Source organism: Aquarana catesbeiana, linkage group LG02 (assembly GCF_042186555.1).
Source record: "Aquarana catesbeiana isolate 2022-GZ linkage group LG02, ASM4218655v1, whole genome shotgun sequence".
Lineage (NCBI taxonomy): Eukaryota > Metazoa > Chordata > Amphibia > Anura > Ranidae > Aquarana > Aquarana catesbeiana.
This window is the reverse complement of record NC_133325.1, coordinates 699,388,489-699,838,090: the sequence shown is the minus strand read 5'-3', so window position 1 is coordinate 699,838,090 and position 449,602 is coordinate 699,388,489. Positions and strand designations below refer to the sequence as shown.

The 449,602-nt window shown below is 43.7% G+C and overlaps 4 protein-coding genes, 1 long non-coding RNA gene and 1 pseudogene across 7 annotated transcripts in view; 4 read left to right on the top strand and 2 right to left on the bottom strand.

Annotated features, from left to right (window-relative positions):
* Positions 1–15,833: 15,833 nt before the first annotated feature.
* UBB (ubiquitin B) lies at positions 15,834–19,990 on the bottom strand. Of its 2 annotated transcripts, none has more exons than XM_073616901.1 (2): positions 19,882–19,990; positions 15,834–17,547 (listed from the first exon to the last, which is right to left on the bottom strand). In XM_073616901.1, exon 2 carries the CDS (start codon positions 17,539–17,541, stop codon positions 15,940–15,942), a length of 1,602 nt encoding a protein of 533 aa, XP_073473002.1. In that variant the 5' UTR covers positions 17,542–17,547; positions 19,882–19,990; the 3' UTR covers positions 15,834–15,939. The 2 variants fall into 2 exon arrangements, with proteins under 2 accessions (XP_073473002.1, XP_073473001.1); XM_073616900.1 differs by lacking the exon at positions 19,882–19,990 and adding an exon at positions 19,556–19,712.
* A 15,641-nt stretch (positions 19,991–35,631) lies between these two features.
* On the top strand, positions 35,632–61,117 carry LOC141130074 (uncharacterized). Its single transcript, XR_012241977.1, has 3 exons — positions 35,632–35,732; positions 48,691–48,827; positions 59,714–61,117. It is a non-coding gene; the product is annotated as an uncharacterized lncRNA (long non-coding RNA).
* A 512-nt stretch (positions 61,118–61,629) lies between these two features.
* LOC141130197 (U4 spliceosomal RNA) lies at positions 61,630–61,694 on the top strand (annotated as a pseudogene).
* A 20,676-nt stretch (positions 61,695–82,370) lies between these two features.
* CENPV (centromere protein V) lies at positions 82,371–120,734 on the top strand. The gene is made up of 5 exons (XM_073616884.1): positions 82,371–82,915; positions 94,904–95,002; positions 101,081–101,150; positions 116,780–116,894; positions 120,483–120,734. The coding sequence occupies exons 1-5, from the start codon at positions 82,386–82,388 to the stop codon at positions 120,605–120,607; spliced, it is 939 nt and encodes a 312-aa protein (XP_073472985.1). The 5' UTR covers positions 82,371–82,385; the 3' UTR covers positions 120,608–120,734.
* A 1,751-nt stretch (positions 120,735–122,485) lies between these two features.
* On the bottom strand, positions 122,486–369,676 carry PIGL (phosphatidylinositol glycan anchor biosynthesis class L). Of its 2 annotated transcripts, XM_073616885.1 has the most exons (7): positions 369,355–369,666; positions 356,730–356,829; positions 198,256–198,346; positions 189,997–190,064; positions 153,150–153,181; positions 136,647–136,780; positions 122,486–123,542 (listed from the first exon to the last, which is right to left on the bottom strand). In XM_073616885.1, exons 1-7 carry the CDS (start codon positions 369,572–369,574, stop codon positions 123,417–123,419), a joined length of 771 nt encoding a protein of 256 aa, XP_073472986.1. In that variant the 5' UTR covers positions 369,575–369,666; the 3' UTR covers positions 122,486–123,416. The 2 variants fall into 2 exon arrangements, with proteins under 2 accessions (XP_073472986.1, XP_073472987.1); XM_073616886.1 differs by lacking the exon at positions 136,647–136,780 and having other exon boundaries at positions 369,355–369,676.
* A 31,051-nt stretch (positions 369,677–400,727) lies between these two features.
* Positions 400,728–449,602, top strand: part of NCOR1 (nuclear receptor corepressor 1) — a gene marked incomplete in the record, with an annotated part of 219,411 nt that continues 170,536 nt past the window's right edge. Inside the window, 3 exon segments of the mRNA XM_073616883.1 lie at positions 400,728–401,219; positions 435,044–435,218; positions 446,745–446,860. Coding sequence (XP_073472984.1) covers positions 435,111–435,218; positions 446,745–446,860 — 224 coding nt within the window.

The following is a 449,602-nucleotide window of genomic DNA, read 5'->3' as shown; positions in this document are numbered from 1 at the left end:
TGGTAGGCCATCCTGACCAGGGGCTTTAGCGGGCGCAAGAGATGCAATTGCCAATGCAATCTCATCCGTGGTGAGGGGGGCCTCTAGGTCTGTTACCTGGGTTTCAGATAGCTGAGGGAAGGGTATAGTTTACAGAAAGGCCTGGGTCTACTGTGTAGTGACATCTACTTGGGAGGAGTACAAGTTAGCATAGTATGAGCAAAATGCCGCAGCCACCGACGATGGGTCCATTATAGGTGTATTCTGTGGATCCAGCTAGGATACCACCACCTGTGGCCTAGTATCTTGATGGGCCAGGTATGCCAAAAGCTTTCCCACCCGCTCTCCCTGTTCGAACACTCGTTGCCTCGAGAAAAAGTGTTTCTGTTTGGCTTTTTCATAGTGTAATTGATCGACTATACGCGTTTGGAGCTTGGGTGTCGAGGCATTGATCGGTGTGGGGTCTGACAAAAATTCGTTTGTTACAAACACTAGTCTGTCTGAGGCCCGCTGGAGCAGTAGTTTGGAGGAAGCCTTCAGTCTATTTATGTGTCTGGACAGAGTAGAGCGGAAATGTAGTTTAAATGCTTCCCATATTAGGCCTATAGACGCAGTACCTCGATTTGTATTAAAATAGAACTGCCATTCCCTCTGTATGTCATCTTGATTGTTTAGGGCTGACAACCAGAAAGGGTGAAGGCGCCAAGTACGTGGCCATGCTTGGGGTGCGAGGCGTAGAGAAGCCCAGCATGGAGCGTGGTCAGACAGGGATCTGGTGTGGTACCCTGAGTCCTCAAGCATGGGGAGTAAAACGTCCGAGATCATGATAAAATCTATATGGGACATGGAGGAGTGTGTCGCTGATAAACATGAAAAGGCCTGAGTGTCTGGGTATATATAGCGCCATGCGTCTGTCAGTGAGAATTCTGTCAATGTGCGGCTCAAGCGGGTGGTGTTGGGGAGTTGGATAGTCTGGCTCAAGTGTAGTCTGTCTTTAGTTGGATTTAGTATCATATTAAAGTCCCCAAGCCAAATGGCTGGGATTGCAGGGTACTGTGCCATATATAAGAATCCCTCATTTACCACATTAGAGTTGTAAGGCGGGGGAACATAGTAGGCCAGAATAAGGTATTGCGTACCATTTCAATTCCAAATTGGGTTGTTTTAGCAATGAAAATGGAGACGCCACAGGAATAGGGTGTGTGGGTGGCATGGTATGCCCATCCTATCCATGGGCGTTTAATTGCCCGCTGGAGTTGGCCGGTAACATGTGTCTCAACCAGAACTATGATATCCGCTCGGTAGGATTTGAGACAGCCAAACACCGCTGTGCGCTTAAGTTGATCCCAGATCCCACGGACGTTCCAGGTTAGGAATTTTATGGTGGCCATGTATTATTGGGGTGAATGTTTTCCAGGGGAGTGGCGGATCAGTCCCCAGAACAGGGTCATCTACATAATACGGAGGTGTGTATAAACCAAAGCCTTGCATTAGCAAAATGTACCATATGTGCCTACATCTTATAATATATCAGCTTCCCCAACTTAGCTGGAGCATAAATCCCATAACCTGTGCGGAATTGTCGTAGCAACATTCTAACTATGGGAGTAGGCAATACCGCATCAACCTTTCTATCACCCACACGGGTCGTATGGGTAGTATGGGTGATAGTCTATCCGTCTATCTATCTATCTATCTATCTATCTATCTATCTATCTATCTATCTATCTATCTATCCGGGGGGCGAACATTCGCTGGTTGCGGACCCAGCTGTAGGACTTGCGGCTTATGTATATTACCAGTGTTCGTTTGGTTGGTAGTGTCTGTGAGCTCGCTCTCGGTAGACAGTAACAAGAAAATGAGTAATACTATCAAATAAAAGAACAGGAAAGCCCCCCACCCCCCCAATATTTTGGAGAAAAGAAAAAAAAAAGGGAAAAAACAAAAATTTAACAAGAAGAGCAAACGAGAATCAGTTTATGTTTCAGCACATCGTCCCCAGTTCAAAACTAGTATTGAGTATGACAATATGGGTCAGGGTCATCTGTTGGTGCTGACTTGTGAGCATAGTGTCCATCTTGCTGGGGGTAGCATGGAGCTAATGGCACAGGCATGCAACACAAAGGATAAGAGGGGGGGAGTACGGGCCTCTTAAAGAAAAAAAAAAAAAGGAAGGATGTGAGTATAACGCACAGTACTGTTATAGTCTGGGGAAGGCCGTACCACATAATTAATAGAGTGCAGGAGATGGGCTGTGGGCATATTTCCAATGCTATCACAATATGTGGGTCAGGCTTCCTTAATGAAACTGGGTATACAGTGGCTTACCCACAGTACAAGGCAGGTGAAGGTCTCCATCAGGCAGGGCGGTTTCTGTCCGCATCATGCTGATCCAGCCAGGCCGAGGCTAATTCTGGGTCTTCAACAAAATGTGCTTGGTCTTCTCCCACAATGTGGAGACGGGCCGGAAATAACATGGCGTATTTCAAGTGATGACCCCTTAGACGCTGCTTGACATTAACAAAGCGAGCCCTCTGTTTCTGGACCTCCGCTGAGAAGTCGGGAAATACCGATATGTAACAATCAAAAAAGTGAAAAAAGTGCAGCGCTAAAAGATGATATCAATGATGATGAGAGAAATCAACATAGCAAAAATATAAAATGTGATCACTACCAATATGTATCCAGTTTGAAAAGGAATGTTCCCTTGTGGCGAGTCAGGCGGGGGGCGGTATCTCGATCCCGGTAATTTAGGAGCTTCGCAATGAAGGTGCGTGGCGGTGCGCCTTCTGGGGGGCGGCGTGCAGGCATGTGGTGAGCATGCTCGACCACGAATGTGGTGGACAGGGCCTCCCTGCCATATGTTTTTATCAGGAGCTTCTTCAGGAAAGTGGCTGGGTCTGGGCCCTCAGGGAGTCCTATAAAGTGGAGGTTCGACCTGCGAGCCCTGTTTTCGAGGTCATCATGTTTTTGGGCCAGTTGCTGCAGTTGGCATTTCATGTCCTCATGAGAATGTTGGAGAGGGTGCAGTGTATCTTCCGCCTGACTGATTCTGGTCTCAGTCTCTTTGACCCGGTCTCGGAGTTTAGTCATGTCTTGTCTAATCAGGGAGATGTCCACCTTTATCTCCTCTATTTTGGTACTCAGGGTGGACTGACATGTAGAAATAGCCTCCAATACCTTCATAGTGTCAGGTGCTGTATGCTCCATTGGTGAGGCCGGGGGGTCGCCATCTTGCTCCTCGTGGTCCCGCTCCTGACACTAATATCTATCCAGCGATGAGGAGGCTGTAGTGTTCCTCTTCGGTGGGGACATGATGAGTGCTGTATGCTGGTCTCAAGCCGTCAGGATAATATGCAATTAGGCAGCCGTAAACATGCAGGATACTGAGTTCAGGATGTACGAGAGCGGAGCTCAGCTTACTCGCGTCCTACACCATAGCTGCCCAGGCCACGCCCCCATGGGTGTTGGACTTTTACATTATTTGCACAAACTATTTTTTTATCACCAGTGGGCAATCTATGTATTCTCTTGCATTCATCAATTTTGTTTAGTTCGGCATGTGGCTTATTGAACCAAGGTCTGCCCTGACCACAGCCTCTCCATGAATCATGTTTGTCGTCCACCGCCTGCCTTGACCACGACCTTGCCTCTGAATTTCGTTACTGGCTTCACACCTGCTAAGGCTAATCCATGCCTGATACTCCTAAAGACCACACTTTTTTTCTATTATCTTCGCTCAGTCCCTCATGTCACTTGGCCAGAGACCATAGCATTGTGTATTATGCTACAAGCAAGTATCGGCCTGATTGTCTTAAGGGAACAAGGACTGCTAAAGGTGAAGCTACACTCAACAGCTATAGTCTCTGCCCATCCAGCAAGGATTTTTTTAGACTTTTCATCAGATAAAGCCTCAGCAGTTAAAAGCCACTATGGCTGCAGGCAAGTGAGATAATGGTTCTGCAGTGTAAGGCATTGAACTATGCTTATGGTTTTTGTGGTCAAATTTAGTAATCAAAATTGCATTTGGGCCATGGAATCCTTCATGACTGCTGTGAAATCCTCCTGGGTTAAAACTGTGGAGGGGGCTCACCTGCCAGAGCTAATGAAGAGATTCAAGTTTAAAAGGTCTAAGAGAGAGCTATATGAAAAATCCTTAAGAATCCAAAGTCTTTATTGTTCAAATGCTTCAGGGGCCACACAATCCCCTTCATCAGGGGTGGAGGATAGGTTAAAAAAAAAAAAAAAACACATATAAGATCCCAAATGCCTTCACTGTCCTTGAAAGCATTCAAAACACCAAGATCTGTATTTTTGAATACTTTCGATTTTTAAAAAGTGGTGCCCTTGACATCTGGACAAACTGGAAGTGATGTCATGTAATCGCTTTTGGGTTACCAATAAAAACAGGTCCCGCCTTTATTTGGGTGTCCGACTGGCCGGCAGACGTGCCGGCTGGTAGTTGGGGTCTCCCGGGGGGGTCCCTCCCGCTGCTTATAATAGCAATTGAACAGCTAGTTAGCTGCTCCAATTGCTATTATATGAGAGCCGATCGTCGGCTCTAAAAAATGGTACCGGGGTAATTCCTGCAGCCAGTGCTCATGGCTCCTTCCCCTGCTGAGTGCCCACCATAAGCTGCTTGCTATGTGGGCACTTGTGCAGCTGATTCCTAAGCTGGCCACACAGAGGGCAGCTTGCCCCCCTAAGGTAACACTAGTATGCACTAAGGTAAAAAAAAAAAACCTATGCCTTTACAACCACTTTAAATCTATAAGCTTGAATGATAAGCTGCCAAATCCACCACAGATTGGCTTCGGGTGAGGACATCGCGGGCGCCCTGAGCAGGTAAGTGGCCCAATATTAAAAGTCAGCAGCTGCAGTATTTGTAGCTGCTGACTTTTATTTATTTTTTATGTAAACATATGAGATCATCTCTCACCGCCGGTGTTCTGCGGCTCTCCCTCCTCACACAGAAACAGCGTGTGAGGAGGGAGAGCGAACCGCTGTAAAAAAAAGTAAGTAAAAAAAAAAAACGAAAAAAGTGTCCCCACTGCCATCTGTCCCCACTGCCATCTGTCCCCACTGCCATCTGTCATCAGTGCCACATAGTGCCATCTGTCATCAGTGCCACAAGTGCCATCTGTCATCAGTGCCACCTGTCAGTGTCACGTGCCATCTGTCATCAGTGCCACGTATCAGTGCCACGTTTTAGTGCCATCTGTCATCAGTGCCACGTATCAGTGCCATCTGTCATCAGTGTCATCAGTGCCACGTATTAGTGCCATCTGTCATCAGTGCCACGTATTAGTGCCATCTGTCATCAGTATCACATGTCATCAGTGCCATCTGTCATCGGTGCCACCTGTCATCAGTGCCACATGTCATCAGTGCCACGTATTAGTGCCATCTGTCATCAGTGCCACGTATTAGTGCCATCTGTCATCAGTGCCACGTATTAGTGCCATCTGTCGTCAGTGTCACGTGTCATTGTCCTGGTGCTCCAGGGCCTTCAAAAGTGTAATAGGTAGTCAACAAGTTAGATGTGTAATTTATGCTCGTAGAACACGTGATGGTGCTCCCTGCATGTTGGGCCTCTCTATGTGGCCAGGCTGTGAAAAAGTCCCACACACGTGGTATCGTAATACTCAGGAGGAGTAGCAGAATGTATTTTGGGGTGTCATTTGTGGTATATACATGCCATGTGAGAGAAATAACCTATTACAATGACAATTTTGTGGGGAAAAAAAATCTTCATTTTGCAAAGAATTGTAGGAAAAAATGACATCAAAAACCTCACCATGCCCCTTACTAAATACCTTGGAATGTCTACTTTCAAAAAAGGGGTCATTTGGGGGGTATTTGTACTTTCCTGGCTTGTTCGGGTCGCAAGAAATGAGATATGCCGTCAGTATATCAGGTGTGATCAATTTTTTATGATTTGCACCACAACTTGTACACTCTCTAACTTTCACAAAGACCAAATAATATCCACTAATTTGGATTATTTTTTACCAAAGATATGTAGCATTATAAATTGTGGCCAAAATTTATGAAGAAAAATTACTCATTTGCAAAATTTTATCACAGAAACAAAGAAAAATGTGTTTTTTTGAAAATTTTCGGTCTTTTTTCATTTATAGCGCAAAAAATAAAAAAACCCACCAAAAGAAAGCTCTATTTGTATGGAAAAAAAGGACAAAAAATTCATTTGAGTATACAGTATTACATGACTGAGTAACTGTCATTCAAAGTGTGACAGCGCTGAAAGCTGAAAATTGGTCTGGGCAGGAGGGGGGTTTAAGTGCCCAGTAGGCAAGTGGTTAAGGTCCGAGAGTGGCCTAGCCAGTCTTCAGACCTTAATCCCATAGAAAATATGTGGAGGGAGCTGAAAGTTCGAGCTACCAAATGTAAGCCTGGAAACCTTAACCACTTCAATACCAGGCACTTAGACACCTTCCCGCCCAGGCCAATTTTCAGCTTTCAGCGCTGTCGCAATTTGAATGACAATTGCGCGGTCATACAACACTGTACCCAAACAATTTTTGTATCATTTTGTTCCCACAAATAGAGCTTTAATTTGGTGGTATTTGATCACCTCTGCGGTTGTTATTTTTTGCGCAACAAATAAAAAAAGACCGAAAATTTTGAAAGTTTTTCTTTGTTTCTGTTAAAATTTTTGGGAAATAAGTATGTTTTCTTCTTCAATGACGGGCACTGATGGGCACCGATTAGGTGGCACCAATGAGGTGGCACTGATGATGAGCACTGATGGGCACTGATAGGTGGCACCGATGGGCACTTGTAGGTGGCATTGATGGGTACTTATTGGTGGCACTAATAGGTGGCACAGATGGGCACTGATGGGTGGCACTGATGACACTGATTGATGGCACTGATGCCCCTAAGGGTGGCATTGCTGGGCATCAGTGCTATATAATGGTGCCAATCAGTGCCCATTTGTGGGCACTGATTGGCACAGATTGGGCACTGACTGGGCACATGTGGATGGCCATGGGGTACATACCTGGCCATCCACATGTCAGGTATGTCAGGGATCGCCACTAGGACCCTGGTGGTCCTAGTGGCAATCCCTGGTGGTCCAGTGTGGTGATCTGAGGGGGGACTGCGCACCCCCCCCTACCAAGGGAGCCGCCGATCGGCTCTCCTCTACTCGCGTCTGTCAGACGCGAGTGAGGAAAAGCCAATCAACGGCTCTTCCTATTGACATCGTGATCAGCCCTGATTGGACACAGCTGATCACGTGGTAAAGAGCCTCCGCCGGAGGCTAAGCCTGGGTTCACACTTGTGCGAACACAGACATTGCATGTGAGTCGCACCCACAAATCTGGGGGCGCCATTAACATTGTATTGACACCCACAGAGGGCAGTGTAAACTTCCTGTGTGAGAGATGCGATGCGGGAACCAGCGCTGTAATCGTGCCGGTCCCGCATGGCATATGTGTGAACCTAGCCTAAGTCATGTTTTGTGAAGGGTTTCACTCATTAAAGTGCAAATCAATTTATAATTTTTTAATGCGTTTTTCTGGATTTTTTGTTGTTAGTCTGTCTCACTGTTAAAATAAACCTACCAATAGGCTACCAAATTATAGACTGATCATTTCTTTGACAGTTGGCAAACGTACAAAATCAGCAGGGGATCAAATACTTTTTTCCCTCGGGGCCAGTTCACATCAGATGCAGTTCCGTGTGCTTTTTTTTCTGCACTAAAAATGCATGCACAGTGTTTTCAATGTATTCCAATGGCTCTAGTTCACACCATGCAGTCAGTTTCCAGTGCAGAAATTCATTTGTGTGAGAGAAAAAAAATGACCAGTTACACTTACCGGTAACGGTGTTTCTGGGAAGTCTTCCAGGATGGCACCCTGACAGATGACTGGTCCCACCTGACAGGAAACACAATCAAGATAGAGGTTAAAAACCCCGCCCCTCCCTGTGCTCCTCAGTTGTGAAAAAGTACTGACCCACACCAGTGCACGAGAGTGAAAACACCTCCAATGTTCAACTATTCAAATAATCACAAAACAGGTGGGAAGTAGGCCTGCCGTCCTGGAAGACTTCCCAGAAACACCGTTACCGGTAAGTGTAACTGGTCATTTTCTCAAGTCGTCTAATCCATCTAGCAATCGTTATTTTTGATGCCTGCTCACCCCTCTTCCACAAAAACTGACCAACAGATGATGAGATCTTCTGAACTCCTTTACTCTAAGTAAAGCAGCAGACACCTTCTAACGTCTAGTGAAAGGCTCTTTCCTTCTCGTTCTGTGGGTTGACACAGAAGGACAGGAGAATAATTTCCTGTGACCTATGGAACCGTGAGGTCACTTTGGGAAGGTACAGGGGGATCCTGCCTGAGGATGACTTTGTCCCCCAACAAACAAAAAAACGGCTCCTTCATAGATAGAACCTGTAAATCGCCCACCCTCCTGGCCGTTGTGATGGCCAGAAGGAAGGCGGTCTTAAAAGAAAGCAATTTAACTGAACTCTGAGCCAACGGCTCAAAAGGTGCCCTGGTTAGGGCCTCTAAGACTAGAGATAAGTCCCACAGCGGAAATTTACTCATTTGAACCGGGGACAACTTCTCCCTAGCTGTCAAAAATATTTTGACCAATGGATCCAGAGCCAGTCTTCTGTCCAAAAAGCTAGACAGTGCTGCCACTTGGACCCTAAGGGTCTTGGTTGCCAGGCCTCGATCCACCCACTCCTGTAGGAAGTCTAGGATTGTAGGAATGTCCTGTTGAAAAGTCCCCCTCGTTTCACACCAACAAGAGAAGACCCACAGACCCTGGCATGAATGCATCTAGTAATCGGCTTTCTGCTCAGTAAAAGGGTCTCTATTACTTTCTCAGAGCACCCCTTCCTGCGCAGGCTCTCCCTCTCAAGAGCCAAGCCGTCAATTTGAAAAATCCCGGGTTCGGGTGGATAAGAGGACTCTGAAGCAGAAGATCCTAATGCTCTGGGAAGTGCTGCAGAAAGGTCCCTGACCAATTTCCCAGAGTGGAAAACCAGGTCCTCTTGGGCCACCAGGGAGCAATCAGGATCAAACTGCCCCTGGACCGACTGAGTTTCTCTATAATTCTTGGGATCAGTGCTATGGGGGGAAAAGCATAAGCCAGACTGAAATCCTACTCTTGTGCTAACGCGTCCACCCCCTCGGACCCCTCCTCTCTGGACAGGGAGAAGAACCTTTTGACTCTCCTGTTTGCCCTGTAGGGGTGCCCAGTTGTTGACACACAACTCATCAGAGAGCGCGACCAGGTACCCCCCTGATGATTCAGGAAGGCCACCATCGTAGAGTTGTCAGAGAGGACATGGACCTCTCTCCCCCTGATCCTGTCCTTGAATGCTCTTAGAGCTTCCTTGACTCCGAGGAGCTCCCTGAAATTGGAGGAGTCGGTTCTCTGGAGCCTGTCCCATACACCCTGAGCCTGTAGCCCCTCTAGATGGGCCCCCCAACCCCAGGAACTCGCATCAGTTGTCACCCTGACAGCCTGAAGCTGGGTGCAAAGGTGACCTGCCCCCAACAGCTGAGAGTTGAGCCACCAAAGAAGGGACCTCTTTACCTTTCCGGGAAAGGAAACCCGTTCATCCAATGACTCCCTTTCCCGTTCCATGAGGAGAGTAGGAAATTTTGAAGGGACCTGGAGTGGGGAGCTGGGCCCAAGGCACGGCAGGAAAACAGGATGTCATGAGTCCCAGAGTCCTCATGATCAACCTTCGGGAGGCCTCCCTCAGATCTATGACTAAAGATACAGTGCGAATCAGTGCTTCTACCTTCTCCTGAGGAAGTACCAGCTTCTGCGCTACTGAGTCTGAAGGCCTAGATATAGTTTGGTCTGAGATGGAGTCAGTGAGGATTTTTCCTAATTGATCAACCACCCCAGGGATTCCAAGGTGCTTACCACCCTGTCTAGATATAAGAGCAGAGAATCCCTAGAAAGGTTGTAGACCAACAGGTCGTCTAGATAGGGGATCTGTGTGATTCCCTGTAGGTGCAGGTGAGAGACGACCTCTGCGAGAATCTTTGTAAAGACTCTCGGGCTGGCTGTCAGTCCAAAGGGCAAGGCCCGGAACTGCCAGTGCTGGATACCATAATCCGTGTGTATTGCAAAACAAAATACCTGATGCTCCGGAAAAATGGGGACTTGCAGATATGCATCTTTTAGGTCTATGGTAACCATAAAGACCTCCTTCAACAGATGCTTCCTGACCGTGTACACGGACTCCATACAAAACTTTTTGTATCGTAGGAATGTGTTTAGCTTTCTTAGATTTATAATCAAGTGGTATTTCTCGGAGGGCTTCGGGAAAAAAAAATCCCTTGTCCGCATTGACTTGCTGGTACTGGGAAGATGACCCCCTGGTCTGGCAACTGTCTGACACTCTGCAAGAGTCCTAAAGCTTTTTGTCTGTCCTTGGGTAGATAGGTAAGAAGGAAGGATTGGGGAGGTCTGGAAACAAATTCCAGTCTGTAGCCCTTTCCCTCACTGAGTTCCCACTGTGTGACAAACTGTGAGAGCCTCCCCTCTACCCTGGTGCTGGTGTCACTTGGAATCCTTGTCTGCATGCTTTGGGCCTGAGAAAGGGAGACCTCCTTTCTCTTTGCCCCTGCCAATGCCCCATTTATTGCCATCTTTACGACTTTTAAAACGATTGTTGACCTGGGGGCCACGGAAAAATTTTCCTTTATCCTTTTTAGGTTTTACAGGAAACTTCTTTCCCTTTTCAGTGGACCTGGAAAGGGTCTGGTCCAAACCTGTACCAAATAGAAGGGACCCTTCAAATGGTAAACCACACAACCTTGTTCTTGATGTGTTGTCCCCATCCCAATTCTTAACCCATACGGCCCTTCTAGCCAAATTAAGGAGGGCTGCCGATTTTGCAGACGTACGTAGTTTCAACTGCCGCATCCGCAAGGTAGGCAACCGCTTTTCCAATTACTTCCAAGGAATCCAAGAGTTGCTTGGACTTGGAAGTATGCGCTACATGGTCCATTAACTTGTTAACCCATAAATCCGCATTTCTAGCTACACAGGCCGGTGCCAGTGCTGGGCTCACGGCCGAAGCATTGGCCTCCCAGGCTCTACGCAAATGGGCCTCGTGCCGGTGCGCCATCTGGTCCTGTATATTGCCTGCGTCCTCAAAAGAGAGGTCCGATTGCTTGGATACCTGTGCTAAAGACGCATCAAGCCTGGGTACCTTAAAAAATGTCTCCTCCTCTTCTTTGAAGGGACACTTGCGTTTCCAGGTCTTACATTTTAGAAGTTTTCTCTCTGGCTCTTTCCACTCTCTCAAAATATCCTTGAGGGATTGGTGGATAGGCAAGACTTTGGACTGAGGTCTGATCAGACCTCGATACATCCTATCCTGGGCAAAAATCTGTGCTTTGCGCTCCTGAAATTCTTCCGCATATATTGTCCCCAGGAGACCCTCCATATCATCTGCTGAAAAGATATGTCTGCCTGGTCTGGAGTGTTCTTCTTCCTCATCCTCCCCCTCCTCAGGAAGGCTCCGATTGGAGTCCTCAACCTCCTCCTCTTCAGAGTCCTGAGAGACCGGGGTCTTTTGGGGTTCAGTGCATGTGTATCTACCACCCCACGTGTGTAGAAGCACTCTCCTGAGAGAATGAACCCTCTCTACTAGGGTGGGACTCTTCCTGCCTAGTATTAAGAGATGCCTGAAAGGTCTTGAGGGTAGACATTTTTCTGTACTGAGGGAAAATCTCTCATGACCTGCGAGGTCTCCTTCCCGGACAATTTGTGTATACACTTGTAGCAAAATGATTTGGTGTGCTCTGGTGCCAATTTTTCATTGCAGTACCCACACCTCTTAGAGGTCTGCTGGCAACTCCCTGGGCAATAGCTTCCGCTCCTGCAAGAAAAAGAGCCCAATTAGCCAAAAAAATGGACCTTCACCGTGGTCTCCTGCAAGGGTAAGGGCTAGGGGACCCACCCCCCTCCATTACCCCCGCTAGCCGGATAGACTCACCCCCTGTGGTCTCCTAAACGGCTGCTGATACTGCCTCCTCTCGTTCCATTGTTGGGGTTTCCCCCTCTGGTGAGAGGGCTGTGGACGCCTGCTCCATGCCAGCAGTCTCCTTTCTCTGGGCTCAAAAATGTGAGTGCCACCTGCAGCGCCGCCTGAACGTTGCGCCACCATTTTTCAAGAGCCCTGGAAACCAAAGTGCCGCGCTCTAGCAAGGTGAGTCACTTCCAGCACCCGGAAGGAAATCCTCCGCAAAATGGCACTGGAATACACACAGGCACGCTGCTCTAGCCGGCACCAGAGGGCAAGTGGTTAATAATGACACTGAACATGTGGGGGAGGATCCATAGAGGACTATATTTTAGGGTGTAGGGGTGCATTTGCCATCAGGCTCTTGGAACTGCACAGCTCTATAACACTGCCAGAAGGTGGGCAAGTCACATATATTGCATTTATTACATAGACACCCTGTCAGCAATATAAAAACTCCTGATGAGGTGAACAATTCCCAAAACATATTGAGTTCTGTGATGTATCTATTTGGAATTATGCTGTATGAAGAGTCCATCTTGTGTAGTATTAGTGTGTGACAAATTGTAAGAACGATTCCCAGTGCAACAGTTTTTAATTCTGTAGAATGCTTTTTATATGTTCTAATAAAGATTTTTTTTTTTTTTTAAATAGAGAGGCTGGCCAGATTACACAATTTTCCTTCAGATTTACCAAAACCATATAAAATGTCAAACCTAAACACTTTCCATTTGTATGTAATCAGGTAGGCCCTTGCACATCATTAGAGCTAAATCTAAGGGAATTTAAATTGAAAGAAAAAAAAAAAAAAATTGTATGTATAGGCAGCTTTACTCCTAAGAAGTCCCAGGGTAATTTTTGTAAACATTGAACATTTCTAGGGATGGAGATACCTCTATATTAGACCCAGCTTTTCAAAATTTTTAGAAAAGTCACTGTTGGCATTTTGAATGCAGCAGAGTACATTTTATTTATTTATTTAAAGATAAACTTGTCAAGCCAGGTAGTAGTGCTTGTTAAAGCGGGGTTCCACCCAAATTTTGAACAATATCTGTATGTATTCTCTTCCTTGCCTAGATGCTGACATGCCATTTAAAAAAAAAAAATTTAAATCGCCGTAATTCCCTTTTATTTTTCTATTCTTTGCACTTCCTGGTTCTCCTCCCGTGGGAGTAGGCGTGTTTCTAGCCTCTCCCAGACTCCTGGGAGCTAGTCTCAGGCTTCCCAGGATGCCACTGAGCATGTGCGGGAACAAGCGGTGAATGCTGGGAGCACAGCATGCACCACATCCAGGAAATAAATGCTTGTGGGCTTCAAATGCCCACAATGAAGATGGAAACCGCCTGCAGTGAATAATATAATTTATTCTTTCCGACATAATCTGACACAGGCGGACATATTACACACAATATGTGAGTATGTAATGCTGAGAAGAAAAGTTTGTGAATGAACTCAAAAAAAAAAAAAAAAAAAAAAACACGATAGATGGGGTCCACCTATCGTTTTTTTTTTTGGAGTTCATTCACAAACTTTCCTTCTCATGATTATCTACTCACATGTTCTGTGTAATAAGTCCGCCTGTGTCTGATTTCGTTGTAAAGAATAACTTATAAAATTCACTGAAGGCGGTTTCCATCTTCATTGTGGGCATTTGAAGCCCACAAGCATGCATTTCCTGGATGCGGTGAATGCTGTGCTCCCAGCATTCACCGAGATGTTGTGATGACGCTGTTGCACAATGCATGCTGGGAAGCCTGAGACTAGCTCCCAGGGGACTGTGGGAGGTCTGGGAGAGGCTAGGAACACGCCTACTCCCATGGGAGGAAAACCAGGAAGTGCCAAGAAGATTAGGGAAAAAAAAAAAGTAATTACGGTGATTTAAATTTTTTTTTTTTTTTTTTTTTTTTTTTTACACAGCATGTCAGCATCTAGGCAAGGAAGAGAATGCATAGAGATAATGTTCAAAATTTGGGTGGAACCCCGCTTTAAGAACACCTACAGCTCAAACTTATGATGTCAGCCAAAAGTTTAAGCCATCCATGGCCAGCCTAAGCCACACAGGCAGTTTTTAGCCTTGCCTCGATAAACACAAAGCAAAACCATTCTATTGCAGCTTACCAATTCTTAGATTTAGTCTGCTTTCAAGCATCTGGTGGTGATCCAGCCAGCAAGTATTTAACAGAACAAGCCGTTTTACTAAGAGTTTATGCTCCACCCAGAGTGGAGGCACTCTGATACAGGTGGGTGGTGTCACTGGCCTGAGCCACCAGGTGAAAGGAGAAGGGGGAAAAAAAAAAAAAAAAAAAAAAAAAAAAAACCAACACACCACACAGGGAAAAATGCAGCCTTCATATCTAATGATTGGCAAGCTGGTCTGAACTCATGATTTCAGGTCAGCAATTCAGTCCGACTTCAGGGGCAATTTGACCGACATCTGGGTTCATGCACAGATATCTATTCATAATTGCCCCCAAAGTGACCAAAAGTAGTACAGAAACTACTTTAGAAAAATCGGTGCCGCGCCGCAAAGTCAGCATTACACTGATTTTTACAGTGCCATTACCAGCAATAGGCTGCGATTTGACATGTCAAAATGGCCTGATGTGAACAGGGGCAAAGGAGCAGTTCTCATTTTAGTCATCTGGTGCTCCTGATTAGTTTGCTAGTTAAGTTTAGTGACCTGGTTGAGCCATCTACTGCCTGCGTAGCTCTAGCCAAGCCCACATGACATTTGTCATGTCAAATTGCATGCCCAATCAGCAGCTATTGCCGACAATGGCACTATCTGAATCAGTACAGCAACGCACCGATTCCCAAAAGTAGTTTCTGTACTAATTTTGGTGACTTCGGGGGGAATTTTGAAGATATCTGTGGACCCATGTGTATGTCAAAATGCCCCCGAAGTCGGACTGCATTGCTGATCTGAAATTGTGAGTCCAGCTGAATTTCAAACCCCCCCAATGTGAACCTGGGCTTAAAGTTGTATTAAACCAACAATGTAATATTGCAGCTTGGAAATCATTAGATATGAAGGCTGTATTAGGCTTTGTCCCCTTTTTTTCTTTAATAAAAAAAACACATGTATAGGTCCACACTGTTTAGCCAATCCCACTTATTCAGCATCCATTGGCAAGTGCTTCAGCTTTCCAATGCCTGGACACAAATATATGGAGCTCCATTAAACCATTATGCTTCAAAAACCAATGCTTTACTGCATGGATATTCAATTATCGGACCTCCAGCTGTTGCAAAACTACAAGTTCCATCAAGCCTCTGGGTGTCATGCTTGTGACTGTCAGTCTTGCAATGCCTCATGGGACTTGTAGTTCTGCAACAGCTGGAGGTCCACTAATTGCATATCCCTGCTTTACTGCAATGCACCAACTGGTACCACAATGCACATTCCCATTGCACCCATGTTGCAGAGCAGGGCATGTGTTGCAGTATTTAAAAAAAAAAAAAAAAAAAGATTGTGTGGAGTATTAGGTAGCCCATTCAAATAAATTGGCGTTCCTAATGCAATAAATGTTAATGCATGGCAGCATTTCTGCCTGGTATTGTATGAGCCTTTAGATTAGAATCCTCCCCCCATTGCTCCTTAAGGCTGTTACCCAAAGTTACCAAACATTTTAATTGCTGAACTTTTGCAGTATTAATGGTAACCAGATTTTACAATTTATTAAAAGGAAAGATTTATTGGTCACCTTGGGCAACAATTAAATTTTCCTACACAAAAAAGGAGACTACACTGGGCTCCCAACACAAGGAGCAAAGTGTAGCATCTCGCATACCCCACACACACACACGTGAGAAAACACAAGTTGTTCAGTGTGCAACAAACTTTATTTTACTATACGGGTCAGTACTGCAGCATACAACAATACAGTGCAACAAAGAAATAGCAATGTGTGATAAAAGTTTTGAGGTTTAAAAGCCACCTCTCAAACGAAGCACAAGGTGCAATGTGGATTCTTTCTGGATATTGTAGTCTGAGAGCGTGCGGCCATCTTCCAGCTGTTTGCCTGCAAAGATCAATCTTTGCTGATCTGGTGGAATGCCCTCTTTGTCTTGGATCTTGGCCTTCACATTCTCAATAGTGTCACTGGGCTCAACCTCAAGGGTGATGGTCTTGCCTGTGAGGGTTTTCACAAAGATCTGCATACCACCTCTCAGACGGAGCACAAGATGCAATGTGGATTCTTTCTGGATATTATAATCTGAAAGGGTGCGCCCATCTTCCAGCTGTTTGCCTGCAAAGATCAATCTCTGTTGGTCTGGAGGGATACCTTCTTTGTCTTGGATCTTGGCCTTCACATTCTCAATAGTGTCACTGGGCTCAACCTCAAGGGTGATTGTCTTGCCTGTGAGGGTTTTTACAAATATCTGCATACCACCTCTCAGACGAAGCACAAGGTGAAGGGTGGATTCTTTCTGGATGTTGTAGTCAGAAAGGGTGCGCCCATCTTCCAGCTGCTTGCCTGCAAAGATCAATCTCTGCTGGTCTGGTGGAATGCCCTCTTTGTCTTGGATCTTGGCCTTCACATTCTCAATAGTGTCACTGGGCTCGACCTCAAGGGTGATGGTCTTGCCTGTGAGGGTTTTTACAAAGATCTGCATACCACCTCTCAGACGAAGCACAAGGTGAAGGGTGGATTCTTTCTGGATGTTGTAGTCAGAAAGGGTGCGCCCATCTTCCAACTGCTTGCCTGCAAAGATCAATCTCTGTTGGTCTGGAGGGATACCTTCTTTGTCTTGGATCTTGGCCTTCACGTTCTCAATAGTGTCACTGGGCTCGACCTCAAGGGTGATGGTCTTGCCTGTGAGGGTTTTTACAAAGATCTGCATACCACCTCTCAGACGAAGTACAAGATGCAATGTGGATTCTTTCTGGATATTATAATCTGAAAGGGTGCGCCCATCTTCCAGCTGCTTGCCTGCAAAGATCAATCTTTGCTGATCTGGGGGGATACCCTCTTTGTCTTGGATCTTGGCCTTCACATTCTCAATAGTGTCACTGGGCTCCACCTCAAGGGTGATGGTCTTGCCTGTGAGGGTTTTCACAAAGATCTGCATACCACCTCTCAGACGGAGCACAAGATGCAATGTGGATTCTTTCTGGATATTATAATCTGAAAGGGTGCGCCCATCTTCCAGCTGCTTGCCTGCAAAGATCAATCTTTGCTGATCTGGGGGGATACCCTCTTTGTCTTGGATCTTGGCCTTTACATTTTCAATAGTGTCACTGGGCTCAACCTCAAGGGTGATTGTCTTGCCTGTGAGGGTTTTTACAAATATCTGCATACCACCTCTCAGACGAAGCACAAGGTGAAGGGTGGATTCTTTCTGGATGTTGTAGTCAGAAAGGGTGCGCCCATCTTCCAGCTGCTTGCCTGCAAAGATCAATCTCTGCTGGTCTGGTGGAATGCCCTCTTTGTCTTGGATCTTGGCCTTCACATTCTCAATAGTGTCACTGGGCTCAACCTCAAGGGTGATGGTCTTGCCTGTGAGGGTTTTCACAAAGATCTGCATTTTGGCCTAAAATTAACAAAAGCATAATTTAGAGCAGGGTCCGCATAATCAATAAAGGCATCATACCACAACAACTAGACTTTTCACCAACCAAAAAACATTTTAATTAATGTACAATGGGGAGAGAATTTAGTAAAACCAGAGCTGCTGTGCATACTAACTTATCAACTTCTAGACTCGAGTGTTTAAGTTGAACAGCTTTGAAAATGAAAGCCAAAATCCTATTGGTTGCCATGCAACACTGCTCCAGTCTTTAGCCCTGGTTCACATTGATGCTGCTTTAAAATCGTGCTACTTCAAGTGAAGTAGCACAATTTCAAAGTAGCAGCTCAGCACAACTTCAGGTGCTACTTGACTGACATCTGCACCACTTCATGTACAGATGTCTATGCAAATAGCACCTGAAATCGCCAAAAAAAAAAAAAAAAAAAAAAAAAACTAGAGTGTGTGGCATTGCAAAGTCAGTCACACAGATTTTAATGGTTCCATTACCGACAATAGGGTGTGACTTGCCATGCGATTTGGACCTGTCAAAATTGCATGACAAGTTGCACCGATGTGAACAGGGGCTCAGTGTTCATTTTGAAAATGAAAGCTAAAAGCCTATTGGTAGCCATTGAACACTGCTCCAGTCTTTAGCCCTGGTTCACATTCATGCTACTTCACTTGAAGCAGCACGATGTCAAAGTATAAAGCTCAGCACAATTTCAGGTGCTACTTGGCTGACATGTGTGCCACTTCATGCACAGAGGCCAATGCAAATAGCACTTGAAATTGTAAAAAATTTAGGAACCCCTTTAATATTGGTGTGGCACCCCAAGATTGGAGTCAAGCCAATTTGAACGGTTCCATTGCTGACAATAGGGTGCCATCTGGAAATGTTAAATTGAATGACAAGTCACACCGGTGTGACTAGGGGGTTCAGTGAATTTCCCTCATTGTATAAATCTGTAACAAAGTTAAGGCTTCATTCACACAGCTGCAAAAAAAAAAAAAAAAAAAAAAAAAAAAAAAAAAAAAAAAAAAAAGTAAATGCATGCGTTTTTTTTTTTTTAATTTACAGCTGCATGCTTTTTCAATTGATACATGTACGGGGGTGTGAAAACATGGACCGTGTTCGGATCTGCAACAAATCTGAGGACATGTATAACAGATGTGGATATGGAGAAGGGAAAAAGGAGGGAAAAAAAAAAAAAAAAATAGTAATCAGAATGAAGTAACATTTTTATGCAGTGTGAATGTAGAGATGGATAAGATAGATAGATATCTCTATATACACACCCCTAGCAAATGGAGGAAGTAAACATAGGGAGGTGGGACAGGGAAGGGCACAGGAGGAACAAAGATGCGCTATGTCCAGCCTTAAAGGGGAAGTCCTAAGCTGGCCCCGAGTTCCTGGTCCCACAATAGAACAGCTTAGCAGGGCATGCTGGGACATGTAGTTCCATAGCAAAAAAGCTGCATCATAGGCTGTAACAAGAGGAGATTGCACCTACAAGTGACTAAGAGGCTCTATTCACTAATCTATAATATTAGAGAGCGCTGATATGATTTCCTGCCATAATTCTTAGCTTTCATAGCTGCAATAAGGACCCTCATAATAAACCTTCAGCTCAGTGAATAGAGCCTCATCCAGAAAGTGAAAGGAGGAACATTTGAGGGGGGGGGGGGGTAGGGTGCGCTGCCACCTCATCCCTTTAAAACCGAACACGGACTCTGAGGCGGATTCAATGCAGATGAGGCCCAAATGAGCTCAATCACCACCTTATTCAGCCTCGGAACCTGTGTGATTCATATCGGGTGTTCCATTTTAAAAGGGATGAGGTTGCAACTTTAAACAAAAGCAGAAAACAGCACATTTTATCAACCAGGACACAAATAAACCCCCTTAAAAGAAGCAAAACCAACCCAGTGAGCACAATACAAATAAAACATAAAGCATTATCTAACAACAACCCCCTTTCCCACCACCGATAGTACAATGTTATACAAAGCCCCCTAAACGGCCCCTCACCTTATTTCAGCGTTCAGAACGACCAACGAACTCCCTCTCGTAATAACAGCGCTCGTCTTCTACGCAGTTAGTATATCTTGGCGGCTTCCTATCCCCTCCTATTTATAGAGCAGGCGGGTGACTCATCACAGCCCCGCCAGTCATGTGCTCTTACGCCACTAAAGAATCCCTAGCCCTCAGAACAGGGCGGGGTGACTCCCGTACTTCTAGAAGAGACTCGCTCTTTCCCGTTAAGTCAGCTACCTTTATCCGCCTACACTCACAAATAGCGATTAAAATAAGCATCGCCGCTTGATAAAGACGTTTCTGCAACAGAAATACGTTACCTCACGAAATACCGGCGCGGAGGGATACCAGGCGGAGGGGGTGAAGACGGCGGATTAGTTCTCTAGAAGATTCCAGCAGTTGCTGTGAGGGGGGTGGGATGTGGTGTTCGCTGATTGGCGGGCTGTGACGCAATGTTGTTGCTGGGGCTGGCGGGCAGATTCTAGACGTCCTGTTAGAGGACTTGCTGTGTACTTCCTGGTTGCCTCTTCTTCCTCAATGTGCTGCAATTGGGGTTATGAAACTGGATTATTCCTGAGTGTAAAGGGACACGACCTTGGCTGATATACACTTATTTTATGTGGAAAGGTTACAAAACAGCAATTACATAATTCCCCAAATTGTATTGTAAAGGAGCTATAGCAGCCATGGGAGTATTAGGGCCGCTTCTCCTCAGTGTCCTCAATGCAATGGAAAATACGTGCCACACTTGCGGTGCCATTATTGTTCATGGAACCCAAAATACGCTGTAAAACCACACAAACCAGAACCCATACCAACAAACAGCCTTCAGTAATAAAACTAAGCATGTGCTGCGCAGAATGCTCAGTGCGGTCAGATTGTGCTAACAGTGGGAGAGGGTCTTAGGCCCCTTCCACACAGAGCGAAATCCATCCAAGCGGTTCCGTCTGCTCAGCAGGGGGTCTCTCCAGGATCTCTCAGCAGAGGATCTCTCGGCGGGGGATCTCACAGTGGAGGATCTCTCGGCGGGGCATCTCTCCAGAATCTCTCAGTGGAGGATCTCTCAGTGGAGGATCTCCCCAGGATCTCTCAGCGGAGGATCTCTCAGCGGAGGATCTCCCTGGGATCTCTCAGTGGGGGATCTCTCAGCAGAGGACCTCTCAGCAGGGGATCTCTCACCGCTGTAGCGCCTGCAAAGCACCCCAGGGTGAAAGGGGTCTTACATCAGAGTACCCACTATAATCAAAATCTCCTTTTATATCAGAGTGCCCCCTTACATCAGAGTCTTCCCCTAGATAAGAGTCCTTTTTTACATTAGTCCCCTCTTACATCAGAGCCCCCCTCCCTTAGATAAGTCTCCTCTTTTATCAGAGTCCCCCTTTACATCAGAATCCCCCTTAGATGAGTGTCCTCCTACAGATCAGACTCCTCTTTAGGTCAGAAACCCCCTTAGATCAGAATATATCCTTAGATTAGAGTCTTCCTTTAGATCAGAACCCCCCTAGGATCAGAATATATCCTTAGATTAGGGTCTCCCTTTAGATCAGAACCCCCCTAGGATCAGAATATATCCTTAGATTAGAGTCTCCCTTTAGATCAGAACCCCCCTAGGATCAGAATACATCCTTGGATTAGAGTCTCCCTTTAGATCAAAACCCCTACTAGATCAGGAGTGCTTCCTTAGCTCAGAGTCCCCATTTAGATCAGAGTCCCCCTATCTTACAGGATGGGAGCCGTAGGTTTGAGGCAGAGCTGGGGGTGGAGCAGCTCTGCACAGAGGCAGTTTCAACCTGCCATTCATACTGGAAAAGCAAGTCATTGATTGCTAGGATGCCAGCGGTCCTAGCAACCAATGACAGCAGAGATTATGACATCGGAAGAGAAGCTGAGAACGTAGGCATCCCTTGCTGGCAGGAATCCTCAAAGGGTGCAGAGTGCGTGTGAAAGCACAGTAGGCCCCATCCCCCTAGGACACACACATTGCACCCATTGATACACCACTGGCTAACGCATATGTAGCACCCTCCTAGGTCGGTGCTAGGATGAGTGTATTATAGTTTTTGGTTTCTCTGCTTAACAAGGAAGCTAGGTAAATTTACGTGCTGTCTGCTTAACAGAGAGCTGTGATTGGTTAGTGTAGGCTGAAGCTCTGGTGCTGCTTATGCTGTCTAAGACCAGGTACACATATGTGCGGCCATGGTTCCCTGAATTCTCACCTGAACCAGTCCCAAACATGCACAAGACCCTTTTGCAATGCAGACCGCAGCTACCTCGGACATGTGTGAACTGGCTGCATTGAGAGCCGGTCAGACTCTCATATCATGCAAATTGGATGTGGGGAATTGGGTCCAATTTACACATATGTGAACCCGGCCAGAGTGTCCCTGTGCCTTGCAACCTAGGAAGATTCTGGGCTATAGGTGGAGAATAGGCAGATGAGCAGCATGTAAGGCCCTGGCCAATTGTAAGGGGAGGTTCCCCTAGGCATGCTGGGTGCTGGTATTTATATTTGAGGAGCACATGGGCTTTGGGTCACTCCCAGAAGAGGATTGCTCCAGGCTGGGGGGGAGAGGCTTTGCCTCCCCAGCACTTGTTGCCTCAGGTGGGTGACCTGAGGGCCTGAATTGCTGACATGCAGCTTCAGATGGGAGATCTGAGAGCCTGAAGTCTGTGTGGCAACCCTGGACCTACCATAGCTGACAGAGGGAGAGTCTACAGTGCATCTGGTCTGGTATCATTGAGAGAGAAGGCTGCCGGTGGAGCTGCAGGAGCCTTGTGAGTACGGACACCCTAAGGAACCTTAGACAGTTATATCCTCTTGTGCTCTAAGTCAGCTGAGGGCCCACACAAGGAAGAACCCTGGCTAGTGTTCTTAGAGCTTTCTCCAGACCCATCCACCACAAAGTCTGCATGTGCCTTTGCAAGGACTTCGGTCAAGATTCAGTAGGAAAGGAAGTTAGTCCTCGGTGTGAATAGTTCATATTGGAGTATCCTGCTACTGTATATCCCTTCCCTATCCAAGTTCTTCAATAAACAAATCCCCTAGTCTGGTTACTGGAGTAATGATGCCCCCCCCCGAAAAAAGTCCTGCAGATGCCCATGACGACCATGACCACAGGCATTGGCTAGCCAGCCTATGTTATGGTCCTAAATAGACTGGAACAGAACATGTACAAGATTGTATACCCTATTAAAACCCATCATACCAAAACGACATCCCTAAATAATAAAGTGGACACACGGTAAAGTTTGTGGGAAAACTTTAGGCCACAGCCCCTTAATTGGGTTTAAAAAACATTTTAATTCTGAAATAAACTTTAACCTTTATTACCAAACAGAACCACTGTTAACCATTAACAGACCAACATGCTTAGTCACTTAGGTGGGGGGGTTCCTCAAAAGGAAGGCTAAATGTAATCCAGAGGTGAGTACAGATAACACACCTGAGGTAAATGTTAACTCCACCCAAGGATAGGAGTGAATATACAGGTGAAAGGTTACACTCATTGGCCAGTTGTTTTCCTGCCATAAAATTCGTCACCAATCCACTGGCTCAAGATCTGTCTAGCAACCAGAGAGACATGTACTTGACCACTTGGCATCTGCCTGCTCACAATGTACTGTGGACGGGCAGCCGTTGTAGGCAAATGTGACGTACCCGTATGTCGCTGCCTACTTTCGGGTTTGGGGCACGCGCAATGCCGGGACCTGCTGATCGGCTGTGTGCAGTCACAGCCCAGAGCTCTGTGTTGGTAAAAAACTCTGTACACAGGGAGCAATCTGTCAGTTTTTCTTACCTGCAAAGCAGGGATAAGAAACTGAGGGATCTAAAAGTAAAAGCAGCACACTTTACACACAATACACATAGTTAGGCACACATTTAACCCCTTGATCGCCCTAGATGTTAACCCATTCCCAGATACTGTCATTGGTACAGTGACAGTGCATAGCACATATGTCAACCACAAGGCCCACGGGCCGAATCCGGCCCTCCGGACCTTGTTATGTGGCCCTAGCACCCAGTTTTGCAGCAGGAATGTGACCGAACTCCATTCTGCCACCTCCAACTTTCACCCTCCGCTTCCACTCCCTGCAAGGTGAGGCAAAGCCGCCTACAAAATGAGGTACTAGAGCCAGGCAAGGTAAGAGAGAGATGCACGTAAGCTTCGGGGAGGGGGACGGTGTTGCACACTGTGCACAGAGCATCCCTAAACCAAAGGCAGCCCATTAAGGGCGCACGGGCGCCCCCCCATCCATGCATCCGGCCCCTATGCATGACGCCGGACACATGAATTCCAATAAGGGGGGGTGTTTTTTTGAAGCACCTAATTAGACCCAGAGGCTCTAATAGGTTTTATACCGAGCCCACCCAAGTGTGATACAATAGCGAATGAATATTGGCTATTTATAACACTGAACCTCCTCCCGGCCAATCAGGAAGCTGGAGACGCACGGTGGAACCAACCGGCAGACAGCGGGCAGGCGGTGGAGGTGCCGCTGGCCGCCCAAGGGGGGGGGTGTGGTTGTTTTCCGCCCACCAGTCGCCACTGCCCTAAACCCTGTACTCTGTGCACAGCCCTGAACTTTGTATGTAACGCACTCCTAAACCCTGCACTCTTTGCACAGCGCACTCCTGAACCCTGCACTCTGTATACAGCGCACTCCTGAACCCTGCACTCTGTATACAGCGCACTCCTGAGCTCTGCACTCTGTACATAGTATAATCCTGAGTTCTGGACTCTGTATGTAACGTACTCTTGAACTCAGCACTTTTTACGTATCGCACCCCAGATACAACTGGCTCTTTTAGGGCAACCATACTGCTAATGCGGCCCGTGATGCAATGGAGTTTGACACCCCTGGTGTATAGTATTATCACCAGTGGCGGCCCGCCCCCCTCTCCACTCCACCCCCCTTTTATGCAATAGATAGATTCATGCATAGTATGAATCTATCCACGGCCACCCCTGCACCCCCTATTCATGCGTCCGGCCCCTTTCAGGGCATCGGGTGCATGAATTACAGCTGCATTTTTTTTAATTTAAGCACCCGATTAGAGCCAGAGGCTCTGATAGGCTTCAAAATCGGGTGGGCTCGGGTCGCAGAGGATGCACTCCGATCCCACCCAGGTGTGTTACAACAGCGATAGAATATTCTCTGTTGAAACACTGATCTGGCCAATCAGAAGTGGGTGTGAGACCCATTTTCCGATTGGCCGCAAAGAGAAGACTCCCGATTGGCCGCCGAGGAGGAGGGAGGAAACGAAGCCACTGGGATGACCCAGAGAACGAGAGGCCGTAGGAGAACAGCAGCGAAGCGGGAGGTCGAGCAGGGAAAGCCACTGCTGAGCAGGGGAAGCCGCTGGTGATGGGGTAAGTGCTACCGACCGACCGACCCGGGGGGGGGGGTCTCATGTTTGCCGCCCCCTGTTTGCCGCCCCCCCCCCCAAATTTTTTCCACCGACCGCCACTGATTATCACTGTAGTTATGTTACTGGTGACGTCAGTGGCAGTTAGTTAGTACACACCCCCCCCCCAGCATCAGTTAGTATCAGATTTCCCGCCGCACTATCGCAGTCCCATTATAAGTCACTGATCGTTGCCATTGGTAGTAAAAAAAAAAATTTCAGTAAATTTACCATAGTATAGACACTATAACTTTCACACAAACCAATCAATATATACTTAATGGGATTTTCTTTTTATCAAAAACGTAGCAAAATACATTTTGGCCAAAATTTATGAAGAATTTTTTTTTTTCTATTGGATATGTTTTTTAGTAGAAAGTAAAAAATATTGGGATTTTTTTGAAAATTTTTGGTCATTTTTTCATTTATATCGCAAAAAATAAAAAACCCAGTGATGATCAAATACCACCAAAAGAAAAAACAATATAAATTTAATTTGGGTACAGCATTGCATGACCGCGCAATTACCAGTGAAAGAAGTGCAGTGCTAAATAGTAAAAATGGTCTGGTCATGAAGGGGGTAAAATCTTCCAGAGCTCAAGTGGTTAAAGTTATTCTAAATGTTATTTTTTTTCCTTTAAAATAACAAACATGTTATACTTACCTGTTGTGTGTGAGCCCTCGTTCACATTGCAGCGACTTGTCATGCGATTTGACTGGTCAAATCGCATGACAGGTAGCACCCTATTGTCGGCAATGGCCATGTTCAAATCAATTCGACCCCAACTTTGCGGGGCCACATCGAGTTGAAAAAGTAGTTCCTGCACTACTTCTTCGCTATTTCAGGTGCGACTTAAATAGACATCCGTGTATGAAGCTGCACAGATGTAATCAAAGTCGCACCTGAAGTTGCACTGACATACAGCTTTGAAATTGTGCGATCTCAGATGAAGTCACACGATTCCAAAGCCACATTCAATGTGAACGAGGGCTAATGGTTTTGCACAGAGCAGCCCCGAACCTCCTCTTCTCGGGCCACCCACGGAGTGCTTTGATGTGGAAGCCCTCGTGTGGGCTCACTCCTGAACCCTGCACTCTGTATACAGCGCATTCCTGAGCTCTGCACTCTGTACATAGTATAATCCTGAGTTCTGGACTCTGTATGTAACGTACTCTTGAACCCAGCACTTTTTACGTATCGCACCCCAGATACAACTGGCTCTTTTAGGGCAACCATACTGCTAATGTGGCCCGCGATGCAATGGAGTTTGACACCCCTGGTATATAGTATTATCACCAGTGGCGGCCCGCCCCCTCTCTCCAATCCACCCCCCTTTTATGCAATGGATAGATTCATGCATAGTATGAATCTATCCACGGCCACCCCTGCACCCCCTATTCATGCGTCCGGCCCCTTTCAGGGCATCGGTGCATGAATTACAGCGGCGTTTTTTTTTTATTTAAGCACCCGATTAGAGCCAGAGGCTCTGATAGGCTTCAAAATCGGGTGGGCTCGGGTCGCAGAGGATGCACTCCGATCCCACCCAGGTGTGTTACAACAGCGATAGAATATTCTCTGTTGAAACACTGATCTGGCCAATCAGAAGTGGGTGTGAGACCCATTTTCCGATTGGCCGGAAAGAGAAGACTCCCGATTGGCCGCCGAGGAGGAGGGAGGAAACAAAGCCACTGGGATGACCCAGAGAACGAGAGGCCGTAGGAGAACAGCAGCAGAGCGGGAAGGCGAGCAGGGAAAGCCACTGCTGAGCAGGGGAAGCCGCTGGTGATGGGGTAAGTGCTACCGACCGACCGACCGACCCGGGGGGGGGGGGGTGTCATGTTTGCCGCCCCCCCCCAAATTTTTTCCACCGACCACCACTGATTATCACTGTAGTTATGTTACTGGTGACGTCAGTGGCAGTTAGTCAGTACACACCCCCCCCAGCATCAGTTAGTGTCAGATTTTCCCGCCGCACTATCGCAGTCCCATTATAAGTCACTGATCGTTGCCATTGGTAGTAAAAAAAAAAATTTCAGTAAATATACCATAGTATAGACACTATAACTTTCACACAAACAAATCAATATATACTTAATGGGATTTTCTTTTTCTCAAAAACGTAGCAAAATACATTTTGGCCAAAATTTATGAAGAATTTTTTTTTTCTATTGGATATGTTTTTTAGTAGAAAGTAAAAAATATTGGGATTTTTTTGAAAATTTTTGGTCATTTTTTCGTTTATATCGCAAAAAATAAAAAACCCAGTGATGATCAAATACCACCAAAAGAAAAAACAATATAAATTTAATTTGGGTACAGCATTGCATGACCGCGCAATTACCAGTGAAAGAAGTGCAGTGCTAAATAGTAAAAATGGTCTGGTCATGAAGGGGGTAAAATCTTCCAGAGCTCAAGTGGTTAAAGTTATTCTAAATGTTATTTTTTTTCCTTTAAAATAACAAACATGTTATACTTACCTTTACTTAGCCCTCGTTCACATTGCAGCGACTTGTCATGCGATTTGACTGGTCAAATCGCATGACAGGTAGCACCCTATTGTCGGCAATGGCCATGTTCAAATCAATTCGACCCCAACTTTGCGGGGCCACATCGAGTTGAAAAAGTAGTTCCTGCACTACTTTTTCGCTATTTCAGGTGCGACTTAAATAGACATCCGTGTATGAAGCTGCACAGATGTAATCAAAGTCGCACCTGAAGTTGCACTGACATACAGCTTTGAAATTGTGCGATCTCAGATGAAGTCACACGATTCCAAAGCCACATTCAATGTGAATGAGGGCTAATGGTTTTGCACAGAGCAGCCCCGAACCTCCTCTTCTCGGGTCACCCACGGAGTGCTTTGATGTGGAAGCCCTCGTGTGGGCTCACTCCTGAGCCGCACTGTCTGTGTCTATTGACACAGACAGCAGGACTCGGCCACGCCCCCCAGCTCCCTCGTGGCTGGCTGTGATTGACAGCAGCAGAAGCCAATGACTCCTGCTGCTTTTTCTGAGCCACTGAGAAGGAAGAGAGTAGACAGGCACATTGCTGGATCGAGACCATAATCAGCTAAGTATAGGGAGGGGCTGGGGGAGGAGTTACTGCACGCAGAAGGTTTTTTTAATGCATTCTATGCATGTAAAAAAAAAAAACTTCTGCCTATATAACCACTTTAACAATCACCATAGCCCTCCATTAAAAATATAACTAATTTAAAAACAAATGGGTAATAGGGGTGACAATCCCATAGGCCATGTTTCTAGTTTTTTTTTTTATTTATTTCATGGCCCTATCAGTGTAATTAAAAAACAATATTGGATCTGCTCCATGAATCTGGTGTAAGAAATGAGTGCAGTGTGTTTCATCAGCTTCATTGCCAAGTCATATGAGACACATTTTTTAAGTGTGTGTAATATCCCGAGTTGAGTTCTCTGCTGCACTGCAACAAACAGCGAACAAATGAGAGTAAAAATACTTATTAGGTTAGGATACTGTACATAGATCATGTCTGCTTCTGCTGGTAATACTAATAAAAACATTGCCTTGTAAATGAACCTCAGACGACTGTCAGTACCTTTAACAATGGCTATTATCTGTAATGCACTTTAACAATTAACTAATAATAAATAGAGTGTTAAAAATGATATTTTACAGCGGAACTAAACTCTCTCAACATTAACTATTGTAATCTTTTGCTGGTAGCATTAGTAAATAGATAGGATATAGGTTTATATTTACTTGTTTTAAAGCTTATTGAGTTGTACTTCTGTGGATCACAGGTGTGCAGTTCATTCTGTACTCCTGTGACCTGTTTTCAGCAGACAGCGGGCTGAAGCCCGCTGTGGGCTGATGTCAGAGCCGGTCCAGGCTTGGAAAGATCACGACCATGTGGTTGGAATCTACTCACATGCCTGGACTGGCACCCAGCTCAGCCCCTCAGCGAGCCACTGAGAGCCTGAGCCGGCCGCTCCCACCCCCCTCCACAGCCCAGTGTTCCAGTGAGTGCTGGAGGGGCAGAACAGACAGCGGTGACTGACAGTTGCTAGCTCTCTGCTCACGGAGCTCTGAGAACCGAGCGATTGGCAGTGTCTGATCGCTCGGTTCTCAACCTTAGAGCCAACAGGGAACAGATGCAGCATCAGACCGATGCTGCATCCACCTAGGTAAGTATGATTCTAAAATTAAAAACTTTCCCATACTCTTCTTTTAGACTTTTTTTTTTTACTTCCTGGTTTCATACCTAGGCCAGAATGATGTCATACATCCCAGTAGTCTTTAGGAGGGGTTTTCTCAGCTTAGCACACCCTCCTGCCTGCATGCCCGAGTTAAGGGCAAATGGATTCCAAGAAGTAAATGCTGCATGAATCATCTGCCCTTACTCAAGATGGCCGAGGCTAAAAATGCTAGAGGGGTGTTTTTCAAAAGGATTTCTCAACAAAATAAAGCATGGAAACATCGATAGATGGGTGAGTTTGCTTTGAATATTAAAAATTAATCAAATAGCTTTTTCAGTTTGTGGTGATCAGATACAGTTTTGTTGTGCTGTAAGTGCCCTTTTATATGTCATCATCATCTACAATGTATATTTTGGGTATAGATGGAGTCTGGGAGGTTGCCCTCACTGATATCATATACTAAAAGAATGGAAAGGGGTAAGGAGTCCACTTCCATGAGATTACAGCAGAATTTTTTCTCTCCTTTGTTACATTTTCTCATCATAGGATTGGACTCTATGAATTCCTGTCAGCTTGTCTGCTTTCTAACTTCAGCAGGAAAATCTTCTCCTCGTGGCAGTCTGGAATGTTCTCTGGCTCCCTATAAAAGGATCATCTTGGCAGCTCAGCGTCACCCGGCTTAGTCCAGCCCCCAACCCGGGCTTTGCTCATGGGAAAATAAGAAAAGCAGTCAGATGACCAAGAAAAGAAGGATTGAAATAGGCAAAACTTGTTTTTATTTTGGATAGAGTAAGGGTGGGTTATAACTCCTGTCCGGTTGTTTTGCCATCTGTGTCCCATTGGGGGGATACCTGTCCTTCACTTCCTGACCCATAGCCAAAACAGGAAGTGAGAGGAAATCCCTCCAAAGTGAGGGAATTTCTGTTTGTCACCGGGGTCACTGGAACTCGTGTCCCCATTGGCAGATTTCCCCACTTTTCTTGTTCTGGTGAGAATGTTTGCAAAGCAGTTGGATGTCCAGGACTGCAGGTATACGAGTTGCAAATAATCAAAACTCCTGTTGAAGATTATGTGCTGAAAGAGAGGCAGCTGGGTTTGCACTAGAAAGGGCCCCATTCTATCAGCATCTTGCTCGGTTAAATTCCCCATTATAAAGGGATTATTAAGGAAATGCCATCCTACTGGGAACAGAGAGCGGGGCTTTACATAAATGTACACACAGCATTCATTCGGAGAACTTTAATTTACTTTGAATTCTTTACACTTTAGAGTACATTTTTATGGGTTGTTACTTCCAGCTAGGTTTGTCACCTTTTCTTCAACTCAAACCCAAACAGTTTAAAGGCGCACAGCATTTTTTTTTTTTATAGTATAAACTATACATATATTTTGCTATTAAATAACACTTCTAATCATATGAAGTCAGGAACAAGATTCCCCCTTTACATCAGAGTCCACAGAGTTCCCCTTTTACATCTGAACTCTCAGAGTTCCCTTTCACTGTAAGAGGGGACTCTGCAGACTCTGATGTAAGGGAGAACTCTGGGGATTCTAACATAAGGGATCCTCTGGGAACCATGATTTAAGGGGGAACTCTGGGAACTCTGATGTACGGAGAAGACTCTGATGTAAGGAGAAACACTGTGGCCTCTGGTGTAAAGGGGAAATCTGATGTAAGGGGTGCTCTGAGAACCCTGATTTGCCTTAGTGTACTTACTCAGAGGCAGGAGAGAGAAGAGGGAAGACTTCAGTTACAGACAGGGATGGATGGTGAGCTCACTCACCTCTTGGCAATCGGCACCTCTCATCCAGGCTGCTGGACTTCAAATTTCCGTCCCCGACTTACTTTCCTATTCGGAGGCACAGCATCGGGGATTGGAGTGTGGGCAGACAAAGAGGGGTAGGGGTGGGGGGAAGAGGCACAGATCATACTTTCTCTCCTCTCCTGTCTGTGTGTGTGTTGAGGGGGGATTGTTAGTGCTGGCTTTGGACAGTGTGAAAGAGTGTAATGCCGCGTACACACAAGCGGACTTTACGGCAGACTTTGCTCGGCGGACTTTTCGACTGACTTTACGACGGACTTTCTGAATGAACGGACTTGCTACACACAATCCACCAAAGTCCGTCTAATTCATACGGGATGACGTGCGACCGGACTAAAACAAGGAAGTTCATAGCCAGTAGCCAATAGCTGCCCTAGCGTGGCTTTTTGTCCGTCGAACTAGCATACAGACGAGCGGACTTTTCGACCGGACTCGATTTCGACGGATTGATTTAAAACATGTTTCAAATCTAAGTCCGTCCAACTTTTGAGAAAACAAAGTCCGCTGGAGCCCACACACGATCGAATTGTCTGACGAAATCCAGTCCGCCGGGCAAAGTCTGCCGTAAAGTCCGCTCGTGTGTACGCGGCATAACAGACACTCTCAGCTGAGACAACTGCAGCCAGCAACCCTGCTGGGAATCCATAGTCCAGTCTGAAGAATGTGTCCGGGTTTCAGGCAGTCTAAACCCGGACACATGATCCCAAACCCGAACTGTCCGGGTGAATTCTGGACAGGTGGCAAACCTACTTCCAGCTACATAGCTACCAGCAGATCCAGCATTGTTCTAGCAGTACGAGGAACTAGTGACATACAAGAAAACATTTGGTAAACATTCGCTGTCTGAAGGTACTTTCTGGAAGCTTCTACAGAGAAAACATTTCACCTAGTTGACTCATAGTCATGAGTTATAAGGAGGAGATTATTGTGTCATTTTGCTGCAGGTCATGCTTTTGGCAATGAACAGGCTGATCCCTAGTACACAAAGTCAGTTTCATTTCACAGATATGAAGTCTACGCAAACGCCTGATTCTATTTATCTAAAGACCTGATTGCCATCGTGGAACATATTCTGTGAACTTTGAACTCATTTTATAGGCAAACTTTTCCCCTCACATCCTAGATCCTTTCTTCCATGTTATCATAAAATTCATACAGCCATTAAAAAAATTATAGCTGGCCATAAAATATACAATTACCTTTAGATTTAACTCTAACTATGTCGTGCAAGGGCGTGCCTGATCGCATGCAAATTGAAAGTGTTTAGGTTTGACCTCATATTATATGGTTTTGGTAAATCTAAAGGAAAATTGTACAAGAAAACAATATAATGTATGACCAGCCTATGCCTATGATCGGCGACAATCTGGCACAGCAGGACCGGATGGGATGAAGAGGGGGGCCAGTGTAAGGTCACCTTATGCCCCGTACCCACGGGCGGACTTTTCGGCAACAAAGGTCCGACAGTCTTTCCGACGGACTTTCGACGGACTTCCAACGGACTTTCGATGGACTTCCGACGGACTTTTGAATGAACGGACTTGGCTACACACGATCACACCAAAGTCCGACGGATTCGTACGTGATGACGTACGACCGGACTAAAATAAGGAAGTTGATAGCCAGTAGCCAATAGCTGCCCTAGCGTCTGTTTTGGTCCGTCAGACTAGCATACAGATGAGCGGATTTTTCGACCAGACTGGAGTCCATCGGAAAAATTTGAAACATGTTCCAAATCTAAAGTCCGTCAGATTTCCACACGAAAAAGTCCGCTGCAGGTCCGATGGAGCCCACACACGGACAGATTGTCCGTCGGATTCGGTCCGTCGGGCCAGTCCGGTCGAAAAAAGTCCGCTCGTGTGTACACGGCATTACAGATTTTTGGTAAAGGTGAACTTAAACTTTAAGTGTGATAAAAGACTGTTTGCCTAAAATCTGACTGTTAGTACGCTCCTTCAGACAACTTTCGGCCAACAAATGTTGGATGGCAGGCTAATAAATTTTCGGTGGACAACGGTCTGTTGTCAGATTTTCGTATAGTCTGTACACAAGTCCGTCACACAAAAGTCCAAAGTACAAACACGCATGCTCGGAATCAATGCTCACCAAACACGACATTAGCAGAAGGTTCCCAAAGGGTGGCACTCAAGAAATTCCACGTAGTACGTCGTGTTTGTTGGCCGACAATTGTGTGCTGTTAGTATGCAAGACAAGTTCCTGGCACACTCCCTTCGGACAAAAGTCTGACGCTCTGTTGGCCAACAATCCGATCGTGTGTACGGGGCTTAAGAAATGCTAAATAACCCAGTGTTAGTATAGGTCAAGTTTCTGTACATACATTTTGGTTTTGATAAATGGAGCTCCAATACACCCAGAAATGACCAAAAGTACATGTACATATGAATACTGCTTTTTCTAAAAGTCATTATTTAAGCATGCTCTCTTTCCCTCTATTATCTTAAAATGCAAATAGGAGTGCTGCTATTAAGCGCAGCATGTAAGCAAGGCTACTCAAGAGCTGGGATAATGTATCCTGTTCCTAGTTCCAGTGCCCACACTGTCTGCTCCTGTGTGTACAGATGGTGGGTGTGAAACCCCAATTCACCATCCGCTTGGTCCACCTTAGCACTAATCTCTCAGTTCAGCCAGGGCCTACTTCCATCGCAAGGCCTTAGATTCTCCTTGTGCTTGTAGGCTAAAGTTGGCCATAGATAAGTCTTTTTTTTTTTTTTCAGCCAAGCATAAGCTCTCGCATAAGCGAGGTGGATGGAGAAATCCCCCCAGTGCCTGGTCCTGCTGTCAATATAAACTAATCAGCAGCAGGCAGCCTATTGGCTGCAGTCACTGATCGTCAATAGTTTTCCAATTTGTCAGGATGGCCACACACTAATTGAAATTCTCCAGGTCCCTGCTGAATCAGAGGAATTTCGATCTGTCTATGGCCAGCTTAGGGCTCAGAGGGACGAGCTTAACACCCGAGGCTCATGAGATATGGGGGCTCAGGTCACCTGACTGAGCCCTGTTTGAGAGGTCCTCTTCTCACTTCAACTGCAGCCACCAAGAGTGTGTATAAATCTGACAAGCTGACTGTTAGCTGTCACATGGAAGCAATTTGGCCGCTGTGTAGCCACCAGATTGTCCCCCCCGTATGTGTGCCCCCTGCTCCTCCACAGTGCTTCCCAGATTCTACACGCTCCTTTCGGTTAATGACCAAGAAGAAACACAGGAAGTGTCACTTCCAGATCTTGGTTTCACTTTCCCCAACCAGTACGAATAGGCACGCAGCTAATGGAGTGTAATGTGCACCCCATTAGCTTCAGTGGAGGACAGGTGAGACATTAGGGGTCTCATTAAAGGGAACCTGTCACCAAAAATTGCATTACATAGGGGACTTTTTGTCCTGTAGGGGCTTTTAAAGCACCGCCTATGAAAAATATAAGGTAAGTTTGTCACCATGTTGGGTATCTTTTTACTCATCTTTTATATTTTACCAAAAAGTGGATCATTTATTGAGCTTGTGTGCCCTAAAATTGACTTTAGTTTTTTTTCTGAAATTTGATATATACTGTATAATATTTTGAGGGTTTTAGAGGCCTTCAGGCCATCAGGCTCAAAACGATTTTTTAAACGTGTGCAAAAAACACAAAAATAGCTCTTGCAGCAGAAGAGTTAAATAACTTAAAAAATATATTTTTTAGTCCCAAAGTTGATAAATAATAAATTGATATAAAAACAGTGTACACTCACTTTAAAGAGAAGGCAAAGATCAAGGTCTCTCATATTATTTCTTTTGGTTGAATGTTCTTAGCCTATAGTGTTAGGCTCTGTTGGTTGAATGTTCTTTAATTCTTCTGGTCGAATGTTCTTTTTCTCTTAGGATCGACAGCTAGGGAATGTTAAAGTGATACTAAAGTCTCCTTTTTTTTTTGTTTCAAAATAACAAACTACAGTGGTTTTGCACAGAGCAGCCAGATCCTCCTTTTCTCGGGTCCCTCTTTGGTGCTCCTGGCCCCTCCCTCCTGTTGAGTGCCCCCACAGTAAGCAGCTTGGTATGGGAGCACCCAAGCTGAGCCGCAGCTCTGTGTATCCATTAAAAAAATGGAGCCACAGCTCAGGCCCCACCACTTCTCTCTCCTCATTGGCTCACTGACTTTGATTGACAACAGCGGGAGCCAATGGAGCTTCGTTGCTGTTTCAGCCAGGGAAGAGGGACAGCCGAGTCTCTCCGGCAACAGCGCTAGATCGGAGGGAGCTCAGGTAAGTATTAGGGGGGCTGCTGGACACAGAAGGATTATTATCCTAATGCATAGAATGCATTAAGATAAAAAAAACTGACTTTACAGCCACTTTAAAGTCACCCTGCAAAAGGCAACATATACAAACTGACATTTCACACATAACAAACATTACGAGTATTATTTGCGAATTTCGACTTTGTTAATACTGAGACATTCACAAAGCATTTTTTTAAAAATAAATAGACCCTTTAGTGTCTGATGATGCAATCAAAGCTGTATGTTCTAAAAAAAAAAACAGATCACCACCTGATTTGAGTTCCTTTGTCCAGTACTACATGTATCGCATATCCTATATCTTATAAACACAAGCCCACAGTCTTTCCTGTCCTGTAAACAGATCCATTCCCACATTTCAAATAACTAAATAGTTTACAAGATTAGGGAGACTGTCATGTGAGGAGAGAATAGGCAAACAGCCAAACCCCTGTGACTAGTCCAATGAAGATTCCAGGCACTGAGACATTTTGGTAAGCAGATTACTGGGTTTTGTTTGCAACTTATTATTGAAATATTTTTCTTTTTACATTCCTCAAAGCTGAAACTTGGGTAACAAAAAATCGATTGATTGTTCCTTTTTTCACAGTTTTCTAATAATTAAAAAAAAAACATTTGGAAGTGCTTTTATTCAAAGTGATACTTAAGGTAATTTTTTTGTACATTAAAATAAAAAATAGATTATACTTATCTGCTCTGTGCAACAGTATTGCACAGAGCGGTCGCTCCCCTCCTGTTTTGCAGTCCCCTATCTGCTCCTTCCTCCTCTGGGTGCCCCCTTAAGCCGAGTATGCACTGTACGCTTTTTTTTTTGTTCAACCCAGTGGGCTGAAAGAAAAATAAAACTGACAGATCACCTTACTAACACAAGCGATGTTGGTGCGGCGATCTCCCCCACTTTACCTTTATATTCTGACAGGGCGACTGACTGCCAGAACACACTGATCAGCGCTGGCAGCCATTGACAAATTGATCAGGTCCCTGGGCATTTTGGCTAAGATCAAGTGTAGTAACTGTTCTTATCAGTTTCCGGGAGGGAGAATGACGGTGCCTCTTGTTGAGTGGGGAGCTGGCGAGTATCCCTTCTGATGTAATTAGGTAAGGAATAGTGAGAGTGGTGGGAGGGCCTTTTTCCTCCCGGGTTGAATCTGGCCTGGTGCACCAGGCTTGTCCCCGGTAGTAGGCAAGGCTCTCCCTAAGCTTTCAAAGTTCGGACACCTTCCTGGTAGGGATGAGGCTGCACTGGTCTGGCCGAGGGCTGAGCTGTGAAAGAAGCCCATGGTGTATTTGCCCCTGGAGTGGCAGTCCAGGGGTGCCAGAATTCTCACGGTGGGGGAGCTCACCCTGGGTTTTTGGCACTATGGCCACTGCACCATGTACACACTTTTTCACACCTGCCTCTAGACGTTTGGCCGGCTTTTGTTGAAGGAGCATAATCAAAAAATGTCTGCCAATCAGCATCCGATCAGTGCTCTCAGCAGGGGAGATCGCTGTATTAACATTGCATAGTTAGTACAGCGGCTCCTCCTAAGCTATCCGTTTTTTTTTTTCATTCAGCCTGCTGGGTTGAACAAAAAAAAAAAAAGTAGTGTGTACCTGGCTTGGCTATAGGAGGAAAGGAGTCTTTAGACCTCAATACTATCTTATGCTTGAATAAGACTAGAAAAAGTTCTTGACGGGATAATGCTGCCAGCTCAGACAAATGTCTTGAAGAGATAATGGTGGCAAGGGCCGCAACCTTGTGAGTGAGAGTGATAAGGGGAATATCGCTGATAGGTTTAAAGGGCAGTCTTTGAAAATCCAACAGCACCAAATTTAGATCCTATGGACTCACAGGAGATTGAACAGGAAGAGCCACGTGAGAGACACCCTATTTAAGGGTATTGATCAAACGATGGGAGGCCAGCCGAGATTTGACTCTTCATGGTACTCAAGGCCAAATGCTGATTTAGAGCTGATTGTAATAGGTCAGGATTTGTCGAATTGAGTTGTTCCTGGGGTGGAACTTTCTTTTCTGACAGCTCCATGTCAGCTTACCACTGGATATGCTCTGCCCATACCCCCACCTGCAGGACCTAATGCATATATTTGACTCCCTCTCCCAGGCCCGCATGTTAATTTTGGCAAAATGGTTCTCTTCAGCGAGAGGCCATAAATAATCTTTTTTTGTTTCTGCATCATCCCACCCTGGTTAGCTAGTTAATGCCCAGTAGTAAGACTGACACCTCCACCACCATGCTTGACACTCCCACCACCATGCTTGACTGTAGGCAAGGCACACTTGTCTTTGTACTCCTCACCTGGTTGCCGCCACACACGCTTGACACCATTTGAACCAAATAAGTTTATCTTGGTCTCATCAGACCACAGGACACGGTTCCAGTAATCCATGTCCTTAGTCTGCTTGTCTTCAGCAAACTGTTTGTGGGCCTCCTTGTGCATCATCTTTAGAGGAGGTTTCCTTCTGTGATGCCAGCCATGCAGACCAAGCACTGACAGGCTGACTCCCCACCCCTTCAACCTCTGCAGCAATGCTGGCAGCACTATACATCTATTTCCCAAAGACAACCTCTGGATATGACGCTGAGCACGTTCACTCAACTTCTTTGGTCGACCATGGCGAGGCCTGTTCTGAGTGGTACCTGTCCTGTTAAACCGCTGTATGGTCTTGGCCACCATGCTGCAGCTCAGTTTCAGGGTCTTGGCAATCTTCTTATAGCCTAGGCCAGTGAAGGCGAACCTTGGCACCCCAGATGTTTTGGAACTACATTTCCCATGATGCTCATCTACACTGCAGAGTGCATGAGGATCATGGGAAATGTAGTTCCAAAACATCTGGGGTGCCAAGGTTCGTCATCACTGGCCTAGGCTATCTTTATGTAGAGCAGCAGTTCTTTTTTCAGATCCTCAAAGAGTTCTTTGCCATGAGGTGCCATGCTGAACTTCCAGTGACCAGTATGAGAGAGTGAGAGCGATAACACCAAATTTAACACACCTGCTCCCCATTCACACCTGAGACCTTGTAGCACTAACGGGTTCCTATGACACCGGGGAGGGAAAATGGCTAATTGGGCCCAATTTGGACATTTTCACTTAGGGGTGCACTCACCTCAAATGGAAGGTGGAGGAGCGCAAGGTCTCTAACATCCACCAGCTCTGTGATGTCATCATGGAGGAGTGGAAGAGGACTCCAGTGACAACCTGTGAAGCTCTGGTGAACTCCATGCCCAAGAGGGTTAAAGCAGTGCTGGAAAATAATGGTGACCGCACAAAATATTGACACTTTGGACTCAATTTTGACATTTTCATTTAGGGGTGTACTCACTTTTGTTGCCAGCGGTTTAGACATTAATGGCTGTGTGTTGAGTTATTTTGAGGGGACAGCAAATTTACACTGTTATACAAGCTGTACACTCACTACTTTACATTGTAGAAAAGTGTCATTTCTTCAGTGTTGTCACATGAAAAGATATAATAAAATATTTACAAAAATGTGAGGGGTGTACTCACTTTTGTGAGATACTGTATGTGTGTTCGTGAAATTATATAAATATATAAAACAGTGAACTGGTTTTTCTTGCTCTACCTTTACTGCTATTATTGGAAATACTGGGAGGGGAACGTTTTGCTGAGTCACTTACAGTCTGCATGTTTCCAGAGGGCATAGAGGAAACATTAGGGCATTTATACGTAACATATTAAAGTGTCACCTTACCTTATTTCTAGCACATACACAACCAAAATGATGTTTCTAGAATTTAAGATTTTATTCTTCCTGCCTGGTACAATGGTATGGTGATTAAAAGAGAGCATATGCTCATCCAAGTCAACAATAAAACCTTTGTTTCTAGTATAATATAATAAACTGTACTTTTACTTTATACTTTACTTCTCAACCAATGACAGTTACAAGTTCAGGGTGTACTATGACTTTTTACCAGGAAGTACATAAAAAGAAAAAAAAAAAAAAAAAAACAGTTTACTTTTTAAAGCAGACCTGCCACTTTCATGTATGTGCTAGACCCCCCCCTTTAAAAAAGCAAGGTAAAAAAAAACACAAGCTGACAGCATCCGGGTTTGGCCATCAATCCATAATTGCAGCTGACTGCTATGTGTGCGGCTATGTGAACAACAGCAGCCAATGTCAGCCTGCCATTAGTTTAAATATGCCTCAGTCACTCCAGCCACAAGAATCGTCTGATTCTTGCCGCTGGAACCCGGTGACCTCATGTAGCCAGCCATTTGCATGTGGCCTAAAACTGACCTAGCAGTTAAAGCAAGTAAATTCAATACATATCACATATTTGCTCACTTCTGAAAGCATTTATTATATCTGTTCAACAAGTGCAAAAAATGTAGCTGTGTTCATCTACCCAGAAAACCTGTGAGCTGATAACTTACCGTACTCTCTGCCTCCGGGCTGTTATCGGTTAGCAATGTTCCCTGCTATCCCAGTGGACTACAAAACACCTCCCCCTGCTATATAGAAGAAAAGGAGGTGTTGTGTAGTCCTAATAGTGTTATGTAATCCTAAGACCAGCTTCACACTGGGGTGGTTTTCAGGCGCTTTAGCACTAGAAATAGCCTCTACTAAGCGCCTGAAAACCGCCTCCCATTCATTGCAGTGTGTCTTTTTACACTGGGGCGGTGCGCTAGCGGGAGGTTCAGAAAAGTCCTGCAAGCAGCATCTTTGGGGCGGGTTTGGAGCGCTGTATTTAGCTCTCCCAAAACGCCCTGCCCATTGGAATGAATAGGCAGCTCTTTCAAACTTTCAAAGCGCCTGAAAAGCAATGCAAAACGGGACTTTTTACCCTCTTTTTGCTTAAACAGCACTAAAGCGCAGCTAAAACGAGCGGCGCTTTAACGCTAACGGCTGCCGCTTTCAGTGTGAAAGCAGCCTTATACACTCCCTATTCCTTTAGACTGTTAGTATGGTTGTCACCTTAGGATAGGAAGTTAGGTAATGGCAGGGTTACCAGGTTAAATTAAAGGAACAGTGCTGTCACCACATCCAAGGCCTTGTAAGCTGCAATACTATCATATTTTGTACATTAGATATGCTTTAACGTTCTTAAAACGAACCTAACTTTATCCTTTACTCTTAAAGGATAACTAACGGTTAGTTTTTTATTATTTTTTAACCACTTCAATACCAGGCACTTATACACCTTCCTGCCCAAGCCAATTTTCAGCTTTCAGCGCTGTCGCAGTTTGAATGACAATTGCGCGATCATGCTACACTGTACCCAAACAAATTTTTTATCATTTTGTTCCCACAAATTGAGCTTTATTTTGGTGGTATTGATCACCTCTGTGATTTTAATTTTTTGCGCAACAAATAAAAAAAGACCAAAAATTTTGAAAAAAAAAAAGTTTTTCTTGGTTTCTGTTAAAACATTTTTGTAAATAAGTACATTTTCTTCTTCAATGATGGGCACTGATATGGCTGTACTGACAGGCACTGATAAGGCGGCACTGATGGGCACTGATGAGGTGGCACTGATGATAGGCACTGATGGGCACTGAGAGGTGGCACTGGTATGTGACACTAATGGGCACTCGTAGGCGGCACTGATGGGTACTTATGGGTGGCACTGATAGGTGGCACGGATGGGCACTGATGGACACTGATGGGTGGCACTGATGACACTGATGGGTGGCATTGCTGGGCATCACTGATTTTATTTGTGCCATAGAGGTGCCAGTCAGTGCCCATCTGTGGGCACTGATTGGCATATGCCGGGCATTAATTTGCACATGTGGATGGCCATGGGGGATGTACCTGGCCATCCACATGTTAGGTGCTTCCCTGGTGGTCCTGGCAGCCTCCCTGGTGGTCCAGTGTAACAATCAGCACAGACCTCCCTGGTCAGGAGAGCCGCAGATTGGCTCTCCTCTATTCGCGTCTGTCAGACGCGAGTGAGGAAAAGCCGATCAAGGGCTCTTCTTGTTTACATCGTGATCAGTCGTGATTCGACACGGCTGAGCACGTGGTAAAGAGCCTCCGTCGGAGGCTCTTTACCGAGATCAGTGTAGCGGTGTGTCAGACTGACACACCGCACCACCGAGCGCCGCAATGCGCGCCCCCACGGGCGCACGGCGGCTGTTATCCTGCAGGACGTCATATGACGCCCAGTTAGGATAACTGAACCACCGCCTGGCCATCATTCTGCTATAGGCTGGGCGGGAAGTGGTTAAAAACAAACATGTCATACTTACCTTCTCTATGCAGTTGGTTTTGCACAGAGTGGCCCCGATCCTTCTCACCAGCGACACTCCTGGCTCCTCCTCTTCTCGAGTGCCCTGTCGGAGAAGCGCTCTCCCTCGGGACACACGTGCGGGCGCGCTCCAGTGTCCTGCTGCTGGCATGTCATTTTTTTTTTTTCCCAGAGGGTCCCAGCTCCCACTTCCTCCCGGTGCACCACAGCACTGGAAGGGAGATCACCTCTCCCCCCTCCCTCTCAGCAATCATCTGGGACACGTCACAGGTCCCAGATGATTGCCCGGCCAGTCACGGCGCGGCTCACACATGCGCAGTAGGTGCACAGCCAGGCGCCCACACTTACAATGCCAGCGCCGCAGAGAGGAGGGGGAGACGAGCGGGGCTTCGCTCCCCCACATCGTTGGACCCTGGGACAGGTAAGTGTCCAATTATTAAAAGTCAGCAGCTGCAGTATTTGTAGCTGCTGACTTTTAATTTTTTTTTTTTTAGCAGAACTCCGCTTTAAAGTGGCTGTAAACCCACTAAAAAATAAACAAAAACAAAACAAAAAAAAGCAAAAAAAACTGCAAGACAAAGGCATAATGACCTAGTATACTATAGCATAGCATACTAGTGTAAACACCCATGCGATCAGATTTTGGTGCGGACAAAAAAAAAGGGCCCTGCGCGATTTTGGTCCAAATGCGATGCAAATTCAGCTATACAGTCTGTATGGCTGAATTTGCATTGCACAGACATTGCATGTGATTTGCACAGCAGTGCGGTGCGAATCACATGCGATCTCTAATGCCGCGTACACACGTGCGGACCTTTCGACCGGACTGGTCCGATGGACTTTCCAACAGGCTTTCGACGGACTTTTGACGGACTTCCGACGGACTTTTGAACGAACGGATTTGCCTACACATGATCACACCAAAGTCCGACGGATTCGTATGTGATGACGAACGACCGGACTAAAATAAGGAAGTTGATAGCCAGTAGCCAATAGCTGACCTAGCGTCGATTTTTCATCCGTCGGACTAGCATACAGACGAGTGGATTTTTCGACCGGACTCGAGTCTGTCGGAAAGATTTGAAGTATGTTTCAAATCTAAAGTCCGTCAGATTTTCGACTGGAAAAGTCCGCTGAAGGTCCGATGAAGCCCAGATACGATCGGATTGTCCGCCGGACTCGGTATGTCGGACCAGTCCGATAGAAAAGTCTGCTCATGTGTACGCTGCATAACACTGCATATGTGTGAACTGGCACTTATAGCCAGCTTTAGTTATAGTTAAGTATAAGTTTCATCCCTCAAATGTGCATTATGTGTGTTTCCTATATAATCAGGTTATTTCAGGAGGCTCCATGCAAGATGATGTGACTTACAGTTAGCAAGATCAAAAATAAACTAGTACAAAATGTTGGCTGGTTGTATGCCCTGACATGTCCCAGCATTAGTCAGCAGTGACACATCTTTACCAAGTAAATTTGTTTAGACATCCCAGTGTGTTCACTGACCAGAATAGCTTCTACTGCTTAGCACTCTTGTGGTCACAACAAATTGTCATGGTGATATCTACTATGGGATGTTACTAACGCTAAGTGAATAAACACAGGACTGATTATGCAATGTAACAGAAGCTTTTTATGGTGAGAGCCGACCTTTCAAATCTGAACGCTTACACCTACAGACAATACATCCCTTTGACCTTTTTCACATTTGACATGAACGTCCATGGTTTAGTGTATGCTGGAGGAATCTCCATTTTTTGAGTATTTCTGCTCTATTAACAGAGACGGAAACAGGACTGAGTAAAGTTCTCAATCTACCCGTAGCACTCTCTGAGTGTTCAGTATAGGAAAATTTAGTTGGGCTCCTCTGTAGAGTTAGTTGGCAGAGCTCCAAATGCTGAGTCTCTGTCACCTCCCCCTGGCTTCTAGAACTGTTGGAGAGTCCTTGAACTTAGATGGCAGAGGAGCAGAGATGAGGCCTGAATATTTATGAAGTCTCCTCCAATCCCTGGTTGAGGAAAGCCCAGAAGGTAGAGGGATAGCCCATAAATATTCTGGAGCCTGGCCATGTGGGTCCAGGGCCCGGTTGCCTGGAGGGGACCCCTGTGCTGGGGGATGGAAGGAGCCAAAGGAAGAGAGAGAGAATACAGCAGGAGAAGACTCATACCCTTCCAGCTTCAGCTAGACTTAACTGAGCCATCCTGGGAGCCATTGGGTCCTGTCCAGCAGAAAGCCTGTTCAGCAGTCACATGTGCCACAGGATTCGCCTAGAGCAATGTTTCTCAACTTCAGTCCTCAAGTACCCCCAACAGGTCATGTTTTAAGGCTTTCCATTATTTTGCACAGGTGATCTGATTAGTTTCACTACCTTAGTAATTACAACAGCCGTTTCATCTGAGGGAAATCCTGAAAACATGACCTGTTGGGGGTACTTGAGGACTGGAGTTGAGAAACATTGGTCTAGAGGACTGAGTGAGTAGCTTCAACCACTAACAGAGCCTATAGAGGAGAAGCAGCCAGGTGCAATACCAAACTAGCTTTCTAACAAGGGATAGCTTAGAGCCATTAAAGCCGGTACAGCTATCCAACACCTCTTGCTTGGGGAACCTAAAAAGCAGCTAGGTGCCTTGAGCCCCTGTATCCAGTAATTGGAGATCTTTCTTTACCAGTTGAGCTGATCCATTTTTTTCCTACGGTAGGACAGCCTTGCAATTTTTTTGGTAGCCAGAGACAGTTTACAGTCCCCAAGTTGCAAACTACACTTCTGGGCATCCATTACCTTCCCATCCTTATCCAAGTGCATCCCCTAATAAACCAAAAACAAAACTAAAGCACCCTGGCCTGGTTTTTGACTACCAAGTGAATGGTGGAAAATTCCTGTTGACTGGCTGTGCACGTGAAGGAGAACCCAAAAATCCAACGGCCCTTATGGGGGGTAGCACTACATGCCTGATCCTTCATAATTCATCTAAGAGTTGTTGCCTAGTACAAATGTTCACTCTTTATACACAGCCAGACAAGTGTGCAAAAGAATTCAATCCTGTCCCATGAATGGACATTTTCTGTGACTAATTTGGCCAGCATTTAAATGGCATGCCTGTCACTCATAGTAAAGTTCCTGCTACACTACAAAAAGGCGCTTTTCGGCCGCTAGCGAGGCACTCTTAACCCCCCACTAGTGGCCAAATAAAGGGTTAATAGTGCCGAAGCGCTTCGGCAGCGGTGCCCATTGATTCCAATGGCAGGGGCAGTGTATACACCGCTCCTCCACCGCCTGAAAGATGCTGCTTGCAGGACTTTTTCTAATGACCTGCAAGCGCATCGCACCAGTGTGAAAGCACTCGGGTTCCTCACATTGGGGCTGCAGGGGAGGCGTTTTTCAGGCGCTTTACAGGCGATATTTTTAGCCCAAAAGTGCCTGAAAAACACCCCAGTGTGAAAGGAGTCTACGTGTGAACTACCTGTGCTTCTGTGTTATGGCAGACACAAACCGTAAAGGTCTTTGTGCACAGATGCAGACTGCCATCCCTTGGCACTCATTGTTATGTATGTGTATGCCTTTTTGCCATGATGCCCCTTGTCCTCAGCCTGTCTCCCTCAAGGACTACAAGCCACCAACAGGTGCCCATTCAGTCTTTGTTTCCTACCACAGCTCACGTTTCGCTCTCCAGTTCTATCCACCACAGCACAAAATAGATTACCGCGCACACATACAAAAATTACATTTTAAATCCTGTGAGGCTATTTAACACCTGAACATAATAAAAAAATATGGGGATTTGATCATACTATATGGTCATATAGTGCTAAGCCCACTCACTGCATCAAAGTACCCCATTATCAGTGGGTAGTACCCCATTATCCACCACTGCATCGCTTTCCGTAGACGACAAGCACCCATGGACTGAATTTAATGTTACATCTTTTTTTTTTACTAGCAAACGGTCATTTATAGAGCTGCCCAGATGGTCAAAAGTAGAAGCACTTGCTACATGCTTAGCTGCTTGCCTTTCATTTCTTCCCTACAGCTGCTCAAAAGACATTTTTTTTTAATTTTTAGGCCCCATCCATCAGTACAGTCCACCCCTATACCCATGATTATGTTCGTCGGAGAAATCCCCCCATGCCACATGTGCTACTGCTATATGGTTCTGTTTCCCTGAATGTCATTTTGTAAAATATCCCTCACTTTGGTCTGTATAAGAATTAGTATATAATATGCTTCCTGTCTTTTATTGCTGTAGCTTGAAGCAATGACAATTCTTTGTCTCTGTGTCAGTATAAGAAAACACTTTCTGATCGGATCTGGAACAAGTGAGTCACCTCCACTCAGCGTCCTACTGTATTTATTCTATGAAATGAAAGGCAATGTGTCTCTGACTCTCTCTGCTGGTGGATTCACATAGTTCATGCAATAATACAGATTACATTCAGCACACTGAAGCCTTAGGCTGGAAATAATAAAGACGTATCCAAGAATAAGTCAAATAAATCTGTTCTCAGATAGGGAAGGATTAGAAGATCTGTAAAGTTTTTGCTGTCTGTGCCCCTCATAGGTAGGATTACCCTTTGTATTCACTAGGTGACCATTGTTACCAAGACAAAAAGAATTGGAAATCCAACATTTTAGGACCCACTTACATTACCACTTTGTGGGATTATCGCAATTCGCAGTAACGTATGTAACACGCACTGGGATGCCATTCATTTTAAACAGTACTCCAATGTACTAAAGCAACGCACCTGTGGTATTGTTGCCATGCATTGCATTTAAAAAAAGGGTCATATCCAATTTCAGACACACTGGGGTGCGTTAAAAACCTATTCATTTCAATAGGCTGCCTTAACACAATACATGGTAACACGTGATGTAACAGGCCCTTAAAGTTGTCACCAGAACAAAAGGGCACACTTGTTTTAGTGACAACAGTCTGGCCACACGTGGCTCATGCTTCGGCCTCCTCCTGCTGAATAGGCTAAATTTCGAGACGTGGGTGGACCTGTCAGTACCACTTGGCTCAACAAAGTTTGACCTTTCAGTGGACTTGTCCACGGAACTGGGTGGAAATGGTTGGCCCAGCAGTGACTGCAACCAACCAGATCCAGTCACTGTACAGGTATTCAGCAGCCACAGATCCCACTGCCAGGGGAGGTTCCTTCATTCACACTGCTTAAAGGAGCTGTAAAGGCAGAAGGTTTTTTTATCTTAATGCATTCTGTGCATTAAGAAAAAACCTTTTGTGTGTAGCAGCCACCCCAGCACCCCTCTAATTACTTACCTGAGCTCCATCTCTCTCCAGCGATGTCCACAAATGTCTAAGCCGTCCAGGACACTCCTCATGATTGGCTGAGACACAGCAGCGGCACCATTGGCTCCAGCAGCTGTCAATCAAAGTCAGTCGGCCAATCAGGGGAGAGATGGGGCGGGGTTGGGTCGGGGCTCCGTGTCTGAATGAACACATGGAGCAGTGACTCAGTTCCAGTACTCCCATAGGGAGCTGCTGACTGTGGGGGCACTCGATAGGAGGGAGGGGCCAGGAGCAGCAAAGAGGGACCCGAGAAGAGGAGGATCCGGGCTGCCCTGTGCAAAACCACTACACAGAGGAGGTAAGTATAAGGTTTTTTTTTTTTGGTTTTTTTAAGCGAGACTTTACAATCACTTTAATGCAGATGGAAGCATCCATTAGATTTCTTTTGTGTAGCCTGTGGGCTGAGCAAGAGAAATCTGTATCTGTGTGGCTAGCTTAAAGTGGTTCTAAAGGCAGAAGGTTTTTTTTACCTTAAGCGTTTGTTACCCTAACATTTCATATTCCTGATATGTGCCTGCTGTACCATGTACTTGTATGAAAAAGTATCCTGTTTTCTTTGTAGCACTTCCTTTGTGTGAAATCCCTGGTGTTCCTGCTAATCCCCTTGCTTATCTTTTAAAAACTGACCACACTAAGCAGGAGAGCACATCATGGTCAGTTCTCTAGCTGTGTTGGGAACTCAGCCTGCTCTCCTCCAATGATCAGACTTGTCCTGACATGCCCCCCCCTCCCCCTGCACAGCCATTTACTGGCAAGCTCAGTGTACTGCTGCTTCCCCTCCCCCCAGCTCATATGCAGCTGAGAACAGAGGGAATGTGATCACAGGGAAAAAATGTATTTATAATGTTTTTTTTTTATATCTATACAAAAATGTTTTGCCTTTCATTTCTATTTTAAACTTAATGGGTTGTTTTACAAGATAATGCTGCATCTGTCCCCCGGCGCCTCTTCACTGAGAACCGAGCCACTGAACACCGCAGATGGCTCGGTTCTCACTGCTCCCCGAGCTGACTGTCAATCAGCAGCTCTCCTGCTCTGCTCCTCCACGCTCATTGGAGCACTGAGCTGTGGAGGGGTGGGGAGTGGCCGTCTCAGCGGCTTGCTGAGAGGCTGAGACTGCCATCAGTCCAGGCACCTGGCGGATCCAAACTTCCAGAGTCGGGATGACGCGGTGCCCGGACTGATCTTGGTGACGTCAGCAGAGAGCGGACTTCAGAATATGAATTGCACTCCTGTGACCCATAGGAGAAGCCCAGCCGAATGAGCTCAGAATGGACTTCTCCTATATGGATCGATCGATCAACTTGGGTACATTCAGCCTGCCCATACATGGTTCGAAACCAGACTGTGGTTCAACTCACTAGACACCATCTAAAACTGAAAAAAATCAGCTTTGAATAAAGTGTATATAAACTCAGGTACATGAATTTCCTATACTGCAGTTTACCAGTCTTTAGATGTGGTGGTTGCCGTTGTTTTCTTCCCATCAGGCTTCTTTTCCTGGTGATTCTGCAAATAACACAATTTCAGGCCAAGGTTGGCAAAGCTCACTTACCTTGCTGTATTTATAAAGAAGAAACATTGTCACCCTTCTGTGGAGGGGAGCATGGTGGCATTTCCCACATCACAGGTTTAAATCATAGAAGCTATGTCCAGAGGTCTTCCCGAGGCAAATGGCTTTTCCCATCTCTGCCAATGAGAAACCTACTGGATATACACATTAGACACTCTTTCTCTTGATGGGTTAAATGAGAAACTGGATTATAATACCATTTTGTGACACATTTTTATGCATATATTTTATTTATGCCTGTTCATCCATGTTAACTTTGATTTTTCAGGGGTTTCCGCCACAGTAGATGTCTCCCTGAGTTCCATCTTAACTTCCTCATTTCCTCTTGCAGGGTGGAGCTCCAACCCCTCAGCTTCCGGTAGAGAAACCCTGGTCTTCCTTTCAGAATATGCTTTCTTACTGTTTCCCCCTGAGGTCTGAGGAGGAGTGGGATTGTCTTCAAAGGGGGAAATCCATAGCCAATCCAAGGTTAGTTCCTCTTCATCACTCTCCTCATCTGGAGGCATGGATTCCTGGTCCCAATAAACCCTAGGCCTCAGTATAGGAGTCTGATAAGCCTCGGGGCGAGAGATTTAAAGCACTCGAACAGCCTCAGATATAGGCAGCAAGTGATTCCGATGCACAGTTTTGAGGGGGCCAGTCTGGCCGGATTTGATACATGAGAAGCCCAGCTAATCGTTTGCAGACAATATAGAGCTGGGAGCGCCACTGATCAGCCAAATTGTGTTTCCCGGGCACTCCCAGGTTGTGAAACAACACCTGATCTCCAGGCTGCAGGTCTTGAACCCTTATGCCGTGTACACCCGACCGGACTTTTCTACTGAATGTGTGGGCTTCATCGGACCTTTTCTGTCGAAAAAACTGTCGGACTTTAGAAATAGAACATGTTTCAAATCTTTCCGACAGACTCGAGTCCGATCGAAAAATCTGTTCGTCTGTATGCTAGTCCGACGGACAAGAAAGGACGCAAGGGCAGCTATTGGCCACTGGCTATGAACTTCCTTATTCTAGTCCGGTCGTACGTGATCATGTTCGAAACGATCGGACTTTGGTGTGATCGTGTGTAGGCAAGTCCGCTTTGTTGGAACACCGTTGTAACTCTGTCGAAAAGTCCTTCGGAGTTCAGTACGACGAAAAGTCCGGTCATGTGTACACGGCATTACTTTGAGGTCAAAGTTTTTCTTGTTTCTTTGTTCTCTGGCAGTAGATGCTTCCCTAGCTTTTTCATATACAGTCTTTAAATTCTTTCAGGGTCTGTCGACATACCCTCAGTAAGAGGCCTGGGATGTGTGATCTAACGATGTTCCAAAAGCCAAATCCACTGGCAAGCGAGCTTCCCTGCCAAACATCAACCGAAAATGGGAGTATCCAGTAGAGTCATTCGCTGTGCTATTGTAAGCATGAACCACTGCAGCAATGTGGTCTCCCCAATGTTGTTTCTTCTCCAAAGGAAGGGTTCCTAACATATTCAACAAAGTGCTGTTGAAACGCTCAGGTTGTGGTTCTCCCTGAGGGTGGCAAGGAGTGGTCCTGGACTTTTTGATACTCAAGAGTTCACACAATCTTCGGATTAGCTTACTCTCAAAATCCCAACCTTGATTTGAGTGTAGACGCTGAGGCATTCCATAAGCATGAAAAACTTCTCCATTAGGGTCTTCGCTACAGTACTGGCTTGTTGATCCCTAGTAGGGAAAGCCTGAGCATAACGAGTAAAGTGATCAGTCACAACCAGGACATTACTCTGCCCACTCAGGTCAGGTTCCAAGCACAAGAAATCAATGTGCACCAACTCCATTGGTTCCTGACTCTGTAGATGACTCATTGGGGCTGCCCTGCCTGGTAAAGTCTTTCTCTGAATACATCTGATGCAAGAGCAACAGTAGCTTTTTTTCAGCCCTTATGGACGGCCAATAAAATCGGTCCCTGACTAACTTAAAGGTCCTATCTGGATCTAAATGGTCATGGTCTTAATGGAGAGTGGTCAACACTGTCTATCCGTGTTTCTCAGGAAGGAACAATTGATGAACACCTCCTAATTCCTTAGCTGGGCCTTTCCAGTATACATGTGTGAGAAAGTGCAGTGCTAATTTTGTGAAATAAACTACTAAGAAAACTGGATTTACACAACTAAATAAACAGTAGTTCAAAATGATGCAATTCCTTCCACCTTAAGAAAGTGAAGATCACTGTGTAGATATTTGAGTCCACATCACTCACAAGTGTGAATATCAATCGTGAGAGAAAACAAATTAATAAAAAAGTCCAAAAAGTAACATAATAAAAAGTGTAGGCCACAAAACTCGAAACAGGAAAATGCAACCACCGATGTGACCCTTTGAGTTAGAGGGATAGCCAGAAAAACCACCACCATTGATAGGGGGAGGCTTACTGGAATTTGTTGACTTGAGAAGGCTTATACCGCCCAAGTCAAACAGGCTTGTTAATCAGTAAACCCGATGGGTACAGCTGGTCCTGGATCCAGAACGATCAATCCATATCAACGGGCCAAAACATCAATGGAATGTATGACTAGATGACGATGTGTTAAACATCAATGGAATGTATAACCAGATGAAGGCTTGTTAGTTGAAACGCGTTGGGTGGACCTACCTACATGCATCACTCTTTTCATCTGTATCTATGTACGATACGCCCATTTTCAACCATCTAAATGTGAGTGTTCATTTGTAATGCTTTTTATTAAACGCTTTTAAACGGTATCACGCTATGCAAGTTCTTTTCATTATCTTACACATGCTACGTGGTACCGAGCCTCTGTCCTCTACATGAAAGTTTGGTTTATATCTTCTACATTCCATTGATGTTTTGGCCCGTTGATATGGTTGCATTTTCCTGTTTCGGGTTTTGTGGCCTACACTTTTTATCATGTTACTTTTTGGACTTTTTTATTAATTTGTTTTCTCTCACGATTGATATTCACACTTGTGAGTGATGTGGACTCAAATATCTACACAGTGATCTTTACTTTTTTCTCCTTAAAATCAGGGGAAAATCGTGGGTGCGTGTTATACGCCGATCCCCCGCAAATTGTGAGCCTCTCGGCGGCTCTCAGCCGCTTTTGGCCGTTCTCGGCAGCTTTCGGACGCTCTCTGCGGCTCTCGCAGTCCCACATGCGCGGCTGAAAGCCGCCAAGAATGGGCGAGAGCGTCCGAAAGCCGCCGAGAACGTCCGAAAGCTGCTGAGAGCGGCTGAGAGCCGCCGAGAAAGGCTGAGAGCGGCCAAAAGCTGCCGAGAACGGCCGAGAGCCGCCGAGAACGGCAGCGCCATTTTTAAACGGGAGTTCAGTGTACTGACAAGTAAATGACACAGGGGCAAGGCTGCAATGATGTACACTGACAAGGATGCAATGATGTACACTGACAAGGCTGCAATGATGTACACTGACAAGGCTGCAATGATGGACACTGATAAGGCTGCAATGATGGACAAGGCTACAGCTGGACACTGACAATGCTACACTGACACTGACAAGGCTGCAGATGGACACTTATAAGGCTGCATTGATGGGCATTTAAATGTAAGTTTTTTTCCTTAAACTTCCCTCCTAAAAGTTTTTTCCTTAAAATTTCCTCCTAAACTTGGGGTGCGTGTTGTACGCCGGAACGTGTTATACGCTGATAAATACGGTACTTAACAGCATCTACGGATACCGAGCTGACAAAGATTTCTTTATAAGGCTACCCAAGGGGTCTTCACGTTGGTGACTCTGCATGCCCTCTCTGGTTAATTGAGGCAATTCTTGACTGCGCACTTGTGTCAAGTCACAGTAATATCTTGGCACTCCAGCAGGGGTGACTCCCACAGCTTCGGCCCCTGTCACCCCTTTATGCCTGTTCTCTACTCCTTGACATACAGCCAGTACTCCCTCCAAGGACAAATGGACCCAGCTTTTCTGGGCAGTATCTGTGGCGTAGGGTCTTCGGGGAAAGAGCATCAGCATCTCGATTTCCCACTCCTGGCCGATATTTCAAACTGAACTGGAACTCAGACAGAGCGGCCAACCACCGATGTCCAGTGGCATCCAGTTTGGCAATGGACAGCAAGTAAGTCAACGGGTTATTATCCGTCTTCACCACAAACGTGGCCCCATACAGATAATCTTGTACCTTGTCCACCACAACCCACTTGAGGGCCAGGAACTCCAATATGTGTACTGGATAATTCTCAGAGGGAGTGAGACTGCGACTCACATAGGCCACCGGGTGGAGTTCTCCTTCCGATTTTTGATACAACACAAGGTTTAGAGGAATCAGCATAGGCCAACACAGGCGCTTCAATAAGGCTCCCTTTCAAACGTTCAAAGGGTCTTTCACACTTCACTGTCCATTGCTCTTGAATAGATTCACGTGGCTTCCTTGGGCCTCCAATGTGGACCTTCTGCAGGTCATCACCCATCTGCTTCTGCAATAACTCATTCAGACGTTTGGCAATCTGTGAAAAGTTCTTCACAAATCTTCTATAGTAAAAGCAGAAACCCAAAATCGACCTCAACTCAGTGACGGTGCTGGGGTGGGGCCAGGAGGTAACAGCCTCCAACTTCTGAGGGTCGGTAGCTACTCCCTCGGCTGAGACCACATGTCCAAGATAGGTGACTAAAGTCTGTTAGAATTGACACTTCTCTAACGACGACTTCAGCCCTTCGGTGTGTAATCGTTGGAAAACTTTCTCCAATCAAGCTTCGTGCTCCTCCAATGTTTTGCCAAAGACGATGATATCATCCAGATACACCAGCACTTCTATCAAGTTCATGTCTCCCACGGTGTTCTCCATCAGTCTCTGAAAGGTGTCAGGCGCCCCTGTTAGCCCCTGTGGCATTCGGTCTAATTAAAAGAATCCTAGAAGACAGATAAATGCCGTCTTCTTGCGGTCCTCCAGATGCATGGGTATCTGATAATATACACTCTTCAGATCCAGGACACTGAATCATTTGGCTCCTGATAAGCATTGCAGGGCCTCCTCTATGCGAGAGGTCATGTATTGATCTGGAATAGTCCTCCGATTCAAAGTTTGGTAGTCAATACACATCCGAAGGGACCCATTTTTCTTTCTCACGACCCCAATAGGAGTGGCATAAGGGCTCCTGGATTCCATAATGACCCTTGACCTCTTCAGTTCAGCCAACTGCTCTCAAAGTTCCTCTAGGTCACACAGAGGGGTTCATCTGGCTTCTCCAGAAAAGGCTTATCTTCGCTTAGCCGAGTTCGGTGTTGGGCACTCCTGGCACAACCCACATCAAAGTCATTCTTGGGGAACATTTTCTCCCATCGAGCTAATTGAGCTTCGATTCTTTTTTCCCGTCTGGGAGACATATTTGGGCACTGGATGGTGGTCTCACTTCCACTCTCCTTCTGGGTTAAGTCGTCCCCTGTCACTGGGGTGGCAGCACTTACTTTCCCAATCACCATACGAGGCTTCAGGCTGATTGGATGGCTGGTGACATTCCTCACACTGACGGGAATTCAGCCCCCACTTCTCAGTAGGGCCCTAGTGGGTACTATCTTCGGAAACAGTTCTATCCTGTTCTCTTCCTCCAGTGGATCGGCTTCTACCACCACGTATGGATCCATGACAACTTAACAGTGGCTTTCATGCAGGTTCTTTCTCCAGACTGAGAAGCAAAGTAGGCTTCATGATTTCTTTGCTTACTGAGAGAGCTTTGGCCTGGACCCACCCTTTATGGGAGACGCAAAAACCCTGTCGTCCTGAGTTACCCAGAGTTTGTGGCTTTCTTGAAAAGGGTATTTGACGTTCCCGCACTCTCTACTTCTGCTGCCAAGAGCCTCGTGTCCATCAAACAGAGTACGAGAACTGTTGCCGATTATGCCATTGAATTTCGCACTCTGGCGGCAGAGATTGCTTGGAACAATTAGGTCCTCGTGGCTGCTTTTTCTCATGGTCTCTCGGATACCATCAAAGATGAGATAGCAGCCGGAGACATACCCACTGAGCTGGAAAAGTTGATCACGTTTACCATTCTCATTGACTCCAGTCTCTGAGAGAGACTGTCAGGGCTGGCTCAGCCCTTCCTTCTCTGAGCTTTCCGCTCAGCTGTCGGCTAATTGCCAGCTCTCTTCTCTCTCCACAGTTAACCAGCTGTTGTGGATCTGCTCGTCAGTCCTGCCTACTTAAAGACGTCCAGCTCACTTCATTCCTGCCTTCGCCTTGGTCATATCACTAGAAACCATCTCCTGTGTTCCTGTTTAAAGACTGGCTTGCTGACATCCCTTCTGGCTCCTTATCCTGCTTGCTGTTCCTCTACTTGGATCCCTGACTTCTGTGTCTAAGCACTCGATTCTGATTACCCGATCTGGTTACTGAACTCTGGCTTGGCTGATTACCCGATCTGGTTACTGAACTCTGGCTTGGCTGAATACCCAATCCGGTTACTGGACTCTGGCTATGCTTTGACTATGCTTACTCTATTTACCTTATTTTTATTAATAAACAAGTGTGATCTTACTGTACTTCTGTCTCGGTCTGGTTCATGGTTTCTGACAGAGACCTTCCTTTAAGGACCGTTTGCAGAAGCCTCCTGTACGATTGGCTCCGAGCTCTGCAGTCCCACCCTTGCCTCCCTCACCTCCCATGCCTCCTGGTACTGAGTCTGCCAGTGAAGTAGAACCCATGCAGTTGGGCTTCACATGTCTCTCTGTCTGCGGAGGAGAGGTCCTTTAGGAGGAGGGGGAGATTGTGTCTTTATTGTGGCCAGGCAGGTCACTTCCTGAAGTTAGTCCTACCCATCCGGGAAAACGTTGCACCTGAGGTCCTGTAGGGGACAGACCTTAGGTGGTGCTGTTACATCCCAGTTATCCAGAAGGATAAGCCCCGGGTTACGGTTACCCTTTGTTGGTCTGAGTCTTCCATCGAGATACAGGCTCTAATTGACTCTTGGGCTGCAGATCTGTTCATAGATGGTGCCTTTGTGTCTAAGCACTCGATTCTGCTGCAGCTTCATGCCACTCCACTTGCCACTGAGGCTACTGATGGGAGACCTCTACAACCTGACCGTGTGACTCATGAGACTGCTCCGTTGACCATGGCTGTAGGGGCTCTTCACTATGAGATAATCCAATTCCAAGTTATTCCCTCACCTCATTTCTCAGTGGTTATTGGTTATCCTTGGTCACAGTGGCACAACCCCTCTTTTGATTGGCTTTGTGCCGAGGTTCTTTCCTGGTCGCCACAATGCAGGAAAACATGTTTTCAGAAAGTGGCTAAGGTCTTGTGCACCTCTTCCCTCTCCTCCCTGCCGGAGGAGTACCGCAAATTTAGCGATGTCATTTCAAAGGTCAAGCAGGTAGTTTGCCTCCACACCGGTCGTATGATTGCGCAATTGACCTTCAACCTGGTGCCATACCCCCTCGTGGCCAGGTTTACCCTTTGTCTGTCTTGGAGGTCAAAGCCACGGAGGAGTATGTTGCCAACGCACCCTCTTGAGGACTCATCCGTAAAGCCTCGTCCCCTGCTGGTGCTGGTTTCTTCTTTGTGAAAAAGAAGAGTGGTGAACTGAGACCTTGTATTGATTATAGGGGTCTCAATTGCTTCATGATTAAAAATGCTTATCCGATTCCGTTGATTATGGAGTTATCTGACCGCCTCAAGGGAGCAACGGTTTTCACGAAGCTTGATCTGAGAGGGGCATACAATCTTGTGAGGATCAAGGAGGGCGACAAATGGAAAACTGTGTTTAATACCAGAACAGGCCATTACGAACACCTTGTAATGCCGTTTGGTCTTTGCAACGCCCCCGCAGTTTTCCAGGAATTTATCAACGATGTCCTCTGAGATTTGTTGCAGCTATGTGTGGTGGTTTATCCCGATAATATCCTCATATTTTCCAAGTCCCTAGAGAGCCACCACACAGATGTCTGCTGTGTGCTTCAGAGGCTGAGAGATAATAACCTGTATTGTAAATTGGAGAAGTGCGAGTTTCATCGTGAACAGGTTAAATTCCTGGGTTATGTAATTTCCACTGCTGGTTTTTCGATGGACCCAGAGAAACTTTTGACAGTTCTACAGTGGCCCCAACCCATGGGTTTACATCCATTGCAACGTTTTCTCGGCTTTGCCAATTATTATCAGAGATTTATTCGTAATTTCTCGTCTTTGGTCTAACCCCTGACTGACATGACCAGAAAGTGGTCCAGAATTGGTCTCTGGATTCCATTATTGCCTTTGAGAGTCTCAAGGCTGCCTTTGTTTCTGTTCCTGTGTTGGTACATCCTGATCATACGGTGCCATCATCCTTGAGGTTGATGCATCCGAATCTGGAGTTGGTGCCCTACTGTCTCAACGTCCTACCTCTGAGAGCGGTATGCATCCTTGTGGCTACTTTTCCAAGAAATTGTCTCCTGTGGAATTCAATTATGAGATTGGGGACAGAGAGTTGTTACAGATCATTTTAGCCCATACGGAGTGGAGGTATCTCCTCGAAGGTACCACTGTGCTGGTTCTTATTTTGACTGACCATAAGAATCTAACATTCTTGCCTGAGGCTAAATGCCTCTCTCCCAGAAGGGCACAATGGGCTTTTTTCTTGTCAAGCTTCAACTACGTAGTCTCATTCTTACCTGGTACTAAGAATGTAAGGGCTGATGCTTTGTCGCAACAGTTTTCTCCGCTTCCAAGTTGGAGTCGTTCCTGTTCCTGTCATACCTCCCGATCGTATTCTGGCTATGGTTCGTACCAGTCTCACTTCACCTTTGGGTGACAAAATTCTTGCCGCTCAAATCCATTCTCCTCCTGAGAAACCTTGTGACCGCTGCTTTGTCCCTGCTTTGAGAGTCTCCGCACTCCCGTGCTCCAGTGCAAGACGAGCAACATTTTTTAATAAATTTTGACTAATATTCAACATCGCTTGATATTCAAGCGATGTCTTGATATACAAGTCACAACTAGTGAGTATAAAAGAGAAGAGAGACGCCTCTAAGTGTAGCAATATGGATACATTTAATGAAGGTACAACATTTAGCAACATATTGCTGCACTTGGAGGTGCCTCTCAACTTTTATACTCTGTAGTTCTTGCTGGATTTTGCCTCTAATCGCCTTGTGGAGGCTTCCATTTGTGGATGGACATTTTATGGTTACACAACTTGGTCACATTTCTATAATCTTTATGTATGGATTATAAACCAAAGGACTTATGAATAAATGGTTGTGGAACTAATCATTTGAGTTTCCATTATTTCTTATGAGGAAATTTGCTTTGATATACGACTGCTTTGGATTAGAAGCATGTTTCTGGAATGAATTATGTTTGCAATCCAAGGTTTTACTGTATTAATAGTTTACAGTAAATGCGGTGATCGACTGAGCTGTATATGGCTAGCTTAAATGCTAATTCCACCTTTTACAAAAAAATCATAAATGTACATATGTATACTATATTTGCAGAAAAATAGCATTTCATGTTTTTTTGCAAATAAGCCAGCAAAAGATCACTAGTGCAGTGATCTATACAATTGTGCTCCATTGAGAACTTCAAGTCCGTATGCCCTGATGGCAGATGGGACTTGTAGTTTATTCATTAACAGATCTCTGTGAATGGATGATGAAGCTGTGTGGGTGGAACACCAATTTCACATCTGACAGCCGTGGGGGAGTAGAACCCCTGCATACTGCTCTGGGGGGGGACGGGGACATTAGGGGGTGTGGGTCAGCTTGGCACCTTGTTACACCCTAAATAAGTAACATGGTCTTAATGGCGGAGTTAGCCTTTAATCCCACTGCTAATCAGTCAGGAGACATCGGAGACAACTAACACAAAAGATCACATTTACCAAACATTGTTTTGTTATACAAATCTTTGGCTAGCTGCATGCTCCGAAAACAACAGACAACAAGCCACATGATTGTTTTAAAGAACATTCTTTTGCATTTTCTCACATAGTGAAGGTGAATTGTAAACACGATTCTTGTATGTACAGGAGGAACAATTCATTGCAATACAGATCACAATGCTTTCATGAATATTCGGAACATTTCCAGCTCACTGGGAGGCAACAGCTAGTGTGAATGCACACAGAGAGTCTATAGATGTGTGTTTACCCTTCAGCACCTCCGTCAGCCAAGCAGTGTGACTGTGAGCAGATGGTAATACTTGTATTTATCTGCTTCTTTTCTTGACGTTCAACGGAGCAACAATGGCGTGAACATTGGGACAGCTGGGCAGCTCCCTGATGAACATAACACTCCGTAAAATAACAGGTGTCACAACTGCACCAACACCAACAATGAGGGTTTGTCATTTTCCCAGGAAGGTCGGAACTGATTTAATATGTGTACAAGATTATATATATATATATATATATATATATATATATATATATATATATAATCACCAAAAGTATTGGGACACCTGTCTTTACAAGCACCTGAACTTTAATGGCATCCCAGTCTTAGTCCATAGGGTTCAATATTGAGTTGGCCCATCCTTTGCAGCTATAACAGCTTCAACTCTTCTGGGAAGGCTGTCCACAAGGTTTAGGAGTGTGTCTATGGGAATTCTTCCAAAAGCGCATTTGTGAGGTCAGGCACTGATGTTGGACGAGAAGGCCTGGCTCACAGTTTCCACACTAATTCATCCCAAAGGTGTTTTATTGGGTTGAGGTCAGGACTCTGTGCAGGCCAGTCAAGTTCCTCTACCCCAAACTCGCTCATCCGTGTCTTCATATACCTTGCTTTGTGCTCTGGTCCAAATCATTTGATGGAGGGGAGATTATGGTGCGGGGATTATGGTGTGGGGTTATTTTTCATGGGTTGGGCTTGGCCCCTTAGTTCCAGTGAAGGGAACTCTTAAGGCGTCAGCATACCAAGACATTTTGGACAATTTCATACTCCCAACTTTGTGGGAACAGTTTGGGGATGGCCCCTTCCTGTTCCAGCATGACTGCTCACCAGTGCACAAAGCAAGGTCCATAAAGACATGGATGAGCGAGTTTGGGGTGGGGGAATGTGACTGGCCTGCACAGAGTCCTGACCTTAACCCGATAGAACACCTTTGGGATGAATCCACATCAGTGCCTGACCTCACAAATGTGCTTCTGGAAGAATGGTCAAACATTCCCATAGACACACTCCTAAACCTTGTGGACAGCCTTCCCAGAAGAGTTGAAGCTGTTATAGCTGCAAAGGGAGGGCCAACTCAATACTGAACCCTACGGACTAAGACTGGGATGCCATTAAAGTTCATATGCATGTAAAGGCAGGTGTCCTAATACTTTTGACAATATAGTGTATAAATGTATATACACATACAGTATATATAGCTACTGTATATAGTGTAGTAGTATGTGTCCTGTTTAACCTGTTCCTGTAACTTTGTCTTGACAGTGTACCATGGGCACAGGGCCCCATAGGGGAACGATCCTACATCCCGGCTTAACCTGTTGACAGTCCTCTGCACAACTGCTTCAGACCTTACATCAATGGAGTCCACTCTTCTCTTTGGGCACAAGTTTAATTCCCAGGCATATGGAGGTTAGGAGAAGTCCACACCATGAATGCCTTTAGTAGTATACTGAATCTATAGAAGCATAAATATTCATATACTTCACCTATCCTTCAAAAGGTGGTGGCACTGAGCTTAAGTTACAGACGTAGTTCAGAGAGATCGATCAGGACTGGAGAGACGAGAGGCCGGCTACTCACAGGAAGGCAGTGCCAGAGTCCAACATCCCATAACAAAACTCCTACCATTGCTCCAGACTTCCCCGCTATGAAACGAATAAGAGGACCAAATGAGTACATGTTGAACTGGTCTGGTCAACCCAGAAAGATAACAAATAATCCCTTTCCATGTGACAACTAACCCAGGAGAGTTCTCTGTCTTCCTTATATACCCTTACTTAGGGTGCCCCTCTCCAAGCATGGCACTTAAATTGGTAATAAAACCAAAAAATGTAATATTTAGCAGTTTACTAATCCTTAGATGTGGTGGCTGCATTTCTTTTCTTTTTAGGCTTTATTTCCTGTTTTCACCTGTTGATCTGCCCAGTAACACACTTTCTGTATTGCCCCCATGCTGGATGAAGGAGCACAGAGGGCACATCAGACTGCAGCATTGTTAATCTGGGGATAGGGAAATGTTAGATGGACTAGCAAATTTAGATATAACAAACTCAAGACAAACTTCAGCCCTCACTGCAGTTACACTAGCAGTTACAGCAACAGTTTTTCTTTTTTTTAGTTTTGGTATAAAAGTTTTACATGAATAAATTAAAGCTAATCATTTTAAGCACCCCTGTCAGTAATAAATGGTTTGCCTCAACACTCTTAACTGATACATTTTTGTATGAGAGCTTGTTCTTTGGGGGAAAAAAACAACAGACTTACTGGCTAGATCACCAGATGAAAATAAAGGAAAGAAAATCTAAAAAGGAAAACTAATACAGTAAATTTTATCTAAGAATGGGTAAGCTGCAATATAATAAATATTTACTTTTAACTCTGTTGACTCCTGAGTCATCCCTGACTCCTTGTTTTGGGGACATCTAGTGGCTTAAGAGGGAATTACAACAGGGTCACCCCGTGTCCCATCCTACATACAGTGCCTTGAAAAAGTATGCATTCCCCTTGAAATTTTGCACATTTTGTCATGCTACAACCAAAAATGTAAATGTATTTTTTGGGGATTTTATGTGATAGACCAACACAAAGTGGCACATAATAGTGAAGTGGAAGGAAAATGATAAATGGTTTTCAAAAATTTTTACAAAGAAATATATGAAAAGTTTGGTGTGCATTTGTATTCATCCTCCTTTACGCTGATACCCCTAACTAAAGTGGAACCAATTGCCTTCATAAGCAACCTAATTAGTAAATAGAGTTCATCTGTGTGTAATTTAATCTCAGTATAAATACAGCTGTTCTGAGAAGCCCCCAGAGGTTTGTTAGAGAACCAAAGTGATCAAACAGCTTAATGAAGGGCAAGAAACACGCCGATATACGTCCTAAATTTGAAGTGGAATATCATTGTTATGGCAGCAGCCAGCTGCCATAACCCCGGTATCCTCTTCTTTGGCCAGCGTTCTGCTTCCCAAAAAGAGTGGTCTCTGCAGCAGGTTCGCCGCAAGATCACTTTTATCGGGGGCGGGAGAGGGCCCCCCTCCCGCCGTGCTCAGGTGCTCTCCGCCGCTTACCGGAGCCGTCAGGTGCGGCGGAGGCGATTGGATCTTCACCCTTGCTGGGTATGGAGATGAGTGAGGGGAAGATGGCCACCACCCGTCTCCATAACATTGCAGGGCGAGAGCTTTGCGCAGTGGCAGTATCATAGCCAATGAGGTTCAACTGAGGCGTGATTATTGCTAATTGCTTCTCGGCCTTTTGGCGAAGATCAAGTGTAGTATCTATTCTTATCAGTTTCCAGGAGGTGGCGCTTGCTTCCGTCCCTGATCTATGGCGAAATAGAGATGGGATTGCGGTTGCTATGCAAAACCTGCTGGAGTGAAGGTGACCTGGAGCGGTTTGTAGCCGAAAGGGAAGCCTTCTGATGGGGATGGAGAACCACGGGGTCTGAACCAGAGGGTCGGGACCCTGGCCTTCTGGCCTGGATTGGGGCGGATCTAGCTCCAGACAGTTATTTGGGAGAGAACGCTTACTCCTGCCTTGCAAGGGGGGGAGGGAGTGGCAAGTACTTCCCGAATGTAATTAGGAGGAGTGATGGGAGCGACGGCAGAGCCTGATGGTAAAGGGCTCTTTCCGGCTTCCTGATCTCCATATCCTTCCTGTCTGTGGTGGGGTCTGCTGTGGTCTGGGCTGGGTGGTCAGGGCTTTTTCGAAAAGCCAGTGGTAAATGTGCCCCTGAAGTGGCAGTTCAGGGGTGCCGTATAGTCACGGTGTGAAAGCACTTGATTTTATGGCACCATGGTCACTTCACCACAACACACGTTTTTCGCACCTGCCTCTTGGGCCGGGCCTTTTGGCCAGGACCAGGGGAAATTTTTATGCCTGGCCGGAGGGCCGGCCATTGTATAGCACAATGGCCACTTTCACTCTCCCATCTCACTATCTTCCCCACTCTTTCTTTTACCCCTGTTTGTCACCTTTTTGTCTTTTTTTTTGGTTGTCTTTGTATACACGTTTTGTCACTGTGTGGCGAGTAGGGTGTGGGTCCTCGGGCCTACTCTGAAAGTCTTGGGAGGAGGTGGACATAGGCCTTTTGGCTTGGTTCGCCCTCTCCTTTGAGGGGTCTCTCTTCGGGAGAGCCCCACTGTACTTGGGTTGGTCTGCTTTGGCAGTCCTTCCAGTTGTGGGGGTCCGCCTGGTTTCGGCCGGATGGACCCTTTGTCTGAGTACCTCAGTCCCTGTCTGGAGCCTAACGCCCCGGGGGATCAGGGTAAGGTCCTTCCCTAGTGGAGGACTCTGTACACCCGTTGCACGTTTTTGTGTTTCACTCTTTATGTGTGGGCACTTTTTTTTGGCACCGGGTGGAAGTTTTTGAGGTGTGTTTTGCACGCCACTGGCTTTTCGATAGAGTGATTGCAGGGCGAAAGCGACATTAAAACGTCATTTCCGCCCATATCTTTTAAAGGGCTATTTGTTTTTTTTATTGCATTTTAGTGTAAATATGAGATCTGAGGTCTTTTTTTTTCTGTCATGCTTTTTTTCTATTACAAGGGATGTTTACATTCATTGTAATAGGAATAAAAGTGACACATTTTTTTTTTTTTAAAAAACAGTGTAAAAATAAAAAATAAAAGGTAAAATAAATAACAAAAAAAAAAATTAAACACGCCCCATCCCGCCGAGCAGAAGTGAACGGATACGTGAGTATCTCCCGCATATGAAAACGGTGTTCAAACAACACACGTGAGGTATCGACGCGATCTGTAGAGCGAGAGCAATAAATCTAGCCCTAACTTAACCGCCTCTGTAACTTAAAACATGCAACCTGTAGAATTTTTTAAACGTCACTTATGGAGATTTTTAAGGGTAAAAGTTTGTCTCCATTCCACAAGCGTGCGCAATTTTTAAGCATGACATGTTGGGTATCAATTTACTCGGCGTACCATTATCTTTCACAATTTTAAAAAAAATTGGGCTAACCTTACTGTTGTCTTATTTTTTAATTCTAAAAAGTGTATTTTTTCCGAAAAAAGTGCGCTTGTAAGACCGCTGCGCAAATACGGTGTGGCAGAAAGGCAACGACCGCCATTTTATTCTCTAGGGTGTTAGAAAAAAAATTTATAATGTTTGGAGGTTCTAAGTAATTTTCTAGCAAAGAAATCTGTTTTTAACTTGTAAACAACACATCTCAAAAAGAGGTTCGGTCCTTAAGTGGTTAAACCCCCCCCCCCCCGCTTTTGTGATCACTTTCTAATTTCTACTTGGAAACTTTTTTCCAGCAATGTAAAAACCTTATATTTATCCCGAATCTTCTGCTTCTGCTGTACTTCGGAAGCAGAAGATTCATCAATCCCAGGATTCAATGGCCATCTGCCGCTTTCTGATCGGGAGGTGCATGCTGGGCAGCCAGCAGCACTGTATTCCGGAAGGAGCAACGAGTGGGCTTCAGATGCCCACACTGAAGATGGGAGCGCGACAGCAAAGTGAGTTTAACGAGAAAAAAAAAAATGTAGAAAACCTACATTTCTTACTCATACCATTATGTATAGCATTAGGTGTAAACATCATGGGGGTGTTTACAAAAAAAAAAAACAAGCTGGAACTCCTCTTTAAGTTTGTATAATAAACATGGGCGGGAAGCCATAAAATAGTTTGGACTGGCATGGACTCATCCCCAGTGTACATTTTTGTCTTTTGGCAGAACTGCCTGAAATTCTGACATACAGTAGTAGCAGGAGCTGCACTTCTTGATGCTACCATTATCTTTGCACATTAATGCGCATTAGTGCTAGGCGCGGTCCTGCGTTCCCGTGTTAATGCATTATAATGGCCAGAATTCTGGCAAAAAGAATGTATTAACATCAGATGCGGGAATGCGTGCTAATTCGAATTAGCATGCATTAACACCCATGCAAAATGCACCTTTTTACAGCTTTTGGTTGCTGCTAAACTCCTATAGGGGAAAAAAACGTCAAGAGCATACAGTGTGCATGAGGCCTAAAATCCTTTAAATCCTCAGGGGTCTCCAAACTATGGCCCTCCAGTTGTTCAGGAACTACAATTACCATCATGCCTAGTCATGGCTGTTAAAGTGGTTGTAAACCCTTTACAACTACTTTTTGCTACAGGTAAGCCTATAATTAGGCATACCTGTAGCTACACTGGATATCTCCTAAACCTGCACGGTTTAGGGGATATCCCTTGTATTTGCATGTGCCGACATCATCGGCACATGCGCACTGAAGCAATGGCAATACGTGCTGTTGCTTCAGTTATGCACCGTACACACGGTCGGACTTTGTTCGGACATTCCGACAACAAAATCCTAGGATTTTTTCCGACGGATGTTGGCTCAAACTTGTCTTGCATACACACGGTCACACAAAGTTGTCGGAAAATCCGATCGTTCTAAACGTGGTGACGTAAAACAAGTACGTCGGGACTATAAACGGGGCAGTAGCCAATAGCTTTCATCTCTTTATTTATTCTGAGCATGCGTGGCACTTTGTCCGTCGGATTTGTGTACACACGATCGGAATTTCTGACAACGGATTTTGTTGTCGGAAAATTTTATATCCTGCTCTCAAACTTTGTGTGTCGGAAAATCCGATGGAAAATGTCCGATGGAGCCCACACATGGTCAGAATTTCCGACAACACGCTCCGATCGGACATTTTCCATCGGAAAATCCGGCCGTGTGTACGAGGCATTAGACTGCGTGGGAGTGACGTCATCGTGGCTCCGGCTAATCACAGCGCTGGAGCCCGTGATACCCGGAAGTAACTCTGGGAGCGATGTCAGCCACCACAGCGGGGTACGAGGACAGCTGCAGGGGCTTCGATCTCAGGTAAGTAATTCATAATAAACTAGAATGCTATGCATACTAGCTCATTATGCCTTTGTCTTGCAGGTTTTTTTTGTTTTTGTTTTCTGGGGTTTACAACCACTTTAATGTCAGAGTTTAAAGCGGAGGTTCACACAAAAATTGAACCTCCGCTTTTTGGAACCCAACCCCCTCCGGTGTCATATTTGGCACCTTTCAGGGAGGAGGGGGGTGCAGATACCTATCTAATACAGGTATTTGCACCCACTTCCGGGCGTAGACTCCCACGGGAGTCTACGCCACTTCCCGTCCCCCCGCACTGTCTGCTGGGACACACTTGGGTCCCAGAGACAGCAGGGACCGTTCTGATTGCGCATCGCGACTCGCGCATGCGCAGTAGGGAACCGGGAAGTGGAGCCGCAAGGCTTCATTTCCTGATTCCCTTACAGAAGATGGCGGCAGCAGCACCCGAGAGCCGAGCGACGGTTCAGCCTCGGGTGCCAACATCGCTGGACCCTGAGACAGGTAAGAGTCCTTATTTTAAAAGTCAGCAGCTGCAGTATTTGTAGCTGCTGACATTTAATTTTTTTTTTTTCGTGGGACTCCCTCTTTAACAATGCCTCCTGGGATGTGCAGTTCCGCAACAGCTGGAGGGCCGTAGTTTGGAGATCCCTGCGTCTAATTGTTTAACCACTTCAGCTCCGGAAGGTTTACCCCCCTTCATGACCAGGCCATTTTTTGCGATATGGCACTGCGTTATTTTAACTGACAATTGCGTGATCGTGCGACGCTATACCCAAATAAAATTTGTGTCATTTTTTTCCCACAAATAGAGCTTTCTTTTATACAAAAAAAAGGCCGACAATTTTGAAGAAAGAAAACAATATTTCCTGACAGACTCCATGGCAGCCTACGTATGGGTTAATCCCGCCTCTCATACCTCATAGGACCCCACCCCCATAAATCTTTGCATCTAGACAGAGACTGTGTTCTTTTTTGTCCTCCTCCTAGGACCAAGGTAGTCTTATCTTAGTTATGTTGTCGGTCCAGTCCTGGTGATTTGCACGTGAAGATGGCGTCCTGGCGGTGTTTTTTTCTGGAGTCCATTTACCTTGGCTATTAGCAGGGTGGACATGGGAAGTTATTGCGATGCCTTGAAGATCTTACTAGCCAGCCATTGGCAGGCAAGCGGCAACATGGCCAATCGTCCCAGCTATTAGCGGGAGGCCCTTTATTGAAATGCCCTGGTCGTGCAGCATGAGCAACATGGCTCCCAGTCCCAGGCCGGATCGAAGTAATGCCGTGGTGGTAATGTATAATGCTCCTTTATCATGTACATGGCAGCTGTTTTTGTATTTGTAGTGTTGCGTCTCCTAGTTTCATGTTTGTTTGTACGGCCATGGCGGCTGGAACGCATCTGCGTCCCAGTCCGCCGCCTTTCAACCCGTCTGCGCATGCGCAAGCTGCGATTCAGGTCGAGGCTTGGTTGTGTGTGTGCGGTCCGGGCAAGATGGCGGTGGTCGCGCATGGTCTATGGGGTGGCGTTGGGCACGGCGTAGGCACGCTGATGCGCGATGACATCATCCGGGGGGGGGGCGGCAGATTCAAATAGCTGTCAGATTCAGCTATTCTCTGGGTTGCCTTACAAGCTGCAGCAGCTGCTTCCCCGAGCGCATATCTCTGCTGTTTAAGGTAAGGGGTTATGCTGCACTACTTGCCTATGCTTATCCTGCTCATCCATCTGTTTCTTTTCTAAATATGCTGTATTGATTGCTTTCAGTGGTTTTGAACCCTTTTTTGCCATGGATGTGTCACCGCCCCCCAGTGGCCAACCCTTACTCTGCAGGTAGGATGGAATTGATTTTCCTCTGCCTGTTTGTTTTGGGTTAGTGGTTAGGTGCATGTTAACTCTTTATTTCCCTCAGCCCTTCTAGGTCTGAACACCGTTCCTCAGCACGTAAAGCTAATGACAAAAATCGTCATTCAACGTCAAGTTTCAGACGCCCTAAATCATCTTCCAGACGGTCCACGTCTAGTCGTCATTCTCACCGCCATTCCAGCCGCTCTAATAAGAGAACATGCTGGGGATGTAAAGCTCAGGTCCCAGAGGATAAATCTCTCTGTGAGTCATGCTATTCTCGAGCTGTAAAAGAATGTGGAGCTGGAGACCAACAGGTGGAAGCTCTGGTTAGAAGAGTGGTTCAAGAATCTCTGAACAGGACAGATCGCGTCCGTACTTCCAGCCCTCCTGCTGCTCCACCACCAGTTCCTGACAGGGTCGACCCTGAGGTTCCAGGTCCCTCTCGTCGAAGTCTCTCTTTAAGTGGTTCCTCCGACGGCGAAGCCGAGGTGGAAGACTCCAGTACAGGATTTGATTTTTCCTTTTCCTCAGTTAGTTAAAGCGGTTAAAAACGCATTGAGATGGGAGGAGCTGGTAGAAGCACCCTCTAAACAAAGGGAGTACTTCAAGCAGCTCAAGAAAGAACGCCCAAACTTCCCCTTCCTGGGTGAACTTGGGGAAATTATTTCAGATGAATGGAGTAAAGTTGAGAGGAAAAACTCGCTGATTTCCAAGATAGCGAAAATGTACCCATTCAAGGTGAGGAGGTAAAGCATCTGGAAGCGGCACCCCTCATTAATGCGGCTTTAATGAGGTTAGTGAAACATGTCACGCTTCCTCTGGAAGACACCGTTTCTTTTAAAGATGGTTTGGAGAGGAAGATCGACACTGACCTCAAACGCATTTATATTACAGCAGGCATGGCTTGTAAACCAGCCCTGGCTCTTGCAGCTTTGTCTAAAGCTATGGAAGCATGGATGGATGACATGGATGCAGTGTTGGGAAAGATCTCTGAGGAATTGCTCAAGAACTCACCAGTACATGAGCTGAAGCTGGCATCAGCCTTTCTGGGGGAAGCATCCCTTGATATTATTCGCCTTGTGGCACGTGTCATGCTTTCTTCATTCACGGCGAAGCGCGCCTTGTGGTTGCGCCCGTGGGTTGCGGATCCTGCCTCTAAACAGGCATGGTGTAAAATTCCCTTTGAGGGCTCCTCCCTCTTTGGGAATAAACTTGACTCTGCCATTACCCGTGCTACAGGGGGTAAATCAGGGTTCTTACCCCAGGATTGCCGTCTTTTTGGTCAGAGAAAAACTCATCTCAGACAAGATCAGGAGCGTGCGAGGGATGCACGTCGCTACAGACCTGGCCGTGATTTGAGAAAAAACTGGAGGAGAAATCAACCTTCAGGGCAGAAGTCCTCAAATTCAGCCTCTTCTGGGGGACATGAGGCTGCGAAGTCCTTTTTGATATAGAGCCTGTCCAGATGGAGCAAATCGGGGCTCGTTTACTCCGTTTCCATTACGTCGATTCGGGATTTCTGGACCGTCAAAACGGTCTCACTCGGGTCATACTTGGGTGTTCAGCAGTCCACCCACACACCGGTTTGTTCCTACAGCTCTTCCACACTTAGAAGAGAAGAAACAGGTTCTTCTGTCATATACAGATTCACTAGTAGCCCAGGGGGCCGCCATTCAAGTACCAACAGAAGAAAGATTTCTAGGGGTCTACTCCCCCCTTTTCATGGTCCTCAAAAAGAATGGGTCCTGGAGGCCTGTAATCGACTTGACATATCTGAACTCCTTCATCAAGAAGGAAAAATTCAAGATGGGGACTCTGCTAACAATACGCCAGATGATACAACCGGGAGATTGGCTTGTCTCCATAGACCTGAAAGATGCCTACTTTCATGTGCCGATTGCAAGGGAATTCCAGGTGTATCTCCGATTCGCAGTAGATCAGAGGCATCTCCAATTCACTTGTCTCCCATTCGGGCTTACAACATCGCCTTGAGTGTTTTCGAAGCTCTTATTGGCTGTAGTAGCGTTAATCAGGGTCAAAGGTATCCGGTTACACCATTATTTGGATGACCTACTTCTGCTTTCACAAGACAGGGATCAGCTGTTGGCACATCGAGATCAGGTCATCTCTACCCTAACAGAGTTCGGTTGGCTGTTGAACAAGGAGAAAAGTCATCTAGATCCAACGCAGTCTCTAATATTCCTTGGAGCCCAATTCAACACGGTGGAGAGCACCATCTCTCTGCCTCTGGAGAAAGTTTAGTTGATTCGGGAAAGAATTCGTCTAGCATCATCTCTTCTCAGAGCCTCGCAGTGTCTAAAGATAATCGGCACCATGGTAGCCACAGCCCCCATGGTGAAGTGGGCGCAATGGAAGATGCGGCCCTTTCAGAAGGGGTTTCTCCAACAGTGGGATCCAGGGTCTCGAGACCATCTTGTACGGGAAACCACCTCCATGCGGGAGAGCCTCACCTGGTGGCTGCAATGGAAGAATCTTCTCAATTGCCATTCCATAGCACCTGTCTCCTGGATCACGGTGACAACGGATGCAAGCAACAGAGGTTGAGGCGCTCTCTGTTTGATGGAGGTAGCCCAAGGCAAATGGGACTTCCCATTCCAAGGGATAGTCTCAAATATTCTGGAGCTTCGAGCTGCCTTCCGTGCGCTTCAAGCCTTTTCCCACCTGACATCAGGGGCCTCAGTCCTCCTGAGACTGGACAATACGACTGCAGTGTCTTACATCAGGAGGCAGGGGGGCACCCGCAGTCTCTCTTTACTGAAAGAAGTAAGTCCGATCATGTCCTGGGCCCAGGCGAACTTGACAAATTTATCAGCTGTTTATCTCCCCGGAATTCAGAATGTCCAGGCGGACTTCCTTTCAAGGGTCACCCTGGACAACAACGAATGGTCTCTCCACACCGAAGTGTTTAACTGGGTCTTGTCTCTGGGAGCGATGCCGGAAGTAGATCTGTTTGCATCCCCTTGCAACTTCAAACTGCAGAAATATTACATGAGGTGTCGTTGTCCCTAAGCCTTCGGAGTGGATGCCCTGACGGACCAGTGGAGATTCCACAAGGCCTATGCCTTTTCCCCGGTACCAGTCATTCTCCGATTTCTATCGAGGCTCAGGTGGGAAGAAGTCAAAGTAGTGGCAATTGTTCCTTTCTGGCCCAACAGGCCATGGTTTCCTCTCCTGGTTCAGCTCAGTTACCGGGATCCGATCCCTCTCCCGTCCAGACCAGATCTCCTGTCGCAAGGAACGTCTCTTCACCCATGTCCATCTCATCTCCATCTGATGGCTTGGCGGTTGAGAGGGGAAGGCTGGAAGCGCTAGGATGTCCAAGTTCAGCGATTGCTACATTGTTGAATGCCAGAAGAGCGGGCACCAACAGAGTCTATCAAAGAATTTGGTCAAAGTTTGCGGACTATGTGGCCTCCACTAATGGTTCCTGTATTGACCCAAGGATACAGGATATTCTGGGTTTTCTGCAAACAGGCCTGGATCTGTCTTTATGGGTTAGCTCCTTACGAGTCCAAGTTTCTGCAATCTCCGCCTTCACAGGTGTATCATGGGCCAGACACCCCCTTACTAGGCAGTTCTTCAGGGGAGCAATAAGACTTAGACCTCAAAGAAAAGCAAGATTTTCTAAATGGGATCTTCCTCTTGTCTGGGACTTCTTCGCAGGAAGAGAAATACGACATGTGGACCAGTCATCTATTAAGGAACTTTCCCTCAAAGTGGTCTTTTTAGTAGCCATAACATCGGCTAATAGGGTTTCCGAAATTGGTTCCTTAGGATTCAAAGCACCATTCCTTACTTTCTTCCCTGATCGAGTGGTCCTGATTCCTATGTTAGGTTAAAATCCCAAAGTAACAACTGTCTTCCATGAAAATCAGGAAATTGTTCTTCCTACGTTCAGGTCTTCTGAGGACTCTAATATTCATCCTCTAGATGTCGGAGAGGTTCTAAAGCAATACTTAGAAGCCACAGCTTCTTTTCGCCAATCTGATCACCTGTTTGTTCTCTTCCATGGTAAAAGCAAGGGAAAGCGTGCTTCCTCTAGAACCAACGCAGCATGCATTGTTCAGGCCATTCAGTGGGCTTATAAGTCTAAGGGTTTGGCTCCTCCGGAGGAAGTGACCGCTCATTCTTCCAGGAGCGTTTCTACATCGTGGGCAGCATCCCGGCATGTATCTCCGGAAGTAATCTGTAAAGCGGCCTCATGGTCATCAATTAACACTTTTATGACGCACTATTGTGTAGAACCGGCTTCCTTGTCATCTGTTAATTTTGGTTTGCACGTATTATCTGTTGATGGTGCCAATTAAACCTTTTTTTCTTTAACCAGCAATTACCCACCCGGGTGTGTATGGCTAGTTATTTCCCATACGTAGGCTGCCATGGAGTCTGTCAGGAAAACGGAAAATTTATATCAAATACTTACCGTAATTTTCCTTTCCTGATGGACTCCATGGCAGCAGGAGTTACTCCCATGGAGTAGGCTAAGTTACAGAACATGGTCTCTGTCTAGATGCAAAGATTTATGGGAGTGGGGTCCTATGAGGTATGAGAGGTGGGATTAACCCATACGTAGGCTGCCATGGAGTCCATCAGGAAAGGAAAATTACGGTAAGTATTTGATATAAATTTTCCGTTTTTTTACTTTCTGCTAAAAAACATATCCAATAAAAAATGTAAAAAATCTATTTTTTTCATCAATTTAGGCAAATATTTATTCTGCTACGTCTTTGGTAAAAAAAAAATCCCAATACATGTATGTTTGGTTTGCGCAAAAGTTATCGTGGCTACAAACTATAAAGTTTATATAAGTATATTTTTATTTGTTTATTTTTTTTACTAGTAATGGCGGCGATGAGCGACTTATAGCGGGACTGCAATATTACAAAACAGACACCTAACTGACACTTTTTAGGGAATAGTGACACTAATACAGTGATCAGTGCTAAAAAAATTTGCACTTTTACTGTACTAATGACACTGGCAGGGAAGGAGTTAACATCAGGGGCGATCAAACGGTTAACCTGGGAGTGATTACTAACTGGGGGGGGGAGTGCATTGACTGGGGGAATGTAAAGATCAGCACATTCCCCTCTCACAGAACCGTGGTCTGCCATGTTTACATAGGCAGACCGCCGTTCTGCCTTTCTCCTGAATGATCGGTGGGTCCCGGCGGACATCACCTCTGCCAGATCTGCTGATTGGCTCCCCCTGTGTCCAATCACAGCGGCAGCTGGTGGCCCTGCCGCAGTAAATTTACGGTGGGCGGTCCGCATCTGGTTAAATAATTTGTTACAGAAAAAGCTTTTATAAAATACATTTGATCGTTTCCCCTATGGCCTAATTTGGATCCAATACCAGTTCATCACAGGCCAATATAGCAACCGCCCTGTACACACGACCGGTTTTGCCGTCGGAATAAACTCTGAAGGTATTTCCGACGGAGTTCCGACGGAATTCCGCTCAAGCTGTCTTGCATACACACGGTCAAACCAAATTCCGACCGTAAAGACGCGGTGACGTACAACACGTACGACGGGACTAGAAAATTGAAGTTCAATAGCCAGTAGCCAATAGCTTCCTTCTCATACTTGCTTCAGAGCATGTGTCGTTTTTGGTGTGTCGGAACAGCATACAGATGAGTGTTTTTTCTGATTGTAATTTGTTCAGTCGGAAAAATATAGAACATGTTCTCTATCTAAGTCTGTCTGAATTTTCAATGGAAAAAGTCTGATGGGGCATACACACGGTCGGAATATACAATGAAAAGCTCCCATCGGACTCTTTCTGTCGGAAATTCCACTCGTGTGTACACGGCATAATGCCCCGTACACACGGTCGGATTTTCCGACGGAAAATGTGTGTTAGGACCTTGTTGTCGGAAATTCCGACCGTGTGTAGGCTCCATCACACATTTTCCATCGGATTTTCCGACACACAAAGTTTGAGAGCAGGCTATAAAATTTTCCGACAACAAGATCCGTTGTCGGAATTTCCGATCGTGTGTACACAAATCCAATGCACAAAGTGCCACGCATGCTCAGAATAAATAAAGAGATGAAAGCTATTGGCTACTGCTCCGTTTATAGTCCCGACATACGTGTTTTACGTCACCGCGTTCAGAATGATCGGATTTTCCGACAACTTTGTGTGACCGTGTGTATGCAAGACAAGTTTGAGTCAACATCCGTCGGAAAAAATCCTAGGATTTTGTTGTTGGAATGTCCGATCAATGTCCGACCGTGTGTACGGGACAATAGAAGAAAAAGGAAAGCAAACCTATAAATGTCATTTATTTACTTTATTAATAATTTACAGCAACATGTAGATATAAAGAAAGTGGTAGAAAATGTCAGCCCTTGTCTTTATGTTGTCTGTGTCATGTGTTCTAATGGGAAAAGGTGGTATGATTTGAAAAGTCATGACTTTTGACTAATGATATCTATCTTTTGGGGATTCATGTTGAACCCTATTGCCAGTTCACTTTAGTAAAGATATGTGGTGTGGGAGAGCTGCCAAATACAATAAAGTTACAAAAAGCCGATTCTTTTCTTTTTCTCTACTCTTTGACCTTTGCTGTGATATTCATCTAAATGTTGTATGTGGAATATTTAGATAACAGCAAGGCTATAGAGGAACCAGCCTCAGAACACTGTTGTAAGACCAAATCAAACTAATTTAAAAGTGATTGTAATATTGTACACATTTTTATACAGGTTGGTTTTAAACCACTGTTGCGCAAACTCTAACAGTATATACCGTATGTGCATCAACAAACTATAAACCTTCCATAACCTGTGATATATAACAGTACAAATAAATCAAAGCATAACAATAGTGCAGTCCGTTTCCAAGTGTATTAATATATTATAGCGTGTGATAGTTCATTTTCCAGCGGTGATGTGACTATTACAATCACTTGCTTCCAGAAAAAACACTTCTCGTATCTATATGTGTAAACAAATGGTGTGCTTCCAGCTCCTCGTGACACCTCTGTGCTCCCAGAACTCTCACGTTACTGAGTAATCAAATAGGCCTTTTGATTACAATACTCAGGACGATGTTCCACCGATCTTAGCTAGATGTCAGATATGTCTAGTTGATCCCTTTAACCGCTTCAGCCCCAGACCATTTGGCTGGCCAAAGACCAGAGCACTTTTTGCGATTCGGCACTGCGTCGCTTTAACTGACAAATGCGCGGTCATGCGACGTGGCTCCCAAACAAAATTGACGTCCTTTTTTTCTCACAAATAGAGCTTTATTTTGGTGGTATTTGATCACCCCTGCAGTTTTTATTTTTTGCGTGATAAACAAAAAAAGAGCGACAATTTTGAAAAAAACGCATTATTTTTTAATTTTTGCTATAATAAATATATCCAAAAAATATATAAGAAAACATTTTTTTCCTCAGTTTAGGCTGATGCATATTCTTCTACATATTTTTGGTAAAAAAAAAAACGCAAAAAGCGTATATTGATTGGTTTGCGCAAAAGTTATAGCGTCTACAAAATAAGGGTTAGTTTTATGGCATTTTTATTAATAACTTTTTTTTTCACTAGTAATGGCGGCTATCAGCGATTTTTATCGTGACTGTGACATTATGGCGAACACGTCGGACAATTTTGACACATTTTTGGGACCATTGGCATTAATACAGCGATTAGTGTGATTAAAAATGCATTGATTACTGTAAAAATGTCATTGGCAGTGAAGGGGTTAACACTAGAGGGCAGTGAAGGGGTTAATGTGTGCCCTAGTTTGTGTTCTAACTGAAGGGGGATGGGGACTGTGCAGGGAAACTAACAGATCGCTGTTCATACTCTATATGAACAGATGAACTGTCAGTTCCCTGCTCAGAGAACCGGAAACTGTGTGTTTACACACACAGTTCCCGGTTCTCCGTGTGCCCCGAGTGATCGCGGGAGCCCGGCGGTGATCGAGACCACCGGGCACTCGCATCAACTCAGGGAGCGAGCGGGGGCGCGCGCCCCCTAGTGGCCACAGGGCGACGTTACATAACGTTGTTTCAACCAGTCGTGCCATTCTGCTGCAGTACAACTGTGGCGGCTGGTCGGCATGTGGTTAAGGTACCGTCCACCGCAGTTATCCGTATGTTTAGGATAAAACAAAGTGACCTCCAATAATGTAGTGGGTAAAAATTAAATAATTTATTAAAAAACAAGCAACATGCAGGTCTCCGACATCACCTCCGGTCCGGTATGCCCTACACGTTACGTCACGTGACTTCACCACCCTGATGAAGTCACGTGATGTAACGCATAGGGCATCATAATTATTACTATATTTTTCATTGTGCACACATGAATTGTACTTAAATACTGCATTTGGATCACTATTTTGCACTATGGTAGCGCAGAGGTCCACGTTTGTTAATTTCAAACACAACATAACCTACAAAATTCCTGCTAAATCTAAAAGATAAAACTGTATTGAGTTTATAAATAAAGCTCTATTTGTGAATGAGGTATTTGGGGAGTTGTGGCTTGTACAGTGTAAATCAGGTTTTTTTTTGTGGTTGGAGCTGTATACAGGCAGCCAATGTTATGCTAGGGGGACTCAGAGGCTGTACAAACAGCTACAGGTCCTAATTTGACAAGTGTGTGGGTGCAGGTCTATAACCTTGAATGTAGACAGTGTGCATTCAGGTCCACTCACCTACACCTGTGAAGTTAGGACCTGCGGCTCTGTTCGTACAGCCACTCCATTCCCATTGAGTAACAGGCAGCTCCACCCGCACAAATAAACCGCTTATTCACACTGTGTGGGACAGAGAACCTGTATAAATGAGCCATTAATTATGAGTATTTTATCTTTAATTTTATTTTAGAATTACATTTTTTGTTATTTTTTTATTGTATTTTTTATTTTTTTTTACATTTTTTAACAGCCCTTTTGAGGGGGCTTTGGTTAAATCTTAGGGGTCTAAACAGTCCTCAATCTTTATCTCTGCAGCCTCAGCTGCACAGAATGGATGAACAGACATAGCTCTGTACAGAGATTCCTGTTCATTCACAAATGGAAGCCCAGTATACTGTTTACTAGGTTTCAGCTATGAATGAACACAGTGAGTGATTGGTACTGACATATTTATCGGCCCAACTTTGCTTTTTATCCTGAAATGATCTCCTGTGCTCTGCCGGGGAAGCTGGTAGTGCTGCAGGGGTGCCTGGGCAGCAGAAGGAAGGGGAACTTAGAGAGGAGGGGGTGAGCGGTGCAGCGGAGTGACAATCGGAGGAAGCAATTCCCCTGTAGCACCCCTTGGTAGCAGCTGAAAGCTGGCTGGAGGAAGAGGAAAAGAAGCAGGCTTTCAGCTGCTGCAGTGGGGGAATAAAGGGGGATCGGCTCTGTATGCCCCCCCACATTGATCACCCTTTCCTGTAGAGGATCCCCTTTCTTATTGGCAGCTGCCTGAGCTCCCCCATTGAACTGATGGGGCCTAAGCCCCATACAGGAGGACCAGTGGTACCCCCTTATTGGCAGCCCTGCTTCATATCCTAGGGTTGCTGCTTCCACCCTCTATTGCAATTAATTAATCCACCATAGGCAATTAGTGCCCCTTCAACCCTCCATTCTTGGTACATAACACACCATAGTCACGTAGTGCCCCTTCCACGCTTCATTCCAGGTACATAACACCCTCATAGACACCTAGTACCCCTTCCAACCACATAACCCATCATAGGCACCTAATGCCCCTTCCACCCTCCATTCCTGGTACATAACCCCCATAAGCAGCTAGTGCCCTTTCCACTATAGGCACCTGGTGCCACTTCCACCCTCTATTCATAAGCCCCATAGGCACCTAGTGTCACCTCCACCCTCTATTCTGGGTACATAACCCCCCCATAGGTATCTAGTGCCCCCTTCACCCTTTATTCCAGGTATATAACCTCCCATAGGCACCTGGTACCCCTGCCACCCTCTATTGCAGGTACATAACCCCCATAGACACCTGGTGCCCCCTCCATTCCAGGTACATAATCCCCCATAGACAATTGGTGCCCCCTCCACCCTCCATTCCAGGTACATAACCCCCCACAGGCACCTGATGCCCCTGCCACCATCTATTCCAGGCACATAACCCCCCATAGACACCTGGTGCCCCCTACACCTGCCATTCCAGGCACATAACCCCCATTGGCACCAGGTGCCCCCCCCCATCCTGTATTCCCGGTATCTAACCCCCATAGGAACCTAGTACCCCCTTCACCCTCTATTCCAGGTACATAACCCCCCCCCCCCCCATAGGCACCTGGTACCTCTGCCACCTATCATTCCAGGTACATAACCCACCATAGACACCTGTTGGCCCTCGACCCTCTATTCCAGGTATATAACCCCCATAGACACCTAGTACCCCTGCCACCTTCCATTTCAGGTATATAAACTCTTAAACTCTTACAGACACCTGGTGCCCCCTCCACCCTCTATTCCAGGTGCATAACCCCCCCTTGACACCTAGTACCCCTGCCACCTTCCAACCCAGGTACAAACCCCCCCCATAGGCACCTGGTGCCCCTTCACCCCCCATTCCAGGTATATTACCCCCCTAGGCACCTAGTGCCCCTGCCACCCTCCATCCCAGGTACATAACCCCCCACAGACCCTTAGTACCTCTGCCACCCTCCATACAAGGTACATAACCCCCCATAGGAACCTGGTGCCCCTTCACCCTCCGTTCCAGGTACATAACCTCCATCCCAGGTATATAACCCACCATAGACACCTAGTGCCCCCGCCACCCTCTATTCCAGGTACATAACCCCCCATAGACACCTGGTGCCCCTCCATTCCAGGTACATAACCCCCCCATAGACACCTGGTGCCCCTCCATTCCAGGTACATAACCCCCATAGACACCTGGTGCTCCCTCCACCCCAGGTACATAACCCCCCACAAACACCTGGTGCCCCTGTCACCGTCTATTCCAGGTACATTACCCCCCTAGACACCTGGTGCCCCTCCACCCTCTATTCCAGGTACATAACCCCCTTAGACAACTAGTACCCCTTCCACCCTCCATTCCAGGTATATAAGCCCCCATAGACACCTGGTGCCCCCTCCACCCTCTATTCCAGGTACATAACCCCTCATAGACACCTAGTACCCCTGCCACCTTCCATCCTAGGTACAACCCCCCCCCATAGGCACCTGGCGCCCCTTCACCCCCCCCCCCCCATTCCAGGTATATAACCGCCATAGGCACCTGGTGCCCCTGACACCCTCCATCCCAGGTACATAACCCCCCCACAGACCACTAGTACCCCTGCCACCCTCCATACCTCCATACAAGGTACATAACCCCCCATAGGAACCTGGTGCCCCTTCACCCTCCATTCCAGGTACATAACCCCTCATAGACACCTGGTGCCCCCTCCATTCCAGATACATAACCCCCTATAAACACCTGCTGCCCCCACCACTCAAGGTACATACCCCCCACAGACACCTGGTGCCTCTGTCACCCTCTGTTCCAGGTACATAACCCGCCATAGGCACCTGGTGCCCCCTCCACCCTGTATTCCAGGTACATATCCCCCATAGGAACCTAGTACCCCATTTACCCACTATTCCAGGTGCATAACCCCCCATAGGCATCTAGTGCCCCCTCCACCCTCTATTCCAGGTATATAACGTCCCATAGACACCTGGTGCCCCTTTTACCCTCCATTCCAGGTACATAACCCCCATAGACACCTGGTACCCCCTCTATTCCAGTTACATAACCCCCCCATAGACACCTGGTGCCCCTCCACCTTCCATTCCAGGTACATAACCCCCCACAGGCACCTGGTGCCCCTCCACTCCAGGTACACAACCCCCCATAGACACCTGGTGCCCCTCCACCCTCCATTCCAGGTACATAAGCCCCCATAGACACCTGGTACCCCCTCCACCCTCCATGACCCCCATAGGCACCGGGTGCCCCCTCCACCCTGTATTCTAGGTACATAACCCCCATAGGAACCTAGTACCCCTTTTACCCTCTATTTCAGGTACATAACCCCCCATAGGCATCTAGTGCCCCCTCAACCATCTATTCCAGGTACATAACCCCCCCCATAGACACCTGGTGCCCCCTCCATCCTCCATTGCAGGTACATAACCTCCCATAGACACCTGGTGCCCCTCCACCCTTCATTCCAAATCCATAACCCCCCATAGACACCTGGTGCCCCTCCATTCCAGGTACATAACCCCCCATAGACACCTGGTGCCCCTCCATCCCAGGTACATAACCCCCCATAGACACCTGGTGCCCCTCCATTCCAGGTACATAACCCGCCATAGACAACTGGTGCCCCCTCCACCCTCCATTGCAGGTACATAACCCCCCATAGACACCTGGTGCCCCTCCATTCTAGGTTCATAACCCCCCATAGACACCTGTTGCCCCTCCACCCTCCATTCCAGGTACATAACCCCCCATAGACACCTGGTGCCCCTCCACCCTCCATTCCAGGTACATAACCCCCCATAGACACCTGGTACCCCTCCATCCCAGGTACATAACCCCCCATAGACACCAGGTGCCACTCCACCCTCCATTCCAGGTACATAACATCCCATAGAAACCCTGTCCCCCTCCACCCTCCATTCCAGGTACAAAACCCCCCATAGACACCTGATGCCCCTCCACCCTCCATCCCAGGTACATAACCCCCCATAGACACCTGGTGCCCCTCAACCATCTATTCCAGGTACATATCTCCCACAGACACCCGGTGCCCCTCCACCCTCGGTACATAACCCACCATAGACACCTGGTGCCCCTCCACCTTCCATCCCAGGTACATAACCCCCCATAGACACCTGGTGCCCCTCCACCCTCCATCCCAGGTACATAACTCCCCACAGAAACCTGGTGCCCCTCCACCCTCCATTTCAGGTACATAACTCCCCATAGAAACCTGGTGCCCCTCCACCCTCCATTCCAGGTACATAATCCCCCATAGACACCTGGTGCCCCTCCAACTTCCATGCCAGGTACATAACCCCCCCATAGACACCTGGTGCCCCTCCATCCCAGGTACATAACCCCCCATAGACACCTGGTGCCCCTCCACCCTCCATCCCAGGTACATAATCCCCCATAGACACCTGGTGCCCCTCCACCTTCCATGCCAGGTACATAACTCCCCATAGAAACCTGGTGCCCCTTCACCCTCCATTCCAGGTACATAACTCCCCATAGAAACCTGGTGCCCCTCCACCCTCTATTCCAGGTACATAACTCCCCATAGAAACCTGGTGCCCCTTCACCCTCCATTCCAGGTACATAACTCCCCATAGAAACCTGGTGCCCCTCCACCCTCCATTCCAGGTACATAACTCTCCATAGAAACCTGGTGCCCCTCCACCCTCCATCCCAGGTACATAACTCCCCATAGCCACCTGGTGCCCCTCCACCCTCCATTCCAGGTACATAACCCCCCATAGACACCTGGTGCCCCTTCACTCTCCATTCCAGGTACATAACCCTCCATAGCCACCTGATGCCCCTCCACCCTCCATTCCAGGTACATAACCCCCCATAGACACCTGGTGCCCCTCCACCCTCCATTCCAGGTACATAACCCCCCATAGACACCTGGTGCCCCTCCACCTTCCATGCCAGGTACATAACCAACCATAGACACCTGGTGCCCCTCCACCCCAGGTACAAAACCCCCATAGACACCTGGTGCCCCTCCACCCTCCATCCCAGGTACATAACTCCCCATAGAAACCTGGTGCCCCTCCACCCTCCATTCCAGGTACATAACTCCCCATAGAAACCTGGTGCCCCTCCACCCTCCATTCCAGGTACATAACTCCCCATAGAAACCTGGTGCCCCTCCACCCTCCATTCCAGGTACATAACTCCCCATAGAAACTTGGTGCCCCTCCACCTTCCATCCCAGGTACATAACTCCCCATAGCCACCTGGTGCCCCTCCACCCTCCATTCCAGGTACATAATTCATCATAGATACCTGGTGCCCCTCCACCCTCCATTCAAGGTATATAATCCTCCATAGCCACCTGGTGCCCCTCCACCCTCCATTCCAGGTACATAACCCCCCATAGACACCTGGTGCCCCTCCACCTTCCATGCCAGGTACATAACCAACCATAGACACCTGGTGCCCCTCCACCTTCCATGCCAGGTACATAACCAACCATAGACACCTGGTGCCCCTCCACCCTCCATCCCAGGTACATAACTCCCCACAGAAACCTGGTGCCCCTCCACCCTCCATCCCAGGTACATAACTCCCCATAGAAACCTGGTGCCCCTCCACCCTCCATTCCAGGTACATAACTCCCCATAGAAACCTGGTGCCCCTCCACCCTCCATTCCAGGTACATAACTCCCCATAGAAACTTGGTGCCCCTCCACCCTCCATCCCAGGTACATAACTCCCCATAGCCACCTGGTGCCCCTCCACCCTCCATTCCAGGTACATAATTCCTCATAGACACCTGGTGCCCCTCCACCCTCCATTCCAGGTATATAATCCTCCATAGCCACCTGGTGCCCCTCCACCCTCCATTCCAGGTACATAACCCCCCATAGACACCTGGTGTCCCTCCACCCTCCATTCCAGGTACATAACCCCCCATAGACACCTGGTGCCCCTCCACCTTTCATGCCAGGTACATAACCCACCATAGACACCTGGTGCCCCTCCACCCTCCATCCCAGGTACATAACTCCCCACAGAAACCTGGTGCCCCTCCACCCTCCATCCCAGGTACATAACTCCCCATAGACACCTGGTGCCCCTCCACCCTCCAGTCCACGTACATAACCCCCCATAGACACCTGGTGCCCCATCCACCCTCCATCCCAGGTACATAACCCCCAATAGACACCTGGTGCCCCTGCACCTTCCATGCCAGGTACATAACCAACCATAGACACCTGGTGCCCCTCCATCCCAGGTACATAACCCCCCTTGCCACCTGGTGCCACTCCACCCACCATTCCAGGTACATAACCCCCCCTAGACACCTGGCGCCCCCTTCACCTTCCATGCCAGGTATATAACTCCCCATAGACACCTGGTGCCCCCTTCACCTTCCATGCCAGGTACATAACTCTCCATAGACACCTGGTGCCCCTCCACCTTCCATGCCAGGTATATAACTCCCCATAGACACCTGGTGCCCCTCCACCTTCCATCCCAGGTACATGACTCCCCATAGACACCTGGTGCTCCTCCACCCTCCATGCACAGCCTTCATGCCAGCCTCGCTCCGTGCTCCTCGCTCTCTCGCGCCCCCTGCTGGATGCTCAGTGAAGCGAGAGAAGGCGATAGAAGAAGCCAAACAAAGCGAAAAGCGTCTTCCCGTCCGTCCTGTGCCCGATCCGTCCCTGGCAGCCTCCGATCTCCGGGAACACACACCGGGAGGGAAGAGTCACCACTCCGCCAAGACTTCCTATTGTCCCGGGGGAGAAGAAAAGGACAACCACCCGGAGCCAAGATGGTGAAAGCGAAGAAATCCCCGGCGAAGCGGGCACCCGCGGAGCGGCACACCAGGGCATCGGGGAAGCTGGAGGCGCCCAAACCGGCGGCGAGGGCCCCGGAGCCCAAGAAGAGCAAAGCTAAGAAGGCGGCGATGAAGAAGCAGGTGGAGGAGGAGGAGGTGAAGGAGGACGATGTGCTGGAGATGGGCGCACAGACCGAGCGATGGATCAACTTTATCCGACAGCACAGTGTCAGCCCCGAGGAGGCGGCCAAACTTCTGCTCGACTCCTAGTGAGTATATAGAGGGCTCTTCAATGGGGTCCTCCCACTAGGGGCCACATGGACACCCAACACTCCACTGGGGCCATGCTATAATACAGGGCTACAGGGGGTACTGAGGTCTGATGGATCATCTATAATACAATCCAACTCATCTCCATCAATAGTACTATAGGGCATGGGGGCAAAAAGGGCAGATACATGGAGATGGAGTTACCCCTTGGCCAATGGCACTTGCTCCATTACCCAGACACAGGGCTGTAGGGGGTTCTGTGGTCCCCCTGAGCTCAGGTCTGGTGGCTCATCTATAATAGAAGAACCCAACTAACCTCCATGAATAGTACTATAGGTTATGGGGGTCATTAGGGCAGAAAAACGTAGATGGGATTAATCTTTGGCCAATGGCACTTGCTCCATTACTTGGACACAGGGCTGTAGGGGGTTCTTGGGTTCCGCTATGCTTGGGTTTGGGGGCTCATCTATAATAGATAGAATCCAACTGATCTCTATTCATAGTACTATAGATCATGGGAGCAATAATGGCAGATAAATGTAGATGGAGTTACCCCTTGGCCACTGGCACTTGCTTCAATACCTGGACATATGGCTGTAGGGGGGGTTCTGGGGTCCCCCTGTGCTCAGGTCTGATGGCTCATCTATAATAGAATCATCTAATCCCATAAATAGCACTACAGGTTATGGGGGTCATTAGGGCAGAGAGATGTATGTGGGATTATCCCTTGGCCAATGACACTTGCTCCATTACCTATACACAGGGCTGTAGGGGAGTCCTTGGGTTTCGCTATGCTTGGGAGGCTCATCTATAATAGACAGAATCCAACTGATCTCTATCCGTAGTACTATAGATCATGGGAGCAGTAATGGCTGATAAATGTAGATGGAGTTACCTTGGCCATTGGCACTTGCTTGATTACCTGGACACAGGGATGCAGGGGGTTCTTGGTTCCCTATATGTTGGTGACATATATATAATAGATAAATGGCAACTGATCTTCATCAATAGCATTGTAGGTTTTAAAAGGTTATGGGGCAATAAGGGTAGATATATGTAGAAAGAGTTACCCTCATGGCCATTGGTGTTTGCTCCATTGGGTGATGTTTGGTCCCCTCTATGCTAGGGTTTGGTGGCTCACATATACTATATGGCAACCAATCTCCATAAATAAGACTATAGGTTATGGAGGCAACAGTTCTTGGGTCCCCTCTGTGCAGGGGTTAGGTGTCTCTTCTATAATATAGATGGCCACTGATTTCTGTAATAATACTATAGGTTATGGTAGAGAAATGTAGATGGAGTTAAACCATGGGTAATGGTCCTTGCTTCATTATAGGGACACAGGGGTGTTCTTGGGAGTACCCAATGATGGGTGGCTTATATATAATAGATGTTAACTGATCTCCATAGCAAGTGGATAGTACTATAGGTTATTGGGACAATAAAGCACATAAATGTAAGGGTTACACCATGATCAATGGCGCTTGCTCCATTACCTGGAAACAGTGTTAAATGGTTGTTTTTAGGTTCCTCCATGCTGGAGGTTTGGTGGCTCTGATATAATGGATGACAGCTGATCTCCTTGAATAGTGCTATAGATTATAGGAGCAATAAAGTCAGACAAATGTAGAAGGAACACCATGAGCAAAGACGCATGTTCCATTGCCAATACACAGGGTTGCAGGGGTGTTTTTTTTCGTTCCCTCTGTGCTGGAGGTTTGGTGGCTCATATATAATAGATGGTAACTGATCTCATTAGTAGTATTATAGGTTATCCCAGGTTATGGGAGCAATAAGGAAAATACATGTAAAATGAGTTACACCATGACCAATTGTACTTGCTCCTCTAGCACAATTGGCACCATTCATGTTTGCACAGTGAGAGTAAAAAAAAAAAAAATCATTCCAGGCACTATAGAGTCTTTTTTGTTTAGGGTCTTCCATGGTGTCTTTGTTTGGCCAGCAATCGTTATTGCATGGCAGTGGGCTGGCAGCTGAAGAGGCAGATTGATCTGTGAATATCACATCTAATTTATGCTACCAGAGCTCTGCCCAACATCAAAACCATCCAAAAAATGATCTATAGGATCAGAAGATGCAGAAGTCATACAACACGTATTAGCAATTCTATGGGTTTTATCACTTTCTTTGTCTCCAATGTGTTAGATTATATCAGATTATATTCCTGTTTTGCTTCTAAAAAATATATATATATATATTTTCAGCCAGTCTTTTAGGAGTTCCTATATAATGGAGCACAGTGCAATTTGTTTCATATCACAAAATGGCAGCATGGTGTCTCTATAGACAAAGCTGGGGAATCCTGGAGGTGTAAATACATATAGATTATAAGACATAGCAGAATAATATTTGCACATATTTCACTCTGCTGTGTAATAAACATTATTTCTACAACGAGGAGAAATCAGCAGCTACACTGGCCCTCTTCTGTAAATGATTTGTCCCTGCAGGTCGCCATGTCCTAATTACAGGTATATTCAGGGTCATCTCGGTGCGGAAGAGGTGAGGATCCTGTAATTAGTTAGATTGCAGGACTGGGTATCTGGTTGGATTCATTGTCAGAACCTTATGCTATACTGTATTCTGCTTAATGTCAGAGTCTTTTATTATGTGTGTGTGTGTTTGGATCAAGTGATGTATAGTGAAGTGTGAGCTCACTGTTTTATTATCATCTGCTATCAACTTATATTTGAGAAGGGGATGCTGTATTTAATGATTCTATTTTTTTTAATGGGAAAAAAAATACTAAAAGGTGAGAAATACAATGCATAGAGGTTGAAGTGGAGGAAGAAATATTAAAACATAGAATTTAATTTATTTAAAACTATTTTATATATTTTTTTTAACATTTATTTTGATTTTTTTCCCTCGTACAGCTCTGCCTATAGTATCTGTATCCCTCTATCTACTCATATAACTCAGGTTACATTATATATACTTGCAGCTATGATGTGATGATGGGGACTCCTGGACCTGGAACTGGGGGAGGGATATAGGAAATGGGAGACAAAATGTTCATTTGATTAATTTGAATGATAATAAAAAAAAAATTAATAATAAATTACCCGTTGGATAATAAAGGAAGAGCTGGGATTTTTTAAACTGAAATAAATGAGGATTAAATTTAAACACCCTTGAATGAGCTTTGTGTCTCAAACATTAGGAATTGTCCTTTAAATTTTATAGCTGGAATCGGGTGGCCAAAATCTTTATTTGTAAATAATAGAGAACAATTGTAAACAATAACATTTCTTGTATTTGGTCAACAAAGTTTCCCAGCACCTCATATAAAAGCCGCTGTTATACTGCATGTAGATTGTAGTCCTCCAGGTGAGATGAAAGTGTGGGTGACATCAAAAGATACGTGAAATCCCTTCATCTCAATGTATATGATGAGAAGCTGTTTAGGTGAGTACAGCAACAGGGAAAACGTAGGCACATCGATGTGTATTAGTATGTAGTGTGTAATAAAAATCCTTCTTGATGCGGTTTCCAGTAAAGCTGGCCATTGATGGGTACAAAAAAAATCTTAGAAAATAATCTGAGTTTTTTTTTTTTTTTTTTTAATCATTAGTGCCTCAAATCAACATTCGTTTTCGACTGCAGTGACGAAAAAAATCGAAGGAGCAAGATGGAAATTTTTTTTTTGATCAAACTAATTTCTAAAGCCTAGTACATGTAATGAGAAAATCCCACACAAATCAGATCAGTTCAATAATCTAATTGTTAGTACACAGCTTCCGGCATCTGAACATGACATGATATTGATCTTTGTCAGTGTTGTTTATTTGTTATAAAAATTTTCCTCCCAAAAAATTAAAATAAATAAAATCTAAAAAAAAAAGAAAAGATCAAGGGGTTAAGTGTGTCCTAGGGAGGTGTTTCTAACTGTGGGGGGAGGACTGACTGGGAGTACAGAAAGATCATTGTTTCTGATCACTAAGAACAGACGATCTCTCTGTATTCCCCTGTCAGAACGGGGATCTGCTTTGTTTACACTGGCAGATCCCAGTTCTGCCTCTCTGAGGAGCGATCGCGAGTGGCTGTCGGACATTGCGGCTGCCGGACCTGCGCATCGGCTCCCCCGGCGCCCGCAGTGTCTCTTTCATTAAACAACGTACGGGTACATAGTTTCGGACAATAGGGCCGCCCTGCTGCAGTATATATGCGGTGGGAGGGCCTTAAGTGGTTAAAAAACAAACATGGTATATTTACCTGCTCTGTGTAATGGTTTGGCACAGAACAGCCTGAGTCCTCCTCTTCTCAGGTCCCCCACCGACGATCTTGGCTCCACTCTCCTGCCTAGTGCCCCCATAGCAAGCTGGGATCTGGAAATTACTTTATTAGTCATGGCTACAACAGTAAACTCTAATGCCCCGTACACACGGTCGGACTTTGTTCGGACATTCCGACAACGAAATCCTAGGATTTTTTCCGACGGATGTTGGCTCAAACTTGTCTTGCATGCACACGGTCACACAAAGTTGTTGGAAAATCCGATCGTTCTAAACGCGGTGACATAAAACACGTACGTCGGGACTATAAACGGGGCAGAGGCCAATAGCTTTCATCTCTTTATTTATTCTGAGCATGCGTGGCACTTTGTCGGATTTGTGTACACACGATCGGAATTTCCGACAACGGATTTTGTTGTCGGAAAATTTTATATCCTGCTCTCAAACTTTGTGTGTCGGAAAATCCAATGGAAAATGTGTGATGGAGCCCACACACGGTCAGAATTTCGGACAACAAGGTCCTATCACACATTTTCCATCGGAAAATCCGACCGTGTGTACGGGGCATAATAGCTTCTGTGTCTCATGTCAAGCAGCTGCCCTGCTGCATTGTGAATACAGCAGGTTGCTTGCTCAGCATTGGTGCCATTCAGGGAACACTTTGCATTTTTTCAATGAATGCAAAAAGTTCTCTGATTGGATGAGGTGGAGATTACTATCCTGTCTACCTCATCCAATCAGAAAATGCCTTGCTTTCAACAAGGAAATGCGATGCGTTCTCTAAATAGCCCCTGTGCCAAGTGTGCGGCTTCCTGTGTTCACAATGCTGCAGGGAAGCCACTTGAAACAAGGACCCAGAAGCTAGTGGAGATAACTGTTCTGTAGCCGTGCCTAATATGCAATTACTGGCTCTGCCAGCCCTGGACAAAGACAGGTTGCATTCAGCGATGATGTTTCCACTGTATACAAAGTGGCTGTAAATAATTGTCCAGTTTGTACTGTAAACAGGGCCAGTGCTAACACTAGGGAAACTAGGCAGCTGCCTAGGGCGCACTGCCATCTAGGGCATAGCCATGGCCAGTGTCTTATTCCTCTCCTGTCACCTCTTCATCCTCAGTGGATGTCACCTCTAGAGCCGCCGTCCCTCCCCCGAACACACCAGTGCACTTGCACACAGCTGAAGTGAGCTGAGATTCCGGCACCGAACAAGGTCAGTCACTGGATGATGGTGATTGCCGGCTCACTGCAGCTGAAGTCAGCCCAAAGCCCCGATCGCTGCCTGTCATCGCCAGCTGCCATGGAGCTTGGGGTGGAGATGTCTGTGTGAGTGTACCAGAGGACAAGAGGAAATGTCCTCTACAGGGGACTGTGCAGGGGCTGCAAGCTGAGATGAAGGAGTTCAGGCACAGGATGGAGAGGCAGCTGGAGGACATGCTGCGCTTGGCGGGGCCCCTCTCCTGGACTGTCACCGACCTGTAGTGTGAGAACCGAAGGCTGTGGGAGCAGGTGGACAAACTCTGCTCTCAGGTGGAACTGTGAAAGCACTGAGCCGGGTGACGGGACTGACAGACCAGGTACTCCAATCATGCGCTGCTTGCTGTGTCTGGCAAGGCAGCTCAGGTCAGTTCAATGAGGGGGCAACACACATTACAGGGGGATATAGTCTATACAGGGCAGTGTGTGCAGGAAGGGGGGCAATTTGTGCAGGAAGGGGGTGTGGGGTTAAAGGGGGGCAGTGTGTGCAGGAAGGGGGTGTAGGGTTAAAGAGGGGCAGTTTGTATAGGAAGGGGGTGTAGGGTTAAAGGGGGGGAGTGTATGAGGAAGGGGGTGTAGCATTAAAGGGGGGCAGTGTGCGCAAGAAGGGGGCAGTGTGTACAGGAAGGGGGTGTAGGGTTAAAGGTGGTGTAGCATTTAACGGGGGCAGTGTGTACAGGAAGGGGGTGTAGGGTTAAAGGTGGTGTAGCATTTAACGGGGGCAGTGAGTACAGGAAGGGGGTGTAGGGTTAAAGGTGGTGTAGCATTTAACGGGGGCAGTGTATGCAGGAAGGGGGTGTAGCACTAAAGGGGGCAGTGTGTGCAGGAAGGGGGTCTAGCACTAAAGGGGGCAGTGTGTGCAGGAAGGAGGTCTAGCACTAAAGGGGGGCAGTGTGTGCAGGAAGGGGGTGTAGCACTAAAGGGGGCAGTGTGTGCAGGAAGAGGGTGTAGCACTAAAGGGGGGCAGTGTGTGCAGGAAGGGAGTGTAGCGTCAAAGGGGGGCTGTGTTTGCAAGAAGGAGGGAGCAGTGTGTACAGGAAGGGGGATGTAGGATTAAAGGGGGGCAGTGTATACAGGAAGGGGAGTGTAAGGTTAAAGGGGGAACATTATGTGCAGGAAGGGGGGGGCAGTGTATACAGTCTTTTTTTTTGGGGGGGGGTGCAAGTAGCTGGTCTTGCCTATGGCACAAAATAGTCTAGCATCGGCCCTGACAGTATGTGACACTAGCACAGAGTACTACTGTGTCGATGCAGCAGCCTATTTGCTCATCTGAATCAGGTCTAAGGCAGCCCATACACAGTTTGGATCTCAGCCATTTCCTGCTGAACCGGCCGAGATTTGAACCATGTATGGGCAGGCTGACGGTACCAAGTTCCAAGTTGATCGATCGGTCGACTTGGGTACAACCAGCCTGCTGGGTTCTTACCTGCGATTATTGTTAGTGGCTGCTATAGCCGCTAGGAATATTCACTGTCTTCTGGCGGGGGAAGCGACAAGACAATGGCTTGGCAGGAGGGATTCCCGCATCAACACTGTCTGTGCTGATGGGGAAATCAAGCAGATTTTTTTCCTGCAACCAAGTCTGCTCTGTGTATGGCTGGCCTAAGCCTAAGTCCACACTAGTAAAGTAAAGTATTTTTTTCAGTGCATTTATGTAGTACACTTTTGCCAATTTTAATGCACATTTTTTATACATTTTTGTAGGAGGAGGAGACTGCTTGTTAAACACAAAACCCTGCCAAAAACTGACCAAAATGCATGTACATGCACTATGCTGCACCAAAAAGAAGCACGCAAACCTTTTCAATAATTGCACTGATGTGAATGGGCACCATAGAGAATAATGTGATTTGCATTGTCATGCATTGAAGCAAGATGGCAGACACAGAAGAAATCACACTAGTGTGAACAGGGCCTTAAGCTGGTCATAGATGGTTTGAATCTCAGATGGTTCAGCAGAGACCTGCCAAGATTTGAACCTTGTATGAGTAGGCTGATTGTTCCCACGTTAATCGATCAACTTGGGCACGACCAGCCTGTCATATTTTTCATGCAATTATTGCCACTGGCTATAATAACTGTGTTCTCCTGGCCGGGACGGACATTGACTGTGTTGATGGGGAATCAAGCGATTTTGTTTCTGGCAACCCATGGTTGTCGGAATGAAACTCGCTCCATCTATGGCTGGCATTAGAGCTAAATAATGCAAAGTGTTTTCATGTCAGAGGACAGCAGGAGCACACTATATTTTTGGAGCATCGAGTTATGTTTCTGTACTTGCAGCGTGATTTACTAAACATTTTTTTCCTTTGACATATGTTTTAAAGTAAGTCTGTGAAGAGAAATAATCTCAGAATCTGCCACCTACAGTGTAAGGTCATTGTCGGCCCGTCCATAGAGGGCGCACGGGCGCCGCCTCCCCTATCCATGCGTCCGGCCCTCTGATCTACATATCAGTGACCCCGGACCATGAATTCCAATGCGATGGGGTGTTTTTTTTTTTTTTTAAGCACCTGATTAGAGCCAGAGGCTCTAATAGGCTTCAAAAAAGGGTGGGTTCGGAGCGCAGAGCATTGCGCTCCAAGCCCACCCAGTTGTGTGACATTAGCAAATACATTTTCATTATTTTCACACTAAAGTTCCTCCCTGCCAATCAGGAGGCAGGGTTGTGAGACCTGTTTCTCAATTGGCCAAAGCGTCAGGCGTAGGAGCGGACACCGGAGCCGCTGTGGCCACTGCCCACACTCTAGGACACCACAGCCCTGCCACACGAGCGGGCAAGTGCGGGGCTGAGTCGCCCGGGGGGGGGATGCTGTGCCATGTCGCCGGGGGGGTGTTGTAAGTTTGCCGCCCCCCCCCCCCCAAAAGAAGAACCCACCAGCCACCACTGTGTATGGTGTTTGCAGGTCATCTCGGTTTATTCTGCCTGAATATCGGCGTGCTCTGATATGTAAATGGTGATGTCTGTGGGACCGGCTCAGGTCTATCACACTGATGGATGACCTCACTAGCCTGTAGTTAGGGACAAGCTGAGCTGGAACAGGTATTGTGAGCTCCTTCTCAGAAATGGGAAGTGACCCGGTGGTGCCCACTATTGACTGTAAGTGGCAGTTCCTGATGTTTACTCTCTTCATTGTTACAGAGAAACTTGGATCCAGCGTCTGATTTCACAGGGTATCGGTTTAATTGGAGTCTGGTTGCAGGAATTTGTGTCCAGCAGAGAGGAAATAATTCAATCAAACTTCATTCATCTGATAAATATATCCCATTAGCTCCCCATCTGTCCCATCTCACACTGGTCACACTGCGGCTCGCCTTGTCATCTCTGTGCTCCAATCATTCCGTGTAACATGTTCTTATAGCAGGTACAGATCTCCGATATGTTACTGTCACATAGAGAGCTGAGAGGTTGAGCTTATGTTGCCGAAATATGACATCAAAGCAAAATTCCAGGAAATTAAAAAATAAAAAAAAAAAACAGGCTTTTTACCCAAGTTATGGATTTTTTCAATCATTCAAGACAGTCTGTTGCAGGGGTAAATAGTGTGAGAAGCCTCAGATGGAAGCTGCTACAATCTGCCTGCCAAGTCTGCACAGTGGTTCTGGAGCTGTGGTTGGTAACAAGTCATAATAAAGTGGGTCTCCGATCTCATGTACAGTATAGGAACCTGTATAGGATTCTGTTAGGACAGTCCAGAGCGTGCATTCGTCTTTACAAAAAACAGTCACTTCCAGCGCTAATAGGTCTTCCAAGGTGTGGAGTAACAGATGTCAGATAAAATGGTGGTGTGAAAAGTATATAATGGTATCCAAAACTTGGTGGATGTTGCCTTCTTCAGATGGGTAATGCGAAAGGAACTACAAGAAAAACAGAAATAGAAGGCGCGCACACCTAGTGCATTACCAAAGATAATTTAATAATAAAAATGTTTTATATAAAAGTGGGTACTCACAAAATGCAACTGACAAAAGGCAATAAAAACAATGCATGGACATGCACAGAATGCGAGGTACAGCTAGCGTGCTTCGGGGGTGCACCCCCTTCCTCAGAGCTAGGCCTAGTGCGTTACCCCGTGTTCTGTGTATGTCCATGCATTGTTTTTATGGCCTTTTGTCAGTTGCATTTTGTGAGTACCCACTTATATAAAACATTTTTATTAAATTATCTTTGGTAATGCACTAGGTGTGCTCACCTTCCATTTCTGTTTTTCTTGTAGTGGATTTGTGTTTGTCCTTAGAACTCTAGTATCTTGAGTAACACTTCCCTGGGTGCAATGCCGATCCACTGACTCTTTCAGTCATTGACCCAGAACAAGAATGCAATTTGGGAGTTCTGACTTTCCCAATCTGCATGTTTGTTTGCGATTAAGACAATATGGAAGCCAGAGACATATAAAGAGAACAGAAGAGGGCGCCAACATCTAAGTGTAGAGAATTTATTAATAGGGTTGTCCTGATACCACTTTTTTAAGACCGAGTACAAGTATCAATACTTTTTTTAAAGTACTCGCCGGTACAATACTTTTTTTTAATGTCATGTGACAGTTTTCAAAGCACAATACAGACTAATGATATCTTCTGGCACTGATTAAGCAGCACTGATAGGATTAGGTGGCACTGATATGCAGCACTTATAGGTGGCACTGATTGGCACTAATATGCAGCACTGATGAGCACTGATAGGTGGCACTGAAATGCAGGACTGATTGGCAATTGCTGGCCTGGCATAGTAAATGACATGAATGGTGAGAGGAAAGGAAGGATTTGCAATGCTATAAGGCACACAGCATTGCAAAACCATTCCTTTCCTCTCACCATTCATGTCATTTATCATATAGTATATGCTGCTACGCCCATCTTGGTTCACCTTGCACTAGGCCACAGTAAGCAGCAGCGGACATCTTGTTACACCCAGCCCAAGTGCAGGGTGTACCAAGGTGGGCATCGGGATGTTCAACCTCTGATGAACTCCGGTCACCGATTCTGATGGAACATGCGGCTGCACCCCTGCCCTGGCCAGCTTACCTTGTTCCACTGCTGCCAGCCTATTGAGGACTGGCTCTCAGCTCTACTGATTTCCGGTTGCAGGCAACGCTGCCTCATTCCCAGGTATCAAATTAGGCATCAGGAGCATTTGTGCGAGTACAAGTACTTGCGCAAATGCTCGGTATCTGTACCGATACTAGTATTGGTACAGATTTTTGCTTTTAATACATCCTCTACACTTAGATGTTGGCGCCCTCTTCTGTTCTGTTTACTTGTGTGCAATAGGTTACTCAAGACCATTCTAAGAGGAGCTGCAAACATCCGCTATTTTTTTCAGCTGACTTATGGATTAGCTTGTCTAGTTTAACAAATAAGGCTTATCATATAGCGCCATAGCTGTCCCCTGCTGTCTCTAAGACTAAGAACTGAGCGATCACATGACTGTTGGTCACTCAGTTTTCAATCCACTCTGAGCAGAGAGCAGGAACTGCCAATTACCATTCTCTGCTTTGCCCCTCCAGCACTCACTGGAGCGCTGGGCTGTGGAGGGAGCGGCTGATTCAGGCTCTTTGTGGCGTGCTGAGAGACTAAGCCATCTGGGTGGATCCCGACCTTAAAGTCAGGATCCTTCCAGAGTCTGGACCGGCTCTGTGATGTCAGCTTAAAGTGGCTTTAGATTACTCTCGGCTGAATCTGGGTCACAGGAGTGCAGAAATAAGTGTACTCCTGTAAGCCTAGTATGGCCAAAAAAGCTCCGGCCATACTTCTCTTTTATTTGAACTATTTAGTTTATCACCGACCCAAAACAGCATGCACATTTCTCACACCTAGGGGTGTATTTATAACAAATTCAGGGCTATTCATCCTGTGAAACTGCATGTACATTTGTTCTATGACAGCAAAAATTTAAAGGCATTTGGCTATTTTCAGAATGGCCACTAGATGGAGCTGATAATACTTATTTATGGTGAGCGTCAGCTCCATCTAATGGCCATAATGCAGTATTTTCCTGATTCATTTTTTCTATGAAGAATAACATTTACAAGTTGAAAATTCTGCTTTTTTTTTTTTTTTTCTTTTTTTTAATATAAATATACCCTCTAGTGTGCACACATTATTGTCTCGGGTCAGTGACTAACCAAGTAATGAGGTAAGGATGAGGATGATAGGCCCTGGAACGTGCACTTTCATAAACAAGTTAGTAGTGACAGCTCCCATAATCGTGTCCTGACAGGTTGCTTTTTACAGCTGCTTGTATTCATATCCATGACCCGCCTGGAAAGTTTCAAGTGCGTGAAAGCAAGCTTTGACACTGACAGGTTGCTGTGGTGCAATACAGGCATTTCTTGTTTCAGGTAACTTGTTGAATGAGACCCAAAGTAGAATAGAAAAGCGTTTTATGAACCTTTGGTTTCTGATTCATAATAGTTGGGACCTAATTCATAAAAAAGAATGACTATCAATGTTTCTTGTGCTGTGTGTATACAGTGAGTACAAAGGCCTGGTGAAGCACAGCGGAGGATGTCACTGCGGAGCCGTGCGATTCGAAGTTTGGGCATCAGCTGACATTCACGTCTTTGACTGCAAGTAAGTTATTAATGAGAGAGAACCAAATATTGTATCACCAAATACATTCTTCTGTGACATGAAATCCCTGGGCTCGGCCTTCATCTCCCTTCACACTTTCCTGCCATTTAAATGCCGATTGATGCAATTCCTTATTATGGCTCTTACAAAAACATGTTTCCAAATTGCAATTTCACATCCTGCATGGAAGCTGAATTGCTTTAATAAATCTTGATAAGTAGTATAGAAATGGAATGAAAAGATTAGCCACAGTAGTTGGAATATTATTTTCAAGAATCAACATTTCATTATTGCACATCACGGATATTAATCATTTTTAAATGCTGATTTATTGGTTTTTAAACCAAGTTTGATATTGCTTTGAGAAGTTTAGTGAAATGAAAAGAATCGTGGAGACAAAATATAAGAAGTATAGTAGAATATTGCAATTGAACTGAATATCTTTTCTGAACAGTATACTTGCTCCCCTTGAGTAAGTGGAGTGGGTTGCATGAAACTGGTTAGTATACAGTCGTGGACAGAGGCTTGGAGGAGGGTCTGCAGAGAAATGGGTCTCCTGTAGGCAGACCACCCCCGCATTCAGCGACTTGAGATGTCTAAGGACCGCCCCCCTTTTAACTGGATTTCCCAGTCCTCTGACATTCCAAGTCACAATGGACAATTTAGTCATCCCCATTTTGTTTCAGGATCATTGACCAGGCCGGCATAATTCTCGACAAGACTCCCGGGTTATACCGTAACATGTTATCTGGAAGGGGGGATAGGCCCCTTTTCTCCAAATTATGCTTGTTTTCTCCTTTCAGAGAACATGTAGGCATTTGTAGACATGAAATCATGTTGCAAGGCAGGGAGAAATACATTATTAGGTTAGTACATAAGTACAGAAGCCAGTAAATTATTAGGTTAATGCATGTTACTCTGCATGGCAAGAATCTAAAGGTCAACAGTTTACACAGCCACTTGGCTGCAGCGTTAACTTTTCCCACACAACAGGTGTGGGGGGGGTAAAAGCCTTGAAAACTCCTAGTTAACCAGTAGGTTAGTTTCCGTAGGGGTTTCACAGCTACGGTAGGCACGTATTGCTTCATTATTTGTAGGCAAAAATGTGGACAAAAAAGAGGAGCAAAAGGATAAAAAATAGAACAAAAAAAAAAAGGGGAAAAGAAAATCCTGTGGGGAGGAGGGTGATACAAACAAACAGTTCTCCTCGGCCGCCTGAACATCGGATGTGAGAGTAAGAACTGTCCTCCATAGACAACAATTATTTTGAATCTTAAGGCCTCTTCACGGCCCAGGGATTTATCCCAACAAAAATAGACCTGGTCTTGCCAGGTCATTGCATATCCAGGACTTATCTCTTAAGCAGGGACATCTCTTTGTGGTCTGGCAGCTTTAAGGGCCCTATCCTCACGATCTAGCCATTGAGCCGCCATGTCCGGGCGTTCAAAGAAGCGGGTTTCTCCGAGTGCGACTACCCTAAGGCGGGCAGGATATAGCATCGCATATGGCAAGTTAAGGTCCCTTAATCTTCGTTTGACATCCATAAACTTTGCTCGCTGCTTCTGGAGTTCAGCTGAAAAATCCGGAAACAGGGAGATTTTGGAGTTTTCAATGGATAACTTACTGCCCATGGTTCTGGCTTTAGCAAGGATGGCATCTCTGTCCTTGTAGTTTAAAAGCTTAAACAGAAAAGCACGCGGGTGATTGCCAGGGGGTAGTGGGCGAGATGGCACTCTATGCGCTCTCTCCACCGCAAATAGCGGAGAGAATGCTTCTTTCCCAAATGTAGTGAGGAGCCATTGTTCGATGAAAGCGACAGGGTCTTTACCCTCCATCCTTTCTGGGAATCCTAAGGCGCGGACATTGTTGCGGCGCATGCGATTTTCCAAATCATCTAAACGCGCAGCATGCTGATCCGCAAGATGGCAGTTATACTTTAAATCTCTCTGCATGGGTACTAAGTCATCTTCAATAACACTGACCCTACTCTCCACTGCAGCTGTGCGCTCTCTCAGCTTTTGCATGTCCTGTCTCACAAAGGATATTTCAGCTTTAACACCCTTCACTTCATCAGTCAGGGTTGAGATGGATCTGTTGCATATAGTCACTGCAGAGAGGATATCTCTGAGAGTGGGTTCAGGGCCATCCAGGGGGATACTTGGTGTCTGAGTGCCCTGATAGGGATGTGATACTGTACTCACTGTGGCCCAGTCAGATGGGGATCCAGCGCCATCCTCCAGTGGGATAGTATTATCCATCTCCAGTTGGTTTGCTTCTTCCTCACTGAGGTCAGATGTGGGTGATGGTATTTCTTTTGATGATTTATTACCAAACAGGAGTTTCTGGGCTGCTTCCTTATATTTTTCCTTTTGAGATCGCTGTGGCAGAGCGCCATCTTGGGCCTGTGCTGCGGGCGGGCCGCCACCAGTCTTGTCCCGTTTTGGCATGCTTTTCTGCTGCAGATCGGTCGGGTGGATGGGTCTGCTGTGGCCCGGATAGCGTGCGGTTCCGATCGGAGATGTCAGCGGGCTGGATGAGTGATCTGGAGGATGATTACCAGGATTTTCGGCGGAGCTGAGGAGAAGTGTGTCCTGCTACATGCGCTGCCTGGCCACGCCCCATAGTAGAATATTAATATGGATTGATGATCTGGCCAGAGATACACTATATTGCCAAAAGTATTGGGACATCTGTCTTTACACGCACATGAACTTTAATGGCATCCAGGTCTTAGTTTGTAGGGTTCAATATTGACTTGGCCCACCCTTTGCATCTATAACAGCTTCAACTCTTCTGGGAAGGCTGTCCACAAGGTTTAGAATGTGTCTAAGGCGGGGGTCAGCAACCTGTAGATCGCGGACAGGTGATAGGTAGATTGCGGTCTGGGCTTGCTAACCAGCCATTCCAGAGCATCAAACCGAGTGCAATGCAGAGGGACTACTTATAAAGTTGGAGTTGTAGTAGCGAGCAAGAGATGCAAAAGCCAATGCCTCCTCTGTAGCACTCGCTCCTGTCTCATGCAGAGTGATACCAACTGCACTCCACATCTTATCCCAGCTAGCAGTCTCCAGAGTGGTGCCGGCAGCAGGAAAGAAGAGATCTTCAGGTCAGCGTGAAGCAATACACTGAGCATAATAGTATAGGGCTGCTTTCACACTGAACCGCGACTCCACCGCAGGGATTTACCACCCCCAACTTTACATGTGAACAAGCCCTAAGGGTGCCACTGCCGGAATGCAACTAAGGGCTCATTCACAAGTGCAGCAGGCACTGCTGCTCCTCTGAAAAGCGATCCGAATGTATTTGACAGGTGGTCAGGAGGCGATATGTTGCCTCCTCACCACCTGATTTAAACCAATGATCGCTGTGCAATACATGCAATTTCGGCATGGTAGTACATCAATTAGACGTTTAAATCAGGTGTGAGGAGGTGACACTGTGCTCGGTGATCTTTGACGTCTCCCATGTTGTTCAGGTAGATCTCCACCTCTTTAAGGTTGCCTACCCCTGGTCTATGGGAATGTGTGACCATTTTTCTAGAAGTGTATTTGTGAGGTCAGGCACTTATGTTGGACGAGAAGGCCTGGCTCACAGTCCCTACTCCAATTCATCCCAAAGGTGTTCTATTGGGTTGAGGGTTGACTGGTCAGGTGCGGACCAGTCAAGTTTCTCCACCCCAAACTTGCTCATCCATGTATTTATGGGCCTTGCTTTGTGCACTGGTTCCAATCATTTGGTGGAGGTGGGATTATGGTGTGGGGTTGTTTTTCAGGGGTTGGGCTTGGCTCCATAGTTCCAGTGAAGGGAACTCTTAAGGCGTCAGCATACCAAGACATTTTGGACAATTTCATGCTCCCAACTTTGTGGGAACAGTTTGGAGATGACCTCTTTCTGTTCCAACATGACTGCACATCAGCATGACTGCTCCAACTTGGACTATATTTATTTGCTGTACACATGTAAATGTTTGTATGAATGTTTACATGCATACAGTGTAATTGGGCATGGCCATGTGGGCTGCTGCTGCTTAGTGAACTCAGGGCCAGGATAAGATGTAAACAATGGGGCTGATTTACTAAAGGCAAATAGACTGTGTACTTTGCAAGGGCATTTTCTCCAGAGCTTAGTAAATGAGGGGACGCTTTACTTTGCAAAGAATACCCAATCACATGCAAAGGAAATAACAATTTTTTTTGCTAGCACATGATTGGATGATGGAAGTCAGCAGAGTTTCCCCTAATTTAAGAAGTTCTAGAGCAAATGTCCTTGCAGAGTGCAGCCGCACTTGCAAAACCTACAGTCTATTCTAAATCAACCCCAATGCATAGGTAGCAGGTGCAGAATTCCCTTGACCTTTATTCATTCTGCATGACTGAAGGTCATTCTACGATTTCACTGCTACCTATACATTGTTGATGTTTAGATCTCCCCCTGAAGGAGTCATTCACACGGTGCAGGGCAAGAAGGGACTTGGCCATCAATCATTCATAATGGTTAAAGGTGAAGATTATTCTATGCCTGTGCAGCCACCCCTACCTAGTGAATAAATCATTCAGGGGACAATGTCCTCATCAAACATGTGTAGGTATGGGCGGAAGCCCAGGTGCAGAATTATTGTACATAATAAGCATCTCAACTCATATGAACAAAAGCAAGTCACTACCCAAGGCTGGCCATAGAGGAGTCCTTTTTTGATTCAACCAGTTGGTTGAACAACAAAAACTGACACGATTCCCCCAGCCAAGCGCTCAAGGTGGATGGAGGAATCCTCCCCACTGAGTCATTGTATTCTAACAGCAGTGAGACTTAACTAAAATAGCAAGTTATACGCTGCGCTTAAATGTGCTGCACAATAGAGGTATATACCAAAGTGCGTATTAAAAATAAATAGACACATATAATATAGTATTATTGTGACATAAGTGCCATAAAAATATATGTAATGTTATAATGACAATATATACATGTAAATCAAAACAATATTAACAATAAAGTGCTCCTGTGCATCCAAGTGGTCTGTAATACCGATAATGTCCAGTGGGCTATGAAGGACATTGATAATCCCACTTTAAATAAATTCCAGAAAGCGTTTCTGTGCCAAACAGATCTTGTTCAAAAAATGTTTGTTTAAAAACCAATAATGTGACAGTCCTGTTGAAAAATGTGCTAAAGTGCATATGCGTGATATCCAGTTATAACACTGCTGACATGCTTTTACATCCATGCTTGCTGTGGATCGTACATTGGTGCTCATATTCCGGTGACCCCCTAGGTATTGAATGCTCACCTTGGAGCGTGTGACTTAGCAATTACGCTCAGTCAGTACACGCTTTTGAACCACCCCTGGATTCTATACTGGTAACAGGATACTGGGCTTCCAATGCAGTAACACGGAAATATATGGGGAATAAAAAACCTTGATGGTGTGATATCAATTAAAAGGTTTTATTAAACAAATAAATACACTCCCCCAATGGGGTACTCACATATGCCAGGTGCGCCAGTGCACCACTCTATGTAAAGTGTAAAAAATACCGGCGGTATTTTTTATTGGAATGGTATGTGCTTCCTCCCTGACAGATAGATTGCCTGTCGTACCGTCCTGGCCCCTCCCCAACACGTGTCAATACCGGGACGAAGTATCTTCCTCAGGGGGAAGCAAGGTCCATAGGTGTGCACTGGATGTGAGGACACCGAGGGACAGTATACCCGTGTATTGTGGGGGATCGGAGAATTGGGTAAAACAGTTTCTCCTTTTTCCTAAATAAAACAAGTCATTAACCCTTGCAGTTCAGAAACAGGCCCACTGCAAGGGATCTTTTTTTTTTTATTTGCCCCGGGTTGCGCTTTAAGTATGCATCCTCAACTTAAATCTTTGTACAATTGAACTGACCAGCAGTGGATTATTCAGTCAAGCTTGGCAAGGTTTGATCACACAGGTATGATGGTGGATATTTGTCCCTTAGTAGGTTTTGTAGTTACAGATAAAGTACATAGAAATATCTTACACAGCTTTGAATTTTGTAAAAAGTTGGAAAGTTTTTTATTTTTTGGTCATTTATTATTTTTCTGTTTCAGTTGCAGCATATGTGCAAAGAAGCAAAACAGGCATTTCATCGTACCTGCATCACGTTTTAAGTTACTGAAGGTGAGTGTTCATACGTTGCCTGAAACTGACTTCCATACATGTGATCCCTAGAAATGAAGAACAGTCAGAGAGAGAGAGAGATAACTCCCAGTCACCTGTCAGAGTGAATGAGTAAACATTATTGGCTCCTATGAGTTGATGCTGTAATAAGGGTACATTTCACTACAGTAATACCTTAGATTACGAGCATAATTTGTTCCAGAAGCATGCTTGTAATCCAAAGCACTCTTATATCAAAGCAAGTTTCCACATAAGAAATAATGGAACCTCAGATGGTTTGTTACACAACCACTGCTGGTGTATGCAGTACTGTATGTGGCCAGAGCTGCGGGGGGCGCTGGTGACGCACTGCAAGAGTAAGTTAAAGTGGCATTGCAGTGTTTTTTAAATCTTGAAAAGAGCAAGAAAAGTTAGAACTCCTGTCAGGTGTTATGGGTGCCTGGGTCCCCACTGGGGAAGCTCCTCCTTACTTCCTGTCCTGGTGACCACACAAGAAATTAGCAGAATCTCTTCAAGTACACTGAAAGATAAAACAGACATACAGAGATTCTAAGGCTGGCCATACATGATTATTTTTTTTCCCCTTCAACCAGCAAGTTGAACGAAAAAAAAAAAGAACTGATTCCTCCATCCACTCATTTTTTTTGGGGGGATGGGGGAATCACTCCCGCTGAGCTATTGTATTCTGCCAGTAGGGAGGCTTCTCCGCTGTCTGACTACAATGATCCAGTGGCGGCTGGTGCTATATTTCATGGTGGGGGGGGGGCAAACGATGCACCCCCCCTCTAGCCCCAGTTGGTCAGATGGATTGGCCGCACCCCCCTCTGTCGGTCATTCACCAGCCCCACGCTCCCGTACTTACCCCATCTAGGTCGCATACAGCACTTCCTCCAGGCGGCAGGCAGCGCCTCCTCCTACTCCTCCTAGGCTTCATGGCGGCTTCCCCTGCGTCCCCTCCTCCACTACCTCTTCTGCTCCAATATGAGTGCTTCTCCTCTCGGCCAATCGGGTCTCAGGACCCACTTCCTGGTTTTCCTGATTGGCCAGGAGGAGAATCAGGAAGACAATAGCCAATATTAACTTGCTATTGTCACACAGCTCCCCGAGCGCATCCTTTTTTGAAGCCAATTAGAGCCTCAGGCTCTAATCATGGGCTTCTTAAAAAAAAACAAAAAAAAAAAATCCATTGGAATCCATAGGTCCGGTGCCCTACATGTAGATTAGGGGCCGGGCGCATGGATTAGGGGGGCGGTACAACACTGCAATGATAAGTGTTGCTGGCACTGATCGTTCAGGAAAAAAAAACTGACAGGCTGGTTCTACACAAATCAATTGAGAGATGGACTTAAGTACAACCTGCTAGCTCATACATGGATTGAAAATCCGCCAGTCCCTGCTGAACCGAATCAAATTTCAATCCATGTATGACCGGCTTAATGCTGCTCTGTGCTATTATTGGAGAGATTTGTGTTCCAGTAATCATGATGGAAATGTCCTCAATAAAGACTCATGCCCTGTACACACGGTCGGATTTTCCGACAACAAATGTTCGATGGGAGCTTGTTGTCGGATATTCTGACCATGTGTAGACTCCATCGGACATTTTCCGTCGTAATTTCCGACAAACAAAATTTGAGATCTGGATCTCAAGTTTTCTGACAACAAAATCCGTTGTCGGAAATTTCCGATCGCGTGTACACAATTCCAACGCACAATGTTCCACGCATGCTTGGAATCAAGCAGAAGAGCCGCACTGGCTATTGAACTTCAATTTTCTTGGCTCGTTGTACGCATTGTACGTCACCGCGTTCTTGCAAGACAAGTTTGAGCCAACATCTGTCAGAAAAAAATCCATGGTTTTGTTGTCGGAAAATCCTATCGTGTGTACAGGGCATCAGACAGATTTAAAACCTGTTACACACACCCAGTAGAAATGCCCGGAGTTCTACTTTATGGTCCAGTTAAGTTTTATTCATGTTTAGGTAAAACCCAAGTAATTCACTTTTAGTCTGTTAAATAGAGCACAGGAAGCATTTGATTATATCTGTTTGATAGGTGAACAAAAAAATCGATTGATCTTGTCAGAAAGTCACTGCTGCCTTGTGCCCTCTATGTATTCCCTGTGTTATCTAAAGAAGTCGAATTAGCCCTTCCAATTCCTATCTTGGATTATAGAACAATTAACCTTTGGGCTCATGCACACTGCAGCTCAAAAAAAAATGCTGCTTTTACAGGCATTTGAGTTTTTATTTCAGCTTTAAGAAGCTTGTACTTTTTTGTGCACTTGTGCATGTTTTTATTGAGCTTATTCAAGCTCCTCTGAGCTTTTTTGAGCATAATCGTTTTTTTTTTTCACAAATAGTTGATAGTATTTTCTTAACCACTGTATAAACAAAACAAAAAAAGCTGGAACTAATGTTTTTGCATGTTTTCAAGCTTCTTTGAGCTTTTTTTAAGCTCTTTGAGGCACTAGCTCCTCTCAAAAACGTGAATTTGGTGGGGGGTTTGCCTATAGAAGCATATGCCTGAAAATGCCTGAAAAAGCCAGAGTGTGCATGGCCACATTGGCTAACATGGAGGGGAGTTTCCAGGCAGAAAAAAAATAAGAGCTCAAAAGCCTGTGGCAGCTGGGCAGGGCTGACACCCAGACCACAAAAATAATGTGTCCTGTCAGCCCATAAAAAGAATTAGGAGTGCATGTCTGGAAAATCAACTGGTGTTTTCCTGTACTTGCAGGGTCTTTAAAGTGACACTATACTCTGCTTTAAAAAAACCAAACAACATTCAGGCCTTTTGTACACTGCAGCTTGAAAAAGCTCAGTACAGCTTTTCTTTTTACTGAGCCAAAATACAGCCCATCAATTGTAATGTGCCTATGCACACAGGCACGTAAACAAGAGCCGTGTATTCTCCAGTAAAAAAAAATAAATAGAAAAATATGCATTTTTGGTCAGCAATTTACGCCTCATGTGCGCAAATACGCGTGATTGCGCACAGATGTGTGCGACTGCGTGCAAGTTGTGTGCAAAAGCCCATTTACATATTGTGCAGAACAAAAACACGAGAATGAGTTTTCGCACGCATTCGCAAATTTGCGCAAACGCATATGGCCGAAAATGCCCGCAAATACATACAAAAAAAAGTCTGAAGAAGTAGATGCTCAAACAGGAGTATCATGTGCAAGAGGCCTAAAGTATGTTTTCTTAACTCAGAAAAGTACCGTCTGTTGCTCACTTCCTCCAAATTCCTTTTTTTTTTTTTTGCTGCTGTGGTCTGACTTCCTGTTAGAGGGTGTCCAAGTTCATTCTCCATGGTGCTACTGTATGCAAGAATGTAGCCACCTTCTCCTGCTTGCTCCCTTGATGGACTAGGGACTATGGGATATGTAGTGTACATAGAGCTATGTTCATGACCACTACTAATGTGCACTGCTCATTCCAAAAGTGAGTGGGGGGAAAGGAGAGGTTTGGGATTTCACAGATGATGTTACAAGGTAGCCGAAAACCAGTGTAAAGGCTCCATTCACACCAAGGCGTTTTTTTCATGCTTTTTGCCTTTTGCAGGCAGGACATTTTTTTAACACGGGTTCCTATGGAACATGTTCACCTCAATGCATTTGTGTGCCTCTGTGTTTTTGGAAAGGGTCAGGGACTTTTTTTAAATGCAAAACGGTGCTTTTTTGCTTTTTTTTGGTTCAATAGACTTTGATGGAGAAGCTGCAGAAAAGCATGAAGTGTGTTTTTACCACGATTTGCGGTTTTAACAAAAGAAAAAACATAAGAACGCAAATCGCCATAAAGTCGCATTAAAAAACTGCGGAAAGCACAGCAAAAAGCACTTTAGAAATGTTTAAAAGCAACATGCAAAGATGTGAATCGAGCCTAAGGCTGGATTTACATCTATGCATTTTTAGTGCTTTTTGCATTTTTCAGATTTGCACTACAGTCCATTTAACATGGTTTCCTATGGAACATGTTCTGTAGTGCAAATCTGCAAAATACAAAAAGCACTAAAAATGCATAGGTGTGAATCCAGCCTAATGCCCTGTACACACGGTCGGATTTTCCGACGGAAAATGTGTGATAGGACCTTGTTGTCGGAAAATCCGACCGTGTGTAGGCTCCATCACACATTTTCCATCGGAATTTCCGACACACAAAATTTGAGAGCAGGCTATAAAATTTTCCAACAACAAAATCCGTTGTCGGAAATTCCGATCGTGTGTACACAAATCCGACGCACAAAGTGCCACGCATGCTCAGAATAAATTAAGAGACAAAAGCTATTGGCTACTGCCCCGTTTATAGTCCCGACGTACGTGTTTTACGTCACCGCGCTCAGAACGATCGGATTTTCCGACAACTTTGTGCGGCTGTGTGTATGCAAGACAAGTTTGAGCCAACATCCGTCGGAAAAAAGCCATGGATTTTGTTGTCGGAATGTCCGATCAATGTCCGACCATGTGTACGGGGCATAAGAGGTGATTTCATGAAAAACAGGTTACAGGTCCATTAAAGCGGAGCTCCACCAAAAAAGGGGAAGCTCAGCTTGTTCTCATCCTCCCCCGCCCCTCCACTGCCATATTTGGCACTTTTGGGGGGGGGGGGGGGTGCGTAGTTTTGACAGGTACCTGCTCCCACTTCCGGGTAAAATAGCCAATTGGCGATCTACATTTCCTCCTTTACCTCGCTGCCTTCTGGGACACACAGAGGTCCCCGAAGACAGCGGGATCATTCAAAAAGCGCAGCGCAACTCACACATGCCCAGTAGGAAACAGGCTGTGAATCCGCAAGGCTTCACTTCCTGTTTCCTTTACTACAGATGCCAACACCTGCACCCGAAGCCGATTGACGAATCAGCTAGGGGTGCTGACATCACTGGATCCCTGGACAGGTAAGTGCCCTTATATTAAAAGTCAGCAGCTACAGTATTTGTAGCTACTGACTTTTAATTTTTTTTTTACAGACTGGAGCTCCTCTTTAAATAGTGGATGTGTACGGATCATTTTTGGAGAATAAGAATATTGTTTAGTGTCACTTTAATCTTTACACCAACTACACGATTATCATAACAAAACTGAAAATCACACTAATGGAATCAGCTACAGTCTGCTTTACATAAACGAATCCCAACAGATTCCGCGGTTCACTGATCAAAAGTATGCAGAAAAGTACCAGGAATTGTGTTAAAGGGTAAGTCCACAAAAAAGGGATATTCAGTTATAGTTGGAGCCTGGTGGGCTGAGCCAGCCACTGGATTCTTATGTCTTGGATACTCCAGCAATCTTCCTGCTGTAATTTCCAACTTTTGACTTGTCCAGCTGGAAGTTTTGGGTGCGTTTAACTCTCAAGAATCTTAAATAAATAAATAAATAAATTGTAGAGTGACCCTTTATGGCAGATCTTTATTGTAGCCCAATAAAACACAGGGAAATGTGCATGTATTGCACAGATGTAATGCACATGTTTTTATTTTTTGCCTGAAGCTAGTAACAATATAGACAGGCACTGTAGAGGTATTAGGGGAGATTTACTAAAACTGGTGCACAGCTGTGCCTAGTAACCAATCAGCTTCTAAGTTCAGCTTGTTCAGCTTGTACGGCTGCACCATATTTTGTGTGCACCAGTTTTAGTATATCTCCCCCAGTGTAACAGTATATACTGATTACCTGCTGTATTCATATGTTTTTACACTCCATCGTGGTTATGGACAAAAAAATGATTAAATCTGCATATATTGTCAGTTTCACTTTACTGGAATTGTAATAAAAAAATTAAACCCTTACACCCCTTACAACCACTCTTGAAACACTACGGGGTCTATTTATAATACATTTACTTTTCTAAAGTCTCGAATAATACCCATAATATTTGTAATATGTGTAAAACTTCTATTTGCTGCCTTTAGAATCATTCCATTGGACATTCCGATTGTGTGTGGGCTTCATCTGACTTTTTCTTTCAAAAATTCTGACGGACCTAGAAATAGAACATGTTTTAAATCTTTCCGATGGAATCAATTCCTATCGGGAAAACCGTTCGTCTGTATGCTATTCCGACGGACCAAAAATGACGCAAGGGCAGCTATTGGGCTATTGAACTTCCTTTTTCTAGTCCTGTCGTACGTCATCGCGGTTTAAACGATCGGACTTTGGTGTGATCGTGTGTAGGCAAGTCCGTTTCAGCAGAACTCCGTCGAAAAAACCGTCAGAGTTCATTCCGACGGAAAAAACTGTCGTGTGTACACGGCATAACACTCACTCCTAACAGGAAAAAAGCTGTAAGAATGTTCAACCAGAAGAATTAAAGAACATTTGACTAACACTATAAGCACATAAGAACATTCGACCAGAAGAGGAAATAATATGAGGAAGGCCTCTATTCAAAACCTATGGAGATTCTTGTGCAAACAGATACTCCATTGTTTGACAAGTTTACTGGGCTGACACCATTTATGGATAAGCAGCAGATCACCCAAGGTAAATAACGGTGTTCCAGGACACCCTCGAGCCTCTCCTATCCTCTAGAACAGGGATATGCAATTAGTGGACCTCCAGCTGTTGCAAAACTACAAGTCCCATCATGCCTCTGCCTCTGGGTGTCATGCTTGTGGCTGTCAGAGTCTTGCTATGCCTCATGGGACTTGTAGTTCTGCAACAGCTGGAGGTCCGCTAATTGGATATCCCTGCTCTAGAACTTCCTCCCCCAATCTGTCCCACTATCACCTAGTCTGTCCACTTTTAGATGATTCCTAAAAACTCTTCTCTTCAGAGAGGCCCACCCTGCCCTCAACTAACACCTGTACTTTTATTTTTCTCCATCAGCTCATCCCCCACAGTTATTGCCTTTTGTGTCTCTTGACCCTCCCTCCTAGATTGTAAGCTCTAATGAACAGGGCCCTCTGATTCCTATTGTATTAAATTGTATTGTAATTGTACTGTCTGCCCTTATGTTGTAAAGCGCTGCGTAAACTGTTGGCTCTATATAAATCCTGGATAATAATAATAATTTCTACAACATTGTATCAATTCTGTATAGCAGTTCATCATCTGATTGATTACACTGTCGGTGGTAAGCTCTGGAATCTCCATACACTTTGTACACAGTGTAGAGGTCTTCCTCTTATTTCCTCCTCTGGTCGAATATTTTTAGCCTATAGTGTTAAGCTGGCCATGGGCTGATCAAAATTTGGATGGTTCAGAAGGGACCGGCCACATTTCAATCAGTGTGTGGCCATCCCTGCTCGACAGCAATTAATCGCTTGATCGACTTCTGGAGAAGGGACATGCTGGAAAACTTTTGTTGATCAGCGACTGCAGCCACTGATCAGTATATTCTGACAGCGCCAGGTGCCACCCATCACAATACAATGTCCTGGCAGGGGGGATTCCTTCATCCACCTTGTTTGTATGGATGGAGAAGTCTCTTAAAAAAAAAAAAAACTACCAGTTTATAGCCAGCTTTAGGCAATTTTTTTTCTATTGGTCGTATGTACAATAACTCTTATCAAATATTCTTAAGGATTTTTTCTCTTAGAATTGATTGTTAGTGTATGTCACATTTGCCCTTCAAAATGTAACAGATAGAAACTGACATATCACACATATTATAAACATAAATGGTATTCTTCATGACTTTGGCATGAACGCGGAGGCATCCACAAAGAACATTTGTTATAAATAAACCCCCCCCCCCTTTTTTTTTAACACTCAAAAATGTAAAACAAAGCTGAGACATTCACATGGCAATGATTTATAATGAGACTCCAAAATGTTTCTGTGTATTTTTTAAATAATGTTCCAAAAAAGTAAATCAATAAAAAAAAAATTGTATGCTAAATCTAAAAAAAAAAGGCATAAGCAAAAAAAAAGGGGGGAAGGAGACAGAGGGAGGAGGATGGGGTTGATAAGAAGTTGAAAAGGAAGAAACTTTAAAGAGGAACTGCAGTCTGCTCACATAATTTGTAATAAAACATCTTTGCCATTCTAAAGCTTCCCTCCAACCACCTTGCATATTATTTTATATATACTGTGATTCTGTACTTGCCAAATATGCTGCAGAAATCTCCCTCCACTAAGTCTGGCTGCAGCCATTTAACTGTGGGCAGCTGAAGCTGCTGCCTATTCACTTCTTAGATTTACACAGACACACCTCCAGCTCTGCAGCTCTCATTGGCCCTCTTATGTCTCATTCCCCCCCTCCCCTCCTGGCAAATGCTCAGAGAGTGAGGGAGAGAGCTGTGCATGTCGTCATAAGCCTAGGCTAGTGTCCAGACAAGAAACAGGAAGTGGGCTGTATAAGGTATTTACTGGCAGAAAAAAATGTTTTACTATCCAAAGTTAAAACAACAAGGGTAGAAGGTTTAATAGATGGAAAGATGAAAAAATGACTGAAGTTCCGCTTTAATGAAAACAATTTCTTTTTCACTTTACAAGTTTGTGTTCTGCACGAATAAGGCAGCGGGATAACTTCATAAATGGTTTATAAAATTATGCTGAAGAATCCCTATAACTGGCTGTTTGTCTGTTACACATCATTCAACCAAAAACCACATTGATCTGCTTATAAATAACTTTTAGCATTTTTCTATCTTTTTTTTTTTTATTTATAGTATTTTTCTATCACATTTTATTTATTTTGTTCAGCACTGAAAAATAATAAATAAGACACGTGGCATATGACTATTTTACATGTATTTCTTGAGCCACTTGATGGAGCTCTATGCAAGGCCTATTGCTGTGTGAAGTCTCTTTATTTGAGGCCCCTGTGGTGATAAAGCTTTTTTAAACAGCAAAACATCAATGTAATATATTGCAGTTTACCAGATTAGATGCAATGGGTGTATTTATTTTTTTTGGCTTGTTTTCACCTGTAATCTTGCGAATAACTGGCTTACTTACCTTGGGTGATTATGCTTATTTCCCTACTGTATCTATTGGTAAAGTGATAACTGTATCGTTGGCACACGGACTAGTCTTCCAGCATGTCTGTCTTTGTTAATTTTCATAAAAGTGATAGGCCTAATTTATTTATTTTTAAATAGCAAATATGTTATACTTACCTGCTCTGTGTAATGGTTTTGCACAGAGCAGCCCTGATCCTCCTCTACTCAGGTTCCTTGCCGGCACTTCTGGGCTCCAACCCCCTGCTGAATGCCTCTTGCTATGGGGGCACTCATGCATGCTCGCTTTGGAGCCCCGCACTGTGTGTCTAAAGAACTACACAGAACTGGGCTCGCCCCCCCCCCTCCCTGGCAGTGGCGTCTCAAGCTTTCATATTTAGGGGGGCACATGGGGGGACAGGGACAAAAGTAGGGGGGCAACTATAAAATGCAATTATATATCTCTTGGGGCCCTTTACTACGATCCCACAACGGCCCTTTCACATGTTCTGCAGTGAGCTGCCTTCCTACTGTATTGGGACCCCCCCCCCAGGGTGGCATAAAAGGAGATATACGTCACCGGCATACCAAGAAAATATAATGGTCCAAAGCAGTGGGAGAACTATCAGGGTTGCAAAAGTTGTCTTGCCACCGGGCCCTGGTGTTCTGCCACTGTGGGGTTCCCCAGCCCCCTCTTGCTGTCCTGTCCCTGCTATTGACAGCGCTGGTCTGGCATCTCTTGGAATTTACAGGCTTGTTCTCCTGTCCTAAGGATGGGAAAAATCAGTGTGTTTTTTCAGTAACTGAGAGCCCTGGTGGAGTCCTTCCTGCAACTTGCTCTTCTCCCTGCAATGAGGATGCAGGGGAAGGAGCAGATTGGGCGGCCGTGGTTGGGTGAGCATTATGCATTGTCAGCGAGCAGAGGAAGGGGGAGGAATCACCTGCAGGAGCTGACTGGGGACATTGCCTTTTTGTAAAAAAAAAAAAAAAAATTTAATTGGGGGGGCACAGCATAGTGTTGGGGGAGGTCAGGGCCCCCTCTACCCCACCTAGTGACGCCATTGCTTCCTGGGTGTGATTGACAGCAGTGGGAGCCAACAGCTCCCACTGATGTCTCTGAGCCAGTGAGTGCACATCGCTGGATCGAGATCAGGCTCAGGTAAGTATTAGGGGCTGCATACTAAAGGTTTTCTACCTGAGAACCCTTCAGCCTTTACAACTATTTTAAGGGCCTGTTCACACTGCCCCGCAGCAAAAAATGCTGCTGCCTGCACACTAAACTGGTGTATGGGCACCAGTGTTTTGGCCTGCAGAGCCATGCAGCAGGTGCAGTAAAGGGATGAAAACAAACCCAAAGCAATCATGTTGATCTTCCTTTTTAGCATTCTAAGGGACCCTGATGTCTTCATAAGGTGAACCTGACACTAATATCACACACGTTATAAGTAAGGTAGTTGTATACTAAAAAAACTTACATAGCGTTGCTACTGCTGTCACCTTTGTGCTCCCACAAAAAACAAGATATAGACGACCGGGACATCCCCCTACCATGCATTGCCAAAGTCAGCCAGTAGCTGCGGCTGGCTACACAGGCTGATTGTTAGTGACTTCATTTACCACCCGTCTCCAGTCCTGCCCACCATGACCTTACTCTGCTTGCCTGTACTCAGCCGACACTGAAGTGGTATTGATCAGGGCTGGATCCCCACCCCATCCACAATGGATGCTGTGCCCGGGTCGGTAAGCTCCTCCTCCTGTTCTCTGACTGCAGTCAGCCTCTTTAGAGGACATGTAGAGAAGCTGCTCCTTCCCACACTGCTCACAGGCAAGAACAGAAACTTTAACCAACACAACCTCGATCTGCACAGTGTTTATCTCCACACTGTTGTAGTTCTCATATCGGAAAAGAGGCAACAGCCAGTATCACACTGTGCACTGTGAGACGTTTCTGTCATTTATTCTGGGCTCATTTCACTCCTACTTCATTCCCTCTCTCTGTGCACACATCTCTGCCAGACACAATCTTGCAATATCCTCCTGCCGTTTTCCCCTTCACTTTAACCCCTCTTCTGTTTATAATTCTGCTCTCCTCACATACAGTATCTCACAAAAGTGAGTACACCCCTCACATTTTTGTAAATATTTTATTATATCTTTTCATGTGACAACACTGAAGAAATGACACTTTGCTACAATGTAAAGTAGTGAGTGTACAGCTTGTATAACAGTGTAAATTTGCTGTCCCCTCAAAATAACTCAACACACAGCCATTAATGTCTAAACCACTGGCAACAAAAGTGAGTACACCCCTAAGTGAAAATGTCCAAATAGGGCCCAAAGTGTCAATATTTTATGTGGCCACCATTATTTTCTAGCACTGCCTTAACCCTCTTGGGCATGAAGTTCACCAGAGCTTCACAGGTTGCCACTGGAGTCCTCTTCCACTCCTCCATGACGACATCACAGAGTTGGTGGATGTTAGAGACCTTGCGCTCCTCCACCTTCTGTTTGAGGATGCCCCACGGATGCTCAATAGGGTTTAGGTCTGGAGACATGCTTGGCCAGTCCATCATCTTTAACCTTAGCTTCTTTAGCAAGGCAGTGGTCATCTATGTTGGAATACTGCCCTGCGGTCCAGTCTCCAAAGGGAGGGGATGATGCTCTGCTTCAGTATGTCACAGTACATGTTGGCATTCATGGTTCCCTCAATGAACTGTAGCTCCCCAGTGCTGGCAGCACTCATGGAGCCCCAGACCATGACACTTCCACCATCATGCTTGACTGTAGGCAAGACACAGTTCTCTTTGTACTCCTCACCTGGTTGCTGCCACACACGCTTGACACCATCTGAACCAAATAAGTTTATCTTGGTCTCATCAGACTATAGGACATGGTTCCAGTAATCCATGTCCTTAGTCTGCTTGTCTTCAGCAAACTGTTTGCGGGCTTTCTTATGCATCATATTTAGATGAGGCTTCCTTCTGGGATGACAGCCATGCAGACCAATTTGATGCAGTGTGCGGCGTATGGTCTGAGCACTGACAGGCTGACCCCCCCACCCCTTCAACCTCTGCAGCAATGCTGGCAGCACTCATACGTCTATTTCCCAAAGGCAACCTCTGGATATGACGCTGAGCACGTTCACTCAACTTCTTTTGGCGACCATAGTGAGGCCTGTTCTGAGTGGAACCTGTCCTGTTCAACCGCTGTACGGCCTTGGCCACCATGCTGCAGCTCAGTTTCAGGGTCTTGGCAATCTTCTTATAGCCTAGGCCATCTTTTTGTAGAGCAACAATTCTTTTTTTCAGATCCTCAGAGAGTTCTTTGCCATGAGGTACCATGTTAAACTTCCAGTAACCAGTATGAGAGTGTGAGAGGGATAACACCAAAATTTAACACACCTGCTCCCCATTCACACCTGAGACCTTGTAACACTAATGAGTCACATGACACCGGGAAGGGAAAATGGCTAATTGGGCCCAATTTGGACATTTTCACTTAGGGGTGTACTCACTTTTGCTGCCAGCGGTTTAGATATTAATGGCTGTGTGTTGAGTTATTTTGAGGGGACAGCAAATTTACACTGTTATACAAGCTGTACTCTCACTACTTTACTTTGTAGGAAAGTGTAATTTCTTCAGTGTTGTCACATGAAAAGTTATAATTAAATATTTACAAAAATGTGAGGGGTGTACTCACTTTTGTGAGATACTGTAAATCATTGCCTCTGATGTCAGCTCTGGGCATTCCACACACCCATCTGTGCTGACACCCTTTCCATCCCAGCAACTGTCCTATCAAAATCATGCAACTAGCACATTCTCTGCAGCCCTTCACTCTGCTCTTCCTTAACTCATACTATGAGGGCTCATTCACGCCAGTGTGGTGATTGGCGTTTTTCCACACTGGAAGACTGCCAGTCACTGCTAGGGTAGGTAGAATACAATTGTTTTCTATGTGCCCTGTTCACAATGCAAAGCAGAGGTGCGGTGCAGTAAGCTGCTATAAAATGCAGCCATGCTAGATCTTATCGCAGTGCACTGGATGGCAATGCATATCACTGCACAGCAGCCACAAATAGTGTCATTTTGTTCATGTCAAAAAAAGTTGAGAAAAGAGAACTGTGTGATGTGCTGAAAATGTGCATCACACCACTCCCTCATTTCCAGCTTACTGCAGCTACAAATGGACACCTGCCCGCACACTAACCTGCTCTGGTTAAGTGTGTGGGTAGTGTGAACAAGCCCTCAATACTCCCCCCTCCAAGCTTTTCACTCTCTTATCCCTACCTGATTCCACATTTTTTTCTCTAATTCACATTTTATTACACAGGTCAGCTGGACTTAAATAGGTCACATTTATCAGGTGGTACTGACTACTGATCACAAGTGGGATCATTTTTTCCAGAATGCAAAGCATAGTGGCAGCAGCATGTGTATACTCCCATATGGCTGCCTTTGCAGCTTAAGGGGGAGTAAAACCTGGGTCCAATCACCCTTTTTTTTTTACCCCCCACTGCAAGTTGAAATGGGGTCTTAGGGCTCATTCACACAATGAGGTGAGGGCAGTAAAAACAGGCAGTTGAGTTGCAGTTTACTGTCCCCAGTCACCCACCTGAACAAGGAGATGGGGCTTCTCAGGGATGGCTTGTCACCACAAATGGGGCTGCGCCCAAACTGCCTTGCAACCACGTGCAATTCACATGATTGCAGTGCAGTATGCCATCATTTTCAGGGTTAAAACAGCAAACACCAGCAATGACAGCCATACATCTGAACTAGTCTTCCAGCCCCTTCCTCTCTCAGAGCCTCCCTAGAGCCTTTTAGTTTCATGCACCTTAAGAGCCCAGCTCCCCCTCTGTCATCCCACAGACATAGTTGCCAATCAGTCCTCCTCAAACTGACAGGGCTGCAGCAGCATTTTTTTCCTTCCAGTGACACCACAAACATTACTCATATTACAAACATTATGTTACTATTGTTTGCCATTGCCCTGGGCACCAAATGACCTTTGGGTGATGTGAGGTGTAACAATGCAGGCATTGGGGTGATCTGAGGTGTGATGGTGCAGGATTTTGACTTTATTTGAGATCTGAGGTTTAATGGGGCAAGAATTGGGGCTGATGTGAGGTGTGAAGGTGCAAGAATTGAGGTTATCTGAGGTGTGATGGTGCAGGATTGGAGTGATCCAAGTTCTGATGATGTAGGAATTTGGACTGATCTGAGGTGTGAAGGTGCAGGAGTTGGGGTGATCTGAGGTCTGATGATGCAAGAACTGGGGTGATCTGAGGTATGAAGATGCAGGAACTGGGCTGATCTGAGGTGTGAAGGTGCAGGAACTGGGGTGATCTGAGGTACGAAGGTGCAGGAACTGGAGCAATCTGAGGTATGAAGGTGCAGGAATTGGGGCGACCTGCGGTACGAAGGTGCAGGAATTGGAGTGATCTGAGGTGTGAAGGTGCAGGAATTGGGCTAATCCGAAGTGTGATGGTGCAGGAATAAGGGCTGATCTGTAGGGTGAAGGTGCAGAAATTGTGTATGTAGGTTTAATGGTGCAAGAATTGGGGTTGATGTGAGGTGTGAAGGTACAGGAATTGAACTCATCTGAGGTGTGAAGGTGCAGTAATTGGGGTGTTCTGAGATATAAAGGTGCAGGAATTGGGCTGATTTGAAGTGTGATGGTGCAAGAATCAGGAATGATCTGAGTTATGAAGATGCAGCAATTAGGGTGATCTGAGTTGTGATGGTACAGTAATTTGGACTGATTTGAGGTATGAAGGTGCAGGAATTAGTGTGATCTGAAGTATTTAGACGCAGGAATTGGGGTGTTTTGTGGTATGAAAGTGCAGGAATTGGGGTGATCTGAGATGTGAAGGTGCAGGAATTGGGGGTGATGTGAAGGTGCAGGAATTGGGGTGTTCTGAGGTATGAAGGTGCAGGAATTGGGGTGTTCTGAGGTATGAAGGTGCAGGAATTGGGGTGTTCTGAGGTATGAAGGCGCAGGAATTGGGGTGTTCTGAGGTATGAAGGTGCAGGAATTGGGGTGATCTGAGGTGTGAAGGTGCACAAATTAGGCTGATCTAAAGGTGCAAAGCTCAATATTAATTTCTTACTATTATTCGTTGTTTATAGCATTTCCTTTATTCAATTTTCTTTTCATGATCGAGAGTGTAAAGTTGACTTTTCTGTAGCTGGCACTCTAAATTTTTTGGAAAACATTTTTCAGCACACTATGCTCAAAAGGTTGCCTACCCCTGTTACAGAGCATACAGTATGTATCAAACTCATTTTGGGTCCCTGTGTCCAGGATAAAGAGGAGGAAATTACTTTTGTGAATTTATCAATTACAAAATGCATTACACATTAAACAAATTATTTTTTTTTCACATTTTGTCCAATTTCCCTGCTGGTTACAATATATATTTAAGGTTTTTTCAAAACACCTTACTTTATGAAGGCCTGATATGTACTAAATAAATGGTGTGAAAATTATTTTGTTATACAAAGCATTTAAAAAGTTATTGTTGAATAAACCATTGTATACAAAAGGTGAAAAATTAGGCCTGGTCACAAAAGTTTTACCAAAAGTTTTTTTTCCTAATCTTGAATAGAATAGGAAATTGCCAGAACTGCCCCCAGCATCTGCCAGGATGACTGTTTTTATTCATTGACACAGTTATTGATCAAGATATGTGTCTGCCTGTGTTGTTGCTGCAAATAGTGTGATACTTGTAACCTTTCTGTATGCAGGGTGCTAATAATCTCACCACTTACACCTTCAACACCAAAAAAGCACAACATACATTCTGCAAAACGTGCGGAGTCCAGAGCTTCTACACACCTCGCTCCAACCCTGATGGCTATGGTAAGTACCATGTCGGAACCACAGTTTACTCATATTGCACTGCTATATAAAGGGACAGATTGTAGTTAAAGTATAACTAAAGGCAAAACTTTTTTAGGTTTGGATGGAGTGTAGAGGAATTAGAATGCCTGTCAGTTTTTATTGCTGTCTGTACCCCAGTTAGGGAGACTCACCCTCCCAGTTTGTCCTATTTAACGTTATCAAAAGTAAATGAAAGTCCCACATTTTGGGTTGACACCAGCATAATAAAGAGAAAATCCTCCAATGGGGACAACTAGGGATTCCCCTTACTTTGGAGGCATTCCTGTTTTGGCCTGTTCCTGTGCCTACTGTGACTTATGCTGGCCATACAGGAACAAATTTTTCCTTCAAAATTTTTCTTTTTAGGAAAGTTCGTTCAATTTTTTCCAATTATTAGTGGGGTCAAATCAACGTTCGTTCTTGATCACAGTGATGGGAAAATTTGCAGGAGCAAAATAGAATGCTTTTCTCAATCTAATGAACTTTCGGGCAGTGTATGTGGCTTTTGTTCAGAAATGACATTCATTTTAAAACTGAATGTTAAAAGCAAGTGAAATTATTAAACAAGATTCGTTCATTCATTGAATGTACAAAGAATTTTCGTACCAATATTTTCATTTAAGGTCGAATTCAAGTTCTTAGGTACTTACTGACATGTATGTACAGTGTACTGAGCTGTATGTGTGCTGCACTCTATTTCCTTGTATGTAAACTAATAAGGCATTCTGTATGCAGGCCAACTAATCGGCTGACCAAATATTTTAATATGAAAACACTTCACAACTATTTTCATAATTGATTTTAATCAATTATGTTGATTAGTTATTTCGGCCCTTTCGGTCTATGGAATGCAAAAGCATCTGAAACTGGTCAAATGCATCTGCAGTGAATTTCTGAACAATGCTAATTACTGTGTACAACATTTACAAACTGGAGTTGGATGGTACTTTAAAAGCTTTAACAAAGCTTGCTGAAAGCTCTGCAAATGCTTTGTCAAAGCTTGCTGTTCGCACTGCGCTTATACAGGCTGAAGCCTGTGTGAAACTGGCCTTAGAGGAGCACTATAGCTGTCAAGCCCTGAGTCAGTAGTCAGAGAGCATCCTTAATGATTCTGCACACCCACTGTTCCCAGTCTGACATCTGTGTGGGTACACGGCCCCAAACATAGACAGGGTGCTTTTGGGGCCGTGCACCCACACAGATGTCAAATTGAGAACAGTGGCTGTGTACGTGCAACCACTGCATCCCAATTGACATCAACGATACTGCCTGCACGGAGAAGCATGGAACATGTATGCATTCCTATGTGGGTAAACACGGGCCTCACATGGGCATACCCTGTAGTATACCCGTGTGCACGAGGCCCAATCAGTACTTGGTAAACGCTTCCCTCTGATCTGTTATCTACCTCAGGGCCGTCTTTAAGGCAGGGCAAAAGGGGAAGCTGCCCTGGGCCCTGTCATTGTCGTGGAGCCCAAAGCAGCTGCCTCATACTTGCCAACTTTCCCTGTTTAAATTCCATTGTCCCTTGAGGTTTTAGTACGTGCTGTGTCCTGATATCTCAGTGTGAAGTTCTGTTACTAATGCTGCCCAGGTCTGCCCTATTGTTGTGTACAGATGACTCACCTGAGGACCCTGTGTTAACATGTAAATACCGGCAATGATATGTAAATAGTGACAACATTCATATGTAAATATTGACGGACTGGCAGGATTCATATTATTCATATGTATATCATGCCCCCCTGAGGTCATATCCACCATCACCTATACTGAATGCTGCCCACTGGGGAGATAAAGGGGCATGCTTAAAAGTCCTGCCTACAACTGTGGTCATTAAGCCTACCATCAGCCTGTTCTGCAAAGGTAAGCAAATTAGTGGGGGGAGGGGAGGGTAGTGTGGAGTGTGCAGAGGTAAGCAGAGAAGTAATTACAGTTTGGGGTGCACAGGTGAGCAAACAAGGGATGTATGAAGGTAAGGAAGGTGGGTGCAAAGATGAACAGAGGAGGCAGGTAGAGTTAAAGGGGAGGGGGAGTGGAGCGGATGGGGGAGATTTGGGGTGCAGAGGTTAGCATGGGTTTAGGATGCAAAGGTGTACTGACAGGGTGGATAAAGATGTAGGTCACGTGTAGGGCAGCCCATTCATTTCATTGGGCTGCTCTATGTGCTACAAATGCGGAATAACGTCCCAAACCCTTTTTCAAAATCACACGGTGCCAAGGCACATGTCAGCAGATGCGTGAGAGCGTCATTCACACCTAATGGCACTGCTGTGTATCTGCTAAAGGGCAGCACGTTTTTGTGGTGTCAGGAAAGCAATTCCGAACACACACATATGTGAACGCAGGCTAAATCTCTCAGTTACATTGGTGGTCAGTGTAAATGTTCTCATTACATTGGTGCTTGGTGTAGAATCCTTTCATCAGTATTGATTTACAGTAATCTCTAGCAACCAATCAACAAGCTGACATCATGTGCTGTAACCTCTAGCAACTAATCAGTGAGCCATAATGTGTGCTGTAACCTCTAGCAACCAGTCAGTGAGCAGTAATGATACACTATAACCTCTGGCAACCAATCGCATTGAATCAGATGCTGCCTGATCTGATTCAATAAATGGATTTTGAGTCTAGCTGCTATTTATTGTATGTCTCAGAGCAGGTGGAGAGTGAAACTGCATGGGGGGGCAAGAACATTTTTGCCCAGGGTCCAATCAATATTAAAGACGGCCCTGATCTGCGTAATCCAACAAAGAGCCACCAATCTGACAACATTGTTTTACCATCATTGATTGAGCTTATTCAATTGACCTTTATAGTATGTAAAAATTTCATACCAATTTAGGATGCCTTCTAGACACTGGACATTCCACCATTGCCAAATGAATGGACATTATCAGTGTTTTAAAAAATGAAAAATTTAAAGCCAGCGCTGGGAGAAGTAGAGGGCAGCCAGCAAAAACAGACTGATATACAAATCCTAATGAATCTATAAACTGTGTAATGCAGCATCTATATCATCATTATTAAAAGTGTGTAACTATGCGTATAAATTATGAAATTATTCATAGACTAAACAAACTCATAAGTGGCATACAAATACAGTATATAACAGTGAATACCACATTTTGAAATATCACCGTATACATAAAGCATGCAACGAAATAGTGACCGCTGTGTCTTGGTAAGGCATTAGATCACTACGAAGGAGCTAGGCGTTGTATTACTTTCTATGCACTGCTCCTCTGGGTCCTATTGACTTTTAGTTTCCTCTACCTAGGTTTCAGATTCATATAGTCTAGGGGAAATTTCAGCGGCTATTTTGTGGTTCTTTGAAGTGCCTACAACAGTAAAGTATTCACCACAGGCAGTTCAGCTTCCAGCAGAGTTAGCTGGAGGGTGACAAAATACAAAATGCATAATGCAAGAGACCAGAGCAAAAGATTTTTTTAAACCTGGGCATGAAAGTGTTTTTTACACTTCATTCTCACTTCAATCAACTGAAACCAATTTAAGGAACTTCTGTTTAACATGCATTGTGGATAATCAGACTACTCTTCCTTTTAGGTATAGCAGCACATTGCCTGGATGAAGGGACAGTCCGTAGCATCCATGTGGAACAGATCAATGGGAAGGAATGGGAGAAGGCTATGAAAGAACACAAGACCATTCGCAACATGTCAAAGTCTTGAGAATGTTCTGTACATCTGTTTTTTTCTGTATGTTTCTGCGTTTCCGTCCATTACTAGTTTTATACACCTTCTGCCTTTGTGGCACGTCTCCTTCAGTTAATTGAAATAAATCTTTTCTATACACTCATTCATACCTCTTCTAGTCTCTTTATGTAACTGTGCCTGGCTCCTTACCATATGACACATTCAACACAAATTAACAAATCAGATACAGGAACACACTATTTTCTAAGATATTTTTTTTTTTTTTTAATAAGAGAGAATGAAGAAAATCATTGAAAACACCAGCTTTCAGGCACCCATTACTGCACTTCTAATAGACTGTATAGCAGTGGAACACAATTCACATGCTTTGTAGAAAAAAAGTGTACATTTTATATTAAAATTACAGCCCTGCGGTAGACATTCAATGTATAAGTGCCCTTATACAAAAGTAAGTGACATGACCGGATGTGGCAGTCTTGCCTCTACATGTTTCATCAGTGTGACATCATCAGGAAGCATGGCAACTAGACTGCTTCCCAGTGACTTCAAGTGAAATGCGTAGAGGCTGGACTTCCGGTTGCCACATTCGGTCCCTTCACTTCTGGTATGACACTTCCGGCATTTGGAGCGCACGCCAGCTCCAGGTCTGAGTGGAGTGGCGGCGCTCACAATAGATATACAGATGGGTTGTTCTTGTGCCGAGTTTTGGCACCTATTAATGTGAGCATTATTTATACATGGTTTTATTCATTTATATACAATAAAATACTACACTATATTAGTGTTTATTTCCATGGGTTTTCTGTGTTACACTGATGGAGTGGAAAGAGTGACAGGAGGACACAGACATCCAATTCCCCTGGGCTGCAGTGGATCGAGAATTTAAAAAAAAACAAGTGCACATTGATCTTCTTTTAAACTAAAGGGGTCTAGGTGGTACAGTGAGTGATTTCATTATTGAGTCCTACTGGGTGCATTTGCATGTCTGTTCAGGTGGAGGAATTGAAAATTTAAAAAAATTAATACATTTTATGTTGAAAGACTGCTACACGTAGTGCATGAAACAAAATATATTGCAGCGTTAATAAAGTCAGTGAAATAGTGAACAAACAATACCACAATGTGCAAGTGAAATCCCAAAAGTAATGGAATGACCAATAAAGTTCATACAGTGGTGCAAAAATAGTAGTTAAACAGATAATGTGCGTGATCCAACAATCACCAACGCGCTCCACCACCCAGTGTAAGATTGACTCTTACCAGAGTTAGAGGACTCTGTCACAGAGTCAAATACGCTCAAATAAATGAATTATCAGCAATCAGCCATCACAGATCCTTCCAGGAACAGATCTATTCAGTGATCCCAATAAAAGGCAAATGGACATGGGGCAAACTATGTGTCTCATATATGTAAATGAAGGAGAACATCCACATAGTGTAGTAACGTAAACACTAGTTTTTTTTACACAAACGGGATAAAAGGTACTCCCATCTCATTGGATAAAAGCAGGCATGTATGCAATGTAAACCTTGCATAGAGATGGATCAGTTGGTGTACACAACAAAGAAAGCGTGGCGACGGCAAGTACACAAGCTCCACCCTACATGTTTCGTCACAACTGACATCGGGGGCATGGACTGATTTCTCATGAGAGCATGTGATCTATTTTTTATGTTTATTTAATATATTTTAAGGAATTTGTAGATCTCTACAGGATCGTCATATTTCTATGAAAATATTTGCACATCTATAGTGGTTTACTTGAGGTATTACATTTTAGGCACTGGCACTCTCTGATATTGTAGCACATAGCTTCCCCATTTTTCTTTCCCACTGAACATAATACACTGGGTAGACAGCTTACATATACAATCACATACACAGCGGCACAGTTTTTCTTTTTTTTTTTTTTATGTTTTCTGAGTACTGAAGGATATTAACATTTGGATGAAAAAAGCTACATATTCATAGTTTAGCAGACTATTAAACGCCTATTGTGAGGATGCATTTTTAAATCACTGAACAGTATTTTTGCAATAAACCAAGATTTATAATGAGGTAGTTGATGGTTTATGGCATTTTCCACTCAAGAATCAGACATATTCAGGCATAAAGTATATCAAAGACTTTTGGGTTAAGGGTTCTTTACTTTAAGAGCAGTGAAGCACCAGAGACCATAATAAACTGATCTAAAAAGAGACAATCTCTACTTACAAACCTGGTGGACGTATGACCTTTGCACATTCACGCTGCTGTCTTTTTTTGATAATAAACAGAGAAATTATGTTTACGATGATGAACAAAGTACAGATGTCACAACCAAGATGCAGTGACTGCTGCTGGAGTGTGCAGCAATAATAATTAACTAAACACCGGCTATCCATAAAGCCAAGATATACAGTACATAAACTTTATATTTTATTTCAAATGTAAAAATACAACAAAAATAGGCAAAAAATCTTCAGCAGCAGAAAATCAGTGTGTGCGTCCATAGTAATAAGCCAGATATATGCTGCCACAGTCTTGGGAGATGTTGCTGTAATCTGATTACTGCAGGCATCTCCCCCCCCCCCATTTCTTTGAGCTCCAATGTCCATTTATTATGTTACAAAAATGCCCACATATAGATATATACCACTTCACCGAAAAAACTGTTTTTTTTGTTTTGTTTTGTTTTTTTTACCATGAAAAGAGATTTATTCCATTTACCCGACCAACCACACTTGTCTTTTATCTCCAGTTTGTCTCTAAAGATGAGCCATGCTCATTGACTTGCATGCAGCAATAACAGTTTTATGACAAGTTCAGCTTTAGATCGGAGTGTCAGCTATCCTTTTCTGTTTCCTGGCCATGAAGAAAGTGCAATGAGTTGATAGCCATGTAATGGGAGAACAGCAGGTAAATATGACGAAACCAGAGCAGCTGGCTTTGATGACACATCATGGCGTCCTGGAACACAAGCAGACATAAGATGAAAACACACGCTCCCATAAAACGGACATACGGATATTTATAGTTCAGAAAAAAATTGAAGCTCTCTTATAAACCATTGATATCTTTATCCTGTTAATATAATTGTATTTATTGATCTGAAGTTAATGTATAGGTGGTTTGAAAAATGTATCCAGCTGTGAGGACTAACGGCCTATATTCACACAGCTTGCTAAATTCAGGATTTAAAACCCAAAAAACAAACCTGTAATGTATTGTAATTTAGCAGCCCTTAGATCTTATCGAAGGCCGTGCCTCTGATTTGGTCTACTCTAGAGAATACCTCCCCCTCCTTATATCTCCATTACACCGAGGGGAGGGGGGGGGGGGATTAAATTGTTTATAAAGGAGAAGTGGACAAGTCTAAAAACACTGTTCTCAGCTCAAAGAGTGAGAACAGGAAGTTAGAAGCTCATTGGATTAACTACTTGCAGGCCGCCCCCCTGCAATGTACTAGATGGGCAGCCTGCACAGGCAAAGCAGGGATGAGAAACTATAAGGTCTATTAGTAAAAGCAGCACACTTTACACATAGTTAGGCACACATTTAACCCCTTGATCGCCCTACATGTTAACCTCTTCCCAGCCAGTGTCATTAGTACAGTGACAATGTATAGTAGTATCACTGATCACTGTATTAGTGTCACTGGTGATGTTAGTGACAGTTAGTGTCAGATTGCCCACTGCACTCGCAGTCCCATTATAAGTCACTGTCCACCTGTATATAGTTCAGTATATATATGCTATAACTTTCACGCAAACCAATTAATATATACTTATTGGGATTTTTTTTTTTTATCAAAGACATGTAACAGAATACATTTTGGTCAAAATTTATGAAGAAATTAGATTTTTTTTCAAAATATATCGGATATGTTTTGTAGCAGAAAGTAAAAAATAGATTTTTTTTTTCAAAATTTTCTGTCACAAAAAATAAAAAACCCAGTGGAGATCAAATACTACCAAAAAGAAAGCTCTATTTGTGTGAAAAAACAATGATCCAAATTTTGTTTGGGTACGCATACAATTCACACATATTCCCATCTACATATATGTGAGCCTAGCCCTAATAAGGATTCTGTACTAGGGGGAGAAGAAGGGATGGGGGGTGTCTGTACTGAGGAGTGGGGGGCTGGAATGGGGGATTAAGGAATTTTAAGGGAGTCAGTCTGTACTGAAGTGTCTGTGCTGGGGTAGGGGGTCTGTACTGAGGGTTTTTTCGTTTTTGCTGGGTGGGGGCATCAATAATTAGGGGTCTTTGCTTGGGGGGGGGGGGGGTAGTCTGTGCTGGGGAGGTCCATCTGTACTGAGGGGTCTGTGCTGGGGGTGGGGTCCATCTGTGCTGGGAAGGGTAGTCTGTACTGTGGTGTCTGTGTTTGGGGGGGAGGGGGGGGGCTGTACTGAGGGAGAATTTAGGGAAGTTCTTCTCTAAGGTCAGCAGTGTGTAGAAAAGGATGTGTAATGAAAGAGTATGTATTCATAAAAATGAGTGTGCTGACTGTGCCACAGTCATTAAAGCATTTCTAAAGGATATATATTTTTAAAATAATAGCCATGATAGAGCTGCCCTGAACCTCCTCTTCTGGGGTCCCCTGGCTGGCTCTGTTCACACCTCCTCTTTTGTGTCTGACCCCATAGCAAACGCAGGCTCGGTCAAGCTCTCCGACACACGCAGCGTGGCTTGGCCTTGACCCCCCACAGCCTTCTCATAGCATTTGATTGACAGCAGCAGGAGCCAATGCTGTATATCTCCCTATGAGTAGAGGGAAAAGGGAGAGAAGAGATTCAGCAGTGTACATCGCGGGATCGATTGAGGACTAAATATTTAGGGGGGTGGGGGAGCACAACAAGTATAAAATGTTTTTTTTTACTTTAATACAGGAAATGCACTAAGGTAAAAAAAAATTTTAGCTTTAGAATCACTTTAAAGCATAATTTGTGGGTAAAAGGACTATAGTATTTATGTGCTGAGTATATGGGGCTCAAGTTTTATTTAACTATGCCCTGTTAAGCCCCTCCCACTGTTAGTGCAATTTGGCCACACCCACAATGTGGCATAGTGTGCTGCGTGCAACGCTTTATTTCTTACTAACATTTTTGGAGGAGGGAGGGGGTGTCAAAACAATTATCATCCCCCCCCGTTGCCAGATGTGGTAGGTACCTCCCTGTTCCAGGACCATTTGTCAGTGGTGGGATTACCTTAATTTCGGTCTGGATCACAACTGTGGGTGAAGAGGTTTCAGAAAAGGAAGTGATGGGAAATATCCCCAAAGAAAATAATAAGTGGTGACCCTTTCCCACTTCATCCAAATTTATTGGAATGGTTTATGCTGGAATTCTAGTCTTGTTACATAGTCTGCATGTAGATCTTCAGCAGAAGAAGTCATTTTTGCATATTACATGTGCAGCCTATACCTCCTGCTTAGCAGTGCAGCACAGTCATGGAGCTCCCCTATCAGGCTGACAAGACAAACTGAAAACAATGCACTCTCTATGTCAGTAATAAGTTATCTTGGCAGTTGTTCAGCAGTGGTGCTGAATAGCTTATACAATAATAACTCCCTAGAGGGAGTCTACAAAACTTCCCTAGAGGGAAGTCTACAAATCTCTGTATGGAATAGGATCACAAAGGCACAGAACAGGAAGTACAGGCAGTTTTCAGGTTAGGTGTCCATTCACACTTGTACAACTTGTCATACAACTTTGGATATCAAAGTCAAATGACAAGTCGAACCCCATGTTTTCCAATGATATTCGTTCATATATGTGCGACTTAAAGCTGCAGCGACTTCAAAGTAGTTCATGCACTACTTTGGTCTGACTTTCATGCAATGTGAGGGCAATAGACTTCAATGTTGCATGAAAGTCGTACCTGAATGTTTCACATGTTTTACATGCAACAATTGTCCATTATCTTTGGTCAAAACCAAAGTTGCATCCATCCGAGTCATACAAATCCAAAGTTGTTTCAAAGTTGCACCAAATTACAAGTCGAGCTACTTTGGAATCATACAAGTGTGAATTTAGCCTAAAAAAGAAGTCGTAAGATAACTCACTAAGATGTTTTTTTAACCACTTGCCGACCGCCTAACGACGATATACGTCGGCAGAATGGCACGGGCAGGCAGAATCACGGTCGGCTTGTGACTGGGAGCGATGAGAGGTGAGGGGGAGACCATCCGTTCGTGGCACCCCCCTCGCGATCGCTCCCAGCCAATGAGAATCTTCCTTTGCTGCTGTATGCTAAACAGCAGCAAAGGAAATTATGTCATCTCTCCTCGGCTCGGTATTTTCCGTTACGGCGCCGAGGAGAGAAGACATCACTGTGAGTGTAAAACACAAACACACACAGTAGAACATGCCAGGCACACATTACACCCCCGACCCCCCCCATCGCCCCCCGGTCATCCCCCCCCCCCGTCACACTGACACCAAGCAGTTTTTTTTTGTTTTTTTTTTAATTACTGCATGGTGTCAGTTTGTGACAGTTACTGTGGTAGGACAGTTACTGTTAGCCCCCTTTAGGTCTAGGGTACCCCACTAACCCCCCCTAATAAAGATTTAACCCCTTGATCACCCCCCGTCACCAGTGTCGCTAAGCGATCATTTTTCTGATCGCTGTATTAGTGTCACTGGTGACGCTAGTTAGGGACGTAAATATTTAGGTTCGCTGTCAGCGTTTTATAGCGTCAGGGACCCCCGTATACCATCGAATAAATGTTTTAACCCCTTGATTGCCCCCTAGTTAACCCTTTCACCACTGAGCACCGTATAAGTGTTACGGGTGACGCTGGTTAGTTTGTTTATTTTTTATAGTGTCAGGGCACCCGCCGTTTATTACCGAATAAAGGTTTAGCCCCCTGATCGCCCGGCGGTGATATGCGTCGCCCCAGGCAGCGTCAGATTAGCGCCAGTACCGCTAACACCCACGCACGCAGCATACGCCTCCCTTAGTGGTATAGTATCTGAACGGATCGATATCTGATCCGATCAGATCTATACTAGCGTCCCCAGCAGTTTAGGGTTCCCAAAAACGCAGTGTTAGTGGGATCAGCCCAGATACCTGCTAGCACCTGCGTTTTGCCCCTCCGCCCGGCCCAGCCCACCCAAGTGCAGTATCGATCGATCACTGTCACTTACAAAACACTAAACGCATAACTGCAGCGTTCGCAGAGTCAGGCCTGATCCCTGCGATCGCTAACAGCTTATTTGGTGGTGTTTTGGTGAACTGGCAAACACTAGCCCCAAGCAGCGTCAGGTTAGCGCCAGTACCGCTAACACCCACGCACGCAGCATACGCCTCCCTTAGTGGTATAGTATCTGAACGGATCAATATCTGATCCAACCAGATCTATACTAGCATCCCCAGCAGTTTAGGGTTCCCAAAAACGCAGCGTTAGCGGGATCAGCCCAGGTACCTGCTAGCACCTGCGTTTTGCCCCTCCGCCCGGCCCAGCCCAGCCCACCCAAGTGCAGTATCGATCGATCACTGTCACTTACAAAACACTAAACACATAACTGTAGCGTTCGCAGAGTCAGGCCTGATCCCTGCGATCGCTAACAGTTTTTTGGTAGCGTTTTGGTGAACTGGCAAGCACCAGCGGCCTAGTACACCCCGGTCGTAGTCAAACCAGCACTGCAGTAACACTTGGTGACGTGGCGAGTCCCATAAGTGCAGTTCAAGCTGGTGAGATGGCAAGCACAAGTAGTGTCCTGCTGCCACCAAGATGAAGACAAACACAGGCCCGTCGTGCCCATAGTGCCCTTCCTGCTGCATTCGCCAATCCTAATTGGGAACCCACCACTTCTGCAGCGCCCGTACTTCCCCCATTCACATCCCCAACCAAATGCAGTCGGCTGCATGAGAGGCATTTTCTTTATGTCCTCCCGAGTACCCCTACCCAACGAACCCCCCCAAAAAAGATGTTGTGTCTGCAGCAAGCGCAGATATAGGCGTGACACCCGCTATTATTGTCCCTCCTGTCCTGACAATACTGGTCTTTGCATTGGTGAATGTTTTGAACGCTACCATACACTAGTTGAGTATTAGCGTAGGGTACAGCATTGCACAGACTAGGACACACTTTCACAGGGTCTCCCAAGATGGCATCGCATTTTGCGAGACCCAAACCTGGAACCGGTTACAGTTATAAAAGTTAGTTACAAAAAAAGTGTAAAAAAAAAAAAAAAACACAAACAAAAATATAAAATAAAAAAAAATAGTTGTCGTTTTATTGTTCTCTCTCTATCTATTCTCTCTCTATTGTTCTGCTCTTTTTTACTGTATTCTATTCTGCAATGTTTTATTGTTATTATGTTTTATCATGTTTGCTTTTCAGGTATGCAATTTTTTATACTTTACCGTTTACTGTGCTTTATTGTTAACCATTTTTTTGTCTTCAGGTACGCCATTCACGACTTTGAGTGGTTATATCAGAATGATGCTTGCAGGTTTAGGTATCATCTTGGTATCATTCTTTTCAGCCAGCGGTCGGCTTTCATGTAAAAGCAATCCTAACGGCTAATTAGCCTCTAGACTGCTTTTACAAGCAGTGGGAGGGAATGCCCCCCCTCCCCCACCATCTTCCCGTGTTTTTCTCTGGCTCTCCTGTCTCAACAGGGAACCTGAGAATGCAGCCGGTGATTCAGCCAGCTGACCATAGAGCTGATCAGAGACCAGAGTGGCTCCAAACATCTCTATGGCCTAAGAAACCGGAAGCTACGAGCATTTTATGACTTAGATTTCGCCGGATGTAAACAGCGCCATTGGGAAATTGGGGAAGCATTTTATCACACCGATCTTGGTGTGGTCAGATGCTTTGAGGGCAGAGGAGAAATCTAAGGTCTAATAGACCCCAATTTTTTCAAAAAAGAGTACCTGTCACTACCTATTGCTATCATAGGGGATATTTACATTCCCTGAGATAACAATAAAAATGATTAAAAAAAAAAAAAAATTAAAGGAACAGTTTAAAAATAAGATAAAAAAGCAAAAAAATAATAAAGAAAAAAAATAAAGAAAAAAAGCACCCCTGTCCCCGCCTGCTCTCGCGCTAAGGCGAACGCAAGCGTTGGTCTGGCGTCAAATGTAAACAGCAATTGCACCATGCATGTGAGGTATCACTGCGAAGGTCAGATCGAGGGCAGTAATTTTAGCAGTAGACCTCCACTGTAAATCTAAAGTGGTAACCTGTAAAGGCTTTTAAAAATGTATTTATTTTGTTGCCACTGCACGTTTGTGCGCAATTTTAAAGCATGTCATGTTTGGTATCCATGTACTCGGCCTAAGATCATCTTTTTTATTTCATCAAACATTTGGGCAATATAGTGTGTTTTAGTGCATTAAAATTTAAAAAAGTGTGTTTTTTCCCAAAAAAATGCGTTTGAAAAATCGTTGCGCAAATACTGTGTGAAAAAAAAAAAATGAAACACCCACCATTTTAATCTGTAGGGCATTTGCTTTAAAAAATATATAATGTTTGGGGGTTCAAAGTAATTTTCTTGCAAAAAAAAATAATTTTTTCATGTAAACAAAAAGTGTCAGAAAGGGCTTTGTCTTCAAGTGGTTAGAAGAGTGGTTGATGTGTGACATAAGCTTCTAAATGTTGTGCATAAAATGCCAGGACAGTTCAAAACCCCCCCAAATGACCCCATTTTGGAAAGTAGACACCCCAAGCTATTTGCTGAGAGGCATGTCGAGTCCATGGAATATTTAATATTGTGACACAAGTTGCGGGAAAGAGACAATTTTTTTTTTTTTTTTTTGCACAAAGTTGTCACTAAATGATATATTGCTCAAACGTGCCATGGGAATATGTGAAATTACACCCCAAAATACATTTTGTTGCTTCTCCTGAGTATGGGGATACCACATGTGTGAGACTTTTTTGGAGCCTACCCTCGTACGGCACCCCGAAAACCAAGCACCGCCTTCAGGCTTTCTAAGGGCGTTAATTTTTGATTTCACTCTTCACTGCCTATCACAGTTTCGGAGGCCACGGAATGCCCAGGTGGCACAAACCCCCCCAAATGACCCCATTTTGGAAAGCAGACACCCCAAGCTATTTGCTGAGAGGTATAGTGAGTATTTTGCAGACCTCACTTTTTGTCACAAAGTTTTGAAAATTGAAAAAAGAAAAAAAAAATTTTTTTTCTTGTCCTTCTTCATTTTCAAAAACAAATGAGAGCTGCAAAATACTCACCATGCCTCTCAGCAAATAGCTTGGGGTGTCTACTTTCCAAAATGGGGTCATTTGGGGGGGGTTTGTGCCACCTGGGCATTCCATGGCCTCCGAAACTGTGATAGGCAGTGAAGAGTGAAATCAAAAATTTACACCCTTAGAAATCCTGAAGGCGGTGATTGGTTTTCGGGGCCCCGTACGCGGCTAGGCTCCTAAAAAGTCCCACACATGTGGTATCCCCATACTCAGGAGAAGCAGCTAAATTTATTTTGGGGTGCAATTCCACATATGCCCATGGCCTGTGTGAGCAATATATCATTTAGTGACAACTTTGTGGGAAAAAAAAAAAAATTGTCACTTTCCCGCATTTTGTGTCAAAATCTAAAATATTCTATGGACTCAACATGCCTCAAAGCAAATAGCTTGGGGTGTCTACTTTCCAAAATGGGGTAATTTGGGGGGGGGTTTATGCCATCTGGGCATTTTATGGCCTTCAAAACTGTGATAGGTAGTGAGGAGTAAAATCAAAAATTTACGCCCTTAGAAATCCTGAAGGCAGTGATTGGTTTTCGGGGCCCCGTACGCGGCTAGGCTCCCAAAAAGTCCCACACATGAGGTATCCCCGTACTCAGGAGAAGCAGCTGAATATATTTTGGGGTGCAATTCCACATATGCCCATGGCCTGTGTGAGCAATATATCATTTAGTGACAACTTTTTGTAATTTTTTTTTTTTTGTTTTGTCATTATTCAATCACTTGGGACAAAAAAAATTAATATTCAATGGGCTCAACATGCCTCTCAGCAATTTCCTTGGGGTATCTACTTTCCAAAATGGGGTCATTTGTGGGGGTTTTGTACTGCTCTGCCATTTTAGCACCTCAAGAAATGACATAGGCAGTCATAAATTAAAGGCTGTGTAAATTCCAGAAAATGTACCCTAGTTTGTAGGCGCTATAACTTTTGCGCAAACCAATAAATATACACTTATTGACATTTTTTTTACCAAAGACATGTGGCCGAATACATTTTGGCCTAAATGTATGACTAAAATTGAGTTTATTGGATTTTTTTTATAACAAAAAGTAGAAAATATCATTTTTTTTCAAAATTTCCGGTCTTTTTCCGTTTATAGCGCAAAAAATAAAAACGGCAGAGGTGATCAAATACCATCAAAAGAAAGCTCTATTTGTGGGAAGAAAAGGACGCAAATTTCGTTTGGGTACAGCATTGCATGACCGCGCAATTAGCAGTTAAAGCGACGCAGTGCCAAATTGTAAAAAGTGCTCTGGTCATTAAGGGGGTAAATCCTTCCGGGGCTGAAGTGGTTAAAGCGAATTGTGGATTCATTAAGCAACAGCTGACAAACATTGGCACTGTTACAATGCAAATGCAGCAGGGGCTTTTAGCGATGAATGATGTACAAACGGATGCTTCTTTATGTACACACTCAGGTCAAACAATGGAGAATTCTAATATTAAAGTCAACACAAACATTTCTGTGTAAGTTCTAACCAAGAAGAAATAAGCCATGTGTCTGATCCAGCTCTATCAGTGTAAAGTCTGCTCAGGCATTTCATTAAGAATATCCTATGATGACATCATATCACACGATAGCTTTTAGTAATCACAAGATCTTGGTGGGTAATCACATGTTCTAGATAGAAATTTAGCATTAAGGATAGTAACCCAAGATTTGAAAGAGAAGTGTGGGAATTGAAAATGAAAAACAAACAATCATACTTAGCTAGATGGCTGCAGCTCAGATGTCTACATTACAGGTAGACAATACCACCTGGTCCAGCACTTTGGGCAACTGGACAATGAAGGAACAGCAGCACACTGACACTGTGTTCTCTTCTCCTATAAGTATGTTCACAGTGTTATAGGGCGTACACACGGTCGGACTTTGTTCGGACATTCCGACAACAAAATCCTAGGATTTTTTCCATTGGATGTTGGCTCAAACTTGTCTTGCATACACACGGTCACACAAAGTTGTCGGAAAATCCGATCGTTCTAAACGCGGTGACGTAAAACACGTACGTCGGGACTATAAACGGGGCAGTGACCAATAGCTTTCATCTCTTTATTTATTCTGAGCATGCGTGGCACTTTGTCCGTCGGATTTGTGTACACACGATCGGAATTTCCGACAACGGATTTTGTTGTCGGAAAATTTTATCTCCTGCTCTCCAACTTTGTGTGTCAGAAAATCCGATGGAAAATGTCCGATGGAGCCCACACACGGTCGGAATTTCCGACAACACGCTCCGATCGGATATTTTCCATCGGAAAATCCGACCGTGTGTACGGGGCATATGAATGACGGGACTTTGTAAAGCAGTAGACCACTGAATGGCTGACCGTGCTTCTCAGAGGAATATCTACTGATGTCCAGCTATATTAAGATACAAAAATCTTGTTTCTGTTTAGAACTGAACTACAGGGATTATTTGTATTGGATACTTACATTGGTGCAGCTTGGCACAAAGTACAGTTGTGCTCATAAGTTTACATACCCTGGCAGAATGTATGATTTTCTTGGTCATTATTCAGAGAATATGAATGATAAACACAAAAACTTTTCTTTCACTCATGGTTAGTGTTTGGCTGAAGCCATTTATTATCAATCAACTGTGTTTACTCTTTTTAAATTATAATGACAACAGAAACTGCCCAAATCACCCTGATCAAAAAAGTTTACATACCCCAGTACTTAATACCGTATTTTGCCCCCTTTAACATCAATGACAGTTTGAAGTCTTTTGTGGTAATTGTGGATGAGGCTCTTTATCTTTTCAGATGGTAAAGCTACCCATTCCTCTTATCAAAAAGCCTCCAGTTCCTGTAAATTCTTGGGCTGTCTTGCATGCAGGGCCGGTGCAACCACTAGGCCAACTAGGCAGCCGCCTAGGACGCACTGCTGCCTGGGGCGCTTGGCCACCGGTGTTCTTACTCTCTTCTTTTTGCAGCAAGCACCTAAGTCTCAGCATTAACAGGCAGCTGCCGCTCTGTTCGCATATAGTGTCAGAGGTGCAATGGCCTGTGTCTGCGTCCCAACTCTCAAATGAATGGAAGCAAGCAAACATTAATTTATGGGCACTGGTAGGCTGCACTGATGGGTGCTGGTGAGGCTGCAATTGATGGGTGCTGGTGAGAGCTGCATTTGATGGGTGCTGGTGAGGCTGCATTTGATAGGCGCTGGTGAGGTTGCATTTGATGGGCGCTGGTATGAATTTTATAGGTGCTGGTGAGGCTGAATTTGATGGGTGCTTCATTAAAAAGGTGGGTATACATGGGCAGGGCACAGGGGGTGGGGTCAGGGGTGGAGCCGGGGGGGGGGCGGAAAAATGAGGTTTCGCCTAGGGTGTCAAAAATCCTTGTACCAGCCATGCTTGCATGAACTGCACATTTGAGATCTCCCCAGAGTGGCTGAATGATATTGAGGTCAGGAGACTGAGATGGCCACTCCAGAACCTCCACTTTATTCTGCTGTAGCCAATGACAAGTTGACTTGGCCCTCTCTTTTGGATCATTGTCATGTTGGAATGTCCAAGTACGTCTTCTGCGCAGCTTCCTGGCTGATGAATGCAAATGTTTCTCCAGTATTTTTTGATAACATACTCCATTCATCTTGCCATCAATTTTGACCAAAGTTCCTGTGTCTTTGTAGCTCACACATCCTCAAAACATCAGCGATCCACCTCCGTGTTTCACAGTAGGAATGGTGTACCTTTCATCATAGGCCTTGTTGACTGCTCTCCAAATGTAGTGTTTATGGTTGTGACCAAAAAGCTCAATTTTGGTCTCATCACTCCAAATAACTTTGTGCCAGAAGGTTTGAAACTTGTCTCTGTGCTGTTTGGCATATTGTAAGTGGGATACTTTGTGGCATTTGCATAGTAATGGCTTTCCTCTGGCAACTCGACCATGCAGCCCATCTTTCTTCAAGTGCCTCCTTATTGTGCATCTTGAAACAGCCACACCACATGTTTTCAGAGAGTCCTGTATTTCGCCTGTTATTTGTGGGTTTTTCATTGCATCCCGAACAATTTTCCTGGCAGTTGTGGCTGAAATTTTAGTTGGTCTTCCTGACCGTGGTTTGGTTTCAACAGAACCCCTCATTTTCCACTTCTTGATTAGAGTTTGAACACTGCTGATTGGCATTCTCAATTCCTTGGATATCTTTTTATATCCCTTCCCTGTTTTATACAGTTCAACTACCTTTTCCTGCAGATCCTTTGACAATTCTTTTGCTTTCCCCATGACTCAGAATCCAGAAATGTCAGTGCAGCACTGGATGAAAGATGCAAGGGTCTGTCAGGAGTCCAGAAACTCATTGACTTTTTATACACACACTAATTACAAGCAAACAGATCACAGGTGAGGATGGTTACCTTTAATAGCCATTCAAACCCCTCTGTGTCAACTTGTGTGCATGTTATCAGGCCAAAATCACCGGGGTATGTAAACTTTTGATCAGGGTCATTTGGGTAGTTTCTGTTGTGATTATGATACAAAAAGAGTAAACACAGTTGATTAATAATAAATGGCTTCAGCCAAACACTAACCATGAGTGAAAGAAAAGTTTTTGTGTTATCATTCATATTCTCTGAAAAATGACCAAGAAATCATAAATTCTGCCAGGGTATGTAAACTTATGAGTACAACTGTAAGTATGAATATCTTCTACCTGATGGGCCGCTGGGGAAGCTGAAAATCACTGTAGTATTCGGTGCTACTACGGTGGTGATCTTCTGGGTCCTGTGCAAGCGGCTTTCCCTCTGCATACTGACCATAGGAGGTTGTTTGCATGGCACTGCCACAATTCATAGAATACCTTTAATTTTTCAATGAATACAGGGCGTTCTTTTATTGGACAAGGTGGAAATTGTGATGTCACTGCCCTTCCTCTCTACCTCGCCCAATCAGAGAGTGCCTTGTATTCTTTGAAAAAAATACAAAGCATTCTATGAATGGTGGCTATGCTGAGTGACCCCTGTGGTAATTGTGCAGAGGGGAAACCGCTCGCACAGAACCCCAGATAAGATTGCAGCTGTCACTGTAGTAGTGTCAACTACAACAATGACTGTCAGCTTCCCCAATAGCTCATCAGGTATGAAATGTGCATACATACATTGTAGCGAGCTGGACCAATGTAATTATACAATAAAGAAAATTCCTGAAATTCACCCTTAAAGTTCAGTACAGTCAGTCTCATAGTTTGTCACACTGGACAGCATGCATACAAATAATACTATCATTTGAAATATTAATCCCACAGAGTTATACACACACAATTTGTGATGCCTTATAATACTAACATATTTGACAGATTGATGGAAAGCAAATAAATATATGAAAGTCATGTAAAAACCACTGTCTAACCATGACTGAGATAAGTGCAACAAAAATCAGTCCCACCAACTATTTTTAAGGTTTATTAACCCCACAAGCAGCCCTTCTCAGGTGTAGACCTGAACTTTAGCGGTGTGCTGGGTTTAGTGGAAACCATCACAGTAGGACATGTTCCTTTTCAGATGTTTTCCACTGTGCTTGGTCAAACATTCAGTCTCAGGTGTACACCTTAGGATCAATGTTTGTACAAAGCTTGTGTATACCGTGACAATAAAACTCTACATCCCAGTTGGATCTGACAGTGGGGTGGCCACAAAAATAACTAACATCTCCCATGCCTCATCCCACCTAGAATGTGAGACAGTAGTGTGTTATCTATACAGTGCCTGGCCGAGTAAAAAAGTGGAGAAGGCATGCCTACGGTATAAACATCACCATTAAACATGGTCTGTGTTTGAGCCCAGAATGCTCATATCCCCCTAATCAACTAAATAATTAGAACAAATACAGCACATACAGTTACCTTGGCCTGTCTGTATTGTGCCCTGGATGATATATAGAGGATATCACTACGGAATAAGTAGCTGATTGGTAGATCTAGCACAGAAAGATATTTCCTGAAGATGTTAACCGATTCCAAAACCACAGCAGAGCACCCTGCAGAGAGGAACACACAGATATTCATTTATAACGAAATGATATGGAATAAAGTTATCACAAATTATCATGATTTATGTTAGAATCAAACATATACAGAGGATATAAAAAGTCTACATACCTCCGTTAAAATGTCAGGTTTCTGTGATGTAAAAAACTAGACAAAGATAAATAATTTCAGAACTTTTTCAACCTTTAACCACTTGCCGACTGGGCTATAGCCAAAACACAGCTACAGCATGGTTGGATAACTCTGGGAGAGCGTTCTATAACATCCTCACAGAATCGTGCATACGGTAATGTCCATGACCGTCAGGTCTCCCAGACCCGGCGTGTCATGGATCGGGGTAAAGGGCCAATGACAGAGGCTCTTTACCACGTGATCACGCCGTCCAATGATGGCGTGATCACTTGTCAACAAACCGTAGCATGTCCGGTTCGGCTCCCCCCCTTTCCTCACACCGATCGGTACAGCGTGTGAGGAGAGGAGGAAGCTGATGCAGCGGCACTGTGGGCTGGATCTGAAGTGCCCACAGCGCTGATCTGTGCCCATCCCTGGCTCATCCATCCACATTCATGCTCAGCCATGCTCCATCCCTGGCTCATCCATCCTCATTCATGCTCCATCCCTGGAGAGGACAGAAGGAAGCCGGTGCAGCAGCGCTGTGGGCTGGATCTGAAGTGCCCACAGCGCTGATCTGTGCCCATGCTTGGATCATCCATCCCTGGCTCATCCATCCACATTCATGCTCAACCATGCTCCATCCCTGGCTCATCCATCCTCATTCAAGCTCCATCCCTGGCTCATCCATCCACATTCATGCTCAACCATGCTCCATCCCTGGCTCATCCATCCTCATTCAAGCTCCATCCCTGGCTCATCCATCCACATTCATGCTCAGCCATGCTCCATCCCTGGCTCATCCATCCATCTATCCCTGGCTCATCCATCCACATTCATGCTCATCCATTCTCCATCCCTGGCTCATCCATCCTCATTCATGCTCCATCCCTGGCTCATTTATGCTCCATCCCTGGATCATCAATCCTCATCCATACTCCAACCCTGGCTCATCCATCCTCATTCATGCTCCATCCTTGGATCATCCATCCATCCCTGGCTCATCCATCCACATTCATGCTCATCTATGCTCCATCCCTGGCTCATCCATCCCCATCCAAGGCATTATCTGTGCCACATCAGTGCTCATCCGTGCCACATCAGTACTCATCCGTGCCACATCAGTACTCATCCGTGCCACATCCATGCCACATCAGTGATCATCCGTGCCACATCAGTGATCAGTGCCACATCAGTGATCATCCATGCCAAATCAGTGATCATCCGTACCCATCCGTGCCACATCAGTGATCATCCGTGCCACATCCATGCCACATCAGTGATCATCCGTGCCACATCAGTGATCTTCCGTGCCACATCGGTGATCATCCATGCCACATCAGTGATAATCCGTGCCACATCAGTGCCACATCCATGCCACATCAGTGCTCATCCATGCCACATCAGTGCTTATCCATGCCACATCAGTGCTTATCCATGCCACAACAGTCCTCATCCATGCCACATCAATGCTCATCCATGCCACATCAGTGCTCCTCCACTCCACATCAGTGCTCATCTGTGCCACATCCATGCCACTACAGTGCTTACAAAAGTGTAATAGGTAGTCAAATTAGATTTGAAATGTATGTCCCTAGAACACCTGATGGTGCTCCCTGCATGTTGGGCCTCTGTATGTAGCCAAGCTGTGAAAAAGTCTCACATATGTAGTATTGCCATACTCTGGAGGAGTAGCAGAATATATTTTGGGGAATAATTCTTGCTATGTACATGCTATGTGTTAGAAATATCTTATAAATCGACAACTTTGTGTAAAAAAAATGCGTTTTCATTTTGTTTACACATTTTCCAAAAACTTGTGGAAAAAAATGACATGTTCAAAATACTCATTATGCCTCATAGATTATACGTTGGGGTGTTTACTTTCCAAAATGGGGTCATTTTTTGGGCGTTTCCATTGTCCAGGGCCTTCAAAAGTGTAAGAGGTAGTCAAGAAATGTTATGTGTAATTTATGTACCTAGAAGGCCTGATGGTTCTCCCTGCATGTTGGGCCTTTCTACGTGGCCAGGCTGTGTAAAAGTCTCACACATGTGGTATCGCCATACTTAGGAGTAGTAGAATGTATTTTGGGGTGTAACTTGTGGTATACATATGCTGTGTGTGAGAAATAACTTGTTATTATGACAATTTATTGAAAAAAAAAATATGTGGGGAAAAAATTGTGGGGAAAAATTACTTTAAAAAACTCACCATGCCTCTTACTAAATACCTTGGACTGTCTACGTTACAAAAAGGGGTAATTTGGGGGGGTATTTGTACTGTCCTGGCTTGTTAGGGTCTCAAGAAATGAGATAGGCCTTCAGTACATCAGGTGTGATCAATTTTCAATGATTGGCACCATAGCTTGTAGACTCTATAACTTTCACAATAACCAAATAATATGTACTTATTTGGATTATTTTTTTACCAAAGATATGTAGCAGTATAAATTTTGGCCACAATTTATGAAGACAAATTACTAATTTGCTAAATTTTATAACAGAAATTAAGAAAACTGCATTTTTTTTTACAAAATTTTTTCTTCTCGACTTTTCATCAATTTTGGAGGGATGTCCAGTTCTGGTAATGTCACTGTTGTGCCATATTTTCTCCACTTCATGATGACTGTCTTCACTGTGTTCCATGGTATATCTAATGCCTTGGAAATTCTTTGTACCCTTCTCTTAATTCATACCTTCTAACAATGAAATCCCTCTGATGCTTTGGAAGCTCTCTGCGGACCATGGCTTTTGCTGTAGGATGCGACTAAGAAAATGTCAGGAAAGACCTACTAGAACAGCTGAACTTTATTTGGGGTTAATCACAGACACTTTAAATGATAGCAGGTGTGTACTGACTCCTATTTAACATGAGTTTGAATATGATTGCCTAATTCTGAACACAACTACATCCCCAGTTATAAGAGGGTGTGCACACTTAGGCCCCTTTCACACTGGAGCGGTTTGCAGGCGTTATTGCGCTAAAAATACCACCTGCAAACCGCCCCTAAACAGCCTCCGCTGTTTGTTCAGTGTGAAAGCCCGAGGGCTTTCACACTGAAGCGGTGCGCTGGCAGGACGGTAAAAAAAGTCCTGCGAGCCGCATCTTTGGAGCGGTGAAGGAGCGGTGTGTTCACCGCTCCTAAACCGCTCCTTCCCATTGAAATCAATGGGACAGCGCGGCTATACCGCGGCTATAGCCGCGCTGTACGAGCGGGTTTAACCCTTTTTCGGCCGCCAGCGAGGGTTAAAACCGCACCGCTAGCGGGCGAATACAGCCGCAGAAACGACGGTAAAACAGCGCTAAAAATAGCGCTGTTTTACCGCCGACGCCCCCACCGCCCCCACCGCCCCAGTGTGAAAGGGGCCTTATACAACCACATTATTTTAGTTTTTTAGTTGTACTTCCCTCCCCCAAAAGATTTCAGTTTGTTTTCCAATTGAGTTGTGCAGTTTATAGGTCACAGTAAAGGTGGAAAAAGTTCTGAAACTATAAAGACAATAAGAACCTCAAGAAGTGGGATTTTAATGGCAATTATAGAAATAGATAGAAAGTTGTATAAAAGAATTATATAGAATTTATTGATACAAAAAGTTTAAAAAACAGACGTTGAACAAAAGACAATCGCATGGGTAACAAAAATATTGTATATAGTAATTGACAGTGGTGGCAAAGAAATCTCACTACATAAATGATCGTCATCCATGAGTGAGAGTCCGACGCGTTTCAAAATATAATCTTCATCAGGGACAATTTGCCATTTATGTCAAAAAGCAGTGATTTGAGTTCTGAAACTATTTATGGCTTATTTTTTTACATCACAGAAACCTGACATTTTAACAGGGGTGTGTAGACCCCTCCACTGTACAGTGCCTTGAAAAAGTATTCATACCCCTTGATATTTTCCACATTTTGTCATGTTACCACCAAAAACGTAAATCTATTTTGGGATTTTATGTGATAGACCAACACAATGTGGCACATAATTGTGAAGTGGAAGGAAAATTATAAATGGTTTTCAAAATGATTTACAAATAAATATCTGAAAAGTGTGGCGTGCATTTGTATTCAGCCCCCTTTACTCTGGTAACCCTAACTAAAATCTAGTGGAGCCGATTGCCTTCAGAAGTCACCTAATTAGTAAATAGAGTCCAAATGTGTGTAATTTAATCTCAGTATAAATACAGCTGTTCCGTGAAGCCCTCAGAGGTTTGTTAGAGAACCTTAGTGAACAAACAGCATCATGAAGTTCAAGGAACACACCAGACAGGTGAGGGATAAAGTTGTGGAGAAGTTTAAAGCAGAGTTAGGTTAAAAAAATATCCCAAGCTTTAAACATCTCACGAAGCACTGTTCAATTCATCATTGGAAAATGGAAAGAGTATGGCACAACTGCAAACCTACCAAGACATTGCTGTCCACCTAAACTGACAGGCTGGGCAAGGAGAGCATTAATCAGAGAAGCAGCCAAGAAGCCCATGGTAACTCTGGAGGAGCTACAGAGATCCACAGCTCAGGTGGGAGAATCTGTCCATGGGACAACTATTAGTCATGCACTCCACAAATCTGGCCTTTATGGAAAAGTGGCAAGAAGAAAGCCATTGTTGAAAATAAAGCCATAAGAAGTCCCATTTGCAGTTTGTGAGAAGCCATGTGGGGGACAAAGCAAACATGTGAAAGAAGGTGCTCTGGTCAGATGAGACCAAAATTTTACTTTCTGGCCTAAAAGCAAAACGCTATGTTTGGCAGAAATTTAACACTGCACATCACCCTGAATACACCATCCCCACCGTGAAACACAGTGGTGGCAGCATCATGTTGTGGGGATGCTTTTCTTCAGCAGGGATAGGGAAGCTGGTCAGGGTTAATGGGAAGATGGATGGCCAAATACAGGGCAATCTTAGAAGAAAACCCGTTATGCCGCGTACACACGATCGGATTTTCCGACGGGAAATGTTGGATGTGAGCTTGTTGGCGGAAAGTTCGACCGTGTGTATGCTCCATCGGACATTTGTTGTCGGACTTTCCGCCAACATATATTGGCTAGCATGTTCTCAAATTTTCCGCCAACAAATGTGTGTTTCCGATCGTGTGTACTCAAGTCCGTCGGACAAAAGTCCAAAATACAAACACGCATGCTCGGAATCAATGCTCACCAAACACAACATTAGTAGAAGGAGCCCAAAGGGTAGCGCATGACTATTGAACTTCCTTTTTATCGGCTCGCCGTACGTCTTGTACGTCACTACGTTCGTAATTGTTGGCCAACATTTGTGTGACCGTGTGTATGCAAGACAAGTTGGAGCCAACAACCTTCGAACAAAATTCCACGGTTTTGTTGTCGGAAAGTCCGATTGTGTGTACAGGGTATTAGAGTCTGCAAAAGACTTGAGACTGGGGCGGAGGTTCACCTTCCAGCAGGACTATGACCCTAAACATACAGCCAGAGCTACAATGGAATGGTTTAGATCAAAGCATATTCATGTGTTAGAATGGACCAATCAAAGTCCAGACCTAAATCCAATTGAGAATCTGTATTAAGACTTGAAAATTGCTGTTCACAGACTCTCTCCATCCAATCTGACAGAGCTTGAGCTATTTTGCAAAGAAGAATGGGCAAAAATTTCACTCTCTAGATGTGCAAAGCTGGTAGAGATATACCCAAAAAGCCTTGCAGCTGTAATTGCAGCGAAAGGTGGTTCTACAAAGTATATACAAATGCACACCACACTTTTCACATATTTATTTGTAAACATTTTGAAAACCATTTATCGTTTTCCTTCCACTTTACAATTATGTACCACTTTGTGTTGGTCTATCACATAAAATCCCAATAAAATCCATTTACGTTTTTGGTTGTAACATGACAAAATGTGGAAAATTTCAAGGGGTATGATTACTTTTTCAAGGCACTGTACCAGGCCCGGGCATTTTAAACTGGGCAGCCCAATCCCTGGGGGAAGTAGGGCGGAGATGTGGGGCGGGCGTTCGCGGGGTGGTTGGTGACCAGATATTCATTCTGAGAGGTGTGTAGTTTGGTAAATTCTGTGCTTACCCGGATAGCTAATTAAACCGTACCATGTAAACTAAAATATGAAAAATTTTATTAGACCAGTAAAGAGACAGCCCTAGACCAGTACATAGACAGCCCTATACCAGTACACAGACAGCCCCAGACCAGTACACGGACAGCCCCAGACCAGTACACGGACAGCCCCAGACCAGTACACGGACAGCCCCAGACCAGTACACGGACAGCCCCAGACCAGTACACGGACAGCCCCAGACCAGTACACGGACAGCCCCAGACCAGTATACGGACAGCCCCAGACCAGTAATAGACAGTCCCAGACCAGTACACAGACAGCCCCAGACCAGTAATAGACAGTCCCAGACCAGTAACAGACAGCCCCAGACCAATACGCAGACAGCCCCAGACCAGTAATAGACAGTCCCAGACCAGTACACAGACAGCCTAAGACCAGTAATAGACAGTCCCAGACCAGTAACAGACAGCCCCAGACCAGTACACAGACAGCCCCAGACCAGTACACAGACAGCCCCAGACCAGTAATAGACAGTCCCAGACCAGTAACAGACAGCCCCAGACCAGTACACAGTCCCAGACCAGTAAAAGACAGCCCCAGACCAGTAACAGACAGCCCCAGACCAGTAACAGACAGCCCTAGACCAGTACACAGTCCTAGACCAGTAATAGACAGCCCCAGTCCAGTACACAGTCCCAGACCAGTAATAGACAGCCCCAGACCAGTAATAGACAGCCCCATACCAGTACACCATCCAAGACCAGTAATAGACAGCCCCAGACCAGTACACAGTCCCAGCCCAGTAATAGACAGCCCCAGACCATTACACAGTCCCAGACCAGTAATAGACAGCCCCAAACCAGTACACCGTCCCAGACCAGTAATAGACAGCCCCAGACCAGTAATAGACAGCCCCAGACCAGTAAAGTAGAAAGCCCCAATCCACTCCCTTTTCCTGCCACTACAGAGCGGGATGTAACGCACTGGAGCATGTTTTTTTTTTCAGTGTGCTCACCTTCCTGCCCGTGCAGCCATCAGTGTCCCGGCCGGTGTTAGGAGAGAGGCTGCCGCCGTCTCTTCGAGTGCAGCCATAGCTCCAGCCTGCCCAGCCCTCGAGGTGTCTCTCCAGTGCGGGCGCTTCCTGCATGTCACAGGAGCCTTCTCTCCTGCCTCCTTCTGCACCTCGTAAGCATGCTGGTGCCGGCCCTGCTGTAGGAAAGCCCTATAGCGGGAGGTGAGCGGCGGCTGCGGTCTGTGTTAATCCTGTCCGGACCACGGTCATGTGGCCCAGTCATCAAGAAGCCGCTCTTCCTAAAAAATGTGGCCCAGGGACAGCGGCCCACCGGGCAAACGCCCAGTGTGCCCTATGGCCAGTCCGGGCCTGCACTGTACATACAAACACACCCATTAAATCTCGTATGCCTTTCTTTGAAAGTCATGCAATTGTTTCTCACTTCATTTGGTATAATTATCTATTCACAAAATATGTTAAATTCACAAATAAACTTATAGGAAGATTTTGATTAAATGAAGGGTCTGGCAACAAGGTCTCTTTAAAGCAAATATGTGTAAAGCATGTAGCTACACTAATAATGCTACAGGGTAGTATGTAAATAAACTGCCAGATTGTATCTTTACTTTGAAGGCTACCATAAACATTAGAGGGAGCTCAGGTATGGGAACACGCTCTGCCTGCCCTTCGACAGCTGAACAGATTAATGCTTCTCTTGAATGTTAAATGTTGAATGAATGTTAAAACCGGTCAATCATTCATACTTGGCCTTTGGAGAATGGTCTGCAGATGCCCCATTGATTTTAGATCATTTGCAAAAGACAGTCATCCAAAGTCTTCAGGCACCTTTACATTCAGAGTACGGCTGGAGCCCTCCAAAGCGCATACAAAAAACACCCAATTTCCAAAAGTCAAAGTTTTCATGTGCTACATTAGGAAATGTGGGAATGGTTGTGCAAATTCTCCCGACACCAGGAAAGCAGTATTATTAAGAGGGTTCCTGAAGATGCAGTAGAGGTATCATATGCCATGTTATGCCTTCTATCAGGCAACAATGTTTACTATACAGCAACAATAAATTAAAGTGGTTGTAAACCTCAGACAATACATATGAACAAAGCATATCCCGCTATAGGGTGTACTTGTCTAGATCCAGAGCACTTCTATTTGCTGCTTTGTTCCTTTGCTATCAGCATGAATCACTTCTGACAAATTTTCCTGACACCAAGAGAAAAATGATGACAGGGGAGAGACTTCTAGATAATTGACATTCTCAACTCTGTTGCGGTGAGCTGTATTAAAGGAGGGGGGGGGGGTTGTCCCATCCCTCCAATTAGCTCTCGGAGATCTCCTCACTGGGCTCTGCAGAGTGTAATTTCAGCTCTCCGCCCCCTTTCTGAAAGCTCAGACAAGCTTTCAAAAATTCTGCACTTTGAATGGATGTTGAGAAGAGAAGACTGCAGGTAAACAGGTACAAATTACCTAGGAGGATTTGTTTCATCACCTGAGTCCAGTCACTTCACTGGGTATATGTAAGGGTTTACAACCACCTTAAAGTGATTGTAAAGTCTTGTTTCTTTTCTAGTAAAATAACACACATGTTATACTTACCTGCTCTGTGCAGTGGTTTTGCACAGAACAGCCCGCATCCTCCTCTTCTTTGGTCCCTGGCTGGAACTCCTGGCCCCTCCCCCTGTTGAGTGCCCCCACAGCAAGCAGCTTGCTATGGGGGCTCCCGAGCCAAGCTGCAGCTCTGTGTATCCATTCATACACAGAGCCGCAGTTCAGTCCCCGCCCCCTCTTTCTCCTTAATGGCTGAGTTTGATTGACAGCAACAGGAGCCAATGGTGCTGCTGCTGTGTCTTAGCCAATCAGGAGGGAAAGTCACGCATGGCCAAAGCACTCGTGGACATTGCTGGATAAAGATGGGGCTCAGGTAAGTATTAGGAAGGCTGAGGAGGGCTGCTGCACACAGAAGGGTTTTTAACTTAATGCATAGTTTACAACCACTTTAAGCCTTATTTCAATGCAGGTTAAGACATTGGATAGTTGTGTTGATGTGCTTCAACTTATAGAAAGGCCTTGGTCATACATGTTTAGCAAAGCATGGGTTTACTTAAAAAGAAGGCACAGTGAGGCACCCTTATTTTTTTTAAAAGTCTTCTCCAAAGCATCCTGGGAGTCTCTGTCTCTGGGGTGCTTTGCATCCTTATGACAGCCTGCAGGTTCCGTCTGGATTCACACTGTTGTGAGTTGGATGTGGGTCTCTCCGCATCCAATTCACATAGCAGGAGATTGTGACCGGCTCTCTATGGAAGTCAGAAAGTCAGAAGTCTGGGTACAAAAAAAAATACCCTTGTACTGGCCCCCCCTCCACAGTAAATGTCAGGGTTTTTTTTTCTTTGCCTGCATTTCACACTGTAAGCTGAGAATTAAAACGCTTGTATACAGTGTATATAACAATCTACACATCCCTGTTAAAATATCAGGTTTCTGTGATGTAAAAAAATGAGACAAAGATAAATAATTTCAGCACTTTTTCCACCTTTAATGTGACCTATAAACTGTACAACACAATTGAAAAACAAACTGAAATCTTTTAGGTGGAGGGAAGTAAAAACAAAAAACTAAAATAATATGGTTGCAATATGTGTCAGTATTAAATTGTATATCCCTGTATGTTGCGTTCATTTAGGTGCTTATCTAATAGATTCTTGAAACTATCGATGCTCCCCGCTGAGACCACCGCCTGTGGAAGGGAATTCCACATCCTTGCCGCTCTTACAGTAAAGAACCCTTTACATAGTTTAAGGTTAATAGTTACATAGTAGGTGAGGTTGAAAGTTACATAGTAGGCACACCCTTGAACTAATACTTTGTTGAAGTACCTTTTGATTTTATTTTTTATCTTTTTGGGTCAGAGTCTTTCAGCATGGCACATCTTGACTTGGCAATTTTTACCAACTCTTCTTTGCAAAAACACTCCAAATCTGTCATATTGCAAGGACATCTCCTGTGCACAGCCCTCTTCAGATCACCCCACAGATTTTCTATGGGATTCAGGTCTGGGCTCTGGCTGGGCCATTCCAAAACTTTAATCTTCTTCTGGGGAAGCCATTCCTTTGTTGATATGGATGTATGCTTTGAATCGTTGTCATGCAGAAAGATGAAGTTCCTCTTCATGTTCAGATTTCTAGCAGAAGCCTGAAGGTTTTGTGCCAATATTGACTGGTATTTGGAACTGTTCAATTCCCTCTACGTTGACTAAGGCCCCTGTTTCAGCTGAAGAAAAACAGCCCCAAAGCATGATGTTGCCACCACCATGCTTCACGGTGGGTATGGTGTTCTTTTGGTGATGTGCAGTGTTGTTTTTGTGCCAAACATATCTTTTGGAATTATGGCCAAAAAGTTCAACCTTGGTTTCATCAGACCATAACACATTTTCCCACATGCTTTTGGGAGACTTCAGGTATGTTTTTGCAAAATGTAGCCAGGCTTGGATGTTTTTCTTGGTAAGAAAAGGCTTCCGTCTTGCCACTCTACCCCATAGCCCAGACATTTGAAGAATACAGGAGATTGTTGTCACATGTACCACACAGATAGTACTTGCCAGATATTCCTGCAGTTCTTTTAATGTTGCTGACGGCCTCTTGTCATCCTCCCTGACCCATTTTCTTCTCGTCTTTTCATCAATTTTGGAGGGACGTCCAGTTCTTGGTAATGTCACTATTGTGCCATATTTCCACCACTTGAGGATGACTGTCTTCACTGTGTTCCATGGTATATCTAATGCCTTGGAAATTCATTTGTACCCTTCTCCTGACTGATACCTTTTAACAATGAGATCCCTTGGATACTCTGGAAGCTCTCTGTGGACCATGGCTTTTGCTGTAGGATGTGACTAAGAAAATGTCAGGATAGACCTACTAGAACAGCTGAACTTTATTTGGGGTTAATCAGAGGCACTTTAAATGATGGCAGGTGTGTACTGACTCCTATTTAACATGCGTTTACATGTGAGTGCTTAATTCTGAACACAGCTACATCCCCAGTTATAAGAGGGTGTGCACACTTACAGTGCCTCTTGGCTTTTTACCTATCTTGTTGCAGTACAGACTTTAGTTCAATGTTTTTTTAATCTGAATTATATGTGATGGATCAGAACACAATAGTCTAAGTTGGTGAAGTAAAATTAGAAAAATATACATAAAACTATTTTTCAGAAATAAAAAACTGATAATTGGCGTGTGCGTAGGTATTCACCCCCTTTGTTATGAAGCCCAGAAAAAGCTCTGGTGCAACCAATTACCTTTAGAAGGCACATAATTAGTGAAATGATGTCCACCTGTGTGCAATCTAAGTGTCACATGATCTGTCATTACATATACATATCGTTTTGAAAGGCCCCAGAGGATGCAACACCTAAGCAAGAGGCACCACTAACCAAACACTGCCATGAAGACCAAGGAACTCTCCAAACAGGTAAGGGACAATGTTGTTGAAAAGTACAAGTCAGGGTTAGGTTATAAAAAAATATCCAAATCTTTGATGATCCCTAGGAGCACCATCAAATCTACCATAACCAAATGGAAAGAACATGGCACAAGAGCAAACCTGCCAAGAGAAGTCCGCACACCAAAACTCATGGACCGGGCAAGGAGGGCATTAATCAGAGAGGCAGCACAGAGACCTAAGGTAACCCTGGAGGAGCTGCAAAGTTCCACAGCAGAGACTGGAGTATCTGTACATAGGACGACAATAAGCGGTACGCTCCATAGAGTTGGGCTTTATGGCAGAGTGGCCAGAAGAAAGCCATTACTTTCAGCAAAAAACAAAATGGCGCATTTTGAGTTTGCAAAAAGGCATGTAGGAGACTCCCAAAATGTATGGAGGAAGGTGCTCTGGTCTGATGAGACTAAAATTTAACTTTTTGGCCATCAAAGAAAACACTATGTCTGGCGCAAACCCAACACATCACATCACCCAAAGAACACCATCCCCACAGTGAAACATGGCGGTGGCAGCATCATGCTGTGGGGATGTTTTTCAGCAGTTGGGACTGGAAAAATGGTCAGAGTTGAGGGAAAGATGGATGGTGCTAAATACAGGGATATTCTTGAGCAAAACCTGTACCACTCTGTGTGTGATTTGAGGCTAGGACTAAGGTTCACCTTCACCTTTGAGTGGTTTAAGGGTAAACATGTAAATGTGTTGAAATGGCCTAGTCAAAGCCCAGACCTCAATCCAATAGAAGATCTGTGGTCAGACTGAAAGATTGCTGTTTACAAGCGCAAGCCAACCAACTTAAAGGAGCTGGAGCAGTTTTGCATGGAGGAATGGGCAAAAATCCCAGTGGTAAGATGTGGCAAGCTCATAGAGACTTATCCAAAGTGACTTGGAGCAGTGATAGCTGCAAAAGGTGGCTCTACAAAGTATTGACTTTAGGGGGGTGAATAGTTATTTTGTCCTATTTGTTGTTTGCTTCACAATAAAAAAAAAATCTTCAAAGTTGTGGGCATGTTCTGTAAATTAAATGATGCAAACCCTCAAACAATCCATGTTAATTCCAGGTTGTGAGGCAACAAAACATGAAAAATGCCAAGGGGGTGAATACTTTTGCAAGGCACTGTATGCAACCACATTATTTTTTTTTTTTACTTCCCCCCACCTAAAAGATTTCAGTTTGTTTTTCAATTGAGTTGTACAGTTTATAGGTCACATTAAAGGTGGAAACATTTCTGAAATGATTTATCGTTGTCTCACTTTTTTACATCACAAAAACCTGACATTTTAACAGGGGTGTGTAGACTTTTTATATCCACTCTATATAACTTGAATAATAGCAAAAAAATGTAAGGTAAGCAATGTTTATAGTCCCATTTTTTTAGCACAAAGGCCTAGAACAAGGTTTGATACATCTACATCAGGGGTGTCCAACCTTTTGACCTTCCTGGACCACATTGGAAGAAGAGGAATTGTCTTGGGCCACACTTAAAATATACAAACAAAAAGGATAGAGGATGTGCAGAAAAAGTTGGGCAGATCACTGATATGGATAATGTACCTATCTGAGGAATAAAACTTCATTTTTTTGTAAGTATTTTTATCATAATAGCAAAAAAAGGCAACATAAAACTAGTGCGATATTTGTTTTTGATACTATCGCATCAGTATCTGGTTTCATGGTTGTAGTAGCAATTCTCAATGAATTCTCAAGGTGCGCATCAGATACTGTGGTTCTAATCATCCTTGAAAATAGTTTCTCAAGAATATAGATGCTGCCGAAAACTGATGACATGTAAAAGGCGTGATTGTGAAGAGTAGGATATTTGTCTTTGGGAAGATAAAAAAGAGGCCCTGTCAAATTTTTCTTTGACCGCATGTGTTGGCTAAGTGTAAATGCATTTTTCCAAAAACTGCCCACCCCCCCAAAAAAAAATGTATACTTAAAAAAAAAGTTTATGACGTTGTGTTGGGCTGCATTCATAGCCATCATAGGCTGCACGCGGCCCATAGGCCACAGGTTGGACACCCCCGATCCACATGATTAATCAGCAAGAACATCAAGTATTACGCAGCAACCAAAAATCACGTTTTTTTAACCTTACCTACACGCAGATTTTAAAAGCTGAATTCCAATTCCAATGTTTTGAGTTACTATACATCAGTATAGTGCACAATTAATTAATCGTTAAAAAATTGTGATCTCGATTCAACCCCCTGACGATGTCTATTGCAGAGTTTGCCAATACTTTCATATAACAAGTGGAGAGACTTATCTGCTCACTCAGCTGTCAAAAGAAAACATCAGGGCAGTCTGCCAAGTTTTTAAAATGAAACATTGTAACTAACTCTTCCTTCTTAGATCAAAGGGCTAAACTTCTGTGTAAAAAAAAAAAATCTGGGCAGTCTGCCAAATTTTTAAACAACAAATGCAGGAAGTTTAACCATTTAGGTGTCCTTTTATGAAACTGAGATCAGCGGCAAACACGAGTCTCACCGCTGATCTCAGGTCATTACTAGTTTATGAAACTGAGGTAATCAGCGGAGAACATGTTCTCCACTGATTATCTCAGCACAGTGAGAATCTGTAACTGACTCACAGAAACGGCCAGTTTATGAAGGTGCCAAGATCGCACCTCACTGGTGATCTGTGACAGAATTCTCACTTTCTGATTCACCATTTCAGAGGTGGAGAATCAGAGAGAGAAGCGCAAAGCTGGCTGAGTATTCTGGAGAAAGCGGGAAGTCTTTTGACTTCTTTCATTCACCAAACAGTCAGAGCACATCTTCCCCACCATTACACACCCCAAAACCAGCAGGATAGGAATCTATAGTGTATATATATATACTGCAGTGCAAAATCACATCCGATCTCTGTGCGATGCGATTTCAGCCATACAGATAGTATGGCTGAATTCTCATTGCATTCGGACCAAACTCGTACAGGACCCTTTTTTTGGTCCACAGCAGAATCGGATCGCATGGGTGTTCACACCCATGCGATCCAATTCCTGTCCGAGTTTGCAGATCGCACTGCGATATGCGAACTGATTTTGGGGTGTTGTTAACTTTTAGGCCCGGTTCACACTTGTGTGATGAGAGACATCGCACAGGCATCGCATGTAATTTGCAGCGCACTGCTGTTCACATTACATGCGATGTCTGTGCGGTGCGATATCAGCTGTACAGATAGTATGGCTGATATTGCACCGCATTCGGTGCAAACACGCACAGGACCCTTTTTTCTGTTCGGACCAGAATCGGATCGCATGTGTGTTCACACAGATGCAATCCGATTCATGTCCGAACTGTCAGTTCACAGTGCGATATGCAAGCTGAACTGGGGATGTTGTTAATAATGTATTGACACTCCCCAGCGATTCGCATATGGCAGTGTGAACTGACATGCGAGTCGGTGCGATGAGGGAACCCACAGTGGATTCGCAGTGTTCTCGCATTGCACCAGTTTATCAATTTTTATGTTTATCAATTATGAAATATATTTTATTTTAATTTATTAATAAATATTTATACTTGTATACGGTATTAAAATTATTTTTAAATGATTATAAATGTATTTTGCATTTATATGAATGGTGTATAGCTGCATTACATATGTGGATTACATTCATTTACTATACACCATTCACATTTAAATAGGCAGATGTATGATCTTTAAATATTGATAAAAACAATGTTTTTTTTAATAATTAGGTTAATGTATATTGTGTAGGGGGAATTTAACTTTATTATTTTATTAATATGTTGGGGAATAATGTGTGCTGATTCGTGTTAAACTTTTGTATTTTACGCTTCCTCATACTGTAATCCCGCTACATCACGCGAGATTACAGTGAGAGGAGCCATTCTCAGGAGTTCCCGGCATTTGTAGATCGCTTCTCAACTCAACATGAGAAGCGAGCTACAGACTTTCATAAACAGGCACTTGGAGGAGAGCGATCTCCTCTGAGAATGCCTGAGAACAGAATAGCGGTATTTTACTGCAGTTTCATAAAAGGACACCTTAAAGTCTAAATCTTTTTCTGACACTTGTTTCTTAAGTTAAAATCAATATTTTTTGTTAGAAAATTACTCGGAGCCCCCAAACATTATATATATTTTAGCAGAGACCCTAGGGAATAAAATGGCAATTGCTGCAATATTTTATGTCACGCTGTATTTGCTCAGCGGTCTTTCAAACGCAATTTTTTGGGAAAAAATACACTTCAATGAATAAAAAAAAAAAACAAAAAAAAAAAAACAATAAAGTTAGCCCAGTTTTTTTTTGTTTTAATGTGAAAGATGATGTTATGTCACAAGAATCGTGATCTATCTTCTAAGCAAAAAAATTGTGATTCTCATTTCAGCCAGAATCGTGCAGCTCTACTATACATTACACTCCCCGTTTCAAGTCAATAAATAAAGCCACTGTTCTCAAGACCCGTCACTGATCATTTTAATTGTCACTGTTGCTATACTGTAGAATTGTAGCCGTGTTGGCTGATTCTGATACAAGTATAGTAATGGAAAGGTGTATCTTGAGTTATTTTAAATGGAAACATAATATCTGAAAGTACATGCACCTAGACACAGTGATGGCCCAGGCTGTGCCTAGTTACTCTTTGTAAGTAGAAGCTACAACGGATATTTATACCATAGGATACAATTAAAGAAAAGCTGTGTACCTTCAGGTAACTTTCTTGAACGATGCAGAGATCTGTAAAATAAAAGAAGAAATAAATTTATAAGTACCTATTTTTTCAGATATACAGTACATCAATGTGATTGCCTAGCCAACAAAAGAAAGTTCTGCAAATGGATAACTTGCCTATAATGACCAACAAGACTTTATTTTTATTCTCTGGGAAGACTAACTAAGGAATCTGATATGTCATTTTGATAAGTCCTTTGCTTCAGATCCTATTTATCTTTTATCTGTGGACGGTACATAAATTGCTCTAGTAATTCCTGTTGTAAAACCTTCAAAATAAGCATCTGCAGCCCTCTAGTGGTTGGTGTTATGCATAACCTCACATGCAGTTAAATCATAACATTTGAAGTATGTCTAAAGCTCAAACTTTTTTTTTATTTTAGAGTAAGGGAGGGATAAAAGCACTGTCTGTTTTAGTTTTCTGCCATCTGTGTCTTATGAGGGAGATTTCCCTTCACTTCTTGTCTTGCAGACTGGCTCTTTACAGCAGTCACATGCGTGGAAGCCCGCCCACCCTGCCTTGACTTGACTGAGCTGTTGCCTTGTTGGGAGCACTTTCACAGCAAATAACCTCCTGCCACCATGAATGCATATGTGCAGCGTCTGGGAGTTTAAGTGGTTGTAAACCCATATGAAAAAAAGAAATAAAAAACCTGCAAGACAAAGGCATAATGAGCTAGTATGCATCGCATACTAGCTCATTATGAAATACTTACCTTAGATCGAAGCTGTTGCAGCGGTCCCCGCACACCGCTGTGACCGGTGACATGTCTCCTAGAGTTATTTCCAGGTTCGCGAGTTCCGGCGCTGTGATTGGCTGGAGCCACGATGACGTCTCTCCTGTGCATGCACGCAGGAGCCACCAGTCATGGCACAGGCCCTTTAGAAATGGCACGATCGAGACTTTTCTTCAGTGCTCACGCGCCAATGAAGTCAGCGCAAGCGTATATGGTAAATATCTGCTAAACCATGCAGCTTCAGGAGATATTTACAGTACCTAAAGGTAAGCCTTATTATAGGCCTACCTGTAGGCACAAGTGGTGTAACCCGAAAGACAAGCAGGGGGAACATGTCAGCCCTCTCAGTGGTGACTTTACAGCGCTGGAGGGTTTTGTTCCGAGGTATTTCATAATCTGCTAGTGTGCAATGCATACTAGCACATTATCCTATTGCCTTGCAGGATTCTTTTTTTTTTTTTTTTTTTTTTGAACATCCGCGGTTAACAACCGCTTTAAAGCCCACTTTTTTCTGCTGCAAATATGCATTATGCAGTCGGCAAGGCGTTAACATTTTCTGAATGCAGAGGCCCTTGAGAATAAAAAGATGGTAGTTGCAAATTGTTTATGCTGCACAATATCTACGCAACTGTTTGTCATATCTATATTTTCAGGAAAATATTACACGAAAATGAATTATAGTACAGACAAATGCAATTCACAACTTTTTTGAACAATTTAAAAGGAAAGGTAGTGTGGGGTAATTGGATACCAAATGCGTCAAACCTTAAAACTGCATGTGTCCATGAAATTAAGAAAAATTACGGCGATTAAAATTTACAGTAGGTGATGCTTTAAATGTCTTTGCAGCTGAAACAGCTAATCACAGTGGTCATATGATACAGAAGCTACACCGCCTCCCCAGAATTAAAGCCCACTTAAAGGGCCAGGGGGAGGTGCTGGGATTATCATGTTTGTAAAAAATGAAAACATTTCTCTAGAGGGGAAGTGATTAAAAACAGTTCTAAGATATATACCATTGTAAAAATGGTGTTAATACTGTATTGAATATAACCTAATTTGTGTTCTATAGGAGTAAGTGCGTTCAAAACTGGCCCACCACCACCAATGCAAGAGATTAAAAAATTGGAGTGCACCACTTTCAGTAATTTGTTGCAGGAAGCACTTTTTAGGCATCATGCACAGGGCAGAACCGCTAGCTTTCAGGTACATTTAGACGCGTTTAAATGTATTCCTTTGAAAGCATAAGTGCTGGGGTTTTTTTTCTGCCTCTAAATGCCTCTCCATGTTAGCCTATGTGTACATACACACATATGCATTTACAGACGTTTAAAGCCAGGACCGTTCAGAGGCATTAAAGAAAACCATCGCTTGTGTGTTCAGAAAAAGTGCATTTTGGCAAAAAAAAAAAAATGCCTGACGCACCGAAAGGCATCTAAACCTACCTAAACGCTAGGCACGTTTAGCGCTTGAGTTTTTCCTTGATTTCAATGGCCAGAATCAATTAATATTCTGGCCAATGGAATGAATGAATGCCCAAAGGCCCGACATGCCTAAGTGCGGCTTTAGGTGCTTTTGTTCTGCTGCTTTTCTCCTACCAGGAGGAAAGGTGCCCAGAAGAGCTAGGCAAATGCTCAGTGAGAATGAGGCCTTAAGCAGGCATGAAGAAACTGGCACCTTTTTAGCGTGCACCAGTCTTGGTAAAGCTGGCAATACACAGAGTAAATTTAGGTAAGTTCCTAAAGGCTAGTTTACACTTGCTTCAAAACATGGCTTCAGACACGCTTGTTAAAGCTCTCTGAATGCCAGTCAAAGCACCTGTCACTAAATAAAATGGCTAGCTTACAGTCCTCTTTACACCTTGCTTTTGCTTGGTGCTTTGATGAGGCTTCATGGGGCTTTGATGAGGCTTTGGTGGGGCTTCAAGCAAGCTTTACCACATAGTTCTATGGGGGCTTTGAAGCATAACTAAAGCGACATGGGGTATAATTTTTGAAGCGAAGCCGAAGCAAAGTAAAAGCAAGGTGTAAAAAGGACTGTAAGCTAATCATTTTATTTAGTGACAGGAACTTTGACCGGGGTTCAGAGAGCTTTAACAAAGCATGCCCGAAGCCTTGTTTTGAAGCAAGTGTAAACTAGCCGTTAGTGTGTGTTGAAGCCAAAGCAAGTGTAAATGAGCCCTAATGAATCAGCTAAAATTTGAGCCATTGGAGGCACTGTCGGCATCCTCCCACCTGACGTTGGAAAATTGTTGGCTGAACAATGGCTGCATCCAATCAGATGCATGCCGGCTTTGAAAATACAAACGTCAACTGAAGAGATTTATCCAACCATGCTGTTTGGTGTGGATAGGGGAATTGAGTGATTTCTCATGTTCTACCCACTGGGGCTGAATGAGTAAAATTTTTTACTATATGGTGAGCTTTTATCTCCCAATGTTGTCCAGAATTAGCTTTGTATACAAGTTTGGGTAAAAATTGTCAGTATAGAGATAGATTTAGAGTACAAAGGTATTTAAATAAAAATCCAAAGTTCTCTGAACATTCCTCCACATATTGAGGAAAACTATTGTTCTGAATGAAAACATTTTATCAATGAAAAGCAAGCTGAGAAATGGAGAAAAATCCCAGAACCTCCAACACCAATGAAGCTACATGATCTCTCCAGAGATCCATATGACTGAAGATTAAAGTGGCAGTCAGCCCATCAGATAGCACAATCCCATTATGCAATCTTCCAACCTTGTGACTGTATAGTGAGATCATGGAAAGAGGTCATGTAATAGGCCAGTTGGATGAAATACTGCTGAACAGAAGAGTAGCTTTCCAATAAACATAAATGGCTTTTAAAGCTAACCTGCAAATGTGTTTAAAAGGCAAACTAGGAGTTCATTTTCACAAATATGAAGGGAATATCTCTGCTGAGACTAAGGACGGCCATAGACAAAGTAAATTTCTTGGAGGGTTGCAGGATCAACTTGGGTACATTCAGCCTGTCCATACATGATTTGAATCTCGGCTGCATGATAAAGACAGTTTAATTTAAACTGGAACTCCACAGCCACGTTTTGGTTATAACTGGGCAGTGTAGGTCCTCTGGCAGGTTTTATTGTTGGCTGTGTCCCTATTAATGAGATTTCCCCTCTATTGATGTCCCATCCGAACCAGGGCACTACTGCACAATGACTTTTCTTCATGTATTGTTATGGAGAATCCACTAAGCAGCCCAAGAAATTGCCACCTGCCCCTAGTGAATTTTCATTCATGTATGAAAAATATATTCCAGAGATAAGGAAATAGTATGTTAAAGTAACGCTAAACTCATATTGTTTATAGAATTAAAAAATGTTATATATTTAAATATAAGTAGAATGTGCATTCTATTTCTCTTCATCATATTATCTCTCAAATGCAAGCTTAGGCCAGTGACTCAAAAAATATTCAAGCAACTAAACTGGCATGATGGCCAAGCAGCAAGTCAGCAATGGCAGCCCAGGTATTTCTCCCTCCATATTATCTTGTAAATTAAAAGTCACTACTCTCATCTTTTTAAAAAAATATTTGAAGCTGGGGTATGAGCATCTTTAAAGTTTAACAAGCTCCATTATTTGACATTCTCTTGGTGGACCTTAAGCATCTCTCCTTTTCTCCTTTATTAAAGTAGCTCCAGTTTGGCATAATGCAAAGCCAGATTTTGGTGGTATAGTTGATCTCAGGTGGCACGTCCCCCTGCTGGCATTCCAGAGAAATGTATAGTTAGAAAGTGTGATCACGCCCTGCACCAAGCAACTCAACACTAAATGGCTTACGAGTGAATTTATTTTTACTGTACCTAATGTAAAAAAAAAAAAAATAATAATTTACAAATATTAAGTTGCTCCTGCTTCATATGGTGCATTAGTTAAAAATAACATTATAAATGACCTAAATGAAAACAGGTGAAAAGATCAGTGAGTAAAACACGTCCTGCTGTTGTGCATAGTCTGAGGAACTGTACATTGGATTGGCAATCAGGTTAGCTACTTCTGTTTCCTTGAAGTTAAACATTGACGTGGCTTGTGATTCCAATTTGGCAGAGAAGTTTGAAAGTCAACGCCTTCTGTCTGGCTATGGGACCCTATCCAACTAGAGTAAATGTTTCCACTTTACATAAGTTGGTTTAGTTAGTACTGCAGTAGTCTAACAGGATTTGTGCACCCAGTATTCAATTCCCAAATTTCCACAAGTCAACTGATCAGACAAAAGTATTTTATTTTCATTTGCCTTCATATCAAAAACAGGATGGTTATTAAGAAGTGAATTTTGATAAAGTGGATCTATTCTGACCCCTAAAATGATCTTTCTTGTAACCTGTAAGCACATACACTATATTACCAAAAGTATTGGGATGCCTGCCTATACACGCACATGAACTTTAATGGCATCCCAGTCTTAGTCAGTAGGGTTCAATATTGAGTTGGCCCTCCCTATAACAGCTTCAACTCTTCTGGGAAGGCTGTCAACAAGGTTTAGGAGTGTGTCTATGGGAAAGTTTGACCATTCTTCCAAAAGCGCATTTGTGAGGTCAGGCACTGATATTGGACAAGAATGCCTGGCTCGCAATCTCCGTTCTACTTCATCCCAAAAGTGTTCTTTTGGTTGAGGTCAGAACTCTGTGCAGCCAGTCAAGTTTCTCCACCCCAAACTTGCTCATCCATGACTTTATGGACCTTGCTTTGTGCAATAGTTCAAATCATTTGGTGGAGCAGGGATTATGGTGTGGGTTGTTTTTCAGGTGTTGGACTTGGCCCCTTGATTCCAGTAAAGGGAACTCTTAAGGCATCAGCATACCAAGACATTTTTGAAAATTCCATGCTCCCAACTTTGTTGGAACAGTTTGGGGGTTGCCCCTTCCTGTTCCAACATGACTGTGCACCAGTGCACAAAGCAAGGTCCATAAAGACATGGATGAGCGAGTTTGGGGTGGAGGAACTTGACTGGCCTGGACCAAGTCCTGACCTCAACACGATAGAACACCTTTGGGATGAATTAGAGCGGAGACTGCAAGGTTTTCTCGTCCACATCAGTGTCTGACCTCACAAATGCGCTTCTGGAAGAATGGTCAACCATTCTTATAGACACACTCCTAAACCTTGTGGACGGACAGCCTTCTCAGAAGAGTTGAAGCTATTATAGCTGCAAAGGTTGGGTCAACTCAATAATGAACCCTACGGACTAAGACCAGGATTCCATTAAAGTTCATGTGCTTGTAAAAGGCAGGTGTCCCAATAGTTTTGGTAATGAAGTGTATGTGCTCATATTTTTAGGCTGAAAGCATCCATAACATCTTACCTCTTCACTGCTATAACTTGAATACCTGTGAGAACATATTTTCCCAAGGGTGATCACCTAAAGCAGTCATTGGTATTCCATAAGCTGTCCTTTTGGCCCTACAAACCTTTTAAAATCCATATACTTCTGATCTCTATAGGCATAGGATTCCTGTATTTTTTAATTTTTTTTATTTGGATGGAGTAGTAAAAAGTCGGAGCAGCCTATCTCAAATTTGTACCATGGAGAAGCTCTAAAATAATTTTCATATCCCAGAGAACTTCTGTTAAAAATTATATCTACAACTCAAAGGCACATTGGTATGATCAGTAAGGTGCAGATATGAAAACCCTCTTTTTCTTAGCCTATTTTACACATCAGATTATTTTTAACATACCTATTCTCTATACATCAAAATTATTTTTACTAATAATTATGACATTCTATTACTAATTATAATAATAATGGCCACAAAAAAAGCATGTACAGTAAAAATGATAGTGTTGCTTTACATTTGTGGCCTTTTAAAATCCATATACTTCTGATCTCTATAGGCATAGGATTCCTGTATTTTTTAATTTTTTTTATTTGGATGGAGTAGTAAAAAGTCGGAGCAGCCTATCTCAAATTTGTACCATGGAGAAGCTCTAAAATAATTTTCATATCCCAGAGAACTTCTGTTAAAAATTATATCTACAACTCAAAGGCACATTGGTATGATCAGTAAGGTGCAGATATGAAAACCCTCTTTTTCTTAGCCTATTTTACACATCAGATTATTTTTAACATACCTATTCTCTATACATCAAAATTATTTTTACTAATAATTATGACATTCTATTACTAATTATAATAATAATGGCCACAAAAAAAGCATGTACAGTAAAAATGATAGTGTTGCTTTACATTTGTGGCCTTTTAAAATCCATATACTTCTGATCTCTATAGGCATAGGATTCCTGTATTTTTTAATTTTTTTTATTTGGATGGAGTAGTAAAAAGTCGGAGCAGCCTATCTCAAATTTGTACCATGGAGAAGCTCTAAAATAATTTTCATATCCCAGAGAACTTCTGTTAAAAATTATATCTACAACTCAAAGGCACATTGGTATGATCAGTAAGGTGCAGATATGAAAACCCTCTTTTTCTTAGCCTATTTTACACATCAGATTATTTTTAACATACCTATTCTCTATACATCAAAATTATTTTTACTAATAATTATGACATTCTATTACTAATTATAATAATAATGGCCACAAAAAAAGCATGTACAGTAAAAATGATAGTGTTGCTTTACATTTGTGGCCTTTTAAAATCCATATACTTCTGATCTCTATAGGCATAGGATTCCTGTATTTTTTAATTTTTTTTATTTGGATGGAGTAGTAAAAAGTCGGAGCAGCCTATCTCAAATTTGTACCATGGAGAAGCTCTAAAATAATTTTCATATCCCAGAGAACTTCTGTTAAAAATTATATCTACAACTCAAAGGCACATTGGTATGATCAGTAAGGTGCAGATATGAAAACCCTCTTTTTCTTAGCCTATTTTACACATCAGATTATTTTTAACATACCTATTCTCTATACATCAAAATTATTTTTACTAATAATTATGACATTCTATTACTAATTATAATAATAATGGCCACAAAAAAAGCATGTACAGTAAAAATGATAGTGTTGCTTTACATTTGTGGCCTTTTAAAATCCATATACTTCTGATCTCTATAGGCATAGGATTCCTGTATTTTTTAATTTTTTTTATTTGGATGGAGTAGTAAAAAGTCGGAGCAGCCTATCTCAAATTTGTACCATGGAGAAGCTCTAAAATAATTTTCATATCCCAGAGAACTTCTGTTAAAAATTATATCTACAACTCAAAGGCACATTGGTATGATCAGTAAGGTGCAGATATGAAAACCCTCTTTTTCTTAGCCTATTTTACACATCAGATTATTTTTAACATACCTATTCTCTATACATCAAAATTATTTTTACTAATAATTATGACATTCTATTACTAATTATAATAATAATGGCCACAAAAAAAGCATGTACAGTAAAAATGATAGTGTTGCTTTACATTTGTGGCCTTTTAAAATCCATATACTTCTGATCTCTATAGGCATAGGATTCCTGTATTTTTTAATTTTTTTTATTTGGATGGAGTAGTAAAAAGTCGGAGCAGCCTATCTCAAATTTGTACCATGGAGAAGCTCTAAAATAATTTTCATATCCCAGAGAACTTCTGTTAAAAATTATATCTACAACTCAAAGGCACATTGGTATGATCAGTAAGGTGCAGAATGGCACTCTTACATTGGTAGTCAGTGAAAATGTCCCCCTTTACATTGTTGGTTAGTAAAGAAATACCCTTATATATTGTTTGTCATCAAAAAAATGCCTTCTTACATTGGCCAGTGGAGAAGGGCCTCCTGTTACATTTGTGACTAGTGGAAAAGATGCCTCTTTACACTGGTGATCAGTGGGAGAAGGGCTCTCTTACAGTGGTTAGAGTAGTGCTACTTGACAATGGCAGTTATTGTAGAAGGGCTTCCATTAAATTGGTGATCTGTCTGCTTTCATTGGTGGTCAATGGAAGAAGGGCCTCCTTAAATTGATGGTCAGTGAAAAGAATGCTCTGAATGCTAAGAATCAATACCAACCAATGTAGGAACCTTGGGGTTCCACAGTACTCTGGTTAAGAAAGGCTGGGTTAGAGCCTTCTGTTTTCACTGTTGAAAAAAATGTATAGGATTTGTAACTCTTCCCAGTCTATCCAGCTCTCCAGAGTTCGCAATGTGACATTAGACTCTCAATGTTTAAAAATATGTTATTGTAAAACTGCGCACCTGTGGTCAAATAAAGTGATTTAAATCTGTAAGCCCATCAGCACACCTTAGAACCTCACTACATGTAAAGATGAAGGTGAAGGTAGGAAAGACACCAAACTTGCAGACATTTTGTGGATAGACTCAGTACATAATTTGACATTTGCTGTGAAGAAGTTTTGATGTTAGTGACCCAATTTCAAGAACAGACACAAGTTTACTTCTTGTAGAAGATATGTTTGACCCGTGTGATTATAACAACCCTTGGCTGTTTTAACGCTGAGCTCCAGTCAGATATAAAAAGAAAAAATGAATGCAGTTATGAATTACTGTATTAAAAAATCATGATATTTATTTTCATATATAAGTGTAAGTATCTGAATTGGTATGACATCAGTTTCTAGTAATTCTCTGCACAGCAGGATTGAAAGCAAGGAATGGTAATTGTTTTCTAGCAAAGTAATTCTCATCATGAACTACAGTGCCTTGAAAACGTTTTCAAACCACTTGACATTTTCCACATTTTGTCATGTTACAACCAAAAACGTAAATGTATTTTATTGGGATTTTATGTGATAGACCAACACAAAGTGGCACATAATTATGAAGTGGAAGGAAAATGATAAATGGTTTTCTAAATGTTTTACAAATAAATATGTGAAAAGTGTGGCGTGCATTTGTATTCAGCCCCCTTTACTCTGATCCCCCTAACTAAAATCTAATGGAACCAATTGCCTTCAAAACTCACCTAATTAGTAAATAGAGTCCACATGTGTGTAATTTTATCTCAGTATACATACAGCTGTTCTGTGAAGCCCTCAGAGGTTTGTTAGAGAACCTTTGTGAACAAGCAGCATCATGAAGGCCAAGGAACACACCAGACAGGTCAGGGATAAACTTGTGGAGAAGTTTAAAGCAGGGTTAGGTTATAAAAAAATATCCCAAGCTTTGAAAATCTGACGAAAAATGGAAATGTATGGCACAACTCCAAACCTACCAAGACATGGCCATCCAGTCCACCTAAACTGAAAGGGCCGGGCAAGGAGAGCATTAATCAGAGAGGCCCATGGTGACTCTGGAGGAGCTGCAGAGATCCACAGCTCAGGTGGGAGAATCTGTCCACAGGACAACTATTAGTTGTGCACTCCACAAATCTGGAAGAGTGGCAAGAAGAAAGTCATTGTTGAAAGAAAGCCATAAGAAGTCCCGTTTGCAGTTTGTGAGAAGCCATGTGAGGGACACAGCAAACATGTGGAAGAAAGTGCTCTGGTCTGATGAGACCAAAATTAAAATTTTTGACCTAAAAGCAAAACGCTATGTGTGGTAGAAAACTCACCCTGAACACCCCATCCCCATCGTGAAACATGGTGGTGGCAGCATCGTTTTGTGGGGATGCTTTTCTTCAGCAGGGACAGGAAAGCTGGTCAGAGTTGATGGGAAGATGGATGGGGCCAAAATACAGGTGAATCTTATAAGAAAACCAGTTAGAGGCTGCGAAAGACTTGAGAATGGGGGGGAGGTTCACCTTCCAGCAGGACAACGACCCTAAATACAGCCAGAGCTACAATGGAATGGTTTAGATCAAAGCATATTCATGTGTTAGAAAGGCTCAGTCAAAGTCCAGACCTAAATCTAATTGGGAATCTGTTTGCAAGACTCGAAAATTGCTGTTCACACAGATTGCAAGGAAGAATGGGCAAAAATGTCACTCTCTATATATGCAAAGCTGGTAGAGGCATACCCAAAAAGACTTGCAGCTGTAATTGTAGCGAAAGGTGGTTCTACAAAGTACTGACTGGGGGGTGGGGGCTGAATACAAATGCATGCTACACTTTTCACATATTTATTTGTAAAATGTTTTGGAAACCATTTATCATTTTCCCTCCACTTCACAATTATGTGCCACTTTGTGTTGGTCTATCACATAAAATCCCAATAAAATACATTTATGCTTTTGGTTGTAACATGCCAAAATGTGGAAAATTTCAAGGGGTATGAATAATTTTTCAAGGCACTGTACATGTATGTAAACTGTCTATCTAGATCAGTGGTTCTCAACCTGGAGGTCGGGACCCCCCCAGGGGTCGAATGATGATTTGCCAAGGATCACCGAATCCTGGGCTGTTCCTGAAGCCCGCACTGCTCTCCCAGCCTTTTCGCCGCCACCCAGCAGGGCTGTCTCTGGAGCCTGTGGCCGCCCGCTGGGCTTTTCCTGGAGCCCGCCGCCACCTACTAAGCCTCTTTGCAGCCGCCAATTCAGTTGATGGCATGGCTGGGGGGCAGAGACTAGAGGTCTAGAGGTCAGCTGACTGGTGAGGAATGTGAAATGGGGGGGGGGGGCTGGAGGAGACCCTATCTCCTGATTTCGGCATAGGTGTCACTGCTACGAGACACCACAAAGTCGGAGACACAGTGAGTAAGACTACCTGTGATTATAGTTGCCATTAAAAGTCCCCACAACACTTCTCATATCAGCAGATGACCTTGATCAAGAGCACCTAAGTTGGCTGATCAGAACTCCCCGCCAGCACTGCCACTTATCCAAACTCCCCCAGCACTGCCATTCATCCCAACTCCCCCCAGCACTGCCACTCATCCCAACTCCCCGCCAGCACTGCCACTCATCCCAACTCCCCGCCAGCACTGCCACTCATCTCAACTCCCCACCAGCACTGCCACTCATCCCAACTCCCCCCAGCACTGCCACTCATCCCAACTCCCCCCAGCACTGCCACTCATCCCATCCCCCCCCCCACCAAGGAGTAAGAGAAGAAATAAAAAATAGAGAATATATGTAAGGGAGAGGAAAAGAGGGGGAGGGGACAAAGAAAAAGGGAGAGAAAGAATAAGAGAAAGAACAAGAAAGATGGCTAGAGAGAGAGGGATGGAAACATTAAAAAAAAAAGAAATTAGGATAGAGAGAGATAAAAGGGAAAGAAAGGAGAACAAAGAGAAAAAGTGGTACATCCTAAAATGTACCATAAGGGGTTTTAATACTGTATGAGTGGAAGGGACTCAGGGAGCGCTAAATGTCCATGGGTTAGAAGCGCAAATTGCTTGTCTTGCCTTGGGTGCAAACAACCCATGCTACAAAAATTTTACTGTTAGGGGTCCCCACAACTTGGAAAAATTTATCAAGGGGTCACGGCACTAGAGGGGTTGAGAACCACTGATCTAGATGCTTGCAGATGTTGCCTTCTCACTTCCTGTTTTTACCCTGAAAAGGCTGAACCACTGGATATGCATTGCACGTGGTTGCAGTGCAGCTTCCTACACTAAATGGGCCACTTTCTGCAGCAGTACCACCCACAAAATGTTATTAGGGGTTTTAGTTTTCCAGCAAATGCCTTTGGCAAAAGCCCAAGCAATTTTTGCATGCATGTTTAAAAAAATAATTTTTGCCCAGAAGGTTACATAAAACCCCCAAACATTATATATTTTCTGAAAGCAGACACCCTAAAGAATGTCCTACCCTAAATAGTGGTAGTTCCATTTTTTTATGTTACACGATATACATGCACAAGTCCAGAAAATACAAAAGTTCAGTTATAAAAAAAAAACTATAGTTAATTTTAGGGCACACAAACACAAAATATAAAAGATGAGGTCGGGCTGAGTAAATAGATACCCAACATGTCAAACCTTAAACTTGTGTGCACCTGTGAAATGGAGAGAAACTAGTGTACTCTATATTTTCCAGCGCTTCCAAGGCAACGCTTTTAAAGCCCCTACAGGTCATAAGTTTAGTGTTACACAGAAGATCTGGGGCTAAAAATCATTGCTCTCACTCCAACATATGTAATGTGTATTGCAATCAATGTTTTCATGCATAGGCGTCCCCAAAAAGTGCAAGTGAAGGTGGGAGGGACCTCAAATTTTTTTTGGGCAGGGGGGGTGATCTGCATTTGATTTTGCCCAGGTGATACAGGCTGGGGAAACTGACATGGGGACCCAGAAGTGACATTTTACACGTCTCTTCCAGGTCAGCAAGAAAAATGTTATGTGTACTGTGGGAGACTAGATATATTGAATGCTGGGTCCTGGGTTTAGTAACTACCAAGCATGTTAAGCCTCAATAAATACCAAACATGTGAATCATGTTTGGTATTATGGTACCCAAAATTCTTGTTAGATGACGCTTAAAGCCTTTAAAGGTTATCAGTTTAGAGCTATCAGTGAATTATGGTTCTAGAATTATTGCTCCTACTTTGATGTTCGTGGTGATACCTAACGTGTTGGTGTACCCTATACTGCAAAATCACATTGGGATATGTATGGGGGTAAAACGTCATTTCTGTTTTTTTAATTACAATTTTTTTCATTGAATTTTATTATGTCACATGGGGGGAGGTTAACAAGCCCTCCATTATGTGATAGCAAGGGCAGGTGACAGGCTTTCTATATGGAGAACAGATCGTGTTTGATTAGCTGCATCCTCAGCTATACAGTAGCCATTTCTGGGTTTAATAGTGGCAGGGGTTATCGGGAAACATATGTTCCCTGATCACCTCCTGCTTTATTAGTTACTACTGTTTACCACGACCCTGGGCTCCCCAGTGGAGCAGAAGAACGTAGTAACCCTTGTGGGTGCCGGTGGAGGGCTTTTATCTTAAAGCCCCTCGCCGGCTATCAAGATCAATACCAAGCTTGTTTTGTATCCCGTTTACCTGCTGTTTAACCACTTGGCAACCATCCACCTGCCGTGTACTGCAAGCGAGCGGCCGCTGTAGGAAAAGCGATGTACTAGTAAATTGCTGCCTACTTCCAGGAATAGGGCCCCCCCCCCCCCAGCACCCACTGTGATTGTACAAAGCTGAAGCCTGTCAGCAAGTAACGGGCAATGATTCATGTGTGATTTATTCGGCTGTGTGCAATAACAGCCTAGAGTTCTGTGGTGTTAAATACCAAAGAGCTCTGTACAGAGGGAGCGATCTGTCAGTTTCTCATCCCTGCAAAGCATGGCTGAGAAACTAAGAGATATGTTAGTAAAAGCAGCGCACTTTACACACATTACACATAGTTAGGAATACATTCGACCCCTTGATCGCCCCAGATGTTAACTCCTTTCCGGCCAGTGCCATTAGTACAGTGACAGTGTATAGTATTATTACTGATCAGTGTATCAATGTCACCAGTAATGTCAGTGTCAGTCAGCTCCCCCCAGCGTCAGTTAGTGTCAGATTGTCTGCCGCACTATCGCAGTTCCATTATAAGTCGCTGATTGCCGCCATTAGTAGGACAAAAAAAATGAAAATTTCAGTATATACAGCATTTCACAAAAGTGAGTACACCCCTCACATTTTTGTAAATATTTTATTATATCTTTTCATGTGACAACACTGAGGAAATGACACTTTGCTACAATATAACGTAGTGAGTGTACATCTTGTATAACAGTGTAAATTTTCCGTCCCCTCAAAATAAATGAACACACAGCCATTAATGTCTAAACCGCAAACAAAGAAAGTAACTGCCCAAGCTACATGCCAGATAAAAACAAGACCACTAGCAGGGTGACAAAAAATAATGAGCAATTGATGATTGATAAGTGTCTGAATATTGTCCCAAATATTTGGTAGAACTAAAGCAAAGCCTTCTGCAGGTGTCCCCATTTACACCATGCACAAGGTTATGGCCTCGTGTATTCAATGAATGACTAGTAGACAACAGGAGCCAGAATATAATAAAAGCACACATTGATATACTGCAAGTCAGGAAAAAAATGTTAAACCTTCAGCACAGTTTTGATTAAAGCCTATCTAAATCCCCCCCCCCCCCAAGAAAAGTAATACATTGAAGCTTACAAGTCCTGATTTTTTTTTTTAGGCTTTTCCCTTTATTTTTACCAGGTGATCCTGCGAACCATTTTAAAAATGGTTTGTAAGGCATATATAAATTTCTATGCGAGTGAAATTCTTTTAAAGAAGATTTTAATTCTAATATTCCTGGGCTGTTCTTCCTATGTGTCTCCTGCAGTATTTCCATTGTGCATGGTACAGGAACATCATTAAACTCTTTCCCAGCTAAAAGAACATCAAGAACTGTAACAAAAAAAATCTGAATTCCTGCCAGGTAGAAAAAAAGCAGTAATCTGAAACACAATAGAAGCATTGTAATATTAGGTTTGTACAACAAGTATTGTTCCAGTAATGATACCAAATTTAGACACCAGAACTTTCCCTTCCTCTAGGTTTATAGACGGGTCCATTATTTTAGGCACTTATCTGGGTCATATGAAATGGTGGAACTCTATAAAGCAAATCTTATTTGTTCTACAGCACCAAATTACATTTACTAACCAAATCGTAATTTCACTATAAACTGTGCATGAGAGCTGAGCTTCTCGCGAGTCTCTCATTCCTTGTTGGCTCCTGCTACTGTCGACCAGTCAGGGAGCCAATGACGAGAGAGCAGGGGGCGGGGCCGAGCTGCAGCTCTGTGTGTCTTATGGATGTATAGAGCATGGCTTAGGAGCGAGCACACACCAGTGCCCCCATAGAAAGCGGCTTGCTACTGGGGGCACTGGCTGAAGAGGAGGAGCCAGGGCTGCTCTGTGAAAAACCACTGCACAGGACTGGCAAGTATGAGATGTTTGTTATTTTTTTTAATTTTTTTTAATTGAACCTTTAATGACACTTTAAAGTGAAACTTTACCCATAAAAACATGATAAAAATAATGTTGTTTAGCAGAAACATATTCAATCAGAAAGGCCTCAGAGGCCTGTAATTGTAATGTACACACTCACAGTGGGTGCTCTCTGCTCTGGACGGTCCTCCTTCTGACTCGAGAGTCGGGACTGGGACTCTTATCAGGACTCGGGAGGTCTGTAATACACAGTGCTGCTCTGGACGGTCGTCCGAGGACTTGGAGGTCTGTAATGCTGGCTGCACAGTCCCTTGCTTGCTGAGAGCGCAAACAGGCGGAGCTCCGTGGAAAGCGGAAGTTAGTTCACAAGGGTAAACCTCCCTGCCTCACATTTTCACTTCGTTTTTGTTCGTTAAAGAAAAAGGAATTGATTTTCGTCATAGTTTTCATCAGCGGACGAAAATGTGGTGTACTTTTTGTTGCTGTATAAATGCCACTGATGAAAATTTTGCTGAAAACGTTTTAGTTGACAAAGTTAACACTGGTGGTGACCTCCCGGCATGGATAAAATTTGACTCCCACTCCTGCTTAGACAGCCCCATTATATTTATGTGTATGCTAGCAAGAAACATACATTCCACATTAAAAATTATGCTACCAAGATTGGTGTGTGCTGTAAATTGCCTCCAGCATTACGCCTGTTTCTTCTCGCTGGAGTAGATAAATACAGTTTATCTATTTTCAAATTTTTGGTTGCCTTTAAAGTCCCATCAGTACCTGGGGGTTAATTACCTTCCCTTCCCTAAACAGCAGTAACTCTTTAGGCTGTCAGCAAATTGGCTTCTACAAATGCAGCACAGTGCCTAAAAATGGAGAGCAACTGAGCATGTGCAGAGGAGGGTGAGAGAGTATATTACTGGATTTTAAACAGTATAGGCACTTATTTTTATTATTTTCTTTACATTACAGCTCTACCTACAAAAGGGGACAGCATGAAGTGATTTGGCAGGATTAAATTTTATGAATAAAGTTCCACTTTAAATCTGAAGTTTAGTTCAATTTTTTTTATTTTGCTGTGCAACACCAAGGCCATAATTTACCTTTATGAAGTGTGTTCCATGACCAGCTGGCTGCTGCACAGCGCAGAAATCTATGCATTGCTGCCGGGTCCATCCCATAGCACAACTGTGGTTAACATCAACTGCTGCGAATGTGAAAAAGTTGCGCTGATTGCCTGACCTTTCTGCTATCCTCCTCCATTTATAGAACTCATAGTATCCTGTTCCAGAATAAAAAAGTGTTGCCTGATTGGAGGAGGCAGATGCTGTCATTCATCTCCCCATCCTCCATTAACAGAACACTTTACTCGCATGAATTCTATGAATGGAGGAGATGGGGTGGAAGGTGTGGGTAAGCAGTGGAACTCTTTCGCACTCGCAGTGGCCGATGTTAATCCCAGCAGCCCCAGAGGTCCAACGTTGTGGGGAGGACTCAATAGCAGTGCAAAGAAGATTTCTACACCATGTAGCAGCCAGCCGGACATGGGACACACTTTGATTAGACATAAGTTATGTTCTTGGTTCTGTAAATAAACTTCAGGTTTAAACATGTTTTATTTCTTTTCTGTCTGTATTCAATTTCATGTATTTCAGTTTTCATGCATCAGCCCCTTTGCATTAGGCAAGTAATATCCTGTTCAAATGTAGCAATCATGCAAGAAATACAAGCAACACTAACATTACTGTGCTATGTAGGGGGTAATGTTTGCAGCAAAAATGCTTATTAGGCTGGGTTCACACTTGTGCGATGTGGGAACCAGCGTGATTCCTGAATCTCCGGCGGTTTACACTGACATCTGCGAACCACTGCGGGTGTCAATGTAACGTTAATGACACCCTCAGTTCGGTTCACAGATCGTAGTGCAAACTGTGAAATGGTACAGGAATCGGATCGCATGGGTGTCAACTGGTGGTGCAAATGTGATGCGATTTCAGCCATCATAGGTGTGCGCAGCCTATTGCATCATTAGGGTGTACACCCCAAAACGCAAACACACGTGTGCCTATATATATATATATATATATATATATATATATATATATACAGACACACACACTCTAAATATATGTAAACATTTTAAAATGTAGTAGGGTAGTGGATGGTGTCAGTAGGGCAGAGGTTGGTGTCAGTAGTTTTTTTTTATTTTTATTATTTTATTTTTGTATTATTTTTTACCATTTTATTTACGTTTTTTACAATTTTTTAGAAGCTTTGGTGAAATAGCAGGGGGAATCTGCGCTGCACAGGGTGATTAGGGTGTGCCCAGGCACACCCCCTCCGCACGCCTATGTCAGCCATACAGTCTGAATTCACATTGCACATGTGATCTGCACAGCAATGCGGTGCGAATCACATGTGATGTCTGTGATCGCACAAGTGTGAACCCAGCCTTATAACTATATAACTGACAATGGATCATTCCTCAACAGCCAACAGAATGAGATTTGAGCCAAAAATGCTGAAATGTAATCATCATAATTTAAACTTGTTCATCTATGGCCAAAGACAGGTAGATGAGAATGGGTAATGGTGTACAGGCGCCTGTCACAAGGGAAGTAATAGATAATAGAAGGTTCATGGTATGGCCATTGAAGGACAGGCACAGCCAGTAAACTGACTACATTGGGATGGATGCCCTCTCATGGCTAGAGTGGTCAGTTTTAAATAGGAAAGAAGGGGGACTGGCAGGAACACCAGTGATTTCACACAAAGGAAGCAATACAAAGAGAACAGGATATTTTTTCATACAAGTACATGGTACAACAGACAAACATCAGAAATATAAAATGTTGGGGTAACATATTTTTTAAAGCGGAGTTCCACACAAGAATGGAACTTCCGCTTTTCGGAACCCTCCCCCCCTCCGGTGTCACATTTGGCACCTTTCAGGGGGGAGGGGGGTGCAGATACCTGTCTAAGACAGGTATTTGCACCCACTTCTGGCATAGACTCCCATGGGAGTCTATGCCTCTTCCCGTCCTGACCGCGCTGTCTGCTGGGAACACACAGCTCCCAGGAGAGAGCGGGGACCACTAGGGACGCGCAGCGCGACTCGCGCATGCGCAGTAGGGAACCGGGAAGTGAAGCCGCAACGCTTCACTTCCTGATTCCCTCACCTAGGATGGCGGCGGCAGCTGCCGAGAACCGAGCGGGTTCTCGGCGTCCCCTGCCGACATCGCTGGACCCTGGGACAGGTGAGTGGGCATGTATTAAAAGTCAGCAGCTGCAGTATTTGTAGCTGCTGGCTTTTAATATTTTTTTTTTTTTTGCGGTGTGGGTGAACCCCCGCTTTAAGGGCCCATTTACACTTGGCAATTTGGAATCACAGGCAGAATTGCAATTCTGCTTGCGATTCCAATTTGAGTGCCAATTGCTGCAAAACTCGCAGTGTGCACTTGAGCACACATTCATTCTAAATGGCACCTGAAACGATGTGCGATTTTGCCGTGATAGTCATGCAATAGAAATGCACTGCTATCGCGCCAAAATCTGTCTTTAAAAATCGTGCGAAGTTTGACGCCCAAAAAAGGAGCAGGAGCTTTTTTTTGGGCAACAAACACGATAGAGCAGCCCACTAAAATGGTGACCAGTGCCAAAGACCAAGCAACTAACTGGACCTTGCTACAGATAATACTTGTGCGCATTTTGTTCTGTTTTTATATTATTCTGATATGAAAGAAAATGGTTGTGTGTGTTGGTTATGGTTAAAAAGCATCATAATGACTTTGTGAAGTGTACAGATTGAAAAGACCAAGCAGTTCTGGTACAAGTAATCATTAGAAGAAGTAAATCACAGCCCTGGACATTCACTGAAAGCCTGGTATCCAAGGCCATAGAAAGCAGTTGCCACAGTATTTGTAATACCCATCTGCTGATGGGTTAATGAATGGCCTCTTACGTAACTGTTACCATAGAAACCGTCAGACCGGCATTCACAAATGTGGGGGAGTTCAGATACAGAAGCATTTTAGATACTCAACTGAAAGCCCCACAGAATAGCGTGAAAGAAACATTAGCTGGGCTCTAAACAAGGCCATCACCTGAGATCTGGAAAAAACACTTCCATTTTAAAGCATAATTCTAAACACTTGACTGTAAAGCAGGGTAAGCATTGAATGTGAGAATAAAAGGAGCCCATTCTGTGCCCTGATGTCTGGAATTCAAGGAGACTGAACAAATGAGGGTGTCTGAATAACAAACCTCTAAACTGATCACCTTTATTAGGCATTTTTGCTACTCATTTGTCATACTATACATTTAATACAAGTGGAAAAAAATAAAAGGAAAAAAGTATATATATACACTATATTGTCAAAAGAATTGGAATGCCTGCCTTTACACACACTTTAATGGCATCCCACCCAGTCTTAGTCCGTAGGGTTCAATATTGAGTTGTCCCACCCTTTGCAGATATAACAGCTTCAACTCTTCTAGGAAGGCTGTCCACAAGGTTTAGGAGTGTGTCTGTGGGGATGTTGACCATTCTTCCAGAAGCGCATTTGTGAGGTCAGGCACTGATGTGACGAGGCCTGGCTCATAGTCTCCACTCTAATTCATCCCAAAGGTGTTCTATCGGGTTGTGCAGGACAGTCAAGTTCCTCCACCCCAAACTAGCTCATCCATATCTTTATGGACCTTGCTTTGTGCACTGGTCCAAATCATTTGGTGGAGGGGGCAAATATGGTGTTGGTGTTATTTTTCAGGGGTTGGACTCTTATGCCTTATACCTCGTACACACGATCGGACATTCCGACAACAAAAGCCATGTTTTTTTTCTGACGGATGTTGGCTCAAACTTGTCTTGCATACACACGGTCACACAAAGTTGGTGGGAAATTCCGAAAGTCAAGAACGCGGAGACGTACAACACGTACGACGAGCCAAGATAAATGAAGTTCAATAGCCAGTGCTGCTCTTCTGCTTGATTCCAAGCATGTGTGGCACTTTGCGCGTCGGAATTGTGTACACATGATCGGAATTTATGCAAATGGATTTTGTTGTTGGAAAATTTGAGAACCAGATCTCAAATTTTGTGCGACGGAAATTCCGATGGAAACTGTCCGATGGAGCCAACACACGGTCGGAATTTCTGAAAAAGGCTCCCATCGAACATTTTCTCTCGGAAAATCCGACCGTGTGTACGGGGCATTAGGCTCCGTGCACACTAGGAGCAGAAAAAAAAGGCAGCGTTTTTAGCTTAAAAACGTAGCATAAAAGATGCAAATTGAAAGCATATTGTACAAAGTTTAGGCGAGTCTACGAGAGTTTAAGAGCATTTCATTTATAGGCATTTTTTGCACTACACGCCCCTCTGTAAAAGCCAGGAAATGATGTACAGTGACAACACACCTTTTTTTTACTAAAAAAGTTGAAACTTGACATTCAGAAGAGATAAGAGGAGTTTAGGAGAGACTGACGTTTTTACAGCTCCTAAACTTCTCCAGAAAACGCGTTAGAGAAGGTTTTTTTTTCCTGCCTCTGAACGTCCCTGACAGAAAATGTCTGTAGTAGTTATAATGTGCAAAGACACATAGAACACAATAGAAGTGCTTCTACAGGCAGGTGAAAAAAACGTCAAACGCCTATAGAATCTACGTTTTTTTTAAGTCCAGTGTGCATGGAACCGTAAGACGTCAGCATACCAAGACATTTTGGACAATTTAATGCTCCTAACTTTGTGGGAACAGTTTGGGGGTGGCCTCTTCCTGTTCCAACATGACTGCACACCAGTGCATAAACAAGGTCCATAAAGACATGGATGAGCGAATTTGGGGTGGAGGAACTTGACTGGCCTTCACAGAGTCCTGACCTCAACCCGATAGAACACCTTTGGGATGAATTAGAGCGGAGACTGCGAGCCAGGCCTTCTTGTCCAACATCAGTGCCTGACTTCACAAATGTGCTTCCGGTCAAACATTCCCATGGACACACTCCTAAACCTTGGGGACAGCCTTCCCAGAAGAGATGAAGCTGTTAAAGCTGCAAAGGGTGGCCCAACTTCAATATGGAACCCTACGGACGAAGACTGGGATGCCATTAAAGTTCAAGTGCGTGTAAAGGCAGATGTCCCAATACTTTTGGCAATCTGGAGCAGATACACACTTTTCTTATTTTTTTTTAATTAGTCCTAGTTATTTTCATAAGGCATGTGCAGTGTGTGTGTGTGTGTGTGTATATATATATATATATATATATATACACAGAATGCTGCCTTATGTGACTGGGGGAGGACATAAAGCATAAGCGCACTTTGTGTAAAAGTGTACTTTACTTTTAACATAAAGCCATCTAAACCAGGGCAATTTAATGTGAGTACCTAATGAGCTCATAATGCACATTAATACATTAGCAAATGTGAAACTTCAGGCAAACAACTAAATATTCAGTTGAAACACATACATATGTACTGTTTTACCTGTTAGGTGATTTGAAATTCTGTACAGCCAACCTTATGATTTACAAATATTTTCCACACTGTCCAGCCTGACATACAAGGTTCCAGATTAGGCCAGTGATCTTCCTTTTTCAGCAATGCAGCTCTGTATGTCACCTTTCCTCCACCTTCCTCCTTACTGGACAGAGGATCTGCACCTTTGCCTGTGCCCAATGAGCCTGCAGAAGACTCAGTGCGCCAGGAAGTAGCTCACTTTACCCTAAATGTTTGACCTTGCCTCCTTACACCTCCAAAACTTCCTAAAGGTCAGTTAACGATCCAATTTAAGGATAAACGGGTAGAGTTGGGAGATAGATGTAGGAGCTATCTCCAGCTTTTTGGCGCTATGGGAGAACAGATGACTTGGCCTGCATCACTTGGCTTCAATGTTTACTGATTAAGAGACAACTTGTGTTGTGTGATGGCCATGAGATAACATTGTGAGCCATGTACCATGTTGGAATGATTTACATTGAGGACTCTTAAGATATGCTCTTGTGCAGTATGCTTATGGTCACAATTAGTGATTGGTATAATCTCTCCCTGTATAATGCTTTTATGAATTTTTGAGCCATATCATTCATTTGTATGCAAACGTGGATCCTGAGGAAGCAAATTATGTGAAACGCGTCGAACCTATACGCTGGTATGACTTCTAGATTATTGATGATCATGGAAAATATGTTCAGATATAGCATATATTTGTTAGTGAATTCATACTTAGTTTTTAACATGTTTTTTTTTTTTTTTACATTTTGTAATAAAACATTGTGATTTTATACAGTTGTACTTGTGCATCTCTCATTCTGGCAAACTTTAAAGGCCCACCTTTTATGAGGATCTCACTGTACCCTGGGTTTGGTCCCATGGGGTGGATGGACCCTTGTCCTTTTTGACAATATATATTTGGGAAAGGGAGTAAACTCCCTTTGTTGATTTTTACCTATAGGTAAGTGTATAATAAGCTTTACCTATTGGGTACAGTAAATATCTCCAAAATGTGCATCGTTTATGAGATATTTACTTTAAAAATGGCTGGTAACGCCACAGGCACATGCGCACTGGGCTCTGAATGGACCGTGCAAGAAAGACCGGGTGAATATGGAATCGCCTACGGCGGTGACAGCGCTGGAGGGCTTCGTTTTCAGAAAAGTCTGTCAAAATGTGATAGTACATACTAGCATATTATGACTTAAACTGCTTGGGGTGGTTTACTACCACTTTAAGGATTGGTAGGCTATAATATGTTTAATTTTGTTTTTGGGTTTAGTACCACTTTAAGGGTATCTAGTCACAAGCAATGAATGCATGCTAAATAAAATCTCTGCCCTAATTCCCACAAAGTCTGTCTAGATTTTCCAAAATCACTTAATTGTAAGGTTCTAAAAACACAAGCCAGAAGCATTCAACTTGCTCCTAAGTCTGATGCTTCTGCACACTAATCATAAAAAAAATCTTAATTTCACATTAAGTTAAACAAGAAACTGCTTTAGTAACGTTATATATGTAACATGATATGTGGTAGGTATTATGCTGTGCTATACTTGAAAATAGAAAGAGAAGGATGGAGAGCATGGCGACATCTACAACCCACTGTATCATTTGTCTTCAGTATGTATTGTATTATGTTTTTCCACACCTATTCATACCTTTCCAGATATCATTTTAGAATGCATGTCTGAATCTGATTGGGCCTTCAATATCATCTGTCTTTCACATATACAGTATCTCACAAAAGCGAGTACACCCCTCACATTCTTGTAAATATTTTATTATATCTTTTCATGTGACAACACTGAAGAAATGACACTTTTCCACAATGTTAAGTAGTGAGTGTACAGCTTGAATAACAGTGTAAATTTGCTGTCCCCTCAAAATAACTCAACACACAGCCATTAATGTCTAAACCGCTGGCAACCAAAGTGAGTACACCCCTAAGTGAAAATGTCCAAATTGGACCCAATTAGTCATTTTCCCTCCCCGGAATCATGTGACTCGTTAGTGTTACAAGGTCTCAAGTGTGAATGGGTAGCAGGTGTGTTAAATTTGGTGTTATCACTCTCACTCTCTCATACTGGTCACTGGAAGTTCAACATGGCACCTCATGGCAAAGAACTCTCTGAGGATCTGAAAAAAAAATTATTATAGCCTAGGCTATAAGAAGATTGCCAAGACCCTGAAACTGAGCTGCAGCATGGTGGCCAAGACCATACAGAGGTTTAACAGGGCAGGTTCCACTCAGAACAGGCCTCGCCATGGTCGACCAAAGAAGTTGAGTGCACATGCTCAGCGTCATATCCAGAGGTTGTCTTTGGGAAATAGACGTATAAGACGTATGAGTGCTGCCAGCATTGCTGCAGAGGTTGAAGGGGTGGGAGGTCAGCCTGTCAGTGCTCAGACCAGACCAAAGCCTCTTCTAAAGATGATGCACAAGAAAGCCTGCAGTTTGCTGAAAACAAGCAGACTAAGGACATGGATTACTGGAACCATGTCCTGTGGTCTGATGAGACCAAGATAAATGTATTTGGTTCAGATAGTGTCAAGCGTGTGTGGCGGCAACCAGGTGAGGAGTACAAAGACAAATGTGTCTTGCCTACAGCCAATCATGGTGGTGGTCTGGGGCTGCATGAGTGCTGCCGGTAACTGGGGAGCTACAGTTCATTGAGGGAACCATGAATGCCAATATGTACTGTGACATACTGAAGCAGAGCATGATTCCTACCCTTCGGAGACTGGGCCACAGGGCAGTATTCCAACATGATAACAACCCCAAACACACCTCCAAGATGACCACTGCCTTGCTAAAGAAGCTGAGTGTAAAGGTGCTGGACTGGCCAAGCATGTCTCCAGACCTAAACCCTATTGAGCATCTGTGGGGCATCCTCAAACGGGAGGTGGAGGAGCTCAAGGTCACTAACATCCACCAGCTCTGTGATTTCATCATGGAGGTGTGGAAGAGGACTCCAGTGGCAACCTGTGATGCTCTGGTGAACTCCATGCCCAAGAGGGTTAAGGCAGTGCTGGAAAATAATGGTGGCCACACAAAAAATTGACACTTTGGGCCCAATTTGGACATTTTCACTTAGGGGTGTACTTACTTTTGTTGCCAGCGGTTTAGACATTAATACACACGATAGGACTTTGTATAAACTTTCCCTTGGATTTTTGTACAAAGGGCGTTGGCCAGAAGTTTGTCGTGCATACAGACGACGGGACTTTTCCAGCCAACTTTCACCAAATCACGTGGTTTTTCAGCTCTTTACCACCACCCTTTGGTCAACTTCTGTATTGTTGTCTGATATTGTGTCAATCTTGCCACTTTTATTGACAGCATGCCCCGGGACTGTGATGTCATAGGGGACGGGGTCACCGCCTATATAAGTCATAGCAGAGCGCACAGACAGCATTACAGCCGGAGAGAGCGTTGTGTCAACATCTCTGGAAGAGAAGAGGGAAGAAGCCCGGCAGAAGGCACCGGAGAAGAACCAGAGAGCGCGGAGACGACACCGGAGAGAGGGAGAAGAGGCCTGAGAGACCCCCGAAGTCGGCAGAAGACCCCCGAAGTCGGAAGAAGACCCCTGGAGCTGCCTAATAAATTACTTTTAAAACCTGTGTAGTGTGTTTTTTTTTTTTTATTGACACTTTTTTTTTCCCTAGGTGAATGGGTAAGGGTACCATGTACCCCATACTCATTCACATTGGGTGGGGGGCCGGGATCTGGGGGCCCCCTTATTAAAGGGGGCTCCCGGATTCCGATAAGCCCCCTGCCCGCAGACCCCGACAACCAACGGCCAGTGTTGTCGGGAAGAGGCCCTTGTCCTCATCAACATGGGGACAAGGTTCTTTGGGGTGGGGGGGCCGCAGGGCGTCCCCCTCCCCCAAAGCACCCACCCCCCCATGTTGAGGGCATGTGGCCTGGTACGGCTCAGGAGGGGGGGGCGCTCGCTCGTACCCACCCCCTTTCCTGACCGGCCGGGCTGCGTGCTCGGATAAGGGTCTGGTATGGATTTTGGGGGGGACCCCCGCGCCGTTTTTTTCGGCGTAGGGGGTTCCCCTTAAAATCCACACCAGACCTAAGGGCCTGGCATGCTCCCAGAGGGGAATTCCCTCTCGCGCTCACCGCAATAGGAAAATGTGTTTTTCCTATAGCAGCCAGCACGAGATGTACAGTACCCTGTCGCCGAGAACCAGCGCGATGGGTTCGCGCTGGAAACCTTCATGCCTGAGGAAGGAGCACGCATGCTCCAAACGCGATTGCGCTACGGCCACGCCCCCCGCTCTTCTCCACCTGACGTCATCTTCCTAGGAACCTGCTGACGTGCTGTCTGAGGGAACCCCAAGCCATCGGAAGCTATGGACTCCACCGCAAGCGGCTGAGGCCGGCCCCGCCACAGCCCAGCTGTTTTGTGATGTGACTCTGCGTTGCCCAGGAGAACCTACCTATGCCTATTTCTTATTACACAAATGTGAGTGTACAATTTGTAATAAAATAGTGTTTTTAACTACTTACTACCCTTAGAGCAGCGCTGCTTTTCTTTTTGCCTTTTAATACCACAGAGTCCCTTCTACTCTGACAAGCCGGCTGCCGCTCATCATAGAAGCCTTAACCATCTTTAATTGTTTTTAACTGTTTATTACCCCCTGGACATATCCTATCCCCCAAGCTACTGCCCCTTATCTACCCACTAGCTGCACCTGTCAGCGCTCCATTCCCCCTCTGTTGCTGGAAACATTCTCGCGGCCGCGTACTGTAGTTTGTACAAAAGTCTGATGCTTTTGTGTACACACGATCGGACTTTGCTCCATCGGGATTTTGTTCCCGGAAAGTTTGTCCGTTCGCACAGCCAACAAAAGTCCGATGGAAACAGAAAAAGTTTGTCCGATGGAGCGTACACACGGTCGGATGTTGCTCCAAAACAGCTAATTTGCATGTTTGTTGTCAAAAAGTCCGATCGTGTGTACGGGCCTTAATGCAAGCTGTACACTCACTACTTTGCATTGTAGCAAAGTGTAATTTCTTCAGTGTTGTCACATGAAAAGATATAATAAAATATTTACAAAAACGTGAGGGGTCTACTCACTTTTATGAGATACTGTAAATCCATTTGAAAGTGGAACCACACTGCATCTGAACACCACAAAACAAAAACACTATTTAAAGGATAAGTTCACCTTTAGGAATGCTTTTAAACTGGAACATGTAACATGCTCCCACTGCTGCAGCCTCTGCACAACCCGATACCTCTAGTGAGAGTGAGCCAAGGATCTTACCCCCCGAACTCGCTGTCACAATTTTTTTTAAAGTACTTCCATGTGGGGGCTCTGTCAACCTGGCTGCATCATTTATTCACAGACGGTAGAACTAAAAATACCGACAGCCATTTTGACTAACGACTCATACTTCTTAATGAAATACCAGGGCGCTGTTGAGCACTCTGGATAGTTTATTGTCTCTTCCTGTCATCATGTAACTGACTGCCCGTACGAAGTACGGGCAGACAGCTTAAAGTGGTTGTAAACTCTCTAAAAAACAAAACAAAACAAAAAAACAACCTGCAAGACAAAGGCATAATGAGCTAGTATGGATCACATACTAGCTCATTATGAAATACTTACCTTAGAACAAAGCTGTTGCAGCGGTCCCCGTACACCGATGTGACCGGCAACATGTCTCTCAGAGTTATTTCCAGCATGCGCGCAGGTGCCGCCAATCACGGCAGAGCTACTGAACAAACGTCACGAGTGAGCCGTTTCTTCAGTGCACATGTGCCGATGACGTCAGCACATGTGCAACGGTGCAAGTTTAGGAGATATTCACACTACCTACAGGTAAGCCTTATTATAGGCTTACCTGTAGGCAAAAGTGGTAGTAAAGGTTTTACAGCCATTTAAAACTTACAGTCTGCAGGAGTACTACATTGCACCCGCGAACTACTGATTGTAGCTGCAATGCTTTGCAGGCAGGCTTCTAGTAAAAAAAATAATAAATGCACATTTTTTACCTGCAAAAATATGTGCATTTATTTTTTTTATACAAAGGTGAACTTATCCTTTAACCACTTCCTTTCCCCGCCCATGGACATATCATGTCCGCAGATGGGATCTTCCATCCTGGGCGGGTGACATATGACGTCCTCGGCTTCCTGGCTGTATAGAGGTCGCGTGCGATTGCTCGTTACAGAGCAGGACCGTGGATCTGTGTGTGTAAACACACAGATCCACTGTCAGGGCTGGGCCCAGCCCTTCCTTCTCTGAGCTGGCTGCTCAGCTGTTGGCTAATTGCCAGCTCCCATCTCTCGCCAGTTACCCAGCTGTTGTTGATCCTGCTCCTCAGTCCTGCCTACTTAAGCCGTCCAGTCCAGAGGAGCTCTGCCTTCGCCTTGGTCACAAGAAACTATTTCCTGCGTGCCTGTTTAAAGACTGGCTTTGCTGACATCCCTTCAGGCTACAGATCCTGCTTGCTGTTCCACTACTTTGACTCCTGGCTTGGCTGACGATCCGTTCCGGTTACCGAACTTTAACTATGTTTGTTCTTTTTACTTTTATTATTAAACAAGTGTAATTTAACTGTACTTCTGTCTCGGTCCGATTTTATGCTTTCTGACAGTAGGCGAAGGCCATGAATTCAGAAGATAGTCAATCCAATTGTTGGTAATATTTTTTCCAGATTGGATGAGCAAGATCACCGCATGAATCAGTTTGCCATAGCGTTACAAACGCACGGCTCACCTGGAATCTCAAACTTTGGCTGCTCCGGTACAACCTGAGTTGCATGTCTGGTTCCGCTCCGCTTCCCCAGCGATTTGGGGGCGATCCAGTTCAATGCAGAGGGTTTCTCAACCAGGTTGAGATATACTTTGAGATGCTGCCCCAGGCGTTTCCCACGGACAGAAGCAAAGTAGGTTTCGTGATATCTTTGCTTTCAGAGAGAGCCTTGGCCTGAGCAAACAGTCTAAGGGAGACGCAAAAACCTGTTTTCTTGAGTTACCCTGAGTTTGTTCCTTTAAAAGGGTATTTGACGTTCCTGCATGCTTCGCTTCTGCTGCCAAGTGCCTCATGTCTATCAAACAGAGTACGAGAACTGTTGCCGACTACGCCATTGAATTCCATACTCTGGCAGCAGAGGTTGCTTGGAACAATGAGGCCCTTGTGGCTGCTTTTTCTCATGGTCTCTCGGATTCCATCAAGGATGAGATAGCAGCCCGAGATATACCCACTGAGCTGGAGAGCTTGATCTCGTTTGCCATCCTCATTGACTCCAGACTCAGAGAAAGACTCTCTTTTAAGGAGCGCTTGCGGAAGCCTCCTGTACGTTTGCCTCCGAGCTTTGCAGTGCCACCCGTGCCTCCCTCACCTCCCATTCCTCCTGGTACCGAGTCGGTCAGTGAAGTTGAACCCATGCACTTGGGCTTCACGCGTCTCTCTGCGGAGAGAGCCTTTAGGAGGAGAAAGAGATTGTGCCTTTATTGTGGGCAGGCAGTTCACTTTTTGAAGTCTTGTCCTACCCGTCCAGGGAACGCCTGAACCTTGAGGTCCTGTCATGGACAGACCTTAGGTGGCGTTGTTTCGTTCCCAGTTATCCAGAAGGATAAGCCCCTGGTTTCGGTCACCCTTTCTTGGGCTGAGTCATCCATCGAGACACAGAATCTAATTGACTCTGCAGGCCTATTAATTGATGCTGCCTTTGTATCAAAGCACTCGATTCCGCTGCAGCTGCGTGACACTCCACTTGCCATTGAGGCTCTTGACAGGAGACCTCTACAGCCTGCCCATGTGACTCATGAGACTGTTCCGTTGTCCATGGCCATAGGGGCTCTTCAACATGAGATAATCCAATTCCAAGTTATCTCCTCACCTAAGTTTCCGCTGGTTATTGGTTATCTTTGGTTACAGAGGCACAACCCCTCTTTTGATTGGCTCCATGCTGAGGTTCTCTCCTGGTCACCACAATGCAGTGAGACATGCTTCCAGAAGGTAGCCAAGGTCCTGTGCACCTCTTCACTCTCCTCCCTGTCGGAGTACCGTGATTTTAGCGATGTCTTTGACAAAATTCAAGCTGGTTGTTTGCCTCCACACTGGTCGTATGATTATGCAATTGACCTTCAACCTGGTGCAATACCCCCTCATGGCCGGGTTTACCCTTTGTCGGTCTTGGAGGATAAGGCCATGGAGGAGTATGTTTCTTGAGGTTTCATCCGCAAATCCACGTCTCCTGCTGGTTTCCTCTTTGTGAAGAAGAGGAGTGGTGAACTGAGACCTTGTATTGATTATAGGGGTCTCAATTGCTTCCCGATTAAGAATGCTTATTCAATTCCATTGATTATGGAGTTATTTGACCGCCTCAAGGGAGCAACGGTTTTCACGAAGCTTGATTTGAGAGGGGCATACAATCTAATCATGATTAAGGAGGGCGACGAGTGGAAAACTGCATTTAATAGAACAGAACAGGCCATTATGAGTACCTCGTAATGCCATTTGGCCTTTGTAACGCTCTGGCAGTTTTCCAGGAATTTATTAACATGTCCTCCGAGATTTGTTGCAGTTATGTGTGGTGGTTTATCTCGACCATATCCTCATATTTTCCAAGTCCCCGGAGAGCCACCACACAGATGTCTGTCGTGTGCTTCAGAAACTAAAAGAGAACAATCTCTATTGTAAACTGGAGTAGTCCGAGTTCCATTGTGAACAGGTTAAATTCCTGGGCTGTCATTTACACTGCTGGTGTTTCGATGGACCCAGAGAAACTTTCGGTAGTCCTACAGTGGCCCCGACCCGTAGGTTTACGTCCTCTGCAGCGTTTCCTGGGCTTTGCCAACTATTATCGGAAGTTTATTCGTAACTTCTCGTCTCTGGTCAAGCCCCTGACTGATATGACCAGAAAGGACAGTAACCCACAGAGTTGGACTCCGGAGTTCATTAAGGCCTTTGAGAGTCTCAATGCTGCCTTTGTTTCTGCTCCTGTGTTGGCACATCTTGATCCTACGTTACATTTTATCCTTGAGGTTGATGCTTCTGAGACTGATGTTGGCGCCCTTCTGTCTCAACGTCCTACCTCTGAGAGCACTATGCATCCTTGTGGCTACTTTTTCAAGCAATTGTCACCTGCAGAGTGCAATTATGAGATTGGGGACAGAGAGCTGTTAGCAATCATTTTAGCCCTGAAAGAATGGAGACATCTCCTTGAAGGTACCACTGTGCCGGTTCTCATTCTTACTGACCATAAGAATATCACATTATGGTCTGAGGCTAAATGCCTCTCTCCCAGAAGGGTGCGATGGGCTCTTTTCTTGTCAAGTTTCAATTACATTGTCTCATTCTTACTCAGTACTAAAAATGTAAGGGCTGACGCTTTGTCACGATAATTTTCCTCCACTTCCAAGATTGAGTCGGTTCCTATGATTCCCTCTGATCATATTCTGGCTACGGTTCGCACCAGTCTCACTTCTCCTTTGGGTGACAAAATTCTTACCGCTCAGGTTCATGCTCCTCCTGAGAAACCTTCTGACCGCTGCTTTGTTCCAGAGAGTCTCCGTACTGCCGTGCTCCTGACTTACCATTCTCCCAAGGCTGCTGGCCACCCTGGGAAGAATCAACTCTTTTGGGCTATTTTTCAACAATTCTGGTGGCCTAGTCTATGTGCTGATGTAACCACCTTCGTAGCTGCCTGTTCAGTGTGTGCTCAGAGTAAGACTCCACAACACCTTCCAGTGGGCCTCCTACAATCTATACCTAATGGAGAGAAGCCCTGGACCCACCTGTCTATGGATTTCATTGTGAAGTTACCCAACTCCCAGGGCAACACATTTTTCCTTATGGTGGTTGACCGGCTCTCAAAAATGTATCATTGTATTCCACTTAAGTAGTTGTCCACTTCTAGGGAACTGGCTTCCATTTTTTCTCGGGAGATCTTTCGCTTACATGGGCTACCCAAGGTGATTGTCTCGGACAGGGGTAGCCAGTTTGTGTCCCGGTTCTGGTAAGACTTTTGTGCACAGTTGGGAATTCTGCTTGCTTTCTCCTCTGTGTATCACCCGCAGTCTAATGGGGCCACAGAATGAGCCAATCAGTCCTTGGAGCAGTTCCTACGTTGCTATATTTCTGACCATAACAACTTGTCAGACTTCTTATCGTGGGCGGAGTTTGCTCACAATAGTGCCTTGAATTCTGCTTCCCGATTGTCCCCATCTATGGCAAACTATGGTTTGCAACCCTCCATGTTGCCTAACTCATTTGTTCCGCAGAGTATTCCTGCATTAGAGGAGCATCTCCGTGGTCTTCGTTCCACTTGGGCACAAGTCCAGGAGGCTTTGCGACATGCTTATGATAGGTACAGACTCCATGCTGACCGCAGATGCCTGCCTGCGCCTTCTTACCAGGCTGGAGACAGGGTCTGGCTGTTATCTCTCAACCTCCGACTTCGTGTTCCCTCTCTGAAATTTGCACCTCGGTTTATTGGGCCTTTCCGTATTCTCCGCAGGATTAATCCAGTGGCTTACGCGTTAGACCTTCCTTCTAGTATGTCAAATGTATTTCATGTCTCTTTATTAAAACCTTTGGTCTGCAACCACTTTACTACCTCGGTGCCACGTCCTCACCCCGTACTGGTTGAGAACCATGAGGAGTATGAAGTACAGTCCATTGTTGACTCCCGTAGGTTCTGTGGGCGCATACAGTACCTGGTGCATTGGAAAGGGTACGGTCCGGAGGAACGCTCTTGGGTCTCATCCTTGGACGTACATGCCCCAGTCCTCCTCCATGATTTCCATAGACGTTTTCCCCTCAAGCCTGGTGGTCCTACGAGGGGGAAGGGTTATTGAGGAGGGGGTACTGTCTGGGGTGGGCTTAGCCCTACCTTCTCTGAGCTTACCGCTCAGCTGTCGGCCAATTGCCAGCTCCTATCTCACCACAGTGACTCAAGTGTTGTTGATATCCTGCTCGTCAGTCCTGCCTACTTAAGCCGTCCAGCTCAGATGATCTCTGCCTTTGCCTTGGTCAACATCAGAGAGACTTTCTCCTGTGCTCCTGTTAAAGACTTGCTTGGCTGACATTGCTTCTAGCTCCAGATCTTGCTTGCTGTTGCACTATGCTGATTCCTGGCTTCCTGACTTTCTGGCTTATCTGACTGACTGACTGATCTGTTCCAGTTACCAAACTTTGGCTATGTTTTGACTACATTTGTTCTATTTACTTTTATTATTAAACAAGTGTGATTTAACTGTACTTCTGTATCGGTCTGATTCATGGTTTCTGACAAAAATTTTGTGTTTTTCAAATTTGTCGCTCTTCTTTTGTTTATAGCACAAAAAATAAAAACTGCAGAGGTGATTAAATACCACCAAAGAAAAACTCTATTTGTGGGGAAAAAAATGATAATGATAAGGACAATTTCATTTGGGTACAGTGTAGCATGACCGCACAATTGTCATTCAAAATGTTACAGAGCTGAAAAGTGAAAATTAGACTGGGCAGGAAGGGGGTGAAAATGCCCTGTATTGAAGTGGTTAACTCATTTTTAATATTCAAAGCAAACTCACCCCTCCATCTATATCTCTATGCTTTATTTTGCTGAGAAATCACTTTGAAAAACAACCCCCACAGCATTTCTGGCATTGTGAGTAAGGACAGATAATTCTTGTTGCATTATTTCCCGGAATCCACATGCCCTTAGCTCTGGCGTGCAGGCAGGAGGGTGTGCTTAGCTGAGAAAGCCCCTCCTGAAGATTCCTGGGATGTATAAAATCATTTAGCTAGGCCTGGAAACCAGGAAGTAACTGAAGAATTGTAAAAAAAAAAAAAAAGTTTAAAACATGCAAATATGATATACTTTCCTATTTATTAACTACCACTAGCAGCAGAAGGATTAAAAACAGTCAATGTTAATTTAGAGAGCGAAGTTCCACTTTAATATCTCGACTCCTCATCTTCAGCCATATATGTCAATTTAACAGCTATGCAAATTTCCTGACACCGAGGATGGGATTATGTAACTAGAACAGGGTGGTTACACAATATTTACAACACAACATGTCACAGACATTTGGAATCCCATGCCCTGTTTGGATGTGCGCTGAACTGATACATGCAGGCAAATACCCCACTCCTCACGGCGGGCACTTCACAACGTACAGACTGTTACTGGTCTTGCGGCTGACCTTGAGCGACTGATGAGGAGGGAGTCCCTGACAACCTCGATACATACAGCACACCGGATAGCAACTGCAACCACTTGGAGTCCTTTTGGACACTGGGAGCTAAAGCCAGCACGGACTTGATCTTGTTTCACCCTACATGGAGACGGCATGGTGAATGCCACGGATTGTTTTGGCTGACCTGTCTTGGTCGGATAAGACTGCTCGCTCCCCACATTTATACATCTATTGTGTCCTCAGGAGACTACCACATATTAAGGCATCTTGCTCCACTATCACTTGAGGGTGCGGACAATTGGTCCGGCAATTGGCACGGTTCAGTGCCATTTCTCTGTTTTATTTACTTCCAGCTTGGAGAACTACTACACTGCGATTCAGGGATCCCTTACTCATATCTGCATATTGACCAAGTTCCAATTGTGCTTATTTTTGGCCAATTTTTGATTTTTCTCTGTGATTTTTTAGGTCATACAGTGCACTGTCATTTTTTTATGTAATTAACAGGTATATTGTATGGGTAGCCCTGGGACTTATGTGCGTGCAAAGATCAGTTTAAAGGCCCGTACACACGATCGGACTTTTTGACAACAAACATGCAAATTAGCTGTTTTGGAGCAACATCCGACCGTGTGTACGCTCCATCGGACAAACTTTTTCTGTTTCCATCGGACTTTTGTTGGCTGTGCGAACGGACAAACTTTCCGGCAACAAAAGTCCGATGGAGCAAAGTCCGATCGTGTGTACACAAAAGCATCGGACTTTTGTACAAACTACAGTACGCGGCCGCGAGAATGTTTCCAGCTTGAACCCATCGCGCTGGTTCTCGGCGACAGGGTACTGTACATCTCATGCTGGCTGCAATAGGAAAAACAAATTTTCCTACTGCGGCGAGCGTGAGAGGGAATGCCCCTCTGGGGGCATACCAGGCCCTTAGGTTTGGTATGGATTTTAAGGGGAACCTCCTACGCCAAAAAAAGACGTAGGGGTCCCCCCAAATCCATACCAGACCCTTATCCGAGCACGCAGCCCGGCCGGTCAGGAAAGGGGGTGGGGACGAACGAGTGCCCCCCCCCCAGAGCCGTACCAGGCCGCATGCCCTCAACAGGGGGGTGGGTGCTTTGGGGGAGGGGGGCGCCCTGCGGCCCCCCCACCCCAAAGCACCTTGTCCCCATGTTGATGAGGACGAGGGCCTCTTCCCGACAACCCTGGCCGTTGGTTGTCGGGGTCTGCGGGCGGGGGGCTTATCGGAATCCGGGAGCCCCCCTTAATAAGGGGGCCCCCAGATCACGGCCCCCCACCCTATGTGAATGAGTATGGGGTACATGGTACCCCTACCCATTCACCTAGGGAATAAATGTCAATAAATAAAACACACTACACAGGTTTTAAAATTAATTTATTAGGCAGCTCCGGGGGTCTCTCCGGCGTCTTCTCCCTCTCTCCGGTGTCATCTCCGCGCTCTCTGGTTCTTCTCCGGTGCCTTCTTCCGGGCTCCTCCGCTATCTTCTGCTCTTTTGACGCTCTTTTGCTAGCGGAGGAGCCCGGACATCTGGATCGTCTTCGTCCCTCTTCTCTTCCAGAGATGTTGACACAACGCTCTCTCCGGCTGTAATGGTGTGCGCTCTGCTATGACTTATTTAGGCGGTGACCCCGCCCCCTATGACATCACAGTCCCGGGGCATGCCGGGACTGTGAGGTCATAAGGGGGCGTGGTCATGTCATCGTATGACCACGCCCCCTTATGACCTCACAGTCCCAGCATGCCCCGGGACTGTGATGTCATAGGGGGGCGGGGTCACCACTTATATAAGTCATAGCAGAGCGCACAGACACCATTACAGCCGGAGAGAGCGTTGTGTCAACATCTCTGGAAGAGAAGAGGGAAGAAGACGGTCCAGATGTCCAGGCTCCTCCTCTAGCAAAAGAGCGGCAAAAGAGCAGAAGATAGCGGAGGAGCCCGGCAGAAGGAAGAAGGCACCGGAGAAGAACCAGAGAGCACGGAGACGACACCGGAGAGAGGGAGAAGACGCCGGAGAGACCCCCGAAGTCGGAAGAAGACCCCGGAGCTGCCTAATAAATTAATTTTAAAACCTGTGTAGTGTGTTTTATTTATTGACACTATTTTCCCTAGGTGAATGGGTAGGGGTACCATGTACCCCATACTAATTCACATAGGGTGGGGGGCCGGGATCTGGGTCCCCCTTATTAAGGGGGGCTCCTGGATTCCGATAAGCCCCCCGCCCGCAGACCCCGACAACCAACGGCCAGGGTTGTCGGAAAGAGGCCCTTGTCCTCATCAACATGGGGACAAGGTGCTTTGGGGTGGGAGGGCCGCAGGGCACCCCCCTCCCCCAAGGCACCCACCCCCCATGTTGAGGGCATGCGGCCTGGTACGGCTCAGGAGGGGGTGCTCGCTCATCCCCACCCTCTTTCCTGACCGGCCAGGCTGCGTGCTCGGATAAGGGTCTGGTATGGATTTGGGGGGGACCCCCACGCTGTTTTTTCGGCGTAGGGGGTTCCCCTTAAAATCCATACCAGACCTAAGGACCTAAGGATATAAATGCTGGAGTATATTTGCTAACACTTATTAGAACTGATCAAGTGGCTTGGATAAGCTAAGAAACATCTTCAACGCAGAACAAGTCCAGTTGAATGTGATTCATTACTAGCTAGCTAGGAGCTATAGCTGGAAAAAACATAAAATACCTTACCTTATGGCGTGGTACAAGGAAATATGGTTGGAATGCCCACTAATGCCTTTTTCATCAAATGTAATTACCTGAAATAGAGATCGCATAGGTCAAGTTTCCTGAAACAATGAGGAAAATTTGTAGTCCTGAATGTGGATTATGAGTTCAACATGAGCACACTTGCACAGATAAATCATTCCAGTGTAATTCCTCAAATGATTTTATAAGCCGCGTTGTCATTTATATAGCAGGGGCTGCTATGCTCTGTGTTCTTGAACTTATACCATATACAAATGCAGAAATTAGGAACTCTATTTAGTAAACTACTAAATTTAGTTTATTCAAAATAGTAAGTAGTAATTTAGTTTAGTGGTCTCCAAACTGAGTTTAAACCATGTAAAATGCTGAATAAAAATTGTCCTAATTTAATAAAAAAATCACAGGCGTTTTGTTAACTTAAAGTTTTTTTTTTTTTTTTTTAATAAACATGTTATACTTACCTGTTCTGTGCAATGGTTTTGCACAGTGCAGCCTTGATCCTCCTCTTCTCAGGTCCCCCGCCAGAAATTCTGGCCCCTCCCCTGCCATTGAGGGCCCCCATAAAAATTTGCTTGCTATAGGGGCACTCATTTGTGCTTGCTCCCAAGCCACCTCTGGGTGTCTATAAACATTTTTTTTCATAAAGTAAAAATTTAAGCGGTCTTTATAAGACACACAGAGCGTGGCTCAGCCCCGCCCCAAATTCTCTGGCTGTGAGGCTCCCGCTGCTGTAGCAAAACCAATGAGGAGGGAGAAAGCCAAGGGAACCTTGGCTCTCATGCGCATCGCTAGATCAAAATCAGGCTCAAGTGAGTATGAGGGGGGGCAAACTGCACTCAGAAGGTAAAAAAAACCTTCTGCCTTTACAACTACTTTAATTACAAGTGTATCTGCACTTATAGTTTTCTATTAGTATCCCTAAAGTCCCACAAGTACCTGTTCAGCCTGTTACTGATGTCCACTTAATGCTGCTTCCTGTGATGAGACGGCAACAATGCTGCACTGTTTCTGAATTTAGAGAAGTGTTGCCACACTTGTGTAGAATTGCACTACAGTGGGATGTGGTTATTAGCATTGCCACTGCTCATTCGCAAGTCTATAGCTTGTCAATCAGCACCTGGCCACACCAAGTCCTGTACAATGTTTTCTGAATTGAGAGAACTGAATGTGCTGCTGAAAAGTCCCACAGTTAGCTGTAGTGTCTGGGGTGAAGTGTGTGAGACACAAATGAAGTAAGATTTGGCTGTCGGGGAAGGTGAAGAAAGTTTCTTTGCTTATTTTTTGAGGCTTTGCATAACATAGTAAATTGATATAGTACTTGTTAGACTGATACAGGAACATTTGATTCTTAGTAAGTATTTTAACCTTCTAAAGTTGATCAATCCCACTTCTCTAAATATGGCACTTATGATAAAAAAAAAAAAAAACAGGTTTATAATTTAATTAAGGTCTATTTAAAGCCAAACATTTTTTTCACAAAGTAAAAATTTAAGCGGTCTTTTACTGAAACAGTAAAAGAGAGGAAATCTTCCAATAAAGACACTTGTTAGCATGACAATTGTCTAAAAAGAGATTTACCTTTTTTTTTGAGGAATCATTACTTTTTTCCGTCTGTAAATCTTTCCGGTCAGACAGAGATGTCAAAATACCTAACAGTAGTTACAGGCTCGGTTCACACTTGTGCGATGCAACGCACTGCTGTGCAGATCACATGCGATGTCTGTGCGATGCGTTTTCAGCCATACAGTTTGTATGGCTGAATTTGCATCGCATTCGCACAAAAATTATGCAGGACCTTTTTTTTGGTCGGCACTGGAATTGGATCGCATGGGTGTTCACACTTATGTGATCCAACTCCTACACCATTTCACAGTCTACACTGAGATCTGCGAACCGATCTGGGGGTGTCATTAACTTTGTATTGACCCCCGCAGCGGATTCACAGAGGGCAGTGTGAACTGCCGGCGATTCAGGTGCGGTGTGGGAACCTGCTTTGGAATGGCGCTAGTTCCTGCATCGCACAAGTGTGACCCAAGCCTTAACCATTTTCCACTCTATTTTTGACTCACCATGAGATACTGGTAAAAGATGGGGCTCAACAGAGACTACAGAGCTGCCTCAAGAACCTTACAACCAAAGCCAGAATTCAATGAAGCCTAAACATCCACCTGGTAAAACTTAATAAACGTATGAACTCTGGCAGCCTTATTATTCAGAGGCCTAATGTTGAAAAGCCCAGGAAGCACTAGCTGATCTAGTGGACTGCACTTTGATGGAGTAAGTTGAAATTTAACTCTATAGACTTGAATGATATGGTGCCAAATACACCTGAAAAGCAGGCTGTTTCCTACATGGACCTTCAGGATTGACAGAGAGCTAGACTGTCTAAAAGGTGCTGTAGCTGAAAGATAGACTTGAACAGTGGGTACCACATTCAGACAATGGAAGGAAAACTCCTTTGGATGTCATTAAGCAGGACAGAGAGGGAAGAACAATGTCCTGGTTAAAACGGAGCTCCAGACTCCCCCCCCAAAAATACAGCGATGTCCTCATTCGAGCCCCTTATTAAATCAGCTTCGAGTGCAGGCGCCGGCATCTGAAGAAAGGGAAACAGGAAGTGAAGCCTTGCGGCTTTACAGCCGGTTTCCTATTGTGCATGCGCGAGCCGTGCTGCGCCTTGTGAATGGTCCCGTAGTCTTCTGGGACCTGTGATGTGTCCCAGAAGGCTGCGGGGGAAGGAGGGAGGCCGAACTGGAAGTGGTGGGGGGGGGGGGGGGGTGCAAACAAGCAGAGCTTCCCCTTTTAGGGGGAGCTACACTTTAAGGTGAAAAGTAGAAACTTCCATGGGAAGAAAAGAGATCTCGGGCATCAAGACAACCTTGTCACTGTGTAGCACAAGCAAGGGTTCCATGCAAGTTAAGGCCTCAAACCAAGAAACCCACTTCGCAGATGTGATAGCAATGATGAAAAATGAACCTTGTGAGTAGGAATAGACATAAGAACATCCCTGATAGGTTGAAAGAGCAGTTTCTAAAAAACCAACAGAACCAGGTTAAGATGCCATGGTGTCAAAGGGGGACGTACAGGGGGAATAATGTGGGATATCCTGTACAAAGGCCAGGTCTTCTGATCCCTCAGAAGAAAGTTATCTAGATATGTCCTAAAAATGAAGTAGAACAAGAGCAGGGGCTGGCACCTTGGTAAAGACCTAATGAGCAAAGAACAGTCAAAGTAAGGGCAATAAACTGCAAAATGCAGGTAGCGATGATGCACTTAAAAGATAGGAACATGCCTGTAGGCATTCTTGATGTCCACAAAATCCAGGTCTCCTGGATGGAGATAGGCAATGCCTGACCTGGCATATTTTATGCAGAATGTTTGTACCTGGAGAAAGAGGACACCCATAAAAACAGCAACCTTGTATTGTATACTCCAACCCACAATTGGTTACGAAATTCTCGAGCAGCCTATAGATTGGAGCTCGGGGGCTGCCCCTGGGGAGATCCAGAGGGGAACTAATTCACCCCTAACTGCCCTCACTTTACCCTTCACTTTTTTTCTCTTCATTGTTCCACGTTCTTACTTTTCTTGTGCTGTCCTCTCCTGCCTTCCCCATTTCTCACCACCCCAGTCTAACAACCTGCTTTTTTTCTACACCATTCCTGAGTAATTCACAATATGATAGCCTAGTTCTGAACCTTCCACCCCCCCCCCCCCCCCCCCACAAATGTTAACCCAATAAGAAATGCACTTTCAATATCCACTTGACCTCCAGAAGATTTATCCCCCTTTGTGACCAGACCACTTTTGCGATACGGCACTGCGTTACTTTAACTGACAATTGTGCGGTCATGCAACGCTACACCAAAAAAAATGTATTTTTTTTCCCCACAAATAGAGTTTTCTTTTAGTGGTATTTGATCACCACTGCATTTTAAGAAAGACCAACAATATTTTTTACTTTCTGCTATAAAACATATCCAATAAAAAAATGTAAAAAATCGAATTCCTTCATAAATTTAAGCCAATATGTATTCTGCTACATATTTTTGGTAAAAAAAACCCCAATAAGTGTATTATGATTGGTGTGCGCAAAAGTTATAGAGTCTACAAACTATGGGGATATACAGTTAGGTGCATATACAGTATCTCACAAAAGTAAGTACACCCCTCACATTTTTGTAAATATTTTATTATATCTTTTCATGTGACACTGAAGAAATTACACTTTGCTACAATGTAAAGTAGTAAGTGTACAGCTTGTATAACAGTGTAAATTTGCCGTCCCCTCAAAATAACTCAACAGCAGCCATTAAAGCGGTTGTATGCCCTAAGAAAAAAAAAAAACCTGTAAAGGCATAATGAGCTAGTATGCACCGCATACTAGCCCATTATAAAGTACTTACCTTAGAACGAAGTGTCTGCACCACCTCCCGGTCACCACTGAAGTAGCTGACATGTTCCCTCAGCGTTTCTTCCGGGTTCGCAGCTCTGGCGCTGTGAGGGGCCGGAGCCACGGTGACGTCACTCCCACGCATGCACAGGAGCCCTCCGTGCTGGCAAGGAGCTCTGACTTTCTGGCACGATCCGCTGGACCTTCAGAGTGCATGCGCCGCTGACGTCAGCGGCTGCATGCAGGTTGAATATCTCCTAAACTGTGCAGGTTTAGGAGATATTCATTTTACCTACAGGTAAGTCTTATTATAGGTCTACCTGTAGGTAAAAATCCACCATGCGGAGAATACAACCGCTTTAATGTCTAAATCACTGGCGACAAAACTAAGTAAAAATGTCCAAATTGGGTCCAATTAGCCATTTTCCCTCCCCGGTGCCATGTGACTTGTTAGGGTTACAAGGTCTCAGGTGTAATTGGGGAGCAGGTGTGTTAAATTTGGTGTGATCGCTCTCACTCTCTCATACTGGTCACTGACTGGAAGTTATAGGCTATAAGAAGATTGCCAAAACCCTGAAACTGAGCTGCAGCATGGCGGCCAAGACCATACAGCGGTTTAACAGGACAGGTTCCACTCAGAAAAGGCCTCGCCATGGTCGACCAAAGGAGTTGAGTGCATGTGCTCAGCGTCATATCCAGAGGTTGTCTTTGGGAAATAGACGTATGAGTGTTGCCATCATTGCTGCTGAGGTTGAAGGGGTGTGGGGTCAGCCTGTCAGTGATCAGACCATACGCTGCACACTGCATCAAATTGGTATGCATGGCTGTCATCCCAGAATTAAGTCTCTTCTAAAGATGATGCACAAGAAAGTCCGCAAACAGTTTGCTGAAGACAAACAGACTAAGGGTATGTCAAGTAAATAGACACCAAGTATGCCAGGCTTCATATTACTTGTGTCCATGCAATGGAAGGAAAAAAACTACAGTACCTAAAATTATCAATTGTTGAGGTTTTAAATGCCTTTACAGGTAAACAGTTAAGATTTACCCGTAAATGAGGGACCTATAATTAATTCTCTCCTTACAATGTGTCTGTCGACACCCATATGTATTGTGCAATTGTCATTTACATACACGTGCGCATCTTATGTGCCTGTGTGTATGTGTAAGCAGGGCATCATGGGTGCTTTTACATTTTTTATTTACATCTATTCCAATTAAGCAGCAGCTCTTTAAAAGACATCGGGGGTCTATTACCTGCTCTTTCCCTGGCTTTGCAGCCCACATTTTGGTATCTCTGAACCTGGAAGTGCTCTTCAAAGTCCTAGTGCTCGCCATCCTCACAGTGTTTATTGTAGTTCAAGGCTCCATAGAGGCGAGGGCCTTTGCGAAGGAGGGCATAACACTGAGTTCTGTAAAAGTGATCAGTCAGCTCTAAAGCCACCCAAATCACTTGTTCTGTATAGCTGGAAGCCTGTTGAAAAATAAAGAAACAAGCTCACGGCTGCTGCTCAACTGTGAGCTTGTTTTAACCCCTGCAAAGCTATGATGTGTGGGACTGGTCATTGGCAGAGCAAGGGTTAAAGAGAAACTGGTAGGCAGAGGTCAAAAGACCACTCACTCTTCTTGCCTGTGGTCTCCATGCAGCTGAACTTTATTCAATACTGACTTACCATGCCTTGATCTGCACTGTGTCCCTGTGTGAAGGTGGCCATCTTGCTAGAGGAAGATCTTTGTTTCCACATATCAGAGCTAATCCCTGGTTACTGGAATTCTGATTACATGTCAGAGCCTCCAGAAAGGAGAACAGTGGGCAATACAGTAGTGCAATCACAAAAATCTCACTCCAAATATGGAGATAAAAGCTGTCAATAAAGCAGCTGTAGACACAGGAGTGCCTAGGCACACTCATATACTAGGAAGTGCACTTTTTTTTTTCAGGAGGAATTGTAGGCACCTGTTAAATTTTTTAGGATATTGCATGGGCATGATTAACATTTCTAGGTGTCCCCTATAACAAATCAAGTTGCTTGTGTTTACAGTCTGAGTTGCTGTCAGTAGCGCTATGTGCATGCTCCAAGTAGATCAAACTGTAAGCACAAGCAGTCTTGAGATCTGCCAGTATACAAAGATAAAAATATCAGCAACAGCTAACTAGTCATTTGGGTGAACTTATTGCATGGTCCATAAAAAAATAAAAGGAGACAAAAAATGTTATGAAAATAACAAAGGTAAATAACAAAGGTACTTTTAACCAAAATCGTTTTGTTTTGTTTAGCATTGAGTAGCAAAAGTTTAAAACCCCTGTCATATTATTTATTTGCTGTCTGTGTCCCGTTGGGGAGATCTCCTTTTACTTTCTATCCCAGAGATGCAACAGGAATTGAATAAAAATCTCTACAACGAGAGGGCAATTCCCCTCTTAGACAATTGTCACTAGACCAGATGTCCCCATTTATGTTCTGGTGAGAACTGTAAAATCTTGACTGTCCCATCACTTTCTGTCACAATAAAAATGGTCACGAAGACAAATAGAGAAAGTGAATCTGCCTACCGGGAACAGAGACAGTAACTGAATTTTGACAGGTGTTCTAATCCTTACCTACTCTATCCAAATCTAAAAAAATAAAGTTTTGTCTATACATTACATAATTTTAAATATGCACAGGAGTTGAGATACAAATCTGAGGACAAAGTATTTTTCATATACAACTTGTGAGCTACCCAACCTCTGCCACTAGAGGGCGCACGTATTGCACAAACAGCTATTTGGACGTCTTCTGTGTTCTTTACATTATACTAAACAGTACAGTATATAATAACTGTATTCACTTTGCATTCTGCATTTATTTTTGAATTTGCCTACAAAGGTGTACATAAAAAATATGACTTGTGATATCAGCAATTTTACATTTTTTATCAACTAGGTGTCAGCAAAATAATACATCAATTTTTAATCCAAATCTTAACAAAAGCCCACACAAATTCTGATCATAATGCTCTTTAGATATCAGTCAATATAACATACAATAAAGTTTCTGTTCTGAAACTGGAGGGAGCTAACTGGCAAATTAACTGATCTCGTCAACCAGAACAATTTGATGTCTGTGCCTAAAATGAATAAAGATTAAGAGGAGCCACAATCGGCGTGCTAAGCCTAAAGAAACTGTCATTGGGTTTACAACTACTCTATAGCCCAACTCCTTATTGGTGGCATTTTAATTTTAGGCCTTTTGCACTTTAGAATCAATACCCTAGTATCCCCCAGATGGGGGCCTCTTTATATACAGTGACGGGACATGCACATTGATTTATGGTGAATTATACTAGGATCTATGTGCCTACTTAACCGCCACTTCTAGCACTTTATATTGCTATTTATTTGGGTATATGATGTGTGCTTGTTGTATATGTGACGCAGCTGCTTTTATACAGACAACATTGTCTTATTTTAATGTAGTCTAGGTGTTGGTGGTGGGTACCTAGTTTTTGTGTAGCTTTGTATTTTTTCATTGTGCAATGAATAGTTAGCCTGATATAAGCAGCTTGGCCCGCCCGTGACTTCTTTTTTCAGGGGGTCCTCCTTCCCCCTGTATTATTATTTTTAAAATAGACGGATCAGAGGTAGACTGACATAAACTGACATATGTCTGTTTTGTTTTGTTTTTTCCCATCAATTGAACATAAAATTCCACTGTCATAAAGCAGAAAAAAATTAAATGTACATGAATGTCACAAAAGTGACATCTGTCCCATTGTGCTCCGATTCTGTGAACAGATCCCATGCTGAACAAACCAATCACAGGCCAATGTGATAGGACCCCATACAAAGAATAACTAATACTTACCAAATCAATATTCTTCTGTTTTATATGGGTGAGAATTAGATCTGAGAGGAGATGTGTATCCCATTGTACATTGGGACTGTCAGGAAGGTTTCTAGAAAAGACAAAATGCTTACATTGAGAACACAGAAATATAGCGACACTCCAAAAAAATGGTTTTACACATACAGAATATCGCAGTTTTTTTTTTTAAAGAGAAGTATGGCCAGAGCTTTTTTGGTCATACATGACTTCTGGGTCACAGGAGTACACTTACTTTTGCACTTCTGTGACCCAAAGTCAGCTGACAGCGAACTAAAGCCTGCTGTCAGTTGACATCACAGAGCCGCTCCAGGCTCTGGAAGGATCCCAATACCATATTGTCGGGATCCACACAGATACTTGATCGACAGCTGGCTCAGCTTTTCAGTGCACCGCTGAGAGCCTGAGCCAGAAGCTCTCACCCAATCCCCAGTCCGTCACTCCACTGAGCGCTGGAGCAGCAGAGCACAGAGCGATGACCAACAGTCACCGCTCTCTGCTCAGAGCCGACTGTTCCCATACTTCTTTAAGCAATCTGAAAGCAGAAGTAAAGTCTGCTTTTTTACTTGTACTTACAGGTAAGCCTCTGATAAGGCTTAACTGTAGTAACAGTGAATATCTCCTTAACCTGCAGTGGGACTACCACTTTAAAGTGTAAGGACCTCCTACTCTCCTTAGTCCTGCTTCAATGGTCCTGGAATTGGAAATTGCCATGGCTTAATCTCCTTTCTGTACCTCTCAACGTGTACAGACAAGAGGCATGGACGGCACTGACCAATCAAAATCTGTCTAGCCCGTCCTGCTAGCTCAGAGAGGAGAGAAACCCAGGAGGATTTCAATTCCCCGGATAGGTGAAGCAGCGTTCCAGGTCCCTCACAGAGCAGGATCGCGGGACTTCAGTACAGCAGGACCGGGGGGGTCCAGTATAAGGTCACCTTACAGATTTTCTGTAAAGGTGAATGCAGCGTACACATGATCGGACTTTTCGTGGAAAAAAGATATGACGGCTTTTCCGACGGGATTCCACTCAAGTTTGCCTTGCATACACACGGTCACGTAAAAGTTCGCTGAAATTACAACCATCAAGAACGCGGTGACGTACAACACTACGACGAGCCGAAAAAATTACGTTCAATGCTTCCGAGCATGCGTCGAATTGTTTCCAAGCATGCATAGGAATTTTGCACGTCGGAATTGCCATAGATGATCGCATTTTCGGATAGGAACTTTTCCCAACCGAAAAATTGAGAGCATGCTCTCAATCTTTTGCTGGCTGGAATTCCGCCAGCAAAAGACAGATGGAGCATACATACGGTCGCATTTTCCAACAAAAAACTCTCATCGGCCTTTTGCAAGCTGAAATTCTGATCGTGTGTACGCGGCATTAGACTTTAAGTTGAAATTCCTACCTGGTTATTTTCTGTAGATTTTACATTTTTCTTATGGAATGCAAAAACGTAACAAGAGAGGGAGTGCAGAAAGCTTTTTAGTAAATGTAGCAAATCACTGAACTGTTTCCCACAATGATGCATCATTTGTCTTGGACAAGCAGGGGAAGAAGATGCCTTCTTTGAGAATCCAGGAAGTTCTGTCAACAGATCACAAAGCAGTGATAAGACTTTCCTTACCATGGTAAGAAATGCGATTGTGAACTGTGCAATTTATTCAAAGTATCTATGACTCTTAAGCCCGCCATACATGGATCGAAATTGGGCTGATTCCGCAGGGACTGGTATGTTCGGGCAACCATACAGAAGTCGATCTTCTTCTGTACAACCAGCCTGTAGGATAAATGCTGTTCGATCAGTGCTGCTGACTATACAGTGCCTTATAAAAGTATTCATTCCCCTTGAAATTTTCCACATTTTGTCATGTTACAACCAAAAACGTAAATGCATTTTATTGGGATTTTATGTGATAGACCAACACAAAGTGGCACATAATTGTGAAGTGGAAGGAAAATGATAAATGTTTTTCAAATTTTATAACAAATAAATATCTGAAAAGTGTGGCGTGCATTTGTATTCAGCCTCCTTTACTCTGATTCTCCCAACTAAAATCTAGTGGAACCAATTGCCTTCAGAAGTCACCTAATATGTAAACAGAGTCCACCTGTGTGTAATTTAATCTCAGTATTAATACAGCTGTTCTGTGAAGCCCTCGGAGGTTTGTTAGACAACCTTAGTGAACAAACAGAATCATGAAGGCCAAGGAAAACACCAGACAGGTCAGGGATAAAGTTGTGGAGATGTTTTAAGCAGGGTTTAGGTTATAAAAAAAATATCCCAAGCTTTGAACATCTCACAGAGCACTGTTAATCCCATAACCTGAAAATGGAAAGAGTATGGCACAACTGCAAACCTACCTAGACATGTCCGTCCACCTAAACTGACAGGCTGGGCAATGAGAGCATCAATCAGAGAAGAAGTCAAGAGGCCCATGATAACTCTGGAGGAGCTGCAGAGATCCACAGCTCAGGTGGGGGAATCTGTCCACAGGACAACTATTATTCTTGCACTCCACAAATCTGGCCTTTATAGAAGAGTGGCAAGAAGAAAGCCATTGTTGAAAGAAAGCCATAAGAAGTCCCGTTTGCTGCTTGTGAGAAGTCATGTGGGGGACACAGCAAACATGTAGAAGAAGGTGCTCTGGTCAGATGAGACCAAAATCTAACTTTTTGGCCTAAAAGCAAAATGCTATGTGTGGTGGAAAACGAACACTGCACATCACCCTGAACACACCATTCCCACTGTGAAACCTGGTGGTGGCAGCATCATGTTGTGGGGATACTTTTCTTCAGCAGGGACAGGGAATCTTGTCAGAGTTGATGGGAAGATGGATGGAGCCAAATACAGGGCGATCTTAGAAAAAAGGAGTCTGCAAAAGACTTGAGATTGAGGCGAAGGTTCACCTTCCAGCAGTACAACGACCCTAAACATACAGCCAGAGCTACAATGGAATGGTGTGGATTAAAGAGTATGCATGTGTTAAAATGGCCCAGTCAAAATCCAGACCTAAATCCAATTTAGAATCTGTGGCAAGACTTGAAAATTGCTGTTCACAGATGCTCTCCATCCAATCTGATAGAGCTAATGGGAGTGTTAATTGCCACTTTAAGAAAGCTGCTAGCAGGCTTCAGCATCCTTTCAACAAAATTCAAGAAGTTCTAAAGCCAGCTAGTAGTTTGTTTAAAGCGCCAGTGTTCATACTGCTCTTATACAAGCTGAAGCCCGTGTGAAAGGGACCTTAAAGCAGAACATTTTTTGCAGTTAACCTTGAACTTTGGCATTAGAATTATTACTGTTATTCCATTGTTGGCGACAATACCTCACATGTGTGGCACAATTAATGTTTACATACACATGCTACACTGCACTCTTTATATAGGTTTTGTACAGAGGTGACATGGGTGCTTATAAGCCCCAGCCCTGGGTATCAATTTAAGCATGTTCATGCCAGTGTTCTCTGAGTTGTAGATATAGTAAAAATTATTAGGGGTTACCTGAGACCCAAATATTACTACTAGGCAGGGCTTTTTTTCTCAGAGAATAGGTGCAGGAACTCCCTCCTTCCAAGTCACCTCTTGTGTCCACCTCCGAGCACTATTCCTTGGTTCTACCCCCTACCTACCTCCGAGCACCATTCCTTGGTTCCACCCCCTACCCACCTCCGAGCACCATTCTTTGGTTCCACCCCCTACCCACCTCTGAGCACCGTTCCTTGGTTCCAACCCCTACCCACCTCTCAGTAATGGATACAGAACCAAGTATCAATTTGTGGTGTTAAGTAATTTGTATGTAATTTGTTAATGATAGGAAGTAAAATAGATCCCCTGTAGCCAGCAACAATGGAGCACCCCCCCCAGCAACAATAGATCTGAACAGCTAGCAACAATAAACCTCTCCCTCAACAGTAGATGTCTGCCAGAAACGACTGTTTCCCAGTAGCATAAGAGCCCCCCAGCAACAATAGATCCCCCACCAGTGACAACTGACATCCCCAGCAACAACAGACTCTCCCCCTGTAAAAATAGATCCCCTCCAGCAACAATAGATTCCCCAGCAGCCAGCATCAATAAATAGGGATGCACCGAAATTTTGGCCACCGAAACATATCGGGCGAAAATGGCCCTTTCGGCAAAAAGCTGAAAGAGAATTCTTGCCGATACTGGCGACGAAAATCGCACATGAGCAGTAGAGGCGGCAGAACCAGCGGGTGACGTCACTCGTTGTGTGGGCGGCGTGCACGTTCCTCGCGGTTAAGACGCCACCACGCCGCACTCGTAAGCACGTTCCCTGCTGAGACACTGGCACCTTCCCCGCGGATGCTCCTCGTGCTTGTGAGATGCTGCTGGGACCTGAGAGATGCTGCTGGGAAGCGAGAGACAGTACTGGGAAGTGAGAGACAGTACTGGGAAGCGAGAGACAGTACTGGGAAGCGAGAGACAGTACTGGGAAGCGAGAGACAGTACTGGGAAGTGAGAGACAGTACTGGGAAGCGAGAGACAGTACTGGGAAACGAGAGACAGTACTGGGAAGCGAGAGACGGCTTCACAGAGGGCTGCACATAGCATACTCAAGTACAAGAGTGGGCACTGTCACTCCTGGATGGCTACCATTACTATGCGCCGGTGAGCATTGCTGCTTTTGCCTTCTTAAATTGACAGAAACAAACTAGTCATTTTATTTCTTGATTATTTTAGTATAGTACTAGTACTGAGTCTGACTATTTAAAATGACTGTGTCAGCACTGCAGTACATCTGATCTGACTTGTGGCAAAAAAAATTATATAATTGAACTGACTGATTAAATATGATTTGAAATGGAATGTAATGGATTGCAAATTGCAAGCTTTTTTTTTTTTTTTTTTTGAGCTATTCTGTAGTATACAGTATAAAATTCATGCGCTTGCTGGCGCTGTTATTAAATGTGTCACTTTGACAGCGTAGTAAAAGTTATACAACATAACAGTATGCAATAAATATATATTATATTGCATACATAATATATTATTATTAATAATTATTTATTGCGTACTGTCATGTTAAAGAAATTAATGCGCTTGCTGTCATGTCAGTGTCGTATAACTTATAATACTACGGTGAGACAAAGTGACAAATTTTATTCAATGACAACAAGGCGCATGAAGTATACTATAGAATAGCTCAAAAAAAATAAAATCACATGCAATTGCAATTTGCATTCCATTCCATTTCAAATCAAATTTATTCAGTTTAATTATATTTTTCTGGTACAAGTCAGATGTACTGCAGTGCAGACATAACTACTACCTTGCATGCCAAAAAAAATATATTTTTTAAAGCTGCCTCCTGGGGTTTAGCTTTTAAATTGATTTCATCCTTTTTTATACCCCCCCTCAGATTTCACTCCCACTATAAATCATTCTATGATATTATTCTACGTTACCAGCAAAGGTGGACCATGTCTGCAGTGTGGAAATATTTTACAGTTTCTGATAAAGACCCCACATTTGCAATCTGTATACTCTTTGCTCAACAGAAATTTCAAGAGGGGGTACAGTGCCAAAGAATTTTTCAACAACAGGTTTGATACACCACCTGAAAACACGTCATCCAGTTCAGCATTCTGATTACAAGAAAACAGTGCCACTTTCAAAAAGTGCCTCAGGCTTAACACCATCTGTGGCCACAGTATTTGAAAAGGTTAAAAAATATGCACGTGACAGTCCCAAAGCTCATGCCATTACAGCTAAAATGGTGGTGGAAGCATCTAGTGAAGGAGTTTCGAGGTGTCACACAGAGGAAAGTGAGAAACGGTCCCATGCAAGTGAAGAGGAACAAACTCCCTCCATATCTGATATGTTTGAAGAAATTTTACACGAATGCACCCCAATCCATATTGGTGCCACAACAAGTGCAGCTACCCAACAGCTGGACATTTATTTAGCTGAACAGCCCTTTGCCAGAAGCGACAATCCCCTTGAGTACTGGCGCATCAAAACAACGTTTTCCTTTGCTTGCACAGATTGCACGCAGATATTTATCTGCCCCAAGCACCAGTACAGAGAGTGAGACTATTCAGTCTAGCATAGAAGAGAAACCTGAACAGCTTTTGTTCTTAAAGCGAAATTTGCCACTTTTACTGAAATAGATTTAAAAATCCTTAGCATAGACCAATTCATTTACCATGTTGAACATAGTAAATGAATTGGTATTGTGGACTGTGCTATTGGACAATTGGAACATACAACATAGTATGACTGACTACCTAGTATGTTCCAATTGTCTAGTTGTGCCATTTGTTGGTTGTTCATCATTGTAGTTCTTCTACAGTTTTTTGCACTTCAATTTAAGAGAGAACTCCAGCTTTTGAACTACTGTACCTTAGTTTGTTGCTGTTGGGCTAAAGTTAAACTATGTCTCTCCCTAAGCTGTCAGCCCGCTGCATGTGCAAAACTGTATGTTCTGTATTTGTGGCTGTCTACATACTACAGTACTATACCGCACTGTGTTCCGGGTATGGGCGGTGACTTCCATAAACACAGACTAGTCTACATTGCTTGCTGTGATTGGCTGAGCACCGCTGCTGTAGACTAGTCTGTGTTCCACTTCCAGGATGTCTCCGCCCATACCCGGGGCCGGAACACAGTGCGGTCTACTGTATGACTAGTATGTATCTAACCCACAGCTACATACATACACTTTTATATCGCACATCCAGCCACTGACACCTTTGGGAGAGAACTTGGGGAAAAAAACTACTAGTTCTCATTTAAGTTGAAAGAAAATAATAAAATAAAAATTTTATTATAGCATAGCAGATAGCACTGTACTATGTTATATATTTACAGAAACTGTGAAACAGAATAACGGCCTTCTGCCATATTTTTGTTATGGTCAGTTGAGAGAGTTGTTCTTTAAAGTACTTACTTATACATAGTTTGTTGAAGTTCTGTTGTTGGGCCAAACTATGTCATTGTCTCTCGGCTATCTCCCTAAGCTGTCAGCACGCTGCATGTGCAAAACTGTATGTTCTGTATCTGTGGCTGTCTACTCTTCATACAGTACTATATACACTATACCGCACTGTGTTCTGGGTATGGACGGAGACTTCCATAAACACAGACTAGTCTACATTGCTTGCTGTGATTGGCTGAGCACCGCTGCTGTAGACTAGTCTGTGTTCCAGGATGTCTCCGCCCGGAACACATTGCGGTCTACTGTATGACTATGTATGTAACCCGCAGCTACATACATACACTTATCGCGCATCCAGTGCTGAAACCTTAGGAAGAGAGAACTGAATTACTAGCTCTGATGTAAGTTGGAAATTAATCAAATATAAAAAAAAATTAGTCTTTGGCATTTTTATATTAAATAATTATTATTATATTAATATTATATATTATTTATTTATTTTTTTTTATGCCTGTTTTATTTGGTATGGTGGTGCAACGTGCACTGACTGCAGTCTTTATTTTTATCTTCTGTGTCCACTGTCCAATTTTATGTGGGTTACTTTTCATTAACCACTTAACAACCGGCCCATAGCCAAATGATGGCTACAGGGCGGTTGTTTAACTCTGGGAGGGTGTCCAGGGACGTCCTCCCAGAATTCGGCTCTCGTGTGCCTCCTAGGGCGCGCACTCGAGAGCATCCGTGACCGCCGGGTCCAGAGGACCCGGCGCATCATGGATCCTGTTAAATGGCCGCTGATCGCGGCCGTTTACCATGTGATCGCATATTATGCAAAAACATTGGGCTAACCTTACTGTTTTGTTTTTTGTTTTTTTTTTAAGCAAAAAACATTTTTTTTTTCCAAAAAAAACGCGTTCGAAAAATTGCTGCGCAAATATCGTGCGAGATAAAAAGTTGTAATGACCGCTATTGTATTCTCTAGGGTCTTTGCTAAAAAAACATATGTAATGTTTTAGGGTTCTATGTAATTTTCTAGCAAATAAATGATGATTTTTACATGAAGGAGAGAAATGTCAGAATTGGCCTGGGTGCTCCAGAACGCCTGAAGGTGCTCCCCTGCATGTTGGGCCTCTGTATGTGGCCACGCTGTGTAAAAATCTCACACATGTGGTATCGCTGTACTCTGGAGTAATAGCAGAATGTGTTTTGGGGTGTAATTTGTGGTATGCATATGCTGTGTGTGAGAAATAACCTGCTAATATGACAATTTTGTGAAAAAAAAAAAAAGAAAAAAAAACAAACTTGATTTTGCAAAGAATTGTGGGAAAAAATGACAACTTCAAAAAACTCACCATGCATCTTTCTAAATACCTTGGAATGTCTTCTTTCCAAAAACGGGTCATTTGGGGGGTATTTGTACTTTTCTGGCATGCTAGGGTCTCAAGAAATGAGATAGGCCATCAGTACTTCAGGTGTGATCAATTTTCAGATATTGGCACCATAGCTTGTGGACGCTATAACTTTCACAAAGACCAAATAATATACACTAATTTGGCTTATTTTTACCAAAGATATGTAGCGGTATAAATTTTGGCCAAAATATATGAAGAAAAATTACTAATTTTCAAAATTTTATAACAGAAACGAAGAAAAATGTATTTTTTTTACAGATTTTTCGGTCTTTTTTCTTTTATAGCGCAAAAAATAAAGAACCCAGCGGTGATTAAATACCACCAAAAGAAAACTTTATTTGTGTGAAAAAAAGGACAAAAATTTCATATAGATACAGTGTTGCATGACTGAGTAATTGTCATTCAAAATGTGAGAGCACCAAAAGCTGAAAATTGGTCTGGTTATTAAGGGGGTTTAAGTGCCCAGTGGTCAAGTGGTTAAAGTACTTTTTGACATTACTGGACTGTAGTATTCTTTTCTTCATAAAATTAATGATTAAATTGAATATAAATAATATAACGAATACGAATGTAACACAGTTTTGTATATCCAATAATTTTTTTGGGTAATAGACAAAAAAAAAAGCCTATTTCGGTTTTCGGGATCAAGGAAGATTTATTTTCGGTATCGGTTTCGGCCCCCAAAAACCCATTCGGTGCATCCCTATCAATAAACCCTCCAGTATACCCCAGCACCCCTTGCCATTACATACATTCAGAGCTGGAGGTGCCAGAACTGCATTCCCCCGCATTCCTGCTAAAAAAAAAAAGCCCTGCTACTAGGGTTCCCTCTGTGTTAAAAAGGTTAAAAAAAAAGGATGGCCTAGAATAGGGTAGAAGCCCAAAAGCTTGTCCTGAAAAATGAACATTTGGTTGAGTTGGTGACTCCAGATTTCATGGACTGCTACATCTGTTCGTGGAATCTTGTACGGTTCCTCCACCCAAGCATAATGATGCTGTGTGTATTACATACAGTATGAGAACCATTTCTTATCTAAAGTGTAGCCTTGACACACATGGAAAATACAGTTCTGAATGATGACATTGTAAACAGAACAGATAACAATAGCAGACAGTGTGCTCTTCTGGAAACTATAGACGTCAGCAGAAGGATTTTCAAAAGTGCAATCTTGCTTAGAGTACACACCTTGTTTACCTTTACTTTATCTCTGTACAACTTTGTGCCAATTATTAAAGTTTTTTTTTTTTAGTTTTGGATAGAGAAGGGAAGGATTAGACTCTCCCGATGCCCTATTTGGTGTCTATGTTCCCATGGGGAGATCCACCCTTCTATTTGTCATGTTGACCAACCATTAACCACTTCAGCCCCGGAAGGATTTACCCCCTTCCTGACCAGAGCACTTTATGCGATTCAACACTGCGTCGCTTTAACTGAAAATTGCGCGGTCGTGCGACGTGGCTCCGAAACAAAATTGACGTCCTTTTTTTCCCACAAACAGATTTTTCTTTTGGTGGTATTTGATCACCTCTGCGATTTTTTTTGCGCTATAAACAAAATAAGAGCGACAATTTTGAAAAAAAAAAACGCATTATTTTTTACTTTTTGCTATAATAAATATCCCCAAAAAATATATTAAAAAACATTTTTTTTTCCTCAGTTTAGGCCGATACGTATTCTTCTACATATTTTTGGCAAAAAAAAAAAAATCGCAATAAGCATTTATTGATTGGTTTGCGCAAAAGTTATAGCGTTTACAAAATAGGGGATAGTTTTATGGCATTTTTATTAATATTTTTTTTTTACTAGTTTTGGCGGCGATCAGCGATTTTTATTGTGACTGCGACATTATGGCGGATACATCGGACATTTTTGACACATTTTGCTATAAAAATGCACTGATTCCTGTGTAAATGACACTGGCAGTGAAGGGGTTAACCACTAGGGGGCGGGGAGGGGTTAAGTGTGTCCTAGGGGAGTGATTTCTAACTGTCAGGGGGATGGGCTGTGTGTGTGACGTCACTGATCTCTGCTCCCGATGACAGGGAGCAGAGATCGAGTGACACTGTAACTAGGCAGAACGGGGAGATATATATAGTAATAGGATAGATATAGTAATAAGTTAATCTAACAATGTTCCAACTTTAGTATCCAGATGCATATACAGATTTAATTTCTGTAAATGTATACTAACAGACTACTTATGAATTCTTTTTCCTGGGAGATAAATTTTCCTTGTGTCATGCATATGCACATGTATATTGGCAATTTTGTAGATACGGGTATATATACATGCTCTAAGGACTATAGTATATCCAATAGTTCTAATTTTATCCCTTTAGTTTTAATTTTACTCCTTAGCCCTTCTATACACAAAATATTAAAACGTTATATATGCGATAATAATAATGACATAGTTGTAATTAAAAAAAAGTCTTTCCTCTCATTGTGTATGCAATATAAATATATAGGCATGTATACATACATAGGTATATATGCATATATATTGGCCTTAATAAGCATAATAAAGTAGTGCAACATAGAAAATAAAATTACAAAAAAGGCAAGTTGCATCCTAGAGATTTAATTTTAATTCTTTGGTTTTAACATTTTCATTTTTATAAAGCTTTCCCTTAATTGATGTCAAATAAATTTACTTTTAGATTACCCATCATGTCCATTAGGTGGCAGTGCTAGGTTAGCACACAAATAGGCCGTAAACACAGTAATCACCCACAGCTTGATAAAGGAGCGCGCCGTAATGCGCATGCTCTGAAACGCGTTGCTTTACAGCAGTACAGCGCCACTATTCCATCTGCGCTACAGCTTTCCACCTGACTGCCCGACCAAGCCTCGCTCTGGACAGCGATTCACGATCGAAACCCGGAAGTCGGAACCACAACAGCAGCCAGCATTGAGGAACTAGGCATTTGTGAGCACGGACATGGTCTCTACTGACTTTACCCCTGCCGGACTACACAGTCTTTAACATGTGAGTGTGCTAATGGAATTGTAACATTAAATCTTTACGATCTTACTAAGAGGCGCCTTTTTTGTTTATTCCTTGTTTTGTGTATTTTTTTATTTAACTACTTGAGCTACGGAAGGTTTTACCCCCTTCATGACCAGAGTATTTTTTTCTATTCGGCACTGCGTTACATTAACTGGTCATGCAGCGCTGTACCCAAATTAAATTTATATAATTTTTTCACACACACAAAGCTTCCTTTTGGTGGTATTTGATCACCACTGGGGTTTTTTTTTATTACATAAACAAAGATTTTGAAAAAAAAAAAAACACAATATTTTCTAGTTATGTTAAAAAACATATCCAATAAAATCAAGTTTTTTCATAAATGTAGGCCAGAATGTATTCTGCTACATGTCTTTGGTAAAAAAAAAAAAATCCCAATAGGAGTATATTGATTGGTTTGTGTGAAAGTTATAGCGTCTACAAACTATGGGAAAAATATTTGAAAATTGATCAATCCTGATGTACTGATGGCCCATCTCATTTCTTGACAGTACAAATACCCAAGAAATTACCACTTTTTGGAACATTCAGTCAGTCTGGAGCATTTAGTAAACGGCAAGATGGCAAGTTTTTTTTACATTTTTTTTGTCCAAATTTTCTGGAAAATTAAGAAATTAAATCAAATATGTTTTTTTAAACCATTTGCCGACCAGCCGCCGCAGTTTTACTGTGGCAGAATGGCACGGCTGGGCGAAACGAAGTTATGTAATGTCGCTTCGCTCCCTGTTCCCCCACGGAGCCGATGCGAGTGCCCGGCGGTCGCGAACACCGCCGGACTCCCGTGATCGCTCGTGGCACACCGAGAACCGGGATCTTCTCTGAGGAGAGAAGAGACAGATTGTCTGTTCATACAGAGTATGAACAGCGATCTGTCATCTCCCCTACACAGTCCCCTCCCCCCTTCAGTTAGAACACACACTAGGGAACACAATTAACCCCTTGAACGACCCCTAGTGTTAACCCCTTCCCTGCCAGTGACATTTTTACAGTAATCAATGCATTTTTATAGCACTGATCGCTGTACAATAGCCAATGGTCCCAAAACTGTGTCAAAATTGTCCGATGTGTCCGCCATAATGTCACAGTCCCGATAAAAATCACAGATCGCCGCCATTACTAGTAAAAAAAAAATAATAATTAAAAAAATGCCATAAAACTACCCCCTATTTTGTAGACGCTATAACTTTTGCGCAAATCAATCAATATACACTTGTTGCAAATTTTTTTACCAACAATATGTAGAAGAATACATATCGGCCTGAACTGAGGAAAAAAATAGTTTTTTATATATTTTTGGGGGATATTTATTATAGCAAAAAGTAAAAAATAGTGCGTTCTTTTCAAAATTGAGGCTCTTTTTTTGTTTATAGCGCAAAAAAATAAAAACTGCAGAGGTGATCAAATACCACTAAAAGAAAGCTCTATTTGTGGGAAAAAAAGGACGTCAATTTTGTTTGGGTCCAACTTTGCACGACCGCACAATTGTCAAGTAAAGCGACGCAGTGCCGAATCGCAAAAAGTGCTCTGGTCAGGAAGGGGGTAAAATCTTCCGGGCTGAAGCAGTTAATATATATATATATATTTTACATACTGTCACCACTGAAGTACAGCGTCAATATATGACTGGTGTAGTGGTGATCAGGGATACTCACCAGTGACAGTATGTAAAACAAATATTTTTATTAACCCCTTCCCTACCTGCGCATTGTAAAATGACACCGGCAAGAACCTTTCCTCCCTCCGGGCAGACGTCATATGACGTCCGACCGCTCTCAGCGGGCGATCAGGGTGAGACGTGCCCCTTAGGACACAGCCCATTCCCGATCAAGGTAAAGAGGCAATGAAAATGGCTCTTTACCATGTGACCAGCTGTCACCAATCACAGCTGGTCACGTGCACGCCATTCCTGCACGCCCCCAGGGGTGTGCAGCGTGGCGATCGGAGATGAGGCATGTCACTCTAATACAGCCCATCCCCGATCAGGGTAAAGTGCCAATGAAATTGCCCAGAGTACCGGAGTATCTATTTGCAGCCCATCAGAATACCCGAGAACTAGAGCTGTACGATTCTGGCCAAAATGAGAATCAAGATTTTTTTGCTTAGAAAAAAAAGATCACGATTCTCTTACGATTCTCGCGACGTAAAATCTTTCACATTATACAAAAAAGAAAAATGGGCTAACCTTACTGGTTAGATTTTTTTATTTTAATTTTTTTTTTAATTCATTAAAGTAATTTTTTCCCAAAAAATTGCATTTGAAAGACCGCTGCGCAAATACAGTGTGACATAAAATATTGCAACAACCACCATTTTATTCTCTAGGGTGTCTACTAAAAAAATATATATGTTTAGGGGTTCTAAGTCATTTTCTAGCAAAAAAAATGATTTTAACTTGAAACCAACAAATGCCAAAAAAAGGTTTAGTGTTTAAGTGGTTAGACTTTTTTTTCACTTACACAGGAAGTCTATTCCACTGACAGACTGTTACAATGTTTATACTTAACTTTTTACTTAAGTTCAAATGATAAAGAATGTTTTGTTTCTTGGCAGACTGCCCGGTTTTTCTCTCCCTTTCTTTTGAGGGCTGTGGCTTCAGAAGAGCAGAGAGAATTCTTTGCATAGAAAGAATTGTGAAACACTTTAGTCAAGATCGTGATAACGATTCTTGACGATTAATCATGATAACGATTCTTTACGATTAATTATGCAGCTCTACCGAGTAGCTGTCTCGAGCCCAGAATACACGAGTACCTGCCCCCAGCCCACAGTACCCAAGTACCTATCTCCAGCTCATCAGAGTACCAAAAGACGTGTCTCCAGCCCATCAGAGTACCCGAGTACCTAACTGGAGCCCATCAGAGTACCCGAGTACCTGTCTCCAGCACATCGGAGTACCCGAGTACCTGTCTCCAGCCCATCAGAGTACCTGAGTACTAGGGTTGCACTGATACCAATATCAGTGTTTATACTAAGCATTTGCATAGGTATCGGTACTCCTGCAAATGCACCAATACTTAACCGATACCTGCTGGTTCAGTTCTTACAGCTGTCAACAGGATTCTCCCGCTGACAATTGAAATATACACAAAAAATGCAGCAATTATCAGTTGTTAAGGAGCGGGGCCACTGCATCCTTAACAACTGATGATTCATTCATCTGTCAGCGGGGTTCCCTGCTGACAGATGAATGTAAACAAAACCAGGGACAGCTGTCGCTAGCCATCAGTAGTACAGGAGCGTTCAAAAACTCACATAGATGGTAAGGTGCACTTCACTGCCAGGTCGAATGGATGGATGACTCAGCCCCTGGATCTCTTGAGGGGTCTTGACAAAGGACGGAGGGACTCAGAGGGGACGTCAGATGTCGGCAGATGCTGGTGGAAGTGCTCCACAAAAGATACACACAGTGAGTGCCGGTTCACACTAGACGCGGCACGACTTGCAGGTTGCCTCACCGAGGCGACCTGCACACGACTGCCGGGGCGACTTGCAAGACGACTTCTGTATAGAAGTCTATGCAAGTCGCCCCCAAAGTAGTACAGGAACCTTTCTTCTAAGTCGGAGCGACTTGCGTCGCTCCGATTAGAACGGTTCCATTGTACAGAACGGGAGGCGACTTGTCAGGCGGCTAGGTCGCCTGACAAGTCGCCCCCGTGTGAACCGAGCTTGAGGGCACCAGAAAGCTGGAGACGATGCAGCCAGAAAAAAAGACGTTAGACACAGGATAACTAAAATCCAAACTGGGAGGATGCCAAATCGGTCCAGGGCTACATGACCATGTGACCTGAAGAAGGGGTTAAACCCTGAAACATGTAGTCCTGGACCTGGACCATATGCTGTGTGTGAGAAATTACTTGTTAATATGACAATTTTGTGTAAAAAAAAAATTCCTAATTTTCCCAAGAATTGTGGGAAAAAATTACAACTTAAAAAAACTCACCATGCCTCTTACTAAATATCTTGGACTGTCTACTTTCCAAAAAGGAATAATTTGAGGGGTATTTGTACTGTCCTGACATTTCAGGGCCTCAAGAAATTAGATAGGCCATCGGTACATCAGGTGTGATCAGTTTTTAATGATTGTCACCATAGCTTGTAGACTCTATAACTTTCACACAGACTAAATAATATCCACTAATTTGGGTTATTTTTACCAAACATATATAGCAGTATAAATTTCGCATAAAAAAAAAAAAAACCCAGTGGTGATACCTACCTACATTCGGATCATTTCGCAACCAGGTTCCAGTTCTATCCTGTCCCATGGGAGTTCCAGAGTACAGCACTGGAGTTCCAGGTTCCGGCTGCCATAAGCTTGATTGACCCACTGCCCCGCCACGTGAGTCAACCACGTCTGGTAAGAGTATTAATCTATATATATATATACACTGTCCCTGGTGTTACATCGGCCATTTTTATTTCATCTCATCATCATCAAAAGTATTTTTCTATATAAGTACCTGAAATAAAATAAAAAAATAAATAAATAAGAGTGCATCCAAAATCCTTCTTATTTGGGATATTTGCCTTTATGAACTCACTACATTGGTGATTCTACATATCACTGGCTACAGCCACTGGACTTTGCACTTTTCTTATATACAAGCATTTTATGTTTATATGTTTTTATTCACTGTATAATATGTTGCTTTTATGATGGTTTACAGCGCTACACTTTGTTTTTACATATTCACTAAGCCACTAAGCTGCATTGACAATCGTCACCAACAATATGACTTACCTAGGGGTTATAAAGATAGCTATTACAAGTAAAATGTTTGTAATGATAACCATTTGGTACTTCTAAAGAACATTTTAAATGGAAATTTCTAATGATGACAAATATCCTTTAAAGTGAAAGGATAGGATAATGTGATGCTGGAAAAAAAAATGGCTGTGCTTTTGCCTCAATTTACTATCACTGTCTAATATTAATGTGAGGATGTGTTAAAAAACAAGTAATTTGTTTCAGTCCACAACCATTATGAGACAATGGATAGTGTGATGGTGCCAGACCGGCCCTGCTTCGTCCCCTAAAAAATAATGAAGTAAGATTTATTTTGGGAAAAATGCCAAGTGAAAAACATTTAGGCATCATGGGAGCGAAATGGGGTCAGGAAGGATACATTAATATTAGGTGTGACAGGGTGTAGAAAGGCCTGAGGGTCTTTGCCCGAGTCTACAAGGTCTGTTCTGTCTCTGGGATGGGGACAAAGACAGATAAAGGTCACTTCAGTTCATTGGAACCCTACAGCTGAAAGGAACAATATGAATGCTTCTAACATTCACCCTTCACTGACAGCGCTCACATGCTTTCCACAAACCTTCACAGTCTAGTCCTGGACTTTCAACTCACAAACGCATTGCTTGAAAGGCATTCCTTCTATTTCATAAATATCCAAGAACTGCTTCCTAGATAAACCATGCTTGGAACCACATTGCACTTTACAGACACAAGAATGAAGAAGCAGATACAAACAGTTGTCTGAAGACAACTAGTAATTATGTAACAATGCTTTCTAGTTATTAAAATATCCTAATTCCAAAATGTAAGGCAAAAGAGAAAAAAAAACAAAAAAAAAGCTGTTGGAACCTATAACCAGACAAGTATTTGAAGGAAAATTATGTTGGTTTTGGGTCACATATACTTTAAAAAAAAAAAAAGATATATACCGTATATACAGCGAGTAAAAGAGGTATAGAACACATCACCATTTTTCTAGGTGATTATATTTCTAAAGGTGTTATTGACATGAAATGTTCACCAAATGTCAGTAACAACCCATGCAATCCATACTTACAAAGAAACCAAAACAAATAAGTTCATAAACGAAGTTCTGTATAATAAAATGGATGGACACAGCGAAAAAGTATTGCACACGCTAACTGAAATGTATTTAATACTTTGTAAAAAATCCTTTGTTAGTAATGACAGCTCCTGTATGGAGAAACTAGTCGCATGCATTGCTCAGGTGTGATTTTGGCCCATTCTTCCACACAAACACTTCAAATCTTGAAGGTTCCGTGGGCCTCTTCTATGAACTCTGATCTTTAGTTCTTTCCATAGATTTTCTAATGGATTTAAGTCAGGTGATTGGCTGGGCCATTCTAGGAGCTATATTTTCTCTTTCTTTAAAATGAATTGAGAGTTTCCTCGGCTTTGTGTTTGAGATCATTGCCTTGCTGAAATGCCAAACCTTGTTTGATCTTCATCACCCTGGTAGATGGCAGCAAATTTTTGTCAAGAATTTCTTGGTACATTTTTCCATTCATCCTTCCTTTAATGATATGAAGTTTGCCAGTACTGTATGCTGAAAAACAGCCCCACACCATGATGTTCCCACCTCCAAACTTCACTGTTGTTATGGGAGTGTTTTTGGGGTGCTGTGCAGTGCCATTTGACCTCCAAACATGGTGTGTATTGTGGCATCCGAAGAGTTTGATTTTGGTCTCATCCGACCCGACTATCTTCTCCCGGTATTTCACAGGCTTGTCTAAATGTTGTGCAAACTTTAAACGAGCTTTAACATGCTTTTTCTTCAGCAATGGAGTCCTGTGTGGTGAGCGTGCGTACAGGCCATGGCGGTTGAGTGCATTATTTATTGTTTTCTTTGAAAGAATCGTACCTGCTAATTTCAGGCATTTCTGAAGCTCTCCACAAGTTGTCCTTGACTTTTGGACAACTCTTCTGATAATTCTTTTCACTCCTGTCAGAAATCTAGCGAGGAGCTCCTGGTGCTGGCCGGTTTATGGTGAAATTATGCTCTTTGCGCTTCTGGATTTTGGCCCCGACAGTGCTCACTGAAACATTCAGAAATTTAGAAATCCTTCTGTAACAAATGCCATCAGTATGTTTTGCAACAATAAATTGTGAAGGCCTTGAGAGAGCTCTTTGGCTTTACCCATAATGAGCTGTTTCTTGTGTGACACCTGTAATGAGACACCATTTTATAGACCATCAGTTGAGACTGAACCAGCTGATATTAATTTGAACTGACAAGATGCAGAATTGCTTTCTAATTACTGCTAGACTTCAGATGGTGTCTTGGCTTTCCATGCTGTTTTGCACCTCCCTTTCTTCATGTCTTCAATGCTTTTTTCCTGTGTCATTCCATTTTATGACACATAATTTCATTTCTGAACTTATTTGCTTTGGTTTCTTTGTATGTACGGATTGCATGGGTTGTTACGGACATGTGGTCAAAATGTCAATAGCACCTTTAGAAATAATTACCTAGAAAAATGGTGACGTGTTCGAATACCTATTTTACTCACTGCATATATATATATATATATATATATATATATATATATATATATATATACACACACACACACACACAGTATCTCACAAAAGTGAGTACCACCCCTCACATTTTTGTAAATATTTTATTATATCTTTTCATGTGACACTGAAGAAATGACACTTTGCTACAATGTAAAGTAGTGAGTGTACAGCTTGTATAACAGTGTAAATTTGCTGTCCCCTCAAAATAACTCAACACACAGCCATTAATGTCTAAACTGCTGGCAACACAAGTGAGTACGCCCCTAAGTGAAAATGTCCAAATAGGGCCCAATCAGCCATTTTCCCTCGCTGGTGTCATGTGACTCGTTAGTGTTACAAGGTCTCAGGTGTGAATGGGGAGCAGGTGTGTTAAATTTGGTGTTATCGCTCCCACTCTCTCATACTGGTCACGGGATGTTCAACATGGCACCTCATGGCAAAGAACTCTCTGAGGATCTGAAAAAAAGAATTGTTGCTCTACATAATGATGGCCTAGGCTATAAGATTGCCAAGACCCTGAAACTGAGCTGCAGCGCAGTGACCAAGACCATACAGCGGTTTAACAGGACAGGTTCCACTCAGAACAGGCCTTGCCATGGTTGACCAAAGAGGTTGAGTGCACGTGCTCAGCATCATATCCAGAGGTTGTCTTTGGGAAATAAACGTATGAGTGCTACCAGCATTGCTGCAGAGGTTGAAGGGGTGGAGGGTCAGCCTGTCAGTGCTCAGACCATACGCGGCACACTACATCAAACTGGTCTGCATGGCTGTCATCCCAGAAGGAAGCCTCTTCTAAAGATGATGCGCAAGAAAGCACGCAAACAGCTCGCTGAAGACAAGCAGACTAAAGACATGGATTACTGGTACGATGCCCTGCGGTCTGATGAGACCAAGATAAACTTATTTGGTTGAGATGGTGTCAAGTGTGTGTGGCGGCAACCAGGTGAGGAGTACAAAGACAAGTGTGTCTTGCCTACAGTCAAGCATGGTGGTGGGAGTGTCATGGTCTGGGGCTGCATGAGTGCTGCCGGCACTGGGGAGTTACAGTTCATTGAGGGAACCATAAATGCCAAAATGTACTGTGACATACTGACAAGAGCATGATCCCCTCTCTTTGGAGACTGGGCCGCAGGGCAGTACTCCACCTTGATAAGGACCCCAAACACACCTCCAAGACGACTACTGCCTTGCTAAACAAGCTGAGGGTAAAGGTGATGGATTGGCCAAGCATGTCTCCAGACCCAAACCCTATTGTGCATCTGTGGGGCATCCTCCAATGAAAAGTGGAGGAGTGCAAGGTCTCTAACATCCACCAGCTCTATGATGTCGTCATGGAGGAGTGGAAGAGGACTCCAGTGGCAACCTGTGAAGCTCTGGTGAACTCCATGCCCAAGAGGGTTAAAGCAGTGCTGGAAATAATGGTGGCCACACAAAATATTGACACTTTGGGCCCAATTAGGACATATTCACTTAGGGGTGTACTCATTTTTGTTGCCAGCAATTTAGACATCAACGACTGTGTGTTGAGTTATTTTGAGGGGACAGCAAATTTACACTGTTATACAAGCTGTACACTCACTACTTTACATTGTAGCAAAGTGTCATTTCTTCAGTGTTGTCACATGAAAAGATATAATAACTCACTTCTGTGAGATACTGTATGTGTATATATTTTTTTTTTATTGGAATAACGTGTGCATGTGTGTATCTATCACTGGAATGAGGAGATGAGTATTTCTGTGAGTTTAGTCCTGCTTTTATTTATTTATATCTTTATATTATGGACACTCAAATCTTACAGTTTTCATATGTCTTTTATATGAGGTATGACCATTTAATTCCTGGAATGCCCGCAGCACAGCACTATTGTGGTGCTTGGACATGTTCTAATTTGCACGCGCCTGGGTCCCAGACCAGATGACTCTGTCTTCACGGAGTAGTAGAAGAAGTGTGTATTGCGCTGTTGGCGGAAAATGAGTGACGGGAATCTGGAGCAGCGGATTAACACAAAATATTGCGTTAATATTGGCAAAAGTGCAAGTAAAACTTTAGATCTATTCAGCAGGCTCATAATGAACATTTCATGATGAAATCAATTGTTTTTGAATGGCATAGATGGTTTAAAGATGGGCAGAAAGATGTCCACAATGACACAGAAGATCAGAAAGAACATTGGCTTCAAATTTCATTAAACCTTCTAACCAGTAGTGCTGCTAATTTTATTTAGCTGAGACTATAACAGAAAACTGCATGTCAAACCACAAGCACTGGAAGCATTAACTGATCATCTGTTATACATACCAGTATTGATAACTATAATGCAGTCATTCCCTTCCCTAAAAGGAATACTATTAAGAACATTTTCTTAGTCTTATGAATTTATTACACAGCAATGGGTTGAATCAAACTATAACAGCACCAGGGGTGAACAGTTAGACCCCTATCACACTGGGGCGCTTTTCAGGCATTTTTGCGCTAAGAATAGCGCCTGTAAAGAGCCTGAAAAGCGCCTCTCAAGCCATCCCAGTGTGAAAGCCCGAGTGCTTTCACACTGCGCTTGCAGGACAAGAAAAAAAAGTCCCGCAAGCAGCATCTTTGGGGCTGTGCGGGAGTGGTGTATACACCACTCCTCCACCGGCCCTGCCCATTGAAATGAATAGGCAGCACTGCTGAAGCGCCTGTAAAGGGCTTCAGCAGGACCGCAACACGAGCGCTATTAACCCTTTCCTCGGCTGCTAACAGGGGTTAAAAGCGTCCTGCTAACGGCTGAAAAGCACCGCAATAACAGTGGTAAAGCGCCTCTAAGACTAGGGGCGCTTTACCGCTAACGTCCGCACCGCCCCAGTGTGAAAGGGGCCTTACAGGAAAGTTCTTTTTTTAAGAAGTTTTAGACCCCTTTCACACTGTGCCGCCCTGGGTGTCGGCGGTAAAGTGGCGCTATTTTTAGCGCGGCTTTACCGTCGTTTTAGCGCCGCTATTCGGCCGCTAGCGGGGCAGTTTTAACCCCCGCTAGCGGCCAAAAAGGGGTTAAATCCGCCCGCAAACACCACTGCATCGGCGCTTTGCCGGTGGTATGGCGGAGCTGCCCCATTGTTTTAAATGGGCAGGAGCGTTGGAGGAGCATGTATTCACCGCTCCTACACCGCTGCAAAGAAGCTGCTGGCAGGACTTTTTGTGACGTCCTGCCTGCGCAGCGCCCAGTGTGAAAGTACTCAGGCTTTCACACTGGGTTTGCAGCTGAGGCTTTTTTCAGGCGCTATTTTTAGCGCTGTAGCGCCTAAAAAACGCCTCCAGTGTGAAAGGGTCTTAAAGTGTATGCATATTCTCTTAAGAGTTCCACCCATTTAAAAGTCAGCAGCTACAAAAAGTGTAGCTGCTGACTTTTAATAAACAGACACTCACCTGTCCCAGGATCCAGCGATGCGGGCGCACGAAACCTCGCTTCTCTCCCCCTCCTCTCCAAATTTGGCATGTCAGGGGGTCACCAGTACTTAAAGCGGAAGTTCCATCTTTGGGTGGAACTCCACTTTAATTCCTATGTAAGCTTCATGTTACTGCAATTTCAAAAGTAATTTTCAATATTTTTAATAAATCGATGCAAGAGACCTGCTGATCGGCTTGTGGCGTATCGAATCACAACACAGACACGGCGATGGGCTCGCGAATGCGCACCCCCTACCCAGAGATGCCGGATCACACACATGTAGGTGATCTGGCTCAGAGCGGCCTGGTCGGTCGTGGTATATGCGGAGGGGGCTGTCTGCAAGTGGTTAAAAGAAAACCTGGTGATCCACATCCCAGTTATAGGGTGACAATGCTTCTATGTTTTCATCCCTGTCACACAGGCTTTTGTAGTAGACCAGTGGCCATTTCAAAACACATTATGCAGGCATGATGTACTGTTGTCACTCTATCAGAAAACTTGCTCTAAGAACTGCCATACAGCCATCACTCGTGTGTATGCATATAGATATGAAGTGGCTGCAAAGATGCTGCACGAGATGCAGTAAAGGATGAAAAAAAAGGTAAAAAGGTGCTTTAGCAAAATAAATGTCATTTAGTAAGGGTTTACATCAACTTTAAAGGTCAATAATAGAAAACTATTGGACGGACCCATGGCCATGGTGTAGTTTGCTCCAACCCCTGTAACTGTCAGTCCACACTGGGGAAAAATATAAATGAAGGCATTTAACAAAATAGAATTTATATGCTAAATATCTTTATATGTATTAAACCCCAACAGGGTTATCAAACACAATATTTTTTCCAATAGTTGTGTTTTAATATGATTTTGGTGAAGAATATTTGTTGAATCTTCTGAAAATTTAGATTGTGTTTAGCTGGTCTAAAGGACAACATATTCCACTGAAGTTTTAGCAGATGGATTTCTGGGCCTCTGAATTAGTCTTTATATCGGATATGGAAAATCTGCATAATTTTCCTAACTGCCGAATAAAAAAAATATAATCTTTTCCAAGTGTTATGATGGGCCAAAACGGAGTTCCAAGAGCCTTTCCTAAGTCTGCCTATGTCTTTAGGTTGGAAATGCCAATAAGACTTGCAATAACTTGTCTAGGAAAACCTAGAGAGAGTCAATGTGAAATGCCGTGACATGGAAACTATGTAACCCATGTGCTGGAGCCAACTTTCTAACACGTGATTAGATCTGTAAGCTCAAGGTCATTGAGTGGAGATAAAGCAGTGTGATGGACTGCAGCTGAGCCCATTTTGTCTATGTCAGTGGGCCCGGCCTCCCCTCCACCCCCCTGGTCTTTTGTCCTTGGGGTCTTGATGTCCTGGCTGCCAAGCAGCATGATGGATCAAGGTATAAATCACGTGCCATACAAGAGGGAAGTCACCAACCCACCCCACCCCTTGTCATTGGAGAAGCCCAATACACAATGCTTTAACTCCATCTCAACCACAGCCTATTGAGTTGTTAATGAATCACTGACTACAAAGGCAGTTGGGGAGTAGAAGTGCAGCCTGTATCTAGACTTACAACAAAAAATTTAATTTTACACAGGTCAAATATTCATGTACTTTGTTAAAATACTAACATATCAACATACTGTAGATTTGAGAAGAAAATTAGAGGTCTAAAGAGAGCTTTTTTTGTCTGACTATAGTGACAGTGCTGTTTAAATAAATAAAAATAAAGTATTACAAATCTTATCAGAGCCTCCTAAAACCCATATCATCACCATACGCATCAACATAATGCTGCAGATAATTTGCAAATGTCACACTTTACTACAACATAGCCTGCCCACCTACCTAATACTTCCACACTGCATTGCTGAAAACCCAAAGTTTCAGGTATGGGGCAAACATGCTCACCGTCCTTGCCTAATGATGGGCTCAGGCGTGTTTGGATCGTACCCATCAGGAAGCCGTCACTGCACACCGCCAATCATAGGCAGCGTGTGTATGTGCAGCTGTTGGGGGCCGGGAAATGCCTTACTGCCTATGATTGGCGGTGTGCAGTGACGGCTTTCTGACGGGTACGAGCCAAACAAACCTGAGCCCATCCCTACTTATCACAAGACAGAGTTCTGTGCCTACCTAACGTATCAAGATCAGCGGTGCAGTACTGTAGACTAACCACCATTGCTGAAGGGAGAACAGGAAGAGGACCCCAGGACACCACATGACCTGCTAGATTTAAAGTGTAAGTTCACCTTTACAGAAAATCTGTAAGGTGACCTTACACTGGACCCCCCCCTAGTCTTGCTGTTCCCCGCAGTCAGACACCGGCAAGCTGCTTCACCGGTCCGGGGGTTTGAAACCCCCCGGCTTGCCCTCTTCGTAGCGCTGACAGGACAGGCTACAGGGATTCTGACTGGTCAGCACTGTCCATGTGATTGTGCTGACCAATTAGAATGCCTCTTTTCCGTACATGCTTAAAGGTACGGATAAGAGATAAAGGTACGGATAAGAGATTAAGCCACGGGGATTTCAAATCCACAGACTGGTGTAGGGGCGTACCAGTGTCTGACTGCAGGGGATTGCGGGATTAAGGTACAGCGGGACCGGGCGTTCCAGTATAAGGTCACCTTACAGATTTTCTCAGACATGAAATATGAACAAAGCATATCCCTCTATAGTATGTACTCAGTCCAGGCTACTGACTTTCTGTCTGCTGCCCTGTTCCCCTGCTATCTGCATGAGTAACGTCTGACAAGTGGAGGGATCTCCAACACACAGCCTGTGATTGACAGCTGCAACTCTGTTGCTGTGTGCTGTGTACAGGGGGGGGGGGGATGATTTCAGCTCCCCGCCCCCTGTTTTCTGACAGCTCAGACACGTTGTATAAATTCTGAACAGATGTAGAGAAGAGAAGATAGCAGACAAACAGGTACCACTTACATGGAGGATTTGTTTCATCTCTGTGTACCACCTAAATATATACCTTACATGTATAATATATGTACCCAACAACACCGATGATGTCATGTTCTGTGATCAGTATAGATATAAGCAGTGCACAGCAGAATTCCTCCTTAAAGTGGCTCTCAAGACTAAACATTATTTACCTTAATACATTCCTTGCATTAGGATAAAAAATGTTTAGGCATCAGCCCCCCCCGTTTTACTTACGTGAGCCCTTATCCAGCGCTGTGCACGTCTGCAGCTCCTCTGTTCTCTCACTTCCGGGTCTCGCTGGCTTTGCTGGGGCACCAGAACCCACTGGCTCCTAGTGCTGTCAATCAAAGCCAGTGACGAAGGAGCGGGACCAAGTACCGATGTCTGTGTCAATGGACGCAGCAGCAGGAATCAGAGGCTTCCCATGGGGGGCACTGGCCAGAGAGGAGGGGCCAGGAGAGCCGGCGAGGGACCCTATAAGAGAAGGTTTGCAGCCACTCTGTGCAATTCCATTGCACAGAGCAGGTAAGTATACACAAAACCATTTTTATCTTTACAATCAATTTAAGATAATCGATAAATTATACTATTTCAATAGGCCCGCTGCAGCACCGCTACATTAGAGGTCCTCCTGGCGTTAAAAATGCATAAATTGTAATAGAAGTTTGCTTTTAACTAGGTATGAATGCAGATAATGTCACCGATATTGATAGAACAGATTTATTCTCCAGTTGTGGCAGCTGTGGGTAAATTAGAGTTGTCTCACCCAATGGTCCAATATTTGTAAGCAATGGAAGCCCCACTTGTGATAAATGGACTGGGTCTGGTCTACCTGTCAAGAGTTACTGTAGAAAACTGCAAAAGAAGTGTATGCTACAGCAGAACATCAAATGGGTCAAAAATAGGAATTATAGCAGGTCCAACTCAAATTTCAAGCTTTGCTTTTTTAAGTAAAATAATAATTATATATAACTTATTTTAAGTAAAATAAATAAAGACAGAGGGTCCCCCAAGAAACTTGTAGTTAATGACCTTGGAAAGTCCGGACTAAACTACACTAACACCACCTGCTACTGAAAAATGTAACCATTTTCTGATGATAGGGAAACAATATTGCAGCATTGTGATAAAGAATGTACAAAAAAATGATGAAGGCAAAAGTATATTTATGAGAATGTGATTGCAACACTACAGAAGTAAAGAAATTGGGGACAGAAGTAAAACCCAGGAGAACAAGTATGGAAGGTCGTCACTCAGGAATACATGGACAAAAGAGTACTGACAAGATGGATGTTTAATGGTCAGGCAGACTGGACATTTCTAATACAACAGATGATTGCATTCCGAAAGACATCTGGCAAGGACAAAGGCTACTGCCTGTTGGGACCTAAAGCTCCCCGATACCTGAGCAAAAACTCACTAGATGGAACACATGGGTGGACAATCTTACAGTGTCTGAAACATTTCTACAATACAGAAACAATTCTGCAATGCCTAGAAAATAGGCATTGCTGTATCACAGAGTTGGAAGCATGCAGCTCACCCCCTCCAAAGTACAAAAATAGGATTTTTAAAACAGCTTACCTGTAAAATCCATTTCTTTGAAGTACATCACGGAACACAGAGCCATAGTAGTTACTATATGGGTTATATGCCACCTTCAGGTGATGGACACTGGCACGCCCTAAATTAAAAAGTGCACTCCCTATATAACCCCTCCTACTGGTGGGAGTACCTCAGTTTTGTAGCAAAGCAATACACGTGTATACTAAAGAAGGGAGGGACCTCTGTGTCCCGTGATGTACTTCAAAGAAAATGATTTTACAGGTAAGCTGTTATAAAAATCCTATTTTCTTATCGTACATCACGGGACACAGAGCCCTAGTAGTTAATATGTGGGATGTCGCATAGCAATGCCAACTGAAGGGAGGGAGACACAATAAAAGTAGGGCACCAAGAGACTAGAGGACTCATGCTGCAGCCTGCAGTACACTGCGCCCAAAGGCGATATCCTCATGATCTTTTACATCTACTTGATGGAATCTGGTAAATGTATGGACTGAAGACCAAGTAGCGGCCTTGCAGATCTGAGCCATGAAGGCTTGGTGATGCACTGCCCAAGAAGCACTAACAGCCCTGGAGAAGTGCGCTTTAATATGAACAATCATTTGACGAATCCATTTAGAAATAGTAGATTTCAACGCTGCCTATGCTCTTTTAGGACCGTCTGGCAACACAAACAAAACATCTGTTTCATGAATCTGAGCGGACACTTTTAATAGACTTTGACTGCTCTCACCACATCAAGAGAATGTAGTGATATTTCTTCCACAGAACGAGGTTCTGGAAAAAATTAAGGCAGAACAATATCCTGGTTTAAATGAAAAACTGATACTACACCTTCGGTAGGAATTCAGGATTAGCCGCAATACAACCTCATCCTTATGAATAAACCAATATGACTCTTTACAAGAAAGAGCAAGCAACTCTGATACTCTTCCTGCAGAAGATATGGCAACCAAGAAAATTATTTTTCCTCATCAAGAGGACCAAGGGAATATCTTGTATTGGCTCAAAAGGCTGCTTCTGTAAAGCCGACAGGACTAATTTAAGTCCCAAGGGTTCAGGGGTGACCTGACTGGAGGATTAATCCGCGTTACCACCTAAATAAAGTTATGAACCAGAGCGTGTGAAGCAAGTGGTTGTTGAAAAAACACAGATAAAGCTGACATCTGGCCTTGATAGTACTCAATGCCAGCTTAATTTCTAATCCTATCTGTAGGAATTCAAGGATCCTACCTATGACATTTTTCTGGGGTGCCAACCCCTGGATTCACACCAGGAGATATACGCATTCCAGATTCTATAGTATATGACTCTGGAGGCCGGCTTCCTAGTATTAACCAAGTAGAAACTACTGAAGCTAACAGCCCACGTTCTTTTAGAATGTGGGTCTCAATAGCCAAACCTCTAAATTTAGAGTTTGTAAGGTAGGATGGAATACTGGTCCTTGCGAGAGAAGATCTAGCCATAGCGGTAGGGTCCAAGGGTCCCCTACCGCCATTTTTATGATCTTGGCAAACCAAGATCTCCTGGGCCATGCTGGGGCCACGAGAATCACCTCCTTCTCTTCTTGCTTGATCCTGCGAGAAGGTGCGCAGAACAGGAGGGAACACATAGATCAGTGAAAAACTGATCCTACGGAAAAACCAAGGCATCTGTTCCGTATGCCATCGGATCCCTTGTCCTTGACACAAAGTTGTCGATTTTGTTGTTGAACCTGGACGCAAATAGATCCATGTCCGGAACTTTCCATTTTTGGCATAATGACAGAAAGATGTCAAGGTGAAGGGACCATTCTCCCGGGAACAATTGTTGGCGACTCAAGTAGTTTGCCTGCCAATTCCCCGTCCCTGGAATGAAAGTTGCTGATAAAATATGATTCACCGCTGTCTGGGTTGCACGACTTCCTGTGCCCCCTTGGTGATTGATATAGGCCACAGCTGTGGCATTGTCAGATTGGATCCTGATAGGACAATTCTGTAGTCTGAACATCTAGACCTCCAGGGCCAGGCATACTGCCCAAATCTCTAGAATATTGATGGGCAAGGTCATCTCTGATTTGGACAATTTCCCTTGGACAGACGCTTCTTCCAGGACTGCTCCCCAGCTCAGAAGGCTGGCATCTGTTGTTACCACCTTCCAGGTAACTAGTAGAAAAGATTTTCCTTTTTGAAGATTCTTGGATATCAACCACCAATTGAGGCTCTGTCGCACTTTGGGGGATAAACGCATTGGGAAGTCCAGAGCTTGGACCTTTTTGTTCCAAGTTGACAGGATAATGTTTTGCAGCAGTCTTGAATGAAACTGCACATAAGAAATGGCCTCGAAAGAAGCCACCATCTTTCCCAACAATATCATGCAAAGTCGAATAGAAGGATTTTTCTTTGTTTTGATCAACTAAATCAGATCCCTTATGGAACTGATCCTTTCCTGGGGCAAAAACACCCTCTTCTGAGCTGTATCTATGATCAGCCCCAAGTACTGCAATGTCCTTGATGGTTTTAAGGAGGATTTTTCTAGGTTGAGAATCCAACCTAGGTATTCCAGGTAGCTGACTGTGGTGACCAAACTTTGGTTTTAAGCGGGCTACCGATTGATCTATCAAGAGTAGATTGTCTAAGTAGGCTAGTATCGTTATACCTTGAGCCCCTAGTATATACAAAATAATTCTGCGCTGCCAAGGGAGAAACAAGCAGCTAACACAACCAACAAGATGTTACAAAAAGAAAACCACAAGTGTAGCTCTATAGAAATATGAAAACGTCCAATGTAAAAAACGTTAAACCAGCAGTTCCAAATGTAAATGATAGGGAAGAGTCATCCGTATAAATGATAGTGGGGAGTTTTCAGGAACTAGACACTTCAAGCAGGAATATAAAACATCTGGAGTGGAGACAGACACACCACCACCGAAAATGAAGAGGGTTACCAGATTAGATGGACCCATTGGGACATACGCCGAGTTGGGTCGGATAGGCTTAGGTGGTGAGTGGCTGTAGGTGGCCCGGAGGGGCGATGTTTATGGACTGGCCCACACGTTGCTGTTTCCCTCAAAGCGATGCCGGAACCAAGGGGGTCGAAATATATGGAACGAACCACACATTGTTGTATCCCTCGGAGCGGTGTTAAAAACCAAATGATGATGGTAACAAGTGGAGAAAAGGAAGGAATGGCCACATAGTGTGAATCCGTATACAAAAGTCGAATTTTATTAAAAAATATGATATACACTCACATGTAGATCCGTATAAAAACAGCGCTGTAGAAAAGTGGCGACAGTGGGGTCCTAACCGACGCGTTTCGTCTTCATAGACGTCGTTCCCCCCACTGCAGCCACCAAGGTATATATAGGGGGTACATCTAAGTTCATGGGAATCAGCTCCACAGATGCAAAAACGTGCAATCTGCACTTTTGAAGGCCAAGTTTATTGATAAAGATTATGACCCCCATCTTGTGGACCGTGAGCTCCGACATGCTCTTGAGACTAATAGGGAATCACTACTTGAAGAAAGGCCCAAAAAAGAACAAAGCGACACCTTCAGGTGGTCCCTATTGACGTCCTTTTCCAATCAACATAGGCACATTAAGGCCATTCTTTCTAAACATTGGGACATTCTCAAGAATGACCGAGTTTTGGGCACAGTTTTGCCCGATAGGGCGAAAGTTATCTTCAAGGGAGCCCCCCACTTTACAAAGAAAAATTGCTCCGAACATCATTAATCCCCCATACGCCAACCACTTTTCCATGAGATGGAAGGATTCTACTCATGTAAAAAATGCATTGTGTGCCAACACCATTCTGGCATTGGAAGAAAAACTGTGTAGTTTGCATCATTGGTCACCCATAAAAGATATTCGATTAAACAGTTTTGCACTTGCACCACCAGTCACATTGTATACTTAATTACATGCCATTGTGGGAAACAATATGTGGGCCGCACCATCCGCTCTTTTGCTATAAGAGTAGCGGAACACATCGCTCTTATTAAGAGCGGGGACACTAAACACACCGTCCCCCGACACTACAAGCTACACCACAATCGTGTTATTGAGGGGACACGATTTGTGGTGATAGACAGATATGTTCCCCCCTGGATTCATGAGCTCCGTACACTTTTCCCATTAGGTATCAATGTCGAAGTAGACGTCAACGCTTTTATTAATAAAGCTTGATGCTTCTTCTATTTAAGTTTCGTTTCTCTCTCCTTTTCACTTTTCTAATGGCCATATTTTTATATGTATTTACTTCTTTAAGGCCATAATTTATTTTTTAACGCCACAATTTACATGTATGGACTTATTGCATATATAAATGCACTGTATTCATTGTATATGTGCATTTGGCAAATATGTTATATATATCACCATGGGAGTCCACTCCACGATTGCGTATTCATATACGATTTTAGATGAGTATTATTGTACTCTCCCTTTTTTACTTTTATCCCCTTTTCACATTTTTGTTTCAACATTTTATTCCACTCTATTTAGCACTAACTATTGCATGTCACATTCTTGTGGCAATATACATGTTTATATATTTTTTCTGTTTTTGGGCGCGTTTTCGTGTTTTTTATTTATTGTCATATGTTTGATGCTCCTATTGCGCTCAATCTAAACACTTTTCACGATTATGCACCAATCCACCTCTGCATACACATTCGAATTTTGTCACTTTTTATTTTTTCTTTTTTGGGGCCACTCCATGCACTTCCAAGCTACTGTTTGCATTTCCGGGTCGTGTGTATGACGTTGCTGGGCGGTGATGTCTTTGACTTCCCAGCATTTGCCCGTCCCTACGTACGGATCACATCCTCCCCACCACGCATGTGCATGACACGTCACGTTGTGCCACTGGGCGTTGATGTTATTAAGGTCCCGCCCCCTCACCGGCGTCATTAAGACGTTTCACTCTTCCTTTTCACTACGCATGCGCACAACGCGCATGCGCTGTATCTGTCATCACACTTGGATGCGCGCGCATACTGCCGCGCTGTGCTTAGGTTTATCACGAACGGCTTTGAATCCTTTCACTTGCCACTTCATCCATTTACACACTGCACGCTTCAGTTAGCCATGAGTTTAATTATGATAATTATCAGGTTTGACTCTTTGGGCTTGTCATGTTATACTTCTATCTCCTTACTTCCGGTGCCCACATTGTAACCAATGTGAGGCGTGGAATGCACGCCGGGCGGCCATCTTGCCTGGATACCGGAAGTGACGTTTTTGCATCCGTGGAGCTGATTCCCATGAACTTAGATGTACCCCCTATATATACCTTGGTGGCTGCAGTGGGGGGAACCCCCCAGACGACGTATATGAAGACGAAACGCGTCGGGTAGGACCCCACTGTCGCTACTTTTCTACAGCGCTGTTTTTATACGGATCTACATGTGAGTGTATATCATATTTTTTAATAAAATTCGACTTTTGTATACGGATTCACACTATGTGGCCATTCCTTGCTTTTCTCCACCTGTTACCATCATCATTAGGTTTTTAACACCACTCCGAGGGATACAACGTGTGGTTCGTTCCATATATTTCGACCCCCTTGGTTTCGGCATCGCTTTGAGGGACACAGCAACGTGTGGGCCATTCCATAAACATCGCCCCTCCGGGCCTACTACCTTGAGCCCCTAACCTGGTTAAAGGAGGAGCAAGGACCTTTGGAAACACACGAGGTGCAGCAGCTAGACCGAAGGCAGAGCTACAAACTGGAAAAAAAGATTTTCTACCTTGAAGCGTAGAAATTTCTGGTGAGCGGGGAAAATCCGCACATGGAGAAAATCATCCTTGATGTCGATTGATGCCAGAAGGTCAGGTACAGAGGATATAGCAGCGTCAACTGCTGGAAATCCCCATTTCTTATAGAACTTTTCCTCCATAGGATGAAGTATTGAAAAACTTTTTTGGAGGAAAAAACTGTTTATCTGGGTCCTCCCACTCAGAATACATAAGCTTTTTCAGCCATGAATGGATAGGAAAAGCATGAACAGATTGAGGAGGCTTTAATGAACCCAAACCAGAAGTGGGCTTATCGATTGCGCTTATTGGCAGTAAAAAGGGGGAGCGGACTAATTCAGTGAGAGACTGTACCAACCACCTTTCCTGCGAACCTGATCCTTTCGCATTAGGTTCTTCAGACATCAGCCTCTTCCTGGTCCTTTGAGAAAAATTTGACATCTCTCGCCCCTTGTTCCTCATCATGGGGGTCCTGAGCAATGGAGGGGACCTGTTATGCTTAGTCCCACTCTGGGATGCGATTAAAGCATTCATTTTTTTGTTCCAAAGTTAGAATGGTTGAAGAAAAAACCTCCTTAGTCATATATACAGGGGCTATAATGCTAAAAGCAGCTGCAACCCTTGCCCATCCTGATGGCTTATTCTGACCAGCCATATTACTCTCAGGGTAGGATGCCATCTTTTTTGAGATGGGTCTGTGAAGGAATGTGATGTAGATAATAATAATCTGAAAATGTCTATTTTCTTATGTGTATACATATTTTTCTCCTTACTCATTATATAAGTATACAGGTTTGCTCTGTTCCTATATTTTCTCAAAATGGCGGGTACCCCCTACATCCCACACATCAGAAGAACGCGGAACTGAAGATAAAACCAAGGACAGTCAAACCTCGTTATGAAGATTCTCCATCTTCTTTCCTATCTTAACCAATGAGATGTACCTATTAGACTAACATAGCAATGACGTATTTTTGTGCATAAAACATTAGCACCGCCTTGAATAAATTAGAAGTGTAAAAAGTAACGGTGCTGAGCGTGTCTCAGAGTGTTTACTTTTATATGCATGCATAGCCACACTTTCCAATTAGAGACAGCAGCAGATAACCTTGGGCTCGATTGCAGCTCTTAATCATTTCCATAACAGGTCTAGGCTCCCTAGTGACCATAGTCCTTCTAGAGCCCTTTTTTGAGGTGATTTTGATTTTAACCTTCCTTCCGACCATAGCCCGATGCACAAAGCAGAGGTACTACCAGAAGGAATGCATGCATTGCTTGGGCAACAGTCCAGCTCTGCTGCTGCTATTAATGCTCAGCCTGATGCAGTAGTAAATGTGTCAAAGGAATGCCTGTGTCACCAAACCTCATATATACCTTCGCTTGTGTCCCGCCGCAGCTTGAAACAGCAAAAATGGTGCCTTTAAAACACACATTCCCCGCGCTGGGCGTTGGGAAACGCCAACGCTGCGCTAAGCCCCTCCCCTGTCGCTCTGGCCCTTCCTCTCTGCTTTCAAAAGAAAGCTTTTCCCGCGTGAGTGCAGGCTCCGATCCTATGGGATCAACAGAGAGAAATGGCGGAGGGGGGGCCTGGAAGCCGCCGAGTGGTGTGCCATTTGTGCTTTTTTTCTTTTTTTGAGCGCTCTTTCCCTGAAGGAAAAACAGCACAGTGGGGCATCTGGTGGGGAGGCAAAACCCACCAGACTTACCGGAGGTAAAACCCCCCCCAGACTTACCAGAGGTCTGCTGCCGGCCAGAAGAAGAGAAAACTGCTGTTTCCTGGACACATCGTGGGCTCTCTGAGAAGCATGGGATGTAAGTGCTCTATACAGCCCCCAGTGGTGACACATAGGCATGACAACATTTACTAATTAAAGGAGACATTCATAAGAAAATTTTGAAAATTTCTTAGAAAAACTCCACTTACCTTTCCCGCCTAAACCAACAGACCTAATCTTCACCCTTCACGGTGGGTTCCGTTAAGGAAACCCACAATCCTTGACCTGTAATAGCACCACCGCCAGTAAAACTTTATGGCCTTAATACCAAAAAGTACTGGATCCCGGGTCCAGCTCTCTAAAAAGAGAAGCGTTACAGGCAAGACCTCGTTTGTTCGGATATGGGGCCCAGGTACCATTAAATTTGGCCAAAGACACTTTAAATGGATCCAGCTGCATGGCTAGCCCCAGCAAGGATTGCTCCAGTGGAGCTCAGCACAACACATCTTTACTTGTGACCAACACCTTAGACACTGGCGAAAAAACTGAGGTACTCCCACCAGTGGGAGGGGTTATATAGGGAGTGCACTTTTTAATTTAGGGCGTGCCAGTGTCCATCACCTGAAAGTGGCCTATAACCCACATAGTAACTACTATGGCTCTGTGTCCCGTGATGTACGATAAGAAACATGTGCTGTTATATCTAAAATTACTATGGTATTCAAGGTATTATGATGGTATGTTATAGACACTTTCTAATATAGCTATTTAGGCACCATAACTGCTTCTGCTTAGCATTAGAAATTATATTTCTTACCTTTTATACAAGGTTAAAAAGTTCTGTGATGTGACCATGCATCTCTTGGGGGCAGGGTTACAGGACACTGTGTAGACACACAATGTGCTTGTATTCCATATTCTGTTCAGCCTGAGGTAGGGTGCAGGCTGCGCTTGAGCAGGGGCGTGTTCAAGAGACAGGCTGTAAATGGGAGGGTGTGTGTGTCAGAGGCAGGCTATGGTTGGTCAGGGGGCTTAATGGTTGAACAAACTACCATACTCATTACAGTCATGGTGTCCTGTACCTCTGCATGGCCAGCCAAAGGATGAAAACAGACTACTCAAGAACAGATGAGCTTCTGTTCTTTATGTGGTCAGTTTAGAACAAGAAAGAAAGGTGGACTCTCATCACGCACATTTCTGACTCACGTCATACACACTTTCCCATCCCCTTGCCCTTTCTTTTTCCCCCTTCTCTATTTATTTTCCCAGTCCTGACCTGACTCTTCTTTTTGTTCCTTTTCCTCTGCATCTCTTCCTGTGTTTTATGACTACGCGGGAGGCATCTCAACCAGTTGGTTTTGGGGCCTCTAGATGTTATGTTCTCAGATGTGATTGTTCCTGTATAAATATCTAAGTCCACTGATCCTGCATTTGACTGATACTGATTTTTATTATTAAGCTCTTTTGTGTTCTGGTTGGTCATTATCTGAACAACTGAACAAAATGTTCCATGGCTATGCTGTGTATTATTTAAGTCTGCTACCTAAATTGGTTGCTCCTGGATCCCTCCAGGATTTACTAAAAATGGAGGGTACAATATCTGGTGCAGCTCTGCATAGAAACCAATCAGCTTTCAGTTTTTTCTTTTTTTTAATCAAAGCTTAATTGAACAAGCTGAAGTTAGAAGCTGATTGGCTGCACCAGATTTTGCACTCTCCAGTTTTTGTAAATTAACCCCAAAGATTTATAAAAATACACATTATGAACATAAACAGAAAAAATAAATAAATATTTAGGCTAACATACACTTTTTTTTCTAGAATTTGGAGAGGGGGTGAGGGTAAATTAGCTTGCAATGATCCAAACTTTCACAAGGGCACACTAAGCTAAACAGCTAAAGAAGTATTAATATTTTGCGGAATAAATGCTGAGGACAATTGAGCATAGGGGTGTTTCACCCAAAAAAAAAATGTATATGTAATAAGGCTTTCTTCCAACTGATTCAAAAACATCATTACTGATCCGACATTGCTCCTAACCATTTGTTTCCTATATAATATTAGGCTATATCTGTACCAAACTCCAGCAGTTCTGGATGTACAGCTGTCACCAGGGCCAGATAATGAATTATTATATGCATGGTTCCTATTCAAGATAAGGTGTAAAGCCCTTATTGTTTGGATCTGGAAGACATCCAGATATCTTATGTTTAAGAAGGATCTGCTGTATTTCTTACTGATTTTATGGAGGGCTTTTGGGTTCCTTTTGGCCCACCTCACCATGGCGGATCTTGTTATTCCTTCATATTAGTACATAGGCGCTATTTTACAAAAGCCATGCTGTCTATACACTGTCCTGATTATAGGCTTCTATCCTGAAACAGCATGCTTTATCACTTTGCATCTTTGAGCACACAGTGTGGGCCTATTTTCTTTACAGGCATTTGTATAGCGCCAACAATTTACATATTATACAGTCACATCTGTCCCTGTCCCAAGGGAGCTTACAACTTAAGATCTCTACCTCAAATGCGAATAGGAATTATTTTGATGGTTCTCCGCACCATCCTAAGGCCCCTTTCACACAACAAGCCTGCTTGGATCCGCTTGTCCGTTTTCCAGGCGGATCCGAGCGGGCCATCCATTGACTCCTATGGGGAGATGGATGTCAGCAGGGATGTGTCCGCTGACACCTGTCTGCCATCCGATCTGCTAAAAACATACATATGGCTATACGTTCGCCATCCATCTTGGCGGATTGGATGAGATCCTATAAAAAATGGACATGCTGTCCATTTTCGTCTGATCTCTCCATAGGAATCAGCGGCGCTCTAACAGGCCCCTCCCTGTTCAGTGAGCAGAGACGGACATGTCATCCGCTGACTCAGTGGAGATCAACTGAGCAATCTCCCGCTGAACTGGGGGACTCCGCTAAACAGATCCGTCCCATGTGAATGAGGCCTAAGCAAATGTATTTTTTTTTATTTATATATGTGAAGGAATTGAGATATGCAGATACATTCAGTTTTAGGATTGCACTAACTGGGATTTTTTGGTTCTTTTGACTCATCCCATCATGATTTGTCTTGTAGCTCCCTGATCTAAGTGATAGATGTGACAAATCATATTACAGTATTTGAGAGGACTATGTAAAATTGCTCCCTATATAACCAGATGATTATATTCATTTTGAGGCAGTACATAGTAACAAATCTTTTGATGAAACCAACAGCTTGAGGTCAACAACACTGGACTGGGAACGTCAGTAAGTAGGTAAACATATAGAAAACAAACACCTGGCACCAGGAATAATAGGTACAACTGCTCATGAAATAGGTCTCTTTCAGATGGGCTGTCGAGGGGTGGTAAAAATGGCCAGCCGCCCACCCAGACTATAAAATAACAGCCAGACAGGGCTAGACATATGCTGCGGCTGCAATTCTTTATTTTGAGGCTCTAGCATTTTTTGTGGCACCGCTTGTAAAACTCGCCCACTGTGGTTCAATGGTGCTACAACGCATGCGATTGCAGCAAGGTAGTGTGGCATTATAGGGTTAAAATAACCTCTGAAAAGCACTCTGACTGGAAGGAGAAGGCATAAGATGGGTACAACGGGTATTTCTGCAGATCTCAACCTGGAGTGAAGAACAAGTGCATGGCTCCTGGAATTTGCGGGCGCTGACACAGGAAGAACTTAGCCAAGTGACTGTCAGGAGAGCATCGGGATGTCTTTTAGGCAACATTCTTCTCATTGAATTGAGCCTCCCTGCTGTACCAATCAGCTCCTCAGACCCTCTCCTTCCAGTTCTTGCAGCACTCCACAAGGACATCTGTCAGTGTGCCTATCTGAGACTGTCCACTTCTTCAGTCAGGCATGGTGACTGTGGAGGCATCAAGAGCAAGGTTAGGACAGCCAAAGGGCCAGATGTGACCTTGGGGCCACAATTTGCCCAATTCAATGCAAACTCCTGTATGTAAAGTATGGGGGTGCTCTTACAAGACTGCAGACAATAAGGGTAACTACTATTCCGCTGCAAATGTAACAGAGCAAGAAGAGCCGTTAATGGAAAAGCTGTTTTAGGGACCTGAGAATGTAGCTCAATGTGTGAATCTACCATTTATCTGATTGTAAAATACCTCATTAGCAAAAGTACACAGGGAATTGCTCAGTGTCCTGATCGGTACACTTCACCTGGAAAAAATCCAATTGCAAAGTAAATGAGCTGCAAGACTCAAAAAAGCATTATAAAACAATACTAAAATTACAAATGAACTTCATGTACTTCACTGAAAACAAAAAAGTATAAAGGAACTTAGAGACAATAATAACTAACAGAGAAACTATCATACATTTCTAGCATGTATACATTATAAGTTTATATTGTAATGTTTATTGTCATGTTAGAGTTTGCAGTGGCTTATCAATCGCTTTGGTCTTTACTCTGGAGTACGTATAAACTGGGAAAAGTCTCTAGTCTTTCCTCTTACATAGGGATTCCTCCCTGTTGTCCCTTTGGCCCCTGTAAGAACAGTCTCTAAATTAAAATATTTAGGTGTGGTGGTTCTAAATTTTTTTTGCCAAACTCCTATCAAAGTTCCGCAATAATTTTTTTACCACGTGGATGGAATTGTCTTTGTGTTCCTCTGGGCTAGGGGACCGCCCAGACTATCACAATCAACCAAGGCCGGGCTACCACTAGGCAAACTAGGCAGCCACCTAGGGAGTACTGCTGCCTAGGGCACAGCCACTGGCTTACCTACTCTCTGCTGGGAGGAGAGGGCGCCTGGAGCTTGTCAATGCTCCTCGTCCTCTACCCGGCTGTCTAGCACCAGAAATGTCTGTGGCGGCGCAGAAGCGGGCAGCAATCAGCAGCACCGTTGGGGAGGTGCGGGTGGCCGGGCATCCATTGTACATGGCAGTGATCAGCGAGGGGCCAGCCGAGGGCAGATAAGCCTGAGAGCCCGGGAGAAGAGCTCTACCGTGGCACTGCCTCCTCCTTGACCTCGCCCCCCTGACCCCCCCAGGAGGCAAGAAGCAGCGTGTGCAGCGTACCCCGCGCTTCCACAGCAAGGACTGCTCCAACTTCCTCTCCGTGTTCTAATGTTCAGCCCAGAGCCAGAGGACAGGCTCACTGGGGAGAGTGGCATTATGGTATAGAAGGTACCATCTGTCATCATACACAAACCTGGCCTGCAGCTCTGCAGACAGAGACTGGGACAGAAGAGGGACTGCAGGAACAGGGCTAAGGGTCTCTCTCATCTTCCCCCCTCTCTAAGACCATCCCTTCGCTCTCAGCCCCCCTCTCTAAGCCCCCCTCCCTTCTCTCTCAGACCCCCTCTCTCTAAGCCCCCTCACTTCTCTCTAAGCCCCCCTCCCTTCTCTCAGCCCCCCTCTCTATAAGCCCCCTCCCTCCTCTCTCAGCCCCACTCTCTCTAAGCCCCCTCCCTCCTCTCTCAGCCCCCCTCTCTCTAAGTCCCCTCCCTTCTCTCTCAGCCCCCCTCTCTTCTCTCTAAGCCCCCTCCCTTCTCTCTCAGCCCTCTTTTGTCTCTCAGCACCCTCCCTTCTCTCTTACCCCCCCTCAGCCCTCCCTATTGTCTCAGCCCCCCTCTCTAAGCCCACTCTCTCAACCCCCTTTCTCTCTCAGCCTCCCTCTATCAACCCCCCTCCCTCCCCCTCTCTCACCCCTCCCCCTCTCTCAAACCTCCTCTCTCTCAGCCCCCCTCCCTCTCTCAGCCCTCTCTTTCTCAGCCTTCCCTCTTCCCTCCCCCAAATTAGCTGGTCTTGCCTAGGGTGAAAAATAGGCTATCACCGGCCCTGGTCAGGTAGGTTATTGTATGTGTCAGGTAGGTCAGTGTAATGGTCAGGTAGGTCACATGTGTTACAAGGACGTGGCAAAGGGGGTGGAGTCAAGGGTGGAGCCAATGTGGGGGTGGCAAAATTAGGTTTCACCTAGGGCATCAAAAAACCTTGCACCAGTCCTGCAATCAACCTTATATTTACCATTAACTGCAGTGGTCTGACATTGCGTAACCTCTTGATGTACTGCTGGGGAGCAGTCTTAGTTACAATGTGCTGGTGGTTCTCCCAGCCTAGGGATAATGTGGCAGTGATCCTCGAGGCGCTATACTGGGCTCCTATGCGGAGCTCAGCAACCTTGTGTATAGGGGTCCGCTATCTAACCCGGCTATCACTACCCCTTACTCCCCCTATACTCCGCTCTGGGGTAATCCTACACTTTCTCACCTGTTCACTGTGCTAGATCCTGCCATCTGGGCTCAATATGGCATAAATATACAGTGACATATAATGCCCTGGTTTGTTCTTCTATCCTTTGACGAGCTTATATGTATGTACAACCTGCCTAAACGGATGTTCTTTTGTTTTTTGCAATTGCCTCACGTGATTGCAGCTCAAATTCTATCCTCCCCTGTTATAACAATTGATCCCCTAGAAAGTTTGTTAATAAAGGAAGACTTGCCTAAAACATTGTCTTCCATCTACTCCTTACTATCCCCTCTGACCACTCCTAGAATGGAGTCCCTCTATACTAAATGGCACGTGGACATTTCGTCACTGTCAGAAGATGACTGGGAGAACTGCCTTCTGCAATATGTCCCTACCATAATTTCTGCCAAAGACCGCTTTATACGATTAAAAAGTATCCATAGAGTGTACTATACTCGTCAGTGACTGGCTGCAATTTATTATGACAGAACAGCGGCCTGCCCTCGTTGCGATATGGCCGAGGGCACGTTTGTCCACATGTTCTGGTCTTGTTCAAAGTTATAGCCCTTTTGGGTTGGGATATTGGACACTATGAACGCAGTTATTAACCTGTCTGTTACTTTGGACCCGTTGATACTGTTGCTAGGACTCCCTGATTCACAGGCGTCTAAATACCAAGTTGTTTGTTTTCTTCTTAACTTGTTATGCTAGAAGGGAAATATTGTTACAATGGAAACTGCCGACCCCATCTCTGGTTTCTGCCTGGAAAGCAGCACTCTTCCCCTATATTAGCTTACGTATATAAACTTAAATTGTCCAGCAAAATTTGAAAAAATTTGGGTGGAGGCACAGGGTCTCGCTGTTTAAGGCCGTGATACCTCCAGTTGTACATTTGGGGATTTATGTGGTACCTGAGTACTATATTTTTCTTGTGCTGTCACATCTTCTCTCACGCCCTTACCCCTTTCCCCCTCTCTGCCCCCCCCTTTCTTTTCTTTTTTTTCTCTTACGCTACCTTTTTGGCCCCCTTTTTGGGTCTTTCCTCTTTAGGCTAGGCACCGACCACATGGCTGTATCAAGCTCTTGTTTGCCACGCTTACTCAGGTGTATCTTAAGTAAAGCACAACACTTTCTTAAATTGACAACTGTATGACTCTTAAGGTTATTCATATATGCTGTATGCTTTGATGTATACTGACGATTGACTAAGCTTATTTGTACCTCTGTTTGTATGTACCACTGCACATATTCAATAAATGCGATTGTTAAAAAAAAAGTTTGGAGTGGCATTCTCAGCTCCAAAAAGGTATTCTGCATAAAAAAAAAGACGACATTGTATTTACTGACTATCATAAATTTTAAAGTGATTCTCAAGGTTCCACATTTTTTCTTCATAAAATAATAAACATGTTATACTTACCTGCTCTGTGCAATGGTTTTTCCACAGAGCAGCCCTGATCCTCTTTTTCTGGGGTCTTCCGCCGGCGCTCCTGATGCCTCCTGTTTGGCAGGTGCTCTCATAGAAAAATGCTTTCTATGAGGGCACTTGTGCGGGCTTGATCCTGAGCCACCCTGTCTGTGTCTATAGACAGTGTGACTTGGTCCCACCCCTAATCACAGAATTTGATTAACAGCAGCGGGAGCCAATGGCGGCTGCTGCTGCTATCAATCTGCCCAGTGAGAAAGGAGAGAGCTGAGAGAACCGCTGTTTTCGGGCACAGCGCTAGATCAAGAATGGTCTCAGGTAAGTACAGGGTGGGGCTGGGGGGATCCTCTGGAACAGAAGGTTTTTTACCCTAATGCATAGAAAGCCTTAAGATTTTTTTTACCTTAACCCTTTACAACCACTTTTGTGGTTTCTCTAGGCTGGCCCCATAACCACAGTGGCAGTCAAGAGCCAGTTGGTCAGGCTTCATGAGAGTCTTCCACTGGCTGTCTAATGAATGTCAGGTAAGCAAAAGTCCTGACTTTAAAACACTCAGATGCGGATCCTGGTGATTAGTCCATATTTCAGCATTGCCACAATCATATTTACTATGTTGTACCATTTTTTTTTTATTATTTTATATAAATAGAACCAATGCTGCCGTCCAGGCTACAGTCAGTAAAAATAAAATAAAAAGGTCCATGGCAAATGAAAATCAAAACAGTGAATACTTTTGGCTATGAGATAATTATGAAGAACTAAACCTCATAATATTAGTGTGTCTAAGGTTTAAATTCAGTTTGGATGGACTGGCCAGACAGTACATGGGGGAATGGGGCACTTCTGCTTGCCCAATTAAGTTAAGAAACCACTCAAGGTTTTCCATATGGAGCAATAATGGCCATTTCTGAATGTGTGCAAGCACTAATGCTTGTCCAGTTGCCAAAGCCCAAAAGTTATTCTATCTCTGTTTTTACTGTGCTGTTTATAAGACCTTTTAGTGCTTTTTGCATTTTGCAGATTTGCACTACACAACGTATTCCATAGGAAACCATGTTGCATGGACTGTAGTGCAAATCTGCAAAATGCAAAAAGCACTAAAAATGCATAGGTGTGAATCAGGCCTAAGGCAGGGTATGGGAGGTTTTTGTAATACAGCAAAGCCGGCATTATACCATCTTGCTGCATACTCATGAAGGGTACGATAGCAAAAACTACAAGTCAGTGCATAACAGGACATATCCCAGAAAGGAAGTCATAGGTCTGGAGAACCACAGCCTGTAGTGTCACTACCACATCTCAAGATATAGACAGCATGCTGTTTCTACCGTCAAGAATAAAGAATCCAGAGGGGAAGGAGCCAATCTGTGGGGAGGAGAAGCCACTGTCTGCATTGCCTGTTCACTCTGAGTCAAATAAGAACAGTCTATGTATGGCACACAGCACAAGATGGCCTGTTTACTGGCATACAAATAAAGCACAGAAAAACACAAAAATGTAAAATACAAAACACCCCAGTGTACTATATAACCTCACCATACCCCTACTCTTTCTCTGCTGTGGAGAGACTAATCAAAGCCACATTTTTAAGAGACTAAGCTGAAGGGCCACGCTATAGGACACATTCTGGGGACATTTTCAGCTTGGGGTGTGGGGTGGACAGGGGGGCACTATCTGTTGTCTACCTTTTACGTTGTCAATGGAATTCTGCTCATCGTCACACTTTCTCCTGTCCCTAGAAAGGACACTGTCCCCAGAAAGGGCACTGGCATGTCTGCAACCCTCCTACGCCAAATTATGGGGGACGGATGGGTAAATGGTACTGGACAAAGCTGGCAACCTAGTACGAAATGCAACATATTTCTTTTCATTTACTATATTTACTCATCCTGTTCAACGAATGGGCACAGGTTTGCTAGATGTCGTAAATTCCCGGTAATTTAGAGACACTGTATGTATTTAATCTTTATTTTGATAATATTAATATGTTGAACATTAAATGAGCAGGTTCGCTCACATGTAAGACGTCACAGGCGTTTTCCGTAGCACAATAAGGTAATATAACCACATGTAATTCATTAATTATATGAAAACTGCGTATGCTTCGTCCTGAGCAGCCTACTTAGGATGTTCAGAGACAGAAGTACAGGATGTACACTATGGGTAAATTATTAATGATTCTCAGAAACAAATCCAACTTCATTTTATATGAAACAAAATGTCCTGATTGAAAAATGTTCCAAAACAAGGATTTCCCTTGAAGTCACAATTAATAATGAAGACAAACACTGTCTGAAAGGGCAAGTTCGTTAATTTTTCATGGATGGAGGTCCAAAATAATGATCATAGCAGATCCCAAAATTTACAGGGGGTACAAATCAAGTTCAAGGTCTATATAGAGTAAATATTTATTTACTGCAATTCTGATGAAAAAAATCATTAACAAGGTAACTCTGCTGCAATAACCGTATAAAAGCAAACTTTATTTATAAGTACCAATTGCTGAACAGCTGCATTAAACGCAAATCTTAAAATGCGCTGGAAACACATTTAATATTCATGCCAGATGCAATCTATTTTTCCCCAAACACACCTGCTCCTTTAAATTGATTTTGCCTGCCTCCTGTTTTTTCACAAATCCTAAAAAAGCTATCTTACAAATTTCCTTTAAAAATGTTCCACATGATAATGCTGAGTGTGGTCCTGTCATTTATCCCCCACATTCATGCTGATGAGTAAACCTGTATTTTTGTATTCAAAGCTGAACCATTCCATCACTGTCCCTCTTCTTCTATCATCTCTCCATTCCTTTACTGCAGGGATATGCAATTTGCGGACCTCCAGCTGTTGCAGAACTACAAGTCCCATGAGGCAGAGGCATGATGGGACTTGCAGTTTTGAAACAGCTGGAGGTCCACTAATTGCATATCCATGCTTAACTGCATAACAATTTATTCAAGTTCAAAAGTCTCCTGCCCACTCTTGAAGTATCCGGTTTTCCCAATACCCATCCAGTTAAAAACACAATGATGGGAATAACATCTACACATAGAGGCTGATTTACTAAAGCTGGAAAATGCTAAATATGGTGCACCTGTGCATGGTAGCAAGTCAGCTTCAAATTTCAGCTTGTTTAATTAAGCTTTGACCAATTAACGTGAAAGTTGATTGGTTTCTATGCAGAGCTGCACCAGATTTTGCACTCTCAATCAACTCAACTCAATCAACCCCACAGACTTATCAAAATTATTAAGTTCGGGTATGTAAAAATATGCATGGGTATATTTCAGTGCCTTGAAAAAGTATTCATACCCCTAAAAATTTTCCACATTTTGTTACGTTACAACCAAAAACGTAAATGTATTTTGTTGCGATTTTATGCGCTAGACCAATACAAAGTGGCACATGACTGTGAAGTGGAAGGAAAATGATAAATGGTTTTCAATTTTTTTTTTTACAAATAAACATGTGAAAAGTGTGGCGTGCATTTGTATTCAGTCTCCCTGAGTCAATACTTTGTAGAAACATCTTTCACTGCAATTACAGCTGCAAGTCTTTTAGGGTATGTCTCTATCAGCTTTGCACATCTAGAGAGTGACATTTTTGCCCATTATTCTTTGCAAAATAGTTCAAGTTCTGTCAGATTGGATGGAGAGCGTCTGTGAACAGCAATTTGCAAGTCTTGCCACAGACTCTCAATTGGATTTAGGTCTGCACTTTGACTGGGCCATTCTAGCACATAAATATATGATTTGATCTAAACCATTCAATTGTAGCTCTGGATGTATGTTTAGGGTCGTTGTCTTGCTGGAAGGTGAACCACCACCCCAGTCTCAAGTCTTTTGCAGATTCTAACAGGTTTTCTTCTAAGATTGCCCTGTATTTGGCTTCATCCATCTTCCCAGCAACTCTGACCAGCTTCCCTGTCCCTGCTTTAGAAAAGCATCCCCACAGCATGATGCTGCCACCACCATGTTTCACGGTGGGGATGGTGTGTTCAGGGTGATGTGCGTGGTTAGTTTTCCACCACACATAGCATTTTGCTTTTAGGCCAAAAAGTTCAATTTTGGTATCATCTGATCAGAGAAAACTTCTTCCACATGTTTGCTGTGTCCCACACATGGCTTCTCGCAAACTGCAAATGGGACATCTTATAGCTTTCTTTCAACAATGGCTTTCTTCTTGCCACTCTTCCATAAAGGCCAGATTTGTGGAGTGCACGACTAATAGTTGTCCTGTGGACAGATTCTCCCACCTGAGCTGTGGATCTCTGCAGCTCCTCCAGAGTTACCATGGGCCTCTTGGCTGCTTCTCTGATTAATGCTCTCCTTGCCCGGCCTGTCAGTTTAGGTGGATGGCCATGTCTTAATAGGTTTGCAGTTGTGCCATACTCTTTCCGGATGATGGATTGAACAGTGCTCTCTGTGAGAAGCTTGGGATATTTTTTATAACATAACCCTGCTTTGAACTTCTCCACAATTGTATCCCTGACCTGTCTGGTGTGTTCCTTGGCTTTCATGATACTGTCTGTTCACTAAGTTTCTCTAACAAGCTTCTGAGGGCTTCACAGAACAGCTGGATTTATACTGGGTTCAAATTACACACAGGTGGACTCTATTTACTAATTAGATGACTTCTGAAGGCGATTGGTTCCACTAGATTTTAGTTGGGAGAATCAGAGTAAAGGGGGCTAAATACAAATCCACGCCACACTTCTCACATATTTATTTGTAAAACATTTTGAAAACCATTTATCATTTTCCTTCCACTTCACAATTATGTGTTGGTCTATCACATAAAATCTGAATAAAATACATTTGCGTTTTTGATTGTAACATGACACTGTATATGTTTTAAAGCAGAGGCCATAGAGAATAAATTGCGGCCGCCTGTGCAATAGCGACAAAAAATTGCAGCATGCCATTGAAGTGTTCGGGTTTGGGTTGAAGAAAAGGCAGCAACCCTAACCAAGATGGTAGGAAAGGGGCCTGCTGCAGAACATGTGAAAGGGTCCTACTGCGGGATCATAATAAAGGGCCCTGCAATGGGAGTAAAGGGAATGGGAAGGGCCCCGGGCTAGGAGGGAAGGGGGGGTCAGGGGGGCCCTTTATAGTTTCTAGCACCGGGGCCCTGAAGGTTCTAGTTATTTAGGGCGGCACAGTGGTGTAGTGGATAGCACTCCCGCCTAGCAGTAAAAAGGGTCGCTGGTTTGAATCCCAACCACGACACTACCTGCAGGAGTTTGCATGTTCTACCTGTGCTTGCGTGGGTTTCCTCCAGGTACTCCAGTTTCCTTCCACACTCCAAAGACATGCTGGTAGGTTAATTGGCTTCTGTCCAAAATTTGCCCTAGTATATGAATGTGAGTTGGGGACCTTGGATTGTAGGGACCGTTGTGAGTGTGCGATGTATGTGTGGAGCACTGCGTAAATTGATGGCGCTATATGGGTACCTTAAATAAATAATAAAATAATAAATGAGCATCTTAATGAGACACAATGTACAGGGATAGAGACAATTGTAAACACACACCCACACTCACTCAGGTTGAACTGGATGGACTGGTGTCTTTATTCAACCTTGTTAACTATGTAACTATGTCTCTGGTCTAAATATAGCTCAGCACATATAGTCATGACAAAAAAAATTGCACCCCTACATTTCTGTCAAATATTGCACCACTTCGTCCAGAAAATTGTTGCAATTACAAATGTTTAGGCATTATCATGTTTATTTCTTTTGTTTGTATTGGTATGACACAAAAAAGTGGAGAAACAAAAAGCCAAATCTGACACATTCCACGCAAAACTCCAAAAATAGACTGGATAAAATGATTCACACCTTCTTAAAATTGTAAGAAATAATTGCATTCCAAGTTTGTGATGCTCCGGTAATTTGTAATTCAAATCACCTGTATCAATTACCAGGTGCTGACAATATAGAAATCACACCGGCAACTAGGGCTTTCTTAAAAAAAAAAACTTGATTCACGATTTGAATCTATTTTTTTTTTCTGGACATCGCGCCGGTCCTGAGGAGCTGCGGGCAGGAGTTTTCAGGCGAGGCCGCGGCGACCGACCTCGTGGACTAGGCCGAAGCCGGGGCCTCACCTAAAAACTCCTGCCCGCAGCTCCTCAGGACCAACGCGGTGTCAGCGCCGGTCCTGGGGAGCTGCAGGCAGGAGTTTTTAGGTGAGGCCGCGGCTTCGGCCTAGACAGTCAGCGGCCGGCCTCGTGGACTAGGCCGGAGCCACGGACTAGGCCGAAGCCGCGGCCTTGCCTAAAAACTCATGCCCGCAGCTCCTCAGGACCGGCGCGGTGAAAAAGAAATCTAAAAAAATTGATTTACTTAAATTTTGAATCGATGTGACCTCTCAACTCGATTCAAGATTTAAATTGATTTTTTCCCCAGCCCTACCTGCAACCAGTTAAAATGGTGAAAAATTTACTCAACCTTTCTGTTGTATGTCTCTGTGTGCCACACAGAGCATGGAGAAGAGAAAGAGCATCAAAAATTGTCTGAGGATTTGAGAACAAAAATTATGCAAAAAGCATGGACAATCTCAAGGTTACAAGTCCATCTACAGATCTTAATATTCATGTGTCCACTGTGCGCAACATTGCAAAAAGTTTACAGTCCATGGCATTGTAGCTAGTCTCCCTGGACATGGACGAAATAGAAAAATTGATCATAGATTGCAACGAAGGATTGTTCAAATGGTGGATAAAGAACCTTGATCAACTTCCAGACAAATTCAAGCTGACCTTCAGGCACAGGATACAACTGTGTCAGCTTGCACTATACGTCGCCATCTGAATGAAAAGGGACGCTATAGTAGGAGACCCAAGAGGACCTCACTTCTGACACAGAAACATAAAAAAGCCAAATTGGAGTTTGCCAAAATTTACCTGAGGAAGCCAAAATCCTTTTGGGAGAATGCGCTGTAGACAGACCAAACAAAATTACAAGTTTTTGGTAAATGCCATCATTTCTGCTGTTTGCCGCCCGCCCACTGTCAAATGACATTAAATGACGGGTATACGGCGTTCCTCGCCTCACACTGACAGAGTGTGAGGAGAGCAGATCAGCAGCATCTCCTCACAGGGGGACATCTAGGGATGTAATCAGGGCACTGATCATCAGTGCCCTGATTACAATTAAGTGCCACCAGTGCCAGCAATCAGTACCAATCTGTGCCCACAATTGCCAGCAATCAGTGCCCACAATTGTCAGCAATCAGTGACCATTAGTGATGCCAGTCAGTGCTGGCTATCACTGCTGCCCATCAATGCAGTGTATCCGTGCCGCCCATCTGTGCACACCAGTGCCGTCTATCAGTGCCACCCATCAGTGCCGTCTATCAGTGCTCATCAGTGCCACCTAATCACTGCCCATAAGTGCCACCTCATCAGTGCCCATCAGTGCAGCCTATCTGTGCCGCCTTATCAGCGCCCATCAGTGAAGGAAAAAAAGTACTTATTTACAAAATTTACTGACAGAAAGAAAAACGTTTTTTTTCAAATTTTTCGGTCTTTTTTTTTTTTTAGGAAAGTGATTAAATACCACCAAAAGAAAGCTCTATTTGTGTGAAGAAAATGATAAAAATTTCACATGGTTACAGTGCAGCATGACCGCGCAATTGTCATTTAAAGTGTGACAGCACTGAAAGCTGAAAAATGACCTGGGCAGGAAGGGGGTGTAAGTGCCCTGTATTGAGGTGGTTAAAGAAAAAAATACAGTCCCTACAGTCAAACGTGGTGGAGGTTCTCTGATGTTTTGAGGTTGCTTTGCTGCTTCAGTCACTGGATGTCTTGACTGTGTGCATGGCATTATTAAATCTGAAGACTACCAAAGAATTCTGGTGTGCAATGTAGGGCCCAGTGTCAGAAAGTTGGGTCTCCATCAGAGGTCATGAGTACAGCAGGATAATGACCTAAAGCACACGTCAAAAAACCCCCAGAAATGGTTTAAAGCAAAGCGCTGGAGAGTACTGAACTGGCCAGCATTGAGTGCAGATCTAAATCACATAGAGCACCCGTGGAGAGATCTCAGATCAGTAGCTGGGAAAGGGAACCCTTCCAATCTGAGAGACCTGGAGCAGTTGACGAAAGAGTGGTCCAAAATTCCAGTAGAGAGGTGTAAGAAACTCATTGATGGTTATAGGAGGCGGTTGAATTCAGTTATTTTTTCCAAGGGGCGTGCTACCAAATATTAAATTGAGGGTGCCAATAATTTTGTCCAGTCCATTTTTGGAGTTTTGAGTGGAACGTGGCAGATTTGGCATTTTCTTTTTCCACTTTTTTGAGTCATACCAATACAAACAAAAGAAATAAACGTGAGAATGCCTAAACATTTGTAATTGCAAATAGGTTTGTTTTCTGGACATGTATGTCAAATAGTTTCTGTATTTTCTGTGAGTTTTTAAAAAAAAATAAAGTATTGAAAAAAAAAAAACCCATGGACCATATAGTGTTGGTCAGACTTCATGCTGCACCACTTGACTATCTAAATGGTCCTTTTACACAGCAGAGAACAAGAGCTGTATAAAAAGAAGAAGCAAAAAATACTCTTGCGCACAGGTGTATTGGCTAAAAAGTCCCGAGGGTTCAAGAAGGACTATGGATTTCGGCCTTGCTGCTCTCAAAGGATGGGATTGTCCTAGTGTTAAATGAAAAGAAGAAAAAGAGCGCACTAGCCTAGTGCATTATCCTTGACAGATTTATTAATTAAAAACAAGATAAAAACTACTCACAAAGGTCGAAGAAAAAAATCGCATGGTATATGGCACAGAGGCAATTATTCCAGTGGTAGCAGTTTTCCAGGTCCCAGGAAGGAGGCATACGGACTACTGCTGGCTAACGCGTTTCGAAGGTTACCCTTCTTCATCAGAGCCTTAGTAATGTTGGTCTCATGCTGGCTTTTTATACACATGTCAAACTAAACCAGACTGGTCGGGTTGGTTCTAGGGCTCCTCCCTTAATTGATGGGCGGTCCTCTCATTAATCGAGAACAAGAGCTGTTTCCAAGTTTTCTTGGAGTTAGCAGCTATATTTTGGGCATATTTATCTTTGTTTAAAACCAATTTAGGACTCTTTCACACGGGGCGGATCAGTGATGATCTGCCCCGTGAACACCCGCTTGCTCAGCGGGGAGATGACAGGTCTGTCGCTGCACACTGTGCAGCGACGGACCTGTCAGAGCGCCACTCTCCCCTATGGGGGATCGGATGATGACGGACCGTAGAGTCCGTCATCACCCGATCCGAAAACGGATGGAAAAGTAGGGTTTTCCTCCGTTACACTTTTTCGGATCGGAGCGGGTCGGATGTCAGTGGACGTTCATCCGCTGACATCCGCTATTCCATAGGGATACATGTATGTCCGTTTTTCATCCGGAAACGGAAGGATGAAAAACGGACATACGGATCGTCCGTGTGAAAGAGCCCTTAAACTTTGTACAGCTACGTTTATTTTCATCTCTAAAAAATAGATAATGTTTATGTGCTAAAGACCGTGAGAAAAAAGGCCAAGGAGCTAAAACGCCAACCTGCCCTTAGATGTTAACAAGCTGTAAGGCAGAGAGGCCAGTGTGAATCCTAAAAACGTCCCCCTGTCACTCCCACATATGCTATTTACACAGACTTTAAAACACAGCCAAGAAATTTGTGTTTAATCATTTACATTTTATCAGACGTCACTGAAGCATTAAATCTAGCAGCTTCCTGCTGTTTTCCTCTGGTGCTCGGTGAGACTTGACCTGAAAGGTGGCGATCCTGTTCTTTCAGGTTGTTCATTTACATTTCTATCTGCACCTCCCACTCCTGCCCACTGCCTACCTAATAACACGCCAGCAGAACAACATTTCCAAAACTTCCCCAACCGAGGATTTTAAGTGCAGGCTGTGATTAGCGATTTTAAGTACAACTGTAGACTCTGTTGGTCAATTACTGAGCCAGAAACTAGGGAACTTTTAGGGTCAGTGATCAACGCAGTGAGGTTGATTTACTAAAACTGGAGAGTGCAAAATCTGATGCAGCTGTGCATGGTAGCCAATCAGCTTCTATCAGCTTGTTCAATTAAGCTTTGACAAAAAAAAACCTGGAAGCTGATTGGTTTCTATGCAGAGCTGCACCAGATTTTTTGCATTCTCCAATATTTGCAATCTGAATCAGATGTCTATTGGATAGGCTTGGATTTTTCAGTAAATAATATGTTGTTCTATCAAGACAGAAGCAGCATAGTATTCTTACAGTTTACATAATCATTCTTATTGGTAGGGAGCAAGCACGTATTAAGATGTAATGTAATAAAAATTACATTGGGTCAATGCAAATACTTTATACTTCTCTGTTATTTCATGTTTTATCATTATTGCTATGGCGCAGCTTAAAGCGGAGCTCCACCCAAAAGGGGAAGCTCCGCTTGTTCACATCCCCCCCCGCCTCCGCTGCCACATCTGGCACTTTCTGGGGGTGAGGAGGGTACCTGGCAGCCAGGTACCCGCTCCCACTTCGGGGTAAGATCATCGCAACAACGCATCGCATATGTCCGACCCCTCCTCCTTCCCCCCGCTGCCTCCTTGGACACACACAGGTCCCAGAAGATGGCCAGACCATTCAAAAAGTGCAGCGCGACTCATGCATGATTGAGAGTTGCTGGGGAGACTACTGGAGCATGTTACACGTTACACCCTAAATATGCGTGTAACAGCATGCTCCAGTAGGACCTTAATACAAAAATTCTGAGACACTCTGTTTTCCTCCATTTATTTTTTAACCGTACAATAAAAAAAAACAGCCTGATTTACATAACATGGACAGAAAAGCTGCAAAATCATACAGATATAGATAACCAAATTGTATTTACAACTTTTACCAAGATATAGAAGATAACATCTTTCTGCTTTTATTAAAAGTTATAATAAACCCTTACATAAGCCCACTAAAGTGACTATCCTTAGATGATACACAGTGATAAATAGTCACGCAAATAGCCCTACAAAAGCTGTATCTGTTTATCTGTAGCTTTCTCTCCTCCACAGCCATCCCGAGAACACAGTTTAGATCTGATGTCAGATACTGCACAGCACAGAGCCGAGTGCAGCCAGGATCCACACTAGGTGCAATGGATTGAGACAAGTACATTTTATATGAGGATATGCTTTAATAACTAACTTTAGACCCAGTGATGTCATCTCTGGATCACGGTTTGATCTCTGCAGATCATATCTGGGGGGAAAGGGCTGGCAGAGTGCTGTACATAGCCTTCTGAAACCATCACAGCACCCTGCCTCAGTACTCCTCTCAAGAACCCTCAGCTCAGATGCAAACCGTGGAGTGGCTCTTGGGAGGAGTTATTCAAATACAAAAACATCTTGATGGGTGGATATCAGTCTGGGGTGGCAGGTATTCCTAGGCAGGCTGCATTTGCATGCCCACTGCCCTAAGGAAGTACATGCCATGCTGAATACCCACATGTCATGCTGAGCCACTATTATTAAAATAACTGTAATGCCAGCAATAAAAAGGGCAGGCCGGGGACAATAATACATTTCAATACAGGAAAGAGCAAGTACATCTGTGCAAACCTAATGCCGCATACACGCGGTCGGACTTTTCGGCTACAAAAGTCCGACGGACGCCAACGGACCAAGTCCGGCGGTCAATCCGATCGTGTGTGGGCTTCACCGGACTTTCAGCAGACTTTTTCAGCCACAAATCTGACAGACTTTAGATTTGGAACATGCTTCAAATCTTTACGTCGTAACCCCGCCGGACCCAGAAATCCACACGTCTGTATGCTAGTCCGACAGACAAAAACCAACACTAGGGCAGCTATTGGCTACCAACTTCCTTATTTTAGTCCGGTGTGCGTCATCACGTACGAATCCGTCGGACTTTTGTGTGATCGTGTGTAGGCAAGTCCGGTCGTTAGAAAGTCTGTTGAAAGTCCGCCAAAAGTCCGTTGAAAGTCTGTCGGAAGTCTGTCGGACTTTTGTAGCTGAAAAGTCCGACCGTGTGTATGCGGCATAAGGCTTCAGTTCAGCAATAAATGTTCTTTCTTTTTACATTTATGCCACGTACACACGAGCGGACTTCTCGTCCGCCTGAACTCCGAAGGACTTTTCGACGGAACGGACTTGCCTACACACCATCACACCAAAGTCCGATCATTTCGTGATGACGTACGACCGGACTAGAATAAGGAAGTTCATAGCCAGTAGTCAATAGCTGCCCTTGCGTCCTTTTTTGTCCGTCAGACTAGCATACAGACGAACTGATTTTTCGATCGGACTCAAGTCCGTCGGAAAAATTTGAAACATGTTCTATCCATAGGTCCATCGGAATTTTCAACAGAAAAGGTCCGATGTAGGTCCGATGAAGCCCACACAAGATCGGAATGTCCGACGGACAGTCCGCTCGTGTGTACGCGGCATTAGATTTAAAAAAAAAATGTTGGTTCCTCGCCGACCCAGAATTCTAACAGTATCTTTTTTCCATTGGGATATACACTATATTACCAAAAGTATTGGGACCAGTGGTATCACTAGGGTTGTTGTCACCTAGTGCGGTAAAACGTGGTGCCCCCCCCCCCCCAAATAATTTTTTCCCCATAAAACACTGCTTATAATGGCAAAAGTAGTGCCGTTAACAACCATCAATCAACTAGCAAATTTGAATAACAATATCATATGAAAATACTAAACTATAAAGCGGAACCGAAGTTCCACTATAAGAAACTGCGAGCAGGCAGGCTTTTATTAAAGAAGAGACATGCACTGTCTCTTCTGCAATAAAATACCCTTACCTGCCTGTGTGCTGTCTTCTCAAGCTCTGTAAACTGACCAGACGATCAGTTTAAATCTGGATTGGTCAATAATGAAAAACATCCTCTTTTGAGAATTGCCCCATGCAATATTTTTGTCCAATTCTTTGAAAATTCCTATGATCTTATAGTTTTGTGTTTGGCCACCTTTAGGTCAACACATGGCAGCTTTTCTTGAAAAACATGTCCTACGTGCTGTATAAAAAGTCAAACTCTAGAGACATTAATACATGGAGAACAGCGAATGTCCCCCTTTCTGGCTGCATCTATCAGGGCAGGCGTCTTTCTGAGATTACGCAATCCTTTAACCATAGCAACAGCCTGGATGATCTGCAGTAACCTCTGCTGCCTCCACCCTCCTCTGCAGATGAACACGTCTGATTGCTTGAGGGCTTTGGCACGCATGTGTTCAACTTTGGCCTACTAGCATCCCTCCTATTTTGATTGGCAAGGCTCCTGCATGTTTGGTGGAGTCACATGGCTTTTGGTGTTGGAAGGCTAGGGGTGGATTTGGAGCACCTACTTTTAGTATCTAAGTTGCTTTTTGGAAACATGCTGACCCCTGAAAAGACCTTAGCATTAACCGTCTCACTACTCACACACAGCTATTTCAAATATACTTTATAGTTTCCTTAGGCAATTAAAGCTAGAGCCGTGCAAAAAGTCACTTTTAACTACTATGTAAAGGTATCAATACCTGCATAGAAAATTAGGTGTTTGACAATTTTACAAATCTTTTTAACCACGTCAATACCGGGCACTTATGCTTCAGCGCTATCGCACTTTGAATGAAAATTGCGCGGTCATGCAACGCTGTACCCAAACTAAATTTTTATCATTTTGTTCACACTACTAGAGCTTTCTTTTGGTATTTAATAGCCGCAGTTTTTCAATTTTTTTGCAAAATAAACTGAAAAAAAATGTTTTTTTCTTTGTTTCTGTTAAAAATGGTTGCAAAAAACAATCTTTCTTCATAAATTTAGGCCAGAATGCATTCTGTTGCATTTCTTTTGTAAAAATTACCCAAATCAGTGAATATTATTTAGTCTGTAGGAACGTTATACAGTCCACAAACTATGGTATATATCTGAAAATTGATCAATCCTGATATACTGACTGCCTATCTCATTTCTTGAGGCCCTAAAATGCCAGGACATTACAAATACCCCCCCAAATGACCCCGTTTTGGAGAGTAGAAAGTGCAAGATATTTAGTAAGAGTCATGGCGGGTATTTTGAAGTTGTAATGTTTTGTCATCATTTTTTTGAAAATGAAGAAATTAAAAAAAACAAACGCTCACAATTTTTTTTTTCTACATACTGTCACCAGTGCAGTCCAGCATCATCATAAAACAAGTGTGGCTGTGATCAGGGACACTGACTGGTGACAGTAAAAAAAAAAAAAAAAATGTAATCTTCTTTTCCATTTTTTCTTTATTACATTTTGTTTTCTTTTTTTTTTACAATTTTCTTTAACACATTGTGACCAGAGCAATATAATGTTACCAGAGTAACATTATACTACTCTGGGGAAGTGATCAGGGTTTTTTTTTTACAAATTATGATTGGCTTGTAGCAAGCATTTTTCTGAATGAAACTGATTCATTCAGTTTGTTTTGTTGATTAGCTGTAATAGGTCAAATCCAATCACATGACACAAGTAAAGACGGGCTGTGATTGGCCCTGCCTGTACAATATGATCACATTGACCAATCACAGCTAGCAACACAGTTGTACGCAATGGATGGCATAAAAGGTAGCCATCCATTATTTACAAGTGTCATATGACCTGCTGTGATTGGTCACAGCGATGACATGGTACCGGCAACAAGCAAGTACACCGATCAGACATGGGCCCTACACCATAAGAACGATCATAGCAGCTGTCCCGCCGCTTGATCGTTCTTACGGGCGGCGAGAGGGGATGCCCGCCGCCCTCCGGTGCTTCTATCGACTCACTGCATCCATCAGTGAGTCAGGGACAGGATCCGCCAGCCCCGGATGGTAACTATAGAGATTTCCGGCGGACCAGATGGTCGGGCGCGATGTTATGACGTCACGCCCAGGCCCGGCCTCTGCATTCAAACAAATGGCGCCGCCTTGGCTGGGAAGCCAAGATCGTTTTATTTAAAAATTTAAAGGGGTCTGAATACTTTCCGTCCCCACTGTATAATGTTTGGGGGTTCTATGTAATTTTCTAGCAAAAAAATTATGAATTTTGCACGTAGGAGAAAAATGTCAGAATTGGCCTGAATGGGAAGTGGTTAAAGTCTCTTTCTTTCCCATACAGAAAACAGTGGTATATTTATCTAAACTATTACCCAAAGGTATAAGAGAAAGATCTGCTGTGCACTGAGTGATTGTTTAGGCCAGGGTGAAGAAATGTCATCAGCACACCAAGGATTTCTCACAAGGGTCTAAAGCTTTATTCCATGGTCACATGATAAATACACAGCAACGTTTCAGAGCCACGCAGGGCCCCCCCTTCATCAGGCAAGTGTCCAACTCTTCACTTGCCTGACAAAGGGACCCCGCGTGGCTCTGAAACGTTGCTGTATATTTATTATGTGACCACGGAATAAAGCTTTGGACCTTTTTGAGGAATCCATGGTGTGCTGATGAAATTTCTTCACTTTGAGTATCCACAATTTCCAGCCTATGGTCATTACAGCACCCAGCATCACCAAACAGCTGATTATCATGAATGTGTGTGTGGGGAACATTGCATTTTGTTTAGACCAGAGGTCTCAAAACTTTTTAGTTTGAGAGTCACATAGCATATCGTACAAATATTTGTGGGCCGAAAAAAATTACTTTTACAGGGGGTCCCCGGGTTACGAACAGGATAGGGACTGTAGGTTTGTTCTTAAGTCGAATTTGTTTGTAAGTCGGAACAGTACCTTTTTTAAGTGCAAATCTAGTCTCAGAGACAGGATGTAAACCCAAATCAACAGAGAAAGGCAACCGGATGGCAGGGGCGGCATGGTTAGTTCAAATATGTTTTGTTTCTTTTATTTTTTTACTTTTTAAACACTTTCTTTTATTTGTATTTATTTGTAGCTTGTCGTTTACTTTTTTTTAATTTTTGTATAATTTTCTTATTTTTAATATTATTTTTCTTATTCTTTACATTTTTTAATTATTTATTTTATTTTATTAATTTAATTATTACTGTATTTCTTATTTTTATTTTTTTTATCAATTTTTTTTTCACTTAACTTTATTGCTATCACACAGGAGGAAACAATTCCCTGTGTGATAGCAATTGGAGGTGACAGGTTCTCTTTATTGACCCTGTCACTTCCAAAACAGGAGTCCAGAATTGCAGCTGAGCACAGCTCTCCCCTCTCACTATTGTGTACAGCAGAGAGGTACACTTTATGGCACAGCAGGGAGATGGATGGTGAAAGCAGCCATCAGAGGCCAGGCAGGCTGGCCGGCCGGGCGGCCGGCCGCGGTGCACCATCGCGGGGCAGCGGCGTAGGAAAGACCGGGGATCGTGGAGGCTTCATAGGCCGCACAAGGCCTCGGCCACGACGGGCAGTTTCAGCGGCCTGGCAAGCCACCGGACCATACCAGGCCTGTGGATGGGCAGGCAGGAGGACGAAGGGGACCCGCAGCCAAGCCAGGAACGGAGGAAAGGCTCAGGAGAGGAAGATTCGGCCAGCAGTGACGTCATTCGGGCCCCGTTCGTAAGTAGGGGTCGTTCGTAAGTCGGATGTTCGTAAGTCGGGGACCCCCTGTATAAGTAAAAAAAAGTCACTCTTTACATCTCAGCCCCCTTCAGAGTCCCCCCTTAGATCAGAGTCCCCATTAGAGTCCACCTTCACATCTCGGTCCCTATCAGAATACCCTCTACATCAGGATCTCCATCAGAGTCCTCATCAGAGTGGATGCAGAGACCATAGGCAGCCTCTGCTGATCTGAATCCACAATCTGTACACATTAAAGATATTCCCTTCACCCTAGCCATGGGCCCAGTCAAAACTTGCAGTAGGCTGTATCTGGCCCATGTGCCGAAGTTTGGAGACCACTAATTTAGATGATATGTACCAATGCCCACACAAACATACTAGGCAATACCTGACATCTGCAAGTTTATACAGAAATTCAAAAAAGTTCACCAGAACATTCTTTCTTGCCATATTGAGTAAGCAAATTTCCTTTGATAGCTCTTAAAATTTTGTCCAGATCTGCTATTTGAATGGAATCCCAGACACATCAGACAAGCTTCAATACAATACAATCTACAATTTTTCCTGAATGAAAACCACATTCACAGTTAGGCCTCTTGCACGCGAAGAGTAAAAATATGCCATGTTTTTTACTGATCTGAACACGGATGCATTGTTGTCTACAGAACAATGCACACAGCTGCATAAAGATCAGTAACAAAGTGTTGAGTACAGAGCCAAAAAAAAATATTTTAAAGTGGTTCTAAAGGAAAGAATTGCGCTCTGTGTATGCATTCACACACAGAGCATGGCTCGGTCCTGCTCTCTCCGCATTGTCTTACTGGCTCCTGCTGATTTGTGAGCCAAAGAGAGAGAGAGAGAGACCCAGGGGAGCCGCTGCTCTCATACACATGACTAAATTAATATGAGGCTCGGGTAAGTATAAGAGGGGTTGCACCCAGAAGGTTTATTACCTTAATGCAAAGAATGCAGTGCGGATATCTCTGCTTCATTCATTCTGTGGACCGTTGTTACTGTCTGTTGCTTGATTACTCATCCACTAGTAATCAGATCCCAGTCATCACAGGGGCGGATCCAGAGTCTAGTCTCGGGAGGGGCACTGCCAGAAAATATATTTTTTTGGGGTACATCTATCGGGGAAATGGCTGGTGTTGGCGCTTCAATCATCACGGCACCATGGTTGTTATGGTGTCAGGATGATTGAAGCGCATTATTACTATTATTACATTGTTATAAAAAATTAAATAGTTTAACTCACCATAATGCAGAATCAGTGGGAGCCCCAAGTGTGTCACTTGCCACGTCACCTGTCACCAGATGCAGATTGTCACTTGCCACGTCGCCTGCCACATGTTGCGGATTGTCACTTGCCACGTCACCTGTCACCAGATGCAGATTGTCACTTGCCACGTCGCCTGCCACATGTTGCAGATTGTCACTTGCCACGTCGCCTGCCACATGTTGCGGATTGTCACTTGCCACGTCGCTTGTCACCAGATGAAGATTGTCACTTGCCACCTGCTAAGGTGGTCTCTTGTGTCCCAGAGACAGGCAGCAGAGAGATGATGTAATCTCTCTGCTGCCGCAGCTGCCTGCATGGTGGGGGGGAACTGCAGGGATGCAGGGCGGGTGCCGGGCAGTGAGAGATGATGTCATCTCTCTGCTCCCCCCGCCCCCCGGTTCCCTGATTGGCCAGCAGCCTGCCCACAAACACATCGAGCGGCACATGTCACCAACTGAGCCGCCAGGCCAGCCTGCTGTCTCTCTCTTGCGGAGCGCCCGGCGGCTCTCTCTCTCTCACCTATGGAGCCGCCCGGCGGCTCTCTCACTCACGGAGCCGCCCGGCGGCTCTCTCACTCACGGAGCCGCCCGGCGGCTCTCTCACTCACGGAGCCGCCCGGCGGCTCTCTCACCTATGGAGCCACCTGGCGGCTCTCTCCATACGGAGCCGCTCGCCGGCGGGCTCTCTCACAGTCACTCACCCGCATTTCTCGGAGGGGGCATTTGCCCCCCCCCTGGATCCGCCCCTGAGTCATCAGTGGGGCAGCTGATATATGGAAACAAAGAACTGCCTCGACCAAGATGGCTGCCTCCCCACAGAGACACAGTATGAAACAAGCATGGTAAGTCAGCAATGGAGAAAAGATCAGCTACAGTGCTTTTACAGGCATTACTGGTGACTTTTCCAGGTTCTCTTTAAAAAAAAAAAAAAAAGAAAAAAAACTGCATAAAGCTAACCAACAGTTTGAAAATGCTCTAGTAGACAATATTGAAGAGAAGTACAGTATTATGTTTCTTAAGTCACAACTGGGTAACATCCAGGCTCTCCAACTTTCTTGGCTTTAGAGCTCTTCTGAAACCCTTTCTATTATTTAGACAATATACTTAAAGTGGATGTAAACCCACTCTCATCCTTTCTAAACTACTGCCATAGGGGTTATCTATAAGGATATACATGCCTCCTGCATGTATCTTTACCTGTCAAATGTCTCCCCTCTGTCTGTTATTAGACCCGAAAAACTGCATATTCTGTGGGTGGGTCTGTTGTCCGCAGCTCGGTGGGTGGAGTCGTGTGTCAGCAAACTCCCCGCCCACCTCTACACTCCCCTTGTCAACATGCATTTTCTCCTATGTAATTCTTACACTGAACTTCTGCTATGATCTCTAACATCCAGTCAAAACCCAGAAAAGTCACCACAGGACTTCAGCATGCCCAATCATGCTGAGGTGTGGAGCAGCCAATCCTGGGAGAGCTGGAGAAGAAAGGAGGAGGGGATCTAAAGTACACAGAATGCCTCTCTCAGGCTTGTGCATGAGATATGTAAATCACCTGTCACTCACAGCAAGGGGAAAGAAATGACTCCTATTTCTAGGATGACAGATGACATGAAATCCTATACTGTACAAGGTGCAAGCCTTAAGTAAAAAAACATTTTTCGGGTTTACATCCACTTTAACCACTTGCCGCCCGCCATATAGCAAAATGACGGTGGCAAAGTGGTTGCAATATCCTGACCAGACCTCATATGAGGTGATCTGGATATTAAGCCGCTGCGCGCCCCCGGGGAGTGCACATCGCGGCGATCGTTGTTGCAGTGTGTCAGTCTGACACACCGCAACTCCGATCTAGGTAAAGAGTCTCTGACGGAGACTCTTTACCACGTGATCAGCCATGTCCAATCAGGGCTGATCACGATGTAAATAGAAAGAGCCGGTGATCGGCTTTTCCTCACTTGCGTCTGACAGACGCGAGTAGAGGAGAGCCGATCGGCTGCTCTCCTAACAGGGGGGGAATGTGCTGATTGTTTATCAGCACAGCCCCCCCTCAGATCCCACCCAGGACCACCAGGGAAGCCGCCCCCGAAACCACCAGGATGGCCATCCACACTGGACCGCCAGGTATGCCCCCTAGACCCCCAGGGAAATACCAATCTGTGCCCAGGCAGCTGCCAATCAATGCCCAGGCAGCTAACAATTAGTGCCCACTCCAATGCCTACCACTGCCAGTGCCACCAGGGATGCCTATCAGTGCCTCATATCAGTGCCCATCAGTGCCCGGTATCAGTGCCCAGCAGTGCTGCCTATCAGTGCTCAGCAGTGCCGCCTATCAGTGCCGCCTATCAGTGCCACCCATAAGAACCCATCTTTGCAGCCTTTCAGTGCCCATCAGTGTCGCCTATCAGTGCCCATCAGTGCCACCCATGAGTGCCCATCAGTGCCACCTATCAATGCCCATCAGTGCTGAATATCAGTGCCACCCATCAGTGCTGCCTACCAGTGCCCATCAGTGCTACATATCAGTGCCCATTCATTGGTGCCACCTCATCGCTGCCGCCTTATCAGTGCCTGTCAGTGCCGCCTTATCAATGCCCATCAGTGAAAGAGAAAACTTATTTATTTACAAAAAATTTTAACAGAAACAAAAGCAAAACTTATTTTTTTCAAAATTTTCAGGCTTTTTTTATTTGTTTAGCAAAAATAAAAACCGCACAGGTGATCAAATACCACCAAAAGAAAGCTCTATTTGTGGGAACAAAATGATAAAAATTTAGTTTGGGTACAGTGTAGCATGACCGCGCAATTGTCATTTAAACTGCGACAGCGCTGAAAGCTGGAAATTGGTCTGGGCAGGAAGGTGTATAAGTGCCCGGTATTGAAGTGGTTAATATTCCTTCTGGCATTTTTACCAGAACAAAGACACAGCAAGTTGTTACTCTTCATGCCCACTTAATTATTATGTCACCTTTGTGCAACACCACATCAGCTTCAGCTGGCCCTGAATGGCATCTGACATTACCACCTAGATGTATAACTGGCATAAACCGGGTTCCATATCACATTGGCACTTCTTGTGTATGTGTTTGTTGGCTGTGCTAAACCACTAATCAACACACAAAGGTCACTGCTGTTTGAGAACAATAAAATTAAGTCCAAAATCTGTGTGCAATGCTGTTTGCTGGCAACTCTGTAAAAAGCCAATGCCCAACTGACTGCCAGGTGACCTGAAATGAGATAGTGTGTGAGGGATTTGTTTGACTTCTCTTAGTATTTCATGTCTTATAATGAATAGTATAATGAAATAATATTTGAAAACATAATGTTTTGTCATGGAAACAGAATGATACAGTATAAAATGGGGACATTTATTTAAATTATCTGCCTTATTATTAGACCCATAACAATTATAATTTGTATAGAGTTATTATGAACTTGATAATACAAGCTGTAAAGATAGGAAGAGATTGCCTGGCTGCCACACACCCCACCTAGCCCGAGTGGTTAGCAGGAAAAAGCAGCCTCAGCTCCATTCATCCAGGCGACATCCTCGAACATGTTTCACCCCACCCCTGGAAATTAATCATGGAGTCCTCCCATTATATAATCATGGAGTCTTCCATGATTAAGCACTGGGGGTGGGGGGAAACATGCTGGGGGTGTGGCCTGGATGAATCGAGTCAAGGCTACTTTTACCTGCTAACGGGCTGGGTGAGGTTTGTGTCAGCTGGGCTATCTCTTCCTATCTTTACACCCATTTTATATCTTTTTTTTCCTTTTTTGTAATAGAAGTGATAAAAGTAATAATCGGCTTACAGTATTTTACTAAGCAATTAATTTGTTTTTTCATTCAGACATGTCCTCATGCTACATTCAATGCAAAGGAAGATGTGAGCCAGGTATAAAATGAATCTTCTTTGTGGCACCATCCCATTCAAGTACAAAACAAACTATAAAATAACCCCTGTAAGAGGGAGGGCCACGTCCTAAAAAGGAGGAGGGGACCTCAACAACCACAGGGGAAGGGACTTTAATTGTGCCAACAAATAAGGAAGAATATAAAAACATAATTGTATGTATCACATTAAAAAGATAAAGTGCCATCAAAAGTAAAATCATATTGTGTAAACCCAATACAGTGTTAGACGGTCAGTCTTAGATTTTATAAGTGCATGGAATCAACGCGTTTCAAGTTGTTTAGTGAGACAAACAGTGGTGTTTGGTGGATGCATTAAGAACAGTGTAGAAGGTGTGGAGTCACCTTATATTGTGGAGATATACACCTCTCTTATTCCTCTGCATCCAATGCTAGGAAAATCTTGGATGCTGGGAGATCAGTGCTTGATCCAGGCAAGCTAAGATTCATATTTTTGTGACATTTATACTACCTTTACTTGATATCTGGGAAGTCCAAGTTTAATTTCTAGGATCACATGTCTCTCTATGAATAAAAGAGGATGGGCTCTAAAGTAGAAATGCCCAGGTCTCCTTGAAAGTCACTAATAGTCAGATCTATGTGGTGTCCATCGTTAAGCGTGAATCCTGAAGAAGCTATTAACGGTGAAACGCCTTGATTCCATATGCTTATAAAAGCTGTAGTCTGAGTTAAGACCACATATCAAAGAAATCTATATATATCCATTATTAAAGGCTACTATGACAAACTGTGACTTCAGATGAAGCCACCAGAGCATCCAGCAAACGTTGTGCCAAGACCTGGTCTTCCTAATACTGATAAAATGTTTAAGTTCCACAAAAAGCTGCACTTAGTGCCATTATCTAGCACACAACTGTGATAAAAACATATTTAATGTCATTGGGTAGTACAGCTTAAAAGGGGATGCTGTATATTTTTTTCCAAAATATCGCTGAGATATAACATAACCTGTATTTTATGGGTTTTAAATTAAAGGGTTGTTTTATCCTTCACAATGGAGCTGACCATAAAATTCTAACAAAAGAAATTTGTTGGATTTGGTACAAATACTTCGGATATCTTCCACAGTCAGTGAGTGAGTCTTGCCTTCTGCTGTGTCACTGAACCTGTAGGGCCTCATGCACACACTGCGCTTTCCGGCGTTGGAGCTTTTTTTTTCTCTGCCTCTCCCCTTCATGTTAATCTATGTGTCCATGTACACCATAGGCTTTTACAGAAGCTTAGAGGAAGGGGAGTTTAGAGGCAGGAAAAAAAAATCACTTGTGCGTTCAAGAGAAGAGAAAAAAAGCTTGACGTGCCTAAAGACGGGTAAACACGCGTTAACGCTAAGCGTTTTTAGTGCTTGAAAGTTTTTGTTTCCATTTCAATGGCCAGAATAACATAATATTCTGGCCAATCAAATAAATGAATGCCCAAGTGCTTGATGAGCCTAAAACGTGTTTGAAAAAAGTGGCTAAGGCCCCTTTCACACGGGCTGTCTGATCAGGTCATACCCTCCAGTCTCCCCTATAGAGCGGCAGATGTCAGTGGTGACATGTTCGCTGACATCTGCTGCTATCCAATCCGATCCTGTCCACAAAATCCAGGCGGAAGGTGCTCCTATTTGCCATCCGTCTGGTGGATTGGATGATCACTCGATTTCCCCATAGAGGAGAGTGGGACTGGGTCCCTCTCAGCTCTGCACAGTGAGTGGAGACGGACCTGTCATCTGCCTGTTTAGCGGGGATCAGCAGAGCGACCCTCCGCTAAACAAGCGGAGTCCGTCCAACGGAGGGGCCCGTGTGAAAGGGGCCTTAGGGGCGTTTTTGCAGCTGCTTTTCTGCTGGAGGGAGAAAAGCGTTTAGAAGAGCCCCAGTGTGCATGAAGCCGAATACCTTTGCATGCCTTTACCTACAAACTTTTGTTTGCACTTTGTGTTGACTAGTTCGGTCAGCGTGCTGGAAAAATTCTGTATTGTATTATTTGCATGTTATGAATTCAATTTTTGCACATCACTTCATTTTTTTGGCACATGGACTAAGGCAGGCCATACATGGGTTGAATTCCGAACGAATTTTCTTTTCAAAATCAGAAATTTTGTGTGTTTTGTGATCCGATGGTGCCACCATTGATTTTCTAAATTCGACTAAATAAAGCCTTCAATTTCACCTCATGTTGCTACAGAAAAAAAATTTTGTGTATGGGAATCTTCTTTTCGGGAATTTTCTTTTCTTGCACTCATGTGCATTCCTTTTTTAATTATATTTCTCACACGATTCTCCCATCATTGATTAGAAAATCATTTGTTTTTTAGAAAATTTCCAACATGTCCGATCACTAAAATTCGTTAGCCGCACAAAAATCGCCCGTTGCTGTGTCCCACTAATGGTGCGAAATTCTTACGAAAATTCTTTGAAAAGATTTTTGAAAGAAAATTTGTTCGGAATTTGCCTTATGCTGGCCACACACTATACAAAAAATCAGCCGAACCCATTTTCGAAAAACGAACATTCAGCCGCGAGCGAGAAAAACGATAGTGCCATCATGTAATGACCGATAAATCGTTCAGTGGACATAAATGAATACATTTTTTGTTCATTTTTTTTTTTTTACATATACCTAGTGCACACAGTTCAGACGGGAAACACATTAACCTTTCAATTTATCGTTCGCTTGGCAGAAAATTTCCAAACTTGTGGTTCACTTTTTCGGCTCAAAAACGTCCCGATTATCGATTTTGTGCCCATTAACTGTCCGAAAAACGAACGAACTGTCTAAATGACTGAATTTCAGCCGATTTTTCATATAGTGTATGGCCAGCATAACTCTGAGATTACCCGAAACACTCTGCAAAAGATGTGTGGTGACAGCTTTCATAGGCTCTGACATGTTCCAAATGACAGTTCATGTATTAGGGAAACTACACTGAAAAAGAGCTAATACTATTCTGTATCTAAGAGCTCATGCACACTACAGCTAAAAAGAAAAAGCTGCTTTTACATTTGAGCTTATATCTCTCTGCCTAAAAGCTTGAAGAAGCTTGTGCTCTTTTGCGTGTTTTTATTGACCTTCTTTTAGCTTTTTTTTTAGCATAAGCATTTTTTTTTTCCACAAACCCTCCCCTCAGCTAATTTTTCTGTTTTTTGTGTGTGTTTTCAAGCTCTCCTGAGCGTTTTTAAAACGGGATTCCGGCCAGCTAAATTTTTTTTTTTTAAGTCAGCAGCTACAAACACTGTAGCTGCTGACTTTAAATAAGTAGACTTACCTGTCCTAGGTGCCCGCGATGTCGCCCGCCCGAGGCCGAACCGTCCCTCGGCTCTCGGGTCCCGGCACCGCCATCCTAAGTAAGGGAAACAGGCAGTGGAGCCTTGCGGCTTCACTGCCAGTTTCCTGCGGGGCTTTGTGAATGGGACGCGATGTGTTGTGGGACACACACAGTTCCCATAACACACCGCGCACCATTCCCCAGAAGACAACGCGGGGAGCAGAAGACTGAAGATCACCGCAGTGTAGGAAGAGGCAGATTAGGAAGACTGCCTAGCAACAGCCATTTCACGTAATTAAAAAAAAAAAATTTTTTCCTCCATTTTTTAGGTATTTTTTTGCGCAATTTTTTTTACAGGGTGGACCTCCACTTTAAGCTTTTTTTCATGCTTTTTCATGCATTTTTGGGCCCTTAGGCATCTTTTCTGCTGAAAAGCTCTTCACAAAAACGCGAGTTTGGTGTGGGGGGTTTCTGCCTGTAAACTCCTGAAAAAGCCATAGTGTACATGGACACATTGGCTAACATGGAGGGGAGTTTACAGGCATAAAAAAAAATTAGAGCTCAAAAGTCTGTAGAAGCAGCTTCATTGAGATGCAGTGTGCACGAGCCCCTAAGAAGTTGTAAAATATTCAGGTCTCACTGCACTGTCTTCTGAGCTTCCTGGCACACAATGCACAAGAAAGGGGTCTGCTAAGGAAGTCATAAGAAAGAATTTCTGACAAACTGTAACTGAAGTTCATGAGTCCCACATAGGACTACAGGCTTGAAAGGAATTTCCTGGTAAAGGGACTCTCTTATGTTCCTTCTGGTCCCCTGACTTCTAAAATGTAAATAAGACAAGGCTTTTACCTTCCGCTGAAAGTAGGCAATGTACAAATCCGAGCTGTAGACGTGTTAATCACAATAAAGCCATACTGTAATTTACTACCCAGGAACTAGTATATCGGCCCCGGGTCTGTTCAAATACACTACTATAACAGTGAGGCTGAGCCTCGTCCTAACCAGATACGATGGTACAAGGCTGCCCCTTTAAAGTGGTTGTAAACCCCAGACATGAAATATGAGCAAAAGATAACCCTTAATAGTGTATACTTGTCTCAATTATTTCTGTCTGCTGCCTCGTTCCTCTGCGATCAGCATTAATCACTGACTAGTTTTCCTGACACCAAGAGAAAATTGGTGACAGAGGAGGGAGCTCCAGCAGATTGACAGCCTCAGCTCTGTTCCTGTGTGAAGAGGGTGTGTGTGTCTTCCATTCAATCATCTTTCAGAGCTCTCCTCACTGAGCTCTACAGAGTGTGACTTCAGATCTCCATCCCCTTTTTTCTGAACTTTCAGAAAAGCGTTATAATTTCTGGACTTTGAACGTATAGAAGAGAAGACTGTAGCTTCTGATGACGCCCAGTGGGAGGGGTGAAACATGTCAAGCTAAGGATAATCTGTGAAGGCTGTTCGGATGCCAAGGCAGCAATTTTGCAAGTTTTTAAATATTCTGATGTAAGTGTAATGATTTTAAACCTTTTAATAAATCTTGCAGTATTACACTATATGTCCCCTTTCCTTCATTTGTCCAAACTTTACTATCCTGACCATCCTTTGACTGAGTAAAGTGTGTAGGACTTACATCATGTGGTGGAGGAGAGGAGATCCCATTCTCTGAGGCACGATCAACAAACCTATTCATTGGACGGGAGGCACCATCTTGATATATAACACAGGCACATTTGCCATCTTTATCTGGTGAGTGGGGACCCAGGAGGGGAGCACAGGAAGTCACCAAGATTATATCAACGTGTCACCAACCCTGTACCCCACACTTAATGAACTTTATTGATTGCACTTTACTTTGCACATCTGTTGAACTTTATTGATTGCACTTTATTTGCACTATATTGTCACTAAGCACTTTATTATACATGTTGTTATATGACACATAATTGATGCATGTATATGTATATTAGTGGTTCATAGAGGCAGCGCTGAGTATAAATTATTTTTGTTAAACATACACAACTTATGTAGGGAGATTTGTTTCATTTCTATGTATTACCTGAGGCCAGTCACTTCACTGGGTATATGTGAGGGTTCTCAATCTCTTTAAAGCAGGCATTGCACAGTACTGAGGGCCAAACATTGGCTATATCAGTAATCTGCTATATCACTTTTACTAAGGACCACAGTTCCTGAGCAGTAACAATGCTGAAGCATTATAGGGATTTACACATTAGTTATAAGAAATAATATATATGGATAATTGATTATTTGACTGCAACTTGAAACCTATGTTTTTCACAAAGGTACAAGAAACATTTTCTGAAATTTTCAGCTGCAAAAATTACAGCCTCAATGAGCTACAAAATCTGGGGCCACATTCAAGTGGCTTGACATTCACACTGAGGCAGTTTTCAGGCGTTTTAGCGCTAAAAATAGTGCCTGTAAAGCTCTTGAAAACTGCCTCCCATGCCTCCCCAGTGTGAAAGCCGAGGGCTTTCACACTGGAGCGGTGTGCTTGTGGGACGGGAAAAAAAGTCCTGCAAGCAGCAACTTTGGGGCCATTTGGGAGCGCTGTATACACTGCTCCTAAACCGCCCCTGCTCATTGGAATGAATGTGCAGCGTTTCCGAAATGCCAGAAAAGCGCTTCTGAATCGCTGCAACACAGGCACTTTTAACCCCTTTCTTCGGGGTTAAAAATGCCCCGCTAGCGGCGAAAAGCACCGCTTAAACAGTGGAAAAGCGCAGCTAAAAATAACGGCACTTTACCGTTAACAGTCCCGCCGCCCCAGTGTGAAAGCAGCCTTAAATGAACTGGTGTGATTAGGCTCTCGTGGCTCTTCTGACTAAAGCTGGCCATATACTGTGAGATTTGTTTTGTTCTCCCCTATCGATTCCGCCATTCATGCTAAACAGCGTAAATGGATGAATGTCTTCTGCTGGATATTGTATTCTGACAGCCGGCAGCTTTCAGTTTACCCGAGCACTGACTGCATATGATTAGATGCATCCACTACTGGCCTAAAATTTTGCACGTGGCTCCTTTGATTTTCACATGGAAGGATGTTGGGGTAGGAGGGTGCCAACAGGGCAAACTTAACATTCTGTAAATTAGTATTAGTTTTCAGCTTTAATTGAAGCAGAATCTTTCTGTATAGAATTAGAGGACATGTCACCGCTTTTTTTTTTTTTTTTAGGTCTGTATTCCCACTGTTTGGCTTTAAAGTGTTACTAAACCCAGGACCCTGCATTCACTATATCTGGTCTCCCAGCGTACACAGAACATGGAAATGCAATCATTTTAGTAAATATAAACTGCTAAATACCTTTTCTCATCAGCAGTATATAAGCAGACTTATGACTTCTATCAGTGTCTGGTTAAAGCTTGTAGTCTACTCTTGACTGTCCTGTGAGGCTGCAGGACCCCTGACCCTCTGTCTGGACAGTGCTGATTGGCCCTGTGCTGATTACATGCACCCCCCCCCAGCAATACACACCAAACTGAGCATGTGCAGAGTGCCCCCAAGGCTCTGTTCTATCAGGAGCTGGATTGGGGACAGTAAAAGAAGGGGAGAATCAGAGAAGAGATCAAACAGCCTTTTTACACAATGCAGAAGTACAACGAGCATGCTTTACTGCATATACAGACTGGTTTTACTGTTGTGGGTTCAGAGTCTAAGTCTAGAGTGTTTAAATATACTGTATTTAATTTTGCTAGGGAGTGCTGGAAGGTTGACAGGAATGTGACCAATAAGTCACAGCAGTGCTGGCCACACATCTGACTTCAGTGTGATGTGTGTGAGGCCTAATGAACAATTCTAGGAGTGGAAAGTTTCCGTGAACTAGAATCCATAGCATCTTCCAGCAGACAACAGGTGTGGCTGTCACCACCTGCAGGATAGACTCTCCAGTGTAAACACAATACACGGTCCCCTCCTGGAGGGGCTCCTCGGCCTATCCACCCCTGTTTACTTGGATAATTATAGAAGACAGATGTGGATAGAAAGCCACAATGACCTTTATATAATATAGCTACCAGTAATACCCTCTCAGTCCTTGCACACCCATACAAAACTATACAGAATAAAACCAGGCACAGTAACACAAAAAAAAAAAAAAAACAGAATTCTTGTGGTTAATCTTGTCCAAATATTATTGTCTGAATGCTAAATATTCACTCAGCATGAGAGGTGAGCATAACCAGCTGGAGCTATGAGCATTTCCCTGTGCGCATCAACAGCAAAACTAGACTGTGAGAAGACTAAAGCCTGTCATATATGGCTCAAATGCTGGCCAGTTTCTGCCAAATTACCTGAATACAGTGTATAGTAAAAAATTCCGCGCTAGGACCATATATAAATTAAGCAGCAGTAAACAGTGCGACAACACCAATCAAATGTAGAAAAATTATAAACCGCGCTAAACAAAAATTACAGTTGGTAAGGTGGAGGTCTTACCTACCACCTACAAAAATTATAAAAATGCAAAATCAATATTGAACACAAAGAAAAAGTCCAGATATTTATGAAATGGAATCAATCATCAAAGGTAGCAGGATGTTCAGCTTATTACAAGTAACGATCCAAAATGAGCTAAGATTGCCCTTACCAGAACATCAGTAACAATGAGCGGATGGCATCAAACCCAGCCAGGGCCTTTGGGACGAAAAATCAAACTGCACCTTCCGTTTTCAAATTGTGGTCCCCTCAATGGATGTAGGAGACAAAACAACACAAAAAACAACTCACGGTGGTAGCCAGGCTCTATGTCAAACTAGGAACTAATCGATGATTGACAGGGGATACTTTATCTTTAATGTTCGTTCTGTTCAGAGGTTGGCACGCTTTCCTGCTCAAGTACTAAACACAGAGCGCTATATCTCCTTTCCAGGTACTCCATGTTCCATTTTACTAAGCAACAAGTTAGACTACTTCCAACACTGCACACCTGGACACAGAAAGCAAACAGTTAAGAGGATGCAGAGACTTTCACACAGTTCTGGACTGTGTGAAATAATATATATATTATTATTTTTTTTCTTTTGCAGAAACCCTAGAGAATAAAATGGCAGTTGTTGCAATATTTTATGTCACACTGTATTTGTGCAGCAGTCTTTCAAAAGCAATTTTGGGGGAAGAAATGCACTTCAATGAATTAAAAAAAACAAAAAAACTGTAAAGTAAGCCCAATTTTTTTGTACAATGTGAAAGATGATGTTAGGCCTGAGAATCATGATCTTTATTCTAATCTAAGCAAAAAAATTGTGATTCTCGTTTTATTCAGAATCATGCAGCTCTAATGTACAGCTAAAGATTAAAAAAAAAATGTTTTTTTATAATTCAGTGCCACTTTTCCTTTGATAATAATAAATTAAAAAAAAAAAATCAGGAGATATCCATTACCATTTACCACCAAATTAGTCCTGAAAAAAATAAGTAATTATGTAGAAAACTTTTGTCATTTGTTGTTTTTCACAAATCGCATATGTGAGCTCGTTTGTGTGCCTCTCGATCGGCGCCTCCCCGCTTGCAGCTTGCGCCATCGGGGCCCCTGTGATGCCTGCACTGTCGCATGCTCCCTGGGTCGGGGATCATGTTCCCTGATGTGTCTTCCCGGCAGGGTGGGGAGCTCAGTCACCTGTGCTCCCCTTGTCTCTCCCCTTGGATGGCCGGATTCCCGGGTCGGCCGCCCACGGGTGTGATTACCCTGCCGGCGGCATCCCTCATCACCTTCGGACATTGTGTGCGGTGTGCGCGCATGTGCGGGTCGCATGTGCGTGCGGCCTCATGGTGTCACGTATTTTACGGCGAAGGTGACGACAGATGTCGGGGCTTCGCCTTGATGGATGCCGAGGGAGCCACACGAGGCCTGCCAATGGCGGCCATAGTCTCCCTCTACACTCCGGGGTTAAGGGGCGGAAGAAACGATACCTGTTGTTAATTTCAGTACTAATTAAGGACACTATTTAATGAGGGTGGATTTGGGTGTGATCCCTCCACTTCCTCCTTGGACGGCCAGACTCTTTTCCTCAACAGTAGGAGTGAGTAAGTACTTATGATACCTCTGATTATCAATGCTTTGTCAGACCCCATAGAATAATATTTTACTTATATTTAATTTTGATTTATGTGCACACTAGCTCTGGATGCTGTAGACTTAGATACTTGGCAATATCATGCACTTTTTCCTCAAATTCACACATCACATTCACTGTGCACATCCTTCACTTCTCTTCCTATCACTGCCATTGTCAGCATTTAAGGACAAGGTCATCCCTGACATATTCTATATTAGTTATACCAATATAGTTACTTTACTCATTCTATTATCCTTCACATGATCAATTCAAGTTGCAATAGATTATTACAACACTTTCTGACCGCCCAATAGTTAAATCTAACTACTAACCTATATGGGTATATTCAGGAGCTAACGCTCTGACAATTTTCGTAGGTTCCGGCCCCACCCCCCAGTGGTGTGTTGGTGGGGGGGCAATTATACGTGTGACTCCTTGCAAGCCATATCAAGTGGATTCCTGTTCCCCCTTCTTCCTGGGGTGCTGCTACGTGCGGGCACACTGGATGGTCTGGCTGCTGTGTGGGGAGGCTCTGATCGAGGGGTACATCCAAACTCAGTGGTAATTATGTGCAAAGTGTTGCTAAACAAACTTGCCTATGCTGTAATTCTTTTAAATAAGCTGGACATACTGTTATAAATTTTTCTTTTTTTTTGTAGCAAACTCATCCTCTGAAGAGACCCCAAAATTCATGGGTCGAAACGCGTCAGATTTGTTATGCAATAGCCTTATCATATGCTGTGTATAACCTATGTTTGCTATTATATGTATTTGGTATGGGTATTTCCCCACTGGAGCTCCCAATTTATATTTATATGTTGTTACATTCATTCATTACCCTTCAATAAAGCACTTTAATATTTTATTTAATGCCTTGTTCATATCTATGGTTAGCTGCCTAAAAACCCCGCTCGGGGGACCTTTTTCCATTTTTTTGAAAAAAACAAGGTATAATCCACCTGTATGCACAAAGTAGTTGTGGTGATATATATGGTTTTACTAACATATGTCAAAGTTGCAAAATTGGGCTTAGGCATTAAGATTTGTTTTACCCTTAAGTGTGAAGGGGTTAACATGAGAGGAAAAATCTATACAATTATGACTAGGCTAACATATTGAATTGTATAGGCTCTATGGGAACGTGCTAAACACGCCAAAAAGTGTGCACTATTACACCTGCGAGGTGTGAATGGAGCCCAGCTCTTTTGCCAACCCCTATATGTTCTTAACAATAATTAAAAAAAACAATAATTTTTACCTATAATATCTGTATTTATTATACTACACATTTCAGATAAGTTAGGGGAAGAGGACTCAGTAGGGAGCTTATGGGGTCCCTGTTAAAAATGGATTTTCTGTTACTTGTACATACTGCATTATGCTAATGAGGTCTTGGAATTGGGTGTCATGATCAAAATTCATATTTAGCCATCAAATTCTCCGGCTGAAAACGCAATTCAGAGGCACAGAGCTGGCCATCATAAACTCCAATAACACAGGTCAAGCAAAACAAGGGATCACTAAAAGCCATGGCCTCCCACAAAAGTTCTTAGGTTGGGCTCACACTTATGCGAATTGGATGTAGGTTTCTCCGCATCCAATTCGCATAGCAAGAGATTGTCACCGACTCTCTATAGAGCTGGTTCATACATCTGAGCAGCAGCTCCAGTGCGAATTGCACAGGGGCCCCGTGTGTCTTTTGGCCTGTTTTAGGGCCAATTCAGCCCAAAATTCGGGCTGAAATCGGACCTGAAACGGTGAATGGAGACGCACCGGACTCCTGCTGTGAGCCGCTGCGTGTTCTGGTGTGAACTCAGCCTTAGCGGTTGATCAGCAGTAGTAAATATCTTTAACAAGATACCTTTTGATAACAAGATGTGTCACAATATCCCAATTTTCAGCATTTTTGATATGGTCCAGGCCTAAGTAATTACATCCATTAGTCCAACATCTCCTAAGCCAACAGTCCATTAGCCAAGGCTTTATGGCAGGTCGCAAAAAATATTTTAGCAAGCAGTGGAAAGCAGGTCACAGGTTTTCACTACAGTGCCAACTTGTACATCGTTCATAACTACTGGGATGATTAAATTATGTTAAAAATAATACACCTCTACTAAAAGGTGCAGGAGCCAAATTAGTCATGTTTCATCTACAAAGTGATATAGGCATCTGAAACAAAGCATTTAAATACTTATTCAAAAGGTAAATCTGTTCTATACAATAATATATTGATTGCGAAACTGTAACCTGTGGGCATATGAAAATATGCATGCATTTAGAAAACTATATCTGAGGCAGTGGTGGCTGAACGATCAAACATCAACCGATCCTCAGACACTTTGATTAGTTATGTCATAACTGCAACGGCCCTCCCCGGGGGCCACAAAAAGCTGGTGGAGCAGTTTGACATTTGCACCAGGGCAAAAAGGTGGTTCAAAAGTGGCCTTATCCAAGGAGTCCATAGCTCTGTGTTGGCCAAGACTGATAGTTAACATTTACCTTCTACTCCCAGCAGCTGACCAAAGTGGCAAAGAACAGGTTTACTTTAGGTTGCCCTGCTGAACTCTTTCTGAATATGTTAGTTGCCTGGTGACATGTTGACACAGCAGTGGCCATCGGGTAATCTTGATTACACAGACACAGCAGTAGCCGTGCAGTGATCTGTACTGCACAGGCACAGCAGTGGCTGTACAGTAATCGTAACTACAGAGACACAGCAGTAACCAGTGATCTGGACTGCACAAATACAGCAGTGGCCACACAGTAATTTTCCCTGCACAGAAGCAGCGGTGGTTGTATGGTGATCTGCACTGCAGACACAACAGTGGCCATACAGTGACCTTTTTTTCACAATTTTCCAACAACATGACCAATGCGAACAATAACTGTGCCTTTCAAGGAACAAAAATGGCTGACTAAAAACAGAAAAATAAAGTCAAACCTAATTTATGAAATGTTGTTAAAGCTGACGTGTGTTTGTAAGTATATAATACCTTCCCTTATGCCCGCCTCCCCATTGATAAACATTCGATTAAAATCTTTTAACTAAATTTTTTTTTTTTACAAAAAATACCTCTTTTGAGACTCAGTGACATGATCGCTGGGTGTACATATCTGCAAGAAGGATCTCATTGTAAAGTGTCTTCTTGGAGAAACAATGCTGGGAAAAAGTATTTGCCCCCTTTCTGATTTTGTATTTTCTTTTTGCATATTTTTCACACTTAAATGACTCAAATCATCAAAAAATTGTATTATTACACAACAAGTAAATACAAAATGTAGTTTTTGAATAATGGTTTCATTTATTAAAAAGCTGTCCAAACCTGCCTGGCTTTTTGTGAAAAAGTAATTACCCCCTAAACCTAATAACTGGTTGTGCCACCCTTGGTGGCAACAACTGTAATCAAGCGTTTGCGATAACTGGCAATGAGTCTTTCACATTGTTGTGGAGCAATTTTGGCCCACTCTTCTTTTGCAGAATTGTTTTATTCCAGCCACATTGGAGGGTTTTCCAGCATAAATGGCCCGTGTAAGGTCATGATACAGCATCTCAATTAGATTTAAGTCCGGGCTTTGACTAGGCCACTCCAAAACCTACATTTTACTTTGTTTGAACCATTTGGAGGTGGACTTGCTGTTGTGTTTCGGAGCATTGTCCTGTTGCATAACCCAAGTGCCTTTGAGCTTGAGGTCACGAACTGATGGCCGGACATTCTCCTTTGGGATTTTCTGGTAGAGCTCAGAATTCATGATTCCGTCAGTTATGGTAAGTCGTCTAGGTCCTGAAGCTGCAAAGCCGCCCCAGACCATCACGTTACCATCACCATGTCTGAATGTTGGTATGATGTTCTTGTTATGAAATGCTGTATTAGTTTTATGCCAGATGTAACGGGATGCACACCTTCCAAAAAGTTTAATTTTTCTCTCATCAATCCACAGAATATTTGCCTAAAAGTCTTGGGGATAATCAAGACGTTTTTTGGTAAATGTGAGATGAACCTTTGTGTTCTTTTTGGTCAGCAGTGGCGTTGGCCTCAGGACTCTCTCATGGATGCCATTTTTGCCCAGACTCTTACTTATTGTTGAATCATGAATACTGATCTTACCTGAGGCAAGTGAGGCCTGCAGTTCTTTAAATGTTGTTCTGGGTTCTTTTATGATCTCCTGGATGAGTCATCGTCATGCTCTTGGAGTAATTTTTGTTGGCCGGCCACTCCTGGGAAGGTTCACCACTGTTCCAAGTTATCTCCATTTGTGGATAATGGCTCTCCCCGTGGTTCACTGGAGTTTATGAAGCCTTAGAAATGGCTTTGAAACCCTTCCTAGACCAATACATGTACATTACTTTGTTTCTAATCTGTTCTTGAATTTTTTTAGATGGTGGCATGATGTGTGGCTTTTTGTGATCTGTTAGCATGCTTCACTTTGTCAGACAGCTTCTATTTATGTGATTTCTTGATTCAACAGGTCTGGCAGTAATCAGGCCTGGGTGTGGCAAGTGAAATTTAACCCAGGTTTCCAAAAAAAATTGTCTTTAATCACAGTTCATTCATGATTCAGCATGGGAGGGGGCAATTACTTTTTCACATAGAGCCAGGCAGGTTTGAACAGCTCCTTTCCCTTAATAAATTAAATAATAATTTAAAAACTGCATCTTGGATTTACTCGGGTTATCTTTGTGTAATATTAAAATTTGTTTGATGATCTGAATCATTTAAGTGTGAGAAATATGCAAAAAAATAAAAACTCAGGAAGGGGGCAAATACTTTTTCACAGCACTGTAGATGCTGGGCAATCTCTGAATGGAGGAGACGGAACTTTCCTCATTCAGAGATTGCTTTCAGTGCACAGAAGCAGTGTTAATTTCGTCGACTAAAATATTTTCGACTAACTTCATTCTATTTTAGTAGACTAAAATACGACTAAAACTAAAACAAGTCAGATGACTAAAATACGACTAAAACTAAAATACCACTAAAATGGCATTTTAGTTAAAAGATTATAACTAAAACTAAATTGAATTTATATCACAATGACCAAATCTGTGTCTGTAGTGCATGTTCAAACCGTAATACCATAAATAATAAACACGTTATTAGATTTTTCCTCCAGCAGTATATAATGTTTGGCAGTTCTAAAGAAATAATGCATTAAAATTTAACTGAACCCATTAGATTTTAGTCGACTAAAATGTACTGGAGATTTAAGTTGACTAAAATACGACAAACTAAAATGGCATTTTAGTGAAAAGACTATAACAAACTAAATTGAAATTTGATGGTAAAATGAACACTGCACAGAAGCTGTAGAACAGCTTCCATGCCTGGAGAAATTACGCAGCAAGGGCGGACATAGTCGGGATCTCTTGACCAGAGCCTGTGACAGCCCCATAATTGCATTAACCCCTGCCACACTGGAAAATTATGGAGGCCAGGAAGGGGGGGGGGGGGGGGGGCAAAGTCAGAGGAAGATTTCATCTAAAAGGTAGAGGAATCAGCACAAAGGACACATCCTACTGTAAGTTATGCCCCTGATTTTTCTGTTTTTGATTTTAGCTACACTTAGGCTAGGTTCACATTATCGTGGTTTTGCAGGCCACGTTTTGCGTGGGCACAGCAGCTCATTCATTTGAATAGGCTGCTGTGCTTCCTGAAACGCAGGGAGAAAGTCCTTGCAGTATTTTGAGAAATTGTAGCCCGCATGGCAACCACAAGTGCACTGCAATTCCCAGTGCGGGAGCGATTACCAGTACGTGCAGCATGCTATTAGGATTAATGGCATCCGCACACATCTCTTGCATTTCACTGTGAGGGTGGTTGCGGCTGCAAGAACAGGCGTGGACCCGCAGCGGCAACCACCTACACAAGTGTGAACCTAGCCTTAAAGTGGTTGTAAAAGCAGATTTTTTATCTTAATGCATAGAATAAGATAAAAAGCCTTCAGTGTGAAGCAGCCCCCTTCAGCGATGTTGCACGAGAGACTAATGCTGTCTGGGGACTTCCCTCCTCATTGGCTGAGACAGCAACACGGCGCCATTGGCTCCTGTGTCTGAATAGACACAGGGAGCTGCGGCTCGGCTTTGGTGCCCCCATAGCAAGCTGCTTGCTGTGGGGGCACTCAGCAGGAGGGAGGGGCCAGGAACACTGAAGAGGGACTCGAGAAGAGGAGGATCTGGACTGCTCTGTGCAAAACCACTGCACAAAGTAGGTAAGTATAACATGTTTGTTATTTTTAACGAAAAAAAAAGAGACTTTAGTATCACTTTAAGCTGGTCAGATATGGTTCCTTTTTTTTCTTTCAGCCAGTGGGCCTGAACCAATTCTCCCATCCACACAATCGCAGTGAATGGGGAAATCCTCCCCACTGAACTATTGCATTCTGAGAATGGGGGGACTACACAGATCAGCACTGCAGCTATTGGCAGCAACTGCTGCTCGAGTGTCTTTTTTTAAAAAGGTCCATTCTGCAGAAGACGATCGATAGATCGACTTCTGTTGAGCAGCAGTGGCCACACATGGATCGAATTTCGATCTGGCTATAGTTACCTTTAGGCTTTAAAGCCTAAATTTTGGGAAAAAGTAAAAATCATTTACGTCTAGACCTGATCCTTCGCTCTCCTGTGCTCCATCAGTGTAATGGTCCTTGGCATCCTCAAGTCCAGTGCCCCACATCGGTCTTAAAGGGGTTGTAAAGTCAAAAGGTTTGTTATCTTAATGCATTCTATGCCCCCCTAATACTTACCTGAGCCCCATTTCTATCCAGCGATGTCCACGAGTGTCTCGGCCATCCGGGACTTTTCCTCCTGATTGACTGAGACACAGCAGCAGAGCCATTGGCTCCCGCTGCTGTCAAAGCCAGTTAGCCAATCAGGAGAGAGAGGGGACGGGACAAACCGCAGCTCTGTGTCTGAATGGTCACAGGAAACTGCATCTCGGCTTGGGAGCCCCTATAGCAAGCTGCTTGTTGTGGGGGCACTCAACAGGAGGGAGGGGCCAGGAGTACCAAAGAGGGATCCGAGAAGAGGAGGATCCAGGCTGCTCTATGCAAATCCACTTTTCAATCCATTTAGATAAAAGCACTGTAAGTTCTCTTCTCCTGTTTTTCATCTTTCTTGCCTCCCCCCTTTTCAGTTTTCTTACGGGATCAAAGAGATGAACATCAAGCGCACTATGTCTATTCAAACCCCCATGCTGGCTTGTCATTCAGAGTTTCTCAGCACTGGGCCTACTGGTAGAGTCTTTTACAACAACAGTTGGTAGGGCAGTGACGCTGTAGGCCCTTCTTTTAATGCTGTGAAGACCAAAGATAAAGAACACTTCTTAACACTCATGTGTAGTATGCAGGTTGGCTCATTACAGCCTTTCATCTTGACTGCCAAGAGAGTAGTCCAGCTTTTAGTGCCATACATATCGGACCTCTTCCTAATAGAGGTGACAGACCTTAAGGCCCCTTTCACACTGGGGCGGTTTGCAGGCGTTACTGCGCTAAAAATACCGCCTGCAAACCGCCCCAAAACAGCCTCCGCTGTTTGTTCAGTGTGAAAGCCCGAGGGCTTTCACACTGAAGCGGTGCGCTGGCAGGAGAAGAAAAAATCTCCTGTCAGCTGCATCTTTGGAGCGGTGAAGGAGCGGTGTATTCATCGCTCCTAAACCGCTCCTGCCCATTGAAATCATTGGGACAGCGTGGCAATACCGCGGCTATAGCCGCGCTATACGAGTGGTTTTAACCCTTTTTCGTCCGGCAGCGGGGGTTTAAAACCGCACCGCTAGCGGCCGAATACCGCAGTAAAAAAGCGCTAAAAATAGCGCTGTTTTACCGCCGACGCCCCCTACCGCCCCAGTGTGAAAGGGGCCTTAGAGCCCTTTCACACTGGGGCGGTGGGGGCAGTAGCAGTAAAGTGCCGCTAGTTTTAGCGCCGCTTTACCGCTGTTATAGCGGTGCTTTGGCGCCGCTATTTGGGCAGGAGCGGGGCACTTTTAACCCCTTAGAAGGGGTTAAAAAGGGTTAAAAGCGCCCGTGTAGCGCCGCTGCCGAATCGCTTTGCAGGCGCTTTGGCAGCACTGCCCATGCATTCCAATGGGCAGGGGCGGTGGAGGAGCGGTGTATACACGGCTGGCAAACCGCCCCAAAGATGGTGCTTGCAGGACTTTTTCTAACGGGCATTTTTCAGGCACTATTTTTAGCGCTAAAGCACCTGAAAAACGCCCCAGTGTGAAAGGTGTCATATTGTGTCAGGATAGCTACTAACAAATAACTACTTAACCAAGGTGTCTCCTGTGCTCCAGGTGCATATAATCGCCAATCTTTTCTATAATGTTTAAGGCTGGGTTCACACTGGTCCGACAAACGCTCCGACATTGGGAGCTCATGTCGCATGACGTGTGAAATTTAATGTTTCCCTATGGGAGCCGTCCTAACTGGTCCGACACAAGTCGTTCCGACTTTAGAAATGCTCCCTGTACTACTTTGGTCCGACTTTGATCCTACTTCAGTCTATTGACTATCATTGAAGTCGGATCAAAGTCGGATTGCCGTCTTGCATGATCCGACTTTGGCACGCGACTTGTGCTCAGATGTTCTTGAGGGGGAACTCCGCGCCAAATTTTAAATAAAAAACCGGCATGGGTTCCCCCTCCAAGAGCATACCAGGCCCTTGGGTCTGGTATGGACCTTGAGGGGAACCCCCTACGCCGATAAAAACGGCGTGGGGGTCCCCCCCAATCCATACCAGACCCTTATCCGAGCACGCAGCCCGGCCGGACAGGAATGGGGGTGGGGACGAGCGAGCGCCCCCCCCCCTCCTGAGCCGTACCAGGCCGCATGCCCTCAACATGGGGGGTTGGTGCTTTGGGGGAGGGGGCGCGCTGCGGCCCCCCACCCCAAAGCACCTTGTCCCCATGTTGATGAGGACAAGGGCCTCTTCCCGACAACCCTGGCCGTTGGTTGTCGGGGTCTGCGGGCGGGGGGCTTATCGGAATCCGGGAGCCCCCTTTAATAAGGGAGCCCCCAGATCCCGGCCCCCCACCCTATGTGAATGAGTATGGGGTACAGCGTACCCCTACCCATTCACCTAGGAAAAAAGTGTCAATTTAAAAAAAAAACACTACACAGATTTTTAAAGCATTTTATTAGACAGCTCCGGGGGTCTTCTTCCGACTTCGGGGGTCTCTCCGGTTCTTCTCCACGCTCTCCGGATCTTCTGCCGGGCTCCTCCGCTCTCTTCTGCTCTTTTGCCGCTCTTTTGCTAAAGCGGAGGAGCCCGGTCTTCAATCTTCTGCCTTCTGCCTTCTGCCTTCTGCTCCTGATGTTGACACGACGCTCTCTGGGGCTAGAATGCTCTCTGTGCGCTCTGCTCTGACCTATATAGGCGGTGACCCCGCCCCCTTATGCCGTCACAGTCCCTGGGCATGCTGGGACTGTGACGTTTTAGGGGGCGTGGTCATCGGGTGATGACCACGCCCCCTAAAACGTCACAGTCCCAGCATGCCCAGGGACTGTGACGGCATAAGGGGGCGGGGTCACCGCCTATATAAGTCAGAGCAGAGCGCACAGAGAGCATTCTAGCCCCAGAGAGCGTCGTGTCAACATCAGGAGAAGAGGGCAGAAGGCAGAAGGCAGAAGGCAGAAGATTGAAGACCGGGCTCCTCCGCTTTAGCAAAAGAGCGGCAAAAGAGCAGAAGAGAGCGGAGGAGCCCGGCAGAAGATCCGGAGAGCGTGGAGAAGAACCGGAGAGACCCCCGAAGTCGGAAGAAGACCCCCGGAGCTGTCTAATAAAATGCTTTAAAAATCTGTGTAGTGTTTTTTTTTTAAATTGACACTTTTTTCCTAGGTGAATGGGTAGGGGTACGCTGTACCCCATACTCATTCACATAGGGTGGGGGGCCGGGATCTGGGGGCTCCCTTATTAAAGGGGGCTCCCGGATTCCGATAAGCCCCCCGCCCGCAGACCCCGACAACCAACGGCCAGGGTTGTCGGGAAGAGGCCCTTGTCCTCATCGACATGGGGACAAGGTGCTTTGGGGTGGGGGGGCCGCAGCGCGCCCCCCTCCCCCAAGGCACCACCCCTCATGTTGAGGGCATGCGGCCTGGTACGGTTCAGGAGGGGGGGGGGCGCTCGCTCGTCCCCACCCCCATTCCTGTCCGGCCGGGCTGCGTGCTCGGATAAGGGTCTGGTATGGATTGGGGGCGACCCCCCACGCCGTTTTTTCGGCGTAGGGGGTTCCCCTCAAGGTCCATACCAGACCCAAGGGCCTGGTATGCCTCTGGAGGGGGAACCCATGCCGGTTTTTTATTTAAAATTTGGCGCGGAGTTCCCCCCTAAAGATTCATACCAAACACAGTGCCGGCATTGGCGGGGATCCAAGTCGGATCCCCGTTCATTGAAAGTCGGACACATGCCGGCTTCATGTCGCAGGGCAAAGTCGGATCCAAAGTAGGACGGCTGTCGTGTCGCACCAGTGTGAACCCAGCCTAAAGCTGACCATAGATGGATCAAAATGTGACCACTTCAGCAGTGAACCTAATGATTGACTTCTGTTGAGCTGGAATTTTGGAAAATTTCATTTGATCAGTGGTTGCAGCTTTGATCAATGTATTCTGTTCGTGTGGATGGGGGAATACGTTTTTTTTTTTCAATCAGCTCACTGGCTATTAAAAAAAAAAAAAAGACACCCATCTCTGGGCACCATTACTCCCATTTTGCAAGGTCTACTCTAAATATCAGGAAGAGGATGTTCACCTAATTACACAATGGTTTTAGAAACAGGTGTTTTAAGAGATGTGCACCTCCCTGAAACCTTCATACTTTACTATATAACCAATGCCAGCTCAATATTTACACAAGCTAGAGCCATGGCAACACTAACATGTACAGTGATAACCTATACTTCTGAGTAATTTTCCCTTTCCCTCTCAAGGGAAACAATAATGTATTTTCATTGGGTTATGTGTGCTAGATGTTGAGTTCAAATATTCAACTGGTTGCTGAGATGCATTTGCATTAAAGTATTTCATGTACAAGCTACATCACTCGGTGCATTCAGCATTTTTTGCTTCATTGAAACCAATTACACAATAAACTTTGTTATAAGAGGGAGATCCAATAAAGTATGAGGGGCAATTAAATCAAACAGAATCAAATTTCAAGGAGTGAAAACTGCCAGAATTTTTCAACATACTCCCCTGCTACATTTATACACTTATCCCAGCATTTAACGAATGCCTGGAAAGCTTCGGCATAGAAAGATTTGTCTCTTGTGCAAATTCATGACAGGTTATGTGTCGATTATCCAGGATCAGGTGTTCTACACACTGAACGTCTGCAGGAATGACTGCTGTGGGCTGGGAACCACCATGGACGGGATCGTCATTGACGGACGTACGGCCATCTTTGAAACGTTTACACCATTCAAATATCTTACTGTGGCTGAGTGTCTCATCACCATATTGTGCTTCTGTAGATATCTGTGGGTTTTACACCTTTGTTCAGAAGAAGTTTCATCACCATACGCTGTTCCATGTACGCACTAACACCGTTGACTGCCATCTTGATTAACGGTCTCTGGACTGGCCCACTGACATGTGCGCCGCCTATTAATAATAGGACACACTTGTCACTTACTACTGCATGTAGTACCGCCATGCTAGCATACCTTTTTAGGCTCGATTCACACCTATGCATGTTGCTTTTGAGCGTTTTTGGAGGTTTTTTTTTCATGCTTGCCGCGTTTTTGAGCCGCGTTTTTGCCGCGTTTTAGCGGCGTTTTTGCCGCGATTTGCGTTTTTTTTTTTTTCATTTTTTTTACAGTCTTACAAAAAAATTACAAAAAAAAAAAAAACGGCAAAAACGCATCAAAAACGCTGCAAAAACGCTGCAAAAACGCAGCACTTGCGTTTTTGATGCTTGTCCATTGAAAACCATTACATGCAAAACGCTGCTTTTTGCATGCAAAAAAGTCCCCGACCCTTTCCAAAAACGCTGAGATACAAAAAAGCATTGATGTGAACATGTTCCATAGGAACCCATGTTAAAAAATTCCCGTGCATTTCTGCAAAATGCAAAATGCATCAAAAAACGCACTAGTGTGAATGGGGCCTTATACCTGTAAAATTAAAAGTTTGGTTTGACTTGAAAGTTCCTTGTGCAATTGCCGTGATACATACCTAAGGACTGTTTTCATAACTTCTGCTAATTAAGGAACTCCTTCTTTAAAGCGGAGTGCATGGGAAAAAAAAAACTAAAGGTCAGCAGCTACAAATACTGTAGCTGTTGACTTTTAATACATGGACACTTACCTGTCCAGGGAGCCCACGATGTCGGCACCCGAAGCTGATCTTCAGATCGACTCATGGGTGCTGCCGCCGCCACCATGGCTGGTAAGGGAGCCAGGAAGTGAAGACTTTCGGCTTCACTCCTGGTTCCCTACTGCGCATGTGCGAGTCGCTCTACGCGTTCTCAATGGTCCCTGCTGTTTTCTGGGACCTGTGTGTCTCCCAGAAGACAGCAGGGGGGAAGGAGGAGGGGCCGGGCATGGCGTAATTCACTGCAGAAAGTGCGGCTATCTATGCCCGGAAGTGGGAGCAAATACCTGGATTTGACAGGTATCTGCTCCCCCCTGAAAGGTGCCAAATGTGACACCGGAAGGGGGGAGGAATCTGATAAGCAGAAGTTCCATTTCCTTTACAGTCATGTTCACACCAACTTGCATGCTATAATGGGGTTGATTTACTATAACTGGAGAGTGCAAAATCTGGTGCAGTTGTGCATGGTAGCCAATCATCTTCTAACTTCAGCTTGTTCAATTAATTTTGACAAAAAAAATAAAATATCTGGAAGCTGATTGGTTTCTATGCAGAGCTGCACCAGATTTTGCACTCTCCAATTTTAGTAAATCAACCCCTCTGTGTTTATTGTGAAGGAACAGTGCAATGTGTTATTATAAAGTATAACACTGTTTACATTTTTCTCTTTTTTACTTTATTTAATATGGTTGTTAAGCCACTATCTCATATATCATCCCCTCTGTCAGATAAAAAGCTGCATCCTAATGCCTGTGCTTTATTAAAAAAAAAAAAAATCTACCTGCTTTAACAGCGTCTTCCAGCGATCACATGACTCCAGGCTCTCAGCTCTCCCCATCTGATATCTCCATTGGGCGGGGCTGAGATTCCCCTGCTGATATCAGCCAGGGAGGAGGGAAGAAGAGGAGCAGAGAGTTGGGAGTGGTGATCGCTGGAAGACACTGTTAAAACAGGTAGAAATCGTTTTTTTTTTTTTATAAAGCACAGGCACTAGGACACAGCTTTTTATGGGGGATGATATACAGATCAGTTAGTTCTGAAGCAGTGGGGAGAGGAGCAGAGCAGTGATAGTGAGAGATGACAGGCAGGGAGGGGAGGGGGAGGACAGAGGGAGACACAGGAGAGCTGCAGATAGCAGCGTATGATGGAGGCACGTACGCGTGACATGGTGTCAGGCCTCAGCAGCCCTGATATATCGTGGTCAGCGTACAGAGGGGGGGGACAGAAACTGGCAGGATCAGCCAGGTATTTTATATGTTCAAATGACACAGCACAAGCACTGTGTTGTATAACATGCTTTAAAGGAACAGGATCTTTATTTTTATTTTTTTGGCTTAACAAATGCTTTAAGTGTCACAAAATTACACTTTATTCAACTTTACCTACCACAGACAGTTGCAATGCACTGTGGTGTAGTGACATGCCATTTCATGCACTGTGTGAAAATCCGTATACATGCTACATTTTTGGGGCCTATGCACACTGGCTTAAAAATTCTGCTTCTAGAGGAGTTTAGCATTTTGCCTTTAGAAGCAGCTAATGTTATCCTATGTGTCCATGAACATTAGGACATTTTAAAGTGGTAGTAAAAGTGTTTTTTTAATTTTGTTTATACCTACAGGTAACATACCTACGTGTACCGTTTAGGAGATATTTACTTACTAATGTCACCAGCACATGCGCACTGTATGTATGTAATATAGTAGAAGGCATGCTGTCCATTGAGGGAGCTGTGCCACGGCTGTGACTCCCAGGAGGATGGAAGCCCTCTCAGCGGTGACAGTGCACCTCTGGAGAGTTTCATTTTCAGGTGTCTTCCATAATGGGCTAGTATACTATGCATACTAGCCCATTATGTAATATAGTAGAAGGCATGATGTCCATTGAGGGAGCTGTGCCACGGCTGTGACTCCCATGAAGATGGAAGCCCTCTCAGCGGTGACAGTGCACCTCTGGAGAGTTTCGTTTTCAGGTGTCTTCCATAATGGGCTAGTATACTATGCATACTAGACCATTATGACATTAACTTGCAGGAAGATTTATTTATTTTTGCGGTTTACTACCACTTTAAGCTCAGTGTTTTGAGGCAGAAAAAAACTTCTGATCTGCGTTTCTAAAAGTAGTTTTCTGGCAGGAAAAAAAAAAAAAAAAAAAACACGAAATGCTCCTATACGCCTGTACAAAAATGCTCTATATGAGTGTTTTTTCTGCCAAAAAGAACTAGTGTTTTTTTTAAGCCCAGTGTACATGGATCCTTAAAGTGGATGTAAACCCTCACATATACCCAGTAAAGTGAACAGCCTCAGATGATACACAGAGATTTAACAAATCTCCCTACATAAGTTTTACATGTATATCTGCTGTCTTCAGCTTGCTATATTCTTTAGAATTCTTACATTGGGTAAAGAAATTTTCACTTCCTCATTCAGCAGTAGGAGTGTAGTCTTGGCTTACACTGAGAGACAGCTGATTGGGGGAAAGGCACACCCCCCCCCCCTCCACATAGGCAGAACCATCATACTTTCAGAGCTGTGCTGTGACAAGACAAGCTCTCTGCTAATCTATTTATAGTAACCTCCCACAAATTACAAATTTCTCAAGAACTTTCATGCTGATAACAGAGGAACGAAACAGCAGAAAGACACAAGACTAAGGCTCCTTTCATACTGAGGCAGTTTTCAGGTATTTTAGTGCTAGAAATAGCACCTGTAAAGCATCTAAAAACTGCCTCCCATGCCACCCGAATGTGAAAGCCCGAGTGCTTTCACACTGGGGCAGTGCGCTTGCAGGACGTTAGAAAAAGTCCTGCAAGCAGCATCTTTGTGGCGGTTTGGGTCTGTATACAGCGCTCCCAACACACCCTGCTCATTGAAATGAATGGGCAGCGCTTAGGAAGCGCTGCAACACGGGTGGTTTTCACCCCTTCTTCGACCACTAGTGGGGGTTAAAGCGCCCCACTAGCGGCCGAAAAGAGCCGTTAAAATTAGCAGCGCTTAAGCGCTGACGCATGGGCGACCCCAGTGTGAAAGGGGTCTTAAATGCTTTAGAGAGAGAGATAAGGAAACACTACAGATATATGTGCCTAGGTCAAATTTCATGAATCGGGTTTACATCCACTTTAAGTCTAGTACACACTAGCAGTTTTTCTTCCGTTCAACCCAGCAGGGCTGAACGGAAAAAAAAACCTGGCAGTTTAGGTGGAGCCACTGTACTAACAATCCGATGTTAGTACAGTGATCTCCCCTGCTGTTCTATTGTGTTCTGACATGGGGACCCCCTCCCCTAGAATGCTCCAGTCAGCGCCCTCAGCCATTGGCACAGTGTCGGACCGACTGTCTGCAGTACACATGGGCCGATGCCGTCCAACATTCGACCTGTGTGTACTAGACTTTACAGAGCACACGTCCCCATATCTGTATGCTGTAAACAGGACACAGAGAAAAAAAATTGTGCCCTTGTGTTAATCTGTGCAGATCAGCGCGGCTCAAAGCCAGTGATTTCTCTCCCTGCAATTAGCAATTATTCCAGGGTTACCCAATTTACAGGCAACTCTTATTACACACTAGATCAGAAAGGGACACCCTGGCAACTAGTTTTCCTGCTGCGACCTTTCAAAGAAGACATCTGAGATGTACACAAGCCTGTCCCCAAGTTCGCTGCAGGCCCCTCTGCACAGTGTGTGCTTGGCGTTATAACAGGAGAGTCACGAACTAACACACACACCCTTATTTGGTGTCTGAGGTCTGCGTTTGTCCTTCTCAGTCTCCTATTCCTGTGCCAAGTTTTTTCAACTCAGTCACTTCCTCTGTGGTCCAAAACACACAGAGGTCATGTCAGTTCATTGTTAAAGCAATGGAGCGTTTGCAGATCTGGACTGATTACACCCATCCCACAATGCCCTGGGGCAAACAGACTGTCAACACAGCCGTCCTCTTCAGTCATCTTTTGGGACACAATCCAAGAGGCCTGCCAGCCCCGGGCAATCTGACATAGAGAATGAGGAAACTGAATGCCAGGGTTTACTTATTAACCTGTTAGTGGCAGAGTACAAGCTGCAGTCTTTATTACACAATAACGTGCACAAAATAAGATTCACATAATAATTGTTGGCCATTTTAGGAGTAATTCTCAACCTTTAACAAGAGTTCAGAAGGGCTCAGTATTGTGATTCGCACTCTGTATTATTCTTTATCATAGTTTACGTTAGGATAAAAAATTAACTACACATATATTGTTATTAATATAGAACGTAAGCAAAACAGTTAAGGGGTCATGAAAGAGTACATTGTTAAAAAAGTAATTTCCATATCTTTTATAGCTATTTTACCAGCATATTTCCCCTTCAACACATGGTGTTTTGACTGGCTACTAGAACTGTCTCGCCCTTTATTTCTTCCAGTTGTGTGAAATCTACAATACTTAAAGTGGAGTTCCACCCAAAAGTGGAACTTCTGCGTTAAGCACTCCTTGCCCCCTTACATGCCACATTTGGCATGTCATTTTTTTGGGGGGTGGAGGTGGGTGCTAAGTTTTGAGTGGGACTTCTTGTCCCACTTCCGACTACGGGCCGCCTAGGCGACTCCTCTCCCCCTAGGTGGCACTGTCCCAGAAGACTGCCTGTCCACCGGAAGAGCACAGGGTGACTCGTGCATGCGCAGTGCGCGCCCGGCCTTGAAGCCGCAAGCTGTCACGACCAGGGGCCCACAGTTTCAATGGAGGAGCCGCGGAGAGGAGGGGGAGAGGAGCGAGGCTCCATGTGGCCGCATCGCTGGACCGTGGGACAGGTGAGTGTCCGTTTATTAAAAGTCAGCAGCTAAACTTTTTGTAGCTGCTGACTTTTAATAAACAAAAAAAAAAAGCATTGAACTCCGTTTAAAGTGATTGTAAAGTCTCATTTTTATTTTTTTTGTTAAAAATAACAAACATGTTATACGTACCTACCCTGTGTAGTGGTTTTGCACATGGCAGCCCAGATCCTTCTCTTCTCGGGTCCCTCTTCTGCTCTCCTGGCCCCTCCCATTGAGTGCTTCCACAGCAAGCAGCTTGCTATGGGGGCACTCAAGCCGAGTCACAGGCCCTTGTATCCATTCAGATATGGAGCCGCCGGCCCAGTCCCGCTCCTTTCTCTTCTCACTGGCTGGCTGACTTCGATTGACAGCAGAGGGAGCCAATGGCGCCGCGCTGCTGTCTCACCCAATGAGGGGTGGGGGGGTGCAATCAAGACATTCCTACAACATTGCTGGATCTAGAGGGGGCTCGAGTAATTATTACAGGGGCTGATGCATTAGAATAATAAAAAAAAAAAACACTTCTGCCTTTACAATTACTCTAACACTGCTCCAACGTTCCAATGTTCGTGAGGTACCTCGCCAGCGCCAGCATCTTCTCTCCAGCTTCTTCCAGGTGCTAGACGTCAGCCGTCTTTGCATGCGCAGGAGTTCAGTCATCCCAGGATACAGACACTGTGCCAGAATGTAAAGCTAGCTGTGCATGCACAGTTCAGTGTACATTTTACAGAGGACTAGGAGCAGGCTTGTAAGTTTATTTTATTGCAGAAGAGACATTGCTCAAAAGAAAGAGCCTAATTGCTTGCATTTTTTATTGAGAGAGAGCCTGGAACTACATGATGATGTGGCATTACTCTCTGCAGCATTCTCTTGTGAGACGAGGACAGCTTAAAAGAGAAGTTTGGGATTTGAAAAAAAAAAAAATTACTTACCTAATTGGATGCAGCATCTATCTGGTGCTGCATCTGTCCCCCCGCTGGCTCTGCAATGAGAACTGAGAGATCAAACACAGCTGAATGCCCAGTTCTACCCCTCCGCTGAGAGGCTAAGCCAGGTGCCAGTCCAGGCTTCTGGGTGGATCCTGACCATATGGTTGGGATCTTTCCTGAATCTGGACTGGCTGAGTGATGTCAGCCGACAGCGTGCTTTAGCCCATTGTCGGCTGAAAACGGGTCACAGGAGTGCGGAACAAACTTCACTCCTGTCATCCATAGAAGTATGACCAAAAAAGCTTTGATCATACTTCCCCTTTAATGATGTACCACTAAGGGAAGACAACTGGGCTCACAGGTAGCAGACTTAATTTTGTGTATCATTCAGTCCAGTAGAGGACAGATGCTAGATCAAAGTGTGATAAGTATGTGGGGGACAGTAAAGTAAAAGCTGCTTTTTCACGTTAATGCTGCAGGGATAAAAGGTGGCGTTGAACCTTTAGGCTACATTTACACTAATGCGATTTGAGATCACGATCACGTGACAATGGAAACTACATTGTTTTTTAATGGTGCCTGTTCACAACAATGCAACTCAGCATGAAGCGAATAAAAGAGAAGTATGGGGTTTTTGTTTTGTTTTCATTCATACTTACCTCGGTGGATGGAGCATCGGACCGATGCTGCAGCTGTCCCCCGCCGTCTCTGCACTGAGAACTGAGCCACGATGGCTCTGTTCTCACAGATCCCGGAGAGGAAAGCTGGTGACTGTAAGTCAGCGTCTCTCCTCTCTGATCCTCCACGCTCACTGGAGCGCTGAGCTGTGGAGAGGTGGGAAGAGGCCGTCTCTACGGCTCGCTGAGAGGCTGAGACTGCCATCAATCAAGGCAGCTGGCGGATCCAGACTTGGAAGTTGGGATGACGTGCTGCCTCGACTGATGGCAGTGAGGTCAGCGGAGAGCGGACTTCAGACCGCTCTCCGCTGAAAACGGGTCACAGGAGTGCAAAACGAATTGCTCTCCTGTGACCCTTAGAAGAAGCCCAGCCTAAAAAGCTCAGGCTGGACTTCTCCTTTAAGGAAAAGGTTCCTGTACTACCTTGTAGAAAAAAATAGTTTGAGGTTTTTTTGGACGTTTGTGGTACCGTACAGAGGCTAGACATAACCAAGGTAGATATAGAAAATGTAATTTATTAAACAAATCTTTAAAACATACAAAACATCGAAAAGTTATAGATTGGAAGACGTATCTTGCACATTCAGCTCTACAAAGATATTTCATTAAAATTATGATGTTTGCTCTATAATAATACAGTACTACAAGCTCCTGAAGAAGCAGCAGTGTTCCCCGCGAAACATGTTGAGCATCCAATAAATAGATGGTATACGTTTTAGTTGATAACTGTCATCTTCTACTGATCATCCCATCTGTAACTTTGTAGAGCTGAATGTGCAAGATACGTCTTCCAATCCATAACTTTAAGATGTTTTAAAGATTTGTTTAATAAATTAAATGTTATATATCTACCTTGGTTATGTCTAGCCTCTGTAGGGTTCCATGGAAGTCCAAAAAAGCCTCAAACCATTTCTTTCTACATTCGATAGGATGTAAGTACCACTTTTCTACGTGTTTCTATATCTGGCACCCCCTTTTTTCTGTACTACCTTGATGCGATTTTGGCCCCATAGAATATGCAAACCACGTCAAAGTCGCACTATAAAATCACACTGAAAATCAGATAAAAATCTGACCGTAGCAGTGAGTTACACCTATTGAACTCAGATTTCTCCCTCATCTTCCCTAAGAAGTCTTATACGTGCTCATCCATGCTCCACCAAGTCTTTGGTGTGAGGTTTGCTCAGTTGCCAAAACAAGCGGAGTACAAAACCTCAACAAAATTGACGTTTTGGTGGTGGTGTTTTTCTTGACATAGCATTGCATATTTCTGCCAGTTATTAAGCTACCTTGGGAACATTGTCCCAGAAGCATTATGGAACGTCCAGGTGGTATTTTGCAAACTTGAAACAAGCATCTTCTTTGTTTTTTTGTTGTTTTTTTTTCTGGAGGTGCAGTTTCCTCTCATGTGCTTCAGTGTGTGAGTAATAGTGAACATAAAAGGAGAGACTTAAAGCATATCTAGCCCAAGATCAACTTCTAGAGATTAAAGCGGAACTTTCCATCTATTAAATCTTCTGCCCTTGTTGTTTTAACTTTGGATAGTAAAACATTTTTTTCTGCCAGAAAATACCTTATACTTCCTCTTTCTTGTCTGATAAAAAGCCTAGGCTTATGACATCATGCACAGCTCTCTCTCTCTCTCCTGAGTTTGCCAGGAAGGGAGGGGGCATGAATCATAAGAGGGCCAATGAGGACTGCAGAGCAGGAGGTGTGCCCCTGTGTGTCTGTGTAAACCCAGTGGTGAACAGGCAGCAGCTTCAGCTGCCTACAGTTAAAATGGATCCAGCTAGACTCCATGATACTCCATGGAGGGAGATTTCTGCAGCATATTTGGCAAGTACAGAATAACAGTATATATAAAATAATATGCAAAGTGGTTGGAAGGAAGCTTTAGAATGGCAAAGATGTTTTTATTACAAATGATGTGAGTAGACTGCAGTTCCTCTTTAACTCACAATGAGTCACTCAAGAAGGAAGTACAGGGGGCGCCAGAGAGACAGCCTGTATTACTTATGTGTTTTTTTCAGAGAACACACTCACAGCAGACCATTCTTTGTGCAAGTTAGAGGAAGCATGCTGAATTTTGCAGGAAAAAAAATGTAAAACAGGAGTTCAGATTTAATGTTCAATGTAGAAGTCCACTGTTGTGGGAGACTGGTGGAGGGAATGTGTAAGCCCACACCCAAAACTTCATTTTTTTTTTCTTTGCAGGGGGGTGGAATCCAGTGGCGGACTGCAGAGATAAACACAGTGAAGAAGAAGCGGGTAGCCTATGACATCTGCAGTGCAGCATGTTATTTTGCCCTGCGTATGTACAGTACAAGGTTTTCTTTAAAGAGCAGTTAAACTCTGTAAGCCAGCATTTCTCAAACTTTTTACCCCAAATGAACCCTTAAAATCATTTTCAGGTCTCCAGAAACTCCCACCTAAAACCAATGGTCAGAATGCCACCCCTCCAGACAGCTAAAAATATAATTGATGTTATACTGTGCTGTAATAATTCTTAGGCCAACTATAAACAGTTTGAATCTCAGCCGGTTCAGCAGGAGCCGGCCGAGATTCAAACCTGTTAATGGGCAGGCTGAATGTACCGAGTTTATCGATCGATCCACAACTAGCCTGCTGTATTCTGTTATGATTAGCAGCCGTTAGCGATAATCACTGCCTTCTCCCGGTGGGGACGGATTCCTCTGCCCGCTCCCGCCTGGAACAGACAATTGCTCGGCATGAGGGATTCAGCACTGTCTGTGTTGATGGTGGAATTGTGCTAATTGAAAGTGTTTGTTACCCTAAAAAAAAAAAAAAAAAAGATCCTGTTCCTTTAAAGCATGTTATACAGCACAGTGCTTGTGCTGTGTAATTTGGCCCCTTCCATCACCTAAAAAACCTGGCTGGTTCTGCCCTCCCCCCTGTAAACTGACTATGGTTTATCATGGCGGCTGAGCCCTGTGACCATGGTCAGTTTATGTGCCTCCATCATCCGCAGCCCTGCTCTGTCCTCTCCCCCCCCCCTTCCTCCCTGCCTGTCTGCTCTGTATTAAGTGTCTGCCTCCTCCCCCCCTGCTGCTGAAATAACTTACAGTATCTCACAAAAGTGAGTACACCCCTCACATTTTTGTAAATATTTTATATCTTTTCGTGTGACAACACTGAAGAAATGACACTTTACTACAATGTAAAGTAGTGAGTGCACAGCTTGTATAACAGTGTAAATTTTCTGTCCCCTTAAAATAACTCAACACACAGCCATTAATGTCTAAACCGCTGGCAACAAAAGTGAGAACACCCCTAAGTGAAAATGTCCAAATTGGGCCCAAAGTGTCAATATTTTCTGTGGCCACCATTTTTCAGCACTGCCTTAACCCTCTTGGGCATGGAGTTCACCAGAGCTTCACGGGTTGCCACTGGAGTCCTCTTCCACTCCTCCATGATGACATCACAGAGCTGGTGAATGTTAGAGACCTTGCACTCCTCCACCTTCTGTTTGAGAATGCCCCAGAGATGCTCAATAGGGTTTAGGTCTGGAGACATGCTTGGCCAGTCCATCACCTTTACCCTCAGCTTCTTAAGCAAGGCAGTGGTCGTCTTGGAGGTGTGTTTGGGGTCGTTATCATATTGGAATACTGCCCTGCGGCCCAGTCTCCGAAGGGAGGGGATCATGCTATGTCACAGTACATGTTGGCATTCATGGTTCCCTCAATGAACTGTGGCTCCCCAATGCCGGCAGCACTCATGCAGCCCCAAACCATGACACTCCCACCACCATGCTTGACTGTAGGCAAGACACACTTGTCTTTGTACTCCTCACCTGGTTGCCGCCACACACGCTTGACACCATCTGAACCAAATAAGTTTATCTTGGTCTCATCAGACCACAGGACATGGTTCAAGTAATCCATGTCCTTAGTCTGCTTGTCTTCAGCAAACTGTTTGTGGGCTTTCTTGTGCATCATCTTTAGAAAAGGCTTCCTTCTGGGACAACAGCCACGCAGACCAATTTGATGCAGTGTGTGGCGTATGGTCTGAGCACTGGAAAGCTGACCCCCCACCCCTTCAACCTCTGCAGCAATGCTGACAGCACTCATACGTCTATTTCCCAAAGACAACCTCTGGATATGACGCTGAGCACGTGCACGTAACTTCTTTGGTTGACCATGGCGAGGCCTGGTTTGAGTGGAACCTGTACTGTTAAACCACTGTATGGTCTTGGCCACCGTGCTGCAGCTCAGTTTCAGGGTCTTGGCAATCTTCTTATAGCCTAGGCCATCTTTATGTAGAGCAATAATTATTTTTTTCAGATCTGCAGAGTTTTTTGCCATGAGGTGCCATGTTGAACTTCCAGTGACCAGTATGAGAGTGCGAGATAATATCAAATTTAATACACCTGCTCCCCATTCACACCTGAGACCTTGTAACACTAACAAGTCACATGACACCAGGGAGAGAAAATGGCTAATTGGGTCCAATTTGGACATTTTCACTTAGGGGTGTACTCAGTTTTGTTGCCAGCGGTTTAGACATTAATGGCTGTGTGTTGAGTTTTTCTGAGGGGAAAGGAAATTTACACTGTTATACAAGCTGTACTCTCACTACTTTACATTGTAGCAAAGTGTAATTTCTTCAGTGTTGTCACATGAAAAGATATAATAAAATATTTACAAAAATGTGAGGGATGTACTCAGTTTTGTGAGATACTGTATATAATCCTGTTTGTTTCCGAATGATAGGTGCCCCAGTCTCTGTGTTTTATAAAAAAAAAAGCTGTCTATACCTGATTTCAGAGCGCTGCTTGGCGCTCACGTGACCGGCCAGCTCTCTCCACCTCTCGTCTCGACTGACGTCAGCAGGGGAATATCGGCCCCGCCGGCTGCAGCTGTCAGATGGGGAGAGGAGAAAGCTGGCCGGTCACATGAGTGGCAAGCGGCGTTCTGAAATCAGGTATAGCCGTAATTAATTTTATTAAAAACACAGAGATAGGAGCACCTTTCATTAGGAAACAGGATTATTTGAAGTTAGCAGAGTGGGTTAAAGTGGAGTTCCAGCCATTTCTGTGTCTATTAAGAGTCAGCAGCTACAAAAGGTGTAACTGCTGACTTTTAATAAACACACACTCACCTGTCCCTTGCTTCTCTCCTTCTCCTCTCCACAGTGCCGGCATTGCAAGTGTGGGTACCCGGCTGTGACAGCTTTCGGCTTCACAGGAAGGTGTGCACTGCGCATGCGCGAGTTGTGCTGCGCATCCTGAATGGCCGGGCAATCTTCTGGGACTTGTGAGATGTCCCAAAGGATTGCAGGGAGGGGGAGAGGAGAACTTCTGCTCGTGGTGCTTCGAGCGGAAGTGGGAGGGGGTACCTGTCAAAAACGAGGTACCCACTCCCCCGCAAAAAAAAATGACATGCTAAATGTGGCATGTCAGGGGGTCAAGAGTCCTTAAAGCAGAACTTCCACTTTTGGGTGAAACTCCGCTTTAACAACCACTTTAATAACTGAGGCTGAATATACCAAGTGATCGATCGATCAACTTGGATGCAACCAGCCTACTGGATTCTCTTACAATTATCGCTAGGAGCTGCTATAGCCGCTAGCGATAATCACTGGGGACGGATTCCTCTGCCCACCCCCGCTGGCAGCAGAAAATTGCTCGGCAGGAGGGATTCCCCTTCTGCCGAGCTGTGTTGATGGGGGAATCATGCTAATTTCTTTCCTGCAACCTGTGAAGAAATTTGCACCGTGTATGGCATGCAGAGGCAGGCAAACAAAAGGAACAGAGTCAGAAAGGCCAAACAGGGCTTAATTAATCAATTGGTTTCCTCATCCATGCAAACAGCATAGATTAAAATGGGTCTACAGGCTGAAGGTTTTTTTTCAGGCGGTGGTCTCAGCGGGGGGGCATTGATAGTTTCAAGAAACTATTAGATAAGCATCTGAACGACTGCAATATACAGAGATATACAATATAATACTGACATATAATCACACACAGAGGTTTGACTTGATGGACTTGTGTCTTTTTTCAACCTCACCTACTATGTAACTATGTAAATTTTTAAGGTTAAAAAAAAGTTCAGTCCAATTCTATGCATGAGTGCAGACTCTCTCCCTCCTCATTGGCTGAGACACAGAGGTCAATCACAGCCAGTGAAGAAAGAGCAGGGGGCAGAGCCAAGTCTTGCTTTGTGTGCATCATATACACACACAGAGGCAGCTCGGGAACAAGCACACACGAGTGCCCCCAGAGCAAGCAGCTTGCTATGGCGACACATAGCAGGGGGGGGATTGGCCGGGAGCGCTGGCGAGGGACCCGAGAAGAGAGGGATCAGGGCTGCTCTGCGCAAAACCATTACACAACAGCAACAACCTAAATACCTACATTAACTTAAAGTGGATGTAAACCCAATGTCATCCTTTGTAAACTACTGCCATAGGGATTATCTATAAGGATATACATGCCTCCTGCATGTATCTTTACCTGTCAAATGTCTCCCCTCTGTCTGGTATTAGACCCGAAAAACTGCAGATTCTGTGGGTGGGTCTGTTGTCTGGAGCTCGGTGGGTGGAGTCGTGATGTCAGTAGACTCCCCGCCCACCTCTACACTCCCCTTGTCAATATGCATTTCTCCTGTGTATTTCTTACACTGAACTTCTGCTATGATCTCTAACATCCAGTAAAAAGACAAGAAAGTAACCACATGACTTCAGCATACCCAATCATGCTGAGGTGTGGAACAGCCAATCCTTGTAGAGCTGCTGAAGAAAGGAGTGGGGGAGGGAATTAAAAAATACTGCATGTGTCTTATGGTAGTGCACGAGATATGTAAATCACCTGTCACTTACAGCAAGGGGGAGGATTTGACAAAGTTTTTGTCAGTTTGTCAAGATTTATCTCACTGAACAATAAAAGAGGATTGCTCAGAGATGGATTAACTCTGTGTGGCAAGACTGGGCTCAAATGATAGCAAATCTTATACTCTACAGTATGATAATAAAAAAAAAAAAAAAATTTGGGTTTACATCCACTTTAATCTGGTAGGATTCAGTCACTGTCTGTCCAACAATTTTCCATCTGGCTAAAATTATTTTTAAAGTCGACTTTTGTTGAGCCGTGCTTGCAAATTTCGGCCAGTTCTGCAGGGATCAGCTGAAATTCAAGCCGTCTACGGACAGCTTAAATATCAAATGGCCGTACTGAAAAGAAAATAATGGTGACCTTATCAAGTTCACACTCAGTTCAGCTGTGTGGTTGAAAGGGGAAATGTCCTAACACTGACAGTACTACTTTCCCTAAAGCTGCTCTTACGTTTTTCCGTTTGGTTGCAAAACGTACAGTTCAGTGGAAGGCCGACACACAGAATTGCACAAAAGATGCTTTCAGCCCCAGTTCACACCAAATCTTACTTTGAAATCACACAATTTCAAAGTCACGTCAGTGGGACTTCAGGCACGACTTGGCTGACATTGCTGACAGATGCCTATGCAAGTCGCACCTGAAATCGCCAAAAATAGTGCAGGAATTTATTTTTCAAATTGGTGTAGCTCCGCAAAGTCAGCGTTGAACAGTTCAATTGCCAACAATAGGGTGCAACTTGTCACGTGATTTGGACCTGTCAAATCGCATTACTAGTTGCACCAGTGTGAACGGGGGCTTAAAGTTGACTGCCCTTGAGTGAGTTGCTGTACCTGCCATTAATGTTCTTCAGTAGGACCAGTGAAGAATGTGTACTACTTTCTCCTATTTTACAAAATGAGTTAAGGATCAGATCTACTGCCAGTGAACTTTCACAAGTTGGAAAATCTCTTCTAACTGGCAAAAAAACTTGTTAAAACTAGGGTCATAGCTTAGCACAACTGGGCCCCAGCATGAAACATGAGCCAGGGCCTCTGAGGTCCAATCTTGTACCTACTGTTTCAGAGTTACAGAAACTCTATCGTTGGGTGGAAAAATGTAAACCGATGTAGATATGAAGTACAGGCACCTAGGGGTTCCAGCACATAGAGTACCTGCAGCTGCCTCGCATACTTTCGTATCATGGCCAAACCTCAGGAGATTCAGACAGGCACTTGTGGCAATTCCTAAAAGTGCTGAGGCTTACCTCCCTTTCTTGCCTCCTTCATCTTCCATCCCATAAGAATGTGTGGAGGCTGAGCTTAGTGGCAAGCTCTACTCAATACCTGCACTTCATACCTCATCCTGCAATATAATGGTGGTTTTCTCTATTTGCCACCTGTAGTAAAATCTGTAAGATAACCAGAATACGGGCAAAGGATATCATCAAAAGTTCTATAATGTTTTAATGGGCCATTACTCTATGTACTAAATGTAGTATGGGAAGCACTAAAAAAAAAAAAAAAACATTTGAACACTGTTTAGCCAAATTTCTTAGTAACCAGAAAAAAAAACATGGCCTAATGTGAATGTTTTTTAGGTGTTCCCATTCACACAGCATACCTAAAAATAACGGAAAAACTTTTAGCCTCTCTAGGAGCAGGTTTATACGTAGGACTAAGGTAAGCAGCAATTTTTAAAGATTTTTTTCTTGTTCAATAATTTTTTTATTAATATTTTTTGTTGTACAAATCTTGGCTAAAAGCGAATTTACAATATAAATAAACAATATGCCTGTTTGTCATATGTGAACATAGATATGTCTGACAACCTTTATATCCAGTTTTGTTGAGAATGGAATGACGGACAAAAAAAGCACCAATGAGGTTTAGGATAAGTTCAGAAGAACATGAACCAATATATGCTATGTGATTGGGAACATGTAACAAATATACAATAAGTATTATCTAAATTTGGCTGCAAAAGTGGAAATTAATTTTAACCTTCCTCTTATCTCAATCTAATGTGGTGTGAATTACCAAAAAAACAACAGAAACATTCTCAAAAGAAACTCATCCAAATTGCTACAGCATCTCAATCACTAGCGAGGAGGAAGAAACAGTGCAACACCTTGTTGGGTCAAGCACTTAAAGTGGATGTAAACCTGAAAAAAAAACATTTAATTAAGGCTTGCACCTTGTACAGTATAGGATTTCATGTACAGGTAAGGATACATGTAGGAGGCATGTATATCTTTATAGATAACCACTATGGCAATAGTTTAGAAAGGATGAGAGTGGGTTTACATCTACTTTAAGCCTAGTACACAGGTGCCGAATATCGCACAGTACACAGGTGCCGAATATCGGGCGGCATCGGCCTGTTCAATAGAAACCGGCCGACATTCAGCCCCTTGTGTCCTGGAGTTGGACTGACAGAAGCTGGCTGTTGTTAAAGGGGCATGACCGAAAATGTGTGAACAGCAGGGGAGATCGCCGTACTAACGTCAGTTAGTACCGTGGCTCCTCCTAAGCTGTCAGTATTTTTTTTGTTCAGCCTTGGTGGGTTGAGCGGAAAAAAAACTACTCCTGTGCACAGGGCTTAAGAGATTGAATAGGAGTGCTACATATTTTGTCCCTGTTACTAGTAACTGTTACTACTAACAAAAAATAAGACTTTTGATTTATGGTAAAATCCATTTCTTGGAGTACAAGGGACACAGGATGAATTTTCAAGTACATTGAGGTTATGCTGCTGCTTCATTGGACACAGGCAAAACTAAGTTATAAGGGCAGCCCAGTATTATCCCTCCCACTCCCAGACTGTCTCCGTTTTGTTAGCAAGCAATAGTAAGAGTGGAACATTAGAACAAAAGGTAGGGACCTGTGTCCAGTAATGTACTCCCTAGAAAATAAAACATCCTATTTTCGTATTATAGGGGACATGGCATGAATATTTAGGGACAATGGGACATCCAAAAGCAGTCCACTTAAGGGTGGGCAACACACCAACCGAAAGGCTAACAGGCCCACAAAAACCAATAAGTTTACAGAGGCATCATTCAGATATCACCGCTCAATGTCATATGACGTTGGGTGGGTGGCAAGTGGTTAAAGTAGAACTGTAGGCAAAACTTTTTTTTTCATTTTGGAAAGAGCAAGAGATGGTTATAACCCTTGTCAGACTTTTTCTTCGCCATCTCTGTCCCAATGCAGAGATTTCCCTTCACTTCCTGTCCCATAGCCAAACAGGAAGTGAGAGGAAATCCCTGCAAATTAAGGGAATATTTTGGGGACCCCCAGGTCACCAGAACTAGATTTAACCCTATTAAATTTCTGGGGACAACCCAAAATTTGGGATTTCCTTTTACTTTCAATGATAATGGTAAACAGGACAAATATAGAGGGTGAATCTCCCTAATGGGGGCACAGACAGCAATAAAAACCTAATAGGTGTTCTAATTCCTCTCCACTCTATCCAAAAATGTAATTGCCTTTAGTTATACAATAATCTTGAGGCGGTCCCGCGGAATCCGGGACGGTTGGAAGGTATGAACAGTTTTGTGCATTGTCCCATAGTAGAACAATGCATTCCTTTTCAGTGCCAGTGTGGCATTTTTTTCCCCTGTGCAGCCGCTGCATCCCAATTGACATGAATAGGACTGCATACACACAGATGCATGAAACACCTGTGCAGAAAAAAATGCGGGCCTTACACTGGTATATGTTTACAGAGTAACTAAAGGCAAAACTTTTTTTTTCCCAATTTAGAGCAAGGATTATAACCTCAGTCCCTTTTTTGCCATCTGCGTCCCCATTGGGGAGATTTCCCTTCACTTCCTGTCCCATAGCCAAAACAGGAAGTGTGAGGAAATCACTCCAGAGTGTGGGAATTCTGTGGGGTCATCAGAACTAGTGTCTGCATTGAAAGACTAACCCTATATTCCTTTTCTGGTGACAACCCAAAATTTGGGACTTTCTTTTACTTTCACTTTTGATGATAATGGTAAACAGGACAAATAGAGAGGGAGAATCTCCCTAACAGGGGCACAGACACCAATAATGACTGACATGAGTTCTAATCCCTCTCCACTCTATTTAAAGATAAAAAAAAAGTTTTGCTTTAGTTACATATTATAAAAAAAAAAAAAAAATAGATTTTGGTTGAATTGGTAAGGAACGTAGCACCAATGATCACCCATCAATCCACTGAATACAATATATTGGATTTTTTTTAACATAATAAATATATTGCAAAATACAGCCAATTAAAAAAAATAAAAATTCAACGAGGCTGATTTACAGACATTGCTACTGGAACTCCCCTTAGCAACCAGCTAGGTGTACTCTATCGTTGCTATGGTAACCATTCTACATTTACTCTCCATGTGGTAAACAAGCCTGTGAATACAATTACAACCCTCTATGAAGAGCCCATCTAGCCCTGTGTTTTACTAAGGGTGGCCATTAAGGGTGAGCTCCGGCGTGTTCGCACACTCCACGTGCCGAGCCCACCAGGAAGTCGGCACAGCGCTGCGCTAATCACAGGCAGTGAGACATTTTCCCGATGTGCGGCTGCAGAGATCGGGAAATGTCTCACTGCCTGTGATTAGCGCAGCGCCTTGCCGACTTCCTGGTGGGCTCTGCACGTGGAGTGTGCGAACACGCCGGAGCTCATCCTTAGTGGTCATACACAATACAATCTGATTGTATAAATGCATTTACCAAAACTATGTAATATGATGACAAACCTATACAATCCAATCAACTTCTATACAATCACACAGGGCTTTATATTTTATAGTTAGTAGATCTAATGGAGATTGCACAATCAGATTGTATAATGTATGGTCAGGTACAATACTAAAAAATATGAAAATATATTTAATCAGAACTGCATTGGGACATGTTTACATCAGTCTGCACGCTATAAAGCATGTGCGCTGGTGTGTGTTTTGTTAAGGTGGTGCGAAGAGTTGTACTTTTAAATTTGAACTTTATTAAAGTGTCACAAAATGACATGTCATTCCACTCAATGCATGGCAGCAGACTGCGACACACCGAGGTCTGTTGCTGCAAAAAAATGCAGAAACGCTGAATATTTAGTGAAGGAATCTCAATGTACATAGATAATGGTTGTTTTCTGTGTGCTCTTGCATCAAGCCTGTATTTCCATAGCAACAGAAGCTGGGGTAGACAATCAAGGTAGAAGCAGTTGTTTTTCTGGCCAGGTGCCAAGACCACTGTGATGTCATCATATCATCTGACCAGCAGAATGAAAATAGAAACGTCAAATGAAAATCAATTAAAAAGCTTGAAAAAAATCTGGAAGAAGAATCAGCAATGAAAAAAAGGATCAAAGAAGAGAGAGAAAACGACATCATTGAGTTTATCAAGGGCCGTTTCCCATCTGTCCGTAAATCCCCCTACAAGCCGGAGAATGTTTGAGCCCACAATATACATCAATATGTTGTAGTTCCGCCTACGCAGTGCTCAGAAGAGTACTGCCGCAGTGAGTGTGAGAAACACCCACATCCTCCAAACTCAGGAGTTCTAACCCCACCTGGTGAACCATGCAGATTATTTGGATCGCCAATCCCTAAAGAATTAGACCTTTATGCTTCCATGCTAAATGATGAAGATCTAAAGGCATTAAAGGAATTCATCGAAGAGAAATATGAGAAAAAAACAGAACCAGAGGGCATAGTGACAAAAGAGACAACTCGTCGGCCTCAAGTTGGGACTCAGCCAGGACAAAGTGATAGACAGCCAAGGTTGTTAAGCAAAATAGAGCAATACAGTAATAAGCCACTCCATAGAGACGTAAAAGCCATGGAGGGCACAAAGCCCAAGCCAGTGGATGTTGTGCAGAAAGCCTTCACAGGGTATAACCAAAGCATGAACTTTTGCAGGAGTCATGCAGAGTAAAAAGAGAACAGTTCCAAAGATACCCTATGAAACTATCAACTGGACCCACAATTCCAAGCTTGGCAACAAAAGACGCAACTTCTGAAAATAAAAAGCCACTTCATAGAGATTTAAAATCCACGGAGGACACAAAGCCCAAACCAGGGCTGAACATTTGCAGGAGTTATGCAGAGTAAAGAGAGAACAGTCCGAAAAATCCTCCAGGACACTGTTAACTTTAACCAAAATTCCAAGCCTGGCAAAAAAAGGAGCAGCTTCTGAAGATAACTCGATTCCAAGGTGGCAAAAGTGTGCCAATAAAGTGATGCTGCCTAAACCACCTCCACCAAGAGACGGCAGAAAAACTCCTCTTGTAGCTGAACACCGAAGACCTACTAAACGTCAAGATATTCTCAGAGACAAGGTTCCGATGAAGATTACTGAAAGGAAGACAGTGGCTGCAGCCCGGCTAGACAGATTAAGGATGCCAACCGTAAATAATACTGCTCTCTTAATAAGACTTAAAGGACAACATTGAAAATACATCATTTCTTATAACACAATGCTTGGGGGTTTTAAGGGAGAACCCACCACAAACCAACCAAGCCTGTCAGCAATTCAGTCTATTACCCCAAGCTTGCTGTATATCCAGTTGGTCTTCCTTAAGTGATGGCGGTGTTTTATTTCAACTGGCCAGCCTCTATGCAGGAGCCGATTAGATACCTAATCCTGTCTGCTCTTCTACTTCAGCAATCAGCAGAACATCCAGCTCCTTTACTCCTCCTGGTAAAATAATTGTTTGCCAAAACATATGCAAGCCCACTGGGCAGGTTAGGGGTGTATAGGACATGTTAGGGGTGTATATGGCTGGTTAGGAGTGTATAGGGCAGGTTAGGGGTGGTATAGGGCAGGTTAGGGGTGGTATAGGGCAGGTTAGGGGTGGTATATGGCAGGTTAGGGTGGCAAAGGGGCAATTAGGGGTGTATAGGGCAGGTTAGAGGTGTATAGGGCAGGTTGGGGTGGTATAGTGGCAGGTAAGGGGTGTATAGGGCAGGTAAGGGGTGTATAGGGCAGGTTAGGGGTGTATAGGGCAGGTTGAGGTGGTATAGGGCAGGTTAGGGTGGCATAGGGCCGATTAGGGGTGTATAGGGAATGTTGGAGTCTATAGGGCAGGTTAGAGGTGGTATAGTGGCAGGTTAGGGGTGTATAGGGCAGGTTAGGGGTGTATAGAGCAGGTTAGGGGTGTATAGAGCAGGTTAGGGGTGTATAGGGCAGGTTAGGGATGTATAAGGCAGGTTAGGGATGTATAGGGCAGGTTAGGGGTGGTATAGGGCAGGTTAGGGGTGTATAGGGCAGGTTAGGGTGGCATAGGGCATGTTGGGGTGTATAGGGCAGAGTAGAGGTGTATATGGCAAGTTGGGGTCGTATAGTGGCAGGTTAGGGTGGAATAGGGTAGGTTAGGGGTGTATAGTGCAGGTTAGGGTGGTATAGGGCAGGTTGGGGTGGTCCCCCTGGTAAAATAATTGTTTGCCAAAACATATGCAAGCCCACTGACCCAGTGACAGGCATCCATTCCACCTTGTTTGTATCCAGTGGCGTCACTAGGGTTTTTTGCCAACTGGTGCGGTAAATCATTGTGTGGTATAGGGCAGGTTAGGGTGGTATAAAGGCAGGTTAGGGTGGTATAGGGCAGGTTAGGGTGGTAAAGGGCAAGTTCGGGTGGTATAGGGCAGGTTCAGATGGTACAGGGTAGGTTCGGGTGGTATAAGGCAGGTTAGGGTGGTATAGGGCAGGAGTGCCCTTCTGTTCTGCGCATGCGCGGACACTTTTTGACAGAGGGCACAAATCGATAGAATACCGGCTTGGACCGCTCCGCTGCATGTACAAACACATACTAATAAAAACATGTGTTATACATATTGGGTATCAGTGCAGTTTATGCAATGCCAAGCTGCGGTTTCCAACGCAAGCAAAGTCCTTTCTTGCATTAAGAGAGGTATGGACTCCAAAGAGAGAGATATCATTTTCCCCCTGTACAAATCATTAGTAAGACCTCATCTGGAATATGCAGTTCAGTTTTGAGCATCAGTTCTCAAAAAGGATATCGGGGAACTGGAGAAAGTACAGAGACGGGCAACCAAACTGATAAGAGGCATGGAGGAGCTCAGCTATGAGGAACTGAATTTTTTTTCTCTCTTGAGAAGAGGAGATTAAGGGGGATATGATCACCATATATAAATATATAAGGGGTCCATATCGTGAACTTGGTGTTGAGTTATTCACTTATGGTCAACACAGGACAAGGGGGCACTCTTTACGTCTAGAGGAAAAGAGATCTCATATCCAAATATGGAAAACTTTCTTCACAGTAAGAGCTGTGAAAATGTGGAATAGACTCCCTCCAGAGGTGGTTCTGGCCAGCTCAGTAGATTGCTTTAAGAAAGGCCTGGATTCTTTATTATGTGTACATAATATAACTGGGTACTGACATTTATAGGTAAAGTTGATCCAGGGAAAATCAGACAGCCTCTCTGGGATCAGGAAGGAATTTTTTCCCCAGCTGTAGCAAATTGGATCATGCTTTGCTGGGTTTTTTTTCGCCTTCCTCTGGATCAACTGTGGGTATATGGGATTGTACGATTTTTTTTTATGGTTGAACTAGATGGACTTGTGTCGTTTTTCAACCTAACTATGTAACTATGCAGTTTTCTAGCTTGACATGTTTGGTATCCATTTACCGGAGGAAACCTCAACTTTTATATTTTGAAAAATAAAAAATATGTATATATATAAATAAATGGCTGATATATTGTGTTTGTGTGCACTATAATTAACTTTAGTGTCATTTTTTACTAAAATTAGGGGTTTCATAAACAACTATCATTATATCCTCCAGGGTCTCTGCTTTCAGTAAATATATGTAATACTTGGGGTGGGGGGGCAGTCATCTTCAGGCTTAACATGGCCATTTAACATGTGTACATGTCTCTAGTGAACTAGTTGGGGTCTGATCCATGTCTGATCCATGGCAACCATGATAACTACGGATCTAAACAGTAATGGCGGCCCCCCATCACACTCACACCCACAGCATGGCTTCATTCAGTCTCCAATCCGGTTCCCGGCTCAGCTGGTGATTGGTGGGATCGGCTGGGGAGGGGCTCATGACATCGATGGACCTCCCCCTTCCGCACCTCTTATCTCCAGGAGGGATAAGGGATGCGTGGTAAATCACATCCAGAGTCATCCCGGAGCACGTGGAGGAATGTTAGCACATCCGGTGTATGTGCAGCAACACCATGTCCGCACCTCTGTCTGCCATAGTGCCCGTGTCTTGCCGAAAAAGTTCCCCCGGTGGATAAGGACCCCCCTGTACTGCGCACGACTAGGAGCCGCCGAAAATAGCCGAAGCTGAAAAACTTCAATCAGCTGTACACGGTGCATGCACCCTGGGTCCAGGTTGAAGCCCCACCATCCAAGTGGACCTAGAAGAAGAATAAAAAAGTGCAGAGCGAAGCGAGGCCGTGCCCGAAGCGTGGCGAGGTAAGCGAGCCCACGAGGGGCCCTCTTACAGCTGATTTCTATTCTATTCGGCTATTTCCGCCGGCTCCTACTGCGCAAGCGCTGCGCCTGCGGAGTAGAGGGGGGGTCCTTATCCGCCGAGGGGAACTTTCTCGGCAGAACACCCGCCACCAGAAATCCTGTCTGCTGACTGCCCTGTGCCGAGCCTGACTCCTCCATGTCACTGCACACTGCATGTATTTTTTTGTGTGTACCTGCCCCCTACCGGCCGGACCCCAACACCTGTCCCTGTGTCTTCCCTCCCAGCAGCCTCTGCTCCAACCCCCAATACACATGTTCTGACAGCATGGAACAGCTCTAATCATAACCCATTACCTAAACCTCCACCCCCCCCCCCCAACTCTGCTCACCCCCTTTCCTCCATCCCCCAACTCTGATCATCCCCCTCTTCTCCACCCCCCCAACTCTGTTCAACCCCCTCCCCTCTTCTCTATCCCCCCAACTCTGCTCCACCCCCCGCAACTCTGCTCACCCCCCCTCTTCTCCATCCCCCCCCAACTCTGCTCACCCCCCTCTTCTCCACTCCCCAACTCTGCTAACCCCCCTCAACTCTGCTTACCCCCATCCCCCCCAACTCTGCTCACCCTCCCTCTTCTCCATTTCCCTCAACTCTGCTCACCCCCCTTTCCTCCATCCCCCAACTCTGATCACCCCCCTCTTCTCCACCCCCCCAACTCTGTTCAACCCCCTCCCCTCTTCTCTATCCCCCCAACTCTGCTCACTCCCCTCTTCTCCACCCCCCTCAACTCTGCTCACCCCCCCTCTTCTCCATCCCCCCCCAACTCTGCTCACCCCCCTCTTCTCCACTCCCCAACTCTGCTAACCCCCCTCAACTCTGCTTACCCCCATCCCCCCCAACTCTGCTCACCCTCCCTCTTCTCCATTTCCCTCAACTCTGCTCACCCCCCTCTTCTCTATCCACCCAACTCTGCTCATCCCCCTCAACTCTGCTCACCCCCCCTCTTCTCCATCCCCCCAACTCTGATCACCCCCCTCTTATCCATCCCCCAACTCTGCTCACCCCCCTCTTCACCCCCTCAACTCTGCTCACCCACCCTCTCCTCCACCCCCCTCAACTCTGCTCACCCTCCCTCAACCCTGCTCACCCCCTCTTCTCCATCCCCCAACTTTTCTCACCCCCCTTCTTTTCTACCCCCCCCCCACAACTCTGCATATCCCCCTCAACCCTGCTAACCCCCCCATTCTCCATCCCCCCAACTCTGCTCACCCCCCTTCCCCCCAACTCTGCTCTTTTTTTAGACCCTGCATATCTCATTAAAGAGAACCTGTCAGCAAAAAAATCATCACCTTGCTTACCCCCCTCTTCTCCATCTCCCCAACTCTGCTCACCCCCCTCTTCTCCATCCCCCCAACTCTGCTCACCCCCTCAACTCACCCCCTCTACTTTATCCCCTCAACTCTGCTCACCCCCCTCAACTATGCTCACCCCCTCAACTCCCCCCCCCCCTGCATGTCTCATTAGAGAGAACCCGTCACCAACAAAATCTTCACATAGGGGTCTTTTTGTCAATTGTAAAAAATGTATGTTTTACACCCAAGCACATAAAATACCCCACACACACACACACACACACAAAAATAATGAGCTCCCCCACATATTTACAAATAAAAACATTGATTGCGATACAGGTTACATATCGCCACGCACAAACTGGCTCCTAACGTTTTTAGATGGCTCCTAGAACCAAAAGTAAATTTGTCGAGCCCTGCTCCTAGGCTTCTTTTTCTGTCACTAAGGCTCAATAAATAGTTTAACAAAAAAAATATAAAAAATTCACCCGCGCTTAAGGTAACAAAATTAAACTAGAAAAAGCTGCTAGCACAAACTGTTGGCAACAAATGACAAGAATAGAAAAATGCAGCGCTTTTCAAATCTGAAAAAATCCTAAAAGAGTGTCTGAATAGATCCAATGAAGTTAAAGGTATGAAGAGCACCTCAGGTGTTTTTCTACTATTCTCCCATAAGTGATGAAAAGAATCCTCCACCTACACCACAGCACACTGGGCCTTTTACCCTCAGATATAGCCCACAAAGTTATAAAGGGGTCAAACAGCCACTAGGCCAATGATTCTCAACCAGGGTTCTGTGGAACCTTAGGGTTCCTCCAAAGGTTGCTAGGGGTTTCTTCAGCATTGGGCAATTTCTGCCTCTCAGATAAGTTCCCACTGACACCACTGATCTTTTCAGCTATCTGTAAGGAGGTAATTCTTCCCAATGACCACAAGTGTAAGGACCATTCTTCCCACTGACCATCACACTATTGTATCATGAGTTGTAGATTTCTAATTTTTTAGCAGGGGTTCCCCCGAGACCGGAGAACTATTTCAAGGGTTTCTCTGTGTTGAAAAGGTTGAGAAAGGCTGCTCTAGGGGCAAGGCGACCCCAGCAAGTTTTTTTTTTTTACAATGACTAATCACCTGAAGGGTTTATGAATACAAGCCTGTGTTCTGTACTGTACGATTAAGGTATATTTATTGCACAAATGATGTGAGCTTGTACAGGTCATAGAGGTAAGGGGATTTCCTGGAATATGGGGTTGGGTTGTCCAGACACATTCTAATTAAAATAGAAACTTGTTTATGTAAACATTCAAAAAAACACATCCCAGGTGACTGCCCCTGAATCCATTGCCAAGTGAGGCACGTGTATGTGTGTGTATCAGAGCTAGCACAAACCAGTGTTGCTCAACAAGTGTGTCTTTGGTATTATGATAAAAATGAGGCATGCGGAAAATGCCGTCTTTTCTGTACATGATTTTGAATGGATCTATTTGTGGTTTGAAACTTTCAACTGTTAAATCACTAACTGGGGAAACCTGAAGAACAGGTCTTGCAAAGAAGCTTCACTATCATATTATATATATATATATATATATATATATATATATATATATATATTATACCCTATTTTATTTATATATATACACACACACACACACACACACACACACACACACACACACTATATTGTCAAAAGTATCATGACGCCTGCCTTTACACGCACATGAACTTTAATGGCATCCCAGTCTTAGTCTGTATGGTTCAATAATGGGTTGGCCCACCCTTTGCAGCAGGGTGGATTTGATTTAAATCAAATCAATTTAAATCACTAGTAAAAAGGCTTGATTTGAATCATAATTTTTGAAGAGTAACTGTCATCTCTGTCTCACAGCAGCTCCTCCTCTGACCCGCTGTTGACATTTAGTTTAATGGGACGGCTGGTGATGTGGCAGTGACACAACAAGGTGGGTGGATGCCCGCTAACAGGCGCTGCCATGGTGGATCTGAAATGACAGGTGCTCTTTAAATGTAAGGACTTATTCTTGCTGGTAATTAGAATCTTTAATATTTGCAAACAAAATGAAGGTTTCCTATTTAGAATAATAAGCTGTCAGGTTAGTAAAACAGCGATATCAGAAGCAATTCAATCATACAGTTTGTAGTGTACATAGATTTGCAAAACACTGGGATAAAGGAATATTCCTGAACTTTGTTTTATCTCATTGTTACTGTGAAATTGTGTGAATGCATCAATGCAGTGCATGTTATCTCAGCTTGCAGAGCTTGGATTCATTGAACGAGTTTACCAAAAATGTAACTATTGCAGCATATACAGTCTCATGCTACATAACTAAGCTCCATTTCATGCGGAATAAACTCAATTATTAATGTATCTTAAATAGAAAACTATCTGCAGATAGATTTTTACTCCAAAAGCATTTTATTAAAATAAATTTGATAAAAATACAAACAAAAAAATCAGATTTAAATGAAAAAATCCAATCTTTTTGATTTTTTTTTTTTTTTAATCATTTTTATCCACCCTGTTTGCAGCTATAACAACTCTTCTGGGAAGGCTGTCCACAAGGTTTAGGAGTGTGTCTATGGGAATGTTTGACTATTCTTCCAGAAGCACATTTGTGAGGTCAGGCACTGATGTTGGATGAGAAGGCCTGGCCAGCAGTCTCCACTCTAATTCATCCCAAAGGTGTTCTATCAGGTTGTACAGACCAGTCAAGTTCCTCCACCCCAAACTCGCTCATCCATGTCTTTATGGACCTTGCTTTCTGCACAGTCATGTTGGAACAGGAAGGGGCCCTCCCCAAACTGTTCCCACAAAGTTAGGGGTGTGAAATTGTCCAAAAGGTCTGGCATGCTGACACCTTTAGATTTCCCTTCACTGGAACTAAGGGGCCAAGCCCAACCCCTGAAAAACAACCCCACACCATAATCCCCCCTCCATCAAATGACTTGGACTAGTGCACAAAGCAGTCCTGACCCCAACTTAATACTTGGGATGAATTAGAGCAGAGACAGTGAGCCAGGCCTTCTCGTCCAACATCAGTGCCTGACCTCACAAATGCTCTTCTGGAAGAATGGTCAAACATTTCCATAGAGAAGTGGTTCTCAACTCCTGTCTTCAGGACCCACCAACAGGCCAGATTTTAAGTATTACCTTGGGGAGATGCAGACTAGAATACTGCATTCACTGAGCAGCAAACAATATCACCTGTGATGTATTTCAGTTATCTTGCAAACCTGGCCTGTTAGTGGGTCCTGAGGACAGGAGTTGAGAACCACTGCCATAGAGACACTCCAAAACCTTGTAGACAGCCTTCCCTGAAGAGTTGAAGCTGTTATAGCTGCAAAGGGTGGGCTCAGCTGCTGCAGTGACACGGAGAGCACTGCGCATGCGCAGGTCTTCAAAAAGGCAAAGCGCTTATTTCAGTGATGTTGTGAGCATGCCCAACGTATCACAGGCAGAATGGTGCAGATCTCTCGCATAAGTAGTTTTTAAGCCAGGCTATGGGTAAACTGTGATGGGCATACATACAGGTATGGATGGCATTTAAATTAAACTCCAAACTTTAAAACTATGTTTTTACTGCACCATTTTTTACAAAGGTGAACTAATCCTTTAACGAACTTTGCCATTTAACGCCTTAATTTGCAGGCCAGCTTTATAAATACTGGCAAGTGAGGGTGAATTCAGGTAGGTGAATGTGTCTGGACTTAGCCAACATATATGAACTGTTTTTTTACGTATTTATGTAACAGGATTATAACTAATATTCAGCGAACAACTATAGAAATTCCAAGATTAGCTACTTGTTGCTTTAGGCTGGGTTCACATCTAAGACGCATGCGGCTCGCGGCAGGGGTCCAGCGTGTCCCCGTTCGCACTTTCAGGTTCAATTTCAGCCCAAATTTTTGGCTGAATTCGCACCTTAAACAGACCAAAAGACGCACAGGACCTGGTGCAAATTTGCACCGGAGATATGTGAACCGGCTTCATAGAGAGCCGGTCGCAATCTCCTGCTATTGGGAATTGGATGCGGCGAACCCACACCCAATTCGCAATAGTGTGAACCCGGCCTTGAACAGAACTGGCCCCTTAACACTGACAAGAACAACCAGGGCGCGTTGTATTGTGAAGTGAAGACAAGGGGAAAGCAGGGCCCCTGGAGTGTTGCATTTCCCTCCGGAGCTCTTCGTTGCTGGGGTTAGGCTGTTTATGTCACTGGGTTATGAAATGACACGGCTTCCAGGAACTGCAGACAACACAGATCTACTCAGAATAACCAGTATCATCCAGCCATCTATTTTGCTTCCATGCAAAGCACATGAAATTACAAAGGCCATTAGCAAAAAATAAACACAGCACAAAATAAACCGGTAAGACAGCTACAAATTAAACCGATATGGATACTGTAATTAGAGGTCTGCCCAAACTGATTCATACTGAACCAAGCTGCAAGCCTAAACACTATCCCATATAAGAATACATTTTATACTTTAGCTAATCTCAACAAATCCCATGTAAAAACGACTCTTATGCCCCGTACACGCGGTCGGATTTTCCGACGGAAAATGTGTGATAGGACCTTGTTGTTGGAAATACCGACCGTGTGTAGGCTCCATCACACATTTTCCATCGGATTTTCCGACACACAAAGTTTGAGAGCTTGCTATAAAATTTTCCGACAACAAAATCCGTTGTCGGAATTTCCGATCGTGTGTACACAAATCTGACGCACAAAGTGCCACGCATGCTCAGAATAAATAAAGAGATGAAAGCTATTGGCTACTGCCCCGTTTATAGTCCCGATGTACGTGTTTTACGTCACCGCGTTTGTGTGACCGTGTGTATGCAAGACAAGTTTGAGCCAACATCCGTCGGAAAAAATCCATGGATTTTGTTGTCGGAATGTCCGATCAATGTCCGACTGTGTGTACAGGGCATAAGGCTACTTTCACACTGAGGTGCTTTACAGGCGTTTTAGCGCTAAAAATAGCACCTGCAAAGCGCCTCTCCTGTCACTCCCGAGTGCTTTCACACTGGAGCGGTGCGCTGGCAGGACGTTAAAAAAAGTCCTGCAAGCAGCATCTTTGAGGTGCTTTAGGAGCGGTGTATACACCACTCCTAAAGCGCCCCTGCCCATTGAAATCAATGGGCAGCGCCGCCAAAACTCTGATTTTAACCCTCTACAACAGTAAAGCGCCGCTAAAACCCCCGCCTCAGTGTGAAAGTGCAAAGGATATTTTCTTTCATATTATTAACCACTTCAGCCCTGGAAGGATTTACCCCCTTAATGACCAGGCCATTTTTTGCAATACGGCATTGCATCGCTTTAACTTTAAAAAAAAATCGCAATAAGCGTATATTGATTGGTTTACGCAAAAGTTATAGCGTCTACAAAATAGCGTATAGATTTATGGATTTTTTTTTTATTGCTTTTACTAGTAATGACGGTGATCTGTGATTTTTAGTGAAACTGCGGCATTGCGGTGGACAAATCTGACCCCAAGTGACACTTTTTGGGGTCCAGTGACATTATTACAGTGATCAGTGCTAAAAAAAAATGCAGTGATCAATGTATAAATGACACTAGCAGGGAAGGGGTTAACACTCGGGGGCGACCAAGAGGTTAACTGTGTTCCCTGAGTGTGTTCTAACTGTGTGGGAGATGGGCTCACTGGGACAACACAGAGATCGCTGTTCAAGATCACTAGGAACAGTAGATCTCAGTGTTGTCCCGTCAGGACAGGGATCCGCCTTGTTTACATAGGCAGATCCCCGTTCGGGCATGCGCATCGGCTCGTCCTTTGCGCCCAAACTATCTATTGCATGAAACAACGTACAGGTATGTCGTTTTGCGCAATAGAGCTGACCTGCTGCAGTATATGTACTGTGGCTGGTCGGCAAGTGGTTAAAAAGATGCATTACCTGTTCTGTGCAACTATATGCAACTACCTCCTTTTTAGCAGTCACCCACCAGTGTTCTTTGCTCCTTCATTCTACAAGTGCCCCCTCAGCAAGCTGGGAGCTAAGGGGGCACCTGTGTGGGTACAATTCAGGTCTGGGCTTTGTGCATCCATAGACACACACAAGGTAAGCCTTTTGCACTGCATACTAACACATTATAACAGATTTTCCTGTCAAAAAAATCCCTCCAGCACTCTCATTTTCTCCCAGTCTTCCCTATAGGTTGGCACTGTTTGATTGCTTAAATATCTGGGCCATAATGACGTCACTTCATCAGATTTGTCCGCCACAATGCCGCAGTTTCACTTGTGGCAGGTGACGTGGCAAGTGACAATCCGCAACGTGTGGCAGGTGACGTTGCGAATTACAATCCACAACTTGTGGCAGGTGACGTGGCAAGTGGACAACCCACAACTTGTGGCAGGTGACGTGGCAAATGACAATCCACAACTTGTGGCAGGTGACGTGGCAAATGACAATCCACAACTTGTGGCAGGTGACGTGGCAAGTGGACAACCCACAACTTTTGGCACGTGACGTGGCAAACGACAATCCACAACTTGTGGCAGGTGACGTGGCAAGTGACAATCTGCAACATATGGCAGGTGACGTGGCAAGTGGACAATCCGCAATGTGTGGCAGGTGACATGGCAAGTGGACAATCCACAACTTGTGGCAGGTGACGTGGCAAATGACAATCCGCAACTTGTGGCAGGTGACGTGGCAAGTGACAATCTGCAACATATGGCAGGTGACGTGGCAAGTGGACAATCCGCAACGTGTGGCAGGTGACATGGCAAGTGGACAATCCACAACTTGTGGCAGGTGACGTGGCAAGTGGACAATCCAACTTGTGGCAGGTGACATGGCAATTGACAATCCGTAACTTGTGGCAGGCGATGTGGCAAGCGACACGCTAAATACAAGTACACTGCTGCTCTTTCAGCTGCTGCTACTCACTCTGGTCTCACAAAATGGCTGAAATAGTTAAATAATACTGTTTTTTGAGCTTGGGGAGGGTCTTATGATGTTATCTTAACTAAATGCTTCTAGATGCAAATGCGGTAAAACGCCGGTAAACGGGCGTTTTAAACGCCGGTTTCAAGGTGTCAAAAAATACGTTCAGAGGACTTTGCCTCAGCGTCCCGTGTACATGGAGCCTTATGCCGCGTACACACGAGCGGACTTTCTATCCTACTTGGTCCGGCACACTTTCCGACGGACTTTGTCCGCCAGGTGCGCCGGACTTTAAAACGGACGGACTTGCCCACACACGCCGGGACTTTCCGGCGGGCTAAGTCCGCCCGTCTTTCCGACGGACTTTCGCCGGAGTTCCGGCGGACTTTCAGAATGAACGGACTTGCCCACACACGGACAAGTCCGTTCATTTTGAACGTGACTCAGGTGCGACGGGACTAGAAAAGGATGTCAATCTTGCCGCTTTTATCGGCGAGATTGACACCTTACTAGCCCCGTCGCGGGGCATACCAGGCCCTTAGGTCTGGTATGGATTATAAAGGGGAACCCCGCTACGCCGAAAAAACGGCGTGGGGTCCCCCTAAAATCCATACCAGACCCCGATCCGAGCACGCAGCCTGGCCGGTCAGGAAAGGGGGTGGGGACGAGCGAGCGCCCCCCCCCCTCCTGAACCGTACCAGGCCGCATGCCCTCAACATGGGGGTGGGTGCTTTGGGGGAGGGGGGCGCCCTGCGCCCCCCCCCCCAAAGCACCTTGTCCCCATGTTGATGAGGACAAGGGCCTCTTCCCGACAACCCTGGCCGTTGGTTGTCGGGGTCTGCGGGCGGGGGGCTTATCGGAATCTGGGAGCCCCCTTTAATAAGGGGGCCCCCAGATCCCGGCCCCCCACCCTATGTAAATGAGTATGGGGTACATGGTACCCCTACCCATTTACCTAGGAAAAAAGTGTAAGTAATAAAACACACTACACAGGTTTTTAAAATATTTTATTAAACAGCTCCGGGGGGGGGGGATCTTCCTCCGGCTTCGGGGGTCTTCTTCCGGCTTCGGGGGTCCCTCCGCTTCATCTTCTCCCGGCGTCCGGTTGGTTCTTCTCCGCTCTCTTCTCCCGGTGTTCCTGTTCTTCGGCCGGCTCCTCTGCTGTCTTCAAGTAGCTCTCTTGCCAGCAGAGGTCCGGACTTCTGGGCTTCTGGGCTTCTCTTCCCCAGATGTTGACACGACGCTCTCTCCTGCTGGACTGCTCTCCGAGGGCTGCGTTGTGACTTATATAGGTGGAGACCCCGCCCCCTTTTGATGTCACAGTCCCTGGGCATGCTGGGACTGTGACGTTTTAGGGGGCGTGGTCACTGGGTGATGTTGACCACGCCCCCTAAAACGTCACAGTCCCAGCATGCCCAGGGACTGTGACATCAAAAGGGGGCGGGGTCTCCGCCTATATAAGTCACAACGCAGCCCTCGGAGAGCAGTCCAGCCGGAGAGAGCGTCGTGTCAACATCTGGAGAAGAGAAGAGAAGAAGCCCAGAAGCCCAGAAGCCCAGAAGTCCGGACCTCTGCTGGCAAGAGAGCTACCTGAAGACAGCAGAGGAGCCGGCCGAAGAACTGGAACACCGGGAGAAGAACCAACCGGACGCCGGGAGAAGATGAAGCGGAGGGACCCCCGAAGCCGGAAGAAGACCCCCGAAGCCGGAGGAAGATCCCCCCCCCCGGAGCTGTTTAATAAAATATTTTAAAAACCTGTGTAGTGTGTTTTATTACTTACACTTTTTTCCTAGGTAAATGGGTAGGGGTACCATGTACCCCATACTCATTTACATAGGGTGGGGGGCCGGGATCTGGGGGCCCCCTTATTAAAGGGGGCTCCCAGATTCCGATAAGCCCCCGCCCGCAGACCCCGACAACCAACGGCCAGGGTTGTCGGGAAGAGGCCCTTGTCCTCATCAACATGGGGACAAGGTGCTTTGGGGGGGGGGGCGCAGGGCGCCCCCCTCCCCCAAAGCACCCACCCCAATGTTGAGGGCATGCGGCCTGGTACGGTTCAGGGGGGGGGGGCGCTCGCTCGTCCCCACCCCCTTTCCTGACCGGCCAGGCTGCGTGCTCGGATCGGGGTCTGGTATGGATTTTAGGGGGGACCCCACGCCGTTTTTTTCGGCGTAGGGGCTTCCCTTTATAATCCATACCAGACCTAAGGGCCTGGTATGCCCCGCGCTCGCCGCAATAGGAAAATGTGTTTTTCCTATTGCAGCGAGCGTGAGATGCAATACCCTGCCCTCGTGTTGTATCTGGTCCGTCGGACCAGCATACACACGAGCGGGCTTTCCGTCGGACCAGCACACACACGAGCGGACTTTCCGCCCGAAACTGAGTCCGGCGGAAAGATTTAGAACTTTCCTCAAATCTAGGTCCGGCGGGCTTTTGGGAAAAAGTCCGCCGGAAAAGTCCGCCGGTGCCTACACACGGGCGGATTGTCCGGCACACTCTGGTCCGCCGGACCAAGTATGCCGGAAAGTCCGACCGTGTGTACGCGGCATTAGTGTCAGATTTGTCCGCAGCAATGTCGCAGTCCCGCTAAAAATTGCTGATTACCGCCATTACCAGTAAAAACAATTAAAAAAATTAAAATTCCATAAATCTATACCATAGTTTGTAGATGCTATAACTTTTGTGCAAACCAATCAATATAAGTTTATTGGGATTGTCAGGTAAAATAGTGCAGTGCCATATTGCGAAAAATGGCCTGGTCATGAAGGGAGGTAAACCTTCCAGGGCTTAAGAGGTTAAACCAGTCCATGGATCATGAACTTAGAGAACCAGTTTATTAAAAAAAAGCCAATGTTGCTTGTTTTCTTCTGTTCCCTTTTAACCTAAATTATTTTTAAATGTATGCAGGAAGAACTACTGAGAAGAGAAGCCAAATATCGTTGCTTCATTATGATTGTAGACTCATGCAACTCGGGTCCGGGTCTAGCAAAATATAAAAATAAAAAAAAGTAACTGGCTCTACAAAATGGAGTTAGCTCTCTAAGCTCCCATGCCTGAGTCTTTCTAACTCGGGAGATCACAGAGGCTGGTTTCAAGAAAATTTAGTTACTACTGCCACTTTTAAAAGGAAAATGCAAAGAAAAAATAAGGCATTGAATTAAAGGAGAAGTCCAGCCTGAGCTCGTTTGGCTGGGCTTCTCCTATGGGTCACAGGAGTGTAGTTCATTTTGCACTCCTGTGACCCGCTGAAGTCCGCTCTCTGCTGACATCACCAATATCAGTCCAGGCACCGTGTCATCCCAACTCTGGGAGTCCGGATCCGCCAGGTGCCTGGACTGATAGCTGTCTCAGCTGCTCAGCGAGCTGTTCCCCGCTCCTCCACAGCTCAGCGCTCCAGCGAGCGTGGAGGAGCAGAGCAGGAGAGCTGCCAATTGACAGTCTACAGCTCTCCTCTCGGGGAGGTGAGAGAACCGAGCCATCGGCGGTGTTCGATCGCTCGGTTCTCAGTGGAGAAGCGGTGGGGGACGTATGCATCATTGGACCGATGCTGCATCCACCTAGGTGAGTATAAATCTGCGGTAACCCCCAAACCCATACTTCTCTTTTAAGCTTTATGTCCATTTGAGTTAACTGATCGGTACAATTACTCATAATCACTGTGCTTGTGCTGTATTATTAGAGTGTAAATAAAGGCAAATCTTTTATTTTCTAGTTTTAAATAGTTTGGAATGGCCGTCTAACAAGTTGTTGCTGATCGTAGTTTTGCTGAGAAGATTCATCCCTCTAGTTGTCCTGGTGATGATTTTCTGAGACAGAAAGTGAGAGGAAATGCAAAAGTTTTGAGTTGTCATCAGAGCAAGAGGCGAGGGAAAACTCTAAAATAGGGACACCTATTCCTGTGGAAATCTCTTGGATTGAAATTCTATTGAGGAGATTACCTTTTACATGTCCAGCACAGAAAGTGAGGGGAATTTTTTTTGGTGGGACACTGGCAAGAAAAAATAACTGAGGTTTTTAACTCTTCCCTAATCTAAAACAAAAAAAAAAGTTTCCATACACTGTACAACCACTTGAGTACAAGTCACTGTTTTAAAACAACTTGCTGACCAGGCCTTTTCTGGAACTTTTTGTTTACAAGTCTGAATATTTTTTGCTAGAAAAATACTTAGAACCCACAAACATTATATATATATATATATATATATATATATATATATATATATATATATATTTTTAGCAGAATAAAATGACGATTGTTGCAATATTTTATGTCATACTCTATTTGCGCAGCAAACTTTCAAATGCAATTGTTTGGAAAAAATACTTTTTTTAAATTAAAAAAAGACAAAACACTATTTTTTTGTATAATGTGAAAGATGTTGTTACGCCAAGTAAATAGATATCTAACATGTCATGCTTTAAAATTGCGCACGCTTGTGGAAAGTCGACAAACTACAGTACTTCAAAATCTCCATATGCGACGCTTACATTTTTTACAGGTTGCCTGTTTAGAGTTACAGAGGAGGTCTTGCACTAGAATTATTACTATCACTCTAATGATTACGGTGATACCTCACGTGTGGTTTGAACACCGTTTACATATGCGGGCGCGACTTACGTATGCGTTTGCTTCTGAACGCAAGTACAGAGGGATGGGGCGCTTTAATTCTTTTTTTCTTATTCATTTTACTTTTCATTTTTAAACTGTACCTTTATTTTTCTTTTTTTTAATCACTTTTATTCCTGTTACAAGGAATGTCAACATCCCTTGTAAAAGAAATAAGCACGACAGGTCCTCTTTATTGAGAGATCTGGGGTCAAAAAGACCCCAGATCTCTCATTTACCTTTAAAAGCAAAAAAAAACAAAAAACATTTTGGCTTTAAGAAAAAAAAAATCCCGTCTACCTGCCCAAGGACCGGAAGTGAGGTTGGAGGTCACTCTTGTCCTCCAAGGGCTTAGAGCCGAGTGGGGGCCATCTTGCCCTCGCTCGACTTCCTGCCTATTCATCTGACAGATTCTGGGTTTACCGGCGGCTCCAGTAAACACAGAAATGACTTGAAAGTGGCAGGAGGGGGTGCACCTCTCCCGCTGCTCCTAAAAGTGATCTCGCACGAATCTGCCGCCAGGATCACTTTTAGGAGATGCCGAATCGCCCACAGAAAAAAATTATACCAGGGTTATGGCAGCTAGATGCTGCCATAACCCCGGTATTAAACCTCAAAGTAATGACGTATGTATACTGTGGGTGGTCGGCAAGTGGTTAAAACAGAGCTGGGATGGCGGCTATTTGTCTCTGTGCTGTTTTAAACTGGCTGCCAGCCTCAGCGGCTCCTGTGGGCCCCTGCCAGCACTAGCGCTGGACCCGCCAGTTGTCAGTCGGGGTCAAGCGCTAAGCCCAGCCAGATGCTGAAACAGTTTCTTAGCTTTTGATGCTTCTATAGACTGCTCAATACAAGTGCACTGTGGAAGCCAATATAAACACAATACTTCCGTGTTGCATTTACATCAGGAGCGTAGTGATGTCATGGCACTTCTTCTGCGTACAGAACTGTTTCAGCTCTGCCAGGCCTCTGCCTACAGGAGTAGACCACTTTTAATAGTTATCTATTGTTGGCTGATTGCAGCCAGCAATAGATCCCTATTAGAAGTGATCTGCTGCTGCATAGCTGTAGTCTGCATGCAAAAAGATTTAAATAAAAAAATAATGTAAGAAAAAATTCCCTCTCCTGATTAATCCCCAGATCGCAACAATGGAGTCACATGATCTGTATGACAATTGCATTCACTGCGCAAGCATGAAATTTTCATGTGAAGAAATATAATGTTATATGAATTTTTAGTAATCGCAAACCTGTTGAAAAATTACTGTTGTGCTAATTTGTGGTCGTGTCAACCCAACATAAAGAGTAACTCCACTTTTGTTGAGAAAAAAAAACATTCCCCTCTGGGTGATCTATGTACATTACAAAGATTTTAACAAACTCTGTTGCAGATTCCTACCTTTTGTTATTCTGAAGAAATCCCTTTGTGTTTGTGTCCATGTGGGAAAGTGAGTCTAATGGGAGTGGTTTCATAATTATCAATCAGCTGTGGCACCTGCAGGACTCTAATGAGGAAAGCTGCTGGGCCTGCATCCCTTTAGCCATGATTTCCTATTGGGAGTACCTCACCAAAAAATGACATTTTTGTTGCATAATGTTGCAAGGTATGCCTGAAATCTGACTTCTATCTTAGTGGAGACTTCTGGGAATATTGGTGAGCCAATCACACAAGCAGGAAATTAGGTTTCTGGGGGGCGTTCTGTACACATTCTGTGTACAATATACCTCCAGGTAGCCATATTGCATTGCATTTTCAGAAATTTACAGAGCTGCAGGTTGAAAAGGAAAGGTCATTTTTAATAACATTTAATTACAATATGACTTGTGTCACAATTGCGTTATGCTATATTATTCTTTCTTTATTTTTTTTCCCTACAAAAGTGGAGTTACCCACTTTAACCTTATCTTCATGTTACGCTAACAATTCATGCAAATATAAATATATATGTATCCAAATTTGAAACCAAATGAAAGCCCTATCTGTCCTAAAAAAAATAAAATAACGTATGATATGTTAGGGTAGAATACAGAACCTAAAACATAAAGTGCAGAACTGAGACATTGCCTAAATGAAAAAATGAATGCTCTGGTACGTAAGGGTATTAAAGGAGAAATATGCCTGAAGTCTCAAATGGTTAAAGGGATTGCAAACCTCCCTCTGTAATTTGTACCTATAAGTAAGCCTAGAATAAGGCGCGAATAACGTGTGCCATTTAGGAGATATTTACTGTATACTGCACCTGTGATGTCACTGGCGCATGCGCTCTGAAGGAACGGCCGCCCGGGCCGTTTATTCAGGAGAGAGTACCGTGATGAGCGGCTCCCGTGCGCATGTGCAGGAGTGACGTCACGCGGCTCCAGCCAGTCACACAGCCGCAGCCGCAGCAGGAAGACGTGTGAAAATGGATGCGGTCTACAGCAGGGACGACGCGAGCTTCATTTGCAGGTAAGTTTCACATAATGTGCTAGTATGAGATGCATACTAGCACATTATGCCTTTACTTTTCGGGGGGGGGGGGATGTTTCAGCAGAGTTTACTTCCTATTTAAAAAGGAAACATATTCTGCATGGCTTTCATTGGGAACATAAATACAGATAACACTGCCCATACTCAGGTTAGTGATTCCCCAAAGGACACGGTTGATTTAGTAAGGACCGGTTCACACTAGATGCGATGCAAATTCACAGCGAATTCGCTGCAAATCCGCACTGCATCAAAATCGCAACTTGTTAATGCGAACTGATTGTGGAGTGTATTTTCTTCAGAATGGGTTCTTCCCTTGTGCCTACCATGCCTCCAATCAGATAGCAAAGTCTAAAGGTGTCTCCATTCTGATTTCTAGTCGAATCCCATGGTCTCTCTCGAACAGGCGCTCTGACACAGGTGGTCGCTATCTCTTTCTCAAAGGACACATTGGCGGCATTAAGGTTACGTTAGTTACTATATACGCTCCGAATGTTTATCAAGACTCTTTCCTCTGTAATGTCCCCTCAAAGCTAGTGAAGTTTGCGGAAGGTATACTGATCCTCGGGTGGGGACCTTAATGTACCTCTTAAGCCGGAAGTGGACACTTCTTAGGGCACTTCCTCTGTTCCTCCTGGCTTCTGGAGGCGTATCCTGCATAAACTGCAGTTGGTCGATGAGTGGCGCATTCTACATCCTGGGGAGCGGGACTATACCTTCTTTCCTACACCTCACCAACTTTATTCCCGTATAGACCTTTTCCTTGTGCCACATCAATTTCTCTCTTCGGTCATGGACATTTCCATAGGTCATATAACTTGGTCAGACCATACCCCAATCATGTTGCTTCTTGCCTTAAACAACTCGGCCTCCTCACCAGAATGGCACTGGCGCCTAAAACAAAAGCCTCCTGCAGACTCCAGAGGTCCTCCCCGATGTATCCAAAGAACTGGTAGCGTACTTTCAGACAAATGATACCCCAGAGATTGACCCTGGTATAGTCTGGGAAGCTCACAAAGCTGTCATCAGAGGTATATAAAAAGGACAGGATAAGCAAATGATAAAGTTGCTTTCGGAAATTCAAACCCTCAAACTGCAACATAAGAGAACGCCCACTCCCTCTTTGGGGGCTGACCTTACGCATCACTGTAGACAGGTTTCAGATCTTCTTCGTTATAAAGTCAAAGCAGCTATGCAATCCGGCAGGAAACTGTCCTCTGAAGTGGGGGATAAATGTGGTAAGTACCTCGCCAGGGCCCTCAGGGATCTATGTGCAGCTTCATACCCCATATACGGAAAACTGATGGGCAAAAAATCTTTTTGCCTAAGGAAATTGCGCGTGAGTTTACTCCTTCCTGTAAAACATCTCCTCCCCTTCCTCGCCTCCACCTGGTATTGACGAATATCTCTCCCCAGCCATCTTTCCCCACTTTCCTCCTCGGTCCATCAAGACTTGGAAGCCCCTATTACCATCGGTGAGCAAAAACCCGGGAAAGCACCTGGCCCAGACGGTTTCTCTATACTGTATTACAAGACTCTTCTGCCTTCATTAGGCTTGCACATGCTCAAGGTTTTCAATGCTCTGGGCCAGTCCACCTCCTTTCCTCCCACTACCCTCTTAGCTCATATTTCAGTCATTCCGAAAGAGGGAAAGGACCCCTCAGTTTGTGGCAGTTACCAACCAATTTCACTACTCAACGTAGACCTGAAACTATTCACCAAACTCTTAGCCTCCCTTCTGCAATCCCAGTTGCCCCACTTGGTCCATCTGGATCAGGTGGGCTTTATACTGTCCAGGGAGGCACGAGATAATACTATTAAGGCACTCAACTTGGTCCACTTAGCTAACCACAATAAGTCCCCCTGCATCTTCCTAAGTACTGATGCTGAAAAGGCCTTTGATAGGGTGAATTGGTCCTTTATGTTTAAAACTTTGCAACATATGGGGTTTGGAGATCGGCTACTTCAGTGGATCTCCAGTGTGTACTCTAATCCACAAGCCTGCGTCAAGGCAAATGGGATGTTTTCGGCCCCATTCACCATATCAAACGGCAGCCAGCAGGGATGTCCCCTTTCACCCTTTGTTATTTGCCCTATCACTGGAACTCTTTCTGAATAAAGTGCGGTTAAATGATGACATCTCCGGAATTCAGCTGAGAAATCATAGTTTTAAGGTTTCTGCTTACGCGGATGACATGCTCTTCTCCCTGTCTTATCCACATATCTCTTTACCTAATCTTATGGTGGAATTTGATGAGTATGGCGCCTTATCAAACTTAAAGATAAACTTTACCAAATCTGAAGCCATGGGGGTGGCTTTACTCCCCCCCTTTGCTCCGGACTCTACAACATAATTTTAATTTCAAATGGGCATCCACTGCACTAAAGTATTTAGGCACCTATATCCCCCCAAAATTAGCAGATGTCTTTGCTCTGAATTTCGCACCCTTATTCAGCAAAGTCTGCATCTTACTGGAGAAGTGGCACCATGGACTCCATTCATGCTTGGGTCACTGCAAAATCATTAAGATGTCTATTTAAACTAAGTTTCTGTATCGCTTTCAGACTTTGCCCATCTATATCCCCTCAGTCTTCTTCCGTCAAACTCATGCTCTTTTCACCAAATTTATTTGGGCACATAAACGACCCAGACTAAGTAGACGGCTCATGACATTACCCAAATACCGCGGTGGAGTAGAGGTGCCAGATGAGTTCAAATATTACCAAGCCGCCCACCTAGGAAGTTTGATTGATTGGTGTAGACATGAAAAATTAAAGCTTTGGACGACCATTGAACAGCTGTACAGCCCTGTCCCCTTGCGTAGAGCACTATGGTGTTATGCTGCTCTATCGGCTTACCTTAAATCTCATGCTTCTATTGGCCTCCACACTCTGCATCTTCATTTCAGTATGCTCGAATCCGGAGCTTTCCTTGAGCCACTCGCCGCTGTATCCCATCCTAGGGAACCCTGGCTTCCACCCGGGAATAGAACAGGGTCCGTTCCGAGGTCTTATCGAGAAAGGCTGTTTTCAAGCCTCTTATTTCTTGGGCTCCGATGATTGGCGCTCTGCCTCCGCTCTAATGCAGTCGGACGGGCGATTTGCGTTAAACCTCTGGCAAGCACTGCAGTTGTTGCATTATATTCGAACCTTGGGTCCCCCAGCGAATTTCCAACGTAGTCTGACAGTATTTGACTCATATTGCGAGAATAGTGATCCTCTTCCTAGATCCCTATCTAAAATGTATGCGCTATTGATCTCCCCCCTGAAGATTTTGTTATGCCTAGTCTTAACACCTGGGAAAGAGATCTCAATAGAACCTTTATGTCAGCTCAACGCCAGGCCATTGTGTACCTGGCTTTGAAATCTTTCATCTGCACCCGTGTTCAATAAAATAACTACAAGCTTTTAACGCGTTGGTATCCTACTCCATCAGTTCTTAGTAAATATTCTCTGGAAATCTCTGACCACTGCTGGAGATGCCAGGGGGAGCGAGGGACCTTGCTCCATATTTTTTGGAACTATTCGAAAATTAGATCATATTGGCTAGAGGTGCAAAAGATCACCCAACAGTTTACCGATTTCCCGATCCCAGCGGATCGTGCCTTCTTCTTACTCCACTGCTCACACATTCCTCTAAGAACCTACAAGAAACCAGTTCTTCGTCACATGATTGATGCTGCCAAGGCTTGTGTCTCTCTGTGCTGGAGAGACCCTAGTCCCCCCTCTATAGCCATGTGGCTATAGAGAATCAGGGACTTAATGCTCTAGAGCAGGGATATGCAATTAGCGGACCTCCAGCTGTTGCAAAACTACAAGTCCCATCATGCCTCTGCCTCTGGGTGTCATGCTTGTGGCTGTCAGAGTCTTGCTATGCCTCAGGGGACTTGTAGTTCTGCAACAGCTGGAGGTCCGCTAATTGCATATCCCTGCTCTAGAGGATCTGGTTCTCACAGCCCAAAACAAAAGAGAACAATACACCACAACATGGGCGTATTGGAACATGTTTGTGTACTCAGATGAGGGTAAGGCACTTTTTGCTGCCTCTGTTGGAGACTGAGGTCCGTCTGCCCCTCTTGTATAGATGAACACCGTCACCCTGACTCCTTCCAACCCTCCCCCCCTCCACCTTTTTCATCTCTTTCCCCACTTCTCTGTGCTTTACTCCTAGGATGCCTAAAGGCATTCTTAACCTTTAATTTCCTTGTCTTTATATTTTCTCTTATGAATATCATATTATCCATATGGGCAAACCCTCTTACAAAGTCCTGCTTTTAGTATGGGATTTTTATTTGGGAGACCAATTTAACTTGTTCCTGTATGTACCTCAATTTATATCTTTACGTTGTTGTGGATTGTATTTACTTGATGAGGGACACGGATCCCATTCTCTACTGTTCTGCACTGACAGATGTTTCCCTTTTCTTCTATAAATAAATAATTTGAAAAAAAAAACGATTCCTTTGAAAAGTCCTGGCCTTACGTTAAAACCAAGATGGCACAATCTTATTACCTATTTTATACGATCAACGTATACAAAAACTATCTGACTCTAAGAAGATATCTAAACACGATGGGCATCACCCAAAAAGGCAAAGTTATGCTGATTAGAGAGATCACACAGTGCAGAGGAATTACTTTTGGGACAAATTTCCTTTTACTTCTGGAATACACAATTTTTCAGAAGCTCGACCTTTAGGACAGGAAGCTTTAAGTATTGCACCTCCACACTTCATTTATTTCCTGATGTTTTTATTGTAAAGCTTCAATATTGTTCCTTTTCAAGAGCAGAAACCGTAAGGCACAGTAATCTTCTTCTAGATGCAGATTTTATTAAACCCTTCTGTGAAGCAACAGCCAAAGCCCAGAGCTTGTGTGTATACAGCTGGGAGAAGCAAAGAATCAAACATGCTAGGCCTGTGGATAGATCTGATCTTACTTGGAGAGCAAAAGATCTGTCCCATTTCTTTCCGCCTCCCTCCTCTGGGTCCCCTTTCACCTACCTCGCCCTCTCCCGCCTTCCAACCTTTTTTTTTTTCTTAAACTAAAGGAAATGAATTATGTTTGAAGCAGTGAAAAAAAAGACTCAAAATGTCCCTTTCTTTACCTTAGTCAAGTCAAAAGTGCAAATATTCCAAAAGGGGAAAAAAATCCTTACTGAAACCGTTAGGAGAACAAGGACACATAAATTGCATCTTTGAAAACAGGAAGTTGACCTAGGGACTGAGTTCTAAAAAAAGCAACAGAAACTTCCAAGTACATCACATAAAAGACACGTATCTTACATGAACAGTACTATTTAAATGTAAAAGTGTTCAGAACTACATTTTCAGGAACAAACTAAGGCTCCATGCACACTAGCGTTTAATTTTTTAAGATAAAAAAATGCTGGCTAAAAATAGTTTTTTTTACTAGTGTTTTAGCAGCGTTTAGGAGCATTTAGAAGTGTTGAAAAATGTAAAAAGAAAAGAATTGCGCTAGGTGCAAAAAAATGTGAAATGAAAATATATTAGTGAAAATGACAAAAACATTTTTTTTTGTGAAAAATATCCTGCAGCTGAAACACTATAACCCCGATATAAGAGCACAAACAATAAAGATAAAAGTATAAGTGCAGCGCTAGATAGGTACCACAAATAATGAAATAGTGTATAATAGCAATAAGTGCGATTGTGCTAATCAAATACAATGATAACAATAAGTGCAATTATGCTAATCAAGTGCAAGTGATAATTAAACGTCCATTAGGGCAAATAAAACCATGAAAAATTGTGTAAAAATTATAAAAAAAAAAAATAGTTTGTGAGTAAAGATATCCAGATGGTAAATATCTAATAAGAGATTCTGGATTTAAACTTTTTTCCACCAGTGCTGCCCGTCACCAGAGAGTAAAAAAGTGGAAGCTTACCAGAAAGCCTGCGACTGCCCTTATTCAGGGGGGTCAAAACAAGCTTAGTAGATCAATCAGGAAACACAGGAACACTGTTAGGATCTCTTTGGCTTCCCTCCAAGATAGCCGGTCAGCATGAGTGAAAAGCACCTAAACGGCGCGTTCCCAGGAGACCATCCCTTAATTGATGTGCTGGAAAAGTCATTAACCGAACATGCGAACTGGCGCACTTTGAAGCACAAAATGATAATAAATATGTAAACTGCACGTGTTGAGGAGTGTTATGCCCCGTACACACGGTCGGACTTTGTTCGGATATTCCGACAACAAAATCCTGGGATTTTTTCCGACGGATGTTGGCTCAAACTTGTCTTGCATACACACGGTCACACAAAGTTGTCGGAAAATCTGATCGTTCTAAACGCGGTGACGTAAAACGCGTACGTCTGGACTATAAATGGGGCAGTGGCCAATAGCTTTCATCTCTTTATTTATTCTGAGCATGCCTGGCACTTTGTCCGTCGGATTTGTGTACACACAATCGGAATTTCCAACAATGGATTTTGTTGTCGGAAAATTTTATCTCCTGCTCTCCAACTTTGTGTGTCGGAAAATCCGATGGAAAATGTCCGATGGAGCCCACACACGGTCGGAATTTCCGACAACACGTTCCGATTGGACATTTTCCATCGGAAAATCCGACTGTGTGTACGGGGCATTAGTGTTTTATTAACAGTTTTGCAGTAAAAGTAAAGAAAAACTCAAAAACCGCTATTAGTAAGTAGCATTTAGGAGTGTTTCTGCTGGAAACGCTTTTTTTCTGCTCCTAGACGCTGAAGCTCAAAAAGTGCTAATAGCCTAAAAGTAGTGTGCATGGGACACATAGGATAACACTATTTAGCTTCTAGGAGCAGAAAAAAAATGCTAATAACAGCTTCTAGAGTTAAAAAACACTAGTGTGCATGGAGCCTAAGGCCTCTTGTACAGTGCGGCTTGAAAAAGCTCAGTACAGCTTTTTTTTTTTACTAAGCTAAAATACAGCCCATGCATTCTTCAGTAAAAAAAAAAAAAATGAGAAAAATCAGCTTTTTTGTTCAGTAATTTACGCCTCATGCGTGCAAATGTCCATTTACATATTGTGCAGAATGAGAACGCGAGAATAAGTTTTCGCGCGAGTGCGCGTGAAATTGCACGAACGCATATACGCGAAAATGCGCGTAAATATGTGCAAATACATGCAAAAAAAAATCTGAAAGAATAGATGCTCAAACAGGAGTATCATGTGCAAGAGGCCTTATACTCATAATAAAACTCAAAATAATAATACAATTATGATAATCATGGTTTGTTGAACGCAGGGGTCTCCAAACTTTCTAAACAGGGGGCCAGTTTACTGTCCTTTAGACTTCAGGGAGGGCCAGAGTGTGGCCAATGGGAGTAGAAAAGGTATCAATGGAAGGAATTGTGCCCCATCATTGATGTCATTGGGAGAAATTGTGCCCCATCGTTGGTGTTATTGGGTGGAACTGTGCCCATTGCTGTTGTCGCTGGGAGGAATTGTCCTCCATTGTTGGTGTCAGTGGAAGGAGTTATGCCCCATTGTTGGTTACAGTGAAAGGAATTGTGCCCCATCACTGGTGTCATTTGGGGGGAACTTTGCCCCATCACTGGTGTCATTGGGCCCAATTGTTGGTGTCATTGGGAGGAAATTTTCCCTCATTGTTGGTATCCGTGAGAGGAATTATGCCCCATCATTGGTGTCATTGGGAGGAATTGTGTCCCATCACTGGTGTCATTGTGCCCCATCATTGATGCTAGTGGGAGCAGTTGTGCCCCATCCTTGGTGTCAGAGGGAGAAATAGTGCCTCATCATTGGTGTCAGTGGGAGGAATTGTGCCCCATCACTGGTGTCATTGGGCCCAATTGTTGATGTTATTGTGAGCAATTGTGTCCCATCATTGGTAACATTGGGAAGTAATTAAGCCCCATCGTTGGTGTCAGTGGGAGGAGTTGTGCACCATAGTTCGTGTCATTGGGAGGATCTGTGCCCCATTATTGGTGTCGTTGGGAGGAATTTTGCCTCTTCACTGGGCTCAGTGGGGGATAATTATGACCCATTGTTGGTATCAGTGGATAAAAGAGTGCCCCAAGGGCTGAATAAAAGCAAGCAACGAGCCACATCCAGCCCCTGGGCTGCAGTTTGGAGACCACTGGTCTAATGGATAAAGAAAATGAAAACAATTTTGCATAAACATCAAGTTGGATTAGGAAACTAACTGAGCAGTCATAGAACTATACAGGTTGCAACTGCTTCATTTCCACAAGACTAAGGGCATGCTGGGACTTCTTGCTCATTACTAGGGTGGAATGCTATGAGACAAGATGATGGTGTGCCAATTTTTTTATAGTACCAGGTTGTAGGGAACAGATGAGTATATCATGTATAAAATTCTTACGGCTGATGGGAGCTCTCGTAGATCATTGACATTTCCTTCAGCCTTCTAACAGAAAGCCCATACAGAGATACGGGCAAAAAAGCTGGAGGAAGTGTCTGCAGGAGCCTGTCATTGCACCCACAATCCACCGATCGAGGGTGAAATGGTTTGCAGGCTCCAAGAGGGAAAAAATAACAAATGCACTTTTTTTCTACAAAAAATATATGCATTTATTATTTTTTCCCCAAAGGTCACCTTATCCTTTAATGCTCTCTAATATATCCTTTTTAAAATTACATTATTTATCTATCAATATTTCCCCAGGGACTGAAACTCAGCAAACTCCCACTCAATTATTAGTCTGCATTTGCACTGGAGCATAAGCATTTGCAGACGATTTTGCAGCATTGTTTCTTCTGTCCATTTTTTTTATTAATACTCAGGGTTGTGAATTTTTGTTTTAGCCAATGGAAACAAAGTTACTAGGAGGAGGAAATGTGGCTGTTAAGGCTGGAAAATGCTATTTTTTAGGTGTTTTATAAGGCACTCCTTTTGAAGTCCATGGACTAAAATGCCCTATTCTTCTTTAAAAAATAGCTAATGTACCTTTTTATCAGGCATTGAGCTATAGGCTCCTGAGTGCATATACTGTATGTGAACGGGCACAATTTTAAAAGCAGGGGATTTTGTTTGTTAAAGTGGGACTTTAGTCAGAAAATTAGGTCCTGCTAGATCACTTCAGGCTGGCCCCTATTGCAGGTATAGCTATGTAAAACCTTAAAAATAAGTGCTTATATGGTTTCAAATCCAGCATTACACATTCTCACCCTGCTCTGCACATGCTCAGTTGCTCTCTATTTTTCAGTACAGTAACGAAAATGTAGGGGCCGATCGGCTGACAACCTAAAGATTTGCTGCTGCTCAGGGTTCTTGGCTTCAGCAAAATGGCCGCCTCCAGCAAGAAGAAAGAGGAGCAATGCTGGAGGCAATTTACAGAACACGTTCATTTTGGTAGCATAATTATTAATGTGGAATGTAAGTTCCTTGCTAAAGAACATTGTTTTTTATGATCTTCAAGCTACAAAAAGCTTAGATGTGATTAAAGCCTCAAAAGCAAATACCTTAGTTAGACTTTACAAACACATTCTATCACCATAACATAAAGTCATATGAAAGGCAATGGAAAAATTATTTTGTCATAATTTTTTCATTATCTCTATCCAGTTTCAGTGTACACATTATGACAGAATAAACAACAAATAAAATAAATGAGCAGTCCTGGTATGCTTTTCTTGCAGTAAAAGAACATACTGTATGTATAAACCTCAGAGCATAAGAGTGCATATATACATAGTTGTATGCATATACACATATTGAGTGCATATATACATAGTTGTTTCTGTGCTAAACTAGCAGCTATATCTATTTTTCACTTACTTTTATCCTTCCATTTTTTTCTCCTGTCATCTATTCTTTTTCACTTTCCTTCCATTCTTCTCTCTCTTTTTCACTTTCTACCTCCCCCACCACCTTCCCCTCTTCGTGATATTGTACCTTCATTCCTAATTGCTATAGTGGGCCGGCTTTTCTGAGTCCCTCATCTTCTATGCCCTCTCTGCGCATGCGCGGACGTCAGGAGCCAGCTCGGTGGGCCGGGCTGAGTTGGGCGGGCTGCATAGGTCCTAGTGCTGCCGGCCGCGCTTGCGCGGTCTGGCCTGAGGTTGTGGCGGCCATCTTGAATGGGGCAAATTTTACATTTATTGCCCTTGTTTGTCAAAATCATTTTTTAGAGGGTTGTATCTTCCACAGATGTCCCTCCCCTCTCCATTGTTTATTACTGTGGGCTTTCAGCATGGCATTCTGTTGTCATCTGAGGAGGTTGCCTATGTGGGGAGCTCCTGGAGGGGACCCTGCTTTTTGCCAACGGTAAATGAAATTTCTTTCTTTTTTTTACCCAGGAATACCGTTTCCTTGCTCCATCTGAAATGAAATACCAATAGCTAACTCCTTTATCTTTCTCTAGCTGCTTTTTCTGTCTACTGCATAAAATAAGCAGTACGCCACCCGAACAAGACCCTCTCCAACATTTAGGGCCCTTTCACACTCGGGCGGTTTGCAGGCGCTATTGCGCTAATAATAGCGCCTGCAAAACCGACCCGAAAGTGCCGCTGCTTTGATTCCAGTGTGAAAGTCCCGAGACCTTTCACACTGGAGTGGTGCGCTAGCAGGACGGGAAAAAAAGTCCTGCTAGCAGCATCTTCGAAGCGGTGAAGGAGCGGAGTGTATACCGCTCCTGCCCATTGAAATCAATGGGATAGCGCGGCTATACCGCCGGCAAAGCGCCTCTGCAGAGGCGCTTTGCGGTAGTATTTAACCCTTTCTCGGCCGCTAGCGGGGGGTAAAACCGCCCCGCTAGCGGCCGAATACCGAAGGTAAAGTGCCGCTTATAATAGCGGCGCTTTACTGCCGACACCGCACCCGCCCCAGTGTGAAAGGGCCCTTAAGGTAGGGATCGTTGTCCAGGTGAGAAAAAAAAAAAAAGAGAGCACTTATGCTGGTACATTTATGTATTTCAGCCTTGTACGCCAGAAGAAGTCCAAGCGGACATCAAGGCGACATAAACAAACCGATAAAGGCCTCAACCAGAGCACATCATCCAGATCAGGATACCATGCAAGCGGCGAGGGTTCATCCGTGAAAAGACATAGTTCTTCACATTCAACAACTCCCAAATCCCTAAATGCCGAGCATGCGGGGTCATCCCATTACCAGCCAATTGGTCTGCAAAAGCTGTTTTAGAGTCTATGCAGCAGAAAGAGAGTCAGGCGGTTAACAGGTAAGCTGTCCTACACAATGGTTGGGCAGGGGTTACATAGCGGAACAAGCAACAGCAGTTCCATTGCAGCAATTAGCTCAACCTCCTCCAGAGAAGTTAACTTTTCCTGGCCCATCCTCGAGAGAATCCTCTCACCACGCAAGTATCCCTCCTAGACATCTAGAGGATAGTGGGCCATCTGAGGATACCTCAGAAGAGCTCGGCCCTCGGACTTCAACCTTTTCCCAGTTCAGCCCTATGTCCAGGCTGTAAAGCCAGCTATTGGCTGGGAGGAAGCCGACACTACATCTGAGAAGTCAAAGATGTACTTCCCATTTCTAAAGAAGCAGGTTTCCTTCTTTCGGCTAGGTTTCCACTAGTGCAACTTGTCATGCGACAGGTCGTACCCCATGATTTCCAATGAGTACCGTTCATATCTATGCGACTTCAAGTTGCAGCGACATCAGAGTAGTCCCTGCACTACTTTGGTCCCTCCTTGTTGCGACTTGAGGTCCATAGACCTCAAGAATACACAGGCATTGTTTCAAGTCTCATCAAAAATCGCGCAACTTTCAGGTCGCTATAGTGGAGACATAGGCTTACTCTGATGGATGATGTCAGGAACATTGTTGAAGAAAAAAAAAAAGTTTCCTCTCAATTGCCTATGAAAACTTTATCCACTGTCGGAACAAGATTCTGCAATGCCAGATGGTCCACCAGAGGTAGACACGGCAGTGGTTCATATAACAAAGAATTTAATCTCACCAACCGATGGTTCAGCCTCAATTGAGCATACTTTAGACCAGGGGTCTCAAAGTACCGGTCCGCAGACCGGTTACAAAAGGCTTGCAGGCAGGGCCGATCCTAGGCGGGTGGCAGCGTCAGGGAGCTTTCTCTCTCCGTCTCCTCTCCCCCAGCCCAGCGCGCACAATACAGGAGAGCACAGCGGAGGGAGGATCCGCCCATCGGCCCGCCCACCTAATTCTATCGAGAAGTGCCCGCTATCGAATAGTGCCTGGGACGAACTGCGCATGTGCCGTACGTAATACCACAAAAGCTGATTTTATGATCAGCTGTTGAGTCGGCGAGATGGTGCCTGCTCACAATAGCCGACTGACAAGTCAGATCACCTTGCACTGGTTTGCATTTAAAATAAAATGCTTTGTATTTATAAGACTGTAACCTATCATACCATGTGTTATGTATGGCTTGCTGGCTGCAGAATGAGGGGTGTGATTTATGTGAAGTGGGCGAGTTCACATTTACATGTGCAAGCCTAGTGTACTTCCCACATTCATTCCAATCCCAAGGATTCATGGGAAATGTAGGCTGATTACAGTTAGAGAAAGAGAAGAGGATATGATGCAATCACTGTTCCAAGAGATCCTCCCTGCCAGAAAAGATGCATTTTTTGATTCACAGAGCTGACTTCCCAAAAATTAAATCACACATCTCTCCTAAACGGTAAGAAATTTCACAAATGTAATAACTGTTTAGTGTTTTGTGTGTGTGTGGGGGGGTGTACTAATAGGGGATTTGCCCCTATTCAAGATGGCCACCATGACCTCAAGCCAGACTGCGCATGCGTGGCCTGAGGCACTAGGACCTATGCGGCCCGCCCGACTCAGCCGGCTCCTGACGTCCGCGCATGCGCAGAGTGGGCAGGAAGACACTGAGCGACTCAGAAAAGCCGACGCGAGTTGCGTGCCGCCCACTATAGTAACCAGGAATGAAGGTACAATATCAAAAGGAGGGGAAGGAAGAAAGCGAAAAAGAGAGAGGAACGCAAGGAAAGGAAATCGAGAGAGAATAGATGACAGGACGGAGAAATGGAAGGATAAGGCTAAGTGAAAATAGATATAGCTGCTTTCTCTGCTGCAGGCTTGAGCAAATGCCAGTATATAAATGCAGATAGGAGCTCTTAGTTAAGAGACAACTGCTGTCCCAAATAGCCCACAGAAGTGACTCCCCATCTTTTTAGCGCATTTAGCTGCCCAAGAATAGGGCTGTTTTTAGGCAAAATTGTGAGCCCACATCTTGGCTGAGAAGCAGCCCCACACATGAAAGGTCTCAGCATCGGTGTAGCGTCAGGGGTCGCAATTGTGACCCTGTCCCTGCTCAAGAGGGGCCTGTGTGGCCTCCTTCTTACTTTACATTTTATTTCACTGTGCCTGTGTGGGCGTCGAGGTCACCTAACAGGCCGGTGAGTGATGGGCAGACGCAGACTCCCCTCTGCCCATCCATTACCCACAGGTGCCAGGTGAGACAAGGCGCTGAGTGGAGGAGGTTGGACAGAGCCTCTGAGTGGAGGAGGCAGGATGGAGTCGCTGAGTGGAGGAGGTGTGACGGGGCCCGCTGAGTCAGCCAATGGGGATACTAGTTCTGGTGAACTGGGGGCCCCAAGATTTTTTTTTTTTTTTTTTTACGATCCTAACATTAGTACAACTTATAAACAATAACCTATAGCAATAGTTCCCGATCTATTTAGTAGTGAAAAAAAAAAAAAAGGTACTTACTATCTTCTCCCTGATGTTGTGGCCGTTTCCATCTTAATTAAGGGCATGCGAACCCCATTATAGATATCTGTTCCTGCTTTTCCTGAGAGAGGTGCATGCTGGTTACCCTCTCGATCTCGCGCATGCGCTGCTAAACGGCGGTCGTATCGTTGATTGTTTGTTTAGTTGCAATAACAACGGGCGGCGACGGAGGAAGATCCCGCTCCGTTGCTATGACAACTTAGATAACAAAACTCTGCAGATCCTGTCAGGAAATAATGTGATTTTAGAGCACTGTAATGTGCCCACAGACTCCTGGGAAATTATATGTCATTTCCCAGGAGCACAGGCGAACAAGGACGTGAACTAGCAGCTCCGCAGAATAGGAAGAGGCAGATTAGGAAGACAGCCTAGCAACAGGGTTTTCTGGTAAGCAAAAAAAAAAATTTAAAGGAGACTGCTAATGTGAATTTTTTTTTTTTTTGGGTGGACCTTCGCTTTAATTTGCAGGGACTTCCTCTAACTTCCTGTTCTGGCTATGGGACAGGAAGTAAAGGTAAATCTCCTCAATGGGACACAGATGACAAAAAAAACTGACAGGGGTTATAATCCTCCCTTACTCTATCCAAAAAAGTTTTGCCTATAGTTCTACTTTAAAGAAAACGTTTGCCACTTTGCTTGCATGGGCAAAACACAAACTGAAGTAGAAAAATGCAGGAAAAAACTTTTTTTTGCTTTTTCATTTCACCTGTTTTTACATGCCACAATAAATTACTCATCTGTGAAGGAAGTCTAGGGTCCTTACAAACCCCAACTTTGTCTTCACAGAAATGTCAGCTGCTGCAATGAGATGATTCTTTAGAAGAAAATAAACAAAGCTTATCAATCCAGGCGACCTTTGAAGACAGATGAAATGATGAGACTGAGTAATGCAGGAAGAGGGGATAGGCTGCAGACATCCTATCTGTATAAAAGGTAAACTTGTGAACTCTGTTATGAAGCTGAAAAATCGCATGGATTTGTTATGCAACACAATAAATGTTTAAAAAGCATTTTTTTAACATTAGTAGTTCTAGTGCTCTTAAATTCTTTTTCATTTAAAAAAAAACTGCTATTCATATTTGTTTCTGGATCTCTTCAGCCATGTACACTATATACAATTCTCAATAACCTTCAGAAAAGCTGTATAAAAAATAAATGTCATAAGAAAGAGGTACGTGCTCTTTTATACGATGGGTAGACTGCCCATAGTTTTTCTCCAAAAGAAGCTCCTGTTAATGTACAGCCTTTGCTTTCTCTAGCCCAGTGGTTGCCAACCTTTCGGGCCTCATGGACCACTAAACTCACAATTTTGAATCCCGCAAAAAACTTACATTAATTTTACATGTCTTATACACAAAATGTTCCAGCTCCTTGCCCCCCTCCCCCTGGATAACACTGCTGCCTTATACACACATTTCTCTGCCTCTCTGCCCCCCTCCCCCTGGATAACACTGCTGCCTTATACACACATTTCTCTGCCTCTCTGCCCCCCTCCCCCCGGATCGCACTGCTGCCTTATACACACTTTTCTCCGCCTCTCTGCCCCCCTCCCCCCGGATCGCACTGCTGCCTTATACACACATTTCTCCGCCTCTCTGCCCCCTCACCCCGGATCACACTGCTGCCTTAAACACACATTGCTCCGGCTCTCTGCCCCCCTCCCCCCGGATCACACTGCTGCCTTATACACACATTTCTCCGCCTCTCTGCCCCCTCCCCCCGGATCACACTGCTGCCTTACACACACATTGTTCCGTCTCTCTGCCCCCCTCCCCCCAGATCACACTGCTGCCTTATACACATATTGCTCCGGCTCTCTGCCCCCCTCCCCCCGATCACACTGCTGCCTTATACACACACATTTCTCCACCTCTCTGCCCCCTCCCCCTGGATAACACTGCTGCCTTATACACACATTGCTCTGCCCCCCTCCCCCCGGATCACACTGCTGCCTTATACACACATTGCTCTGGCTCTCTGCCCCCCCTCTCGAAAATCTGCATCACACTGCTGCCTTGAAGTGTAAGTAAACCCCCCCTATTGTTTTCAGCCAGGGAAGCTGCCATCTTTGCCTCTGTTTTAATCTACAACTGCCATGATGCTGCAAATGCGATCAGTTTAGACACCAGCCATTGGATGGTTTGACAGTTTGGTTGAGAGCACAACCAATGGGAGTGTTACATTTCCGGCACGTGCCGGAAATTAAACTGTTTTATGAAAGGGTTTACTTCCGCTTTAAGCCGGGTATACACTATTAGTTTTTTTTGTGCAACCCAGTTAGTTGCAAGCAAAAAATTGTCAGCTCCGGTCGGAGCCACTGTACTAACCATGCAAGGTTAGTCCAGCGATCCAGCTGAAAATTTATGTCAGGGAGGGTGCTTAGAGATAGATTAGCAGAGAGATTGTCTATTCACAGCACAGCTCTGCAAGTTTCTTCATTCCTCTGCTTATGTGGAGGGGTGTGCCTTTCCTCCAATCAGCTCACACACCGTGTATGCCCAGACTCCACACCCACTGCTGAATGGGGAAACTTTGTAACACGTGCACTTTCTAAAGAGTGTAGAAAGCTGAAGACAGCAGATATGCAATTAAAACTTATGTAGGGAGATTTGTTTAATCTTTGTGTATCATCTGAGGCTGTGCACTTCACTGGGTATATGTGAGGGTTTACATCAACTTTAACGCTGCACTTGCAGACACCAAAGCTTTCTGTATTTTGGGTGGACTGTTATGCATACATGGTTCAGATTTGTTTATTTTTGTTCAGCCAGCCAGTTGAACGAAAGAAACTGAAGCGATTCCCTTATTCACACATGGTGTGGGGAATTCTCCCCGGTTTATCATTGTATTCTGACAGCTGGGAGACTCCCCCCCTCCCTGCCATCAGAATACACAGATCAGTGCTGCAGCCCATTGGCTGCTGTGCTGACCGAACTGACATTTTCCTGCAGTCCCATTTGTGAGAAGTTGATCGATAGATTGAATTCTTATGAAAGGTAATGGCCATACATGGACCAAAATTTGGCCATTTCCTGCTGAACTAGGTACATTTTGATCCATGTATACGAGCAGGGCTCTCTGATTCCTACTGTAAAACTGTATTGTAATTGTACTGTCTACCCTTGTTTTGTAAAGCGCTGTGTAAACTGTGGACAGTATATAAATCCTGTATTATAATAATAATGTATGGCCGGCTTTATTCTGAACATGTTTATGACCCAGTGGGTTCTCTTTTTTAAAAAAAAACTCATAACAGCTTGGCAACACTGACAAATAACATCATGATTTGTATTTTTTAGTCCCTTCTTTCCTCCCCACTGGCTTTCTGTTCTGTTTCCCTGTTCTCTGGTTGCATTTTAAGCTCAGCAAAGCCAGAAAATGACCTTTACAGACCATATAAATTCAGCCAACGAACATGTGAAAATGAAGTTCTGTCTTTTGCTAAAGCTGATACACAGAGGAGGTAATCTGACAATTTCACCCTGCAGTGAGATTAATTGCCCCATGTCCCTGGTCTCGCTAGCATGGCCTAAAATCTGATCCTCAGATCTATGAATCAGTGCTGTGTGGGTCTCCTGCAGAGTGGAGGATGGGTTGTAGCGTGGCTGCAGGGGGAACTGACCCTGTCTAGCACCAGTTCAGGCAAACTCATCTGGCTTTAATGAAATCTGTCAAGATTAATGGGACTTTTCAGTTTAATGCAGAGCACCGGGCAGACTCCACATACTAATGTGAGGCTCAAGCACACTTTTTACAAGTTTTTCATCTGACAGTCATGACATTTACAATTAGCACATCAGAGAAACTGCAAAGGAGTTACTTAATATTATAAACCTGTATAATATAAAAAAAAAATGACAAGAGGTTATCAACGTCTGAAGTCTAGACATTGAATAGTAGAATGTGCACCAACACAATTTACGACCCAAGATGCCCACAGAAGTAAGAAGCAGTCAAGGTGTGCATGCACAAGCCACCTGTCCTCATGGAAAACGGTCTTCAGGCTACTCAGTAAACAAGCACACTCAGGTCTGCGTGGCATGCTAATTTAACCACTTCAGTACCGGGCACTTTCACCCCCTGCCCATGCCAATTTTTAGCTTTCAGCTCTGTCGAACTCTGAATGGCAATTGCGTGGTAATGCAACACTGCACCCATATACAATTTTTTATAATTTTTTTTGAGACAGATAGAGCTTTCTTTTGGTGGTATTTAATCACCACTGGGTTTTTTTTTTGCTAAACAAATTTAAAAAGACAGAAAATTTAAAAAAAGTTTTTCTTAATTTCTGTTATAAAATTTTGTAAATAAGTCATTTTTCTCCTACACCGACGGGCACTGATTGGGATGATTATCACTTCACATGACCCCTGTCAAAATTTCCGGTTACCGGCTCTCCTTTTCTCATGCTGTAACAGCACATGAGGAAAGGAATGCCAATAAACGGCAAGTTTGTTTACAAGTCATCAGCTGTGATTGGACACAGCTGATTACATGGCAAAGGGCTGCTGTGATTGGCCTTTTACCGCGATCTGTGATCAGCTGTGTCCGAAGGACACAGCGATCACAGAGCATGCTGGATGCACGCTCCAGGGAATAGCCGCTAGCAATAATCGCATGTAAAATCCGACAAGTTGGTTGTACCCAAATTGATCGATCGATCAACTTGGGAACATTCAGCCTGCCCATACATGTTTTAAACCTTGGCTGGTCCCTGCTGAACCAGCCAAGATTCGAACCATCTATGGCCTGCCTAGTAGGACTTTTTTTCTTTACATCTGGCCCCAGGCAATGATAAATATGTAGGTTTGTGAAAAACACATTACCCCTCTATTAGAGAAATCCTACATTAGGTAATTATTAGAGATCCTACTAAAGAATTACTGCTAATACCACTAGAGATCCTATGTTAGGTAATATTTACTCCTGGATTTAGACCTGTTGATTTTTATAGACAATGACTTTTGGACTATATTCAATATATGGGAAAAGGGATTTATATTCTAGGTATTGGAAATTTAGAATTGCACAGATAATTTAATTGACCAATTATGGTACTCCCTAGGTCCTCGTTGGTCTCATTGTTCCTCCTGAGATCAGCGGCTGCCTTCCCTGATGTCGAGACAATGTCTGTTTTGTTTATATCACAGGTTGATAGACAGTTGGTTCACAAGTGATCAGCTGTGATTGAACACAGCTGATCACATGGTAAAGGGCTGCTGTGATGGGTCCTTTACCGTTATCTGTGATCAGCGGTGTCCAAAGGACACAGCGATCACAGCGCATGCCAGATGTGAGCTCCAGGGAATAACCAATTGCAATAATCACATGTAAAATCCAACAAGTTGGCTATACCTAAGTTGATCGATCAACTTGGGAACATTCAGCCTGCCCATACATGGTTTGAATCTCGGCTGGTCCCTGTTGAACCGGCCGAGTTTCGAACCCTCTATGGCCTGCCTAAGGTAGGACATTTTCCTTTACATCTGGCCCCAGCGAACGATAAATATGTAAGTTTGTGAAAAACACATTACCCCTCTATTAGAGACATCCTACGGTAATACTAGAGATCCTATGTTAGGTAATATTTACTCCTGGAGTTAGACCTGTTGATTTGTCATGATTTTTATAGCTCATGACTTTTAGGTTAAATTCAATATATGGGAAAAGGGATTCATATTCCAGTTATTGGAAATTTTAAATTGCATAGATCATTTAACTGACGAATTATGGTACCCCCTATGTCCTCGTTGGTCTCATTGTTCCTCCTGAGGCCATTGGCTGCCTTCCCAGATTTTGAGACAATGTCTGCTTTGTTTATATCACAGGCTGATAGACAGTTGGTTCACCCTATGTGTGGTGGTATATGATGCACATGCACATTATATTTGATAATACTTTACTAGTGATACATTATAAGTATGCTACTGCTCTATATTGTAGATAATACATTCTCTTCAGCAACCGAGGAGAGGTGCAAAATGTGTGATGACATTTGTGTGGTACTCCAGTACTGTTTTTGTTGTTATTGGTGATATACTGTAGTACTTATATCAGCCTCATACTGTTTTTTGACACAGAAACATTTTTCAAAGGGCATGGTCCGAGGACACACAACATTGTATGAACACTTTGGAATATAATACAGCACTACATATAGTCATGTCAAAAGAACCTACAAGGACATTATGTCCATTAATCGCTCATGATATCATTAATACTCTTGGCTAAATGTAGAGATAACCACAAAACTGAACAGGGTTAGAATATATCATAGCCAAGAAGTAAATTGTGTAGGTAAGGTGGGACCATGGAACCAGCCCAAATCATTTTCCAATTTTGTATAAAAGAAAAAATGATAACATAGAGCCGTAGAAACACCACTCTAGGAAGAACGAAAAAGATGTTGGAGTATAAGAGAAAGGAAGGAAACAAGCAGGAGAAGAAAAGCCTAGTGAAAGGAGGGGGAAAGAAGAAGGGGGAAAGAAGGAGGAGAAGACAAGGGGAGGGGGGGCATGGAGAGAGATGAAATGTGAAGTCGCATACATTGTTCGGATTGCAAATTTGGTATCTCAGTAGTACCAAAAGATATTCAGAATCATAATAGGGTAAGTTTAGTCAACAGAGTCGCTGTTAAAAGGGTTCGACCTCATCAGAGAAGACAAACATGTTCCATAGCATCCAAGTTTTGGAGTAGCGTTCTTGTTGGTGGCGTGCCGAGAGTACCAGGTCTTCCAGTTTATTTCCTCCACTTTCTTAAGCCACATCCCGATGGTTGGGGCTTTTGGAGATCTCCATTTAAGAGGATTGGGCGTTCCGTGAATTTTTGTGCGTCTAACCTTCTTTCAAAAATGTTCTAGTTTGGGACAGGTCCAAAAAATACGGAGGAGGGTGCCCTGTTCCTCCTGGCATCTCCAGCAGCAATCGGAAGTTGCGGGAAATATTTTTTGTAACCTCACCGGTGTCCTATACCATCGGGTCATAAGTTTAAAGTTAGTTTCTTGCACCTTCGTGCAGATGGAGGACTTGTACGTAAATTGAAGGACATGTTGCCTTTGTTGTGAATTGAGAGTGCGAGTAAGATCTCGCTCCCACTCATGGAAGCATTGTAGAGAGTGGGATTCTGGGGGTGTGATCAGTAGGTTGTAGTTGGCCGAAAGTGTGTGGCAGCACTCCCAATTCTGAGCAGTACTCCTCTAGAGTTGTAAGAGGTCGACTAAAGTTGCTTGGGGGCGGGAGAGATCTGAAGAAGTGAGTAAGTTGGAGAGCCTCTGTTTGAAATAATTAAATGGGATGTAGATTGGTAAGGCTTGTAGGAGATATAGAAATTTAAGGATACTCATTTTGAGAATATTGCAGCGGCCAAACCACGAATGGAGTCCGGTATTCCATTTGTCCAAAAGAGCACAGACTTTTTTCAATAACGGAGGGAAATTCAGTTCAAATGTCTTGGACATGTTGGAAGGAATGAGTGTGCCTAGGTATGTCAGTGCCGCACCATTCCATTATAATTAAAAGTTCATCTGAAGTTGTGAGAGAATTGGCTGCGGGAGACTAATTCCCATCGCTTCAGATTTGGTGAAATTGATTTTGAGGTTAGAAAGGGCACCATACTTCTCAAATTCTTTAAGGAGGTTTGGGAGCGAGATCAAGGGGTTTGTAAGGGAGAACAACAGGTCATCCGCGTAGGCCAAAACCCTTTGCTGGGTGTCCCCGACGTTTATTCCAGTGATGTGTGGATTCAGACGTATAGCATTTAAGAAAGGTTCTAGTGACAGGGCGAAAAGGAGGGGTGACAGTGGACAGCCCTGCCTTGTCCCGTTTTGAAAGGCTCCGATAGGACCCCAAGTATTTTTTTTTTTTTAAAATCAAATACTGGTTTTGAATACCAATCCCTACCTTAAAAATCCCATTTATTATTAATTATAGTAATCTGTCTTTGTAGATATTAATGGACATGTATCTTTTTTTTCAACATAGCTAACTATGAAATTGTGTACCTGAGCCTACAGACTAGTAAAACAATGAGGAATACACTACCCACAAAATTGTAGTGTAAATAGCACATGTAGATATAGATGAAAAAAAAAATGAAAAAGAAATTAAGGCTTATATTTTCTCCCAGAAGCAGATAAACCCAAAAAGCTTGGCAGATAAAGGGATTGATTTACTAAAGGCAAATAGACTGTGCACTTTGCAAAGTGTAGTTGCAACACAGCTTAATAAATGAGCAGAATCTTAGCTGACTTCCATCATCCAATCATGTGCAAGCAAAAATGCAGTTTTTTTTTCCTCGTATGTGATTGGGTTTTCTTTGCAAAGTGAAGATTTACCTCATTTACTAAGCTCTGGAGCAACTGCACTTTGCAAAGTGCACAGTCTATTTGCCTTTAGTAAATCAACGCCAAAGTGTTCAAAAATATTTTTTTTTTTGTTTAATTGCCAACAAAATAACAGTTTTGTGACATCTGAACCAAACTGGTTGGGTTGTCTTCTAATTTATCTCCTAGATAACCCAAAATGGTAGTGTTCAATCAGTAGGGCCATTGGTCTCTCATCATGGGATTCTAAGTATCTATAAAACTTTTTTTTTATGTGTACTTTCTATGGTTCTTAGTAGATCACAACCATACTAACCATTGTACTTTCTTTCTAATTAAACGAGATTTGTTGCACTTTGAGTTTGCTGCTGCTTTAAAACTAAATTTGTCCACACTGGGCAGCTCATTGATATGGGTACCACTTTCTGAAATAAGAAGATCATCATGCAACAAACATGAAAAAACAAAATATCAATGAACACAAAAACGTAGCTGGTTCCGGAGGTCTCTTTCTATTCCGCACTTCAGTGTTAGATAAACAGCTCTGTGCCTATTGCTCAACAGACTGGTAACAATGCTGAAACAGCAGCCGGCACCCTCTGTTGATAATCTGTTGGAAATCAATGCTTTTCTAAAAGGTCAAGTACAAAAGAAGCCCTGACAGCAACAATGATGATTTTCTATCACAGTAATAACTCGGTCATTTTAAATGATAGCTTTTGTGTTTCCTAGTTTAGCACCTGGATAGAAAATTGGTCCAACTAAATTATAGACCAATATATTTCCAAGGATAGCTATTATACTTGCCCTGCTAACAACTGGTGAATTTGTTACTACAAGGGCTCATGTACATGGCTGTAATTCATTTACTGATATTTAAGCAAACCTTGTTGGCATCTGATGGTCAGTGAGTGCTTTCTTTTAAGCAAGAGTTTAGACACGTAAACCTACAGATCTGTAAAAATTATTTTTCCAATCCCTAGCTCAAACTTATGTGTGTACGCATGTAGATGTGTACACATGTGTAAATTACTGACCACAGATGCAGATTATTCCGTATTTTCCGACGGAAATAATGTGATAGGACCTTGTTGTCGGAAATTCCGACCGTGTGTAGGCTCCGTCACACATTTTCCATTGGAATTTCCGACACACAAAGTTTGAGAGCAGGCTATAAAATTTTCCGACAACAAAATCCATTGTCGGAAATTCCGATCGTGTGTACACAAATCCGACGCACAAAGTGCTACGCATGCTCAGAATAAATTAAGAGATGAAAGCTATTGTCTACTGCCCCGTTTATAGTCCCGGCCTACGTGTTTTACGTCACCGCGTTCAGAACGATCGGATTTTCCGACAACTTTGTGTGACCGTGTGTATGCAACACAAGTTTGAGCCAACATCCATTGGAAAAAATCCATGGATTTTGTTGTCGGAATGTCCGATCAATGTCCGACCGTGTGTACAGGGCATTATAGTGTAAACTGAGCTGTGTGCATGGGCCCATACAATAAAAAAATAAAATATAGCTGCGTTCATAAAAAAAATATAAGATTTACGGATATAAATGCAGTGTTTTTTTTTTAATTTCCGTGTGCATGAGCCCTATTAATTAAAGTTCACACTAAATAAAAAATGATGATCTGCATTAGTCACTTCTGACAGTCTCTGCGGACACCAGGCAGTCCCAGGAGATGACTCCGCCCCCACCACCACCACATACATGTGCATATTTCCAAATGACTGTGCGGGGGGGGGGGTCCTTTCCCTATGACCAGGTCTCAGTCTACACTCCCTGCATACCTCAAAACTTTTTGAGATGGGAATGAGGGACACCTATTAGCAATAGGCGAGACAGCGCTCATTTCCTCAGGAGAAGTAAGAACTTGCATATCTACAGCCATAGTACAATGACGTCATTGACTTAGAGGGGGGATATCTGAATGATGCCTGCAGCTAGATGCATCATTCAGATATCATTCTTTGCAGCCAGTGATTCGGTGCAGGATAAGAAAGATCATAGCGGCAGTTCCGCCGCTTGATCGTTCTTATAGGCAACGGAAGGGGGTCGCCCCTCCTCCCGCCGCCATCCTGTGCTTCTTTGGGCTCTCCCGTGCCATCGGGGGCCCGGAAAAAGAATCGTCGGATGAGGACGATAGAGTTTTCCGGTGACCAGATCTCTATGACCATCGGAGGCCCAGGCGCGACGTTATGACGTTACGCCCGGGTACCCGGAAATAAACGAAGCCGCGATCGCGGCTGTCAGCATGAGATCGGTGATTTTTTTTTCCCGATCTCATGTTCCAGCCTGGAGGAGAGATGTGGGGTCTTATTGACCCCACATCTCTCCATAAAGAGGACCTGTCACATAGATTCCTATTACAAGGGATGTTTACATTCCTTGTAATAGGAATAAAAGTGATTTAAAAAAAAATGTAAAAAAAAAGTGTAGAAAAAAAAAAAAAATTAAAACGCCCCTGTCCCTGGTAGCTTGCGCTCAGAAGCGAATGCACATGTGCGTGCGTTAGAGCATGTGCAACAATTCTAGCATTAGACCTCCTCTGTAACTCTAAACTGGTAAGCTGTAAAAAATTTTAAAGCGTCGCCTATGGAGATTTTTAAGTAATGAAGTTTGGCGCCATTCCATGATTGTGCGCAATTTTAAAGCGTGACATGTTAGGTATCTATTTACTCGGCGTAACATCATCTTTCACATTATACAAAAAAATTGGGCTAACTTTACTGTTTTGTTATTTTTTAATTCATGAAACCGTTTTTTTTTTTTAAAAAGGCGTTTGAAAAATTATTGCGCAAATACCGTGTGAGATAAAAAGTTGCAATGACCGCCATTTTATTACCTAGGGTGTCTGCTAAAAAAAAACATATATAATGTTTGGGGGTTCTGAGTAATTTTCTATCAAAAAAATTATGATTTTTACATGAAGGAGAGAAGTGCCAGAATAGGCCCGGTATTGAAGTGGTTTCCCATTAAGAATAATAAGCTGTCAGGTTAGTAAAACAGCGATATCAGAACCGATATCATACAGTTTGTAGTATACATAGATTTGCAAAACAATGGGATAAAGGTATAATCCTGAACTTTTTTTCCTTGTCAAAAGAAGTTTATTGAGTATACAATATTATAAAGATACATAAAGTAAGTTTACAAGGATCTATAAAGTAAGCTCATTGTTTTACAGTGGGGTTTATATAGGTAAATATCATGAAATTTCAAATATTAAACATTGGGTTCACGTAAACCTAAATTAAAGATATATATCATTTCCTTAGTTACTTTTGTAGGTATTTAAATGATTTATACCTACTATACATATTGTTTACAGGTAGAGTGTATATAGGTCAAATAAATTCTGATAATGAGCTTTAATCGTAAGGTGGAGAAAAGGAAAGAGAAAGAAGAAAAAGGGTTGAAAGGTAGACGTATGGTCCACAAGGTTGTCCCGCTCGTCAGTTTATTATTCTTTTTAGTTCTCTTTGAAGCCTTAGAATGGGTGTCTCTGTAAGTCATTTAATCTGTTACCATGGCAACAGGACAGAGTCATTGAAATTTGACAGGAACTGTTGTTTTATCCAAGGATGCCAAAGTTTTTCATATTTTGGAATTTGATTTTGATCGATGGCTACCATCTTAGCATGGGACATTGTATTATTCATTCTGTGAATTGTTTCTGCTAGTACCAATGTAGGAGATTTCCATGCCTTGGCCACTGTTTGTTTTGCAGCCGTTATTAGTTGGATCATAAGTTTGAATTGAGAGAGTGTTAACCATTCCGGTTTTAGATTAAGCAAAGTTATATATGGATCTGGTTGTATTATTTTTTTAAATATTTCAGATGCAATCACGAAGACTTCCTTCCAGAAGGTTTGGATTACTGGGCACGTCCACCATATGTGTAAATGTGTGCCTATTTCTGGGCATCCTCGAAAACAAAGAGCTGAGGTATTAGGTGAATATTTTGCCACTCTAGCGGGTACAAGGTACCAGCGAGTTAGGACTTTATAATTTGTCTCCAGTGCTAAGATGTTGGGTGAAGATGACTTAGATGTGAGCCATATATTAGACCAGTCCGTGTCTTCTAAAGTTCGTCCCAGGTCCTCCTCCCACCTCTGAACGTAAGAGGGTCTATTAAGATTTACTACTCCATATAATTGATTATAAAGTGATGAAATTGTACCTTTAGCAAATGGATCTTTTGTACAGATTGATTCAAAAATGGATAATTGGGATAATGGTGTATCCCCCTTTAGGAATGGTGTATAGAAATTTTTGATTTGGAGATATCTAAATATCTCAGAGCTTGGTAGATCATATTTTTCTCTAAGCGATGGGAATGAAAGGAATGATTTAGATGCTATGAAGTCATTTAGTGTCTGAATGCCTGATGTTGTCCAAGCTTTAAAAGAATTTGGGTAGATCCATGCCGGATAAAAGGCCGGATTTCTGATAAAAGAAAGGAGAGGATTGTGTGGAGATTGTAACTGATATTTGGTTTTTAGTTTATCCCAGAGAGATAAGAAGTGTTTAGTTATGGGATTATGAATTTTAAAGCGGTCTTTAGGATCAAGCCATAACAAGTTTGATATTAATAGAGGGTCATTTTCTGAAGCCTCTATAAATACCCATAATGGGATTTCCTGTTTTGCATGGTATTTGGACAGACTGGCTCTGTAGTAGTTAGTAAAATTAGGGTATCCCAGGCCTCCTTTATTTTTGGGAAGATGTAGTGTGTGTATAGGTATACGTGGTTTAGAAGAACCCCATATAAACGAAGTTGCTCTTTTTTGTACTATTCTCAAAAAATAGGAAGGAATTGGAATAGGGAGGACTCTGAATAGATAAAGCAATTTGGGTAGAATAGTCATTTTGATTGCATTAATCTTCCCTATCCAGGATAAAGGAAGTTGCGACCATTGTTTTATTAGATTTGTGATCTGTCTTAATACAGGAGGATAATTGGTTGAGAATAAGTCAGAATGAGATGCTGTTAAATGAATTCCAAGATATGGGATTGATTTTTCTGCCCATGTGAATGGGAGTGCAGCCCTAGCCGGGATCAATTCCATGTTTGTGAGCGAAATATTAAGCACTAGGCATTTCTTAGGATTAATCATAAGGCCGGATAGGGCTGCAAATCCATCAAGAGCTGGTATTAAGTTAGGACCAGAGACCTGTGGTGATGATAGAAAAAGTAATATATCGTCTGCAAATATACATAATTTGTGTGTAATACCTCCTACTTCAATGCCAGTTATAGTTTGGTTTGTTCTGATGTATTGGGCCATGGGTTCGAGTATAAGGGCAAATAATAAGGGACATAATGGGCAACCCTGTCGGGTACCTCTTTCGATATTAAAGGCATCAGATTTGTATCCAGCATATTTTATATAGGCTTTGGGTTTATTATATAATGCTTTGATCCATGTTAAAAAGTGGGGTCCAAAACCCCATTTTTGTAATGAATATTGCATATATTGCCAGAATACTGTGTCAAATGCCCTCTTAATATCGAGAGATAGAAAACATAAAGGGATTTTCCGTTTCTTAGCAATATGTGCCAATAACACTGCCCTGCGTATATTATCGCCTGCCTATTTGGCATGAAGCCTACTTGATCTCTATGTATTAATTTTCCTATAATGCTATTGAGGCGTTTTGCTATTATTTTTGCTAATAATTTAATATCAAGGTTTAACAGAGAGATAGGCCGATAATTCACACAGGAAGTATCATCAGAAAGGGGTTTTGGGATCATACAAACAATTGCCATTAGTGTTTCTTGCCGAAAAGAATGTCCTTCTAGAAGTTTGTTAAAAGTTTCAGTGAGAATGGGAGAGAGTATTTCTGAGAATGTTTTATAGTATAAAGCCGAGTAGCCGTCTGGGCCTGGTCTTTTGTTAAGTTTTAGGTCTTTTATGGCATTAGCAACTTCATCTATAGTTATAGGCTCATCCAAACTGCTTTTTTGATTCTGAGACAACTCAGGTAAGGTTATTTTTGAGAAGAAGGATTCAGCCTCTGTAGGATTAAATTCATTGTTTGTCTTGTATAAAGTTGCGAGATGTGAGTGAAATTTATGGACTATTTTAACTGGATTACAAGTATAAACATTTTTTGATAATTTCAAACGTATTGGTTTGAAAGATTTGTTAGTTGAATTTAATGCCCGAGCCAAATATGTACCTGGTTTGTTTGTATTCATGTAGAAATTGTGTTTGGAGCGTTTGAGGGATTTATCAACTGACTCAGTGAGAAATAGATCGTATTCCAATCTAGATTTTTCCAGATGAGATTTTTTACTCTGAGATGGATTATCTTGGAATGATATGTAGGCTGCATTAAAATTGAGTTCTAATCCTGAACTTTTTTTATCTCATGGTTACTGACTGTTGCATTGTGTGAATGCATCAATGCAGTGCATGTTATCTCAGCTTGCATAGCTTGGATTCATTGAATGAGTTTACCAAGAATGTAAATATTGCAAAATATACAGCCTCATGCTACATAACTGAGCTCAACTTCATGCTGAATAAACTAAATTATTAATTTATCTTAAATAGAAAACTATCTTTAGATATATTTTTACTCCAAAAGCATTTTATTAAAATAAATTTAATAAAAATCCAAAAAATTGATCAAAATCAAAAAAATCTGATTAATCTTTCAAGTCCTGAGCCACTAGCCAGGCCTTAAGAGTTACTCGCCACCAGCTGCCGCACCCAACCCCTACCCTGCCCCGCCCCTAAGTCTGCGCCTTAAAAAGCCCTCGTAAATTATCTAATGAAATTACACTGTTAAATGTTTTATGCAGAATTAAGTTCCAAAAATAAATTTTTAAAGTGGAGTTCCACCCACTTTTACAACTCTTCAGCATCCCTCACTAAACTGTGCACTGTAAACAAATTGGATATTTTTAATTTTTTTTTCTCAGCACCTACTGTATATCTGCTGTATTCATTTTTGTCTTGGCTTCAGTCTGGCTTCAGATGCCCACACTTAAGATGGCCGCGGCCTGCTGTAAGTTTATAAAATAACAAACTACTGCTATAAACGAACAAAACAGACCTTAGTTTACAGACTAACTTTACTAGAATACATTAAGCTTGTGTATTATAGGGTTATTTTTATTTAAAAAGTATAATTTCGGCCGGAACACCACTTTAACAACTGCAGTGTATTATTGCCCATCAGTGCAGCGTATCCGTGCCCATCAATACAGCGTATCAGTGCAGCATACCATTGCAGCTTATCATGCAGCCTCTCACTGCCCAAAAGTGCAGCCTGATCAGTCATCGGCAATGCACCAGGGAGGGTCAGGCGGCCGGATGACACAGAGCGGCGAACTCCCGCTGAGATGGCTTGTATACAAATAGCTGCGCTGTCAAACGAAGCTCCGCCTCCTGAAATCTAATAGACAGCATACTGGTCCAATGCTGGTCCAGGAGGGGGGACTTTGTTTGCTGGCTATTCATACAGAAGCCTCGTCTCAGTGGGAGATCCCCGCACTGTGTCGTCCTGATGCCTGATCCTTCTGACAGTTTCCTGGCTGATCGCTTCTGCCAGGAGAGGTGCGGGCTTTTTTACAGGACATCAAAGCAGCAAAGAAAGATTGATCACTGATTGGCAGCCTTGACAAGGTACACAGCCTGATCGGTTCCCAAGTGTGTAACCTCCCACTCTCAGGCTGATTTCTGCTCTGTTGGGGACAAAGCCAGGATAATAAAGAGAGACAGGTAACCTCGGAATATTTCCAAATACTATTTTGTTTTCCTGAATAATGATACTTAAAGTGGATGTAAACCCAATGTCATCCTTTCTAAACTACTGCCATGGGGGTTATCTATAAGGATATACATGCCTCCTGCATGTATCTTTACCTGTCAAATGTCTCCCCTCTGTCTGTTATGAGACCCGAAAAACTGCATATTCTGTGGGTGGGTCTCTTGTCTGGAGCTCGGTGGGTGGAGCCGTGATGTCATTAGACTCCCCGTCCACCTCTACACTCCCCTTGTCAATATGCTTTTTCTCCTGTGTATTTCTTACACTGAACTTCTGCTATGATCTCTAACATCCAGTAAAAAGACAGGAAAGTAACCACATGACTTCAGCATGCCAAATCATGCTGAGGTGTGGAACAGCCAATCCTTGCAGAGCTGCTGAAGAAAGGAGTGGGGGAGGGAATTAAAAAATAATGCCTGTGTCTTAGGCTAGTGCACGAGATGTAAATCACCTGTCACTCACAGCAAGGGGGAGGATTTGACAAAGTTTTTCTCAGTTTGTCAAGATTTTTCTCACTGAACAATAAGAGGATTGCTCAGAGATGGATTAACTCTGTGTGGCAAGACTGGGCTCAAATGATAGGAAATCTTATACTCTACAGTATGATAAAAAAAAAAAAATTGAGGTTACATCCACTTTAATATTTACTGGGATTTCTTCTTTAGCCCCTTGCTTTCTGTTCCAAGCTGCTTGCTGTAGGGGAACTAGGCAGGGGGAGGGGCCAAAAGCACAGTCAAGGGATCTGAGAAGGAGGAGGATCTGGGCTACCCAGTGCAAAACCAACTGCACAGAGCAGGTAAGTAGAACATTTGTTATTTTTAAACTAAAAACCTGAGACTTTAGTATCATTTTAAAGCCCGTCTTTACTGCTGGCTGTCATTCAGCCTAGAATCAGCGCACTACCTGGTGGCAGAGAGGATTTTCTTCAGGGACAGCTGCTGATTAAAGGAATGCCATGCTGCAAAGGCTGTTTTGTTTTTTTGATACATGCTAGGCAATCAAATGTTTTATTCTCTTTTAAAACTTGAAGTTCTGTATTAACAGTCTCCTTTTGATGCCTTGTGCAGAGGACACATTAATCTATGTCAATCTTTATAGCTAGGAGTGCACATGACATTGTGATCACATGGCTCTGAGCGTAAACAAAGCCAGGTCAGTAAAAGATGCCACTAAATTTCTATCTGCACTTGTTTTTAAACGTTTATAAAAAAAAAAAAAATACCAAAACATGGGTTTTTCACTATTTTGTCAGCATATAAGAAATCTGTGTAGGAAACATGTGTCCTTGAAAACAATATCAAATAATTTAGATATAGACAAAAAAGTTAAAAAAAATTACTCCAGTTAACCAATGCAAGCTCACACTTAAAAGTATTACTAAACCCAGGACCCTGCATTTACTATATCTGGTCTCCCACAGTACACAGAACATGGAAATGCAATTGTTTTAGTTACTATAAACTGCTAAATTCCTTTTTTCATCGGCAGTTAGAGCAGTCTTGTGACTTCTATCAGTGTCCAGCCAAGCACTGGTTAAAGCTTGTAGGAGTTTTCTGACTGCCCTATGAGGCTGCAGGACCCCTGACTCTCTGTCGAGACAGTGCTGAGTGGCCCTGTGCTGATCACATCCACTCTCCCAAGGGAAAAAAAAACTCTCTAGCAATACACACCAAACTGAGCATGTGCAGCCTGACTCCATAGGGCTCTGTGTTATCAGGAAATTATCAGGGGGCAGTGGAAGGAGGGGAGAATCTTTGCATACAGGATCAAACAGCTTTTTTACACAATGCAGAGGATTACCCCTTAGGTTCCACAGTGAGTATAACAATCATGCTTTACTGCATATACAGACTGATTTTACTGTTGCGGGTTTAGTAACACTGTAAATTTAGTTTGGACGTTTAGTCAATGACCTCTAATTACAAAAGGGCTGAAACAAAATACCAGGCAAATGTTTAAAAAAAGAAAGTTATCCCAGTTACATATTTATTTACAGGCATTACATGTATTTTAAATACTGCAGGTTCAATTGTCTGAATCTGGCTTTATGCTGGTTTTATGTTATTGTAACTTCACATCCAGAAGAATTCAGACCTGGTTAGTACCTGATTCTGTCCTTATATTAGCTTATTGAGATTTCATGTACAGCTTTAAGCCCAGGTTCACACTGGAGCAGTTTGGCATGCGATTTGACATGTCAAATCGCATGCCAAACCGGCGGCTATTGCCGGCAATGGCACCGTCCAAATCAGTGTGGCCCTGCACCGCTTCCCAAAAGTAGTTCCTGTACTACTTTTGGGGGTGATTTGTATAGACATCTGTGCAGGGCCCCGCAGTGTCGATACCGTCTGTCAAATCGCCCCTGAAGTCGGACTGCATTGCTGGGTTGAAATCGTGCAAATTCAGATTATTGACCCGCAGCAATGTGAACCTAAGCTAAGAATGGGTTAGGGAGGGCCAGCTGAAAAATTTCAGGATGTAAAAAAGCAAAGCAGGATATCAACCTGGCAGTATGAGTGCCTATAGGGCATTAGACCGATGCCAGGAATGTGAGCAGAAACGTGCATGTGCAGCAGAAAAGAGATAGGAGACAGAGGCATAAAAAATATAAAACAAGGCAGTTTTGCACTGCAGTGATGTGGCGTATTCAGATTGGAAATGTAGCCTTACAGGCATTGTGCATACCTGTCATCTTTGTCCCAGCCCCTAGGGCACTCTCACCCCCCGCTCACAGACCACACATATTATGCTCTCCTCTACTTCTGGACAGTCCCATCCACATCATACCCACTTCGTGGGTGGTCCCACCTTGATGACTCCCACTTTCTGAGCAATCCTGCCCATAGTCTTCCTGGAACCACCCACTCGTGGTCACAATGTCCTTAATTTTACCATTTTTGAGTAACTCAAATAGGGTGCATGCTGTCATCTTCAGGACAGAACACAGATTAGGGAATATCCCGGCAAATCCAGGACAGTTGGAATCTTAGTATTCTGAGTAAGTTTCAACTTCTAAGTGAACCTGTGAGCAGGCTATAGACAATCAAGTATTTACATATGAGCTTTTACCACGAGACCTCACTAAACCCTGTAGCTGCATAATAGACATGGTTTGGAAGCTGAAAAGTTTACTTTAAAGTGACCATAAACCCTCAGTTTATTAAGAGCTGTCAGCAGCTGATGTAATCACTTACTGAGTATACAACTTCTTTATCTTTTAATCCTTGCCTATTTTCCAGTTAATCTAAAATTTAAGTACCCGCACTATAGTAATATCCAAAAGGTGCCTTTACCTAGTGAATGGGCTGCTGCTGGAATGAAGGTATAATTCCCCTTTAAATTATATATATATGAAAATCCCTGTGCTGTTCCCTTAAATCATGCAATTCACAAATCAACAATCGTATAAATCATATATGAAATCCCATTAAGTCCAAAAGGTGAAACAATATTAAAGTTCTCTTGATAAAGTGCAAAAAGTGCTTTCTTCAAAGTGCAAACAGTGATTCAATTCTTCTGTGTGCAATAAAGTGCCATAAAGTGCCATGCTCCCCTCTTGTGCTCTCACTCATCAACTTATGAATTTAAATGCACCTGTCAATAAAGATGAATCCTCAGATAATGTTGTTTCTCCAACTCCTCCACTTCTCGTGAAAAGAAGATGAAGAAATCTCCATAGTATCCCTCTGAAGAAGCCCAGTGGGAGGGCAAATTGCATTAGGCGTGAACTTCCGGTGATGTCACGTCCGGCTTTTGGAACGCAAGCCGCGGTGCTGGTTCCAAACCGGAATTACATGCTGTTTTAACCAGAGAGTGAGTGTAAAATTGATACAGCAAGTTTAAACCTTTCTACTAATAAAATTGAATTACACTATGGAGATTTCTTCATCCTCTTTTCGTGACTAACATCTTATCAACCCGCCACCTTACTGAGTTGGAGAAACAACAAGCACTTTATCAAGGGAAGTATATTATTGCTTCACCTTTGGACTTAATGGAATTTCATTTATGTATGTGATTTATACAATTGTTGATTTGTGAATTGCATGATTTATGGAGACAGTGCTGGGATTTGCACATAGATATATTCCAATTAAAGCTGGTGCCCCAAGTATTGCATCCCCAAGTTTTCTGTTTCAGAGTGGTTCTTTTCACTTGCAGTGTCCTATAGAGCCATGCTTGCATGCAGGGACTAGAGTTGTGTCTCCCTATACTGTGTGTATCAATAAAAACACACAGCCCCATAGCCTAGCTAGAAGGGCAAGATTCCTCTGCTCTGTTAACTCTGAAGACCAGAATTTCAGGGAAGCAGCAGAAAGCAGATAGAATTTTTTTTTTCCATTGGTGTCCTATTGCGGAGATTTCCCTTCACTTCCTGTCATATAGCCAAACAGGAAGTGAGAGGAAATTCCTGCAAATTAAAGGAATTCCTTGGGGACCCCCAGGTCATCAGAATACGTTTCCTCATTGGAAGATTTCCCCTCTGTTACTTTTCTGGGGACAACCCAAAATTTGGAGTTTTCTTTTACTTTCAATAATAATAGTAAACATGACAAATAGAGAGGATGAATCTCTTTAACGGGGGTACAGACAGCAATAAATATCGACAGGCGTTCTAATCCCTCTCCACTCTATCCAAAAAAAGAAAAAAAGGCTTTGCCTTTAGTTATATGTTCAATTAAATGATAAAAATAAAAAGGTGACCTGGCTGTGTTATGGCTCATTCCAATCTATGCCACTGTCACTTTTACTGGACAGCTTAGTCTGCATGTAAATGTTAGTAAAGGCATGTGGGGTTAAAAAAGCAATCTGAATACAATATTTTGCGTGAGACACTGGGAAATCATTGTAAATCATTGAAGATCTGGGGCTAGAGCCCATAGCAGCATAGTAAAGAAAGTCAGGCATACACATATATATACAGTAATATGTGTGTGAGTGTGTATATATCCCCAGAGAACCCCCCCAATTCAGGGTTTCCAGAGAGCCCTCCTTACATTAGGGTCCCCAGAGAGCCTCCCCCTTAAATCAGGGTCCCAGAGAGCCTCCTCCTTGCATCAGGGTCCCCAGAGAGCCCCCCACTTCCATCAGGGTCCCCAGAGAGCCTCCCCTCCCCTTGGGGACCCCTGCAGAGACTCGGGGCTATGGGCCCTAGATTCGGGTCTATAGCCCCAAAAGCCACCCCCTAGCGACGCCACTGATAGTGGGAATTCAAATGCGTAATAGCTCATATATAAAATCTGCACAAAGGCATGCTGTAAAAGGAAATGCTGTATACTTTTCTCTCCTCATGCATTAAAACACCTGTAGTGTCATAAGAGTCACTGAGAGGAAGCATAGCCAGAGGAACAGGTATTTGACGCACCCTAAAATGTCAGATAACTGCAGCTACCAACGAGAGATCAGCAATGCAACAAAGTTTTAAAACATGGACAGTAAATTAATTATAAAGTATATCCTTTTCCAGGCTGCCTACACTCTTGTCATAACCCCCTAGTGACAGGATCATTTCAAAAATAAAAGACTCCTGATGACAACGTTGTTTCTTCAAATGCAATCTGTGCAGGCTGTCCAGAGTGTATTTTACATGAATCACAGATATAGTGGCATGAATGGTAGTTACCTGTGGTCAATTACTGTAACATTGGAAGCTGGTATTCCTAAAGCAGCACAGCTCTGAAATAATTCTTTCTTACGAACCTCCCCTTGATTGTAGTAATTTCCTGAGAATAATAAATATCTTAGCTTACATCCCATGTTTCTTATTATAGCAGTACTAGCTTCAAATAAATCTTCTGCATCACTTATGAAACGGTTTTCAATATAATATCAATGGGCCTATTTTTAAAAACTAAAGAGAAGAAAGTTCTCCAGCAAAGAGATGACCACTCGGGTTTATTCAGGAAAGTAATTTCTGATGAGTATATGACTCTTTATATTACCAAATAAGCTTATTTAACCACTTGCTGCCTGCTAACGGTACATTTACTTCTAGCAGTCAGCAAAGCCAGGCTAAGCGATGTATCAGTACGTCACTCATCACATGCTCAATGGTGCAATCCTGTGACCGCCGTGGTCAGTGGACACAGTGCTCGGTACCTAGCTGCTGTGAGCGGAGAGGTATCCTGTGATTGCTATGACTAATCATAGCAATCATATGATGACATGTAAGCAAAACTGTCATGAATGGCTTCCATTCATGACAGCTTGCTTACTATTGTGATGCCGTGATTGGCCCACAGCTATCAAAAGGTATCTGGCAACCTGTACCATGTGCTTAGCTGTAGCCAATCACAGCATCACAATGGTAAGCAAGCTGTCATGAATGAAAGCACACTACAGCTTTTTTTTTTACTTAGATAAAATACAGCCCAATAATTGTAATGTGCCTATGCATAAATAAGCGCCGTGCAAAGTTAAAAAAAATATTAAAAAAAGACAAATTTTATTTAATTTCTTAATTTTCAAAAAAAAATGTGAAAAAAATTACAACAAAAACTTGCCATGCCTCTTACTGAAATCCTTGAACTGTCTATTTTCCAAAAAGGGGTCATTTAGGGGGTATTTTCACTGTCTTGGCATTTTAGGGGCTCAAGAATTGAGGCCATGAGTACATCAGGATTAATACATTTAGAAAGAAATATATACCATAGTTTTTAGACTCTAACTTTCACACAGACTAAATAATATACACTGATTTGGGTTTTTTTTTACCAAAGAAATGTAGTGGACTACATTTTGGTGTAAATTTATGAAGAAAGATTATTTGTTTGCAAAGTTTTATAACAGAAATTAAGAAAAATTAGCTTTTTTCAAAATTTTCAGTATTTTTTTTTTATTTAGCAAAAAATTAAAAATCCAGTGGTGATTAAATACTGCCAAAAGAAAGATCTACTTGTATGAAAAAAATATATATAAATTTAATTTGGGTACAGAGTGGCATGACCAAACAATTGCCAGTTAAAAATGTCCTGGTCAAAGGTTCAAGTGGTTTCTTTTGTATTCCTGGCTCATCCATGGTAGGAAAGCCATTGCTATTTTGAAGAGCTAGAACTAAACAATATACTGTAGTCAAGGCAAAAGTCTCCATTCAGATCTATGAGGAATTGGGCTTCATGCACAAGGCTGTACAGGGGCTGTGTGCTACAAACACAAGCTTTCTAAATTTGGAGCATACTTCTGTGCATATGCAAGTGCTTTATGCTACACCGGCACATAACCCTGTACAGTCGCATCTTCTAATTTATCTCAGTGGGTGGCTTTACACGGTGACAGCGGGTCCTGGGACAGCGATTATAATGGCTCTGCATGCTGTACGGCCATGTGTATGAAGCCTAAATGACTTTTTGCCTGATCAGCTAGAGCATCTGAAAAAAAAAAAAAAAAAAATTATATATATAAAAAAAAAAAAACAAAGAAACAACCTAAAATGAACTGTTTAACTGATCTACGAATACCAAAAAAATAAAAAATGACAGACAAGATTTGTAACTTAAATATTGTTTTATGTCCTAAACCTTGAAAAAATTATCATCTGTTATACAGACCAGCAGAAAAGATGATGTCAAACGTGTGCCACATCAGGAAATTAAAAAGTACAATGACATGATCTCATTAATGACTGCGGGCTCTGAAGTCTTGTCATGCTTAGAACACAGATGCTTTTTCAGCTCTATGAAAAACCATGTAATCTATGATATGATCAAGGCTGATTTTCTGCAAAGCCAAATAGTCGGTGTCTTAAAGTGGATGTAAAACAGAATTTTTTTTTTTATACTGTAGAGCAGGGATATGCAATTAGCGGACCTCCAGCTGTTGCAGAACTACAAGTCCCATGAGGCATAGCAAGACTCGGACAGCCACAAGCATGACACCCAAAGGCAAAGGCATGATGGGACTTGTAGTTTTGCAAGGTCCGCTAATTGCATATCCCTGCTGTAGAGTATAAGATTTCCTGTCATTTGAGCCCAGTTTTGCCACAAAGAGTTAGAGCCCTTTCACACTGGGGCGGTTTGCAGGCGCTATTGCGCTAATAATAGCGCCTGCAAACCGACCCGAAACACACTGGAGCGATGCGCTGGCAGGACGGTAAAAAAAGTCCTGCCAGCAGCATCTTCGGAGCGGTGTGTATACCGCTCCTTTACTGCTCCTGCCCATTGAAATCAATTGGAGGGCACGGCTATACCGCCGGCAAAGTGCCTCTGCAGAGGCGCTTTGCGGTGGTATTTAACCCTTTCTCGGCCGCTAGCGGGGGGGTAAAACTGCCCCGCTAGCGGCCGCATACCGACGGTAAAACGCCGCTAATAATAGCGGCGTTTTACCGCCGACGCCGCCCCCTGCCCCAGTGTGAAAGGGCTCTTAATCCAGCTCTGAGCAATCCTCTTTTATTGTTCAGTGAGATAAATCTTGACATATTGAGAAAAACTTTGTCAAATCCTCCCCCTTGCTGTGAGTGACAGGTGATTTACATATCTCGTGCACTAGCATAAGACATGCATTATTTTTTAATTCCCTCCCCCACTCCTTTCTTCAGCAGCTATGCAAGGATTGGCTGTTCCACCCCTCAGCATGATTTGGCATGCTGAAGTCATGTGGTTACTTTCCTGTCTTTTCACTGGATGTTAGAGATCATAGCAGAAGTTCAGTGTTAGAAATACACAGGAGAAAATGCATATTGACAAGGGGAGTGTAGAGGTGGGTGGGGAGTTTACTGACATCACGACTCCACCCACCGAGCTCCAGACAAGAGACGAGACCCACCCACAGAATCTACAGGTTTTTGGCTCTCATAACAGACAGAGGGGAGACATTTGACAGGTAAAGATACATGCAGGAGGCATGTATATCCTTATAGATAACCCTTATGGCAGTAGTTTACAAAGGATGACATTGGGTTTACATCCACTTTAAGCCTAGTACACACCAATGTACTATTGTGTTCTGACAATGGGATGCCCATGCACCCCCTCCCCCCATCACACTCCGGCCAATGACTGAGAGCACCAGCATCTTTTGGACCAGAATGTTGACTGGTTTTGACTGAACCTGCGGACATTCGGCTCGTGTGTACTGGGTTTTAGGGAAGGAGGGCTACAAGTGAAAGCACATGGGCACTGTACATCATGTTGCTGACACTCAGTAACAGATTCCCATGCATAATAGAAAGTTCTAGGCTGAGGCCACGAATTCCATTGCTGCTGTCTCTGCACAGTTTGGGTGTTTTTATCGGAGGAATGGTATACTAACAATTGAGCCATTCAGATCTTTACATAGAACCAAACTACTAAGAGACTATTGTGCCAGCTCACCTACTTTGATAGTGTTTCTAGGTATGTCACAAAGAATGAAAATATCTCTTATCTTTTCTGGCCCCAGACTTGACATGCCTTGTGTGACAATGTTTGGTGTGGATCAGAAATGCACATCAAACACAGGTCAGCAGATTCCCACTTCAGTGGTGTTGTGTGGATGACATCCCTAAGGCTACATTTGACCTGGTTTTCTTTCCTATTTTTCGGACACAGCAGGCCCTATTGAGATATGTTTGCTTTGTAGGCAAAAGAGGTTAAAGGTTCATGTAGATGGGAGGCTAGACTGCAGTGTCGAGATTCAGCTGCACTCTGTGCTATGACCACATTAAAAAATGTAGCTGTGTCCACTTTGTGTGCAGCCAGAACCGCCAGCCCTGAATACAAAGGGGAGATTTACTAAAACTGGCGCCATTGTGCATAGCAACAATCAGCTTCTAACTTCAGTTTGTTCAATTAAGATTTGACAATAAAATCTAGAAGCTGATTGGTTACTATGCACAGCTGCACCAGTTTTAGTAAATCCCCCCCAAACTGTCTGTGTCCAGAGACAGAAGCCCCGATTGAGTGTAAAAACTCGGATATGCGGTATATGCAAACAACAGCGGCAATAGATTTGTACTGGGTACAGATATGGCCACGGCTGTTCGCACGCGCAGCTAGATTCTCTGCCTGCCAGCAAGTATTACAGATTCTCACAGGCGGCCACCCATGTGAACAAAGCCAAAATGCAAAATTTAGTGTTCACTGAAGCATGTATTTGAGCAGCACTTCAAAGCCCTGCCCTTAAAGTGGTTGTAAACCTCAGGCAAGAAATATGAATAAAGCATATCCCTCAATAGTAGGTGCTTGTCTCAATTAAGAGCACTAAGTGTAATTTCTGTCTGCTGCTTCATTCCTCTGCCATCTGCATGAATCACTTCTGACAAATTTTCCTGTGTGCTGTGTGAAGAGGGTGTGTCCCTTCCCTCCAATCAACTCTCAGAGCTCTCCCCACTGAGCTCTGCAGTGTGTAACTTCAGCTCTCCATCCCCTTTTTTCTGAACTCTCAGACAAGCTTTATAATTCAGCACTTTGAGTGTATGTAGAGAATAGAGGGCCACAGATGAACAGATACAGCTTACAGTTGTGCTCATAAGTTTACAAACCCTGGGAGAATTTATGATTTCTTGGCCATTTTTCAGAGAATATGAATAACATAAAAACTTATTTCACTCATGGTTAGTGTTTGGCTGAAGCCATTTATTATCAATCAACCGTGTTTACTCTTTTTTAGATCAAATGAAAACAAACTACCCAAATAACCCTGATCAAAAGTTTACATACCCTGGTGATTTTGGCCTTATAACATGCACACATGCAAGTTTACACAAAGGGATTTGAATGGCTATTAAAAGGTAACCATTCTCACCTGTGATCTGTTTGCTTGTAATTAGTGTGTGTGTGTTTAAAAGGTCAATGAGTTTCTGGACTCCTGACAGACCCTTGCATCTTTCATCCAGTGCTGCACTGACGTTTCTAGATTCTGAGTCATGGGGAAAGCAAAAGAATTGTCAAAGGATCTGCAGGAAAAGGTAGTTAAACTGTATAAAACAGGAAAGGGATATAAAAAGATATCCAAGGAATTGAGAATGCCAATCAGCATTGTTAAAACTCTAATCAAGAAGTGGAAAATGAGGGGTTCTGTTGAAACCAAACCACGGTCAGGTAGACCAACTAAAATTTCAGCCACAACTGCCAGGAAAATTGTTTGGGATGCAAAGAAAAACCCACAGATAACTTCAGGTGAAATACAGGACTCTCTGAAAACATGTGGTGTGGCTGTTTCAAGACGCACAATGAGGCACTTGAAGAAAGATGGGCTGCATGGTCGAGTCGCCAGAAGAAAGCCATTACTACGCAATTGCCACAAAGTAACCTGCTTACAACACGCCAAACAGCACAGAGACAAGCCTTAAACCTTCTGGCACAAAGTCATTTGGAGTGATGAGACCAAAATTGAGCTTTTTGGCCACAACCATAAACGCTACATTTGGAGAGGAGTCAACAAGGCCTATGATGAAAGGTACACCATTCCTACTGTGAAACATGGAGGTGGATCACTGATGTTTTGGGAATGTGTGAGCTACAAAGGCACAGGAAATTAGATCAAAAATTATGGCAAGATGAATGCAGTATGTTATCTAAAAATACTGGAGGAACATTTCCATTCATCAGCCAGGAAGCTTTGCATGGGATGTACTTGGACAGTCCACCATGACAATGATCCAAAACACAAGGCCAAGTCGACCTGTCATTGGCTACAGCAGAATAAAGTGAAGGTTCTGGAGTGGTCATCTCATTCTCCTGACCTCAATATCATTGGACCAATCTGGGGAGATCTCAAACGAGCAGTTCATGCAAGACAGCCCAAGAATTTACAGGAACTGGAGGCTTTTTGCCAAGAGGAATGGGCAGCTTTACCATCTGAGAAAAGCCTCATCCACAAATACCACAAAAGACTTCAAGCTGTCATTGATGTTAAAGGGGCAATACACGGTATTAAGAACTGGGGTATGTAAACTTTTGATCAGGGTCATTTGGGTAGTTTCTGTTGCCATTATGATTTAAAAAGAGTAAACACAGTTGATTGATAATAAATGGCTTCTGCCAAACACTAACCATGAGTGAAAGAAAAGTTTTTGTGTTATCATTCATATTCTCTGAAAAATAGCCAAGAAATCATAAATTCTGCCAGGGTATGTAAACTTATGAGCACAACTGTATGTAGGAGAATTTGTTTCATCTCCGTGTATCACCTGAGAGCAGTCACTTCACTGGGTATATGTCATGGTTTACAACCACTTTAAACTAGGAAATCGACCAATATCGTTTTTTTCAGGGACGATAAAGACACCGATTTTTCGGTTGCCTTTCAGGCCAATATTTTGTAGATTTAAAATTTTTATTTTTACACTATCCTTTTAAAAAAAAAAAAAATGTATCACTTTTATTGCTGTCATAAGGAATGTAAACATCCCTTGAGACGGTAATAGCCAGTGACAGGTACTCTTTATGGGGGGACCCCAAACCCCTCCTCTGCACTTGAAAGTATTCAAAAGATCAGTTTTTTTTAATACTTTCCATCTTTTAAAACTGGCGCCATTAAGATGCCAGTAATCCGGAAGTGATGTCATGACATCGCTTCTGGGTTACTAGATCAGAGACCCGAACAAAGCATCAGCTTTGTTTGGGTCTTCGGCCAGCCGGAGGACATGCCGGCTGGTGGCTCGGGTCTCCTGGTGGGATGGGAGAGCCCGGGCAAGCGGTGGAAGGCGGCTGGAGGTTCTCACCCGCTGCTTGTAATAAGAGCCGAGCAGCTGCTGAGTCGTATTGGTTGCGATTACAAAAAAGCTGACCGTCCGCTCTAAAGAACGGTACGGGGGGATGCCTGCAGCTGCCCCCGGTACAACCACTTGAAGTAATATCAGTACGTTTTCTGATCGATACTTCAAAAAAAGTGAATTTCGGCCGACTCCTACTTTAAACCCTGTTCACACTGGTGCTCTTTTGTTGCGCTAAAAGGCACCTCTTCAGCACGACAAGCGCACATGAAAACTTGTTCCCTTTAAATTCTATTGGTTCACTTCACTGTGCTGCATTTTAAAAAGTCCTGCATGCTAGATATTAACCCCTTCCCAGCCAGTGTCATTAGTACAGTGACAGTGCATATTTTTTTAGCACTGATCACTGTATTAGTGTCACTGGTCTCCAAAAAATGCCCTTTAGGGTCAGTTAGTGTCCGATTTGTTCACCGCAATATCTCAGTCTTGCTATAAGTCGCTGATCGGCGCCATAACTAGGACAAAAAAAAAAAACACAAAATAAAAATTTACTATAGTTTGTAGATGCTATAACTTTCACGTGAAACAATCAATATACTGTACACGTATTTTTTTTTTTTTTTTTCCAAAAAGTGCCCTTTAGGGTCAGTTAGTGTCCGATTTGTTCACCGCAATATCTCAGTCTTGCTATAAGTCGCTGATTGGCGCCATAACTAGGACAAAAAAAAAAAAAACACAAAATAAAAATTTACTATAGTTTGTAGATGCTATAACTTTCACGTGAAACAATCAATATACTGTACACGTATTGTGTTTTTTTTTTTTTTACCAAAATTATGTAGCAGAATACATATTGGCCTAAATTGATGAAGAAATTAGATTTTTTACATTTTTATTGGGAATGTTTTACAGCAGAAAGTAAAAAATATTATTTTGTTTTTTTTCAAAATTGTCACTTTTTTTTGTATATAGCGCAAAAACATCAAAACTGTAGAGGTGATCAAATACCACCAAAAGAAAACTCTATTTGTGGGAAAAAGGGACATACATTTTATTTGGGTACAGCGTGGCATGACCGCACAATTGTCAGTTAAAGTAACGCAGTGCCATATCGCAAAAAAAATGGCCTGGTCATGAAGGTGGGTAAATCTTTCAGGGCTGAAGCGGTTAAACTGTAGGGTTGCAGCGAAAACATAAGGGAATAAGAGCACACAGGCTCATGGTGCAAATAACGTCTGTTTATTGTAGCATAAAAGAGATAAAATCAATACGCTCACAAGCATGGGTGAATCATAAGCGTCAAACAATTCCTCCAATGAAGAACCCTGAACAGGGTCACATCCAGGACCTGAGGAAGGAGGCCATCCCCTCTGAAACGCATTGTCCTGGCAACCACACAGCATCCCCTCTCAGCTTGTTCCATCTGAGCTCCCCCTAGGCCAAGTGTTGGAGGCGTCCACAGCTCTCTCCTCACCGGCAGCTGCTGACAGGCTGTGAGTGAGCCGCTCAATGACTCCAGGAACGGCTGGTCAGGAGAGAGCTGTGGACGCCTCCAACACTTGGCCCAGGGGGAGCTCAGATGGAACAAGCTGACAGGGGACGCTGTGTGGTTGCCAGGACAATGCGTTTCAGAGGGGATGGCCTCCTTCCTCAGGTCCTGGATGTGACCCTGTTCAGGGTTCTTCATTGGAGGAATTATTTGTTGCTTATGATTTATCCATGCTTGTGTGTGTGTATTCATTTTATCTCCTTTATCCCTTTCATGACTAAGCCTATTTTTGAAATTTGGTGTTTACAAGTTAAAATCCATATTTTTCGCTAGAAAATTACTTAGAACCCCCAAACATTATATATATATTTTTTAGCAGAGAATATAGAGAATAAAATGGAGATTGTTGCAGTATTTTTTATCACACGGTATTTGTGCAGCGGTGTTTTAAACGCATATTTTTTGAAAAGGGACACTTCCACGAATTTTAAAAAATCCAAACAGTAAAGTTACCCCAATTTTTTAGTATAATGTGAAAGATGATGTTACGCCGAGTAAATAGATACCAAACATGTCATGCTTTATAATTGCACGCACTCATGGAATGGCGACAAACTATGGTAGCTATGAATTTCCATAGGTGACGCTTTAATTTTTTTTTACGGTTACCAGGTTAGAGTTACAGAGGAAGTCCAGGGCTAGAATTATTGCTCTCGCTCTGACGATCGCAGCGATACCTCACATATGTGATTTGAACACCGTTTACATATGCGGGCGCGACTTCCGTATGCGTTTTCTTCGCTGCGCGAGCTCGCGGGGACGGGGGTGCTTTAAAAAAAAAATTTTTTTTTTACTTTATTTTTATACTTATAAATTGTGTTTAAAAAAAAAAATGGTTTTTTTTTTTACTTTTATTGCTGTCACAAGGAATGTAAACATCCCTTGTGACAGTAATAGGTGGTGACAGGTACTCTTTATGGAGGGATCGGGGGTCTAAAAGACCCCCCATCCCTCCTTTACACTTCAAAGTATTCAGATCGCTGAAAACGGCGATTCTGAATACTGTGTATTTTTTAAAATTCGGCGCCATTGGCAGCCGAGTAAATGGGAAGTGACGTCATAACACCGCTTCCGCGTTTACATTGAGAAGGCTGGAACGAACCCGCCCACAGCTTCGTTCCAGCCCGCCCACAGCTGCCGGAGGCAGCCGATTGGACAACGGGCCTCCCGATCGCACGGGAGGGGCGTCCCCTCCTGCTCCTCCGGTATAACAGCCGAGTGGCTTTTAGCTGCATCGGTTGTTATATACGGATAGCCGATCGCCCGCTCGAAACAACGGTACCGGGATGATGCCTGCAGCAGCGGGCATCATTCCGGTAAAACCCCTGAAAGCCGAGTACGCAGATGTGCGTACGGTCGGCGGGGTTATACTACAATAAACAGACATTATTTGCACCGTGAGCCTGTGCGCTCGTATTCCCTTATGTTTTCACACCTATCAGCTTCCCGTTGATCACTGAGCTGCAAGGAATGTGGTGTCCGATAGACTTTCATATTAACTCTTTCCATTGATGAATTCCTTGGTCAGTGTGTTCTTGGTTTGGACTTCATACGTTTTAGCGCAGACTATTGTTTTGTTTTATTTTTATAGGGAGGCAGCAAATGTACAAACACAGCCACAGGTCCTAATTTGACAGGTGTGTGGATGAAGGTGTACGGCCCCAAACACAGAGGGAGTGTATTTGGGACCACACATCTATACACCCATCAAATTAGGACCTGCGGCTGTGTTCATACAACCCCAAAAAGTAACAGGCGACTCCAGCTGCACAAACCGCTCATTCACACTGTATGGGCCAGAGAACCTGTGTAAGCCCTACATTTTTTTTTTAATTATTTTTACTTTTTTTATTATATGTTGCAATTTGTTAAAAAAAAAAAAAATCACAATTTAGGAGGGAGCAGTGGCTGGTATTACTAGTTTTTTATTTTTAATATTTTTTTACAATGTTTTTTAACTGCCCTATTGAGGGGCTTTGGTGATTTATCGGGGGTCTAAACAGAGCCCTGAAGCCTCACTGAGACAAAGAAAGGGACTAAAGAAACGCATTCCCCCTCCCTTTCTCTGCAGCCTCAGCTGCACTGGAGATGAAGGAACAGGAGACAGAGGCTCCCATTCATTCAGAAACTGAAGCATAGTATATAGAGTTTACTATGCTTCACTTATGAATGAGCACAGTGAGTGATCGCTGCCAATTGCTCACACTGTGTTCATTCAGAACAGGAAGAGGTCGGTAAATGACATTTGCCGGCAGCGCTGTGAGGGGGGGGCATCAGACAGTGGACAGGAGGGGCTGATCGGTGTGGTGGGGGGGTAATTAGAGGAACCGTCCTGTTCTCTGTACAGAAGCTGAAAGCACTGGGAATAAGAGAAGACTAAACTTGTTTTCAGCTACTGTACAGAGGTTATTTACTAAAGGAAAATCCACTTTGCACTACAAGTGCACTTGGAAGTGCAGTTGCTGTAGAACCGAGGGGGACATACAAGGAAAATAAAAAACAGCATTTTAGCTTGCACATGATTGGATAATAAAATCAGCAGAGCTTCCCCTCATTTCAGATCTACCCCTTAGATTTAGAGCAACTGCACTTCCAAGTGCACTTTCAGTGCAAAGTGGGTTTGCCTTTCGTAAATAACCCCCAGAGAGCCATACAGGGGATCACTTAAGCTGGCCATACACCATACAATTTTCTTGTTCAATTTTCTTTAGATTTACCTTCAACTATGTAGTGCAAGGGTGTGCCTTATCGCATTCAAATTGAAAATTTTTAGGTGTGACCTCAGATTATATGGTTTTGGTAAATCTAAAGGATAGTTGTACCAGAAAATTGTATAATGTATGGCCAGCCTTATGCTGGCCATACACTATACGAAAAATCGGCCGAAATTCGGTCTTTTAGACAGTTTGTCCATTTTTCGGGAAATTAATGGGCACAAAATCGATAATCGTTGGAACGTTTTCTGAGCCAAAAAAACGAAGGACAAGTTTGGAAATTTTCTGTCAAACAAATGATAAATTGAAAGGTTAATGTGTTTCCTGTCTGAACTGTCTGCACTAGGTATATGTTTAAAAAAAAAAAAAAAACAAACAAACAAAAAATGGATTCATTTATGTCCACTGAACAATTTATCGGTCATTACATGATGACACGATCGTTTGCGCTCACGGCTGAACGTACGTTTTTCAAAAATGGGTTTGGTCGATTTTTCATATAGCGTATGGCCAGCGTTACTCTAATTGCCCCCCACTGATCCCCCCTCCTGTCCACAACTGTGGGAGTTTCCTGAGCGTTTTGGCTGAGTTCACCTGGAGAGCGGTGCGGAGAACTGCAGCAGTGTTGTTGTTTTCTGCACCGCAGGTGACAGCTGCAGGGAAGTGTGAATGGAGCACATAGAAAACCTTTTTTTTTTTTGTGTGTGCCCTTTAGCCTCCATTCACATTGGAGCGACTGGTCATGCAATTTGACAGGTCAATTCACATGCCAAGTCGCACCCTACTGTCAGCAATGGTCATGTTCAAACCGATGCGACACCAACTTTGCGACGCCCCTTTGATTTGAAAAAAGTAGTTCCTGCACTACTTTTGGCGATTTCGGATGCGACTCGAATAGACGCTTGTCCATGCACTGATATGCAGCTTTGAAATTGTGCAATTTCAGGTGAAGTCACACGATTTCAACACTGCATTCAATGTGAACGAGGGCTAACAGAGCGCTGCATTTTTCTTCTACAGAAAACAAGCTCTGCTATAATGTGGGCGGCCCAACGCACATTTATCCCTTCCATAGGCCGGAAAAATGCAGGTAAAAAGCATAAAATTTCAGACATGTCTTTTTTTTTTTTTTTACAACGCAGCACTCAGGTGTGAACGGCCTCATTGCAAACTTTGGATTTTTTCTGCGCTGTAAACACACATGGATGCACACAGGTGTAACCCAGTGTACCCTCCCCCACTACCCTCCTGATCTACAACCAACATCTACGGGCTTCTCTATAGAAAAGGAGAATTCTATGACTAGAGGACCCCCCCGGGCCAAGCTGCAGGTGCCCGGCTCCTGTGTCCATACCTGTGGAGCAGCACAGCACAGACAGGGGGCGCTGTTCCTGCAGCAGACCGAGGATGGTCGGGGAAAAGAACATACACTCATCGTCCGGGTGAGCGATGAGCAGGAGAGGAGCCCGCACACCCCGCAGAGCCCCCACCGGCCGCCCGGACAACACATCTCTCCAGCGGCTGCACACACACCACAATGCGGAAAGCAACGCAACCAAAACCAAGGCCAGCATCCCCGAGACCGAGTGCTACACCTACACCACTCCGGCTACAAACAAGGCGAGAGCAAATAGGTTCCGCGGCTCACTAAGCTCATAGTGCGCATGCGTTTCCTCATCTTCAGCGACTGATTGGCTAAAAGGGAAGTAACAGGATTATGTAGTCACGTGTCAGTCCAGGCTTCCCAGGGACATTGAAGGACAGTCTAATCAGAGATGGGCTCACACACTGACGCTAGATACCAGTTTCCTGCAGTTATGAGCAAAAGTAAAGCAGGGATAAACCCAATAACTAAAACTTCTCATGTTGTTACAAAATGTGTTATTAATATTTATAAATCTTCAGCTTTCTTTAAAATGATCCTGCAATGAAGATCCTTGTTCAGCCACTTCCTGTTAAAGGGTGACAACACTCTTTCCTTGTCTTCCAATTGTGCTCCTGCATTGTCACTCTGCAATGAAGGCTCCCCTACTGACACGACACACGATGCAGACATGATCAGCTTGTCACCATGAGAAAACCTGCGCTGAGAAATGTCACACAGCCATTACTGGAGGGCATAGAAATAGGAAGTGGCTGCAAAGAAGCTATGGAAGATCAACAGCACTGAGATACAGCATAGGATTTAAAAACAAAACAAAAAAAAAATACTAAGTGTTACTAAACCCACAACAGTAAGACCCTTCCACACCGGGGCCGCGTTAGCACTTAAGCGCCACTGGTTTTAGCACTGCTTAAGAGGTGCTTTTCGGCCTCTAGCAGGGCACTTTTAAACCCCCAAAGAAGGGGTTAAAACCTCCCGTTTTGCGGTGCTTTTTTAAAATTGCTTTTAAGGCGGTTTGAAAGCTCTGCCCATTCATTCCAATGGGCAAGGGCATTTTGAGAGCGCTGTACACAGCACTCCCAACCCGCCCCAAAGATGCTGCTTGCAGGACTTTTTTCTGTCCTGCAAGCGCACAGCCCCAGTGTGAAAAGTCACACTGGAATAAATGAGAGACGGTTTTCAGGCGCTTAGCAGAGGCTATTTCCAGCACTAAAGTGCCTGAAAACGGTCCCAGTGTGAAAGGGGTCTAAAACAGTAAAATCAGTCTGTAGAGTAAAGTATGTACAATCAGTAAAGCATGCTTGTTACTGTGGAACCTAAGGGGTTAATCCTCTACATTGTGTAAAAAGGCTGTTGGATCCTATCATCTCTGATCCTCCTTTTCTTCAACAGTCCCCAATCCATCTTCTAATAGAACAGAGCCTTGGGGGCACTCTGCACATGCTCAGTTTGGTGTGTCACTGGGGAGTTCTTTTTTGGGGGGGGAGGGTGCATGTGATCAGCACAGGGCCAATCAGCACTGTCCAGAGAGAGGTTCAGGGGTCCTGTAGCCTCATAGGACAGTCAGAAAAGAATGAAAACTTCTCCTACAAGCTTTAACCAGTGCTCGGCCGGACACTGATAGGAGTCACAAGACTGCTTTATACTGCTGATAAGAAAAGGTATTTAGCAGTTTATATTTTTTAAAAATAATTGCAATTCCTTGTTCTGTGTACTGTAGGAGACCAGATATAGTGAATGCAGGGTCCTGGGTTTAGTAACTTAGTCACTTTAGTCACTTTAAACGGTTCCTGACTGGCTCACGCAGATATACTGCGGCAGAATGGTTCCCTGGGCGAAACCCTGTACGGGTACGTCCTTCCGCTTTTCGGCCACCAGAGGGCGCGCACCCGCTGCACAGCAGTGGACCCGATGCACGTGGCCGGCAGGCACAATCGCCGCCTGCCACGTGCGATCGCGTGCACGAGCGCCAGCACGGGATTTGGGTGTGTAAACACAAATCTCTGTGCTGTCAGAGGAGAGGAGTCATATTGTTTGTTCCTACTAAGTAGGAAAAACGATATGTCTCCTCTCCTAGTCACTCCCATCCCCACACAGTTAGAACACACTGAGGGAACACACAGTTAACCCCTTGATCGCCCCCTAGTGTTAACCCCTTCCCTGCCAGTGACATTTACACAGTAATCAGTGCATATTTATAGCACTGAATGTTGTATAATTTTCAAAAGTGTCCGTCACAATACTGCTAAAAAATCGCAGATCACTGCCATTACTAGTAAACAAAAAAGTAATAATAAAAATGCCATAAATCTTTCCCATAGTTTGTAGATGCTATAACTTTTGTGCAAACCAATTAATATACGCTTATTGCGATTTTTCTTTACAAAAAATATGTAGAAAAATACATATCGGCCTAAACTGATGAAGAAATTAGTTTTTTTTTTTTAATTTGGGGATATTTATTATAGCAAAAAGTAAAAAATACTATTTTTTTTTCAAAATTGTCGCTCTTTTTTTGTTTATAGCGCAAAAAATAAAAACCGCAGAGGTGATCAAATACCACCAAAAGAAAGCTGTAAAAAGTGCTCTGGTCAGGAAGGGGGTAAAATCTTCCAGGGCTGAAGTGGTTAAAGCAGATGTAAACCAAGGCTGGTAGACATAGGCGTGCGCACAGGGTGTGCCAGGTGTGCCTGGGCACACCCTAATCACCCTGTGTGTGCAGATTCCCCCTATTAAAAAATAATAAAGAATAAAATGAAAAATAAAACAATAAAAATTAAAAAAATGACCACGTCCATTGCTCTACTGACACAGATCTCTACCCTACTGATCACCGCTCTACAGACAGTGTCAGTATATAAACACATCCACACACACACATGTTTAAGCTTTGGGGTGCACACCCTAATGCAATAGGCTGTGCACACCTAGGCTGGTAGATCAGCTGCTGCATCCATTGACACAGACAGCGGGACTCTGCCCCGCCCCCTATTCCCTCGTCACTGGTTTTGATTGATTCCCTCGTCACTGGTTTTGATTGACAGCACTGGGAGCCAATGGCTCCCGGTGCCCCAGCAAAGTCAGGGAGACCCAGAAGTGAGAGAAGAGAAGAGGTGCAGATGTGCACGGCACTGGATCGCATGAGGGCTTGGGAGGGTGAGGGGGATGCTGACACCTAAATATTTTTTCCCTAAAAAATGTTTAGGCTTTACAACCACTTTAAAGCATAAGGCAGGCCATAGATTATTACGTGCGGTGGAAGGAAAGACAAATGCTCGATTCTCTGATTGTGTTGATGGGGGAATCTCTCCCACAGAGTCTTCCTTGCTGGCAAAACACAATGATTACTGTTGCCAGCTATAGCCAGTGGCATTGATTGTTCAGGGAAAATTCCAATAGGTTGGTCGTACATAAGTCAATCGATAGTCCAACTTGTGTACAACCAGGGTGCCCATACATGGATCCAGCATTCGGTCCATGTATGGCTGGATTGAGTTTAGTGTTTTTTTACTTTTTTTAAATCAATACAAAGGACAGTAATTTTAATTAATGAGAAGTGTACCTGCTCTCTTTGTTTAAGCCCTTGTTCACATTTAAAAATCGCATGTCAAATCGCCAGCTATTGGCGGCAACAGCACTGTCCGAATCGGTGCAGTGCCGCAAAGTAGTTCCTGCACTACTTTTGGTGACTTCTTGGGCAATTTCAATAGACATGTGTGCATGAACCCGCACAAATGTCTCTGAAATCGCTCCCGAAGTCGGACTGAAATGCCGGTTGGAAATTCAGCTGCACTCGCACGATTTCAAACCCACCTTCAGTGTGACCCTAGGCTAAATCCTCAGTCCTCTGCCACCCTGCATACCCCAGGTCAGTAATCTGCGGGTGTTAATACAAGCTGCTGACCCTGTTATAGCCACTGCTAAAGAGTGATGCCTATTCCCAGCCTTTCCACCTCCTCCTCCATTCATAGAAGGTGTATGATAGCTCCCAACTGTCCCTGATTTCGAGGGACTGTCCCTGATTTGGAGCAATGTCCCTCTGTCCCTCTTTCCTCCTCATTTGTCCCTCATTTTGGTCTGATCTATATAGATGTATATAAAATGCACTTTTTATCTTTCAAATAGTGTTTCCCAGAGCTAAACCTTTCATCCAGTTTCTAAATTGCTGCATTTGTAAATGTCAAAAGCCAGTAAAAATAAATAATAGTTGTAAAAAAAAAAAAAAAAAAACTTGTGGGTTTAACTTATCTTTTGGTATAATTCTGTATAATTTTGTTAATATTTTTTTTAAATTCTCCTTTAGGGGGCGTGGCAGGGTGTGTGTCCTATGCCTACATACTTTTGCTAATAGGTGTCCCTCGTTCCCATCTCAAAATGTTGGGAGGTATGTCGTTCCCATCAATGAAAAGCACTTTATGAATGGAGGATGGGTGGATAATTGAAAGGTCCACCTCCTCCATTCATAGAGCGCTTTTCATTGCAGAAAGCTATAGTACAGCTCCTATGAATGGAGGGGGAGGGGCGTAAGGGCAGGCGTAGTTGGCACTTTAGACTAGTGCCTCTGACAGGGTCAGTGACTGTATTACCCCCCCCCCCCCTTCCCAACACCAGAAGATTACCGCTGTGGGTGTATGTGGAGTGGCAGAGGACTGAATATATGTAGGAAAAATATTGACTCGCGCATCTAAACAAATTACAATATATGTGACTGAATATTTTGAAAGCAAAAAGTGCAAGAAACCATATGTGCATACAGTAAACTCAAAAATAGGTACGAGGTTTAAATGGTCCAACCTCCCCCTAGGCAGGTATGATAGACCATATAAATATGAAACATTGGTGCAGAAAGTAAACGTGAAAAAAATGCAATGTATATTAAATAAGAAGTATAATGAAAGTCCACACACATAAACACCAAAGGGTGATGTTACAATCCAAAGTTTATCCAATAATATGTGAAATCCTAGGTATATGGGTCCGCCACCATGAATAGAGAGCCTGGCCGCTTACCAGAACCCCATGACCCCCCGTTACAGAGGGTCTAAATGGCCTTTGAAATCCTGTTGTTAAAACCGCCAAGGAATCAGGTGGGAGCTGTGCTAGGACATCAAGAACTTAAATGCAGATAGATGGATCCACAAGGAAAGGAGGCTCATCTCTCAGCGAAGTATTATCATCATAAAGGGAAAAACAAAGGGCTCCGATAGTGTAAAACCAAATGATATTTATTAAAATATAGTAAAAACTCACATGTAGTTAAGAAAAAACCTCTGAAGAAAGACAGTCTGCGGCACCGGCCGGATGTTCGCAGATAGCCCGTCCAGCTGGAGTAGCAACGACAGAGGGAGGTGACGCGATGACCTCCCTCTGTCGTTGCTACTCCAGCTGGACGGGCTATCTGCGAACATCCGGCCGGTGCCGCAGACTGTCTTTCTTCAGAGGGTTTTTCTTAACTACATGTGAGTTTTTACTATATTTTAATAAATATCATTTGGTTTTACACTATCGGAGCCCTTTGTTTTTCCCTTTATGATGATAATACTTCGCTGAGAGATGAGCCTCCTTTCCTTGTGGATCCATCTATCTGCATTTAAGTTCTTGATGTCCTAGCACAGCTCCCACCTGATTCCTTGGCGGTTTTAACAACAGGATTTCAAAGCCCATTTAGACCCTCTGTAACGGGGGGTCATGGGGTTCTGGTAAGCGGCCAGGCTCTCTATTCATGGTGGCGGACCCATATACCTAGGATTTCATATATTATTGGATAAACTTTGGATTGTAACATTACCCTTTGGTGTTTATGTGTGTGGACTTTCATTATACTTCTTATTTAATATACATTGCAGTTTTTTCACGTTTACTTTCTGCACCAATGTTTCATATTTATATGGTCTATCATACCTGCCTAGGGGGAGGTTGGACCATTTAAACCTCGTATCTATTTTTGAGTTTACTGTATGCACATATGGTTTATTGCACTTTTTGCTTTAAAAAAAATTCAGTCACATATATTGTAATTTGTTTAGATGCGCGAGTCAATATTTTTCCTATTTACGTTTGTGTGTTTGTGTCACATATAGGACTTTGCAGCACATATTATTGTTATTATTCTTATTGATGCGCAGTTTTTTTCCCAATTTTTCTCGACTGAATATATGTATAGAGTAGCCACCAGAACAAGGACCACTTCTCATTAAAATGTAATTACTGTTCCTTGTGTTGATTTAAATCATTTTGGTATTAAAATATAATTACAATAAGGTGTAAAAAATAATCAAAATGTACTACAAATGAACACAAAGTCTACAATAAATAGGCATATAAACAAAGAGAAAAGAATAATCTCGTCCAAGGTAAGCAAAAGGGAACTGGCACTAATCACCTGAACCTGAGCACATAAAGCAAGGTTACACAGGCACATGCAGATCCTAGCCAGATTCATAAGGGACAATGACATGCCAGAGGCTTGCTGTGAATAAACAGTACTTCTCTTCTGTCACCTGAAAGGAGTCTTTATATGGAACTGTCACCATGAAACAATAATTCTTATGAAAAGACTGATCATAAAACAAACATCTAACATTTAGAACTCTATACAAATATTAAAGTGAAGTTCCACCCACTTTTACAACTCATTAGCATCCCTCACTAAACTGTGCACTGTAAACGAATTGGATATTTAAAAAAAAAATTTCTCAGCACCTACAGTATATCTGCTGTATTCATTTTTCACTTCCTCCTCCCTTGCCATGGCCCATCGCATCATTTCCTGTTTGCAATGCCTTTTGGGAGGGGGCGGCAACTTCCTCTGACACTGCCGTTGCTATGGAAACCTGACCTGAAACCTATTACACTGCTTGTGATGTACTGAGCATGTGCGAGATCTGCAAGGATGAGATCCAGGAAAAAATACAGTCTGGCTTCAGATGCCCACACTTAAGATGGCCACGGCCTGCTGTAAGTTTAAAAAATAACAAACTACTGCTATAAACTAACAAAACAGACCTTAGTTTACAGACTAACTTTACTAGAATACATTAAGCTTGTGTATTATAGGGGTATTTTTATTTAAAAAGTATCATTTCAGCCGGAAAACCACTTTAAAGACACAAAAATAATGCAGCAGGGGTGGAGTGTGAGAGGATGAAGCAGACAATCAGTTCAGGTGCTGACTAGAAGCATTAAAACGGTGTGCAAATTGATGGCACTATATAAATCCTGTATAATAATAATAGGAGAAAAAAGCAGAGTGACAAAGAGATAGCTATGCTCATCACTGCGCTGCTTATCCTGTCACTGTCCAGTCACAAACTCGGGTTGGTCTAAGATGACCTGGGCTCAGAGGAAGTGGGTTAAAGTGTTACTAAACCCACAATAGTAAAATCAGTCTGTATATACAGTAAAGCATGCTTTGAATACTCACTGTGGAACCTAAGGGGTTAATTCTGCGCATTGTGTAAAAAAAGGCTGTTTGATCTTGTCTTCTCTGATCCACTCCTTTTACTGTCCCCAATCCATCTCCTGGTAGCACGGGGCCTTGGGGGCACTCTGCACATACTCAGTTTGATTTGTGTTGCTAGAGAGAGGGTTTGTTTTTGTTTTTTGGGGGTTTTTTTTGGGAGGGTGCATGAGATCGGTACAGGGCCAACCAGCACTGTCCAGACCGACGGTCAGGAGTCATGCAGCCTCATAGAACAGTCAGAGGAGAATGAAAACTCCTCCTACACAGACACTGATAGAAGTCACAAGACTGCTATATACTGCTGTTGAGAAAAGGTATTTAGCCATTTATATTTACAAATATAATTGCATTTCCATGTTCGGTGTACTGTGGGAGACCAGATATAGTGAATGCAGGGTCCTGGGTTTAGTAACACTTTAAATAATGATGGCCATTAGTCTGAGGACATCTAGTGGCAGAAATAAAAAGTACCACCGAGAAAATCTCTGGATTGCAGGTGAAGATTACTGCAAAAGCTGGTTTTGCTATTTTATCTTTTAAAGTGGAGTTCCAGCCCTTTCTGTGTTTATTAAAAGTTAGCAGCTGCAAAAAGTGTAGCTGCTGACTTTTAATAAACAAACACTCACCCGTCCCACGATCCAGCGATGCGGCCGCCCGAAGCCTCGGTTCTCTCCTCCGCCTCTCCCCTGCGCCGGCATCACTAGTGTGGGCACTCGGCTGTGACAGCTTGCAGCTTCACAGCTGGGTGCGCACTGCGCATGTCACGCTGCGTGTCCTGAATGGCCAGGCAATCTTCTGAGACCTGTGACGTGGCCCAGAAGATTGCAGGGAGGGAGGGGGAGAGAAGAAATTCCGCTCGAGGTGGCGGAATAAAAAAAAAAAAAATAAAATAAAATAAAATGACATGCCAAAAGTTGCATGTCAGGGGGTCAGGAGTCCTTAAAGCGTAAGTTCCACTTTTGGGTAGAACTCCGCTTTAATAAGCTTTTCCCTTGTGTACTCATAGATATGTCCATATACACACCAGTGCACATCTCCTATACTGAGTGCAATGTATTTGCTCTCCTAAGACTGACCATACACTATTCTGGCCAGTTGACACTATAGAAACGCAGGGCGGATTCATTCCAGATGCTTTTTTGCATGCGCATTTTTGGTGCTTTCCGGTGCATTTTTTTCCCCTCTTTTTCTTTTGCCTTAACCACTTCAGCCCTGGAAGACTTTACCCCCTTCCTGACCCGAGCACTTTTTGCACTACGGAACTGCGTCGTTTTAACTGACAATTACGTGGTCGTGTGACGTTGCACCCAAACAAAATTGACGCCCCTTTTTTCCCACAAATAGAGCTTTCTTTTGGTGGCACTTGATCACCTCTGCGTTTTTTATTTTTTGCACTATAAACCATAAAAGAGCGTCAATTTTGAAAAAAAAAGCAATATTTTTTTACTTTTTGCTATAATAAATATCCCCAAAAAATATATAAAAAAAACAAATTTCTTTATCAGTTTCAGCCGATATGTAATCTTCTACATTTTTGGTAAAAAAAAATTGCAATAAGCATATATTGATTGGTTTGCGCAAAAGTTATAGCGTCTACAAAATAGGGGATAGATTTATCATTTATGGCATTTTTGTTATTCATTTTTTTTATTAGTAATGGCGGCGATCTGTGATTTTTATTGTGACTGCGACAGTATGGAGGACACATCTGACACTTTTAACACTATTTTGGGACCATTGTCATTTATACAGCGAGCAGTGCTAAAAAAATGCACTAATTGCTGTGTAAATGACACTGGCAGGGAAGGGGTTAAACACTAGGGGGCGATGAAGGGGTTAAGTGTGTCCTAGGGAGTGATTCTAACTGTGGAGGGGATGGGCTACCATTGACATGACAGCGATCACAGCTCCCGATGACAGGGAGTAGTAGATCTCTGTCATGACACTAGGCAGAACAGGGAAATGCCTTGTTTACATAGGCATCTCCCCGTTCTGCTGCTCTGTGACACGATCGCAGGACAATGACGGACATGGAGTCCACAGGACCCGCGGGCACGGTCACGGAGTACGCAGCGGGCACATGCCGCGTCTTAAAGGGGACGTACCTGTACGCCCATTTGCGCAGTATGTCACGTATATAGTCGTGAACTGGTCGGCAAGCGGTTAAATAAGGACATGTTTGTTCCAGTGCATTTTCGATGCATTTAGGTGTGTTTTTGATGCGTTTTACAAAATGCAGCATGTTGTAATTTTTTTCTGAAACTAGAATGTCCTGGAACTGACCACATTGGTGTGAACTTGATGCAGATGTGCGTATTTGATGCTGACATAAAACGCACTGGACTGCATGTGGTGTGAACTGGCCCTCAGATTTCTCACTTAACAAGTGAAATCGATTAATTCCCTCATCCACGCTAAACAGCGTATAATAGATGGAGAAATCATACTGTCAGCTATTGTATTCTCAAACCATAGAAATACAGAAAGCAGCACCAGACCGTAACCAGATAAAAAAAAGCCCAAGATAATTTTGATTGTTGGCAATAGGAATAAAAGTGATAAACAAAAAAAATAATAAAGTGACGGTGTAAAAATAAAAATTAAAATAAATAAGAAAAAAAAAAAGCATGCGTAAGTCGTTCACTCATATGTAAATGGTTTTCGCACCACACATGTGAAGTATTGCAGCGAATGTTAGAGTGAGAGCAATAATTCTAGTGCTAGACCTCCTCTGTAACTCTAAACAGGTAAACTGTAAAGGTGTTTAAAGCGTTGCCTATGGAGATTTTTTTTTTTTAACAGAAAATGTTATTAAACAAATCAGAATTACAATACAAGAAATTAGTACAGTCATCACAGTGAGAATAATGACAACAAGATTTTCCCTTAAGCGATATCCACTACTTATCAGATATTCCAGTTGTGCAAATGTCAAAAATTTCACTCAACAATATTCCTCATGGCTTCATAACAATATAAACTCTTAGATAATATAAGGTAAATAACCCAATATTCAATCAATCCTGATAGGGGCGGTGAGGGGGGGGGGGGGTGAAGGGAGACGGGCATAAGAAGAATAGACGTGAGACATAGGATGTCCTAAACTAAATTTCACGTCCTACTTATGGGGTAGGGGGTTCAGGATCTCCGGAGGCATCTACCCAGGATGACCAGATTTTGTCAAACTTCCCCGGGCATTGCCTACTTTCATACGTCAATCTATACAGGGGGAGTACCTTATTCACCAACCTTATCCACGAGGCTAGGGTAGGAGGCTCCACCAGTTTCCATCGCAGTAGAATTTCCCACCTAGCGTAGTACAATGTGAAGGTTAGACACAATTTACTGTACCTATCTCCCTCAACATCCTCCAGATGACTGAGCAATAGAATTTGGGCATCTACCGGCAAGTCTGAGCCTATGACATTACTCAGTGTGGAGGCCACTGCTGACCAGAAGGGACGGAGTTTGGGACAAGACCAGACCATGTGCCAAAAAGTGCCCACCTCCTGCCTGCATCTCTGACAGTTGGGATCTCTTTGATGGTAAATGCGTGCCAATCTCTGTGGGGTGAAATACACTCTTTGTAGGAACTTAAATTGTATGAACCTATCTTTTGCAGCGATCATGGAGGGAATGTAGGAGATTACACACTCCTTCCATTCCTCCTCATCCAAAGAGGGAATGTCAATCCTCCACTTCTCCCAGGTTTTAGTTAGTTTGGCACCGTACTCCACTGTAAGGTATAGGTATAGTGTTGAGAGAGGCTTGCCCATCACACTGGAAGTCAAGAGCCGTTCAATGGAGTCCGGTTCCAGAATGAGGGGGGCAGGGAACTGAGCCTCAAAGGCATGCTTCAGCTGCCAGTATCTGAATTGGAAGGAGGACGGGATAGCAAAGGATTGCCTCAGGGCTTGGAAAGCCTGCCATCCTTAACTATATGTTTTAATGTAAGGATTACCTTTTTTGCCCAGAGAGAGGGGTCTGGAATAGTGTAAAAGTGGGGGAGCATAGGGTTACCCCATAGGGGCATGTGAGGCGAGATGTAATTGGGCTTCCTATATATTTTCCTAGCCTGCTGCCAGACCCTCACAGCAGTTCGCATCGGAGTTGTCATGGACAAACTGGCCCTGAGACCATGAAACGGGAGATTGCTCAGGGCAGCAAAGGAACCCAGAATGGCTGCCTCCAGAGTGACCGCCGGATTCTGCGTGGGCTGGGAGAACCACCACCGAATCGTGACCAGGACGGCTGCCCAGTAGTAGATGTGAAAATTCGGTAGCGCCAATCCCCCCCCAAAAGTGGGAGATATAAGATCTGCTTGGCCACTCTGGGTGGCCTCCCAGCCCAGACAAAGTGTATCAGCAGACTCTCCAGTCTTCGGAAAAAGGTCCTAGGGATGTGTATGGGTGTGTTACGGAAAAAGTAGAGATATTTGGGGAGGTAAATAATTTTTAGCAAATTGACTCTGCCTACAGGGGTCAATGGAAGGGAACGCCAGGCAGCACACCTATCTGTAAGCTGTGTCATGAGTGGACGCAAATTGTTGTCCATATAGTCTTGGACTTTACCGCTAATTTTTATTCCCAGGTACTTGAAGTCATCTACCCACTTAAGCTGAGGGTGTGGTGTCCTAGGGGACGAGGGATGGAGCGGGAAAAGAACCGACTTGTCCCAATTAACGCGAATCCCCGAGTACCCACCAAATCTGTTAATGAGATCGAGTGCATTCTGCAAAGAGGACGACGCATCCGCTAGATAAAGCAGAGCGTCGTCCGCGTACAGCGATAACTTCTCTTCAATGGGACCCACCTGGAGTCCCCTTACCCCAGGGTCAGCCCTCAACAATATAGCCAGGGGCTCCATCGCCAGAGCAAATAGACCCGGGGAGAGGGGACACCCCTGTCGCGTGCCTCGAAACAGTTGGAACTTCCCCGAAAGGCATCCGTTGGTACATATTCTAGCTGAGGGGCCATGATATAGCATGCGGAGCCATTTCGTGAAACCCGGGCCAAACCCAAATCGCGAGAGCACTTCCCATAAGTAGCCCCACTCGACGGAGTCAAAAGCTTTCTCCGCATCGAGTGAGACCACCATTCCTTTAGTCACCTCGTCTGCCTGTCTATGTGAGTATGTAGGCGTCTGATGTTAATGTCAGTTCCTCTCCCAGGCATAAAGCCGGTTTGATCCCTGTGGATGAGGGCAGTAATGACCAAGTTAAGCCTATTGGCCAATACTTTTGCCAGTACTTTTGCATCCACGTTCAGAAGGGATATAGGGCGACACGAGGAGCATAACGTGGGGTCTTTCCCTGGTTTGGGGATCACCACTATGATTGCTTCGCTCATTGTGTCCGGGAGTTTCTCAAGGCGCGTCGATGCAGAGAAGAGGCCCTGAAGTTTATCAACTAGTTCTGTAGCATATTGTTTATAAAACTCCACAGGGATGCCATCGGGTCCCAGTGTTTTCCCTGTCTGCATTGATTTAAGTGCCTGTAATATCTCCAGGGCCGTAATTGGAGCGTCAAGCTTGTCACTATACGTTGCTGTAAGGGTTGGGATATCAATGTCAGCCAGGTATGCAACCAGATCCTCCCCCCTATAGTCTACCCTGGACCTATAGAGGGATTTGTAGAACTCCGCAAAACAGCAATTGATCCCTTCCGGTATATGGATCAGCTGTCCCGAGGAGTCCCTAATATGTGAGATATTCATCCCTCCCGCCTGTTCCCTGGAGAGCCAGGCCAACAGACGGCCCGACCTCTCTCCCTGCTCAAAAATCCGTTGGGATTGAGCCAACATTTTCTTCTGGGTAACAGAGGTACGGAGACGGACCACCTCCTTCGTCATTAGTTGTAGATGCGAACAGTGCACAGGGTCTCGGGTGCGAAGAAAAAGAGCCTCCGCACTACTCACCTCCCTCTCAGCCTTAATCAAGTCTGCCCTACGCTCTCGTCGAACTCTGGCAATGGTGGTCTGGTAATGTCCCCTCGTCGTGGCCTTGAAGGCATCCCACACAACTACGGGGTCAGCCGAGCCCACATTTACAGCCCAAAAATCAAGCAATTCCGTTCTAAATTGGGAGTCTACTGCGGTGTCTGTAATCCAGAATCTGGAGAGCCTCCATATCCTTTCTACCTAGCCAAGGGAAAGATCAAATGACAACAACAGGGGTGCGTGGTCGGAAATTCCCCTTGGCAGTATTTGTATGTCTGTGACCCGTGGGAGGACCCGACTCCCAGCGAAGACCAAGTCTATGCAGGAAAACGTCCTGTGAGAGGCCGAGTGGCATGTGTAAGCCCTGGTCTGGGGGTGACGCCACCTCCAGACATCAGTCAGGCCGTAGGTATCCCATTCAGCCAGCCCAGGGCAATGATGTCCCGCAGGAGCCAGCCTATCAAAATCCGGGTCAGGGACCAGATTAAAGTCACCCAAGATAACATTATTGTCAGATGCAAAGTCGGCCATCTTGCCGGTGATCTGGTTGAGCACCCGCAAGGAAGCCGGGGGAGGCAAATATAAGCCCACAATGGTCCACGTTAGAGAGTATATTTTAGCGTGAATAATAACATACCGACCATCAGGGTCCAGGGCCAAGTCCAAGAGCCGAAAAAGAAGTGACTTCAATATGAGTATAGTGACACCCCAAGAGAATGTGGAGTGCGTGGAGTGATAGTGGTGGCCTACCCATGGTTTTTTAAGGGCCAGAACCCTACGTCCTGTCAGGTGTGTCTCCTGGAGCACACATATATGTGGGTTATAAGTTTTAATGAATTGCAACACCAGGGAACGCTTGACCGGGGTGTTCAGTCCCCTGGTGTTCCATGAGATGATGTTAAGGGAGGACAGGGCTACCAGGAATAATGGGAATGTTAGGATCTACGCAGTTAACGGCTCCTGGACTGGACCCCAGAACCCGAAATAGCCATATCTGTAGACAGTGCAATGCTGATGAGTCAATTATTTTAGTACAAATATCAAACAAAGACAAAAACAAACTAAAAACAAATAGAGGATAGCAATTTTTAGAGTAGATGAAACATGCCCCATTAGGGGAACTTACAGCTCCCCCACCCCACCCGACCCCCCCAAAACTGAGGCGGGTTTTAATCCCAAACTTATTCAGCTCGCCGGCTGGAACAGGGGGTCCGTGGAAGAGGCGAGCCCACCCCCCCAAAACTTTACACGAGGGGAGGAAACAGCAGTTTGTGCGGTTTACACCCGTGAGGTCTCCGCTGGTGATTCAATAGGCTGTGAGGACTTAGAAAGTCAGACAAAGGGAAGTAACCTATAATGCGACCTCACTGTGAAGTCGATCCATCTTTGGATTAAGTTACAGAACAAGAGCTCCATCACTCCTCGAGGAAACAATCAAGTGTAAAGGAACTTGATATTTAAACGGTCTCTTGACCAAATTTTTTGGCAGGGGCATTAGCTTAGAATTTTCCTGATGGGGATAGTAAGCATCCCCCCACAAGTCCGGACACACCATGGATTGAACCGAGCATAACCTTTGCAACAAAGTAAGTCATCCATGTGGTAGTTCGTGTGAAAGCCCAGACCCGGGCCAAGGCTACGGTGAGTAAACAGTGAAAAGGGTCATACAGCACATACCAGGTATACCATCAGCGAATCTGTGGTAGCGAGTCCAGCCAGGCGGAAGCCTCTCTCGGAGTGGTGAAGAAACGAGTTGTCTCGCCGTCCTGGACTCTCAGGCGAGCAGGGAATAGTACACTGTAGCGGATGCTGCGTGATCGGAGAGCCGCTTTAACTTGGTCAAAAGATTTCCTAAGTTTCTGGGTCCCCACCGAATAGTCGGGGAAGATCATTAACTTTGTGTTCTGGAATCTGAGGTCCCCAACGTTTCTAGAGGCGCGGAGAACTTCGTCTCTGTCTCTGAAGCTGAGGAGATGGAGAATGAAGGTGCGGGGGGGATCCAGGAGGCCCCGGCTTAGGTGGGATGCGGTGCGCCCTCTCCACCGTATAATAAGGTGACCAACGGGCCTCGGGTAAAAGGTCGCGCAGCAGACCCTCTATGAAGGAGGTAGGGTTGTTCCCCTCTGCCCCCTCCGGTAAACCAATGCGAAGATTATTACGCCGGTTCCTGTTCTCCGCGTCTTCGGCTCTGTATTCGAGGGTCTTTACTTTGGTTTGAAGTGTACGGAGTGATGCTCCATGTTCCGCAATGGTGTCTTTGGTGTCTTTGCTCCGTTTCAGTGACTCGCGATCTGATTTTATCTATATCTTGGTGAATTAGACCCATATCCAGTTGAACAGCTTCAATCTTTGTTGTTAACGCGGATTGGCATGTAGCAATGGCTGCCATGAAATCCGCCAGCCAGGGGGGCCGAGAGTCATCCCACTCCATATTGTGCGTCTGCGGGGGTCTGTGTGCACTGTGTGTATTAAGGGCCTCCAGAGGGGGACAGGTGGGCGTCTGAGGGGAGTCCGGCTGTGGTGGGAAGGTCAACCTCTTACCCCCTTTACTATATTTTGCGCTGGAGTTCCTGTGCCTCATTCAGGTGTTAGTGGCCCAGGTCTGGGTAATAATCAACAACCGACCGTGGGAGCCTGTCATCAGAGTCAGGGGTACTCAGGCAGCAGGTAGGGTAAAGCGTGTGTCCCCCTAGCAGTCTTCCCCCTCACCTGCAGTTGTACAGTGCAGAATCTGCCCACTTCAGGCCTCCACGGTTCTACAGAGATGTGCATCCCAGCTTCCTCTCTTCACAACCAGGGTGAGTGGGATGTAGGTGATCCAGGATCTGCTCCAGTTGTTAGGCAGCTGTCCCCAGCCGTCACAGGGCGTCCCCCACTAGACCAGCAGGATCCAGCACTCCCCCAGTCAGTCCACCGGCCCGGGCCTCCAGGAAAGGCTGCGGTCGCGGCCTAGTAATACGTGGGGGGAGAAAGAGAGTCCAGGCCCAGAGTATGGCCAGTATTTAGTCCAGGGGGATCTCTCCTGCCCTCATCCGCCGTCCGCGGCAGCCGGTGAGACCTGTTAGCAGAGGCGATCGCAGCAGGGGGCTCCCGTCTCGCCGTGCGGGCCGTCAGGAAAGGCCGCGGCTTCGGCCTAGTCGCCCGTGACAGGCTGGGAGCGTGCGGCGGACGCCGATTCCAGCCCAAATTCTCCTCGCTTCTCAATGGACAGAGAGCCCCCGGGTCCCCCCTGGTCAGCAGAGATGAAATTAGTTAGGGTTTGGAGATGATGGATCCGGATTTATGTACGGATTAGCGGAGCTCTCTAAAAAAGCGACCGCTCACCGCCTATGGAGATTTTTAAGTACGATAGTTTGTCGCCATTCCACGAGTGTGCACAATTTTAAAGAGTGACATATAAGGTATCCTTTTACTCGGCATAACATCATCTTTCAAATTATACAAAAAAAATGCGGTATATATTGTGTGTTTTTTTTTTTTTTTATTCATTAAAATGTAGCTTTCTAGCAAGAAATACTGATTTAAACGTATAAACTAAAGGTGCTAGAAAAGGGTTGGAGTTCAAGTGGTTAAAAAGCCAGTCCATTTAGTAGGCTGGCTGTATATTATTAGAATTTTCTTCGAAAGTTCATAAGGAATATCTGAATTTCGTTTGCCAGAGCATTCAAACCTGCCATCATTGAGTCAGCTAATTCCGTTTGAAAGCTTTTAAAATTTTGTCCAGACATGCCACATAAATGAAATCACAGACGTGGACTTTTCGACCAGACTGGTCCGACGGTCTATCCGAAGGACTTTCGGCGGACTTCCGAAGGACTTTCCCAACGAACAGACTCGCCTACACACGATCACACCAAAGTCTGACGGATTTGTAAATGATGATGTATGACCGGACTAAAATGAGGAAGTTGATAGCCAGTAGCCAATATCTGCCCTAGCGTCGGTTTTTGTCTGTTGGACTAGCATACAGACGAGCGGACTTTTCGACCGGACTCGAGTCCGTCGGAAAGATTTGAAACATGTTCCAAATCTAAAGTGCGTCAGATTTTCGACCGAAAAAGACCGCTGCAGGTCCCATGAAGCCCACACACCGGACCAGTCCGGATGAAAAGTCCTCCCATGTGTACGCGGCATTAGGGTGCTTTCACACTGCTCCTTTAAAAAGAAACTTTAAATTTTCATTGGGGACTTGCGTTTTTGGTGCGATTATGAAAACCACACCAAAAGTGCAGTATGCAGGACTCTTCAAAATGCACGATCAGCGCACTGGTGTGAAGAGTCCCATAGGATTTAAAGAGACTGCTTTTTTGTTGTGTTTTTAGCATGGTAAAAGCGCTGCATAAATGCATCAGTGTGAAAGCAGCCTTAGAATTTAGCTTGTTGTACAAAAAATTTCCATCCTGCTTCTTTCATTTTGTCATCACTATAGTTAAAAATAATCACCGATTAGACCCCACCAACCAATAGAAAAATCTGAGGAATGTTCCATAAATAAAAACTTATGAACAAAAGTTTACTGGCATATGGCCAGCTTTGCCATGTCTTGTTCTGCACTGTCCATATTGGCAGAGAAGCGGGGCTTTGCTTCCATATAGTATGTTCCTTATAACATAGCAAATCTTCTCACATTGAGTTCAGGTCCACTTTGATCTACAAGGTCACACAATGTTGCATCTGATCACCAGGGGAGAGGATATGAGGAAATGCTTCCTCCTGCCCAGGCAAAGTCAAAGTTGTTTAAAGATACTGCTGCTGCATATCAGAACATGTCAGAAGTTGGAGTAATATGACTCTGATCACTACATGTGTCTGAGAACAATATGACTCTGATCACTACATGTGTCTGAGAACAATATGACTCTGATCACTACATGTGTCTGAGAACAATATGACTCGGATCACTACATGTGTCTGAGAACAATATGACTCTGATCACTACATGTGTCTGAGAACAATATGACTCTGATCACTACATGTGTCTGAGAACAATATGACTCTGATTACTACATGTGTCTGAAAAAAATATGACTCCGATCACTACATGTGTCTGAGAACAATATGACTCCGCTCACTACGTCTGTCTGAGAACAATATGACTCCGCTCACTACGTCTGTCTGAGAACAATATGACTCTGATCACTACATGTGTCTGAGAACAATATGACTCTGATCACTACATGTGTCTGAGAACAATATGACTCTGATCACTACATGTGTCTGAGAACAATATGACTCTGATCACTACATGTGTCTGAGAACAATATGACTCCACTCACTACGTCTGTCTGAGAGCAATGTCAATGCACATATTCGCCAGCACAACATGGATCTTCAAATGCAGTCTGAAGCTTTAATTGCCGAGAGATCACATCACAAAGGAACAAGAACAACTGCAGACACATGTAATGCCGCGTACATACGAGCGGACTTTTCGACCGGACTGGCCCGACGGTCTATCCGACGGACTTTCAGCGGATTTCCGTCAGACTTTTCAAAACCAACAGACTTGCCTACACACAATCACACCAAAATTCAACGGATTTGTACGTGATGACGTACGACCGGACTAAAATAAGGAAGTTAATAGCCAGTAGCCAATAGCTGCCCTAGCGTCGGTTTTCATCCGTCGGACTAGCATACAGACGAGCAGACTTTTCAATAGGAACTGGGTCTGGCGGAGTTCCGACATAAAGATTTAAAACATGTTCCAAATCTAAAGTCCGTCTGATTTTCGACCAAAAAAGTCCGCTGAAGCCCACACACGGTCGAATTGTCCACCGGACTTGGTCCGTTGGACCAGCCCGGTCGAAAAGTCCGCTTGTGTGTACGCGGCATAAGAAGTCAGCGCATTCTGGCATGGTGATTGGAGTCATATTATTCTCAGACGCATGTAGTGATCAGAGTCATATTGCTCTCAGACACATGTAGTGATTGGAGTCATATTGCTCTCAGACACATGTAGTGATCGGAGTCATATTGCTCTCAGACACATGTAGTGATCGGAGTCATATTGCTCTCAGACACATGTAGTGATTGGAGTCATATTGCTCTCTGACAAATGTAGTGATTGGAGTCATATTGCTCTCAGACACATGTAGTGATGGAAGTCATATTGCTCTCTGACAAATGTAGTGATCAGAGTCATATTGCTCTCAGACACATGTAGTGATCAGAGTCATATTGCTCTAAGACACATGTAGTGATCGGAGTCATATTGCTCTCAGATACATGTAGTGATCGGAGTCATATTGCTCTCAGACACATGTAGTGATAGGAGTCATATTGCTCTCAGACACATGTAGTGATCGGAGTTATATTGCTCTGAGACACATGTAGTGATCGGAGTCATATTGCTCTCAGACACATGTAGTGATTGGAGTCATATTGCTCTCAGACACATGTAGTGATCGGAGTCATATTGCTCTCAGACACATGTAGTGATTGGAGTCATATTGCTCTCAGACACATGTAGTGATCAGAGTCATATTGCTCTCAGACACGCATAGTGATCGGAGTCATATTGCTCTCAGACACATGTAGTGATCGGAGTCATATTGCTCTCAGACACATGTAGTGATTGGAGTCATATTGCTCTCAGACACATGTAGTGATCAGAGTCATATTGCTCTCAGACACGCATAGTGATCGGAGTCATATTGCTCTCAGACAAATGTAGTGATCGGAGTCATATTGCTCTCAGACACATGTAGTGATTGGAGTCATATTGGTCTCAGACACATGTAGTGATCGGAGTCATATTGCTCTCAGACACATGTAGTGATCGGAGTCATATTGCTCTCAGACACATGTAGTGATCGGAGTCATATTGCTCTCAGACACATGTAGTGATTGGAGTCATATTGCTCTCTGACAAATGTAGTGATCAGAGTCATATTGCTCTCAGACACATGTAGTGATGGGAGTCATATTGCTCTCAGACACATGTAGTGATCGGAGTCATATTGCTCTCAGACACATGTAGTGATGGAAGTCATATTGCTCTCTGACAAATGTAGTGATCGGAGTCATATTGCTCTCAGACACATGTAGTGATTGGAGTCATATTGCTCTGACGAAGGGGCCCTGCGCGACCCTGAAATGTTGCACTTGTTCTTTTGTGTACTGTATATAGCGCCGTCACTTTACACATATATATTGGACATTGACATCAGTCGCTGCCCTCGAGCTTACAATCTAAGGTCCATAACTCACATTCATATATACACATACTAGGGCCAATTTAGAGAGGATCCAATTACCTACCAGCATGTCTTTGCAGTGTGGGAGGAAACCAAAGTACCCATTAGTGCTTTACATATACTGTACTTTCACATTACACCCTGCATTCAAGGATCTTAAGTCCCGTACACACGATGAGAATATCGGACAAATGATCGTCTGTTTTTTTTTGCATGCTAGTCCCATATTGAAAATGAAGAGGTTACTAAACTTATGAAAATTCATGTATGACAGAATACAACTTGGGAAGTGATATAGGTGTCCATTTATGAAACTGTGGACAGTGGTAATCCCGGGGATCGCCACTGATCACAATCCATAAACTGTTTATGAAACAGAGATGATGTTGGAGAACATGTTTGAACATGTTCTCCCGCCGATGATCTCCGCACACTGAGAATCCTCATTGACTGACACAGAAACGGACAGTTTATGAAGCTGCGATTTCAGCGCTTCACCGGCGATCTGAGTCAGAATTCACCCTCCCCAATTCACCAGCTCAGAGGTGGAGAATCAGGGAGTGAAGAGAGAATCTGAGGGGGAAAGAGGAAGGTTATTAACTTCCTTCTTCCTCGATCAGTCCCCCCAAGACAGTAACAATGCCCCCCTGTCATATTTATGTGTATATATATATATATATATATATATATATATATATATATACATCTATATATATACATCTATATATATAGTGGGGACGGAAAGTATTCAGACCCCCTACATTTTTCACTCTTTGTTATATTGCAGCCATTTGCTAAAATCATTTAAGTTCATTTTTTTCCTCATTAATGTACACTCAGCAATTGTTGACATTTTTGCAGATTTATTAAAAAAGAAAAACTGAAATATCACATGGTCCTAAGTATTCAGACCCTTTGCTCAGTATTTTGTAGAAGCACCCTTTTGATCTAATACAGCCATGAGTCTTTTTGAGAAAGATGCAACAAGTTTTTCACATCTGGATTTGGGGATCCTCTGCCATTCCTCCTTGCAGATCCTCTCCAGTTCTGACAGGTTGGATGGTAAACGTTGGTCGACAGCCATTTTTAGGTCTCTCCAGAGATGCTCAGTTGGGTTTAATTCAGGGCTCTGGCTGGGCCATTCAAGAACAGTCACGGAGTTGTTGTGAAGCCACTCCTTCATTATTTTAGCTGTGTGCTTAGGGTCATTGTCTTGTTGGAAGTTAAACCTTCGGCCCAGTCTGAGGTCCTGAGCACTCTGGAGAAGGTTTTCGTCCAGGATATCCCTGTACTTGGCCGCATTCATCTTTCCCTCGATTGCAACCAGTCGTCCTGTCCCTGCAGCTGAAGAACACCCCCACAGCATGATGCTGCCACCACCATGCTTCACTGTTGGGACTGTATTGGACAGGTGATGAGCAGTGCCTGGTTTTCTCCACACATACCGCTTAGAATTAAGGCCAAAAAGTTCTATCTTGGTCTCATCAGACCAGAGAATCTTATTTCTTATCTTGGAGTCCTTCGGGTGTTTTTTTAGCAAACTCCATGCAGGCTTTCATGTGTCTTGCACTGAGAGGCTTCCGTCGGGCCACTCTGCCATAAAGCCCCGACTGGTGGAGGGCTGCAGTGATGGTTGACTTTCTACAACTTTCTCCCATCTCCCGACTGCATCTCTGGAGCTCAGCCACAGTGATCTTTGGGTTCTTCTTTACCTCTCTCACCAAGGCTCTTCTCCCCCTATAGCTCAGTTTGGCCAGACGGCCAGCTCTAGGAAGGGTTCTGGTCGTCCAAAACGTCTTCTATTTAAGGATTATGGAGGCCACTGTGCTCTTAGGAACCTTAAGTGCAGCAGAAATTTTTTTGTAACCTTGGCCAGATCTGTGCCTTGCCACAATTCTGTCTCTGAGCTCTTCAGGCAGTTCCTTTGATCTCATGATTCTCATTTGCTCTGACATGCACTGTGAGCTGTAAGGTCTTATATAGACAGGTGTGTGGCTTTCCTAATCAAGTCCAATCAGTATAATCAAACACAGCTGGACTCAAATGAAGGTGTAGAACTATCTCAAGGATGATCATAAGAAATGGACAGCACCTTTAAAGTTAAATATATGAGTGTCATAGCAAAGGGTCTGAATACTTAGGACCATGTGATATTTCAGTTTTTCTTTTTTAATAAATCTGCAAAAATGTCGACAATTGTGTGTTTTTCTGTCAATATGGGGTGCTGTGTGTACATTAATGAGGAAAAAAAAATGAACTTAAATGATTTTAGCAAATGGCTGCAATATAACAAAAAGTGAAAAATTTAAGGGGGTCTGAATACTTTCCGTTCCCACTGTAGAGAGATATCTATATCTATATATCTATATATATATATATATATATATATATATATATATATATATATATATATATATATATATATATATATATATATATATATATATATATATATATAATGTGTGTATGTATATATATATATATATATATATATATATGTATGTATAACGTGTGTGTGTATGTGTGTGTATATATATATATATATATATATATATATATATATATATATATATATATATATACATATTATGTAGGGGGGCTCTTTATTTTAATAGCAAAATTTAAGGGGGTCTGAATACTTTCCGTTCCCACTGTAGAGAGATATCTATATATATATATATATATATATATATATATATATATATATATATATATATATATATATATAAAATGTGTGTATGTATATAAATATATATATATATATATATATATATATATGTATGTATAACGTGTGTGTGTATGTGTGTGTATATATATATATATATATATACATATTATGTAGGGGGGCTCTTTATTTTGATAGCATTAACCACGCCGTCTGTCCGTGTACTGAGCAGTGATAATTTATCACTGCCTAAACACTTCAGCCTCGGAAGATTTGGCTGCTCAGTGACCAGAGCACTTTTTACAATTTGGCACTGCGCTGCTTGAACTGGTAATTGCACAAACAAAATTTGCATCCTTTTTTTCCCACAAATAGAGCTTTCTTTTGATGGTATTTGATTACCTCTACGATTTTTATTTTTTGCGATATAAACAGAAAAAGACCGAATTGTTTTTTTAAAAATTATATTTTCTATATTTTGTTATAAAAAAAATCCAATAATCTCAATTTTAGTCATACATTTAGGCCAAAATGTATTCAGCCACATGTCTTTGGTAAAAAAATGTCAATAAGCGTATATTTATTGGTTTGCGCAAAAGTTATTGCGTCTCCAACTAGGGTACATTTTCTGGAATTTACACAGCTTTTAGTTTATGACTGCCTATGTCATTTCATGAGGTGCTAAAATGTCAGGGCAGTACAACCCCCCTCCCCCCAAATGACCCCATTTTACAAAGTAGACACCCCAAGGAAATTGCTGAGAGCCATGTTGAGCCCATTGAATATTTTATTTTATTGTCACAAGTGATTGAAAAATGACAAGTTGTCACTAAATGATATATTGCTCGCACATGGCATGGTTAAATGTGGAATTACAACCCAAAATACATTCTGCTGCTTCTCCTGAGTACGGGGATACCACATGTGTGAGACTTTTTGGGAGCCTAGCTGCGTACGGGACCCTAAAAACCAATCACTGCCTTCATGATTTCTAAGGGCGTAAATTTTTGATTTCACTCCTCACTACCTATCACAGTTTTGAAGGAAATAAAATGCCAAGATAGCACCCCCCCCCCCCCCCCAAAGTGACCCCATTTTGGAAAGTAGACACCCCAAGCTATTTGCTGAGAGGCATGGTGAGTATTTTGTAGCTCTCATTTGTTTTTGAAAATGAAGATTTCAATTTTCAAAACTTTGTGACAAAAAGCGAGATCTGCAAAATACTCAACATGCCTCTCAGCAAATAGCTTCGGGTGTCTACTTTCCAAAATGGGGTCATTTGGGGGGGGGGTTGTGCCATCTGGGCATTTCATGGCCTCCGAAACTGTGATAGGCAGTGAGGAGTGAAATCAAAAATGTACGCCCTTAGAAAGTCTGAAGGCGGTGATTGGTTTTCGGGGTCCTGTGCGCGGTTAGACTGCCAAAACGTCCCACCCTGTTGCCAGGGTGATGGGGTGCTTTAAATATTTTTTCATAATTTTTTTTTAGTTTATGTAATTCTTTTTAACACTTTATTTATTTTTTATCTATATTGCTATCACTAAGAAGTCTTCTATGTAATAGCACGGGCAGGTGACAGGTTCTTTTTATGGAGACGTTGGAGGTCTATTAGGCCCCTTTCACACTTGTACGACTTGTCCTGCGACTTGGGACTGCAAAGTCGCATGACAAGTCATACCCCATGATTTCCAATGAGTTACTACTCTGGTCCGAATTTGATGTGACGTGAGGTCGATAGACCTCAAGATTACACAGGCATTGCTTTAAGTCACGTCAAAGTTGCAGCAAAATCGCGTCCAAGTGGCCTAAGCAGAGAACTGACAGTTTTGACCCCGGAAGTGATGTAATACACCAGGTGTACCACCACTGGGTGGGTGGGGTGAATCACCGTAAAGGTGATTGGCTGTCTCTAGAGCCACCCGATCACTTTTATAGAAAGCCCTTCACCAGCTCTTAGGCTCGATTCACACTTCACGATTTGGAATTGCGGGAGGAATCGTCACAATTCTGCTTGCGATTCCAAATCACGTGGTAGTCGCTGCAAAACACGTGACACGCGTTTGGGTGCCATTCATTCTAAATGGCACCCCAAAGGTGGTGAGATTTTGCAGCAAAGCACGCCTTTATAAAAAGTGTAAAGCTTGTCACCCAAAAAAGGAGCAGGAGCTTCTTGTGGGTGACAAAAGCATCAAGTGAATGGGCTGCCCTATGCACGAAACACGGAATCACGTGAGTCCCGCTTTGAAAATCGTGAGCAGGAATGCTCGTTCCCACTACAAGTAGCATAAATGGGCCCTTAAGGCTAAGTTCACACTGGCATTAAAAGCAGGCATTTGAGAGGCATTAACCAATTCAGCTCTGGAATGTTTTATCCACTTCCTGACCAGGCCATTTTTTGCGATACGGCACTTCGTCGCTTTAACTGACAATCACGAGATGCTCTACCCAGGATAAATTGATATCCTTTTTTTCCCAGAAATAGAGCTTTCTTTTGGTGGTATTTGATCGCCACTGCGTTTTTTATTTTTTGCGCTAAAAACGAAAATATACCGACAATTTTGAAAAAAAAAACTATATTTTTTACTTTTTACTATAATACATATCAAAAAAAAAAAAAAAAATAAATAAAATAAATTCTTTATGAGTTTAGGCCAATTCTACATATTTTTGGTAAAAAATATCCCAATAAGCTTATATTGATTGCTTTTCGCAAAAGTTATAGCATCTACAAATTACGGGATAGATTTAGGGACTTTTATTTATTTATTTACTGGTAATGGCAGAGATCTGCGATTTTTAGCAGGACTGTGACATTGTGGCGGACAAATCTGACACCGAGTGACACTTTTTGGGGACCAGTGACACCAATACAGTGATCATTGCAAAAAAAAATGCACTGATTACTGTGTAAATGACACTGGCAGGGAAAGGCAGGGACCAAGGGTGATCAAATTATTAAATGTTCCCTAGGGAGGTTTTACTAACTGTGTGGGGCAGTGTCACACTGAAGGAAAAGAGAGCTCTGCGATTCAGCTTAGCTGAATCACAACATCTCTCTGTCCCTTCCCGACAGATCCGCCTTTTGCCTTGTTTACACAGGCAGACAGCTGATCCGTCTCTCCTGTGAAAGATCAGCGGGTCACGGTGGACGCGTGCCCCCTAAACCATGTGCACAAAATCACGTACAGGTACGTGATTTCGCGAACCCGGGCTGCCCTGCCGCAGTAAATGTACGTGTGGCAGTCCGGAAGCGGTTTAAAACGCTCCTCAAACGCCTATGCACAAAATACAATGGATGGCACAAAGCACTGTTCACACTATCAAAACATGAAGCATTAGCGTCACTTCAAAATTGAAGCCTCGTCACTATTGCGGCACGGCGCTCTCTGCATTTACAGCACTTTCGATGTTTCCTGAATGCAGTATCACCAAGCATGCGTAGTGACATCATCGGCTAGAGATGATGTAAATATTATAGATGCAACGAAATTTCAGTGGTTGAAATGTACCCGCCGAAAAATTTTGTTTTTGGCATTTTGCCGATATGGAAAAAAGTGGCGATAATGGCGCTGAAAACGCACGTTTTTTAATCATGTGGCTCAAAAACGACATCAAAAACGTAATACTGGTGCATTATTGATGCATTCTTGCGTTTTTTTCAATGTATTTTAACGGGGAGGTGGGTTTTTTTAAGTGACCAAAAATGCAGCAAGCAAGATTTTTAACACCCAAATGGAAGTGCAACAGACCAGTGTGAAGACATACATAGAATTTAAAGAAATGCATTTTTCTTGAGCTTTTGTTGCGCTAAAGGTACCAATAATGGCCAAAATTAAATTTATATTAATTTAAAATCATGATATTAATTAAAAAGTCGAATATAATACTATTATATATAAAAATATATATATTTTAAAAACCTGTCATTTTTGTTTACTATCATGTTACTTGCCAGCATGTCTTTGAAGGAGGAAACCCACATAAGCACAGGGAGACCATGCAAACTCCATGCAGAGAGTGTCCTGAAGTGGGGATATCTGAATGATGGGTGCAGCTGCACCCATTATTCAGAGTTTGTGTTTTTCAGCCGGCGATTTCCTCTCTTGTAAAAGCAATCATAACGGCTGTTCAGCCACTTGATTTCTTTTACAGGCGGCGGGAGGGGACAAACCCCCCCCCCTCCCTCCAATGCTTCGCCTGTGCGAACGGGGAGCCAGAGAATGAATTGGCCGGCGGCAGTCGTTTACCATAGAGCTGACCGTGGACCAGATGGTCTCCAGCCATCTTTATGACCTGCGGAGGCCGCAAGAGACGTCATGACATCACTTCCGGTGCCAGCAGAGGTAAACATTGCTGTTTTTTTAGCTGGAAAGCCTGAGATTGTTTTTTTTTTTATCTCAGGCTTTCCAGCTGGAAGAAGAGATGTGGGGACTTATAGACCCCACATCTCTCCATAAAGAGGACCTGTCGTGCTCTATTCCTATTACAAGGGATGTTTACATTCCATGTAGTAGGAATTAATTGTATCAACAAAAATTTAAAAGGAAAGTGTAAAAAAAAATTTTAAAGCGTCGCCATGTGCTCGGACGCAGAAGCGAACGCATACGTAGGTCACGGCCGCATATGTAAACAGCGTTCAAACCACACATGTGAGGTATCACTGCAAACATTAGAGAGCAATAATTCTAGCACTAGACCTCCTCTGTAACCCTAAACTGGTTTAGAGCGTCACCTATAGAGATTTTTAAGTACTGAAATTTGGCGCCATGCCATGAGTTTGCGCAATTTTAAATTGTGACATGTTAGGTATTTATTTACTCTGCGTAACATCATCTTTCATACTATACAGAATTTTTTTTTTTTTTTTCAAATTCATGAAAGTGTTTTTTTCTGAGTGCAGTCACCATGCATGCGTAGTAACATCATCGGCTACAGATGATGTAAATATTAGACCCCTTTCATACTGGAGGCGTATTAGCGCTATAAATAGCGCCTGTAAAAAGCCTCATCTGTAATCCCAGTGTGAAAACCCTAGTGCTTTCACACTGGGGTGCTGCGCTGGCAGGACGTCAAAAAAAGCCCTGCAAGCAGCTTCTTTGATGCGCTTTAGGAGTGGTGTACACCGCTCCTAAAGCGCCCCTGCCCATTGAAATCAATAGGCAGCAGCGCCGAAGGGCCTGCAAAGCGCTGCTGCAGCGGCGCTTTTAACCCTTTATTCGGCCGCTAGCGGTGGTTGAAAGCGCCCTGCTAGCACCCGAAAAGCGCCGCAAAAACGACGGTAAAGCGCCGCTAAAACTAGCGGCGCTTTACCACCGACGCCCGGGCGCTGGCACTGTGAAAGGGCTCTTAGAGATGCACCGAAATTTCAGTGCCTGAAAATTGTGTTTTTTCTGCATCTCGCAAATAGAGAAAAGGGTGCCGATAATGGAGTTGAAAACACACGTAATTTTACCATGCTTATGGCGTGTTTTTCATAGGTCATGTGACTCAAAAACTGCATCAAAAACGTAACAATGGTGCGTTATTGATGCGTTCTTGCTGGGTTTTCAAAGCATTTCAATAGGGAGGTGTGTTTTTTTTAAGATTTAGAGGTTTTTTTTTTTTTTAGAACCTGTAAAAAATTCCACGAGTATGCGCAATTTTAAAACGTGACATGTTAGGTATCTATTTACTTGGCATAACATCATCTTTCACATTACACAAAAAAATTGGGCTAACTTTACTGTTTTTTTTTTAATTTTTAATTCATGAAAGTGCTTTTTCTTCCAAAAGAATTGCGTTTAAAAATTTGCTGCACAAATACCGTGTGATATAAAATATTGCAACGACCCCCATTTTATTCCCTAGGGTCTCTGCTAAAAAAATGATATATATTTATATATATATATATATATATATATATATATATATATATATATATACACACACACACATCTATCTATCGATATATATATATCTATATATATAATTTTTGGGGGTTCTGAGCAATTTTCTAGCAAACAAATTATGATTTTACATGTAGGAGATGAATGACTGAATGACAGAATAGGCCCAGTATGGAAGTGGTTAAAGAAACTAACTTTACTACCATTTTAACCACTTCCCACCCGGCATATAGCAGATTGACGGCCATTAAGTGGTTCAGTTATCCTGAATGGGCGTCATATGACGTCCAGCTTGATAACAAGCCATCGCGTGCCCGCAGGGGGAGCACAACACGGCGATCCGTTGTGTGGTGTGTCACTCTGACACACCGCATCTCCGATCGTGGTAAAGAGCCACTGACTGAGGCTCTTTACCACGTGATCAGCTGTGACCAATCACAGCTGATCACAGAGTGAACCAGGAGGTGCGGGTAATCGGTTTTCCTCGGTTTGCGCTGATAGGGAGATCTGATTTGTGGCTCTCCTGTCAGAGGGGGGTGTGCACTGATAATCAGTACATTGATTATCAGCGCAGCCCCCAACACAGGTGCCCACCACAATGCCAATCAGTGCCCATCCAAATCCCAATGAGTGTCCACTCAAATCACCAATCAGTGCCCATCAAAGTGCCAATCAGTAACACCTGTCAGTGTCCTTCACAGATGCCAATCAGTGCCCATCAGTAATGCCTGTCAGTACCTCCTCATTAGTGCTGCCTATCAGTGCCACCTATTAGTGCCCATCAATTCTACATATTAGTGCATCCTCATCAGTGCCACCTTATTAGTGCAGCCTCATCAGTGCTCATCAGTGAAGGAGAAAATGAAATTTTATAACAGAAACAAAGAAAAACTTTTTTTTTCAAAAATGTTGTTTTTTTTTAGTTTGTTTAGCAAAAAATAAAAACTCCAGAGTTGATTAACCACTTGCCGACCAGCCGCCACAGTTTCACTGCGGCAGAATGGCACGACTGGGCAAAACTATGTTACGTAACATCACTTTGCCCTGTGGCCACTAGGGGCGTGCGCTTGCCGCTCGCCCCCGGAGCTGATGACCGCCGGGCTCCCGCGATCACTCGTGGCACACCGAGAACCAGGATCTGTGTGTGTAAACACACAGATCCCGGATCTCTGAGGGGAGAAGAGACTGATTGTGTGTTCATACAAAGTATGAACAGCGATCTGTCATCTGCTCTAGACAGTCCCATCCCCCCTTCAGTTAGAACACAGTGAGGGAACACAATTAACCCCTTGATTGCCCCCTAGTGTTAACCCCTTTCCTGCCAGTGACATTTTTACAGTAATCAGTGTATTAACGCCAGTGGTCCCAAAAATGAGTCAAAAGTGTCCAATGTGTCCTCCATAATGTCGCAGTCCTGATAAAAATCTCAGATCGCCACCATTACTAGTAAAAAAATAATAATAATAAAAATGCTATAAATCTATCCCCTATTTTGTAGACGCTATAACTTTTGCGCAAACCAATCAATATACACATATTGCAATTTTTATTACCAAAAATATGTAGAAGAATACATATCGGCCTAAACTTAGAAAAAATTAGCTTTTTTAAAAAAAAAAAAAATGGGGATATTTATTATAGCAAAAAGTACAAAATATTGTGTTTTTTTTCAAAATTGTCGCTCTTTTTTTGTTTATAGCGCAAAAAATAAAAACCGCAGAGGTGATCAAATACCACCAATAGAAAACTCTATTTGTGGGGAAAAAAAAGGACATCAATTTTGTTTGGGTACAATGTCGCACGACCGCGCAATTGTCAGTTAAAGCGACGCAGTACCGTATCACAAAAAAATGACCTGGTCATTCAGCGCCAATTCTTCTGGGGCTGAAGTGGTTAAATACCACCAAAAAAGAAAGTGGTTAATCTGTCAGCATGTATTTGAAGGAGGAAAGCCACACAAGCACAGGGAGAACATGCAAACTCCATGCAGATAGTGTGCTGGTTGGGTCCTGAACTGCAGCAAGAAGTGAGCACAGTCATACCGCTGTGACAACACACAATATTGTGTCTCTCAGAGATCGGCCGATCCGGTCTCTCGGTGCTCGCAGTATATTGTCCCCTCCAGTTCGCTCAGAAGCGTGTAAGCTGACTTGGCCCCGCCCCCTGAGGATCTGGAGTTTCACTCGACCCCGGTAGCGCTGCACCACAGGTCCTGGCAGCGCCGTAGAGCGGCTCGGGGTGAATTCCGGCGGCATGATCGCGGCGCTCTGTCTCTCATTGCCAGTGTAATATCGCTCACACACGGGCGCTGTGCTGCGATCCGCCCGAGCTCTCGTTCTATTTCTCCGCTCCGGCTAAAAGCGAGCCCGTGTCGCCCTGACAGGACCGTGCGCGGCCGCTGTTTCCGAGAAGGAGGAGTGATCCGTCCAGATCCGTAAAGCCGCTGCACATCACCGGGGACACAGACACCTCCCGGGACATGGTGCTCGGCCCACAGTGAGGCGGCTCCCCGGGCCTTAGCGCCGGGACTGAACGGAGGAAGGAAGCGGAGGAGGCGGAGCACAAAATGGCGGACACTGCGCGGATCCTGCCCGGCTGACACTCCGGAGGGGGCGCTGAGCTTCGCAGTACGGAGATCGGGAGTGACGGTGTGAGCGGAGCGGGCCCGCCGGGATCAGCGAGTATACGGTGAGTGGTGGGGGAGGTTCGGAGAGCCCCGGGGGCCTGTATGACCGGAGGGGGGGAGGGGATCTCCGGGGACAGTCCCGGGGGGGCTCCTCGTGTCCTGTACACCGATCACATTCCTCCTCTACATCCGGCCCGGGGAAGATTATTCGGGGTGCTCAGAGGGGTCCCCTGATAGGATTTCCTCCTATTGGGGACACGGGGCCCCAAATTCTGCCCGATCTGACGTCATTTATACTGGGGGAGGGGTTTATACGTGGTTTCACCCAACATTCACCAACTATTCTCCTAGAACTCATTAAAGGGAGGTAAATGTTGGGTGAAATTAAGGGCCCATTCACACCTCTGCTGTGCATTGTGGGAAGGTACAGACTGCCCCATGGTGTGTGTTGACGCACGTTTCGGGTCTTAGTCCGTTTTCACACCGCCGCGTTTCTGCACGGTGTCCCCGCACTTTTCGGTAGACTTCTGTTAGATCGCACGATTGAGGTGTGAATTCCGAAAGTGCACTAAAGATGCAGCATGCAACAATTGTGGTTCGCTTTGGGAAAGCGCACTAAAAAATGCACAATCTGATTTTTAAGTCTATGGGAAAGAGTGGGTAATCTGAACCAAAACCGCGGGTAACCTGCGTAGAACCGCATCAGATCTTTGTCAAATCGACCTTGAATTTAGTCTCTGTTCACACTGATGCAATTTGAGTTGCACTGAAATGCATGACAATGGAACTCGCGTTGCTTCTAATGGTGCCTGTTCATATCAATGCAGCGATGCAACTTTAAGGAAGGGCCCACTACTACTTTGGTGCAATTTACGGTGTCATTTGGCCCCATAAATATGCAAACCACATCCAAAATGCAATCAAAACCAAATAAGTGCAGCGCTCTATGATATATCGGCGCAACCAAAAGTCACGCTACATAATTGCACTGCAAATCGCATCACGGTAGTGTGAACTAGAGGTCGACCGTTATGGGTTTTTCTCTGGCCGATGACGACTCCCCCCCCCCCCCCCCCTTCATCTCATAAAATCTAACAGTTAGACCCCTTTCACAATGGGGCGTTTTTCAGGCGTTTTTGGGCTAAAAATAGCGCCTGCAAAACGGCTCCCCTGCAGTCTGTGTGATATCCCGAGTGCTTTCACACTGAGGCGATGCGCTGGCAGGATGTTAAAGTCCTGCAAGCAGCATCTTTGGAGCTGTTTATACCGCTCCTCCACCACTCCTGGCCATTGAAATGAATGGGCACCACTGCCGAAGCGCCTGCAAAGCGATTCGGCAGCGGCACTTCAGGGGCGCTAGGTGGGTTATAAGCGCCCCACTAGCAGCCAAATAGCACCGCTAAAATTACGGTAAAGCGCCGCTAAAACTAGCAGTGTTTTACCATCAACGCCTGCCCGCTCCAGTGTGAAAGCAGACTTAAGTAATAAGTGATACAGAAAATTTCTTATATTTAAACATTTTTTAATGTTTTATTAAACAAAACAAACCTCCAATCAGTTCACTTGTATGTATAATTTAGATTTAAAAAAAAAAAAACCTATATCTTAAATATTAAATACCAAAAACAGGTAATCAAAACTTTTGGACGAAAAAAAAAAAATATGGGCTAACTTTACTGCTTAGTTTATTCATTTAGTGTATTTTTTTCCAAAAAAAATTGCGTTTGAAAGACCGCTGCACAAATACCGTGTGACATAAAATATTGCAGCAACCGCTATTTTATTCCCTAGGGTCTCTGCTAAAAAAAAAAAAATATATAATTTTTGGGGGTTCTATGATTTTCTAGCAGAAAATACAGGATTTTTACTTGTAAGCAACAAATGTCAGAAAAGATTTAGGCTTTAAATGGTTAAACTGAGAACTCCTCCACACCAAGTTCAGTTCATTGATAAGTAGAAACATTGTATCTTTTTAGCTTCTTTTATCAAACTTTGCAGGCTGCCCAGAGAGGAGAGAAGTCAAGACTTCAGGCAACTTGCATTGACTTCTATTACAGAAGTCATTTGCAAGTGGCGCTGAAGTTATAATCGGCCTTTTTTTTTTTCAGCACAATCAGCCCATGCCGATTAATTAAAAAACGCCGATATATTGGTCGACCTCTAGTGTGAACCAATTTTTAGTGCTATTTTGTAGTGTGACAGCGCATGTACTGACGCGTTTTTCAAACTTCATTGTTTTGTTTTTTTCAGAAGGAGATTGTATACACAAAACGACCAAAAAATGCGTGCAAGTGTATTTTACATTCATTTTTGGTGCATTTTTTTGAAGTCCGTGGAGCCAAAATGACACTGTAACTGCGCCAAAGTAGCGCGTACATTTTCCAAAAGCGCATTGTGTGGCATTGATGTAATCGGGCACCATACAGAATAATGTGATTTCTGTTGTTGTGACGGAAGTCTCATCGGATTGTGTGAAGCCGGCCTTGGCATTTTTTTTTGCGGTGCCGTTCATATTGAATGCACTAAGGTCTCAGACACACTTGTGTGACATGCAGGCAGCAGCATAGGGCAGCTCATTTACTTGCATGTCAAAAGAGCCCCTTCACTTATTCTGGCAGTGAGCTTCACGTGTTTTTGCAATGCACGTTTGGGCCGCAATAAAATGTGTGTCGGCCAGTCATGTTTGGAGTGTCATTTAAAAAATAACACCAGAAGCACGATGGTGTGAATGAAGCTCGCTGTGCCATTAGTTGTTAATGGCATCCCAAACAAGAAAACACGCATTTTGTCAGACAGACAGACAAGCAACCAACGCGCCAAAACGTGCTGAACTCACAAATTGGAAATAAGCTCCATGAGTTACTTTTCCACATGTAGGGCAGACCATTGAAATCGGTGGGTTGCTGTATGCGTGTCGTGTGAGAACGCATGTTTTGATTCACTAGCTGTGATTAAGGGACTAAGGAGCCATTGTTTTCTGCCGCATTTCAGGCTTTTTTCGTGTTTAGGAGCAATGTGTAAACTCTGTAATGCATATATGTGGCAGCAAGAAAGGTGGTCTTTGCTGCCCAGCCCCCACACGTTTAGGGCTTGTTTATACTAGATGTTGGGGGGGTGGTAATACCCTGCAGTTGAGCCACGTTTTTCCTGTTCCTCAACGACCCCTTCTTTTAGCAGCAGCCGGGGTTGTACACATGCAGGAATTTTACCCCTTGTGTTTTTACTGCAGCAGGGGGTATAATTCCTGCTAGTCGGCCTCCCCCCTGCTGCTGCAAGAATAATGCACATGCAGGAATTGCACCCCTGAGGACCACACTGCAACCCTGCAACAGTGCAAACTGTTGCAGCACTGTGGTCCAGCATTTACGGGACTAAAACAGGCATTGGGGATGCTTCTGAAAAGTGATCTGAACGTGGATTGCTCTTCAAAAAGCAAAGCAAATGTAAATGATGCCCAATGTTCCTGGTGGCGTGAGGTTGTGTGATGGGAGCGCGCGCCCAGCAATCTGACAGCTCTCGATCACGGCTTCTGTTCAGGAGGCACCAGGACGGGCCCCTGATCATGTGTCCGCTGATAGCCAATAATAGCGACCACGTGATGCAGATTCTGCGCTGGTAAATCTCCTGGCTGGTAAAGCTCACTTATAGGTCTGCTGGGAGGCGGCATTTAGGGGTTAATATTGAGCGTTTTGTAGCTCCCAGCTCCATAACCCTGAAGTGTGATAAGGAACTGAAGGATTCCATTCCCTCCCACTCATATGCTAAAATGCCTACACGCTGCTTTACTCGGTGTAGGGTGGTTTGTATTTACAATGCATAGTACATTTTGTTTTTTCATTTACTTTATTGAATTGTCACAAAATGGCATTTCAAGTGTATGCAAATCATTGCACCTCAAGGCAGTGTTGTGAACAGGCCACACAGGGAACAGTTGTTTTCTATGTGCTCTTGTGTTAAGTCTGCACACCCTAAGGCAAGCCTTAGATGATTCCATTTTCTTTTTGTGGAAGGAAAGAAAATCTTTTCTATTTCTCCCGCTGAGCTTTTGTGTTCTGCTGACGGGGGGCAGGGGGGGCCTTCCTACCCGACAACACAATGATTACTGCTAGTGGCTATAGCCGCCGGCAGTAATCATATGTGAAAATTTTGATTGTACCCATATTGATTGAGAGAATCCACCTGACCATAGATGGATCGAATCTCGGCTGGTAAAGCATTCGACCCATCTATGAGCGGCTGAGGACTCTGTGGGGGACCCCTTACTGGGAGGGGAATGTATTTAGATTTAATTAAGCCTTACCCGTGGTTTGGATTACTGCCCTGGTGATCCCCTATATTGGCGTTTGCGTGTGTATATGGTAGGGATTGACCTATTATCGGTAAAGCCGGTTTATTGCATGCCGCTATCAGCATTTTCTGAAAAATCTGTATCTGTAACAAATTAGACAGACATTACTGATTATTGCTTGAAGGGGTTGTACTGAGGTGATGCCTGCAGGTATCAACCCTTATCGTTCTTTAGAGCGGACGGTCGGCTTTCTTGTAATAACAACCAATGCGGCTCAGCATTCGCTCATCTGTTATTACAAACAGCGGAAGGGGGACACCGCCGCCGCTCGCCCGGGCTCTCCCCTGTACCACCAGGAAGCCCGGGCAACCAGCCGGCATGTCTGCCAGCTGGCTAAAGACCCGAACATAGCCGATGCGTCATTTGGGTCTCGGATCTAGTAACCCCGAAGCGATGTCATGACATCACTTCCTGGATTACTGGCATCTTAAAGGCGCCAGTTTAAAAAAAAAAAAAGTATTCAAAAAACGCCGATCTTGATGTTTTAAAACTTTCAAGTGCAGAGGAGTGGTTTGGGGTCTTATAGACCCCCGATCCTTCCATAAAGAGTACCTGTCGCTGCCTATTACTGTCACAAGGGATGTCTACATTCCTTGTCACAGCAATAACAGTGATAAAAAAAATAAAAAATTTCGGCAGACAGTATTGGCCTGAGAGGTTGCCGAAATATCTGTACCGAAAAAACGATATTGGTCGATCCCTAGTGTATATGGACTTTGTAAGGGTGGCTTAGTCCTATATTCTTTCTCTTCCTGTCCGATACCTACCTGTGACCCCTGGAGGGTGGGCTGTGACGTATATTGCTCACAAATGAATGTATCTGTCTTATGTGCTGCCACTCATGGGTTTAGGTTTAAGTACATACCCAGCTGGTGTTTATTTTATGGACTTTGGTTCCCTGTGTGGTATATCTTACCTGGGACAAGCAGAGGAAGCGGAATACAGGAAACATGTTGCACCTCTTGTGAAGGAGTGTTGGAAGGTTTTTACCTTGATGTGTACTATGCATGAAGGTAAAGGCAAAAAACTTTTTGACTTTAGAAGCACTTTGTTGCAGCATCGATCGAGGACATGTTCTACATCTACATGAACACATTAGAGGAGTGTGAATCAGGCTGTGTGTGATAGAAAAGTTGTCTCATTGCTGTTTTGTACGGCTTCACTGCTCAACAGAATTGATATGTTTTTTTTTCCTGTGGCCTTGTGTTACATTTCATGTTTGCCCATCTTTTATCATAGTGGAAATTGACATTTGTTGTAAATAATTAATAGTTTTGACCTTTGTGTGTCTAGGGTCAATCGGTAATTTTTTTTTTTTTTTTTTAAATTGGAAAATTACATCACTGGTACAATTCCATTGTTGGAAGATATGTGTTGTCATGCAGGAGAAGCCAGGAAAAAAAAGCAGCAGAAACGCAAGCACTGCATTTTAGATGCATTTCTGCTGCATTACCATTGAAGTCTATGGAACCAAAAATGCCCTAACCCTTTCCATAGACGCATCGGTTGAAAATGCACAGATGTGAACGTGGCCCATTGGAACTTGTGGTAAATGGACTGCAGTGCGTTTCTGCAGAACTGAAGATGCACTGAAAAATGCATGAGTGTGAACCAGGCCTAAAATATGGAGTATTGTGTCTCCGATGTAGAAATGTAGCTGCTACAACTTCCAAAGGATGATGTCCTCAATTATCAAACTAAATTGCAACAAAAGAATCGTTGGAGGAGATTCCTGCTCATCACAGTGAACAGAAATAATGTATAAAGTTGGTTCCCAGGGCTTCTGTTCAGCAAAAAATGTAACCAACATGGATATGTGAGGAAAGTGCAGTAGGGATTACCACTTAGTATTGATTTGAAGAATAAGTGCCTGTTTGCACCACAAAAACGTCCTCCATGTCTGTTCCGGATGGTTTCTGCATGTGCAATTTTGCACCTTTTTTTAATGCATTCCAGTGTGTTTTACATGCATTTCCAGATGTTTTTTTTACTTCCTCCTCCCTGGTTGTGGCCCATCGCATCATTTCCAGTTTGCAGTGCCTTCTGGGAAGGGGCGGCAACTTCCTCTGACACTGCCATTGCTATGGAAACCTGACCTGAAACCTATTACACTGCTTGTGCTGCACTGAGCATGTGCGAGATCTGCAAGGATGAGATCCAGGTAGAAATACAGTCTGGCTTCAGATGCCCACACTTAAGATGGCCACGGCCTGCTGTAAGTTTATAAAATAACAAACTACTTCTATAAACTAACACAACAGACCTTAGTTTACAGACTAACTTTACTAGAATACATTAAGCTTGTTTATTATAGGGGTATTTTTATTTAAAAAGTATCATTTTGGCTTGAACACCACTTTAAATGCAGGTTCCATTCAGTACAGCGTTTAGTCCCATCTAGTCTCAGCCAGCCATAGACTTTGACCTGCTGGGAGCTGCGCTGGTCCTGCCTGAGCACGCTGCACCTAGAGGGCCCCGTAGTGAACTGCTTTTTATCTTGTACCTACAGGTAAGCCTATAATAAGTGTCAGCTGTTGGTACAGAAAAATATCTCCTGAGTGTGCACAGTTTAGGAGATATTTACATGTGTAGCAGGCAGTTACATCACCGGCGCATGTGCACTGCGTTCTTAATGGACGGCATGCCATCCATTGAGAGAGCTGTGCGTGGCCATGACGTCATCGCTGCTTGATAATTCAGACAGCTGGAGTCCGCAAACCCGGAAGGAAGACCAGGTGAAAATGGATTCCCAGTCAGTGGCGAAGGCGCACTGCTGGAGGGATCTGTTTTTTAAGTGAGTCTGTCATAATGTGCTAGTATGTGATGCATACTAGCACATTATTACATGAGCCTGGGGGGTGGACCATTTTTTTTTTTTTTTTTTTTTCTTTATATATTTTTTATTTTATTTATTTTTTTTTTACCGTGGTTTACTACAGCTAAACTGTATATAAATCCTAGCAGTGATGATTTCCTGTTAAAACCTTTTTCAATGGTACTTTTATCTTTTTTACCTACCTAGTAGGTGATCCGCGCGCTGGGCTAGGGAGCACTGCCCGGCTGTGCCGCGATTGGCTGCAGCACGGACCAATCAACGGGTGCCAGCCGCTGATTGGTCACCGGCACCTCTATATATAAACACAGGGATCTCTTCTTGCAGCAGCAATGTGCTGTTTTTTTTCTTCCTGCAAATCGGGAAGTAAAAAACAGCACATTGCTTAGTAAAAAAACACACAGTATGTACACAGTAACGCATGTTGACCACACGTTTAACCCCTTGATCGCCCTAGAGGTTAACCCCTTTCCTGCCAGTAGTACAGTGATGGTGCATATTTTTAGCACTGTCACTGGTCCCCAAAAAATTGTCAGGTGTCCGATTTGTCTACCACAATCTCGCAGTCCCACTATAAGTTGCTGATTGCCGCCATTACTAGTTTAAAAAAAAAAAAATCCATAAATATATCCCATAATTTTTGGACGCTGTATCTTTTGCGCTAACCAATCAATATATGCTTATTGAGTGTGGGGGTGTTATTTTTGGTAAAAAAAAAAAAAAACGTAGCAGAATACATTTTGGCCTGAATTAATGAAGAAATTAGATTTTTTTTTTTTTTTTGTTTTAGCGCAAAAAATAAAAACTGCCGAGGTGATCAAATACCAACTAAAGAAAGCTCCATTTGTGTGAAAAAAGGATTACATTTTATTTGGGTACAGTGTCTCGACCGCACAATTGTCAGTTAAAGTAACGCAGTGCCATATCTTAAATGGCCTGGTCATGAAGGGGGGTAAACCTTCCGGAGCTGAAGTGGTTACATACAAAAAATATCAACTGTATTACGATTTCTCCTTAATACACAGTATACATGCTATAAAGCATGCATGTGGCTGTCTGCTGATTCCCACCTATAAGAGCTTATCACTATGTCTGCTGGACTTGCTGGTGTTATGTTTTTAGATCTGTTCTCTGCCAAATCGGTGAAAGGGCATTGGCACTTGTGATACCTGTTTACACCATGCAAGCTAAAAGCACATAGTTGTTTGGCCAGATGTGACCATAGGACAGTTTTTACAGGATATGCCAAATGGTTTTTCTTTTTGTCTTAGAAGTGGCAATAGAATCTTTACGTCAGCAGATTTTTTTGCTGATTTTAGTTATACAAGAAAAGCTTTTTGAATTCGAGATATTTTCAGCTAGTGAAGTTTCTGCTTTATATACTGATTTGAACTTTTAGGGCTTATTCACACAAGCTGTGCAGCCCTGGAAGACACAGTCCCAATGCATAGATAAAGCAAAAAGCCTTCTGTCATTTCATACCACTGCAATGGCGTGCATTGGAAAATAGTATGCCATGCAGTATTTTTTTTTTTTTTTCAGCAAAGTATGATGTGACATAGCCCGCCACATTGTACCGCACTGTAGCCAATAGGATTTAAATGTCATTTTGGGACATTTCAATGAAGTTCATAAGACAAAAGCAAAGGTGAATGGGTTTTTAAACGTGCAAAGCTTTTACTGAGGTATATATTGCGTTGATTTAGTAAAACTGGCTGCATTCACACCTATGCTTTTTCAGCTCGTAAAATGCCAAAATCCTATTCACTTCAATGGACCTGTTCACATCTGAGCGTTTTGTCACCTGAAGCAAAACGCCCGAAAAAAACGCCCTAAGCACAAAAAAGAACATGAGCTTCTTTGGGGCAGATCACAGGTGTTTTTCTGCCTTTTACATTGGTGATCTGAACAAAATCGCAGTAAAAACACGCAACTTTGAAACGCTCAGGTGTGAATGCAGCCTAAATCCAGTGCAGCTCTACATGGTAGCCAATCAGCTTCTAATTTTAGCTTATCCAATTAACCACTTTAAGTTCAGACCTTTTTTTCTGACATTTGTTTACAAGTAAAAATCTGTATTTTTTTGCTAGAAAAAATACTTGGATCTGGAGACATGCTTGGCCAGTCCATCACCTTTACCCTCAACTTCTTAAGCAAGGCAGTGGTCACCTTGGAGGTGTGTTTGGGGTCGTTATATTGGAATACTGCCCTGCGGCCAAGTCTCCAAAGGGAGGGGATCATGCTCTGCTTCAGTATGTCACAGTACATGTTGGCATTCATGGTTCCCTCAATGAACTGTAGCCCTCCAGTACTGGCAGCACTCATGCAACCCCAGACCATGACACTCCCACCACCATGCTTGACTGTAGGCAAGACACACTTGTCTTTGTACTCCTTGCCTGGTTGCCGCCACACACGCTTGACACCATCCGAACCAAATAAGTTTATCTTGGTCTCATCAGACCACATGACATGGTTCCAGTAATCCATGTCCTTAGTCTGCTTGTCTTCAGCAAATTGTGTGCGGACTTTCTTGTGCATCATCTTTCAGAAGAGGCTTCCTTCTGGGACGACAGCCATGCAGACCAAACTGATGCAGTGAGCAGCGTATGGTCTGAGCACTGAAAGGCTGACCCCCCTACACCCCTTCAACCTCTGCAGCAATGCTGCCAGCACTTATACATCTATTTCCCAAAGACAACCTCTGGATATGACTCTGAGCATGTGTACTCAACTTCTTTGGTTGACCATGGTGAGGCCTGTTCTGAGTGGAACCTGTCCTGTTAAACCGCTGTATGGTCTTGGCCACCGTGCTGCAGCTCAGTTTCAGGGTCTTGGCAATCTTCTTATAGCCTAGGCCATCTTTGTGTAGAGCAACAATTCTTTTTTTCAGATCCTCAGAGTTCTTTGCCATGAGGTGCCATTTTGAACTTCCAGTGACCAGTATGAGAGAGTGAGAGCGATAACACCAAATTTAACACACCTGCTCCCCATTCACACCTGAGACCTTGTAACACTAACAAGTCGCATGACACCGGGGAGGGAAAATGGCTAATTGAGCCCAATTTGGACATTTTCACTTAGGGGTGTACTCACTTTTGTTGCCAGCGTTTTAGACATTAATGGCTGTGTGAGTTATTTTGAGGGGGCAGCAAATTTACACTGTTATACAAGCTGTACACTCACTACTACATTGTGGGAAAGTGTCATTTCTTCAGTGTTGTCACATGTAGTGATCGGAGTCATAATGTTCTCGGACACATGTAGTAATCAGTCATATTGCTCTGACGAAGGGGCCCTGCGCAACCCTGAAATGTTGCACTTGTTCTTTTGTGTACTGTATATAGCGCTGTCACTTTACACATATATATTGGACATTGACATCAGTCGCTGCCCTCAAGGAGCTTACAATCTAAGTTCCATAACTCACATTCATATATACACATACTAGGGCCAATTTAGACAGGATCCAATTACCTACCAGCATGTCTTTGCAGTGTGGGAGGAAACCAGAGTACCCGTTAGTGGTTTACATATACTGTACTTTTCACATTACACCCTGCATTCAAGGATTTTTACGCCCATACACACGATGAGAATATCGGACAAATGATTGTGTTTTGTGTGTTTTTTTTTTTTTTTTTTTTTTTTTTTTTTTTTTTTTTTTTTTTTTTTCCATGCTAGTCCCATATTGAAAATGAAGAGGTTACTAAACTTATGAAAATTTCACGTGTAACAGAATACAATTCATAAACGGAGGTGATTGGGGGGGGGGGGGGACACATGTTTGAACATGTTCTCCCGCCAATCTCTGCACACTGAGAATCCTCATTGACTGACACTGCGATCTCAGCACTCCACTGGCGATCTGAGTCAGAATTCACCCTCCCCGATTCACCAGCTCAGAGGTGGAGAATCAGGGAGTGAAGAGAGAATCTGAGGGGGGAAAGAGGAAGATTATTAACTTCCTTCTTCCTCGATCAGACACCCCAAGTAAGTAACCATGTCCCCCTGTCATATTTATGTGTATATATTATACAAGCAACTGTGAACAAATAATATCCAAATAAACTATCAGTGCACTCTGTTGTGGTTCTGCAACTGACTGGTGTATCACTTCACAATCCAGGGTGGGTAAATAAATGGTGTCTGTCCTTTCAAATGATGTGAAACCTGAGTGATTTTCTAGCCTCTCTCCTTACTGCTGTAAGGTAACCGCATATAAAGGGAACTTTATTTAGTGATCCATTTGCCTCTGCTTGCCTCTAGGGGTCCTCTAATGTCTGTCTGGCTTGATGGTCTCTATGGTAATCTCTCTTCTATGGTGGTCCTGGGCGTTTCCTCTTGGTATCTGTATTATATTCATATATAAAAGAGTTTCTCCATAGCGTAGTATCGTTTAAAAGGTTTAATATTACAAGGAACAGCTTTATTTTACTCGCTTTTTAAAAATAAAATCGTGTAAATCATCCACAAATGCTGAGCTCGTGTACCACCGGCATGCCTCTGCTCATGCCCTACGCGTTAGTCACACCCACGTAACTTCATCAGGGGATAATGGCAAAAATAAATAATAATGAAAAAAAAATATTTTATTGGATGCGTATTTTTTCCACATCCAATTCGCATGGCAGTGTGTTACCAGCTCTCAGTTATAGCCGGTTTGCACATCCTTGGGGCAGCTGCTGAGCGCACCGCAGAAGAGTTCTGTGCGTCTTTGGCTCAGTTTCAGGTCCAAATTCAGCCAAAAAATTCAGACCTTAAACGGGGATGCATTGGACCCCCCCTGCTGCAAGCCGCAGACAGTATGAACCCAGCCTTACGTGAGGTATCACCGCGAGCATGAGATCATAGTAGTGGATTTACCTTGTTTGTCGCTGTTATGCGGGCATTCGCAATTTTATAGCCTGACATGTTTGGTATCTATTTACTTGGTGTAACATCTTTTTATATTTTACCAAAAACAGTGCAGATTTTTACATGTAAACAAAAGTGTCAAAAAAAGGCCTGGTCTTCAAGTGGACAGAAAAGTGATGTGGCTTATGTATGCAGTTGAACAGAAGATCCTGGAAGCAGCGAAGACTGTTTTGGGTGATATTTTGAGATGGGCTTGGTGATGTAGCTGGGGCAGAGTTGTGGGTGGCTTTGATGACAATAGTATTTTGAATTTTATTTTTGTGGGTGGACACCAGTGGAGGGGCTTGGCAGAGAAGGGTGGCAGACGCTGAACAGGTAAGTGAATGGGGTGTATCGTGAATATAGGTGTTGATGGCAGCTTGTAAATGACATTGTTGTGGTTGCCTGTTTTCTGATTTTAGACATTTTTGTTTGCCAAGTTCATGATCAAACTGAAGTTTCCTCAGCTGCTGATACCAAAAGGCCCTTTTTCTTAGAGATGTAGTAGTCAGTAGACTGCACAAAACACATAAATCATAAGGCTATTATCCTTCAAATGCTTCAGATTTTTTGTCCTTTTTCATGTTTTACCAGCTTGACAAGGTCAAGGATTTTCTACCTCGTTTAAAATTAAACGCATTCCGTGCTAATGTAGGTCTGTGGGGAGTGAAGAGCTTCCCAACCTTAAAATCTGTCACTGAACTTGGGCTGCATTTTTGCATTGTTACATGGCAATTTGTAGCTGACCCGTCGTGACACTATAAAATGCATCTTCTTCCTTCTTTTTTTTTTGCAGTAAAATAAAATCAGTTTGAAGTGCTGTTATTGTACCTAAGAGTCGTGTATTAAAGGATTTCTCTGGTGTAAACACAGGCTTCTATAGTTTCTAATGGCAAAGCTTTTCAGATTTCTCAATATAGCCTGTTGACAATGTTGTCTCCGTTTGGTCAGTTAAGATGTAATTCATTGTACAGCATTAAAGCGGGTGAAGGGCCTCTTTAAGGCAAGTCATAGATGATGCAATTTTTCTTTCCTGCAATCACAGGTTGGAGGAAAGAAAATCGCTTGATTCTCCCATTAACACAGTCCGTGTTGATGAGGGTATCCCTCCCATAGCGCTATTGTGTTGGGGTATCTTTCCCCCTGCCGGCAGGACAAAGTGATTACTGCTAGTGGCTATGGCCGCCAGCAGTAATCGCATGCAAAAAATTTGACAGGCTGGTTAATACAGCCTGCCTGCCCATAGATAGATCGAGTCCCCGCTGAACCGGCCTATATTGAATTCTTCTATGCCTGGCTTAAAGTGGTTGTAAACTTCCATCTTGCACTTGTATCTATAGGTAAGCCTATAATGAGGCTTATCTATAGGTACTGAAAATGTCTCCTAAACATGCACAGTTTAGGAGATGTAAATATGCAGCCAATGACCTTATTGGCACATGCGCTCTGAAGGAACGGGTGTTCAATCCTGAGCCGTAAATGATGGCTTTCCCTGCACAGGAGTGACGTCATCGCGGCTCCGGCCAGTCACACAGCTGGAGTCTGCACACCCGAAAGGAAGACGGGTAAAGATGACAGTGGCCTTCAGCGATCGAATTGCTGGAATGCTTCGTTTTCAGGTACGTTTCACACAATTTTGCTAATATGCGATGCATACTAGCTCATTGTGCCTTTACCTTGCAGGTCTTAAAAAGTACCCAGCGGTTTACAACCACTTTAAGCTCTCGCTCACCCAGCTCTTCTGCTCTGTCCTCCTGTTCTAGCTGACGTTGCAAGTCACATTACCTGGAAACACAGGAAGAACATTCAGAAGTATTGCATTGATAACCCGAGTGCCGTAAAGGTGCGTTTCCACGTCACCATCTTATCATCTGAAAGATGCCAAGGATATAATACAACACATGCTCTTATCAGAGGGCCAACACAAGAAAAAGCTAATGGGGTCTATTAGAAGATTGGTCCAAAACTGTGCTGTTCCCCTTTTGATTCCTGTTCCACCTCCCTCACGTTTTTGTAGACCTAATGTGTAGGTTTTCTAACTTGGAACAGTCGGATTACCAGCAATTCACAAAATAGAGGTCCGGGGGCGCTCTGTGGTAATCGGACAGAGGTGGTTGCTCAAACTTCATACTAGAGGGAGAAATTCTAAGTCCTGCACAATATTTAAAGTACTAAGTCCCAACAGTTGGTCCCTTAGAAGCATTCATGGCAGTGATAGAACTTCAAGTCTTGGTGGTCCTTAGCAGTACAGTGGTTGATGATCTTGTATGTATAAGAATTGTGGGGGACAAAAATCCTTCTGTGGCGGATTACTAGTGCCTTCCACTGATGTAGCTTATTCTAAAGTTGGATCTTTGCCTTCTCGGTGAATCCTTTTTTTTAATTCAGTTTTTTTCTTTTATTTTTAAATGTCGTGCTAACTCTGGGGAAGTGGGCAGTGGTCACCTTTTTTAGGTGTACAAAAATATCTTGTTTGCTTTCCATAGTGGCTGCTTTTACCCGGGAGTTCTATTTGTTATTCAGAGTTGCTGTTTGCACAGATACGGACGTAGGTAGCAAGTTGTCTTCATGGCAGACCTGTGTATTCCCTTTTCAGCAATGCGTACTTCAGGATTTGCACTGTTGATCAGGAGCATGGTCTTAGAGAATGGGCTGACATCACTGTGTGTGTTTCACTTCCAGACTTCAACTAAATAGAAGAATCCCCCATTGCCAATGTAGAATAATTTATTTGGTCAGGGTACAGTTGGCACCATTGGGCCAGATAATATGTACAGCCAAAATTAAGTTGGGGGGGGGGGGGGTTGGGCATATGGTATCTGATTCACAGGTAGAAATGTATTAGACTTGCTCCAAAACACTTGCAGCCCTGAGAAATGATTTATATTGGCCTATTTATCAAAGGGTTTTTTTTTGTTTTGTTTTTTTTTTATTTATTTATTTTTAAAGAACGTCTTATAACAAAACTCTTATCGAGTATTAATTCAATCAAGCTAAATCAAAGCTTGGAAAGGCCAATAAGGCCAGTCTAAAACATGGTGGATGGAGGAATCGCCTTTGGTTATTTTACGCTCAGCTCTGAAGCTCCAAAACGCCCAACGAGCAAAATTCTATTAATTTCAACAGCCCCTGTTCACATATGAGCGTTCTGTCACCTGAAGCAAAATGCATGAAGCTCAAAGTAACATGAGTTTCTTTTTGGCAGATTACAAGTGTTTTTGGCCCCATAGACTTTAATAGAAATGCCTGACTTGACCAGTAAAGTGCTCCTAAAACGCTCAAATAACACCTCTCCACCCCTAATTTCCTCTTCTTCTCCTAGTGCTTTCTATTGGCTAAACAAAATCACCCAAAGCTGTAAAACACTTGTAATACACTTCTAAAACGCTTAAAAAAAAAAAAAGCCAGTGAATTGATATGTTAAAGGGAGCTAGGGCTCAAACACACTGCAGCTCCAAAAAAAAAAAAAAAAAAGCTGCTTTTAGGACTCATGCACACTGCATCTCAAAGAAGCAGCTCCTACAAGCTTTTGAGGGGTTTTTTTTTTTTTTTTTGGCTTGTAAGAGCATATGCCTGTTATCTGAAAAAGCCATAGTGTGCGTGGACACATTGGCTAACATGGAGGGGAGTTTCCAGGCAGAAAAAAAAAAATGCGAGCTCAAAACAGTTCAAAAGCCTGTAGGAGCAACTTCTTTGAGATGCAGTGTGCATGAGCCCCTTAGACTCCCCATACATGTTAAGATCTGACCGTACATGCTGTGAACTTTTAGATTTACCCAAACTATGTAATATGAGGATAAGGGCTCATGCACACAGACATTTTTGCAGGCATATGGGAATACAGCATAACATAAGTCTATTTGTGGTGCCCAGGGGCCCCAGCTCCTAATGTAATTCTGCTCATAGGAATGCATTACAAAATGCACTCTTTGCAGATGTATGCATGTAAACTCTGGTACTCGTGTTTACAAGTACGTGAAAACTGCATGTTCTAGAAGATATCCTTCTACACATGCACTTGTACAAGCAGGTACTGTTGTTTACTTGCATACATACTCCATGTTAGGGATGATCTCAGGTGTGTTGGTCCCTAGTTTAAACCCACCTGAGCTGTCCCACCAGGAAGCTGTCTCTGCACAAAGCCAATCACAAGCTGCCAAGGCCCCCCCCCCCCCTGCAGCCACACATATACACACCCTCTGTAAACACAAAGAGCCGCTTATGACTGGCTTTGTGCAATGACAGCTTCTTGGCGGGATAGATCAGATGGGTTCAGACTAGGATCTGAACATGTACAACTATGAACAGGATATGTAGTCATGGACATTCAGTAGAAGAGAAACCGAGTACCATAACAACAACTTTTGCGTTACAAATTTTTAATAGTACGCAACATTTAAAATGACTCTCCACATAGGGGTTCACAACATGCAAAGATTCTGATTTACAGTTTGGTTATAACAGTGTTGCCCATAGAGGTGCAAATGAGTCAGCCAAGGTGAACCTTGACTGACTTATATGCACCTCCTATGGGCAACATACACATGCTATGAATTCCAGTCTACCCTACTGACTGATATTACTATATTGACACTTAGGAGTGGGTTCCAGTGTACCTGTATGTTATATTATATATTTGTCCATGCATCACAATGTAACTTTGCAATTGAGAAATTTGTTACTTAAAGCGGAGTTCCACCCAGAAATGAAACTTCCACGGATCGGATTTCTCCCCCACTCTGGTGCCACATTTTGGCACCTTTCAGGAGGGAGCGGATACCTGCCAAATCCAGTTATCTGCTCACACTTCTAAGGAAAGATCGCCGCAATCTGTGCGGCAAACTACGCAATGTCCCCCTTCTGGTCCCAGAAGACAGCAGGGACCTTTCAGAAAGTGCAGCGTGACTCGGGCATGCGCAGAAGGAAACGGGCTGTGAAGCCGCAAGGCTTCACTTCCTGTTTCCCTTAGTAAGGATGCCTGCACCCGGAGCCGAGGGACGGGTTGGCTTCAGGTGCCGACATCGTGGGCTCCCTGGACAGGTAAATGTCCTTTTTATATTAAGTCAGCAGCTGCAGTATTTGTAGCTGCTGACTTTAAAAAAAATGTATTTATTTATTTTTTTGCTCCAGGAGGAACTCCGCTTTAAAGTGTTACTAAACCCACTACAGTAAAATCAGTCTGTGTGTATATGCAGTAAAGCATACTTGTTATACTCACTGTGGAACCTAGGGGGTTAATCCTCTGCATTGTGTAAAAAGGCTTTTTGATCTTGGCTTTTTCGATCCTCCCCTCCTTCCACTGTCCCCAAATAATTTCCTGATAACATGGAGTCAGGCTGCACATGCTCAGTTTGGTGTGTATTGCTAAATGGTTATTGGGTTTTTTTTTTTTTTTTGCATGTGATCAGCACAGGGCCAATCAGCACTTTCCAGACAGAGGGACAGGAGCCCTGCAGTCTCATAGGACAGTCAGAAAACTCCTCCTACAAGCTTTAACCTGTGCTTGGCTGGATACTGATAGAAGTCACAAAACTGCTATATATTGCTGATGAGAAAAGGTGTTTAGCATTTTATATTTACTAAAAAAAAAATTGCATTTCCATGTTGTGTACTGTGGGGGACCAGATATAGTAAATGCAGGCTCCTGGGTTTAGTAACACTTTCAAAATGGCTGTTAACCCTCGCATATACCCAGTGCAGTGAACAGCCTCAGATGATACACAAAGATGAAACAAATTCTCCTACACAAGGTTTGGTGGTATGTCTTACACCCCTTCCAAAGTGCAGATCATGTTTAAAAATATTTCTGATATTTATTTATATCTGTCATCAGCACATGGGAAAAGGTGGGGAGGCTTCAGTTAGTGTGTGAGAGCTGATTGGAGGAAAGGAACATACAAAATCCATGACTACATATTCTGTTCATAGTTGTACATGATTTTCTATGATGTGGACATATACAGTGGGGAAAATAAATATTGGATCCCCTGAAGATTTTGTAAGTTTGCCCAGAAAAAAATGAATGGTTTTAAAAAAAAAAAAAAAAAAAAAAAAAAAGAATATTGTATTTATTTTTACAAGAAAATGGTTTATAATTTTTATCATATGTGTATTTTAAATGTTAGATACAGAATATCAACTAAAAATCCAGAAAAAACACACGATACAAATGTTAAATTGAGTTGCAGTTCAGTAAGTAAAATAAGTATTTGATCCCCAAGGAACTTAGTACTTGGTGGAAGAACCCGAGTTGGCAAGCACAGAGGTAAGACGTTTCTTGTAGTTGGTGACCAGATTTTCACACATCTCAGGAGGGATTTTGGTCCACTCTTCCTTTTACAGGTCTTCTCAAAATCCTTAAGGTTTTTTGGCTGTCACTTGGTACTTGAAGGTTCGGCTCCTTTCATACATTTTTCTATAGGATTAAGGTCTGGAGACTGGCTAGGCCACTCCTTTGTTGCCTTGGCGGAATGTTTTGAGTTGTTGTCATGCTGGAAGACCCATCTTCAGTGTTCTGGCTGAGGGAAGAAGGTTCTCATCCAAGATTTTACAGTACATGGCCCCGTCCATTGGCCCCTCAATGTGGCAAAGTCGGTCTGTACCTATAGCAGAGAAACAGCCCCAAAGCACAATGTTTCTACCTGCGTGCTTTACTGTAGGGATGGTGTTCTTGGGGTCATAGTCCTCATTTTTTCTTCCTCCAAACACGGAGTCTCCCTCCTCAAGAAGGCACGTGTATAGTCATGCCATTGAACATCTAAATGATTCAGAGAAGGATTGGGAGAAAGTGCTGTGATCAGATGAGACCAAAATTGAGCTCTTTAGCAATAACTCAACTCGCTGTGTTTGGAGGAAGATAAATGCTGACTGTGACCTAAGAACACCATCCCTACAGTCAAGCATGGAGGTGGAAACCTGATGCTTTGGGGCTGTTTCTCTGCTAAAGGTACAGGCCGACATTGGCGCATTGAGGGTCCAATGGACCGGGCCCTGCATTTTAATATCTTGGATGAGAACCTTCTTCTCTCAGCCACAACACTGAAGATGGGTCCTGGATGGGTCTTCCAGCGAGACAATGAACCAAAACATACCGCCAAGGCAACAAAAGAGTGGCTCAAGAAGAAGCACGTTAGGGTCATGGAGTGGCCTAGTCAGTCTTTCTTATCCCATAGAAAATGTATGGAGGGAGCTGAAACTTTGAGTTGCCAAGAAACCTTGAGGATTTAGACAAGATCTGTAAAGAAAAGTGGACCAAAATTCATCCTGAGATGTGCGCAAACCTGGTAACCAACTACAAGAAACGTCTTACCTCTGTGCTTGCCAACAAGGGTTTCTCCACCAAGTACTAATGCCGCGTACACACGAGCGGAATTTCCGTCTGAAAAATCTTGGATGGTTTTTCCGACTGGATTCCACTCAAGCTTGGCTTACATACACACAGTCACACAAGTTCGCTGAACTTTTGACCATCAAGAACGCGGTGACGTACAACACTATGACGAGCCTCGAAAATGAAGTTCAATGCTTCCGAGCATTCGTAAAATTGTTTCCGAGCATGCGTAGGAATTTTGCGCATTGGAATTTCCGATCGGAACTTTTTCCGACCGATTAAATTGAGAACATGCTCCCAGTCTTTTGCTGGCGGAATTTCCGCTCGTGTGTACGGGGCATTAGTCGTGTTTTGCTTGGAGTTCAAATACTTATTTTACTTGCTGAACTGCAACTCATTTTATAACATTTTGTATTGTTTTTTTTTTCTGGATTTTTGGTTGATATTCTGTCTTTCAATTAAAATACACCCATGATAAAAATTATAGACCGTTCATTTCTTTGTAAGTGGGCAAATGTACAAAATCTGCAGGGGATCAAATAATTTTCCCCACTGTAGCAAACAGTCTGGGCTTCTCTTCCACTATAGATGTAGGATCTGAACATGCCTGAAATCATCCGTACTCAATGTGCATAAACCCTAAACTATGCAATCAATTTGTATCCAAGTACCTTGCACTACATGGTTGTGGGTAAATCTAAAGTACATTGTAACTTGTGTATTGAGCTTTAAAAATATTTTTTCCTTTTTTAAAGATGGCTCTAAACTTTGTCTGAAAAAGCGATTCACCACAGATTGCTTTTCAGAGGCCTTTACAAACCAACCACATATGTGAATTAGGCGTAAATCTGATTTGTTGTTGTGTTGACTCATAATGCCGTTGTTTGCAAAATATCCTGATTCGGCTGAAATTACCTCTAATTGGGATTCCAGGCTCTTACAGCAGATGCTATAGCATTGGTTATGTCTGAGAAGTAAACAGAAGGACTTGGCTATTAAGATGCCCAGCATAGTCTGTCAGCTGCTGTCTAGCATTCGCTTACATCCTCTTTTACTCTTTATTTTCCTTCCTGTGGTGTTTGTATTGTGATGTCACTAAGAGATGTCTGCACTTACACACAGGAAATATCACAAAATTGCCAAATGTGTTTTCATTACTCTTTGAAGCTCTTATCGCCTCCATATTGTTTTTTTCCTTACATCCTGACATTACGTTGATTGCCATTCTGAGATTTTCACAGTGTTGGTGTAAGACATCAAGGTTTTACCCATAGAACACGAGGCAAAGCTCTGAATCCAGAAAGGAGTATGTGTAACAAAGAGCCATTTAGTCTGATACTTTCCTGCACTTGATATGTACTAATATTTTAGGTTTCAACAACACTGCTTTTACAGGCGTTAGAGCTTTTATTTTATTCTTTCTTTAAACAGTTTAGAGGCAAAAATGTCACTTGTGCTTTCAGAAGAGGAGCTTTTGAGCATAAAAAAAAAACACTGAAAAGCTCCCAAATGCATGTTTAAGAGGAGTTCTGCCTGGGGGGAAAAGAATAAAAAAAAACATTTTAAAGGCAGCAGCTACAAATACTGTAGCTGCTGACTTTTTTAATATATGAACATTTACCTGTCCAGGGAGCCCATGATGTTGGCACCCCAGCCGATTTTCAGATCAGCTGTTGGGTGCTGCCACTGCTATCTCCACTAAGGGAAACCTAGGGTTCCCTACTGTGACGCACACTGCGCTTTCTAATTGGCCCGGCAGCTGAGGAAGGAGGAGGTGGGCCGGACTTCTGAGGGACAGCGCCACCACCCTGAAGTGGGGACCAATCCCCCGTTCCCTCCTCCCCCCTGAAAGCTGCCAATTTCGGCATGCGGGGGGGGGGGGGTAGGAAGCTTTTGGGTGGAACTCCGCTTTAAGACTAGGTTCACACTTATGCGTGTGGTCGTGGGTTCTGAATGGCACCCCCACACATGTAAAATTGCAAGGGCGGGTGCAGGAACCGCAGGGAAATCGGATGGTCAAAAAGACTGTGCTGTTTTCCTGTGGCCGTGTATTTGAAAAGGTGCATGCACCCTTTTTTTCTTTTCTTTTTTCAGAAACGCAGGCTCGGTAGCCCATTCATTTGAATGGGCTGCTGTGCCTGCGCAAATATGGCCCGCAAAAAATGCATAGGTGTGAATCTACCGCAATTTAAGCGCATTCCCGCGTTTTAATGCATTCTAATGTCAAATTCTGGCCAATAGAATGTATTAATGCACATTTATGCAAGTTTCTGCATCTGGCATGAGCCACATGCAAAAAACGCAGGTTTTATGGCACTTTTGCTGCTGCTAAACTCCTGTAGGAGAAAAAAAATAGTGTGCTTGAAGTCTTACAAAGGTTTGGACATGAAGCAGAAAACTTAGGTGCATCATCATCATTCATCATCATCATTCATCATCATCATCATTCATCATCATCATTCATCATCATCATCGAGGTTTTTTACCTTAATGCTATGCATTAAGGCGAAAAACCATCTATAGTGCAGCAGCCCCCATTTTTTTTTTTTTTTTTTTACTTGCCTGAACCCAATCTTTCCAGTGATGAGAACAAACGCCGCAGCTCCAGCCGCCCTCTTGGGTCCTCATTGGCTAGATTGATAGCAGCAGGAGCCATTGGCCTCCGCTGCTGTCAATCAAATCCAGTGACACGGGGAGGGGCCGAGTCCTGCTGTCTGTCACGACTGCTATCACGAGTGCCCCATGAAAAGCGGCTCTCCATTCCTATTGCAATGGATGTTTTACATTCCTTGTAATGGGAATAAAAGAGATATCTATCTATGCAAAATAAACAATTAAAAAAAATTAAAGCGCCCCTGTCCCCATGTGCTCTCGCACAGAAACGAACGCCCACATATGTAAACTGTGTTCAAATCACACATGTGTGGCATTGCAGCGTGCGTTAGAGTGAGAGCAACAATTCTAGCACTAGACCTCCTCTAACTCTAAACTGGTAACCTGTATAAAAAAAAAAAAAAAAAAAATTCAAGCGTCGTGTATGGAGATTTTTAAGTACCAAAGTTTGGCGCCATTCCACAAGTGTGTGCAATTTTAAAGCATGACAAGTTGGGTATCTATTTACTCGGCGTAACATCTTTCACATTATACAAAAAATTGGGCTAACTTTACTGTTTTTATTCATGAAACTGTCCAGACCCCCCCCCCCCCCCAAAAAAAAGCGTTTGAAAAATTGGTGCGCAAATACCGTGTGACATAAGTTGCAACGACCGCCATTTTATTCCCTAGCGTCTCTGCTTAAAAAAAAAAAAAAAAAAAAAAATAGTTTGTGGGTTCTGAGTAATTTTCTAGTTAAAAAATGATTTTTACATGTAGGAGCGGAGTGCCAGAATAGGCCCGGTATGAAAGTGGTTAAATACATTTCAGTTAGCGTGTTCAATACCGTTCAATGCCGATCACATGCGAGTTCAGTCATACAGTTGTATGGCTGAACTCGCATTGGTTTCGCACAGAAAATAGTGCAGGGACTTGTTTTTCCCCGCACTAGAATCGGGTCGCATGGGTGTTCTCACCTAATGTGATCCGATTCCTGTGCGAGTTCAAAGTTCGCACTGCGATCTGTGAACTGAACTGGGGGTGTCCTACCCGCAGCGGTTCGCACAAGGCAGTTTTAATTGCCTGCAGGAGAGGAGCGATGTGGGAACCAGCACTGTAATCATGCTGGTTTCTGCATCGCATCAGTGTGGACTCAGGGTCAAGATATGTTTAGAAAATGGTGACGTGTTCAATACTTATTTTACCTGCTGTATTTGTGTGGTGTGTGTGTTTTTTTTTTTTTTTTTTTTTTTTTTTTTTAACCATTAGAGGGAAATTCTCAATCAAGACAGTGAAGGAAAACCTCCCTGACAGGACACAGGCAAAAACAAAAAATTAACCGACAGGAGTTTTATCTCTTCCCTATGCTATCCAAAAAGTGTTATACATACACTTTAAAGAGGAACTGCAGTCTGCTCACATAATTTGTAATAAAGACATCTTTGCCATTCTGAAGCTTCCCTCCAACCACTTTGCATATTTTATATACAGTGGCTTGCGAAAGTATTCGGCCCCCTTGAAATTTTCAACCTTTTGCCACATTTCAGGCTTCAAACATAAAGATATAAAATTTTAATTTTTTGTGAAGAATCACCAACAAGTGGGACACAATTGTGAAGTGGAACTAAATCTATTGGATATTTTAAACTTTTTTAGCAATTTAAAAAACTGAAAAGTGGTGCGTGCAAAATTATTCGGACCCTTTACTTTCAGTGCAGCAAAAACTCACTCCAGAAGTTCAGCGAGGATCTCTGAATGATCCAATGTTGTCCTAAATGACTGATGGTGATAAATAGAATCCACCTGTGTGTAATCAAGTCTCTGTATAAATGCACCTGCTCTGTGATAGTCTCAGGGTTCTGTTGAAAGCGCAGAGAGCATCATGAAGACCAAGGAACACACCAGGCAGGTCCGTAATACTGTTGTGGAGAAGTTTAAAGCTTGGATACAAAAAGATTTCCCAAGCTTTAAACATCCCAAGGAGCACTGTGCAAGCGATCATTTTGAAATGGAAGGAGTATCAGACCACTGCAAATCTACCAAGACCTGGCTGTCCCTCTAAACTTTCAGCTCAGACAAGGAGAAGACTGATCAGAGATGCAGCCAAGAGGCCCATGATCACTCTGGATGAACTGCAGAGAACTACAGCTGAGGTGGGAGAGTCTGTCCATAGGACAACAATCAGTCGTACACTGCACAAATCTGGCCTTTATGGAAGAGTGGCAAGAAGAAAGCCATTTCTCAAAGATATCCATGAAAAGTCTCATCTAAAGTTTGCCACAAGCCACCTGGGAGACACATCAAACATGTGGAAGAAGGTGCTCTGGTCCGATGAAACCAAAATCAAACTTTTTGGCCACAATGCAAAACGATATGTTTGGCGTAAAAGCAACACAGCTCATCACACTCAACACACCATCCCCACTGTCAAACATGGTGGTGGCAGCATCATGGTTTGGGCCTGCTTTTCTTCAGCAGGGACAGGGAAGATGGTTAAAATTGAGGGGAAGATGGATGCAGCCAAATACAGGACCATTCTGGATGAAAACCTGTTGGAGTCTGCAAAAGACCTGAAACTGGTACGGAGATTTATCTTCCAACAAGACAATGATCCCAAACATACAGCAAAATCTACAAAGGAATGGTTCACAAATAAACGTATCCAGGTGTTAGAATGGCCAAGTCAAAGTCCAGACCTGAATCCAATCGAGAATCTGTGGAAAGAGCTGAAAACTGCTGTTCACAAACGCTCTCCATCCAACCTCACTGAGCTCGAGCTGTTTTGCAAGGAAGAATGGGCAAGAATTTCAGTCTCTCGATGTGCAAAACTGATAGAGACATACCCCAAGCGACTTGCAGCTGTAATCGCAGCAAAAGGTGGCTCTACAAAGTATTAACGCAAGGGGGCCGAATAATTTTGCACGCCCCACTTTTCATTTTTTTATTAGTTAAAAAAATTTCAAAAATCCAAAAGATTTCGTTCCACTTCACAATTGTGTCCCACTTGTTGGTGATTCTTCACAAAAAATAAAAATTTTATATCTTTATGTTTGAAGCCTGAAATGTGGCAAAAGGTTAAAAAGTTCAAGGGGGCCGAATACTTTCGCAAGCCACTGTATAATCTGACTCTGTACTTGCCAAATATGCTGCAGAATTCTCTCTCCACTAAGTCTGGCTGCAGCCATTTTAACTGTGGGCAGCTGAAGCTGCTTCCTGTTCACTTCCTGGATTTACACAGACACACAGAGGCACACCTGCAGCTCTAATTGGCCCTCTTATGACCCCCTCCTCCTCCTCCTCCTCTTCCTCCTCCTTTCCTGGCAAACTCTCACTAGAGTGAGATCTGTACATGATGCCATAAGCCTAGGCTTTTTTACAGATAAACAGGAAGTGGGCTGTAAACGGTATTTAAAAAAAAAAAAATGTTTTACTATCCAAAGTTAAAACAACAAGGGCAGATGATTTAATAGATGGAAAGATGGAAAAAAAAAAAAAAACTGAAGTTCCGCTTTAAGGCCCTGTTTCAGCCAGTGCTTCCACCTTTCCCGAACCAGACCGTGCAGCAGCTTGTGCTGGATGACCTCAGGATAGTGCTGGACTGGCTGGCTGGGTGGGAAGTATGTTATTTCAGACACAGTAAGAAGGGGTTAACATTAAAATGAACCTGGGGGATGGTTACGTTCCTGTTTAAGTGGTTTGTCTGTAATTTAACTCGATTTGTCTGCTTTGCTATGAGCTAGACTTCTAACATATGGACCTCATGCTTTGTGTGTCCTCCGTATTATAGCCGTTTGCTTTTATAGTCAGGAAACATGTAGGCAGGCATAGTTCTGGACTGAAAGGAAATCCAGATCTTCCCACTAATTCTCCAGCCTTTATTTTCAAAGATCTTATTGGAGGGGGTTCCCCTGCTCGTGTTAATAATAGACTGCCGTCCGTCTGACATTTTGTTGGCTTGTAACCACAAACTGCTTGTTTATGTTCAGCGGTTGTGACATTTGTCTGCAGTGCCGTCTCCCTTCTCATACACAACATTTTCAATAGCATAAGGGCTGTTTTTATTATTATTTCACTTTTGGATCGAGGCTGTGCATTTAGTAGTGCACTAAAGTGGTTGTAAACCCTGACCTATACCTAGCTAAGTGACTGGCCCTTGTGATACACAGAGATGAAACAAATCCTCCTACATAAGTTGTCTGTTTATCTGCAGTTTCCTCTTCTCCACAGCCGTTCAAAGTGCAGAATTTATAAAGTTTATCTAAAATTTCAGAAAGCGGGGAGCCGAAGTTACACTGCAGAGCTCAGCGTTGTGTATTAACGACATCCTGCAATCAGTTTTCAAAAGGCAGCATGATTTGCATGTAAACATGGCAAAACGGACGTTAGTTGCTATCTGTCAAGTTAAATCGTTCAGGAGAAGTTTTAAAAACATCCTGTGTACATGAAGCATAGTTAACTAGTTAGTAAGGTTGAATAAAGACACCAGTCCATCCAGTTCAACCTGAGGGAGTGTGGGTGCATTATGCCATCTTCAGTTGTTGGGACACTAGCAGCTGGCCAATACAATGGCCAAACTTGTAATGCTAAACATTAAAACGTTGTGGCTTTGTGTAACAAAAAAGGCTGTCTTGATCCTCTGGTTTGTTGGCATTTTTTTAGGCACCCCAGGGTGCCACAGCACCCTGGTTGAAAAGGCTGGTCTAGATTAATACAATATATTTTTCCATTTAGTTTAATCCCTCTTTCTGGTATAAATTGAGGCACTGGTGAAGTAGCCAGGATCTCACAGCTGAGAAAGCTGCATCACCTATTTCACACAAGTTGGACTTGTGTTATTTTTGTTTTTTTTGTTTTTTTTTTTCCAACCTCACCTACTATATGTACCCAGTGCCTTCCAGGGAGCTCTTGTCTGTAGATCTTGGTGGAACAAAAATTCTACCCCCCCCCCCCCCCCCCCCCCAACCCCCAGCGAGATCAGGCACTTATGGCCATGGTGGGCCAGCACACACATTTTAAAGAAGCTGACCACTGATGGCAGCCCATGTATGCACTAGTTTCATCAGATCAGTTCTCAGCTCCTTAAATACTCAGGAGCCTAAATATTCACATCCCCAGCACGAGGTTGGAGAAAATTGTTCTCTTTTTTTTTTTCCAGCCTCCTCCTCACTCTCGTTTTTTTTGTTTAAAAAAAAAAAAAGTGGGAAGGGAGTTGACATAATTATATGAAAACCTTTTCTGAGAAGTTGTAATCGCACAAAAACTGAGTGAGAAAGTAAATAACAGCTGTGCATGTATTTTGTCAGTTATGTAAACCAAATGATAAGCATTAAATTATTGCGTGAAATAACCTATACTCCTGGCTCTGGCTATGCAAAATTGTACAAGGCCAGTCATTGTAGTCTTGTAAACCGTTCTGTATCATTTCGTGTAGAGACGTCAACCCATACTGGACCTCAAGTATGTAATGGGGTGTCCTTCATGTTGAGACCTTGTCAACCCAAACTGTACCTGGTGTATTGGTGTATCCTTTCTTGTGCACTCAACGTCAACCCAGGCTGGACATTCCATATACAATGAGATATCCTTTCATGTGGTGTCATTGTCAACCCAAACTGGACCTCATGTATATGTTTGGGTATCCTTTCATGTAGAGACCGTGTCATTCTGCACTGGGCATGTGTATTTTGAGGTATATTCACATAGAACTGATTTCTTTCACAGCAGCCAATCATTTCTGCTCTTTTTGGCTGCTATGAGTTGGAGAATAAGCCACAAGTCATCTGAGTCTGAGCTTACATAGGGTTTATGGACTCTGCCATTGTGATAACTTTGGTGATTGGTCTCCACAATGAGTCAAATGATCTTCCTTATTCAGATGTACCTGGTGTTTCCTTTGCTTCCTGTAACTGAATGGACAAGCAAGGGGCAAAGTTTGTAATGGTGTGTGGGGGTGTTAAGGTAGACATGTCGTTTTGCCCTGCAGGGGAAATCACGGAGGGGCTGTTTTTGTTTTGTTTTTTTGTTTTTTTATATTTATGCTCCAGTTACATTGATTTTGCTTTAAATCCCTGCACTATGCATTTCTTTTATCCAGTTCTCCATCTACTCGGCTTGTGTTTTGGATTCTTTTATTCCTCATTTGGTTATATTTTTCTTTTGGGATACAAATATAGGTTATAGCTCCTGAGGATGTAGTTTAAGCCCAACATGTACAGTTTTTCTTCTGATTCCGCTCTGTTTCCTGTTTAGAAAATGTGTTGTTGTCTCTCCTCATTGTTTCCCTCAAAAATCTTTACAAAAGGGACAGCTCATGCATTTTTAGTCTGTTTAAAGTGACACAAAACTCACATACCTTAATGAATCCAGTATGTCCAAATATAACTAGAATGTACCTTCTATCTCTCTCTTCTGTAGTTTTGTTATCCTTTTAACCACTTAACTGGGGTTATGGCTGAAGCTATTGACCGTAACCTTATAAAAGCATTCAGAGCGGCTCATGAGCTGCTGGAACAGGTCGTCTCCCTCTGGCCCCCCCCCCAATAATCCCTCTGTGCTCACATGCAGAAGCGAGCACATACATAAGTCGCTCACGCATATGTAAACTTTGTTCGCACCACACATGAGGTATCGCCGCGAACATTAGAGCGAGAGCAATAATTCTTGTGCTAGACCAAAGCATTGCCTATGGAGATTTATAAATACCGTAATTTGTTGCTATTCCACGAGCATGCGCAATGCTAAACCTTGACATGTTATGTATCTATTTACTCAGTGGAACATCTTTTATATTTTCATAAAAAAATTGGTGTGTGTGTGTGTGTGTGTGTGTGTGTGTGTGTGTTTGTTTTTTTTTCTTTTCTTTCTTCGGAAAACCGCGCAAATACCACGTGACTTAAATTGCAATGATTGCCATTTTATTCCCTAGGTAAAAAAGTAATGTTTGGGGGTTATATGTGATTTTCTATCAAAAAAATACTGATTTTAAACGTGTAAACAAACTGCCAGAAAAAGCCTGCTCTTAAAGTGGTTAAATCCAACGCAAGCGGTTTTTTTCTGTCGTGTCAGACTTCCTGTTCTTGAGTGGCTACGTTCATTCTCCATATCCTCCTAGTGTATGTGAACGTAGCCACCCTTTCCTACTCACCCCAGAGATGGACTTCACATCCACCTGCAGATGCATTCAGCTCTATGGGAATTGTAGTACATACAGATAGTAGCATGAGACCAGAAATAAAGGCACTGCTCGCTCTACACTAGTAGTAGTGGAGGATATGAACCATGCACAGGACATGAAGTCTGAGGACAATGGTAGGGGATTTTATTTGTACAAAATCAGGACCATGGTATTAATATTTTAGAACAATTATTGTAAGAAAAAAATTGAGTTTAGTGTTACTTAATGGCCAGCATTGTACAAGGCCACATGTCATAGACGTTCTACAGTGGGTGTCTACAGCGCTTATTCTATATTCTCTATGGATGTTACATTCTGATGTAGCTGCTTGCTTACACCTAGTACAGTAGTGGTAAAATGATGCTGGAGTGACTGGTAGGAAAGACTAGTTTTTGTGTTCATATCCTACCCCTCCTGTCAGCATACACAGCAGGGTACAAGAATCTTTGTGTGCTAAAGGAGGACATTTGGAAGATTTTTTTTATTTATTTTTTTTTTTTTTCTGCCAACCCTTAGCCAGTATGGCTACTGGGACCCAGAGGGCAGCTAACATCCTTGCTGTTACATATGGCCTCCCTTTGACTCATCCCATCAACTAGTGCTCAGCGGGAATGAGGAAATGGCTTGGATGGTCACATGACGGAGTTTAAAATGTTAAGGTTTTGTCTACATTTAATCTAAAAATGTTTGAAGGCTGCACAGCAGGCAGAGAGGCAGCATCAATGGAGAGCACTGAGTGCTTGCCGCTCCTCTGAAAAGTTAATTATGATGGATCGCTTTTAGATTGGGTTCACACCTAAGCGAATTGGATGTGTTTCCCTGCATCAAATTCGCATGACAGGAGAGTGTGACTGGCTCTCGATGGCGCTGTTTCACACGTCTCCAGGGAGGGCGCACTGGAAAAGGGTCCTGTGTGTCTTTTGGCTCTGTTTTTCAGGTCCAAATTCAGGTAAACATTTCTGACCTGAAACAGAACGGGGATGCACCGGAACCCCTGCTGTGTTCTGCAGCTGCACATAGTGTGAACCCAGCCTTACAGAGGCGTTTGGCAGGTGGTGAGGAGGCAGTATAGCAATTCCTCACTGCCTGCTTAAAGTGATCATAAACCGCCAAAAAGGGGGGGTCCCATAATGGGCTAGTATGCACCACATACTAGCACATTATGACACACTTACCTGCACATGGAACCCTCTAGCGCAAAGATGTCATGGATTCCCCCTTCTGGGTTCGTGGGCTCTTGCTGTTTGAATGGCGCTGGCCATGATGACATCACTCCTGTGCATCTGCACAAGAGTCCTGGCTGCGCCACAACACTCTGCATTGGGCACACTGTGTGCCCTGAATGCAGATCGTCACTGCGAAGGTGACGTGAACGGCTATTGCCAATGTGAATATCTCCTAAACGGCGCATCTTTGGGAGATATTCATATTCACAGGTAAGCCTAATTGTAAGCTTACCTGTTTGTACAAGTTATGATAGGTGACTTTACTACCACTGTAAACCCTCAAAATGCATGCATTGCATTCACTTGAATGAGTCGCATTTGGTGGTACTGCTTATTTTACAGCAGGATCGTGTTTTGCATGCATACAGCCTTGTGCAGCTGCATTGCTTTGTAACGTGAATGAGTCCTTGGTGAATGCTTATTTATTATTTTGTTAAATACTGCCGGAAATAAAAAGGCCATTTATGTAACCCATTTGTGGACCAGATCTGTTTTATTGTCTGGCTTGCAAGAAAAAAAAAATACTTGACTGCATGTGACTGTGGCAATGCTATTATCGACAAAGAAAAAAATATCCTTGTCATGAATGGCTGATAACACACATGGAAGTTCCACAGAGTTCACTGAGGTCTTATACTCTGTGAAACAGATGTCCTTTTTCACTGCTATTTTCTAACCTTGTTGGCTTAAAGTGATTGTAAAGTCTTGTTTGTTATTTTTAGAGAAAAAAAAAATGTTATACTTGCCACCTCTGTGCAGTGGTTTTGCACAGAGCAACCCAGATCCTCCTCTTCTTGGGTTCCTCTTTGGCTCTCCTGGCTCCTCCCTCCTCCCGAGTGTCCCCACAGCAAGCAGCTTGCTATGGGGGCACCTGAGCTGCAGCTCTGTATCTCCATTCAGACACGGAGCCCCGATTCGGCCCCACCCTCTCTTCTGATTGGCTGACTGGCTTTGATTGACAGCAGTGGGAGCCACTGGCGTTTACCTGCTCTGTGTAATGGTTTTGCACAGAGAGACCCAGAACTGCCTATTCTGGGGTTCCTCATCCTCCTCTTCTTTGTGTGCCCCCATAGCAAGCCACTTGCTATGGGGGCACACCTGTGGGCTCGATCCTGAAATTGGCAGTGTGTGACTATTGACACACACTGCACAGCTTGGCCCTGCTCTCTGCTCACAGGATTTGATTGACAGCAGCAGGAGCCAATGACTCCTGCTGTTGCCTCTGAGCGGGGAGAGCCCCTGTAGATGGGCACAATGCTGGATAGAGATCAAACTCTGTTAAGTATACAGTGGGGTGAGGGGGTGATACAAATATCCCCCTGAACTCTCTTTTAAGCCCCACGTCCAATCACTGTTCAAATCTTGCCGCCTCAACCACTGCAACACCTCCAAAATACGCCCCGTTCTAACCAATGACACAACAAAGCTCTTAATTCTCTCCTTGGTCATCTCTCGCCTCGACTACTGCAACTCCCTTCTCATTGGCTTACCTCTACATTAAGGATGAGCTCCGGCGTGTTCTCTCACTCCACGTGCAGAGCCCGCCAGGAAGTCAGCACATTGCTGCGCTAATCACAGGGAGTGAGACATTGTCTCGATGTGCGGCTGCAGAGATCAGGAAATGTCTCACTGCCTGTGATTAGCGCAGCGCCGTGCCGACTTCCTGGCGGGCTCTGCATGTGGGCTGTGCGGACACGCAGAAGCTCCTCCTAAATGTATCTATATATAGTCTATCTCACCTTCAATCCATCATGAATGCTGCTGCCAGACTCGTCCACCTTACTAATCGCTCTGTGTCTGCTACTGTCAATCCCTCCACTGGCTTCCACTCACCCAACAAACTAAATTCAAAATACTAATAACTTCCAAAGCCTTCCACAACATCACTAGCCTAGTCTCAAAATACCAACCAAATCATTCTCTTCATTCCTCTCCAGACCTCCTGCTCTCTAGCTCCCTTATCACCTCCTCTTATGCTCGCCTCCAGGACTTTTCCCAGAGCCTCTCCAATCCTCTGAAATGCCTTACCCCAATCCAACTATCTCCTACTCTTAGCTTTTAGACAATCCCTGAAAACCCTCCTCTTCAGAGAAGCCTACCCTACCCACATCTAACAACTGTATTTTCATTTTCTCCATCTGATCGTCCCCCCACAGTTATTACCATTTGTATCACTTGAGCCTCCCTCCTAGATTGTAAGCTCTAATGAGCAGGGCCCTCTGATTCCTCCTGTATTGATTTGTATTGTAACTGTACTGTCTGCCCGAATGTTTTAAAGCGCTATGCAAACTGTTGGCGCTATATATATCCTGAATGTTAATACAGGGACATTGTCCTCGTCCTCCTCCCATTTACTTCATTTTTGCATAGCCAAAACAGGAAGTGAGAGGAAATCCTTTCAAGGTGAGGGAATTCGGGGGTGTCACAAGAACTAGTCTCCCTATTAGAAGATTTCCCTTCTATTCCAATTCTGATATTGACACAAAATTTGGGATTTTCATTTACTTTCACTTTCGATGATAATAGTAAACAGGACAAACTGGGTGAATCTCTCTAACAGGGAGACAGATAAAAATAAAACCTGACCGGCGTAATCCCTCTCTACTTTAAAGCGTTTGTTACCCCAACATTTCATATTCTTTATATGTGCCTGCTGTATCGTGTACTTGATACAGCAGGTATTCTGTATCGTATATAGATATCTTTTTAATTAAGATAATTTTTTTATTAATACTTTGCAGTTGCACATTTTTGCACATGTCTACAGAATTTTTTTTTTCAAATAGCCTTGAGAATGACTGGTGGGTTATAGGGTAACTTCCTTTGCTGAAATACATTTTTGGAGCACCAGGCCACTGATGATTTTCAGACCGCTTCATATGCTGTGTTTTGATCTTTTCCCCCTCTGCAGCATTGAGAGCCTTAATCTGCCCAAGGGTGTCCATAAATTGTCCTCTAGGCTGTAAAAATTGGAAACATTGCTTGTTGTCAAAGTGTACAGTGTGAAACTGCCCTTAGACACTGGGTGCTACACAGTGTACACGTGGTTTTCGTGCGGTTTACCCATGCTTTCCCATAGACTTCTATTAAATAGCAAAATGCACCAAAAGTGAGATCCGATCGAAGTGTGTGGGGAAACTGCAGGTACACCGCACTGCAGCACAACCACAGGGTGGCAGTGGGAAACTGCCTGAAGGCTATTATGGCTGCACACACATGAAATATTTTGAGAAACATCAAGCACAATGTTCAGCTTTTCATTATGGAAATGACCAAATGCATCAAGACAACCTACCACTGATTATATATGCTGTGGGTGATATATATATATATATATATATATATATATATATATATATATATATATATATATATATATATATATATATATATATATATCCTTTTTGTCTTGTGTAACCTTATGCTTTGCCAACCTCTGGTGTATCAGTTGCTGATTAGCAGGACTAACATATTTTCTTCTCTACAGGTGGTTTCCTGAAAACATGATTGTGCATTGGCTTTGACCTTCTTCAGCAAGGACTTTGTCTCCCAGTATGTCAAGTTCAGGGTATCCTCCTAACCAAGGAGCTTTTAGCACTGATCAGAGCCGCTACTCCACCCATCCAGTCCAGTATACTTTTTCCAGCAGCAGACACCAGCAGGTCAGTAATTTGCTATACAATATTAAATTAACTAAAATAATCCACCAGCCAGATATTCTTTAATGTTACATTCACACCTGAATCTGAGAAGAGTCCGATTGTTCAGCTGTTTCCAGCTTGCCACGCTGTCTAAATGATTGGAAAGGGACTTGTCTGAAGATTTTAAGTATATGCAAACTTGCTAGAATCTCATACATGCTTTTACATATTCAAGTAATTTCATGAGTAATGATCACATCTGTAAGTCTGCACATATTCTGCAACATAATGCCTGATAATCCTGCTATGAAATCCTGTGTTCAGGATTTGTTTTTTTTTTTTTTTTATGACAACACTCTGTTTTTGTCTTATTTATTTAATGTATTACATGTATTTACATATTGCTGTCAATTTTTGTGGTGCTTTATTTACAGTATATTGTAGATTCACCTCAGTCCCTGCTCTCTAAGGTCCCTACCTCACATCAAGATATACTACGGCCAATTTAGAGAGGAGCCATTTAACCTACCAGCATTCTTTAGAGTGTGGGAGGGAGGAAACTGAAGTACCCGGAGGAAACCCACAACAAGGAAAGGAAGAGCATGCAAACTCCATGCAGATAGTGTAGTTGGCTTCAAACCAATGACTCTAGTGGTGCAAGGCAGGAGTGCTAATCACAAAACCACTTTGCTGCCCCCATCTTCCCATTGTTCTACATGGTCAGCCAATAAAACTCACAATGGAGAAAAGTGGCTGTGCCAGCACTCAGTGCACGGGCATAGTCCACAGTTATCACCATCAGGAACCCACCCTGAGAAATGATGTGCTTTTGTTGCTATAGAGTTCATGAAGAGAGAAAATGGCTGCAGATCGGCATTTCAGATATTCAAGAAAGGCTAAAAACCAGGGTGGATTTTATTTAAATTATATCAAGTCTATTTAAATCATGATTTTAATTACTAGTAAAAAGGCTTGATTTAAATCATAATTTTTAAAGAGCAACTGTCATCTCTGTCCTACAGCAGCTTGCGGCTGACTCGCTGACAGTCCAAATTCACTTTAATTTAGAAATCCCATCCAAACAACCCCACATTGTTGCCAACATCCCAAGTATAGCTACCATAAGTAAAGGTACCCCGAAATGTACAGATGGGGACTTTAACGGCAGCTCAGTACAAGATTGTTTATTGAAAATTTTAAAAATTGGTGCATACATTACCATAAGGTAATGGCACAGGCTGGTTGTATAGTAGTTGTCAGGAGACAATTACTATACAACCAACTTGTGTTATCTTATTTTATTGTATGGTGATGTATGCAGCAATTTTTTAATTTGGCTCCTGCCCCTGTCAGATGCCCCCACACCAAGCCTCTTGTTCTGTGACATCAGCTGACAGCGGGCTAAAGCTGAGTGTAGGTCCAACAAAGGCAAAAGTAAGTGTAGTCCTGTGACCCAGAAGAGAAGTATGGCCAAAAAAATCTTTGACTATACTTTTTAATTAGTTTACATAGTATTGATTTAATTTGACTATCCGGGTCTGTTCTAATAAAAAAATAGAGTAATGTGCAGTACACACTTTTGGGGGGAAAAAAAAAAAAAGTTTTTTTTTTTTTTTTTTTCCCCCCCCCAAGAAATTGTCTTGATGACTGTTATAACTTAAAGCTGTATTGCATCATTACTTTGGTCCGGCTGTAAGTATACCTGTCTGATAACTGGCCAATCCCCGTGAAAGGGGCAACACGACTTTAGCGCGACTTCAACGCGACTTTAATCAATTTACAACGTGACTTCAAGTCGCCTCCAGGACAGGCGACTTTGGCTGTGGCCAATCACAGAATAATCAGCTCTCTGGGAGGGAGGGGGTTGCCTGGGCAAACTAATTTTTTTTAACTGTAAAGTCGCTTCAGTATAGATGGAGATCCGACTTGGAGGCGACTTCCATTGAATTGAATGGTACAAGTCACCTAGAAGTCGGATCCAAGTAGTACAAGGAGTACGCTCTGAAGTCGGAGCGACTTCAGTAGTGTTAATTAAGATGCTCCCATTAACTGTAATGTAAATCTCTTCTTGGGGCGACTTGAGGGCTTACAAGTCGAATCCCAAGTCGTCCTAGTGTGAACCGACCCTTACTGTTTCAAGATCCCCTGCCCCATCAGAGGATGCCTTGCATTTTTCTCACTGAGTACATGCTATTATGTCAATAGACACGGTGAAGATTGTGACGTCATCGCCCCATCTCTCCCCCTCATCCAAACAAAGAACACTTTGCATTCAATGGGAAGATCCAAAGTTTTCTCTGAATGGCGCACGTGCCAAGTGAGCAGCCCCCTGTGTTCACTGTGCAGCAGGGTAGTCACTTGGCATTGGGTTCCTGAAGACAGCGAGCATTACTGTAGTAGTGCTACTACAGTGATTCTCCAGTTCCATGTGGGTCAGTCAGATATGTAGTATGTTTAATTACATTTGGTCCAAGCTAGACCAATGTAACTATGCCAAAAAAACCTAAAATATCCGTACTTGGTATTCAGCAGTATTTGTGTGTTACCTAAAAAAAAAAAAAATCACAAACTGCTTTCACACTGACTGGTGGCAACATATCTTGTAATTTCTCCCGTGAGTAGTGGAAGTGTAGATGGTAAAAGCTGAGACTTGAAATGAGAAGGTCTTCTTGTATCTGCTGTTCATCTTTTCTGGTTCTATAGTATCCTCCAAACCCACCTCCTCCCCAATTATACTTATCCTGTGCTTCACCATTCTCCCCCCCCCCCCTTTTTAACACCAGTCGTAAGTATAATTTCACTTAAAATATCCTCAGGAAAAACATGAAATCTTGTGAAATAGCAGAGCAACTCTGGAATCAAATTCCATGCATTTTGTTCTTTCTTATAAAACATAATAAAATGTATCCTGTGTTTGCTAAGGCTTTTATGAGTTTTTTTTTTTTGTTCATTGTTGATGTGACATGGATGGAGCATCTGATAAAATCAGGAGATAAAGCCTGGTACACACTATCGGTTCTTTTTTTTTTGTTCAACCCAGAGGGCTGAACAAGAAAAAATACTGAAGGGCTCGAGAGCAGCTCACTGTAATAAGTATCTGATGTTAGTACAGTGATCTCCCCACTTGGCTATTGTGTTCTGACATGGAAACTGCTCCCCAGCAGAACGTACTGGTCAGTGCTTACAGCCTAGGGCTGCATGTGCTGATCAGATTCTGGTTTTCCAGCATGCCCGGGCAGCCGACTTCTGTTGGACAGGCTAGTGTACATGGGCTGAGGGTCGGCTGGTTTCTTTTGATTCAGCCGATATTCAGCCTGTGTACCAGACTTAAATGGTTTATTCAGTTTGTCACATTCCTTGAAATAACAACATCTTTATGTAACATTTGGAGTCTTTTTGATTTTCATATTCACTGTCCTTGACCTAGATTACAACACCGCTTTACAGCCCATAGCATACTGGCCTTGAGAATGATTATAGGAATGATTAATTAGTATGATGTAGGGCTGAAACAACTAATCAATTAATCGGCAGCTAATGGATTATGGAAATAATCGATTAATCGGCCAGTAACATAATGGGGTTAAAAAAAAAAAAAACTAAAATGAGCCCTTCATAGTAAAAAAAAAAGAGCAAATAATCGCTACTGTAAATATTACTTTCACAGTTCTACAGTAAAAAAATGAAAATGAACCCCTTACAGTAATGATTTTCTGCTTTTTTTTTTTTTTTTTTTTTTGTACTATAAAGGGCTAATTTTATTTATTTTTTTTTTTTTTTAACCCCATTATTTTACTAAACGTCTTAGACCTGGTTCACATCTGTGTGTTTTTTGGTGCTTTTTGCAGAAACGCACTACAGTTCATTTACATGGTTTCCTATGGGACACGTTCACATCTATGCTTTTTTCAGCCACTGCGTGTTTGGAAAGGGTCAGGGACTTTTTTTTTTTTTTTTTTTTTTTTAACGCAAAACTGTGCTTTTTTTGGTTCAATATACTTCAATGGAGAAGCTGCAGAAAAGCATGTAATGCGTTTTTGCAGCAATTTGTGGTGTTTTTCAATCTGCCCAACAACAAATTGACCAACAAAATGCAAAAACGCAAATTGCAGCAAAATCATGTGTGCAAAAATCAAAAAGCACAGCAGAAACAGATCACAAGCAAACTGCATAGGTATGTACCGAGCCTTATGCTGGCCACACGGATCAATTTTCAGATGAGAATATTCATACAAAAAATCTTTATACATTCGCTGAATGAAAGAATGTTTGAAATTTTTACTTTTAACATTTCTGTTTAAAATGAATGTAATCTCTGAACGAAAACCACATACACTGTCTGTCTGAAAGTTCTTTTGACCAAGAAGTTTTCTATTTCCAAATTTTCCCGTCACTGTGGTTGAAAATGAACGTCATTTTGACCTCACTTAGAAAATCGAAAACGAAGTTCTTAAAATTTACATTTGAAATTGCATTTCAACTGTGGGTGCCGGGCTGTGGCTTCACAGCCTGGCACCCACTGCGCACGTGCGAGCGGCGCCGCGCGCCGTGATTGGCTGCTCAATCACCTGGGACCTGTAATGGGTCCCAGATGATTGACAGGAGGGAGGGAGCAGAGCGGAGCCCTTCCTGTGCTGAGGGGGAAGTGATGTCACCAGCCCAGGCAAAGGAAGAGGCAGACTACGAGGGACCACCTAGCAACAGGCATTTAGAGGTAAGTAAAAAAAAAAAAAAATATCCAAATGTGTTTTTTGTTTTTTTTTTTTTTTGTTTAGAATTTTTCAGGTATTTTTTGTTTTTTTGCGTGGAACCCCACGTTAAGAATAAATTGCCTTTTTAAAAAAAAAAAAAAAACACTTTACATATTAACTAAATTATACACCACACTTTTTTTTTTTTTTTTTTTTTTTTTTATGTTATTAACCGATTAATCAAAACAATCGGCCAACTAATCAATTATAAAAATAATCGTTAGTTGCAGCCCTAGTATGATGGGTGCCTTCCCTTCTTGGTTATTAAATTTAAGCAATAGCGGTTGTTGCATTGGAAAGATACATTCTGCCTGCTGAGGCCATTCATTCTGCTTTAGTGCTCAGCTGACCCTGCTATGAATGAGCTTGCTGGATGTGATTCCAGCCAAGTTACATAACAGGGATTTATTTAAAGAACTCTTTATTGTCGTCATGGGACAATGCAGCTGTAGACTTTTGAGCATATACAGATAAGGTTAACTTTAGGATTGTTATTTTCTTTTTTTGTAACCTGCCAGCAGAGTAGTTTTCCCTTTTTTATGAAGGATTAGGCGTGCTTGTGTTTTAAAGATCAAGATAGCCCAAAGATATTAAACACACACCACCGGTTATAGAATTATTTTAAAAAAGATATTTTTTTACAACTGTCATAATTGTAGTCATTGTGATGGCTTCTCCTTACCCTGTTCAATCACAGGTTGGTGCCCTAGCAGTCTTTACTGCAGTAGGGGACGGTGAAGTCACCAACCTGGTTATGCTGTTTGGCAGAGACTAGTTAAAACACAATTAAAAAATCCTTTGGCAGATAAGATCGTTTGTCTATCATATGTATTTTTAGATGTGTTTATCATTTTCCCTGGACTCCAGCTTTAAAAGCAGTGTGAATTTTGTTGCCCTGTGATATTTAAAATGTTACTAAACCCACAACCGTAAAATCTGTCTGTACATAGAGTAAAGCATACTTGTTATACTCACTGTGGGACCCAAGAGGTTAATTTTCTGCATGTGTAAAAAAGCGGTTTGATCCGGTCTTCTCTGATCTTCCCCTATTTCCACTGTCCCCAATCTATCTCTTGATAAGACAGAACCTTTGGAGTCACTCTGCACATGCTGAGTTTGTGTATTGCTAGAGTGGTGCATGTGATCAGCACTGTCCAGACAGGGGTCGGGGGTCCTGCATCCTCATAGGACAGTCAGGAGAATCAATACTTCTCCTACAAGCTTTAACCAGACATTGATAATCACAGTACTCCTATATGCTGCTGATGAGAAAAGGTTTTGGCGGATTATAGGTACTAAAATAATTGCATTTCCATGTTCGGTGTACTGTAGGAGACCAGATATTATGAATGCAGGGTCCTGGGCTTAGTAACACTTTAAGGCCCCATTCACACCTGAGTGATTTTCTGCTTGAAGTTTGTTGCTCTAAACCCTCAACAAGCCAAATCCCATTCATTTCAATGGCCCCTGTTCACATCTGAGCGTTCTATCACCTGAAGCAAAATGCCTGTCACTTAAAGTACATGGGCTTCTTTTTGGCAGATTACAAGCGTTTTTAGCCCCATAGACTTCAATAGAAGCGCCTGAAAATGTGTGACTTGAGCGTTTCGTCACCCATTTTCTTCTCAAAACAGCAGCTCTCCACCCCTAGGTTCCTCCACCTCTCCTTTCCTCTCCTCCCTAGTGCTTTCTATTGGCTAAACAAAAACACCTGAAGCTCTAAAATGCTTCTTATACACTTCCAAAAAACGCTCAAACTTTTAAATAAAAACACGACTGAATTTCGCCCTACTCAGGTGTGAACAGAGCCTGAGGCTGCATTCACGCCTGAGTGTTTCAAAGTCACACAATTGTACTGTGTAATCTGCCCCAAAGAAGCTCATCTCTTTTTTTTTTTTTTTTTTTTTTTTTTTTTTTTTTTGAACTTGGGGCGTTTTTTTTTAGGCGTTTTGCTTCAGGTGACAAAATGCTCAGATGTGAACAGGTGCTATTGAAATTAATGGGATTTGCTTGTTGGGCATTCTTGCGTTTTTTTTTTTTTTTTTGGGGGGGGGGGGGGGCGTTTTACAAGCGTTTTTATGAGCTTAAAACACTCAGGTGTGAATGCAGCCTTAAAGATAAGTGCAGGCAGTACACAAAATTCAGTTTTAAGTGTGCAATTAAAAAAAGTATTTGTGTTTTTTCTATGAACTTATTTGAGAAAATACTGGGTGGATCAAAGCTTTTAAAAGCAAAGGTTATCCTGGTGAAAAAGTAATGTCAAAACAATGGGTCCAGAACTGTAAGCAACTGAAATTATATGCAAATACTAGCACATTATGCCTTTTACTTTTGCAAGTCAGAAAAAACAAAAAAAAACAGGCCTTTACTTCCTCTAACCCCTCCCCTCTGATCATGCAGTTTTTTTTCATTTAAACTTTGTTTTCAAGAAATCTTTCTTTTGAGACCCACTGACCTCATTATAGGGTCTTACTGCTTGTCTTTTGATCTATAGTAAGTTTGAGTTTGGTCGGAGGGGCAGCAGGCTCTTATAAGCATCACAGCACCCTGCCTTACGTGTTATATGAAAGAACACATCCCCAGCATCCTGTTAGACCTGCATGCTCTTATCTACTGGGTGGTGCAGACTTTACCTGTGCAATCTGCTTATCTGTTTAATTACACTGTTTCAGTGTGCATTGCTGCTTCTTTTTTTTTTTCCCCCCAAAAGGGATAAAAACAGAGATTAGAACTGCTGCAGCTTGTGGTTAAGATATTTTTTCACGCTATTAACACATAACTAACTTGAACAGATTATTGTTCCTGTATGCTGCCAGAGCAGCTGGAAGCCCGACACGTGGGGAGCATGTATCCAGACATGTATGGCCCACAGAGAGAGGCCACCGAGCCAGATTGAGGTCTGAGAGTTGGAGATTGTGAAGGGACAGGGGTAGTCCCCGTCGGAACAAACCTCTGTCATTTGAGATGGGCAAATGGCATTCTATATGTAAGCAGACAGCAGGTTCACTCTGGTGACTGAACATGTTGAGGGTATAGAGACTAAAGCTGGCCATAGATGGATTTAAATTCAGCAAGGACCAGCCAAATTTTGATCCATTTATGGCCTTTCCCGCTAGAGAGAAGTCGATTGAACTATCTGCTTCTCTCAAATGGCAATGTTGGAAAATATTGGATCAATGCTGCAGTGCACTCCAGTGGAGGAGTCCCTACTGTCAGAATACAATAGTGCAGCAGGGAGTATTTCTCCATCCACCTTGATTTGCGTGGAATCCATTCCATTTTTTTTAATGATCAGCCAGCTTAAGAAAAGCTTGATCTATGGCCAGCTTAAGGCAGCTCTGGAGAAAGGCAGCTGTGCAACAAAATAGTCAGGAGGGTGAAATACGTTTTGTGGTCGAGTTATGCTAATAAACCCTGTGTAGGCAGAACACTGTTACTTGACGTTTTGGATGTTATATAGTGGGCAAAAAAAAAAGAAAATACAACACCTTCTGCTGAGTTGGAGTCCATTGGAAGCTTTATTTTAAAGTATCCAGTATAATAAGAGCAATGCAGTGTGGGCACTACTGTGAAATGTTTCAGCATATCAAGAACACACAAAGTTCTGCTCTATATTGCTACCAATTTTATTTGCGAATATAACTGGCAATTTGTTGCTATGATTAGAAGGTCTTAAAGCAGAACTTCAGTCATTTTTTTCAACTTTCCATCTATTAAATCTTCTGCCCTTGTTGTTTTGACTTTAGATAGTAAAATTTTTTTTTTTTTCTAACAGTTAATACCTTCTACAGCCCACTTCCTGTTTCTTGTCTGATCATTAGCCTAGGATTATGACATCATGCACAACTCTCTCTCGCGCACATTTGCCAGGAAGGGAGGGGGGGTGAGTCATAAGAGGGCCAATGAGAGCTGCAGAGCTGGAGGTGTGTATCTGTGTAAATCCAGGATGTGAACAGACAGCTTCAGCTGCCCACAGTTAAAATTGATGCAACCAGACTCAGTGGAGGGAGATTTCTGCAACATATTTGGCAAGTACAGAATCACAGTATATATAAAATAATATGCAAAGTGGTTGGAGGGAAGCTTCAGAATGGCAAAGATGTTTTTATTACAAATTATGTGAGCAGACTGCAGTTCCTCTTTAAGTATAAGTAACCGTGATTGTACAATCTAGAAGTCACATAATTTTATCTGAGTTTTTTTTTTGGCATAAAATTGAGTTGCATTTTTTTTGTCAACTGTAAAAAAATTTGAAGAAAAAGATGTTATTGGCAAAAAACTTATTATTGTCTTCATTAATCCCTACTTATGTACAAGTCACTTTGTTCTGGTAATTTTATAGATAAGCGACTCCTATCTTCATGTTGATTAGTGGTTCCAAATTAATAACTACTACAGTAGGGAACAGACACAAAGTTACAGTCGGCATCTTTCCAAATAACTGTTCTGTTTGGCGCAATTGAATTTTGTCTTTTATACACATGATTACATAGGTAGCACATTAATATTAAAATTGTGCTTTTATGGTAACAAGGGATGTTCTATAGGCAGGCCAAATTCTAATCACGACTCGAAAGAATGCAAACATGTAATTAAAACATCATCATAAATCAAAACCATATTGTAAAAAAAAAAGCTATTATTCATGCCGTGTTCACACTGGTACAACATACGCTCCGACTTTGGGAGCACATGACGGTTGTAAATCAATGATTCTCTGAGAGTCTTAACTGGTCTGACACAAATCGGTCTGACTTTCAAAAAGGTTCCTGCATTACTTAGTCCAACGTTGGTCCTACTTCAGGCTATTGAATATCATTAAAGTCGGATCCTTGTCCTAACCATCCTAGTTGTGACATCCGACATGGTGATTTCAGCAGCAGGCAAAGGAATTTGACCAATCGAAACAATCCCAGTGTGACAAAGGACAAAGACCGGAGGAAAATTTTATCCTGTTCATTCAATTCGGATGGAAGTAGGACCGATTGTTGCAGGATGACAGTCGTGTCGTACCAGTGTGAACCCGGCCTTAATATTTCACATGCTGTTCAGTCCTATCCTGTAAAGCAGCGATCCTCAAACTACGGCCCTCCAGCTGTTGCAAAACTACACGTCCCATGAGGCATTGTAAAACTCTGACATTCAGACATGACTAGGTATGATGGGAATTGTAGTTCCTGAACAACTGGAGGGCCGTAGTTTGAAGACTCCTGCTGTAAAGGTATCGTGCTTGGGTCCAATCCTCAGCCCAACAGATACCAAGATTGCCTCTGATATGCCGTGTCTCAAGTTTTTATCTTTTAAGTATGTTTATTTTAGCATGTCAATAGCGCATTTCATTTCTGCACAACGAAAAAAAGTATATTGCATTTACTATTTTGTGGTGCTTGTCCATTGCACCATTCAGTTTACATGAGTCATCTGAACTAGGGAGTTTCTTCATGGGAACAGCAGAGAGGTGACGTTGTACATGAGCGGTAAATACTGCAGACTGTGCAAACTCCTTTTTAAAAGTTCTCATTTCTATAGCCTTGCACAACCCAGTTTTTTTTTTTTCCTCGTTCAGCCTTTATTCTAAAGGAGCGAAAATCGGTTGATTCTCCCATCCTCGTGAACAGCTTGGATGAAGGAATGTCCACTGACTATTGTACTCAGGCAGCCATGGCAGATATAGCTGCTTTAATACAGTAAGACTGGCAAACCTTGACAACATCTGATTTTAAATCCATTTTTGTTGAGCCAGGTAGTGCTTGCAGGTGCAACTAGGGCTCAAAATTCAACTGATTCCTGCAGAAACTTGAACTATCTATGGCTAGCTTTGTCTGAAAATCAGAAATGATGTTTTTGGTCTATCGCTGAACTGCAGTTATGGTTTTTGTGAATTTTCTTAAAGCAGAATTCCGGCCGAAATATGACTTGGAATACTCATGCCTCGTGCAATGCAACAAAGGTATGCGGTAAACTATGCCCAGTTTTCTATCTGTGCAGCATTGTTGTTTTTTACTTTGTGAAGTTTCTGCCCAGCGCGGCCATCTCCAGTGTGGGCATCTGAAGCCACTGTGTCGTCCTTCATGGATTCTGTGCATGCTGGTTACCCAGCATGCACCTGCCGATCTTGTGCATGTGCGGTGCAATTTTGGTCAGCTTGGCACGACATAGACATGCCAAGCTGATCAAGATTTTCCATAGACGCCAACGTTAAATGTTACTGGAGCCGTGGATGCCAAGCTGGCCAACAATTTCCATACACGCCATGCCAAGCTGACCAAGTTCTCCCAGGAGCCAATGCAAAACTGGAAATTTCTGTGGCCGCAGCCCCCTAGAGGAGGAAGTGAAATTAGATATAGGCATAAATCAGGTAAGTGAACAGAAAGGGAAAAAAAAAATTCCCAATTCATTTTAAGGATGCACATTAGTGCTGCATGGTGAGGAGTGAAATGTGGGTGTAACTCTGCTTTTAAAATGTCCAGTAGAATGAGGTGAACTCAACATTGACATCAGCATAAGAGCCCAGCAAATGATATTTTTAATGGGAAGTTCAGTAAGAGCTGAGTTTGTATTGTTAAATTAAATGGTCACTGTGAGCTCAGTTATGGTGGATATAGAAAGCCTATGCCATGTACACTGACTCTTATTTTCTGGCTCTTCCTCCCAGAGGAAACCTATTGGATAATCCTCCATGTCTAATGGAAGTGGCAAAAGAGTTTTTAACGTGCCCTGTGCTTTTACCCCTTCTCAGTGCGTTTTTACCTGGTTGTTGCCATAATTTTTTTTTTTTTTTTCTCCCTCTGTACAGGAATTTCCCATACCAGAGTACCGCAATGCTCATTTGGAGGCTTCCCAGCTATTGCAGCAACAGCAGCTCAGAAGACGACCATCTTTGTTGTCTGAGTTTCACCCGGGGGCTGACAGGTATGTTTTTTTCCCTTGATGAAAACACTTGGGTATTCAAGGATTACAAATATTCATAGTAATAAATTATCTATTTTCCATCAAATCAGCTGAAAAGACTGTGACCACCATAGAATATGTATTCGTTGGAGATTATACTTTTACTCATACTTTGCTGACTAAGATAAGTGGAGAGATGCAGGGGAAGCTAATTTTTGCAGCTCCACCATTCGGACAATTGTCGCTCTGTTTAGTAGCTACAGCAAAATCTGATTTGCAAAGTCTATGTGGTTTCAGCTGTACCCTCGTTCTCAATAAGCCTGTGCGTGTGATTGCTACCTGCTAAGGTGAACACTGTTTATCTTCAATCACGTTGCTTAAATGCAACTGAAATTCTTCTGCTGTACGAGCACTCTGTTAAACCACATTGGAATGTTTGTTGGGTTCAACAGATTGCTTGCTAGACAAATCTGGTTTCCTTGTAAAATAAGCCGCCAGCCGCTTAGCCCAGAGCTATACAAAAATGTGCTTTTTCAAGTGTTTCGAAGTATGTAAAACGGCTTCTAGTAATGCAGCTCGCCTCTTGACCACACCATGCACAAATATTAGTTTTGAAATTATCTCACTTGATAAATTAAGACTTAGAGCTTATCATGAGTGTTTTAAAAATGCCCCTCTGTGAGTAGTGTTATGTTCACTTTTAGGCCTTAATTAAACTTTGCGCCTTTTTAGCTAGGTTAAAATATACAGAATATTCATTTATAACACAATTCTATTGGAACAGTAGGGCAGAAAATTCAGTGTCGTGTATTTTTTTTTTTTTTCTGCTGTTCTTTAGTACTGGTATTTTAAAATTGTGTTTTAAAGTCCTTTTTTGAGGGGCGATTCTCACCAGGTACCATGGAATGTGCTTGGCGGCTATTCTAGCTCAGTCCCATCACAAGGCAAAATACCTTGTCTCCTTTGTGCCTGGTTCACAGCACCACGTTGCGGTGGTGCGTACTTGAAAAAGGCAGGCAATACTTTTCAGCGCAGTGCGAGGCAGAAAGAGGACCCCAACAGAAAGAGGAAGGGGAGCGGAGGAGATGGAGTTGTAAGTGACACTGAAAGTGCGCTGAGATGGGTAGGAGGAGAACCAGGATAAAGCAGAATCACAGAGGCCAAGGGAGTGTAATTTGCTGAGGAGGAGCAGGTGGTCAACTGTGTCAAAGACAGCAGAGAGGTCTAAAAGTATGAGTATGGAGTAGTGCCCATTGGTTTTAGCAGTTAGTAGGTCATTGGTTAGTTTTAGTAAGGCAGTTTCAGTAGAATGTTGTGGGCGGAAGCCAGACTGTAGGGGGTCAAGAAGGTTGTTGTCCGTGAGGTAGTGTCTCATTCAGTCATGGACAAGGCGTTCGATGAGCTTGGAGGCAAACGGGAGCAGGGAGTTGAGTCTTAAGTTATTCACACAGGTGGGGTCTAGTGAGGGTTTTTTGAGTATGGGGATAACCAGTGCATGTTTGAGCGGGGAAGGAAAGGTGCCAGAGGAGAGGGAGAGGTTGAAGATGTGGGTTAGGGAGTTGAGGATAGAGTGGGAAGGTGGTCGCAGTAATTGAGAGGGGACAGGGTCCAGGGGACAGGAAAAAATAAATACAACTCCTATGCTTCGCTGCACAATCTGTCACATTGCCCATTAAGGGTAAAGTTACAGTGCCTATGCAAAACCCACCCCCAGCCACTTTTCCTGCGTGTTCCCCGATACCTTCTTCCTTGGCTGCTGCTGCAACTTTAAAAAATGCACAAAATTTTTTACATTTTCTTTTAATGCACATAAATGCAATATGATCTCAAAACTTCTAAAATATGGCAAATTGAATTATGTTACATTTTAGATTAATCTAGTTAAAGTATTGAAAAAATTGGTGAGCAATGATATTCAAAAATAGACAACGCTTTAAAAACTTTTACTGTTCATCAGTTTTGAGTCTAGCTTAAATGAAAACATATCCCATATGTATTATGTACACGTGGTGACAAGTCCTTCTTAGGTCATTAGGGTTTCTAGTGTGCTTCCATTGTATTCAGCCTGCAGCTCCACTGGTTCAGGGTACTGACACAGGAGCTCAACCCAGATGTGTCACTTCTGGATCCAGTCACTACAGCAGTCTCCCGCATCTCTTATTTGATATGTAAATACCAAATAGATGATCACAGACACAGAAACCTACTATATACAGTTAAAGGAGAAACTGAACCTGGAGACATTGATTCTATGGGGAGAAGTTTTGTTAATCCTGGAATTAATAGCTGAAGTCCTTTCCTGATCTAGCTGGCTTTTTTGGTCTTCCTTTGAGGTGAGCAGACATTGCACACAGAGGTTGTGGTGATTATCTTTAGCACATATATCCTGCAGAGAGTGTCACGGGAGTGATTTATGATTTGATATTCACTTCTTCAACATTCAAGAATCCTTTATTCTAGGGATGCACCGAAATTTCGGCCGCCAAAACACATCGGGCGAAAACGGCCTTTTCGGCAATTTGCTGAAAGAGCTGTCTCGACGAAAATGGGGTGGGGCCTGGGCAGGGCCCTGCCCCTGGTGCCGCCCAGTACAGGAGTGTTCTGGAGCGTCCTCGTCCAATCCTCCTTCCCTCCCTCCTCGACAAGGCGGCTGAAAGCAAAACAGTGCTCGGTGAGCGGGCGCACTGTTTCTAACAGCATGTCAAACAACAAGTCCTGCACTCTTAACCCCCGTGGCGCTGCACACTGATAATGCACTGATAA

Coding starts and splice junctions, on each gene's coding strand:
- CENPV (XM_073616884.1), top strand. CDS start 82,386: ATGCACAGCCTTCATGCCAGCCTCGCTCCGTGCTCCTCGCTCTCTCGC. Junction 101,151..116,779: donor CACGTTTTAAGTTACTGAAG/GTGAGTGTTCAT, acceptor TTCTGTATGCAG/GGTGCTAATAATCTCACCAC. Junction 116,895..120,482: donor CTCCAACCCTGATGGCTATG/GTAAGTACCATG, acceptor TCTTCCTTTTAG/GTATAGCAGCACATTGCCTG.
- UBB (XM_073616901.1), bottom strand. CDS start 17,541: ATGCAGATCTTTGTGAAAACCCTCACAGGCAAGACCATCACCCTTGAG.
- PIGL (XM_073616885.1), bottom strand. CDS start 369,574: ATGCTGGCCTTGGTTTTGGTTGCGTTGCTTTCCGCATTGTGGTGTGTG. Junction 356,830..369,354: donor TGTGCTGTGCTGCTCCACAG/GTATGGACACAG, acceptor TATTATTCTCAG/GAAATTACTACAATCAAGGG. Junction 123,543..136,646: donor CACAATACAGACAGGCCAAG/GTAACTGTATGT, acceptor CTTGTGTTCCAG/GACGCCATGATGTGTCATCA.